Source organism: Pseudophryne corroboree, chromosome 7 (genome assembly GCF_028390025.1).
Source record: "Pseudophryne corroboree isolate aPseCor3 chromosome 7, aPseCor3.hap2, whole genome shotgun sequence".
NCBI classification, from domain to species: domain Eukaryota; kingdom Metazoa; phylum Chordata; class Amphibia; order Anura; family Myobatrachidae; genus Pseudophryne; species Pseudophryne corroboree.
This window is the reverse complement of record NC_086450.1, coordinates 4,237,345-4,762,418: the sequence shown is the minus strand read 5'-3', so window position 1 is coordinate 4,762,418 and position 525,074 is coordinate 4,237,345. Positions and strand designations below refer to the sequence as shown.

The window sequence follows — 525,074 nt, the reverse complement described above, 5'->3', positions numbered from 1 at the left end:
TGTCTGTGTGTGAAGGAGACATTTCCTATCGGTGTGATGTGTGTCTGTGTGGGCATTGTGTGTGAACGAGACATTTCCTATCGGTGTGATGTGTGTGTGTGGGCATTGTGTGTGAAGGAGACATTTCCTATCGGTGTGTGTGGGCATTGTGTGTGAAGTAGACATTTCCTATCGGTGTGATGTGTCTGTGTGGGCATTGTGTGTGAAGTAGACATTTCCTATCAGTGTGATGTGTGTCTGTGTGGGCATTGTGTGTGAAGGAGACATTTCCTATCGGTGTGTGTCTGTGGGCATTGTGTGTGAAGGAGACATTTCTTATCGGTGTGATGTGTGTGTGGGCATTGTGTGTGAAGGAGACATTGCCTATCGGTGTGATGTGTGTCTGTATGTGAAGAAGACATTTCCTATCGGTGTGTCTGTGTGGGCATTGTGTGTGAAGGAGACATTTCCTATCGGTTTGTGTGGGCATTATGTGTGAACGAGACATTTCCTATCGGTGTGTGTGTCTGTGTGGGCATTGTGTGTGAAGGAGACATTTCCTATCGGTGTGATGTGTGTCTGTGTGGGCATTGTGTGTGAAGGAGACATTGCCTATCGGTGTGATGTGTGTCTGTGTGGGCATTGTGTGTGAAGGAGACATTGCCTATCGGTGTGATGTGTGTCTGTATGTGAAGAAGACATTTCCTATCGGTGTGTGTTTGTGTGGGCATTGTGTGTGAAGGAGACATTTCCTATCGGTGTGATGTGTGTGGGCATTGTGTGTGAAGGAGACATTTCCTATTGGTGTGATGCGCGTCTGTGTGGGCATTGTGTGTGAAGGAGACATTTCCTATCGGTGTGTGTGTCTGTGTGGGCATTGTGTGTGAAGGAGACATTTCCTATCGGTGTGTGTGTCTGTGTGGGCATTGTGTGTGAAGGAGACATTTCCTATCGGTGTGTGTGTGTCTGTGTGGGCATTGTGTGTGAAGGAGACATTTCCTATCTGTGTGTGTGGGCATTGTGTGTGAAGGAGACATTTCCTATCGGTGTGATGTTTGTCTGTGTGGGCATTGTGTGTGAAGGAGACATTTCCTATCGGTGTGATGTGTGTCTGTGTGGGCATTGTGTGTGAAGGAGACATTTCCTATCTGTGTGTGTCTGTGTGGGCATTGTGTGTGAAGGAGACATTTCCTATCGGTTTGTGTGGGCATTATGTGTGAACGAGACATTTCCTATCGGTGTGTGTGTCTGTGTGTGGGCATTGTGTGTGAAGGAGACATTTCCTATCGGTGTGTGTGTGTGTCTGTGGGCATTGTGTGTGAAGGAGACATTTCTTATCGGTGTGATGTGTGTGGGCATTGTGTGTGAAGGAGACATTGCCTATCGGTGTGATGTGTGTCTGTATGTGAAGAAGACATTTCCTATCGGTGTGTCTGTGTGGGCATTGTGTGTGAAGGAGACATTTCCTATCGGTTTGTGTGGGCATTATGTGTGAACGAGACCTTTCCTATCGGTGTGTGTGTCTGTGTGGGCATTGTGTGTGAAGGAGACATTTCCTATCGGTGTGATGTGTGTCTGTTTGTGAAGGAGACATTTCCTATCGGTGTGATGCGTGTCTGTGTTGGCATTGTGTGTGAAGGAGACATTTCCTATCGGTGTGTGTGTGTCTGTGTGGGCATTGTGTGTGAAGTAGACATTTCCTATCGGTGTGATGTGTCTGTGTGGGCATTGTGTGTGAAGTAGACATTTCCTATCAGTGTGATGTGTGTCTGTGTGGGCATTGTGTGTGAAGGAGACATTTCCTATCGGTGTGTGTCTGTGGGCATTGTGTGTGAAGGAGACATTTCTTATCGGTGTGATGTGTGTGTGGGCATTGTGTGTGAAGGAGACATTGCCTATCGGTGTGATGTGTGTCTGTATGTGAAGAAGACATTTCCTATCGGTGTGTCTGTGTGGGCATTGTGTGTGAAGGAGACATTTCCTATCGGTTTGTGTGGGCATTATGTGTGAACGAGACATTTCCTATCGGTGTGTGTGTGTGGGCATTGTGTGTGAAGGAGACATTTCCTATCGGTGTGATGTGTGTCTGTTTGAAGGAAACATTTCCTATCGGTGTGATGTTTGTCTGTGTGGGCATTGTGTGTGAAGGAGACATTTCCTATCGGTGTGATGTGTGTCTGTGTGGGCATTGTGTGTGAAGGAGACATTTCCTATCGGTGTGTGTCTGTGTGGGCATGGTGTGTGAAGGAGACATTTCCTATCGGTGTGATGTGTGTGTGTGGGCATTGTGTGTGAAGGAGACATTGCCTATCGGTGTGAGATGTGTCTGTATGTGAAGGCGACATTTCCTATCGGTGTGTCTGTGTGGGCATTGTGTGTGAAGGAGACATTTCCTATCGGTGTGTGTGTGTGTGGGCATTGTGTGTGAACGAGACATTTCCTATCGGTGTGTGTGTGTCTGTGGGCGTTGTGTGTGAAGGAGACATTTCCTATCGGTATGATGTGTGTCTGTTTGTGAAGGAGACATTTCCTATCGGTATGATGTGTGTCTGTATGTGAAGGAAACATTTCCTATCGGTGTGATGTATGTCTGTGTGGGCATTGTGTGTGAATGAGACATTTCCTATCGGTGTGATGTGTGTCTGTGTGGGCATTGTGTGTGAAGGAGACATTTCCTATCGGTGTGTGTGTGTGTGTGTGTGTGTAGGCATTGTGTGTGAAGGAGACATTGCCTATCTGTGTGATGTGTGTCTGTATGTGAAGGAGACATTTCCTATCGGTGTGTCTGTGTGGGCATTGTGTGTGAAGGAGACATTTCCTATCGGTGTGTGTGTGTGGGCATTGTGTGTGAAGGAGACATTTCCTATCGGTGTGATGTGTGTCTGTTTGAAGGAAACATTTCCTATCGGTGTGATGTGTGTCTGTGTGGGCATTGTGTGTGAATGAGACATTTCCTATCGGTGTGTGTCTGTGTGGGCATTGTGTGTGAAGGAGACATTTCCTATCGGTGTGATGTGTGTCTGTGTGGGCATTGTGTGTGAAGGAGACATTTCCTATCGGTGTGATGTGTGTGTGTGGGCATTGTGTGTGAAGGAGACATTTCCTATCGGTGTGATGTGTGTCTGTGTAGGCATTGTGTGTGAAGGAGACATTGCCTATCGGTGTGATGTGTGTCTGTATGTGAAGGAGACATTTCCTATCGGTGTGTGTTTGTGTGGGCATTGTGTGTGAACGAGACATTTCCTATCGGTGTGTGTGTGTGTCTGTGTGTGGGCATTGTGTGTGAAGGAGACATTTCCTATCGGTGTCATGTGTGTCTGTGTGGGCATTGTGTGTGAATGAGACATTTCCTATTGGTGTGATGTGTCTGTGTGGGCATTGTGTGTGAAGGAGACATTTCCTATCGGTGTGTGTCTGTGTGGGCATTGTGTGTGAAGGAGACATTTCCTATCGGTGTGATGTGTGTCTGTGTGGGCATTGTGTGTGAAGGAGACATTTCCTATCGGTGTGTGTGTCTGTGTGGGCATTGTGTGTGAAGGAGACATTTCCTATCGGTGTGATGTGTGTGTGGGCATTGTGTGTGAAGGAGACATTTCCTATCGGTATGATGTGTGTCTGTTTGTGAAGGAGACATTTCCTATCGGTGTGATGCGTGTCTGTGTGGGCACTTTGTGTGAAGGAGACATTTCCTATCGGTGTGTGTGTCTGTGTGGGCATTGTGTGTGAAGGAGACATTTCCTATCGGTGTGTGTGTGGGCATTGTGTGTGAAGGAAACATTTCCTATCGGTGTGTCTGTGTGGGCATTGTGTGTGAAGGAGACATTTCTTATCGGTGTGATGTGTGTGTGTGTGTGGGCATTGTGTGTGAAGGAGACATTGCCTATCGGTGTGATGTGTGTCTGTATGTGAAGAAGACATTTCCTATCGGTGTGTGTTTGTGTGGGCATTGTGTGTGAACGAGATATTTCCTATCGGTGTGTGTGTGTCTGTGTGTGGGCATTGTGTGTGAAGGAGACATTTCCTATCGGTGTGATGTGTGTGGGCATTGTGTGTGAAGGAGACATTTCCTATCGGTGTGATGCGCGTCTGTGTGGGCATTGTGTGTGAAGGAGACATTTCCTATCGGTGTGTGTGTCTGTGTGGGCATTGTGTGTGAAGGAGACATTTCCTATCGGTGTGTGTGTCTGTGTGGGCATTGTGTGTGAAGGAGACATTTCCTATCGGTGTGTGTGTGTCTGTGTGGGCATTGTGTGTGAAGGAGACATTTCCTATCTGTGTGTGTGGGCATTGTGTGTGAAGGAGACCTTTCCTATCGGTGTGATGTTTGTCTGTGTGGGCATTGTGTGTGAAGGAGACATTTCCTATCGGTGTGATGTGTGTCTGTGTGGGCATTGTGTGTGAAGGAGACATTTCCTATCTGTGTGTGTGTGTGTGTGTCTGTGTGGGCATTGTGTGTGAAGGAGACATTTCCTATCGGTGTGTGTGTGTGGGCATTGTGTGTGAAGGAGACATTTCCTATCAGTGTGATGTGTGTGTGGGCATTGTGTGTGGAGACATTTCCTATCGGTATGATGTGTGTCTGTTTGTGAAGGAGACATTTCCTATCGATGTGATGTCTGTGTGGGCATTGTGTGTGAAGGAGACATTTCCTATCGGTGTGATGTGTGTGTGGGCATTGTGTGTGAAGGAGACATTTCCTATCTGTGTGTGTGTCTGTGTGGGCATTGTGTGTGAAGGAGACATTTCCTATCGGTGTGTGTGTGGGCATTGTGTGTGAATGAGACATTTCCTATCGGTTTGATGTGTGTCTGTGTGGGCATTGTGTGTGAAGGAGACATTTCCTATCGGTGTGATGTGTGTGTGTGTGGGCATTGTGTGTGAAGGAGACATTTCCTATCGGTGTGTGTGTGGGCATTGTGTGTGAATGAGACATTTCCTATCGGTTTGATGTGTGTCTGTGTGGGCATTGTGTGTGAAGGAGACATTTCCTATCGGTGTGATGTGTGTGTGTGTGTGGGCATTGTGTGTGAAGGAGACATTTCCTATCGGTGTGATGTGTGTCTGTATGTGAAGGAGACATTTCCTATCGGTGTGTCTGTGTGGGCTTTGTGTGTGAAGGAAACATTTCTTATCGGTGTGATGTGTGTCTGTGTAGGCATTGTGTGTGAAGGAGACATTTCCTATCGGTGTGTGTGTGGGCATTGTGTGTGAAGGAGACATTTCCTATCGGTGTGATGTGTGTCTATTTGAAGGAAACATTTCCTATCGGTGTGATGTGTGTCTGTGTGGGCATTGTGTGTGAATGAGACATTACCTATCGGTGTGATGTGTGTCTGTGTGGGCATTGTGTGTGAAGGAGACATTTCCTATCTGTGTGTCTGTGTGGGCATTGTGTGTGAAGGAGACATTTCCTATCGGTGTGATGTGTGTCTGTGAAGGCATTGTGTGTGAAGGAGACATTTCCTATCGGTGTGTGTCTGTGTGGGCATTGTGTGTGAAGGAGACATTGCCTATCGTTGTGATGTGTGTCTGTATGTGAAGGAGACATTTCCTATCGGTGTGTCTGTGTGGGCATTGTGTGTGAAGGAGACATTTCCTATTGGTGTGTGTGTGGGCATTGTGTGTGAAGGAGACATTTCCTATCCGTGTGATGTGTGTCTGTGTGGGCATTGTGTGTGAATGAGACATTACCTATCGGTGTGTGTCTGTGTGGGCATTGTGTGTGAAGGAGACATTTCCTATCGGTGTGATGTGTGTGGGCATTGTGTGTGAATGAGCCATTTCCTATCGGTGTGATGTGTGTCTGTGTGGGCATTGTGTGTGAAGGAGACATTTCCTATCGGTGTGTGTGTGTCTGTGTGGGCATTGTGTGTGAAGGAGACATTGCCTATCGTTGTGATGTGTGTCTGTATGTGAAGGAGACATTTCCTATCGGTGTGTCTGTGTGGGCATTGTGTGTGAAGGAGACATTTCCTATCGGTGTGTGTGTGGGCATTGTGTGTGAAGGAGACATTTCCTATCGGTGTGATGTGTGTGTCTGAAGGAAACATTTCCTATCGGTGTGATGTGTGTCTGTGTGGGCATTGTGTGTGAAGGAGACATTTCCTATCGGTGTGTGTCTGTGTGGGCATTGTGTGTGAAGGAGACATTTCCTATCGGTGTGTGTGTCTGTGTGGGCATTGTGTGTGAAGGAGACATTTCCTATCGGTGTGTGTCTGTGTGGGCATTGTGTGTGAAGGAGACATTTCCTATCGGTGTGATGTGTGTGGGCATTGTGTGTGAAGGAGACATTTCCTATCGGTGTGATGTGTGTGTGTGTGTGTGTGTGTGGGCATTGTGTGTGAAGGAGACATTGCCTATCGGTGTGATGTGTGTCTGTATGTGAAGGAGCCATTTCCTATCGGTGTGTCTGTGTGGGCATTGTGTGTGAACGAGACATTTCCTATCGGTGTGATGTGTGTGTGTGTGTGTGGGCATTGTGTGTGAAGGAGACATTTCCTATCGGTGTGATGTGTGTCTGTATGTGAAGGAGACATTTCCTATCGGTGTGTCTGTGTGGGCATTGTGTGTGAAGGAGACATTTCCTATCGGTGTGATGTGTGTGTGGGCATTGTGTGTGAAGGAGACATTTCCTATCGGTATGATGTGTGTCTGTTTGTGAAGGAGACATTTCCTATCGGTGTGATGCGTGTCTGTGTGGGCATTGTGTGTGAAGGAGACATTTCCTATCGGTGTGATGTGATGTCTGTGTGGGCATTGTGTGTGAAGGAGACATTGCCTATCGGTGTGATGTGTGTGTGGGCATTGTGTGTAAAGGAGACATTGCCTATCGGTGTGATGTGTGTCTGTATGTGAAGGAGACATTTCCTATCGGTGTGATGTGTGTCTGTGTGGGCATTGTGTGTGAAGGAGACATTTCCTATCTGTGTGTGTGTGTGTGTCTGTGTGGGCATTGTGTGTGAAGGAGACATTTCCTATCGGTGTGTGTGTGGGCATTGTGTGTGAAGGAGACATTTCCTATCGGTGTGATGTGTGTCTGTGTGGGCATTGTGTGTGAAGGAGACATTTCCTATCTGTGTGTGTGTGTGTCTGTGTGGGCATTGTCTGTGAAGGAGACATTTACTATCGGTGTGTGTGTTGGCATTGTGTGTGAAGGAGACATTTCCTATCGGTGTGATGTGTGTCTGTGTGGGCATTGTGTGTGAAGGAGACATTTCCTATCGGTGTGATGTGTGTCTGTATGTGAAGGAGACATTTCCTATCGGTGTGTCTGTGTGGGCTTTGTGTGTGAAGGAGACATTTCCTATCGGTGTGATGTGTCTGTTTGTGAAGGAGACATTGCCTATCGGTGTGATGTGTGTCTGTGTAGGCATTGTGTGTGAAGGAGACATTTCCTATCGGTGTGATGTGTGTGTGTGTGTGTGGGCATTGTGTGTGAAGGAGACATTTCCTATCGGTGTGATGTGTGTCTGTATGTGAAGGAGACATTTCCTATCGGTGTGTCTGTGTGGGCATTGTGTGTGAAGGAGACATTTCCTATCGGTGTGTGTGTGGGCATTGTGTGTGAAGGAGACATTTCCAATCGGTGTGATGTGTGTCTAATTGAAGGAAACATTTCCTATCGGTGTGATGTGTGTCTGTGTGGGCATTGTGTGTGAATGAGACATTACCTATTGGTGTGATGTGTCTGTGTGGGCATTGTGTGTGAAGGAGACATTTCCTATCGGTGTGTGTGTGTGTGTGTCTCTGTGGGCATTGTGTGTGAAGGAGACATTTCCTATCGGTGTGATGTGTGTTTGGGCATTGTGTGTAAAGGAGACATTGCCTATCGGTGTGATGTGTGTCTGTATGTGAAGGAGACATTTCCTATCGGTGTGATGTGTGTCTGTATGTGAAGGAGACATTTCCTATCGGTGTGATGTGTCTGTGTAGGCATTGTGTGTGAAGGAGACATTTCCTATCGGTGTGTGTGTGTGTCTGTGTGGGCATTGTGTGTGAAGGAGACATTGCCTATCGTTGTGATGTGTGTCTGTATGTGAAGGAGACATTTCCTATCGGTGTGATGTGTCTGTGTAGGCATTGTGTGTGAAGGAGACATTTCCTATCGGTGTGTGTGTGTGTCTGTGTGGGCATTGTGTGTGAAGGAGACATTTCCTATCGGTGTGTGTCTGTGTGGGCATTGTGTGTGAATGAGACATTTCCTATCGGTGTGATGTGTGTCTGTGTGGGCATTGTGTGTGAAGGAGACATTTCCTATCATGTGATGTCTGTGTGGGCATTGTGTGAAGGAGACATTTCCTATCGTTATGATGTGTGTCTGTATGTGAAGGAGACATTTCCTATCGGTGTGTCTTTGTGGGCATTGTGTCTGAAGGAAACATTTCCTATCGGTGTGATGTGTGTCTGTGTGGGCATTGTGTGTGAAGGAGACATTTCCTATCGGTGTGTGTCTGTGTGGGCATTGTGTGTGAAGGAGACATTTCCTATCGGTGTGTGTGTCTGTGTGGGCATTGTGTGTGAAGGAGACATTGCCTATCTGTGATGTGTGTCTGTATGTGAAGGAGACATTTCCTATCGATGTGTCTGTGTGGGCATTGTGTGTGAAGGAGACATTTCCTATCGGTGTGTGTGTGGGCATTGTGTGTGAATGAGACATTTCCTATCGGTTTGATGTGTGTCTGTGTGGGCATTGTGTGTGAAGGAGACATTTCCTATCGGTGTGATGTGTGTGGGCATTGTGTGTGAATGAGCCATTTCCTATCGGTGTGATGTGATGTCTGTGTGGGCATTGTGTGTGAAGGAGACATTTCCTATCGGTGTGATGTGTGTGGGGGCATTGTGTGTAAAGGAGACATTGCCTATCGGTGTGATGTGTGTCTGCATGTGAAGGAGACATTTCCTATCGATGTGTCTGTGTGGGCTTTGTGTGTGAATGAGACATTTCCTATCTGTGATGTGTGTCTGTGTGGGCATTGTGTGTGAAGGAGACATTTCCTATCGGTGTGATGTGTGTCTGTATGTGAAGGAGACATTTCCTATCGGTGTGATGTGTGTGGGCATTGTGTGTGAATGAGACATTTCCTATCGGTGTCTGTGTGTCTGTGTGGGCATTGTGTGTGAAGGAGACATTTCCTATCGGTGTGTGTGTGTGTCTGTGTGGGCATTGTGTGTGAAGGAGACATTTCCTATCGGTGTGTGTGTGTCTGTGTGGGCATTGTGTGTGAAGGAGACATTTCCTATCGGTGTGATGTGATGTCTGTGTGGGCATTGTGTGTGAAGGAGACATTTCCTATCGGTGTGATGTGTGTGTGGGCATTGTGTGTAAAGGAGACATTGCCTATCGGTGTGATGTGTGTCTGTATGTGAAGGAGACATTTCCTATCGATGTGTCTGTGTGGGCTTTGTGTGTGAAGGAGACATTTCCTATCGGTGTGATGTGTGTCTGTGTGGGCATTGTGTGTGAAGGAGACATTTCCTATCGGTGTGTGTGTGGGCATTGTGTGTGAATGAGACATTTCCTATCGGTTTGATGTGTGTCTGTGTGGGCATTGTGTGTGAAGGAGACATTTCCTATCGGTGTGATGTGTGTCTGTATGTGAAGGAGACATTTCCTATCGGTGTGTCTGTGTGGGCTTTGTGTGTGAAGGAAACATTTCTTATCGGTGTGATGTGTGTCTGTGTAGGCATTGTGTGTGAAGGAGACATTGCTTATCGGTGTGATGTGTGTCTGTGTAGGCATTGTGTGTGAAGGAGACATTGCCTATCGGTGTGATGTGTGTCTGTGTAGGCATTGTGTGTGAAGGAGACATTGCCTATCGGTGTGATGTGTGTCTGTATGTTAAGGAGACATTTCCTATCGGTGTGTGTGTGGGCATTGTGTGTGAAGGAGACATTTCCTATCGGTGTGATGTGTGTCTATTTGAAGGAAACATTTCCTATCGGTGTGATGTGTGTCTGTGTGGGCATTGTGTGTGAAGGAGACATTTCCTATCGGTGTGTGTGTCTGTGTGGGCATTGTGTGTGAAGGAGACATTGCCTATCGTTCTGATGTGTGTCTGTATGTGAAGGAGACATTTCCTATCGGTGTGTCTGTGTGGGCATTGTGTGTGAAGGAGACATTTCCTATCGGTGTGTGTGTGGGCATTGTGTGTGAAGGAGACATTTCCAATCGGTGTGATGTGTGTCTGTTTGAAGGAAACATTTCCTATCCGTGTGATGTGTGTCTGTGTGGGCATTGTGTGTGAATGAGACATTACCTATAGGTGTGATGTGTCTGTGTGGGCATTGTGTGTGAAGGAGACATTTTTTATCAGTGTGTGTCTGTGTGGGCATTGTGTGTGAAGGAGACATTTCCTATCGGTGTGTGTGTCTGTGTGGGCATTGTGTGTGAAGGAGACATTTCCTATCGGTGTGTGTGTCTGTGTGGGCATTGTGTGTGAAGGAGACATTTCCTATCGGTGTGTGTGTCTGTGTGGGCATTGTGTGTGAAGGAGACATTTCCTATCGGTGTGTGTGTGTCTGTGTGGGCATTGTGTGTGAAGGAGACATTTCCTATCGGTGTGTGTCTGTGTGGGCATTGTGTGTGAAGGAGACATTTCCTATCGGTGTGTGTGTGTGTGTCTCTGTGGGCATTGTGTGTGAAGGAGACATTTCCTATCGGTGTGATGTGTGTCTGTTTGTGAAGGAAACATTTCCTATCGGTGTGATGTGTGTCTGTGTGGGCATTGTGTGTGAAGGAGACATTTCCTATCGGTGTGTGTGTGTGTGTCTGTGTGGGCATTGTGTGTGAAGGAGACATTGCCTATCGTTGTGATGTGTGTCTGTATGTGAAGGAGACATTTCCTATCGGTGTGTCTGTGTGGGCATTGTGTGTGAAGGAGACATTTCCTATCGGTGTGATGTGTGTCTGAAGGAAACATTTCCTATCGGTGTGATGTGTGTCTGTGTGGGCATTGTGTGTGAAGGAGACATTTCCTATCGGTGTGTGTCTGTGTGGGCATTGTGTGTGAAGGAGACATTTCCTATCGGTGTGATGTGTGTGGGCATTGTGTGTGAATGAGACATTTCCTATCGGTGTGTGTGTGTGTCTCTGTGGGCATTGTGTGTGAAGGAGACATTTCCTATCGGTGTGATGTGTGTGTGGGCATTGTGTGTGAAGGAGACATTGCCTATCGGTGTGATGTGTGTCTGTATGTGAAGGAGCCATTTCCTATCGGTGTGTCTGTGTAGGCATTGTGTGTGAAGGAGACATTTCCTATCGGTGTGTGTCTGTGTGGGCATTGTGTGTGAACGAGACATTTCCTATCGGTGTGATGTGTGTGTGTGTGTGGGCATTGTGTGTGAACAAGACATTTCCTATCGGTGTGATGTGTGTGTGTGTGGGCATTGTGTGTGAAGGAGACATTTCCTATCGGTGTGATGGGTGTCTGTGTGGGCATTGTGTGTGAAGGAGACATTTCCTATCGGTATGATGTGTGTCTGTTTGTGAAGGAGACATTTCCTATCGGTGTGATGTGATGTGATGTCTGTGTGGGCATTGTGTGTGAAGGAGACATTTCCTATCGGTGTGATGTGTGTTTGGGCATTGTGTGTAAAGGAGACATTGCCTATCGGTGTGATGTGTGTCTGTATGTGAAGGAGACATTTCCTATCGATGTGTCTGTGTGGGCTTTGTGTGTGAAGGAAACATTTCCTATCGGTGTGATGTGTGTCTGTGTGGGCATTTTGTGTGAAGGAGACATTTCCTATCTGTGTGTGTGTCTGTGTGGGCATTGTGTGTGAAGGAGACATTTCCTATCTGTGTGTGTGTCTGTGTGGGCATTGTGTGTGAAGGAGACATTTCCTATCGGTGTGTGTGTGGGCATTGTGTGTGAATGAGACATTTCCTATCGGTGTGATGTGTGTCTGTGTGGGCATTGTGTGTGAAGGAGACATTTCCTATCGGTGTGATGTGTGTGTGTGTGGGCATTGTGTGTGAAGGAGACATTTCCTATCGGTGTGATGTGTGTCTGTATGTGAAGGAGACATTTCCTATCGGTGTGATGTGTGTGTGTGTGTGGGCATTGTGTGTGAATGAGACATTTCCTATCGGTGTGATGTGTGTCTGTGTGGGCATTGTGTGTTAAGAAGACATTTCCTATCGGTGTGTGTCTGTGTGGGCATTGTGTGTGAAGGAGACATTTCCTATCGGTGTGTGTGTGTGTGTGTCTCTGTGGGCATTGTGTGTGAAGGAGACATTTCCTATCGGTGTGATGTGTGTCTGTGAAGGAAACATTTCCTATCGGTGTGATGTGTGTCTGTGTGGGCATTGTGTGTGAAGGAGACATTTCCTATCGGTGTGTGTGTGGGCATTGTGTGTGAAGGAGACATTTCCTATCGGTGTGATGTGTGTCTGTATGTGAAGGAGACATTTCCTATCGATGTGTCTGTGTGGGCATTGTGTGAGAAGGAGACATTTCCTATCTGTGTGTGTGTGTGTGTGTGTCTGTGTGGGCATTGTGTGTGAAGGAGACATTTCCTATCGGTGTGTGTGTGGGCATTGTGTGTGAATAAGACATTTCCTATCGGTGTGATGTGTGTGTGGGCATTGTGTGTGAAGGAGACATTTCCTATCGGTGTGATGTGTGTCTGTATGTGAAGGAGACATTTCCTATCGGTGTGTCTGTGTGGGCTTTGTGTGTGAAGGAAACATTTCTTATCGGTGTGATGTGTGTCTGTGTAGGCATTGTGTGTGAAGGAGACATTGCCTATCGGTGTGATGTGATGTCTGTGTGGGCATTGTGTGTGAAGGAGACATTTCCTATCGGTGTGATGTGTGTGTGTGGGCATTGTGTGTAAAGGAGACATTGCCTATCGGTGTGATGTGTGTCTGTATGTGAAGGAGACATTTCCTATCGATGTGTCTGTGTGGGCTTTGTGTGTGAAGGAGACATTTCCTATCGGTGTGATGTGTGTCTGTGTGGGCATTGTGTGTGAAGGAGACATTTCCTATCTGTGTGTGTGTGTGTGTGTGTGTGTGTGTGTCTGTGTGGGCATTGTGTGTGAAGGAGACATTTCCTATCGGTGTGTGTGTGGGCATTGTGTGTGAATGAGACATTTCCTATCGGTTTGATGTGTGTCTGTGTGGGCATTGTGTGTGAAGGAGACATTTCCTATCGGTGTGATGTGTGTCTGTATGTGAAGGAGACATTTCCTATCGGTGTGTCTGTGTGGGCTTTGTGTGTGAAGGAAACATTTCTTATCGGTGTGATGTGTGTCTGTGTAGGCATTGTGTGTGAAGGAGACATTGCCTATCGGTGTGATGTGTGTCTGTATGTTAAGGAGACATTTCCTATCGGTGTGTGTGTGGGCATTGTGTGTGAAGGAGACATTTCCTATCGGTGTGATGTGTGTCTATTTGATGGAAACATTTCCTATCGGTGTGATGTGTGTCTGTGTGGGCATTGTGTGTGAATGAGACATTACCTATCGGTGTGATTTGTGTCTGTGTGGGCATTGTGTGTGAAGGAGACATTTCCTATCTGTGTGTCTGTGTGGGCATTGTGTGTGAAGGAGACATTTCCTATCGGTGTGATGTGTGTCTGTATGTGAAGGAGACATTTCCTATCTGTGTGATGTGTGTCTGTGAAGGCATTGTGTGTGAAGGAGACATTTCCTATCGGTGTGTGTGTGTGTCTGTGTGGGCATTGTGTGTGAAGGAGACATTGCCTATCGTTGTGATGTGTGTCTGTATGTGAAGGAGACATTTCCTATCGGTGTGTCTGTGTGGGCATTGTGTGTGAAGGAGACATTTCCTATCGGTGTGTGTGTGGGCATTGTGTGTGAAGGAGACATTTCCAATCGGTGTGATGTGTGTCTGTTTGAAGGAAATATTTCCTATCCGTGTGATGTGTGTCTGTGTGGGCATTGTGTGTGAATGAGACATTACCTATCGGTGTGATGTGTCTGTGTGGGCATTGTGTGTGAAGGAGACATTTTTTATCAGTGTGTGTCTGTGTGGGCATTGTGTGTGAAGGAGACATTTCCTATCGGTGTGATGTGTGTGGGCATTGTGTGTGAATGAGCCATTTCCTATCGGTGTGATGTGTGTCTGTGTGGGCATTGTGTGTGAAGGAGACATTTCCTATCGGTGTGTGTGTCTGTGTGGGCATTGTGTGTGAAGGAGACATTTCCTATCGGTGTGTGTGTCTGTGTGGGCATTGTGTGTGAAGGAGACATTTCCTATCTGTGTGTGTCTGTGTGGGCATTGTGTGTGAAGGAGACATTTCCTATCGGTGTGTGTGTGTCTGTGTGGGCATTGTGTGTGAAGGAGACATTTCCTATCGGTGTGTGTGTGTGTGTGTCTCTGTGGGCATTGTGTGTGAAGGAGACATTTCCTATCGGTGTGTGTGTGGGCATTGTGTGTGAAGGAGACATTTCCTATCGGTGTGATGTGTGTCTGTATGTGAAGGAGTCATTTCCTATCGGTGTGATGTGTGTCTGTGTAGGCATTGTGTGTGAATGAGACATTTCCGATCGGTGTGATGTGTGTCTGTGTGGGCATTGTGTGTGAAGGAGACATTTCCTATCGGTGTGTGTGTGTGTGTGTCTGTGTGGGCATTGTGTGTGAAGGAGACATTGCCTATCGTTGTGATGTGTGTCTGTATGTGAAGGAGACATTTCCTATCGGTGTGTCTGTGTGGGCATTGTGTGTGAAGGAGACATTTCCTATCGGTGTGATGTGTGTCTGAAGGAAACATTTCCTATCGGTGTGATGTGTGTCTGTGTGGGCATTGTGTGTGAAGGAGACATTTCCTATCGGTGTGTGTCTGTGTGGGCATTGTGTGTGAAGGAGACATTTCCTATCGGTGTGTGTGTGTGTCTCTGTGGGCATTGTGTGTGAAGGAGACATTTCCTATCGGTGTGATGTGTGTGTGTGTGGGCATTGTGTGTGAAGGAGACATTGCCTATCGGTGTGATGTGTGTCTGTATGTGAAGGAGCCATTTCCTATCGGTGTGTCTGTGTGGGCATTGTGTGTGAAGGAGACATTGCCTATCGGTGTGATGTGTGTCTGTATGTGAAGGAGCCATTTCCTATCGGTGTGTCTGTGTGGGCATTGTGTGTGAAGGAGACATTTCCTATCGGTGTGTGTCTGTGTGGGCATTGTGTGTGAACGAGACATTTCCTATCGGTGTGATGTGTGTGTGTGGGCATTGTGTGTGAACAAGACATTTCCTATCGGTGTGATGTGTGTGTGGGCATTGTGTGTGAAGGAGACATTTCCTATCGGTGTGATGGGTGTCTGTGTGGGCATTGTGTGTGAAGGAGACATTTCCTATCGGTATGATGTGTGTCTGTTTGTGAAGGAGACATTTCCTATCGGTGTGATGTGATGTCTGTGTGGGCATTGTGTGTGAAGGAGACATTTCCTATCGGTGTGATGTGTGTGTGGGCATTGTGTGTAAAGGAGACATTGCCTATCGGTGTGATGTGTGTCTGTATGTGAAGGAGACATTTCCTATCGATGTGTCTGTGTGGGCTTTGTGTGTGAAGGAAACATTTCCTATCGGTGTGATGTGTGTCTGTGTGGGCATTTTGTGTGAAGGAGACATTTCCTATCTGTGTGTGTGTCTGTGTGGGCATTGTGTGTGAAGGAGACATTTCCTATCTGTGTGTGTGTCTGTGTGGGCATTGTGTGTGAAGGAGACATTTCCTATCTGTGTGTGTGTCTGTGTGGGCATTGTGTGTGAAGGAGACATTTCCTATCGGTGTGTGTGTGGGCATTGTGTGTGAATGAGACATTTCCTATCGGTGTGATGTGTGTCTGTGTGGGCATTGTGTGTGAAGGAGACATTTCCTATCGGTGTGATGTGTGTGTGTGTGTGTGTGTGGGCATTGTGTGTGAAGGAGACATTTCCTATCGGTGTGATGTGTGTCTGTATGTGAAGGAGACATTTCCTATCGGTGTGATGTGTGTGTGTGTGGGCATTGTGTGTGAATGAGACATTTCCTATCGGTGTGATGTGTGTCTGTGTGGGCATTGTGTGTTAAGAAGACATTTCCTATCGGTGTGTGTCTGTGTGGGCATTGTGTGTGAAGGAGACATTTCCTATCGGTGTGATGTGTGTGTGCATTGTGTGTGAATGAGCCATTTCCTATCGGTGTGATGTGTGTCTGTGTGGGCATTGTGTGTGAAGGAGACATTTCCTATCGGTGTGTGTGTCTGTGTGGGCATTGTGTGTGAAGGAGACATTTCCTATCGGTGTGTGTGTCTGTGTGGGCATTGTGTGTGAAGGAGACATTTCCTATCGGTGTGTGTCTGTGTGGGCATTGTGTGTGAAGGTGACATTTCCTATCGGTGTGTGTGTCTGTGTGGGCATTGTGTGTGAAGGAGACATTTCCTATCGGTGTGTGTGTGTCTGTGTGGGCATTGTGTGTGAAGGAGACATTTCCTATTGGTGTGTGTGTGTCTGTGTGGGCATTGTGTGTGAAGGAGACATTTCCTATCGGTGTGATGTTTGTCTGTGTGGGCATTGTGTGTGAAGGAGACATTTCCTATCGGTGTGATGTGTGTCTGTGTGGGCATTGTGTGTGAAGGAGACATTTCCTATCGGTGTGTGTGTCTGTGTGGGCATTGTGTGTGAAGGAGACATTTCCTGTCGGTGTGATGTGTGTCTGTATGTGAAGGAGACATTTCCTATCGGTGTGATGTGTGTCTGTATGTGAAGGAGACATTTCCTATAGGTGTGTCTGTGTGGGCATTGTGTGTGAAGGAGACATTTCCTATCGGTGTGATGTGTGTGTGGGCATTGTGTGTAAAGGAGACATTGCCTATCGGTGTGATGTGTGTCTGTATGTGAAGGAGACATTTCCTATCGATGTGTGTCTGTGTGGGCATTGTGTGTGAAGGAGACATTTCCTATCGGTGTGTGTGTGTGGGCATTGTGTGTGAATGAGACATTTCCTATCGGTGTGATGTGTGTGTGTGTGTGGGCATTGTGTGTGAAGGAGACATTTCCTATCGGTGTGATGTGTGTCTGTATGTGAAGGAGACATTTCCTATCGGTGTGTCTGTGTGGGCTTTGTGTGTGAAGGAAACATTTCTTATCGGTGTGATGTGTGTCTGTGTAGGCATTGTGTGTGAAGGAGACATTGCCTATCGGTGTGATGTGTGTCTGTGTAGGCATTGTGTGTGAAGGAGACATTGCCTATCGGTGTGATGTGTGTCTGTATGTGAAGGAGACATTTCCTATCGGTGTGTGTGTGGGCATTGTGTGTGAAGGAGACATTTCCTATCGGTGTGATGTGTGTCTATTTGAAGGAAACATTTCCTATCGGTGTGATGTGTGTCTGTGAGGGCATTGTGTGTGAAGGAGACATTTCCTATCGGTGTGATGTGTGTCTGTATGTGAAGCAGACATTTCCTATCGGTGTGATGTGTGTCTGTGAAGGCATTGTGTGTGAAGGAGACATTTCCTATCGGTGTGTGTGTGTGTCTGTGTGGGCATTGTGTGTGAAGGAGACATTGCCTATCGTTGTGATGTGTGTCTGTATGTGAAGGAGACATTTCCTATCGGTGTGTGTGTGGGCATTGTGTGTGAAGGAGACATTTCCAATCGGTGTGATGTGTGTCTGTTTGAAGGAAACATTTCCTATCCGTGTGATGTGTGTCTGTGTGGGCATTGTGTGTGAATGAGACATTACCTATCGGTGTGATGTGTCTGTGTGGGCATTGTGTGTGAAGGAGACATTTTTTATCAGTGTGTGTCTGTGTGGGCATTGTGTGTGAAGGAGACATTTTTTATCAGTGTGTGTCTGTGTGGGCATTGTGTGTGAAGGAGACATTTCCTATCGGTGTGATGTGTGTGGGCATTGTGTGTGAATGAGCCATTTCCTATCGGTGTGATGTGTGTCTGTGTGGGCATTGTGTGTTAAGGAGACATTTCCTATCGGTGTGTGTGTCTGTGTGGGCATTGTGTGTGAAGGAGACATTTCCTATCGGTGTGTGTGTCTGTGTGGGCATTGTGTGTGAAGGAGACATTTCCTATCGGTGTGTGTGTCTGTGTGGGCATTGTGTGTGAAGGAGACATTTCCTATCGGTGTGTGTGTGTGTCTGTGTGGGCATTGTGTGTGAAGGAGACATTTCCTATCGGTGTGTGTCTGTGTGGGCATTGTGTGTGAAGGAGACATTTCCTATCGGGGTGTGTGTGTGTGTGTGTCTCTGTGGGCATTGTGTGTGAAGGAGACATTTCCTATCGGTGTGATGTGTGTCTGTTTGTGAAGGAAACATTTCCTATCGGTGTGATGTGTGTCTGTGTGGGCATTGTGTGTGAAGGAGACATTTCCTATCGGTGTGTGTGTGTGTGTCTGTGTGGGCATTGTGTGTGAAGGAGACATTGCCTATCGTTGTGATGTGTGTCTGTATGTGAAGGAGACATTTCCTATCGGTGTGTCTGTGTGGGCATTGTGTGTGAAGGAGACATTTCCTATCGGTGTGATGTGTGTCTGAAGGAAACATTTCCTATCGGTGTGATGTGTGTCTGTGTGGGCATTGTGTGTGAAGGAGACCTTTCCTATCGGTGTGTGTCTGTGTGGGCATTGTGTGTGAAGGAGACATTTCCTATCGGTGTGTGTGTGTGTCTCTGTGGGCATTGTGTGTGAAGGAGACATTTCCTATCGGTGTGATGTGTGTGTGTGGGCATTGTGTGTGAAGGAGACATTGCCTATCGGTGTGATGTGTGTCTGTATGTGAAGGAGCCATTTCCTATCGGTGTGTCTGTGTAGGCATTGTGTGTGAACAAGACATTTCCTATCGGTGTGTGTCTGTGTGGGCATTGTGTGTGAACAAGACATTTCCTATCGGTGTGATGTGTGTGTGTGTGTGTGTGTGTGTGTGGGCATTGTGTGTGAACAAGACATTTCCTATCGGTGTGATGTGTGTGTGTGTGGGCATTGTGTGTGAAGGAGACATTTCCTATCGGTGTGATGGGTGTCTGTGTGGGCATTGTGTGTGAAGGAGACATTTCCTATCGGTATGATGTGTGTCTGTTTGTGAAGGAGACATTTCCTATCGGTGTGATGTGATGTCTGTGTGGGCATTGTGTGTGAAGGAGACATTTCCTATCGGTGTGATGTGTGTTTGGGCATTGTGTGTAAAGGAGACATTGCCTATCGGTGTGATGTGTGTCTGTATGTGAAGGAGACATTTCCTATCGATGTGTCTGTGTGGGCTTTGTGTGTGAAGGAAACATTTCCTATCGGTGTGATGTGTGTCTGTGTGGGCATTTTGTGTGAAGGAGACATTTCCTATCTGTGTGTGTGTCTGTGTGGGCATTGTGTGTGAAGGAGACATTTCCTATCTGTGTGTGTGTGTCTGTGTGGGCATTGTGTGTGAAGGAGACATTTCCTATCGGTGTGTGTGTGGGCATTGTGTGTGAATGAGACATTTCCTATCGGTGTGATGTGTGTCTGTGTGGGCATTGTGTGTGAAGGAGACATTTCCTATCGGTGTGATGTGTGTGTGTGTGGGCATTGTGTGTGAAGGAGACATTTCCTATCGGTGTGATGTGTGTCTGTATGTGAAGGAGACATTTCCTATCGGTGTGATGTGTGTGTGTGTGTGGGCATTGTGTGTGAATGAGACATTTCCTATCGGTGTGATGTGTGTCTGTGTGGGCATTGTGTGTTAAGAAGACATTTCCTATCGGTGTGTGTCTGTGTGGGCATTGTGTGTGAAGGAGACATTTCCTATCGGTGTGATGTGTGTGGGCATTGTGTGTGAATGAGCCATTTCCTATCGGTGTGATGTGTGTCTGTGTGGGCATTGTGTGTGAAGGAGACATTTCCTATCGGTGTGTGTGTCTGTGTGGGCATTGTGTGTGAAGGAGACATTTCCTATCGGTGTGTGTGTCTGTGTGGGCATTGTGTGTGAAGGAGACATTTCCTATCGGTGTGTGTCTGTGTGGGCATTGTGTGTGAAGGAGACATTTCCTATCGGTGTGTGTCTGTGTGGGCATTGTGTGTGAAGGAGACATTTCCTATCGGTGTGTGTGTCTGTGTGGGCATTGTGTGTGAAGGAGACATTTCCTATCGGTGTGTGTGTCTGTGTGGGCATTGTGTGTGAAGGAGACATTTCCTATCGGTGTGATGTTTGTCTGTGTGGGCATTGTGTGTGAAGGAGACATTTCCTATCGGTGTGATGTTTGTCTGTGTGGGCATTGTGTGTGAAGGAGACATTTCCTATCGGTGTGATGTGTGTCTGTGTGGGCATTGTGTGTGAAGGAGACATTTCCTATCGGTGTGTGTGTCTGTGTGGGCATTGTGTGTGAAGGAGACATTTCCTATCGGTGTGATGTGTGTCTGTATGTGAAGGAGACATTTCCTATCGGTGTGTCTGTGTGGGCATTGTGTGTGAAGGAGACATTTCCTATCGGTGTGATGTGTGTGTGGGCATTGTGTGTGAAGGAGACATTTCCTATCGGTATGATGTGTGTCTGTTTGTGAAGGAGACATTTCCTATCGGTGTGATGTGATGTCTGTGTGGGCATTGTGTGTGAAGGAGACATTTCCTATCGGTGTGATGTGTGTGTGGGCATTGTGTGTGAAGGAGACATTTCCTATCGGTATGATGTGTGTCTGTTTGTGAAGGAGACATTTCCTATCGGTGTGTGTGTCTGTGTGGGCATTGTGTTGTCAAAGTCAGAAAAATGTCTCAATGCACGTTGCCATATTTGCACCGCACACTGGTCCGCGCTGCGCGTGCGTACGCTCTCCCGTGGAGGCGCATACCCGCAATAGCGTGCACTCGCAGGCGCGGTATGCGTATTTACGGTAGAGTTTATGTAGTCGTAGCGTGCGACTCATTCGTTACAAATGTTCACAATTAATGTAGTTTATAGATCATGGTCCCTTTGATAGATTCTGAAAGTTTGGTTAAAATACAATGTCCCAGAGCTGAGGAATCCCTCTTTATATCGTACGAAGGGTCTAACAGGAATCATACAGCAGTGTTTGGTACCCATCGGAAGAGTATTTAATTAGCAATATTCCGGTGTTGGTTTGGAGCGTATTAATCGCTCGTGCGAATAGTTATGGACATAAGAAGATTATGTCCATTTCTATTATTTACACATACTCAGGTATGCGGCGGGAAACCCAGTTTCCCACCCACCTGAGCTGTTGGAAATCGTCACAGCCCACCTGTATGAATCACCCTATGACCTTTTGTTATGATACAGGGCCGAATTCCTTCGGCCAATGGACAATGGGATTGTAGGACCAGGAGATTGCATTGTGTGTGGGGCATAAATAGGCAGGCCGACCACATCCAGCTCTCACTCTTCAACGGTTCTCATTGCTGAAAATCGGGTGCTGGATGTCCAGGCGCATGCGATCGTTTCCCCTGGTGCGTAAGTTTCTCTCCGTAATCATTGTCTTTCTGTGAGCCAATCTATCTCTCTCTCTCTATCTCTCTCTCTATATCTCTCTCTCTCTCTCTCTCTCTCTCTCTCTGTTCTGTTCTCTCATATCTCCCCTAGACTAGGCTAGTATTGTATTGTATTAGATAGTATTGTATTGTATTGCATTTAGGTCAGTGTAGTATTGTCTTTTTGTATTTATTGTTTAGTTCTGTGGTTAGGAAGTCTCTGTTATATTGTAGTGTATCATTTGTACTGTTATCCCCTTTTACAAATATATTAGATATAATACAGTTAATAGGCTTTGGAACCTAAACCAGTATCTGTGTATTTTCTATAGTGTTAAGTGTTCACTTGAGCGTCGGTGACGCTCAAGCAGCTTTATAGTTAGTCAGGTTACACAAGGTTGCACTTACACCCTGTACTCACATTAAGGTATTCTGTGTATATCATTGTTGAAAGGTTTAATATCGAAGTATAGTGCTGTTAGCGTCTGCATCGCTGGTGACCTCCTCGTGGTCTCGAGCGTACGCTACGCTACAGCGAATCATTACTCTAGTGATAACCAATAACGTGTCCTGTGATCGCTGGGCCGTGAGCGAACGTGACGCTTGAGCGTCTCGCTTACTGCTGAGCGATCGTTACGCAAATAGCGTACCATTACGGTACTTCTTAAGTAAACAGCGTACAGTGTTCTTAGACTTCATAAAGGGTTGTTTATACGACAAAGGAATTTAGCATTGTCAATTGGGGACTCGTCCTATCCTTCTCATATCTGCACTAGGTAGATCAGCAGACATTATCCCCCAGCAAAGGGTGGGAGGTTGTCTCCCAGTGCTGACGGGATAAGCGTCTGCTTCGCTTAGATAAAGAGTGATGAAGGAATCCGGGAACCGGAAGTAAGAACAAAACGCTTGTGTCTTTTAAAAAAAAACTGTTTTATTTCTCTTCTGTCTTGCGTATACACGCACGCATACATTTATCTGCATTTCTTTTTCAATTTCGTATATCACTATTCCTGTTTGCCAATTTTTATAGTTGATAGAAAGTGCTAAAAAGAGATTTGCTGTTATTTCATAATAAAGGTAATAGTTAAAGTATAGAACAACACACGATTTGTCTAGGAGACAAGGCAGTCAGTGTGGATTGCGGTAGATGATCAGGGATCATTTACATTGATAAAAGTATATATTGTGTTACGGTGGATCTTTGCATTGCGTACACGTGTCGCTAACAAAGACTAGTGTACGCAATCCAAAAGGCAGACGCACGCAGCGTACATTACGCAACGTAGCGTCCGGTTACGCCCACGTAGCTCAAGTCACGAAAAGTTGAATTAGCGCAAAGCGATAATTAGCGCAAAGGCGATAAGTAACGCACAGCGGTAGATAACGCGACGCGGTAAATAACGCAAATCTATTTTTGGAAAAATCTGAAATTTAGTTTAACAGATCCTGCTCCTAATTGGTAACACTTTTGGCCTAAAGAAAAATTTCTGCGCAGAAATAGATATAGAAACAAAAGTGTACATGTGTTGAGTGAGTGTGGTTTTGTATACAAAAGTTTATATAACTTTAAGGTGGAACCAAAAGGAAAGTCGGGTACTCGTCAAGGGACATACGTGTAAGTGACATATACGGTGGCTAAGGAGGCATCCTTGGTTAAATAATATTTGAGCATTAGAGTATAGCGGACCATAAGGTAACAAGACCAGGAGGTCATAAGGTAACAAGACCAGGAGGTCATAAGGTAACAAGACCAGGAGGTCACAAAATAGACAAAGAGGTCCGCTATAAAAGTCCAGTGGCACAACGCCTGGGGTGTTGGTGCAGAACCCATATAGGCCATAAGCTCATGCTGAAGGAATCGCGGCCGGAAACATCGATTCCATTGATCTTTCAGTACATGACAAGTAGTGCTTGTGTACTGAACGATTGGACCGCACGTAATTGTGTGCAGTAGTTAGTAATCTGACCTAATACCATTAGAGTAAAGTGGTCACAAACGCTATTTGTACACTCTGACGTGATTTGTGTAATTTTTTATTTTTAAAGGGAAGTTCGCTGGTCACTCGGGAACTATCCAACAACCGATACTTGCTGGGGACTGGTAGGTCCAGCACGCCCCAGTAAATAAAGGTTCACAGGGGCCCTGGGTTGGGTACCGCAGCTCTGGTTACAGTTATTGCAGTACTGGCCAACGTGGGCGAGAAGTAAGTGGGGTACTTGGTAAACCACCACCGCCGGCCTGCCCAGGACATCTTGGTTTGTTTGTAAGGGTTCGCTGAAAACCTTGAGATAAAGATCCAAGGAGGAATAAGCAATGCCTGCAGATTATGGGGGCCATTTGTTCAGGTAGGGGGCGATCAACCTCGGTTCGGGTTGATTCAGAGAACCGACCAGTTGGGTCGGCACGATATGTGATGTGTGAGAAATATGGAAATCACGCTGAAGTTTTATGTGATGAATGGGAGAGAATGACTGTACAAGACAGGGACAAATTCCCAAGAATAGGTAGCTTCAGTCCAGAAGTGTTACAAAATTTAAGGAGGAGGATATGTCTCATTGACCCAACAAAGAGACAAAGTAAACATTATGATTATTTGCAGTTAGGGCAACAGGAAGGTGAATTACAAAGAGATTCAACTGACTTTTCTGAGAGGAGAGATAATGGCATCAGGAGAGGAGTTGATTGCGGAGAGAAAAGCACAAGGTTGAACAATAAAAACGCTCTTAGCAACTGTAGTATAGAGTATAAGAACAAGTGTAATAAATGTAACAATGATTATTGTAATACTGTTGAATGTACAACTATTAACCTATGCAAGTTGCATCCCATGTCAAACTTCCCCCAGGAATACAAACAAGAAAGTGAGCCCAGAACGATGTCAGCACCTCTTCCAGAAGCCATCCTACAAGACATCCAGGTGGACGCGACCAAATTGGTAAAGGCAATAATCAAACCCCCTAACGGAGGGTCAGGTGAGGTCGTGTCCACAGGTACGTACAATGTTTCATATCACGCACAAACAGATGTACCCCAAAATGTAAGACCAACACCAGATGATGTAACTGAGCTCGATCTGGCCAGGGTGATCTCAGTCCCCAATGGGAAGACTGACGATCAGGGAATCATTCCCGTCAAGGACAGTGCAATGCGCTGTCTCTGGTCCCGGACCGAATTGAGATCAATTATGTCTGAATTTCCTGATCCTAGGAAAAATCTAGCAAAATGTCAAAGGTTTATTAAAGAACTAGGAAACGCCACAGAACCCACCAACAAAGAATGGCGGACAGTGCTGAGGGCATGTTTGCCCTCCAGGGTTGACCCTGAAAAATTCATTGCTGATTGTAAATTAAACACAGAGGTACTTTGTATGGAGGAACACAATCAGGAATGTATTAGGCAGATTAACCGACAGTTAGGAATATATTTCCCAGCTGCTGTCAAGTGGAATGACATTTTCTCCATAAGGCAAAACGAAAGGGAAAATGTTTCTAATTATTTCAATCGAGCACTGCAAATAATGGCTAGAAACACTGGGATCGCAGACATCAAGACAAATGCACAACATAAAGGAATAGCGGTTAAGGTATTGATGCATGGTTTAAAAGATGAATTAAAAACAAGGGTACAGACCACCAACCCAAACTGGAGAGATATCTCGGTGACCGCACTAAGAGAGGCCGTCATCAATCAGGATCAGAATATCACCAGATACAGAGAGTCTCAAAGAGATAAGTTAATGGCAGCAAATATACAGGCCCAAACCACAAGACCACCCCAACAAAAGCCCCACACCCCTGCGAAAAATCCAGATATGGTAGTCTGTTACCATTGTCATAAAAAGGGACATATTGCCAGAGATTGTAGATCAAGAGAAAGACAACACCATAATCACAAAATCCAAGGAATCAGGGAAGTACAGGGGAAACGATTGATGATGATGAGCATCCGAGCGTTTGAGGAGGCATCAAATCAACCAAAACCTCAGGTCATGGACACGTGGAGGAAGCCCAGGATTTGTTATCATTGTAGGAGAGAAGGGCATTATGCTAGCAACTGTAATAACCCACATAAAGTTAGACCCCCTAGACCAAGAAATGAGCAAAATTACAACACACACCATTATAATCAAGAATCACATAGGCAGGAAAGGTGATTATTAGGAATGGAGGCAAGCCTGAGGTAACGGTTAATAAAGTGGGAGGTCATTCACTGAAGACACAGGAATGACCAGGTGAAACGTTGTAAATGTATTTGTGAAAAATGTTTTTTCTCTCTCTCTCTATCCCCATCTCTGACGATTATTGGTAAGAATTCACACATTGCATATCCACTTGGTCCTTGCAGAAGTCTACCAAACCCCAGCATGACCTCCGCCACAATGTATTTCTGGCCAGATACAGACAGTGGAGTAATGCAGGTGCTGGTGGGGAGGGACTGCTCAAGGAGACCATTAGACACATAGATATGACAGCCTAATAAGTCTGACAATGTTTTTCTAATGCTAACTATGTTTTCTTAATGTTGACAATGTTTAAAAATGTTTTATTCCTCTTTTCCTATTGATGGTTAATGTCGAGTTATGTAATATATATATGCACATGAATTGTTCTCTATCTCTTTTGTTTTTTTTTGTTTTCTCTCTCTCTTCTCACTCATGTTTTCATGGTTTAAAGATGGTATGTCACCCCTCAGTTGGACCAATGGTAATGCCAGATTGTTGCTTCTTACAGAAAGATCGTCGGTTGGGAAGGAACATTGCATCACCAGAATGTTCGTTTGGAAGACTGAGAGACAGCACCTTTGAGAGGACAGCAGAACAAGAAGAACAACAAGACGAGAGAACTTATTATCGTAACAAGTTCTCTCCCCCTCAAACTGTTTTCTTATACCCCCTTTTACAAATTTCTTCTTTTCTCCTCCTGTAAGATGGACTTGCCCCAAGAGACTGTGATATGGATTTTCCCGTTAACCATGATGTTGACCAGAGCAGTCTGTTTCGGTGAGAGTACCAGTGAGGTCGAGAAAGGATCCAGAAAGGTCCTGATGACTGAGACGGAGGTGTAAATTTCCAATAGCAACCCAATCACCAAGCAAAGGCGAGTACCGGGCACGATCTAACAACCATGTTATCTGTAAACATTTTCTTTGAAGGATTGTTAGTTCAAAAAGAAAATTGTATCTGTAGGCTCTGTGATAATCTGGTTGAAGATGGATGCATAAAGAAATGCCAATCCTGTTTTAATATCCATATAGACCGGCATCCATTGAGTGACTATCACTCTTTAGTGGGTAATGTGTTAAACCAAACAGATTGTTGGGTATGCTCTCAAGTACCTCAGGGTCACAGCAAATCAGGGCTAGTACCATTTCCTTTAACGTTAGGGGAGGTACTTGAGCTAAGTGGTGGGAGACCGGTGGATCGGAGGTTTAACATCTCCAGCCCTCCTAGTTTGAAGCTCCACCAATACCATGTGGATAGGTCCCTCATATGTTTTAACATCTCCAATCCCAGAAAACCGGGAAATTGGGAAGTGTCATGGAGCAACCTTGCCATGACCTTTTCACACAGAGCAGATAGAATGCCTACAGATACAGAGCTCGTACGCCACATAGCCAGTAGAGGAAAATCTTTCCGGTATCGATATACCTTAGGAAATAGGATTACTAGAGTTGGAGAGGTATCACCAGGATACTGTGCACATATCGTACAAACCGATACGTGCATTAAGCAGATGGAAGACTTAGGGTCAGGAGATTTCACCTGGAAGGTTTGTAACATGATCATGTCCTTCTCCGTCCCTTATGTTCTCCCCGATGATGCATATTTCATATGCGGGAGAAAGGCGTACAAGTGGCTTGCCCCAAACTCTGAAGGATTGTGTTATATTGGAAAAGTATTGCCTGAAGTGATGACTGTAACACATGACAAAATGAAGGACATACACCGTGGTGCCCAAGCTCCTTATACTCACACTCATTACGAGCACCGAGTTAAAAGACAACTGTCAGAAAGGTTAGAGCATCCGGCCTCTGATCTTATCCATGAATCCACCGGGATTCAGGTTCTGGTAGCGTTAGATTTCACTCGTACCGCTCGAGGTGTGATGAATTATAGATACATTTCCGCACTCGCCAATTTGTTAGATAATATCACTGAAATGTATGATGACACGTTTAGATACACTGGAAGAGAACTTCAAGCTTACAAAACAGAACTAGTTCAGCATAGGATGGTTCTTAATTATCTTACAGCAGTAACAGGCGGATATTGTGTTACATTGGCAACACAGTACGGCATAAAGTGTTGCACGTATATCACAAATAGCACCGAGGACCCGGTAGAGGTCATAGACCAAAAGATGGACGATATTCTCCAATTGAAGTGGGAATTTCGTCGAAAACACAATCTCACCCTTGCTGCTGTAGGTAATGAGCTGACTGGTTGGGTGTCATGGTTGAACCCGCGAAATTGGTTCTCCGGTTTGGGAGACTGGGCTCAAGGAGTCATAATGGATGTTGGAAAGTTTCTACTATGTATCTTGGGTGTCATTATATCGATTGGATTGATATTTAGATGCGGGCAGGTTTTAATGAGGTGCAAACAAAGTACAAAAGTGATGAGCTTGAGGAGTGAGGAAACCGTAATTAACCTGGATTTGATTTATGACCCAATGATAGAAACCAGGATGTGATGAAAATGCGATTATACGGTCCGTTTCTTTCACCTGTTTTTCTGCTTTTTCTCCAAGATACAAAGACCCCCTTGGACGAGGAAGCTGACGAGACGAGATGTATACAGACAACGGATTGACCAAAGAAGAAGATTTGACAACTTTAAATATGGACACTTGATGAACTTTGCCATGGATCCCCAGTTTCCCTAGTACTTTTAAACTCACGCTAGCCCAACATTTTTTGTAAATCTGATGGCTCAGACAAAGCTATTTGCTCATGCCCAAGGAGCAATACAGCGCAAAGAAGACGACTCTCAACAGATACCGAACACAACTTCGACGACAGATGTACATTTCCCTGACATAGAATATCATTGCATTTTCCATAAGTGTTCTTTATCTTCATCTCTACAACCCTCAGGTAATGACACACATAGACGATAGGGAATACAGGCACAGATATCAGCAACCACATACCTCCCCCATTCATGTATCATCAACTAAAATGTGCTCCCCATTTTGTTCAAAATCCGAAAAGAGCTCGGTAAAGTTTGACAGCCCATCCACAGACCTGTACCACAGGATAAGAAGGAATTCAAATGTATACTTCGCAATACCTCGAAGCTTGATTTACAACACGTACGGCACGATGATACATGACCCCCCAAACATGGATTCATACACACATGCTTCTGCTATCTCACTAGGTCATACCCTCTTCACACCTTCTCCTCTCTCCTCCCTTACCCAACCATGGAAATCAATTAACCCCTGACTTGCATTTTTCTCCTTAAATGTTTTGTGGCAGTTATTATTGACTGCCAAAGGGTGGACTGTCAAAGTCAGAAAAATGTCTCAATGCACGTTGCCATATTTGCACCGCACACTGGTCCGCGCTGCGCGTGCGTACGCTCTCCCATGGAGGCGCATACCCGCAATAGCGTGCACTCGCAGGCGCGGTATGCGTATTTACGGTAGAGTTTATGTAGTCGTAGCGTGCGACTCATTCGTTACAAATGTTCACAATTAATGTAGTTTATAGATCATGGTCCCTTTGATAGATTCTGAAAGTTTGGTTAAAATACAATGTCCCAGAGCTGAGGAATCCCTCTTTATATCGTACGAAGGGTCTAACAGGAATCATACAGCAGTGTTTGGTACCCATCGGAAGAGTATTTAATTAGCAATATTCCGGTGTTGGTTTGGAGCGTATTAATCGCTCGTGCGAATAGTTATGGACATAAGAAGATTATGTCCATTTCTATTATTTACACATACTCAGGTATGCGGCGGGAAACCCAGTTTCCCACCCACCTGAGCTGTTGGAAATCGTCACAGCCCACCTGTATGAATCACCCTATGACCTTTTGTTATGATACAGGGCCGAATTCCTTCGGCCAATGGACAATGGGATTGTAGGACCAGGAGATTGCATTGTGTGTGGGGCATAAATAGGCAGGCCGACCACATCCAGCTCTCACTCTTCAACGGTTCTCATTGCTGAAAATCGGGTGCTGGATGTCCAGGCGCATGCGATCGTTTCCCCTGGTGCGTAAGTTTCTCTCCGTAATCATTGTCTTTCTGTGAGCCAATCTATCTCTCTCTCTCTATCTCTCTCTCTATATCTCTCTCTCTCTCTCTCTCTCTCTCTCTCTCTCTCTCTCCCTGTTCTGTTCTCTCATATCTCCCCTAGACTAGGCTAGTATTGTATTGTATTAGATAGTATTGTATTGTATTGCATTTAGGTCAGTGTAGTATTGTCTTTTTGTATTTATTGTTTAGTTCTGTGGTTAGGAAGTCTCTGTTATATTGTAGTGTATCATTTGTACTGTTATCCCCTTTTACAAATATATTAGATATAATACAGTTAATAGGCTTTGGAACCTAAACCAGTATCTGTGTATTTTCTATAGTGTTAAGTGTTCACTTGAGCGTCGGTGACGCTCAAGCAGCTTTATAGTTAGTCAGGTTACACAAGGTTGCACTTACACCCTGTACTCACATTAAGGTATTCTGTGTATATCATTGTTGAAAGGTTTAATATCGAAGTATAGTGCTGTTAGCGTCTGCATCGCTGGTGACCTCCTCGTGGTCTCGAGCGTACGCTACGCTACAGCGAATCATTACTCTAGTGATAACCAATAACGTGTCCTGTGATCGCTGGGCCGTGAGCGAACGTGACGCTTGAGCGTCTCGCTTACTGCTGAGCGATCGTTACGCAAATAGCGTACCATTACGGTACTTCTTAAGTAAACAGCGTACAGTGTTCTTAGACTTCATAAAGGGTTGTTTATACGACAAAGGAATTTAGCATTGTCAGTGTGTGAAGGAGACATTTCCTATCGGTGTGTGTGTGTCTGTGTGGGCATTGTGTGTGAAGGAGACATTTCCTATCGGTGTGTGTCTGTGTGGGCATTGTGTGTGAAGGAGACATTTCCTATCGGTGTGTGTGTGTGTGTCTCTGTGGGCATTGTGTGTGAAGGAGACATTTCCTATCGGTGTGATGTGTGTCTGTTTGTGAAGGAAACATTTCCTATCGGTGTGATGTGTGTCTGTATGTGAAGGAGACATTTCCTATCGATGTGTCTGTGTGGGCATTGTGTGTGAAGGAGACATTTCCTATCTGTGTGTGTGTGTGTGTGTGTGTGTCTGTGTGGGCATTGTGTGTGAAGGAGACATTTCCTATCGGTGTGTGTGTGGGCATTGTGTGTGAATGAGACATTTCCTATCGGTGTGATGTGTGTGTGTGTGTGTGTGTGTGTGTGTGTGTGTGTGAAGGAGACATTTCCTATCGGTGTGTCTGTGTGGGCTTTGTGTGTGAAGGAAACATTTCTTATCGGTGTGATGTGTGTCTGTGTAGGCATTGTGTGTGAAGGAGACATTGCCTATCGGTGTGATGTGTGTCTGTGTAGGCATTGTGTGTGAAGGAGACATTGCCTATCGGTGTGATGTGTGTCTGTATGTTAAGGAGACATTTCCTATCGGTGTGATGTGTGTGTGGGCATTGTGTGTAAAGGAGACATTGCCTATCGGTGTGATGTGTGTCTGTATGTGAAGGAGACATTTCCTATCGATGTGTCTGTGTGGGCTTTGTGTGTGAAGGAGACATTTCCTATCGGTGTGATGTGTGTCTGTGTGGGCATTGTGTGTGAAGGAGACATTTCCTATCTGTGTGTGTGTGTGTGTGTGTGTCTGTGTGGGCATTGTGTGTGAAGGAGACATTTCCTATCGGTGTGTGTGTGGGCATTGTGTGTGAATGAGACATTTCCTATCGGTTTGATGTGTGTCTGTGTGGGCATTGTGTGTGAAGGAGACATTTCCTATCGGTGTGATGTGTGTCTGTATGTGAAGGAGACATTTCCTATCGGTGTGTCTGTGTGGGCTTTGTGTGTGAAGGAAACATTTCTTATCGGTGTGATGTGTGTCTGTGTAGGCATTGTGTGTGAAGGAGACATTGCCTATCGGTGTGATGTGTGTCTGTGTAGGCATTGTGTGTGAAGGAGACATTGCCTATCGGTGTGATGTGTGTCTGTATGTTAAGGAGACATTTCCTATCGGTGTGTGTGTGGGCATTGTGTGTGAAGGAGACATTTCCTATCGGTGTGTGTCTGTGTGGGCATTGTGTGTGAACGAGACATTTCCTATCGGTGTGATGTGTGTGTGTGTGTGTGTGGGCATTGTGTGTGAACAAGACATTTCCTATCGGTGTGATGTGTGTGTGTGTGGGCATTGTGTGTGAAGGAGACATTTCCTATCGGTGTGATGGGTGTCTGTGTGGGCATTGTGTGTGAAGGAGACATTTCCTATCGGTATGATGTGTGTCTGTTTGTGAAGGAGACATTTCCTATCGGTGTGATGTGATGTCTGTGTGGGCATTGTGTGTGAAGGAGACATTTCCTATCGGTGTGATGTGTGTGTGGGCATTGTGTGTAAAGGAGACATTGCCTATCGGTGTGATGTGTGTCTGTATGTGAAGGAGACATTTCCTATCGATGTGTCTGTGTGGGCTTTGTGTGTGAAGGAAACATTTCCTATCGGTGTGATGTGTGTCTGTGTGGGCATTTTGTGTGAAGAAGACATTTCCTATCTGTGTGTGTGTCTGTGTGGGCATTGTGTGCGAAGGAGACATTTCCTATCTGTGTGTGTGTCTGTGTGGGCATTGTGTGTGAAGGAGACATTTCCTATCGGTGTGTGTGTGGGCATTGTGTGTGAATGAGACATTTCCTATCGGTGTGATGTGTGTCTGTGTGGGCATTGTGTGTGAAGGAGACATTTCCTATCGGTGTGATGTGTGTGTGGGCATTGTGTGTGAAGGAGACATTTCCTATCGGTGTGATGTGTGTCTGTATGTGAAGGAGACATTTCCTATCGGTGTGATGTGTGTGGGCATTGTGTGTGAATGAGACATTTCCTATCGGTGTGATGTGTGTCTGTGTGGGCATTGTGTGTTAAGAAGACATTTCCTATCGGTGTGTGTCTGTGTGGGCATTGTGTGTGAAGGAGACATTTCCTATCGGTGTGATGTGTCTGGGCATTGTGTGTGAATGAGCCATTTCCTATCGGTGTGATGTGTGTCTGTGTGGGCATTGTGTGTGAAGGAGACATTTCCTATCGGTGTGTGTGTCTGTGTGGGCATTGTGTGTGAAGGAGACATTTCCTATCGGTGTGTGTGTCTGTGTGGGCATTGTGTGTGAAGGAGACATTTCCTATCGGTGTGTGTCTGTGTGGGCATTGTGTGTGAAGGTGACATTTCCTATCGGTGTGTGTGTCTGTGTGGGCATTGTGTGTGAAGGAGACATTTCCTATCGGTGTGTGTGTGTCTGTGTGGGCATTGTGTGTGAAGGAGACATTTCCTATCGGTGTGTGTGTGTGTCTGTGTGGGCATTGTGTGTGAAGGAGACATTTCCTATCGGTGTGATGTTTGTCTGTGTGGGCATTGTGTGTGAAGGAGACATTTCCTATCGGTGTGATGTGTGTCTGTGTGGGCATTGTGTGTGAAGGAGACATTTCCTATCGGTGTGTGTGTCTGTGTGGGCATTGTGTGTGAAGGAGACATTTCCTATCGGTGTGATGTGTGTCTGTATGTGAAGGAGACATTTCCTATCGGTGTGTCTGTGTGGGCATTGTGTGTGAAGGAGACATTTCCTATCGGTGTGATGTGTGTGTGGGCATTGTGTGTGAAGGAGACATTTCCTATCGGTATGATGTGTGTCTGTTTGTGAAGGAGACATTTCCTATCGGTGTGATGTGATGTCTGTGTGGGCATTGTGTGTGAAGGAGACATTTCCTATCGGTGTGATGTGTGTGTGGGCATTGTGTGTAAAGGAGACATTGCCTATCGGTGTGATGTGTGTCTGTATGTGAAGGAGACATTTCCTATCGATGTGTCTGTGTGGGCATTGTGTGTGAAGGAGACATTTCCTATCTGTGTGTGTGTGTGTGTGTGTGTGTGTCTGTGTGGGCATTGTGTGTGAAGGAGACATTTCCTATCGGTGTGTGTGTGTGGGCATTGTGTGTGAATGAGACATTTCCTATCGGTGTGATGTGTGTGTGTGTGTGTGTGGGCATTGTGTGTGAAGGAGACATTTCCTATCGGTGTGATGTGTGTCTGTATGTGAAGGAGACATTTCCTATCGGTGTGTCTGTGTGGGCTTTGTGTGTGAAGGAAACATTTCTTATCGGTGTGATGTGTGTCTGTGTAGGCATTGTGTGTGAAGGAGACATTGCCTATCGGTGTGATGTGTGTCTGTGTAGGCATTGTGTGTGAAGGAGACATTGCCTATCGGTGTGATGTGTGTCTGTATGTGAAGGAGACATTTCCTATCGGTGTGTGTGTGGGCATTGTGTGTGAAGGAGACATTTCCTATCGGTGTGATGTGTGTCTATTTGAAGGAAACATTTCCTATCGGTGTGGTGTGTCTGTGTGGGCATTGTGTGTGAAGGAGACATTTCCTATCTGTGTGTCTGTGAGGGCATTGTGTGTGAAGGAGACATTTCCTATCGGTGTGATGTGTGTCTGTATGTGAAGGAGACATTTCCTATCGGTGTGATGTGTGTCTGTGAAGGCATTGTGTGTGAAGGAGACATTTCCTATCGGTGTGTGTGTGTGTCTGTGTGGGCATTGTGTGTGAAGGAGACATTGCCTATCGTTGTGATGTGTGTCTGTATGTGAAGGAGACATTTCCTATCGGTGTGTCTGTGTGGGCATTGTGTGTGAAGGAGACATTTCCTATCGGTGTGTGTGTGGGCATTGTGTGTGAAGGAGACATTTCCTATCGGTGTGATGTGTGTCTGTTTGAAGGAAACATTTCCTATCCGTGTGATGTGTGTCTGTGTGGGCATTGTGTGTGAAGGAGACATTACCTATCGGTGTGATGTGTCTGTGTGGGCATTGTGTGTGAAGGAGACATTTCCTATCGGTGTGTGTCTGTGTGGGCATTGTGTGTGAAGGAGACATTTCCTATCGGTGTGATGTGTGTGGGCATTGTGTGTGAATGAGCCATTTCCTATCGGTGTGATGTGTGTCTGTGTGGGCATTGTGTGTGAAGGAGACATTTCCTATCGGTGTGTGTGTCTGTGTGGGCATTGTGTGTGAAGGAGACATTTCCTATCGGTGTGTGTGTCTGTGTGGGCATTGTGTGTGAAGGAGACATTTCCTATCGGTGTGTGTCTGTGTGGGCATTGTGTGTGAAGGAGACATTTCCTATCGGTGTGATGTGTGTGGGCATTGTTTGTGAATGAGACATTTCCTATTGGTGTGATGTGTGTCTGTGTGGGCATTGTGTGTGAAGGAGACATTTCCTATCGGTGTGTGTGTGTCTGTGTGTGTGTGTGTCTGTGTGGGCATTGTGTGTGAAGGAGACATTTCCTATCGGTGTGTGTGTGTGTCTGTGTGGGCATTGTGTGTGAAGGAGACATTTCCTATCGGTGTGATGTGTGTCTGTATGTGAAGGAGTCATTTCCTATCGGTGTGATGTGTGTCTGTGTAGGCATTGTGTGTGAATGAGACATTTCCGATCGGTGTGATGTGTGTCTGTGTGGGCATTGTGTGTGAAGGAGACATTTCCTATCGGTGTGTGTGTGTCTGTGTGGGCATTGTGTGTGAAGGAGACATTGCCTATCGTTGTGATGTGTGTCTGTATGTGAAGGAGACATTTCCTATCGGTGTGTCTGTGTGGGCATTGTGTGTGAAGGAGACATTTCCTATCGGTGTGTGTGTGGGCATTGTGTGTGAAGGAGACATTTCCTATCGGTGTGATGTGTGTCTGAATGAAACATTTCCTATCGGTGTGATGTGTGTCTGTGTGGGCATTGTGTGTGAAGGAGACATTTCCTATCGGTGTGTGTCTGTGTGGGCATTGTGTGTGAAGGAGACATTTCCTATCGGTGTGATGTGTGTGGGCATTGTGTGTGAATGAGACATTTCCTATCGGTGTGTGTGTGTGTCTCTGTGGGCATTGTGTGTGAAGGAGACATTTCCTATCGGTGTGATGTGTGTGTGTGGGCATTGTGTGTGAAGGAGACATTGCCTATCGGTGTGATGTGTGTCTGTATGTGAAGGAGACATTTCCTATCGGTGTGATGTGTGTGGGCATTGTGTGTGAATGAGCCATTTCCTATCGGTGTGATGTGTGTCTGTGTGGGCATTGTGTGTGAAGGAGACATTTCCTATCGGTGTGTGTGTCTGTGTGGGCATTGTGTGTGAATGAGACATTTCCTATTGGTGTGATGTGTGTCTGTGTGGGCATTGTGTGTGAAGGAGACATTTCCTATCGGTGTGTGTGTGTGTGTGTGTGTCTGTGTGGGCATTGTGTGTGAAGGAGACATTTCCTATCGGTGTGTGTGTGTGTCTGTGTGGGCATTGTGTGTGAAGGAGACATTTCCTATCGGTGTGTGTGTGTGTGTGTCTGTGTGGGCATTGTGTGTGAAGGAGACATTGCCTATCGGTGTGTGTCTGTGTGGGCATTGTGTGTGAAGGAGACATTTCCTATCGGTGTGTGTGTGGGCATTGTGTGTGAAGGAGACATTTCCTATCGGTGTGTGTGTGTGTCTGTGTGGGCATTGTGTGTGAAGGAGACATTGCCTATCGTTGTGATGTGTGTCTGTATGTGAAGGAGACATTTCCTATCGGTGTGTCTGTGTGGGCATTGTGTGTGAAGGAGACATTTCCTATCGGTGTGTGTGTGGGCATTGTGTGTGAAGGAGACATTTCCAATCGGTGTGATGTGTGTCTGTTTGAAGGAAACATTTCCTATCCGTGTGATGTGTGTCTGTGTGGGCATTGTGTGTGAATGAGACATTTCCTATCGGTGTGTGTCTGTGTGGGCATTGTGTGTGAAGGAGACATTTCCAATCGGTGTGTGTGTGTGTGTGTCTCTGTGGGCATTGTGTGTGAAGGAGACATTTCCTATCGGTGTGATGTGTGTCTGTATGTGAAGGAGACATTTCCTACTGGTGTGATGTGTGTGGGCATTGTGTGTGAATGAGACATTTCCTATCGGTGTGTCTGTGTGGGCATTGTGTGTGAAGGAGACATTTCCTATCGGTGTGTGTGTGTGTGTGTGTCTCTGTGGGCATTGTGTGTGAAGGAGACATTTCCTATCGGTGTGATGTGTGTCTGTATGTGAAGGAGACATTTCCTATCGGTGTGATGTGTGTGGGCATTGTGTGTGAAGGAGACATTTCCTATCGGTGTGTGTGTGGGCATTGTGTGTGAAGGAGACATTTCCTATCGGTGTGATGTGTGTCTGTTTGAAGGAAACATTTCCTATCCGTGTGATGTGTGTCTGTGTGGGCATTGTGTGTGAATGAGACATTACCTATCGGTGTGATGTGTCTGTGTGGGCATTGTGTGTGAAGGAGACCTTTCCTATCGGTGTGATGTGTGTGGGCATTGTGTGTGAATGAGCCATTTCCTATCGGTGTGATGTGTGTCTGTGTGGGCATTGTGTGTGAAGGAGACATTTCCTATCGGTGTGTGTGTCTGTGTGGGCATTGTGTGTGAAGGAGACATTTCCTATCGGTGTGTGTGTCTGTGTGGGCATTGTGTGTGAAGGAGACATTTCCTATCGGTGTGTGTCTGTGTGGGCATTGTGTGTGAAGGAGACATTTCCTATCGGTGTGTGTGTCTGTGTGGGCATTGTGTGTGAAGGAGACATTTCCTATCGGTGTGTGTCTGTGTGGGCATTGTGTGTGAAGGAGACATTTCCTATCGGTGTGATGTGTGTGGGCATTGTTTGTGAATGAGACATTTCCTATTGGTGTGATGTGTGTCTGTGTGGGCATTGTGTGTGAAGGAGACATTTCCTATCGGTGTGTGTGTGTGTGTGTGTGTGTGTGTGTGTGTGTGTGTGTCTGTGTGGGCATTGTGTGTGAAGGAGACATTTCCTATCGGTGTGTGTGTGTGTGTGTGTGTGTGTGTGTGTCTGTGTAGGCATTGTGTGTGAAGGAGACATTGCCTATCGGTGTGATGTGTGTCTGTGTAGGCATTGTGTGTGAAGGAGACATTGCCTATCGGTGTGATGTGTGTCTGTATGTGAAGGAGACATTTCCTATCGGTGTGTGTGTGGGCATTGTGTGTGAAGGAGACATTTCCTATCGGTGTGATGTGTGTCTATTTGAAGGAAACATTTCCTATCGGTGTGATGTGTGTCTGTGAGGGCATTGTGTGTGAAGGAGACATTTCCTATCGGTGTGATGTGTGTCTGTATGTGAAGGAGTCATTTCCTATCGGTGTGATGTGTGTCTGTGTAGGCATTGTGTGTGAATGAGACATTTCCGATCGGTGTGATGTGTGTCTGTGTGGGCATTGTGTGTGAAGGAGACATTTCCTATCGGTGTGTGTGTGTGTCTGTGTGGGCATTGTGTGTGAAGGAGGCATTGCCTATCGTTGTGATGTGTGTCTGTATGTGAAGGAGACATTTCCTATCGGTGTGTCTGTGTGGGCATTGTGTGTGAAGGAGACATTTCCTATCGGTGTGTGTGTGGGCATTGTGTGTGAAGGAGACATTTCCTATCGGTGTGATGTGTGTGGGCATTGTGTGTGAATGAGACATTTCCTATCGGTGTGTGTGTGTGTGTCTCTGTGGGCATTGTGTGTGAAGGAGACATTTCCTATCGGTGTGATGTGTGTGTGTGGGCATTGTGTGTGAAGGAGACATTGCCTATCGGTGTGATGTGTGTCTGTATGTGAAGGAGCCATTTCCTATCGGTGTGTCTGTGTGGGCATTGTGTGTGAAGGAGACATTTCCTATCGGTGTGATGTGTGTGTGTGTGTGTGTGTGTGTGTGTGGGCATTGTGTGTGAACGAGACATTTCCTATCGGTGTGTGTGTATGGGCATTGTGTGTGAAGGAGACATTTCCTATCGGTGTGATGGGTGTCTGTGTAGGCATTGTGTGTGAAGGAGACATTTCCTATCGGTGTGATGTGTGTCTGTGAAGGCATTGTGTGTGAAGGAGACATTTCCTATCGGTGTGATGGGTGTCTGTGTGGGCTTTGTGTGTGAAGGAAACATTTCTTATCGGTGTGATGTGTGTCTGTGTAGGCATTGTGTGTGAAGGAGACATTGCCTATCGGTGTGATGTGTGTCTGTGTAGGCATTGTGTGTGAAGGAGACATTGCCTATCGGTGTGATGTGTGTCTGTATGTGAAGGAGACATTTCCTATCGGTGTGTGTGTGGGCATTGTGTGTGAAGGAGACATTTCCAATCGGTGTGATGTGTGTCTGTTTGAAGGAAACATTTCCTATCCGTGTGATGTGTGTCTGTGTGGGCATTGTGTGTGAATGAGACATTACCTATCGGTGTGATGTGTCTGTGTGGGCATTGTGTGTGAAGGAGACATTTTTTATCAGTGTGTGTCTGTGTGGGCATTGTGTGTGAAGGAGACATTTCCTATCGGTGTGATGTGTGTGGGCAATGTGTGTGAATGAGCCATTTCCTATCGGTGTGATGTGTGTCTGTGTGGGCATTGTGTGTGAAGGAGACATTTCCTATCGGTGTGTGTGTCTGTGTGGGCATTGTGTGTGAAGGAGACATTTCCTATCGGTGTGTGTGTGTCTGTGTGGGCATTGTGTGTGAAGGAGACATTTCCTATCGGTGTGTGTCTGTGTGGGCATTGTGTGTGAAGGAGACATTTCCTATCGGTGTGTGTGTGTGTGTCTCTGTGGGCATTGTGTGTGAAGGAGACATTTCCTATCGGTGTGATGTGTGTCTGTTTGTGAAGGAAACATTTCCTATCGGTGTGATGTGTGTCTGTGTGGGCATTGTGTGTGAAGGAGACATTTCCTATCGGTGTGTGTGTGGGCATTGTGTGTGAAGGAGACATTTCCTATCGGTGTGATGTGTGTCTGTATGTGAAGGAGTCATTTCCTATCGGTGTGATGTGTGTCTGTGTAGGCATTGTGTGTGAATGAGACATTTCCGATCGGTGTGATGTGTGTCTGTGTGGGCATTGTGTGTGAAGGAGACATTTCCTATCGGTGTGTGTGTGTGTGTGTCTGTGTGGGCATTGTGTGTGAAGGAGACATTGCCTATCGTTGTGATGTGTGTCTGTATGTGAAGGAGACATTTCCTATCGGTGTGTCTGTGTGGGCATTGTGTGTGAAGGAGACATTTCCTATCGGTGTGTGTGTGGGCATTGTGTGTGAAGGAGACATTTCCTATCGGTGTGATGTGTGTCTGAAGGAAACATTTCCTATCGGTGTGTTGTGTGTCTGTGTGGGCATTGTGTGTGAAGGAGACATTTCCTACTGGTGTGATGTGTGTGGGCTTTGTGTGTGAATGAGACATTTCCGATCGGTGTGATGTGTGTCTGTGTGGGCATTGTGTGTGAAGGAGACATTTCCTATCGGTGTGATGTGTGTGTGTGTGTGGGCATTGTGTGTGAAGGAGACACTGCCTATCGGTGTGATGTGTGTCTGTATGTGAAGGAGCCATTTCCTATCGGTGTGTCTGTGTGGGCATTGTGTGTGAAGGAGACATTTCCTATCGGTGTGTGTCTGTGTGGGCATTGTGTGTGAACGAGACATTTCCTATCGGTGTGATGTGTGTGTGTGTGTGTATGGGCATTGTGTGTGAACAAGACATTTCCTATCGGTGTGATGTGTGTGTGTGTGGGCATTGTGTGTGAAGGAGACATTTCCTATCGGTGTGATGGGTGTCTGTGTGGGCATTGTGTGTGAAGGAGACATTTCCTATCGGTGTGATGTGTGTGTGGGCATTGTGTGTAAAGGAGACATTGCCTATCGGTGTGATGTGTGTCTGTATGTGAAGGAGACATTTCAAATCGATGTGTCTGTGTGGGCTTTGTGTGTGAAGGAAACATTTCCTATCGGTGTGATGTGTGTCTGTGTGGGCATTGTGTGTGAAGGAGACATTTCCTATCTGTGTGTGTGTCTGTGTGGGCATTGTGTGTGAAGGAGACATTTCCTATCTGTGTGTGTGTCTGTGTGGGCATTGTGTGTGAAGGAGACATTTCCTATCTGTGTGTGTGTGTGTCTGTGTGGGCATTGTGTGTGAAGGAGACATTTCCTATCGGTGTGATGTGTGTGTGGGCATTGTGTGTGAAGGAGACATTTCCTATCGGTATGATGTGTGTCTGTTTGTGAAGGAGACATTTCCTATCGGTGTGATGTGATGTCTGTGTGGGCATTGTGTGTGAAGGAGACATTTCCTATCGGTGTGATGTGTGTGTGGGCATTGTGTGTAAAGGAGACATTGCCTATCGGTGTGATGTGTGTCTGTATGTGAAGGAGACATTTCAAATCGATGTGTCTGTGTGGGCTTTGTGTGTGAAGGAAACATTTCCTATCGGTGTGATGTGTGTCTGTGTGGGCATTGTGTGTGAAGGAGACATTTCCTATCTGTGTGTGTGTCTGTGTGGGCATTGTGTGTGAAGGAGACATTTCCTATCTGTGTGTGTGTCTGTGTGGGCATTGTGTGTGAAGGAGACATTTCCTATCTGTGTGTGTGTGTGTCTGTGTGGGCATTGTGTGTGAAGGAGACATTTCCTATCGGTGTGTGTGTGTGTGTGTGTGTGTCTGTGTGGGCATTGTGTGTGAAGGAGACATTTCCTATCGGTGTGTGTGTGTGTGTCTGTGTGGGCATTGTGTGTGAAGGAGACATTTCCTATCGGTGTGATGTGTGTCTGTATGTGAAGGAGTCATTTCCTATCGGTGTGATGTGTGTCTGTGTAGGCATTGTGTGTGAATGAGACATTTCCGATCGGTGTGATGTGTGTCTGTGTGGGCATTGTGTGTGAAGGAGACATTTCCTATCGGTGTGTGTGTGTGTCTGTGTGGGCACTGTGTGTGAAGGAGACATTTCCTATCGGTGTGATGTGATGTCTGTGTGGGCATTGTGTGTGAAGGAGACATTTCCTATCGGTGTGATGTGTGTGTGGGCATTGTGTGTAAAGGAGACATTGCCTATCGGTGTGATGTGTGTCTGTATGTGAAGGAGTCATTTCCTATCGATGTGTCTGTGTGGGCTTTGTGTGTGAAGGAAACATTTCCTATCGGTGTGATGTGTGTCTATGTGGGCATTGTGTGTGAAGGAGACATTTCCTATCTGTGTGTGTGTGTGTGTGTCTGTGTGGGCATTGTGTGTGAAGGAGACATTTCCTATCGGTGTGATGTGTGTGTGTGTGTGGGCATTGTGTGTGAAGGAGACATTTCCTATCGGTGTGATGTGTGTCTGTATGTGAAGGAGACATTTCCTATCGGTGTGTCTGTGTGGGCTTTGTGTGTGAAGGAAACATTTCTTATCGGTGTGATGTGTGTCTGTGTAGGCATTGTGTGTGAAGGAGACATTGCCTATCGGTGTGATGTGTGTCTGTGTAGGCATTGTGTGTGAAGGAGACATTGCCTATCGGTGTGATGTGTGTCTGTGTAGGCATTGTGTGTGAAGGAGACATTGCCTATCGGTGTGATGTGTGTCTGTATGTGAAGGAGACATTTCCTATCGGTGTGTGTGTGTGGGCATTGTGTGTGAAGGAGACATTTCCTATCGGTGTGATGTGTGTCTATTTGAAGGAAACAATTCCTATCGGTGTGATGTGTGTCTGTGTGGGCATTGTGTGTGAATGAGACATTACCTATCGGTGTGATGTGTGTCTGTGTGGGCATTGTGTGTGAAGGAGACATTTCCTATCTGTGTGTCTGTGAGGGCATTGTGTGTGAAGGAGACATTTCCTATCGGTGTGATGTGTGTCTGTATGTGAAGGAGACATTTCCTATCGGTGTGTGTGTGTGTGTGTGTGTCTGTGTGGGCATTGTGTGTGAAGGAGACATTGCCTATCGTTGTGATGTGTGTCTGTATGTGAAGGAGACATTTCCTATCGGTGTGTCTGTGTGGGCATTGTGTGTGAAGGAGACATTTCCTATCGGTGTGTGTGTGTGGGCATTGTGTGTGAAGGAGACATTTCCTATCGGTGTGATGTGTGTCTGTTTGAAGGAAACATTTCCTATCCGTGTGATGTGTGTCTGTGTGGGCATTGTGTGTGAATGAGACATTACCTATCGGTGTGATGTGTCTGTGTGGGCATTGTGTGTGAAGGAGACATTTCCTATTGGTGTGTGTCTGTGTGGGCATTGTGTGTGAAGGAGACATTTCCTATCGGTGTGTGTGTGGGCATTGTGTGTGAAGGAGACATTTCCTATCGGTGTGATGTGTGTCTGTATGTGAAGGAGACATTTCCTATCGGTGTGTGTGTGTGTCTGTGTGGGCATTGTGTGTGAAGGAGACATTGCCTATCGTTGTGATGTGTGTCTGTATGTGAAGGAGACATTTCCTATCGGTGTGTCTGTGTGGACATTGTGTGTGAAGGAGCCTTTTCCTATCGGTGTGTCTGTGTGGGCATTGTGTGTGAAGGAGACATTTCCTATCTGGGTGTGTGTGGGCATTGTGTGTGAATGAGACATTTCCTATCGGTGTGATGTGTGTCTGTGTGGGCATTGTGTGTGAAGGAGACATTTCCTATCGGTGTGTGTGTGTGGGCATTGTGTGTGAAGGAGACATTTCCTATCGGTGTGATGTGTGTGTGGGCATTGTGTGTGAACGAGACATTTCCTATCGGTGTGATGTGTGTCTGTGTGGGCATTGTGTGTGAAGGAGACATTTCCTATCGGTGTGTGTGTCTGTGTGGGCATTGTGTGTGATGGAGACATTTCCTATCGGTGTGTGTGTCTGTGTGGGCATTGTGTGTGAAGGAGACATTTCCTATCGGTGTGTGTCTGTGTGGGCATTGTGTGTGAAGGAGACATTTCCTATCGGTGTGTGTGTCTGTGTGGGCATTGTGTGTGAAGGAGACATTTCCTATCGGTGTGTGTCTGTGTGGGCATTGTGTGTGAAGGAGACATTTCCTATCGGTGTGTGTGTGTGTGTGTCTGTGTGGGCATTGTGTGTGAAGGAGACATTTCCTATCGGTGTGTGTGTGTGTCTGTGTGGGCATTGTGTGTGAAGGAGACATTTCCTATCGGTGTGATGTGTGTCTGTATGTGAAGGAGTCATTTCCTATCGGTGTGATGTGTGTCTGTGTAGGCATTGTGTGTGAATGAGACATTTCCGATCGGTGTGATGTGTGTCTGTGTGGGCATTGTGTGTGAAGGAGACATTTCCTATCGGTGTGTGTGTGTGTCTGTGTGGGCACTGTGTGTGAAGGAGACATTTCCTATCGGTGTGTCTGTGTGGGCATTGTGTGTGAAGGAGACATTTCCTATCGGTGTGTGTGTGGGCATTGTGTGTGAAGGAGACATTTCCTATCGGTGTGATGTGTGTCTGAAGGAAACATTTCCTATCGGTGTGATGTGTGTCTGTGTGGGCATTGTGTGTGAAGGAGACATTTCCTATCGGTGTGTGTCTGTGTGGGCATTGTGTGTGAAGGAGACATTTCCTATCGGTGTGTGTCTGTGTGGGCATTGTGTGTGAAGGAGACATTTCCTATCGGTGTGATGTGTGTGGGCATTGTGTGTGAATGAGACATTTCCTATCGGTGTGTGTGTGTGTCTCTGTGGGCATTGTGTGTGAAGGAGACATTTCCTATCGGTGTGATGTGTGTGTGTGGGCATTGTGTGTGAAGGAGACATTGCCTATCGGTGTGATGTGTGTCTGTATGTGAAGGAGCCATTTCCTATCGGTGTGTCTGTGTGGGCATTGTGTGTGAAGGAGACATTTCCTATCGGTGTGTGTCTGTGTGGGCATTGTGTGTGAACGAGACATTTCCTATCGGTGTGATGTGTGTGTGTGTGTGGGCATTGTGTGTGAACGAGACATTTCCTATCGGTGTGTGTGTGTGGGCATTGTGTGTGAAGGAGACATTTCCTATCGGTGTGATGGGTGTCTGTGTGGGCATTGTGTGTGAAGGAGACATTTCCTATCGGTGTGATGTGTCTGTTTGTGAAGGAAACATTTCCTATCGGTGTGATGTGTGTCTGTGTGGGCATTGTGTGTGAATGAGACATTACCTATCGGTGTGATGTGTGTCTGTGTGGGCATTGTGTGTGAAGGAGACATTTCCTATCGGTGTGATGTGTGTGTGTGGGCATTGTGTGTGAAGGAGACATTGCCTATCGGTGTGATGTGTGTCTGTATGTGAAGACATTTCCTATCGGTGTGTCTGTGTAGGCATTGTGTGTGAAGGAGACATTTCCTATCGGTGTGATGTGTGTGTGTGGGCATTGTGTGTGAAGGAGACATTGCCTATCGGTGTGATGTGTGTCTGTATGTGAAGACATTTCCTATCGGTGTGTCTGTGTAGGCATTGTGTGTGAAGGAGACATTTCCTATCGGTGTGTGTGTGTGTGTGGGCATTGTGTGTGAAGGAGACATTGCCTATCGTTGTGATGTGTGTCTGTATGTGAAGGAGACATTTCCTATCGGTGTGTCTGTGTAGGCATTGTGTGTGAAGGAGACATTTCCTTTCGGTGTGTGTGTGGGCATTGTGTGTGAAGGAGACATTTCCTATCGGTGTGATGTGTGTCTGTTTGAAGGAAACATTTCCTATCCGTGTGATGTGTCTGTGTGGGCATTGTGTGTGAATGAGACATTTCCTATCGGTGTGTGTCTGTGTGGGCATTGTGTGTGAAGGAGACATTTCCTATCGGTGTGATGTGTGTGGGCATTGTGTGTGTGAATGAGACATTTCCTATCGGTGTGTCTGTGTGGGCATTGTGTGTGAAGGAGACATTTCCTATCGGTGTGTGTGTGTGTGTCTCTGTGGGCATTGTGTGTGAAGGAGACATTTCCTATCGGTGTGATGTGTGTCTGTGAAGGAAACATTTCCTATCTGTGTGATGTGTGTCTGTGTGGGCATTGTGTGTGAAGGAGACATTTCCTATCGGTGTGTGTCTGTGTGGGCATTGTGTGTGAAGGAGACATTTCCTATCGGTGTGATGTGTGTGGGCATTGTGTGTGAAGGAGACATTTCCTATCGGTGTGATGTATGTCTGTTTGTGAAGGAAACATTTCCTATCGGTGTGATGTGTGTCTGTGTGGGCATTGTGTGTGAATGAGACATTACCTATCGGTGTGATGTGTGTCTGTGTGGGCATTGTGTGTGAAGGAGACATTTCCTATCGGTGTGTGTGTCTGTGTGGGCATTGTGTGTGAAGGAGACATTTCCTATCGGTGTGATGTGTGTGTGTGAAGGAGACATTGCCTATCGGTGTGATGTGTGTCTGTATGTGAAGAAGACATTTCCTATCGGTGTGTCTGTGTGGGCATTGTGTGTGAACGAGACATTTCCTATCGGTGTGTGTGTCTGTCTGTCTGTGTGGGCATTGTGTGTGAAGGAGACATTTCCTATCGGTGTGATGTGTGTCTGTTTGTGAAGGAGACATTTTCTATCGGTGTGATGCGTGTCTGTGTGGGCATTGTGTGTGAAGGAGACATTTCCTATCGGTGTGATGTGTGTGGGCATTGTGTGTGAAGGAGACATTTCCTATCGGTGTGATGTGTCTCTGTGTGGGCTTTGTGTGTGAACGAGACATTTCCTTTCGGTGTGATGTGTGTGTGTGTGTGTGGGCATTGTGTGAGGGAGACATTTCCTATCGGTGTGTGTGTGTGTCTGTGTGGCCATTGTGTGTGAAGGAGTCATTTCCTATCGGTGTGTGTGTCTGTGTGGGCATTGTGTGTGAAGGAGACATTTCCTATTGGTGTGATGTGTGTGGGCATTGTGTGTGAAGGAGACATTTCCTATCGGTGTGTGTGTGTGTCTGTGTGGGCATTGTGTGTGAAGGAGACATTTCCTATCGGTGTGATGTGTGTGTGTGTGGGCATTGTGTGTGAAGGAGACATTGCCTATCGGTGTGATGTGTCTATGTGAAGGAGACATTTCCTATCGGTGTGTCTGTGTGGGCATTGTGTGTGAAGGAGACATTTCCTATCGGTGTGATGTGTGTGTGTGTGTGTGTGTGTGTGTGGGCATTGTGTGTGAACGAGACATTTCCTATCGGTGTGTGTGTGTGTGTGTGTCTGTCTGTGTGGGCATTGTGTGTGAAGGAGACATTTCCTATCGGTGTGATGTGTGTGTGGGCATTGTGTGTGAAGGAGACATTTCCTATCGGTGTGATGCGTGTCTGTGTGGGCATTGTGTGTGAAGGTGACATTTCCTATCGGTGTGTGTGTCTGTGTGGGCATTGTGTGTGAAGGAGACATTTCCTATCGATGTGATGTCTGTGTGGGCATTGTGGGAAGGAGACATTTCCTATCGGTGTGTCTGTGTGGGCATTGTGTGTGAAGGAGACGTTTCCTATCGGTGTGATGTGTGTGTGTGTGTGTGTGGGCATTGTGTGTGAAGGAGACATTTCCTATCGGTGTGATGTGTGTCTGTGTGGGCATTGTGTGTGAATGAGACATTACCTATCGGTGTGATGTGTGTCTGTGTGGGCATTGTGTGTGAAGGAGACATTTCCTATCTGTGTGTCTGTGTGGGCATTGTGTGTGAAGGAGACATTTCCTATCGGTGTGTCTGTGTGGGCATTGTGTGTGAAGTAGACATTTCCTATCGGTGTGTGTTTGTCTGTGTGGGCATTGTGTGTGAAGGAGACATTTCTTATCGGTGTGATGTGTGTGTGTGTGTGTGGGCATTGTGTGTGAAGGAGACATTGCCTATCGGTGTGATGTGTGTCTGTATGTGAAGAAGACATTTCCTATCGGTGTGTCTGTGTGGGCATTGTGTGTGAAGGAGACATTTCCTATCGGTGTGATGTGTGTGGGCATTGTGTGTGAAGGAGACATTTCCTATCGGTGTGATGCGCGTCTGTGTGGGCATTGTGTGTGAAGGAGACATTTCCTATCGGTGTGTGTGTCTGTGTGGGCATTGTGTGTGAAGGAGACCTTTCCTATCGGTGTGATGTGTGTGGGCATTGTGTGTGAAGGAGACATTTCCTATCGGTGTGATGTGTGTGTGTGGGCATTGTGTGTGAACGAGACATTGCCTATCGGTGTGATGTGTGTCTGTATGTGAAGGAGACATTTCCGATCGGTGTGTCTGTGTGGGCATTGTGTGTGAAGGAGACATTTCCTATCGGTGTGTGTGTCTGTGTGGGCATTGTGTGTGAAGGAGACCTTTCCTATCGGTGTGATGTGTGTGGGCATTGTGTGTGAAGGAGACATTTCCTATCGGTGTGATGTGTGTGTGTGGGCATTGTGTGTGAAGGAGACATTGCCTATCGGTGTGATGTGTGTCTGTATGTGAAGGAGACATTTCCTATCGGTGTGTCTGTGTGGGCATTGTGTGTGAAGGAGACATTTCCTATCGGTGTGATGTGTGTGGGCATTGTGTGTGAATGAGACATTTCCTATCGGTGTGTGTGTGTGTCTCTGTGGGCATTGTGTGTGAAGGAGACATTTCCTATCGGTGTGATGTGTGTGTGTGGGCATTGTGTGTGAAGGAGACATTGCCTATCGGTGTGATGTGTGTCTGTATGTGAAGGAGCCATTTCCTATCGGTGTGTCTGTGTGGGCATTGTGTGTGAAGGAGACATTTCCTATCGGTGTGTGTCTGTGTGGGCATTGTGTGTGAACGAGACATTTCCTATCGGTGTGATGTGTGTCTGTATGTATGTGAAGGAGCCATTTCCTATCGGTGTGTCTGTGTGGGCATTGTGTGTGAAGGAGACATTTCCTATCGGTGTGTGTCTGTGTGGGCATTGTGTGTGAACGAGACATTTCCTATCGGTGTGATGTGTGTGTGTGTGTGGGCATTGTGTGTGAACGAGACATTTCCTATCGGTGTGTGTGTGTGGGCATTGTGTGTGAAGGAGACATTTCCTATCGGTGTGATGGGTGTCTGTGTGGGCATTGTGTGTGAAGGAGACATTTCCTATCGGTGTGATGTGTGTCTGTTTGTGAAGGAAACATTTCCTATCGGTGTGATGTGTGTCTGTGTGGGCATTGTGTGTGAATGAGACATTACCTATCGGTGTGATGTGTGTCTGTGTGGGCATTGTGTGTGAAGGAGACATTTCCTATCGGTGTGATGTGTGTGTGTGGGCATTGTGTGTGAAGGAGACATTGCCTATCGGTGTGATGTGTGTCTGTATGTGAAGACATTTCCTATCGGTGTGTCTGTGTAGGCATTGTGTGTGAAGGAGACATTTCCTATCGGTGTGATGTGTGTGTGTGGGCATTGTGTGTGAAGGAGACATTGCCTATCGGTGTGATGTGTGTCTGTATGTGAAGACATTTCCTATCGGTGTGTCTGTGTAGGCATTGTGTGTGAAGGAGACATTTCCTATCGGTGTGTGTGTGTGTGTGTGGGCATTGTGTGTGAAGGAGACATTGCCTATCGTTGTGATGTGTGTCTGTTTGTGAAGGAGACATTTCCTATCGGTGTGTCTGTGTGGGCATTGTGTGTGAAGGAGACATTTCCTTTCGGTGTGTGTGTGGGCATTGTGTGTGAAGGAGACATTTCCTATCGGTGTGATGTGTGTCTGTTTGAAGGAAACATTTCCTATCCGTGTGATGTGTCTGTGTGGGCATTGTGTGTGAATGAGACATTTCCTATCGGTGTGTGTCTGTGTGGGCATTGTGTGTGAAGGAGACATTTCCTATCGGTGTGATGTGTGTGGGCATTGTGTGTGAATGAGACATTTCCTATCGGTGTGTCTGTGTGGGCATTGTGTGTGAAGGAGACATTTCCTATCGGTGTGTGTGTGTGTCTCTGTGGGCATTGTGTGTGAAGGAGACATTTCCTATCGGTGTGATGTGTGTCTGTGAAGGAAACATTTCCTATCTGTGTGATGTGTGTCTGTGTGGGCATTGTGTGTGAAGGAGACATTTCCTATCGGTGTGTGTCTGTGTGGGCATTGTGTGTGAAGGAGACATTTCCTATCGGTGTGATGTGTGTGGGCATTGTGTGTGAAGGAGACATTTCCTATCGGTGTGATGTGTGTCTGTTTGTGAAGGAAACATTTCCTATCGGTGTGATGTGTGTCTGTGTGGGCATTGTGTGTGAATGAGACATTACCTATCGGTGTGATGTGTGTCTGTGTGGGCATTGTGTGTGAAGGAGACATTTCCTATCGGTGTGTGTGTCTGTGTGGGCATTGTGTGTGAAGGAGACATTTCCTATCTGTGTGATGTGTGTGTGTGAAGGAGACATTGCCTATCGGTGTGATGTGTGTCTGTATGTGAAGAAGACATTTCCTATCGGTGTGTCTGTGTGGGCATTGTGTGTGAACGAGACATTTCCTATCGGTGTGATGTGTGTGTGTGGGCATTGTGTGTGAAGGAGACATTTTCTATCGGTGTGATGCGTGTCTGTGTGGGCATTGTGTGTGAAGGAGACATTTCCTATCGGTGTGATGTGTGTGGGCATTGTGTGTGAAGGAGACATTTCCTATCGGTGTGATGTGTCTCTGTGTGGGCTTTGTGTGTGAACGAGACATTTCCTTTCGGTGTGATGTGTGTGTGTGTGGGCATTGTGTGAGGGAGACATTTCCTATCGGTGTGTGTGTGTGTCTGTGTGGGCATTGTGTGTCAAGGAGACATTTCCTATCGGTGTGTGTGTCTGTGTGGGCATTGTGTGTGAAGGAGACATTTCCTATTGGTGTGATGTGTGTGGGCATTGTGTGTGAAGGAGACATTTCCTATCGGTGTGTGTCTGTGTGGGCATTGTGTGTGAAGGAGACATTTCCTATCGGTGTGATGTGTGTGTGTGTGGGCATTGTGTGTGAAGGAGACATTGCCTATCGGTGTGATGTGTCTATGTGAAGGAGACATTTCCTATCGGTGTGTCTGTGTGGGCATTGTGTGTGAAGGAGACATTTCCTATCGGTGTGATGTGTGTGTGTGTGTGTGTGTCTGTGTGGGCATTGTGTGTGAAGGAGACATTTCCTATCGGTGTGATGTGTGTGTGGGCATTGTGTGTGAAGGAGACATTTCCTATCGGTGTGATGCGTGTCTGTGTGGGCATTGTGTGTGAAGGTGACATTTCCTATCGGTGTGTGTGTCTGTGTGGGCATTGTGTGTGAAGGAGACATTTCCTATCGATGTGATGTCTGTGTGGGCATTGTGGGAAGGAGACATTTCCTATCGGTGTGTCTGTGTGGGCATTGTGTGTGAAGGAGACGTTTCCTATCGGTGTGATGTGTGTGTGTGTGTGTGTGGGCATTGTGTGTGAAGGAGACATTTCCTATCGGTGTGATGTGTGTCTGTGTGGGCATTGTGTGTGAATGAGACATTACCTATCGGTGTGATGTGTGTCTGTGTGGGCATTGTGTGTGAAGGAGACATTTCCTATCTGTGTGTCTGTGTGGGCATTGTGTGTGAAGGAGACATTTCCTATCGGTGTGTCTGTGTGGGCATTGTGTGTGAAGTAGACATTTCCTATCGGTGTGATGTGTGTCTGTGTGGGCATTGTGTGTGAAGTAGACATTTCCTATCGGTGTGTGTTTGTCTGTGTGGGCATTGTGTGTGAAGGAGACATTTCTTATCGGTGTGATGTGTGTGTGTGTGTGTGTGGGCATTGTGTGTGAAGGAGACATTGCCTATCGGTGTGATGTGTGTCTGTATGTGAAGAAGACATTTCCTATCGGTGTGTCTGTGTGGGCATTGTGTGTGAAGGAGACATTTCCTATCGGTGTGATGTGTGTGGGCATTGTGTGTGAAGGAGACATTTCCTATCGGTGTGATGCGCGTCTGTGTGGGCATTGTGTGTGAAGGAGACATTTCCTATCGGTGTGTGTGTCTGTGTGGGCATTGTGTGTGAAGGAGACCTTTCCTATCGGTGTGATGTGTGTGGGCATTGTGTGTGAAGGAGACATTTCCTATCGGTGTGATGTGTGTGTGTGGGCATTGTGTGTGAAGGAGACATTGCCTATCGGTGTGATGTGTGTCTGTATGTGAAGGAGACATTTCCTATCGGTGTGTCTGTGTGGGCATTGTGTGTGATGGAGACATTTCCTATCGGAGTGTGTGTGTGTGTGGGCATTGTGTGTGAACGAGACATTTCCTATCGGTGTGTGTGTGTGTCTGTCTGTGTGGGCATTGTGTGTGAAGGAGACATTTCCTATCGGTGTGATGTGTGTGTGGGCATTGTGTGTGAAGGAGACATTTCCTATCGGTGTGATGCGTGTCTGTGTGGGCATTGTGTGTGAAGGAGACATTTCCTATCGGTGTGATGTGATGTCTGTGTGGGCATTGTGTGAAGGAAACATTTCCTATCGGTGTGTGTTTGTGTGGGCATTGTGTGTGAAGGAGACATTGCCTATCGGTGTGATGTGTGTCTGTATGTGAAGGAGACATTTCCTATCGGTGTGTCTGTGTGGGCTTTGTGTGTGAAGGAGACATTTCCTATCGGTGTGATGTGTCTATTTGTGAAGGAAACATTTCCTATCGGTGTGATGTGTGTCTGTGTGGGCATTGTGTGTGAAGGAGACATTTCCTATCTGTGTGTGTGATGTGTGTCTGTGTGGGCATTGTGTGTGAAGGAGACATTTCCTATCTGTGTGTGTGTGTGTCTGTGTGGGCATTGTGTGTGAAGGAGACATTTCCTATCGGTGTGATGTGTGTGTGTGGGCATTGTGTGTGAAGGAGACATTTCCTATCGGTGTGATGTGTGTCTGTATGTGAAGGAGACATTTCCTATCGGTGTGATGTGTGTCTGTGTAGGCATTGTGTGTGAAGGAGACATTGCCTATCGGTGTGATGTGTGTCTGTATGTGAAGGAGACATTTCCTATTGGTGTGTCTGTGTGGGCATTGTGTGTGAAGGAGCCATTTCCTATCGGTGTGTCTGTGTGGGCATTGTGTGTGAAGGAGACATTTCCTATCGGTGTGTCTGTGTGGGCATTGTGTGTGAAGGAGCCATTTCCTATCGGTGTGTCTGTGTGGGCATTGTGTGTGAAGGAGACATTTCCTATCGGGGTGTGTGTGGGCATTGTGTGTGAAGGAGACATTTCCTATCGGTGTGTGTCTGTGTGGGCATTGTGTGTGAAGGAGACATTTCCTATCGGTGTGATGTGTGTCTGTGTGGGCATTGTATGTGAAGGAGACATTTCCTGTCGGTGTGATGGGTGTCTGTGTGGGCATTGTGTGTGAAGGAGACATTTCCTATCGGTGTGATGTGTGTCTGTGTGGGCATTGTGTGTGAATGAGACATTTCCTATCGGTGTGATGTGTGTCTGTTTGTGAAGGAAACATTTCCTATCGGTGTGATGTGTGTCTGTGTGGGCATTGTGTGTGAATGAGACATTACCTATCGGTGTGATGTGTGTCTGTGTGGGCATTGTGTGTGAATGAGACATTTCCTATCGGTGTGATGTGTGTCTGTTTGTGAAGGAAACATTTCCTATCGGTGTGATGTGTGTCTGTGTGGGCATTGTGTGTGAAGGAGACATTACCTATCGGTGTGATGTGTGTCTGTGTGGGCATTGTGTGTGAAGGAGACATTTCCTATCGGTGTGATGGGTGTCTGTGTGGGCATTGTGTGTGAAGGAGACATTTCCTATCTGTGTGATGGGTGTCTGTGTGGGCATTGTGTGTGAAGGAGACATTTCCTATCGGTATGATGTGTGTCTGTTTGTGAAGGAAACATTTCCTATCGGTGTGATGTGTGTCTGTGTGGGCATTGTGTGTGAATGAGACATTACCTATCGGTGTGATGTGTGTCTGTGTGGGCATTGTGTGTGAACGAGACATTTCCTATCGGTGTGTCTGTGTGGGCATTGTGTGTGAAGGAGACATTTCCTATCGGTGTGATGTGTGTGGGCATTGTGTGTGAAGGAGACATTTCCTATCGGTGTGATGTGTCTCTGTGTGGGCATTGTGTGTGAACGAGACATTTCCTTTCGGTGTGATGTGTGGGCATTGTGTGTGAAGGAGACATTTCCTATCGGTGTGATGTGTGTGTGGGCATTGTGTGTGAAGGAGACATTTCCTATTGGTGTGATGTGTGTGGGCATTGTGTGTGAAGGAGACATTTCCTATCGGTGTGTGTGTGTGTGTGTGTGTGTGTGTGGGCATTGTGCGTGAACGAGACATTTCCTATCGGTGTGTGTGTGTCTGTCTTTGTGGGCATTGTGTGTGAAGGAGACATTTCCTATCGGTGTGATGTGTGTGTGTGTGTGTGTGTGTGTGTGGGCATTGTGTGTGAAGGAGACATTTCCTATCGGTGTGTGTCTGTGTGGGCATTGCGTGTGAAGGAGACATTTCCTATCGGTGTGATGTGTGTCTGTGTGGGCATTGTGTGTGAAGGAGACATTTCCTATTGGTGTGATGTGTGTGGGCATTGTGTGTGAAGGAGACATTTCCTATCGGTGTGGTGTGTGTGTGTGTGTGGGCATTGTGTGTGAACGAGACATTTCCTATCGGTGTGTGTGTGTCTGTCTGTGTGGGCATTGTGTGTGAAGGAGACATTTCCTATCGGTGTGATGTGTGTGTGGGCATTGTGTGTGAAGGAGACATTTCCTATCGGTGTGATGCGTGTCTGTGTGGGCATTGTGTGTGAAGGAGACATTTCCTATCGGTGTGTGTGTCTGTGTGGGCATTGTGTGTGAAGGAGACATTTCCTATCGATGTGATGTCTGTGTGGGCATTGTGGGAAGGAGACATTTCCTATCGGTGTATCTGTTTGGGCATTGTGTGTGAAGGAGACATTTCCTATCGGTGTGTGTTTGTGTGGGCATTGTGTGTGAAGGAGACGTTTCCTATCGGTGTGATGTGTGTGTGTGTGGGCATTGTGTGTGAAGGAGACATTTCCTATCGGTGTGTGTGTGTGGGCATTGTGTGTGAAGGAAACATTTCCTATCGGTGTGATGTGTGTCTGTGTGGGCATTGTGTGTGAATGAGACATTACCTATCGGTGTGATGTGTGTCTGTGTGGGCATTGTGTGTGAAGGAGACATTTCCTATCTGTGTGTCTGTGTGGGCATTGTGTGTGAAGGAGACATTTCCTATCGGTGTGTCTGTGTGGGCATTGTGTGTGAAGTAGACATTTCCTATCGGTGTGATGTGTGTCTGTGTGGGCATTGTGTGTGAATTAGACATTTCCTATCGGTGTGTGTGTGTCTGTGTGGGCATTGTGTGTGAAGGAGAAATTTCTTATCGGTGTGATGTGTGTGTGTGTGGGCATTGTGTGTGAAGGAGACATTGCCTATCGGTGTGATGTGTGTCTGTATGTGAAGAAGACATTTCCTATCGGTGTGTCTGTGTGGGCATTGTGTGTGAAGGAGACATTTCCTATCGGTGTGATGTGTTTGGGCATTGTGTGTGAAGGAGACATTTCCTATCGGTGTGATGCGCGTCTGTGTGGGCATTGTGTGTGAAGGAGACATTTCCTATCGGTGTGTGTGTCTGTGTGGGCATTGTGTGTGAAGGAGACCTTTCCTATCGGTATGATGTGTGTGGGCATTGTGTGTGAAGGAGACATTTCCTATCTGTGTGATGTGTGTCTGTGTGGGCATTGTGTGTGAAGGAGACATTTCCTATCGGTGTGATGTGTGTGTGTGTGGGCATTGTGTGTGAAGGAGACATTGCCTATCGGTGTGATGTGTGTCTGTATGTGAAGGAGACATTTCCTATCGGTGTGTCTGTGTGGGCATTGTGTGTGAAGGAGACATTTCCTATCGGAGTGTGTGTGTGTGGGCATTGTGTGTGAACGAGACATTTCCTATCGGTGTGTGTGTGTCTGTCTGTGTGGGCATTGTGTGTGAAGGAGACATTTCCTATCGGTGTGATGTGTGTGTGGGCATTGTGTGTGAAGGAGACATTTCCTATCGGTATGATGTGTGTCTGTTTGTGAAGGAGACATTTCCTATCGGTGTGATGCGTGTCTGTGTGGGCATTGTGTGTGAAGGAGACATTTCCTATCGGTGTGATGTGATGTCTGTGTGGGCATTGTGTGCGAAGGAGACATTTCCTATCGGTGTGATGTCTGTGTGGGCATTGTGTGAAGGAGACATTTCCTATCTGTGTGTGTTTGTGTGGGCATTGTGTGTGAAGTAGACATTGCCTATCGGTGTGATGTGTGTCTGTATGTGAAGGAGACATTTCCTATCGGTGTGTCTGTGTGGGCTTTGTGTGTGAAGGAAACATTTCCTATCGGTGTGATGTGTGTCTGTGTGGGCATTGTGTGTGAAGGAGACATTTCCTATCTGTGTGTGTGATGTGTGTCTGTGTGGGCATTGTGTGTGAAGGAGACATTTCCTATCTGTGTGTGTGTGTGTCTGTGTGGGCATTGTGTGTGAAGGAGACATTTCCTATCGGTGTGATGTGTGTGTGTGTGGGCATTGTGTGTGAAGGAGACATTTCCTATCGGTGTGATGTGTGTCTGTATGTGAAGGAGACATTTCCTATCGGTGTGTCTGTGTAGGCATTGTGTGTGAAGGAGACATTTCCTATCGGTGTGTCTGTGTGGGCATTGTGTGTGAAGGAGACAGTTCCTATCGGTGTGTGTGTGGGCATTGTGTGTGAAGGAGCCATTTCCTATCGGTGTGTCTGTGTGGGCATTGTGTGTGAAGGAGACATTTCCTATCGGTGTGTGTGTGGGCATTGTGTGTGAAGGAGACATTTCCTATCGGTGTGATGTGTGTCTGTGTGGGCATTGTGTGTGAATGAGAAATTACCTATTGGTGTGATGTGTCTGTGTGGGCATTGTGTGTGAAGGAGACATTTCCTATCGGTGTGATGTGTGTCTGTGTGGGCATTGTGTGTGAAGGAGACATTTCCTGTCGGTGTGATGGGTGTCTGTGTGGGCATTGTGTGTGAATGAGACATTTCCTATCGGTGTGATGTGTGTCTGTTTGTGAAGGAAACATTTCCTATCGGTGTGATGTGTGTCTGTGTGGGCATTGTGTGTGAAGGAGACATTACCTATCGGTGTGATGTGTGTCTGTGTGGGCATTGTGTGTGAAGGAGACATTTACTATCGGTGTGTGTGTGTGTGTCTGTGTGGGCATTGTGTGTGAAGTAGACATTTCCTATCGGTGTGATGTGTGTGGGCATTGTGTGTGCATGAGACATTTCCTATCAGTGTGATGTGTGTCTGTGTGGGCATTGTGTGTGAAGGAGACATTTCCTATCGGTGTGATGTGTGTCTGTGTGGGCATTGTGTGTGAAGGAGACATTTCCTGTCGGTGTGATGGGTGTCTGTGTGGGCATTGTGTGTGAAGGAGACATTGCCTATCGGTGTGATGTGTGTCTGTATGTGAAGAAGACATTTCCTATCGGTGTGTCTGTGTGGGCATTGTGTGTGAAGGAGACATTTCCTATCGGTGTGTGTTTCTGTGGGCATTGTGTGTGAACGAGACATTTCCTATCGGTGTGTGTGTGTGTGTGTGTGTGTGTGTGTGTGTGTGTCTGTCTGTCTGTGTGGGCATTGTGTGTGAAGGAGACATTTCCTATCGGTGTGATGTGTGTCTGTTTGTGAAGGAGACCTTTCCTATCGGTGTGATGCGTGTCTGTGTGGGCATTGTGTGTGAAGGAGACCTTTCCTATCGGTGTGATGTGTGTGGGCATTGTGTGTGAATGACACATTTCCTATCTGTGTGATGTGTGTCTGTGTGGACATTGTGTGTGAAGGAGACATTTCCTATCGGTGTGTGTGTGTCTGTGTGGGCATTGTGTGTGAAGGAGACATTTCCTATCGGTGTGTGTGTGTGTCTGTGTGGGCATTGTGTGTGAAGGAGACATTTCCTATCGGTGTGTGTGTGGGCATTGTGTGTGAACGAGACATTTCCTGTCGGTGTGTCTGTGTGGGCATTGTGTGTGAAGGAGACATTTCCTATCGGTGTGATGTGATGTCTGTGTGGGCATTGTGTGTGAAGGAGACATTTCCTATCGGTGTGATGTGATGTCTGTGTGGGCATTGTGTGTGAAGGAGACATTTCCTATCCGTGTGATGTGTGTCTGTTTGTGAAGGAAACATTTCCTATCGGTGTGATGTGATGTCTGTGTGGGCATTGTGTGTGAATGAGACTTTACCTATCGGTGTGATGTGTGTCTGTGTGGGCATTGTGTGTGAAGGAGACATTTCCTATCGGTGTGTGTGTGTCTGTGTGGGCATTGTGTGTGAAGGAGACATTTCCTATCGGTGTGTGTGTGTGTCTGTGTGGGCATTGTGTGTGAAGGAGACATTAACTATCGGTGTGATGTGTGTGTGTGTGTGTGTGTGTGTGTGTGTGTGTGTGTGGGCATTGTGTGTGAAGGAGACATTGCCTATCGGTGTGATGTGTGTCTGTATGTGAAGGAGACATTTCCTATCGGTGTGTCTGTGTGGGCATTGTGTGTGAAGGAGACATTTCCTATCGGTGTGTGTGTGGGCATTGTGTGTGAACGAGACATTTCCTGTCGGTGTGTCTGTGTGGGCATTGTGTGTGAAGGAGACATTTCCTATCGGTGTGATGTGATGTCTGTGTGGGCATTGTGTGTGAAGGAGACATTTCCTATCGGTGTGATGTGATGTCTGTGTGGGCATTGTGTGTGAAGGAGACATTTCCTATCCGTGTGATGTGTGTCTGTTTGTGAAGGAAACATTTCCTATCGGTGTGATGTGATGTCTGTGTGGGCATTGTGTGTGAATGAGACTTTACCTATCGGTGTGATGTGTGTCTGTGTGGGCATTGTGTGTGAAGGAGACATTTCCTATCGGTGTGTGTGTGTGTGTGTGTGTCTGTGTAGGCATTGTGTGTGAATGAGACATTTCCTATCGGTGTGATGTGTGTCTGTGTGGGCATTGTGTGTGAAGGAGACATTTCCTATCGGTGTGTGTCTGTGTGGGCATTGTGTGTGAAGGAGACATTTCCTATCTGTGTGTGTGTGTGTGTGTGTGTGTGGGCATTGTGTGTGAAGGAGACATTTCCTATCGGTGTGATGTGTGTCTGTATGTGAAGGAGACATTTCCTATCGGTGTGATGTGTGTCTGTGTAGGCATTGTGTGTGAAGGAGACATTGCCTGTCGGTGTGATGTGTGTCTGTATGTGAAGGAGACATTTCCTATCGGTGTGTCTGTGTGGGCATTGTGTGTGAAGGAGACATTGCCTATCGTTGTGATGTGTGTCTGTATGTGAAGGAGACATTTCCTATCGGTGTGTCTGTGTGGGCATTGTGTGTGAATGAGACATTACCTATCGGTGTGATGTGTGTCTGTGTGGGCATTGTGTGTGAAGTAGACATTTCCTATCGGTGTGTGTGTGTCTCTGTGGGCATTGTGTGTGAAGGAGACATTTCCTATCGGTGTGATGTGTGTGTGGGCATTGTGTGTGAAGGAGGCATTTCCTATCGGTGTGATGTGTGTCTGTTTGAAGGAAACATTTCCTATTGGTGTGATGTGTGTCTGTGTGGGCATTGTGTGTGAATGAGACATTTCCTATCGGTGTGATGTGTGTGTGTGGGCATTGTGTGTGAACGAGACATTTCCTATCGGTGTGATGTGTGTGTGTGGGCATTGTGTGTGAAGGAGACATTTCCTTTCGGTGTGATGGGTGTCTGTGTGGGCATTGTGTGTGAAGGAGACATTTCCTATCGGTGTGATGGGTGTCTGTTTGTGAAGGAAACATTTTCTATCGGTGTGATGTGTGTCTGTGTGGGCTCTGTATGTGAAGGAGACATTTCCTATCGGTGTGTGTCTGTGTGGGCATTGTGTGTGAAGTAGACATTTCCTATCGGTGTGATGGGTGTGTGTGTGGGCATTGTGTGTGAAGGAGACATTGCCTATCGGTGTGATGTGTGTCTGTATGTGAAGGAGACATTTCCTATCGGTGTGATGTGTGTGTGTGGGCATTGTGTGTGAACGAGACATTTCCTATCGGTGTTATGTGTGTCTGTGTGGGCATTGTGTGTGAAGGAGACATTTCCTATCGGTGTGATGTGTGTCTGTGTGTGTGTGTGGGCATTGTGTGTGAAGGAGACATTTCCTATCGGTGTGTGTCTGTGTGGGCATTGTGTGTGAACGAGACATTTCCTATCGGTGTTATATCGGTGTTATGTGTGTCTGTGTGTGTGTGGGCATTGTGTGTGAAGGAGACATTTCCTATCGGTGTGATGGGTGTCTGTGTGGGCATTGTGTGTGAAGGAGACATTTCCTATCGGTGTGATGTGTGTCTGTGTGGGCATTGTGTGTGAAGGAGACATTTCCTATCGGTGTGATGGGTGTCTGTGTGGGCATTGTGTAAGAAAGTGGTGAATCTTCTGTGCGCGGTAGTGGTGAGATATTGGCGCTGTCCGCTTTGTATCACACTCTAGCACAGCTCGGCGTTGCTCATCCGCCCGGTACTGCCGTGTCTGTGACGCCCATTCATCATATTACATATATTTCTTCCCTTTTTCGCCAATACGATTATTGATGAAGAAGCTTTCTGCTGCGGGGTACACTGGGCTCCACATGGATAGACATTGGGGTGTAGAGTAGGATCTTGGTCCGAAGCACCAACAGGCTCAAAAGCTTTGACATTCTTCCCAAGATGCATAGCACCGCCTCCTATATCGCCCCGCCTCTGTGCACAGGAGCTCAGTTTGTAGTTGGCGCTTGCAGTGCAAGTGACAGGAAGAGCTGCTCACAGCAGCTCTAGAAAAAGCTTTTTCTGAGGAAAAAAGAAGACTACAAGGACTGCAGCAGAGGCACAGATTGTGCTGGATGTCAGAAGACATCACCTACTGCAGCTCCATCTCTCCCCCAGCGGCGCTGCACACTCCCGAGCCCTGGTTGCCGGGTACCTACAGCAGGAGGCTCCGGTTTTCTTCCAAGTCAGTCACACACGGCTGGGGCTCTCCGGGATCGCGTGGCCGCGCTTCGGGAGGTAGTAAATGGGTCCTGCTCGCGGGACCTGCGCTTTATCGCGATCAGGCGTGCGCTGGCGGTGGACACTGTGGCATACAGGCGATCCCACTAGATCACCAGGGCATGGGTGCAGGTCAGGTTTTCTCTCTAAACCATACCTCCCAACTGTCCCGATTTTTGTGGGACAGTCCCGTTTTTTGGGGACTGTCCCACTGTCCCACCCGCGGGCCACAGTGTCCTGCGGTGGGGGGGGCAGTTGGGAGGCTCTGTCAATCGCTGCTCTGCTTAGCAGAGCAGCGGTGAATAGACGCTGTGCGCATGCACACAGCGTCTATTCAGTGGAGTCAGAGGGAGAGGGAGCATGCCAGCTGCTCAGAGTGCTGGGCATGCCCCCTCAGTGATGAAAACGGGGGCGTGGCTCGTGATAGCGGGTCCTCCCGTGAAGCCACGCCCCCTTTCCATATACCACGCCCCCTTTTCGGGAGCGCGCACGAGTGGCCCGCTCCACAAGAACAGAAAGTTGAGAGGTATGTCTAAACCTTTTTACTAGTAGCCCGCAGTACCAGGTGGTTAAGCCAGCAGACGGGATAAGGCTTAGACCTGTAGCCCCTCCCCCAGCCCCAGGGCGCCATTTACAGTAAATGTTCCCGCCCTGGAGCTGCATATCTGTCTCTCCCTCACTCCCTGTCAGTGTCTGGGCGTCATTTCCCTAGCTACACTGTTCCTGGGAATGCTTGGGCAAATCCTCCTGTGTAAAGCCGCCTGATAGCGCTGTGCCTTTACAAGACACTTAAGTATTAATGTATTCTACATGTCGTTTAGGCAGTGATAGTTAAGAAAAAGTGCATTTAGTCAGGGTTCTCTGGTACAAGTACCCTGTGATATACATCCAGTCTTTACTGTGCAGTGTTATATCTATTGATTACATAGCTATATATATATATATATATATATATATATATATATATATATATATATATATATATATATATATATATATATATATATAAAAAAGCTAGTCCAGTGCAGTATTATTGTTTGTAATAACCTCTGCATTGTACAACTGTGACTACATGTGTGTGCATTAGCTTGCTGGGTGACCTCCATTTTGTGTCTCTCACTCAGCTTGCTATCCCTATATTCTATAACCTGAGGGGGCTTGGTGCGTCAGGTTTATAATACTGTAATATAGGATATTCACAAGATATACTGTAATTGTATTTTTCTCTGTGATTTTAGTCACCATATCTCTCCTGAATCCCTGTTTGTGCTGACTACACTGCGCAGGGGTTTGGGTAAGAGGTATTGTGCTGCTGACAATTTGTACTATGTTACCTGATACTGCAAGTTATAACATGTCTGCTTATGAGGGTAACTGTTCTGGGGCTGAACACACTGGTAGTGGTGCTGAGGCCACACATACTTTTGAGGAAATTACAGTAACTGAGGGCTCTGGTTCTGGGGGTTCCTATAGCAACGGGGGTCCAGAATGACCCGCCGTGGGCTACCGTCTCTACGCTACTGAATACGCTAGTTACTAAACTAACGCCCCCTATGGGACCTCCATATAGGGTCCCCGCGGCAGATTGTTCGCTCAGTTATGAACCAGTCCCTGACTACTAAAAAGTCTAACCCTCGCCCGCATAAGACCAAGGAGTCCTCTAAGCGGGCCATTACTTCCTCACAATCCACTGCTGTCACTGACACCTCGTCTGATGAAGATGGAGTTTACACTGACCCCACAGATTGACACTGATAATACTGATGGGGATAGTAGTTCACAAGTGGATGTTCCTGATCTATTGGAGGCTATTACGGATGACCCCAAGCCATCCGTTCCTCCTAAGAAACCAGATAGATTCAAGCGTCAGAAGGTGGTTAAAACAAGTTTTACCTCACTCTGATCACCTGGTCGATATACGTCAGGAATCCTAGGAAAAATCCAGGGAAGAAGTTCGTGCCTCACAAGAAGCTGCTGGCTCGCTAACCCCTCGCGCCAGAGCTGTCTAAAAATTGGAAGACACCTCCTCCAGTGGACTCGCATGTGGCAAGGATGGTGGTTTCCTCAGCTCTACCTGTCACTACCGTCACGTCTCTGAAAGGGCCTACGGATAAACGTGTGGAGGGCTGTCTGAAAGCGATTTACACACTCACGGGTGCTGCGCATAGGCCCACTATTGCAGCAACATGGGCTGCAGAAGCTATTGAAGCGTGGGCACAGGAGTTGGAGGCTGAAATCTAGTCTGACCATGCTAGACTAGGCTTGTCATATATTATCACAGCTTCACACTATAGAAACAGAATTTGACGGCAGATAAGAACCACTTGGCCCATCTAGTCTGCCCCTTTTTTTTTTATCCTTTAGGTAATCTCAACCCTTTTTGAACCTTAATTCTTTGTAAGGATATTCATATGCCTATCCCAAGCAATATTAAAGAGGCGGCTTCTGATGCCGGTGTTCTGGCAGCCAAGGCTTCTACTACATCAGTCCTGGCTCGCCAGATATTGTGGCTGAGATCCTGGTCTGTGGATCTGGATTCTAGAAAAACCCTGGAGGTACTCCCTTTCAAGGGAAATATCCTGTTCGGAGGGGACTTAAATAAGATAGTAGCTGATTTGGCTACTGCCAGAACAGTCTGTCTGCCAAATACTGCTCCTTCTGTGACGAAGGCTAAAAGTACTTTCTTTCGTCCTTCAGGTAAAGCAAAAGGTCAGGCGTACCATAAACAGGCCGCACAAGCCCAAAAGAACCTGGGCTGCCCGTCAGCCAGCTTCCAAGACCGATAAGCCTGCCGCATGATGAGGCGGGCCACCCCCTGGGGGACCCCAGGGTGGGGGGCCGGCTTCTAGGGTATACCCAGATGCCTGGGTACGGGAAGTCGTCATTCGAGGTTACGCCATAACCTTCAAAAACGTCCCCCTCATCTATTTTGCCAGACAGACGTCCCTTCGGACCAGACAAAGGCAAAGACTCTTCATTCGGTGGTACAGACCCTCTTGGACACAGGAGTGGTAGTACAGGTGCCTCTTGCTTAGAGGGGCCAGGGGTATTATTCTCCGCTGTTTCTAGTCCCGAAACCGAATGGGTCCTCCCGGCCCATTCTCAAACTCAAGACATTGATGGCCTTGGAACCTGGGGATTATATGGTCTCCCTGGACATACAGGATGCTTACCTGCATATCCCTATAGCAGTGTCGCGTCAGCAATACCTGAGGTTTTTGGTTGGCAACCTCCATTACCAGTTTCGGGCTTTACCTTTTGGTTTAACCACGGCTCTGCAAGTCTTCACCAAGGTTATGGCGGTAGTACTCCATTGTCAAGGGGTCAGGATCCTACCATATCTGGATGACTTGTTGATCCTGGCAAATTCCCCAGATATTCTCTTACGTCACCTAGATCTGACTGTCCGGTTTCTACAAGCCCACGGGTGGCTCATCAACTGGAAGAAATCCTCTCTGGTCCCTGCTCAGTGCATGGTGCACCTGGGAGCACTATTGGACACTCACAACCAACGGTTGTTCTTGTCTCAGGAGAAAGTCCTGAAGCTTCAGGACAGGATTCGTTGCTTCCTCTCTCGTCCGCAAGTGTCGATACATTCGGCGGTGCAGGTGCTGGCCTCATGGTGTCAGCACTCGACATGGTGGAGTATGCTCAATTCCATTCTCTCCCTCTCCAGAGGCCAAGTGGGACGGCCTGCCTCACCGGATAAGGTCTCTCATGATCTCATTGACTCCGGAGGTCCGTCTGTCGCTGTACTGGTGGCTCCAGGACCAACGATTGTGCAGGGGCCGTCCCTTCTGGATATCCGACTGGGTCCTGCTGATGACAGATGCCAGTCTAAGGGGTTGGGGCGCGGTGTTGGAGCAACTCTCCCTTCAGGGTCGGTGGACCAAGGAGGAGTCTCTCCTCCCGATCAGCATTCTGGAATTGCGGGCGGTCTTCAACTCATTGAACCTGGCCCAGCATTTAATTCAGAACCGTCCTGTTCAAATACAGTCGGACAACGCCACCATGGTGGCTTACATAAATCATCAAGGCGGCACTCAAAGCCGCTTGGCAATGAAGGAAGTCTTACGGATTCTTCAATGGGCAGAGTGCCATCTACCGGCCATATTGGCGATATTCATTCCGGGAGTCCTGAATTGGGAAGCAGACTTTCTCAGGCGCCAGGACATAGACGCCGGAGAGTGGGGCCTCCATCCAGAAGTGTTTCAACTCCTAGTGGAAAGGTGGGGCCTTCCAGACGTGGATCTGATGGCGTCTCGACACAATCACAAGGTTCCGGTCTTCGGAGCAAGGACAAGGGATCCTCAAGCAGCATTCGTGGATGCGCTGGCGGTGCCGTGGAAGTTTCGGCTGCCGTACGTTTTCCCTCCAGTGTCGCTCCTATCCAGGGTAATTCGGAAGTTCAAGCAGGAAGGAGGAATCCTGCTTCTCATAGCTCCAGCGTGGCCCAGATGGCACTGGTTTTCAGACCTCCAGGGCCTCTCATCAGAGCGTCCAATTCTACTTCCATAATGCCCAGACCTCCGCGTTCAGGGCCCCTGTGTCTACCAGGACCTGGCCCGGCTGTCTTTGACGGCGTGGCTCTTGAAGCTTCCGTCTTGAGGGCTAAAGGGTTTTCTGAGGCGGTCATTAAAACTATGTTGTGGGCCCGGAAACCGGCTTCTGCTAGGATTTACCATAGGGTCTGGCATTCTTACTTTGTTTGGTGCGCATCTAACAATTATGACGCTTCCAAGTTTAGTACAGCCAAGCTTTTGGCTTTTCTTTAGCAGGGACTGGATTTAGGCCTGCGTCTGACCTCCCTCAAGGTTCACATTTCAGCCTTGTCGGTGTGGTTTCAGAGAAAAATTGCGACCTTACCTGATGTGCATACCTTTACTCAGGGTGTTTTGCGTATCCAACCTCCCTATGTCCCGCCTGTGGCTCCTTGGGGCTTGTCGGTGGTTTTGGAGGCGTTACAAGAGTCTCCGTTTGAACCTCTTGGTTCAGCTGATCTTAAGCGGCTTTCCCTTAAGGTGGTGTTTCTGATGGCTATTGCTTCAGCTAGAAGAGTGTCGGATTTGGGTGCCTTGTCTTGTAGTTCCCCATATCTGATATTTCACCGTGACCGGGCGGTTCTTAGGACTCGTCCCGGATATTTACCTAAGGTGGTTTCTTCGTTCCACCTTAACCAGGAGATTGTGGTTCCGGCACTTGTTTCTCCTGATCTGTCCCCCAAAGAGCGGTCTTTGGATGTGGTACGGGCTCTCCGTATCTATGTGAAGAGAACCGCTCCTATTAGGAAATCTGATTCTCTTTTTGTTGTGTTTGGGTTTCACAAACGTGGCTGGCCTGCTCACAAGCAAACTCTGGCCAGATGGATTAGAATGGTGATTGCACATGCTTATGTGAAGGCTGGTCTCTGCTCCTGATCACATTAAGGCCCATTCTACTCGGTCTGTTGGCCCTTCTTGCACGGCCCAACGTGGTGCGACCCTTGAACAATTGTGCAAGGTGGCTACGTGGTCCTCAGTGAACACGTTCATAAGGTTCTATGCCTTCGATACTGCCTCTTCCCAGGATGCTTCCTTTGGACACGGGGTTCTTGTGCCCGCTACAGTGCGTCCCCTCCCATAAGGAACTGCTTTATGACATCCCCAATATCTATCCTTGTGGAGCCCAGTGTACCCCGCAGCAGAAAACAAGATTTATGGTAAGAACTTACCGTTGTTAAATCTCTTTCTGCGAGGTACACTGGGCTCCACAAGGCGCCCACCCTGACGCACTTAGCTTCTTTGGGTTGGTGTGGCATTAGCTGCTGACACTTTCTCCTGTCGTGAGAGTGTGGTGTTTGTGGCAACTTGCAGTTGTCGTCTCTTTTACTTGCTACTGCATTGGGCTGATTAACAAAACTGAGCTCTTGTGCACGGAGGCGGGGTGATATGCATCTTGGGAAGAAGGTCAAAGCTTTTGAGCCTGTTGGTGCTTCGGATCAAGATCCTACTCTACACCCCAATGTCTATCCTTGTGGAGCCCAGTGTACCTCGCAGAAAGAGATTTAACAACGGTAAGTTCTTACCATAAATCTCGTTTTTGTGTATTGACGAGTTTTCATATACTACTACTTCTTCTTCGGGATCCATAGGGAGTCCACAGGGAATACCATGGGGGTGTAGGTGGTGGTAAAGGTCCAGGTACCAAACAGTTAAGCTTTTGGCATCCCAAGATGCTCTGTTCCTCTCCCGCCTCCATGCTCCGGCAGCCATTGTTTTGGTGCCGGCAGGAGCCGCACCTTTATACAGTGGGGGGCGCTTTTACATTTTATGTTTTCTTGATAGGTACTTTCCGTTGGGTTGGGTTGGGTTGGGTTTGGACAGGTGTTTGTGGATGGAGCTGACACAGAGGGATTATAAATGAATTGAGGTTTTCACCAGGTTTGGTGCATAGACTTGAAAGAATCGTTGGTGTTTTAGCAGTGACACGCCTAGAGGCAATTATAATAAAGAATATAACCTTTATTACAGAACAACAGCCATGATTCTCTGCAGTTACTGTATGCTGACAGAAGATACCACATTAGCCACAGAGGTGATAACTGGAATGAAATTGGATTGTAGAAGACAAAGGGCCTAATTCACAGAGGAGATAAATTTAGCACCGCTACGATCAGGCACACTGACATGCGGGAGGACGCCCAGCACAGAGCTAGCCCGCCCTGCACGCTGGCTGGGAGCTACTCGTCGCTGCCCGCGCCACCGTCCTACCCAACGACCGCCTTTGCCTGTCAGGCAGAGGCGATCGCTGGGCTACGACAGCTGTCGGCTGTCTGCCATGTGCCGGCGCATGTGCAGTTCAGACCTGAACGCTGCTATGCGAAAACGCACAGCAGCGGTTGGGTCTAAATGTCCCCCAAAGTTCAAATAACAACAATATCCGAAATTAAACTGGATTGGATTGTAGTGCTGACCGGACTTGATCCGGAATCTTGACACTTGACAGTATGACATGTCAGAGTCGAAAAAATACTGCAGTACACACATCACGTACAAACTACACACACATGCCCACTGCGCGTGCACTTGTTCTGTCGTGCGTGCACATACTCGCAATTTGCGTATGGTCGCTCCCGCGGTCCTGCGCATCGGCGCGTGGTATGGGTATTTACGGAAGAGTTTGTGAACGCATGGAGAGCTATCAGAACACATTACATATTTAATCCAAATAGCGCACAATGTACACATAGTCTCCTTGCACCACATCAGAAAGTTATCGCTGTTTAAATGGTAACAGAACAAAGGGATTCACCTTTACACGATAGGAGGAGACAGAACAAGGTTATAAGGTGGTGTTTGGTATCCAGCTGTAGGGTATTTTAAGGGTAACATTCCGGTGTTGGTCTGCGGAAGATCGCATGTTCCTGCGGATAGTTATGTGCAGAAGCAGAATATAGATATAAACTGTATTTACTGTATATTATGTATGCGGCGGGAATCCAGAGGAGACCACCCACAAGAGCAGTTGGGAAAGACATCGCCCACCTTTTCAAATCGACCTATGACCTCTCCTGTACTGTAAAAGTGCATCCCTGTGTCCAATGGGCAAAGGGATTACAGTATCCATTGTATTGCTTTTGGAAGGATTGTATAAATAAAGCCTGCTGCAGCCCGGCCTGGCACAAGACTCACAACGTTATCTATTTGATGACGGAGGACCGGACCGGGAAGCGCACGCGAATATACTCGCGTATGTACATTGACTGTAGCCATTATTCTGTTATATTATCTTGTATTGTAGTGTATAATTTGTATTGTAAACCCCCTTTCAGAAATAATCCACTGTGGTGTCGGAACCCAGCGGTAAAATCACAACTGGTGTCGTGTCCTCATTGCCCTGCTAAGGTTTAAAGTGTGTTATCATTGCATTGCATTGCATAGTGGTTAAGGGTTTGCGGTGTATCTCTGGGTGTGTACGCGCTGTGAGTACTTTGTACCGTCAGCGCGGCGTGTGTACGCAAAGTCCGTACACTGTACGGGATTCTGTACGCTAATAGCGTCAAAGGTGCATAGAGTGTGAATTAAGTATAGCGGCCGCAGCGGCTAAAGGTTTAAAGTGTAGTTACGGTGTGTTTAAGGTATAGTTTTCATTCCTGTAAAGATAACCGGCTTTATCAATTGGGGGCTGTCCGGTTTTCCACATTTTTACTGCTTAACAGGTCACAAGCAGACATAATCTATCAGCATAAGGGTGGACGGGGGATCCTACGTATCCTTTTCTTGGTCGGTGGATATACTGAAAACCCTACTTAATTGCTGATTAGATGGTGTCTGCTCTGTATGGTTTGTAGGGATGCTGGTAAGAACTCGTAAGGTAAGCAGGAAAAAAGCTATTTAAAATCTGTGAATTTATTTTTGGCGTCAAGTGCGTACACAACAAAAGCGTACACCCATACTCTGTGCATACTCTCCCACATTGTTGCCATAACATTCAGATTACTAGATTCATAATATAAATAATAAGTAAGTAAGCGTAATACACAAACGCAGTCTGGCCTAGTTATAAAGGTTTATACAGAAAAGAAACTGTGTGGCGTGTTAAGTGAGCAATTATAGTTAATATTGCTCACATTTATAGAAATTGTGTGAATTGTTTTATTGCGTCCGCACATTGGTACACGTGGTACGGAACGTGAGGACAGCGTACACAAAACGTGCACGTAGCGCAAGGCCGCACACGTGGCATAGAGGTACGCACAGTTGCGTAATTACGTAAGCTTGCGTAGCATTGTGTGCGCATAATAAAACCACACGATAGTTTGTTTAGTCTAAAGGTGGGATAGTAGCCACGCTACAATAACACAAGATTGCCCAGTTTCCAAAGTTTAGTATAAAACCCTTATTTGCTGTATTGCCTCTGGGAGTAAAGCTGCTTGTCTGAATGATAATTTTCTGTACAGAAAAATAAAGTATATTTGAGTGAGCGAGTGCAGGAGTGAGTGGATACTGAACCCAAGAACTAGATTTGCTAGGTGGTCTAGGTGAACACACTGGGTTAGTAGAGGCCCGGTGGCGTAAGGTTCGCAACCCTGCGTTATTAACTAGGTGGTCTTGGTGGACTGAGTGGTATCCCATACAACTCTAGGTGGTCTACAGCAATCGTAGGGCATATAGATAACTAGTATCTATAGGCTGTGCTATTGCATCACATGTCCGTTTGTTCTGCATAGCGCAACGTGATATTATTGTGTCACATTTGCTGTGGAAGAGCATACGCAGACGTGATTGTATAGACAAAAGGGTTTTTCTTTGACAACGTCGGGAAATCTCCCTGGTGGGCTTCACCGGAAAGGGTGAAAGATAGTTATCTAATTTCTCTGTTTTTCACCCTACAAACAATTCCAGTGAAAGAAACCGAAAAGGAAATTTTCACTGCCTCTCTCAGGAAAATATTCCAAACAGAACTTCCACCGAAAGAAATTACGGTGTAAGGTCTGATAGGAGCCCTAAGTTGGGTACATTGCGATCCGCTATCAACAGCGTATCGTTGTATTGGCCAGCGTGGGCGCGAGCGAGTGGAAGGCGCTCAGGTATACTTCCACCGTCTACTTATAGAGTATTTTGGTGTTTGTGGGAATTTTTTAAAGAGATTAGAAGAGACCCACAAATATGGGAGCCAGTTTCTCAAGTAAAAGACGTTTAGACAGGGTTCAGGCAGAATTGTGGCCAAAAGGCTCAGCAAGGTTTATCATGTGTGAAAAATATGGTTCACACACAGAAGGATTATGCATTGAGTTGATATGTATGACCAACAATGATAGGGTACCATTCCCTAGAGTGGGCAGCTTTGATCCAGAGGTATTACAGAACTTAAGGTTAAGGATATGTCTGATAAAATCCAAGAAACAAAGGATTAAACATACAGACTGTTTAAATTTATGGCAACAGGAGGGGGATATGCAAAAGGAATTAGCTCGCGCAGCAGGTTCCAAACCTAGCGGGAAAACAATGGCGACGGCACCACCACCATATATTGTTGGGGAGAAAATGGCTACAGGCAATGATACATTGGTACAGAATAAGAGTGTAATTGCAAAATGTACTAACACTAACCCTTGCCAGTTGTACCCTGTTTTAAATTTTCCCCAGGACTTCGAACAAGAAGATGAGCCCAGCACGATATCGGCACTCTCTCTAGCAGCCACCATACAAGACACTCAGGTGGGCACGGCCCAACCACCAAGAGCAGTTGTCAGGCCCCCTAGCGGAGGGATAAGTGAGGTCGTGTCCACAGGTAAGTACGGTACCGTACATTATGCAGAAACCATAGCACCCCACATTGTAGAATCAAACCAGAATGATGTAATTGAATTAAATCCTGTCAGGGTGATCGCGGTCCCCAATGGGAGGACTGATGCTCAGGAAGTAACTCCCATCAGGAACATTGCCATGCATTGTCCCTGGTCCCGGACAGAATTAAGGTAAATTATGTCAGAATTTCCTGATCCCAGAAAAGATCTAGTCGCATGCCAGAGGTTCATTAAAGAGTTTGGTAACGCCACCGAACCCACAAACAAAGATTGGCGAACAGTGCTACGGATATGTTTACCCTCCGATATTGACCCCGCGAAGTTTATAGCTGATTGCAACTTAGAAGCAGAAATACCTCTCACTGATGAGTACACTCAGGAGACTGTACGACAAATCAATCTGCAATTAGGAATATATTTCCCTACTGTTGTCAAATGGAATAAAATCTTTTCCATAAGACAAAAGGAAGGTGAAACGGCATCCGAATATTTCCATCGAGCACTGCAGAAAATGGCTAGATACACTGGGGTCGAGGACATTAGAGACAATGCACATCATAGGGTGGTAGCTGTTTCAGTATTAATGGACGGGTTGAAGGAAGCACTCAGAACAAGGGTACAGACCTCTCTACCAAACTGGAGAGGTATCTCAGTGGCTGCATTGAGAGAGTCCGCTGTCGAGCATGATAGGAACATAATTAAACACAGGGAGTCACAGGGGGATAAACTGATGACGGTAAGTATACAGGCCCTTACGGCAAAACCCCATCAGCCAAAAACCCGGACCCCTGTTGTTTGGGACAGACCTAGAACATGTTACATTTGAGGAAGGAAGGGCATTTTGCCAAAGATTGTAGGAGTAGTAGAGCGCATAGCCAGGATAGACCCCTAGACAGAGAATATGAACCACACTACTACTCACATAATTGGGATCAGGGACCACATAGGAGAAGTTATGAGCCACGTGCAGGGGAAACAAGGAGGTACCCCCCAAGGAGAGATGGGCAGACCTCCGGAAATTCTCAGCTACCTCCCCCACATATCGTAGCTGCCAATGCGCTGCGGGAGGGTCTCACCACACAATAGTGGTTGGGCCACACCTGTAGTCTGCAGCCAGTGAAGTTGATTGCTAGCCTTGGTAGTGAACCTGAGGTCACGGTTGATGTAGCTGGTGTACCATTACCTTTTCTTGTAGACACAGGGGTGGCCAGGTCAGTGTTAAATTCAACTGTAGGTATGAAAACCACGGGTAAAACAATTTCGGCAATGGGAGTAACAGGAATAGTGCAACACTACCCTTTGAGTAGACCTGCGGAGATTACCATAGGGCCCTTGCAAACCAAACATTCTTTCCTGTTGGCTGCATCGGCTCCGACTAATCTACTTGGGAGAGATTTATTGTGTAAAATGAGGTGTGTCATATATTGTACTCCTGAGGGTGTCTTCTTGGATATACCCGAGAATCACGTTCAGGAAGTACAAGATATATTAGACACCCCTCAAAGGCTAATGTCACATTCTGCTGTTATAGACAAGTGTCCATCAAAGGTAGAGGAAATGATCTCACAAATACCGGGTTCCCTTTGGACCAAAGATGGACAAGACACTGGATTGATGGCGAATGTGGCTCCGGTAGTAGTGCAAGTAAAAGACAGTAGGATAGCTCCAAAAATCCCTCAGTATCCTCTGAAGCCAGAGGTAGAATTAGGAGTGTACCCCGTCATAGAGCGGTTGCTACAACAGGGCATACTAGTCAGGACGTCCAGCACTGCCAATAGTCCCATCTTCCCTGTGAAAAAGAGTGGGGGGAGGGGTTACAGGCTAGTGCAGGATCTAAGGGGGATAAACAAGATAGTTGAGAGCCAATTCCCCGTAGTGCCCAATCCAGCTGTAATCCTCATGCAAATTCCCCCTACTGCGAAATTTTTCACTGTTATTGACCTCTGTTCTGCTTTCTTTTCGGTCCCTCTGTACCCTGACAGCCAATACCTCTTTGCATTTACATACAGGGGAGTACAGTACACCTGGACTCGTCTCCCCCAAGGTTTCATTGACAGCCCAAGTATTTTCTCCCAGGCTTTGCATGACTGTTTACAATCCTTTCAACCTGAGAGTGGATCAGTACTAATACAGTATGTCGATGACTTATTGCTGTGTTCTGATTCACTCGAATCATCCTTGAAAGACACAAAACAGCTTCTGTTTCATCTTTCCCATACGGGACACAAGGTTTCAAAGGATAAGTTACAGTTGTGCCAGACCAGGGTAAAATATTTGGGACATTGCTTGATTAAAGGACTTAGACATCTCACCGCTGATAGAATACAGGCGACCCTGCCACAAACCAAGCAACAGATCCGCACTTTCCTTGGAATGTGTGGGTACTGCCGAAACTGGATCCCAGGATTCTCCATACTGGCTTTACCTTTGCAAGAAATGGTCTCCTCGAACAAACCAGATCGGATCTCGCACACAGATGAGTCCGAATTGGCCTTTGAGAGACTCAAACAGTGCCTATCACAGGCACCTGCATTAGGTATGCCAGATTATGAGACGCCCTTTGAATTATACGGTACAGAAAGTGCAGGGTGCGCAGCAGGAGTTTTAACCCAGAGACATGGTGATGCCAGCAGGCCGGTAGCTTACTACAGTGCACAGTTGGACACCGTAGCGCGGTCTCTCCCCACATGCTTGCGAAGTGTTGCAGCGATAGCTTTGCTAGTGAGTAAAAGCGAAGACGTAGTGTTAGGACACAACCTGACCATCCATACACCTCATGCAGTATCAGCCTTACTGAACTCCGCCCAAACCAGACATGTCTCATCGGCACGGTTTACAAAGTGGGAATTAGCACTAATGGCCCCTGTAAACATCACCATAAAGAGATGCAGCTTATCTGCCAAGTGTGCCTGGACAGGCACAAAGGGTGGAGGATGAGAATGATGGTGAAGGAGGATTTAGTGCAGATACTGATACGCATGATTGTATGGAATACCTGAATCAGACTTTCACTGCGAGACCTGACATTAGTGACAACCCACTGGAAGGCGTAGACTTTACCTTTTACACTGACGGTAGTTGCCACAGACAAACAGAATCGGGAGACCTGTGTACTGAATACGCAGTTGTAGACGACAGAGGTATCATAGAAGCTGAACCCCTGGGCCCACCGCACTCAGCACAAGTTGCTGAGTTGGTCGCCCTAACCAGAGCATGTGAATTGGCCAAGGGTAAGTCAGCTAATATATACACAGATTCTAGGTATGCCTTTGGAGTGGTGCATGATTTCAAGGCCCTATGGCGCCTCAGAAATTTCATGACAGCAGCTGGCACACCTGTAGCGCATGCGACCCACATCAAAAGGTTTCTAACAGCGATACAAGAACCAGACAGAGTGGCTGTTATCAAGTGCAAAGCACACACTTACAACCAAGACCCAATTTCACTTGGTAACAGCCGGACAGACAAAGCTGCTAAATCAGCAGCCAGCACCCCCATACAAACGAACATCACATCACTGATGACATTCACCACAATCAACACACAAAAATGAATTGAAATGCAAAATTTGTGTTCTCCACAGGAAAAGGCGGTCTGGAGGTCAAAGGGATATGGTCAGGAGTTCTCAGGACTCTGGACAGGTGGACACGGTAAGCCAGTGGCCCCCAGAGCATATCTTCCAAGTTTAGCTGAGGCGGCACACGGTCTGACTCATCTGGGTAAAGAGGGTATGTGTAAGCTGGTGAGAGCCTACTGGTGTGTGCGAGGATTCTCTTCTCAGGCAGGTAAGAGAGCAATGACATGTCTTACTTGCTTGAGGAAGAATATTGGAAAGTCAATACCAACAGAGCCATCCCATATCCCTCCGACAGACGGCCCTTTTCAGGTAATACAACTTGATTTCATACAGTTACCACCCTGTAGGAATTTAAAATGTGTTAGTCTGTATTGATGTGTTTTCCAATTGGGTAGAAGCGTTCCCTGCTGCCACAAATACTGCTACGTTCACTGCAAAGAAAATTGTGCAGGAATTTGTGTGTAGGTATGGTATCCCTAGAATAATTGAAAGCGATAGGGGTACCCATTTTAAGTCTTTCAGGTTATGTGCAAACTGATGGGAATTAATAGTAAGCTGCATACTCCGTACCGACCACAGGAGAGTGCAAAAGTGGAGAGAGTGAACAGCACTATTAAGAACAAGCTGAGCAAAGTGATGGCTGAGACTGGATTGTTTTGGCCAGAAGCTTTGCCACTAGTATTGTACAGCATCAGAACCACTCCCAGGTCTCCCCTTAGCCTATCACCCTTTGAGATACTTTTTGGCCGACAACCTCATGTAATGATAGACCCCCAGGATGATTTGAAATGCAATAACGAAGTGACTGTGAAACATTTGGTTAAGATGAGCCAGCAGCTGAGGAATCAAAATAGGAATCTAAAGCTGGTGATTCCTTACCTACCGAACTGTAATTGTCATGATATTGAACCTGGGGATTATGTAATGATTCTAAATTTTCTACGCTCAGGATGCCTCATTGACAGGTGGGAAGGACCGTACCAAGTCTTGCTAACTAGCACGACAGCATTAAAGGTTGCCGAAAGAGAGACTTGGGTCCACTCGTCCCACTGTAAGAAGGTCGCTGACCCGGAGAGAACCCGTGACAAAGAGCAGAGTGTAGAGAACATCGTATCACTGGAGTGTCTGTTCCGGGAAGGTTGAGAGGCAGGACTGTTGAGACGGCACCTGAGCGCGGAGAACAACAAGACCAGAGGCGGTTGTCGCACCAGTTTTTTTATTTTTCTCCATCTCCCACTACCCTCCTTCTCTTTCTCCCCCTTCTTGTTTCCCTTCTCTTCCCTTAACAAGATGGACTTACCCCAAGAGACTGCGTTCCGGGTTTTCCTGTTAATCCTGTTGTTGACCAGGACAGTCTGTTTCGGTGAGGGTCCCAGAGAGGTCGAGAAAGGATCTGGAATGGTTCTGATGGCGAGGATGGATTTGTAGAATCTCAAGAGCAACACACTAATCGAGCAAAGGCGAGTATCAGAAAGCGCTCTGGTAGTCAAGGAGCTCGGAGGCACTGTGAAGGGTTATTGTCTGAGGAAAATTGCATTTGTAGGAATTGTAAGAACATAGTCCAGGATGGGTGCATCCAAAGATGTCAGTCCAGCCTTAATATCAACATGGACCGTCATCCGTTGAGTGATTACCACTCACTAGTGGGTAAGGTCTTAAACCAGACAGAATGTTGGGTGTGCTCACAAGTACCTCAAGGTCAGAGCAAGTCAGGATTAGTACCGTACCCTTTAGCAATAGATGAGGTACTCGAATTACGGGGTGGGAGACCGGTGGACAAGAAATGTAGTATTTCTAGGCCCCCTAGCTTGAAGCTCCACCAGTATCATGTAGATAGATCCTTATTATGTTTCAATATTTCCAATTACCGAAAACCGGGAAATTGGGAAGTGACGTGGAATAACCAGACAATGACCTTTTCACACAGAGCTGATAGGATACCCATAGACTCTCAACTTGTACGCCAAATAGCCAACAGGTATTTCCGGTATAGGTATACTCGAGGAAGCAAGACCATGGGTATTTACGGCAGAGTTTGTGAACGCATGGAGGGCCATCAGAACACATTACATATTTAATCCAAATAGCGCACAATGTACACATAGTCTCCTTGCACCACATCAGAAAGTTATAGCTGTTTAAATGGTTGCAGAACAAAGGGATTCACCTTTACAGGATAGGAGGGGACAGACTAAGGTTATAAGGTGGTGTTTGGTATCCAGCTGTAGGGTATTTTAAGGGTAACATTCCGGTGTTGGTCTGCGGAAGATTGCATGTTCCTGTGGATAGTTATGTGCAGAAGCAGAATATAGATATAAACTGTATTTACTGTATATTATGTATGCGGCGGGAATCCAGAGGAGACCACCCACAAGAGCAGTTGGGAAAGACATCGCCCACCTTTTCAAATCGACCTATGACCTCTCCTGTACTGTAAAAGTGCATCCCTGTGTCCAATGGACAAAGGGATTACAGTATCCATTGTATTGCTTTTGGAAGGATTGTATAAATAAAGCCTGCTGCAGCCCGGCCTGGCACAAGACTCACAACGTTATCTATTTGATGACGGAGGACTGGACCGGGAAGCGCACGCGAATATACTCACGTATGTACATTGACTGTAGCCATTATTCTGTTATATTATCTTGTATTGTAGTGTATAATTTGTATTGTAAACCCCCTTTCAGAAATAATCCACTGTGGTGTCGGAACCCAGCGGTAAAATCACAACTGGTGTCGTGTCCTCATTGCCCTGCTAAGGTTTAAAGTGTGTTATCATTGCATTGCATAGTGGTTAAGGGTTTGCGGTGTATCTCTGGGTGTGTACGCGCTGTGAGTACTTTGTACCGTCAGCGCGGCGTGTGTACGCAAAGTCCGTACACTGTACGGGTTTCTGTACGCTAATAGTGTCAAAGGTGCGTAGAGTGTGAATTAAGTATAGCGGCTAAAGGTTTAAAGTGTAGTTACGATGTGTTTAAAGTATAGTTTTCATTCCTGTAAAGATAACCGGCTTTATCAGACAGTATTAAGAAAGACACAGTTCAAATGACGATAGCATCCAGAATGGAACCGGAACGGACTGGAGTGCTAACCGGGCCATACTTACCTACTTTACATTTCTCCTCTCCTGGAGAAGCCCGGAGAGAAGACGCTGCAGAAGACTTCGGGGGGCGGGGCCGGGCTGTGACATCACCAAGCTCCGCCCCCACATCGGGAAACACCGCAATTTGCGGGTCTGCGGGAAGGGGGCGGGGCTAAAATGATGCGATTTGCGTCATTTGAACCCCTTCCCCACCCCATGGACCCGTGAATACGGGATATTATCTCCATCCTGCCCGCATCACTAGGGTGCGAACAGGATGCGGGAGACCTGCCTACTCTTCCGGGGGTGCTGGGGGCTACCCCAAAAAACGGGAGCCTCCCGCGGCTTCCGGGAGAGTAGGCAAGTATGAACCGGGCTTGATCCGGAATCTTAACACTGGCAGTATTGCAGAAAGACACTGAAGAAAGGTAAAGTCCAAATAGCAATGGTAGCCGGAATGGAATCGGGACGGACTAGATCACACAAAGTCACTGGGATGAAGGCGCTCAGCACAGAGCGGTTACTTCCTGGATAGAGACCATTGTACTGACGAATTGGTAATCCCAGGGAGCTGCCTTTATACCTTGAAGTGTGGATTCATTGGATGCTGCAGTCAGCTGACGAAAGGAGCTCCAGGATTGGACAATGGAGGATCAGCTGATGGAATCCAAGATGGCAGCGCTCATGTCCGAACCTGGGGGAAAACTCTGACTAGGCCCAAACACCAGGAAGTGAGCACAATGAGAAATAAACACTGAAACAATGGAGGACAGCGCTGTGAAGTGCTATGCACAGAAGCAGCAGCCGCTGCAGGAGACTTGATGCTGGATTAGCGCTGGTGGACTTCTGGGAGCGATGTGTACATACAGCGCGCATGGACCTTTGCGCCAGCCAGGACAGACATTGCATAGGTAAGAAAGTACTGGAGTGTGACACAGCACAGCCAGCACCACTGACCCCCAAGACCGCATGCTGGCATCGGAGGCAGGTACCGCGGGACCCACGTCTTTATCGCAGTCCACCTCCGGTAGCGGGAGACGGACCGAAGGAGCCAGTATGGACCCCGGTTCGTCCGCTGGACTCTACCAGGGCATAAATTGTACTGGTGCAGGCTTAAAAAGGCCAGGGGTACCTGGTGGGTAATGCTGGCATAGGGGAGGACTGCCCTTTTCCTGCGGCCCTTCCCCCAGCTCAGGGCACCAGTCCACTGCGGTCTTTCCCACTGCTGAAATGCTTCGCCTCCCCCGTGATGACAGCGTGCCCTCCATTGTGTGACAGCGCGCCCTCCATCGTATGACAGTGCGCCTTCCCCCGTGTGACAGCACGCCTTCCTCTGCTTGATAACATGCTTTCTCCCGTGGGTCAGTGCGCCCTCCCCCGTCTGACAGCATGCCTTCCACTGCATGACAACATGCTTTCTCCTGTGTGACAGCTCGCCCTCCCCCGTGTGACAGCGCGCCTTCCCCCGCATGATAACATGCTTTCTCCCGTGTGATGGTGTACTCTTGTACACTCATGTCTTCTCCTGATCCCCCAGCAGAAGGCGGCGTAGAGGAATCCATACCAGAGTGGGGCACCCCCTTCCCCACTACACCAGGGGGGGGGGGCACCCCTTCGCCACTACACCAGGGGGGGGCACACTTTTCCCCACTACACCAGGGGGGCACACCCTTCCCCACTACACCAGGGTGGGGCACCCCCTTCCCCACTACACCAGGGGGGGCACCCCCTTCCCCACACCACCAGGGGGGGGCACACCCATCCCCACTACACCAGGGGGGGCACCCCCTTCCCCACTACACAAGGGGGGGGCACCCCTTTCCCCCACTACAGGGTTGGCACCCCTTCCCCACTACACCAGGGTGGGGCACCCCCTTCGCCACTACACCAGGGTGGGGCACCCCCTTCGCCACTACACAAGGGGGGGGGGCACCCCCTTCCCCACTACACCAGGGGGGGGCACCCCCTTCCCCACACCACCAGGGGGGGGCACCCCCTTCCCCACTACACAAGGGGGGGGGGGGCACCCCTTTCCCCCACTACAGGGTTGGCACCCCTTCCCCAGTACACCAGGGTGGGCACTAATCGTTACGTTTCTAAAGGCTTCACGGTTAATGCTGGAAGCTGCTGAGATTGTCGGATTCCGTGCAGGTTGCTATGACAACAGGTTGTTCCTGGGAATGATAGAACAAGGGGTATTTTCCACGTTGTGCTTTCTGCAGCCGCGTCATCTAGAGATACGTTCCCATAATACAGCAATACAGGCAGGGGTGTCACAGGTTGTCCAGGCCTGGACTAGAAGGAAGGAGAAGACACACATGGGGTGGGGCTAGTTTTGGAGTAGAGATGGGAGCATGAACAGGGGATGTCATGACGCAGTGTTTTGGCGGTGACGTGGGTGCAAAATCAAGATCAGAGGAGGGACATGAAGGCAGCAAAGAGACGGGGGGGGGGGATTGGTCTTAAATTAGGACAATTTATAGTGACATAGGAGAGAACCGCATGAGTGTGACTTTCTCCAGAGCTGTTCAGCAGTATGGGGGCAGTTTTGTAAGTCGCGGGGGTAGTAAGGTGCATGCGCCATAGTTGGGGTAGGGACTCGCAAGGCTCATAGTGGCAGCTGGGGACGGCGGCTGCCACATATGTACCCTAAGGTGAAGTTATTGATGACAGTGGGCTGCGCTATCTAGCTGCTTCTGATTGGCTAATTACCCAATAATATTGTCCCTCCAGCTGATCACTTGGCAATGCAGGAATATTATATCACGGAGATCTGTTTGGATTATTTGGTGTTTGTATTTAGTCACATTTTATATGAATAATGCGGGTTTCATGTTTATTATTTACAGTTGATGCATTATTAATTCTCATTGGCCCTGGTGACATGCCATCCGGCGCTGGTAGCCCTGGCAAGGCTGGCGAACTGGGAAACACCCGGCTGCTCCCAGGAACAAACCTGGCACAGAATATGAAGGTGTCTCATGCACCAAGTGGTTATCAGACTGAGCTAAGCAAGGAGGCAAAGGGGCAAGATCCCGGATGAGTTTGGATGCATAGGCCACTTGCCCCATTCAGAGGGGGACTCCGCAGATGACAAGACTTCTCCTCGAGCAATGCAGCTGAGGAAACCGAAGAAGCTCATAGGAGGTTTAATCTGGATAATTGTGAAATCCTGCTTAAATATATGTATAAATCTATGACTATGACTGAGGCAGTATCATCCATATCAGCTGAAAAATGCGTTCTCCAGCAGCACATCTTTAGGAACAATATTCTTAGGACATCAAGTCATAGACGATTTTAATGGGTACCGGTGGAGCGGCGTCTGTCTCATTTTCTTAGACTAGAATGCATGCATACATTTAATTGTGAAATTGAGCCTGGAACCTAAAGTAGATGCAGGGGTGTATCTACCCATTGGCCAGGATGGCACGTGCCAGGCAAGGAGGGGGTGCCGCCTGGGAGTACCATCCACATCCCGGGGGTAGAATCCAGTAGTACTGTCAGACTTGGTGACTGTTAGTGCCGGCGCCAGTGTCAGGCGGCAGCGCACCACACCTCATTTGTAATCAGACGCAACATAAACTACAGCTCCCAGCATCCCTTGTTGCCGGGAGCTGCAGTTTATTTTGAGTCCGACTGAGCAATAGTGCTGTGCCGCTGGACCCCGGCGCCGGCAGTAACAGACAGTCACAAGGTACAATCCGGATTAAGTGAGGGGAGAGGTGGCACAAGACTGCACGGCATTGGCCTTCGGGAAGTGGGCGGAATGGAAAAAGGGTGGTAGGGCTACACGACACTCAGTCAGTGCCAGGCAACCAAGCAGCATAGAGGAAAGAGAGGGAGAGGACAAGGAGCTACTAAAGTACATGCATTGTGTACCCTGTCTGTGAAGTGAGGGGGGTAAACACTATATAGTCTGTCTGTGTCTGTGACTGCATTTATGTATGTGACTATATGTGTATGGATGTTTGTGTGTGGTGTATAATGAATACTTGCCTACCTGACCCTCTCCATGAGGGAGAAAATGCTCTGTTCCTGGACTCTCCTGGTAATGTATGATTGCCGTCACCTGTGGTGAGCTAGTTAATTGATAAGAAAGGTGTTTCACCACAGGTGATGGCAATCATACATCACCAGGAAAGTCCAGGAACAGAGCATTTTCTCCCTCATGGAGAGGGTCAGGTAGGCAAGTATGATATGTATGTGACTGTATATATGTTTGTAACTATTTGTATATACTGCATGTGTGACTGTACTGTATATCATATGTACGGTATGTATTTTATGTGTGACTGTATGTAAGTGTAAATGTATGTGCCTGTGGGTGGGATCAGATGTACTATGGCAGTGCGGGTTATTCGGTAAGGATGGCAGATTCTGCTTTTTTTCTATTGCATGCTGGGGGATGCTCATCCATCGCAGGTAAGGCGGTCCTGCATGCCGAATGGCCTGCTCAGCGACCTCAATTTAATTGGGGTCACAGCAACTGTGGATGATCCCCTGCTGCTGCAGCTAGGCTGCGTATGCAGGTGGTCCGCCGCCATTTTTCACATAGGGGTGGCTGCGTGTGATGTCACTCAGCTGCCCCGAAAATACAGACGGCCTAACCCTGTTTTTCCCACGCCGCCTCCGCAATGGTCCATCACTGCCCCCCGCCCACCGCCTGTCAATCAGGCAGAGGTGTTTACAGCCAATGTGATCCAATCGACGGAGCGCTGAGATCAGGGATATTGCAGTCACATCCCTGAATGCGGTATGACCGCATTCCACTTATAAAGATAGAAATATATTTATTAGCACTGGTCCACATTTCTTTTTTCTGTTTGCATTTCCCATATGCCTTCTACAGACGGGTGTAGTATGGTATGCCGGCGGTCAGGCTCCCGGCGACCAGCATACCAGCGCCGGGAGCCCGACCGCCGGCATACTGACAGTGTGGCGAGTGCAAATGAGCCCCTTGCGGGCTCGCTGCGGACTATTTTATTCTCCCTCCAGGGGGGTCGTGGACCCCCATGAGGGAGAACAAGTGTCGGTATGCCGGCTGTCAGGATTCCGGCGCCAGTATAATGTGCGCCGGGATCCGGACAGCCGGCATACTGAAGACCACCCCTACAGACAGTGTTTCCTATAGGGGTACTACTGTGTGGCATAACGTGAATATGAGACACTACTGTGCGGTGTAATGTGATACTGTGTGGCATAACATGATTAAGAGACACTACTGTGTGGCATAATCTGAATTAAAAGTACTATTGTGTGGCCACGCCCCTTCCCCACAAGACCACGCCTTTTTTTATACACCCTCCTTATTTCAAATGTGTGGGTGTGGGTGTGGGGGGGGGGGGGGGCGGCACCAGCCCTTACTTTGCCAGGGGCGCTCGGACCCCTAGATACACCCCTGAGTAGATGTAGCCATAGCTGGCATGTCTGCTAAAAGTGGCGTTCCTCGAAGATGAGGATCCTCTTGAAGACCTCCTAGAAAAATATTGAATCAGAAACCACACTGAGATCAAAGACCACCATGACAGCCTCCGTAGCCAAAGACCACAGATGTTCCATGTAGATATCCAGGAGAAGCAAATTGAGAACAACCATTTAAGAGGTGTTTATATGAAGGTATATATGATATATAGATATATGCTAATTATATGAAGAGGGCTACAGTTCCTATGTGAAGCACCTTCTTTAGCTCCATGTATGACATGGACAGTTTGGGTAGAAGAGCCTTCTGGGTATACCCCTGGGCAGCAAGTGCCCAGTCTCAGAATAGCAGGGCTCATTTCCCATTTTAAGGGACCTTGCCATCTGGAGAAAACTTGGACTCCATTATTAAAGTCTTCAAAGCCACATGAGCAATTGTCTACGTTCTTCACCTTTTTCCATCACCCCAGCAACTAAACAATGCAAAAAATCTATAAACCAAGCAGACCATAATGCAGGCAGGATATTTCTTCCCATAGACAGCCCTTTCTTGCCCTAAAGATGAAAGGTAAATTCAGAGAACCCCACATTGATTACTGTGAGACTCAGGAGAATCGCATCCCTCTAATGCTTGTGGGAGTCAGAATTGAGGACTATGGGAATACATGGTCACATTCCATCAAAGATCACAGGTTTTTAGAGATTGTAAGAAATGGACACATGATAGAATTTCATCATTATCTAAAAGGAACTGTCTGTCCGTTGTAGGACTCCATCAGGCTCAGCAACGTTATCAGCTTTACATTGCAGCCTGTAAACCTTAAAGCTGGAGAAATTTCCCCAGGCCCTTCAGGTGAGAAGATCAGAGGTTTCTATTCCAAACCGTTCCATGTCCGGAGCCTTTCGCACTATTTTGAACCTGAGGAGACGCTCCAGGTTTGCCAAAGCATGAAGGAGGTTTTCTCACATCCTTGGATCTTCAAGATGGTAGTTTTCATGTTCCAGTTGCAGTTCAGTACATCCGGTTCCCAGGTTCTGGATTATTTGGCCTGGCAACATCTCCAAGAGCCTTTACAAATTTAGTGGTGATGTTCGTTAAGAAAACGTCATCATATGGCCATATTTGTATGACATACTGGTGACCGGAAGAACGTAATCTGTGGTATATGACAAGACGAAGGTATGGCTGTATTGGGAACAGGACAAAGTGAGAAGGTGCGTAAGTAGATACCATATAGAACAAGGTGACTGTTAGAGGAAACCATTCTCAGTATACGGTACAGGGCATACCAACCACACAACCATTACCAGACGGAGCGTGTTTCAGTGGCTGAGAATGTTGTCTTCCTCCATCAGGCTGGTTCCCTGTGTATATGACTGCCCTTCTCTGGGACGTGGCAGCCAGGTTGGCTCAGCAGCGGGCTTGTCGTGGAAAAGTTGGCGGGTTGGTGGATATACGAATTTTAAAGAGAAAGAAGTCAATCAACTTGAATAGCAGCACTCTTCCCCTTCAGAAAGAGATTCAATTCTTCTTTAATGAGAAAAACAACAACATGTTCTATACTTTATTATTAAAATTGAGGTTACGATACCCATATGTGATGTAAATGTATTTGATATTACCACATATGATGTATTATGTCCTTTTAAAGAAGGATATACAAGTGAAATATAAAATCGATAGAGACAGAAATGTGTAAGAAAGAAAAATATTTTTTAATTTTTTTTTTACGTGAATACATTTTATTAAAAGAAAATGCTTGTGTGCTGTCTTTATTTTCTTTTAATAAAATTTATTCACGTAAAAAAAATTAAAAAAAATATTTTTCTTTCTTACACATTTCTGTCTCTATCGATTTTATATTTCACTTGTATATCCTTCTTTAAAAGGACATAATACATCATATGTGGTAATATCAAATACATTTACATCACATATGGGTATCGTAACCTCAATTTAATAATAAAGTATAGAACATGTTGTTGTTTTTCTCATTAAAGAAGAATTGAATCTCTTTCTGAAGGGGAAGAGTGCTGCTATTCAAGTTGATTGACTTCTTTCTCTTTAAAATTCGTATATAATATACAATCAACAAGCAGCACCACATATATGTGCGTTATGTTGGAACATTTGATTTGTCAACATAGACTGGTACGCCATTAATATTCCCTGTGTGATCATTTATTGATAAAATCTGGTGCGGGAGTACTTTTGTTTTAAAAGGTTGGTGGATATGATGTCACCGGTATTGTGAAGTGGGGGGCACAATGAAGTGATATTAGCGCTAATCATGTCATCAGCTGCCCTCTCTCACTCAGTAAGTGTGCAGCTGTGGGCTGTTTGGGGTAGGTAGCATGCGGCTCCAGGAGCACCACCCTATTTTTAGGAGTTTCCCGGCCATTCCGGGAAAATAGGCATAACTGAACTATTATCTCTGCGGGATCACATCAGCCCGCTCTGGCTCACATCAGATTATCAAAAGCAACCAAGAAGCCTAACACGTGATGGCAAAACCCAAAACTGGACGTAAGATATGACCAACACCAACCACAGATTCCAGCGCTACAGACTGGGAAGCTTGCGTCCTCACAAGGCACATAGATACGCCATATACATGTATTGGGAATGAGAGTGTGGTGAGGAGCGGTTTCATCCACCATTAGTGGGGAAACATCTCAGGTTATTCTCAGACAACACAACCGTGGTGACCATTATTAACCGTCGGAGAGGCACCACCAGCAGCAGAGCCAGGATGGTGGAGGTCACAGAGCTGATAGTCTAGGCAGGAGGAATCCAACAGACACTTCCAGCCTGGAGACTGATGGTTACCTGAGCCGGAGGCAACTTGTTTCAGGGAAAAGGACGCTACATCAAGATGCCTTCCATCCCCTGATAGAGATATTGGGCTTCCTCAGCTGGACATTATAGCAACACTCCACAAAAGGTCTTTTCTGGGAGCAGAGAGCATGCATTATATACCATCCTGGGTTTTATCTACCTTCCGTAGATGGGAAGCTGCCTCACTGTAATCAGTAATAATAATTCAATGTATTTGTGGAATGGTAACGGAGCTTCAGTGACTTCACCATCCTTAGGTTGAGGTACACCCTTAGGTTGAGGTACAGTATACTCGCTTGTTTTGAGGTGGAAGAATCTTGGGGTTTGTCTCACTTACAGACAAGTATGGTGGCTTTTGTTTTGTTCTTTTACTCTGTACATCCAGTGCAGAAATATATCAGTCTCTATGGGGTTTATTCATGAAGCAGTGAAAAGTGTGGAGAAGTTGCCCGTGGCAACCAATCAGCTGCTATGTATAATTTGCTGAATGCACTTTATAAATGTTACCTCTTTGTTTACCGCGTCTTGAATTAACGCACTTATAGCCTGTATCCCAAAAAAGTGCAAACTATTATTGGACAACAGTGTAGAAGTCTATTAGGGGGCAAAAAACAAGTATTTGGGGCTCTTTGAAGGCGTCAAATGGCTGATTTTGGCATTGTTTAATAGCAGTGGCAAATGAATAGAAAGCGACTGCGTCTCGGCTCATTACATGCTGTAGGTGAATTCAGGGTGGGAGAGGTAAGTGCCTGTAAGCTGGTTTTTATTTTGTCCTTTTTCTACTTTTAAAAAAAGATTGAAAAAACACCAGTACCTCCCACCTGCAAGGCTAAAAACACCTGTCCCATATACCTGTGCTACTTCACTACAGCACCCCCATATACCTGTGCTGCATCAATACAGCACCCCCATATACCTGTGTTACATCAATACAGCACCCCCATATACCTGTTACATCAATACAGCACCCCCATATACCTGTGCTACATCAATACAGCACCCCCATATACCTGTGCTACATCGATACAGCACCCCATATACCTGTGCTACATCGATACAGCACCCCATATACCTGTGCTACATCGATACAGCACCCCATATACCTGTGCTACATCGATACAGCACCCACGTATACCTGTGCTACATCGATACAGCACCCCCGTATACCTGTGCTACATCAATACAGCACCCCCGTATACCTGTGCTACATCGATACAGCACCCCCGTATACCTGTGCTACATCGATACAGCACCCCATATACCTGTGCTACATCGATACAGCACCCCATATACCTGTGCTACATCGATACAGCACCCCCGTATACCTGTGCTACATCGATACAGCACCCCCGTATACCTGTGCTACATCGATACAGCACCCCCATATACCTGTGCTACATCAATACAGCACCCCCATATACCTGTGCTACATCAATACAGCACCCCATATACCTGTGTTACATCAACACAGCACCCCCGTATACCTGTGCTACATCAATACAGCACCCCATATACCTGTGCTACATCGATACAGCACCCCCATATACCTGTGCTACATCGATACAGCACCCCCATATTCCTGTGCTATATCGATACAGCACCCCCGTATACCTGTGCTACATCAATACAGCATCCCCGTATACCTGTGCTACATCAATACAGCACCCCCGTATACCTGTGCTACGTCAATGCAGCACCCCAGTGTAACCTGTGCTACGTCAATGCAGCACCCCCGTATACCTGTGCTATGTCAATACAGCACCCCCGTATACCTGTGCTACGTCAATACAGCACCCCCGTATACCTGTGCTACATCGATACAGCACCCCCATATACCTGTGCTACATCGATACAGCACCCCCATATTCCTGTGCTACATCAATACAGCACCCCCGTATACCTGTGCTAAATCAATACAGCACCCCCGTATACCTGTGCTACATCAATGCAGCACCCCCGTATACCTGTGCTACGTCAATGCAACACCCCAGTGTAACCTGTGCTACGTCAATGCAGCACCCCGTATACCTGTGCTACGTCAATGCAGCACCCCCGTATACCTGTGCTACGTCAATACAGCACCCCCGTATACCTGTGCTACATCAATACAGCACCCCCGTATACCTGTGCTACATCACTACAGCACCCCCGTATACCTGTGCTACATCACTACAGCACCCCCGTATACCTGTGCTACATCACTACAGCACCCCCGTATACCTGTGCTACATCAATACAGCACCCCTATATACTGTGCTACATCAATACAGCACCCCTATATACCTGTGCTACATCAATACAGCACCCCATATACCTGTGCTACATCAATACAGCACCCCATATACCTGTGCTACATCAATACAGCACCCCCATATACCTGTGCTACATCAATACAGCACCCCCATATACCTGTGCTACATCAATACAGCACCCCCATATACCTGTGCTACATCAACACAGCACCCCCGTATACCTGTGCTACATCAATACAGCACCCCCATATACCTGTGCTACATCAATACAGCTCCCCCATATACCTGTGCTACATCAATCCAGCACCCCCATATACCTGTGCTACATCAATCCAGCACCCCCATATACCTGTGCTACATCAATCCAGCACCCCCATATACCTGTGCTACATCAATACAGCACCCCATATACCTGTGCTACATCAATACAGCACCCCATATACCTGTGCTACATCAACACAGCACCCCATATACCTGTGCTACATCAATACAGCACCCCCATATACCTGTGCTACATCAATACAGCACCCCCATATACCTGTGCTACATCAACACAGCACCCCATATACCTGTGCTACATCAATACAGCACCCCCATATACCTGTGCTACATCAATACAGCACAGCACCCCCATATACCTGTGCTACATCAATACAGCACCCCGTATACCTGTGCTACATCGATACAGCACCCCATATACCTGTTACATCAATACAGCACCCCATATACCTGTGCTACATCAATACAGCACCCCCATATACCTGTGTTACATCAATACAGCACCCCGTATACCTGTGCTACATCGATACAGCACCCCCATATACCTGTGTTACATCAATACAGCACCCCATATACCTGTGCTACATCAATACCGCACCCCCATATACCTGTGCTACATCAATACAGCACCCCCATATATGCTACATCAATACAGCACCCCCATATATCTGTGCTACATCAATCCAGCACCCCCATATACCTGTGTCATACATCACTACAGCACCCCCATATACCTGTGCTACATCAATACAGCACCCCCATATACCTGTGCTACATCAATACAGCACCCCCGTATTCCTGTGCTACATCAATACAGCACCCCCATATACCTGTGCTACATCAATACAGCACCCCCATATACCTGTGCTACATCAATACAGCACCCCCGTATACCTGTGCTACATCAATACAGCACCCCCATATACCTGTGTTACATCAATACAGCACCCCATATACCTGTGCTACATCAATACAGCTCCCCCATATACCTGTGCTACATCAATCCAGCACCCCATATACCTATGCTACATCGATACAGCACCCCCATATACCTGTGCTACATCAATACAGCACCCCCGTATACCTGTGCTACATCAATACAGAAACCTATTAATCTGCATTTTGCATAATATCACCCAAAAATGGCATGTCATCTTGGCCAAATAAAGGTAATTAAAAACATATAAGAGACTGATTAATCATTAAGGGGAGGGTCCCAAGGGTTCTGAACCATGTCCAACATTTTCCCTTTAAAATAGGGACCTTCTCAACTCTTCATCCGCTCTTAGGGACCGATTCAGGTTAGGACGCGTCTGAGATGCGTTCTCACTCTCCCCGTGGCTGCCACAGTGCGCACCTGCAGGACCTGTACTGCGCGTGCGTGAGCCGGGGAGATGCGATCACTTCTCAGTATGCGAATGTCTCTGCCTGATTGGCAGAGGTGCTCGCGGGGCGGCAATGCGGGGGTCGGTCCGGCTAGGTGTCTTCACGCGTGGCCGCTGCAACCCAGAAGATGGCTGCCCTGCACCTGCTTTCGCAGCCTGGCAGCAGAGATAGGGGGGCTCCCACAAAATTGCGATGCAATTACATTGAGATGGCATTGCTGCAGGGTATTTGCATGCTGGGCGGCCCCAGCATGCAATCGCATACAGCTGCAGTTAGGCTGCGAGATAAAAGAACGCAGCCAAATGAATCCCCCCACGGAGAGAGGAAGCGGTGAGGCAGAATGAATGCTAGTGGTGGGAGAATATTTCTGCAGGAGGTGGGCACAGGACTGTACTGTCACAATCTTTGCACATGTACTGTAAATGAAGCGCGTCAGGGTAGAGACACAAGCGGAGGACGGAAACGCCAAGTACATAATCCTATTACCCTTCATGCAAATAATAGGATTGAAAAGTAAGAAAATCTTTTAGGATAGACGATAACTGAATCCGTTTAATGCTGAGACTCTGCACTTAGTACTTTACCATTGTGATTACTTGGTGTGTGTCAGCCCTGACTGTGTATTGTGCGTTGTGTGTCTGCTATAATAGTGATATCGCTGTCTTGTATCTCATTGTAATCAGGGGCGGATTTAGAAGTCAGGTTCCCCCAAGGCACTATATTGTGCCCCCCACCCCATTCAATATTGTGCCCTCCACCCCATTCATGCCCCCCATTATGTCAAGGCCAGTCCCAATGCCTACAGACCTCCAAACAGCCCCAACCTCACCCCACCAGCACCACAATTTCAGCCAGTTTCCCACCTCTGGCAGTTGCAAAATGAAAGAATAAAAAAAATAAGATTTTAAACCTACCGGTAAATCTTTTTCTCGTAGTCTGTAGAGGATGCTGGGGACTCCGTAAGGACCATGGGGATAGACGGGCTCCACAGGAGACATGGGCACTTTAAGAAAGAACTTTAGGTATGGGTGTGCACTGGCTCCTCCCTCTATGGCTCTCCTCCAGACCTCAGTTAGAGAAACTGTGCCCAGAGGAGACGGACAGTATGAGGAAAGGATTTTTGTTAATCCAAGGGCAAGATTCATACCAGCCCACACCATCCACACCGTATAACTTGTGATATACAAACCAGTTAACAGTATGAAACAACACAGCATCAGTCCAAGACCGATGAAAACTATAACATAACCCTTATGTAAGCAAAACTATATACAAGTATTGCAGAAATAGTCCGCACTTGGGACGGGCGCCCAGCATCCACTACGGACTACGAGAAATAGATTTACCGGTAGGTTTAAAATCTTATTTTCTCTTACGTCCTAGTGGATGCTGGGGACTCCGTAAGGACCATGGGGATTATAGCAAAGCTCCCAAACGGGCAGGAGAGTGCGGATGACTCTGCAGCACCGATTGAGCAAACAGGAGGTCCTCCTCAGCCAGGGTATCAAAGTTGTAGAACTTTGCAAAGGTGTTTGAACCCGACCAAGTAGCAGCTCGGCACAGTTGTAGTGCCGAGACCCCACGGGCAGCCGCCCAAGAAGAGCCCACCTTCCTAGTGGAATGGGCTTTCACTGATTTTGGAAGCGGCAATCCAGCCGTAGAATGAGCCTGCTGGATCGTGTTACAGATCTAGCGAGCAATAGTCTGCTTAGAAGCAGGAGCGCAAACCTTGTTGGCTGCATACAGGACAAACAGAGCTTCTGTTTTTCTGATTCTAGCCGTTCTGGCCACGTAAATTTTCAACGCCCTGACCACATCAAGGGACTCGGAATCCTCCAACTCACGTGTAGCCACAGGCACCACAATAGGTTGGTTCATATGAAAAGATGACACCACTTTTGGCAAGAATTGAGGACTGGTCCGGAATTCCGCTCTATCCATATGGAAAACCAGATAGGGGCTTTTATGAGACAAAGCCGCCAATTCCGACACTCGCCTAGCCGAAGCCAAGGCTAACAACACGACCACCTTCCAAGTGAGATATTTTAACTCCACCGTTTTAAGTGGTTCAAACCAGTGCGACTTAAGGAAACTCAACACCACGTTAAGGTCCCAAGGCGCCACCGGAGGTACAAAAGGAGGTTGAATATGCAGCACTCCTTTCACAAAAGTTTGTACTTCTGGGAGAGAAGCTAATTCCTTCTGAAAGAAAATGGATAAGGCCGAAATCTGAACCTTAATGGAGCCTAGTTTTAGGCCCAAATCCACTCCAGTTTGTAGGAAGTGAAGGAAACGGCCCAGATGGAATTCTTCCGTAGGAGCATTCCTGCCTCACACCAAGAAACATACTTTCGCCATATACGGTGATAATGTTTAGCGGTCACGTCCTTCCTAGCCTTAATCAGAGTAGGAATTACCTCATCCGGAATGCCCTTTTCCGCTAGGATCCGGCGTTCAACCGCCATGCCGTCAAACGCAGCCGCGGTGAGTCTTGGAACAGACAGGGCCCCTGTTGTAACAGGTCCTGTCTTAGAGGAAGAGGCCACGGATCTTCTGTAAGCATTTCCTGCAGATCCGGATACCAGGCCCTTCTTGGCCAATCTGGAACAATGAGAATTGTCTTCACTCCTCTTTTTCTTATTATTCTCAGCACCTTGGGTATGAGAGGAAGAGGAGGAAACACATAGACCGACTGGAACACCCACGGTGTCACTAGGGCGTCCACAGCTACCGCCTGAGGGTCTCTTGATCTGGCGCAATACCTCTGTAGCTTTTTGTTGAGGCGGGACGCCATCATGTCTATCTGTGGCAGTCCCCACTGACTTGCAATCTGTGCGAAGACTTCCTGATGAAGTCCCCACTCTCCTGGATGCAGGTCGTGTCTGCTGAGGAAGTCTGCTTCCCAGTTGTCCACTCCCGGAATGAACACTGCTGACAGTGCGCTTACATGATTTTCCGCCCAGCGAAGAATCCTGGTGGCTTCCGCCATTGCCACTCTGCTCCTTGTGCCGCCTTGGCAGTTTACATGAGCCACTGCAGTGATGTTGTCTGACTGGATCAGAACTGGTAGGTCGCGAAGCAAGGTCTCCGCTTGACGAAGGGCGTTGTATATGGCCCTCAGTTCCAGGATGTTGATGTGAAGACAAGTCTCTTGACCAAAGACCTTGGAAGTTTCTTCCCTGTGTGACTGCTCCCCAGCCTCGGAGGCTCGCGTCCGTGGTCACCAGGATCCAGTCCTGAATGGCGAACCTGCGGCCCTCTAGAAGGTGAGCACTCTGCAGCCACCACAGGAGAGAGACCCTGGCTCTGGGGGACAGGGTGATCAACTGATGAATCTGTAGATGTGACCCGGACCACTTGTCCAGTAGGTCCCATTGGAAGGTCCTCATATGGAACCTGCCGAAGGGAATGGCCTCGTATGATGCCACCATCTTTCCCAGGACTCGAGTGCAGTGATGCACTGACACCTGTTTCGGTTTCAATAGGTTCCTGACCAGAGTCATGAGTTCCTGAGCTTTTTCTATCGGAAGATAAACCCTTTTCTGGTCTGTATCCAGAATCATGCCCAAGAAGGTCAGACGAGTCGTAGGAACCAACTGCGACTTCGGGATATTGAGAATCCAGCCGTGTTGCTGTAACACCTTCAGTGAAAGTGATACGCTGTTCAGCAACTGCTCTCTTGATCTCGCTTTTATGAGGAGATCGTCCAAGTACGGGATAATTGTGACACCTTGCTTGCGCAAGAGCACCATCATTTCCGCCATTACCTTGGTGAAAATCTTCGGGGCCGTGGAAAGCCCAAACGGCAACGTCTGAAATTGGTAATGACAATCCTGTACCGCAAATCTCAGGTACGCCTGATGAGGTGGATATATGGGAACATGAAGGTATGCATCCTTTATGTCTAGAGATACCATAAAATCCCCCCCCTTCCAGGCTGGCGATGACCGCTCTGAGCGATTCCATCTTGAACTTGAACCTTTTCAAGTATAGGTTCAGGGATTTTAAATTTAAAATGGGTCTGACCGAACCGTCCGGTTTCGGGACTACAAATAGGGTTGAGTAATATCCCCTTCCTTGTTGAAGCAGGGGAACCTTGACCACCACCTGTTGAAGATACAATTTGTGAATTGCATTTAACACTATCTCCCTTTCTGGGGGGAAAGCCGGTAGGGCCGATTTGAAAAACCGGCGAGGCGGCACCTCTTCGAATTCCAGCTTGTAACCCTGAGAAACAATTTCTATTGCCCAGGGATCCACCTGTGAGTGAACCCAGATGTGGCTGAAATTTCGAAGACGTGCCCCCACTGGGGCGGACTCCCTTAGCGGAGCCCCAGCGTTATGCGGTGGATTTTGTAGATGCCGGGGAGGACTTCTGTTCTTGGGAACTAGCTGTGTTGTGCAGCTTTTTCCCTCTGCCCTTACCTCTGGCAAGAAAGGACGCACCTCGTACTCTCTTGTTTTTCTGTGATCGAAAAGACTGCATTTGATAATGTGGCGCTTTCTTAGGCTGTGAGGGAATATAAGGCAAACAATTTGATTTACCAGCTGTAGCTGTGGAGACCAGGTCCGACAGACCTTCCCCAAACAATTCCTCACCCCTGTAAGGTAAAACCTCCATATGCCTCTTTGAGTCGGCATCACCTGTCCATTGCCGGGTCCATAGGACTCGTCTAGCAGAAATCGACATAGCGTTGACTCTAGAACCCAGTAGACCAATGTCTCTTTGAGCATCTCTCATATATAAGACAGCATCTTTTATATGGCCTAGTGTCAATAAAATGGTATCCTTATCTAGGGTCTCAATTTCCGCTGATAAGGTATCTGTCCATGCTGCTACAGCGCTACAAACCCAGGCCGACGCAATTGCCGGTCTGAGTAAGGTACCAGAATGTGTGTAAATGGACTTCAAGGTAACCTCCTGCTTGCGATCAGGAGGATGCCTGAGGGTAGCCGTATCTTGGGATGGCAGCGCTACCTTTTTGGATAAGCGTGTCAACGCCTTGTCCACCCTAGGGGAGGATTCCCACCGTATCCTGTACTTTGCCGGGAAAGGATGCGCTATAAGAATCCTTTTGGGAACCTGCAGTTTTTTGTCAGGAGATTCCCACGCTTTTTCACACAACTCGTTCATCTCATGAGAGGGGGGAAAGGTTACCTCAGGTTTCTTTCCCTTATACATGTGTACAGGTTGAGTATCCCATATCCAAATATTCCGAAATACGGAATATTCCGAAATACGGACTTTTTTGAGTGAGAGTGAGACAGTGAAACCTTTGTTTTTTGATGGCTCAATGTACACAAACTTTGTTTAATACACAGTTATTAAAAATATTGTATTAAATTACCTTCAGGCTGTGTGTATAAGGTGTATATGAAACATAAATGAATTGTTTGAATGTAGACACACTTTGTTTAATGCACAAAGTTATAAAAAATATTGGCTAAAATTACCTTCAGGCTGTGTGTATAAGGTGTATATGAAACATAAATGCATTATGTGCTTAGACTTAGGTCCCATCACCATGATATCTCATTATGGTATGCAATTATTCCAAAATACGGAAAAATCCCATATCCAAAATACCTCTGGTCCCAAGCATTTTGGATAAGGGAGACTCAACCTGTACCCTCGTGTCAGGGACAGGGGGTTCCTCTGTGATATGCAAAACATCTTTTATTGCAATAATCATATATCGAATACATTTAGTCAATTTTGGCTGTAACTTTGCATCATCATAGTCGACACTGGAGTCAGAATCCGTGTCGGTATCAGTGTCTACTGTTTGGGATAGTGGGCGCTTTTGAGACCCCGAAGGTCCCTGCGACATAGGGACAGACATGGGTTGACTCCCTGGCTGTTCCCTAGCTTCAGCTTTGTCTAATCTTTTGTGCAATAAATCCACATTAGCACTTAAAACATTCCACATATCCATCCAGTCAGGTGTCGGCGTTGTCGACGGAGACACCACATTCATTTGCTCCACCTCCTCCCTAGGAGAGCCTTCTACCTCAGACATGTCGACACACGCGTACCGACACACCACACACTCAGGGAATTCTCTTATCTGGAGACAGTTCTCCCACAAGGCCCTTTGGAGAGACAGAGAGAGAGTATGCCAGCACACACCCAGCGCTAATGACCCAGGAAAAAACACAATATGTTTACCCAGTAGCGCTGTAATCTGTATATATGCGCCAAATTATGTGCCCCCCCTCTTCTTCAAAACCCTCTTTCACCGTGGATAAGCAGGGGAGAGTCCGGGGAGCTTCCTCTCAGCGCTGTGCTGTGGAGAAAATGGCGCTGGTGAGTGCTGAGGAAGAAGCCCCGCCCCCTCAGCGGCGGGCTTCTGACCCCCTCAAATATAGAAAAAACTGGCGGGGGCTCTTTATATATACAGTGCCCAGCTGTATATAATATATACACTTTTATGCCAGAAATTAGGTTTATATTGCTGCCCAGGGCGCCCCCCCTGCGCCCTGCACCCTTACAGTGACTGCCGTTTGTGTGTGCTGTGTGGGAGCAATGGCGCACAGCGTTACTGCTGTGCGTTACCTCAGTGAAGATCTGATGTCTTCTGCCGCCTCTGAAGTCTTCTTTTCTTCTCATACTCACCCGGCTTCTATCTTCCGGCTCTGCGAGGAGGATGGCGGCGCGGCTCTGGGACGGATGGCGAGGGTGAGACCTGCGTACCAATCCTTCTGGAGCTAATGGTGTCCAGTAGCCTAAGAAACAGAGCCTAACATCAAAGTAGGTCTGTTTCTCTCCCCACGATGCAGGGAGTCTGTTGCCAGCAGGCTCCCTGAAAATAAAAAACCTAACAAATATACTTTCTTTCAGGAAACTCAGGAGAGCTCCCTGTAATGCACCCAGTCTCCTCTGGGCACAGTAGTAAACTGAGGCCTGGAGGAGGGGCATAGAGGGAGGAGCCAGTGCACACCCATACCTAAAGTTCTTTCTTAAAGTGCCCATGTCTCCTGCGGAGCCCGTCTATCCCCATGGTCCTTACGGAGTCCCCAGCATCCTCTAGGACGTAAGAGAAATAAGTTGTAATATATATTTAAAAAAATCACCTGGCCTCATCCGCCTCCTGTGCCGCCCCCACAGCAAGTGCCTCATCCCAGCACGTGCCTCCCCCACAGCAAGTGCCGCACGCACAGCAAGTGCCCCACACCCAGGAAGTGCTACATCCCAGCAAGTGCCGCATCCCAGCAAGTGCCGCCCCCGTAGCAAGTGCTGCCCCCCCAGGAATGCCGCATCCCAGCAAGTGCCACCCCCACAGCAAGTGCCGCCCCCACAGCAAGTGCCGCCCCCCAGGAAGTGCCGCCCCCACTGCAAGTGCCCACCCCCAGGAAGTGCTGCATGCGAGCAAGTGCCGGCCCCATAGCAAGTGCCCCCCCCCCCAGGAAGTGCCGCATCCCAGCAAGTGCCGGCCCCACAGCAAGTGCCCCCCCAGGAAGTGCGCCGGCCCCCCATGAAGTACTGCATCCCTGCAAGTGCCCCCCACCAGGAAGTGCCGCATCCCAGTAAGTGCCCCCCCCCCAGGAAGTGCCGCATCCCAGCAAGTGCCGGCCCCACAGCAAGTGCCCCCCCAGGAAGTGCGCCGGCCCCCCATGAAGTACTGCATCCCTGCAAGTGCCCCACCCCCAGGAAGTGCCGCATCCCAGCAAGTGCCACTCCTAGGCACGTGCCTCACCATTTTTCAATTCAGCGCCTAAAGGTTTATATGATTGAACCCCAATGTCTGTGAGTGAGCTGTTAGATACTAAGCCTTGGAGAGAGATAAAGTACCAGCCAAACAGCTCGTAGCTGGCATGTCAGTTGGAGCTGGTTGGTCAGTACTTTATCTCTCTCCAAGGCTTAGTACATCTGCCCCATTGGTCCCGATATTGGGTTGTACAGTGCTCTTCAGGAAACACGTCACTATAGATGGAACAGATTACCTCAATGTCCTTATCTGGCGGCAGCACTGTACGCGCGGGTTATGGTGGCAAATGAGTGGTAATGTCGACGAATCTCCAGATTTCATTGTACTGCGCATGCGCCAAAGGAAGAAAATCGCCAACTGCGAATGCACCAGATCAGGTATACGCACACGAATGGAGATCCTTAGTGCATACGAGCGGATCTGCCCGGAAAAAGGCTACATTGTCTGTGAAATGCGGAAAAGCAACTGCAGCCGCGTCCGCGTGAGAATGAGGCCCATTATCTGCATATTTACACAGGAACAGCAAAATAACTCATTTCCCTCCCAAATAATTACTCACATGTTCCTTGCAGCTTATAATCTAATTTTAGCATCTGGAAACCATCGGTAAAGTATCTTTATAAACCATAACCACATAACGTGTGAGGTCAATAGTGGCGTATAAATGGAAAAGTGGTAAAACCAGCGCAGCTGCTCCGCACGTTACGCTGCAATCCTTACACAAGGAGACAGGAGTCATATCCAGCAATGGGCGCTGCCATCCGGAGCGGCTCTCGCTACGTCATACATAAAGGCATCACATAGAGCGCCACCTTACGCCTGCTGGGAGTGCCCTCTGATTTTGTGAAGACCGGTGCGGAATACCGACACGTGTCAGAATGCCGACACCGGAATTCAGACAGCTGGAATCTCAAACTTATGTATGCCGGAGACGGTTACGGTTAGGCTGCGGTGGTGGTTTAAGTATGCGCTGCGGGCAGGGAGCATTAGGCTGCGGGGGAGGGGGAGAGGGTTAGTTTAGTTGAGTGCCCCTGACGGGATTTTTGGTAGTTGGGATGCCGGTGTCGGTATTCTGTCCTCCGACATCCTGACTGCCGGTATTCTGTACCTAGGTTCTAATTCAGACCTGATCACCGGGCTGCTCATTTTGTTATCCTGCGATCAGACAGCGGAGAGCTGCAAAACCGTTCCCATCACACTCACCGTCGAATGATTTTTCCAGTGTGTGGGCAGCCCAGGACTTACTCCTACAGTGCCATACAAACAGGCTGATCGGGGCCGGAGCTGATGTCACACACCCGTCCTGAAAACACTTGGGTACGCCTGCGTTATTCCTGACACTCCCAGAAAACGGCCAGTTACCAGCCCCAAACGTCCACTTCCTTTTAATCATCTTGCAAACGCCTGTGCGATCCAAATTTTTGCACCATCCTGTCGCTGTTTGGTGATGCACGTGCAATCTTTAGCAATACAAACGCAGGAGGAGGTGCATATCACCTCCACCTTGCATGTGCGCTGCAATCGCATCCACAATGACCGTCACAACCACCCACTGCTGTAACCATTATCATCACTTTCAGCTGAGCTACACGGGGTGCGGGCGATCTGTCACAGACTTCTCTTTCCCTGCACGCGCAACTCGGAATAGATAAGAAGTATAGCGACACGCCCTTGACACAGATCTATTGCATGTGACTGCAGCGGCACCGCTCAGAAATGCACGTTTCAAGCAAAGCGAGGTCCGACCAAGATCTATCCTAATTACTCATCCGGAGAAAAATACGTGGAAATTCCCTTCCAGCAATGCGCGGTCTGCTCAGATTCGCTGTTGGCACGCGTGTAAGGAACTGCGCGACTCATAAAATCAGGCGACATGCGGGAAATGTGTTCAGCAGCATAGTGTCATTAATTGCCCCAAGGACAGAACTGCCCCCATTATTATTCCTGCATGCAGCTGGCGGTGAAGTGACGCTTATTACTATTATAGAAGTGTGATTGGAAATAACACACAGCGAGCGTTTTATAGGTATTTATGTACAAGTAGCAGAAATAATGCGGCTGCATTGATGGGACCTGCAGCAACGGTCAGTATAATGCGGCAGTGAAACGATGCAAAGTAACAGATCAGAGTATAAATGACTGGAACGTCATCAGTGGGAGATGGAGAACCAGGATGTGCGCCAGCGCTGAAGGAAACAGATTGTGTCATTCTTCCCTGAGGATCGCCAGGCAGGACGCAAGGCCATCCATCTGCCGAGGCCTCGCCACTCACAAGCTATGTGTTTCTTAGTAAATCTACAAGCAGGTCCTAATTGCACCAATACACCAGATTCTGTTCCTCTGCGTGACCTCGGCGGATCTGGTTCACGTTCGGCTGACAGAGAACTGGTGTATACTATTAGTGTAATAACTATGGGGGGAATTCAGACCTGATCGCTAGGCTGCGTTTTCACACAGCGGGCGATCAGGTCTAAACTGCCCTTGCGTATGCAACGCAATGCGCAGGCGCGTCACACGGGTACAAAGCGGATCGCCGCTCAGCGATGGGTTTGTGTGAAGGATCCATTTGCACAGGCGTTCGTAAGGTGATTGACAGGCAGAAGGCGTTTGTGGGTGGCAACTGACCGTTGTCTGGAAAATCGCAGGTGTGTCCAAGCGTTTGCAGGGCGGGTGTCTGACGTCAGTTCCGGTCTCGGACAGGCTGAAGTGATCGCAGCGGCTGAGTAAGTCCTAGGTTACTCAGAGACTGCACAAAATCAGTTTGTACAGCTCAGCTACACATGCGAGCGCACACTTACACAGCTAAAATACCCTCCCCTATGGGCGGCGACTATCTGATCCCAGCAGTGCAAAATTAGGTCTGAATTAGGCCCCATGTTATGTGATCTGCATATTACTTCTGACGCCGCAGTGGGGTCTGTTAGAGGCTAGTTCATTGCAGGTACCGGCTTGTGCGCCTCAATTCATTCACCAGACGCTTCCTCCTTCCCATATGCAAGGTACAGACTAAAGCCGCACGATATCGGTGCACAGAAGATTTGGGGATGTTGGGGCAGGGGCTGAGATGTGCGCAGCCCGGTGTTGCGGACACACATTGTACAGAATACAGGCCTTAGAATGATGTGACTTGTCATGAATCCGCATTATTAATGTTCAGCAGGTAGCACCGGTTCTAGCAGCCACGATGGAAGCCTACTACATACAATGGGGATGATGCGGACTTCACGCAGGCCTGTAGGCGGATCATGGGGGGGGGGGGTGTTAGCACATGCCCCATAGCCAGGTGCACACATATGTAGCTGAATGGGGGTAACTTGGTGGCAATGGGGCATGAGCGCATGAAGAGGGTGTGTAGATGGAACGGCCGGCCATGCTGAGTCGTGAGTCTGACTGCCGACACATTTGTTGCCCCAAGGATATGGCAAGAACACGTTAAAATGCTGGCGGCTATGAACGCGATCACATGTGTAGGAGCTGTGCGGTGGCGTCTGTGCCAACGGTATGGTTCATTCGTTTGACAGTAAGAAGGCAGACAGCGTCTAGATCAACTCCAAAAGGTCGACATGAAAATGTTCAACACATGAAAATGCTGACATGAGTTGTTTAGGTTTTTAGTCCCCTTCACTCACCGTGCTTCGGGCAAGGTGCCTCGCTCCACTACCGCTGCGCTCGCCACAGATTACCGCTCCCAGTGGTCCGCGTGGATGGTAAAGTATGAAAAAGTTATAATAATGAAAAAAAATTGTGAAAAACTCACGTTGACCAGATGCTGTTGTCGACCATTGTCATAGTAACATAGTATCTAAGGTTGAAAAAAGACAATTGTCCATCGAGTTCAACCTATTTGTGGTCTCCTATGCATGATCATTTTGTATAAAATTTTGACTGAAGTTGATGACTGCCGTTCCGATTAACCCCTCTTTTTTATAATAACCATAGTGCGTGACTATGCCCCGTAACCCTGGATATCCTTATCCATTAGGAATTTATCTAACCCATTCTTAAAGGTGTTGACTGAGTCGGCCATTACAACTCCCTCAGGCAGGGAATTCCAAACACGTATCGTCCTTACCGTAAAAAAGCCTTTACGCCGTATTGTGTGAATCTCCTCTCCTCTAACCTGAGCGAGTGTCCACGAGTTCTCTGTGTTGATCTAACCAAAAACAGGTCCTGCGCAAGATCTGTATATTGTCCCCTTATATATTTGTAAATGTTGATCATGTCCCCTCTTAATCTCCTCTTTTCCAGTGTAAACATGCCTAGTCTTGCACGCCTTTCCTCGTATTCCAGCATCTCCATACCCTTAATTAGTTTGGTCGCCGCCTTTGAACCTTTTCTAGCTCCAGGATATCCTTTTTGTAGTAAGATGCCCAGAATTGTACACAGTATTCAAGGTGTGGCCTCACAAGTGATTTATATAACGGGAGTATAATACTCTCGTCCCTAGCATCAATTCCCCGTTTTATGCATGCTAATATCTTATTAGCCTTCTTTGCTGCAGTCCTACTTTGGGTACTACTGCTTAGTTTGTTAACTATGAGGACACCTAATTCCTTTTCCAGTACAGAATCCCCTAATTTTACCCCATTTAGTAGGTAGGTGTTATTTTTGTTCTTGTTACCACAGTGCATTACCTTACACTTGTCTGTATTGAAGCGCATTCTCCATTTCGCTGCACAAGCTTCTAATTTAACTAAGTCATTCTGAAGCGACACAGCATCCCCCTCCGCATTTATAACTTTACACAATTTGGTATCATCTGCAAAAATTGACACCATGCTCTCTAGACCTTCTGTTAGGTCGTTAATGAAAATATTGAACAGTAGCGGTCCTAATACTGAGCCTTGCGGCACACCACTTAGCACTTCAGTCCAAGTTGAAAAAGATCCATGTTGACCCTTTGACCATGAAGTCATGTTGACCCTTTGACCATGTCGACCAATAGTGGTTGACCTATTGACTGTCTGCCTTCTTACTGTCGACCTAAAGATCGGATGCCGACGACAACACCTCAGCATAAGGCAAGTTCCTACATTGAGCCCATTGCACGTAATGTTCTGTCCCGATCTCACTGATGTAACGGTCTGACAGAGGGCAGCGCCATTATTCCCAGGTCACCCTCAGTCTGACTGGCACTAGATGCAGTTCTATGTGGTAATGTAAAGCTTCTTCAGGCAGGGCTGCCATCAGAAAGTGTGGGGCTCAAGGCTTTGGAAACAGACAGGGCCCCCCCACATCCTACCCGCTACCTCCAACTCAGTGGATGAAGAGGTGTAGCATGCTACATATGTGTTACAGGTTATTATTTGGGAAATGATAACTGGGTCTTACATATAAGTGTATATGGAGCTTAGAATCTGCCGACTTGGAGAGTGTAGTTCCTGAAAGTAACTTCTGTGGTGGCAGATTTGTGGCAAACTAATAGTGAGTGGAAGAGACGGTGGGCAGTGGCGTAACTACTGCCCCTGCAGCCCTCACGGTGGCTTGGGGGCGAGGGGCTGTGGGGGCGCCACTGATTTAGCGCAGATTGACATGCGGACAAGCGTCCGCATGTCAATCTGCGGTCTTCTCACCCTGCGGTCTCCTCCTTCCCTCCGCTGCTGTAAGGAGGGTGTGAATGCCAAATTGTTTCCTCACAAATATTTAAAATGCCCGCTCTAATATATATTGTAAACGCCTGCACATCTTATTACCATGTGCCATGAATGTGCACTATACATAGCAAAACACTGCATCCCATAAGAGAAAACAATACACCCACACATTATCAGAGTTCCAAAGCTCATTGATGTATATATTTGTAATTAAAAGGATATGGATTCAATATATTACAAAGTACAGTATACCTATAGTTACATGGTTACACTCACACAATAAGCAGTTAAAACATATAGTTACTTACAGTTACATGCCAGCATACAATACCATTATCCTTAAGTTATATAAATTTGTCTTTCCATATCACTCTCTCTCTCTCTGTAAAGTAATGCTGGGACTCCATCTTCCTCTGAGACCAAAACAGGAACTATCCTCCTGTGTGATCAGCAAGTGTTATCTAGTTTTTGGGGGAGGGATTCATGATGAGTCACTAGTCTCTTTGTTTATGCTAATCAGGTTCAGCCTTGAAGACATCCAAAGGGATAGCCTGAGTTTCCTGTCCACAACCTGTTTGGAATATCTATTGTTCTAATAAAAGTGATTTTAGCTTTTATACATTTAATCATAATTATCCGCTGCAATGTCCCACAACTTCACAACAAGCATCAAATGAATCTACACATCAATCTGGTTGCTTCAATAGTAAACATGACTGGTCTATCTTGTTTCGTCAAATAATACACATACATTACTTCATTATATATAATTTTAAATCATCATGATGTCTGGTGCTTGATATTATTATAGTTATGTACTGTATGAAATAAGTGTCGAATCCATCTCTGTGGCATGTCCGTGTAAATGCGTGTGTTACCATATATTGCTGTGCTCGCTGCGCGTATTTGCAAGTATAGCGACTTATATGTGTGTAGTTTGTATGTTCTTTTTATGTAATATTTTTTACTTCGACAAGGGACACGGAGGGCACAGCGCGCGCCTCTCCTGTGTCCCTCCTGGGTCTCCGGCAGGTCTAATAAAGGAAGTGCCGTTCGTGAGCTCTGATTGGCTCACGAACTGGCACTTCCTTTAACAGACCCGCCGGAGACCCAGGAGGGACACAGGAGAGGCGCGCGCTGTGCCCTCCGTGTCCCTCCATCACAAAACAGAGGGGGAGCGTGGGGGGGAGGTTACTGGGGGAGCATATGCGGCACAGGGGGAGGGGGCTTATGTGGCACTGGGGGCATGTGGCACAGGGGGAGGGGGGCTTATGTGGCACTGGGGGCATATGTGGCACTGGGGGGGTATATGTGTACCTGGCACATGGGGGGGAAGGGGGCTGTATTTGGCACTGGGGGCATGTGAGTACCTGGCACTGTGGGGGAATATCTGGCACTGGGGGCATATGTGGCACTGGGGGGGGGGGTATATGTGTACCTGACACATGGGGGGGGCTATATTTGGCACTGGGGGCATGTGAGTACCTGGCACTGTGGGGGAATATCTGGCACTGGTGGCATATGTGACACTGGGGGGTATGTGTACCTGACACATGGGGGGGCTATATTTGGCACTGGGGGCATGCGAGTACCTGGCACTGTGGGGTAATATCTGGCACTGAGAGCATATGTGGCACTGGGAGAGCACAGCCCTAGCAACAAGCACTACCCCCTGGCAATGAGCATGACACCCAGTGCATGAAACCCCTGGCAACGAGCATGACACCCAGTGCATGAAACCCCTGGCAACGAGCATGACGCCCTGAGCATGAAAACCCCTGGCACCGGGCATGGAACCAAGAGCCTGAAACCCCTGGCGACGAGCAGGTAATTTAAAAGTAATTAGAAGCCTTACTGTAGGACTTAATGTGTAATGGGCATTACGGTGTGTGGCATAATGTATCACGGACATTGCGGTGTGTGTCATAATGTGTCAGAGGCATTACGGTGTGTGGCATACTATATCACGGTCATTGTGGTATGTGGTATAATGTCTCAGGGACATTGCAGTGTGGCATAATGTATAACGGGCATTGCGGTGTGTGGCATAGGGTATAACAGGCATTGCGGTATGTGTCACAAACATTACGGTGTATGGTATACTATATCACGGGCATTGTAGTATGTGATATAATGTCTCTGGGTCATTGCGGTGTGTGTCATAATGTGTCACATACATTGTATGTGCTATAATGTATCAGGGGCATTGCAGTGTGTAGCATAATGTATAACGGGCATTGCGATTCCTGTCATAATGTGTCACAGGCATTACGGTGTGTTGTATACTATATCACGGGCATTGTGGTATGTGATATAATGTCTCTGGGTCATTGCGGTGTGTGTCATAATGTGTCACAGACATTGTATGTGCTATAATGTATCAGGGGCATTGCAGTGTGTAGCATAATGGATAACGGGCATTGCGATTCCTGTCATAATGTGTCACAGGCATTACGGTGTGTGGCATAATGTGTCGGGGGCATTACGGTGTGTGCATTATTGTGTGTGGCATAATGTCTAAGGGCCATTGCAGTATGTGGCATAATGTATACTGGGCATTACTATAAGAAGGAAAAATGACAAATAATGTAAGGGGCATGAATCAGGATTATTTTTCTTTCCTGTGGTGGCTAACGTCTGGGCGTGCAGGTTGCAAAACTGGGGTATGAGGTAGTCTTTTCCTGCAATGTCACGCCCCTTTATGCGAAGCCATGCCCATTTCAATGAAGTCACACCCCTTTTTGCGCCACGCTGTAAACAGACCCACGTGGTTGTTTTTGATTAACACAGTATCAGATGCAGACTCAAGTGAGTTCAGTGGTTAGAGATTGGAGTATCTTGGAACCAGGGCCAGTATTTACTAAAAATCCGAGTTTGGCCAATTTGTGTTTTTTTTTACTAAGTCCCAACACAGGAATTCACTAAGCACAAATCTCGGCAATGTTTGGGACATTCGTAATGGTTTGAACGGCAAAGTACACAAATACGAATGAATAGACCATCGGTCAAACGCGCCTGTTATTTCATACAATACGGGAATTCACTATTCATTCGTATTTGGTTGTTAGTCTCTGAGTGCTCAATTGCGGTCGGATTTGTTTGCGATTCGTAAAAAAACGCAGCAAAAAAATAGACCTGCTTTTTTCAGCCGTGTTTACATGTGTTGACACTTACAAATCCTTCTAACCTGAATTAGGATGCCTATAAAAGGGACACAAACTTCTCTCATGCAAAATAATTTATTTCCTTATGTTTGCTGGCCAAAAATTGTAGATTTGTAAGGCAATACACATTTAACAACATATATCCATCATTACACACATTTGTGCTCAACTTTCAAATATTTCAAATGTTGTTGTTTCTGCATCATGTTTTTAAATCTGATTACTTATTTTTAACACACACAAACATGGCACAACAATAATGTCAGTCATTTTCGGACTGAATTATCTAAATATTACTCCCAACATATTAGGACACTTTTAGCCAACTCAATTGTGTTTTTCTTGTCAATTCGTCTAGAGAAGAAATGTAAAACAGTTACAATTCACATTGTAAGTTGTATTGGTCATGGATGAATCTGCCTGGCTGCCAATTAGTCTGTCTGCTGACTCAAAGAATGATTAGAATCTAGAAAGAGTAATGATTAGAAAAAATCAAGTGGTCTGCTTTCTGCCTGCTTAAGACAATCTGCCTGGCTGCCAATTAGTCTGTCTGCTGGCTTAAAGAATGATTAGAATCTAGAAAGAGTAATGATTAGTGTGGCCGGAGAGACTAGCCAGCCACACGTGTAATGGCGTCTGCGGCACTGAAGGGGTTAACCCTCGTGCCCAGCGCCATGTTGCGGACTGTTTAAAAGTTTGTTGAATGATGTGTTTTAACATGTCATATGTAGTGCTCTGTGCACCATTGCAGGAAGACATGTTTAAATGTATTTATTTTATATTCAAGACAGGCTTGGTGTATATTTAAAGGGAAACACGTGTTTAAATGAAATGTATTTAAAGGAAAAATGCAGTTACTATAGATGTCTGAATAAGCATCTCTTAGCCTCTGGAAATAGGAAGTGGCATGCTAAGGGCCCTGTCCTAGCAGCGAGGTGTGAAGGACAATACCTTTTGATGTGTAAGTTCCTTAGAGAGAGATACTAATCACTGGGTCTATGGGCTTGGAATCTGTTTCATGTAGGCGATTTGATATACGATCCCTGAATGGCAGATAAAGGAAGGAAGACCGTTTGTTTGTATTGTAGCCATTCCTGTTGTAATCTCAAAGACTGGGATTGCCTGGAGATGTGAATGACCAGAAACATCTGTATTTTGAAGATATGTGATAAATTTATCAATAGTGAATGTTAATCTGATACCAAACGTTGTCTGGGTGACAGGAAGGAGGATATTGTTTTATTGCACTTATATCCTTGTAAAATGTAATTTATTGGTATTTTGTAAAATAACCTGATTGGTTGGAGAAGACAGGGAGGGCTTACCCCCATGTGGTACTGTGTGGAAAACTGACATAAAAAGGAGACCTGCGTGCCTCCAGAGTTGTAGTATTATACCATCTTATTCTGCTGAAAACATCTGATTGTATGCTGTTACCCCTAGCAATAGGGAGGAGCCTTTTTAAAGGTTATTTGAGCAATAAACATCTTTGCCTCAAGAAGACTGCTTCATCTTGTGACCAACAGGGTTAGGCCAAACCTAGCCCCGTCCTCCGGCTGTCCAGGGAAGCACCTAGCGTCTCCAAGCTCCGCCTTCCGCCAGCTACCGGTAGAGGCCTAGCAAGTGGCTAGTGGGGATTTGTCAGCACCACACAGGGGTGGTAAGGCAGTGCGTCGGCACATACAGAGCAGAACCGTGGTTCCAAACGCCACGGCAGGTTAGGAGTTTGGTGGTGGCAGCGAGAACCCACCCACAGTGCAGTGGGTGGAGTCAGTAACAGGCGGTTACTGACGGTAAGCAGGAATCCCCTATGTGGTCAGGCCTCGTGCGGCTTGACCTTCCATTCTGTGCGCAGCCAACGGGACGCGAAAGCGGCGAGTGCTTTCGTACGGTACCGTCCTGTCACAGAAATTGGTGGCATAGTGGTGGGATATTCCCAGGCGGCTTTTCATCACCCGATTGGAGAAGCCGAGTTACTCAGGAGAGGAGTAACTGCAGCGCAGGAGAACGCACAAGATGGCGGAATTCAGCGGAATGTCCAAGGAGGATCTGGAGATCGTATGCCAGGGGAAGGGTGTGGATATCCCTTCCAACGCGTCCAGAAGCGTCATGAAGGCGGCGCTCAGGAGCGTGGAGGAGTCTCATCGGGCGGAGGTGGAAAGCACTGACGGCGTCAGCATCGCAGAGGACGGCCCAACAGTGGACCTTCATAAGGAACCGGTGAGAACCACAAGCCCCGCCCTCTCTCACAGCAGCAATGTTTCCCAGCAATCCCTAGCAGGGCCAGGATCCCAACGTCCCAGGGGGGGCGGCCCGGATACCCTAGCAGATCGGCTAGCGGAATTGGGGGAAAGGGCAACGGAGCAAGAACGCATGCTTGTCATTCGGATGTGGCATGCGGAGCGGGCATCACAGGCCGTGGTACCCCGGGAGCCGTTGTCAGCTGTTGTACACAGATCAGGACGAGTTCAGTTTGCCAAGTTTGCAGACAGTGATGGGGACATTGATGGACATTTACAAGTTTTTGAAAGGACTTGCAAACTACACGATCTACCCAAGTCGGAGTGGGTGAGACACCTTGTGCCCACTCTGCATGGAGAGGCCTTGGAGGCCTATCGAGGAGTGGCCGTGGAGGACTGTGGGAACTACGATGAAGTCGCGAAGGCCCTCCTCCAGCGATTCTTCATCACTCCAGAGTCTTACCGGAAGAAGTTCAGAGACTTGCCCAAGAATCCTAGCAGCACCCATGAGCAGTTCGCCACCCAGCTGCGGCAGTACGTGGTGAAGTGGGTGAAGGATTCTGAAGCCACTACATGGGACACACTGATCGACCTGATCTGCAGGGAGCAGTTCTACCGCAGGTGCGCCCAAGAAGTGAAGGAGTGGGTGCTAGATCGGGAGCCACCCAGCTTAAAGATGGCTGCCCAATTAGCAGACAAGTATGTGGCAATTCGGCCACAGGGTCAGAAGCGCCCAGCCAGCAGCCAGCTCCAAAAGACTGCACCACCAAGGGGACCCCCTCTTCAGCTCATCACCCCCAAAGACAAGCATCTTCCAACCCGGGTGCTCTTGGCCAGCAACCGCACCGCAGCGTCCCTGCAAGTGATCAGAGGTCATCGGTGCCACGACTGGAGAAGAAGTGCTACGGCTGTGGGAAAATCGGACATCTGAGGATGAACTGTCCTGCATCCCAAGCACCCCAGACTCGTGCCCCAAATCCGAGTGCTGGAGCCCGGATCGCTTGTTTGACGAGAGGAGATGAGCCTACAGAGACTGTTCGCCCTCCAGTCAGTCCGATGGAGTGTGGCGAGAGACAGGTGCACTCTGCGGAGAGAGTCACCTGCATGGCCAAACAGCCCCTACACAACATGTGGAGGCACCTGCAGCCAGTCCACGTGGGACCTCTGCAGGGAGAAGGCCTAAGAGACTCTGGGGCCTCAATCACTGTGGTGAGCCCCCACCTTATAGATCCTGCTGCAGTATTGCAGGGTCGCACTGCCACGGTCACCCTGGCAGAAGGAACAGAGAGAGCGGTTCCCATGGCAAGAGTCTACCTGGACTGGGGAGCTGGACCAGAGTTGCGAGAAGTTGCCGTCATGGATGGTCTCCCAACTGATGTGGTCCTAGGAAATGATCTGGGTGGTGGGATCGTCACTACGTTTGTTGGCGCCATTCCCCGGAGTCAAGTTCCACAACCACCGTTGACATCAGCTACTCCAGCACAGCCCAGCCCAGAGGAAAAGACTACAGCTGCAAGACAACTGCCAGCAGAGCCAACCACAGCATCAACCAGCCCAGAGGAAAAGATTACAGCGGCTAGATCGGTACATCGACCCCGCATGCCTTTTGCCTCTGGTATGCCTACGTCCCCTAGCAACGCAGAGGATGTCGGGTCCAGCTCGTTTGATCCTGTGGGGGTGCCCAATGATGCTCCTGACCCAAGTGGTTTGCCAACTCCGGCGGTGAGTATGAGAAACCACACTGACTTTTCCATGACTGACCCCTACCAGACTGACCCTAGTAGTCCCCACCTAGATCCCCCTGTAGAGTGTCCCAATTTAGGAGAGATTGAGGGCCACAGGCAGGAGTTTAGGGAGGCTCAACTCTCTGACCCATCCCCGAAAGGTATGAGGCGCCACTCTGGCAGCGGCCTTGACGGGGTTGGGGCGGGGAGTTTGACCTGGCGGGAAGGGTTAAGGTACAGGGTAGCCAGGAAAGTGGGAGGGGATAGACCAGATAGGGAATGTGTCCAACTGGTCCCCTCAGGGAACGTTCCTGCGCAACCGGTGTCGGTTGCCAGCGAAACCCCTTTGGACAGTAACCCGGAGACAGACCGTACCCTGAAGTGCCTGACACAGTGCTTACCCTGGTCTGGAATGTCGGATGACGCCCAGACCAACTGTAAGGCTGGTGCCATGCGTTGGCAGCCGGGGCACTCCAGCGGTTGTGTTGTCTATAGGCCTCTGCCCATAGGAGAACCCTTGCAGCAAGTTGCTGTGGACATAGCAGGTCCCCTGCCTGTGCGCAGTAGATCGGGGAAGACACGCAGCCTCCCTGTAGTGGATGCCACACAGGATCCAGAGGCTGGTGGTCTGGCCGCCATCACTGTGGCACAGGTAGCGGACGAGGAGGAAGGAGTAGGCCTAGGTGACAGGGTAGGTTTCCCGAGTCATAGGTCGACAGAAGAGGATTGGAGGGCAGGTCTGACAGTTAGGGCAGACAGTTGCCAGATAGGTATGACGAAGGTGCAGTGCCTGGGGCACCATGTGGGAGGAGACAGGGGTAGGCCCAACACAGAGGGGGTGGAGGCAACCAGAGGCTGTCCCCGGCCCACATCACCCAGACCGGTACTGACCTTAGAACCTGTAAGGCCCTACGGACATGTTGTCATTGACTTTAGTCCTGTAGTGAACCCCTTGACAGAGATGGCTAGGAAGGGCATTCCTAAGTCAGTGGACTTTGCACCCGCTTGCGAGTTGGCATTCCAGTCATTGAAGGAGGCTCGGGTACCCGCTCCAGTGCTGATGGCGCACATTCTTGACCAGGACTGTGTGTTACGAACTATTGCGCCACTGCACGGACTGGGAGCTGTACCGAGCCAGAAAGAGCCATGTGGGCAGGAGCACCCTGTGGCCTGGTTGAGCAGTATACTGCTATTGTGGGAGGTGGGGTATGCCACGATTGGGACACCTTGGGTGGCACTTGTTTGTAACCGGCCCCCCACCGTGGTGACTTACCACCTACCCGTTAGGTGGCGGCAACCTACCTTGGGGAAATTGGACAGACTTTTGTGGTGGAGCCTTGCACTTGGACTTCAGGTGGACTATTTGAACATTGTGCACCCACGAAGAGAGGCCCACTGCACTATGGATGAACTGTCTAGGCCGGAGCCTACACACCCTAGGTAGCATCCCCTTCAACACAAGGGACTGCGGGACCAGGACCCAAATCGTTGGGACATGGGTCCCTGGTTGACCCGCTTGAATGGGGGGGAAGGAATGTGGCCGGAGAGACTAGCCAGCCACACGTGTAATGGCGTCTGCGGCACTGAAGGGGTTAACCCTCGTGCCCAGCGCCATGTTGCGGACTGTTTAAAAGTTTGTTGAATGATGTGTTTTAACATGTCATATGTAGTGCTCTGTGCACCATTGCAGGAAGACATGTTTAAATGTATTTATTTTATATTCAAAACAGGCTTGGTGTATATTTAAAGGGAAACACGTGTTTAAATGAAATGTATTTAAAGGAAAAATGCAGTTACTATAGATGTCTGAATAAGCATCTCTTATCCTCTGGAAATAGGAAGTGGCATGCTAAGGGCCCTGTCCTAGCAGCGAGGTGTGAAGGACAATACCTTTTGATGTGTAAGTTCCTTAGAGAGAGATACTAATCACTGGGTCTATGGGCTTGGAATCTGTTTCATGTAGGCGATTTGATATACGATCCCTGAATGGCAGATAAAGGAAGGAAGACCGTTTGTTTGTATTGTAGCCATTCCTGTTGTAATCTCAAAGACTGGGATTGCCTGGAGATGTGAATGACCAGAAACATCTGTATTTTGAAGATATGTGATAAATTTATCAATAGTGAATGTTAATCTGATACCAAACGTTGTCTGGGTGACAGGAAGGAGGATATTGTTTTATTGCACTTATATCCTTGTAAAATGTAATTTATTGGTATTTTGTAAAATAACCTGATTGGTTGGAGAAGACAGGGAGGGCTTACCCCCCTGTGGTACTGTGTGGAAAACTGACATAAAAAGGAGACCTGCGTGCCTCCAGAGTTGTAGTATTATACCATCTTATTCTGCTGAAAACATCTGATTGTATGCTGTTACCCCTAGCAATAGGGAGGAGCCTTTTTAAAGGTTATTTGAGCAATAAACATCTTTGCCTCAAGAAGACTGCTTCATCTTGTGACCAACAGGGTTAGGCCAAACCTAGCCCCGTCCTCCGGCTGTCCAGGGAAGCACCTAGCGTCTCCAAGCTCCGCCTTCCGCCAGCTACCGGTAGAGGCCTAGCAAGTGGCTAGTGGGGATTCGTCAGCACCACACAGGGGTGGTAAGGCAGTGCGTCGGCACATACAGAGCTGAACCGTGGTTCCAAACGCCACGGCAGGTTAGGAGTTTGGTGGTGGCAGCGAGAACCCACCCACAGCGCAGTGGGTGGAGTCAGTAACAGGCGGTTACTGACGGTAAGCAGGAATCCCCTATGTGGTCAGGCCTCGTGCGGCTTGACCTTCCATTCTGTGCGCAGCCAACGGGACACGAAAGCGGCGAGTGCTTTCGTACGGTACCGTCCTGTCACAATTAGAAAAAAATTAAGTGGTCTGCTTTCTGCATGCTAACATCTATGTGCAGCTCAAACAACAGTTTCCTGCTAACAAAAAATACAAAGATGATAAAGAAGAAATGTGTGTATAAAATTCCTTTTGTTGTTTGTACCAGTTATAATTAATGATGTTGTACAAATTGTCAAGGAGCTAAGTGTTATATATATTCTGTTAATCATACACTTGGTAAGTGTTTTTTTTTCTCTTCTCTTTAAAGAAATGGGTGTGTTTTTTTTATGTTTATTTGGGTGGTTGCTTGTCCTGGCCTTTGCCTTTACCACTGTCATGTTGGCGTGCTCTGGTGGAGCGCCTTGGTGGTGATGACACTGGCGTTACATTTGGAGTAGTCGTACCAGAACTGCTGCTTCTTTGCTGTTGCTGCAGGGATCTGAGTGTTTCATTGAGGTTACTGAGGGTGGCATTGAGTTCACGTGTTGCAGCATTTTGATTGTCTACAATTCTGGACATGGATTCATTGATCATTTGATTGCTTTCTAAAATGTTTATATAGCTTTGCTGTTGTCTGTGCTGTTCTTCCATTATGCGCTGTAAGTTGCCCATGACATGTGTAATGTCTGCACGCATGATTTCCATGGTATTGGCAATTCTTGTGTTTGTTTCATTTTGTCTACTCAGATTTCTGCTGATTCGTCTGAGGTGAGATGGTAGGCTTGCAAACATTTGGGTCTGCCTACGCAGGCAATCTTCATTAGTGGCCTGCTGTCTAGCCCAAATGGTCCAGAACACTTGATCAGGGCCTTGTGTTACTGGTTTTGTTGGGCTGTGTTGGGTTTGTGGTGTGCTTTGCTGTGGGGGAGTACTCACAGGTGCTGGGGGGCTGATTCCTTCGCTTACTTGATGCATTTCTAACATGATTGTGTCATCCATGTCACTGTGTTGCTGTTGTTGCGGAGGGATGCTTGTACCAGGACTAGAAGCTGAAATTAAAAACATTTATCCGTTACTTATCCATATGTTTAATACATTGGTACAAAGCACTAAACATGGAACACATGTAACGGACTGGTGCTTTCAGATATCCGGCCTAGCAACATCATCACTGTCACAACTGAGGGCCTGAGCTGACGGGAGGCAGCCTCAGTTGTAGGGGCTGAGATGTACCGGAACCTGGGAGGTTGTATCAGACCCCTGGACATGTAAGTAACATGAATAATAACTGCCCGAAGGCGTGACCACGACAACTTGGATAAAAGTCAATGATGTTTATTATGACAACTCCGCAACACAGCAGCAGTAAAAGAAAACTTAAAAGTCAGCAAATAATAAATACAGGTCCTGGGTACTACAGGATGGCAGGAGCCACAGGGCACTGGTAGTGTGAGATAGTTCTTATGATCTTCTAGATGGAAAGTCCTTACCAGGCCCGACTGTAGCAATGGAGATAACCCAGGATTGTGCCAGCTGGTGTTCCAGGAAAAGCTGGGTTGCTGAAGGTAAAACAGCTGCTGTGGATACTGGCTGGAACCAGACTGTTGTTAGCACGGAGTGGATACTGGCTGGAACCAGTTAAATAATAAATGAACTTGGGAGCGATGAAATATGAACTGAAATGTAGAACTTGAGAGCGGAGAAATAATAATACCGGTGGAGAGTGGTAAAGTGTAGAAAGGACACCGGCCCTTTAAGGGAAGCTGTACTCTGCTGGAAGCTGAGCTGGAAGCAGGTAATGTTGTAGCTGGAAACAGATGAATCCACAATGGATTGGAGAGTCAGGCTACACCGCAGGTGGAATGCTGGTGCGGGTCTCTATGGTGGAAGTCTTGAGACAGGAGCTGGAACCTGGAAGACAATCACAGGAGAGAGACAAACAGGAACTAGGTTTGACAACCAAAGCACTGACGCCTTCCTTGCTCAGGCACAGTGTATTTATACCTGCAGCAAGGAAGGGATTGGCTAGGCAATTATGCAGATTAACAATACTGACAACAGATTGGAGGAAATGATCAGCTGACAGAATCCAAGATGGCTGCGCCCATGCAGACACTTGGAGGGAAGTTTGGTTTGTAATCCATGTGGTAATGAAAACAGTAATGGCGGCGCCGGCCACTGGAGACAGGAGACGCCAGGCTGACAAGTGCACATCCAACTACGCGGACACAGCGGAGGCCGCGGCTGACGTAATCGCCACTCTGACACTCTGCATGCAGAAGCTCAGGGACGGCGGCGGAGGCCGCGGGAGACGCCATGCCAGATGTAATAAGGCGTTACTGTGACAGCGTCTCAGAGAGACAGGAGAGGATGCAGGAATGTGAACATTAGGATAACAGATGGGATCCGGTCCTGGAGCGCTGAGCCAGCCTTAGGAGGCATCTGATGGGTAAGAAATGGCGTCCAGATACCCGGATCGTGACAGCACCCCCCCCTTTAGGAGTGGCCCCAGGACACTTCTTTGGCTTTTGAGGAAACTTGGAATGGAATCTCCGGACCAAGGCAGGAGCATGGACATCAGAAGCATTGGTCCATGAACGTTCCTCAGGACCATAACCCTTCCAGTCAATAAGATATTGTAGTTGACCGTAACGGTGACGTGAGTCCAGGATCTTGGCCACTTCATACTCAACGCCTCGTTGAGTTTGGACTTTCGGAGTTGGAGGAAGTGAGGAATGAAACCGATTCAAGATCAGCGGTTTCAACAGGGAAACATGGAATGTCCTGGGTATTTTTAAGAAGGGAGGCAACTGGAGTCTGTAAGCAACAGGATTGATGACTTGTTCAATCTTGAAAGGACCGATATAGCGAGGTGCAAACTTCATACTGGGAACTCTTAACCTCAAATTCTTCGTGGATAACCATACCCGATCACCCACCTTGAGAGCAGGAACTGCTCGACGCTTCTTATCCGCAAACTTCTTGTACCTGAACGATGCCTTGAGCAGAGCTGATCGTACGCTCTTCCAGATATTGGCAAACTGATGCAAGGTGATATCCACTGCGGGAACAGAAGTTGCTGGAAGCGGTTGGAACTCAGGAACTTTAGGGTGGAATCCAAAGTTAGTGAAGAATGGTGTTGAAGCAGATGAAGAATGATACTGGTTGTTATGACAGAACTCGGCCCAGGGAAGTAATTGAACCCAGTCATCTTGAGAGGAGGACACATAGATGCGGAGGAAGGCCTCCAAGTCCTGATTCACCCTCTCGGTTTGACCATTGGTCTGAGGATGGTAAGCCGTGGAAAACTTTAGCTTGACTTGGAGGACTTGACATAAACTTCGCCAGAATTTGGCTGTGAATTGAACTCCTCGATCTGAGATAATTTCTTCAGGAAGACCGTGGAGTCGGAAGATCTCTTGTATGAATACTTGAGCCAACTTGGAAGCTGACGGAAGACCGGTGAGAGGAATGAAGTGTGCCATCTTGGTGAACCGGTCAACTACCACCCAGATGGTATTGAACTTGTTGCACATGGGTAAGTCTGTAATGAAATCCATCGACAAGTGGGTCCATGGTCGACGGGGAACGGATAGTGGAACCAGTTGCCCCGCAGGCGACTGGCGGGATACTTTATGTTGGGCACACTTTGGGCAAGATGCAATAAACTCCAAGACGTCCTTTTTCAGAGTTGGCCACCAATAGGACCTAGAGATAAACTCCAGGGTTTTTTGGATACCTGTATGTCCGGCAAAACGGGAAGCATGGGCCCAATGCATGAGCTTCTTCCTTAGCATCGGCTTCACAAAACTTTTCCCTGATGGGGGCGTAGAGTCCATCCCTACCGTGGAGAATGCCAACGGATTTATAATAGGATGCTTGTCTGAAGACTCTGACTCATTTTCTTGCTCCCATGAGCGGGAAAGGGCATCGGCCTTGCGATTCTGAGAGCCCGGACAGAACTGGAGTTTAAAGTCGAACCTGGAAAAGAAAAGTGCCCATCTGGCCTGACGAGGGTTGAGACATTGTGCGCCCTTCAGGTATAAAAGGTTCTTGTGGTCTGTAAGTATGGTGATTAAATGAGAAGCTCCCTCCAACAGATACCTCCACTCTTCTAGAGCGAGCTTGATGGCTAGCAACTCCTGGTCGCCAATGGCATAGTTGCGCTCAGCTGGGGAGAACTTCCGGGAGAAGAAACTGCAAGGATGTAAATGGCCATCTTTAGCCCTCTGAGATAACACCGCTCCTACTCCAACGGAGGAGGCATCCACCTCTAGGATGAAAGGAGAGTCGATGTCAGGCTGTTTCAGGACAGGCGCAGAGATGAACCTCTGTTTTAAAAGATGAAAAGCTTGCATGGCTTCTTCAGACCACTTGGACGGGTTAGCACCCTTCTTGGTGAAAGCAGTAATAGGCGCCACAATGGTGGAAAAGTCTCGTATAAACTTTCGGTAATAATTGGCGAACCCTAAGAACCTCTGGACCCCTTTGAGGGTTAAGGGTACCGGCCAATTCTGAATTGCTTGTAGTTTCTCAGGATCCATCTCTAGTCCGGAACCGGACACAATGTACCCTAGAAACGGAATGGACTTGACTTCAAAGACGCATTTTTCTAATTTGCAATAGAGATGATTGACACGGAGACGGGACAGAACCTCTTTAACCCAAAAACGATGTTCCTCTAAATCGTTGGCAAAAATGAGGATATCGTCTAGATAGACCACGACATGACGGTATAGAATGTCTCTGAAAATCTAATTGACAAAATGCTGGAAGACAGCTGGAGCATTGCTCAATCCGAAGGGCATGACGAGGTACTCATAATGTCCGTCACGGGTGTTAAAGGCGGTCTTCCACTCGTCACCCTCACGGATCCGGATGAGATTGTATGCACCTCGCAAGTCCAGCTTTGTAAAGATGGTAGCTCCGCTAACTCTGTCAAAGAGCTCAGTAATCAGGGGTAAAGGATAACGGTTCTTGATGGTAATGTCGTTCAAACCTCTGTAGTCGATGCACGGCCGCAGACCACCATCTTTCTTTTTCACAAAAAAGAAGCCTGCGCCGGCTGGGGAAGAAGAAGGTCGAATGAACCCCTTTGCTAGGTTCTCTTTAATGTATTCCTCCATAGAATGCGTCTCAGGCAGAGACAACGGATAAGTTCGGCCTCGAGGTGGAACCTTCCCTGGAACGAGATCAATCGGGCAGTCCCATTCTCTATGAGGAGGAAGGATATCAGCAGAAGCTTTACTGAACACATCCGTGAAATCTTGATATGGAGGAGGTGGAACATCAGACGACCTGGGGGAGGAAGAACAGACAGGCAATACTTTAAACAAACATGTCTCTGCACAGGAGGAACCCCATGCCAGGATTTGCGTAGTCGTCCAATCAATTGTAGGATTGTGAAGACGGAGCCATGGAAGGCCCAGGACCACAGGATGTGTGGCTCTTGGAATCACTAAAAGTGAAATAAGTTCGGAATGAAGAACTCCCACTCTCAGACGAACTAATAGAGTCCTTAGAGCAATAACAGTATCAAAAATTTTACTGCCATCCACGGCAGTTAAGGAAAAGGAGGAAGGAAGTCTCTCGGTGGGTAGGGACCACCGTTTAACATAGGCTTCAGTAATAAAGTTCCCAGCTGCTCCGGAATCAAGGAGAGCAATGACGTTCCGATAACGTTGAGCAACTTGAAGCGAGACTGGGAGATTACAATCATGAGGAGATGGAGAGGAGATCATTACTCCTAGCCGGCCCTCTCCTGGGCGAGCTAGGGTTTGGAGTTTTCCCAGACGTTCGGGACAGGCATTGATGGTGTGAGACGGAGCTGCACAGTAAAGACAAAGAGACTCAGAGAGACGTCTTCGGCGCTCAGCAGGAGTTAAACGGGAACGGCCAATTTGCATGGGCTCATCTTTAGATGGTGACAGTTGACGAGGAGGAGGAGCAGAAGATTTTGGAGCAGATGATCTTCCACACTCAGTTGCTCTCTCTCTGAAACGTAAATCAACTTTCGTGCAGAGTGAGATTAGCTCATCTAACTTAGTAGGTAAGTCTCTGGTAGCTAACTCATCTTTAATAAGCTCAGATAAGCCATGCCAGAATGCAGCATACAGGGCCTCGTCGTTCCATGCCAGTTCGGATGCCAGGATCTGGAACTGTATCAGATATTGTCCTACAGTACGTGACCCCTGGCGTAAACGGAGAATCTCGGATGAAGCTGAGGTTACCCGGCCTGGCTCGTCGAAGATGCGCCTGAATGTTGACACGAATGCAGTGTAAGAAGATAGCAGGGTGTCGGACCTCTCCCATAACGGTGATGCCCAGTCAAGGGCGGAGCCACTGAGAAGAGAGATGATGTAGGCAATTTTTGTACGGTCACTGGGAAAATTGCCAGGTTGTAGCTCAAACTGAATCTCACACTGGTTGAGAAATCCCCTGCAGAATCTTGGAGATCCGTCAAATTTTGCTGGCGTTGGAAGATGAAGACGTGGAGCAGAAATGGGTAAGGTGGGTGGGGTTATAGCTGGAGTCACTGTGGTTGACGCACCAGATGCGCCTGATCCACGGAGAGTTGTCTGAATCCCATCCAGCCGAGTAGAGAGATCCTGGAGACAGCGGATGATGTGGCCCTGTGCAGCCTCCTGATGTTCTAGTCGGGCTGCCAGTTCTTGCATCGGCCTGGCCGCTTGATCCTGGTCTCCGGCTGGATTCATTAGGTCAGTGCTTACTGTCACAACTGAGGGCCTGAGCTGACGGGAGGCAGCCTCAGTTGTAGGGGCTGAGATGTACCGGAACCTGGGAGGTTGTATCAGACCCCTGGACATGTAAGTAACATGAATAATAACTGCCCGAAGGCGTGACCACGACAACTTGGATAAAAGTCAATGATGTTTATTATGACAACTCCGCAACACAGCAGCAGTAAAAGAAAACTTAAAAGTCAGCAAATAATAAATACAGGTCCTGGGTACTACAGGATGGCAGGAGCCACAGGGCACTGGTAGTGTGAGATAGTTCTTATGATCTTCTAGATGGAAAGTCCTTACCAGGCCCGACTGTAGCAATGGAGATAACCCAGGATTGTGCCAGCTGGTGTTCCAGGAAAAGCTGGGTTGCTGAAGGTAAAACAGCTGCTGTGGATACTGGCTGGAACCAGACTGTTGTTAGCACGGAGTGGATACTGGCTGGAACCAGTTAAATAATAAATGAACTTGGGAGCGATGAAATATGAACTGAAATGTAGAACTTGAGAGCGGAGAAATAATAATACCGGTGGAGAGTGGTAAAGTGTAGAAAGGACACCGGCCCTTTAAGGGAAGCTGTACTCTGCTGGAAGCTGAGCTGGAAGCAGGTAATGTTGTAGCTGGAAACAGATGAATCCACAATGGATTGGAGAGTCAGGCTACACCGCAGGTGGAATGCTGGTGCGGGTCTCTATGGTGGAAGTCTTGAGACAGGAGCTGGAACCTGGAAGACAATCACAGGAGAGAGACAAACAGGAACTAGGTTTGACAACCAAAGCACTGACGCCTTCCTTGCTCAGGCACAGTGTATTTATACCTGCAGCAAGGAAGGGATTGGCTAGGCAATTATGCAGATTAACAATACTGACAACAGATTGGAGGAAATGATCAGCTGACAGAATCCAAGATGGCTGCGCCCATGCAGACACTTGGAGGGAAGTTTGGTTTGTAATCCATGTGGTAATGAAAACAGTAATGGCGGCGCCGGCCACTGGAGACAGGAGACGCCAGGCTGACAAGTGCACATCCAACTACGCGGACACAGCGGAGGCCGCGGCTGACGTAATCGCCACTCTGACACTCTGCATGCAGAAGCTCAGGGACGGCGGCGGAGGCCGCGGGAGACGCCATGCCAGATGTAATAAGGCGTTACTGTGACAGCGTCTCAGAGAGACAGGAGAGGATGCAGGAATGTGAACATTAGGATAACAGATGGGATCCGGTCCTGGAGCGCTGAGCCAGCCTTAGGAGGCATCTGATGGGTAAGAAATGGCGTCCAGATACCCGGATCGTGACAATCACTCATTACTTAAATACATACATATGCCTGTTTGTGGAAAATGTGTCTGGTTACTTCATTCTGAAAGCAAACACATGAGTTGTATGGTACATCAGACATACTCCTGCCTAAAAACACATTGTAATCCATAATGTGTTGCCTTATAGTGTCTCCAACCAAAACATAATGTTTTTGTATGCAGTTGGCAATGTTAGGACAAGCACACATGTGTAAATGATTCTAACAACCTTACTATTTGCAAAGCTTACACATGAGTTTCTGTTGCAGCATCTTCCACACAATGTGCTACTGTATGGCTGAAGTGGACATACATATCTTTACTGGATGTTGTGTAGGCCATTTTGTTTCGTTTCCATTTCATGTTTTACTGACTTGGGTAAGTATAGCAGATTTTGATGGGTATTGACTTAATGAGTTTAAGTAAATGGTTTTTTAAAGATCTGACATTTTTAATTGTTACCACAGTTTGTTACTCACAATCAAGATGAGGGGAGTGTGGTTGTCGTCTTGGAGGTGTGTCCAAAATTTGGAGTGGGGGCACCGAACAAACAGTAGATAATCTTCGTGGCGGGGTAGCCTGCTGTGGTTGGGCCTGGACATCAGACCTTGCTTTCTTTGCTGGCAGATGTTTTTTGTGGTGTGTTCCAGAAGTGCGCCTTCTGCTGCTTAAGACTTCTTTGGATGGACCTAGTATTGAAAGTGACATTTTGTTATGGCCATTCATTTACAAACCTAACCTATACTACAATGGACACTTTACCTGCTTCCGCAGCGTCATCATCATCAGATGTGATGGGAGTGACTGTAGGACGACCAGTACTGCTTTTTTTCAACACTGTAAATCTAAAAAAAAAAAAATTATTCATGCTATTGTTGATACATCCACCCATTATGCTTATAAACATTACATCTTTAAAAAATGGATGTTTTATTATGAATCTAAAAATAAGGACATTAAACACAAAAAGCACAACAACAAACCCAAAACATTGTCCAATAGCCATATGCACTATGGAAAGTGCAACACAGGGAATCATATACAGGACACAGACATAGGACACAATTCCAAAAACATACACTAACAAACCAAAACACACACAGCTTCATTTTCAAATAAAAATAAAAAATAAAAAAATACAGATGCGAGATAGAAATAGGTCTGTGATGTGGCACTCCAAACACACATTACCACAATATGAGCCCAACAAAAATTAAAAAAATTAAAAAAAAAACAAAAAAACAGGTAACAAAGTCTGCAGTTGTTGTGTCAGTGTACAAATACAGACTCAAAATGAACCAGCAAATAGTGGCCTTGACTTAAACAATATTACATTGAGTAGTACTAATGAAATTATACATGTAACTGCCTTCAAAGACACTTTGCACTACTCCAGCCTCTAACATATCAACCACTGATTTGGAAACATTGCACATGGATAACAGAATAAAAAAACATAGTCCAACTTTCAAAATGTACAATGTGCAAAAGTAAAACATTATTGCTGGACAATTCAATGACACACCAAGTCCAAACTACACATGGAAAATGTACTGTCCAAAAAACACCTGACATACAAGCAAGTAAGACGTTACATTGACTTTTGTATGAAACATGACCCAAAACAATGTATTTGATGACGCACACTTGAAGATGGGAGTAATATGCAACGTCACATGACACACATTTAAAACATACAGTAAGCCAGAAGTAATGTCATAGAATGTTAAGGCAAATACACATGCTCACCATCCTTCCTGGGGCGATCGGAATCCCGGACATGGGTTGCAGACACTACTTCTGGAGGGATTATAGTCCGCATGGGCTCCTCATAGTCCAGATATGTGGCAATAAAGGGTGGACCACCACCGGTTTTGCGAGCCAACTTCGCCTCCTTGGCCATTTTGGACTTGACACGTCGCTTTATGTCAAAGTACCGTTTGCGGCACGTGTCCTCCGTCCGCTTCACCACCCCCTCACTATTTACAGCAGCAACTACTTTCGCCCACAACACCGTCTTCTTCCGTGTTGGCACCTTGGCGGACTCAGGCCCAAATAGCTGCCGCTGATACTTCATCTGCTCCCGCACCAATGCCACATTTTCTGCATAACTAAACTTGACATTCCGCCCAGTCTTAGTAGTGGTGCGTGGCCGCGGAGCTGTCTGACTGTCATTATCACTGTCACTTGAGGCTGCTGCAGCAACCTCACCAACCTCCTCCACCTCACTAACCTCACTAACACTCACCTCCTCCACCTGACCGACCTCCTCCCCCTCACTAACACCCTCCACCTCACTCACCTCAGCCACCTCTGAGTCACAGATAATTGTGTGACTAAACAATTAACACAGAAAAAAAAGACAAAACAAAACACTCCTCCGCTACCACTACACTAATCACACACACACACACACACACACACACACACACACACACACACACACTGACAAGGGACTATAAATAAATAAAAAACTAGGACAAAAATTGAGACAAAACCAAAAAATACAAGACAACAAGAATGACAAAACTACTTTCAAACACAATATAACACTCAGAACTCGCAAATAATACTCCTCCAAACAAACACTACTCACCAAACTACACTGCACAACCTCTCTCCTCACCACTAACTAAACCCACGAGGTGCGGACGGTTTGGGGCGTATTTATATGGTTGCGCACAGACACTCCTACCATCTGAAACACAACCAATCACGAACAGGGATGAAAACCGAAACTAAAAGTGAAAATGCGGCCGCGGAAAAAAAAAAAACCCTGCCGCGTTTAACTTAGAAAAAAACCCAGCAAAAACAACACAAACACGTACGCAAACGACAATGACGGACGTAAATGTGCAAAAAAAAAATGACTGGCATCGACATCGGAAAACACGAAAACAATAAACTCGAATGCTTAGTAACTTGGCGTATATAGTTTCAAAAAGTTGCATGAAAATGCACCCGATACAAGACGAGTTTAAACACTACACAACCCGACACAAACACGAATATTAGTAAATATTGACCCAGGTCGGTGACACATATATACATATAACGGAAAAGAAAAAAATCTGAGCTGTGACTGCCAGCTATGGGCATAATTTTAGAGGAAGGCTCCAAGACCACTAGCATTACAGAGGTAAATCAGATAAACTCATTAGCTACGTATTGGATCCGGTCTTTTGGTCAACACTCATTAGGTCGACCACTATTGGTCAACGTGCATTAGGTCGACCTGATCACTAGGTCGACACATGAAAAGGTTGACATGAGGTTTGTTTGTTTTTTTTTTAATTAATTTTTTTAACTTTTTCATACTCACGATTCATGTGGACTACGAATGGGAATAGTAACCTTGGCCGAAGCATGGCGATTTAACACGGTGCACTAATTGGGGTTCCCGTCATGAGGGAAATGACACAAAAACAATTAAAAAAACTCATGTTGACCTTTTTCCATGTCGACCTTTTCCATGTCGACCCAATGGCAGTGTCGCCTTATTTCAGGTGTTGACCTAGTCACTGTTAACCAATAGTGGTTGACCTAATGACTGTTGACCCTATGACCCACACCCGAATCCTGACAGTACATTCACCAGGCAGCAATGTGCCTGACAACCTTTTATTGCTTTTTGTGTCACATATAAACGGGGGTATACATATATGTAAGGGTGTAGTATGGTATGCCGATGGTCGGGCTCCCGGCGGCCAGCATACCGGCGCCAGAATCCCGACCTCCGGAATACCGACAGCTGGGAGAGCGCAAATGAGCCCCTTGCGGGCTTGCTAAGCTCGATGCGCAGCGGGCACGGTGGCGCGCTACGCACGCCACGCTATCTATTCTCCCTCCAGGGGGGTCGTGGACTTCCAAGAGGGAGAAAAGGTGTCGGTATGCCGGGTGTTGGGATTTCGGCGCCATTATACTGTGCGCCGGGATCCCAACAGCCGGCAAACTGAAGACCACCCATATGTAATCCCATCATGAGAAATCCCTTTTTAACTTTAGCTACAGATTTATAATTTATATGAATAGTGTTTTATACAACTATTAAAGGAAAACAGCAATTGATACTGGGCAGAAAAAAAAAATTTAAGGCGCAATAATTAACGGGTGCCTATTGTTGCAATTCAATTGTTTTAGGCGCCCTTTAATTATCGAGCATATTATGCCCAATTAGTCAGGGTTTAGCTAAGTGGCTAAACATGTCAAAAGTAACAAATGTTGGGCGCCCAAACAGCCAACTTTTTGCACATTTCAGCTCGCCACCTCTGGGATTTGCGACCAGCAAAGTGACTGACTCGGCTAATGGACGTCTGATCGGAGCAACAATTGAATAGCTCCAATGGATGCTCATTAGTTTAGATTCCTGTAAAAACTAGAGATGTGCGGCTGGTACTTTTTGTGTTTTGGTTCTGGTTCTAATTCCCCGCTTGGTTTTGGTTTTGGGTTGGTTTTGCCAAAAACACCCTTTCGTGTTTTGATTTTGATTTTGGATCTGGATGATTTTTGAAAAAACATAAAAACAAATCACAAAATTTGGGGGTAATTTTGATCCTACGGTATTATTAACCTCAATAACATTCATTTCCACTCATTTCCAGTCTATTCTGAACACCTCACACCTTACAATATTGTTTTTAGGCCAAAAGGTTGCACCGAGGTGGCTGTATGACTAAACTAAGCGTCACAAGTGTGCGGCACAAACACCTGGCCCATCTAGGAGTGGCACTGCAGTGGCAGACAGGATGGCACTTAAAAAAACTAGGCCCCAAAGAGCACATGATGCAAAGAAGAAAAATAGGTGCAAAGAGGTAGCTGTACGACTAAGCTAAGCGACACAAGTGTGCGGCACAAACACCTGGCCCATCTAGGAGTGGCACTGCAGTGGCAGACAGGATGGCACTTCAAAAAACTAGGCCCCAAACAGCACGATGCAAAGGAAAAAAAAGAGGTGCAAGATGGAATTGTCCTTGGGCCCTCCCACCCACCCTTATGTTGTATAAACAGGACATGCACACTTTAACAAACCCATCATTTCAGTGACAGGGTCTGCCACACGACTGTGACTGAAATGACGGGTTGGTTTGGGCCCCCACCAAAAAAGAAGCAATCAATCTCTCCTTGCACAAACTGGCTCTACAGAGGCAAGATGTCCACCTCATCATCACCCTCCGATATATCACCGTGTACATCCCCCTCCTCACAGATTATCAATTCGTCCCCACTGGAATCCACCATCTCAGCTCCCTGTGTACTTTGTGGAGGCAATTGCTGCTGGTCAATGTCTCCGCGGAGGAATTGATTATAATTCATTTTAATGAACATCATCTTCTCCACATTTTCTGGATGTAACCTCGTACGCCGATTGCTGACAAGGTGAGCGGCGGCACTAAACACTCTTTCGGAGTACACACTTGTGGGAGGGCAACTTAGGTAGAATAAAGCCAGTTTGTGCAAGGGCCTCCAAATTGCCTCTTTTTCCTGCCAGTATACGTACGAAAAAGCAACCTCCTTCTTCTGAGGAAACAGCCATAGACATACGGCTGAGAAACGCGTCAAGAGTGCTCCTTGCGTGTGTGGACCTAATCGTGAAAACAGCTCATGAGTTCCCCCTTGTCGGCAAGGCACCTGGTAAAGCCTCGGGAACTGTGAAAACAGCGCGCAGTCGCTGACGGATACCGCCGGAGCTAACTAGTCCGACAGGCTGCATCATCACAAACATTCTGTGGCACTGTCACAGGAGAGGCGGGCCGTGAGATCTTTGGTGCAAGTGAAGCAGCTGTGTGCTGCCTATGATACCGACGGACGCCCGGCGGGAGCAGTAGCCGAGCCTAACAGGGGTGAGACCAGCCGTTTATGCGGCCTCCATTTACTGAATAAAAATTTATGAATGAACTGTGGAGCATGCATATCATCTAACAGGAGTTCTACTGTATTTATTCAAATTCTCATCACCAGACGGGGACGCCCGTCAGAACTGTCTATTAATTCAGTTTCAGTAGCCTCCAATTAAGAGACTGTATTACGAAAAGTGGCAACTGTATCTCCTATAATTCTGATATTGCTTGCTTCAAATCTGTACTTTTGGATGGATTATTGTCCCAGCGGGAGGAGATATATATAAATATTCTGTGCAATTAATTCAGATTTAAGGTGATCATATCTCTCCAGATATGTCTGGGACTGTGAACATTTAAATCCTTCCAATACTTCTATTTTTTAGGAGGCTGTTCAAAGGAGATCATTACCAAAAGGAAAAAACACTGAGTGGAGTAATATATAACATCTGATACAATTGTTTCACTTGGAATAGAGTGTGTCAATTTAATGCAAGTGTATCCACTGTGTTTAAACTGTTTCATTATTAGGTACCACTGAAAATTAGTTATGGTCCGCAATATGCTTTGATATCTAACTTTTAGATTAGTATTGATTAGTGATTATATGTGAACTAGTGATTTTATAATTTTTTAACCAAATAAGAAACTCTTTTATTGTGGACAGCGCTTTCAACCTTTTGTCCTTTGATCAGTATACATACGGACTGTCTGACATGCCTACTTGGATGCTGTCACTCATATAATCCTCCACCATTCTTTCAATGGTGACAGAATCATATGCAGTGACAGTAGATATGTCAGTAATCGATGGCAGCTCCTTCAGTCCGGACCAGATGTCAGCACTCGCTCCTGACTGCCCTGCATCACCGCCAGTGGGTGGGCTAGGAAATCTTTTCCTTTTCCTCCCAGCCCCAGTTGCGGGAGAAAGTGAAGGACGAGCTGTTGACGGGTCATGTTCCGCTTGAGTTGACAATTTTCTCACCAGCAAGTCTTTGAACCTCTGCAGACTTGTGTCTGCTGGAAAGAGAGGTACAACGTAGGTTTTAAACCTAGGATCGAGTATGGTGGCCAAAATGTAGTGCTCTGATTTCAACAAATTGACCACCCTTGAATCCTGGCAAAGCGAATGAAGAGCTCCATCCACAAGTTCCACATACTTTGCAGAATCGCTCCATCTTAGCTCCTCCTTCACTTTCTCCAGCTGCTTCTGCAAAAGCCTGATGAGGGGAATGACCTGACTCAAGCTGCCAGTGTCTGAACTGACTTCACGTGTGGCAAGCTCGAAGGGGTGGAGAACCTTGCACAAGACGGAAATCAATCTATACTGCGCTTGAGTCAGGTGCATTCCCCCTCCTTTGCCTATATCGTAGGTGGATGTATAGGCATGAATGGCCTTTTGCTGCTCCTCCATCCTCTGAAGCATATAGAATGTTGAATTCCACCTCGTTACCACCTCTTGCTTCAGGTGATGGCAGGGAAGGTTCACGTGTGTTTGATGGTGCTCCAGTCTTCGGCACATGGTGGCTGAATGCCGAAAGTGGCCCGCAATTTTCCGGGCCACCGACAGCATCTCCTGCACGCACCAATTTTTTTAAAAATTCTGCACCACCAAATTAATTGTATGTGCAAAACATGGGACGTGCTGGAATTTGCCCAGATATAATGCACGCACAATATTGATGACGTCCGATGTCACAAATCCCCCGGAGAGTCTAATTGGGGTAAGACATTGTGCAGTGATGGCCCTCAGTTTCCGTAAGAGGTTGTCAGCTGTGTGCCTCTTACGGAAAGCAGTGATAGATAGCGTAGCCTGCCTAGGAACGAGTTGGCATTTGCGAGATGCTGCTACTGGTGCCGCTGCTGTTGTTGCTGCGGGAGGCCATACATCTACCCAGTGGGCTGTCACCGTCATATAGTCCTTAGTCTGCCCTGTTCCACTTGTCCACATGTCCGTGGTTAAGTGGACAATGGGTACAACTGCATTTTGTAGGACACTGAATACACTTTTCTGATGTCTCTGTACATTCTCGGTATCACCTGCCTAGTGAAGTGGAACCTAGATGGGATTTGATACCGGGGACACAGTACCTCAAACAATTCTCTAAGTCCCACTGAACTAATGGTGGATACCGGACGCACGTCTAATACCAACCTAGCTGCCAAGGCCTCAGTGATCCGCTTTGCAAAAGGATGACTGCTGTCATATTTCATCTTCCTCACAAAGGACTGTTGGACAGTCAATTGCTTACTGGAAGTAGTACAAGTGGTCTTCCGACTTCCCCTCTGGGATGACGATCGACTCCCAGCAGCAACAACAGCAGCTGCAGCAACAGCAGACATACCACTCAAGGATCCTCCTGAGGAATTCCGGTAAGGAGAGGACTCCTAGTCTTGCCAGTGACATGGCTTGCAGGACTACTGACGTTCCTGACTGAGGAGAAAGTTGACGTTGAGGGAGTTGGTGGTGTGGCTTGCAGGAGCTTGGATTTAGATGTCAGTGGACTGCTTACGCTCTTACCCAAAGTTTCACACCTTGACACTGACTTCTGATGAGTGCGCTGCAGGTGACGTATAAGGGAGTGTTATGATCCTGATACTCAGGTCAGGGGAGATCTTATACGGTGGGACCTGAGTACCAGGACGTAATGCTGGGAAAGGGAAATGGAATGGGAATAGCCCCTGGCACCCTATCTCCGTTGTCTCACCCATGCTGTCAGTACACTCTTGCGACACTATGGTTTCTTGGGCCCATGGCAGCCGCGTTTGAAGGGCGGATTACGTCTGCCCAACTCCGATGCCCCCTCAGGTCTTAATGAGAGACAAAGAGTGAACTGAGACAGGGTGATAACAAGGGGCCCTCTAACTAAACAACAAGGCCAGGGGCTACTGGCAAACCTGAAACTAAAAGTATGCGCGGATTACCGCCAGGGAAAAGAACAACCAAAATATTCCACTTGTCCACTCTCCTACACGGCACCGCCGAGTACCGGAGAGGACTATGGAAGCGGAAACCTCCGCAAATGCACCAGTACAATGAAACAATACTAAATTGACCTAGGCCGCAACATGCGGCAGGCTGCCACTCACGAAATCAAGAGAGAACCTCAATCGACTGCCACAGGTAACTTTGGACCAGAAGAACTCCTTAGGACCAGGTGACTAAATCCAATATTCAGGAACTCAGAGAACTGGAGGGACCGGACACAGCTAACCAGGAACAGACGTTCACCAAACATGAGCAGCATGCAGGAAGCTATCACCGGCGTCTGTGTGAGGCACTGAGGAGGCATTTAACAGGGAACCCTGCAATCAGAGTACAGAGCCTAATTAAAATAAATGTTGTGCAGCTGTCTTGCTGCACGACCAGAGAAACGTGTGAACACTTCAATAATCAACCCTCCAACGGGGAACGCGGTCCGCCTGTGGCGTCCCCGGTCCTAAGGTCCTGGCGGCTCGGCGCGCCCGGCGTCCTAGCGTTGCTAGGGACCCGGCGGCTCAGCGCGCACGGCGTCCTAGCGTTGCTAGGAGGAAGCCCCGGACCGCGGCGCCTAACAGTACCCCCCCCCCCTTGAGGAGGGGTCAACGAACCCCTAAAGCCAGGTTTCAGAGGAAATTCTTGAAATAATAATCTCTTGAGTTTAGGGGCATGTAGATCCTTATCCAGGACCCAAGACCTTTCCTCCGGACCGTAGCCTTTCCAGTGAACCAAAAAATAAAGCCGGCCCCGGGAAACTTTTGAATCTAACACCTTCTCAACCAAGAACTCCTGTTGTCCCTGCACATCCACCGGAGACCTACCCTGGGGAGACCTCCGAGGAAATCTCCTGGAAGAAAAATACTGTTTCAAAAGGGAACAGTGAAAAGTATTTCCAATTCTGAGAGATCTTGGCAAGCGTAGCCGAAAAGCAACTGGATTGACCTTCTTAATGATAAGGAATGGTCCAATAAATTTGGGTCCCAATCTAGCCGAGGGTTGTCGGAGCTTGATGTTGCGAGTTGACAACCACACCTTATCTCCCACCTTAAAAGTGCAAGGACGTCGGAGCCTATCAGAAAATTTATTTTCTCGGAAGGCAGCTTTTTTTAGGGCAAGGTGCACTCTTCTCCAGTGGTGCAAGTGGGCGGGTACGGGTGGGTACGGCGTACCCGTAAGAATTTAGCCGTGGGTACGCCGTACCCACACCGACGGGCCGCCGCTCCTCGCACCGCCGCTGATGTGAGGGAAGGAGAGCGCAGCCTGTGCCTCTCCTTCCCCTCAGTCTCCGGAGGGTGTCATAGTTTAATTCAGCGCCGATCCGTGAGCCAATCAGAGCTCGCGGTGCGAGCTCTGATTGGCTCACGGATCGGCGCTGAATTAAACTGTGAGACACCCGCCGGAGACTGAGGGGAAGGAGAGGCACAGGCTGCGCTCTCCTTCCCTCACACAGGACGGCAGCGGCCAGCGGCAGCGGTGAGCAGGGGGGGGGGGGAGGGGGGGCATGTTATACCTGGCACTGGGGGATATCTGGCACTGGGGGGGCATTTCTATCTGGCACTGGGGGATATCTGGCACTGGGGGGGGCATTTCTATCTGGCACTGGGGGATATCTGGCACTGGGGGGCATATATACCTGGCACTGGGGGATATCTGGCACTGGGGGGCATATATACCTGGCACTGGGGGATATCTGGCACAGGGGGGCATGTATACCTGGCACTGGGGGATATCTGGCACAGGGGGGCATGTATACCTGGCACTGGGGGATATCTGGCACTGGGGGGGCATTTCTATCTGGCACTGGGGGATATCTGGCACTGGGGGGCATATATACCTGGCACTGGGGGATATCTGGCACTGGGGGGCATATATACCTGGCACTGGGGGATATCTGGCACAGGGGGGCATGTATACCTGGCACTAGGGGATATCTGGCACAGGGGGGCATGTATACCTGGCACTGGGGGATATCTGGCACTGGGGGGGCATGTATACCTGGTACTGGGGGATATCTGGCACTGGGGGCATATCTGGCACTGTAGGGGCATTTCTGTATCTGGCACGGGGGGCAATGTATATCTGACACAGTGGGAGCATTTGTGTATCTGGCACTGTGGGGCAATGTGTATCTGGCACTGTGGGGCAATGTATATCTGGCACTGTGGGGCAACGTGTATCTGACACTGCGAGGCAATGTATATCTGGCACTCTGGGGGCATTTCTGTATCTGGCACTGTGGGGCAATGTGTATCTGGCACTGTTAGTCAATGTGTATCTGGCACTGTGGGGCAATGTATATCTGGCACTGTGGGGCAACGTGTATCTGGCACTATTGGGGTCATACGTGTATCTGCCCCTCCCCCATATGTGTATCACGCCCCCATTTTCATTGGCCACGCCCCATGTGGCATTTGGCCACACCCATTTTTTTTTGCGCGCGCCTTCGGCGCGCGCAGTACCCGTAAGACATTTTTTCTACTTGCACCACTGCTCTTCTCCAAATAGTTCTGAGATGGGAGGTTAAGGTCAAGGAGGAGACTGGAGAATGATGGAAAAAAGAGTTGGCTCTAGGATGAAAACCACAGACTGAAAAGAATGGGGACTCCTTGGTGGAGGAATGACAGGAGTTATTATAAGCAAATTCGGCTAAAGGAAGAAATTCAGACCAATCATTCTGGAGTTTGGCCGAATACAAGCGTAAATATTGTTTTAATGACTGGTTGACTCGTTCGGTTTGCCCGTTAGACTGTGGATGGTAACCAGATGTTAAAGACCGTTTCATATTTAATGAGGCACAAAAACGTTTCCAGAATCGTGCGATAAATTGCGGACCCCGATCAGAGACAATATCAGTGGGCAAACCATGGAGCCTGAACACATGGCGGAGGAACAAAACTGCCAACCCTTGAGCAGAGGGTAATCGGGGAAGAGCAATGAAATGAGCCATTTTACTAAAACGGTCCACTACCACCCAAATGACTCGACATCCGGCTGAAAGGGGAAGGTCCACCACGAAATCCATGGATATATGAGACCATGGCCTGAGAGGAACGGCTAAAGGTATGAGTTGCCCGATCGGCAACGAACGAGGGACCTTATGCTGTGAACAAACCTGACAGGAGTGGACAAATTCTTTTACGTCTTTAGAAAGACTAGGCCATCACACCGAGCGAGAGACCAGCTCCAAGGTCTTAGTTATACCTGGATGACCAGAGACCTTGTTGTCATGAAACTCAGCTGAAACAGTGCCTCTCAAAAATTCAGGGACAAAAAGACGACCAGCAGGAGTAAGTCTAGGAGCCTGGTGTTGAAGCTGGTTTAACTGAGTAAATAAATCCTGTGTGAGGCCTGCCCGGATGACTGAAGATGGAACTATGGGGGTAGTAACAGGATTGCTATTGTGAACCGGAAGAAAGCAACGTGACAGGGCATCAGCTTTCGTATTCTTGGAACCAGGCCTGAAGGTGATAATAAACCTGAAACAAGTAAAAAACAATGCCCAACGTGCTTGCCGAGCATTAAGCCGTTTAGCTGACTCAATATATTGCAGATTTTTATGGTCAGTAAATACTGTAATAGTATGCCTAGCTCCCTCCAGCCAATGCCTCCACTCCTCGAAAGCCCATTTTACTGCCAGTAATTCTCGATTACCAACGCCATAGTTGGATTCTGCGGAGGAGAATTTCCTGGACATGAAGGCACAAGGATGTAGCTCCTGAGACTCCGGATCTTCCTGAGAAAGGATAGCCCCTACTCCAACCTCTGAGGCATCAACCTCAACAATAAAGGGGAGCTCCGGATTAGGGTGTCTGAGGACAGGAGCCGAGACAAAGGCCTGCTTCAAGGCCCGAAAGGCAGACTCAGCTTCAGGCGACCAACTGGAAGGATCCGCTCCTTTTTTAGTCAAAGCTACTATAGGAGCGACCAGGTCAGAAAAGGTATGAATGAACCGCCTATAATAATTTGCAAACCCTAAAAAGTGCTGAATTGCTTTTAAATTAGTGGGTTGTGCCCAATTAAGGATGGCCTGAAGTTTTTTCGGTTCCATAAAAAATCCCTGGGGAGAAATAATATACCCCAAGAAGGACACTTCTGTGATGTGAAAATCACACTTCTCAAGCTTAGCGTATAAATGATTCTCTCGTAATTTTTGAAGAACCTGACGCACCTGGGCAACATGTTGTTCCATAGACTCAGAGTATATCAAAATGTCGTCTAAATAAATGACCACGAACTTCCCAAGGAAGTCACGGAGAACATCGTTGATGAGGTCTTGAAATACCGCAGGAGCATTAGACAGGCCAAACGGCATCACCAGGTATTCATAGTGACCCGACTGAGTGCTGAAAGCCGTCTTCCACTCATCCCCAGATCTTATTCGGATGAGGTTGTAAGCTCCCCTAAGATCGATTTTTGAAAAGATCACGGCGGAGCGTAACTGATCAAAAAGCACAGAAATCAATGGCAAAGGATAGGTGTTCTTAACAGAAATTTTATTCAGAGCCCGAAAATCAATACATGGTCTGAGTGACCCATCTTTTTTCTCAACAAAGAAAAAACCTGCACTCAACGGAGATTTTGAAGGCCTAATAAAGCCTTTTTTAAGGCTTTCCTGAATGTAATTATTCATGGCCGTGGTTTCTGGCCCGGACAGGGCATATAATCTCCCCTTGGGCAAAGTGGCACCCGGTACTAACTCTATCGCACAGTCATAGGACCGATGGGGAGGCAGAATGTCCGCATTGCCTTTTGAGAACACATCCGCAAAATCCTGATATTCCACAGGAATAAGTTCTGGGACGACTGCCGCAACCCGGACTGGATGGGAAATACATTCCTTAACACAAAAAGGACCCCATTGGGAAATCTCCCCAGACCGCCAATCTATGGTGGGATTATGAAAGGCAAGCCAGGGGTGACCCAAAACTACAGGAACTGCCGGACAATGTGTAAGGTAAAATTCTATGTCTTCTGAATGTAAGGCCCCCACTGTCAATAATACTGGAGGTGTGCGGTGAGTAATTATCCCATTGGAAAGCGGACCCCCATCCAAGCCGTGCATGGTAATACGTTTATCCAATGGTATCTGTGGAATGCCTAAAGCCTTAGCCCAAGCTAAGTCCATAAAATTTCCTGCAGCTCCACTGTCGACGAAGGCCGACACCAATGAACTGAGGCTGCCAAAGGAAATCTTAACAGGAACTAATAGAGAATCATTTGAGGAGATAAGCTGCAGACCCAAGTGAACCCCCTCACAATTCACTTGGTCAGAGCGTTTCCCGACTTATTCGGGCAGTTACGAGCAATATGTCCTTTACCACCACAATACAAACAAAGACCAGACGTTAATCTTCTGGTTCTTTCCTCTGGGGACAGCCGGGAGAGACCCATCTGCATGGGCTCCTCGACGTCCTCAGGAAAGGTATAAACACAAGGATTAGGTTTAAAAGTTGTTCCTCTTTCAGCCCTCCGCTCTCGGAGACGACGATCTATTTTAATAGCAAGCTCCATGAGTTTGTCGAGAGTCTCAGGAGCGGGGTACTGAAGGAGACTGTCTTTAATAAGTTCAGACAAACCGAGGCGAAACTGACTGCGCAGGGCCGGGTCATTCCAGCCACAGTCGTTCGACCAACGGTGAAATTTGGTACAATACACCTCTGCTGGATTTTTGCCATGTTTAAGGGCACGCAGGTGACTCTCAGCTGAAGCCTCTCTATCTGGGTCATCATATAACAGGCCTAAAGATTTGAAAAAGGCGTCTACTGAAAACAAGGCAGGATCATCTGTTCTTAACCCAAACGCCCAGGTCTGAGGATCACCCTGGAGCAATGACATAACTATACCAACCCGCTGAGACTCAGTACCAGAGGAACGAGGCCTTAAACGAAAATAAAGCTTACAAGCTTCCTTAAAATTAAAGAAACCTGTTCGGTTACCCAAAAAACGGTCAGGTAAATGCATTTTTGGTTCTAGGACCACACTCGGGGAGGCTCGCAAAAGATCTTCCTGCGATTTCACCCGAAGAGTAAGGTCCTGAACCATCTGAGTTAGTTCTTGAATTTGGTTGACCAAAAGCTGACCGGGATTCGGCCCTAAAACTGCCGGATTCATGAAGCCGAATTTTAGACTAACCAAAACAAAGAATGGAAAAAATTAAACCCCTTTTTTTTTATTTTTATTTTTTTATGTTTTGTGCCGGTGATAATGTTATGATCCTGATACTCAGGTCAGGGGAGATCTTATACGGTGGGACCTGAGTACCAGGACGTAATGCTGGGAAAGGGAAATGGAATGGGAATAGCCCCTGGCACCCTATCTCCGTTGTCTCACCCGTGCTGTCAGTACACTCTTGCGAGACTATGGTTTCTTGGGCCCATGGCAGCCGCGTTTGAAGGGCGGATTACGTCTGCCCAACTCCGATGCCCCCTCAGGTCTTAATGAGAGACAAAGAGTGAACTGAGACAGGGTGATAACAAGGGGCCCTCTAACTAAACAACAAGGCCAGGGGCTACTGGCAAACCTGAAACTAAAAGTATGCGCGGATTACCGCCAGGGAAAAGAACAACCAAAATATTCCACTTGTCCACGCTCCTACACGGCACCGCCGAGTACCGGAGAGGACTATGGAAGCGGAAACCTCCGCAAATGCACTAGTACAATGAAACAATACTAAATTGGCCTAGGCCGCAACATCCGGCAGGCTGCCACTCACGAAACCAAGAGAGAACCTCAATCGACTGCCACAGGTAACTTTGGACCAGAAGAACTCCTTAGGACCAGGTGACTAACTCCAAGATTCAGGAACTCAGAGAACTGGAGGGACCGGACACAGCTAACCAGGAACAGACGTTCACCAAACATGAGCAGCATGCAGGAAGCTATCACCGGCTTCTGTGTGAGGCACTGAGGAGGCATTTAACAGGGAACCCTCCAATCAGAGTACAGAGCCTAATTAAAATAAATGTCGTGCAGCTGCCTTGCTGCACGACCAGAGAAACATGTGTGAACACTTCAATAATCAACCCTGCAACGGGGAACGCGGCCCGCCTGTGGCGTCCCCGTTGCTAAGGTCCTGGCGGCTCGGCGCGCCCGGCGTCCTAGCGTTGCTAGGGACCCGGCGGCTCAGCGCGCACGGCGTCCTAGCGTTGCTAGGGACCCAGCGGCTCAGCGCGTACGGCGTCCCTAGTTGCTAGGCGCCGGGCAAGGAGGAAGCCCCGGACCGCGGCGCCTAACAGGGAGGATGTTCCTAGGTGGTTAACGTCCTTACCCCTACTTATTACAGATTGACAGAGGCAACACACGGCTTGACACCTGTTGTCCGGATTTGTGGAGAAATAATTTCACACCGAAGAGGTAGCATTTTTGGTATTTTGTTCAGGCATCACAATGGGCTTCTTCATCCCACGGACAACAGGTGTCTCCCCCGGTGCCTGATTTAAACAAACCACATCACCATCAGAATCCTCATTGTCAACTTCCTCCTCAGCGCCAGCAACACCCATATCCTCATCCTGGTGTACTTCAACAGTGACATCTTCAATTTGACTATCAGGAACTGGACTGTTGGTGCTCCTTCCAGCACTTGCAGGGGGCGTGCAAATGGTGGAAGGAGCCACCTCTTCCCATCCAGTATTGGGAAGGTCAGGCATCGCAACCGCCGACACACTTGGACTCTCCTTGGGGATTTGTGATACCATCTCAGAACGCACAGTTCTTTTCTGTGCTCTTTCCAGCTTAACTCTCTTCATTTTTCTAGCGGGAGGATGAGGGCTTCCATTGTCATGAGCATAGGCCAGGGCCTTAGCCGTTCCTTGCAACTCCGTGTCGTAAATGGCATATTGCCAAGTTTACGTTTCTCCTCAGACCATTTAAATTTCTTTTTTGTTTTTTTTTTACTGAACTTTGGCGTTTTGGATTTTACACGCTCTCTACTATCACATTGGGCATCGGCCTTGGCAGACGACGTTGCTGGCATTTCATTGTCTATATCATGGCTAGTGGCAGCAGCTTCAGCACTAGGAGGAAGTGGTTCTTGATCTTTCCCTATTTTATCCTCCAAATTTTTGTTCTCCGTTATTTTTCTGGAGTTATATAACACAATGTGCAGCACAAGAGAGCGTACCCCTACACCTCACAGGGCAAACCCTGTGAAAATTATTTGGATTAAATATTAATAACCCCTTTATTTGGAGTAAATAATATACAGCTCAGGACAGCACCACTGAACTTATATGGCAGCACCACTGGACTGGACTTATACGGAATTATACGGCAGGATCACTGAACTTATACGCCAATACCACTGTAATTATACAGCAGGATCACTGGATTTATACGCCAGTACCACTGTAATTATACGTCAGGATCACTGGATTTATACGCCAGTACCGCTGGACATATACAGCAGTATCACTGGACTGGACTTATACGCCAGTACCACTGTAATTATACGGCAGGATCACTGGATTTATACGGCAGGATCACTGGATTTATACGGCAGGATCACTGTAATTATATGGCAAGATCACTGGAATTATATGGCAGGATCACTGGATTTATACGCCAGTACCACTGTAATTATACGGCAGGATCACTGGATTTATACGGCAGTAACGCTGGACATATACTGCAGTTTCAATGGACATATACGGCAGGATCACTGGACTTATACGCCAGTACCACTGTAATTACACGGCAGGATCACTGGATTTATACGGCAGGATCACTGTAATTATACGTCAAGACCACTGGAATTATACAGCAGGATCACTGGATTTATACGGCAGTACCGCTGGACATATACGGCAGTATCAATGGACATATACGGCAGGATCACTGGATTTATACGGCAGTACCGCTGGACATATACGGCAGTATCAATGGACATATACGGCAGGATCACTGGATTTATACGGTAGTACCGCTGGACATATACGGCAGTATCGAATGGACATATACGGCAGGATCACTGGATTTAGACGTCAAGACCACTGGAATTATACAGCAGGATCACTGGATTTATACGGCAGTACCGCTGGACATATACGGCAGTATCAATGGACATATACGGCAGGATCACTGGATTTAGACGTCAAGACCACTGGAATTATACAGCAGGATCACTGGATTTATACGGCAGTACCGCTGGACATATACGGCAGTATCAATGGACATATACGGCAGGATCACTGGATTTATACGGCAGTACCGCTGGACATATACGGCAGTATCACTGGACATACACAGCAGGATCACTGGACATATATACGGCAGCACAAGACACCATCACTGGACTGATGCAGCACAACACAGCACCACTGGACTGGACTTATACAGCAGCACCGGACAAATGGCAGCAGAGGACACCACCACTGTGACTGGACTGATGCAGCACAAGACACCACTACTCAGTGGCGTCATTAGGTGGGTGCGGGGGGTGCGCACCATCTAAAGGGGTGACACCACTTTTTCCCCTTCTATCCTGTCTCTGAGGATTGCTCCCTGCAGTAAAAGCACTCAGCAGTGGAGGGTTTGTTTGTTTTTTTGCTATTTTACCGTGCGCTATGCATTACACTCTAGGCACCAGCATGTCAGCTCTGCTCACCACCTGGGCATAGACGAATGATCAGCCCAGCTCCGCCCTAAAGCTTCTTGATCTTGATTGGCTTTCCTTTCATTGCTGCACTAGTCTCCAGTCCTCCTTACTGTAACTCTCTTCTTATGCCGAACCGGGACGCGCCGTGCTGTGGGCGGCTGTACCGCACCAAGAAAAATTCCCCAGCACAGGGATCTGGAGCCGCCCGTCACGGTCCCCGTATCCTGCTGCAGCCAAATAATAACAGGCAGAGCAGCAGTACAAAGGACCTTCTCTGTCTTCGCCCTCACTGCAGATCTAGGGCCAGTTCTGCAGCATATACCACAAGTCTCCCCCTTAGTAGAGTGCGGGCCCTCGTCCCTGGGTACCATCACCACCAGTACACAGGGTGAGTGAAATGCCATGTGTTAGCTAATATACTGTAGTGACTTGTGCATGTGTCCTGCAATACAGACACCTCACCACTCCTGTCCCCAAACAGAACACCCCCCTCCTCAACCCATCCCCTTCCATCTTCCATACACCACCCCACCAACCTAACTTGCCCCTGCTTCCACATTCCCTACCTCCAGGCACTAGCCATGCCTCCACTACCTGGCTCCAGAGACCCCCTTCCCTCCCTCCCTGCCTCTAGAACAACCATCCTCACCCTCCTGTCGCCAGTACCACTTACAGTACCCCTCCTTGTTTCCAAACACACTTTTCCTTGCTGCCAGTCAGCTCCCATCTTGCTGCTAACCAAACTACTACCATGCCACACTCTCTCCCTTACTGACATACTTCCTCCCCTTGCTGCCATACTCCACTCCATGGTGCCATGCTCCCCGCTCTTACTGTCCGTCCCCCCTTACTGCCAGTCCTCCCATCCTGCCACACTTCTTCCCATGTAGCCATTCTTCTTTTCCTTACTGCCACACTCCCACCCCTTACGTCCAAACTCTCCTCCACTGTGCCACCCCCCCCGGGCAGTTCTGATTATTAACTTTATGCACCCCATGACTGTAGCCGGCCAGCATCGCAGCAGCAACATCCCCAGAGGCAGGGATTATCAGCAGCCACCAGCCCCAAGCTCTGTACCTATACATTGTCCAGTGTAAGGGAGATACTGGCAGGGTGTGTGGGTACAGAGGGGCCTGCAGGAGAGTGGAGGTGCCCAGATCAGCCCTGACCAGCGCTACTCTCTGAGCAGGCATAGCGCTGCCACCTATCACCAGCAGCAGCTGTAGGGCCAACTATGGACAGGGAGGAAGAGAGGATGCTGGAGCATCAGCAGCGGCACCAGGCAGCCATACAGCGGAAGGTAAGACCTGCTGCTTAATGGGGAGAAGATGTGTGGGACATCACAATATGGAGGGAGGGGACAATTAAACTTTTTATGGACAGTGTAATATAGAGAGAGATGGGATATTTGGTGAGAAGGGGGCTTATGACAAAAGGGAAAGCGACCACACCCCCTTTCAGTTAGACCACACCTCTTACAGGAGCACTCGCAGTGTCACAAGCTTCAGTACCATGGGGGAGGGGGGGTGACACCATGACATGGCGCACTGGGTGACACCAACCCTGGTGACGCCACTACTGGACTGATGCAGCACAAGACAGCACCACTGGACCGGACTTATACAGCAGCACTGGACATATGGCAGCAGAGGACACCACCACTGTGACTGGACAGATGCAGCACAAGACACGGACACTGAGGACACTGAGGAGAGAGACACGTCCTCTCTCTATACTCTCCAATGCTGGAGTGAAAATGGCGGGGACGTGTGGCTCCTTATATGAAATCCAACCCCACGAGAATCCAACAGCGGGATGATGACTTTTTTTGCCTTGTTCTGGTTTCCGAGTCAGGCAGGAAAACCCGAGCCTGACTCGGATCCGGGTTCGAGTGGTGAAATCAGGTAGGGTTCGGTTCTCTGATAACCGAACCCGCTCATCTCTAGTAAAAACATTTGAATTCCGCAGCATAAGTCTTCTCTGATACATAATTTCACCTGAATCAGAACCCGCAGAGGGACAACTCCTATATCATCTCACCTGGATCAGCACCTGCTCCTGTATCATCTCACCTGGATCAGCACCTGCTCCTGTATCATCTCACCTGGATCAGCACCTGCTCCTGTATCATCTCACCTGGATCAGCACCTGCAGAGAGACAGCTCCTGTATCATCTCACCTGGATCAGCACCTGCTCCTGTATCATCTCACCTGGATCAGCACCTGCTCCTGTATCATCTCACCTGGATCAGAACCTGCAGAGAGACAGCTCCTGTATCATCTCACCTGGATCAGCGCTTGCAGATAGACAGCTCCTGTATCATCTCACCTGGATTAGCACATACAGAGAGACAGCTCCTGTATCATCTCACCTGGATCAGCACCTGCAGAGAGACAGCTCCTGTATCATCTCACCTGGATCAGCACCTGCAGAGAGACAGCTCCTGTATCATCTCACCTGGATCAGCACCTGCAGAGAGACAGCTCTTATATCATCTCACCTGGATCAGCACCTGCAGAGAGACAGCTCCTGTATCATCTCACCTGGATCAGCGCTTGCAGATAGACAGCTCCTGTATCATCTCACCTGGATCAGCACCTGCAGAGAGACAGCTCCTGTATCATCTCACCTGGATCAGCACCTGCAGAGAGACAGCTCCTGTATCATCTCACCTGGATCAGCACCTGCAGAGAGACAGCTCCTGTATCATCTCACCTGGATCAGCACCTGCAGAGAGACAGCTCCTGTATCATCTCACCTGGATCAGCACCTGCAGAGAGACAGCTCTTATATCATCTCACCTGGATCAGCACCTGCAGAGAGACAGCTCTTATATCATCTCACCTGGATCAGCACCTGCAGAGAGACAGCTCCTGTATCATCTCACCTGGATCAGCACCTGCAGAGAGACAGCTCTTATATCATCTCACCTGGATCAGCACCTGCAGAGAGACAGCTCTTATATCATCTCACCTGGATCAGCACCTGCAGAGAGACAGCTCTTATATCATCTCACCTGGATCAGCACCTGCAGAGAGACAGCTTCTGTATCATCTCACCTGGATCAGCACCTGCAGAGAGACAGCTCTTATATCATCTAACCTGGATCAGCACCTGCAGAGAGACAGCTCCTGTATCATCTTATCTGGATCAGCACCTGCAGAGAGACAGCTCTTATATCATCTCACCTGGATCAGCACCTGCAGAGAGACAGCTCTTATATCATCTCACCTGGATCAGCACCTGCAGAGAGACAGCTTCTGTATCATCTCACCTGGATCAGCACCTGCAGAGAGACAGCTCCTGTATCATCTCATCTGGATCAGCACCTGCAGAGAGACAGCTCTTATATCATCTCACCTGGATCAGCACCTGCAGAGAGACAGCTTCTGTATCATCTCACCTGGATCAGCACCTGCAGAGAGACAGCTCCTTTATCCTCTCACCTGGATCAGCACCTGCTCCTGTATCATCTCACCTGGATCAGCTCCTGTATCATCTCACCCGGATCAGCATCTGCTCCTGTATCATCTCATCTGGATCAGCACCTGCAGAGAGACAGCTCCTGTATCATCTCACCTGAATCAGCACCGGCAGAGAGACAGCTCCTGTATCATCTCACCCGGATCAGCACCTGCAGAGAGACAGCTCCTGTATCATCTCACCTGAATCAGCACCTGCAGAGAGACAGCTCTTATATCATCTCACCTGGATCAGCACCTGCAGAGAGACAGCTCCTGTATCATCTCACCTGGATCAGCACATGCAGAGAGACAGCTCCTGTATCATCTCACCTGGATCAGCGCTTGCAGATAGACAGCTCCTGTATCATCTCACCTGGATCAGCACCTGCAGAGAGACAGCTCCTGTATCATCTCACCTGGATCAGCACCTGCAGAGAGACAGCTCCTGTATCATCTCACCTGGATCAGCACCTGCAGAGAGACAGCTCCTGTATCATCTCACCTGGATCAGCACCTGCAGAGAGACAGCTCCTGTATCATCTCACCTGGATCAGCACCTGCAGAGAGACAGCTCTTATATCATCTCACCTGGATCAGCACCTGCAGAGAGACAGCTTCTGTATCATCTCACCTGGATCAGCACCTGCAGAGAGACAGCTCTTATATCATCTAACCTGGATCAGCACCTGCAGAGAGACAGCTCCTGTATCATCTCATCTGGATCAGCACCTGCAGAGAGACAGCTCTTATATCATCTCACCTGGATCAGCACCTGCAGAGAGACAGCTCTTATATCATCTCACCTGGATCAGCACCTGCAGAGAGACAGCTTCTGTATCATCTCACCTGGATCAGCACTTGCAGAGAGACAGCTCTTATATCATCTCACCTGGATCCGCACCTGCAGAGAGACAGCTCCTGTATCATCTCACCTGGATCAGCACCTGCAGAGAGACAGCTCCTGTATCATCTCACCTGGATCAGCACCTGCAGAGAGACAGCTCTTATATCATCTCACCTGGATCAGCACCTGCAGAGAGACAGCTTCTGTATCATCTCACCTGGATCAGCACCTGCAGAGAGACAGCTCTTATATCATCTCACCTGGATCAGCACCTGCAGAGAGACAGCTCCTGTATCATCTCATCTGGATCAGCACCTGCAGAGAGACAGCTCCTGTATCATCTCACCTGGATCAGCACCTGCAGAGAGACAGCTTCTGTATCATCTCACCTGGATCAGCACCTGCAGAGAGACAGCTCTTATATCATCTCACCTGGATCAGCACCTGCAGAGAGACAGCTCCTGTATCATCTCACCTGGATCAGCACCTGCTCCTGTATCATCTCACCTGGACCAGCACCTGCAGAGAGACAGCTCCTGTATCATCTCACCTGGATGAGCACCTGCAGAGAGACAGCTCTTATATCATCTCACCTGGATCAGCACCTGCAGAGAGACAGCTCCTGTATCATCTCACCTGGATCAGCACCTGCTCCTGTATCATCTCACCTGGACCAGCACCTGCAGAGAGACAGCTCCTTTATCCTCTCACCTGGATCAGCACCTGCTCCTGTATCATCTCACCTGGATCAGCTCCTGTATCATCTCACCCGGATCAGCATCTGCTCCTGTATCATCTCATCTGGATCAGCACCTGCAGAGAGACAGCTCCTGTATCATCTCACCTGAATCAGCACCGGCAGAGAGACAGCTCCTGTATCATCTCACCCGGATCAGCACCTGCAGAGAGACAGCTCCTGTATCATCTCACCTGAATCAGCACCTGCAGAGAGACAGCTCTTATATCATCTCACCTGGATCAGCACCTGCAGAGAGACAGCTCCTGTATCATCTCACCTGTATCAGCACCGGCAGAGAGACAGCTCCTGTATCATCTCACCTGGATCAGCACCTGCAGAGAGACAGCTCCTATATCATCTCACCTGGATCAGCGCCTGCAGAGAGACAGCTCCTGTATCATCTCACCTGGATCAGCACCTGCAGAGGGACAGCTCCTGTATCATCTCACCTGGATCAGCACCTGCAGAGAGACAGCTCCTGTATCATCTCACCTGTATCAGCACCTGCAGAGAGACAGCTCTTATATCATCTCACCTGGATCAGCACCTGCAGAGAGACAGCTCTTATATCATCTCACCTGGATCAGCACCTGCAGAGAGACAGCTCCTGTATCATCTCACCTGTATCAGCACCGGCAGAGAGACAGCTCCTGTTTCATCTCACCCGGATCAGCACCTGCAGAGAGACAGCTCCTGTATCATCTCACCTGTATCAGCACCGGCAGAGAGACAGCTCCTATATCATCTCACCCGGATCAGCGCCTGCAGAGAGACAGCTCCTGTATCATCTCACCTGGATCAGCACCTGCAGAGGGACAGCTCCTGTATCATCTCACCTGGATCAGCGCTTGCAGAGAGACAGCTCCTGTATCATCTCACCTGGATCAGCACCTGCAGAGAGACAGCTCCTGTATCATCTCACCTGGATCAGCACCTGCAGAGAGACAGCTCCTATATCATCTCACCTGTATCAGCACCGGCAGAGAGACAGCTCCTGTTTCATCTCACCCGGATCAGCACCTGCAGAGAGACAGCTCCTGTATCATCTCACCTGGATCAGCGCTTGCAGAGAGACAGCTCCTGTATCATCTCACCTGGATCAGCACCTGCAGAGAGACAGCTCCTGTATCATCTCACCTGGATCAGCGCTTGCAGAGAGACAGCTCCTGTATCATCTCACCTGGATCAGCACCTGCAGAGAGACAGCTCCTGTATTATCTCACCTGGATCAGCACCTGCAGAGAGACAGCTCCTGTATCATCTCACCTGGATCAGCACCTGCAGAGAGACAGCTCCTGTATCATCTCACCTGGATCAGCACCTGCAGAGAGACAGCTCCTGTATCATCTCACCTGGATCAGCACCTGCAGAGAGACAGCTCCTGCATCATCTCACCTGGATCAGCACCTGCAGAGGGACAGCTCCTGTATCATCTCACCTGGATCAGCGCTTGCAGAGAGACAGCTCCTGTATCATCTCACCTGGATCAGCACCTGCAGAGAGACAGCTCCTGTATCATCTCACCTGGATCAGCACCTGCAGAGAGACAGCTCCTGTATCATCTCACCTGGATCAGCACCTGCAGAGAGACAGCTCCTATATCATCTCACCTGTATCAGCACCGGCAGAGAGACAGCTCCTGTTTCATCTCACCCGGATCAGCACCTGCAGAGAGACAGCTCCTGTATCATCTCACCTGGATCAGCGCTTGCAGAGAGACAGCTCCTGTATCATCTCACCTGGATCAGCACCTGCAGAGAGACAGCTCCTGTATCATCTCACCTGGATCAGCGCTTGCAGAGAGACAGCTCCTGTATCATCTCACCTGGATCAGCACCTGCAGAGAGACAGCTCCTGTATTATCTCACCTGGATCAGCACCTGCAGAGAGACAGCTCCTGTATCATCTCACCTGGATCAGCACCTGCAGAGAGACAGCTCCTGTATCATCTCACCTGGATCAGCACCTGCAGAGAGACAGCTCCTGTATCATCTCACCTGGATCAGCACCTGCAGAGAGACAGCTCCTGTATTATCTCACCTGGATCAGCACCTGCAGAGAGACAGCTCCTGTATCATCTCACCTGGATCAGCACCTGCAGAGAGACAGCTCCTGTATCATCTCACCTGGATCAGCACCTGCAGAGAGACAGCTCCTGTATCATCTCACCTGGATCAGCACCTGCAGAGAGACAGCTCCTGTATCATCTCACCTGGATCAGCACCTGCAGAGAGACAGCTCCTGTATTATCTAACCTGGATTAGCACCTGCTCCTGTATCATCTCACCTGGATCAGCACCTGCAGAGAGACAGCTCCTGTATCATCTCACCTGGATCAGCACCTGCAGAGAGACAGCTCCTGTATCATCTCACCTGGATCAGCACCGGCAGAGAGACAGCTCCTGTTTCATCTCACCCGGATCAGCACCTGCAGAGAGACAGCTCCTGTATCATCTCACCTGGATCAGCACCTGCAGAGAGACAGCTCCTGTATCAGCTCACCTGGATCAGCACCTGCAGAGAGACAGCTCCTGTATCATATCACCTGGATCAGCACCTGCAGAGAGACAGCTCCTGTATCATCTCACCTGGATCAGCACCTGCAGAGAGACAGCTCCTGTATCATCTCACCTGGATCAGCACCTGCAGAGAGACAGCTCCTGTATCATCTCACCTGGATCAGCAACTGCAGAGAGACAGCTCCTGTATCATCTCACCCGGATCAGCACCTGCAGAGAGACAGCTCCTGTATCATCTCACCTGGATCAGCACCTGCAGAGAGACAGCTCCTGTATTATCTCACCTGGATCAGCACCTGCAGAGAGACAGCTCCTGTATCATCTCACCTGTATCAGCACCGGCAGAGAGACAGCTCCTGTATCATCTCACCTGGATCAGCACCTGCAGAGAGACAGCTCCTGTATCATCTCACCTGGATCAGCAACTGCAGAGAGACAGCTCCTGTATCATCTCACCTGGATCAGCACCTGCAGAGAGACAGCTCCTGTATCATCTCACCTGGATCAGCACCTGCAGAGAGACAGCTCCTATATAATCTCACCTGTATCAGCACCGGCAGAGAGATAGCTCCTGTTTCATCTCACCTGGATCAGCGCTTGCAGAGAGACAGCTCCTGTATCATCTCGCCTGGATCAGCACCTGCAGAGAGACAGCTCCTGTATTATCTCACCTGGATTAGCACCTGCAGAGAGACAGCTCCTGTATCATCTCACCTGGATCAGCACCTGCAGAGAGACAGCTCCTGTATCATCTCACCTGGATCAGCGCTTGCAGAGAGACAGCTCCTGTATCATCTCGCCTGGATCAGCACCTGCAGAGAGACAGCTCCTGTATTATCTCACCTGGATTAGCACCTGCAGAGAGACAGCTCCTGTATCATCTCACCTGGATCAGCACCTGCAGAGAGACAGCTCCTGTATCATCTCACCTGGATCAGCACCTGCAGAGAGACAGCTCCTGTATCATCTCACCTGGATCAGCACCTGCAGAGAGACAGCTCCTGTATCATCTCACCTGGATCAGCACCTGCAGAGAGACAGCTCCTGTATCATCTCACCCGGATCAGCACCTGCAGAGAGACAGCTCCTGTATCATCTCACCTGGATCAGCACCTGCAGAGACAGCTCCTGTATCATCTCACCTGGATCAGCACCTGCAGAGAGACAGCTCCGGTATCTTTTAGTAAAGCTGGATCTGCAGTATGGCCTTATGGCACTGGCGGGCATGACTCCTGGACAGATGCACCCCTATCTGGGGAACTGTAGATAGTTTTGGTCATTAATATTCGGTGAGAGTAAACATTACACTTTATTCATTTTAGTTCATGACAATGATCAGTTGATTTTCTGCCACCTGCCTGTAATACCCCGTATGGATATAATACAGTACACATGCTTTTATTAATTGTTTTTGTCTACACATTGTTGTATACATCAATATAATGACGTGCCTTCCTCTTCTTATAGCTGCCAAGTCGACTGTAAATGGATATTTGCATTATGCAGCCTCACAGGGGCTATAAGTGCTTGCTACGTATCCTCATTCTGTGCGATGTGCCCCCCGCCCGGGGAGAGTGGAAGGATGATGAATCACAGCGCGTGAGACTGACAGCTGGGCCCTGCAATGTGGGGGTGTCACACCGGCGTATGTGATGTGGATGCAGAACCCCATGGCTGCAGGCTGACGTCTGTTCATTCTTCTAGCAAAGGAAACGTAGTTACAATGTTTCACATAGAACTTAATTAAATGCTAATATCATTCAATCAGCCGCCAGAGAGACCCTGCCAGCGACGAAGGTGATTGTAGAGGTGTCAGCGATAGGAGAGTGCAGGGATACTGATAATTACCTCCAGGTGATATTATAGGGAGGACGCAACAATATGTATATAATGATCACTGTGGCAGGCTATATGTATCTATCATTACTGCAGGCGATACTCGCCGATAGCCGCAGCCAGCGTATCCTGTGCTAGGAAAAGCCTCATCTCCAGGGAAAACAATCACCATTAAGGCTTATTATCACCCCTTGATTAATAGATCCCATGGGTGCTAGCCATATCCTTACGCTGGGTACACACTGTAGCATGCTGATCGCTCAATGTGTGCCCAGGTTCCATATCTTTACTCTCTCTGCAGATTGATAAATAGACCTCATGGGCTCCTCTGGAATCCTGTCGGCTCAGGAGAGCACTGTAAAGTGATATTTCTGTGCTGTGATATCTCAGGAAGCAGTCCCAGGTGTGAGGTGTGGAGGGAGCAGGCCCAGGTGTGAGGTGTGGAGGGACAAGGCCCACGTGTGAGGTGTGAAGGAAGCAGGCCCACGTGTGAGGTGTGGAGGGAGCAGACCCAGGTGTGAGGTGTGGAGGGAGCAGGCCCAGGTGTGAGGTATAGAGGAAGCAGGCCCAGGTGCGAGGTGTGGAGGGAGCAGGCCCAGGTGTGAGGTGTGGAGGAAGCAAGCCCAGGTGTGAGGTGTGGAGGGAGAAGGCCCAGGTGTGAGGTGTGGAGGAAGCAGGCCCAGGTGTGAGGTGTGGAGGGAGCAGGCCCAGGTGTGAGGTGTGGAGGGAGCAGGCCCAGGTGTGAGGTATGGAGGGAGCAGGCCCAGGTGTGAGGTGTGGAGGGAGCAGGCCCAGGTGTGAGGTATGGAGGAAGCAGTCCCAGGTGTGAGGTGTGGAGGGAGAAGGCCCAGGTGTGAGGTGTGGAGGAAGCAGGCCCAGGTGTGAGGTGTGGAGGGAGCAGGCCCAGGTGTGAGGTATGGATTGAGCAGGCCCAGGTGTGAGGTGTGGAGGGAGCAGGCCCAGGTGTGAGGTGTGGAGGGAGCAGGCCCAGGTGTGAGGTGTGGAGGAAGCAGGCCCAGGTGTGAGGTGTGGAGGAAGCAGGCCCAGGTGTGAGGTGTGGAGGGAGCAGGCCCAGGTGTGAGGTATGGAGGAATAGGCCCAGGTGTGAGGTGTGGAGGGAGCAGGCCCAGGTGTGAGGTGTGGAGGGAGCAGGCTCAGGTGTGAGGTGTGGAGGGAGCAGGCCCAGGTGTGAGGTGTGGAGGGAGCAGGCCCAGGTGTGAGGTGTGGAGGGAGCAGGCCCAGGTGTGAGGTGTGGAGGAAGCAGGCCGTGGTGTGAGGTGTGGAGGGAGCAGGCCCAGGTGTGAGGTGTGGAGGGAGCAGTCCCAGGTGTGAGGTGTGGAGGGAGCAGGCCCAGGTGTGAGGTGTGGAGGAAGCAGGCCGTGGTGTGAGGTGTGGAGGGAGCAGGCCCAGGTGTGAGGTATGGAGGAAGCAGGCCCAGGTGTGAGGTGTGGAGGAAGCAGGCCCTGGTGTGAGGTGTGGAGGAAGCAGGCCTACGTGTGAGGTGTGGAGGGAGCAGTCCCAGGTGTGAGGTATGGAGGAAGCAGGCCGTGGTGTGAGGTGTGGAGGAAGCAGTCCCAGGTGTGAGGTGTGGAGGGAGCAGGCCCAGGTGTGAGATGTGGAGGGAGCAGGCCCAGGTGTGAGGTGTGGAGGGAGCAGGCCCAGGTGTGAGGTGCGGAGGGAGAAGGCCCACGTGTGAGGTGCGGAGGGAGAAGGCCCACGTGTGAGGTGTGGAGGGAGAAGGCCCACGTGTGAGGTGTGGAGGGACAAGGCCCACGTGTGAGGTGTGAAGGAAGCAGGCCCACGTGTGAGGTGTGGAGGGAGCAGACCCAGGTGTGAGGTGTGGAGGGAGCAGGCCCAGGTGCGAGGTGTGGAGGGAGCAGGCCCAGGTGTGAGGTGTGGAGGAAGCAGGCCCAGGTGTGAGGTGTGGAGGGAGCAGGCCCAGGTGTGAGGTGTGGAGGGAGCAGGCCCAGGTGTGAGGTGTGGAGGGAGCAGGCCCAGGTGTGAGGTGTGGAGGGAGCAGGCCCAGGTGTGAGATGTGGAGGGAGCAGTCCCAGGTGTGAGGTATGGAGGGAGCAGGCCCAGGTGTGAGGTATGGAGGAAGCAGACCCAGGTGTGAGATATGGAGGAAGCAGGCCCAGGTGTGAGGTGTGGAGGGAGCAGTCCCAGGTGTGAGGTGTGGAGGAAGCAAGCCCAGGTGTGAGGTGTGGAGGGAGCAGGCCCAGGTGTGAGGTGTGGAGGAAGCAAGCCCAGGTGTGAGGTGTGGAGGGAGCAGGCCCAGGTGTGAGGTGTGGAGGGAGCAGGCCCAGGTGTGAGGTGTGGAGGGAGCAGGCCCAGGTGTGAGGTGTGGAGGGAGCAGGCCCAGGTGTGAGGTGTGGAGGGAGCAGTCCCAGGTGTGAGGTGTGGAGGAAGCAGTCCCAGGTGTGAGGTGTGGAGGAAGCAGGCCCTGGTGTGAGGTGTGGAGGAAGCAGGCTCTGGTGTGAGGTGTGGAGGAAGCGGGCCTACGTGTGAGGTGTGGAGGGAGCGGGCCCACGTGTGAGGTGCGGAGGGAGCAGGCCCAGGTGTGAGGTGCGGAGGGAGAAGGCCCACGTGTGAGGTGCGGAGGGAGAAGGCCCACGTGTGAGGTGTGGAGGGACAAGGCCCACGTGTGAGGTGTGAAGGAAGCAGGCCCACGTGTGAGGTGTGGAGGGAGCAGACCCAGGTGTGAGGTGTGGAGGGAGCAGGCCCAGGTGTGAGGTATAGAGGAAGCAGGCCCAGGTGCGAGGTGTGGAGGGAGCAGGCCCAGGTACGGGGTGTGGAGGGAGCAGGCCCAGGTGCGGGGTGTGGAGGAAGCAGGCCCACGTGTGAGGTGTGGAGGGAGCAGACCCAGGTGTGTGGTGTGGAGGGAGCAGGCCCAGGTGTGAGGTACAGAGGAACCAGGCCCACGTGTGAGGTGTGGAGGAAGCAGGCCCTGGTGTGAGGTATGGAGGAAGCAGGCCCACGTGTGAGGTATGGAGGAAGCAGGCCCAGATGTGATGTATGGAGGAAGGTGAGGTGTGAGGTATGGAGGTATGGAGGAAGCAGGTCCAGGTGTGAGGTATGGGGGAAGGTGAGGTATGGAGGAAGCAGGCCCAGGTGTGAGGTATGGAGGAAGCAGGCCCAGGTGCGAGGTATAGAGGAATCAAGCCCAGGTGTTATGTATGGAGGAAGGTGAGGTGTGAGGTATGGAGGAAGCAGACCCAGGTGTGAGGTATGGAGGAAGGTGAGGTGTGAGGTATGGAGGAAGCAGGCCCAGGTGGGAACTTTTTACTATGACAGCTGCCCTTACCAGACCCAAGCTCTCTGGCTGCTTTATTTTCCCGGCTGTCCTGCTTTGCTGGCTGCATTATATTCCCGGCTGTCCTGCTGTGCTGGCTGCATTACATTACCGGCTGTCCTGCTGTGCTGGCTGCGGGAACGCTGCCCGGGAGAGCATCCTCAGTAACGAGCTCTTCCCTTGGCTGGCAGGAGGGCAGAACGCATTGTGCAGTACAGGGAACAGAGCAGCCGCACAGGACCCGGTAACATGTAACATATATTAGAGGTACACTTCTGTTATGTGCGGATGGTGCCAATACCCGAGTCTCTATTACACATGGCATCTATGCGTACGTATAATAATCTCTTACAGCGTCTGTCATACATTGCTCCATATGCTGTAGGCATGAATCACCTACCCGCCTCTGCCAACATACCGTATGTGCCTGCTGCACCCAGTCAGCCTGGCAGGCAGAAAACGTGGCTCGGGGTATTACCTTTAAGCAGGATTTACAAGTGCTCCAAATGTAAATTCATTTTCTAATGCCCCCGTTCCTCTGGTTACAATGTACATGTAACAGGGATAGAACCTGTGAGAGCAATACAGGAACCAGGCTGGCTGCAGGATGGAGCTACTGAGCGCCATCATATGGGAAGGTCATTACAATTACATACGCTCCAGCTGGGCCTTTCTACCAGGTGCAGGACCTTTTTTTTATTGTCTGTACCGATGTTTGACTCTAGAAATTCTATTGAAAGTATATAAGGGGGGCCACGCCCCTTTGCCCGTGGCCACACCCCTTTTCTGAATTTATATCGATTTTTATGAGTAAATGTTGGAGGGTGTGCAATCACTTGGGATTAGATCCCAATCTAATGAGGATTTTATATGATGATAATGTGACATCTATCCGGCCGGCAATAGGGACAAGAGAAATAGTAGCAGTCCTGAAAGGGAATTTAAGATGAGTATAGAGGGAAAAGAAAGGAAGGTATCAACTGTAAATAAGGCTGCACAGTGGATAGCATGGGTTTAATTCCAACCTCATATGTATCTATGTGGAGTTTGTATGTACTCCTTGTGTTTGTTTTGGGTCATAGCTGTGACACAGGCCACAAGGGACTACTATTAATGCTGGCTTAGAAGAACTCTGCCGCCGAAGCATTAAGTACATAAGGATGTCCGTTTCAGAGATGTCCGTTTCACATTAGTGGTAGGCAGCTTCAGCGGTGCCCCCAAGTCCCAGCACCCTAATGGCAGCGCCAGGCCTGACTGCAGTGCACAGCTGGTGGTATCTTCTGGGCACCCTCACAAAATCCTCCACCTTCACTTGGGAAGATCAGTGCAGACTGGGCCTGATTCTGATTTGGAAGTAAAGCAAAAAAAGCAAGTAACTGTGTCTGGAACAGACCACGCTGGGGGAGCAAATACATTGATATGTTTTTCTGTGCAGGGTAAATACTGGCTGCTCCTGCATGCAGCCCGCACATGTTAGCCAGCTTTATTCTTACACTGCAATTTAGATTTCAGTTTGAACACACCCCACCCAAATCTAACAATCTCTGCACATGTTACATCTGCCCCACCTGCACTGCACATTGTTTTGTCCGGGTGATCAGTTACTTGCTTTTTTTTTTTTTTGCTTTACTTCCAAATCAGAATCAGGTCCATGGCGGAGGTCGGGAAAGCAAAAGATGACTTTTATACTTACGTATTTTGTCAGTTAATAAATGCCCTCCATTGCTACCAAGCAACAAATAACTCATCTTTTGTATGTATATATTTCTAGCTATCAAAAGCAATTTGAACAATTGTGGACACTTTTAAATGGATTAGATAGCTTAGATATGGTCCGCATACCAATAACGCACATGTACTACAGAGTATAAGCTTGCGAGCAGGGCCCTCCTACCTCTATGACTGTTATTACTTGGGGGGTCATTCCGAGTTGTTCGCTCGGTAAAAATCTTCGCATCGCAGCGATTTTCCGCTTAGTGCGCATGCGCAATGTCCGCACTGCGACTGCGCCAAGTAAATTTGCTATGCACTTAGGAATTTTACTCACGGCTTTTTCATCGTTCTGGCGATCGTAATGTGATTGACAGGAAATGGGTGTTACTGGGCGGAAACAGGCCGTTTTATGGGCGTGTGGGAAAAAACGCTACCGTTTCCGGAAAAAATGCAGGAGTGGCCGGAGAAACGTGGGAGTGTCTGGAGAAACGGAGGAGTGTCTGGGCGAACGCTGGGTGTGTTTGTGACGTCAAACCAGGAACGACAAGCACTGAACTGATCGCAGATGCCGAGTAAGTCTGGAGCTACTCAGAAACTGCTACGAGGTGTGTAATCGCAATATTGCGAATACATCGTTCGCAATTTTAAGATGCTAAGATTCACTCCCAGTAGGCGGCGGCTTAGCATGAGCAAATCTGCTAAAATTCACTTGCGAGCGAACAACTCGGAATGACCCCCTTAGTTTTATTGTAACACTTTTTTTTCCAATTGTAAAGCGCACAGTATTTGCTGCGCTACAGTATATAAGAAACTGTTAATAAATAAATAATATACAAGTTAGAGTCAGTGTGGTGTTACACAAATCCAGGGGTTAAAGTGAGCCGGAACGGGGGCAGAACTGCATTCTGTCAGTTCCATTTGCTCACCTAATCCGATGTCAGCCAGCGCGCCGGGAAAGTTCTATGTAATTGACACTAAACTCAACTGGCGCTCCCAACAAATGTAACAAACACAATCGTATACGCAAACATATGATTGTATACTATACGTTCCCTGTGTCAGATGATTTCAGTCGTGCATGTCCAGGGGCATGGCTGTATATCCCTTTTTATTCCAATCAGGTTTAATTGGTTCTCCCAGTACGCATGTGGAAAATAGAATAAAAAATATATACAGTATATGGTGCAGAATGTCAAAGTCAGAAAAATATCACGCTACACACTGCCATATATGCACCTCATGCGAGTGCCTGCTGCGTGTGCATGAGCCCTCCCGTGCGTGCGCATACTCTCAGTTGCGTGCACCCGCAGGCGCACGGTATGCGCATTTACGGTAGAGTTTATGTGCGTCTAGCGGGCGACTCAATCGTAACATATTTTATTCATATAATGTATTTTGTAGATTATGGTCCCTTTGATAGAATCTGAAAGTTTAGTTAATGTAGTATGTTCAGGGACAAAGAGATCCCTCTTTGTTTGATACGAAGGGTCAGACAGGGGTTACACAGTGGTGTTTAGTATCCATCGGAAGAGAATATAATTAGCAATATTCCGGTGTTGGTTTGAAGCGGATTAATCGCTCGTGCGTATAGTTATGGACATAAGAAGTTTATGGACATTTACTATATTTGCACTTTATTACCCATGCGGCGGGAAACCCAGTTTCCCACCCACCTGAGCAGTTAGGAATAGTCACAGCCCACCTGTATGAACCAACCTATGACCTTTTGTTATAATGCGAAGACGAATTCCTGTGTCCAATGAACAATAAGAATGTAGGGACCATTGTACTGTATTGTGTGTAGTGTATAAAAGGACAAGCCGATCTGGGCCAGCTCTCTACTCTCTTCAACGGTTCTCATTGCTGATAATCGGGAGCTGGATATCCAGAAAGGCGCTTGCGATTGTTTCCCCTGGTGCGTAAGTTCTCTGCAACCATATTGTCTCTTATTTAATGTTATAAGCCATTCTCTCTCTCCTTCCCCTCCTTTAAATGTAACTGTATCTGTAGTGTATTTTATGTGTAGTTATCCGGTTAGGTATTTTATGTTATCTTGGTAGTGTATAACTTGTATTGTATTATTCTTTTGCGATTGAACGTTCATTCATTTCCTTAAAAGGCGTTAGACCCTTAGACCGGTATTTGAGTGTTTATTATATTGCTAAGGGGTTCTCTGAGAGTCACATACGCTCATACAGCTTTTAAACTAACAAGGTTACACTGTGTTGCATTTACACCTTATCACTGCACAAGGGTTTACAGTATAAGTACATTGTTTATGGTATTGTTTTAAAGGTTTAACACCGTGAGCGTCAGCGCCGCTTGTGATCTCCTCGCGGTCCCGAGCGTCCGCTACGCTGATAGCATATCATTACGTTAGTCGGCAGCCTATAGCGTGCTTGCCTTTACGCTCTAAGCCGTGAGCGAACGTGCCGCTCGTGCGTCTCGTCCACGGCTAAGCGTTCGTTATGCTACGTGCGTACTCTTACGGTATTTCCATACGCCAATTGCGTACTGTGTTCTTTAACCTTTTAGCGTGTTTTATACAAGGTATAGAATAGGCATTGTCAATTGGGGACTCGCCCGCTCTTCACATATCTGCACTAGGTAATTCCAGCAGACATTATCGGTCAGCAAAAGGCGGGAGGTAATATTCCTCGTAGTGCTGACCAGATAAGCGTCTGCTTCGCTTAGTAAGGAGTGCTGAAGGAATCCGGAACCAAAAGGTAGGAACAGTACGTTATTGTCTTTTAAAACCTGTTTAGTTTCTGTTTTGCGAACGTACGCATAAATACACACACCTGTATTCCTTGGTTAGTATTATTTGTCCGTATTTCATTCTCCTGATTGCCACACATTAGTGATAACGTGTTGAGACATTTGTTGTTATTAATAGTTAAAAGTAATATTTAAGGGAATAATTGTAAAAGGCACGCACACAATCTCGCCTAGAATACAAGGGAGATTTGAGTGGTGGTCAGTGAAGGATTACTGTTAAAGATCATTCACATTGATAAACGTGTAGTGTGTAACTGTGGACGTACTTGGTCTGTGTACACGTGTTCTTACAAGGGCAGGGCGTACGCAGCAAGGGTCGACGCACGGAGCGTGTATTACGCAACGGAGCGTACGGATACGCCCACATGATACAAACCGCACGATAGTATTGTTTAGTAAGCGATAAGGAAGTAACGCGAAAATAACACAAATCTATCTCAAATCCAAAAGTTTAAAAGTTAAAAGAAAAAGACTTTCTCTGTTGCAATTCTTCTGGGTTAAGCTAATACCGAATGAAAGGATTTCTGCGCAGAAATAAAAATTAAAGTGTACATGTGGTAAGAGTGTGTGTATATATAAGATTTCTCTTTTATTACGGAAGTGGGAACCATAGGCCAGTAGAAAGAGGTACACCAGCGAGAGTGATAGCGTGGGGTGGCTTGGGAGGCGTCCCTTGTTAGTCTCGACACATTTATGAGCAGTAGAGTCTGCTGTACATAACAGACCAGGAGGTCACAGACCAGGAGGTCACAGAACAGGAGGTTCAGGTACAGCAGACTAGAAGTAGAGAAGCACAACCGAAGAGGGTTGGTGCTAGACCCATATAGGCCAAAGAAGCTCATTGCTGAAGGAATTCGCAGCTGAAATTTTCGATTCCACTGATCATTCCGCACATAAGATTAGTTGCTTGTGTGCAGATACGATTGTACCACATGTGATTGTGTGCATTAGCGTGTCTTGAATTCAGAAGAACGCTACTTGCACATTGTTAACGTGATTTGTGTAATTTTTTTTATTTTAAGGGAAGTAGCCTGATCACTCAGGGACATTCCAGCGACTGACACTTGCTGGGGAGGGTAAGACACTCCCACACGCCCGAGCAAGTAGACGTACTTAGGTGCCCTAGGCTGGGTACGGAACCTCTGGGAACTTTGGTCGCCGTATTGGCCAGCGTTGACGGGAGTTAAGTGGGCGGACTTCGGAGCAAAACCCCCACCGCAGCCTTACCCCGAGCATCTTGGTTTTTGTAAGGGTTGCCGGAGACCCTGATTTGAAGTCAGAGGTAGTGAAAGCAGCACCTGCAGAGATGGGGGCCAGTTGTTCAGGTAAGGGGCGATCAACCCAGGTTCAGGTTGATTTGGTAAACCGACCAATCGGGTCGGCAAGGTATATCATGTGTGAGAAATATGGTCATCACACAGAAATGTTGTGCAATGAATGGGAAAGGATGACTGTGCATGACGGGGAAAAGTTTCCCCGGGTAGGTAGTTTTAACCCAGAAGTGTTACAGAAGAGTTTGTCTGATTAAGTCTTCAAAAAGGCGTATTAGACATTATGATTATTTAACATTGTGGCAACAGGAAGGTGAAATGCAAAGGGGGTTGGCGCAAGCCACTGGATCTAACCCTATCAGGAAACTGATAGCCACTGCTCCCCCACCACCATACATACCTGGAGAGAAATTGGTTGCAGAGAATGGCACTCAGGGTCATGTTAAATGTGTAGAAGTTAAGGATAATGTAACCAAAGTAATTAATGCTAACACTAATCCGTGCAAGTTGTACCCTGTTTTGAACTTTCCCCAGGATTGTGACCAAGAGGATGAGCCCACAACAATATCAGCACTCTCCCTAGCAGCCACCATATCAGAAACAGCAGTAGGCACGACTCAACCCGTAAGATTAGCATCAAAGGCCCCTAGCGGAGGGACAGGTGAGGTCGTATCGACTGGTAAGTACGGCACCATGCACTACGCTGAAACCATTTCACCAAGTATTGTAGAATCTACACAGACAGATGTTATTAGACTTAATCCCGTTAGGGTAATAGCAGTGCCAAATGGGAAGACTGATACTTCAGGGGCAACCCCTATCAGAAACATCGCCATGCACTGTCCCTTTTCCCGAACGGAATTAAGGTCAATGATGTCTGAATTCCCTGATCCTAGAAAAGACTTAGCTGCATGTCAAAAGTATATTAGAGAGCTAGGAAATTCTGCAGAGCCAAATAACAAAGATTGGAGGACAGTTTTGAGGGCATGTTTACCCCCCAGTGTTGATCCGTTAAAGTTTATCGCTGATTGCAAGTTAGATGAGGAAGTACCACTAACAGATGAGTATAATCAGGATAATGTAAAGAGAATCAACTTACAGTTAGGAGTATATTTTCCTGCAGTTGTAAAGTGGAATAAAATCTTTACAATAAAACAAAAAGAAGGTGAATCCACATCAGAGTATTTTCACCGGGCTCTGCAGGATATGGCTAGGTACACTGGTATAGATGACATTAAAACAAATGTACACCACAGGGAAGTAGCCGTTTCAGTATTGATGGACGGTCTAAAAGAGGTTTTAAGGAATAGAATACAAACCACTAGGCCTGATTGGAGAGGTATGTCGGTGGATGCATTGGGAGAGGCTGCTGCTGGGCATGATCGGAATATCATCAGACACAGGGAGTCACAGAGTGATAAGTTAATGGCTGTGAGCATACAGGCCCTCACTACCCGGCCACCTCAGACCAGAACTGTGACCCCTGTGGGTAAGTCAAGAGGTATAAAATGTTATAGTTGTCACAGAGAGGGACACATGTCATGTGATTGTAAAGCAAGACAAATACAAAATTCATATCAACCCTATAGACAACGAACTGATACGAGACACTGGGATCAAGGACCGAAAGGGCGGAGTTATGAGCCACATGCAGGGGAAACAAAAAGGTATCCCCCAAGAAGAGACTGGCAAATCTCTGATAGTTCCCATCTACCCCCGCCACAAGTAATTGCTGCCAGCGCGATTCAGGGAGGTCACCATACCCAATAGGGGTGTGGCCACACCTGTAATCTGCAGCCAGTGAAATTGATTGCAAGTCTTGGAAGTGAACCCGAGATCACAATTGATGTAGCTGGTAAATCATTAAATTTCCTTGTGGATACGGGGGCGTCCAAATCAGTGATAAATTCGACAGTGGGCATGAGAACCACTGGTAAAACAATTCCAGCCATGGGAGTAACGGGAGTAGTACAACACTACCCTGTTAGCAAACCAGCAGAGATTACAATAGGGCCTTTGCATACCAAGCATTCCTTTTTGCTGGCTGCATCGGCACCGACTAATCTCCTGGGAAGAGATTTACTGTGTAAAATGGGGTGCGTCATTTATTGTACTCCTGAAGGTGTATTCTTAGACATACCTGAGAATTACGCTCAGGAAGTACGAGACATGCTAGACTCCCCATCAAAATTAATGTCACAAACCGTTATGATAAATAGGAGTTCATCCCAGGTAGAAGAAATGACATCCCAAATACCAGAGTCACTTTGGACTAAAGATGGACAAGACACTGGATTAATGGCAAACGTAGCTCCAGTAGTTGTGCAAGTAAAAGATGGTAGGATAGCTCCAAAAATCCCACAATACCCTCTGAAGCCAGAGGTGGAGTTAGGAGTACACCCTGTAATAGAGCGCTTGCTACAACAGGGCATTCTGGTAAGAACATCCAGCACTGCCAATAGTCCCATCTTCCCTGTAAAAAAGAGTGGGGGGAGGGGTTACAGGCTAGTGCAGGATCTAAGGGGGATTAATAAAATAGTTGAGAGTCAGTTCCCCGTAGTGCCAAATCCAGCTGTCATCCTAATGCAAATCCCTCCCACTGCAAAATTTTTCACTGTTATTGACCTCTGCTCCGCCTTTTTCTCGGTACCTCTGCACCCCGACAGCCAATATTTGTTTGCATTCACATACAGAGGAGTCCAATACACATGGACTCGATTACCACAAGGTTTCATAGACAGCCCAAGTATATTTTCACAGGCTTTGCATGATTGTTTACAGTCTTTCCAACCAGAGAGTGGATCAGTATTGATCCAATATGTGGATGATTTACTACTATGTTCAGATTCACTGGAAGCGTCCCTGAAAGATACGAAACAGCTCCTGTTTCATCTTTCAGACACAGGACACAAGGTTTCCAAAGACAAGTTGCAATTATGCCAGACTAAAGTAAAATATCTGGGACACTGTCTGACACAAGGACTGAGACACCTGACCACTGATAGAATTCAAGCAATTAGAGACATGACTCTGCCACAAACCCAGCAACAGATCAGAACATTTCTAGGAATGTGTGGGTATTGCCGTAACTGGATCCCAGGTTTTTCCATTCTAGCATTACCTTTGCAGGAGATGGTCTCATCAAACAAACCTGATCGGATTTCGCATACAGACGAATCCGAGATGGCATTTGAGAGACTTAAACAGTGCCTAACGCAGGCACCAGCATTAGGTATGCCAGACTATGGGAAACCCTTTGAGCTGTACGGAACAGAAAGTGTTGGTTGCGCGGCAGGCGTCCTAACCCAAAAGTACGGTGATGCCAGCTGGCCGGTAGCATACTACAGCGCTCAGCTAGATACGGTAGCGCGATCCCTCCCCACATGCTTGCGAAGTGTTGCAGCGATAGCATTGCTAGTTACAAAAAGTGAAGATGTAGTGCTAGGACACAACCTCACAATCCATACACCGCATGCAGTGTCAGCCTTGCTGAATTCTGCCCAAACCAGGCACGTCTCATCAGCGCGGTTTACAAGATGGGAATTGGCATTAATGGCCCCCGTAAACATCACCATAAAGAGATGCAGTGCATTAAATCCTGCAACGTATCTCCCAGGTGTGCCTGGACAGGCACAAAGGGTGGAGGATGAGAGTGATGGGGAAGGAGGATTTAATACAAGAGATGACATGCATGATTGTATGGAGTATTTGACCCAAAATTTCACGGCAAGGCCTGACATCAGTGACAACCCACTGGAAGATGTAGATCTTACTTTCTACACTGACGGTAGTTGTCACAGACAGACGGACTCGGGAGACTTGTGTACTGGATACGCAGTCGTAGATGACCAAGGCACCATAGAAGCAGAACCGCTAGGCCCACCTCACTCAGCCCAGGTTGCTGAACTGGTTGCCCTGACCAGAGCATGTGAATTGGCTAAGGGCAAGTCAGCCAATATCTACACCGATTCTAGATACGCCTTCGGGGTAGTCCATGATTTCGGAGCCCTATGGCGCCTCAGAAATTTCATGACGGCAGCTGGTACACCGGTAGCGCATGCAGCTCACATCAAAAGGCTTCTAACAGCGATACAGGAACCCGACAGAGTGGCTGTTATCAAGTGTAAAGCACATACATATAGTCAAGACCCAGTATCACTTGGTAACAGCCGAGCAGACGAAGCTGCTAAGTTAGCAGCTGGTACCCCCAGACAGACAGACACCACACAACTGATGGTATTTAATACCGTCAACACACAGAAATTGTGTGAAATGCAAAATTTGTGTTCCACACAGGAAAAGGCAGTTTGGAGGGCAAAGGGATATGGCCAGGAGTCCTCAGGACTCTGGACAGATGGACAGGGTAAACCAGTGGCACCCAGAGCATACCTCCCAAGTTTGGCTGAAGCAGCACATGTGCTGACTCATCTAGGCAAGGAAGGGATGTGCAAGTTGGTAAGAGCATATTGGTGCGCCCCAGGATTTTCTTCCCATGCGGGAAAGAGAGCAATGTCATGCCTCACCTGCTTGAGGAAGAATATCGGAAAGGCAATACCAACAGAACCATCTCATATCCCACCTACAGGCGGTCCTTTTCAGGTAATACAGATTGATTTCATACAATTACCCCCTTGTCGAAATTTGAAGTATGTACTAGTTTGTATAGATGTGTTTTCAAATTGGGTCGAAGCATTTCCTGCGGCCACAAATACTGCAATGTTTACTGCTAAGAAAATTGTACAGGAATTTGTGTGTAGATATGGTATCCCTAGAATAATTGAAAGTGATAGGGGTACCCATTTTACAGGTGATGTCTTTCAAGGAATGTGTAAATTGATGGGAATTGATAGTAAGCTGCACACTCCGTACCGCCCCCAGGCGAGTGCGAAAGTAGAAAGAGTGAACAGCACTATTAAAAATAAATTGAGCAAAGTTATGGCGGAAACAGGATTAACATGGCCAGAAGCTTTACCCATTGTATTATACAGCATCAGAACCACTCCCAGGTCCCCTCTTAATCTGTCCCCTTTTGAAATTCTGTTTGGTCGACAACCGCATGTCATGATTAACCCTCAGGATGATTTGAAGTGTAACAATGAAGTGACTGTAAAGTATTTGGTTAAGATGAGTAAACAGCTAAAGAATCAGAATGATAATTTGAAGTTAGTGATTCCTGATCTGCCAGATAGTAATTGTCATGACATTGAACCTGGGGATTATGTAATGATACGGAATTTTCTACGCTCAGGTTGCCTTATTGACAGATGGGAAGGACCATACCAAGTCTTATTGATTAGCACGACAGCATTGAAGGTTGCCGAGAGAGAGACTTGGGTTCATTCGTCCCATTGTAAGAAGGTTGCTGATCCAGAGAGGTCCCGTGATAAGGAACAGACGGTAGAGGAAGTTGTATCACTGGAGTGTCTGTTTCAGGAGGACTGAAACGGCACCTGAGCATTGAGAATAATAAGATCGGAGGCAGTTGTCGATTCCCTGTTCCCTTTTATTGTTTTTCTCCACTTCCCATCCCATCTCCCTCAATTGTTTCTTTCCCCCTTCTCATTCTTCTCCATTTCCTCCTATAAGATGGACTTGCCCCAAGAGACTGTGATCCGGATTTTCCTGTTGACCATGATGTTGACCAGAGCAGTCTGTTCCAGCGAGAGTACCATGGAGGTCGAGAGAGGTTCTGGAATGGGTTCTGATGACAGAGATGGAGGCGTAGATTTCCAAGAACAACATAATCACCGAGTAAAGGCGAGTATCAGAAAACGATCTGGTAGCATTGACAATAGAAGAAATTGTGAAGGATTGTTAGCTGAAGAGAACTGTATCTGTAGACTCTGTGACAGTGTAGTTGAGGATGGGTGTATCAAGAAATGCCAATCCAGTTTTAATATCCACATGGACCGGCATCCATTGAGTGACTATCACTCCTTAGTGGGTAAAGTGTTAAATCAGACAGATTGTTGGGTATGCTCTCAAGTACCTCAAGGCCATAGCAAATCAGGATTAGTGCCCTTCCCTTTAACTATAGGGGAGCTACTTGAGCTAAGTGGTGGGAGGCCGGTGGACAGGAGGTTTAATATCTCCAGTCCTCCTAGTTTGTAGCTCCACCAATATCATGTGGATAGATCCCTAGTATGTTTTAACATTTCCAATCCCCGAAAGCCGGGAAATTGGGAAGTGTCATGGAATAACCAAACCATGACCTTTTCATACAGAGCCGATAGAATGCCTACAGATACAGAACTTATACGCCACATAGCCGGTAGTGGAAAATATTTCCGATATAGGTATACCCTAGGAAGTAGGGCCATGAGAGTTGGAGAGGTATCACCAGGATACTGTGCACATATCGTCCAAACTGATACGTGTACTAAACAGATGGGAGAATTAGGGTTAGGAGATTTCATATGGAAAATGTGTAATATGGTAATGTCCTACTCCGTCCCATATGTTCTCCCCGATGATGCATATTTCATATGCGGGAGGAAGGCGTATAAGTGGCTTGCTCCAAACTCAGAAGGGTTATGATACATTGGAAAAGTACTGCCTGAGGTAATGACCGTATCCCACACTAAAATGAAGGATATTCACCGCAGTGCCCAAGCTCCTTATACTCACACTCATTACGAGCACATCGTTAAACGGCACCTGATAGAAAGAACAGAGCACCCGGCCTCTGACCTGATCAATGAATCCACCAGGATTCAATTCCTAATCGCGTTAGATATCACTCGTACCGCCAGAGGAGTGATAAATTATAAATATATATCTGCGCTTGCAAATTTATTAGACAATATCACTGAAATGTATGATGACACATTCAGGTATACCGGAAGGGAGCTCCAAGCTTATAAAACAGAACTGGTTCAGCATAGGATGATTCTCAATTATCTCACAGCTGTGACAGGCGGGTATTGTGTTACCCTAGCGACTCAGTATGGAATAAAGTGCTGCACATATATTACAAACAGCACCGAGGACCCGGTCGAGGTCATAGACAAAAAGATGGATGACATTTTGCAATTAAAATGGGAGTTCCGAAGGAAACACAATCTCACCCTTGCCGCTGTGGGTAATGAGCTGACCAGTTGGGTGTCATGGTTGAACCCACGAAATTGGTTCTCTGGTTTAGGAGAATGGACTCAAGGAATTATCATGGATGTAGGGAAATTTCTTTTGTGTACTCTGGGTGTCATCATATTGGTCGGTCTGATATTTAGATGCGTTCGGGTTTTAACAAAGTGTAAACGTAGCGCCCGAGTGATGAGTTTAAGAAGTGAAGATACTGTAATAACAACGACTGATTTGGTTTATGACCCAACGATAGAGACAATGTTGTGATGAAAATGTGAGTCCACGGTCCGTTTCTTTCACCCGTTTCTCCTTTGTTTTCCTCCAAGGTAAAAAGACATCCGCTTGGAAGAAGAATTTGACAACCTTTTACACAGACAACTGATGGACTATGCCATAGACCCCCATATCCCTAGTACCTTTAATTTTACGCTAGCCCAACACTTTTTGTAAGTCTATGGACATTGAGAAAGCTTTTGTTCGCACTTTGGCAAAAGCCCAAGGAGACTACAGTCAACATGTACATCGAGACAAGACAAGACAAGACACAAGACAAGACCTCAATCGGCAAATGTATATTAAACTCACATAGTTTATCACTGCATTTACCATAATTGTTCTTTATCTTCACCTCTACCACCTTCAGGTAATAACACACATAGTCGATAGGGAATATAGGCACAGATATCAGCACTCACATATTCCCCCATTCATGTATCATCAACTAAAATGTGTTCCCCCATTTTGTTGCAACCAAAAGCCGAAGAGAGCTCGGTAAAGTTTGACAGCCCATTCACAGACCCGTACCACGGGATAAGAAGGAATTCAAATGTATACTTCGCAATACCTCGAAGCTTGATTTAAAACACGTATGGCACGATGATACATGACCCCCCAAACATGGATTCATACACACATACTTCTGCTATCTCACTAGGTCATACCCTTTTCCTACCTTCTCCTCTCCTCCCCTACCCAATCATAGAAATGTATTATACATGACATATATTTTTCTCTTTTTGAACTGTTTTAGGGAGTGGCAGTTATTGGTGACTGCCAAAGGGTGGACTGTCAAAGTCAGAAAAATATCACGCTACACACTGCCATATATGCACCTCATGCGAGTGCCTGCTGCGTGTGCATGAGCCCTCCCGTGCGTGCGCATACTCTCAGTTGCGTGCACCCGCAGGCGCACGGTATGCGCATTTACGGTAGAGTTTATGTGCGTCTAGCGGGCGACTCAATCGTAACATATTTTATTCATATAATGTATTTTGTAGATTATGGTTCCTTTGATAGAATCTGAAAGTTTAGTTAATGTAGTATGTTCAGGGACAAAGAGATCCCTCTTTGTTTGATACGAAGGGTCAGACAGGGGTTACACAGTGGTGTTTAGTATCCATCGGAAGAGAATATAATTAGCAATATTCCGGTGTTGGTTTGAAGCGGATTAATCGCTCGTGCGTATAGTTATGGACATAAGAAGTTTATGGACATTTACTATATTTGCACTTTATTACCCATGCGGCGGGAAACCCAGTTTCCCACCCACCTGAGCAGTTAGGAATAGTCACAGCCCACCTGTATGAACCAACCTATGACCTTTTGTTATAATGCGAAGACGAATTCCTGTGTCCAATGAACAATAAGAATGTAGGGACCATTGTACTGTATTGTGTGTAGTGTATAAAAGGACAAGCCGATCTGGGCCAGCTCTCTACTCTCTTCAACGGTTCTCATTGCTGATAATCGGGAGCTGGATATCCAGAAAGGCGCTTGCGATTGTTTCCCCTGGTGCGTAAGTTCTCTGCAACCATATTGTCTCTTATTTAATGTTATAAGCCATTCTCTCTCTCCTTCCCCTCCTTTAAATGTAACTGTATCTGTAGTGTATTTTATGTGTAGTTATCCGGTTAGGTATTTTATGTTATCTTGGTAGTGTATAACTTGTATTGTATTATTCTTTTGCGATTGAATGTTCATTCATTTCCTTAAAAGGCGTTAGACCCTTAGACCGGTATTTGAGTGTTTATTATATTGCTAAGGGGTTCTCTGAGAGTCACATACGCTCATACAGCTTTTAAACTAACAAGGTTACACTGTGTTGCATTTACACCTTATCACTGCACAAGGGTTTACAGTATAAGTACATTGTTTATGGTATTGTTTTAAAGGTTTAACACCGTGAGCGTCAGCGCCGCTTGTGATCTCCTCGTGGTCCCGAGCGTCCGCTACGCTGATAGCGTATCATTACGTTAGTCGGCAGCCTATAGCGTGCTTGCCTTTACGCTCTAAGCCGTGAGCGAACGTGCCGCTCGTGCGTCTCGTCCACGGCTAAGCGTTCGTTACGCTACGTGCGTACTCTTACGGTATTTCCATACGCCAATTGCGTACTATGTTCTTTAACCTTTTAGCGTGTTTTATACAAGGTATAGAATAGGCATTGTCAAGAACGTTTCAATACTTCATTGCAATAGTACAAAATGACACAACACGCATTAAAATCACATAAAACAAACACAACAAGGTATAGATAAAAGAGGATCTCTTTATGAAGACCCCTAGTCTCTGGTAATGCACTATGGCAGCACACAAATGTCAGGCAATGTCCCTAGGTATATAGAGGCTACGAACGGACAGTTCTCAAACAGGTTGTGTAGTGGTGGTATCGGATCCCCTCCCGGGAAATGCGTCATGAATCTCCTTCTCAGCTGCAAGATTCTTACCTCGGTATCACCGTGTGGGACCTCCTGTAGCACGCCAAAGCGTTTCAACCCTTGCTTGGGTCTTTTTCAAGGCAAGTGTGAAGGGAAAAGCCGGGCACCCACTGAGATTGTGTTACCAGCGGGTGCCTGGCTCCCTCCCCATGGCAGCAGCCGGAGGCAGGAGTTCACTCCTGAGCTCCGGCAGTGGGCGACGCTGCGCTATGAGAGAGATGTCATGACGTCTCTCCCATAGTTCCGAGGAGCGGGTGGCCAGGAGGAGAGCAGCGGGGCTTGGTGAGTATTGTGTTTTTTTTTTTTTGTGTGTGTAAACGGCGCTTCTAAAGGGGCATTACCACATGGGGCTAAACTATTGGGGGCATAACTACAGGGTCTAAACTACGGGGGGCATAACTACTGGGGGCATTACCACTGGGGGTATAACTACTGGGAGCTAAACTACAGGGGTTAAACTACAGGGGGCATAACTGCAGGGGGCTAAGCTACTGGGGGCATTACTACTGGGGGTATATCAACGGGGGCATTACCACAGGGGGCTAAACTACAGGAGGCTAAACTACAGGGGGTCATTACTACTGGGGGCATTAGCACTGGGGGCTAAACAACTGGGGGCATTACCACTGGGGGCTAAACTACTGGGGGTATTACCACTGGGGACTAAACTACTGGGGGCATAACTACAGGTAGCACTACTACAGGGGCATTACTACTGGGGGCAATACTACACAGGGGCATTACCACTAAGAGCATTACTACTAGGGGCACTACTAATGATAACATTATATAAGGGGCATCACTTCTGGGGACATATGGGGCACTACTATTGGGGGCATTGCATAAGTGGCACCACTACTATGGGATCTACATAAGGGGCACTACTACTGTGGGCATTGTATAAGGGGTGCTACTACTGTGGGCATTATGTGTATTATGTGCATTATGCATTTCCCTATAGATTGTAAGCTTGCGAGCAGGGCCTTCCTACCTCTATGTCTGTCTGTTTTTACCCAGTTTTGTTCTATTACTGTTGTTCTAATTGTAAAGCGCAACGGAATATGCTGCGCTATATAAGAAACTGTTAATAAATAAATAAATTAGGGGTGCTACTACTGTGGGCATAATGTGTATTAGGGGTGCTACCACTGTGGGCATTATGTGTATTAGCAGTGCTACCCTGTAGGCATTATGTGTATTAGGGGTGCTACTATTGTGGGCATTATGTGTATTAGCTGTGCTACGACTGTGGGCATTATGTGTATTAGGGGTGGTACTACTGTGGGCATTATGTGCATTAGCAGTGCTACCACTGTGGGCGTTTTGTGTATTAGGGGTGCTACTACTGTGGGCATTATGGGGGTCATTCCGAGTTGTTCGCTCGCTAGCTGCTTTTAGCAGCATTGCACACGCTAGGCCGCCGCCCTCTGGGAGTGTACCTTAGCATAGCAGAATTGCGAACGAAAGATTAGCAAAACTGCTACTAAATAATTCCTTGCAGTTTCTGAGTAGCTCCAGACCTACTCACAGATTGCGATCAGCTCAGTCCGTTTAGTTCCTGGTTTGACGTCACAAACACGCCCTGCGTTCGGCCAGCCACTCCCCCGTTTCTCCAGACACTCCCACGTTTTTCCCTGACACGCCTGCATTTTTTAGCACACTCCCGGAAAACGCTCAGTTACCTTCCTGAAACGCCCCTTTCCTGTCAATCACTCACCGATCAGCAGTGCAACTGAAAAGCGGCGCTGAAGCCACAGCAAAACTGCTAAGTTTTTTGTAAAATAACTAAGCGCATGCGCTCTGCGTACCATGCGCATGCGCATTTTGCAACAAATCGCAGCATAGCGAAAATCGGCAACGAGCGAACAACTCGGAATGACCCCCTATGTGTATTAGGGGTGCTACTACTGTGGGCATTATGTGTATTAGCGGTGCTACCACTGTGGGCGTTATGTGTATTAGGGGTGCTACCACTGTGGGCGTTATGTGTATTAGGGGTGCTACCACTGTGGGCGTTATGTGTATTAGGGGTGCTATTACTGTGGGCTTTGTGTATAAGGGGCACTAATGTGTGTCATAACATGAATAAGGGACACTACTATGTGGTGTAATGTGAATAGGATTGTGCTACTGTGTGGCATAATTTTAATTGGGGGATACTTTTGTGTGACCATGCCCCTTTCTGTTTGAGACCACGCCCCTTTTGGGGGGGCGCAATCCCTTTATTGCATGGGTGCCGGGAGGGAGGGGGGTGGGAGTACCACCACCTCCCTAGGACCACTTTAAGCACTACACAAATCAGTAACAGCTGTTGCGTAGAGAAATATACATTATATGTACCAGGTATAGTATATGACAAGCACTTGCCATTTGACAACATATTCAAGCTTGTTGACTAGACCTCGGTGTGAATACAATGAGATGTCCCCACCCTCCATCGTAATAAAGGAATATAAAGAAATAAATATCTGAGAACTAAGGGCCTAATGGAGACCTGACCGCAGCAGCAAAATTGTTCTCTAATGGGCAATCCATGTGCACATTAGAGAACAATTTTGCTGCTGCGATCAGATCTGCATTAGACCCAAAGTCCTTTATCTACCTGGGCAGGTAACGGATTGCCGGCTGTCAGGCTTAGGATTCTGTCTGGACTTTGAACAAGGACCTCTGGGATAAACTGGCTGGCACTGGAGTGAATGAAGATAGCTATAATGCTCTTCCTCATTCATGTATAACAAAAAGAGCAGTGTAAGGGATACCTGGAAATACTGTCCTGCACTGATAGCCAATGTGAACCAGCAAGGGTATGCTGTCTGGTGAGTAGATGGTGAACCTAGCAACCACCATTGGGTAACTGGGTACTGTACAATGGCACCGGTGAGGTCGGAGAGTGCCCTGTATAGGTAACATGCAGAGTGTCCCAGAATGCAGCTGGTGTGCACAGGTACAGCTGGGTAACTGGGTACTGTACAATGGCACCAGTGAGGATGAAGAATGTCCTGTATAGGTAACATGCAGAGTATCCCAGAATGCAGCTGGTGTGCACAGGTACAGCTGGGTAACTGGGTACTGTACAATGGCACAGGTGAGGACGGACAATGCCCTGTATAGGTAACATGCAGAGTATCCCAGAATGCAGCTGGTGTGCACAGGTACAGCTGGGTAACTGGGTACTGTACAATGGCACCAGTGAGGATGGAGAATGTCCTGTATAGGTAACATGCAGAGTATCCCAGAATGCAGCTGGTGTGCACAGGTACCGCTGGGTAACTGGGTACTGTACAATGGCACAGGTGAGGACGGAGAATGCCCTGTATAGGTAACATGCAGAGTATCCCAGAATGCAGCTGGTGTGCACAGGTACAGCTGAGTAACTGGGTACTGTACAATGGCACAGGTGAGGACGGACAATGCCCTGTATAGGTAACATGCAGAGTGTCCCAGAATGCAGCTGGTGTGCACAGGTACAGCTGGGTAACTGGGTACTGTACAATGGCACCAGTGAGGATGAAGAATGTCCTGTATAGGTAACATGCAGAGTATCCCAGAATGCAGCTGGTGTGCACAGGTACAGCTGGGTAACTGGGTACTGTACAATGGCACCAGTGAGGATGAAGAATGTCCTGTATAGGTAACATGCAGAGTATCCCAGAATGCAGCTGGTGTGCACAGGTACAGCTGGGTAACTGGGTACTGTACAATGGCACAGGTGAGGACGGACAATGCCCTGTATAGGTAACATGCAGAGTATCCCAGAATGCAGCTGGTGTGCACAGGTACAGCTGGGTAACTGGGTACTGTACAATGGCACCAGTGAGGATGGAGAATGTCCTGTATAGGTAACATGCAGAGTATCCCAGAATGCAGCTGGTGTGCACAGGTACCGCTGGGTAACTGGGTACTGTACAATGGCACAGGTGAGGACGGAGAATGCCCTGTATAGGTAACATGCAGAGTATCCCAGAATGCAGCTGGTGTGCACAGGTACAGCTGAGTAACTGGGTACTGTACAATGGCACAGGTGAGGACGGACAATGCCCTGTATAGGTAACATGCAGAGTGTCCCAGAATGCAGCTGGTGTGCACAGGTACAGCTGAGTAACTGGGTACTGTACAATGGCACCAGTGAGGATGGAGAATGTCCTGTATAGGTAACATGCAGAGTGTCCCAGAATGCAGCTGGTGTGCACAGGTACAGCTGAGTAACTGGGTACTGTACAATGGCACCAGTGAGGATGGAGAATGTCCTGTTTAGGTAACATGCACAGTATCCCAGAATGCAGCTGGAGTGCACAGGTACAGCTGAGTAACTGGGTACTGTACAATGGCACAGGTGAGGACGGACAATGCCCTGTATAGGTAACATGCAGAGTGTCCCAGAATGCAGCTGGTGTGCACAGGTACAGCTGAGTAACTGGGTACTGTACAATGGCACCAGTGAGGATGGAGAATGTCCTGTATAGGTAACATGCAGAGTGTCCCAGAATGCAGCTGGTGTGCACAGGTACAGCTGGGTAACTGGGTACTGTACAATGGCACAGGTGAGGACGGACAATGCCCTGTATAGGTAACATGCAGAGTATCCCAGAATGCAGCTGGTGTGCACAGGTACAGCTGGGTAACTGGGTACTGTACAATGGCACCAGTGAGGATGGAGAATGTCCTGTATAGGTAACATGCAGAGTATCCCAGAATGCAGCTGGTGTGCACAGGTACAGCTGGGTAACTGGGTACTGTACAATGGCACAGGTGAGGACGGACAATGCCCTGTATAGGTAACATGCAGAGTATCCCAGAATGCAGCTGGTGTGCACAGGTACAGCTGGGTAACTGGGTACTGTACAATGGCACCAGTGAGGATGGAGAATGTCCTGTATAGGTAACATGCAGAGTATCCCAGAATGCAGCTGGTGTGCACAGGTACCGCTGGGTAACTGGGTACTGTACAATGGCACAGGTGAGGACGGAGAATGCCCTGTATAGGTAACATGCAGAGTATCCCAGAATGCAGCTGGTGTGCACAGGTACAGCTGAGTAACTGGGTACTGTACAATGGCACAGGTGAGGACGGACAATGCCCTGTATAGGTAACATGCAGAGTGTCCCAGAATGCAGCTGGTGTGCACAGGTACAGCTGAGTAACTGGGTACTGTACAATGGCACCAGTGAGGATGGAGAATGTCCTGTATAGGTAACATGCAGAGTGTCCCAGAATGCAGCTGGTGTGCACAGGTACAGCTGAGTAACTGGGTACTGTACAATGGCACCAGTGAGGATGGAGAATGTCCTGTTTAGGTAACATGCACAGTATCCCAGAATGCAGCTGGTGTGCACAGGTACAGCTGAGTAACTGGGTACTGTACAATGGCACAGGTGAGGACGGACAATGCCCTGTATAGGTAACATGCAGAGTGTCCCAGAATGCAGCTGGTGTGCACAGGTACAGCTGAGTAACTGGGTACTGTACAATGGCACCAGTGAGGATGGAGAATGTCCTGTATAGGTAACATGCAGAGTGTCCCAGAATGCAGCTGGTGTGCACAGGTACAGCTGGGTAACTGGGTACTGTACAATGGCACAGGTGAGGACGGACAATGCCCTGTATAGGTAACATGCAGAGTATCCCAGAATGCAGCTGGTGTGCACAGGTACAGCTGGGTAACTGGGTACTGTACAATGGCACCAGTGAGGATGGAGAATGTCCTGTATAGGTAACATGCAGAGTATCCCAGAATGCAGCTGGTGTGCACAGGTACCGCTGGGTAACTGGGTACTGTACAATGGCACAGGTGAGGACGGACAATGCCCTGTATAGGTAACATGCAGAGTATCCCAGAATGCAGCTGGTGTGCACAGGTACAGCTGGGTAACTGGGTACTGTACAATGGCACCAGTGAGGATGAAGAATGTCCTGTATAGGTAACATGCAGAGTATCCCAGAATGCAGCTGGTGTGCACAGGTACAGCTGGGTAACTGGGTACTGTACAATGGCACAGGTGAGGACGGACAATGCCCTGTATAGGTAACATGCAGAGTATCCCAGAATGCAGCTGGTGTGCACAGGTACAGCTGGGTAACTGGGTACTGTACAATGGCACCAGTGAGGATGGAGAATGTCCTGTATAGGTAACATGCAGAGTATCCCAGAATGCAGCTGGTGTGCACAGGTACCGCTGGGTAACTGGGTACTGTACAATGGCACAGGTGAGGACGGAGAATGCCCTGTATAGGTAACATGCAGAGTATCCCAGAATGCAGCTGGTGTGCACAGGTACAGCTGAGTAACTGGGTACTGTACAATGGCACAGGTGAGGACGGACAATGCCCTGTATAGGTAACATGCAGAGTGTCCCAGAATGCAGCTGGTGTGCACAGGTACAGCTGAGTAACTGGGTACTGTACAATGGCACCAGTGAGGATGGAGAATGTCCTGTATAGGTAACATGCAGAGTGTCCCAGAATGCAGCTGGTGTGCACAGGTACAGCTGAGTAACTGGGTACTGTACAATGGCACCAGTGAGGATGGAGAATGACCTGTTTAGGTAACATGCACAGTATCCCAGAATGCAGCTGGTGTGCACAGGTACAGCTGAGTAACTGGGTACTGTACAATGGCACAGGTGAGGATGGAGAATGTCCTGTATAGGTAACATGCAGAGTGTCCCAGAATGCAGCTGGTGTGCACAGGTACAGCTGAGTAACTGGGTACTGTACAATGGCACCAGTGAGGATGGAGAATGTCCTGCATAGGTAACATGCAGAGTGTCCCAGAATGCAGCTGGTGTGCACAGGTACAGCTGGGTAACTGGGTACTGTACAATGGCACCAGTGAGGATGGAGAATGTCCTGCATAGGTAACATGCAGTGTGTCCCAGAATGCAGCTGGTGTGCACAGGTACAGCTGAGTAACTGGGTACTGTACAATGGCACCAGTGAGGATGGAGAATGTCCTGTATAGGTAACATGCAGAGTGTCCCAGAATGCAGCTGGTGTGCACAGGTACAGCTGGGTAACTGGGTACTGTACAATGGCACAGGTGAGGACGGACAATGCCCTGTATAGGTAACATGCAGAGTATCCCAGAATGCAGCTGGTGTGCACAGGTACAGCTGGGTAACTGGGTACTGTACAATGGCACCAGTGAGGATGGAGAATGTCCTGTATAGGTAACATGCAGAGTGTCCCAGAATGCAGCTGGTGTGCACAGGTACAGCTGAGTAACTGGGTACTGTACAATGGCACCAGTGAGGATGGAGAATGTCCTGTTTAGGTAACATGCACAGTATCCCAGAATGCAGCTGGTGTGCACAGGTACAGCTGAGTAACTGGGTACTGTACAATGGCACAGGTGAGGACGGACAATGCCCTGTATAGGTAACATGCAGAGTGTCCCAGAATGCAGCTGGTGTGCACAGGTACAGCTGAGTAACTGGGTACTGTACAATGGCACCAGTGAGGATGGAGAATGTCCTGTATAGGTAACATGCAGAGTGTCACAGAATGCAGCTGGTGTGCACAGGTACAGCTGAGTAACTGGGTACTGTACAATGGCACCAGTGAGGATGGAGAATGTCCTGCATAGGTAACATGCAGAGTGTCCCAGAATGCAGCTGGTGTGCACAGGTACAGCTGGGTAACTGGGTACTGTACAATGGCACCAGTGAGGATGGAGAATGTCCTGCATAGGTAACATGCAGAGTGTCCCAGAATGCAGCTGGTGTGCACAGGTACAGCTGAGTAACTGGGTACTGTACAATGGCACCAGTGAGGATGGAGAATGTCCTGTATAGGTAACATGCAGAGTGTCCCAGAATGCAGCTGGTGTGCACAGGTACAGCTGGGTAACTGGGTACTGTACAATGGCACAGGTGAGGACGGACAATGCCCTGTATAGGTAACATGCAGAGTATCCCAGAATGCAGCTGGTGTGCACAGGTACAGCTGGGTAACTGGGTACTGTACAATGGCACAGGTGAGGACGGAGAATGTCCTGTATAGGTAACATGCAGAGTGTCCCAGAATGCAGCTGGTGTGCACAGGTACAGCTGGGTAACTGGGTACTGTACAATGGCACAGGTGAGGACGGACAATGCCCTGTATAGGTAACATGCAGAGTATCCCAGAATGCAGCTGGTGTGCACAGGTACAGCTGGGTAACTGGGTACTGTACAGTGGCACCAGTGAGGATGGAGAATGTCCTGTATAGGTAACATGCAGAGTATCCCAGAATGCAGCTGGTGTGCACAGGTACAGCTGGGTAACTGGGTACTGTACAATGGCACAGGAGAGGACGGACAATGCCCTGTATAGGTAACATGCAGAGTATCCCAGAATGCAGCTGGTGTGCACAGGTACAGCTGGGTAACTGGGTACTGTACAATGGCACCAGTGAGGATGGAGAATGTCCTGTATAGGTAACATGCAGAGTGTCCCAGAATGCAGCTGGTGTGCACAGGTACAGCTGAGTAACTGGGTACTGTACAATGGCACAGGTGAGGATGGAAAATGTCCTGTATAGGTAACATGCAGAGTGTCCCAGAATGCAGCTGGTGTGCACAGGTACAGCTGAGTAACTGGGTACTGTACAATGGCACCAGTGAGGATGGAGAATGACCTGTTTAGGTAACATGCACAGTATCCCAGAATGCAGCTGGTGTGCACAGGTACAGCTGAGTAACTGGGTACTGTACAATGGCACCAGTGAGGATGGAGAATGTCCTGTATAGGTAACATGCAGAGTGTCCCAGAATGCAGCTGGTGTGCACAGGTACAGCTGAGTAACTGGGTACTGTACAATGGCACCAGTGAGGATGGAGAATGTCCTGCATAGGTAACATGCAGAGTGTCCCAGAATGCAGCTGGTGTGCACAGGTACAGCTGGGTAACTGGGTACTGTACAATGGCACCAGTGAGGATGGAGAATGTCCTGCATAGGTAACATGCAGAGTGTCCCAGAATGCAGCTGGTGTGCACAGGTACAGCTGAGTAACTGGGTACTGTACAATGGCACCAGTGAGGATGGAGAATGTCCTGTATAGGTAACATGCAGAGTGTCCCAGAATGCAGCTGGTGTGCACAGGTACAGCTGGGTAACTGGGTACTGTACAATGGCACAGGTGAGGACGGACAATGCCCTGTATAGGTAACATGCAGAGTATCCCAGAATGCAGCTGGTGTGCACAGGTACAGCTGGGTAACTGGGTACTGTACAATGGCACCAGTGAGGATGGAGAATGTCCTGTATAGGTAACATGCAGAGTGTCCCAGAATGCAGCTGGTGTGCACAGGTACAGCTGAGTAACTGGGTACTGTACAATGGCACCAGTGAGGATGGAGAATGTCCTGTTTAGGTAACATGCACAGTATCCCAGAATGCAGCTGGTGTGCACAGGTACAGCTGAGTAACTGGGTACTGTACAATGGCACAGGTGAGGACGGACAATGCCCTGTATAGGTAACATGCAGAGTGTCCCAGAATGCAGCTGGTGTGCACAGGTACAGCTGAGTAACTGGGTACTGTACAATGGCACCAGTGAGGATGGAGAATGTCCTGTATAGGTAACATGCAGAGTGTCCCAGAATGCAGCTGGTGTGCACAGGTACAGCTGAGTAACTGGGTACTGTACAATGGCACCAGTGAGGATGGAGAATGTCCTGCATAGGTAACATGCAGAGTGTCCCAGAATGCAGCTGGTGTGCACAGGTACAGCTGGGTAACTGGGTACTGTACAATGGCACCAGTGAGGATGGAGAATGTCCTGCATAGGTAACATGCAGAGTGTCCCAGAATGCAGCTGGTGTGCACAGGTACAGCTGAGTAACTGGGTACTGTACAATGGCACCAGTGAGGAAGGAGAATGTCCTGTATAGGTAACATGCAGAGTGTCCCAGAATGCAGCTGGTGTGCACAGGTACAGCTGGGTAACTGGGTACTGTACAATGGCACAGGTGAGGACGGACAATGCCCTGTATAGGTAACATGCAGAGTATCCCAGAATGCAGCTGGTGTGCACAGGTACAGCTGGGTAACTGGGTACTGTACAATGGCACAGGTGAGGACGGAGAATGTCCTGTATAGGTAACATGCAGAGTGTCCCAGAATGCAGCTGGTGTGCACAGGTACAGCTGGGTAACTGGGTACTGTACAATGGCACAGGTGAGGACGGACAATGCCCTGTATAGGTAACATGCAGAGTATCCCAGAATGCAGCTGGTGTGCACAGGTACAGCTGGGTAACTGGGTACTGTACAGTGGCACCAGTGAGGATGGAGAATGTCCTGTATAGGTAACATGCAGAGTATCCCAGAATGCAGCTGGTGTGCACAGGTACAGCTGGGTAACTGGGTACTGTACAATGGCACAGGTGAGGACGGACAATGCCCTGTATAGGTAACATGCAGAGTATCCCAGAATGCAGCTGGTGTGCACAGGTACAGCTGGGTAACTGGGTACTGTACAATGGCACCAGTGAGGATGGAGAATGTCCTGTATAGGTAACATGCAGAGTGTCCCAGAATGCAGCTGGTGTGCACAGGTACAGCTGAGTAACTGGGTACTGTACAATGGCACAGGTGAGGATGGAAAATGTCCTGTATAGGTAACATGCAGAGTGTCCCAGAATGCAGCTGGTGTGCACAGGTACAGCTGGGTAACTGGGTACTGTACAATGGCACAGGTGAGGACGGACAATGCCCTGTATAGGTAACATGCAGAGTATCCCAGAATGCAGCTGGTGTGCACAGGTACAGCTGAGTAACTGGGTACTGTACAATGGAACAGGTGAGGACGGACAATGCCCTGTATAGGTAACATGCAGAGTGTCCCAGAATGCAGCTGGTGTGCACAGATACAGCTGGGTAACTGGGTACTGTACAATGGCACAGGTGAGGACGGAGAATGCCCTGTATAGGTAACATGCAGAGTATCCCAGAATGCAGCTGGTGTGCACAGGTACAGCTGAGTAACTGGGTACTGTACAATGGCACAGGTGAGGACGGACAATGCCCTGTATAGGTAACATGCAGAGTGTCCCAGAATGCAGCTGGTGTGCACAGGTACAGCTGAGTAACTGGGTACTGTACAATGGCACCAGTGAGGATGGAGAATGTCCTGTATAGGTAACATGCAGAGTGTCCCAGAATGCAGCTGGTGTGCACAGGTACAGCTGGGTAACTGGGTACTGTACAATGGCACCAGTGAGGTTTGAGAATATCCTGTATAGGTAACATGCAGAGTGTCCCAGAATGCAGCTGGTGTGCACAGGTACAGCTGAGTAACTGGGTACTGTACAATGGCACAGGTGAGGACGGAGAATGCCCTGTATAGGTAACATGCAGAGTATCCCAGAATGCAGCTGGTTTGCACAGGTACAGCTGGGTAACTGGGTACTGTACAATGGCACAGGTGAGGATGGAGAATGTCCTGTATAGGTAACATGCAGAGTATCCCAGAATGCAGCTGGTGTGCACAGGTACAGCTGGGTAACTGAGGCACAGGAGTGCACCGGGAGAGCGTGCACAGCAGAATGTAGAACAGAGGGATAACTTCAGGGACAAAGGGAGGGAGTCAGGAAGCTGCTGACCCCGGAACCAGGTGACCGGTAAGAACAAGTTGTTCTGGCAATGAACAGCTGTACCTGTGGAGTGTAAATAGGGTTCCCAGGATGCTCATTGGTTACTCTGGTGGAGTGGAAAAAGAGTGGTCAGTGATTGGGTGATCAACAGTCAGCTGACATGGCCAATATGGCGGCGCCCATGCATCGCTGGGTCCGGGAAATGGCGGCAAAGCAACAGAAACTAGTCAGACACAGCATTCCTAGATGTACTGTAATGTACTGCGGCATCACCACAGAGTGTACAATGGTAGCACAGAGTCTGGAGGTCTGATGTATGACACCGGCATTGTACAGCAGGGGGAGGTGCCATGATGACATCATTCAGTATGAACCGCATCATCAAGCCACCCGGACCTCACACTTCACATGGGAAGAGATGGCAGCGGGAGGCCTCTGAGGGATTTGCCTACTCTTCCAGGGGCCCCAGAAAGCGGACTGACATGGGACGTTCCCAGAGAGTAGGTTACTAGTATGTATAATGCTCCTCCCACCTTACGGTAACCGCACTCACATTCACCAGCTGCATTCATCTTATGTTCCCACACTGCCACAGTCATAACTTCCGCTTTATGTCATTAGCATGCCATTTCTTTATAAGAAGACCACCTCTGTTCCCCAACCCATACAGAGGACACCCTATAACGGGCGGTAGGGGCCCTGGACCGCCCCGTGTGTAGGGACCGCCAGATATGTCGGGCCTTGGATCGCCGGTCGCGTCATTGCTACACATCGTAGTGTGTGGGGCCTTTACAGTATCCACCAATCAGAGTGCTTACAGGTATTCACTATTTGGAAGCAAGTGGATAGCTTGTGGGGAACTGCAGGAGGGGTAAGTTATTATTTTTTCGTTTATTCGTGTGAATTGGTGGGTAGGGGCTCTGGCACTGCTGGCAGACACACGGGATGAGGGCAATCCTCTGCACTCCTTCTTGCAGTCACTCTACCAGGGCCGCTGAGGGGCAACAGAGTGAGGATCCTTCCGTGTACTCTCCTGTTCCTACACTACCCATGCGGCCACTCACTGCTGCTGCATCACTTCCCATCAGCTCACTAAACCACTGGGCTTTCAGATAATGAGCAACAAACAACATTCTGAGAAGAATCCTGGGCTCTGACACATGTGTGCCGCTCTCCCGATGATGCTACCATAAACCTCTGTGATGTCACTGTCAGAAACAGATGGAGGGAGTAATGCGCAGGCTTACACCGAGTAACCCTGGGACCTGCTTATAGGGAGTATATCGCTGATTTCAGTGAACTTTTAGTAACTTGATAGGATTATATGGGATGCGGCAAAGACAATTTAAGAGAGGAGGGGGCCCGTGTGCTAGATCCGAATGGGCCCCCTGCACACCGCACATCCTGCACTCATTATAGATGCACCAGTGGGATGCGGTCAACATACCTGACAGATTCTGGAGGTAAGTACAGGGGTTGGGGTTAGACTGTGGGAATGGGTGGGGTGGGGGGGGTAATTGGGGGTGTTTGGATTAGGGATGGTGAAACTACTTACTGGGATGTATAAGGATTCTGGTGCCAGTCTTCTGACTGCCGAGATTTTGTACCCGACCCGATTATATATACGCCTGTTTCTGCATCGCTGAGCGAATGTTCACACAGTTGAGCAATATTCTTTTTTGCTGCAAAAATCCCTAAAACCATGAACGGTGCATGCGTTATACAGAGTGTACCCGCAAAGGCGCTCTTGTGTCTGAGACGCGCGCTATCAGAAAAGTTTGGGTAAAGTGCTGGGAAACATCAGTCATAAGGCCGGGGCAAGGTTCTGTGGTGCGACCGATGGCGGGGTATAAAGACTCAACAATTGGTACATCAGTGCCTACGGGTGCTGACAGTGGGAGTCTCAGGGGTCTATGGGGGTCATTCCGAGTTGATTGCTCGCTAGCTATTTTTTGCAGCGTTGTGATCAGATAGTCGCCGCCCATAGGGGAGTGTATTTTCGCTTTGCAAGTGTGCGAACGCCTGTGCAGCTGAGCGTACAAAAACAGAACTTACTCAGCTGCTGCGATCACTTCAGCCTATCCGGTCCCGGAACTGACGTCAGACACTTGGACACGCCTGCGTTTCTCCAAACACTCCCTGAAAATGGTCAGTTGACACCCACAAACGCCCTCTTCCTGTCAATCTTCTTGCGATCGGCTGTGCGAATGAATTGTTAAATCCATCGCCCAGCAACAATCCGCTTTGCACTCGTATGACGCGCCTGCGCATTGCGGTGCATACGCATGTGCAGTTTTGCCGAGTTTTTGACCTGATCGCAGCGCTGCAAAAAATATACCTAGCGTGCGATCAGGTCGGAATGACCCCCCCATGTACTAAACTTTAGAGAGAGATAGAGTAGCAGCCAATCAGCATCTAACCACACTGTTAAAGGCTGAAAACTGACAGGAGCTGATTGGCTGGTACTTTAACTCTCTCTAATGCTTAGTACATAGACACCTAGGTCCTTGCACATTCGGAGACACAGGTGTACCGCAGGGAAGGGCTTTATAGCGGCATTTGGATAAAATTGCAGATGAATGACCGCTATAAGATACAGCCGCCTCTGAATCAAGCCTATATATCATTAGCTGGATTACTGAGCTATATTCTAACTGTAGATGCCACTAGGAATGAGGAGATTGATAGATGTATATGTACTGTATACCCGGGAACCTCTGAAATATCAAGCCCTTTCCTTACTATAAAATAAACATATACTACGTTTTGTGAAGGTTTTTGTAAAGAGTAGAATGAGAATAAACATGGTTACTGCAAACTAAATGCAATCCGGAGTTGTGTGTGATGCTTGTCACCATCCTTCTGGTCTTCACCTATAGCAGCCTCTCTTTCCCATAGAGAAATAACTCCTCACAGGTAAACCCCATCTGCTTACACAGCAGCCTCCTGGTGGTAAGTCCCAGTACTGCAGATATCCTTAAATATTCATACAAAGCAGTCTCAACAGGGAGGTGTCATCTCATCAGCATAGAGATCAGTGGTCGAAATAGGAATTTAGAAGTGGCAGTAAAAAATTTAATGGGATTGTAAAAAAAAAAAAAAAAACACATTTGCACTATAGGAAAAAAATAAAACACATTGTCCCCACAGGGAAAAAAACACATTGTCCCCCGCAGGAAAAACAAACTGTCAGGAACCAGCGTTCAGCGGTGTCTCACTTACCAGCGCGCAGCTTGATGCTGCAAGTGTACCCTGTCCACCGTGCTCTGAATCCACTACCTCCGTGCACCCCTGAATTCCATCTGGCGTGTACCCCGCTGTGTTCCCGCAATCTGTACTGCATTGTTGCCGCCATGACACTTGCGGTCAGCTGACTCGGTAACATCCAATCCTGCGCTGTGTCTGCACACATGACTCAATCATCCAATGCCTGCTGACCAGGGGGTATAAAGGAACACCGGCTCGGTATTATCGCCTGGAACAACGCGTCGCATCCAGTGCACAGCGTTTCCTGGCTCCAGTCACCTGTCTCATGAGATTCCCTTGTGTCAAACTCTTCCGTGGAACTACAGGCACCAGCCACTCAGTTTGTCTTCAGCTTCAGCTACACTCTGCTCCTACAACCACTTGCAGTAAGAGACTCTCCCCAGGTGCTGCATATCATACTCACCTGTGTGTTACTACCCTGCATCAGCACTGTGCTATTCAACCTGCACTAAAGTATACTGCTAGAGTTCAGCTGTCTCCTGCAATAATCAAACCTGGTTATGTTGTTGTATGCAAGCCTTGCCTATTGACTGTGTAGCTTTGTGGCAAGTTCCTATCGGTTTCCAGGCTGATCATCTGTATAACCAATTGCCTGTACAATCCTATTTCAAGTCACTAACGGTTTCCAGGCCGATCAGCGGTATTTCCAATTGCTTATACAACTCCTGTTTCAAGTCATCATCGGCTTCCAGGCCAACCATTGTTTATTCCAAGTTGTTACCAGTTTCCAGACCGACCTATTATACAGCATGTGACTGTTTTTGTTTCCTGAGACTTTATCAATTTCTCTCACTGAACTGCAGTTGTATTTACCATTGCTTCAGTTATTATTATATATCCTTTGTGTGCTTCAATAAAATAAGAATTTACTCACCGGTAATTCTATTTCTCGTAGTCCGTAGTGGATGCTGGGTACTCCGTAAGGACCATGGGGTATAGACGGGCTCCGCAGGAGACTGGGCACTCTTAAAAGAAAGATTAGGTACTATATCTGGTGTGCACTGGCTCCTCCCTCTATGCCCCTCCTCCAGACCTCAGTTAGGGAAACTGTGCCCGGAAGAGCTGACATTACTAGGAAAGGATTTTGAATCCAGGGTAAGACTCATACCAGCCACACCAATCACACCGTACAACTCGTGATAACTATACCCAGTTAACAGTATGAACAATAACTGAGCCTCTCTCAACAGATGGCTCATACAATAACCCTTTAGTTAAGCAATAACTATATACATGTATTGCAGAGAGTCCGCACTTGGGACGGGCTCCCAGCATCCACTACGGACTACGAGAAATAGAATTACCGGTGAGTAAATTCTTATTTTCTCTGACGTCCTAGTGGATGCTGGGTACTCCGTAAGGACCATGGGGATTATACCAAAGCTCCCAAACGGGCGGAAGAGTGCGGCTGACTCTGCAGCACCGAATGAGCAAACTCAAGGTCCTCCTCAGCCAGGGTATCAAACTTGTAGAATTTTGCAAAAGTGTTTGAACCCGACCAAGTAGCAGCTCGGCAAAGTTGTAAAGCCGAGACCCCTCGGGCAGCCGCCCAAGAAGAGCCCACCTTCCTCGTGGAATGGGCTTTTACTGATTTAGGATGTGGCAGTCCAACCGCAGAATGTGCAAGCTGAATCGTGCTACAGATCCAGCGAGCAATAGTCTGCTTTGATTCAGGAGCACCCAGCTTGTTGGGTGCATGCAGGATAAATAGCGAGTCAGTTTTTCTGACTCTAGCCGTCCTGGAAACATAAAGTTTCAGGGCCCGGACTACGTCCAGCAACTTGGAATCCTCCAAGTCCCTAGTAGCCGCAGGCACCACAATAGGTTGGTTCAAATGAAACGATGATACCACCTTAGGGAGAAATTGGGGACGAGTCCTCCATTCTGCCCTTTCCATATGGAAGATCAGATATGGGCTTTTACATGACAAAGCCGCCAATTCTGACACACGCCTAGTCCAAGCTAAGGCCAAAAGCATGACCACTTTCCACGTAAGATATTTTAGCTCCACGGTCTTAAGTGGCTCAAACCAGTGGGATTTTAGGAATCCAACACACGTTAAGATCCCAAGGTGCCACTGGAGGCACAAAAGGGGCTGAATATGCAGCACCCCTGTAACAACGTCCGAACTTCAGGCAGTGAAGCCAGTTCTTTTTGAGAGAAAAAGGGATAGGGCCGAAATCTTGGCCTTTATGGATCCTAATTTTAGGCCCATAGTCACTCCTGACTGTAGGAAGTGCAGGAATCGATCCCCCTGGAATTCCTCTGTAGGGCCTTCCCGGCCACACACCAAGCAACCTATTTTCGCCATATACAGTGAAAAAGTCTTGCTGTCACGTCTTTCCTAGCCTTTATCAGCGTAGGAATAACTGCATCCGGAATGCCCTTTTCCGCTAGGATCCGGCGTTCAACCGCCATGCCGTCCAACGCAGCCGCGGTAAGTCTTGGATCAGACAGGGTCCCTGTTGCAACATGTCCTGACTGAGAGGCAGAGGCCATGGGTCCTCTGAGAGCATTTCTTGCAGTTCCGGGTACCGAGTCCTTCTTGGCCAATCCGGAGCAAAGAATATTGTTCACACTCCTCCGTTTATTACAATTCTCAGCCCTTGGGTCTGAGAGGAAGAGGAGGGAATATATAGACCGACTGGAACACCCACAGTGTTACTAGTGCGACCACAGCTATCGCCTGAGAGTCCCTTGACCCAGCGTAAAACCTTTTTTATCTTTTTATTGAGGTGGGACGCCATGTAGTCCACCTGAGGCAGTTTCCATCAATTTGCAAAACTGCGTGAAGACTTCCTGATGAAGTCACCACTTTCCCGGGTGGAGGTCGTGTCCACTCCCGGAATGAACACTGCTGACAGTGCGCTTACTTGATTCTCCGCCCAGCAAAGAATTCTGGTGGCTTCTACCCTCGCCACCCTGCTCCTTGTGCCGCCCTGGCGGTTTACATGAGCCCCTGCGGTCTGATTGGATCAGAACCGGTTGGTCGCGAAGCAGGAACTCCGCTTGACTTAGGGCGTTGTATATGGCCCTTAGTTCCAGGATATTGATGTGAAGGCAAGTCTGTTGGCTTGACCACAAACCTTGGAATTTTCTTCCCTGTGTAACTGCCCCCCACCCTCGGAGGCTTGCATCCGTGGTCACCAGGACCCAGTCCTAAATGCCGAATCTGCGGCCCACGAGAAGGTGAGCACTCCGCAGCCACCACAGGAGAGACACCCTGGCCCTGGGGGATAGGGTGATTAACCGATGCATCTGAAGATGTGATCCGGACCACTTGTCCAGTAAGTTCCATTGTCCTTGCATGGAACCAGCCGAAGGGGATGGCCTCGTATGATGCCATCATCCTTCCCAGGACTCGAATGCAGTGATGCACTGACACCTGTTTTGGTTTTCAATATATTCCTGACCAGTGTCATGAGCTCCTGAGCTCTCTCTATCGGGAGATAAACCCTCTTCTGGTCTGTGTCTAGGACCATGCCTAGGCGAGGCAGATGAGCTGTAGGAACCAACTGTGACTTCGGAATATATAGAATCCAGTCGTGTTGCCGTTTCACTTCCAGAGAAGGTGATACGCTGTCCAGCAACTGCTCTCTTGATCTCGCTTTTATGAGGAGATCATCCAAGTATGTGATAATAGTGACACCTTGCTTCCTCAGGAGCACCATCATATCCGCCATTACCTTGGTGAAATTGGTAATGACAATCCCGTACCGCAATTCTGAGGTACGCCTGATGAGGTGGATAAATGGGGACACGAAGGTATGCATCCCTTATGTCCCGATTAATTTCAGGCTTGCAATGACCGCTCTTAGCGATTCCATCTTGAACCTGAACCTTTTCAGGTATATGTTCAGGAATTTTAATTCAATATGGGTCTAACCGAACCGTCTGGTTTCGGGATTATAACATGGTCGAATAATAACACCCTCTTGTTGAAGGAGGGGACCCTTGACCACCACTTGTTGAAGATACAATTTACGAATTGCAGTTAACACTGGCTCCCTCTCTTGGGGGGAAGCCCGCCGGGTCCTCGGTGAGGGGGATCTTCTCACAGTCCAGCCTGTATCCCTGCGATACAATTTCTATTGCCCAGGGATCTAACAGGGAATGAACCCACTTGTGGCTGAACTTACGAAGGCGTGTCCCCACCGGGCCTAGCTCCGCCTGTGGAGCCCCAGCGACATGCGGTGGATTTTTGTAGAGGCCGGGGAGGACTTCTGTTCCTGGGGACTAGCTGTGTTGTACAGCTTCTTTCCTCTGCCCCCGGCTCTGACAAGAAAGGACGCACCTCAGACTTTCTTGTTTCTTTATTCGAAAAGCTGCATTTAATAATGTCGTGCTTTCCTAGGCTGTGCAGGAATATAAGGCAAAATATCAGAATTACCAGCTATAGCTGTGGAGACCAGGCCGGAGAACCTTTCTCCACACAATCCTCAGCCTTCCATATGCCTCTTAAGTCGGCATCATCTGTCCAATGTATATTCTACAGGACACGTCAAGCAGAAATCGACATAGCTTTTGTCTCTAGGACCCAGTATACTCATGTCCCTTTGGGCATGCTTTATAATTATATATCTATCACTTAAGACAGCATCTTAAAATATTTATATGCATACTAGAGTCTCAATCTCTGCTGATAAGGTACCTGTCCACGCTGCCACAGCGCTATAAACCCATGCCGACACAATCGCCGGTCTGGGTAGTATACTAGAATGTGCACACTATCTGCAGGATCCCTGAGAATAGCTAGTGCAAACAGGACACCCAAGGGGAAGATTCTCAACACATCCTGGCCCTAGTGGGGAAAGGATACAGCCTGAGAATTCTCTTGTGGGAAGCTGCCGTCTCTTGTCTGGAGATTCCCGCTCTTTTTCCTCATGAGAGGAGGGAAATTTACCTCAGCATTCTTCCCCTTAACATGTGTACTCTCGTGTCAGGGACAGATGAGTCATCAGTGATATGCAAATCATCTTTTATTTCAATAATCATATATTGAATATCTTTTAGCCCTCTTGGCTGTAACTTTGCATTATCGTAGTCGACAGTGGAGTTAAACTCAGTGTCGATACTTTGTTATTTTGGATAGTGAGCATAGAGAGACTCTGAAGGACTCTGTGACATAGGGACAGACCAGGGTAGATTTCCTTTCTGTTCCCTAACCTTTTGTGCAATAATTTTACCTCAGCACTTACACATATCCAAACAGGTGTCGGCGTTGTTGACGGAGACACCCTCCCACACACTTATCCGCTCTATCACCTCCTTAGAGGAGCCTTTTACCTCAGACATGTCGACACACGCGTACCGACACACCACACACACAGGGGATGCTCTATTTGAAGACCGTTCCCCCACCAGGCCCTTTGGAGAGACAGAGAGAGAGTATGCCAGCACACACCACAGCGCTATATAATACAGGGATGTACACTATACTGAGTGATTTTTCCCCTATAGCAGCTTATATACACAGTTTTGCGCCTAAATTGATGTGCCCCCCCCTCTCTTTTTTACCCTTTGTGTACCAGGATACTGCAGGGGAGAGCCTGGGGAGCTTCCTTCCAGCTGAGCTGTGAAGAGAAAATGGCGCCGGTGTGCTGAGGAAGAAGGCCCGGCCCCCTCAGCGGCGGGCTTCTGTCCTTTTATGTACTTTAATGGCGGGGGTTAATGCACATATACAGTTTATCAGACTGTATTATGTGCTTTTCGCCAAGTAAGGTAATCTAATTGCTGCCCAGGGCGCCCCCCCAGCGCCCTGCACCCATCAGTGACCAGAGTGTGTGGTGTGCTAAGGGAGCAATGGCGCACAGCTGCAGTGCTGTGCGCTACCTTAATGAAGACCGGAGTCTTCAGCCGCCGATTTTCAACTTCTCTTCGTTCTTCTGGCTCTGCAAGGGGGACGGCGGCGCGGCTCCGGGACCGGACGACCGAGGACTGGTCCTGTGTTCGATCCCTCTGGAGCTAATGGTGTCCAGTAGCCTTAGAAGCCCAAGCTAGCTGCAAGCAGGTAGGTTCGCTTCTCTCCCCTCAGTCCCACGTAGCAGTGAGTCTGTTGCCAGCAGATCTCACTGAAAATAAAAAACCTAACAAATACTTTCTTTTCTAGGAAGCTCAGGAGAGCCCCTAGGGTGCATCCAGCTCTGGCCGGGCACAGATACTAACTGAGGTCTGGAGGAGGGGCATAGAGGGAGGAGCCAGTGCACACCAGATATAGTACCTAATCTTTCTTTTAAGAGTGCCCAGTCTTCTGCGGAGCCCATCTATACCCCATGGTCCTTACGGAGTACCCAGCATCCACTAGGACGTCAGAGAAATATCATTGCATACATGCGCAGGAACTTATTACAGCCTCCTCGTTTCCTTCACTGCACCTCCACTGACCCACTAGTGCCCCCTCCGGGAACGGACACAGACCTGACACAAACACACATACAAACTGGCTCCACAGGAAAAGAAAAACAAACACATTAGCACCCACAAGAAAAAAAAACACATTGCCCCCTGCAGGAAAAACAAACACACATACACATTGACCCCACAGGAAAAGAAAAACAAGCACATTGGCCCCACAGGGAAAAAACACATTGCCCCTCACAGGGAAAAAAACACAGTAGCCACCACAGGAAAAGAAAAACAAACACATTGGCCCTCACAGGAGAAGAAAACCACACACATTGGGCCCCCAGGAAAAGGAACAAACAAATTGGCACCAATAGGACAGAATTAAAACACATTGGCCCCCAATGGAAAAACAAACAAACATCTACACAGGAAAATAACTGTGTATGGTATTATTCAAGACCAGTTGCTTCTGTAATGTTGAATGTAACACCAGTCCACACTGCTGGGTTACCGTCGGTCGGGTTAATGGCAAAGTGATCAATGTGTCCTGTCCAGCCACGTCTGCAGGGTAAAGTAACTGCACAGGAAGCACAACACGTCACAGCTGAAAAAGTTGCAGATTCATCAGAGCTGGGGTGGAGACATGCTCCAGGCAGACTGTCTGCTGTAAGATGGCATCTGTGGGTGGTAGAGGTGGAGGGGGATCTGGAGGTGGTGTAGGGAACATACAGAAGGGGTGGAAAGGAGAGGAGTGGGGAGCGGAATTCTGCCCAGTGGCGGCCACACAGGACTCAGGTGCAGCAGTAGTCAGGTGAGGGGCAGGGGGATGCGGTCCAGGAACTGAGAGGACCCAGCAGCAGGGAACAGCTCCAGGGCTCAGACTGCAGAGAGTCACCTCTGAGGCCGGTATGATGGCAGTTTGACAACCCGGAACACTAGCCCTGAGGGTAGAGGACCAGCAGTGAGAAAAGCACAGCAGCGCTCCAGAGTGTGGCAGAGTGTCAGACTGCGCCATGCAGCCGTCTCCGCTCAGCATTCAAGCCACACCCCTGCTGTGCAGTGACTGCAGTCTGTGAAGCTTCAAGAAACTTCAGGGGGAGTGCAAAATTCTAAGTGCTGGTATGTCATACCATCGCACACTATGGGCACTGACAGAGATGATATTGGAGGACAAAAGTACTGAAGAGCTCACCCTGGGAGGATGTAGAGAAGGGACAATAAAAGGGAACAAAGAACACGAGGCTGAAGTTAGCTTCTTATTCACTTCTTATTCACTTCTTATTCAAGCTCTACCTTCTTATTCACTTCTTATTCACTTCTTATTCACTTCTTATTCACTTCTTATTCACTTCTTATTCAAGCTCTAGCTTCTTATTCACTTCTTATTCACTTCTTATTCACTTCTTATTCAAGCTCTAGCTTCTTATTCACTTCTTATTCACTTCTTATTCAAGCTCTAGCTTCTTATTCACTTCTTATTCAAGCTCTAGCTTCTTATTCACTTCTTATTCAAGCTCTAGCTTCTTATTCACTTCTTATTCAAGCTCTAGCGTCTTATTCACTTCTTATTCAAGCTCTAGCTTCTTATTCACTTCTTATTCAAGCTCTAGCTTCTTATTCACTTCTTATTCAAGCTCTAGCTTCTTATTCACTTCTTATTCAAGCTCTAGCTTCTTATTCACTTCTTATTCACTTCTTATTCAAGCTCTAGCTTCTTATTCACTTCTTATACACTTCTTATTCAAGCTCTAGCTTCTTATTCACTTCTTATTCACTTCTTATTCAAGCTCTAGCTTCTTATTCACTTCTTATTCAAGCTCTAGCTTCTTATTCAGTTCTTATTCAAGCTCTAGCGTCTTATTCACTTCTTATTCAAGCTCTAGCTTCTTATTCACTTCTTATTCAAGCTCTAGCTTCTTATTCACTTCTTATTCAAGCTCTAGCGTCTTATTCACTTCTTATTCAAGCTCTAGCTTCTTATTCACTTCTTATTCACTTCTTATTCACTTCTTATTCAAGCTCTAGCTTCTTATTCACTTCTTATTCAAGCTCTAGCGTCTTATTCACTTCTTATTCGAACTCCAGCTTCTTATTCAGATCATTCCGTTTTGCAAGGGTTCATGAGTCTTGGGTAACAAATTTGACACCTGAAATCAACAGAGTAGGTTCCCTTACATATGACCCACTTGTATTTTGCCTGGCCCAATGCTGTTTTGGGCATGAAATACACTGGCAAAGTGGGGGCACACACACACACACACACACACACCCCTCCCCCACGGTATCCGTTCACATGGTCGACCATGTTATGGTCGACAGTCATTAGGTCGACCACTATTGGTCGACATTGACATGGTCGACATGGACACATGGTCGCCACATGAAAATGGTCGACACATGAAAGGTCGACATGAGTTTTTTAACTTTTTTTTCTTTTGGGGAACTTTTCCATACTTTACGATCCACATGGACTACGATTGGAACGGTAAAGTGTGCCGAGCGAAGCGAAGGCACCATGCCCGAAGCATGGCGAGCGAAGCGAGCCATGCGAGGGGACGCGGTGCACTAATTGGGGTTCCCAGTCACTTTACGCAAAAAACGAAAAAAAAAAAAGTTAAAACTCATGTCGACCTTTTCATATGTCGACCTTTCATGGGTCGACCATTTTCATGTGTCGACCATATGCCCATGTCGACCATGTCAATGTCGACCAATAGTGGTCGACCTAATGACTGTCGACCATAACATGGTCGACCATTCATACCGGAACACACACACACACACACACACACACACACACACACACACACACACACACCATATTTTGCCATTTTGAATAAGTAGCTGTAGTTTTGGGCATGAAATACACTGGCAAAGTGGGCACAAACACCATATTTTACCATTATGAATAAGTAGCTGTAGTTTTGCAAGGGTTTGCCAGTCTTGGGCCACAAATTTGAAACCTGAAATCAACACAGGATGGTCACTTACATATGACCCACTTGTATTTTGCTTGGCCCAACGCTGGTTTGGGCATGAAATACACTGGCAAAGTGGGCAAACACACCATAATTTAACATTTTGAATAAGTAGCTGTAGTTTTGCAAGGGTTAACCAGTCTTGGGCCACAAATTTGACACCTGAAAACAACAGAGGGTGGTCACTTGCATGTGACCCACTTGTATTTTGCCTGGCACAACGCTGTTTTGGGCATGAAATACACTGGCAAAGTAGGCACAAACACCATATTTTACCATTATGAATAAGTAGCTGTAGTTTTGCAAGGGTTTGCCAGTCTTGGGCCACAAATTTGACACCTGAAATCAACACAGGGTGGTCACTTACACATGACCTACTTGTATTTTGCCTGGCCCAACGCTGTTTTGGGCATGAAATACACTGGCAAAGTGGGCACACACACCATTTTGTAAATGGCCATTTTGAATAAGTAGCTGTAGTTTTGCAAGGGTTAATTAGTCTTGGGCCACAAATTTGACACCTAAAATCAACAAAGCGTGGTCACTTACATATGACCCACTTGTACTTTGCTTGGCCCAACACTGTTTTGGGCATGAAATACACTGGCAAAGTGGGCACAAACACCATATTTTGTTCCTAGTTCTGAAACCGAATAGATCCTCCCGGCCCATTCTAAACCTCAAGTCTTTGAACAATTTTGTGAAGGTTTCCAAGTTTCGTATGGAAACCCTTCACTCTATTGTTCTGGCTTTGGAGCCCATGGACTATATGGTAGCTATGGACACACAGGAAACTTACCTACATATACCTATTGCCATATCGCATCAACAAAACCTGCGGTTTGCTATTGGCAACCTACATTATCAATTCCAGGCCTTACCTTTTTGCCTGACCACGGCTCCGCAAATCTTCAACAAGGTCATGGCGGTTATGACTGCCCTACTCCGCCGTTAGGGTATCAGGATCCCACCAGGTCTGGATGATTTGTTTATCCTGGGAAACTCCCCAGAGGTTCTCCTCCGTCATCTGGAACTGACGGTCCAATTTCTGCAAGCCCATGGGTGGCTCATCAACTGGAAGAAATCCTCCCTGGTCCCTGCTCAGAGCATGGTGCACCTGGGGGCATTGTTGGACACACTCAACCAACGGTTGTTCTGGTCTCAGGAGAAGGTCCTGAAGCGTCAGGACAGTATACAATACTTCCTTTCTCGCCCATGAGTGTCGATACACTCGGCGATGCAAGTACTAGGCCTCATGGTGTCGGCCTTGGACATGGTGGAGTATACTCAGTTCCACTCTCGCCCTCTGCAGAAGCTAATCCTTGCCAAGTGGGACGGTCTGCCTCACCGGATCAGATCTCACATGATATCCTTGACTCCAGAGGTTCATCTGTCACTGACATGGTGGCTACAGGACCAACAATTGAGCAGGGGTTGTCCCTTCTGGATCTCCAACTGGCTCCTTCTGACGACGGATGCCAGTCTGCGGGGTTGGGGTGCAGTGTTGGAACTACATTCTCTTCAGGGTCGGTGGACCGGGGAGGAATCTCTCCTCCCGATAAATATTCTGGAGTTGCGGGCAGTGTTCAATGCTCTGAAACTTGCCCTGACTCTGGTACAGAACAGGCCTTTTCAAGTACAATTGGACAATGCTACCACAGTGGCGTACATAAACCATCAAGGCGGCACTCGAAGCCGCATGGCAATGTTGGAAGTGTCAAAGATCCTTCACTGGGCGGAACGCCATCTGCCAGCCATATCGGCAGTGTTCATTCTGGGGGTCCTCAACTGGAAAGCGGACTTCCTCAGTCGTCAGGACATACATGCCAGAGAGTGAAGTATTTCAACTCCTAGTAGACAAGTGGGGTCTACCAGATGTAGACCTGATTGCGTCTCGACACAATGACAAGGTTACGGTCTTCGGAGCAAGAATTAGGGATCCTCAAGCAGCGTTCGTGGACACACTCGCAATTCCATGGAACTTTTGGCTGCCGTACGTGTTCCCTCCGGTGTCACTCCTGCCCAGGGTAATAAGGAAGTTCGAGCAAGAAGGAGGAATCCTACTTCTACTCGCTCCAGCATGTCCCAGAGTACATTGCTTCTCAGACCTACAGGGTCTCTCGATAGAGCGTCCTCTTCTACTTCCACAATGCGCAGACCTCTTAGTTCAGGTCCCCTGTGTCTACTAGGATTTGGCCCGTCTGGCTTTGACAGCGTGGCTCTTGAAGCTTCCGTCCTGAGTACCAAAGTTTTTTCTGAGGCGGTCATTCAAACGATGTTGAAAGCCTGTAAACCAGCTTCGGCTCGGATTTATTATAGAGTCTGGAATTCTTACTTCACCTGGTCTGCGGATAAGAATTATGATGCATACAAGTTCAGTACTGCAAAACTTTTGGCATTTCTGCAACAGGGCCTGGACTTAGGCCTTCGTCTGGCCTCCCTCAAGGTTTATATTTCAGCCTTGTCGATATGGATTCAGAGAAAAATAGCGTCTCTGCCTGACGTTCATACTTTCACTCAGGGTGTTCTAAGGATTCAACCTCCCTATGTCCCTTCGGTGGCTCCTTGGGATTTGTCTGGTGTTCTAGATGCCCTGCATGAGGCTACGTTTGAACCTCTTGAGTCTGTGGACCTTAAGTGGTTTACGCTTAAGGTCTTGTTCTTGCCGGCTATTACCTCTGCTAGATGGGTTTCGGACTTGGGTGCCTTGTCATGTCGGTCACACTTTCTGATTTTTCACTGTGACCGTGCGGTTCTTAGAACCCGCCCTGGTTATTTACCTAAGGTAGTGTCATCTTTCCACCTTAGCCAAGAGATTGTGGTTCCGGCCTTTATCTCTCCTGATTTGTCCTCCAAAGACCGGTATTTGGACGTGATACGGGCTCTCCGTATTTATGTGAAGAGAACCGCTTCCCTTAGGAGATCGGATTCCCTCTTTGTCCTTTTTGGTTTTCACAAATGTGGCTGGCCTGCGAATAAGCAGACCCTGGCCAGGTGGATTAGAATGGTGATTGCACATGCTTATGTACAGGCTTGTCTTCCAGCTCCTGCAACTATCAAGGCCCATTCTACTCGGGCTGTTGGACCTTCTTGGGCGTCCTGCCGTGGCGCCTCCCTCGAAAAATTGTGCAAGGCGGCTACGTGGTCCTCAGTGAACACGTTCATTAGGTTCTATGCCTTTGATACTTCCGCCTCCCAGGATGCTTCCTTTGGACGCGCGTTTCTTGTGCCCGCTACAGTGCGTCCCTCCCATGAGGAACTGCTTTAGGACATCCCCGATATTATTCCCTGGGGAATACCAGTGTGCCCCGCTACAGAAAAGGAGATTCATGGAAAGAACTTACCTTTGTTAAATCTCTTTCTGCGAGGTACACTGGATTCCACAAGGCGCCCACCCTGACGCACTTAGCTTCTTTGGGTTTGTATGGCATTAGCCGCTGATACCTTCTCCTGTTGTGAGAATGTGGATCTGTGTGGCTACTAACTGTTGTCGTATCTTTTACCTGCTACTGCATTGGGCTGGTTAACAAAACTGAGCTCCTGTGCAGGGAGGCGGGGTTATAGAGGAGGCGGTGCAGTGCATCCTGGGAACAGTCAAAGCTTTAGCCTGTTGGTGCCTCGGATCAATATCCAACTCTACACCCCGATGTTATTCCCTGCGGAATCCAGTGTACCTCGCAGAAAGAGATTTAACAAAGTTAAGTTCTGAAAATAAATCTCCTTTTTATCAGATTCTTACATAGCACAGCAAATTCCGTTGAACTTTACAGTTGTAAACAACTGTGAAAAAACAAAACTGGGTAAAAACAGACAGATATAAGGTAGGAAAAATGTACAAACAAAAAACTAGTTAACCCTTGCAAAACTACAGCTACTTATTCAAAATGGCAAAATATGGTGTGTGTGCCCACTTTGCCAGTGTATTTCATGCCCAAAACAGTGTTGGGCCAGGCAAAATACAAGTGGGTCACATGCAAGTGACCACCCTCTGTTGTTTTTGGGGGTCAAATTTGTGGCCCAAGACTAGTTAACCCTTGCAAAACTACAGCTACTTATTCAAAATGGTAAAATATGGTGTGTGTGTGCCCACTTTGCCAGTGTATTTCATGCCCAAACCAGCGTTGGGCCAAGCAAAATACAAGTGGGTCATATGTAAGTGACGACTCTCTGTTGATTTCAGGGGTAAAATTTGTGACCCAAGACTCATTAACCCTTGCAAAACGAAATTTTCTGAATAAGAAGCTGGAGCTCGAATAAGAAGTGAATAAGAAGCTGGCCGAATAAGAAGCTAACTTCAGCATCGTACAAAGAACAGAACCTTGAGGAACCCTAACAGGTAGTGGAAGAGAGGGAGCAGTGGGGTCATGGGAAAAGAGATGGAGAAGGACAGACAGGGGAGGGCAGTGTCATGCAGACCAAGGAATTGAAGGATTTGCAGGAGGAGAGGGTGGTCCACGGTGGTGGAGAGGTTATGGAGAATGAGCAGAGAGCACTAGCCCAAGGATTTGGCAGCAAGAAGGTCTTTACTGACTTTAGTGAGAGCAAGTGAAGGCATGGGTGTAACCGAAATCTAGGGAAATAATCTTTGCCATCAGGACCTATGTGTCTGTCACTTGGACACATGGTTCAATATCTGAACATATTCTTTTTATATAAATATAAAATATTCTGAACAAAGCCGTCTTGGGCCAATGCAGAGCATGATACTAAAGTGCAATTACTGGCTCGGATAGAGAGTTGTGAGCTTTAGCTGCACCGCTCTGTGTGATACCGTGAGGATGTAACTGAGATGCTCAGAGCTACACCATCTTGGTTCTGGAATTTGCATCCTAGGGGAGATATATTTAAGAATTTAAATCACCTAGCTAAGGCGGGCAATTGCATGCGTCTTTACTCCTGGCAAGTCCTATGCAGCAGCGTGGCTCAGCCGCACAGACTGACGGGATTACTTATGGTACAGAAGCTTCTCTCTTGATTTGCCAGACTGTACAGTAAATCTCTATAATTGGCCATCCGAGCAGCTACCACTGATGAACATGCTCATCACCAGATTATCATTCATTCCAGTTGTCAACACACAAAACATCAAAGAGCATAAAATCAACGCTGAAATGAACTTTCTATCTGGCTAATAAAACAGCAGACGGCGGTCCCTCCCCGCCAGGAACGAGGCTCAAACATTGCGCCATTCAATGCAACTATATCATACATCAGTGGCTACCAAACTGTGTGCCGTGACAGCCTGGGGTGCCTCGGGACACTTGCAGGGGGCTCTGGGTTGGTGGTCCAGGACCAATTAAAATTATTTATGGTCAATGTAATAGGCAAAACCAACGCTGATGGCTGCTAATCATACAATATGTGGACACACAGAAGTGATTCATGTTCCTCATCACATAATGGAACATTATGCTGGCTTACATTGGTACGCCCAGCATAAGATCTGATTCCACAACTAATTTCCCTTTAGTCCCCCTGGGAGCCCCTGGCACACCATTTTTTCTTTCTTTTACATACGATGAGGCATATGATCTATTGTACGATCGTATGCCTCACCGTAAGCATGTGATCACAAAAAGAAGTCATTTAAAAGGACGCTAATCGTATGCACCATCCTACGATGCATCGTATGTGCATACGATGTGCATACGATTACAACGGATAATATTGCCTGCACATATGATCTGAGAATGCGACATCGATCCACGGAGCCGCTCATTGCATTGTATCATAATATTATGCAAAACCTGTACGGTGTGCAAATGATGCATCGTACAATGTGACAAAATCGTATATTCGTATGCGAGATAGCTCTAGTGTGTGGCTAGCAATAAGGATGACCTATAAACCATATTAACTTAATTTAATTTTTTCTGAAGTTCTCATAAAGAAACTTCTGATATTCTAGTGCGCCGTGATTCAAATACATTTCGCAACCACTGATATACAGTATCATGCAGTATAGGCACCTGCTTTTACGGAACATGTGGGAGCTCACTGGCTAGGATAGTGCTTGCTACAGGGTAGAACATGGCGCAGAACATTGGAGGTGACACAGATTGGGTTTAGGCCAATACTTTGAACAAGGCACCATTCACATCATGATAATGACAGGTGACCCCCTTCCCCCTCCACAGCCTAACCCTTACCTACCCACACAGAGCCTAATTCTAACCCTTCTCCCTAGTGCCTAACCCTAACTTCCCTTGGGATGGAGGAATACCACGGTTACACCTCTCCCATGCCTTCTCTATGCACAGCTCAGTTGTACAGACCCTATTTCCTGACAGTGACCTGTTGGTAAAATGCGATGGTTAGGAGGGTAGTAAGGTTACACCTCTCACATGCCTTCTCTATGCACAGCTCAGTTGTACAGACCCTATTTCCTGACAGTGACCTGTGGGAAAATGCGATGGTTAGGAGGGTAGTAAGGTTACACCTCTCCCATGCCTTCTCTATGCACAGCTCAGTTGTACAGACCCTATTTCCTGACAGTGACCTGTGGGTAAAATGCGATGGTTAGGAGGGTAGTAAGGTTACACCTCTCCCATGCCTTCTCTATGCGGAGCTCAGTTGTACAGACCCTATTTCCTGACAGTGACCTGTGGGTAAAATGCGTTGGTTAGGAGGGTAGTAAGGTTACACCTCTCCCATGCCTTCTCTATGCACAGCTCAGTTGTACAGACCCTATTTCCTGACACTGACCTGTGGGTAAAATGCGTTGGTTAGGAGGGTAGTAAGGTCATACCTCTCCCATGCCTTCTCTATGCACAGCTCAGTTGTACAGACCCTATTTCCTGACAGTGACCTGTGGGTAAAACGCGTTGGTTAGGAGGGTAGTAAGGTTATACCTCTCCCATGTCTTCTCTATGTACAGCTCAGTTGTACAGACCCTATTTCCTGACAGTGACCTGTGGGTAAAATGCGTTGGTTAGGAGGGTAGTAAGGTTACACCTCTCCCATGCCTTCTCTATGTACAGCTCAGTTGTACAGATCCTATTTCCTGACACTGACCAGTGGGTAAAATGCGTTGGTTAGGAGGGTAGTAAGGTTACACCTCTAACATGCCTTCTCTATGTACAGCTCAGTTGTACAGACCCTATTTCCTGACAGTGACCTGTGGGTAAAATGCGTTGGTTAGGAGGGTAGTAAGGTTACACCTCTCCCATGCCTTCTCTATGCGGAGCTCAGTTGTACAGTCCCTATTTCATTACACTGACCTGTGGGTAAAACGCATTGGTTAGGAGGGTAGTAAGGTCATACCTCTCCCATGCCTTCTCTATGCACAGCTCAGTTGTACAGACCCTATTTCCTGACAGTGACCTGTGGGTAAAATGCGTTGGTAAGGAGGGTAGTAAGGTTACACCTCTCCCATGCCTTCTCTATGCACAGCTCAGTTGTACAGACCCTATTTCCTGACACTGACCTGTGGGTAAAATGCGTTGGTTAGGAGGGTAGTAAGATTACACCTCTCCCATGCCTTCTCTATGTACAGCTCAGTTGTACAGACCCTATTTCATGACACTGACCTGTGGGTAAAACGCGTTGGTTAGGAGGGTAGTAAGGTTACACCTCTCCCATGCCTTCTCTATGTACAGCTCAGTTGTACAGACCCTATTTCCTGACAGTGACCTGTGGGTAAAATGCGTTGGTTAGGAGGGTAGTAAGGTTACACCTCTCCCATGCCTTCTCTATGTACAGCTCAGTTGTACAGACCCTATTTCCTGACACTGACCAGTGGGTAAAATGCGTTGGTTAGGAGGGTAGTAAGGTTACACCTCTCCCATGCCTTCTCTATGCGGAGCTCAGTTGTACAGTCCCTATTTCAATACACTGACCTGTGGGTAAAACGCATTGGTTAGGAGGGTAGTAAGGTCATACCTCTCCCATGCCTTCTCTATGCACAGCTCAGTTGTACAGACCCTATTTCCTGACAGTGACCTGTGGGTAAAACGCGTTGGTTAGGAGGGTAGTAAGGTTACACCTCTCCCATGCCTTCTCTATGCACAGCTCAGTTGTACAGACCCTATTTCCTGACACTGACCTGTGGGTAAAATGCGTTGGTTAGGAGGGTAGTAAGGTTACACCTCTCCCATGCCTTCTCTATGTACAGCTCAGTTGTACAGACCCTATTTCCTGACACTGACCTGTGGGTAAAATGCATTGGTTAGGAGGGTAGTAAGGTTACACCTCTCCCATGCCTTCTCTATGCACAGCTCAGTTGTACAGACCCTATTTCCTGACACTGACCTGTGGGTAAAATGCGTTGGTTAGGAGGGTAGTAAGGTTACACCTCTCCCATGCCTTCTCTATGTACAGCTCAGTTGTACAGAGCCTATTTCCTGACACTGACCAGTGGGTAAAACGTGTTGGTTAGGAGGGTAGTAGGGTTATACCTCTCCCATGCCTTCTCTATGCACAGCTCAGTTGTACAGACCCTATTTCCTGACACTGACCTGTGGGTAAAATGCATTGGTTAGGAGGGTAGTAGGGTTACACCTCTCCCATGCTTTCTCAGTGCACAGCTCAGTTGTACAGACCCTATTTCCTGACACTGACCTGTGGGTAAAATGCGTTGGTTAGGAGGGTAGTAAGGTTACACCTCTCCCATGCCTTCTCTATGCACAGCTCAGTTGTACAGACCCTATTTCCTGACACTGACCTGTGGGTAAAATGCGTTGGTTAGGAGGGTAGTAAGGTTACACCTCTCCCATGCCTTCTCTATGTACAGCTCAGTTGTACAGACCCTATTTCCTGACACTGACCTGTGGGTAAAATGCATTGGTTAGGAGGGTAGTAAGGTTACACCTCTCCCATGCCTTCTCTATGCACAGCTCAGTTGTACAGACCCTATTTCCTGACACTGACCTGTGGGTAAAATGCATTGGTTAGGAGGGTAGTAAGGTTACACCTCTCCCATGCCTTCTCTATGCACAGCTCAGTTGTACAGACCCTATTTCCTGACACTGACCTGTGGGTAAAATGCATTGGTTAGGAGGGTAGTAGGGTTACACCTCTCCCATGCCTTCTCAGTGCACAGCTCAGATGTACAGACCCTATTTCCTGACACTGACCTGTGGGTAAAATGCGTTGGTAGGAGGGTAGTAAGGTTACACCTCTCCCATGCCTTCTCTATGCACAGCTCAGTTGTACAGACACTGTTTCCTGAAACTGACCTGTGGGTAAAATGCGTTGGTTAGGAGAGTAGTAAGGTTACACCTCTCCCATGCCTTCTCTATGTACAGCTCAGTTGTACAGACCCTATTTCCTGACACTGACGTGTGGGTAAAATGCGTTGGTTTGGAGGGTAGTAAGGTTACACCTCTCCCATGCCTTCTCTATGCACAGCTCAGTTGTACAGACCCTATTTCCTGACACTGACCTGTGGGTAAAATGCATTGGTTAGGAGGGTAGTAGGGTTACACCTCTCCCATGCCTTCTCTATGTACAGCTCAGTTGTACAGACCCTATTTCCTGACACTGACCTGTGGGTAAAATGCATTGGTTAGGAGGGTAGCAAGGTTACACCTCTCCCATGCCTTCTCTATGTACAGCTCAGTTGTACAGACCCTATTTCCTGACACTGACCTGTGGGTAAAATGCGTTGGTTAGGAGGGTAGTAAGGTTACACCTCTCCCATGCCTTCTCTATGCACAGCTCAGTTGTACAGACCCTATTTCCTGACACTGACCTGTGGGTAAGATGCGTTGGTTAGGAGGGTAGTAAGGTTATACCTCTCCCATGCCTTCTCTATGTACAGCTCAGTTGTACAGACCCTATTTCCTGACACTGACCTGTGGGTAAAATGCGTTGGTTAGGAGGGTAGTAAGGTTACACCTCTCCCATGCCTTCTCTATGCCAGCTCAGTTGTACAGACCCTATTTCCTGACACTGACCTGTGGGTAAAATGCGTTGGTTAGGAGGGTAGTAAGGTTACACCTCTCCCATGCCTTCTCTATGTACAGCTCAGTTGTACAGACCCTATTTCCTGACACTGACCTGTGGGTAAAATGCATTGGTTAGGAGGGTAGTAAGGTTACACCTCTCCCATACCTTCTCTATGCACAGCTCAGTTGTACAGACCCTATTTCCTGACACTGACGTGTGGGTAAAATGCGTTGGTTAGGAGGGTAGTAAGGTTACACCTCTCCCATGCCTTCTCTATGCACAGCTCAGTTGTACAGACCCTATTTCCTGACACTGACCTGTGGGTAAAATGCATTGGTTAGGAGGGTAGTAGGGTTACACCTCTCCCATGCCTTCTCTATGTACAGCTCAGTTGTACAGACCCTATTTCCTGACACTGACCTGTGGGTAAAATGCATTGGTTAGGAGGGTAGCAAGGTTACACCTCTCCCATGCCTTCTCTATGTACAGCTCAGTTGTACAGACCCTATTTCCTGACACTGACCTGTGGGTAAAATGCGTTGGTTAGGAGGGTAGTAAGGTTACACCTCTCCCATGCCTTCTCTATGCACAGCTCAGTTGTACAGACCCTATTTCCTGACACTGACCTGTGGGTAAAATGCGTTGGTTAGGAGGGTAGTAAGGTTATACCTCTCCCATGCCTTCTCTATGTACAGCTCAGTTGTACAGACCCTATTTCCTGACACTGACCTGTGGGTAAAATGCATTGGTTAGGAGGGTAGTAAGGTTACATCTCTCCCATGCCTTCTCTATGCACAGCTCAGTTGTACAGACCCTATTTCCTGACACTGACCTGTGGGTAAAATGCGTTGGTTAGGAGGGTAGTAAGGTTACACCTCTCCCATGCCTTCTCTATGTACAGCTCAGTTGTACAGACCCTATTTCCTGATACTGACCTGTGGGTAAAATGCATTGGTTAGGAGGGTAGTAAGGTTACACCTCTCCCATGCCTTCTCTATGCACAGCTCAGTTGTACAGACCCTATTTCCTGACACTGACCTGTGGGTAAAATGCGTTGGTTAGGAGGGTAGTAAGGTTATACCTCTCCCATGCCTTCTCTATGTACAGCTCAGTTGTACAGACCCTATTTCCTGACAGTGACCTGTGGGTAAAACGCGTTGGTTAGGAGGGTAGTAAGGTTACACCTCTCCCATGCCTTCTCTATGCACAGCTCAGTTGTACAGTCCCTATTTCCTGACACTGACCTGTGGGTAAAACGCGTTGGTAGGAGGGTAGTAAGGTTATACCTCTCCCATGCCTTCTCTATGTACAGCTCAGTTGTACAGACCCTATTTCCTGACAGTGACCTGTGGGTAAAACGCGATGGTTAGGAGGGTAGTAAGGTTACACCTCTCCATGCCTTCTCTATGCACAGCTCAGTTGTACAGACCCTATTTCCTGACACTGACCTGTGGGTAAAATGCGTTGGTTAGGAGGGTAGTAAGGTTATACCTCTCCCATGCCTTCTCTATGTACAGCTCAGTTGTACAGACCCTATTTCCTGACAGTGACCTGTGGGTAAAACGCATTAGTTAGGAGGGTAGTAAGGTTACACCTCTCCCATGCCTTCTCTATGCACAGCTCAGTTGTACAGTCCCTATTTCCTGACACTGACCTGTGGGTAAAACGCGTTGGTTAGGAGGGTAGTAAGGTTATACCTCTCCCATGCCTTCTCTATGTACAGCTCAGTTGTACAGACCCTATTTCCTGACAGTGACCTGTGGGTAAAACGCGTTGGTTAGGAGGGTAGTAAGGTTACACCTCTCCCATGCCTTCTCTATGCATAGCTCAGTTGTACAGACCCTATTTCCTGACACTGACCTGTGGGTAAAACGCGTTGGTAGGAGGGTAGTAAGGTTATACCTCTCCCATGCCTTCTCTATGTACAGCTCAGTTGTACAGACCCTATTTCCTGACAGTGACCTGTGGGTAAAACGCGATGGTTAGGAGGGTAGTAAGGTTACACCTCTCCCATGCCTTCTCTATGCACAGCTCAGTTGTACAGACCCTATTTCCTGACACTGACCTGTGGGTAAAATGCATTGATTAGGAGGGTAGTAAGGTTATACCACTCCCATGCCTTCTCTATGCGGAGCTCAGTTGTACAGACCCTATTTCCTGACACTGACCAGTGGGTAAAAAGCGATGGTTAGGAGGGTAGTAAGGTTACACCTCTCCCATGCCTTCTCTATGCACAGCTCAGTTGTACAGACCCTATTTCCTGACACTGACCAGTGGGTAAAATGCATTGGTTAGGAGGGTAGTAAGGTTACACCTCTCCCATGCCTTCTCTATGCGGAGCTTAGTTGTACAGTCCCTATTTCCTTACACTGAACTGCGGGTAAAACGCATTAGTTAGGAGGGTAGTAAGGTCATACCTCTCCCATGCCTTCTCTATGCACAGCTCAGTTGTACAGACCCTATTTCCTGACACTGACCTGTGGGTAAAACGCGATGGTTAGGAGGGTAGTAAGGTTACACCTCTCCTATGCCTTCTCTATGCACAGCTCAGTTGTACAGACCCTATTTCCTGACACTGACCAGTGGGTAAAATGCGTTGGTTAGGAGGGTAGTAAGTTTACACCTCTCCCATGCCTTCTCTATGCGGAGCTCAGTTGTACAGACCCTATTTCCTGACACTGACCTGTGGGTAAAACGCGATGGTTAGGAGGGTAGTAAGGTTACACCTCTCCCATGCCTTCTCTATGCACAGCTCAGTTGTACAGACCCTATTTCCTGACACTGACCAGTGGGTAAAATGCGTTGGTTAGGAGGGTAGTAAGGTTACACCTCTCCCATGCCTTCTCTATGCGGAGCTTAGTTGTACAGTCCCTATTTCCTTACACTGAACTGCGGGTAAAACGCATTAGTTAGGAGGGTAGTAAGGTCATACCTCTCCCATGCCTTCTCTATGCACAGCTCAGTTGTACAGACCCTATTTCCTGACACTGACCTGTGGGTAAAACGCGATGGTTAGGAGGGTAGTAAGGTTACACCTCTCCTATGCCTTCTCTATGCACAGCTCAGTTGTACAGACCCTATTTCCTGACACTGACCAGTGGATAAAATGCGTTGGTTAGGAGGGTAGTAAGGTTACACCTCTCCCATGCCTTCTCTATACGGAGCTCAGTTGTACAGACCCTATTTCCTGACACTGACCTGTGGGTAAAACGCATTAGTTAGGAGGGTAGTAAGGTCATACCTCTCCCATGCCTTCTCTATGCGGAGCTCAGTTGTACAAACCCTATTTCCTGACACTGACCTGTGGGTAAAACGCGTTGGTTAGGAGGGTAGTAAGGTTACACCTCTCCCATGCCTTCTCTATGTACAGCTCAGTTGTACAGACCCTATTTCCTGACACTGACCAGTGGATAAAATGCGTTGGTTAGGAGGGTAGTAAGGTTATACCTCTCCCATGCCTTCTCTATGCACAGCTCAGTTGTACAGACCCTATTTCCTGACACTGACCTGTGGGTAAAACGCGATGGTTAGGAGGGTAGTAAGGTTACACCTCTCCCATGCCTTCTCTATGCACAGCTGAGTTGTACAGACCCTATTTCCTGACACTGACCTGTGGGTAAAATGCGTTGGGTAGGAGGGTAATAAGGTCATACTTCTCCCATGCCTTCTCTATGCGGAGCTCAGTTGTACAGACCCTATTTCCTGACACTGACCAGTGGGTAAAACGCGTTGGTTAGGAGGGTAGTAAGGTTATACCTCTCCCATGCCTTCTCTATGCGGAGCTCAGTTGTACAGACCCTATTTCCTTATACTGACCTGTGGGTAAAATGCGTTGGTTAGGAGGGTAGTAAGGTTACACCTCTCCCATGCCTTCTCTATGCGGAGCTCAGTTGTACAGACCCTATTTCCTGACACTGACCTGTGGGTAAAACGCATTAGTTAGGAGGGTAGTAAGGTCATACCTCTCCCATGCCTTCTCTATGCGGAGCTCAGTTGTACAAACCCTATTTCCTGACACTGACCTGTGGGTAAAACGCGTTGGTTAGGAGGGTAGTAAGGTTACACCTCTCCCATGCCTTCTCTATGTACAGCTCAGTTGTACAGACCCTATTTCCTGACACTGACCAGTGGATAAAATGCGTTGGTTAGGAGGGTAGTAAGGTTACACCTCTCCCATGCCTTCTCTATGCACAGCTCAGTTGTACAGACCCTATTTCCTGACACTGACCTGTGGGTAAAACGCGATGGTTAGGAGGGTAGTAAGGTTACACCTCTCCCATGCCTTCTCTATGCACAGCTGAGTTGTACAGACCCTATTTCCTGACACTGACCTGTGGGTAAAACGCGTTGGGTAGGAGGGTAATAAGGTCATACTTCTCCCATGCCTTCTCTATGCGGAGCTCAGTTGTACAGACCCTATTTCCTGACACTGACCAGTGGGTAAAACGCGTTGGTTAGGAGGGTAGTAAGGTTATACCTCTCCCATGCCTTCTCTATGCGGAGCTCAGTTGTACAGACCCTATTTCCTTATACTGACCTGTGGGTAAAATGCGTTGGTTAGGAGGGTAGTAAGGTTACACCTCTCCCATGCCTTCTCTATGTACAGCTCAGTTGTACAGACCCTATTTCCTGACACTGACCTGTGGGTAAAACGCGTTGGTTAGGAGGGTAGTAATGTCATACTTCTCCCAGCCTTCTCTATGCGGAGCTCAGTTGTACAGACCCTATTTCCTGACACTGACCAGTGGGTAAAACGCGTTGGTAGGAGGGTAGTAAGGTTACACCTCTCCCATGCCTTCTCTATGCGGAGCTCAGTTGTACAGACCCTATTTCCTTATACTGACCTGTGGGTAAAACGCGATGGTTAGGAGGGTAGTAAGGTCATACTTCTCCCATGCCTTCTCTATGCACAGCTCAGTTGTACAGTCCCTATTTCCTTACACTGAACTGCGGGTAAAACGCATTAGTTAGGAGGGTAGTAAGGTTACACCTCTCCCATGCCTTCTCTATGCGGAGCTCAGTTGTACAGTCCCTATTTCCTGACACTGACCTGTGGGTAAAACGCATTGGTTAGGAGGGTAGTAAGGTTACACCTCTCCCATGCCTTCTCTATGCACAGCTCAGTTGTACAGACCCTATTTCCTGACACTGACCTGTGGGTAAATTGCGTTGGTTAGGAGGGTAGTAAGGTTACACCTCTCCCATGCCTTCTCTATGCACAGCTCAGTTGTACAGACCTGATTTCCTGACACTGACCTGTGGGTAAAATGCATTAGTTAGGAGGGTAGTAAGGTTATACCTCTCCCATGCCTTCTCTAAGCACAGCTCAGTTGTACAGACCCTATTTCCTGACACTGACCTGTGGGTAAAACGCGTTGGTTAGGAGGGTAGTAAGGTTACACCTCTCCCATGCCTTCTCTATGCACAGCTTAGTTGTAAAGGCCCTATTTCCTGACACTGACCTGTAGGTAAAACGCATTGGTTAGGAGGGTAGTAAGGTTACACCTCTCCCATGCCTTCTCTATACACAGCTCAGTTGTACAGACCCTATTTCCTGACATTGACTGGTGAGCAAAATGCGTTGGTTAGGAGGGTAGTAAGGTTATACCTCTCCCATGCCTTCTCTATGCATAGCTCAGTTGTACAGACCCTGTTTCCTGACAATGACCAGTGGGTAAAATGCGTTGAAATGGAGGGCAGCAGGGTTACTCCCTTTCTGATTTCAGCTTCATGGGCTGACGATGTCGCCATGGTGCCACCTTACTGGTGACAGGTTTCAGGCCATATTCCCACCACCCTAATAATGGCAGAACAGTGTGACAGGCCAGAGCCTCCATGTTGTTGTGGCGCGGACATGTGGCGTGCGAGGTGGCTGCGCAGCTGACTGAAGGTGTTAGTCAGGTCCATCAGTGACAGGAAAGCCCATACCCCCAGATATGGCACTGGTGGGGCTGCTGTGACTTCTATTAGCAGCTGCTGCAGCCATCAGTGCCAGAGTGGCACTTACATTCCTGGGCATTACCTTCTGCACCTACAGAGCGGCACTTACATTCCTGGGCATTACCTCCTGCACCTACAGAGCGGCACTTACATTCCCGGGCATTACCTCCTGCACCTACAGAGCGGCACTTACATACCTGGGCATTACCTCCTGCACCTACAGAGCGGCACTTATATTCCCGGGCCAGAGGCGGAACTACCGCCAGTGCAACCAGTGCGTTGCACTGGGGCCCGCCTCTGTCCAGGGGCCCAAAGCATGTAATGAGTCAAACTGACTCATTACATGCCGCTGTGCGCTGCGGGCAACCTCTGCCCGCAGCGCACAGCCGCCCGGAGAGGAGAGGAGCAGCGGTACGGGGGAAAAGGAGGAGGAGGGAGCCGAAGGAGGGAGCCGCAGCAGCGCTTTACTACTGGTGGAGGCGCTGCTGCTGCTGCCCCTCTGCTTCACTATAGGCTGTCTTCCGAGAACAGCCTATAGTGAAGCAGAGGGGCAGCAGCAGCAGCGCCTCCACCAATGACACAGCGCTGCTGCGGCTCCCTTCTCCACCTCCCTCCTCCTTCTCTCCAGCCCGGGAATCATCTGACGCTGCACCGAGGAGCCTGAGCCAGCGGAGAGGGTAAGTATAATTCTTTCTTTCTGTCTCTTTCTTTCTGTCTCTTTCTTTCTTTGATGGGACTGCCTGCCGCTATGTGTAAAAATGGGGGACTGCCTGCCGCAATGTGTAAAAATGGGGGACTGCCTGCCGCAATGTGTAAAAATGGGGGACTGCCTGCCGCAATGTGTAAAAACGGGGGACTGCCTGCCGCAATGTGTAAAAATGGGGGACTGCCTGCCGCAATGTGTAAAAATGGGGGACTGCCTGCCGCAATGTGTAAAAACGGGGGACTGCCTGCCGCAATGTGTAAAAAGGGGGAATCTGCCTGCCGCAATGTGTAAAAAGGGGGGACTGCCTGCCGCTATGTGTAAAAAGGGGGAATCTGCCTGCCGTAATGTGTAAAAAAGGGGAACTGCCTGCCGCTATGTGTAAAAAGGGGGGACTGCCTGCCGCTATGTGTAAAAAGGGGGAATCTTCCTGCCGCAATGTGTAAAAAGGGGGAACTACCTGCTGCTATGTGTAAAAAGGGGGAATCTGCCTGCCGTAATGTGTAAAAAGGGGGACGCTGTCTGCCATAATGTGTAACAAGGGCACGCTGTCTGCCGTAATGTGTAAAAAGGGGACGCTGTCTGCCGTTATATGTAAAAAGTGCACGCTGTCTGCCGTAATGTGTAAAAAGGGGGACGCTGTCTGCCGTTATGTGTAAAAAGTGTACGCTGTCTGCCGCTATGTTTAACAAGGGCACGCTGTCTGCCGTAATGTGTAAAAAGTGTACGCTGTCTGCCGTTATGTGTAAAAAGTGTACGCTGTCTGCCGCAATGTGTAACAAGGGCACGCTGTCTGCCGTTATGTGTAAAAAGTGGACGCTGTCTGCCGTTATGTGTAAAAAGTGCACGCTGTCTGCCGTAATGTGTTAAAAGGGGACGCTATCTTCCGTTATGTGTAAAAAGTGTACGCTGTCTGCCGCTATGTTTAACAAGGGCATGCTGTCTGCCGTTATGTGTAAAAAGTGTACGCTGTCTGCCGCTATGTGTAACAAGGGCACGCTGTCTGCCGTAATGTGTAAAAAGGGGGACGCTGTCTGCCATAATGTGTAAAAAGGGGGACGCTGTCTGCCGTAATGTGTAAAAAGGGGGACGCTGTCTGCCGTAATGTGTAAATAGGGGACGCTGTCTGCCGTAATGTGTAAAAATAAGATTTTACTTACCGATAAATCTATTTCTCGTAGTCCGTAGTGGATGCTGGGACTCCGTAAGGACCATGGGGAATAGCGGCTCCGCAGGAGACAGGGCACAAAATAAAAGCTTAAGGATCAGGTGGTGTGCACTGGCTCCTCCCCCTATGACCCTCCTCCAAGCCTCAGTTAGGATACTGTGCCCGGACGAGCGTACATAATAAGGAAGGATATTGAATCCCGGGTAAGACTCATACCAGCCACACCAATCACACCGTACAACTTGTGATCTGAACCCAGTTAACAGTATGATAAACGCAAAGGAGCCTCTGAAAAGATGGCTCACAACAATAATAACCCGAATCTTTGTAACAATAACTATATACAAGTATTGCAGACAATCCGCACTAGGGATGGGCGCCCAGCATCCACTACGGACTACGAGAAATAGATTTATCGGTAAGTAAAATCTTATTTTCTCTGACGTCCTAGTGGATGCTGGGACTCCGTAAGGACCATGGGGATTATACCAAAGCTCCCAAACGGGCGGGAGAGTGCGGATGACTCTGCAGCACCGAATGAGAGAACTCCAGGTCCTCCTCAGCCAGGGTATCAAATTTGTAGAATTTAGCAAACGTGTTTGCCCCTGACCAAGTAGCTGCTCGGCAAAGTTGTAAAGCCGAGACCCCTCGGGCAGCCGCCCAAGATGAGCCCACTTTCCTTGTGGAATGGGCATTTACTGATTTTGGCTGTGGCAATCCTGCCACAGAATGTGCAAGCTGAATTGTACTACAAATCCAACGAGCAATCGTCTGCTTAGAAGCAGGAGCACCCAGCTTGTTGGGTGCATACAGGATAAACAGCGAGTCAGATTTTCTGACTCCAGCCGTCCTGGAAACATATATTTTCAAGGCCCTGACAACGTCAAGCAACTTAGAGTCCTCTAAGTCCCTGGTAGCCGCAGGTACCACAATAGGTTGGTTCATGTGAAATGCAGAAACCACCTTAGGTAGAAATTGAGGACGAGTCCTCAATTCCGCCCTGTCAGAATGAAAAATTAAGTAAGGGCTTTTATATGATAAAGCCGCCAATTCTGACACACGCCTGGCTGAAGCCAAGGCTAACAGCATCGACACCTTCCATGTGAGATATTTTAAGTCCACAGTGGAAAGTGGTTCAAACCAATGTGACTTTAGAAAACTCAACACCACATTGAGATCCCAAGGTGCCACTGGAGGCACAAAAGGAGGCTGTATGTGCAGCACCCCTTTTACAAATGTCTGAACTTCAGGTACTGAAGCCAGTTCTTTCTGGAAGAAAATCGACAGGGCCGAAATTTGAACCTTAATGGACCCTAATTTTAGGCCCATAGACAGTCCTGTTTGCAGGAAATGAAGGAAACGACCCAGTTGAAATTCCTCTGTAGGGGCCTTCTTGGCCTCACACCACGCAACATATTTACGCCAAATGCGGTGATAATGTTTTGCGGTTACGTCCTTCCTGGCTTTGACCAGAGTAGGGATGACTTCTTCTGGAATGCCTTTTTCCCTCAGGATCCGGCGTTCAACCGCCATGCCGTCAAACGCAGCCGCGGTAAGTCCTGGAACAGACAAGGCCCCTGCAGTAGCAGGTCCTTTCTTAGAGGTAGAGGCCACGGTTCGTCCGTGAGCATCTCTTGAAGTTCCGGGTACCAAGTCCGTCTTGGCCAATCCGGAACCACGAGTATAGATCTTACTCCTCTCCTTCTTATGATTCTCAGTACTTTTGGTATGAGAGGCAGTCGAGGGAACACATACACTGACTGGTACACCCACGGCGTTACCAGAGCGTCCACTGCTATTGCCTGAGGGTCCCTTGACCTGGCGCAATATCTGTCCAGTTTTTTGTTTAGACGTGACGCCATCATGTCCACCTTTGGTTTTTCCCAACGGTTTACAATCAGGTGGAAGACTTCTGGGTGAAGTCCCCACTCTCCCGGGTGAAGGTCGTGTCTGCTGAGGAAGTCTGCTTCCCAGTTGTCCACTCCCGGAATGAATACTGCTGACAGTGCTATCACATGATTTTCCGCCCAGCGAAGAATCCTTGCAGCTTCTGCCATTGCCCTCCTGCTTCTCGTGCCGCCCTGTCTGTTTACGTGGGCGACTGACGTGATGTTGTCCGATTGGATCAACACCGCCTGACCCTGAAGCAGAGGTTTTGCTTGACTTAGGGCATTGTAAATGGCCCTTAGTTCCAGAATGTTTATATGAAGAGACGTTTCCAAGCTTGACCACAGGCCCTGGAAATTCCTTCCCTGTGTGACTGCTCCCCAGCCTCTCAGGCTGGCATCCGTGGTTACCAGGATCCAATCCTGAATGCCAAATCTGCGGCCCTCTAGTAGATGAGCACTCTGCAGCCACCACAGGAGAGACACCCTTGTCCTTGGCGACAGGGTTATCCGCTGATGCATCTGCAGATGCGATCCGGACCATTTGTCCAGTAGATCCCACTGAAATGTTCTTGCATGGAATCTTCCGAATGGAATCGCTTCGTAAGAAGCCACCATTTTCCCCAGGACCCTCGTGCACTGATGCACTGAGACCTGTCCTGGTTTTAGGAGGTTCCTGACTAGCTCGGATAACTCCCTGGCCTTCTCCTCCGGGAGAAACACCTTCTTCTGGACTGTGTCCAGAATCATTCCTAGGAACAGTAGACGTGTCGTTGGAATCAGCTGCGATTTTGGAATATTTAGAATCCACCCGTGCTGACGTAACACTACCTGAGATAGTGCTACTCCGACTTCTAACTGTTCCCTGGATCTTGCCCTTATCAGGAGATCGTCCAAGTAAGGGATAATTAAAATGCCTTTTCTTCGTAGAAGAATCATCATTTCGGCCATTACCTTGGTAAAGACCCGAGGTGCCGTGGACAATCCAAACGGCAGCGTCTGAAACTGATAATGACAGTTTTGTACTACAAACCTGAGGTACCCTTGGTGAGAAGGGTATATCGGGACGTGGAGATAAGCATCTTTGATGTCCAGAGACACCATATAGTCCCCTTCTTCCAGGTTTGCTATCACTGCTCTGAGTGACTCCATCTTGAATTTGAACCTTTTTATGTAAGTGTTCAAGGATTTCAGATTTAAAATTGGTCTCACCGAGCCGTCCGGCTTCGGTACCACAAACAGCGTGGAATAATACCCCTTTCCTTGTTGCAGGAGGGGTACCTTGATTATCACCTGCTGGGAATACAGCTTGTGAATGGCTTCCAAAACTGCCTCCCTGTCGGAGGGAGACTTTGGTAAAGCAGACTTCAGGAAACGACGAGGGGGAAACGCCTCGAATTCCAGTTTGTACCCCTGCGATACTACCTGTAGAATCCAGGGATCCACTTGCGAGTGAGCCCACTGCGCGTTGAAATTCTTGAGACGGGCCCCCACCATATCTGAGTCTGCTTGTAAAGCCCCAGCGTCATGCTGAAGACTTGGCAGAAGCAGGGGAGGGCTTCTGCTCCTGTGAAGCGGCTGCATGGTGCAGTCTTTTTCCTCTTCCTCTGCCCCGGGGCAGAAAAGAGTGGCCTTTTGCTCGCTTGTACTTATGGGAACGAAAGGACTGAGTTTGAAAAGACGGTGTCTTTTTCTGCTGATGTGGAGTGACCTGGGGTAAAAAGGTGGATTTTCCAGCCGTTGCCGTGGCCACCAGGTCCGATAGACCAGCCCCAAATAACTCCTCCCCTTTATACGGCAATACTTCCATGTGCCGTTTGGAATCCGCATCCCCTGACCACTGTCGCGTCCATAACGCTCTTCTGGCAGAGATGGACATAGCACTTACTCTTGATGCCAGGGTGCAAATATCCCTCTGTGCATCACGCATATATAGTAATGCATCCTTTAAATGTTCTATAGTTAACAAAATATTGTCCCTATCCAGGGTATCAATATTCTCGGTCAGGGAATCCGACCATGCGACTCCAGCACTGCACATCCAGGCTGAGGCGATTGCTGGTCGCAGTATAACACCAGTATGTGTGTATATACTTTTTAGGATATTTTCCAGCCTTCTATCAGCTGGTTCTTTGAGGGTAGCCGTATCAGGAGACGGTAACGCTACTTGTTTTGATAAACGTGTGAGCGCCTTATCTACCCTAGGGGGTGTTTCCCAACGCGCCCTAACCTCTGGCGGGAAAGGATATAATGCTAATAATTTTTTAGAAATTAGCTGTTTTTTATCGGGGGAAACCCACGCTTTTTCACACACCTCATTTATTTCCTCTGACTCAGGAAAAAATATTGGTAGTTTTTTCTCACCCCACATAATACCCTTCTTTGTGGTACTTGTAGTGTCAGAAAGGTTCAATGCCTCTTTCATTGCCGTGATCATGTAACGTGTGGCCCTACTGGACATTACGTTTGTCTCGTCACCGTCGACACTAGACTCAGTATCTGTGTCAGGGTCTGTGTCGACCCACTGAGGTAACGGGCGTTTTAGCGCCCCTGACGGTGTCTGAGACGCCTGGACAGGCACTAATTGATTTGCCGGCTGTCTCATGTCGTCAACAGTTTTTTGCAAATTGCTGACATTATCACTTAATTGTTTAAATACAATCATCCAGTCAGGTGTCGACTCCCTAGGGGGTGACATCACCAACACAGGCAACTGCTCCGCCTCCACATAATTTTCCTCCTCATACATGTCGACACACGCGTACCGACACACAGCACACACACCGGGAATGCTCTGATAGAGGACAGGACCCCACTTAGCCCTTTGGAGAGACAGAGGGAGAGTCTGCCAGCACACACCCAGCGCTATATATATATATATACAGGGATAACCTTATATAAGTGTTATTCCCTTATAGCTGCTGTTATTATCGTTATTTGCTGCCAAAAATGCCCCCCTTCTCTTTTTTACCCTGATTCTGAAGCAGGACTGCAGGGGAGAGTCAGGGAGCCGTCCTTCCAGCGGAGCTGTGAGGGAAAATGGCGCTTGTGTGCTGAGGAGATAGGCTCCGCCCCTTCACGACGTCCTTATCTCCCGCTTTTTTGTGTAAAATGGCAGGGGATTAAAATACATCCATATAGCCCAGGAGCTATATGTGATGTATTCTGTTTTGCCACCTAAGGTATTCTGTTATATTGCGTCTCAGGGCGCTCCCCCCCCAGCGCCCTGCACCCTCAGTGACCGGAGTGTGAAGTGTGCTGAGAGCAATGGCGCACAGCTGCGGTGCTGTGCGCTACCTTAGTCTGAAGACAGGATGTCTTCTGCCGCCGATTTCACCGGACCTCTTCGTCTCTTCTGGCTCTGTAAGGGGGACGGCGGCGCGGCTCCGGTGACCCATCCAGGCTGAACCTGTGATCGTCCCTCTGGAGCTAGTGTCCAGTAGCCTAAGAAACCCGATCCACTCTGCACTCAGGTGAGTCCGTTTCTTCTCCCCTTAGTCCCACGATGCAGTGAGCCTGTTGCCAGCAGGACTCACTGAAAATAAAAAAACCTAACTAAACTTTTATTCTAAGCAGCTCAGGAGAGCCACCTAGATTGCACCCTTCTCGGCCGGGCACAAAAATCTAACTGAGGCTTGGAGGAGGGTCATAGGGGGAGGAGCCAGTGCACACCACCTGATACTTAAGCTTTTATTTTGTGCCCTGTCTCCTGCGGAGCCGCTATTCCCCATGGTCCTTACGGAGTCCCAGCATCCACTAGGACGTCAGAGAAAAGAGGAATCTGTCCGCTGTAAGGTGTAAAAGTTTCTGTACCTGGTGTAGTGGTGCTACTGTGCGGCATAATTTGAAGAATGGAGACTACTGTGCACCGTTTTATGAATTGGTATTATTTTGTGGCCACACCCCTTCCCCACGAAGCCACGCCACTATGTATTTTTGAGCGCGCCTACGGCGCGCACTGCCCCTGTTTTGCATGCAGGGGTGGGGCTCCAATGCCATTTCTTGCACACAGTGCTAAAATGTCTAGTTACAGCACTGTTGCTAGGTATCCATTTCTCTGGCCCTGAGCAGGTCCCCCTCACCAGATCCTCTCCAGGGGTGAGTGGGTGGACTTGGATGGGATGTGGGGGGGGGGCCCAAAGCATTTTGTCGCACCTGGGCCCACCGCTCGCTAGTTCCGCCACTGTCCCGGGCATTACCTTCTGCACCTACAGAGCGGCACTTACATTCCCGGGCATTACCTCCTGCACCTACAGAGCGGCACTTACATTCCCGGGCATTACCTCCTGCACCTACAGAGCGGCACTTACATTCCCGGGCATTACCTCCTGCACCTACAGAGTGGCACTTACATTCCTGGGCATCACCGCCTGCACCTACAGAGTGGCACTTACATTCCCGGGCATCACCTTCTGCACCTACAGAGTGGTACTTACATTCCTGGGCATTACCTCCTGCACCAATACGTGTTTGGAATTCCCTGCCCGAGGGAGTTGTAATGGCGGAATCTGTCAACACCTTTAAGAATGGGTTAGATAAATTCCTATTGGATAAGGATATCCAGGGGTATGGTGCATAGTCATGCATTATAGTTACTATTTAGTCAAATCATCATGCAGAGGACACCACAAATAGGTTGAACTCGATGGACAACTGTCTTTTTTCAACCTCAGATACTATGTTACTATGTTACCTACAGAGTGGCACTTGCATTCCTGGGCATCACCGCCTGCACCTACAGAGTGGCACTTACATTCCCGGGCATCACCTTCTGCACCTACAGAGTGGTACTTACATTCCTGGGCATTACCTCCTGCACCTACAGAGCGGCACTTGCATTCCTGGGCATCACCGCCTGCACCTACAGAGTGGCACTTACATTCCCGGGCATCACCTTCTGCACCTACAGAGTGGTACTTACATTCCTGGGCATTACCTCCTGCACCTACAGAGTGGCACTTACATTCCTGGGCATTACCTCCTGCACCTACAGAGTGGCACTTACATCCCCCGGCATTACCTGATGCACCTACAGAGTGGTACTTACATTCCTGGGCATAACCTCCTGCACCTACAGAGTGGCACTTACATTCCTGGGCATTACCTCCTGCACCTACAGAGTGGCATTTACATTCCCGGGCATTACCTCCTGCACCTACAGAGTGGCACTTACATTCCCTCGGCATTACCTCATGCACCTACAGAGCGGCACTTACATTCCTGGGCATTACCTCATGCACCTACAGAGTGGCACTTACATTCCTGGGCATCACCGCCTGCACCTACAGAGTGGCACTTACATTCCCGGGCATCACCTTCTGCACCTACAGAGTGGTACTTACATTCCTGGGCATTACCTCCTGCACCTACAGAGTGGCACTTACATTCCTGGGCATTACCTCCTGCACCTACAGAGTGGCACTTACATTCCTGGGCATTACCTCCTGCACCTACAGAGTGGCACTTACATTCCTGGGCATTACCTTCTGCACCTACAGAGTGGCACTTACATTCCCGGGCATTACCTCCTGCACCTACAGAGTGGCATTTACATTCCTGGGCATTACCTCCTGCACCTACAGAGTGGCACTTACATTCCTGGGCATTACCTTCTGCACCTACAGAGCGGCACTTACATTCCTGGGCATTACCTCCTGCACCTACAGAGCGGCACTTACATTCCCGGGCATTACCTCCTGCACCTACAGAGCGGCACTTACATACCTGGGCATTACCTCCTGCACCTACAGAGCGGCACTTATATTCCCGGGCCAGAGGCGGAACTACCGCCAGTGCAACCAGTGCGTTGCACTGGGGCCCGCCTCTGTCCAGGGGCCCAAAGCATGTAATGAGTCAAACTGACTCATTACATGCCGCTGTGCGCTGCGGGCAACCTCTGCCCGCAGCGCACAGCCGCCCGGAGAGGAGAGGAGCAGCGGTACGGGGGAGAAGGAGGAGGAGGGAGCCGCAGCAGCGCTTTACTACTGGTGGAGGCGCTGCTGCCCCTCTGCTTCACTATAGGCTGTCTTCCGAGAACAGCCTATAGTGAAGCAAAGGGGCAGCAGCAGCAGCACCTCCACCAATGACACAGCGCTGCTGCGGCTCTCTTCTCCACCTCCCTCCTCCTTCTCTCCAGCCCGGGAATCATCTGACGCTGCACCGAGGAGCCTGAGCCAGCGGAGAGGGTAAGTATAATTCTTTCTTTCTGTCTCTTTCTTTCTGTCTCTTTCTTTCTTTGTTGGGACTGCCTGCCGCTATGTGTAAAAATGGGGGACTGCCTGCCGCAATGTGTAAAAATGGGGGACTGCCTGCCGCAATGTGTGAAAACGGGGGACTGCCTGCCGCAATGTGTAAAAACGGGGGACTGCCTGCCGCAATGTGTAAAAAGGGGGAATCTGCCTGCCGCAATGTGTAAAAAGGGAGAACTGCCTGCCGCTATGTGTAAAAAGGGGGGACTGCCTGCCGCTATGTGTAAAAAGGGGGGATCTGCCTGCCGCAATGTGTAAAAAGGGGGAACTGCCTGCCGCTATGTGTAAAAAGGGGGAATCTGCCTGCCGTAATGTGTAAAAAGGGGGACGCTGTCTGCCATAATGTGTAACAAGGGCACGCTGTCTGCCGTAATGTGTAAAAAGGGGGACGCTGTCTGCCGTTATGTGTAAAAAGTGTACGCTGTCTGCCGCTATGTTTAACAAGGGCACGCTGTCTGCCGTAATGTGTAAAAAGTGTACGCTGTCTGCCGTTATGTGTAAAAAGTGTACGCTGTCTGCCGCTATGTGTAACAAGGGCACGCTGTCTGCCGTTATGTGTAAAAAGTGGACGCTGTCTGCCGTAATGTGTAAAAAGTGCACGCTGTCTGCCGTAATGTGTTAAAAGGGGGACGCTATCTTCCGTTATGTGTAAAAAGTGTACGCTGTCTGCCGCTATGTTTAACAAGGGCACGCTGTCTGCCGTTATGTGTAAAAAGTGTACGCTGTCTGCCGTTATGTGTAAAAGTGTACGCTGTCTGCCGCTATGTGTAACAAGGGCACGCTGTCTGCCGTAATGTGTAAAAAGGGGGACGCTGTCTGCCGTAATGTGTAAAAAGGGGGACGCTGTCTGCCGTAATGTGTAAAAAGGGGGACGCTGTCTGCCGTAATGTGTAAATAGGGGACGCTGTCTGCCGTAATGTGTAAAAAGAGGAATCTGTCCGCTGTAAGGTGTAAAAGGGTCTCTACCTGGTGTAGTGGTGCTACTGTGCAGCATAATTTGAAGAATGGAGACTACTGTGCACCGTTTTATGAATTGGTATTATTTTGTGGCCACACCCCTTCCCCACGAAGCCACGCCACTATGTATTTTTGAGCGCGCGTACGGCGCGCACTGCCCCTGTTTTGCATGCAGGGGTGGGGCTCCAATGCCGTTTCTTGCACACAGTGCTAAAATGTCTCGTTACAGCACTGTTGCTAGGTATCCATTTCTCTGGCCCTGAGCAGGTCCCCCTCACCAGATCCTCTCCAGGGGTGAGTGGGTGGACTTGGATGGGATGTGGGGGGGGCCCAAAGCATTTTGTCGCATCTGGGCCCACCGCTCGCTAGTTCCGCCACTGTCCCGGGCATTACCTTCTGCACCTACAGAGCGGCACTTACATTCCCGAGCATTACCTCCTGCACCTACAAGTGGCACTTACATTCCTGGGCATTACCTCCTGCACCTACAGAGCGGCACTTACATTCCCGGGCATCACCTTCTGCAGCTACAGAGTGGTACTTACATTCCTGGGCATTACCTCCTGCACCTACAGAGTGGCACTTACATTCCTGGGCATCACCTTCTGCACCTACAGAGTGGTACTTACATTCCTGGGCATTACCTCCTGCACCTACAGAGTGGCACTTACATTCCCGGGCATTACCTTCTGCACCTACAGAGCGGCACTTACATTCACGAGCATTACCTCCTGCACCTACAGAGTGGCACTTGCATTCCTGGGCATCACCGCCTGCACCTACAGAGTGGCACTTACATTCCCGGGCATCACCTTCTGCACCTACAGAGTGGTACTTACATTCCTGGGCATTACCTCCTGCACCTACAGAGTGGTACTTACATTCCTGGGCATTACCTCCTGCACCTACAGAGTGGCACTTACATTCCTGGGCATTACCTCCTGCACCTACAGAGTGGCACTTACATCCCCCGGCATTACCTCATGCACCTACAGAGCGGCACTTACATTCCTGGGCATTACCTCATGCACCTACAGAGTGGCACTTACATTCCTGGGCATCACCGCCTGCACCTACAGAGTGGCACTTACATTCCTGGGCATCACCTTCTGCACCTACAGAGTGGTACTTACATTCCTGGGCATTACCTCCTGCACCTACAGAGTGGCACTTACATTCCTGGGCATTACCTCCTGCACCTACAGAGTGGCACTTACATTCCTGGGCATTACCTCCTGCACCTACAGAGTGGCACTTACATTCCTGGGCATTACCTCCTGCACCTACAGAGTGGTACTTACATTCCTGGGCATTACCTCCTGCACCTACAGAGTGGCACTTACATTCCTGGGCATTACCTCCTGCACCTACAGAGTGGTACTTACATTCCTGGGCATTACCTCCTGCACCTACAGAGCGGCACTTACATTTCCGGGCATTACCTCCTGCACCTACAGAGCGGCACTTACATTCCTGGGCATTACCTCCCGCACCTACAGAGCGGCACTTACATTCCTGGGTATTACCTCCTGCACCTACAGAGCGGCACTTACATTCCTGGGCATTACCTCCCACACCTACAGAGCGGCACTTACATTCCTGGGCATCACCGCCTGCACCTACAGAACGGCACTTACATTCCTGGGCATTACCTCCTGCACCTACAGAGCGGCACTTACATTCCTGGGCATTACCTCCTGCACCTACAGAGCGGCACTTACATTCCTGGGCATTACCTCCTGCACCTACAGAGCGGCACTTACATTCCCGAGCATTACCTCCTGCACCTACAGAGTGGCACTTACATTCCTGGGCATTACCTCCTGCACCTACAGAGCGGCACTTACATTCCCGGGCATCACCTTCTGCAGCTACAGAGTGGTACTTACATTCCTGGGCATTACCTCCTGCACCTACAGAGTGGCACTTACATTCCTGGGCATCACCTTCTGCACCTACAGAGTGGTACTTACATTCCTGGGCATTACCTCCTGCACCTACAGAGTGGCACTTACATTCCCGGGCATTACCTTCTGCACCTACAGAGCGGCACTTACATTTACGAGCATTACCTCCTGCACCTACAGAGTGGCACTTGCATTCCTGGGCATCACCTCCTGCACCTACAGAGTGGCACTTACATTCCCGGGCATCACCTTCTGCACCTACAGAGTGGTACTTACATTCCTGGGCATTACCTCCTGCACCTACAGAGTGGTACTTACATTCCTGGGCATTACCTCCTGCACCTACAGAGTGGCACTTACATTCCCGGGCATTACCTCCTGCACCTACAGAGTGGTACTTACATTCCTGGGCATTACCTCCTGCACCTACAGAGTGGCACTTACATTCCTGGGCATTACCTCCTGCACCTACAGAGTGGTACTTACATTCCTGGGCATTACCTCCTGCACCTACAGAGCGGCACTTACATTTCCGGGCATTACCTCCTGCACCTACAGAGCGGCACTTACATTCCTGGGCATTACCTCCCGCACCTACAGAGCGGCACTTACATTCCTGGGTATTACCTCCTGCACCTACAGAGCGGCACTTACATTCCTGGGCATCACCGCCTGCACCTACAGAACGGCACTTACATTCCTGGGCATTACCTCCTGCACCTACAGAGCGGCACTTACATTCCTGGGCATTACCTCCTGCACCTACAGAGCGGCACTTACATTCCTGGGCATTACCTCCTGCACCTACAGAGCGGCACTTACATTCCCGAGCATTACCTCCTGCACCTACAGAGTGGCACTTACATTCCTGGGCATTACCTCCTGCACCTACAGAGCGGCACTTACATTCCCGGGCATCACCTTCTGCAGCTACAGAGTGGTACTTACATTCCTGGGCATTACCTCCTGCACCTACAGAGTGGCACTTACATTCCTGGGCATCACCTTCTGCACCTACAGAGTGGTACTTACATTCCTGGGCATTACCTCCTGCACCTACAGAGTGGCACTTACATTCCCGGGCATTACCTTCTGCACCTACAGAGCGGCACTTACATTTACGAGCATTTCCTCCTGCACCTACAGAGTGGCACTTGCATTCCTGGGCATCACCTCCTGCACCTACAGAGTGGCACTTACATTCCCGGGCATCACCTTCTGCACCTACAGAGTGGTACTTACATTCCTGGGCATTACCTCCTGCACCTACAGAGTGGTACTTACATTCCTGGGCATTACCTCCTGCACCTACAGAGTGGCACTTACATTCCTGGGCATTACCTCCTGCACCTACAGAGTGGTACTTACATCCCCCGGCATTACCTCATGCACCTACAGAGCGGCACTTACATTCCTGGGCATTACCTCATGCACCTACAGAGTGGCACTTACATTCCTGGGCATCACCGCCTGCACCTACAGAGTGGCACTTACATTCCTGGGCATCACCTTCTGCACCTACAGAGTGGTACTTACATTCCTGGGCATTACCTCCTGCACCTACAGAGTGGCACTTACATTCCTGGGCATTACCTCCTGCACCTACAGAGTGGCACTTACATTCCTGGGCATTACCTCCTGCACCTACAGAGTGGCACTTACATTCCTGGGCATTACCTCCTGCACCTACAGAGTGGCACTTACATTCCCGGGCATTACCTCCTGCACCTACAGAGTGGTACTTACATTCCTGGGCATTACCTCCTGCACCTACAGAGTGGCACTTACATTCCTGGGCATTACCTCCTGCACCTACAGAGTGGTACTTACATTCCTGGGCATTACCTCCTGCACCTACAGAGCGGCACTTACATTTCCGGGCATTACCTCCTGCACCTACAGAGCGGCACTTACATTCCTGGGCATTACCTCCCGCACCTACAGAGCGGCACTTACATTCCTGGGTATTACCTCCTGCACCTACAGAGCGGCACTTACATTCCTGGGCATTACCTCCCACACCTACAGAGCGGCACTTACATTCCTGGGCATCACCGCCTGCACCTACAGAACGGCACTTACATTCCTGGGCATTACCTCCTGCACCTACAGAGCGGCACTTACATTCCTGGGCATTACCTCCTGCACCTACAGAGCGGCACTTACATTCCTGGGCATTACCTCCTGCACCTACAGAGCGGCACTTACATTCTCGGGCATTACCTCCTGCAAAGTGGTAAAGCAATGGATAGAGAATGAACCAAAGACAGAAAAACTTCAGATTTTGTGCGCACTAAATTGAAATGCAGCTACACAATACACAGGTGTGTGTATCCACCAAACACACAGAAAACAGGCAATGGGTAAAAAAATGTGTATTTAACAGTAGCGCTCTCCAACCACCATATTTAGACCTTCACTACCATAGTGAAACAAAAGAATTGCAAATGATACACCATGAGGATAATAAGAATTTACTCACCGGTAATTCTATTTCTCATAGTCCGTAGTGGATGCTGGGGACTCCGTAAGGACCATGGGGATTAGCGGCTCCGCAGGAGACTGGGCACAACTATAAAGAAAGCTTTTAGACTACTGGTGTGCACTGGCTCCTCCCACTAAGACCCTCCTCCAGACCTCAGTTAGGATACTGTGCCCGGAAGAGCGTACACAATTAGGAAGGATTTTGAATCCCGGGTAAGACTCATACCAGCCACACCAATCACACCGTACAACTTGTGATCTGAACCCAGTTAACAGCATGATAACAACTGAGCCTCTCAACAGATAGCTCAACAATAACCCTTTAGTTAAGCAATAACTATATACAAGTATTGCAGACAATCCGCACTTGGGATGGGCGCCCAGCATCCACTACGGACTATGAGAAATAGAATTACCGGTGAGTAAATTCTTATTTTCTCTAACGTCCTAAGTGGATGCTGGGGACTCCGTAAGGACCATGGGGATTATACCAAAGCTCCCAAACGGGCGGGAGAGTGCGGATGACTCTGCAGCATCGAATGAGAGAACTCAAGGTCCTCCTCAGCCAGGGTATCAAATTTGTAGAATTTTGCAAACGTGTTTGCCCCTGACCAAGTAGCAGCTCGGCAAAGTTGAAGAGCCGAGACCCCTCGGGCAGCCGCCCAAAAAGAGCCCACTTTCCTCGTGGAATGGGCTTTTACTGATTTAGGATGCGGCAGTCCAGCCGCAGAATGTGCAAGCTGAATCGTACTACAGATCCAGCGAGCAATAGTCTGCTTAGAAGCAGGTGCACCCAACTTGTTGGGCGCATACAGGATAAAGAGCGAGTCAGTCTTCCTGACTCCAGCTGTCTTGGAAACATAAATTTTTAGGGCCCTAACTACATCCAACAACTTGGAAGCCTCCAAGTCATTTGTAGCCACAGGCACCACGATAGGTTGGTTCAGATGAAAAGCTGATACTACTTTGGGGAGAAACTGGGGACGAGTCCTCAATTCTGCCCTATCCACATGGAAAATCAGATAAGGGCTTTTACATGACAAAGCCGCCAATTCTGAAACACGCCTGGCTGAAGCCAAGGCCAACAACATGACCACTTTGCACGTGAGATATTTCAAATCTACGGTTTTCAGTGGCTCAAACCAATGTGACTTTAGGAAATCCAACACCACGTTGAGATCCCAAGGTGCCACTGGAGGCACAAAAGAGGGGTGAATATGCAGCACTCCCTTAACAAAAGTCTGAACTTCAGGTAGTGAAGCCAATTCTCTCTGGAAGAAAATCGATAGAGCCGAAATCTGGACCTTAATGGAACCCAATTTAAGGCCCATAGTCACCCCTGACTGTAGGAAGTGCAGGAACCGGCCCAGCTGAAATTCTTCCGTTGGGGCCTTCCTGGCCTCACACCACGCAACATATTTTCGCCATATGCGGTGATAATGGTTTGCGGTTACTTCTTTCCTAGCTTTTATCAGCGTAGGAATGACTTCCTCCGGAATGCCCTTTTTCTTCAGGATCCGGTGTTCAACCGCCATGCCGTCAAACGCAGCCGCGGTAAGTCTTGGAACAGACAGGGCCCTGCTGCAGCAGGTCCTGTCTGAGCGGTAGAGGCCATGGGTCCTCTGACATCATTTCTTGAAGTTCCGGATACCACGCTCTTCTTGGCCAATCCGGAACAATGAGTATAGTTCTTACTCCTCTTCTCCTTATTATCCTCAGTACCTTTGGTATGAGAGGAAGAGGAGGGAACACATAAACCGATCGGTACACCCACGGTGTTACCAGAGCGTCCACAGCTATCGCCTGCGGGTCTCTCGACCTGGCGCAATATTTTTCTAGCTTTTTGTTTAGGCGGGACGCCATCATGTCCACCTGTGGTTTTTCCCACTGGTTTACAATCATTTGAAAGACTTCTGGATGAAGTCCCCACTCTCCCGGGTGGAGGTCGTGCCTGCTGAGGAAGTCTGCTTCCCAGTTGTCCACTCCCGGAATGAACACTGCTGACAGTGCTAACACGTGATTTTCCGCCCATCAGAGAATCCTTGTGGCTTCTGCCATCGCCGTCCTGCTTCTCGTGCCGCCCTGTCGATTTACATGGGCGATCGCCGTGATGTTGTCTGACTGGATCAGTACCGGCTGGTTTTGAAGCAGGGGTTTTGCCTGACTTAGGGCATTGTAAATGGCCCTTAGTTCCAGAATATTTATGTGCAGGGAAGTCTCCTGACTTGACCATAGTCCTTGGAAGTTTCTTCCCTGTGTGACTGCTCCCCAGCCTCGAAGGCTGGCATCCGTGGTCACCAGGACCCAGTCCTGTATGCCGAATCTGCTGCCCTCTTGAAGATGAGCACTCTGCAGCCACCACAGCAGAGACACCCTTGTCCTCGGAGACAGGGTTATCAGACAATGCATCTGAAGATGCGATCCGGACCACTTGTCCAACAGGTCCCACTGAAAGGTTCTTGCATGAAACCTGCCGAATGGAATCGCTTCGTAGGAAGCTACCATTTTCCCCAGGATCCGCGTGCAATGATGCACCGACACCTGTTTTGGTTTTAAGAGGCCTCTGACTAGAGATGACAGCTCCTTGGCCTTTTCCTCCGGGAGAAACACTTTTCTCTGTTCTGTATCCAGAACCATCCCTAGGAACAGCAGGCGTGTCGTAGGGACCAGCTGTGACTTTGGAATGTTTAGAATCCAGCCGTGCTGTTGTAGCACTTCCCGAGATAGTGCTACCCCTACCAACAACTGCTCTCTGGACCTCGCCTTTATCAGGAGATCGTCCAAGTACGGGATAATTAAAACTCCCTTCCTTCGAAGGAGTATCATCATTTCCGCCATTACCTTGGTAAAGACCCTCGGAGCCGTGGAGAGACCGAACGGCAACGTCTGAAATTGGTAATGACAATCTTGTACCACAAACCTGAGGTACTCCTGGTGAGGATGGTAAATGGGGACATGTAGGTAAGCATCCTTGATGTCCAGCGATACCATGTAACCTTCCTCATCCAGGCTTGCAATAACCGCCCTGAGCGATTCCATCTTGAACTTGAATTTTTTTATATATGTGTTCAAGGATTTCAAATTTCAAATGGGTCTCACCGAACCGTCCGGTTTCGGTACCACAAACATTGTGGAATAGTAACCCCTTCCTTGTTGAAGTAGGGGCACCTTTACTATCACTTGTTGTGAATACAGCTTTTGAATTGCCTGTAACACTGCCTCCCTGCCTGAGGGAGTGGTTGGCAAGGCAGATTTGAGGAAACGGTGGGGGGGAGACGTCTCGAATTCCAGTTTGTACCCCTGAGATACTACTTGAAGGATCCAGGGATCCACCCGTGAGCGAGCCCACTGATTGCTGAAATTTTTGAGACGGGCCCCCACCGTACCTGGCTCCGCCTGTGGAGCCCCAGCGTCATGCTGTGGACTTAGAGGAAGCGGGGGAGGACTTTTGCTCCTGGGAACTGGCTGTATGCTGCAGCTTTTTCCCTCTACCTCTGCCTCTGGGCAGAAAGGACGTGCCTTTAACCCGCTTGCCCCTATTGGGCCGAAAGGACTGTACCTGATAATACGGTGCTTTCTTTGGTTGTGATGGAACATGGGGTAAAAATGTAGACTTCCCAGCTGTTGCTGTGGAAACGAAGTCCGAGAGACCATCCCCGAACAATTCCTCACCCTTATAAGGCAGAACTTCCATGTGTCGTTTGGAATCTGCATCACCTGTACACTGCCGAGTCCATAACCCTCTCCTGGCAGAAATGGACATTGCACAAATTTTTGGATGCCAGCCGGCAAATATCCCTCTGTGCATCCCTCTTGTATAAAAGTGCGTCTTTTATATGCTCTACGTTTAGCAAAATAGTGTCCCTGTCTAGGGTATCTATATTTTCTGACAGGGAATCTGACCACGCAGCAGCAGCGCTGCACATCCAGGCTGAAGCTATAGCCGGTCTCAGTATCACACCTGTGTGTGTATATATAGATTTCAGGATAGCCTCCTGCTTTCTATCAGCAGATTCCTTCAGGGCGGCCGTATCCGGAGACGGTAGTGCCACCTTCTTTGACAAGCGTGTGAGCGCTTTATCCACGCTAGGGGATGTTTCCCAGCGTGACCTATCCTCTGGCGGGAAAGGGTACGCCATTAGTAACCTCTTAGAAATTACCATCTTTTTATCAGGGGAAGCCCACGCTTCTTCACACACTTCATTTAACTCTTCAGATGGAGGAAAAGCTACTGGTAGTTTTTTCTCTCCAAACATTATACCCTTTTTTGTGGTACCAGGGGTAACATCAGAAATGTGCAACACATTTTTCATTGCCTCAATCATGTAACGTGTGGCCCTACTGGAAGTTACATTAGTCTCTTCGTCGTCGACACTGGAGTCAGTATCCGTGCCTACATCTGTGTCAACCATCTGAGGTAGCGGGCGTTTTAGAGCCCCTGATGGTTTTTGAGACGCCTGGGCAGGCACAGGCTGAGAAGCCGGTTGTCCCACATTAGGTATGTCGTCAAACCTTTTATGTAAGGAGTCGACACTATCACGTAATTCCTTCCACAGCACCATCCACTCAGGTGTCAACCCCGCAGGGGGTGACATCACATTTACAGGCATCTGCTCCGCCTCCACATAAGCCTCCTCATCAAACATGTCGACACAGCCGTACCGACACACCGCAAACACACAGGGAATGCTCTGACAGAGGACAGGACCCCACAAAGCCCTTTGGGGAGACAGAGAGAGAGTATGCCAGCACACACCAGAGCGCTATATAACACTGGGATCCCACTATCAATGAGTGTTTTCCCTATAGCTGCTTTCTTATATATATTACATATATATAATATCTATACTGCGCCTAAATTTAGTGCCCCCCCTCTCTTTTTTACCCTTCTGTAGTATTCTTAGACTGCAGGGGAGAGTCAGGGAGCTTCCTTCCAGCGGAACTGTGAGGGAAAAATGGCGCCAGTGTGCTGAGGGAGAAGCCCCGCCCCCTTTTCGGCTGACTTTCTCCCGCTTTTTCTGTAATACTGGCAGGGGTAATTTTACATCTATATAGCCTCTGGGACTATATATGATGTATATTTTGCCAGCCAAGGTGTTATTTATTGCCCTCAGGGCGCCCCCCCCCCAGCGCCCTGCACCCATCAGTGACCGAAGTGTGAGGTGTACATGAGGAGCAATGGCGTACAGCTGCAGTGCTGTGCGCTACCTTGGTGAAGACCGAAGTCTTCTGCCACCGATTTTCCGGACCTTCTTCGTGCTTCTGGCTCTGTAAGGGGGACGGCGGCGCGGCTCCGGGAACGAACACCAAGGTCGGGTCCTGCGGTCGATCCCTCTGGAGCTAATGGTGTCCAGTAGCCTAAGAAGCCCAAACTACCACCTGTTAGGTAGGTTCTCTTCTTCTCCCCTTAGTCCCTCGCTGCAGTGAGTCTGTTGCCAGCAGATCTCACTGAAAATAAAAAACCTAAATATACTTTCTTTCTAGGTGCTCAGGAGAGCCCCTAGTGTGCATCCAGCTCAGCCGGGCACAAGAATCTAACTGAGGTCTGGAGGAGAGTCTTAGTGGGAGGAGCCAGTGCACACCAGTAGTCTAAAAGCTTTCTTTATAGTTGTGCCCAGTCTCCTGCGGAGCCGCTAATCCCCATGGTCCTTACGGAGTCCCCAGCATCCATTTAGGACGTTAGAGAAATGAGAGTAATCTGTCCTCCCTTTGCTTAAATCAGGACAGTGGAGTTGTTTTTATATGCCTCTGTGACAGGACGGTCCCGTACGAAAGCACTCGCCGCTTTCTCGTCCCGTTGGCTGCGCACAGAATGGAAGGTCAAGTCACACGAGGCCTGACCACATAGGGGATTCCCGCTTACCGTCAGTAACCGCCTGTTACTGACTCCACCCACTGCGTTGTGGGCGGGTTTATGCTGCCACCACCAAACTCCTAACCTGCCGTGGCGTTTGCAACCACAGTTCTGCTCTGTATGTGCCGACGCACTGCCTTACCACACCTGTGTGGTGCTGACGAATCCCCACTAGCCACTTGCTAGGCCTCTACCGGTAGCTGGCGGAAGGCGGAACTTGGAGACGTTAGGTGCTTCCCTGGACAGCCGGAGGACGGGGCTAGGTTTGGCCTAACCCTGTAGGTCACAAGATGAAGCAATCTTCTTGAGGCAATGATGTTTTATTGGCTCAATAGTTCTAAAGAGAACTCTTCCCTATTGCTAGGGGCAACAGCATACAGCAAGATGTTCCAGCAGAATAAGATGGTACTACTACAACCTGGAGGCTCACAGGCATCCTCTTTTTATCTCAGTTCTACACACAGTACCACAGGGGGGCAAGCCCTCCCTGACTTCTCCAACCAATCAGGTTTTTGCAGAAAATATAAATAAATACAAGTTACGTTTCAAAAGTTAAGAATTAGATAAAGCACATTCCTGCTCCTCTTCATATATAACCAAACCAGTGGCTTTCCCAAACACAATCTGATTATCATCTTCCTGTCTCTTTCACAAATGTAAATGTAACTTGCATTTCAATTGCATTCACCCTCTCACACATAGACAACGTTCTTATACTGTAAATTAAACATAATCTGCATCACACATAATGCAGCCTAAGAAATTTTACATCAAACTGTTGGTAAACGAAACCCACTAGTTTGCATTCATAAAACACAATCTGATTTAGCAGCCCCTTGTGTCTCCATGCAAAACCAGTTTTGAGTCATCACACCACAGGAGATGCTGAAGGCACAGTCTTCTTTCCAAACCTTCATTTGTACCTGAAAGAAAACATTTGCCGACCAAAAGGCCTGCTAATCGACACCCTGCTTTAGCTAGGACAAGTAACATATGACTGGCTATGTACAAGTTGCTGAACAACAATTGTCAAGGTCTTTTAGAAACAAAATACCTTGTACTTTTCTCATAAGTGCCCTGTCCACCAGTTCATCATTCTCCAACTGCGCACTGCGCAGCGATAGAACACATGACACCTTATTAAACATACTTTAAATACCCGATGCCTAGCACCCACAATACATTTAAAGATCGCAACTAGCGCCAGTGCACAGTTTAAAAGTGGCGCCAAGAGCCCATTGTCCTCCTAATGGCGCCGGGCACTAGGGGTTAACCCCTTCAGTGCCGCGGCTGCCATTACACGTGTGGCTGGTTAGTCTCTCCGGTCACAGCCTCTTTTAACTTTTTGTCTTGTAAGTGCGATCTGTGGAATAAAACTGTGTCAATTTTTAAGGATTGCTACACTATGTCCCTCTCTTTTTAAAGTGTTGTTTAGGGTGTCCAGTGAGAAGTAAAAACATCTCATCCCAATGTGGATTTCCTCAGGGCCTCTGGAGTATTCTCTATTTGTTTTGTGATCCAAAGAGAGGAGCAGGTGGAACTGCCTGTCCTGATTTAAGCAAAGGGAGGACAGATTACTCTCATATCCTCATGGTGAATCATTTGCAATTCTTTTGTTTCACTATGGTGGTGAAGGTCTAAATATGGTGGTTGGAGAGCGCTACTGTTAAATACACATTTTTTACCCATTACCTGCTGCACCTACAGAGTGGCACTTACATTCCCGGGAATTACCTCCTGCACCTACAGAGCGGCACTTACATTCCTGGGTATTACCTCCTGCACCTACAGAGCGGCACTTACATTCTCGGGCATTACCTCCTGCACCTACAGAGTGGCACTTACATTCCCGAGCATTACCTCCTGCACCTACAGAGTGGCACTTACATTCCCGGGCATTACCTCCTGCACCTACAGAGCGGCACTTACATTCCCGGGAATTACCACCTGCACCTACAGAGCGGCACTTACATTCCTGGGCATTACCTCCCGCACCTACAGAGTGGTACTTACATTCCTGGGCATCACCTCCCGCACCTACAGAGTGGTACTTACATTCCTGGGCATTACCTCCTGCACCTACAGAGCGGCACTTACATTCCTGGGCATCACCTCCCGCACCTACAGAGTGGTACTTACATTCCTGGGCATTACCTCCTGCACCTACAGAGCGGCACTTACATTCCTGGGTATTACCTCCTGCACCTACAGAGCGGCACTTACATTCCTGGGCATCACCGCCTGCACCTACAGAGTGGTACTTACATTCCTGGGCATCATCGCCTGCACCTACAGAGCGGCACTTACATTCCTGGGCATCACCGCCTGCACCTACAGAGCGGCACTTACATTCCTGGGCATTACCTCCTGCACCTACAGAGTGGTACTTACATTCCTGGGCATTACCTCCTGCACCTACAGAGCGGCACTTACATTCCTGGGTATTACCTCCTGCACCTACAGAGCGGCACTTACATTCCTGGGTATTACCTCCTGCACCTACAGAGCGGCACTTACATTCCTGGGCATCACCGCCTGCACCTACAGAGTGGTACTTACATTCCTGGGCATCACCGCCTGCACCTACAGAGTGGTACTTACATTCCTGGGCATCACCGCCTGCACCTACAGAGCGGCACTTACAGTCCCGGGCATTACCTTCTACACCTACAGAGCGGCACTTACATTCCTGGGCATTACCTCCCGCACCTACAGAGTGGTAATTACATTCCCGGGCATTACCTCATGCACCTACAGAGCGGCACTTACAGTCCCGGGCATTACCTCCTGCACCTACAGAGCGGCACTTACATTCCCGGGCATTACCTCCCGCACCTACAGAGTGGCACTTACATTCCCGGGCATTACCTCCTGCACCTACAGAGTGGCACTTACATTCCCGGGCATTACCTCCTGCACCTACAGCGAGGTACTTACATTCCTGGGCATTACCTCCTGCACCTACAGAGCGGCACTTACATTTCCGGGCATTACCTCCTGCACCTACAGAGCGGTACTTACATTCCTGGGCATTACCTCCTGCATCTACAGAGTGGCACTTACATTCCCGGGCATTACCTCCTCCACCTACAGAGTGGCACTTACATTCCCGGGCATTACCTCCTGCACCTACAGAGTGGTACTTACATTCCTGGGCATTACCTCCTGCACCTACATAGTGGCACTTACATTCCCGGGTATTACCTCCTGCACCTACAGAGAGGTACTTACATTCCTGGGCATTACCTCCTGCACCTACAGAGCGGCACTTACATTTCCGGGCATTACCTCCCGCACCTACAGAGCGGCACTTACATTCCTGGGCATTACCTCCCGCACCTACAGAGTGGCACTTACATTCCTGGGCATTACCTCATGCACCTACAGAGTGGCACTTACATTCCTGGGCATTACCTCCTGCACCTACAGAGTGGCACTTACATTCCCGAGCATTACCTCCTGCACATACAGAGTGGCACTTACATTCCCGGGCATTACCTCCTGCACCTACAGAGCGGCACTTACATTCCCGGGAATTACCTCCTGCACCTACAGAGCGGCACTTACATTCCTGGGTATTACCTCCTGCACCTACAGAGTGGCACTTACATTCCTGGGCATCACCACCTGCACCTACAGAGTGGTACTTACATTCCTGGGCATCACCGCCTGCACCTACAGAGCGGTACTTATAGTCCCGGGCATTACCTCCTGCACCTACAGAGCGGCACTTACATTCCTGGGCATTACCTCCCGCACCTACAGAGTGGTAATTACATTCCCGGGCATTACCTCCTGCACCTACAGAGCGGCACTTACAGTCCCGGGCATTACCTCCTGCACCTACAGAGCGGCACTTACATTCCCGGGCATTACCTCACACACCTACAGAGTGGCACTTACATTCCCGGGCATTACCTCCTGCACCTACAGAGCGGCACTTACATTCCCGGGCATTACCTCCCGCACCTACAGAGTGGCACTTACATTCCCGGGCATCACCTCCCGCACCTACAGAGCGGCACTTACATTCCCGGGCATTACCTCCTGCACCTACAGAGCGGCACTTATATTCCTGAGCATCACCGCCTGCACCTACAGAGTGGCACTTACATTCCCGGGCATAACCTCCTGCACCTACAGAGCGGCACTTACATTCCTGGGCATTACCTCCTGCACCTACAGAGCGGCACTTACATTCTCGGGCATTACCGCCTGCACCTACAGAGTGGCACTTACATTCCCGGGCATTACCTCCTGCACCTACAGAGTGGCACTTACATTCCTGGGCATTACCTCCCACACCTACAGAGCGGCACTTACATTCCTGGGCATTACTTCCTGCACATACAGAGCGGCACTTACATTCCTGGGTATTACCTCCTGCACCTACAGAGCGGCACTTACATTCCTGGGTATTACCTCCTGCACCTACAGAGCGGCACTTACATTCCTGGGCATTGCCTCCTGCACCTACAGAGTGGCACTTACATTCCCGGGCATTACCTCCTGCACCTACAGAGCGGCACTTACATTCCTGGGCATTACCTCCCGCACCTACAGAGTTGCACTTAAATTCCTGGGCATTACCTCCCGCACCTACAGAGTGGCACTTACATTCCCAGGCATTACCTCCTGCACCTACAGAGCGGCACTTACATTCCTGGGCATTACCTCATGCACCTACAGAGTGGCACTTACATTCCCGAGCATTACCTCCTGCACCTACAGAGCGGCACTTACATTCCTGGGCATTACCTCCTGCACCTACAGAGCGGCACTTACATTCCTGGGCATTACTTTCTGCACCTACAGAGCGGCACTTACATTCCTGGGCATCACCGCCTGCACCTACAGAGCGGTGTGAGTGTGACCCCATACATTGGCACAGATGGGGGAGGGGGTATATATATATATATATATATATATATATATATATATATATTATTAATCTGGTGTGAGGTAACACAGTGACGTCACCAGTACAGGGCTGGACACGTGACCGGCCGCTGCCATCAGGTCTCCCCCCCAGCCCGAGCACCCACTCTCTCCCTGTTGCTATAGAGACCATACGAAGCGAAGATGCAGCGAGAGCCGCAGGAGCGCGCACCCCGTGTCTCGGCTCAGCGGCCGGGCTGTCAGTGCGCAGGCGCGCTGTCCTGGGCACGCCCCCTCCTCTACTCTGTGCGCGCAGGTGTGGGGACGCGCACCTTCCCGGCTGACGGGTCAGCCACAGCAGCGGCAGCAGCAGCATCAGGAGTAGCGGCATCTGGCTCTGTGCGCGCCCCCTCCGTTCCCTCACTCACGTCCAGCAGCACTAGTCTGTGCGCGCCTCCCACGCCTCCTCTCAGCCTGTGCGCGCCTCCCCCTCAGTGCGCGCCCCCTCGCTCTCCCTCTCCGCAGTGTACAGCAGCGGGCAGCAGTCAGTGTGTGCAGCGGCGGCTGCGGGGCTCCCGGGAGGAGGAGGAGGATGTGCTGCTGCTGCGGCTGCTGAGAGAGAAGATGGCGGAGCTGCAGATGCTGCTGGAGGAGGAGATTCCCGGCGGCCGACGGGCCCTGCTGGACAGCTACACCAACCTAGAGCGGGTGGCGGACTACTGCGAGAACAACTACATCCAGGTCTGCTGCTGCTGTGTGTGTGTGACCCTGGATGATGCATAGGCATGAGTGAGAGGCAGTGCCCTGTGCTGCCCCAGTTCCACACTGGCTGTGCCCTATAGCCACCCTCCCCTCACACTGGCTGTGCCCTATAGCCACCCTCCCCTCACACTGACTGTGCCCATATACCAACCTCCCCTCACACTGGCTGTGCCCATATACCCTCCCCTCACACTGACTGTGCCCATATACCAACCTCCCCTCACACTGACTGTGCCCATATACCAACCTCCCCTCACACTGGCTGTGCCCTATATACCAACCTCCCCTCACACTGGCTGTGCCCTATATACCCTCCCCTCACACTGGCTGTGCCCTATATACCCTCCCCTCACACTGACTGTGCCCCATATACCCTCCCCTCACACTGACTGTGCCCATATACCAACCTCCCCTCACACTGGCTGTGCCCATATACCCTCCCCTCACACTGACTGTGCCCATATACCAACCTCCCCTCACACTGACTGCCTATATACCATCCTCCCCTCACACTGACTGTGCCCATATACCAACCTCCCCTCACACTGACTGTGCCCATATACCAACCTCCCCTCACACTGACTGTGCCCATATACCAACCTCCCCTCACACTGGCTGTGCCCATATACCAACCTCCCCTCACACTGGCTGTGCCCATATACCAACCTCCCCCTCACACTGGCTGTGCCCATATACCAACCTCCCCCTCACACTGGCTGTGCCCATATACCAACCTCCCCTCACACTGACTGTGCCCATATACCAACCTCCCCTCACACTGACTGTGCCCATATACCCTCCCCTCACACTGGCTGTGCCCATATACCCTCCCCTCACACTGGCTGTGCCCATATACCAACCTCCCCTTACACTGACTGTGCCCATATACCAACCTCCCCTCACACTGACTGTGCCCATATACCCTCCCCTCACACTGGCTGTGCCCATATACCAACCTCCCCTCACACTGACTGTGCCCATATACCAACCTCCCCTCACACTGACTGTGCCCATATACCAACCTCCCCTCACACCGGCTGTGCCCATATACCAACCTCCCCTCACACTGGCTGTGCCCATATACCAACCTCCCCCTCACACTGGCTGTGCCCATATACCAACCTCCCCCTCACACTGGCTGTGCCCATATACCCTCCCCTCACACTGTGCCCATATACCAACCTCCCCTCACACTGGCTGTGCCCATATACCAACCTCCCCTCACACTGGCTGTGCCCTATATACCAACCTCCCCTCACACTGACTGTGCCCATATACCAACCTCCCCTCACACTGACTGTGCCCATATACCAACCTCCCCTCACACTGGCTGTGCCCATATACCAACCTCCCCTCACACTGGCTGTGCCCATATACCAACCTCCCCCTCACACTGGCTGTGCCCATATACCAACCTCCCCCTCACACTGGCTGTGCCCATATACCCTCCCCTCACACTGTGCCCATATACCAACCTCCCCTCACACTGGCTGTGCCCATATACCAACCTCCCCTCACACTGGCTGTGCCCTATATACCCTCCCCTCACACTGACTGTGCCCATATACCAACCTCCCCTCACACTGGCTGTGCCCTATATACCCTCCCCTCACACTGACTGTGCCCATATACCAACCTCCCCTCACACTGGCTGTGCCCTATATACCCTCCCCTCACACTGGCTGTGCCCTATATACCCTCCCCTCACACTGACTGTGCCCATATACCAACCTCCCCTCACACTGTGCCCATATACCAACCTCCCCTCAAACTGACTGTGCCCATATACCAACCTCCCCTCACACTGACTGTGCCCATATACCAACCTCCCCTCACACTGGCTGAGCCCTATATGCCCTCCCCTCACACTGACTGTGCCCATATACCAACCTCCCCTCACACTGGCTGTGCCCTATATACCCTCCCCTCACACTGGCTGTGCCCTATATACCCTCCCCTCACACTGACTGTGCCCATATACCAACCTCCCCTCACACTGTGCCCATACACCAACCTCCCCTCACACTGGCTGTGCCCATATACCAACCTCCCCTCACATTGGCTGTGCCCATATACCAACCTCCCCTCACACTGGCTGTGCCCATATACCAACCTCCCCTCACACTGGCTGTGCCCTATAGCTCCCCTCCCCTCACACTGACTGTGCCCTATGTACCCTCCCCTCACACTGACTGTGCCCTATGTACCCTCCCCTCACACTGACTGTGCCCTATGTACCCTCCCCTCACACTGACTGTGTCCTATGTACCCTCCCCTCACACTGACTGTGTCCTATGTACCCTCCCCTCACACTGACTGTGCCCTATATACCCTCCCCTCACACTGACTGTGCCCTATATACCCTCCCCTCACACTGGCTGTGCCCTATATACCCTCCCCTCACACTGACTGTGCCCATATACCAACCTCCCCTCACACTGGCTGTGCCCTATATACCCTCCCCTCACACTGGTTGTGCCCATATACCAACCTCCCCTCACACTGACTGTGCCCATATACCAACCTCCCCTCACACTGACTGTGCCCATATACCAACCTCCCCTCACACTGGCTGTGCCCTATATACCCTCCCATCACACTGTGCCCATATACCAACCTCCCCTCACACTGGCTGTGCCCATATACCAACCTCCCCTCACACTGGCTGTGCCCTATATACCCTCCCCTCACACTGACTGTGCCCATATACCAACCTCCCCTCACACTGACTGTGCCCATATACCAACCTCCCCTCACACTGGCTGTGCCTTATATACCCTCCCCTCACACTGACTGTGCCCATATACCAACCTCCCCTCACACTGGCTGTGCCCTATATACCCTCCCCTCACACTGGCTGTGCCCTATATACCCTCCCCTCACACTGGCTGTGCCCTATATACCCTCCCCTCACACTGACTGTGCTCATATACCAACCTCCCCTCACACTGACTGTGCCCATATACCAACCTCCCCTCACAGTGACTGTGCCCATATACCAACCTCCCCTCACACTGACTGCGCCCTATATACCCTCCCATCACACTGACTGCGCCCTATATACCAACCTCCCCTCACACTGACTGTGCCCATATACCAACCTCCCCTCACACTGACTGTGCCCATATACCAACCTCCCCTCACAGTGACTGTGCCCATATACCAACCTCCCCTCACACTGACTGTTCCCTATATACCAACCTCCCCTCACACTGACTGTGCCCTATATACCAACCTCCCCTCACACTGACTGTGCCCATATACCAACCTCCCCTCACACTGACTGTGCCCATATACCAACCTCCCCTCACACTGACTGTGCCCTATATACCCTCCCCTCACACTGTGCCCATATACCAACCTCCCCTCACACTGGCTGTGCCCTATATACCCTCCCCTCACACTGAGTGTGCCCATATACCAACCTCCCCTCACACTGACTGTGCCCATTTACCAACCTCCCCTCACACTGGCTGTGCCCTATATACCCTCCCTTCACACTGGCTGTACCCTATAGCCACCCTCCCTTCACACTGGCTGTGCCCTATAGCCACCCTCCCTTCACACTGGCTGTGCCCTGTAGCCACCCTCCCCTCACACTGGCTGTGCCCTATAGCCACCCTCCCCTCACACTGGCTGTGCCCTATATACCCTCCCTCACACTGACTGTGTCCATATACCAACCCCCCCTCACACTGGCTGTGCCCATATACCAACCCCCCCCTCATACTAGCTGTGCCCTATAGCCACCCTCCCCTCACACTGACTGTGCCTTATAGCCACCCTCCCCTCACACTGGCTGTGCCCTGTATACCCTCCCCTCACACTGGCTGTGCCCTGTATACCCTCCCCTCACACTGACTGTGCCCTATATACCCTCCCCTCACACTGGCTGTGCCCTATATACCCTCCCCTCACACTGGCTGTGCCCTATATACCCTCCCCTCACACTGACTGTGCCCATATACCAACCTCCCCTCACACTGACTGTGCCCATATACCAACCTCCCCTCACACTGACTGTGCCCATATACCAACCTCCCCTCACACTGGCTGTGCCCTATATACCCTCCCATCACACTGACTGCGCCCTATGTACCCTACACTCTCACTGACTGTGCCCTATATACCCTCCCCTCTCACTGACTGTGCCCTAAATACCCTCCCCTCACACTGACTGTGCCCATATACCAACCTCCCCTCACACTGGCTGTGCCCTATATACCCTCCCCTCACACTGACTGTGCCCTATATACCCTCTTCTCACACTGACTGTGCCCTATGTACCCTCCCCTCACACTGACTGTGCCCATATACCAACCTCCCCTCACACTGGCTGTGCCCTATATACCCTCCCCTCACACTGGCTGTGCCCTATATACCCTCCCCTCACACTGACTGTGCCCATATACCCTCCCCTCACACTGTGTCCATATACCAACCCCCCTTCCCCCCTCACACTGGCTGTGCCCATATACCAACCCCCCCTCATACTGACTGTGCCCATATACCAACCTCCCCTCACACTGACTGTGCCATATACCAACCTCCCCTCACACTGACTGTGCCCTATAGCCACCCTCCCCTCACACTGACTGTGCCCTATAACCACCCTCCCCTCACACTGACTGTCCCTATATACCCTCCCCTCACACTGGCTGTGCCCTATATTCCCTCCCCTCACACTGGCTGTGCCCTATATACCCTCCCCTCACACTGGCTGTGCCCATATACCAACCTCCCCCTCACACTGGCTGTGCCCATATACCAACCTCCCCCTCACACTGGCTGTGCCCATATACCCTCCCCTCACACTGTGCCCATATACCAACCTCCCCTCACACTGGCTGTGCCCATATACCAACCTCCCCTCACACTGACTGTGCCCATATACCAACCTCCCCTCACACTTCCTGTGCCATATACCCTCCCCTCACACTGTGCCCATATACCAACCTCCCCTCACACTGACTGTGCCCATATACCAACCTCCCCTCACACTGTGCCCATATACCAACCTCCCCTCACACTGACTGTGCCCTATATACCAACCTCCCCTTACACTGACTGTGCCCTATATACCAACCTCCCCTCACACTGACTGTGCCCTATATACCAACCTCCCCTCACACTGACTGTGCCCTGTATACCAACCTCCCCTCACACTGACTGTGCCCTGTATACCAACCTCCCCTCACACTGTGCCCATATACCAACCTCCCCTCACACTGACTGTGCCATATACCAACCTCCCCTCACACTGTGCCCATATACCAACCTCCCCTCACACTGGCTGTGCCCTATATACCAACCTCCCCTCACACTGACAGTGCCCTGTATACCCTCCCCTTACACTGACTGTGCCCATATACCCTCCCCTCACACTGTGCCCTATATACCCTCCCCTTACACTGAATGTGCCCTATGTACCCTCCCCTCACACTGACTGTGCCCTATATACCCTCCCCTCACACTGTGTCCATATAACCTCCCCTCACACTGACTGTGTCCATATAACCTCCCCTCACACTGACTGTGCCCTATATACCCTCCCCTCACACTGACTGTGCCCTATATACCCTCTCCTCACACTGACTGTGCCCATATACCCTCCCCTCACACTGACTGTGCCCTATATACCCTCCCCTCTCACTGACTGTGCCCTATATACCCTCCCCTCACACTGACTGTCCCCATATACCAACCTCCCCTCACACTGACTGTGCCCTATATACCCTCCCCTCACACTGACTGTGCCCTATATACCCTCCCCTCACACTGACTGTGCCCTATATACCCTCTCCTCACACTGACTGTGCCCATATACCCTCCCCTCACACTGACTGTGCCCTATATACCCTCCCCTCACACTGACTGTGCCCTATATACCCTCCCCTCACACTGGCTGTGCCCATATTCCCTGCCCTCACACTGGCTGTGCCCATATACCAACCTCGCCTCACACTGTGCCCATATACCAGTCTCCCCTCACACTGGCTGTGCCCTATATACCAACTTCCCCTCACACTGGCTGTGGCCTATATACCAACTTCCCCTCACACTGGCTATGCCCTATATACCAACCTACCCTCACACTGACTGTACCCTCCCCTCACACTGACTGTACCCTCCACTCACACTGACTGTGCCCATATACCAACCTCCCCTCACACTGACTGTGCCCTATGTACCCTCCCCTCACACTGACTGTACCCTCCCCTCACACTGACTGTGCCCATATACCAACCTCCCCTCACACTGTGCCCATATACTAGTCTCCCCTCACACTGGCTGTGCCCTATATACCAACCTCCCCTCACACTGGCTGTGCCCTATATACCAACCTCCCCTCACACTGACTGTTCCCTATATACCCTCCCCTTACACTGACTGTGCCCTATGTACCCTCCCCTCACACTGACTGTGCCCTATGTACCCTCCCCTCACACTGACTGTGCCCTATATACCCTCCCCTCACACTGTGCCCATATACCCTCCCCTCACACTGACTGTGCCCATATACCAACCTCCCCTCACACTGGCTGTGCCCATATACCAATCTCCCCTCACACTGACTGTGCCCATATACCAACTTCCCCTCACACTGACTGTGCCCATGTACCAACCTCCCATCACACTGATTGTGCCCTATATACCCTCCCCTCACACTGACTGTGCCCTCTATACCCTCCCCTCACACTGACTGTGCCCATATACCCTCCCTTCACACTGACTGTGCCCTATATACTCTCCCCTCACACTGACTGTGCCCTATATACCCTCCCCTCACACTGACTGTGCCCTATATACCCTCTTTTCACACTGACTGCGCCCATATACCAATCTCCCCTCACACTGACTGTCCCCATATACCAACTTCCCCTCACACTGGCTGTGCCCTATAGCTACCCTCCCCTCACACTGACTGTACCCTATGTTCCCTCCCTCACACTGACTGTGCCCTATATACCCTCCCCTCACACTGGCTGTGCCCATAAACCCTGCCCTCACACGGACTGTGCCCATATTCCCTCCCCTCACACTGACTGTGCCCATATACTAACCTCCCATCACACTGGCTGTGCCCATATACCAACCTCCCCTCACACTGTGCCCATATACCAGCCTCCCCTCACACTGGCTGTGCCCTATATACCAACCTCCCCTCACACTGGCTGTGCCCTATATACCAACCTCCCCTCACACTGACTGTGCCCATATACCAACCTCCCCTCACACTGGCTGTGCCCATATACCAACCTCCCCTCACACTGACTGTGCCCTATATACCAACCTCCCCTCACACTGGCTGTGCCCTATATACCAACCTCCCCTCACACTGGCTGTGCCCATATACCAACCTCCCCTCACACTGGCTGTGCCCATATACCAACCTCCCCTCACACTGGCTGTGCCCTATATACCAACCTCCCCTCACACTGGCTGTGCCCATATACCAACCTCCCCTCACACTGGCTGTGCCCATATACCAACCTCCCCTCACACTGGCTGTGCCCTATAGCTCCCCTCCCCTCACACTGACTGTGCCCTATGTACCCTCCCCTCACACTGACTGTGCCCTATGTACCCTCCCCTCACACTGACTGTGCCCTATGTACCCTCCCCTCACACTGACTGTGTCCTATGTACCCTCCCCTCACACTGACTGTGCCCTATATACCCTCCCCTCACACTGTGCCCATATACCCTCCCCTCACACTGACTGTGCCCTATATACCCTCCCCTCACACTGACTGTGCCCTATATACCCTCCCCTCACACTGACTGTGCCCTATATACCCTCCCCTTACACTGACTGTGCCCTATGTACCCTCCCCTCACACTGTGCACTATATACCCTCCCCTCACACTGACTGTGCCCTATATACCCTCCCCTCACTGACTGTGCCCTATATACCCTCCCCTCACACTGACTGTGCCCTATATACCCTCCCCTCACACTGACTGTGCCCATATACCCTCCCCTCACACTGATTATGCCCATATACCCTCCCCTCACACTGACTATGCCCATATACCAACCTCCCCTCACACTGGCGGTTCCCATATACCAACCTCCCCTCTCACTGGCTGTGCCCATATAACTCCCCTCCCCTAACACTGTGCCCATATATCTCCCCTCACACTGACTTTGCCCATATACCAACCTCCCCTCACACTGACTGTGCCCATATACCAACCTCCCCTCACACTGGCTGTGCCCATATACCCTCCCCTCACACTGACTGTGCCCTATAGTCACCCTCCCCTCACACTGGCTGTGCCTATATACCCTCTCCTCACACTGACTGCCCATATACCCTCTCCTCACACTGACTGTGCCCATATACCTTCTCCTCACGCTGTGCCCATATACCATCCTCCCCTCACACTGGCTGTGCCCATATACCATCCTCCCCTCACACTGGCTGTGCCTATATACCATCCTCCCCTCACACTGGCTGTGCCCATATACCATCCTCCCCTCACACTGGCTTTGCCCATATACCATCCTCCCCTCACACTGGCTGTACCCATATACCAACCTCCCCTCACACTGGCTGTGCCCATATACCAACCTCCCCTCACACTGACTGTGCCCATATACAACCCTCCCCTCACACTGGCTGTGCCCATATACAACCCTCCCCTCACACTGGCTGTGCCCATATACCATCCTCCCCTGACACTGACTGTGCCCATATACCCTCCTCACATTGATGTGCATGCCCTTATGCCCTATACTGGTATTATCACACTGATGGCATGCCTTGTACATGTAATGGGTGTGATATGCCAGCTGTCATACTCTGATAATGGGTGTGTGTACTGCCAGCCTTTCCTTACCCCGATGCCCTATACTTGTAATTTTTGTGATATACCAGCATTCCCTGGCTTTGCCCATGTGCCAGTGTGTGTGGATTGCAAATATCTCCTGACACTACTGGCATGTCATACTGTGATAATGGGTGTGTGTACTGCCAGCCTCGACTTACCCTGATGGCATGGTGCCGCCACTCTGCCCATCTGTAATTGGGAGGACCAGTCACCATCCCACCTGTGGATATTAGTGGCTGGTACACATACATTGTGGTTATAGATTGGGTGAGACTGATGTTCTCTCTGGGTGTCATGTATAAGTATTGCTGCCTGATGCTGATCATTATTCCTATGGTGTGTATGTGTGTATATATATATATATATATATATATATATATATATTACACATATTTCTCTGACGTCCTAGTGGATGCTGGGGACTCCGTCAGGACCATGGGATTAGCGGCTCCGCAGGAGACAGGGCACAAAAATAAAGCTTTAGGATCAGGTGGTGTGCACTGGCTCCTCCCCCTATGACCCTCCTCCAAGCCTCAGTTAGGTTTTTGTGCCCGTCCGAGCAGGGTGCAATCTAGGTGGCTCTCCTAAAGAGCTGCTTAGAAAAAGTTTTTAGGTTTTTTATTTTACAGTGAGTCCTGCTGGCAACAGGCTCACTGCAACGAGGGACTTAGGGGAGAAGAAGTGAACTCACCTGCGTGCAGGATGGATTGGCTTCTTAGGCTACTGGACACCATTAGCTCCAGAGGGATCGAACACAGGCCCAGCCATGGAGTCCGGTCCCGGAGCCGCGCCGCCGACCCCCTTGCAGATGCCGAAAAGTGAAGAGGTCCAGAAACCGGCGGCAGAAGACTTTTCAGTCTTCATGAGGTAGCGCACAGCACTGCAGCTGTGCGCCATTGTTGTCACACACTTCACACCAGCGGTCACGGAGGGTGCAGGGCGCTGCAGGGGGCGCCCTGGGCAGCAATGAGAATACCTTGTTCTGGCTAAAAAATGCATCACATATAGCCCCTGGGGCTATATGGATGTATTTAACCCCTGCCAGGCCTCACAAACACCGGAGAAGAGCCCGCCGAAATAGGGGGCGGGGCCTATCTCCTCAGCACACAGCGCCATTTTCCTGCTCAGCTCCGCTGCGAGGAAGGCTCCCAGGACTCTCCCCTGCACTGCACTACAGAAACAGGGTAAAACAGAGAGGGGGGGGCACTTTTTTGGCTTTTTTTGATATATTAAGCTGCTATAAGGGAGACAACACTTCTATAGGGTTGTTCCTATATATTTATAGCGCTTGGGTGTGTGCTGGCAAACTCTCCCTCTGTCTCCCCAAAGGGCTAGTGGGGTCCTGTCTTCGATAAGAGCATTCCCTGTGTGTCTGCTGTGTGTCGGTACGTGTGTGTCGACATGTATGAGGACGATGTTGGTGTGGAGGCGGAGCAATTGCCGGTAATGGTGATGTCACCCTCTAGGGAGTCGACACCGGAATGGATGGCTTTGTTTATGGAATTACGTGATAATGTCAGCACATTACAAAAATCAGTTGACGACATGAGACGGCCGGCAAACCAGTTAGTACCTGTACAGGCGTCTCAGACACCGTCAGGGGCTGTAAAACGCCCTTTACCTCAGTCGGTCGACACAGACCCAGACACGGACACCGAATCTAGTGTCGACGGTGAAGAAACAAACGTATTTTCCAGTAGGGCCACACGTTATATGATCACGGCAATGAAGGAGGCTTTGCATATCTCTGATACTGCATGTACCACAAAAAGGGGTATTATGTGGGGTCTGAAAAAACTACCTGTAGTTTTTCCTGAATCAGACGAATTGAATGAAGTGTGTGATGAAGCGTGGGTTAACCCCGATAGAAAACTGCTAATTTCAAAGAAGTTATTGGCATTATATCCTTTCCCGCCAGAGGTTAGGGCGCGCTGGGAAACACCCCCTAGGGTGGATAAGGCGCTCACACGCTTATCAAAACAAGTGGCGTTACCGTCTCCTGAAACGGCCGCCCTCAAGGATCCAGCGGATAGGAGGCTGGAAACTACCCTGAAAAGTATATACACTCATACTGGTGTTATACTGCGACCAGCCATCGCCTCTGCATGGATGTGCAGTGCTGGGGTGGTTTGGTCGGATTCCCTGACTGAAAATATTGATACCCTAGATAGGGACAGTATTTTATTGACTTTAGAGCAATTAAAGGATGCTTTTCTTTATATGCGAGATGCTCAGAGGGATATTTGCACTCTGGCATCGAGAGTAAGTGCGATGTCCATATCTGCCAGAAGAAGTTTATGGACGCGACAATGGTCAGGTGATGCGGATTCCAAACGGCATATGGAAGTATTGCCGTATAAGGGGGAGGAATTATTTGGGGTCGGTCTATCGGATTTGGTGGCCACGGCAACAGCCGGGAAATCCACCTTTTTACCTCAGGTCCCCTCCCAACAGAAAAAGACACCGTCTTTTCAGCCGCAGTCCTTTCGTTCCTATAGGAACAAGCGGGCGAAAGGACAGTCATATTTGCCCCGAGGCAAAGGAAAGGGTAAGAGAGTGCACCAAGCAGCTTCTTCCCAGGAGCAGAAGCCCCCCCCGGCTTCTGCAAAGCCCTCAGCATGACGTTGGGGCTTTACAAGCGGACTCAGGGGCGGTGGGGGGTCGACTCAAGAATTTCAGCGCACAGTGGGCTCACTCACAGGTGGACCCCTGGATCCTGCAGATAGTATCTCAGGGTTACAGGTTGGAATTCGAGAAGTCTCCCCCTCGCCGGTTCCTAAAGTCTGCTCTGCCAACGTCTCCCTCAGACAGGGCGACGGTATTGGAAGCCATTCACAAGCTGTATTCTCAGCAGGTGATAGTCAAGGTACCCCTCCTACAACAGGGAAAGGGGTATTATTCCACACTATTTGTGGTACCGAAGCCGGACGGCTCGGTAAGACCTATTCTAAATCTGAAATCTTTGAACCTGTACATACAAAAATTCAAGTTCAAGATGGAGTCACTCAGAGCAGTGATAGCGAATCTGGAAGAAGGGGACTTTATGGTGTCCCTGGACATCAAGGATGCTTACCTGCATGTCCCAATTTGCCCTTCACATCAAGGGTACCTCAGGTTCGTGGTGCAAAACTGTCATTATCAGTTTCAGACGCTGCCGTTTGGATTGTCCACGGCACCTCGGGTCTTTACCAAGGTAATGGCCGAAATGATGTTTCTTCTGCGAAGAAAAGGCGTATTAATTATCCCTTACTTGGACGATCTCCTGATAAGGGCAAGGTCCAGGGAACAGCTGGGGGACGTAGTAGCACTAACCCAAGTAGTGCTGCAACAGCACGGGTGGATTCTGAATTTTCCAAAATCTCAATTGACCCCGACGACACGTCTGCTGTTCCTGGGAATGATTCTGGACACGGTTCAGAAAAAGGTGTTTCTTCCGGAGGAGAAAGCCAGGGAGTTATCCGAACTTGTCAGGAACCTCCTAAAACCAGGGAAAGTGTCTGTGCATCAATGCACAAGAGTCCTGGGAAAGATGGTGGCTTCTTACGAAGCGATTCCATTCGGCAGATTCCACGCACAAACTTTTCAGTGGGATCTGCTGGACAAATGGTCCGGATCGCATCTGCAGATGCATCAGCGGATAACCTTATCGCCACGGACAAGGGTGTCTCTTCTGTGGTGGTTGCAGAGTGCTCATCTGTTAGAGGGCCGCAGATTCGGCATACAGGACTGGGTCCTGGTGACCACGGATGCCAGTCTGAGAGGCTGGGGAGCGGTCACACAGGGAAGAAACTTCCAGGGAGTATGGTCAAGCCTGGAGATGTCTCTTCACATAAATATACTGGAGCTAAGAGCGATTTACAATGCTCTAAGCCTGGCAAAACCCCTGCTTCAGGGTCAGCCGGTGTTGATCCAGTCGGACAACATCACGGCAGTCGCCCACGTAAACAGACAGGGCGGCACAAGAAGCAGGAGAGCAATGGCAGAAGCTGCAAGGATTCTTCGCTGGGCGGAAGATCATGTGATAGCACTGTCAGCAGTGTTCATTCCGGGAGTGGACAACTGGGAAGCAGACTTCCTCAGCAGACACGATCTACACCCGGGAGAGTGGGGACTTCATCCAGAAGTCTTCCACATGATTGTGAACCGTTGGGAAGAACCAAAGGTGGATATGATGGCGTCTCGCCTCAACAAAAAACTGGACAGGTATTGCGCCAGGTCAAGAGACCCTCAGGCAATAGCTGTGGACGCTCTGGTAACACCGTGGGTGTTCCAGTCAGTGTATGTGTTTCCTCCTCTGCCTCTCATACCAAAAGTACTGAGAATTATACGGCAAAGGGGAGTAAGAACGATACTCGTGGCTCCGGATTGGCCAAGAAGAACTTGGTACCCGGAACTTCAGGAGATGCTCACGGAAGATCCGTGGCCTCTACCTCTAAGACGGGACCTGCTTCAGCAGGGACCGTGTCTACTCCAAGACTTACCGCGGCTGCGTTTGACGGCATGGCGGTTGAACGCCGAATTCTAAGGGAAAAAGGCATTCCGGAAGAGGTCATTCCTACACTGGTAAAAGCCAGGAAGGAGGTGACTGCACAACATTATCACCGCATTTGGAGATAATATGTTGCGTGGTGTGAGGCCAGGAAGGCCCCCGACGGAGGAATTTCAATTGGATCGATTCCTACATTTCCTGCAAACAGGATTGTCTATGGGTCTCAAATTGGGGTCCATTAAGGTTCAAATTTCGGCCCTGTCGATTTTCTTCCAGAAAGAATTGGCTTCAGTTCCTGAAGTCCAGACTTTTGTAAAAGGAGTACTACATATACAGCCCCCGGTTGTGCCCCCAGTGGCTCCGTGGGACCTTAATGTAGTTTTGGATTTTCTCAAATCCCATTGGTTTGAGCCACTCAAATCGGTGGATTTGAAATATCTTACATGGAAAGTAACCATGCTACTGGCCCTGGCTTCAGCCAGGAGAGTGTCAGAATTGGCGGCTTTATCGTATAAAAGCCCATATCTGATTTTCCATTCGGACAGGGCAGAACTGCGGACGCGTCCTCATTTTCTGCCTAAGGTGGTGTCAGCGTTTCACCTGAACCAGCCTATTGTGGTGCCTGCGGCTACTAGCGATTTGGAGGATTCCAAGTTGCTGGACGTTGTCAGGGCATTGAAAATATATATTTCAAGGACGGCTGGAGTCAGAAAATCTGACTCGCTGTTTATACTGTATGCACCCAACAAGCTGGGTGCTCCTGCTTCTAAGCAGACGATTGCTCGTTGGATTTGTAGCACAATTCAACATGCACATTCTGTGGCAGGCCTGCCACAGCCTAAATCTGTCAAGGCCCATTCCACAAGGAAGGTGGGCTCATCCTGGGCGGCTGCCCGAGGGGTCTCGGCATTACAACTCTGCCGAGCAGCTACGTGGTCGGGGGAGAACACGTTTTATAAAATTCTACAAATTTGATACCCTGGCTGAAGAGGACCTGGAGTTCTCTCATTCGGTGCTGCAGAGTCATCCGCACTCTCCCGCCCGTTTGGGAGCTTTGGTATAATCCCCATGGTCCTTACGGAGTCCCCAGCATCCACTAGGACGTCAGAGAAAATAAGATTTTACTTACCGATAAATCTATTTCTCGTAGTCCGTAGTGGATGCTGGGCGCCCATCCCAAGTGCGGATTATCTGCAATACTTGTACATAGTTATTGTTACAAAAATCGGGTTATTATTGTTTGAGCCATCTTTTCAGAGGCTCCTTTGCATTTATCATACTGTTAACTGGGTTCAGATCACAAGTTGTACAGTGTGATTGGTGTGGCTGGTATGAGTCTTACCCGGGATTCAAAATCCTTCCTTATTGTGTACGCTCGTCCGGGCACAGTATCCTAACTGAGGCTTGGAGGAGGGTCATAGGGGGAGGAGCCAGTGCACACCACCTGATCCTAAAGCTTTATTTTTGTGCCCTGTCTCCTGCGGAGCCGCTAATCCCATGGTCCTGACGGAGTCCCCAGCATCCACTACGGACTACGAGAAATAGATTTATCGGTAAGTAAAATCTTATTATTACACATATATTACACCGCAGCAGGTCTTCATGTGTTTCTTCTTTCTAGTCTTCAGAATCTATATACATGTAGTAATATGTGCGGCTCTGCTTGTGTTTCTCCCCTGTATTTACCAGTAGTATCCTGGAGGCTCCGTCTGTCGTATCACTGCTCTCACAGCTAAACAGGAGTGCATGTCTCTATTATTATTATTATTTGTTATCCTTTATTTATATGGCGCCACAAGGGTTCTGCAGCGCCCAATTACAGAGTACATAAATAATCAATCTGATTTCATATAATATATATTATTCTGTTTTACTTACTGCTGCCTGCTCATAGGCTCTTTGGCTGTGAAAGTGTTAATCTTCCAGTGTGCTGCGATGTGTGTATGTGATATGTTGTGCTGTATGCAGGCTGGTAATGAATGATTTGCCCCGACAGACCTGCAGGGAGGTAGATCCGTCATTGGGAACATATCTGTAATTGCAGAGTATTGTTATGTTGCTCCCACGGTGAGACAGTACATAGGAGGATCAGTGATGTCCCGTGTGTCATATTTTATCACGGATCACTGGGTTGTGAATGTATTGTCTGCATGTGTGTATTACTGATTGGGGGATGATGTTGCCCTGCGTGTACAGTGGGGGAATGATGCTGCCCTACGTGTACAGTGGGGGAATGATGCTGCCCTACGTGTACAGTGGGGGAATGATGCTGCCCTACGTGTACAGTGGGGGAATGATGCTGCCCTACGTGTACAGTGGGGGAATGATGCTGCCCTACGTGTACAGTGGGGGAATGATGCTGCCCTACGTGTACAGTGGGGGAATGATGCTGCCCTACGTGTACAGTGGGGGAATGATACTGCCCTGCGTGTACAGTGGGGGAATGATACTGCCCTGCGTGTACAGTGGGGGAATGATACTGCCCTGCGTGTACAGTGGGGGAATGATACTGCCCTACGTGTACAGTGGGGGAATGATGCTGCCCTACGTGTACAGTGGGGGAATGATGCTGCCCTACGTGTACAGTGGGGGAATGATGCTGCCCTACGTGTACAGTGGGGGGAATGATACTGCCTTGCGCGTACAGTGGGGGAATGATACTGCCCTGCGTGTACAGTGGGGGGAATGATACTGCCTTGCGCGTACAGTGGGGGAATGATACTGCCCTGCGTGTACAGTGGGGGAATGATACTGCCCTGCGTGTACAGTGGGGGAATGATGCTGCCCTGCATGTACAGTGGGGGGAATGATACTGCCCTGCGTGTATTACAGTGGGGGAATGATACTGCCCTGCGTGTACAGTGGGGGAATGATACTGCCCTGCGTGTACAGTGGGGGAATGATGCTGCCCTGCATGTACAGTGGGGGGAATGATACTGCCCTGCGTGTATTACAGTGGGGGAATGATACTGCCCTGCGTGTACAGTGGGGGAATGATGCTGCCCTACGTGTACAGTGGGGGAATGATGCTGCCCTACGTGTACAGTGGGGGAATGATGCTGCCCTACGTGTACAGTGGGGGAATGATGCTGCCCTGCGTGTATTACAGTGGGGGAACGATACTGCCCTGCGTGTACAGTGGGGGAATGATGCTGCCCTGCATGTACAGTGGGGGGAATGATACTGCCTTGCGCGTACAGTGGGGGAATGATACTGCCCTGCGTGTATTACAGTGGGGGAACGATACTGCCCTGCGTGTACAGTGGGGGAATGATGCTGCCCTGCATGTACAGTGGGGGGAATGATACTGCCCTGCGTGTATTACAGTGGGGGAATGATACTGCCTGCGTGTACAGTGGGGGGAATGATACTGCCTGCGTGTACAGTGGGGGAATGATACTGCCCTGCGTGTACAGTGGGGGAATGATACTGCCCTGCGCGTACAGTGGGGGAATGATACTGCCCTGCGTGTACAGTGGGGGAATGATACTGCCCTGCATGTACAGTGGGGGGAATGATACTGCCCTGCGTGTACAGTGGGGGGAATGATACTGCCTGCGTGTACAGTGGGGGGATGATACTGCCCTACGTGTACAGTGGGGGAATGATACTGCCCTGCGTGTACAGTGGGGGAATGATACTGCCCTGCGTGTACAGTGGGGGGAATGATACTGCCCTGCGTGTACAGTGGGGGAATGATACTGCCCTGCGTGTACAGTGGGGGGAACGATACTGCCCTGCGTGTACAGTGGGGGGATGATACTGCCCTACGTGTACAGTGGGGGAATGATACTGCCCTGCGTGTACAGTGGGGGAATGATACTGCCCTGTGTGTACAGTGGGGGGAATGATACTGCCCTGCGTGTACAGTGGGGGGATGATACTGCCCTGCGTGTACAGTGGGGGAACGATACTGCCCTGCGTGTACAGTGGGGGAATGATACTGCCTTGCGTGTACAGTGGGGGAATGATACTGCCCTGCGTGGACAGTGGGGGAATGATACTGCCCTGCGTGGACAGTGGGGGAATGATACTGCCCTCCGTGGACAGTGGGGGAATGATACTGCCCTCCGTGGACAGTGGGGGAACGATACTGCCCTGCGTGTACAGTGGGGGGAACGATACTGCCCTGCGTGTACAGTGGGGGGAACGATACTGCCCTCCGTGGACAGTGGGGGAACGATACTGCCCTGCGTGTACAGTGGGGGGAACGATACTGCCCTCCGTGGACAGTGGGGGAACGATACTCCCCTGCGTGTACAGTGGGGGGAACGATACTGCCTTGCGCGTACAGTGGGGGGGAACAATACTGCCCTCCGTGTACAGTGGGGGAATGATGCTGCCCTGTGTGGACAGTGGGGGAACGATACTGCCCTGCGGGTACAGTGGGGGAACGATACTGCCCTGCGGGTACAGTGGGGGGAACGATACTGCCCTGCGGGTACAGTGGGGGGAACGATACTGCCCTGCGTGTACAGTGGGGGATGATGTTGCCCTGCGTGGACAGTGGGGGAACGATACTGCCCTGCGGGTACAGTGGGGGAACGATACTGCCCTGCGGGTACAGTGGGGGGAACGATACTGCCCTGCGGGTACAGTGGGGGGAATGATACTGCCCTGCGTGTACAGTGGGGGGAACGATACTGCCCTGCGGGTACAGTGGGGGGAACGATACTGCCCTGCGGGTACAGTGGGGGAACGATACTGCCCTGCGTGTACAGTGGGGGGAACAATACTGCCCTGCGGGTACAGTGGGGGGAACGATACTGCCCTGCGTGTACAGTGGGGGGAACGATACTGCCCTGCGGGTACAGTGGGGGGAACGATACTGCCCTGCGTGTACAGTGGGGGGAACGATACTGCCCTGCGTGTACAGTGGGGGAACGATACTGCCCTGCGTGTACAGTGGGGGGAACGATACTGCCCTGCGGGTACAGTGGGGGGAACGATACTGCCATGCGTGTACAGTGGGGGAAACGATACTGCCCTGCGTGTACAGTGGGGGAAACGATACTGCCCTGCGTGTACAGTGGGGGAAACGATACTGCCCTGTGTGTACAGTGGGGGAAACGATACTGCCCTGTGTGTACAGTGGGGGAACGATACTGCCCTGCGGGTACAGTGGGGGAACGATACTGCCCTGCGTGTACAGTGGGGGGAACGATACTGCCCTGCGTGTACAGTGGGGGGAACGATACTGCCCTGCGGGTACAGTGGGGGGAACGATACTGCCCTGCGTGTACAGTGGGGGGAACGATACTGCCCTGCGTGTACAGTGGGGGGAACGATACTGCCCTGCGTGTACAGTGGGGGGAACGATACTGCCCTGTGTGTACAGTGGGGGGAACGATACTGCCCTGCGTGTACAGTGGGGGAAACGATACTGCCCTGTGTGTACAGTGGGGGGAACGATACTGCCCTGCGTGTACAGTGGGGGAGTGATGCTGCCCTGCGTGTACAGTGGGGGGAGTGATGCTGCCCTGCGTGTACAGTGGGGGGAGTGATGCTGCCCTGCGTGTACAGTGGGGGAGTGATGCTGCCCTGTGTGTACAGTGGGGGGAGTGATGCTGCCCTGCGTGTACAGTGGGGGGAGTGATGCTGCCCTGTGTGTACAGTGGGGGGAGTGATGCTGCCCTGCGTGTACAGTGGGGGAACGATACTGCCCTGTGTGTACAGTGGGGGGAGTGATGCTGCCCTGCGTGTACAGTGGGGGAGTGATGCTGCCCTGTGTGTACAGTGGGGGGAGTGATGCTGCCCTGCGTGTACAGTGGGGGAACGATACTGCCCTGCGGGTACAGTGGGGGGAACGATACTGCCCTGCGTGTACAGTGGGGGGAACGATACTGCCCTGCGTGTACAGTGGGGGGAACGATACTGCCCTGCGGGTACAGTGGGGGGAACGATACTGCCCTGCGTGTACAGTGGGGGGAACGATACTGCCCTGTGTGTACAGTGGGGGGAACGATACTGCCCTGCGTGTACAGTGGGGGAAACGATACTGCCCTGTGTGTACAGTGGGGGGAACGATACTGCCCTGCGTGTACAGTGGGGGAGTGATGCTGCCCTGCGTGTACAGTGGGGGGAGTGATGCTGCCCTGCGTGTACAGTGGGGGGAGTGATGCTGCCCTGCGTGTACAGTGGGGGAGTGATGCTGCCCTGTGTGTACAGTGGGGGGAGTGATGCTGCCCTGCGTGTACAGTGGGGGGAGTGATGCTGCCCTGTGTGTACAGTGGGGGGAGTGATGCTGCCCTGCGTGTACAGTGGGGGAACGATACTGCCCTGTGTGTACAGTGGGGGGAGTGATGCTGCCCTGCGTGTACAGTGGGGGAGTGATGCTGCCCTGCGTGTACAGTGGGGGAGTGATGCTGCCCTGTGTGTACAGTGGGGGGAGTGATGCTGCCCTGCGTGTACAGACTGCAGTCTCCTCCACTGGGTCAGATGTCATTAAACCATTTTGCTGCAATGAATACTTCAGTGTGTGCTCTGTAGCGTGTAATTCTGTCCCGATGACTGTAATGTTAGATATTAGGGCTAAGGGGTCAGTGTCATTGCCCCTGCTAGTGAAGGACGTGTCGGCAGTATGTGATGATGACACCACTCAGAGCATCACATCACATATGGGGCACACTGTTACACCACCCTCCTGCTGCTGCCTTACCCAATGTAATAAACATTAATCCATAGAAATAGTCATTTTGTAGGTTTTTATTCTCCTGTTATAGCCCCAAAAAATGGGTAGACTCCAATGTTTCTGATCAGAATGTGTGGGTGGTCCTCGCTTCCCCTGTGGTCTCACGTGGGTCCGGGCAGCAACGCTTTACACCTGGCTGATCCAGCTACAACACACAAAGCAGGTCACCTCCCGGAGAATGACCCTGGGGTGCAGTTCAACACACATTACCAAATTCAATCCCTTCTTTTCATTATCATTCATGATGAGATCTGGGCTTTGACTGGGCCATTCGTGAGTTCTGTGTAATTGATGTGAGGGTACAGAAGGAGGCATGCCAGGGGGGCAGTGGCAGAGCTGGCACACCAGATACATAAACGGTGCTTATTAGCCAGTGATTGGGGTCACTACGGTCTCTCTGCCGCCTGCGCTGACGATGTGACCTGTATGCTTTACAGCGGGAAATACTGTCAGTCTGTGTGACATCATTGTTGTGTGGTTACATTGTTGCATATAACGTTTAATGTACTCCATTTTAGATACACTGATATATGAGAGAAATTAATTTACTTGGAATAGATTATAGGGCCACTTTAATAGTTTAAAACCTTTGAAATATACCTCGGAGTTTATCAGATATGCAAATATCCATTTTCTGTGCTAGAGTTGCACTTATCCTGAAGAACATGGGGGGGTATTTCAGACCTGATCGCAGCAGCAAAATTGTGGGGCAGATGTAACATGTGCAGAGAGAATTAGATTTGGGTGGGGGGAGGTGTTCAAACTGAAATCTAAATTGCAGTGTAAAAATAAAGCAGGCAGTATTTACCCTGCACAGAAACAATTAACCCACCCAAATCTAACTCTCTCTGCACATGTTACATCTGCCCCCCTCCCTGCAGTGCACATGGTTTTGCCCAACTGCTTTCAAATTTGCTGCTGCGATCAACTCAGAATTACCCCCAGTGTAATTACATAGATCAGGTGATAACTTTACACATTTGGTTTCACTCTGACAAAATTAATTTGTTGCACCGATGATGTGGGGTCAATGCGTTTAAAAAAAACTTTTCTCTGACGTCCTAGTGGATGCTGGGACTCCGTCAGGACCATGGGGAATAGCGGCTCCGCAGGAGACAGGGCACAAAATTTAAAAGTTTGACCACTAGGTGGTGTGTACTGGCTCCTCCCCCTATGACCCTCCTCCAAGCCTCAGTTAGGTTTTTGTGCCCGTCCGAGCAGGGTGCAATCTAGGTGGCTCTCCTAAAGAGCTGCTTAGAAAAAGTTTGTTAGGTTTTTTATTTTCAGTGAGTCCTGCTGGCAACAGGCTCACTGCAACGAGGGACTTAGGGGAGAAGAAGTGAACTCACCTGCGTGCAGGATGGATTTGCTTCTTAGGCTACTGGACACTAGCTCCAGAGGGACGATCACAGGTACAGCCTGGATGGGTCACCGGAGCCGCGCCGCCGACCCCCTTGCAGATGCCGAATAGAGAAGAGGTCCAGAAACCGGCGGCAGAAGACGTCTCAGTCTTCATGAGGTAGCGCACAGCACTGCAGCTGTGCGCCATTGCTCTCCGCACACTTCACACCAGCGGTCACTGAGGGTGCAGGGCGCTGGGGGGGGCGCCCTGGGCAGCAATGTAATATACCTATTCTGGCTAAAATATATCACATATAGCCCCTGGGGCTATATGGATGTATTTAACCCCTGCCAGGTTCCAAAAAAACCGGGTGAAGAAGCCCGCCGAAAAGGGGGCGGGGCCTATTCTCCTCAGCACACAGCGCCATTTTCCTGCCCAGCTCCGCTGCGAGGAAGGCTCCCAGGACTCTCCCCTGCACTGCACTACAGAAACAGGGTAAAAACAGAGAGGGGGGGCACTTATTGGCGATATTTATAATATTTGAGCTGCTATAAAGGGAACACACTTATTAAGGTTGTCCCTATATATATTTATAGCGCTTGGGTGTGTGCTGGCAAACTCTCCCTCTGTCTCCCCAAAGGGCTAGTGGGGTCCTGTCTTCTATCAGAGCATTCCCTGTGTGTCTGCTGTGTGTCGGTACGTGTGTGTCGACATGTATGAGGACGATGTTGGCGTGGAGGCGGAGCAATTGCCTGTAATGGTGATGTCACCCCCTAGGGAGTCGACACCAGAATGGATGGCTTTGTTTATGGAATTACGGGATAGTGTCAGCACGCTACAAAAGTCGGTTGACGACATGAGACAGCCGGCAAACCAGTTAGTACCTGTCCAGGCGTCTCAGACACCGTCAGGGGCTGTAAAACGCCCTTTACATCAGTCGGTCGACACAGACCCAGACACTGACACTGAATCCAGTGTCGACGGTGAAGAAACAAACGTATTTTCCAGTAGGGCCACACGTTATATGATCACGGCAATGAAGGAGGCTTTGCATATCTCTGATACTGCAAGTACCACAAAAAGGGGTATTATGTGGGGTGTGAAAAAACTACCGATAGTTTTTCCTGAATCAGAGGAACTGAATGAAGTGTGTGATGAAGCGTGGGTTACCCCAGATAGAAAACTGCTAATTTCAAAGAAGTTATTGGCATTATACCCTTTCCCGCCAGAGGTTAGGGCGCGCTGGGAAACACCTCCTAGGGTGGATAAGGCGCTCACACGCTTATCAAAGCAAGTGGCGTTATCGTCTCCTGATACGGCCGCCCTCAAGGATCCAGCTGATAGGAGGCTGGAGAATACATTAAAAAGTATATACACACATACGGGTGTTATACTGAGACCAGCAATCGCCTCAGCCTGGATGTGCAGTGCTGGCGTGGCTTGGTCGGAGTCACTGTCTGAAAATATTGATACCCTGGATAGGGACAGTATTTTACTGACTATAGAGCAGTTAAAGGATGCATTTCTTTATATGCGAGATGCACAGAGAGATATTTGCACTCTGGCATCAAGAGTAAGTGCGATGTCCATATCTGCCAGAAGAAGTTTATGGACGCGCCAGTGGTCAGGTGATGCGGATTCCAAACGACATATGGAAGTATTGCCGTATAAGGGGGAGGAATTATTTGGGGTCGGTCTATCGGATCTGGTGGCCACGGCAACGGCCGGAAAATCCACCTTTTTACCCCAGGTCACCTCCCAGCAGAAAAAGCCGCAGGCTTTTCAGCCGCAGTCCTTTCGTTCCTATAAGAAGAAACGAGCAAAAGGACATTCCTATTTGCCCCGAGGCAAAGGAAAGGGTAAGAGACTGCAACAAGCAGCTCCTTCCCAGGAGCAGAAGCCCTCCCCGGCTTCTACAAAGGCGTCAGCATGACGCTGGGACCTTACAAGCAGACTCAGGGGCGGTGGGGGGTCGCCTCAAACATTTCAGCGCACAGTGGGCTCACTCGCAGGTGGACCCCTGGATCCTGCAGGTAGTATCTCAGGGTTACAGGTTGGAATTCGAGAAGTCCCATCCTCGCCGTTTCCTAAAGTCTGCTTTGCCAACGTCTCCCTCCGACAGGGCGACGGTATTGGAGGCCATTCACAAGCTGTATTCTCAGCAGGTGATAGTCAAGGTACCCCTCCTACAACAGGGACAGGGGTATTACTCCACGCTATTTGTGGTACCGAAGCCGGACGGCTCGGTAAGACCGATTCTAAATCTAAAATCTCTGAACCTGTACATACAAAAATTCAAGTTCAAGATGGAGTCACTCAGAGCAGTGATAGCGAATCTGGAAGAAGGGGATTTTATGGTGTCCTTGGACATCAAGGATGCTTACCTTCATGTTCCAATTTGTCCTTCACACCAAGGGTACCTCAGGTTCGTGGTCCAAAACTGTCATTATCAGTTTCAGACGCTGCCGTTTGGATTGTCCACGGCACCCCGGGTCTTTACCAAGGTAATGGCCGAAATGATGATCCTTCTTCGAAGAGAAGGCGTCTTAATTATCCCTTACTTGGACGATCTCCTGATAAGGGCAAGATCCAGAGAACAGCTGGAGGTCGGAGTAGCACTAACCCAAGTAGTGCTCCAACAACACGGGTGGATTCTGAATTTTCCAAAATCCCAACTGATCCCGACGACACGTCTGTTGTTCCTAGGGATGATTCTGGACACTGTTCAGAAAAAGGTATTTCTTCCGGAGGAGAAAGCCAGGGAGTTATCCGATCTAGTCAGGAACCTCCTAAAACCAGGAAAAGTATCTGTGCATCAATGCACAAGAGTCCTGGGAAAAATGGTAGCTTCTTACGAAGCGATTCCATTCGGCAGATTCCATGCACGAACTTTTCAGTGGGATCTGCTGGACAAATGGTCCGGATCGCATCTGCAGATGCATCAGCGGATAAAATTGTCCACAAGGACAAGAGTGTCTCTGCTATGGTGGTTGCAGAGTGCTCATCTGTTAGAGGGCCGCAGATTCGGCATACAGAACTGGGTCCTAGTGACCACGGATGCCAGCCTGAGAGGCTGGGGAGCGGTCACACAGGGAAGAAACTTCCAGGGCGTGTGGTCAAGCCTGGAGACGTCTCTTCACATAAATATACTGGAGCTAAGAGCAATCTACAATGCTCTAAGCCTGGCAAAACCTCTGCTTCAGGGTCAGCCGGTGTTGATTCAGTCGGACAACATCACGGCAGTCGCCCACGTAATCATCCCGGGAGTGGACAACTGGGAAGCAGACTTCCTCAGCAGACACGATCTGCACCCGGGAGAGTGGGGACTTCATCCAGAAGTCTTCCACATGATTGTGGTCCATTGGGAAAGACCAATGGTGGACATGATGGCGTCCCGCCTCAACAAAAAACTGGACAGGTATTGCGCCAGGTCAAGAGACCCTCAGGCAATAGCTGTAGATGCTCTGGTAACACCATGGGTGTACCAGTCAGTGTATGTGTTTCCTCCTCTGCCTCTCATACCAAAAGTCCTGAGAATTATACGGCAAAGGGGAGTAAGAACGATACTCGTGGCTCCGGATTGGCCAAGAAGAGCTTGGTACCCGGAACTTCAGGAGATGCTCACGGAAGATCCGTGGCCTCTACCTCTAAGACGGGACCTGCTTCAGCAGGGACCGTGTCTATTCCAAGACTTACCGCGGCTGCGTTTGACGGCATGGCGGTTGAACGCCGAATCCTAAGGGAAAAAGGCATTCCGGAAGAGGTCATCCCTACCCTGGTAAAAGCCAGGAAGGAGGTGACTGCACAACATTATCACCGCATTTGGAGAAAATATGTTGCGTGGTGTGAGGCCAGGAAGGCCCCCACGGAGGAATTTCAACTGGGTCGATTCCTACATTTCCTGCAAACAGGATTGTCTATGGGCCTCAAATTAGGGTCCATTAAGGTTCAAATTTCGGCCCTGTCGATTTTCTTCCAGAAAGAATTGGCTTCAGTTCCTGAAGTCCAGACTTTTGTAAAAGGAGTACTACATATACAGCCCCCGGTTGTACCCCCAGTGGCACCATGGGATCTTAATGTAGTTTTGGATTTTCTCAAATCCCATTGGTTTGAGCCACTCAAATCGGTGGATTTGAAATATCTTACATGGAAAGTAACCATGCTACTGGCCCTGGCTTCAGCCAGGAGAGTGTCAGAATTGGCGGCTTTATCGTATAAAAGCCCATATCTGATTTTCCATTCGGACAGGGCAGAACTGCGGACGCGTCCTCATTTTCTGCCTAAGGTGGTTTCAGCGTTTCACCTGAACCAGCCTATTGTGGTGCCTGCGGCTACTAGCGATTTGGAGGATTCCAAGTTGCTGGACGTTGTCAGAGCATTGAAAATATATATTTCAAGGACGGCTGGAGTCAGAAAATCTGACTCGCTGTTTATACTGTATGCACCCAACAAGCTGGGTGCTCCTGCTTCTAAGCAGACGATTGCTCGTTGGATTTGTAGCACAATTCAACTTGCACATTCTGTGGCAGGCCTGCCACAGCCTAAATCTGTCAAGGCCCATTCCACAAGGAAGGTGGGCTCATCTTGGGCGGCTGCCCGAGGGGTCTCGGCATTACAACTCTGCCGAGCAGCTACGTGGTCAGGGGAGAACACGTTTGTAAAATTCTACAAATTTGATACCCTGGCTAAGGAGGACCTGGAATTCTCTCATTCGGTGCTGCAGAGTCATCCGCACTCTCCCGCCCGTTTGGGAGCTTTGGTATAATCCCCATGGTCCTGACGGAGTCCCAGCATCCACTAGGACGTCAGAGAAAATAAGATTTTACTTACCGATAAATCTATTTCTCGTAGTCCGTAGTGGATGCTGGGCGCCCATCCCAAGTGCGGATTGTCTGCAATACTTGTACATAGTTATTGTTACAAAAAAATCGGGTTGTTATTGTTGTGAGCTGTCTGTTCAGAGGCTCCTACGTTTGTCATACTGTTAACTGGGTTCAGATCACAAGTTGTACGGTGTGATTGGTGTGGCTGGTATGAGTCTTACCCGGGATTCAAAATCCTTCCTTATTGTGTACGCTCGTCCGGGCACAGTATCCTAACTGAGGCTTGGAGGAGGGTCATAGGGGGAGGAGCCAGTACACACCACCTAGTGGTCAAACTTTTAAATTTTGTGCCCTGTCTCCTGCGGAGCCGCTATTCCCCATGGTCCTGACGGAGTCCCAGCATCCACTACGGACTACGAGAAATAGATTTATCGGTAAGTAAAATCTTATTTTCTCTAACGTCCTAGTGGATGCTGGGGACTCCGTCAGGACCATGGGGGATAGCGGCTCCGCAGGAGACAGGGCACAAAAGCAAGCTTTTAGGATCACATGGTGTGTACTGGCTCCTCCCCCTATGACCCTCCTCCAAGCCTCAGTTAGGTTTTTGTGCCCGGCCGAGAAGGGTGCAATCTAGGTGGCTCTCTTAAAGAGTTACTTAGAAAAAGTTTTTAGGTTCTTTATTTTCAGTGAGTCCTGCTGGCAACAGGCTCACTGCATCGAGGGACTTAGGGGAGAGATTTTCAACTCACCTGCGTGCAGGATGGATTGGATTCTTAGGCTACTGGACATAGCTCCAGAGGGAGTCGGAACACAGGGCTCGCCCTGGGGTTCGTCCCGGAGCCGCGCCGCCGACCCCCCTTGCAGACGCTGAAGATGAAGAGGTCCGGAACCAGGCGGCAGAAGACTCTCAGTCTTCATCAGGTAGCGCACAGCACTGCAGCTGTGCGCCATTGTTGTCAGCACACTTCACACAGCGGTCACGGAGGGTGCAGGGCGCTGGGGGGGGGGGGGGGGGCGCGCCCTGGGCAGCAATGTATAATACCTGTATGGCGAAAAATACATCACATATAGCCCTTGAGGCTATATGGATGTATTTAACCCCTGCCAGATATCTAAAACTCCGGAGAAGAAGCCCGCCGAAAAGGGGGCGGGGCCTATTCTCCTCAGCACACAGCGCCATTTTCCCTCACAGAAAGGCTGGTGGGAAGGCTCCCATGCTCTCCCCTGCACTGCACTACAGAAACAGGGTTAAAACAGAGAGGGGGGGCACTGATTTGGCGATATGTATATATATTAAAATGCTATAAGGGAGGAACACTTATATAAAGGTTGTCCCTGGATAATTATAGCGTTTTGGTGTGTGCTGGCAAACTCTCCCTCTGTCTCCCCAAAGGGCTAGTGGGTCCTGTCCTCTATCAGAGCATTCCCTATGTGTGTGCTGTATGTCGGTACGTGTGTGTCGACATGTATGAGGAAAATATTGGTGAGGAGGCGGAGCAAATTGCCTGTAATGGTGATGTCACTCTCTAGGGAGTCGACACCGGAATGGATGGCTTATTTATGGAAATTACGTGACAATGTCAACACGCTGCAAGCCGGTTGACGACATGAGAGGGCCGGCGAACAAATTAGTATCTGTCCAGGCGTCTCAAACACCGTCAGGGGCTGTAAAATGCCCATTTACCTCAGTCGGTCGACACAGACCCAGACACGGACACTGATTTCAGTGTCGACGGTGAAGAAACAAACGTATTTTCTTTTAGGGCCACACGTTAAGGGCAATGAAGGAGGTGTTACATATTTCTGATACTCCAAGTACCACAAAAAAGGGTATTATGTGTGAGGTGAAAAAACTACCTGTAGTTTTTCCTGAATCAGATAAATTAAATGAAGTGTGTGATGATGCGTGGGTTTCCCCCGATAGAAAATTATTGGCGGTATACCCTTTCCCGCCAGAAGTTAAGGCGCGGTGGGAAACACCCCTCAGGGTGGATAAGGCGCTCACACGCTTATCAGAACAAGTGGCGGTACCATCTACGGATAGGGCCGTACTTAAGGAGCCAGCTGATAGGAGGCTGAAAAATATCCTAAAAAGTATACACACACATGCTGGTGTTATACTGCGACCAGCGATCGCCTCAGCCTGGATGTGCAGAGCTGAGGTGGCTTGGTCGGATTCCCTGACTAAAAATATTGATACCTTTGACAGGGACAGTATTTTATTGACTATAGAGCATTTAAAGGATGCATTTCTATATATGCGAGATGCGCAGAGGGATATTTGCACTCTGGCATCAAGAGTAAATGCGATGTCCATATCTGCAAGAAGATGTTTATGGACACGACAGTGGTCAGGTGATGCAGATTCCAAACGGCACAAAGATGTATTGCCGTATAAAGGGGAGGAGTTATTTGGGGTCGGTCCATGGGACCTGGTGGCCAGGGCAATTGCTGGAAAATCCACCGTTTTTTACCCTAAGTCACATCTCTGCAGAAAAAGACACCGTCTTTTCAGCCTCAGTCCTTTCGTCCCTATAAGAGTCATATCTGCCCAGGGATAGAGGAAAGGGAAGAAGACTGCAGCAGGCAGCCCATTCCCAGGAACAGAAGCCCTCCACCGCTTCTACCAAGTTCTCCGCATGACGCTGGGACCGTACAGGACCCCTGGATCCTACAAGTAGTATCCAAGGGGTACAGATTGGAATGTCGAGAGGTTTCCCCCCTCGCAGGTTCCTGTAGTCTGCTGTACCAATGTCTCCCTCCGACAGGGAGGCAGTATTGAAAACAATTCACAAGCTGTATTCCCAGCAGGTGATAATAAATTTACCCCTCCGACAACAAGGAAAGGGGTATTACTCCACACTATATGGTGGTACTGAAGGCTAGGTGAGACCTAGTCTAAATCTGAAAAATTTGAACACTTACAAGGGTTCAAATCCAGATGGAGTCACTCAGAGCAGTGATAGCAAAGAACAAGGGGACTATATGGTGTCCCGGGACATCAGGGATGCTTACCTCCATGTCCCAAAATTTGCCTTTTCTCACCAAGGGTACCTCAGGTTCGTGGTACAGAACTGTCACTATCAGTTTCAAGACGATGCCGTTGGATTGTCCAAGGCACCCCGGGTCCTTACCAAGGTAATGACCGAAAGGAGGATTCGTCTTCAAAGAAAATGGACCTCCTCCTGATAAGAACAAGGTCCAGAGAACAGTTGGAGGTCGGAGTAGCACTATCTCAAGTAGTTCTACGACAGCACGGGTGGATTCTAAATATTCCAAAACCGCAGTTGTTCCGACGACACGTCTGCTGGTCCTAGGGATGATTCTGGACACAGTCCAGAAAAAGGTGTTTCTCCCAGAGGAGAAAGCCAGGGAGTTATCCGAGCTAATCGGGATCCTCCTAAAACCAGGAAAAGTGTCAGTGCATCATTGCACAAGAGTCCTGGTAAAAATGGTGGCTTATTACGAAGCGCTTCCATTCGGCAGATTTCACGCAAGAACTCTTCAGTGGGATCTGCTGGACAAATGGTCCGGATCGCATCTTCAGATGCATCAAGGATAACCCTATATCCAAGGACAAGGGTGTCTCTCCTGTGGTGATTACAGAGTGCTCATCTTCTAGAGGGCCGCAGATTCGGCATTCAGGATTGGATGCTCGTGACCACGGAGGCCAGCCTGAGAGGCTGGGGAGCAGTCACACAAGGAGTGTGATCAAGTCTGGAGAATTCTCTCCACATAAATATACTGGAGCTAAGAGCAAATTTATAATGCTCTAAGCTTAGCAAGACCTCTGCTTCAAGGTCAGCCGGTATTGATCCAGTGGGATAACATCACGGCAGTCGCCCACGTAAACAGAAAGGGCGGCACAAGAAGCTGGAGGGCAGTGGCAAAACTGCAAGGATTTTTCGCTAGGCGGAAAATCATGTGATAGCACTGTCAGCAGTGTTCATTCCGGGAGTGGACGACTGGGAAGCAGACTTCCTCAGCAGGCACGACCTCTACCCGGGAGAGTGGGAACTTCATCGGGAAGTTTTCCGCATGATTGTGAACCGTTGGGAAAGACCAAAGGTGGACATGATGGCGTCCCGCCCGAACAAAAAAAAATGGGACAGGTATTGCGCCAGGTCACGAGACCTTCAGGCGATAGCTGTGGACGTTCTGGTAACACCGTGGGTGTAACAGTCGGTGTATGTGTTCCCTTCTCTGCTTCTCATAACCAAGGTATTGAGAATTATAAGACATAGAGGAGTAAGAACTATACTCGTGGCTCCGGATTGGCCAAGAGGGACTTGGTAACCGGAACTTCAAGAGATGCTCACAGAGGACTAATGGCCTCGGGAGATAAGAAGGGATTTGCTTTCAGCAAGTACCATGTCTGTTCCAAGAGGAACCGTGGCATCGGCCTTTAAGAACGGACCTGCTCCAGCAGGGACCTTGTCTGTTCCAAGACTTACCGCGACTGCGTTTGACGGCATGGCGGTTTGAACGCCGGATCCTAAGGGAAAAGGCATTCCGGAAGAGGTCATACCTACCCTGGTCAAAGCCAGGAAGGAGGTGACCGCACAACGTTATCACCACATGTGGTAAAAATATGTTGCGTGGGTGAGGCCAGGAAGGCCCCACGAAAAAATTTCAACTAGGTCGACTTCTGCACTTCCTGCAAACAGGAGTGTCTATGAGCCTCAAATTGGGGTCCATTAAGGTTCAAGTTTCGGCCCTATAGATTTTCTTCCAGAAAGAATTGGCTTCAGTTCCTGAAGTCCAGACGTTTGTCAAGGGAGTATTGCATATACAGCCCTTGTGTGCCTCCAGTGGCACCGTGGGATCTCAACGTAGTGTTGGGATTCCTCAAATCATATTGGTTTGAACCACTCAAATCTGTGGATTTGAAATATCTCACATGGAAAGTGACCATGCTGTTGGCCCTGGCCTCGGCCAGGCGATTGTCAAAATTGGCGGCTTTGTCTTACAAAAGCCCATATTTGATTTTCCATTCGGACAGGGCAGAACTGCGGACTCGTCCCCAGTTTCTTCCTAAGGTGGTGTCAGCGTTTCACCTGAAACAACCTATTGTGGTGCCTGCGGCTACTAGGGACTTGGAGGACTCCAAGTTGCTAGACGTTGTCAGGGCCCTGAAAATATATATATATATATATATATATATAATTCCAGGACGGCTGGAGTCAGAAAGTCTGACTTGCTGTTTATATTGTAGGCACCCAAAAAGCTGGGTGCTCCTGCTTCTAAGCAGACTATTGCTCGTTGGATTTGTAGTACAATTCAGCTTGCACATTCTGTGGCAGGCCTGCCACAGCCAAAATCTGTAAATGCCCATTCCACAAGGAAGGTGGGCTCATCTTGGGCGGCTGCCCGAGGGGTCTCGGCTTTACAACTTTGCCGAGCAGCTACTTGGTCAGGGGCAAACACGTTTGCTAAATTCTACAAATTTGATACCCTGGCTGAGGAGGACCTGGAGTTCTCTCATTCGGTGCTGCAGAGTCATCCGCACTCTCCCGCCCGTTTGGGAGCTTTGGTATAATCCCCATGGTCCTGACGGAGTCCCCAGCATCCACTAGGACGTTAGAGAAAATAAGATTTTACTTACCGATAAATCTATTTCTCATAGTCCGTAGTGGATGCTGGGCGCCCATCCCAAGTGCGGATTGTCTGCATTACTTGTACATAGTTATTGTTACAAAAAAATCGGGTTATTATTGTTGTGAGCCATCTTTTTTAGAGGCTACTTCATTGTTATCATACTGTTAACTGGGTTCAAATCACAAGTTGTACGGTGTGATTGGTGTGGCTGGTATGAGTCTTACCCGGGATTCAAGATCCTTCCTTATTGTGTACGCTCGTCCGGGCACAGTACCTAACTGAGGCTTGGAGGAGGGTCATAGGGGGAGGAGCCAGTACACACCATGTGATCCTAAAAGCTTGCTTTTGTGCCCTGTCTCCTGCGGAGCCGCTATCCCCCATGGTCCTGACGGAGTCCCCAGCATCCACTACGGACTATGAGAAATAGATTTATCGGTAAGTAAAATCTTATTTTTTTTTTCTTCTTAATATGACCAATAGTCTAAAGAAGAAATGTTCTAGAAGAGTAGGGCGGGCAGTCTCCAGACTGTTGCCAGGTATTACATTCTTCAAAAGAATGGGATTCCCTCTCCTTCCAATAATTGTGATCTTGGATACGTTCATTTAGAGTATGTATGTATGTATGTATGTGTATATGTATGTATGTATATATATATATATATATATATATATATATATATATATATATATATATATATTTCTCTAACGTCCTAAGTGGATGCTGGGGACTCCGTCAGGACCATGGGGTTTAGCGGCTCCGCAGGAGACAGGGCACAATAATAAAAGCTTTAGGATCAGGTGGTGTGCACTGGCTCCTCCCCCTATGACCCTCCTCCAAGCCTCAGTTAGATTTTTGTGCCCGGCCGAGAAGGGTGCAATCTAGGTGGCTCTCCTGAGCTGCTTAGAATAAAAGTTTAAGTTAGGTTTTTTATTTTCAGTGAGTCCTGCTGGCAACAGGCTCACTGCTACGAGGGACTTAGGGGAGAGAAGTAAACTCACCTGCGTGCAGGATGAATTTGCTTCTTAGGCTACTGGACACCATTAGCTCCAGAGGGAGTCGGAACACAGGTCTCACCCTGGGGTTCGTCCCGGAGCCGTGCCGCCGACCCCCCTTGCAGATGCCGAAGTTGAAGAGGTCCAGAGGTCCAGAAACAGGCGGCAGAAGACTTTCAGTCTTCATAAGGTAGCGCACAGCACTGCAGCTGTGCGCCATTGTTGTCAGCACACTTCATACCAGCGGTCACTGAGGGTGCAGGGCGCTGGGGGGGGCGCCCTGGGCAGCAATGTATTATACCTTTTTTATGGCTAAAATACATCACATATAGCCCTTGAGGCTATATGGATGTATTTAACCCCTGCCAGATCTCACAAACTCCGGGAGAAGAGCCCGCCGTTTTAGGGGGTGGGGCCTATTCTCCTCAGCACACGGCGCCATTTTCCTGCTCAGCTCTGCTGTGAGGAAGGCTCCCAGGCTCTCCCCTGCACTGCACTACAGAAACAGGGTTAAAACAGAGAGGGGGGGCACTTATTTGGCGATATGATTACATATGTGAAAATGCTATAAGGGAAAACACTTGTATAAGGGGTTGTCCCTGTATAATTATAGCGTTTTTGGTGTGTGCTGGCAAACTCTCCCTCTGTCTCCCCAAAGGGCTAGTGGGGTCCTGTCCTCTATCAGAGCATTCCGTGTGTGTGTGCTGTGTGTCGGTACGTGTGTGTCGACATGTAGGAGGACGATGTTGGTGAGGAGGCGGAGCAAATTGCCTGTATTGGTGATGTCACTCTCTAGGGAGTCGACACCGGAATGGATGGCTTATTTAGGAATTACGTGATAATGTCAACACGATGCAAGGTCGGTTGACGACATGAGACGGCCGGCAAACAAATTAGTACCTGTCCAGGCGTCTCAGACACCGTCAGGGGCTTGTAAAAACGCCCATTTACCTCAGTTGGTCGACACAGACACGGACACTGACTTCAGTGTCGACGGTGAAGAAACAAACGTATTTTCCTTTAGGGCCACACGTTACATGTTAAGGGCAATGAAGGAGGTGTTACATATTTCTGATACTACAAGTACCACAAATAAGGGTATTATGTAGGGTGGGAATAATCTACTTGTAGTTTTTCCTGAATCAGATAAATTAAAGTGTGTGATGATACGTGGGTTTCCTCCGATAGAAAATTATTGGAGGTATACCCTTTCCCGCCAGAAGTGAGGGCGAGTTGGGAAACACACCTTAGGGTGGATAAGGGGCTCACACGCTTATAAAAACAAGTGGCGTTACCGTCTCCAGATACGGCCGCCCTCAAAGAGCCAGCTGATAGGAAGCTGAAAAATATCCTAAAAAGTATATACACACATACTGGTGTTATACTACGACCAGCAATCGCCTCAGCCTGGATGTGCAGCGCTGGGGGGGCTTGGTCGGATTTCCTGACTGAAAATATTGATACCCTTGACAGGAACAATATTTTATTGACTATAGAGCATTTTAAGGATGCATTTCTATATATGCGAGATGCGCAGAGGGATATTTGCATTCTGGCATCAAGAGTAGATGTGATGTCCATATCTGCCAGACGATGTTTATAGACACGACAGTGGTCAGGTGATGCAGATTCCAGATGGCACATGGAAGTATTGCCGTATAAAGGGGCGGTCCATCGGACCTGGTGGCCATGGCAACAGCTGGAAAATCCACTTTTGTTACCCCAAGTCACATCTCAGCAGAAAAGGACACAGTCTTTTCAGTCTCAGTCCTTTCGTACCCATAAAGGCAGGCGGGCAAAAGGCCAGTCATATCTGCCCAGGGTTAGAGGAAAGGGAAGAAGACTGCAGCAGGCAGCCCATTCCCAGGAACAGAAGTCCTCCACAGCTTCTGCCAAGTCCGCAGCATGACGCTGGGGCCATACAAGCGGACTCAGGTGCGGTGGGGGGTCATCTCAAGAGTTTCAGCACGCAGTGGGCTCACTCGCAAGTGGACTCCTGGATCCTACACGTAGTATCCCAGGTGTACATTGGAAATTCGAGACGTCTTCCCCTCACAAGTTCCTGAAGTCTGCTTTACCAACGTCTCCCTCCGACAGGGAGGCAGTATTGGAAAAAAATTCACAGGCTGTATTCCCAGCAGGTGATAATCAAAGTACCCCTCCTACAACAAGGGAAGGGGTATTATTCCACACTATATTGTGGTACTGAAGCCAAACGGCTCGGTGAGATCTAAAAGATTTGAACAATTACATACAAGGGTTCAAATCAAGATGGAGTCACTCAGAGCAGTGATAGCGAACCAGGACGATATGGTGTCACTGGATATCAGGGACGCTTACCTACATGTCCAAATTTTGCCCTTCTCACCAAGGGTATCTCAGGTTCGTGGTACAGAACTGTCACTATCAGTTCAGACGCTGCCGTTTGGATTGTCCACGGCACCCCGGGTCTTTACCATGGTAATGGCCGAAATGATGATTCTTCCTAAAAGAAATATGGACGCTTTCCTGATAAGGGCAAGGTCCAGAGAACAGTTGGCGGTCGGAGTAGCACTATCTCAAGTAGTTCTACGACAGCACGAGTGGATTCTAAATATCCCAAAATCGCAGCTTTTTCCGACGACACGTCTAATGTTCCTAGGAATGATTCTGGACACAGTCCAGAAAAGGATGTTTTCTCCCGGAGAAGAAGACCAGGGAGTTATCCGAGCTAGTCAGGAACCTCCTAAAACCAGGAAAAGTATCAGTGCATCATTGCACAAGGGTCCTGTGAAAAATGGTGGTTTCTTACAAAGCGATCCCATTCGGTAGATTTCACGCAAGAACCTTTCAGTGGAATCTGCTGGGAAAATGGTCCGGATCGCATCTTCAGATGCATCAGCGGATAACCCTGTCTCCAAGGACAAGGGTGTTTTCTTCTGCGGTGGCTGCAGAGTGCTCATCTATGAAAGGGCCGCAGATTCGACATTCAGGACTGGGTCCTGGTGACCACGGATGCCAGCCTGAGTGGCTGGGGAGCAGTCACACAAGGAAAAAATTTCCAGGGAGTGTGATCAAGTCTGGAGACTTCTCTCCACATAAATATACTGGAGCTAAGGGCAATTTACAAGGCTCTAAGCTTAGCAAGACCTCTGCTTCAAGGTCAGCCGGTATTGATCCAGTGGGACAACATCACGGCAGTCGCCCACGTAAACAGACAGGGCGGCACATGAAGCAGGAGGGAAATGGCAGAAACTGCAAGGATTCTTCGCTGGGCGAAAAATCATGTGATAACACTCTTAGCAGTGTTAATTCCGGGAGTGGAAAACTGGGAAGCAAACTTCCTCAGCAGGCATAACCTCCACCCGGGAGAGTGGGGACTTCAGCGGGAAGTCTTCCACATGATTGTAAACCGTTGGGAAAAACCAAAGGTGGACATGATGGCGTCCCGCCTGAACAAAAAACTAGACAAATATTGCGCCAGGTCAAGGGACCCTCAGGCAATAGCGGTGGACGCTCTGGTAACACTGTGGGTGTACCAGTCAGGGTATGTGTTCCCTCCTATGCATCTCATACCAAAAGTACTGAGAATCATAAGAAGGAGATGAGTAAGAACGATACTCGTGGTTCCGGATGGGTCAAGAAGGACTTGGTACCCGGAACTTCAAGAGATGCTCACGGAAGAACCGTGGCCTCTACCTTTAAGAAAGGACCTGCTCCAGCAGGGGCCTTGTCTGTTCCAAGACTTACCGCGGCTGCGTTTGACGGCATGGCAGTTGAACGCCGGATCCTGAAAGGGCATTCCAGATGAAGTCATCCCTACCCTGGTCGAAGCCAGGAAGGATGTAACCGCAAAACATTTTCACCGCATTTGGCGAAAATATGTTGCGTGGTGTGAGGCCAAGAAGGTCCCTACAGAGGAATTCCAACTGGGTCGTTTCCTACATTTCCTGAAAACAGGACTGTCTATGGGCCTAAAATTAGGGTCCATTAAGGTTCAAATTTCGACCCTGTCAAATTTCTTCCAGAAAGAACTGGCTTCAGTGCCTGAAGTTCAGACGTTTGTAAAAGGGGTACTGCATATACAGCCTCCTTTTGTGCCCCCAGTGGCACCTTGGGATCTCAATGTTGTTTTGAGTTTCCTAAAGTCACATTGGTTTGATCCACTCACCACTGTGGAATTAAAATATTTCACATGGAAGGTGAAGATTCTATTAGCCCTGGCTTCAGCCAGGCGTGTGTCAGAATGGGCGGCTTTATCATATAAAAGCCCTTACTTAATTTTTCATTCTGACAGGGCAGAATTGAGGACTCGTCCTCAATTTCTCCTTAAGGTGTTTTCTGTTTTTCACATGAACCAACCTATTGTGGTACCTGCGGCTACTAGGGACTTGGAGGACTCCAAGTTACTTGACGTTGTCGGGGCCCTGAAAATATATGTTTCCAGGACGACTGGAGTCAGAAAATCTGACTCGCTGTTTAGCCTGTATGCACCCAACAAGATGGGTGTTCCTGCTTCTAAGCAGACGATTGCTCGCTGGATTTGTAGTACAATTCAGCTTGCACATTCTGTGGCAGGCTTGCCACAGCCAAAATCAAAAAAAGCCCATTCCACAAGGAAGTGGGCTCATCTTGGGCGGCTGCCCGAGGGGTCTCGGCTTTACAACTTTGCCGAGCTGCTACTTGGTCAGGGGCACACCCTGACTGAGGAGGACCTGGAGTTCTCTCATTCGGTGTTGCAGAGTCATCCGCGCACTCCCGCCCGTTTGGGAGCTTTGGTATAATCCCCATGGTCCTCAGGAGTTCCCAGCATCCACTAGGACGTCAGAGAAAATAAGAATTTACTCACCGGTAATTCTATTTCTCGTAGTCCGTAGTGGATGCTGGGCGCCCATCCCAAGTGCGGTTTATCTGCAATACTTGTACATAGTTATTGTTAACTAAATCGGGTTATTGTTGAGCCATCTGTTGAGAGGCTCAGTTGTTTCATACTGTTAACTGGGTTTCATATCACGAGTTGTACGGTGTGATTGGTGTGGCTGGTATGAGTCTTACCCGCGATTCAAAATCCTTCCTTATTGTGTACGCTCGTCCGGGCACAGTATCCTAACTGAGGCTTGGAGGAGGGTCATAGTGGGAGGAGCCAGTGCACACCAGGTAGTCTGAAATCTTTCTAGAGTGCCCAGCCTCCTTCGGAGCCCGCTGTTCCCCATGGTCCTTACGGAGTTCCCAGCATCCACTACGGACTACGAGAAATAGAATTACCGGTGAGTAAATTCTTATTTTTTTGATTGTGGGAGGAAACCGGAGAACCCGGAGGAAACCCACGTACGGGGAGAATATACAAACTACACACAGTTAGGGCCACGGTGGGAATGGAACCCATGACCTCAGTACTGTGAGTCAGTAATACTAACCACTACACCATCCGTGCTGCCCTATGTGATATGCAGTTAAATGCAGAGCTGCTACAGCCTCCTAGGCTGCAGGGCTGAGTACAGAACACAGGGGACCTGGAGTCTAGTGCCCAGTGTACCAGCGCTACCTGGGCTGCAGGGCTGAGTACAGAACACAGGGGACCTGGAGTCTAGTGCCCAGTGTCCCAGCGCTACCTGGGCTGCAGGGCTGAGTACAGAACACAGGGGACCTGGAGTCTAGTGCTCAGTGTCCCAGCGCTACCTGGGCTGCAGGGCTGAGTACAGAACACAGGGGACCTGGAGTATAGTGCTCAGTGTCCCAGCGCTACCTGGGCTGCAGGGCTGAGTACAGAACACAGGGACCTGGAGTCTAGTGCCCAGTGTCCCAGCACTACCTAGGCTGCAGGGCTGAGTACAGAACACAGGGACCTGGAGTCTAGTGCCCAGTGTCCCAGCGCTACCTGGGACACTGGGCACTAGTAACTGCTGAACTCTGGGGAGCTGGGGCCTAGCTCCTGGTACCCCTTCAGCACTGAGATTATTTACGCAGCCTGTGTAAAAAATAAAATACTGTACAAATATTAAAATAAACTAGATGAAAATATATTTTGCTGTAAAGTGCGGTGACTTGGTATGCCAGGCACAAGGAATATATATTTTAGAAGTTTCTGGAAAATGTATAAAAATTTAGAATTTATTTAAAAGTAGCACCTTTCTCCTAACAGAAGATAGACATTATAAAGATAGACAGTCATTATTAGGTCAACACACAAAAATAAATTTGTTTTTTTAAAAACCTTTTCTCATACGTCCTAGAGGATGCTGGGGGTCACATCAAGAACCATGGGGTATAGACAGGATCCACAGGAGACATGGGCACTTTAAGACTTTCTAAGGGGTGTGAACTGGCTCTTCCCACTATGCCCCTCCTCCAGACTCCAGTTTAGAATCTGTGCCCAGGCAGACTGGATGCACACTGAGGAGTTCTACTGAGTTTCTCTGAAAAGACTGTTAGGTTTTTTATTTTCAGGGAGGCTGCTGGCAACAGGCTCCCTGCATCGTGGGACTGAGGAGAGAGAAGCAGACCTACTTCTGTGAGTTTAAAGGCTCTGCTTCTTAGGCTACTGGACACCATTAGCTCCTGAGGGTCTGATCGCTAGGTACGCCTAGATGCTCGTTCCCGGAGCTCGCCGTCACCACCCTCACAGAGCCAGAAGTCAGAAGACAGGTGAGTAAAAGAAGATCAGAAGACTTCAGTGACGGCTTTGAGGTACCGCACAGCGGCCGCGCTGCGCGCCATGCTCCCACACTCAGCGGCACTACAGGGTGCAGGGCGCTGGGGGGCGCACTGGGCAGGATTTTAGCCTCAAATAACTACCTGGCAAGAGCGGACTAAGTGCCAGGGCACTGTCTGGACCCCCGCCAGTATACATTTTTAAAAAAGAGAGCGCGTCTGAAGTGTGCCATTACGGGGGCGGGGCTTTGCCCTCACAGCACACAGCCCGGCCCCATTTTCTCTACACAAGGCTGCAGAGATGGGTTCCGGTATGAATGGTCGACCATGTTATGGTCGACCACTATTGGTCGACATTGACATGGTCGACATGGACACATGGTCGATACATGAAAAGGTCGACATGAGTTTTTTAACCTTTTTTGGTGTCGCTCGGCACAGATTACCGTTCCAATCGTAGTCCACATGGATCGTAAAGTATGGAAAAGTTCCCCAAAAGAAAAAAAAGTTAAAAAACTCATGTCGACCTTTTCATGTGTTGACCATGTGTCCATGTCGACCATGTCAATGTCGACCAATAGTGGTCGACCTAATGAATGTTGACCATAACATGGTCGACCATCTGAACGGATACCGCAGAGATGCTGGTCCTTCCTCACACTGCTATACAAGTAACAGGGTGCAAAACGGGGGGGGGGGGAGGCACAGTGATTTTGTGCATTATTTGTAACTTATAAAACGCCGCAGGTCTGGGACATTTTCTGTAGTGTTTTCGGACCGGGATTGGGCGCTGGGGATTGAGCTGGCAATATCTCCCTCTGTGTCTCTCTGACAGGCTTTGCGGTGGGTCTGTCCCCTATAGGCCCAGTGTATCTGCGTGTGGTGGGTGCACGTGTGTCGGCATGTCTGAGGCGGAGTGCTCTTCCCAGGAGGAGACTGTCAGGGACACAAACGGCTGTGGGAGTGACCCTGTCGGCACCGCTGACACCTGATTGGGTGAATGTTTTGAGTGCTCTGAATGCTAATGTGGCTCTGATCAATAAAAGATTGGATAAATCTGAGTCTCAGAACCAGGCTTGGAAGAAATCCGTAGAGGATGTGTTGTTTCAAGTCCAGACCCCCTCGGTTTCACAAAAACGTTCATTTGCCCAGCTGGCAGACACGGATACCGACACGGACACTGACTCAAGTGTCGACTATAGTGATGCCAGATTAGATCCAAAACTGGCAAAGAGCATTCAGTACATGATTGTGGCTATAAAAGATGTATTACATATCACTGAGGACCCTGCTGTTCCTGATACTAGGGCCTGTATGTATAAAGGAAAGAAACCTGAGGTAACGTTTCCTCCCTCTCATGAACTGAACACGCTTTGTGAAAAGGTTTGGGAAAGTCCTGACAAAAAGTTTCAGATTCCCAAAAGGATTGTAGTGGCGTATCCGTTTCCCTCTGGGGATAGGGAAAAATGGGAGTCACCCCCCCCCCCCCCCCCCCCATTGTGGTCAAAGCTCTGTCACGGCTGTCCAAAAAGGTGGCTCTCCCGTCCCCTGACACGGCAGCCCTAAAGGATCCTGCGGATCGTAGACAGGAAAATACACTGAAATCCATTTATGTCACCACGGGTACGCTACTCAGACCAGCCATTCTATCTGCGTGGGTGAGTAGTGCTATCGAAAAATGGACAGATAACTTGTCATCTGAAATCGATACCCTGGATAGGGATAGCATTCTTTTGACACTAGGTCATATCAGGGACGCTGCAGTCTACCTAAAGGAAGCTGCGAGGGATATTGGCCTCTTGGGATCACGGGCCAATGCCATGGCAGTCTCAGCTAGGAGAGCATTGTGGATTCATCAATGGAATGCTGATGCTGACTCTAAGAAAGCTATGGAGTCTCTACCGTATAAACGTGGTGTATTGTTTGGTGACGGCCTCGCTGATTTGGTATCTATGGCTACCGCGGGTAAGTCATAATTTTTACCTTATGTGCCTGCACCACAAAAGAAAGCACACCACTATCAGGTGCAGTCCTTTCAGCCCAATAAATACAGAAATGGCCAAGGGTCTTCCTTCCTTGCTACTAGAGGAAAGGGAAAAGGTAAACGATCACCGGCCGTAGCCGGTTCCCAGGAGCAGAAGTCCTCCCCGGCTTCTGCCAAGTCCACCGCGTGACGCTGGGGCTCCACTGTTGGAGTCCGCACCGGTGGGGGCACATCTCAGACTCTTCAGTCAGTTCTGGCCTTGTTCGGCCCTGGACCCATGGGTTTTAGAAATAGTGTCCCAAGGGTACAAACTGGAGTTTCAAGACGTCCTCCCTCACCGATTTTTCAAATCAGCCTTACCAGCTTCTCTTCCAGACAGGGAGGTGGTATGCTCCGCAATACAAAAATTGTCACAATCAAGTCTTTGTCAGGGTTCCCCCGTCACAACAGGGAGAAGGCTTTTATTCTAGCCTGTTCGTGATCCCGAAGCCAGACGGCTCAGTCAGACCAATCCTGAACCTCAAATCCCTCAATTTCTACCTAAAAAAATTCAAATTCAAGATGGAATCTCTCCGGGCAGTGATCTCCAGTCTGGAGGAGGGGGATTTTATGGTGTCAGTAGACATAAAGGATGCCTACTTACATGTTCCCATTTATCCCCCACATCAGGTTTGCAGTTCGGGATTGTCATTACCAATTTCAGACGTTGACGTTTGGTCTGTCCACGGCTCCGAGGGTTTTCACCAAAGTAATGGCCGAAATTATGGTTCTCCTACGCAAGCAAGGAGTCACGATTATCCCGTACTTGGGCGATCTCCTGATAAAGGTGAGATCCAGGGATCCGGCTGTCGTTTTTGGGAATGATTCTGGACACAGAATTACAGAGAGTCTTTCTTCCAGTGGAAAAGGGTCTTGAAATTCAGAACCTGGTCAAACAAATGCTGAAACCAGCAAGAGTATCGATCCATCAATGCACTCGGTTGCTGGGGAAGAAGGTGGCGGCCTACGAGGCCATTCAGTTTGGCAGATTCCATGCCAGAGTGTTTCTGTGGGACCTGTTGGACAAGTGGTCCGGGTCCCGTCTGCACATGCACCGAAGGATAACACTGTCTTCTAAGACCAGAATCTCTCTCCTGTGGGTGGCTGCACAGCTCTCACCTCCTAGAGGTACGCAGGTTCGGGATCCAGGACTGGATCTTAGTGACCACGGATGCGAGTCTCCGAGGCTGGAGAGCAGTCACGCAGGGGGAAAGCTTCCAGGGAAGATGGTCAAGACAGGAAATGTGTCTACACATAAACGTTCTGGAGTTAAGGGCCATTCACAACGGCCTTCTGCAAGCGGAACATCTTCTTCGCAATCGGCCCGTCTTGATTCAGTCGGACAACATAACAGCAGTAGCGTACATAAACCGCCAGGGCGGAACAAAGAGCAGAGCGGCAATGGCAGAGGCCACAAAGGTGCTCCGTTGGGCGGAAAGACATACAAGCGCTCTGTCAGCGATCTTCATTCCAGTAGTGGACAACTGGGAAGCAGACTTCCTCAGCAGACACGATCTCCATCCAGGAGAGTGGAGTCATCATCAAGAGGTATTTGCAGAAGTGACAAGTCTTTGGGGAATTCCTCAAATAGACATGATGGCGTCTCGCCTCAACAAGAAACTTCAGAGATATTGTTCCAGGTCGAGAGACCCTCAAGCAATAGCAGTGGACGCCCTAGTGACACCATGGGTGTTTCAGTTGGTGTATGTGTTTCCTCCGCTTCCACTCATTCCAAAAGTGATAAAGATCATAAGAAGAACAAAGGTTCCAGCGATCCTCATTGTTCCATACTGGCCAAGAAGGGCTTGGTATCCAGATCTTCAGGAATTACTCATAGGAGATCCCTGGCCTCTTCCTCTGAGGGAGGATCTGTTACAGCAGGGGCCGTGCGTGTTCCAAGACTTAACCGCGACTTTGTTTGGCGACTTGGAGGTTGAACGCCGGATCCTAGCCCGAAAGGGTATTCCCAAGGAAGTAATCCCCACTCTTATTCAGGCCAGGAAAGGAGTAACATCTAAACATTACCACCGTATCTGGAGAAAATACGTGTCTTGGTGTGAATCCAAGAAGGCTCCTACCGAAGAATTTCAGTTAGGACGTTTTCTCCATTTTCTACAAGCCGATGTGGATGCGGGCCTAAAGTTGGGCTCAGTTAAAGTTCAAATTTCAGCTTTATCGGTTTTATTCCAAAAACAATTGGCCTCCCTTCCAGAAGTTCAGACCTTCGTGAAAGGCATGTTGCACATCCAACCTCCCTTTGTGCCCCCTGTGGCACCATGGGATCTTAACATGGTGTTGCAATTCCTTCAATCTCATTGGTTTGAACCTTTACAGAAGGTAGAGTTGAAATTCCTTACTTGGAAAGTGGTCATGCTGTTGGCCTTGGCATCCGCAAGGCGGGTGTCTGAATTGGTGCCCTTGTCTCGCAAGAGGCCTTATTTGATCTTCCATGAAGATAGAGCATAGTTGAGGACTAGTCAGCAGTTTCTGCCGAAAGTGGTTTTGTCGTTCCACTTGAACCAACCTATTGTGGTGCCAGTGGCTACTGATGCTTTGCTGGAATCGAAGTTTCTCGATGTAGTAAGAGCTTTGAAAATGTATGTGGCCAGAACGGCTCAGCTTAGGAAAACAGAGGCTCTGTTTGTCCTGTATGCTCACAATAAAATTGGGGCTCCTGCTTCCAAGCAGACTATTGCGCGCTGGATCTGTCATACGATTCAGCAGGCTCATTCTACGGCTGGATTGCCGTTACCGAAATCGGTGAAGGCCCATTCTACCAGAAAGGTGGGCTCGTCCTGGGCGGCTGCCTGGGGGGGTCTCGGCATTACATCTTTGCCGAGCAGCTACTTGGTCGGGTTCAAACACCTTTGCGAAGTTCTACAAGTTTGATACCCTGGCCGAGGAGGACCTCATGTTTGGTTAATCGGTGCTGCAGAGTCATCCGCACTCTCCCGGCCGTTCTAGAGCTTTGGTATAACCCAATGGTTCTTGATGTGACCCCAGCATCCTCGAGGACGTATGAGAAAATAGGATTTTAATACCTACCGGTAAATCCTTTTCTCTTAGTCCGTAGAGGATGCTGGGCGCCCGTCCCAGTGCGGGCTGTATCTGCAGTTTGGTTTTAGTTACGCTCCTGTTGCGTTGAGTTCAGTCAGTCTGTGACTGTTGTTGTTCATGCCGTTGCATGCATTGTTTCTTGAATGCCATGTTATACGGCGTGTTTGTGGTGTGGGCTGGTATGTATCTCACCTTAGTTTAACAATAAATCCTTTTCCTCGAATTGTCCGTCTCCCTGGGCACAGTTCCTATAACTGGAGTCTGGAGGAGGGGCATAGAGGGAGGAGCCAGTTCACACCCCTTAGAAAGTCTTAAAGTTCCCATGTCTCCTGTGGATCCCGTCTATACTTCATGGTTCTTGATGTGACCCCAGCATCCTCTACGGACTAAGAGAAAAGGATTTACCGGTAGGTATTAATTCCTATTTTTACCCCAATTTGATGAAATGCGTCCCCTCGCTGGCTTGCTTCGCTTGCCACGCTTCAGGCGCAGTGACTCGCTCTGCTCGCCACAAGGTTACAGAAGGTAATAGTTTGTGACATGGATATTAAATGCATCAAAAGTGTCAATGTTTTTAAAAAATTAAAAAAAAAGTGTCGACATTTTAACCCTGTCAACCTAATGCATGTCGACCATTAGTAATCGACCTATTGACTGTAGACCTTATAATTGTAGATCTTTAGACTGGATACCGTGGTCTAAGGGGGCCTGGAGCCCCCAGTCCTCCTAAGGAGCCAGAATTACTTTCTGTGTAGCCTCATGGCTCAAAGTGAGGTCAGGAAGAGCTTGTCAACACAGTCAGTGAATTGTTTAACTGGAGCTCCAAAGTGTTCCCACTCAGTGGCCAGGAGATTGTTGCCTGGAGATATTGTCTCCCAGCCTCTGGAGCCCAAACTCGGCCAGAGAAGGTGAGAAGATCCCACAGCCGGCACCTGGAGTGTTGTTACCTGCCCAGGTCTCTGGCTCAGAGGAGTGACCACTTACCAATGTGCATAAGGACCATGTCAAATGTGTGTAGGCAGATGCACTTAGCAAAGGGGTAGACTAGATGGGCCAAGTGGTCTACGTTTCAGCTGCTGTGGGCGATCCTGTGAGCTGACACAGATTTTCCTCTGCCTGGTTCAGCTGCTGCTGGTGATGCTGAGAGCTGACACAGAGCTTTTCCCCTGCCTGGTTCAGCTGCCGCAGGCGATCCTGTGAGCTGACACATAGCTTTTCCCCTGCCTGGTGCAGATGATGCTGAGAGCTGATACAGAGCTTTTCCTCTGCCTGGTTCAGCTGCCGTGGGCGATCCTGTGAGCTGACACAGAGCTTTTCCTCTGCCCGGTTCAGCTGCTGCAGGCGATCCTGTGAGCTGACACAGAGCTTTTCCTCTGCCTGGTTCAGCTGCTGCAGGCGATCCTGTGAGCTGAGACAGAGCTTTTCCTCTACCTGGTTCAGCTGCTGCAGGAGATCCTGTGAGCTGACACAGAGCTTTTCCTCTGCCCGGTTCAGCTGCTGTAGGCGATCCTGTGAGCTGACACAGAGCTTTTCCTCTACCTTGTTCAGCTGCTACAGGTGATGCTGAGAGCTGTCACAGAGCTTTTCCTCTGCCTGGTTCAGCTGCCGCAGGCGATCCTGTGAGCTGACACACAGCTTTTCCTCTGCCTGGTTCAGCTGCTACAGGAGATCCTGAGAGCTGACACAGAGCTTTTCCTCTGCCCGGTTCAGCTGCTGCATGAGATCCTGTGAGCTGACACAGAGCTTTTCCTCTACCTGGTTCAGCTGCTGCAGGCGATCCTGTGAGCTGAGACGGAGCTTTTCCACTACCTGGTTCAGCTGCCGCAGGCGATCCTGTGAGCTGACACAGAGCTTTTCCACTACCTGGTTCAGCTGCTGCAGGAGATCCTGTGAGCTGACACAGAGCTTTTCCTCTGCCCAGTTCAGCTGCTGCAGGCGATCCTGTGAGCTGACACAGAGCTTTTCCACTACCTGGTTCAGCTGCCGCAGGCGATCCTGTGAGCGGACACAAATCTTTTCCTCTGCCTGGTGCAGGTGATGCTGAGAGCTGTCACAGAGCTTTTCCTCTGCCTGGTTCAGCTGCCGCAGGCGATCCTGTGAGCTGACGCAGAGCTTTTCCTCTACCTGGTTCAGCTGCTGCAGGCGATCCTGTGAGCTGACACAGAGCTTTTCCTCTACCTTGTTCAGCTGCTACAGGTGATGCTGAGAGCTGTCACAGAGCTTTTCCTCTGCCTGGTTCAGCTGCCGCAGGCGATCCTGTGAGCTGACACAGAGCTTTTCCTCTACCTGGTTCAGCTGCCGCAGGCGATCCTGTGAGCTGACACATAGCTTTTCCCCTGCCTGGTGCAGATGATGCTGAGAGCTGACACATAGCTTTTCCTCTGCCTGGTTCAGCTGCCGTGGGCGATCCTGTGAGCTGACACAGAGCTTTTCCTCTGCCCGGTTCAGCTGCTGCCGGCGATCCTGTGAGCTGACACAGAGCTTTTCCTCTGCCTGGTTCAGCTGCTGCAGGCGATCCTGTGAGCTGAGACAGAGCTTTTCCTCTACCTGGTTCAGCTGCTGCAGGAGATCCTGTGAGCTGACAGAGCTTTTCCTCTGCCCGGTTCAGCTGCTGCAGGCGATCCTGTGAGCTGAGACAGAGCTTTTCCTCTGCCTGGTTCAGCTGCTGCAGGCGATCCTGTGAGCTGACACAAAGCTTTTCCTCTACCTGGTTCAGCTGCTGCAGGCGATCCTGTGAGCTGAGACAGAGCTTTTCCACCACCTGATTCAGCTGCCGCAGGCGATCCTGTGAGCTGACACAGAGCTTTTCCTCTGCCTGGTTCAGCTGCTGCAGGCGATCCTGTGAGCTGACACAGAGCTTTTCCCATGCCTGGTTCAGCTGCCGCAGGCGATCCTGTGAGCTGACACAGAGCCTTTCCTCTGCCTGGTTCAGCTGCTGCAGGAGATCCTGAGAGCCGACACAGAGCTTTTCCTCTGCCCGGTTCAGCTGCTGCATGAGATCCTGTGAGCTGACACAGAGCTTTTCCTCTACCTGGTTCAGCTGCTGCAGGCGATCCTGTGAGCTGAGACAGAGCTTTTCCACTACCTGGTTCAGCTGCCGCAGGCGATCCTGTGAGCTGACACAGAGCTTTTCCTCTGCCTGGTTCAGCTGCTGCAGGAGATCCTGTGAGCTGACACAGAGCTTTTCCTCTGCCCAGTTCAGCTGCTGCAGGAGATCCTGTGAGCTGACACAGAGCTTTTCCTCTGCCCAGTTCAGCTGCTGCAGGCGATCCTGTGAGCGGACACAGAGCTTTTCCTCTGCCTGGTGCAGGTGATGCTGAGAGCTGTCACAGAGCTTTTCCTCTACCTGGTTCAGCTGCTGCAGGCGATCCTGTGAGCTGAGACAGAGCTTTTCCACTACCTGGTTCAGCTGCCGCAGGCGATCCTGTGAGCTGACACAGAGCTTTTCCACTACCTGGTTCAGCTGCCACAGGAGATCCTGAGAGCTGACACAGAGCTTTTCCTCTGCCCGGTTCAGCTGCTGCATGAGATCCTGTGAGCTGACACAGAGCTTTTCCTCTACCTGGTTCAGCTGCTGCAGGCGATCCTGTGAGCTGAGACAGAGCTTTTCCTCTACCTGGTTCAGCTGCTGCAGGCGATCCTGTGAGCTGAGACAGAGCTTTTCCACTACCCGGTTCAGCTGCCGCAGGCGATCCTGTGAGCTGACACAGAGCTTTTCCTCTGCCCGGTTCAGCTGCTGCATGAGATCCTGAGAGCTGACACAGAGCTTTTCCTCTACCTGGTTCAGCTGCCGCAGGCGATCCTGTGAGCTGACACAGAGCTTTTCCACTACCTGGTTCAGCTGCCACAGGAGATCCTGAGAACTGACACAGAGCTTTTCCTCTGCCCGGTTCAGCTGCTGCATGAGATCCTGAGAGCTGACACAGAGCTTTTCCTCTGCCCGGTTCAGCTGCTGCATGAGATCCTGTGAGCTGTCACAGAGCTTTTCCTCTGCCTGGTTCAGCTGTCACAGAGCTTTTCCACTACCTGGTTCAGCTGCCGCAGGAGATCCTGAGAGCTGACACAGAGCTTTTCCTCTGCCCGGTTCAGCTGCTGCATGAGATCCTGAGAGCTGACACAGAGCTTTTCCTCTGCCCGGTTCAGCTGCTGCATGAGATCCTGTGAGCTGTCACAGAGCTTTTCCTCTGCCTGGTTCAGCTGCCGCAGGCGATCCTGTAAGCTGTCACAGAGCTTTTCCTCTGCCTGGTTCAGCTGCCGCAGGAGATCCTGTGAGCTGACACAGAGCTTTTCCTCCGCCCCCGTTCAGCTGCTGCATGAGATCCTGTGAGCTGACACAGAGCTTTTCCTCTACCTGGTTCAGCTGCTGCAGGCGATCCTGTGAGCTGAGACAGAGCTTTCCACTACCTGGTTCAGCTGCCGCAGGCGATCCTGTGAGCTGACACAGAGCTTTTCCTCTGCCTGGTTCAGCTGCTGCAGGAGATCCTGTGAGCTGACACAGAGCTTTTCCTCTGCCTGGTGCAGGTGATGCTGAGAGCTGACACAGAGCTTTTCCTCTGCCTGGTTGACAGAGCTGATTATAAGTGGGCCTGGATTTTGAATTTGTTAATAACTGCATTTAACCAGTGTTGAGCATTGTGGTACAGAATCAGAATCGGCTTTATTGGCCAGGTATACTTGCGTATACTAGGAATTTGTCTTCGGTGATCTGTAATCCTGCTGGAAATATTAGAGATCATTGAATTAATAATTAGAACAGAGAGGCACAAGTCAGATCTCTCAGCACAGAACCATATGCAGAGTGCAGTTCCAGCAACGTTCTTCTTCCTGTGTTTGTTGTTCTGCAACCCTGGGGGGTTTATTGAATCCAGCTTCTCTTCACAAATGTTCTGGTCCACATGCAAAACCAAAATCATGAAATATTGTGTTACTGATACATTACTGTAGTATAAGCCAAACGTTAGCACACATTGACAATCCTACATTGAAATAGGGCAGAACGTTTCATGAATATATAGGTCATTGCGCACATATAGCGCTTTGCCTACAGGAAACCGTGTCCTTTGTTGTCACTGGCTGGCTCTCCTATTTGCCCAGACTGTATTCTAGTAATTGTTCTGGAAGAAATCCATGCCATGACCGAGTGGGCCCTGTTGGACAAGGACCCGCAAGGGCTAAAACACCAGTGATTGACAGTAGGCCATAATTCTGCGTATTCTGCGCTGTAAGTCAGGATGTAATATTTATTTGGTCTGCGTTCTGTGTGTGCAGTAGTAAGCCTCATTCATTCTGCTTTCTAATTAACAAGCTGCAGTAATTGTGCATCCATCATGTTATCAAATTGACTTACAGTAATTTGTTTAAACCAGTGCTGGATAAAAGTGCTTTCCAGAAAGTGGGATAACACGCTTACAGAGGAAACGCTGCATAACTATAGGAGCTGCTGCAATATGTGCGCTACGTCGGAATGGATGGAAGTGTTACAATGCCAGAAAAGGCTGCATGACACTGCTGATTGGATGGCTGCTTGTTCATTCATTTCCATGGGTGATCTTTCAGGGCTGGATCAACAGCATTTCAGTGTTTATTGTAATATCACATTTCCCAGGCTCAAAGCTCTGGCATTGTGTTCTTTACAGCATCAGTGTGGTGATTATCAATATATACTTATGCCATCCTGTGTCTTTCTCCACCACACATTGACGCATCATTTACAACAGTGCGCCATCTGAAATGCTGACCGCTTGGAATGCTGGACTTAGGGCAGTTGATGGGGAAATTGCATTTCTCCATGGCAACCTGGTTGCCAGGGGTTTTCCAGCCCTGTGATGAAAGCAGTTATGACTGAAAGAAGCATCATTAGGAAAGCCATGATTATCCGAGAATATTCCAACACATACAGATGGGTCCATGTTTATCTTGACCTTTAATAAGATTAACTGAGACTGGGCAGTTGGATTTAATCCCCTGCTGTATTGTTCTCTGTATTGTATTGCAGCTGAGAACAATAGATGAAGGGTTTATGTTGATAAACCATGTTGTACCTAGGCACCGCAAACTAGCCAAGATAACCGTGGACCCATCTGTAAGTGGAAATTCATCCAACTGCTCCTGACTTCCTCTGATATTACCTAGCACTGCTACTGCCAAACACCGGAATATGCTTCTACTCTCTGTCTCTGTCCGCTTTCTAACACAAATACATTAAGAGGGAAATAAATCAAAGCTTCTAAAGAGTGGAAACATTTCCCATAGCAACCAGTCAGCAACTAGTTGCTCTGGGTGAATCCTCTACGTGTACACTTCTCCACTCTTTAGAAGGTCTGACACTTTACCCCACACATCGCTTCTGAACCCGTCCACACCAACCCCTTCGACCAACTTGACTGCCACTGTCTTATTTCCTTCTTCAAGGACAAGATTGTCCAGGTCTGATGTAACCGTCACCATCTCCCTCTCTTCTATCACTTTATTACCAGTCAGTCGCTGGCCCCTGTGCGCACACCGGCCTCCGCTAACAGCCGTAGTATCTTTCCATCCACTATAGCTTAGCATACGATGTAATGGTTAGCATTACTGCCTCACAGCACTGAGGTCATGGGTCCATTCCCACCATGGCCCTGTGTGGAGTTTGTATATTCTCCCCGTACTTGCGTGGGTTTTCTCCGGGTTCTCCAGTTTCCTCCCACAGTCCAAATATATACTGGTAGGTTAATTGGCTCCCAACAAAATTAACCCTAGTGTGAATGTGTATGTGTGTACATGTGATAAGGAATATAGAGTGTAAGCTCCACTGGAACAGGACTGGTGTGAATGGCCAAATATTCTCTGTACAGCGCTGCGGAATATGTGTGCACTATATAAATAACTGATAATAAATTATTTAACCACCTGACGATTTTCCCCCCACAAACTACTCGTTTTTTTTTTTTTATGACTAAAGTTTTAAAAGTTTTTTAAATAATATATAAAAATATTTATCTAGGGGGTATATGGAACTCCCCATCTCCCATGTCCATAGGCCCCAATATAAATGAACTTCCTGTCCCTTTTTGGCAATAGAGCCCCCAGTGGACTCCGTTTAAGGGGGCGCAGTCCAGACCATTGCTGGGGACGTCACACGCAGCCGCAAAATCCTGTTACATACATCTAAAACATCTCCATTAATAATCTGCGCTGACTCTTGCAATTTCCTTCTTATTGGTCTTCCCTAATAGACGTGTACAAGCCGGATACACACTGGAGCATACCTGCCTACTTTTGAAAACTAGAATCCGGGAGATCACAGTAGGATATGCGCGCAAAGTACACTGCCGAGGGTGTGTGTCATACTCTGCCCACAGGGTGTCCCGTTCCACAAATGGGCATGCCTATGCTTAAATGATTATGGTTGTGTGACCGGACGGTTCCGTACAAAATCCCTCACTGCCTCGCATCCCGCCCCCAGTCACAGAATGGAGATTTAGGTCACACGGGACCTGGCCAATTAGGGGATTCCCGCTTACCAATAGTAACCGTCTGTTACTGACTCCGCAGTTGGATACCAAACACCACATTATAACCTAGTTCTGTCCCCTCCTATCCTGTAAAGGTGAATCCCTTTGTTCTGAAACCATTTAAACTAGTGTAACTTGCTGGTGTGGTACAGGGAGACTGTGTACATTGTGCACTATTTGGATTAAATATGTAATGTGTTTTTATGGCTTATTCATGCGATTACAAACACTACCGTAATTACTCATACCACGCGCTAATATGCAGGAGCGATCATATGCAAATTGCGAATATGTGCACGCACGGCAGAGTAAGTACGCGCACGGAGGCCATCTGTGTGTAGTTTGTACGTGATGTGTGTACTGCAATATTTTCAGCAGGGGGATGGGGTGCGCCGCAGCAAGGATCACATCCGGAGGCTGACGGCGAGGCACTAAATCTGCAAGCTGCCCCGGAGGAAAGGGGTAGCCAGGCACAAAGGAGCCCTAGCAGTCAGGTTGCAGGTCTAGGGGAGCCCAGCGCTGAGCGCAATAAGAAACAACAACAATGTACCGTAATTAAAGATAAAAACAAACTAATATATTGTGTTGTGAGGCACTGCAGTGCCTGGGTATGTGAAGCCTGTGCAGGGCACAGGCTCAGTGTATATTTAAGTAACAATGTGTATAGTGTATCTGAATTGTATTTAAAGTGAAATGCTCTTACTTGGTTGTGTGCCCCAAGAGGGGGGATTCCATTACTGTGCAGGTTGTTGGATTCCCCCAGTCCTTTTCGCAAAAAACAGAATGCCTTCCCCTTAGCCTCCCACATGAAAGTACCATGGGGAGAGAGGAGCAGCTCAGCTTTAAAACAAGCTGAGTGGTTTTCTGGCGCTCCATAGGGTCACCCTCGGCGGGCAGGAAACCCTGACCTGGGATCTAGGCTGCCCTTCTCTGGAGTCCGATTTTAGGCTGCAGATAACGACAGGTGGGACAGTGCATTTTAAAAAGTGGTGCCAAGCGCCCATTGTCCTGCAAAATGGCGCTGGGCACTGAGGGTTAATCCCTTCATTGCTGCGGTCGCCATTACACATGTGGCTGGGGGATCTCCGGCCACAGGTTGCAAGATATTTCTATATAACATTAGTAACAATATATTTTGGGAAGCTTTGCAAGTATTAATACTAACATTGCTGTCTTCAATACGGGGTTTCTTGTTTGCAGTATATATTCGCTGTGATATTTCTTTTCTTCTCACTCAGCACAATATACATGATAAATGTGATGCCTATGCAATACATTCCTTGTGTGAATTCATCACTAAACATATAAGTAAATGATGATTTTGGTGTATTAGATGGATTGTCTGCCTCTTGAAGGAACTGCCTATATTTATTGGATGTGCTGTTTTTCATACCATTACAGCATTAGTCAAATCATTACACACTCCAGATATTCTAATTAAACAAATGTGTTATACTGAGGAAAGATAACGAACAACAACCAGCAGCAGCACACTATGGGTCAGTGCACAGAGCACAGGTGATAAGACCCTGTGTGTGATCATGTGCTGCAGTCTCTTTCTCCTGTCAGGGTTCCCACAAGGACCATAATGAGAGCCGTCAGCAGTGACTACTGAACAGCTACAGCAAATCACTGTTCTTGCAAGGAAACTCCTTAGTGTCACCCCTACCAGAATCTGAAGAGCCTGGGACACTTGACCTGCAAAGCAGTGCAGCAGGAGATTTATGGCTGAAACAGAGTCTCCTGCAGGATCTAGGAGGGTAGGCGGCTGTTCACTGCAGCGATCTCGGCCCGATACGTCATTTTTTGGCAAATCGGAACGACATATTGGCCGGATCACTAAGTGTTTATGGGCAATCTGCGAACTCATGTGGTGCCTTGCAAGGTAATGAAGGACTGAAAGAAGGATAATTCAGTCCTTAATTACATCGTTCTCATGTGTACTGCGGTATATGGTATGTTTTTGCTCAAGTGTGTACCAGGCATAAGAGTCTTAAAGACTATTTAACAATGTGATCTGTTTCAAAAAGTTCAGATGTACGTAACAGATGGTTCTTGGTAAATAGTAAATTAGACAACATTAACATAACATAAGGGAGTGTGGTGGGGGGGAAGGAAGGAAAAAAGGGGTCCAGAGGCTGATCACAAAGATTCCAACAAAGCAATGTAAGAAAAAGGATAAATGCTGCCAGGAGAGAGGGGTTTGGTAGGCGTGAGGAACATACTGTATCTACCACCAGGGTAGGTCTGAGAGACGACTGATGGGATTTAGAAGTGGTAAGGTAGCCAAATATGGACACATTTATTGGAGATATTGTTACGGTACGCTGATACTTTAGTCGCCATAATTCTATAGAGTGCATGTTGAAGAGCGGCGTGATCTTTTCCCAATTACCTGGCTACACTGATGACCTGGGAGCGGAGTCTGTCGCAGGTCCTGGTATATGCCTACAAGAACGCGCCAAAGGTTTTTATTAAGGGGTATAAGTGTAATGGCCAGCACACACTAGCTGATGCCAATATTGGCGGTGGTGGTGACCTGGCGGGGGTACCGGCATCGGCAAGTGCATACCACTTTCCGATGCCAGCCGGGGGGGGGGGGGGGGGGGGGGGGGACGGCCATGCTGCATGGCTGTCGTTAACGAGGACCACCCTCGTCTGTACATGACGAGGGACGGGGTCGTTAACGATGCACGGAGAGTGCGCATCGTTAATGACATTGAGTGTACACACTGGACGAGATTGTGAAAGATCTCGCTCAGATCGTCCCTTCTGAGCGAGTGTGTATGGGGCGTAATGCTACAAATGAGAGACTGTACATTATCTGAAAGTACGCAATCTTACTGCAAGTCCACCAAGTCTGCAGATACTGTAAAGGGGGGTACTCACGGGAGAGATGTGTGCTGAGCGATCTTAACACAGACCGCTCAGCACACATCTCTCACCCCGCTCAGCACAGCGCAATGTGCTGAGCGAGGGGGAAAGCCGACGGGGGGCCGGTCACTTCACACAACGGTGAAGTGAGCGACCCGCTAGATTGAGCCTGCATGCAGCTCAATCTAGCATCGGCGATAGCGATGCGCGGGGCCGCGCATCGCTATCGCTGGAGGGCATACACACGGCAGATCCGTCCTTAAAATCTAAGCAATCTAGCAAGATCTCTCCGTGTGTACCCCCCTTTAGAGTCTATAGTGGAGATGTACTAAGCCTTGGCGAATGATAACGTGGAGAGAGATAAAGTACCAGCCAATCTGCCCCTAACTGCCATGTTACAGGCTGTGTATAAAAGCTGATTGGCTGATACTTTATCTCTCTACTATCTCCCTCCAAGGCTTAGTACATATTCCAATATAGAAACGGATGTGGTATGTTAGGTAGATTAGACTTAGGTCGACAGTGTCTAGGTCGACAGTAAGTAGGTCGACAAGGTTTCTTGGTCAACAGGGACTCTAGGTCGACATGAGAAAAGGTCAACATGTTGTTTTTTTTACTTTTTTTGGTGACATTTTCTCCGTACAGTGACCGGGAACCCCAATTAGTGCACTGTGTCCCCTCGCTGCGCACGCCATGCTTTGGGCAAGGTGCCTCGCTCTGCTACTGCTGCGCTCGGCACAGGTTACCGTCCAATCGTAGTCCATGTGGATCGTAAAGTATGAAAAAGTTAAACAAATATTTTTTTTTTTAAAAACTCATGTCGACCTAGAACATGTTACCTAGAGTCCCTGTCGACCTACTTACTGTCGACCAATAGTAGTCGACCTAGACAGTGTCAACCTACTTACTGTCGACCTGAAGACCAGATCCCATAGAAACACAGCCTTTCTAACATCGAGGGGAAGTCGTGCCAAACCTCTTCTGGAGGTAGCTGGCTCCATGTGCCTCCCGTAATACATTGTGTAGGGAATTTCTTGTATATGAGATGACAGCAAGAACATGCTCACTCTGCAATTGTGACCCCTTTGCCCAAGCAGCCTTCTATTTCGGAAGTGTCCGTCACTAACATGTTCTAGAGGGAGGAAATCATAGCTCGCATAAGGGGGCAAGAATAGAAGTGGGGTTGTGTTAGAGGTGTGATTTGGGAAGTGAGGAACTCTAAGGCCATCTAGAACTAGAGCCGCCTCTGTAGTAGATCCGGAGAGGCTCGTTCCCCTTTATCTAGAACATCTGGCACCATTCCAATGGAAGACGTGATAGTATTGGGGATAGTACCAAGCCTGGCAGGATATGGTAGTTTGGGAAAGTGTAGTCTGGTTATAACAGACATGACTGCAGTCCTGGAAATGTCCTTACGGAGAGCAGCCTGTCGCTCCTCGGAGCGCAGGTACTCGCGAGTCGGGCAACAGTCAGGCTTATGTGAGAAGCTGAGTAGTGGTGAGGAACATCTGAAAGCCTCTATCACCGTTCCAGGTGGCAATTCTCAGAATGACTACAGATTGTTAAACACAATGGCAGATAAGAACTTCTTGGCCTGTCTAGTCCGCACCTTTTTCTTTTTTCCTTTTTGTAGTCTACTTGATATTTATTTCTGTGTAAGGATATCCTTATGTCTATCCCAAGCATGTTTACATTGCTCTACTGCATTAGCCTCTACCATCTCTCACGGGAGGCTGTTTCACTTGCCCACTACCCTTTCTGGGAAGTCATTTTTCCTCAGATTTCCCCTGAACCTTCCTCTTTCCAATGTCAGTACATGTCCTCGTGTCCTAATACTCCTTCCTTTTGAAGAATGTTTTCCTCCTGTAACTTTTTAAAACCTTTGATATATTTTAAAGCTTCTATCATGTCCCCCCCCCTTCCCTGCTCCCAGGTGCTTCCCAGGTGCGACCTGGCTTGAGACCCCTTTCAGACTTGCGGCCTGTGACGTCACCGCTGACACTACCGGAGGTTGCCCTTGGAGATCATCTCCTATCGCCGCCGCCTCCTCCTATGCAGAGAATGGGTGCCGGGTTGCTGTGATCAGGCTTACTCGTTCACACTGCACGCATCCCAGGTCGATTCCGGTTTCATCCCAGGTCGCGACCTGGGATGAAATTCCGGAACGCTAGACTCGGGATATTGCTTTAGGACCCATTCAGACTATGCAAAATCCCGGGTTGATGTGCGTTCACGTGCAGTAACCCTGGACATTTTTGCTAGTCTGAAAGGGGTATTACCTGCACCCAGGGACCGGTGATGTGGTAAGGGCACTCAGTCAGCTGATTGATGTGTTCCTGCTGTGACAAAGGATCAGATGACCCGGATCACTGAGCCACCGGTCCAGGCTGCAGTTAAGCGTAGGCAGAGGGAGTTGCAGGAAGGTACGGGGGTAACCGGCAGCACATGCATGGTCAGACTCGGGGTATTGTTCACTAAAAATACCCTGAGAAGTGCGGCAAGTGGATTTGCAGGGACTGAGCGTTCTTGTAAGCTCTGCCCAAGGTTTGTGCTTGGCTTACACATTCATTCCTTGCTACACGTTCTATTCTGTGTGAATGGGGAGAAAGCATGAACGCTTTCAGGCAGGAATTCAGTGTGGGCGATGAATGAGATAAAACAGAACATTTTAGATAATAAACTAGATTCCATGCAGGAATATCAGTCACGGCGGTGGCTGGTGGAGGGCACTTAATATGCACCTGTGTACTCGTGAGCACCCTCGTTTGGAAGAGCGGAATCCCCTCTTTCCAGCGATATGCCCCCTTAGCAGTTATAATACATTATGTATAATGCAGTGCAGAGATGGTGTCCCCTCAGTTCATGCAGTCAGTCGTCTGTCAGAATGTGCTGCCTTCTGCCTTCCGTATGTTTCTGTGTTTTCAGTCTGACACAAAAAAAAAATCAGAGAGAATTTAAAAAATGGACGTGAAAATTATATTGGGAAACCTCAGGTGTAAAATGAGTCTTTCTATGTTTTGTGTCCATTTTGTGTAGATTCTTTGTCGTGCCAGTAAGAAGCAAACAAATGCTGTTTCTATTTCTACACTATGGGGGGGTGTATGATACTGGCGCCGGTCGTATTGGTATCTTCTCTCTTTACTGAGGCGGAGCAGGAAGCACAAGCGATGAGATGTATGATCATGACATTTGCTGGAGCAGGGCGGTGAAAACTAGCGCCCCTGCCACTTGCCACACAGCGGCGCAGTTATACATGGGGGAGAAGCGGTAACGTGCGCTGATGATGGAGGATCATATATCAGAGATTTTGTGTAGTGCCAGCATTGCGTTCCGGTGGACCTATTTGCACATTGGTCGTCTTCCTGGTTCATGGAATGTTGAGATAAGCGCCCCTGTAAGCATTGTACATGTATTATTAAATGGTGCATCCTGGCGAGACGTCTCTGTATTTCTGAGGGCGGAATCACTGGGGAGAGTGTACCATGTATAGGCAAAGTAATTCATGTTTGAAGTACGCAGAAATAATGTAATCCTATAAAAAGGATAATTGTTCTCTGGGCACCCTATCTACTGTATCTATCGTACATTGTCATTGTCAGCAGGGAAGACCCTAGACCGTCGCCCAGCTATTCTCCATATTACCGCGTGCTGGCGCCACGCTCGGGTTTGGTTCTCTGTGGGTGATCCAGATCTGATCGCTGCTATAACATTAACCACACCTTAAACTGGTCAGCCCAGGGCTGGAATTCCTTGGAAGGTGGGGACCCCCAAAAAATAAAATGGGGAACAACCAGTCCTGGTGGCGGTGGGTGCATGGTATGTTAGTATTGTTCTTTACATGGCGGCCTACGGGTCCAGCAAGGCAGCCCCGTCATGCCAATGCTTAAAGAAGCACAAGTGCCAGCATGGATATTATTGGCCTGCTGACACCTATATTAGCTGGCACATGTGGGCAGAGTGTTGACGTGGCTTGCTGTGGCCATCTTGAATTTTTTAAATGGGGCCATTTTTGAAAAGGGAAACTGTTGCCATTGGGCTCGCTGCCTGCTGCCGAACTCCGCAGGTGAAGACTCTGGTCCCACCGCCATACCCTCTACTTTACCCTCCGCCGCCATGTCATGCTGGGACCCACATCAGCAGCAGAAGATCCCTCCGGATCCCGCACCGCCACCGCACTAGTGGTGTGCTGCTGGTACCAGACATTGGTCGCCAGCTCCGCTCTCCGCAGCCTGCACACTACAGAATTGGTCGGCCAGTTGGCATCAGCTCTCTAGGTTTTTAAACATGTTTAAAAACCAGGAGACCCGACAGGCGACCAAGACAAAGCGAACGGTCAGGAGTCGGATGTCCCTAGGAAAGTACAAGCCTGTAACCAGCTTTACTCCACCTGGTGACCGGTATCAGCCGATCCCTGGTCTGTGCGCAATAACTGCCCAGGAGTATGATTCCTCTACACTGTAATGCTCTTTGCTATACCATTTTCTCTATCGTCCTAAGTGGATGCTGGGGTTCCTGAAAGGACCATGGGGAATAGCGGCTCCGCAGGAGACAGGGCACAAAAAAGTAAAGCTTTTACCAGATCAGGTGGTGTGCACTGGCTCCTCCCCCTATGACCCTCCTCCAGACTCCAGTTAGATTTTGTGCCCGAACGAGAAGGGTGCAATCTAGGTGGCTCTCCTAAAGAGCTGCTTAGAGAAAGTTTAGCTTAGGTTTTTTACTTTACAGTGAGTCCTGCTGGCAACAGGATCACTGCAACGAGGGACTTAGGGGAGAAGTAGTGAACTCACCTGCGTGCAGAGTGGATTTGCTGCTTGGCTACTGGACACTAGCTCCAGAGGGACGATCACAGGTACAGCCTGGATGGTCACCGGAGCCGCGCCGCCGGCCCCCTTGCAGACGCTGAAGAGAGAAGAGGTCCAAAATCGGCGGCTGAAGACTCCTGAGTCTTCATAAAGGTAGCGCACAGCACTGCAGCTGTGCGCCATTTTCCTCTCAGCACACTTCACACAACAGTCACTGAGGGTGCAGAGCGCTGGGGGGGGCGCTCTGAGAGGCAAATAAAAACCTTATTAGAGGCAAAAAATACCTCACATATAGCCCACAGAGGCTATATGGAGATATTTAACCCCTGCCTAACTTCAAAAATAGCGGGAGACGAGCCCGCCGTAAAAGGGGCGGGGCCTATCTCCTCAGCACACAGCGCCATTTTCTCTCACAGAAAAGCTGGAGAGAAGGCTCCCAGGCTCTCCCCTGCACTGCACTACAGAAACAGGGTTAAAACAGAGAGGGGGGGCACTGATTTTGGCGATATTGTATATATATAAAAGATGCTATAAGGGAGAAACACTTATATAAGGTTGTCCCTATATAATTATAGCGTTTTTGGTGTGTGCTGGCAGACTCTCCCTCTGTCTCCCCAAAGGGCTAGTGGGTCCTGTCCTCTGTCAGAGCATTCCCGGTGTGTGTGCTGTGTGTCGGCACGTGTGTGTCGACATGTATGAGGACGATGTTGGTGAGGAGGCGGAGAAATTGCCTGTAATGGTGATGTCACTCTCTAGGGAGTCGACACCGGAATGGATGGCTTATTTAGAGAATTACGTGAGAATGTCAACACGCTGCAAGGTCGGTTGACGACATGAGACGGCCGACAATCTATTAGGACCGGTCCAGGCGTCTCAGAAACACCGTCAGGGGTTTTTAAAAACGCCCATTTACCTCAGTCGGTCGACACAGACACAGACACGGACACTGAATACAGTGTCGACGGTGAATAAACAAACGTATTTCTCATTAGGGCCACACGTTAAGGGCAATGAAGGAGGTGTTACGTGTTTCTGATACTACAAGTACCACAAGAAAGGGTATTATGTGGGAGTGGAAAAAACTACCTGTAGTTTTTCCTGAATCAGATAAAATAAAATGAAGTGTGTGATGATGCGTAGGGTTACCCCGATAGCAAATATTGGCGTTATACCCTTTCCCGCCAGAAATTAGGGTACGTTGGGAAACACCCCTTAGGGTGATAAGGCGCTCACACGCTTATCAAGTGGCGTTACCGTCTCCAGATACGGCCGCCCTCAAGGAGCCAGCTGATAGGAAGCTGGAAAAATATCCTAAAAAGTATATACACACATACGGTGGTTATACTGCGACCAGCGATCGCCATCAGCCTGGAGATGCAGTGCTGGGTTGGCTTGGTCGGATTCCCTGACTGAAAATATTTTATTCATGTAGAGCATTTAATAGGATGCATTCTATATATATGTATGTGAGATGCACAGAGGGATATTTGCTCTCTGGCATCAAGATAAGTGCGTTGTCCATATCTCCCAGAAGATGTCAGGGACACGACAGTGGTCAGGTGATACAGATCCCATACGGCAGATGGAAGTATTGCTGTATAAAGGGAAGGAGTTATTTGGGGGTCGGTCCATCGGACCTGGGGACCACAGCAACAGCTGGGAAATCCAACCTTTTTTACCCCAAGTTACATCTCAGCTAAAAAAGACACCGTCTTTTCAGCCTCAATCTTTCCTTTCCCATGAGGGCATGCAGGCAAAAGGCCAGTCATATCTGCCCAGACATAGAGGTAAGGGAAGTAGACTGCAGCAGGCAGCCCCTTCCCAGGAAAAGAAGCCCTCCACCACGTCTGCCAAGTCCTCAGCATGACGCTGGGGCCATGCAAGCGGACTCAAGGTGGGGGGGTAGTCTCAAGAGTCTCAGGGCGCAGTGGGATCACTCGCAAGTTGACCCCTAGATCGTACGAGTATTATCCCAGGGGTAAAGATTGGAGAGTCGAGACATCTTCTCCTCGCAGGTTCCTGAAGTCTGCTTTACCAACGGCTCCCTCCGACAGGGAGGCAGCATTGGAAACAATTCACAAGCGGTATATCCAGCAGGTGATAATCAAAGTACCCCTCCTACGACAAGGAAAAGGGTATTATTTTTCCACACTATATTGTGGTACTGAAGCCAGACGGCTTGGTGACACATAGTCTAAATCTAAAATGTTTTGAACACTTACATAAAAGGTTCAAATCGAGATAAAGTCACTCAGAGCAGTGATAGCGAACCGGAAAAAAGGGGACTATATGGTGTCCCTGGACATCAAGGATTACCTCCATGTCCAAATTTTGTCCTTCTCATCAAGGGTACCTCTGGTTCGTGGTACAGAACTGTCAATATCAGTTTCAGACGATGCCGTTTGAATTATCCACGGCACCCCGGGCCTTTTTACCAAGGTAATGGCCGAAAAGATGTTTCTTCAAAGAAAAAAGGCATCTAAATTATCCCTTACTTGCACGACCTAAAAAGGGCAAGTTCCAGAGAACAGTTGGAGGTCGGAAGAGCACTATCTAAAGTAGTTCTTCGACGGCACGACTGGATTCTAAATATTCCAAGAATCGCAGCTGTTTTCCGACGATACGTCTGCTGTTCCTAGGGATGATTCTGGACACGGTTCAGAAAAAGGTTTTTCTTCCCGAGGAAAAAGCCGAGGAGTTATCCGACCTGTCAGGAACCTCCTAAAACCAGGAAAGGTGTCTGTACATCAATGCACAAGAGTCCTGGGAAAAATGGTGGCTTTTTGCGAAGCAATTCCATTCGGCAGATTCCATGCAAGAATTTTCCAAAGGGATCTGTTGGACAAATGGTCAGGGTCGCATCCTCAGATGCACCTGCGAATAACCCTGTCGCCAAGGACAAGGGTATATCTTCTGTGGTGGTTGCAAAAGGCTCATCTATTGGAGGGCCGCAGATTCGGCATACAGGATTTGATCCTGGTGACCACGGACGCCAGCCTGAGAGGTTGGGGAGCAGTCACACAAGGAAGAAACTTCCAGGGGGTATGGACGAACCTGGAAAAGTCTCTTCACATAAACATTCTGGTACTAAGAGCAATCTAAAATGCTCTAAGCCAGGCGGAACCACTCCTGCAAGGAAAACCGGTGTTGATTCAGTCGGACAACATCACGGCGGTCGCCCATGTAAACAGACAGGGCGGCACAAGAAGCAGGAGTGCAATGGCAGAAGCTGCCAAGATTCTTCGCTGGGCGGAGAATCACGTAATAGCACTGTCAGCAGTGTTCTTCCCGGGCGTGGACAACTGGGAAGCAGACTTCCTCAGCAGACACGATATTCACCCGGGAGAGGGGGGTCTTCATCCAGAAGTCTTCCACATGCTAATAAACTGTTGGGAAAGACCAATGGTAGACATGATGGCGTCTCGCCTCAACAAGAAACTGGACAAGTATTGCGCCAGGTCAAGAGATCCACAGGCAATAGCTGTGGACGCACTGGTAACACCTTGGGTGTACAAATCAGTATATGTGTTTCCTCCTCTGCCTCTCATACCAAAGGTATTGAAGATTATACGGTGAGGAGGAGTAAGAACAATACTAGTGGCTCCGGATTAGCCAAGAAGGACTTGGTACCCGGAACTTCAAGAGTTGGTCACGGACGACCCGTGCCCTCTACTTCTGAGAAGGGACCTGCTACAACAGGGTCCCTGTCTCTTTCAAGACTTACCGCGGCTGCGTTTGACGGCATGGCGGTTGAACGCCAGATCCTAAAAGGGAAAGGCATTCCAGAAGAAGTCATTCCTACCTTGATTAAGGCAAGGAAGGAAGTCACCGCGAAACATTATCACCGCATTTGGCGAAAATATGTCGCGTGGTGCGAGGATCGGAGTGTTCCGACGGAGGAATTTCAACTGGGTCGTTTCCTACATTTCCTACAATCAGGATTGTCTATGGGTCTCAAATTGAGATCTATTAAGGTTCAAATTTCGGCCCTGTCAATATTCTTCCAAAAAGAATTGGCCTCAGTTCCTGAGGTACAGACTTTTGTTAAAGGAGTACTGCATATACAGCCTCCTGTGGTGCCTCCGGTGGCACCGTGGGATCTAAATGTCGTTTTAGATTTCCTCAAATCCCATTGGTTTGAACCATTGAAAAAGGTGGATTTTAAATATCTCACATGGAAAGTGACTATGTTACTGGCCCTGGCTTCCGCCAGGAGAGTATCTGAATTGGCGGCTTTATCTTATAAAAGCCCTTATCTAATCTTCCATTCGGATAGGGCAGAACTGAGGACTCGTCCGCATTTTCTCCCTAAGGTGGTATCAGCGTTTCACCTGAACCAACCTATTGTGGTGCCTGCGGCCACTGGCGACTTGGAGGACTCCAAGTTGTTGGACGTTGTCAGAGCCTTAAAAATATACATTTCAAGCACGGCTGAAGTCAGAAAATCTGACTCGCTGTTGATACTATATGCACCCAACAAGTTGGGTGCCCCTGCTTCTAAGCAGACGTTTGCTCGTTGGATTTGTAACACACTTCAACTTGCTCATTCTGTGGCAGGCCTGCCACAGCCTAAATCTGTTAAGGCCCATTCCACAAGGAAGGTGGGCTCATCTTGGGCGGCTGCCCGAGGGGTCTCGGCATTACAATTCTGCCGAGCAGCTACGTGGTCGGGGGAAAACACGTTTGTAAAATTCTACAAATTTGATACCCTGGCAAAAGAGGACTTGGAATTCTCTCATTCGGTGCTGCAGAGTCATCCGCACTCTCCCGCCCGTTTGGGAGCTTTGGTATAATCCCCATGGTCCTTTCAGGAACCCCAGCATCCACTTAGGACGATAGAGAAAATAAGAATTTACTTACCGATAATTCTATTTCTCGGAGTCCGTAGTGGATGCTGGGCGCCCATCCCAAGTGCGGATTATCTGCAATACTGTACATAGTTATTGTTAACAAATTCGGGTTATATTGTTAAGGAGCCATCTTTAAGAGGCTCTTTCTGTTATCATACTGTTAACTGGGTTTAGATCACAAGTTGTACGGTGTGATTGGTGTGGCTGGTATGAGTCTTACCCGGGATTCAAATTGCCTCCCTTATTGTGTACGCTCGTCCGGGCACAGTACCTAACTGGAGTCTGGAGGAGGGTCATAGGGGGAGGAGCCAGTGCACACCACCTGATCTGGTAAAAGCTTTACTTTTTTGTGCCCTGTCTCCTGCGGAGCCGCTATTCCCCATGGTCCTTTCAGGAACCCCAGCATCCACTACGGACTCCGAGAAATAGAATTATCGGTAAGTAAATTCTTATTTTTTCTCTTACGTCCTAGAGGATGCTGGGGATTGCAAAAGGACCATGGGAGTATAGACGGGATCCGCAGGAGCTTTGGGCACACTGAAAAGACGTAAGACTGGGTGTGAACTGGCTCCTCCCTCTATGCCCCTCCTCCAGACATCAGTTAGACTTTGTGCCCAGGACTGACTGGACACTCACAGGGGAGCTCTACTGAGTTTCTCTGGAAAGACTTTGTTAGGTTTTTTATTTTCAGGGAGACCTGCTGGCTACAGGCTCCCTGCTTCGTGGGAGTGAGGGGAGAGAAGCAGACCTACTTCTTCTTAGTTAAGGGCTCTGCTTCTCGGCTACTGGACACCATTAGCTCCAGAGGGTTCGATCACTTGGTGCGCCTAGCTGCTTGTTCCCGGAGCCACGCCGTCACCCCCTCACAGAAGCCAGAAGAAAGAAGTCGGATGAGTATGAGAAGATCAGAAGACTTCAGGACGGCAGAAGACTTCGGTGACCAGGTACAACGCAGTGGTGACGCTGCGCTCCATGCTCCCACACACATCACTGACGGCACTCACAGGGTGCTGGGGGGGGGGGCGCCCTGGGCAGCAGGCCACTGGGGTCCGGATAGCCGGCAGAAGCATTGTCTGTTCCTCGGCCCCCGCCGGCATTTTCAAATTGGGCTCGCTGAAGCCCGCCGGGAAGGGGCGGAGCTTAGCACGTGGCTCACGGCGCCATCTTCTCTCTCCACCACGCGGCTGAAGGAGACGCTGGGCGGACCTCCGATCACTCCTCGCAAGTAACGGGGAGATTTTTCAGGGGGGGGGCACAGTGTGGTGCATTATTTGATTTTTTTAAGCAGCGCTGGTCATATATATCCCCTATAGGGATATATAGGCGCTGGGGTGTGAGCTGGCATACTCCCTCTGGGTCTCTCTCTCTCTGGGCTTCACTGTAGGCCTGTCCCCTAGCTGAGACGTTCTGAGTGTGAGTCGCTGTGTCGATTGAACGTGTCGACATGTCTGAGGCTGAATGTGATTCACCGGAGGAGGTTGTGGGGGGTGCAGTTGTGGGTCTGGATTTGGGTCTGTCGGCGCAGCCAACACCTGATTTACTCACGTTAATAAGTACAATCAATACGAATGTAGCTTCTTTATCAAAGAGATTAGATAAGTCTGAGTCACAGACGCAGGTGTGGAAAAAATCCATAGAGGAGGCTTTGTCTCAGGTACAGACCCCATCGGGCTCGCAAAAGCGGCCGTTTACTCAAGTGGTAGATACTGATACCGACACGGACTCTGATTCTGAGGTCGATTTTTCTGAGGCGGATCGCAAGCTGGAGACGTCCCTGAAGTCCATTTTTGCTAATACAGGCGCATTGCTCAGACCTGCAGTGGCGTCGGTATGGGTGAGTAGTGCTTAGCTGCTGATATGGATACTCTTGATAAAGATAATGTTCTTCTGACTCTTGGTTATATCAAGGACGCTGCAGATTATCTGAAGGATGCGGCGAGGGATGTTTGTCTCTTGGGATCAAGAGCCAATGCCATGTCAATATCGGCAAGGAGGGCGTTGTGGATCCATCAATGGAATGCTGACGCCGACTCCAAGAGAGCTATGGAAGCTTTACCCTTCAAAGGTAATGTCTTGTTTGGGGACGGCTTGGCTGACCTGGTCTCTACCGCGACGGCGGGTAAGTCCTCTTTTCTTCCCTATGTTCCCACACAACACAAAAAGGCACCACATCAGCAGATGCAGTCCTTTCGTCCCAATAAATACAGGCGTGGAAAGGGTTCGTCCTTCCTTGCTTCAAAGGGTAAAGGAAGGGGTAGAAGGTCGCCTGCCGTGACGGGCGCCCAGGACCAAAAGTCCTCCCCTGCCTCTACGAAGTCCACCGCATGACGTTGGGGCTTCCCTGGGGGAGTCCGGACCGGTGGGGGGGCGTCTCCGAGTCTTCAGTCAGGTCTGGATTCTTTCAGGCCTCGATCCTTGGGTCCTGGAGATTGTATCTCAGGGATACAAGCTGGAGTTTCGGGAGGTGCCCCCTCACCGGTTTTTCGTTTCGCCCTTATCAGCGTCTCTGCCAGACAGGGAGCTGGTGTTGGCAGCGATACAAAAATTGTGTCAGCAGAAGGTCATTGTTCCAGTTCCTCCGTCACAACGGGGGGAGGGGTTCTACTCGAGCCTATCTGTGGTGCCGAAACTGGACGGTTCGGTCAGACCGATTCTGAATCTAAAATCCCTCAATCCATACTTGAAAGTTTTCAAGTTCAAGATGGAATCTCTTCGAGCTGTGATTTCCAGCCTAGAAGGGGGGGATTGTATGGCGTCAGTCAACATAAAGGATGCCTACTTACACGTCCCGATATTTCCTTTGCATCAGGCCTTCCTCAGGTTTGCGATACAGGACTCTCATTACCAATTTCAGACGTTGCCGTTTGGCCTTTCCACAGCCCCGAGGGTTTTCACCAAGGTCATGGCAGAAATGATGGTTCTCCTTCGCAAGCAGGGGGTTTCCATTATCCCGTACTTGGACGATCTCCTGATAAAGGCGAGGTCCAAGGAAAGGTTGCTAAGGAGTATAGATTTGGTGCGGTCAGTGCTTCGACAGCACGGTTGGGTGCTAAATTTACCAAAATCTCAGTTGATTCCGACCACCTGGCTGTCTTTTCTGGGCATGATTCTGGACACGGAGTTACAGAGAGTTTCTCTGACGTCCTAGTGGATGCTGGGAACTCCGTAAGGACCATGGGGAATAGACGGCTCCGCAGGAGACTGGGCACATCTAAAGAAAGAATTAGGACTATCTGGTGTGCACTGGCTCCTCCCCCTATGACCCTCCTCCAAGCCTCAGTTAGATTTCTGTGCCCGGCTGAGCTGGATGCACACTAGGGGCTCTCCTGAGCTCCTAGAAAGAAAGTATAATTTAGGTTTTTTATTTTACAGTGAGACCTGCTGGCAACAGGCTCACTGCACCGAGGGACTAAGGGGAGAAGAAGCGAACCTGCCTAAGTGGTGGTAGCTTGGGCTTCTTAGGCTACTGGACACCATTAGCTCCAGAGGGATCGCACACAGGACCCGGCCTCGTCGTCCGGAGCCGCGCCGCCGTCCCCCTTACAGAGCCAGAAGCATGAAGGTCCGGAAAATCGGCGGCTGAAGACTTCTGTCTTCTCCAAGGTAGCGCACAGCACTGCAGCTGTGCGCCATTGCTCCTCATGCACACCACACACTGCGGTCACTGATGGGTGCAGGGCGCTGGGGGGGGCGCCCTGAGCAGCAATAAATAACACCTTGGCTGGCAAACTGACACCATATATAGCCCCAGAGGCTATATAGGTGTATATTAACCCCTGCCAGAAATCTTAAAATTGCGGGAGAAAGCCCGCCGAAAAAGGGGCGGAGCCATCTCCCTCAGCACACTGGCGCCATTTTCCCTCACAGCTCCGCTGGAAGGATCGCTCCCTGGCTCTCCCCTGCAGTCCTGCACTACAGAAAGGGTAAAAAAGAGAGGGGAGGCACAAATTTAGGCGCAGTATAATATATATGCAGCTATAAGGGGAAAACACACTTTATAGGTGATATCCCTGTGGTATATAGCGCTCTGGTGTGTGCTGGCATACTCTCCCTCTGTCTCCCCAAAGGGCTTTGTGGGGTCCTGTCCTCTGTCAGAGCATTCCCTGTGTGTGTGCTGTGTGTCGGTACCGCTGTGTCGACATGTATGATGAGGAAAATGATGTGGAGGCAGAGCAAATGCCTGTAAATGTGTTGTCACCCCCTGAGGGGTCGACACCTGTGTGGATGGACTTATGGAAGGAATTACGTGACAGTGTCAGCTCCTTACATAAAAGGTTTGACGACATAGGACAGCCGGCTACTCAGCTTGTGACTGTTCCAGCGTCTCAAATGTCATCAGGGGCTTTAAAACGCCCGCTACCTCAGATGGCAGACACAGATGTCGACACGGATACCGACTCCAGTGTCGTCGACGATGAGACTAATGTACCCTCCAATAGGTCCACCCGTTACATGATTGAGGCAATGAAAAATGTATTACACATTTCTGATAGTACCCCAGGTACCACAAAAAAGGGTATTATGTTCGGTGAGAAAAAACTCCCAGTAGTTTTTCCTGCATCTGAGGAATTAAATGAGGTGTGTGCGGAAGCCTGGACTTCCCCCGATAAGAAATTGATAATTTCTAAACGGTTATTGGCAGCGTACCCTTTCCCGCCAGAGGATAGGTCACGTTGGGAAACATCCTCTAGGGTAGATAAAGCGCTTACACGTTTATCAAAACAGGTGGCACTACCGTCTCCGGATACGGCCGCCCTAAAGGATCCTGCCGATAGAAAGCAGGAAGCTACCCTAAAAGCTATATATACACACACGGGCATTATATTGCGACCAGCGATTGCATCAGCATGGATGTGCAGTGCTGCTGCTGCGTGGTCAGATTCCCTGTTGGATAATATTGATACCCTAGATAGGGACAATATTTTGCTGACAGTAGAGCATATAAAAGACGCTGTCTTATACATGCGTGATGCAGAGAGGAATATTTGCCGGCTGGCATCAAAAATAAGTGCAATGTCCATTGCCGCCAGAAGGGGGTTATGGACTCGGCAGTGGTCAGGTGATGCCGATTCAAAAAGGCACATGGAAGTTTTGCCTTATAAGGGGGTGGAACTGTTTGGGGATGGTCTTTCAGACCTCGTTTCCACAGCTACGGCTGGGAAATCGACATTTTTGCCACAAGCTACCCCACAGCAAAAGAAAGCACCGTATTATCAAGTACAGTCCTTTCGGCCCCAAAAACACAAGAGGGCTCGAGGCGCGTCCTTTCTGCCGAGAGGCAAAGGTAGAGGGAAAAAGCTGCAGCATACAGCCAGTTCCCAAGAGCAAAAGTCCTCCCCCGCGTCCGGTAAGTCCACAGCATGACGCTGGGGCTTCACAGGCGGACCCAGGTACGGTGGGGGCCCGTCTCAGAAATTTCAGCACACAGTGGGCTCTCTCACAGGTGGATCCCTGGATCCTTCAAGTAGTATCTCAGGGGTACAGGCTGGAATTCGAGACGTCCCCCCCGCCGTTTTCTAAAATCTGCCTTACCAGCAGTGTTGGTGGCTATCCAAACACTGTATTCACAGCAAGTGATTGTCAAGGTACCCCTCCTTCAGCAAGGAAAGGGTTACTATTCCACAATGTTTGTGGTACCGAAACCGGACGGTTCGGTGAGACCCATCTTAAATTTAAAAGCCTTGAACACTTATATCAAAAGGTTCAAGTTCAAGATGGAATCGCTCAGGGCGGTTATTGCGAGCCTGGAAGAGGGGGATTACATGGTCTCCCTGGACATCAAGGATGCGTACCTGCATGTCCCCATTTACCCCCCTCACCACGAGTACCTCAGATTTGTGGTACAGGACTGTCACTATCAGTTCCAGATGCTGCCGTTTGGGTTATCCACGGCACCGAGGGTCTTTACCAAGGTAATGGCCGAAATGATGATACTCCTTCGCAAGAAGGGTGTTTTAATTATCCCGTACTTGGACGATCTCCTGATAAAGGCGAGGTCCAAAGAACAGTTGGTAGTGGGGGTAGCACTTTCTCGGGAAGTGCTACAACAGCACGGCTGGATTCTCAATATTCCAAAGTCACAGCTGGTCCCGACGACACGTCTTCTGTTCCTGGGAATGATTCTGGACACAGACCAGAAAAAAGTGTTTCTTCCAGTGGAAAAAGCCGAGGAGTTGTCATCTCTAGTCAGAGACCTCCTAAAACCGGGACAGGTGTCGGTACATCAATGCACACGAGTCCTGGGAAAAATGGTGGCTTCGTACGAAGCAATTCCATTTGGAAGGTTCCACGCAAGGACTTTCCAGTGGGACCTGTTGGACAAATGGTCCGGGTCCCATCTCCAGATGCAACAGCGGATAACCCTGTCGGCAAGGACCAGGGTGTCGCTGCTGTGGTGGCTGCAGAGGGCTCATCTACTAGAGGGCCGCAGATTCGGAATACAGGACTGGGTCCTGGTGACCACGGATGCCAGCCTTCGGGGCTGGGGGGCAGTCACACAGGGAAGAAATTTCCAAGGACTGTGGTCAGATCAGGAGATTTCGCTTCACATAAATATTCTGGAGCTAAGGGCCATCTACAATGCCCTAAGCCAGGCAAGGCCCCTGCTTCAGAACCAGTCGGTACTGATCCAATCAGACAACATCACGGCGGTCGCCCATGTAAACAGACAGGGCGGCACAAGAAGCAGGAGGGCAATGGCAGAAGCCACAAGGATTCTCCGATGGGCGGAAAATCATGTGTTAGCACTGACAGCAGTGTTCATTCCGGGAGTGGACAACTGGGAAGCAGACTTCCTCAGCAGGCACGACCTCCACCCGGGAGAATGGGGACTTCATCCAGAAGTCTTCCAAATGCTGGTAAACCGGTGGGAAAGACCACAGTTGGACATGATGGCGTCCCGCCTCAACAAAAAGCTAAAAAGATATTGCGCCAGGTCAAGGGACCCTCAGGCGATCGCTGTGGACGCTCTAGTAACACCGTGGGTGTACCAGTCGGTTTATGTGTTTCCTCCTCTGCCTCTCATTCCCAAGGTACTGAGAATAATACGAAGGCGAGGAGTGAAAACTATACTCGTGGTTCCGGACTGGCCAAGAAGAGCTTGGTACCCGGAACTTCAAGAGATGCTTTCAGAGGACCCTTGGCCTCTGCCGCTCAGACAGGACCTGCTGCAGCAGGGGCCCTGTCTGTTCCAAGACTTACCGCGGCTGCGTTTGACGGCATGGCGGTTGAACACCGGATCCTGAAGGAAAAGGGTATTCCGGAGGAAGTCATTCCTACCCTGATCAAAGCCAGGAAGGATGTCACCCTAAACCATTATCACCGCATTTGGCGAAAATATGTTGCGTGGTGTGAGGCCAGGAAGGCCCCAACGGAGGAATTTCAACTGGGTCGTTTCCTGCATTTCCTGCAAACAGGGGTGACGTTGGGCCTCAAATTGGGGTCCATTAAGGTCCAGATTTCGGCCCTGTCGATTTTCTTCCAGAAAGAACTGGCTTCCCTGCCTGAAGTTCAGACTTTTGTCAAGGGAGTTCTGCATATTCAGCCTCCTTTTGTGCCCCCAGTGGCACCTTGGGATCTCAATGTGGTTTTGGAGTTCCTGAAATCACATTGGTTTGAACCACTTAAGACTGTGGATTTGAAATATCTCACGTGGAAAGTGGTCATGTTGTTGGCCCTGGCTTCAGCCAGGCGTGTGTCAGAATTGGCGGCTTTGTCCTATAAAAGCCCTTATCTGATTTTCCATATGGATAGGGCAGAATTGAGGACTCGTCCTCAATTTCTCCCGAAGTTGGTATCAGCTTTTCACTTGAACCAGCCTATTGTGGTGCCTGCGGCTACTGGGAACTTGGAGGATTCCAAGTTACTGGACGTAGTCAGGGCCCTGAAAATGTATGTTTCCAGGACGGCTGGAGTCAGGAAAACTGACTCGCTGTTTATCCTGTATGCACCCAACAAACTGGGTGCTCCTGCTTCTAAACAGACTATTGCGCGCTGGATTTGTAGCACTATTCAGCTGGCGCATTCTGCGGTAGGACTACCGCAGCCTAAATCTGTAAAAGCCCATTTCACAAGGAAGGTGGGCTCATCTTGGGCGGCTGCCCGAGGGGTCTCGGCTTTACAACTTTGCCGAGCTGCTACTTGGTCAGGGGCAAACACGTTTGCAAAATTCTACAAATTTGATACCCTGGCTGAGGAGGACCTGGAGTTCTCTCATTCGGTGTTGCAGAGTCGTCCGCACTCTCCCGCCCGTTTGGGAGCTTTGGTATAATCCCCATGGTCCTTACGGAGTTCCCAGCATCCACTAGGACGTCAGAGAAAATAAGAATTTACTCACCGGTAATTCTATTTCTCGTAGTCCGTAGTGGATGCTGGGCGCCCATCCCAAGTGCGGATTGTCTGCAATACTTGTAAATAGTTATTGTTATACAAATCGGGTTATTATTGCGAGCCATCTGTTCAGAGGCTCCTTTTGTTATCATACTGTTAACCGGGGTTTCCTATCACGAGTTATACGGTGTGATTGGTGTGGCTGGTATGAGTCTTACCCTGGATTCAAAATCCTTCCTTATTGTGTCAGCTCTTCCGGGCACAGTGTCCTAACTGAGGCTTGGAGGAGGGTCATAGGGGGAGGAGCCAGTGCACACCAGATAGTCCTAACTCTTTCTTTAGATGTGCCCAGTCTCCTGCGGAGCCGTCTATTCCCCATGGTCCTTACGGAGTTCCCAGCATCCACTACGGACTACGAGAAATAGAATTACCGGTGAGTAAATTCTTATTTTTTCTTACACAAGAAAAGGCTCTAGAACTGCAGTTGTTAGTCAGGGAACTTCTGAGGCCGAAGACTGTGTCCATCCATCAATGTTTGCGCGTTCTGGGGAAGATGGTGGCGGCGTACGAAGCCATTCCGTTCGGCAGGTTTCATGCCCGGGTGTTTCAGTGGGACTTGCTGAGCAAATGGTCCGGGTCTCACCTGCACATGCACCGGAAGATAAGTCTATCTCCCAGGGCCAGAATTTCCCTCCTGTGGTGGCTACAAGGGTCTCACCTCCTAGAGGGACGCCGGTTCGGTATCCTGGATTGGGTACTTCTGACAACAGATGCGAGTCTCCGGGGCTGGGGTGCAGTCACCCAAGGCAGGAACTTCCAGGGGGAGATGGTCGTTCCAGGAAGCGGGTCTCCACATAAATGTTCTTGAGTTAAAAGCCATCTACAACGGCCTGCTACAGGCAAGAAGCCTTCTTCAGGGTCGACCTGTCCTCGTACAGTCAGACAACATCACAGCGGTGGCACATATCAACCGTCAAGGCGGCACAAGGAGCAGAGCGGCAATGGCGGAGGCCACAAGAATCCTTCGTTGGGCGGAACAGCACCTGAGCGCCCTGTCAGCAGTCTTCCTTCCGCGAGTAGACAACTGGGAAGCAGACTTCCTCAGCAGACACGATCTCCATCCGGGAGAGTGGGCTCTTCATCAAGAAGTGTTTGCAGAAGTGACAAAGTGTTGGGGACTCCCTCTGATAGACATGATGGCGTCTCATCTCAACAAGAAGCTTCAGAGGTATTGTTCCAGGTCAAGGGACTCCCAAGCCAGTGCGGTCGATGCCCTGGTGTCTCCGTGGGTGTTCAAGTCTGTGTATGTGTTCCCTCCACTTCCTCTCATTCCAAAGGTACTGGGGATCATTCGGCGAGCAAAGGTTCAGGCGATTCTCGTAGTTCCAGATTGGCCAAGAAAGGCCTGGTATCCGGATCTTCAGGAATTACTAGTGGAAGATCCTTGGCCGCTTCCTCTAAGAGAGGACCTGTTGTTGCAGGGTCCATGCGTGTTTCCCGACATACCGCGGCTGCGTTTGACGGCATGGAAGTTGAGCGCCAGATCTTAGCTCGTAAAGGTATTCCAGGAGAGGTCATACCTACTCTCCTCAAGGCTAGGAAGGAGGTTACGGCGAAGCATTATCACCGTATTTGGAAGAAGTATGTTTCCTGGTGTGAGTTTAAGAGGGCTCCTGCGGAAGAATTTAATTTGAGGCGTTTTCTCCATTTTTTGTAGGCTGGTGTGGATGCAGGCCTGAAGTTGGGCTCCATCAAGGTGCAGATTTCGGCATTATCTATTTTCTTTCAAAGAGAATTGGCTGCCCTACCAGAGGTTCAGACGTTTGTGAAAGGAGTTTTGCCTATCAATCCTCCGTTTGTGCCTCCTGTGGCCCCATGGGATCTGGACGTGGTCTTACAGTTTCTCATGTCTTCCTGGTTTGAGTCTTTGCGTAAGGTTGAGTTGAAGTTTCTCACCTGGAAGGTAGTCATGTTGTTGGCGCTGGCTTCTGTCAGGCGGGTGTCTGAGTTGGCGGCCCTTATCTCATAAAAGCCCGTACTTGGTCTTTCATTCGGATAGGGCAGAATTGAGGACTCGTCAACAATTTTTACCGAAGGTGGTCTCCTCGTTTCACATTAATCAACCTATTGTGGTACCGGTGGCCACGGATGCTGGGGCAGTTCCAAGGTCTCTGGATGTAGTGAGGGCTTTGAAGATCTACGTCGCCCGTACGGCGGTTGCCAGGAAAACTGAGGCGCTGTTTGTCCTGTACGCTTCCAACAAGATTGGTCATCCTGCTTCAAAACAGACTATTGCACGTTGGATTTGTAGTACGATTCAGCAGGCTCATTCTTCGGCCGGATTACCGGTGCCGAAGTCGGTGAAAGCCCATTCTACCAGGAAGGTGGGCTCGTCTTGGGCGGCTGCCCGGGGCTTCTCGGCTTTACAGCTCTGCCGAGCGGCTACTTGGTCGGGTTCAAACACTTTTGCCAAGTTCTATAAGTTTGATATCCTGGCTGATAAGGACCTTGCGTTTGCTCAGTCGGTGCTGCAGAGTTGTCCGCACTCTCCCGCCTGGTCTGGAGCTTTGGTATAAACCCCATGGTCCTTTTGGAGTCCCCAGCATCCTCTAGGACGTAAGAGAAAATAGGATTTTGGTACTTAACGTTAAATCCTTTTCTCCTAGTCCGTAGAAGATGCTGGGCGCCTGTCCCAGTGCGGACTATTTTCTTGCAGTGTTCTCTTGTGAGTTTGCTTAGTTTATACACTGGTTGTGTATTTCGGTTTTCAGCTTGTTGCTGTAGTTTTTTCATACTGTTATCTGGTTTATTGTTACTCCGGTTGTACGGTATGGTTGTGGTGTGGGCCGGTATGTCTGTAGCCCTTAATTTACACAAAAATCCTTTCCTCGAAATGTCAGTCTCTCCTGGGCACAGTTCCTATAACTGAGGTCTGGAGGAGGGGCATAGAGGGAGGAGCCTGTTCACACCCAGTCTTAAGTCTTTTCAGTGTGCCCAAGCTCCTGCGGATCCCGTCTATACCCCCATGGTCCTTTTGGAGTCCCCAGCATCCTCTACGGACTAGGAGAAAAGGATTTACCGGTAAGCACCAAAATCCTATATTTTTTTTATGTAAAAGAAAGTCACCATTTATGTGTGGTTGATTATGATATGAAGTCCGTTTTTGTTACTGACCATATGAAGCCACAGCAGGACCAAAAAAAACCCTGAAGTCTAGATGAGAAATCACTTTTTTGCATCTTACATGTTATGCCGCGTCTGTATTTCTTTTTATCATTTGAATGCTGTAGTAACAAATAGCTTAGGGACGGTGATGACCTCTGAAAAGGTCTATTGTCCAGCGCTTTCTGTGACCGCGGCAGAAAGATAAGCCTTTTTGTTTCTCTCGTAACAGAACTTGCTGAACGTTGATTTTACCTGTCCCGAATATTCTCTCACAATGGAAATGCAGAATGGCGCTTGGTGGGGATTATTCATCCAGTAACAATTACTGTTACATTGTTTTCATTTGTGACCTACAGTTTGTCCTCTTCCAGAATTTATACTGTGCTAAAATGTTATTACTCCATTACTGTTTATAAGTGTGTACGAATCCACTATGATATGCCGGCGGTCAGAATATCGACAGCGGCATCCCTACAGCTCTGTGGAGTAAATTGCCAATATTCTCAGGAGCTGTCAAATAAGAACATGAATAAATACATTACTTATTGCATCCCCATAATTTGCTGCACGGTGGCCTAGCTGCATGTATGCGCCTTTTAGCTGTGTGCGGCCATGAGCACATGTAATACTCTCTGCTGATTGGCTCATTGGCTTCCTTACATGAGCACATGTAATACTCTCTGCTGATTGGCTCATTGGCTTCCTTACATGAGCACATGTAATACTCTCTGCTGATTGGCTCATTGGCTTCCTTACATGAGCACATGTAATACTCTCTGCTGATTGGCTAATTTTCTTCCTTGCATGGGCACATGTAATACTCTCTGCTGATTGGCATATTGGCTTCCTTGCATGAGCACATGTAATACTCTCTGCTGATTGGCTCATTGGCTTCCTTGCATGAGCACATGTAACACTCTCTGCTGATTGGCTCATTGGCTTCCTTGCATGAGCACATGTAATACTCTCTGCTGATTGGCTCATTGGCTTTCTTGCATGAGCACATGTAATACTCTCTGCTGATTGGCCCATTGGCTTCCTTGCATGAGCACATGTAATACTCTCTGCTGATTGGCATATTGGCTTCCTTGCATGAGCACATGTAATACTCTCTGCTGATTGGCTCATTGGCTTCCTTGCCTGAGCACATGTAATACTCTCTGCTGATTGGCTCATTGGCTTCCTTGCCTGAGCACATGTAATACTCTCTGCTGATTGGCCCATTGGCTTCCTTGCGTGAGCACATGTAATACTCTCTGCTGATTGGCCCATTGGCTTCCTTGCGTGAGCACATGTAATACTCTCTGCTGATTGGCTTCCTTGCATGAGCACATGTAATAATCTCTACTGATGGCCCATTGGCTGCATGAGCACATGTAATACTCTCTGCTGATTGGCCCATTGGCTGCAGGGCTTGTAGTGTTTACATGACGGTTACACTGTAACATTCCAGCTGCTGTGACCGTGGTCCTGGGATGCGATGCTAGGGGATGGCGCATCTAATCAAATGCATACAGTCCATGAAGTCTGTATCCTCTATCTTCTTTCCTTCATTTCTGTAACCAGCTTCCTAGTATGATTTGCACATTTAGCCTGTGTGATCAGACGTCAGACCTGCAACACACAGCATTCCGTGGAAACATGTTCTCTGCTGCAGATGGGGGATTTTCACACTGAGTTGCTATGGAATCCTGGCGAAGTCTTCACAACGTCGGTGGGGAAAAAAGGAGTGAAACAAGTCCTATGAAGCAACAATATATAATCTCCTTGCAAGCTAGCATTGTGTCACAGTATAGGAGGTTTGGATCTACAAGCTAGCATTGTGTCACAGTATAGGAGGTTTGGATCTACAAGCTAGCATTGTGTCACAGTATAGGAGTTTTGGATCTACAAGCTAGCATTGTGTCACAGTATAGGAGTTTTGGATCTACAAGCTAGCATTGTGTCACAGTATAGGAGTTTTGGATCTACAAGCTAGCATTGTGTCACAGTATAGGAGGTTTGGATCTGCAAGCTAGCATTGTGTCACAGTATAGGAGTTTGGATCTACAAGCTAGCATTGTGTCACAGTATAGGAGTTTGGATCTGCAAGCTAGCATTGTGTCACAGTATAGGAGTTTGGATCTGCAAGCTAGCATTGTGTCACAGTATAGGAGTTTGGATCTGCAAGCTAGCATTGTGTCACAGTATAGGAGTTTGGATCTACAAGCTAGCATTGTGTCACAGTATAGGAGTTTGGATCTGCAAGCTAGCATTGTCACAGTATAGGAGTTTGGATCTGCAAGCTAGCATTGTGTCACAGTATAGGAGTTTTGGATCTACAAGCTAGCATTGTGTCACACTCTAGGAGTTTTGGATCTGCAAGCTAGCATTGTGTCACAGTATAGGAGTTTGGATCTGTAAGCTAGCATTGTGTCACAGTATAGGAGTTTGGATCTACAAGCTAGCATTGTGTCACAGTATAGGAGTTTGGATCTGCAAGCTAGCATTGTGTCACAGTATAGGAGTTTGGATCTGCAAGCTAGCATTGTGTCACAGTATAGGAGTTTGGATCTGCAAGCTAGCATTGTGTCACAGTATAGGAGTTTGGATCTACAAGCTAGCATTGTGTCACAGTATAGGAGTTTGGATCTGCAAGCTAGCATTGTGTCACAGTATAGGAGTTTGGATCTGCAAGCTAGCATTGTGTCACAGTATAGGAGTTTTGGATCTACAAGCTAGCATTGTGTCACAGTATAGGAGGTTTGGATCTACAAGCTAGCATTGTGTCACAGTATAGGAGTTTGGATCTACAAGCTAGCATTGTGTCACAGTATAGGAGTTTGGATTTACAAGCTAGCATTGTGTCACAGTATAGGAGGTTTGGATCTACAAGCTAGCATTGTGTCACAGTATAGGAGTTTGGATCTACAAGCTAGCATTGTGTCACAGTATAGGAGGTTTGGATCTACAAGCTAGCATTTTGTCACAGTATAGGAGTTTGGATCTACAAGCTAGCATTGTCACAGTATAGGAGGTTTGGATCTACAAGCTAGCATTGTGTAACAGTATAGGAGTTTGGATCTGCAAGCTTGCATTGTGTCACAGTATAGGAGTTTTGGATCTACAAGCTAGCATTGTGTCACAGTATAGGAGTTTTGGATCTACAAGCTAGCATTGTGTCACAGTATAGGAGTTTTGGATCTACAAGCTAGCATTGTGTCACAGTATAGGAGTTTTGGATCTACAAGCTAGCATTGTGTCACAGTATAGGAGGTTTGGATCTACAAGCTAGCATTGTGTCACAGTATAGGAGTTTGGATCTACACGCTAGCATTGTGTCACAGTATAGGAGTTTGGATTTACAAGCTAGCATTGTGTCACAGTATAGGAGGTTTGGATCTACAAGCTAGCATTGTGTCACAGTATAGGAGTTTGGATCTACAAGCTAGCATTGTGTCACAGTATAGGAGTTTGGATCTGCAAGCTAGCATTGTGTCACAGTATAGGAGTTTGGATCTGCAAGCTAGCATTGTGTCACAGTATAGGAGTTTGGATCTGCAAGCTAGCATTGTGTCACAGTATAGGAGTTTGGATCTACAAGCTAGCATTGTGTCACAGTATAGGAGTTTGGATCTGCAAGCTAGCATTGTGTCACAGTATAGGAGTTTGGATCTGCAAGCTAGCATTGTGTCACAGTATAGGAGTTTTTGATCTACAAGCTAGCATTGTGTCACACTCTAGGAGTTTTGGATCTGCAAGCTAGCATTGTGTCACAGTATAGGAGTTTGGATCTGTAAGCTAGCATTGTGTCACAGTATAGGAGTTTGGATCTACAAGCTAGCATTGTGTCACAGTATAGGAGTTTGGATCTGCAAGCTAGCATTGTGTCACAGTATAGGAGTTTGGATCTGCAAGCTAGCATTGTGTCACAGTATAGGAGTTTGGATCTGCAAGCTAGCATTGTGTCACAGTATAGGAGTTTGGATCTACAAGCTAGCATTGTGTCACAGTATAGGAGTTTGGATCTGCAAGCTAGCATTGTGTCACAGTATAGGAGTTTGGATCTGCAAGCTAGCATTGTGTCACAGTATAGGAGTTTTGGATCTACAAGCTAGCATTGTGTCACAGTATAGGAGGTTTGGATCTACAAGCTAGCATTGTGTCACAGTATAGGAGTTTGGATCTACAAGCTAGCATTGTGTCACAGTATAGGAGTTTGGATTTACAAGCTAGCATTGTGTCACAGTATAGGAGGTTTGGATCTACAAGCTAGCATTGTGTCACAGTATAGGAGTTTGGATCTACAAGCTAGCATTGTGTCACAGTATAGGAGTTTGGATCTACAAGCTAGCATTGTCACAGTATAGGAGGTTTGGATCTACAAGCTAGCATTGTGTAACAGTATAGGAGTTTGGATCTGCAAGCTTGCATTGTGTCACAGTATAGGAGTTTTGGATCTACAAGCTAGCATTGTGTCACAGTATAGGAGTTTTGGATCTACAAGCTAGCATTGTGTCACAGTATAGGAGTTTTGGATCTACAAGCTAGCATTGTGTCACAGTATAGGAGTTTTGGATCTACAAGCTAGCATTGTGTCACAGTATAGGAGGTTTGGATCTACAAGCTAGCATTGTGTCACAGTATAGGAGTTTGGATCTACACGCTAGCATTGTCACAGTATAGGAGTTTGGATTTACAAGCTAGCATTGTGTCACAGTATAGGAGGTTTGGATCTACAAGCTAGCATTGTGTCACAGTATAGGAGTTTGGATCTACAAGCTAGCATTGTGTCACAGTATAGGAGGTTTGGATCTACAAGCTAGCATTGTGTCACAGTATAGGAGTTTGGATCTACAAGCTAGCATTGTCACAGTGTAGGAGGTTTGGATCTACAAGCTAGCATTGTGTCACAGTATAGGAGGTTTGGATCTACAAGCTAGCATTGTGTCACAGTATAGGAGTTTGGATCTACAAGCTATTATGCGTCACAGTATAGGAGTTTGGATCTGCAAGCTAGCATTGTGTCACAGTATAGGAGTTTGGATCTACAAGCTAGCATTGTGTCACAGTATAGGAGTTTGGATCTGCAAGCTAGCATTGTGTCACAGTATAGGAGTTTGGATCTACAAGCTAGCATTGTGTCACACTCTAGGAGTTTTGGATCTGCAAGCTAGCATTGTGTCACAGTATAGGAGTTTGGATCTGTAAGCTAGCATTGTGTCACAGTATAGGAGTTTGGATCTACAAGCTAGCATTGTGTCACAGTATAGGAGGTTTGGATCTACAAGCTAGCATTGTGTCACAGTATAGGAGTTTGGATCTACAAGCTAGCATTGTGTCACAGTATAGGAGGTTTGGATCTACAAGCTAGCATTGTGTCACAGTATAGGAGGTTTGGATCTACAAGCTAGCATTGTGTCACAGTATAGGAGTTTGGATCTACAAGCTATTATGCGTCACAGTATAGGAGTTTGGATCTGCAAGCTAGCATTGTGTCACAGTATAGGAGTTTGGATCTGCAAGCTAGCATTGTGTCACAGTATAGGAGTTTGGATCTGCAAGCTAGCATTGTGTCACAGTATAGGAGTTTGGATCTGCAAGCTAGCATTGTGTCACAGTATAGGAGTTTGGATCTGCAAGCTAGCATTGTGTCACAGTATAGGAGTTTGGATCTGCAAGCTAGCATTGTGTCACAGTATAGGAGTTTTGGATCTACAAGCTAGCATTCTGTCACAGTATAGGAGGTTTGGATCTACAAGCTAGCATTGTGTCACAGTATAGGAGTTTGGATCTACAAGCTAGCATTGTGTCACAGTATAGGAGGTTTGGATCTACAAGCTAGCATTGTGTCACAGTATAGGAGGTTTGGATCTACAAGCTAGCATTGTGTCACAGTATAGGAGGTTTGGATCTACAAGCTAGCATTGTGTCACAGTATAGGAGGTTTGGATCTACAAGCTAGCATTGTGTCACAGTATAGGAGTTTGGATCTACAAGCTAGCATTGTGTCACAGTATAGGAGGTTTGGATCTACAAGCTATTATGCGTCACAGTATAGGAGTTTGGATCTGCAAGCTAGCATTGTGTCACAGTATAGGAGTTTGGATCTACAAGCTAGCATTGTGTCACAGTATAGGAGTTTGGATTTACAAGCTAGCATTGTGTCACAGTATAGGAGGTTTGGATCTACAAGCTAGCATTGTGTCACAGTATAGGAGTTTGGATCTACAAGCTAGCATTGTGTCACAGTATAGGAGGTTTGGATCTACAAGCTAGCATTGTGTCACAGTATAGGAGTTTGGATCTACAAGCTAGCATTGTGTCACAGTATAGGAGGTTTGGATCTACAAGCTAGCATTGTGTCACAGTATAGGAGGTTTGGATCTACAAGCTAGCATTGTGTCACAGTATAGGAGTTTGGATCTACAAGCTATTATGCGTCACAGTATAGGAGTTTGGATCTGCAAGCTAGCATTGTGTCACAGTATAGGAGTTTGGATCTGCAAGCTAGCATTGTGTCACAGTATAGGAGTTTGGATCTGCAAGCTAGCATTGTGTCACAGTATAGGAGTTTGGATCTGCAAGCTAGCATTGTGTCACAGTATAGGAGTTTGGATCTGCAAGCTAGCATTGTGTCACAGTATAGGAGTTTGGATCTGCAAGCTAGCATTGTGTCACAGTATAGGAGTTTTGGATCTACAAGCTAGCATTCTGTCACAGTATAGGAGGTTTGGATCTACAAGCTAGCATTGTGTCACAGTATAGGAGTTTGGATCTACAAGCTAGCATTGTGTCACAGTATAGGAGGTTTGGATCTACAAGCTAGCATTGTGTCACAGTATAGGAGTTTGGATCTACAAGCTAGCATTGTGTCACAGTATAGGAGGTTTGGATCTACAAGCTAGCATTGTGTCACAGTATAGGAGGTTTGGATCTACAAGCTAGCATTGTGTCACAGTATAGGAGTTTGGATCTACAAGCTATTATGCGTCACAGTATAGGAGTTTGGATCTGCAAGCTAGCATTGTGTCACAGTATAGGAGTTTTTGATCTACAAGCTAGCATTGTGTCACACTCTAGGAGTTTTGGATCTGCAAGCTAGCATTGTGTCACAGTATAGGAGTTTGGATCTGCAAGCTAGCATTGTGTCACAGTATAGGAGTTTGGATCTGCAAGCTAGCATTGTGTCACAGTATAGGAGTTTGGATCTGCAAGCTAGCATTGTGTCACAGTATAGGAGTTTGGATCTGCAAGCTAGCATTGTGTCACAGTATAGGAGTTTGGATCTGCAAGCTAGCATTGTGTCACAGTATAGGAGTTTGGATCTGCAAGCTAGCATTGTGTCACAGTATAGGAGTTTTGGATCTACAAGCTAGCATTCTGTCACAGTATAGGAGGTTTGGATCTACAAGCTAGCATTGTGTCACAGTATAGGAGTTTGGATCTACAAGCTAGCATTGTGTCACAGTATAGGAGGTTTGGATCTACAAGCTAGCATTGTGTCACAGTATAGGAGGTTTGGATCTACAAGCTAGCATTGTGTCACAGTATAGGAGTTTGGATCTACAAGCTATTATGCGTCACAGTATAGGAGTTTGGATCTGCAAGCTAGCATTGTGTCACAGTATAGGAGTTTGGATCTGCAAGCTAGCATTGTGTCACAGTATAGGAGTTTGGATCTGCAAGCTAGCATTGTGTCACAGTATAGGAGTTTGGATCTGCAAGCTAGCATTGTGTCACAGTATAGGAGTTTGGATCTGCAAGCTAGCATTGTGTCACAGTATAGGAGTTTGGATCTGCAAGCTAGCATTGTGTCACAGTATAGGAGTTTTGGATCTACAAGCTAGCATTCTGTCACAGTATAGGAGGTTTGGATCTACAAGCTAGCATTGTGTCACAGTATAGGAGTTTGGATCTACAAGCTAGCATTGTGTCACAGTATAGGAGGTTTGGATCTACAAGCTAGCATTGTGTCACAGTATAGGAGGTTTGGATCTACAAGCTAGCATTGTGTCACAGTATAGGAGGTTTGGATCTACAAGCTAGCATTGTGTCACAGTATAGGAGGTTTGGATCTACAAGCTAGCATTGTGTCACAGTATAGGAGTTTGGATCTACAAGCTAGCATTGTGTCACAGTATAGGAGGTTTGGATCTACAAGCTATTATGCGTCACAGTATAGGAGTTTGGATCTGCAAGCTAGCATTGTGTCACAGTATAGGAGTTTGGATCTACAAGCTAGCATTGTGTCACAGTATAGGAGTTTGGATCTGCAAGCTAGCATTGTGTCACAGTATAGGAGTTTGGATCTACAAGCTAGCATTGTGTCACAGTATAGGAGTTTGGATCTGTAAGCTTGTATTGTGTCACAGTATAGGAGTTTGGAACTACAAGCTAGCATTGTGTCACAGTATAGGAGTTTGGATCTACAAGCTAGCATTGCGTCACAGTATAAGAGTTTGGATCTACAAGCTAGCATTGCGTCACAGTATAGGAGTTTGGATCTACAAGCTAGCATTGCGTCACAGTATAGGAGTTTGGATCTACAAGCTAGCATTGTGTCACAGTATAGGAGTTTGGATCTACAAGCTAGCATTGTGTCACAGTATAGGAGTTTGGATCTGCAAGCTAGCATTGTGTCACAGTATAGGAGTTTGGATCTACAAGCTAGCATTGTGTCACACTCTAGGAGTTTTGGATCTGCAAGCTAGCATTGTGTCACAGTATAGGAGTTTGGATCTGTAAGCATGTATTGTGTCACAGTATAGGAGTTTGGAACTACAAGCTAGCATTGTGTCACAGTATAGGAGTTTGGATCTACAAGCTAGCATTGCGTCACAGTATAGGAGTTTGGATCTACAAGCTAGCATTGCGTCACAGTATAGGAGTTTGGATCTACAAGCTAGCATTGTGTCACAGTATAGGAGTTTGGATCTACAAGCTAGCATTGTGTCACAGTATAGGAGTTTGGATCAGGCTTTTGCATAACTAAGAAAAAAAGTAAAAAAAGCATCATAAATGTAAAATATTCCAAGCCACAATTGCCGTACCCCTACCTGTGTCCACGGCGCGGTCATAATGTGCCGCCTGCCCAGTGTGACAGTCCTAATGCCCCCGTCTATATACAGTGTGCCAACACCCCATCTCTCGTCCCACCACGTGGACTTCATAATATCTGGAATGTCAGTCTGCCGTGTTTGCTCTACGCTGTCGCCCAGCTTGTATACGGTGCGCCTATCTGGTAATCCTAGATGTTGGGTACAAAGACGATTCGGGGATAAAAGATTCTGAGAGTAATTATATGGAAGAACCATGACGTTTCAGCATATATCTGCCTGTGTAATGCCGTATAATCCAATTATCCTCCATTATGGCACCAAATATATATTAGAAATGAAATTGTCCACGGTAGACCGTAAGATTATCGGTCATCTCTCTGGGTATCAGAAAGGAGGCGCTTTGCTGTATCTAGTGTTGCCAGAAGCCGAAATGGTTACCCTCGTCCAGTCAGAGGACAAACCTCCATTCTTACTGGATAGTGACCTGGATCCTACATCTATCTAGAAATAAGTATAGGAAACGCTGGTGGAGCTAGTGCATCTCCTGATCATGACGTGGAAGCTGGGCGCTAAGGCATTTGTACAGGACCCCATTACTGGTTCCCATCATAGAATTGCTACATTGTGATTATTTTTAGGACTCAGTCAGGAAGCTCTTTGGGGAGGGGGGGGGGGGGGGGGGGGAGTATTGTGCTATGAGTGACGGGGTTATGTGACTGGGGTTGCCGTGGTAGTCATATGGTACTTAGCAAATTGTATATCTGTAATAACCAGAAAAGCTCCATATGCTGTCTAACAAATAACCTGTGTAAATTATGTGTGTTGAAAAAAGTAGCCAAACATAATTGTTCCATGAAGGTTCAGCATTGAAGCTGTATTACACCAAGGAAGAGAGACTGAGAATTGTGATTGGTCGTCTTGATCACACATTTTTCGCTATTGCCTTTACAGCTTTGTCGCTGTTATATTACATACGCCCGATGGGAAAGATGGTTTTATGAGGGGGCGCTTGTTGTCCTACGTGTGCTTCCATTAGGCCTGTAACAATAAGTGTCCTGGGTGGGAGAATAAAGCTGAACTTCTGAGAGAAGCCTTGAATCATTAGAAGGATGAATCAGCCGGGCTGGCCGGGCTGGTGTAACCGTCACATTATATGACACCTGTTACAATGCGAGTTTCCTTTCATTGTGTTTTATAGTTTGAGGATGATTAGAGTAACCCAGATGCTGCAGCGAGTTATATGGTCTGTGGTCAGCCGCAGTGCAACAGCCTGGGTACCGGTACTGCGTGATTACAGACGTCTTTACAGTCTGATGAGAGCAATGGAGGCTTCCGTACATACTGCAAAACTAGTATATTATACAGAATTATATCCCATTGTCTTTATCTAGGTTCACATGAAATAACATAAATATATTTTTCTGTGGGTCCAGAGCTGAATAGAATAATTGAGTATTGTAAAGTAACTGATATTAGTGACCCTATCTCTAAAAGGAAAAAATAATTTCTAAGCCGTAAAATAGAGGAGCAAAGCCTGTGGGGTGAGACGCTGAGGGCAGTTCCAGAATCTATATCCGGATACCATTGGTTGCTTGCGTAAAGGGCCCCATACACTAGAACGATAATGCCCGATTTCATCCAATTTCGGGCATTCGGGCCGATATATTGGGTGAAATCGGGCATTTTGGAGGTTTTTCCGTTCCGATGCGCGTTCCTGTGAGGGTCGGATCGGCTCCCCTAGATCGTTAGTGCTGCGCTCATTATATATTGGTTCCCGCAGGCATGGCTGGGATCGTATAAGATATATTGCATGCAAAATGTACCAAATCATATGGAATCCTATGGATCCAGTCCCGGGAGAGTTCAAGGGAAATGGCCTCTGACTTCAGCCCTCGACATATCGCTGTAGTGTATGGGGCCCTTAAGACATTGTTTTAAACCACTAAATTCTGCTGCTAAATTGCAGAAATGTCCAAATTTGTGCAGAATCCGTCTCTATTACATTCCTGCCTTGGGGTAACAGAGTAACCTGCATTATATTCACCCCAATGTGAATATTACCTTGTTTAGGGAATCTGTACAATAAATACAATTGAAAGCATAGACAAAGCCTTGTACTATTTATTTCCCACGCCTCCCTGCTACAATGTCACAACTGAGGGCCTGAGCTGACGGAAGGCAGCCTCAGTTGTAGGGGCTGAGATGTACCGGAACCTGGAAGGTTGTATCAGACCCCTGGACATGTAAGTAACATGAAGAGAAACCGCCCGAAGGCGTGACCACGACAACTTGAGTAAAAGTCAATGATATTTATTTATGACAAACTCCATGCATCACAGTAGCAGTAAAAAGTAACATAAAAATCAGCAGAGAAATAATAATACAGTTCCTGGGTACTACAGGGTGGCAGGGGCCACAGAGCTCTGGTGGTATGAGACAGTTCTTATTATCTGCAAGTTGGAAAGTCCTTACCAGGCTCAACTGTAGCAATGAGGAAAGCCCAGGGTCGTACCAGCTGGTGTTCCAGGGAAAGCTGGACTGCTGTAGATAAAATGCTGCTGTGGGAACAGGTTAGAACCATACAGGTGTTGGCACGGAGTGGATACTGGCTGGAACCAGTTAAATAATAAATAAAGCTTGAGAGCGATGCAATGTAGATGAAATGTAGAATTTGAGAGCGGAGAAATAATAATACCGGTGGAGAGTGGTAAACTGCAGAAAGGACACCGGCCCTTTAAGAGAAGCTGTACACTGCAGGAAGCTGAGCTGGAAGCAGGTGATGTTGTAGCTGGAAACAGGTGAGTCCAGAATGGACTTGGAGGGAAGTTTGGTTTGTAATCCATGTGAGAATTGAAGCAGCAATGGCGGCGCCGGCCACAGGAGACGCCAGACTGATGAATGCACATCCAAACCACGCGGGCACAGCGGAGGCCGCGGCTGACGTAATCGCCACTCTGACACTTTGCATGCAGAAACTCAGGGACGGCGGCGGAGGCCGCGGGAGACGCCATGCCAGATGTAATATGGCGTTTACTGTGACCGCGTCTCAGAGAGACAGGAGAGGATGCAGGAATGTAAACATCAGGATAACAGATGGGATCCGGTCCTGGAGCGCTGAGCCAGCCTTAGGAGGCATCTGATGGGTAAGAAATGGCGTCCAGATACCCGGATCGTGACAGCACCCCCCCCCCCTTTAGGAGTGGCCCCAGGACACTTCTTTGGCTTTTGAGGAAACTTGGAATGGAATCTCCGAACCAAGGCAGGAGCATGGACATCAGAAGCATTGGTCCATGAACGTTCCTCAGGGCCGTAACCCTTCCAGTCAATAAGATACTGTAGTTGACCGTAACGGTGACGTGAGTCCAGGATCTTGGCCACTTCGTACTCAACGCCTCGTTGAGTTTGGACTTTCGGAGTTGGAGGAAGTGAGGAATGAAACCGATTCAAGATCAGCGGTTTCAACAGGGAAACATGGAATGTCCTGGGTATTTTTAAGAAGGGAGGCAACTGGAGTCTGTAAGCAACAGGGTTGATGACTTGTTCAATTTTAAAAGGACCGATGTAGCGAGGTGCAAACTTCATACTGGGAACTCTTAACCTCATATTCTTCGTGGATAACCATACCCGATCACCCACCTTGAGAGCAGGAACTGCTCGACGCTTCTTATCCGCAAACTTCTTGTACCTGAACGATGCCTTGAGCAGAGCTGATCGTACGCTCTTCCAGATATTGGCAAACTGATGCAAGGTGATATCCACTGCGGGAACAGAAGTTGCTGGAAGCGGTTGGAACTCAGGGACTTTAGGGTGGAATCCAAAGTTGGTGAAGAATGGTGTTGAAGAAGATGAAGAATGATACTGGTTGTTATGACAGAACTCGGCCCAGGGAAGTAATTGAACCCAGTCATCTTGAGAGGAGGACACATAGATGCGGAGGAAGGACTCCAAGTCCTGATTCACCCTCTCAGTTTGACCATTGGTCTGAGGATGGTAAGCCGTGGAAAACTTTAGCTTGACTTGGAGGGCTTGACATAAACTTCGCAAGAATTTGGCTGTGAATTGAACTCCTCGATCTGAGATAATTTCTTCTGGAAGACCGTGGAGTCGAAAGATCTCTTGTATGAATACTTGAGCCAACTTGGAAGCTGACGGAAGACCGGTGAGAGGAATGAAGTGTGCCATCTTGGTGAACCGGTCAACTACCACCCAGATGGTATTAAACTTGTTGCACATGGGCAAATCTGTAATAAAATCCATCGACAAATGGGTCCATGGTCGACGGGGAACAGATAGTGGAACCAGTTGCCCCGCAGGCGACTGGCGGGATACTTTATGTTGAGCACACTTTGGGCAAGATGCAATAAACTCCAAAACGTCCTTTTTCAGAGTTGGCCACCAATAGGACCTAGAGATAAACTCCAGGGTTTTTTGGATACCTGTATGTCCGGCAAAGCGGGAAGCATGGGCCCAATGCATGAGCTTCTTCCTTAGTGTCGGCTTCACAAAACTTTTCCCTGATGGGGACGTAGAGTCCATCCCTACCGTGGAGAATGCCAACGGACTTATAATAGGATGCTTGTCTGAAGACTCTGACTCATTTTCTTGCTCCCATGAGCGGGAAAGGGCATCGGCCTTGCGATTCTGAGAGCCCGGACAGAACTGGAGTTTAAAGTCGAACCTGGAAAAGAAAAGTGCCCATCTGGCCTGACGAGGGTTGAGACATTGTGCGCCTTTCAGATATAGAAGGTTCTTGTGGTCTGTAAGGATGGTGATTGAATGAGAAGCTCCCTCCAACAGATATCTCCACTCCTCTAGAGCGAGCTTGATGGCTAGCAACTCCTGGTCGCCAATGGCATGGTTGCGCTCCGCTGGGGAGAACTTCCGTGAGAAGAAACTGCAAGGATGTAAATGGCCATCTTTAGCCCTCTGAGATAACACCGCTCCTACTCCAACGGAGGAGGCATCCACCTCTAGGATGAAAGGAGAGTCGATGTCAGGCTGTTTCAGGACAGGCGCAGAGATGAACCTCTGTTTTAAAAGATGAAAAGCTTGCATGGCTTCTTCAGACCACTTGGACGGGTTAGCACCCTTCTTGGTGAAAGCAGTAATAGGCGCCACAATGGTGGAAAAGTCTCGTATAAACCTTCGGTAATAATTGGCGAACCCTAAGAACCTCTGGACCCCTTTGAGGGTTAAGGGTACCGGCCAATTCTGGATTGCTTGTAGTTTCTCAGGATCCATCTCTAGTCCGGAACCGGACACAATGTACCCTAGAAACGGAATGGACTTGACTTCAAAGACGCATTTCTCTAATTTGCAATAGAGATGATTGACACGGAGACTGGATAGAACCTCCTTTACCCAAAAACGATGTTCCTCTAAATTGTTGGCAAAAATGAGGATATCATCTAGATAGACCACGACATGACGGTATAGAATGTCTCTGAAGATCTCATTGACGAAATGCTGGAAGACAGCTGGAGCATTGCTCAATCCGAAGGGCATGACGAGGTACTCATAATGTCCGTCACGGGTTTTAAATGCGGTCTTCCACTCGTCACCCTCACGGATCCGGATGAGATTGTATGCACCTCTCAAGTCCAGCTTTGTAAAGATGGTAGCTCCGCTAACTCTGTCAAAGAGCTCAGTAATCAGGGGTAAAGGATAGCGGTTCTTGATGGTAATGTCGTTCAAACCTCTGTAGTCGATGCACGGCCGCAGACCACCATCTTTCTTTTTTACAAAAAAGAAGCCTGCGCCGGCTGGAGAAGAAGAAGGTCGAATGAACCCCTTTGCTAGTTTCTCTTTAATGTATTCCTCCATAGAATGCGTCTCGGGCAGAGACAACGGATAAGTTCGGCCTCGAGGTGGAACCTTCCCTGGAACGAGATCAATCGGGCAGTCCCATTCTCTATGAGGAGGAAGGATATCAGCAGAAGCTTTACTGAACACATCCGTGAAATCTTGATATGGAGGAGGTGGAACATCAGACGACCTGGGGGAGGAAGAACAGACAGGCAACACTTTAAACAAACATGTCTCAGCACAGGATGTGTGGCTCTTGGAATCACTAAAAGTGAAATAAGTTCGGAATGAAGAACTCCCACTCTCAGACGAACTGGTAGAGTCCTTAGAGCAATAACTGTATCAAAAATTTTACTGCCATCCACGGCAGTTAAGGAAAAGGAGGAAGGAAGTCTCTCGGTGGGTAGGGACCACCGTTTAACATAGGCTTCGGTAATAAAGTTCCCAGCTGCTCCGGAATCCAGGATGGCAATGACGTTCTGATAACGTTGAGCAACTTGAAGCGAGACTGGGAGATTACAATCTTGAGGAGATGGAGAGGAGATCATTACTCCTAGCCGGCCCTCTCCTTGGCGAGCTAGGATTTGAAGTTTCCCGGACGTTTGGGACAGGCATGAATAGTGTGAGACGGGGCTGCACAATACAGACAGAGAGACTCAGAGAGACGTCTTCGGCGCTCAGCAGGAGTTAAACGGGAACGGCCAATTTGCATGGGTTCATCTTTAGTTGGTGACAGTTGGCGAGGAGGAGGAGCAGAAGATTTTGGAGCAGATGATCTTCCACGCTCAGTTGCTCTCTCTCTGAAACGTAAGTCAACTTTTGTACAAAGTGAGATTAGCTCATCTAACTTGGAGGGTAAGTCTCTGGTAGCTAACTCATCTTTAATACGCTCGGATAAACCATGCCAGAATGCAGCATACAGGGCCTCGTCGTTCCATGCCAGTTCAGATGCCAGAATCTGGAACTGTATAAGATATTGTCCTACAGTATGTGATCCCTGGCGTAAACGGAGAATCTCAGACGAAGCTGAAGTTACCCGGCCTGGCTCGTCGAAGATGCGCCTGAATGTTGACACGAATGCAGTGTAAGAAGATAGCAGGGTGTCGGACCTCTCCCATAACGGTGATGCCCAGTCAAGGGCTGAGCCACTGAGAAGTGAGATGATGTAGGCAATTTTTGTACGGTCACTGGGAAAATTGCCAGGTTGTAGCTCAAACTGAATCTCACACTGGTTGAGAAATCCCCTGCAGAATCTTGGAGATCCGTCAAATTTTGCTGGCGTTGGAAGATGAAGACGTGGAGCAGAAACGGGTAAGGTGGGTGGGGTTATAGTTGGAGTCATTGTGGTTGACGCCCCAGATGTGCCTGATCCACGGAGAGTTGTCTGAATCCCATCCAGCCGAGTAGAGAAGTCCTGGAGACAGCGGATGATGTGGCCCTGTGCAGCCTCCTGATGTTCAAGTCGGGCTGCCAGTTCTTGCATCGGCCTGGCCGCTTGATCCTGGTCTCCGGCTGGATTCATTTGGTCAGTGCTTACTGTCACAACTGAGGGCCTGAGCTGACGGAAGGCAGCCTCAGTTGTAGGGGCTGAGATGTACCGGAACCTGGAAGGTTGTATCAGACCCCTGGACATGTAAGTAACATGAAGAGAAACCGCCCGAAGGCGTGACCACGACAACTTGAGTAAAAGTCAATGATATTTATTTATGACAAACTCCATGCATCACAGTAGCAGTAAAAAGTACAAAAATCAGCAGAGAAATAATAATACAGTTCCTGGGTACTACAGGGTGGCAGGGGCCACAGAGCTCTGGTGGTATGAGACAGTTCTTATTATCTGCAAGTTGGAAAGTCCTTACCAGGCTCAACTGTAGCAATGAGGAAAGCCCAGGGTCGTACCAGCTGGTGTTCCAGGGAAAGCTGGACTGCTGTAGATAAAATGCTGCTGTGGGTACTGGTTAGAACCAGACAGGTGTTGGCACGGAGTGGATACTGGCTGGAACCAGTTAAATAATAAATAAAGCTTGAGAGCGATGCAATGTAGATGAAATGTAGAATTTGAGAGCGGAGAAATAATAATACCGGTGGAGAGTGGTAAACTGCAGAAAGGACACCGGCCCTTTAAGAGAAGCTGTACACTGCTGGAAGCTGAGCTGGAAGCAGGTGATGTTGTAGCTGGAAACAGGTGAGTCCAGAATGGATCGGAGAGTCAGGCTATACCGCAGATGGAATGCTGGTGCGGGTCTCTATAGCAGAAGTCTGGAGACAGGAGCTGGAACCTGGAAGACATTCACAGAAGAGAGACAAACTGGAACTAGGTTTGACAACCAAAGCACTGACGCCTTCCTTGCTCAGGCACAGCTTACTTATACCTGCAGCAAGGAAGGGGTTGGCTAGGCAATTATGCAAATCAACAATACAGACAGCAGATTGGTGGAAATGATCAGATGACAAAATCCAAGATGGCTGCGCCCATGCAGACACTTGGAGGGAAGTTTGGTTTGTAATCCATGTGAGAATTGAAGCAGCAATGGCGGCGCCGGCCACAGGAGACAGGAGACGCCAGACTGATGAATGCACATCCAAACCACGCGGGCACAGCGGAGGCCGCGGCTGACGTAATCGCCACTCTGACACTTTGCATGCAGAAACTCAGGGACGGCGGCGGAGGCCGCGGGAGACGCCATGCCAGATGTAATATGGCGTTTACTGTGACCGCGTCTCAGAGAGACAGGAGAGGATGCAGGAATGTAAACATCAGGATAACAGATGGGATCCGGTCCTGGAGCGCTGAGCCAGCCTTAGGAGGCATCTGATGGGTAAGAAATGGCGTCCAGATACCCGGATCGTGACATACAATGTGTCATTAATGATCATGAGGCACTGTTATCCCGCCTGTCACAGAGTGCATCATGTACGGGTCCAGCTGTTACATTGTCTGGACTATCTGTATAATGTATACACTTGTGCGATATGGCATACAATCCTTCCATTTCCACCGCATCTGTGATAGAAATCGAAGGATTGTATGCACATTAAAGGTACCATGCGACGCGATGCGTGGGCACGCCGCTCAAATATCGCGTCTCATGATAGTATGTGCTGCACTTAATATTTATCGCATCGCAGCGCGATCACGTGTTTTTAAAAACACCTGCGATGCGCGATGGGCACCCGCCAGGAGAGGCCAGAGGCCACTCCCACTCGGCGGTGATGTGCCCATCACGTGATTACCATGCGATCTATCGCATGGTAATCACTTTGGCAGTTCAGGCGCGATTTCATCGCACCTGAACTGCTGGTGCGATACCCCGCGATGTCACGTCACGGGGCATCGCACAAGTGTATGGGCACCATAAGGCTTTAAGGATGCGATTCAATTGTTGGTCATGAATTTAGCTCCTGGGCTAAGGGCCCCGGAGGTATTCATTTCATTCCCTTGACGGCTCCTTTGTCGCACCCTTATACGTGCTATTACCCTCAGTAAGCAGCTTCCCCCATGCTGAGTGGTGGATGCGTTGCAGTTACAGCGTGCCCAGCACTGGCGCCCACCCAAGAAGCCTTACTTTGCCTGGATTTTATGGTGTGTGGGCAGAAATCCGCAATACGCGCAGCCGCTGGGCTAGTCGCACAGACAATTGAATTGAAAGTTCTCTGGTGACCTAGAATAATTATATTTCTCTGACCTCCTAGTGGATGCTGGGGACTCCGTAAGGACCATGGGGAATAGCGGCTCCGCAGGAGACTGGGCACAAAAGTAAAGCTTTAGAACTACCTGGTGTGCACTGGCTCCTCCCCCTATGACCCTCCTCCAAGCCTCTGTTAGATTTTTGTGCCCAAACGAGAAGGGTGCACACTAGGTGGCTCTCCTGAGCTGCTTAGTGAAAAGTTTAGTTTTAGGTTTTTTATGTTCAGTGAGACCTGCTGGCAACAGGCTCACTGCATCGAGGGACTAAGGGGAGAAGAAGCGAACTCACCTGCGTGCAGAGTGGATTGGGCTTCTTAGGCTACTGGACATTAGCTCCAGAGGGATCGATCACAGGCCCAGCCATGGATAGGTCCCAGAGCCGCGCCGCCGGCCCCCTTACAGAGCCAGAAGACAGAAGAGGTCCGGAAAATCGGCGGCAGAAGACGTCCTGTCTTCAACAAGGTAGCGCACAGCACTGCAGCTGTGCGCCATTGCTCTCAGCACACTTCACACTCCGGTCACTGAGGGTGCAGGGTGCTGGGGGGGGGCGCCCTGAGACGCAATAAAAACACCTTGGATGGCAAAAAAAAAATGCATCACATATAGCTCCTGGGCTATATGGATGAATTTAACCCCTGCCAGAATACACAGAAAAACGGGAGATAAGGCCGCCGAGAAGGGGGCGGAGCCTATCTCCTCAGCACACTGGCGCCATTTTCCCTCACAGCTCCGTTGGAGGGAAGCTCCCTGGCTCTCCCCTGCAGTCACTACACTACAGAAAGGGTTAAAAAAGAGAGGGGGGGCACTAATTACGCGCAGTATTAAAAATACAGCAGCTATAAGGGGAAAAACACTTATATAAGGTTATCCCTGTATATATATAGCGCTCTGGTGTGTGCTGGCAAACTCTCCCTCTGTCTCCCCAAAGGGCTAGTGGGGTCCTGTCCTCTATCAGAGCATTCCCTGTGTGTGTGCTGTGTGTCGGTACGTTTGTGTCGACATGTATGAGGAGAAAAATGATGTGGAGACGGAGCAGATTGCCTGTAATAGTGATGTCACCCCCTAGGGGGTCGACACCTGAGTGGATGAACTGTTGGAAGGAATTACGTGACAGTGTCAGCTCTGTATAAAAGACAGTGGTTGACATGAGACAGCCGGCTACTCAGCTTGTGCCTGTCCAGACGTCTCATAGGCCGTCAGGGGCTCTAAAGCGCCCGTTACCTCAGATGGCAGATATAGACGCCGACACGGATACTGACTCCAGTGTCGACGGTGAAGAGACAAATGTGACTTCCAGTAGGGCCACACGTTACATGATTGAGGCAATGAAAAATGTTTTACACATTTCTGATAATACGAGTACCACCAAAAAGGGGTATTATGTTCGATGAGGAAAAACTACCTGTAGTTTTCCTGAATCTGAGAAATTAAATGAGGTGTGTGATGATGCGTGGGTTTCCCCCGATAACAACTGATAATTTCTAAAATGTTATTGGCATTATATCCTTTCCCGCCAGAGGTTAGGGTGCGTTGGGAAACACCCCCTAGGGTGGATAAAGCGCTCACACGCTTGTAAGAACAAGGGCTCTACCCTCTCCTGAGATGGCCGCCCTTAAGGATCCTGCTGATAGAAAGCAGGAGAGTATCCTAAAATGTATTTACACACATACTGGTGTTATACTGCGACCAGCAATCGCCTCAGCCTGGATGTGCAGTGCTGGGTTGGCGTGGTCGGATTCCCTGACTGAAAATATAGATACCCTAGATAGGGACAGTATATTATTGTCTATAGAGCATTTAAAAGATGCATTTCTAGATATGCGTGATGCACAGCGGAATATTTGCCGACTGGCATCAAGTCTAAGTGCGTTGTCCATTTCTGCCAGTAGAGGGTTATGGACACGACAGTGGTCAGGTGAGGCGGAGGTGGCCACGGCAACAGCTGGGAAATCCACGTTTGTACCCCAGGTCGCCTCTCAACATAAGAAGACGCCGTAGTATCAGGCGCAGTCCTTTCGTGGGCAAGCGGGCAAAAGGTTCCTCATTTCTGCCCCGTGACAGAGGGAGAGGAAAAAGGCTGCAGAAATCAGCCAGTTCCCAGGAACAGAAGCCCTCTCCCGCCTCTGCCAAGCCCTCAGTATGACGCTGGGGCTTTACAAGCAGAATCAGGCATGGTGGGGGCCCGTCTCAATGAATTTCAGCGCGCAGTGGGCTCACTCGCAATTAGACCCCTGGATCCTTCAGGTGATATCTCAGGGGTACAAATTGGAATTCGAGACGTCTCCCCCTCGCCGTTTCCTAAAGTCGGCTTTACCGACGTCTCCCTCTGACAGGGAGGCAGTTTTGGAAGCCATTCACAAGCTGTATTCCCAGCAGGTGATAATCAAGGTACCCCTCCTGCAACAGGGAACGGGGTATTATTCCACACGGTTGTGGTACCGAAGCCGGACGGCTCGGTGAGACCGAGTCTAAATCTAAAATCTTGAACACTTACATACGGAGGTTCAAATTCAAGATTGAGTCACTCAGAGCAGTGATTGCGAACCTGGAAGAAGGGGACTACATGATGTCTCGGGACATCAAGGATGCTTACCTTCATGTCCCAATTTACCCTTCTCACCAAGGGTACCTCAGGTTTGTGGTACAGAACTGTCACTATCAGTTTCATACGCTGCCGTATGGATGGTCCACGGCACCCCGGGTCTTTACCAAGGTAATGGCCGAAATGATGATATTCCTTCGAAGGAAGGGAATTTTAGTTATCCCTTACTTGGACGATTCCCTGATAAGGGTAAGATCCAGGGAACAGTTGGAGGTCGGTGTAGCACTATCTCAGGTAGTGTTGCGGCAGCACGATTGGATTCTCAATATTCCAAAATCGCAGCTGATTCCGACGACTCGTCTTCTGTTCCTAGGGATGATCCTGGACACAGTCCAGAAAAAGGTGTTTCTCCCGGAGGAGAAAGTCAGGGAGTTATCCGAGCTAGTCGGGAACCTCCTATAACCGAGCCAAGTCTCAGTACATCAATGAAAGGGTTCTGTGAAAAATGGTGACTTCCTACGAAGCAATCCCATTCGGCAGATTCCACGCAAGAACTTTCCAGTGGGACCGGCTGGACAAATGGTCCGGGTCGCATCTTCAGATGCATCAGCGGATAACCCTGTCACCAAGCACAAGGGTGTCTCTCCTGTGGTGGTTGCAGAGTGCTCATCTTCTAGAGGGCCGCAGATTCGACATTCAGGACTGGGTCCTGGTGACCACGGATGCCAGCCTGCGAGGCTGGGGAGCAGTCACACAGGGAAGGAATTTCCAGAGCTTATGGTCAAGCCTGGAGACATCACTTCACATAAATATCCTGAAGCTAAGGGCCATTTACAATGCTCTAAGCTCAGCAAGACCTCTGCTTCAAGGTCACCCGGAGTTGATCCATTCGGACAACATCACGGCAGTCACCCACGTAAACAGACAGGGTGACACAAGAAGCAGGAGGGCAAGGCAGAAGCTGCAAGGATTCTTCGCTGGGCGGAAAATCATGTGATAGCACTGTCAGCAGTATTCATTCCGGGAGTGGACAACTGGGAAGCAGACTTCCTCAGTAGACACGACCTCCACCCGGGAGAGTGGGGACTTCACCCAGAAGTCTTCCACATGTTTATAAAACTCGACAAGTATTGCGCCAGGTCAAGGGACCCTCAGGCAATAGCTGTAGACGCTCTGGTAACACAGTGGGTGTACCAGCCAGTGTATGTGTTCCCTCCTCTGCCTCTCATACCCAAGGTACTGAGAATTATAAGATGGAGAGGAGTAAGCACTATATTCCTGGCTCCGGATTGGCCAAGAGGGACTTGGTAACCGGAACTTCAAGAGATGCTCACGGAGGATCCGTGGCCTCTACCTCTAAGAAGGGACCTGCTCCAGCAAGGACCCTGTCTGTTCCAAGACTTACCGCGGCTGCGTTTGACGGCATGGCGGTTGAACGCCGGATCCTGAAGGAGAAAGGCATTCCGGATGAAGTCATTCCTATCCTGATCAAAGCCAGGAAAGATATAACCGCAAAACATTATCACCGCATTTGGCGAAAATATGTTGCGTGGTGCGAGGCCAGTAAGGCCCCGACGGAGGAATTTTTCAACTAGGTCGATTCCTACTTTTCCTGCAAACAGGAGTGTCTATGGGCCTGAAATGGGGGTCCATTAAGGTTCAAATTTCGGCCCTGTCAATTTTCTTCCAAAAAGAACTAGCTTCAGTCCCTGAAGTTCAGACGTTGTGAAAGGGGTACTGTATATACAGCCTCCTTTTGTGCCTCCAGTGGCACCTTGGGATCTAAATGTAGTTTTTGGGTTCCAAAAGTCACATTGGTTTGAACCACTTAAATATGTGGAGTTAAAATATCTCACATGGAAAGTGGTCATGCTGTTGGCCCTGGCCTGGGCCAGGTGCGTGTCAGAATTGGCGGCTTTATCCTGTAAAAGCCCTCATCTGATTTTCCATTCGGACAGGGCGGAATTTAGGACTTGTCCTCAGTTTCTCCCTAAGGTGGTTTTCAGCGTTTCACCTGAATCAACCTATTTGTGGTGCCTGCGGCTACTAGGGACTTGGAGGACTCCAAGTTGCTAGACGTTGTTAGGGCCCTGGAAATATAGGTTTCCAGGACGGCTGGAGTCAGAAAATCTGACTCGTTGTTTATTCTGTATGCACCCAACAAGCTGGGTGCTCCTGCTTCTAAGCAGACTATTGTTTGTTGGATTTGTAGTACAATTCAGCTTGCACATTCTGTGGCAGTCCTGCCACAGCCAAAATCTGTAAAAGCCCATTCCACAAGGAAGGTGGGCTCATCTTGGGCGGCTGCCCGAGGGGTCTCGGCTTTACAACGTTGCCGAGCAGCTACTTGGTCAGGAGCAAATACGTTTGTAAAATTCTACAAATTTGATACCCTGGCTGAGGAGGACCTGGAGTTCTCTCATTTGGTGCTGCAGAGTCATCCGCACTCTCCCGCCCGTTTGGGAGCTTTGGTATAATCCCCATGGTCCTTACGGAGTCCCCAGCATCCACTAGGACGTCAGAGAAAACAAGAATTTACTTACCGATAATTCTGTTTCTCGTAGTCCGTAGTGGATGCTGGGCGCCCATCCCAAGTGCGGATTGTCTGCAATACTGGTACATAGTTATTGTTACCAAAAAAATCGGGTTATTGCTGTAGTGAGCCATCTTTTCTAGAGGCTCCTCTGTTATCATGCTGTTAACTAGGTTTAGATCACAAGTTATATGGTGTGATTGGTGTGGCTGGTATGAGTCTTACCCGGGATTCAAAATCCTTCCTTATTGTGTACGCTCGTCCGGGCACAGTATCCTAACTGAGGCTTGGAGGAGGGTCATAGGGGGAGGAGCCAGTGCACACCACCTGATCCTAAAGCTTTTACTTTTGTGCCCTGTCTCCTGCGGAGCCGCTATTCCCCATGGTCCTTACGGAGTCCCCAGCATCCACTACGGACTACGAGAAATAGAATTATCGGTAAGTAAATTCTTATTATTATTGCGAGTTAAGTTGATTGCTGCTGGAGACATTGAAATTGGCACACAGCGGTCACTTCAGTAGGTAAAAGGCAGGATCCTGGATAGGGAGACAGAAGGCATCCATCAGTCCAGTCCTTGGCTTCTCCGGTAGTCTAGCACACCTCTATCTGCAGTGTATAGCGCTGGATATTTATACTATATTCTTTGTAGCCAGAGGCATTGCAGGTTAAACTCAAAGAGGTAGGAGCCTTATATAATGTATAGCCAGGGAGAACCTGCACTGGTTACACCAGATCTACTTGTTCAGAGGTGGGATAGCTATATATATGTATTCATACCGTTATTATCTTTTATTCATATGGCGCTACCAAGTATCCATGGTGATGTAAGCTCCCAGGCTCTCCCTTAGCACGCAGCCCCTAAAACCAGCGCTGTCCCCATAGCACAATACACACAGGGTATTACACTCACACACACACACACACACACACACACACACACACACACACACGTCCGCTGGATACACACTATAAGATCATCTGTCCAATCTTTCTGGTTGGGACGAATATCTGGCAATGTATGGGAGCAAATGACAATCAACCATTTCTTCCCAAAAGCTGGAAAACAGACAAAAGTAATCGTTCAGACAAATTGGTTAAATCCAGGCTGCAGTAGGAGCAGGCTACAGTAGGAGCAGGCTGCAGGTTGCATTCCACGGTACACCCACCTACACGCATTGTTATCTGGACGCCTTTCTCTGGTGCAGCTCTGATCGCAGATTCCTCTAATGGCGCAGTTGGGCGTCACTCATCCCAAAGCTGGGTTTTGGTTATTGTGATCTTTTTGCAGTCACTGAGTTCCCTTCTCTAATACCCTTGTGGACCTGACCGTCAGCAAATCATTATCTTGGCAGAAAACGTGCGCACAGGTCATTTGCGGGATTATTTTTGGGTAACGGACACTGGGGCAGATGTATTAAGCCTGGAGAAGGGATAGAGCAGTGATAAGTGAGGGACGCACCAGCCAATCATCCATAATGATTGGCTGGTGTGTTATCACCTTGCACTTACTGTATCACTGCTTTATCACTTCTCCAGGTTGATACATCTGCCCCAGTGTTACAGCATGGTTACATGGCTCTGTGCTTAGCACTGACTCCATCCATTTTACTAAATCCAAATATCCCATTTGCTAAACTGATTTTATTAAAAGAAAAAACCCCAAATAATAATAATAATAACGTCTGTAAAATGCCATTGTACACGTACTAGCTAGTATTACAGGTTTTGCGCACACTGGCACTAACATCCTATATTTCACACACTTTCTAGCACAAAGCCATTGAGATGGATGTGAAAATAACAATGTACATATTGGCATTGCTCTTGTTGCGCTGCAGTGCGTTCTACTACGTGTTCCGTTTCCGTGCATCTGATGTACGTCAGTGCAGCTGAAAGCTCACAATTATCTCGATGGGAGTTCATTGTCAGGGCAGTGCGATGCCGCTAACAAGCAGTCACACTGTTTTATTACACACATTTAAAAAACACACATGGAATTGTGGACACACGTTACATGCATGCACCAACAAGAACATTGTATGTGCTGTATCTGCATCCTAACCTTTGATGATGAAAGCATTGTGAACGCCCGTGTCTAATTGCTGTTGTCACTGGCAGGCCGGTTCCACACATCGGCTGCCTGCTTTTAGTAAGCAGAGGTAATAAGCCAGGGTTTACCATCCGTCCTATTAAGTAGCTTTGAATGCAGCAAATTGTGGCCACTCCCAGTTTTATTTGGTGAAGGGAAAGTATATCCCCCCAAGGAGGGCTCACCTACCCTGGACCGGCAGTGGCAGCTGCTTGTGTTTGGGGCTGGAGGCAGGCCAGTGTGCAGGGCATGGTAAGGGGAATGTCTGCATTGTGTAAAACTGAGCACTGGAATAGGATCTATTAATACTTAATACTCTGTACATAGGGGGTAATTCTGAGTTGATCGCAGCAGGATTTTTGATAGCAGTTGGGCAAAACCATGTGCACTGCAGGTGTGGCAGATATAACATGTGCAGAGAGAGTTAGATTTGGGTGGGTTATATTATTTCTGTGCAGGGTAAATACTGGCTGCTTTATTTTTACACTGCAAATTAGATTGCAGATTGAACACACCCCACCCAAATCTAACTCTCTCTGCACATGTTATATCTGCCTCCCCTGCAGTGCACATGGTTTTGCCCAATTGCTATCAAAAATCCTGCTGCGATCAACTTGGAATTATCCCCCATTGTCCACCTGGACAGCAGTGATATGTGTTATGGAAGCAGCTACAAGAAAATGTTTTTGGATGTGTTACCCTGCAGTGTGCTGGCATTGTATTCCTTGGAATGTAACGGGTAGAGGGGTCCGGCCCTGACGCTCTTGGCCACTTGCGGGGTCCGGCCCTGACGCTCTTGGCCACTTGCGGGGTCCGGCCCTGACGCTCTTGGCCACTTGCGGGGTCCGGCCCTGACGCTCTTGGCCACTTGCGGGGTCCGGCCCTGACGCTCTTGGCCACTTGCGGGGTCCGGCCCTGACGCTCTTGGCCACTTGCGGGGTCCGGCCCTGACGCTCTTGGCCACTTGCGGGGTCCGGCCCTGACGCTCTTGGCCACTTGCGGGGTCCGGCCCTGACGCTCTTGGCCACTTGCGGGGTCCGGCCCTGACGCTCTTGGCCACTTGCGGGGTCCGGCCCTGACGCTCTTGGCCACGTGCGGGGTCCAGCCCTGACGCTCTTGGCCACGTGCGGGGTCCGGCCCTGACGCTCTTGGCCACGTGCGGGGTCCGGCCCTGACGCTCTTGGCCACGTGCGGGGTCCGGCCCTGACGCTCTTGGCCACGTGCGGGGTCCGGCCCTGACGCTCTTGGCCACGTGCGGGGTCCGGCCCTGACGCTCTTGGCCACGTGCGGGGTCCGGCCCTGACGCTCTTGGCCACGTGCGGGGTCCGGCCCTGACGCTCTTGGCCACGTGCGGGGACCGGCCCTGCACCATGCCCCACCCCCTCTCTTGCGGCTTCTGCACTAAGCCCCACTCCATCTCTTGCAGCTGCTGCACTAAGCCCCGCTACGTCTCCGTATATGCAGTGGACATATGCTACATCGTCAATTAGTTTTTTTTGTCATATCATATTTAGTTTTCAACTATAAAACACATGGAGGACCGCCTCTACCGCTCCTGATTTATACTTACAGTATTTAGATTTGTATGCATTTATACTGCTCTACCATCTTCTGGTGTTCCCAAGCTTCTCCTAACACTACCCAAATGTCCTCGGAGCTGGAGCCGTCTTATTCTGAATTATTAAGTGTTCATTTTGTTTTTCATCCGCGCAGCTTAGTGTATGTGCGTGTTATGTTCTGCAAAAAGATTTTTCTCACAATGGCGCACACCACATATATAGTAGATAAAAAGTTCTTACTCCAAAGGGGTTTTTAGGAATTAGAGAATCCAAATTCTTTTTGAGTTGGAATCGTTCTTATTCACACACCATAAGTACTTCCATGAGGATAAATTCCAGCGGATTCTCAATCTCAAAAAATAAAAAATAAAATCTAGTGCAATATTGTCTGAACGGATGACAGAATTACTTTATTACATTAGACTCGCAATAAAAACGGTAAAACAAGCATGTCACCACACAAATTGTGGGTAGGCATCACAATGGCTCAATCTCCACGCTATTACCCGTCCCAGATGGAATAGGGATGAGAGTCCGAAAGCCCGGGATTCTTTCACCTCCTCAGGTAGCTCGTGGATCCAATAGAGCTGTCCCTTTGATCTTTGTCACCAGCTTAAAGCTTTTCGGACACCAGGTCCTTCGTCAGCCTCCTGGAGGATGAGAGCGGCAGGTCACAGCCGGAAGTGAGGACTGTGCACACAGGAAGCGCCAGCGGATAGGCGGGTGTACACACAGGATCGAGGCTTGACAGCAGATCGCCTATCCGGGATCCCTACCCACAATTTGTGTGGTGACATTTGTGTGGTGACATTCTGTCATCTGTTCAGACAATATTGCACTAGATTGTTTTTTTTCTTTTTTGAGATTGGGAATCCGCTGGAATTTATCCTCATGGAAGTATTGGATAAGAACGATTCCAACTCAAAAAGAATTTGGATTCTCTCCTAAAAACCCCTTTGGAGTAAGAACTTTTTATCTACTATATATGTGGTGTGCGCCACTGTGAGAAAAATCTTTATGCATTGTATTATCTTGGTGGTTAGTTTGTGAGGTGCCACTTATTTTCTCATAGGCTGCAATCCAGTAGTTGCGCATTCAAGATCAATTTCCCTTTTCTATCGTGTTATGTTCCGGCAGCACACACGCGTGTGGTGGGACTGTTGGAACAATGGCATTTTACTATCCTTTAGTTTCATTTTTTTCATGCAGTTTTTAGTCTTAATGAGTCACAATCTCGTTGCCGTACTTGTCACCTGGCCTGTCATGACATGTATCTTCTCTTATGCGTCCGCTCTCTTGCTTTTTGCGGTTTATCCTAAATGTTCCTGCAATATAACAGCCCTTATTGCTTTGTCTCTTGCCGTTATCCTGCAAAGCTATTTCCTATGTGTAACGGGAGGCAGTTTAAATGTCGGCTGTCAGGATCCCGACGTTCAGGAGACCGACGCCGGAATCCGCCAGCCTGACACCCGCCCGGTATTCCCACTGCTTAAACCTAATATTCAAATCCCCCCCACCGTGGCACTAACCCGCCATCTATACTTACGGTCGGGATTCTGGCGTTGGCATTCTAGGGGTAATTCAGTTCTGATCGCTGCTGTGCGATTATGCACAGCGTGCGATCAGGTCTGTACTGCGCATGCGTATGCACCGCAATGTGCAGGTGCGACAGACTGCAGCAACAGGGGTCAGCGATGGGATATGGCGAAGGATCTATTTGCACGGGCGTTCGCAAGGAGATTGACAGGAAGAGGGCGTTTGTGGGTGGCAACTGGCCGTTTTCAGGGAGTGTCCGGAAAAACGCAGGCGTGTCCAAGCGTTTGCAGGGCGGGTGTCTGACTTCAGATCTGGCCCCGATCAGCAGGAAACAATCGCAGCGGCTGAGTAAGTCCTGGGCTGAGTAGTGACCACACAAGATCTGTTTGTGCAGCTCCGCTACACATCCAAACGCACACTTGCACAGCGAAAATACACTCCCCCCTGTAGGCGGCGACTATCTGATCGCAGGGCTGCAAAACACGCAGCCCAGCGATCAGGTCTGAATTACCCCCTCTGACAAGTGTCTGGATTATGGAATTGGTATTCTGATTGCTGGGATCCAGACATCCGATATCATAACTGCATCCCATTGCTGGGCCAGCTTTTCATGTTAGTCTTATGCTGTAGTTATATCAGAGCGCCATTTTTCTATTGTGGATGCCTCAGACGTTGGGGTCTTAACATGCATTTGTCAATGTCCAGTTTTCAGTTTGTAAACTTGTCGCACGGTACACATTTGCTCAGTCCTGCTGTAGAGGTGAAAGCTGTGCTATTAAAGGTCCAATGCCTGGGTCAGGGAATCTGGAATGTTTCTCAGAGAGACCGACTGATCATAGATGGCTGCTGATCAGCGGGTCCAGTTGAATCGGGGAAAAGGTGCTTAGATGTATGAGGTTTTAACCCTGACTAACCCACCAACATACTGACAGCATCTGGTCATATAACATAGGTGGTGTCCCGGTGTCAGCCTGCTGTGCTGTACAGTGATGGATCCAGGCAGTGGAGAATATTTCATCATAGACGGTATCTCCAGATGATGAGCTAGGCTGCGATACACTTGCTCTCAAATTAATTCCCAAACTATCACTTAGATGTATCTTGAGGCTAATCTGCATGGACGTATGTTATATTGCTTCCTCTGCTCTATGTTACGTGATTAAAGGGCCCAATATACAGCATGTGTGTAATGATTGTTGTATTGTTCTGTCTTGGCATCACCTTAGTAGTCCCAGTGCTTTCTCTGAGCTGGATTCCTAGCAGCCTGCTCTCTAGTAGATGGTGGGTACCACCTCATCATGCCCCCTGCCTTGACAGGGGGCATGATATGGTCTAGGTGGTACCCACATCTCTTACCTATTATGGACTGTACTGTAGTTCTTGTCTGAGACTTCACTTCAAGATTAAAATAGGCCAACAGGTGAATCTTAAATTGACCTGCTATAGAAACTAAGGTTGTCCATTGACCGTCGATGGTTAACAACGATCAATGGTTTCCTGACGATTGCCGATGGTATAACCTTCAATGAGAAATCTGATATTAAATAGCACACAATGTTTCTGTATTATATGAAGTATTACCTGCATTCCTAGTTTTGTGAGTGGTTAAATATTGCACAATGAAAGGGCGTTGGATGGTGAAGGGGGCGTAGTATTGCGTATGTTTGGACGCATCTCCTTTAATCTGCGTATGCACGGCTGAGAACCATTAATGGTTTGGCCAGTGATGGTAATATAACCAATGATAAGTACCTGGCGATGGACAACTCTAGTAGAAACCACGGCCTACATAGATAAGGCCAGTTCATGGATGGGTTCTTCCCTTTGGCTAATGCCTGTAATATTATGCTGATTGTGGTGTTTAATATGATTTGTTCATACAATATTTTTATGTTCAGTCTGCAGATAAGCAAAGAGCCCTAGAGGAAACCAAAGCGTATACAACACAGTCCTTAGCCAGTGTGGCATATCTGATCAACACCTTAGCAAACAATGTCCTTCAGATGCTGGATATTCAGGCGTCTCAGCTCCGGAGGATGGAGTCCTCCATCAACCATATATCACAGGTGAGTGGCTGGTGGATTCTCCTTCATTTCATCACAAACGTTTTTGCATCCTACATAATAATAGAAGTGCAGAGATCTCAGTTACATAAATACATTTGGTAAGCCACCAGCTACGTAAAGGCGTCTCTGCTCTGGTGCTCCTACGCTACGTGATAACAGCACCTACTTTTCTCTAACGTCCTAAGTGGATGCTGGGGACTCCGTAAGGACCATGGGGAATAGCGGCTCCGCAGGAGACTGGGCACAAAAGTAAAGCTTTAGAACTACCTGGTGTGCACTGGCTCCTCCCCCTATGACCCTCCTCCAAGCCTCAGTTAGATTTTTGTGCCCGAACGAGAAGGTTGCACACTAGGTGGCTCTCCTGAGCTGCTTAGTGAAAAGTTAGTTTTAGGTTTTTTATTTTCAGTGAGACCTGCTGGCAACAGGCTCACTGCATCGAGGGACTAAGGGGAGAAGAAGCGAACTCACCTGCGTGCAGAGTGGATTGGGCTTCTTAGGCTACTGGACATTAGCTCCAGAGGGACGATCACAGGCCCAGCCATGGATGGGTCCCAGAGCCGCGCCGCCGGCCCCCTTACAGAGCCAGAAGACAGAAGAGGTCCGGAAAATCGGCGGCAGAAGACGTCCTGTCTTCAACAAGGTAGCGCACAGCACTGCAGCTGTGCGCCATTGCTCTCAGCACACTTCACACTCCGGTCACTGAGGGTGCAGGGCGCTGGGGGGGGCGCCCTGAGACGCAATAAAAACACCTTGGATGGCAAAAAATGCATCACATATAGCTCCTGGGCTATATGGATGAATTTAACCCCTGCCAGAATACATAGAAAAACGGGAGATAAGGCCGCCGATAAGGGGGCGGAGCCTATCTCCTCAGCACACTGGCGCCATTTTCCCTCACAGCTCCGTTGGAGGGAAGCTCCCTGGCTCTCCCCTGCAGTCACTACACTACAGAAAGGGTTAAAAAAGAGAAGGGGGGCACTAATTACGCGCAGTATTAAAATACAGCAGCTATAAGGGGAAAAACACTTATATAAGGTTATCCCTGTATATATATAGCGCTCTGGTGTGTGCTGGCAAACTCTCCCTCTGTCTCCCCAAAGGGCTAGTGGGGTCCTGTCCTCTATCAGAGCATTCCCTGTGTGTGTGCTGTATGTCGGTACGTTTGTGTCGACATGTATGAGGAGAAAAATTATGTGGAGACGGAGCAGATTGCCTGTAATAGTGATGTCACCCCCTAGGGGGTCGACACCTGAGTGGATGAACTGTTGGAAGGAATTACGTAACAGTGTCAGCTCTGTATAAAAGACAGTGGTTGACATGAGACAGCCGGCTACTCAGCTTGTGCCTGTCCAGACGTCTCATAGGCCGTCAGGGGCTCTAAAGCGCCCGTTACCTCAGATGGCAGATATAGACGCCGACACGGATACTGACTCCAGTGTCGACGGTGAAGAGACAAATGTGACTTCCAGTAGGGCCACACGTTACATGATTGAGGCAATGAAAAATGTTTTACACATTTCTGATAATACGAGTACCACCAAAAAGGGGTATTATGTTCGGTGAGGAAAAACTACCTGTAGTTTTCCTGAATCTGAGAAATTAAATGAGGTGTGTGATGATGCGTGGTTTTCCCCCGATAACAACTGATAATTTCTAAAATGTTATTGGCATTATATCCTTTCCCGCCAGAGGTTAGGGTGCGTTGGGAAACACCCCCTAGGGTGGATAAAGCGCTCACACGCTTGTAAGAACAAGGGCTCTACCCTCTCCTGAGATGGCCGCCCTTAAGGATCCTGCTGATAGAAAGCAGGAGGGCATCCTAAAAGGTATTTACACACATACTGGTGTTATACTGCGACCAGCAATCGCCTCAGCCTGGATGTGCAGTGCTGGGTTGGCGTGGTCGGATTCCCTGACTGAAAATATTGATACCCTAGATAGGGACAGTATATTATTGCCTATAGAGCATTTAAAAGATGCATTTCTATATATGCGTGATGCACAGCGGAATATTTGCCGACTGGCATCAAGTCTAAGTGCGTTGTCCATTTCTACCAGTAGAGGGTTATGGACACGACAGTGGTCAGGTGATGCGGATTCCAAACGGCATTTGGAAGTATTGCCTTATTAAGGGGAGGAGTTATTTGGGGTCGGTCTTTCAGACCTGGTGGCCACGGCAACAGCTGGGAAATCCACGTTTGTACCCCAGGTCGCCTCTCAACATGAGAAGACGCCGTATTATCAGGCGCAGTCTTTTCGTGGGCAAGCGGGCAAAAGGTTCCTCATTTCTGCCCCGTGACAGAGGGAGAGGAAAAAGGCTGCAGAAATCAGCCAGTTCCCAGGAACAGAAACCCTCTCCCGCCTCTGCCAAGCCCTCAGTATGACGCTGGGGCTTTACAAGCAGAATCAGGCACGGTGGGGGCCCGTCTCAATGAATTTCAGCGCGCAGTGGGCTCACTCGCAAGTAGACCCCTGGATCCTTCAGGTGATATCTCAGGGGTACAAATTGGAATTCGAGACGTCTCCCCCTCGCCGTTTCCTAAAGTCGGCTTTACCGATGTCTCCTTCTGACAGGGAGACAGTTTTGGAAGCCATTCACAAGCTGTATTCCCAGCAGGTGATAATCAAGGTACCCCTCCTGCAACAGGGAACGGGGTATTATTCCACACTGTTGTGGTACCGAAGCCGGACGGCTCGGTGAGACCGATTCTAAATCTAAAATCTTTGAACACTTACATACAGAGGTTCAAATTCAAGATTGAGTCACTCAGAGCAGTGATTGCGAACCTGGAAGAAGAGGACTACATGATGTCTCGGTACATCAAGGATGCTTACCTTCATGTCCCAATTTACCCTTCTCACCAAGGGTACCTCAGGTTTATGGTACAGAACTGTCACTATCAGTTTCAGACGCTGCCGTATGGATGGTCCACGGCACCCCGGGTCTTTACCAAGGTAATGGCCGAAATGATGATACTCCTTCAAAGGAAGGGAATTTTAGTTATCCCTTACTTGGACGATTCCCTGATAAGGGTAAGATCCAGGGAACAGTTGGAGGTCGGTGTAGCACTATCTCAGGTAGTGTTGCGGCAGCACGATTGGATTCTCAATATTCCAAAATCGCAGCTGATTCCGACGACTCGTCTTCTGTTCTTAGGGATGATCCTGGACACAGTTCAGAAAAAGGTGTTTCTCCCGGAGGAGAAAGTCAGGGAGTTATCCGAGCTAGTCGGGAACCTCCTATAACCGAGCCAAGTCTCAGTACATCAATGAGATGGTTCTGGAAAAATGGTGGCTTCCTAAGAAGCAATCCCATGCGGCAGATTCCACGCAAGAACTTTCCAGTGGGACCTGCTGGACAAATGGTCTGGGTCGCATCTTCAGATGCATCAGCGGATAACCCTGTCACCAAGCACAAGGGTGTCTCTCCTGTGGTGGTTGCAGAGTGCTCATCTTCTAGAGGGCCGCACATTCAGGACTGGGTCCTGGTGACCACGGATGCCAGCCTGCGAGGCTGGGGAGCAGTCACACAGGGAAGGAATTTCCAGAGCTTATGGTCAAGCCTGGAGACATCACTTCACATAAATATCCTGAAGCTAAGGGCCATTTACAATGCTCTAAGCTCAGCAAGACCTCTGCTTCAAGGTCACCCGGAGTTGATCCATTCGGACAACATCACGGCAGTCACCCACGTAAACAGACAGGGTGACACAAGAAGCAGAAGGGCAATGGCAGAAGCTGCAAGGATTCTTCGCTGGGCGGAAAATCATGTGATAGCAGTTTCAGCAGTATTCATTCCGGGAGTGGACAACTGGGAAGCAGACTTCCTCAGCAGACACGACCTCCACCCGGGAGAGTGGGGACTTCACCCAGAAGTCTTCCACATGTTTATAAAACTCGACAAGTATTGCGCCAGGTCAAGGGACCCTCAGGCAATAGCTGTAGACGCTCTGGTAACACAGTGGGTGTACCAGTCAGTGTATGTGTTCCCTCCTCTGCCTCTCATAACCAAGGTACTGAGAATTATAAGATGGAGAGGAGTAAGCACTATATTCGTGGCTCCGGATTGGCCAAGAAGGACTTGGTAACCGGAACTTCAAGAGATGCTCACGGAGGATCCGTGGCCTCTACCTCTAAGAAGGGACCTGCTCCAGCAAGGACCCTGTCTGTTCCAAGACTTACCGCGGCTGCGTTTAACGGCAGGGCGGTTGAACGCCGGATCCTGAAGGAAAAAGGCATTCCGGATGAAGTCATCCCTATCCTGATCAAAGCCAGGAAAGATATAACCGCAAAACATTATCACCGCATTTGGCGAAAATATGTTGCGTGGTGCGAGGCCAGTAAGGCCCCGACGGAGGAATTTTCAACTAGGTCGATTCCTACATTTCCTGCAAACAGGAGTGTCTATGGGCCTGAAATGGGGGTCCATTAAGGTTCAAATTTCGGCCCTGTCAATTTTCTTCCAAAAAGAACTAGCTTCAGTCCCTGAAGTTCAGACGTTTGTGAAAGGGGTACTGTATATACAGCCTCCTTTTGTGCCTCCAGTGGCACCTTGGGATCTAAATGTAGTTTTTGGGTTCCAAAAGTCACATTGGTTTGAACCACTTAAATATGTGGAGTTAAAATATCTCACATGGAAAGTGGTCATGCTGTTGGCCCTGGCCTGGGCCAGGTGCGTGTCAGAATTGGCGGCTTTATCCTGTAAAAGCCCTCATCTGATTTTCCATTCGGACAGGGCGGAATTGAGGACTTGTCCTCAGTTTCTCCCTAAGGTGGTTTTCAGCGTTTCACCTGAATCAACCTATTGTGGTGCCTGCGGCTACTAGGGACTTGGAGGACTCCAAGTTGCTAGACGTTGTCAGAGCCCTGGAAATATAGGTTTCCAGGACGGCTGGAGTCAGAAAATCTGACTCGTTGTTTATTCTGTATGCACCCAACAAGCTGGGTGCTCCTGCTTCTAAGCAGACTATTGCTCGTTGGATTTGTAGTACAATTCAGCTTGCACATTCTGTGGCAGGCCTGCCACAGCCAAAATCTGTAAAAGCCCATTCCACAAGGAAGGTGGGCTCATCTTGGGCGGCTGCCCGAGGGGTCTCGGCTTTACAACTTTGCCGAGCAGCTACTTGGTCAGGAGCAAATACGTTTGTAAAATTCTACAAATTTGATACCCTGGCTGAGGAGGACCGGGAGTTCTCTCATTTGGTGCTGCAGAGTCATCCGCACTCTCCCGCCCGTTTGGGAGCTTTGGTATAATCCCCATGGTCCTTACGGAGTCCCCAGCATCCACTTAGGACGTTAGAGAAAATAAGAATTTACTTACCGATAATTCTATTTCTCGTAGTCCGTAGTGGATGCTGGGCGCCCATCCCAAGTGCGGATGGTCTGCAATACTGGTACATAGTTATTGTTACCAAAAAAATCGGGTTATTGCTGTAGTGAGCCATCTTTTCTAGAGGCTCCTCTGTTATCATGCTGTTAACTGGGTTTAGATCACAAGTTATATGGTGTGATTGGTGTGGCTGGTATGAGTCTTACCCGGGATTCAAAATCCTTCCTTATTGTGTACGCTCGTCCGGGCACAGTATCCTAACTGAGGCTTGGAGGAGGGTCATAGGGGGAGGAGCCAGTGCACACCAGGTAGTTCTAAAGCTTTACTTTTGTGCCCAGTCTCCTGCGGAGCCGCTATTCCCCATGGTCCTTACGGAGTCCCCAGCATCCACTACGGACTACGAGAAATAGAATTATCGGTAAGTAAATTCTTATTTTATGTATTTCTAAATTGAGATCCTACTCACCACTACAAGGATCGGCAGAGTGTAGTACGGCTGACCGGCGGTCTCCTGACCGCCGGTCAGCTTACCGACGCCGGGATCCCGGCAGCATACCGACGCTGGGATCCCGGCGGGGAGGGGCGAGTGCAGCAAGCCCCTTGCGGGCTCGCTGCGTTCGCCGCGCTGCGGGCTCGGTGACCACGGGTTCTATTCCCACTCTATGGGTGTCGTGGACACCAACGAGTGGAAATAGTCCCTGTTGGTCGGCATGCCGACCATCGGGACAGTGACCCGTCGGGCTGGTGGAGGAGGTCATGTGACTGTCGGTCAGCTGACCGGCGGTCACATGAATACCACCCGGATCGGCATACCTTCTGGCTACTGATCACATACTGTACATCCCTCTCAGATCAGTGATACACAGAATGACAGTTATTTAAATCAATGTATTGGTCCATCAGAAGTGCATGTAAGGGAGGGGGTTATCTGTACAAGAGAAAACAAAACCCCAGCACACTGCAATGGATCAGCAATAGAGATTTGCATCCTACATAATAATTCAGAGATCTCAGTTATTTTTCCCTTAGTGATTTCTGTCCATGCCTACTTACAGTCTGTGATCTGGGAAAATTGTTTTTAAATTTGATATATTAGTCTCTTAGCAATCATTGATCCACGTATTGCCTGTTACATGTCATTATTTCTGAAGTCATAGGGTAGACTTAGTTCTTTTGACATAAAGTGGATATGTGAACTCATTAGCTGCAAGTTCCGTACTGTAAAGTCCCACATTAACTTGATAACATATATTGTGGGAAAGCTTTGCCAACAAAAATTGGAAGAGTTTCCACAATTCAATTAGAAGCAGCAAGTTGCAGGCATTGGGGGTAATTCAGAGTTGATCGTAGCAGCAAATTTGTTTGCAGTTGGGCAAAACTATGTGTGGGGCAGATGTAACATGTGCAGAGAGAGATAGATTTGGGTGGGGTGTGTTCAAACTTAAATCTAAATTGCAGTGTAAAAATAAAGCAGCCAGTATTTACCCTGCACAGAAACACTGTAACCCACCCAAGTCTTAACTCTTTCTGCACATGTTACATCTGCCCCACCTGCACTGCACATGGTTTTGCCCAACTGCTAACAAATTTGCTGCTGTGATCAACTCTGAATTACCCCTTTTCGGGTACCTCCGCATTGTATTAACTACGGGACGTGTTTGAGAGAGTTGGGAAATCTCCGGGAACCAGAATAAAGCTACAAGTAAGATATCAGCAGAAGGCTGTTTGTGGCCATTCGCATAGTGCAGCAGGCAGACACGTGGTTTTACAAGGTTAGCTATTAAAGCTTTTTTTTATTTTAAAGGAGAAAAACATTATAGCCATCAAGTGTATTTCAGCAAATAAAAGTATCTTCTTAAGTGTTTACATACAAGTTTGGATAATATTAAGAAAAAGTACTTCCCAGCAGTACAGCCCTCACCCTACATGTCCCCCATCATTACTCCCATTCCCCATCAGTACAGCCCTCACCCTACATGTCCCCCATCATTACACCCATTCCCCATCAGTACAGCCCTCACCCTACATGTCCCCCATCATTACTCCCATTCCCCATCAGTACAGCCCTCACCCTACATGTCCCCCATCATTACACCCACTCCCCATCAGTACAGCCCCTCACCCTACATATCCTCCATCATTACACCCATTCCCCATCAGTACAGCCCCTCACCCTACATGTCCCCCATCATTACTCCCATTCCCCATCAGTACAGCCCCTCACCCTACATGTCCCCCATCATTACTCCCATTCCCCATCAGTACAGCCCTCACCCTACATGTCCCCCATCATTACACCCATTCCCCATCAGTACAGCCCCTCACCCTACATATCCCCCATCATTACACCCATTCCCCATCAGTACAGCCCCTCACCCTACATATCCCCCATCATTACACCCATTCCCCATCAGTACAGCCCCTCACTCTACATGTCCCACATCATTACACCCATTCCCCATCAGTACAGCCCCTCACCATACATGTCCCCCATCATTACCCCCATTCCCCATCAGTACAACCCCTCACACTACATGTCCTCCATCATTACACCCATTCCCCATCAGTACAGCCCCTCACCCTACATGTCCCCCATCATTACACCCATTCCCCATCAGCACAGCCCCTCACCCTACATGTCCCCCATCATTACCCCCATTCCCCATCAGTACAACCCCTCACCCTACATGTCCCCCATCATTACTCCCATCCCCCATCAGTACAACCCCTCACCCTACATGTCCCTTATCATTACACCCATTCCCCATCAGTACAACCCCTCACCCTACATGTCCCCCATCAGTACAGCTTCTCACCCTACATGTCCCCCATCATTACCCCCATTCCCCATCATTACACCCATTCCCCATCAGTACAGCCCCTCACCCTACATGTCCCCCATCATCATTACCCCCATTCCCCATCAGTACAGCTCCTCATCCTACATGTCCCCCATCATTACACCCATTCCCCATCAGTACAGCCCCTCACCCTACATGTCTCCCATCATTACCCCCATTCCCCATCAGTACAACCCCTCACCCTACATGTCCCCCATCATTACTCCCATCCCCCATCAGTACAACCCCTCACCCTACATGTCCCACATCATTACACCCATTCCCCATCAGTACAGCTCCTCACCCTACATGTCCCCCATCATTACACCCATTCCCCATCAGTACAGCCCCTCACCCTACATGTCCCCCATCATTACCCCCATTCCCCATCAGTACAATCCCTCACCCTACATGTCCCCCATCATTACTCCCATCCCCCATCAGTACAACCCCTCACCCTACATGTCCCCCATCATTACACCCATTCCCCATCAGTACAACCCCTCACCGTACATGTCCCCCATCATTACACCCATTCCCCATCAGTACAGCCCCTCACCTTACATGTCCCCATCATTACACCCATTCCTCATCAGTACAGCCCCTCACCCTACATGTCCCCCATCATTACACCCATTCCCCATCAGTACAGCCCCTCACCCTACATGTCCCCATCATTACACCCATTCCCCATCAGTACAGCCCCTCACCCTACATGTCCTCCATCATTACTCCCGTCCCCCATCAGTACAGCTCCTCACCCTACATCTCCCACATCATTACCCCCATTCCCCATCAGTACAGCTCCTCACCCTACATTTCCCACATCATTACACCCATTCCCCATCAGTACAGCCCCTCACCCTACATGTCCCCCATCATTACTCCCATCCCCCATCAGTACAGCCCCTCACCCTACATGTCCCCCATCATTACACCCATTCCCCATCAGTACAACCCCTCACCCTACATGTCCCCCATCATTACCCCCATTCCCCATCAGTACAGCCCCTCACCCTACATGTCCCCCATCATTACACCCATTCCCCATCAGTACAGCCCCTCACCCTACATGTCCCCCATCATTACACCCATTCCCCATCAGTACAGCCCCTCACCCTACATGTCCCCCATCATTACACCCATTCCCCATCAGTACAGCCCCTCACCCTACATGTCCCCCATCATTACACCCATTCCCCATCAGTACAGCCCCTCACCCTACATGTCCCCCATCATTACACCCATTCCCCATCAGTACAGCCCCTCACCCTACATGTCCCCCATCATTACACCCATTCCCCATCAGTACAGCCCCTCACCCTACATGTTCCCCATCATTACACCCATTCCCCATCAGTACAGCCCCTCACCCTACATGTTCCCCATCATTACACCCATTCCCCATCAGTACAGCCCCTCACCCTACATGTCCCCCATCATTACACCCATTCCCCATCAGTACAGCCCCTCACCCTACATGTTCCCCATCATTACTCCCATTCCCCATCAGTACAGCCCCTCACCCTACATGTCCCCCATTATTACTCCCATTCCACATCAGTACATCCCCTCACCCTACATGTCCCCCATCATTACCCCCATTCCCCTTCAGTACAGCCCCTCACCCTACATGTCCTCCATCATTACACCCATTCCCCATCAGTACAGCCCCTCACCCTACATGCCCCCCATCATTACACCCATTCCCCATCAGCACAGCCCCTCACCCTACATGTCCCCCATCATTACACCCATTCCCCATCAGCACAGCCCCTCACCCTACATGTCCCCCATCATTACACCCATTCCCCATCAGTACAGCCCCTCACCCTACATGTCCCCCATCATTACTCCCATTCTCCATCAGTACAGCACCTCACCCTACATGTCCCCCATCATTACACCCATTCCCCATCAGTACAGCCCCTCACCCTACATGTCCCCTATCATTACACCCATTCCCCATCAGTACAGCCCCTCACCCTACATGTCCCACATCATTACCCCATTCCCCATCAGTACAGCCCCTCACCCTACATGTGCCCCATCATTACACCCATTCCCCATCAGTACAGCCCCTCACCCTACATGTCCCCCATCATTACACCCATTCCCCATCAGTACAGCCCCTCACCCTACATGTCCCCCATCATTACACCCATTCCCCATCAGTACAGCCCCTCACCCTACATGTCCCCCATCATTACACCCATTCCCCATCAGTACAGCCCCTCACCCTACATGTCCCCCATCATTACCCTCATTCCCCATCAGTACATCCCCTCACCCTACATATCCCCCATCATTACACCCATTCCCCATCAGTACAGCCCCTCACCCTACATGTCCCCCATCATTACACCGATTCCCCTTCAGTACAGCCCCTCACTCTACATGTCCCCCATCATTACACCCATTCCCTATCAGTACAGCCCCTCACCCTACATGTACCCCATCATTACACCCATTCCCTATCAGTACAGCCCCTCACCCTACATGCCCCCCATCATTACACCCATTCCCCTTCAGTACATCCCCTCACCCTACATGTCCACCATCATTACACCCATTCCCCTTCAGTACATCCCCTCACCCTACATGTCCCCCATCATTACACCCATACCCCATCAGTACAGCCCCTCACCCTACATGTCCCCCATCATTACACCCATTCCCCATCAGTACAGCCCCTCACCCTACATGTCCCACATCATTACCTCCATTCCCCATCAGTACAGCTCCTCACCCTACATGTCACACATCATTACCCCATTCCCCATCAGTACAGCCCCTCACCCTACATGTCCCCCATCATTACTCCCATTCCCCATCAGTACAGCACTTCACCCTACATGTCCCCCATCATTACACCCATTCCCCATCAGTACAGCCCCTCACCCTACATGTCCCCCATCATTACACCCATTCCCCATCAGTACAGCCCCTCACCTACATGTCCCCCATCATTACCCCCATTCCCCATCAGTACAGCCCTCACCCTACATGTCCCCCATCATTACTCCCATTCCCCATCAGTACAGCCCTCACCCTACATGTCCCCCATCATTACACCCACTCCCCATCAGTACAGCCCCTCACCCTACATGTACCCCATCATTACACCCATTCCCCATCAGTACAGCCCCTCACCCTACATGTCCCCCATCATTACCCCCATTCCCCATCAGTACAGCCCTCACCCTACATGTCCCCCATCATTACACCCATTCTCCATCAGTACAGCCCCTCACCCTACATGTCCTCCATCATTACACCCTTTCCCCATCAGTACAGCCCCTCACCCTACATGTCCCCCATCATTACACCCATTCCCCATCAGTACAGCCCCTCACCCTACATGTCCCCCATCATTACACCCATTCCCCATCAGTACAGCCCCTCACCCTACATGTCCCCCATCATTACACCCATTCCCCATCAGTACAGCCCCTCACCCTACATGTCGCACATCATTACACCCATTCTCCATCAGTACAGCCCCTCACCCTACATGTCCCACATCATTACACCCATTCTCCATCAGTACAGCCCCTCACCCTACATGTCCCACATCATTACACCCATTCCCCATCAGTACAGCCCCTCACCCTACATGTCCCCCATCATTACACCCATTCTCCATCAGTACAGCCCCTCACCCTACATGTCCCCCATCATTACACCCATTCCCCATCAGTACAGCCCCTCACCCTACATGTCCCCCATCATTACACCCATTCCCCATCAGTACAGCCCCTCACCCTACATGTCCCACATCATTACACCCATTCTCCATCAGTACAGCCCCTCACCCTACATGTCCCCCATCATTACACCCATTCCCCATCAGTACAGCATGTCTTTTTTTGGCCATATTTTACTATACACCCTAGATACATTATTGTATATTATGACTTGTACCACTGATACTGCATTGTGTTGCAACATTGTTTACATTGAAAAAAGGACTTTGTTTTTTTTTGTAGTTAGAAATTTATCTGTAGGTGTAAACTAAATGTTATAATTGAAAATTTTGTTAATGCAACTTAGTTTTCTATTTTTATGGTAAAATGTCGCCTGGTGATTTTGTCCTCTATTTGGTACTTTGTTCCTGAAATGATAAGCACATTTTCACATCCCATTAACTCCCCTTTAATGTTTGCTCTTGTTTTCTGCCTACTAATTGTGTTAATATGAGATGAATTAATATTACAGACGGTGGATATCCACAAAGAAAAAGTTGCAAGAAGAGAGATCGGAATTTTAACAACCAACAAAAATACTTCTAGAACACACAAAATTATTGCTCCAGCGAACTTGGAGAGACCAGTCCGTTACATCCGGAAACCCATTGACTACACAATTCTGGATGACACTGGACATGGGGTGAAGGTACATACAGAATTAGATTTCTTCCTGCTCAGAACTGCTGCCATCTTTTTATTATTTGTGTCAGTGTTTCACTATTCTAGCTCGCAAACTACTGGGGCCAAATTCATTTAGCTGCAGTAAGCGTTTGGTTTACAGTGGGTTGACGTAACGCACATGTCACATGGTAATTTTGCTTACTGCCCGTCAGTTGTATTCAATTATAAAATGCTCATCTCCAGGGTTTGTGCGGTCATTCCGGGATGGGGATATCGGCCTATACCCCAAAAAGTGGAAACTTACATTGGATAACTGTATAAGATCTTATTAGTAAAAAAAAAAATATATATATATATATATATATATATATATATATATATATATATATATATATATATATATATATAAAATATATATGTGTGTGTGTGTATTTGTGACCGGACGGTCCCGTACGAAAGCCCCCACCGCTTTTCGCGTCCTGTCCCCAGTACACAGAATGGATATTTAGGTCACACGGGACCTGGCCTCATAGGGGATTCCTGCTTACCGCCAGTAACCGCCTGTTACTGACTCCACCCACTGCGCCGTGGGTGGGTTTATGCTGCCACCACCAAACTCCTAACCTGCCGTGGCGTTTGGAACCACGGTTCTGCTCTGTATGTGCCGACACGCCGCCTTACCACACCTGTGTGGTGTTGACGAATCCCCACTAGTCGCTTGACTAGGCCTCTGCCGGAAGGCGGAACTTGGAGATGTTGGGAACTTGGAGATGTTGGGTGCTCCCTGGACAGCCAGAGAACGGGGCTGTGTTTGGCATAGGCCTGCAGGTCACAAGATGAAGCAATCTTCTTGAGGCAGATGATATTTAATGCCAAATACAGCCTTCAAAAAGGCTCAGCAATACAGCAAGATGTTACAGCAGAATGATACTGGTATAATACATTCTGAAGCTCACAGGCCTCCTCTTTTTATCTCATTTCTACACACAGTACACAGGGGGTAAGCCCTCCCTGTCTTCTCCAACCAATCAGGTTATCGCACAAAATATAAATAATTACAAGTTACATTTCAAAAGTTAAGAATTAGATAAAGCACATTCCTGCTCCTCTTCATATATAACCAAACCAGTGGCTTTCCCAAACATAATCTGATTACCATGTTCCTGTCTCTTTCACAAATGTAAATGTAACTTGCATTTCAATTGCATTCACCCTCTCACACATAGACAACGTTCTTATACTGTAAGTTGAACATAATCTGCATCACACATAATGCAGCCTAAGAAATGTTACATCAAACTGTTGTTAAACGAAACCCACTAGTCTGCATTCATAAAACACAATCTGATTTAGCAGCCACTTGTGTCTCCATGCAAAACCAGTTCTGAGTTATCACACCACAGGAGATGCTGAAAGCACAGTCTTCTTTCCAAACCTTTGTTTGTACCTGAAAGAAAATGTTGCCCACCAAAAGGCCTGCTAATCACCACCCTGCTTTAGCTAGGACAAGTAACATATGACTGGCTATGTACAAGTTGCGGAACAACAATTGTCAAGGTCTTTTAGAAACAAAATACCTTGTACTTTCCTCATAAGTGCCCTGTCCCTGCAGTTCTATAACCGCGCAGTCCATAATTCTCCAACTACACACAGCGCAGCAATATAACATATTAAGACACATTATTAAACATATTTTAAATACCCGGTGCCTAGCACCCGCAATACATTTAAAGATGGCGCCTAGCGCCAGTGCACAGTTTAAAAGTGGCGCCAAGCGCCCATTGTCCTCCTAATGCGGCTGGGCACGAGGGGTTAACCCCTTCAGTGCCACGGCCGCCATTGTCCATGTGGCCACCAGGGCTGTCCGGCCACAGTATTCTATTTTTTTTTATTTTTTTTTTATAAAAGTTAAAAAATGATAGAAAGCAAGATTTTTGCTCAGCACACATCTCTCCCGCATCGGCCCGTCTATATGGGCTTTATGTATCTGTGATGTGGTCCAGCAGCTTAAGCCCAGTGTAATCACTGCGACACAAATCTGTAGGCAGTGTTCACGTTTGTAACAAATAACACAACCCTCTGCCACAATGGGGTGGTAGCCTGTTTGTGCTGCAGGTGTGCAGTGGTAATGAGACAGTGGGACTGATTCAATTGTTTTGTGTGTCTGAAAATTTTGATTGAACAGGAAAGTTTAGATGCCCAAACAATTGTCACAATTCAGTTGTATTTGGGCGCCCAAACAGACCTGGTTTAGCCGCCTGAAACGGCTATAACTGTCTAAATTCCCTGCTTTGGGCGTCCACATTTCCGAGTTTCCACACATTTTTCCCACTCCTCAGGAGGCTGCAAGAAAAAATGTCTTCCGCGGCTGCTGGGAGCCCGAATAGCAGAACATTTGAATTTCTGCCGTCGGGCGCCATCTAGTGGCGGGCATGTAAAAAACAATTAAATCGGCCCCAATGGCACCCATTACTGTAGTGAGACTCACACCCACATTCCTATCCATAAATTACCGGAATCGCTGTGGATCATAAATATTACATGTGCTCCTCTGGTCTCCATTTTTACCGGCGTATGGTTGAGAGTGTCTTGACCTATGGTATGGGAAGTGTTATGCTGCTGAGCGGGAACGTGTGGCCATGACTGCCGGCAGAGTTACCGCTGTGGCACTACCTGGAATTCAGAGTGTTTGAGAGCTAGAAGTATCATACTGATCCTAGTTATCCACACTGCATGGGATTAGAGAGGCTGCCATCCAATGAGCGTTCAGCAGTGTGCGTGCACGACGTGTGTGTGTGTGTAACCGCTGTTCTCTTACTAATGTCACATGCACAAATCTGAGTTTGATGGACATATTTACTGTTTGTGTTAATTTGATTTCCGTTGGCACTTCAGTGCTGTTTTGTTAATGACAATAAAGTGTATCGTATGAAATCCTAGTAGTCACTATTGTGATGATCAGGATGCTGACAGCGGCATCCCGACGATCAAAGTGTGGATCCCGGTGAGTGTTTTAACCCTACCCAAATCCCACTCCTGCTGCAACCTAACCCTAAGCCCCTGCTGCAACCTAACCCTAAGCCCCTGCTGCAACCTAACCCTAAGCCCCTGTTGCAACCTAACCCTAAGCCCCTCCTGCAGCCTAACCCTAAGCCCCTCCTGCAGCCTAACCCTAAGCCCCTCCTGCAGCCTAACCCTAAGCCCCTCCTGCAACCTAACCCTAAGCCCCTGCTGCAACCTAACCCTAAGCCCCTGCTGCAACCTAACCCTAAGCCCCTGCTGCAGCCTAACCCTAAGCCCCTCCTGCAGCCTAACCCTAATTCCCTCCTGCAGCCTAACCCTAATTCCCTCCTGCAGCCTAACCCTAATTCCCTCCTGCAGCCTAACCCTAAGCCCCTGCTGCAGCCTAGGCCTAAGCCCCTGCTGCAGCCTAGCCCTAAACCCCTGCTGCAGCCTAACCCTAAGCCCCTGCTGCAGCCTAGCCCTAAACCCCTGCTGCAGCCTAGCCCTAAACCCCTGCTGCAGCCTAACCCTAAGCCCCTCCTGCAGCCTAACCCTAAGCCCCTCCTGCAGCCTAACCCTAATTCCCTCCTGCAGCCTAGCCCTAATTCCCTGCTGCAGCCTAACCCTAAACTCCTCCTGCAGCCTAACCCTAAACTCCTCCTGCAGCCTAACCCTAAGCCCCTCCTGCAGCCTAACCCTAAGCTCCTCCTGCAGCCTAACCCTAAGCCCCTCCTGCAGCCTAACCCTAAGCCCCTCCTGCAGCCTAACCCTAAGCCCCTGCTGCAACCTTACCCTAAGCCCCTGCTGCAGCCTAACTCTCACCTCCCCCAGCCTAACCCTAATCCAGAGGTTCCCAAACTCTGTCCTCTAGGCACCCCAACAGTCCAGGGTTTAGGTATATCCATGGCTCAGCAGAGATGGTTACATTTAAGGTGCTAATTAAGTCACCTGTGGCCAAGCATGGATACATTTAAAAGCAGGACCGTTGGGGTGCCTTGTGGACCGCGTTTGGGTACCTCTACCCTATACCTATTAAAGCTGTATGGGATCCACGCGTTACTCAGGTTTGCGCTGTATACTGTGGCGTATAATCATGAATAAATACTGAGCATATTGTTCTTTTCTGCTTTCTTGTAACGATTTGTAAAGACCAAACTAACCCCGGTTACATCTCTCTACCTCTCTTATTGCTTCCTCTGTACACTCAGTGGTTGCTGAGATTTAAGGTAAGAATCCAGGCGTAATATCTGTTTCCCCTGCCCTGAATATTACTCATGAAGAGATCTAGGTGGCTGTGCTACCTCCATCGTTCTCATTCCCTTCCCAAATGTTTTTTTTCCTTTGGTCACAACATCATAAGATCACATATTTTATTTAAGTTTTATGTTGCGGGAATTATTCCTCCTGTATGTGTCGTGCTGTTTTATTCTATATGCAGTGTTGTTTTTATGCAAATTTCCTTACACATTTGGTGGAAACGTGTCAGAAAATTGTCCTCATTCTACTAATCCAGCTGTGACCCAGCTATAGAGGAGGCTCCTAGCGAGGTGTGACATCACTGCGGTTATTAATACTCCCGTTTCCTGTCACTGATAACAATCGTCTCCTTACTCTATTAGCTGTTAGATTGCTTCCTTCCTCAGTCACTTCCATACATGCAGCCCAGTGCTAGGAGGTCTCTTCATCTTTACAAGTGGGAAAAATACAATTGTCTTGAAATAAAATGATTCTTAGGAAATAATATCAGCGTAGCATACGGTATGGATAACGTAGGAGAAACGGAACGCTTCAGATTATTTTGCTATTGTGTGTGTGTGTGTGTGTGTGTGTGTGTGTGTGTGTATATATAAATAAATATATGTGTGTGTGTGTTTTAGTATTACTTTATTATTCTGCTGTCTGTACATAGCTGAAACATTTGGCATGTGGTTGTTTAGGGGTATATTCAATTAAAGTCGGATCCATTCTGACATGTATTTGTTGGAATGGATCCGACAACCCCTATTCAATCTCATCTCAATTCGACTTTTTCAAGTCGAATTGAGATGAGGGACGCAGAGGAGGAGACGGGGGGGAGGAGCCGCAGGGAGACCAGCGGGGACAGCCGCGGGCAGACGGAGGAAATCAGCGCTACAGGAGGATGTCACACAGCCGCCCGACCTCACGGCAGTGTCCACCCGGCTGCAGCAAGCGTGACCTCACTTGGTGGAAGCTGCTGTGACTGGCGCGGCTGTGAGACATCCTGCTGTAGTGCTGTGCTGTAGCGCTTATCTCCACTGTATGCCCGTTGCTGTACCCCGTCTCCCTGCGGCTCTACCCCCTCTACTCCTCTCGGGTCCCATATCTCAGTCCGACATTTTTTTATGTCGGACTGAGATGGTTGAAAAGGGGGCAAAAACCTGTCTGTTTTGGACCAGTTTTCGACACAAGCACGTGGATCAGCAGCTATTCCGCCAATCCACGTGCTTTTCGACAAGTCGAATTCATCGACTTGTCGAAAAGCATTGAATAGGTCGAATCACGTTTCGACCTTAAAAAGTCGAAAAGTGCTGTCTTTTTGACAGACGGCAGTTTTCGACACCAATTGAATATACCCCTTAGAGGTTTTTTTCTAGACCTGGAGTTGACTGGAGCTGGTAACCCGGTGAGGATATGGTCCTTCGGTCGACCTTACTTAGGTCGGCCGCTATTGGTCGACACCTGTAAAAGGTCGACCAGAGGATAAGGACAACACATGGAAAAGTCAACATGAGTTTTTTGTTATTTTTATTATCTTTTCATACTTTGCGATCCACGTGGACTATGATTGAGAACAGTAACCTGTGCCGAGTGCAGCGGTAACGGAGCGAGGCAGCCTGCCCGAAGCATGGCGAGCGGACACTGTGCACGGATTGGTCTTCCCGGTCACTTTACGAAGAAAACGACACTCAAGAAAACTCACGTCGACCTTTTTCCATGCCAACATCCGACTTTTTCCATGTGTCGCCTACTGCCGGTCTACCTAATAAGTATCGACCTAAATAGGGTCGACCCAGTGTGTATGTCGCCATTATACCACTATTATGTGTGGTACCAGTGTGTATGCTGCCGTTATAGCACTATTATGTGTGGTACCACTATTTTCTCTAACGTCCTAAGTGGATGCTGGGGACTCCGTAAGGACCATGGGGAATAGCGGCTCCGCTGGAGACTGGGCACATCTAAAGAAAGCTTTAGGACTATCTGGTGTGCACTGGCTCCTCCCCCTATGACCCTCCTCCAAGCCTCAGTTAGATCTCTGTGCCCGACGAGAAGGGTGCACACTAGGGGCTCTCCTGAGCTTCTTAGTGAAAGTTTTAGTTTAGGTTTGTTATTTTCAGTGAGACCTGCTGGCAACAGGCTCACTGCATCGAGGGACTAAGGGGAGAAGAAGCGAACTCACCTGCGTGCAGAGTGGATTGGGCTTCTTGGCTACTGGACATTAGCTCCAGAGGGACGATCACAGGTTCAGCCTGGATGGGTCCCGGAGCCGCGCCGCCGGCCCCCTTACAGAGCCAGAAGAGCGAAGAGGTCCGGAGAAAGCGGCGGCAGAAGACGTTCCTGTCTTCAAATAAGGTAGCGCACAGCACTGCAGCTGTGCGCCATTGCTCTCAGCACACTTCACACTCCGGTCACTGAGGGTGCAGGGCGCTGGGGGGGGGCGCCCTGAGACGCAATAAAACATGACAGAAATACCTTACATGGCAAAAAATGCATCACATATAGCTCCTGGGCTATATGGATGCATTTAACCCCTGCCAGAATATACAAAAAACCGGGAGATAAGGCCGCCGAAAATGGGGCGGAGCCTATCTCCTCAGCACACTGGCGCCATTTTCCCTCACAGCTCAGTTGGAGGGAAGCTCCCTGGCTCTTCCCTGCACTACAGAAAGGGTTAAAAAAAGAGAGGGGGGCACTATTTAGGCGCAGTATTAAAACATACAGCAGCTATAAGGGGAAAAACACTTATATAAGGTTATCCCTGTATATATATAGCGCTCTGGTGTGTGCTGGCATACTCTCCCTCTGTCTCCCCAAAGGGCTAGTGGGGTCCTGTCCTCTATCAGAGCATTCCCTGTGTGTGTGCTGTGTGTCGGTACGTTTGTGTCGACATGTATGAGGAGAAAAATGATGTGGAGACGGAGCAGAGTGTCTGTAACAGTGATGTCACCCCCTAGGGGGTCGACACCTGAGTGGATGTACTGTTGAAAATTACGTGACAGTGTCAGCTCTATATAAAAAAACAGTGGTTGACATGAGACAGCCGGCTACTCAGCTTGTGCCTGTCCAGACGTCTCATAGGCCGTCAGGGGCTCTAAAGCGGCCGTTACCTCAGATGGCAGATACAGACGCCGACACGGATACTGACTCCTGTGTCGACGGTGAAGAGACAACCGTGATTTCCAGTAGGGCCACACGTTACATGATTGAGACAATGGCAAATGTTTTTATACATTTCTGATAATACGAGTACCACCAAAAAGGGGTATTATGTTCGGTGAGGGAAAAACTACCTGTAGTTTTCCTGAATCTGAGAAATAAAATGAGGTGTGTGATGATGCGTGGGTTTCCCCCCGATAACAATTGATAATTTCTTAAAAAGTATTGGCTGCATACCCTTTCCCGCCAGAGGTTAGGGTGCGTTGGGAAACACCCCCTAGGGGGGATAAGGCGCTCACACGCTTGTAAGAACAAGGGCTCTACCATCTCATGAGATGGCCGCCCTTAAGGATCCTGCTGATAGAAAGCAGGAGGGTATCCAAAAAGGTATTTACACACATACTGGTGTTATACTGCGACCAGCTATCGCCTCAGCCTGGAGGTGCAGTGCTGGGTGGGCATGGTCGGATTCCCTGACTGGAAATATTAGGATAGTATATTATTGCCTATAGAGCATTTAAAAGATGCATTTCTATATATGCATGATGCACAGCGGAATAATTGCCGACTGGCATCAAGTATAAGTGCGTTGTCCAATTCTACCAGTAAAATGGTCAGGTGATGTGGATTCCAAACGGCATTTGGAAGTATTGCCTTTGAAAGGGGACATTTGGGGTCGGTCTTTTAGACCTGGTGGCCACGGCAACAGCTGGGAAATCCACGTTTGTACCCCAGGTCGCCTCTCAAAATAAGATGCCGTATTATCAGGCGCAGTCCTTTGTTGGCAAGCGGACAAAAGGTTCCTCTTTTCTGCTCGTGACAGAGGGAGAGGAAAAAGGCTGCAGAGATCAGCCAGTTCCCAGGAACAGAAACCCTTTCCCGCCTCTGCCAAGCCCTCAGTATGACGCTAGGGCTTTACAAGCTCAGGCACGGTGGGGGCCCGTTCTCAATGAATTTCAGTGCGCAGTGGGCTCACTCGCAAGTAGACCCTTGGATCCTTCAGGTAATATCTCAGGGGTACATATTGGAATTCGAGACGTCTCCCCCTCGCCGTTTCCAAAAGTCGGCTTTACCGACGTCTCCCTCTGACAGGGAGGCAGTTTTGGAAGCCATTCACAAGCTGTATTCCCAGCAGGTGATAATCAAGGTACCCCTCCTGCAACAGGGAACGGGGTATTATTCCACACTATTGTGGTACCGAAGCCAGACGGCTCGGTGAGACCGATTCTAAATCTAAAATCTAAAATCTTTGAACACTTACATACAGAGGTTCAAATTCAAGATTGAGTCACTCAGAGCAGTGATTGCGAACCTGGAAGAAGGGGACTACATGATGTCTCGGGACATCAAGGATGCTTACCTTCATGTCAAAATTTACCCTTCTCACCAAGGGTACCTCAGGTTATGGTACAGAACTGTCACTATCAGTTCAGACGCTGCCGTAGGGATGGTCCACGGCACCCCGGGTCTTTACCAAGGTAATGGCCGAAATGATATCCCTTCGAAGGAAGGGAATTTTAGTTATCCCTTACTTGGACGATTCCCTGATAAGGGTAAGATCCAGGGAACAGTTGGAGGTCGGTGTAGCACTATCTCAGGTAGTGTTGCGGCAGCACGATTGGATTCTCAATATTCCAAAATCGCAGCTGGTTCCGACAACTTGTCTTCTGTTTCCTAGGGATGATCCTGGACACAGTCCAGAAAAAAGGTGTTTCTCCCGGAAGAGAAAGCCAGGGAGTTATCCGAGCTAATCAGGAACCTCCTAAAACCGAACCAAGTCTCAGTGCATCAATGCACAAGGGTTCTGGGTAAAAATGGTGGCTTCCTACGAAGCAATCCCATTCGTTAGATTCCACGCAAGAACTTTCCAGTGGAACCTACTGGACAAATGGTCCGGTCGCATTTTCAGATGCATCAGCGGATAACCCTGTCACCAAGGACAAGGGTATCCATCCTGTGGTGGTTGCAGAGTGCTCATCTTCTAGAGGGCCGCAGATTCGGCATTCAGGACTGGGTCCTGATGACCACGGATGCCAGCCTGCGAGGCTGGGGAGCAGTCACACAGGGAAGGAATATCCAGGGCTTAGGGTCAAGCCTGGATACATCACTTCACATAAATATCCTGAAGCTAAGGGCCATTTACAACGCTCTAAGCTTAGCGAGACCTCTGCTTCAAGGTCAGCCGGTGTTGATCCAGTCGGACAACATCATGGCAGTCACCCACGTAAACAGACAGGGTGGCACAAGAAGCAGGAGGGCAATGGCAGAAGCTGCAAGGATTCTTCGCTGGGTGGAAAATCATGTGATAGCACTGTCAGCAGTATTCATTCCGGGAGTGGACAACTGGGAAGCAGACTTCCTCAGCACGACCTCCACCCGGGAGAGTGGGGACTTCACCCAGAAGTCGTCCACATGAATAAAAAACTCGACAGGTATTGCGCCAGGTCAAGAGACCCTCAGGCAATAGTTGTAGACGCTCTGGTAACACCGTGGGTGTACCAGTCAGTGTATGTGTTCCCTCCTCTGCCTCTCATACTCAAGGTACTGAGATTGATAAGATGGAGAGGAGAAAGCACTATATTCGTGGCTCCGGATTGGCCAAGAAGGACTTGGTAACCGGAACTTCAAGAGAGGCTCACGGAGGATCCGTGGCCTCTACCTCTAAGAAGGGACCTGCTCCAGCAAGGACCCTGTCTGTTCCAAGACTTACCGCGGCTGCGTTTGACGGCATGGCGGTTGAACACCGGATCCTGAAGGGAAAAAAAAAAAAAAAAAAGGCATTCCGGATGAAGTCATCCCTATCCTGATCAAAAGCCAGGAAGGATGTAACCGCAAAAACATTATCACCGCAATTGGCGAAAATATGTTGCGTAGTGCGAGGCCAGTAAGGCCCGACGGAGGAAATTCAACTGGGTCGATTCCTACATTCCTGCAAACAGGAGTGTCTATGGGCCTTAAATTGGGGTCCATTAAGGTTCACATTTCGGCCCTGTCAATTTTCTTCCAAAAAAGAACTAGCTTCAGTCCCTGAAGTTTAGACGTTTGTAAAAGGGGTACTGTATATACAGCCTCCTTTTGTGCCTCCAGTGGCAATTTGGGATCTCAATGTAGTTTGGGTTCCAAAAGTCACATTGGTTTGAACCACTTAAATCTGTGGAGTTAAAATATCTCACATGGAAAGTGGTCATGCTGTTGGCCCTGGCCTGGGCCAGGCGCGTGTCAGAATTGGCGGCTTTATCCTGTAAAAGCCCTTATCTGATTTTCCATTCGGACAGGGCGGAATTGAGGACCCGTCCTCAGTTTCTCCCTAAGGTGGTTCCAGCGTTTTCACCTGAACCAACCTATTGTGGTGCCTGCGGCTACTAGGGACTCCAAGTTGCTGGATGTTGTCAGGGCCCTGAAAATATGTTTCCAGGACGGCTGGAGTCAGGAAATCTGACTCGCTGTTTATCCTGTATGCACCCAACATGCTGGGTGCTCCTGCTTCTAAGCAGACTATTGCTCGTTGGATTTGTAGTACAATTCAGCTTGCACATTCTGTGGCAGGCCTGCCACAGCTAAAATCTGTAAAAGCCCGTTCCACAAGGAAAGTGAGCTCATCTTGGGCGGCTGCCCGAGGGGTCTCGGCTTTACAACTTTGCCGAGCAGCTACTTGGTCAGGGGCAAACACGTTTGCTAAATTCTACAAATTTGATACCCTGGCTGAGGAGGACCTGGAGTTCTCTCATTTGGTGCTGCAGAGTCATCCGCACTCTCCCGCCCGTTTGGGAGCTTTGGTATAATCCCCATGGTCCTTACGGAGTCCCCAGCATCCACTTAGGACGTTAGAGAAAATAAGAATTTACTTACCGATAATTCTATTTCTCATAGTCCGTAGTGGATGCTGGGCGCCCATCCCAAGTGCGGATTGTCTGCAATACTTGTACATAGTTATTGTTACAAAAATCGGGTTATTATTGTTGGGAGCCATCTTTTCAGAGGCTCCTCTGTTATCATACTGTTAACTGGGTTCAGATCACAAGTTATACGGTGTGATTGGTGTGGCTGGTATGAGTCTTACCCGGGATTCAAAATCCTTCCTTATTGTGTACGCTCGTCCGGGCACAGTATCCTAACTGAGGCTTTGAGGAGGGTCATAGGGGGAGGAGCCAGTGCACACCAGTTAGTCCTAAAGCTTTCTTTAGATGTGCCCAGTCTCCTGCGGAGCCGCTATTCCCCATGGTCCTTACGGAGTCCCCAGCATCCACTACGGACTATGAGAAATAGAATTATCGGTAAGTAAATTCTTATTATTTGTGGTACCAGTGTGTATGCTGCCGTTATAGCACTATTATGTGTGGTACCACTATTATTTGTGGTACCAGTGTGTATGCTGCCGTTATACCACTATTATGTGTGGTACCAGAGTGTATGCTGCCGTTATACCACTATTATGTGTGGTACCGGTGTGTATGCTGCCGTTATAGCACTATTATGTGTGGTACCACTATTATTTGTGGTACCAGTGTGTATGCTGCCGTTATACCACTATTATGTGTGGTACCAGAGTGTATGCTGCCGTTATACCACTATTATGTGTGGTACCGGTGTGTATGTCGCCATTATACCACTATTACGTGTGGTACTAGAGTGTATGTCGCCATTATACCACTATTATGTGCGGTACCGGTGTGTATGCTGCCGTTATACCACTATTATGTGCGGTACCAGTGTGTATGCTGCCGTTATACCACTATTATGTGCGGTACCGGTGTATATGTCGCCATTATACCACTATTACGTATGGTACTAGAGTGTATGTCGCCATTATACCACTATTATGTGTGGTACCGGTGTGTATGCTGCCGTTATACCACTATTATGTGCGGTACCAATGTGTATGCTGCCGTTATACCACTATTATGTGCAGTACCAGTGTGTATACTGCCGTTATATCACTATTATGTGTGGTACCGGTGTGTATGTCGCCATTATACCACTATTATGTGCAGTACCAGTGTGTATGCTGCCGTTATACCACTATTATGTGTGGTACCGGTGTGTATGCTGCCGTTATACCACTATTATGTGTGGTACCGGTGTGTATGCTGCCGTTATACCACTATTATTTGTGGTACCAGTGTGTCTGTCACCATTATACCACTATTGTGTGGTACCAGTGTGTATGCTGCCGTTATACCACTATTATGTGTAGTACCGGTGTGTATGCTGCCGTTATACCACTATTATGTGCGGTACCAGTGTGTATGTCGCCGTTATACCACTATTATTTGTGGTACCGGTGTGTATGCTGCCGTTATACCACTATTATGTGTGGTACCAGTGTGAATGTAATACCACTATTATGTGTGGTACCATAATGTATGCTGCCGTTATACCACTATTATGTGCGGTACCAGAGTGTATGCTGCCGTTATACCACTATTATGTGTGGTACCATAGTGTATGCTGCCGTTATACCACTATTATGTGCGGTACCAGTGTGTATGCTGCCGTTATACCACTATTATGTGTGGTACCATAGTGTATGCTGCCGTTATACCACTATTATGTGCGGTACCAGAGTGTATGCTGCCGTTATACCACTATTATGTGTGGTACCAGTGTGTATGCTGCCGTTATACCACTATTATGTGTGGTACCACTATTATTTGTGGTACCAGTGTGTATGCTGCCGTTACACCACTATTATGTGCGGTACCAGTGTGTATGTCGCCATTATGCCACTATTATGTGCGGTACCAGTGTGTATGCTGCCGTTATACCACCTCATGTGCGGTACCGGTTTGTATGCTGCCGTTATACCGCTATTATGTGCAGTACCTGTGTGTATGATGCCGTTATACCACTATCATGTGCGGTACCAGAGTGTATGCTGCCGTTATACCACTATTATGTGTGGTACCAGCGTGTATGATGCCGTTATACCACTATCATGTGCGGTACCAGAGTGTATGATGCCGTTATACCACTATTATGTGCGGTACCGGTGTGTATGCTGCCGTTATACCACTATCATGTGCGGTACCAGAGTGTATGATGCCGTTATACCACTATTATTTGTGGTACCAGTGTGTATGCTGCCGTTATATCACTATTATGTGTGGTACCGGTGTGTATGCTGCCATTATACCACTATCATGTGCGGTACTGGTGTGTATGCTGTCGTTATACCACTATTATGTGTGGTACCAGTGTGTATGCTGCCGTTATACCACTATTATGTGCGGTATCGGTGTGTATGATGCCGTTATATCACTATTATGTGTGGTACCGGTGTGTGTGCTGCCATTATACCACTATTATGTGCGGTACCAGCGTGTATGATGCCGTTATACCACTATTATGTGTGGTACCAGCGTGTATGATGCCGTGATACCACTATTATGTGTGGTACCAGTGTGTATGCTGCCGCTATACCACTATTATGTGCGGTACCATAGTGTATGCTGCCGTTATACCACTATTATGTGCGGTACCAGTGTGTATGCTGCGGTTATACCACTATTATGTGCGGTACCAGAGTGTATGCTGCCGTTATACCACTATTATGTGCGGTACCAGTGTGTATGCTGCGGTTATACCACTATTATGTGTGGTACCAGTGTGTATGCTGCCATTATACCACTATTATGTGCGGTACCAGTGTGTATGCTGCTGTTATACCACTATTATGTGCGGTACCGGTGTGTATGCTGCCGTTATACCACTATTATTTGTGGTACCAGTGTGTATGCTGCCGTTATACCACTATTATGTGTGGTACCAGTGTGTATGCTGCTGTTATACCACTATTATGTGTGGTACCTGGGTGTATGCTGCCGTTATACCACTATTATGTGTGGTACCAGTGTGTATGCTGCCGTTATACCACTATTATTTGTGGTACTGGTGTGTATGCTGCCGTTATACCACTATTATTTGTGGTACTGGTGTGTATGCTGCCGTTATACCACTATTATGTGCGGTATTGGTGTGTATGCTGCCGTTATACCACTATTATGTGTGGTACCACTATTATGTGTGGTACCACTATTATGTGTGGTACCAGTGTGTATGCTGCCGTTATACCACTATTATGTGCGGTACCGGTGTGTATGCTGCCGTTATACCACTATTATTTGTGGTACCAGTGTGAATGTTATACCACTATTTGTGGTACCGGTGTGTATGCTGCCGTTATACCACTATTATGTGCGGTACCAGTGTGTATGCTGCCGTTATACCACTATTATATGTGGTACCAGTGTGTATGCTGCCGTTATACCACTATTATTTGTGGTACCAGTGTGTATGCTGCCGTTATACCACTATTATGTGCGATACCGGTGTGTATGCTGCCGTTATACCACTATTATGTGCGGTACCGGTGTGTATGCTGCCGTTATACCACTATTATGTGCGGTACCAGTGTGAATGTTATACCACTATTATTTGTGGTACCGGTGTGTATGCTGCAGTTATACCACTATTATGTATGGTACCGTTGTGAATGTTATACCACTATTATTTGTGGTACCAGTGTGTATGCTGCCGTTATACCACTATTTGTGGTACCAGTGTGTATGCTGCCGTTGTACCACTATTATGTGCGATACCGGTGTGTATGCTGCCGTTATACCACTATTATGTGCGGTACCGGTGTGTATGCTGCCGTTATACCACTATTATGTGCGGTACCGGTGTGTATGCTGCCGTTATACCACTATTATGTGTGGTAACAGTATGAATGTTATACCACTATTATTTGTGGTACCAGTGTGTATGCTGCCGTTATACAACTATTATGCGTGGTACCAGTGTGAATGTTATACCACTATTTTCTCTGACGTCCTAGTGGATGCTGGGTACTCCGTAAGGACCATGGGGTATAGACGGGCTCCGCAGGAGACTGGGCACTCTTAAAAGAAAGATTAGGTACTATATCTGGTGTGCACTGGCTCCTCCCTCTATGCCCCTCCTCCAGACCTCAGTTAGAATCTGTGCCCGGCCAGAGCTGGATGCACCCTAGGGGCTCCCATGAGCTTCCTAGAAAAGAAAGTATTTGTTAGGTTTTTTATTTTCAGTGAGATCTGCTGGCAACAGACTCACTGCTACGTGGGACTGAGGGGAGAGAAGCGAACCTACCTGCTTGCAGCTAGCTTGGGCTTCTAAGGCTACTGGACACCATTAGCTCCAGAGGGATCGAACACAGGCCCTGTCCTCGGTCGTCCGGTCCCGGAGCCGCGCCGCCGTCCCCCTTGCAGAGCCAAAAGAACGAAGAGAAGTTGAAAATCGGCGGCTGAAGACTCCGGTCTTCATTAAGGTAGCGCACTGCAGCTGTGCGCCATTGCTCCCTTAGCACACCACACACTCCGGTCACTGATGGGTGCAGGGCGCTGGGGTGGGGGGCGCCCTGGGCAGCAATTAGATTACCTTACTTGGCGAAAAGCACATAATACAGTCTGATAAACTGTATATGTGCATAAACCTCCGCCATTAAAGTACATAAAAGGACAGAAGCCCGCCGCTGAGGGGGCCGGGCCTTCTTCCTCAGCACACCGGCGCCATTTTCTCTTCACAGCTCAGCTGGAAGGAAGCTCTCCCCTGCAGTATCCTGGTACACAAAGGGTAAAAAAGAGAGGGGGGGCACATAAATTTAGGCGAAAAACTGTGTATATAAGCTGCTATAGGGGAAAAATCACTCAGTATAGTGTACATCCCTGTATTATATAGCGCTGTGGTGTGTGCTGGCATACTCTCTCTCTGTCTCTCCAAAGGGCCTGGTGGGGGAACTGTCTTCAAATAGAGCATCCCCTGTGTGTGTGGTGTGTCGGTACGTGTGTGTCGACATGTCTGAGGTAAAAGGCTCCTCTAAGGAGGTGATAGAGCGGATAAGTGTGTGGGAGGGTGTCTCCGTCAACAACACCGACACCTGTTTGGATATGTGTAAGTGCTGAGGTAAAATTATTGCACAAAAGGTTAGGGAACAGAAAGGAAATCTTCCCTGGTCTGTCCCTATGTCACAGAGTCCTTCAGAGTCTCTCTATGTTCACTATCCAAAATAACAAAGTATCGACACGGAGTTTAACTCCACTGTCGACTACGATAATGCAAAGTTACAGCCAAGAGGGCTAAAAGATATTCAATATATGATTATTGGAATAAAAGATGATTTGCATATCACTGATGACTCATCTGTCCCTGACACGAGAGTACACATGTTAAGGGGAAGAATGCTGAGGTAAATTTCCCTCCTCTCATGAGGAAAAAGAGCGGGAATCTCCAGACAAGAGACGGCAGCTTCCCACAAGAGAATTCTCAGGCTGTATCCTTTCCCCACTAGGGCCAGGATGTTTTGAGAATCTTCCCCTTGGGTGTCCTGTTTGCACTAGCTATTCTCAGGGATCCTGCAGATAGTGTGCACATTCTAGTATACTACCCAGACCGACGATTGTGTCTGCATGGGTTTATAGCGCTGTGGCAGCGTGGACAGGTACCTTATCAGCAGAGATTGAGACCCTAGTATGCATATAAATATTTTAAGATGCTGTCTTAAGTGATAGATGTATAATTATAAAGCATGCCCAAAGGGACATGAGTATACTGGGTCCTAGAGACAAAAGCTATGTCGATTTCTGCTTGACGTGTCCTGTAGAATATACATTGGACAGATGATGCCGACTTAAGAGGCATAAGGAAGGCTGAGGATTGTGTGGAGAAAGGTTCTCGGGCCTGGTCTCCACAGCTATAGCTGGTAATTCTGATATTTTGCCTTATATTCCTGCACAGCCTAGGAAAGCACGACATTATTAAATGCAGCTTTTCGAATAAAGAAACAAGAAAGTTGTCAGAGCCGGGGGCAGAGGAAAGAAGCTGTACAACACAGTCCCCAGGAACAGAAGTCCTCCCCGGCCTCTACAAAAATCCACCGCATGTCGCTGGGGCTCCACAGGCGGAGCTAGGCCCGGTGGGGACACGCCTTCTTAAGTTCAGCCACAAGTGGGTTCACTCCCTGTTAGATCCCTGGGCAATAGAAATTGTATCGCAGGGATACAGGCTGGACTGTGAGAAGATGCCCCCTCACCGAGGACCCGGCGGGCTTCCCCCCAAGAGAGGGAGCCAGTGTTAACTGCAATTCGTAAATTGTATCTTCAACAGGTGATGGTCAAGGTTCCCCTCCTTCAACAAAAGGGTGTTATTATTCGACCATGTTATAATCCCGAAACCAGACGGTTCGGTTAGACCCATATTGAATTAAAATCCCTGAACATATACCTGAAAAGGTTCAGGTTCAAGATGGAATCGCTAAGAGCGGTCATTGCAAGCCTGAAATTAATCGGGACATAAGGGATGCATACCTTCGTGTCCCCATTTATCCACCTCATCAGGCGTACCTCAGAATTGCGGTACGGGATTGTCATTACCAATTTCACCAAGGTAATGGCGGATATGATGGTGCTCCTGCGGAAGCAAGGTGTCACTATTATCACATACTTGGATGATCTCCTCATAAAAGCGAGATCGAGAGCAGTTGCTGGACAGCGTATCACCTTCTCTGGAAGTGAAACGGCAACACGACTGGATTCTATATATTCCGAAGTCGCAGTTGGTTCCTACAGCTCATCTGCCTCGCCTAGGCATGATCCTAGACACAGACCAGAAGAGGGTTTATCTCCCGATAGAGAGAGCTCAGGAGCTCATGACACTGGTCAGGAATCTATTGAAAACCAAAACAGGTGTCAGTGCTTCACTGCACTCGTGTCCTGGGAAGGATGATGGCATCATACGAGGCCATTCCCTTCGGCTGGTTCCATGCAAGGACAATGGAACTTACTGGACAAGTGGTCCGGATCACATCTTCAGATGCATCGGTTAATCACCCTATCCCCCAGGGCCAGGGTGTCTCTACTGTGGTGGCTGCGGAGTGCTCACCTTCTCGAGGGCCGCAGATTCGGCATTCAGGACTGGGTCCTGGTGACCACGGATGCAAGCCTCCGAGGGTGGGGGGCAGTTACACAGGGAAGAAAATTCCAAGGTTTGTGGTCAAGCCAACAGACTTGCCTTCACATCAATATCCTGGAACTAAGGGCCATATACAACGCCCTAAGTCAAGCGGAGTTCCTGCTTCGCGACCAACCGGTTCTGATCCAGTCAGACCGCAGGGGCTCATGTAAACCGCCAGGGCGGCACAAGGAGCAGGGTGGCGAGGGTAGAAGCCACCAGAATTCTTCGCTGGGCGGAGAATCAAGTAAGCGCACTGTCAGCAGTGTTCATTCCGGGAGTGGACACGACCTCCACCCGGGAAAGTGGTGACTTCATCAGGAAGTCTTCACGCAGTTTTGCAAATTGATGGAAACTGCCTCAGGTGGACTACATGGCGTCCCACCTCAATAAAAAGATAAAAAAGGTTTTACGCTGGGTCAAGGGACTCTCAGGCGATAGCTGTGGTCGCACTAGTAACACCGTGGGTGTTCCAGTCGGTCTATATATTCCCTCTTCCTCTCAGACCCAAGGGCTGAGAATTGTAATAAACGGAGGAGTGTGAACAATATTCTTTGCTCCGGATTGGCCAAGAAGGACTCGGTACCCGGAACTGCAAGAAATGCTCTCAGAGGACCCATGGCCTCTGCCTCTCAGTCAGGACATGTTGCAACAGGGACCCTGTCTGATCCAAGACTTACCGCGGCTGCGTTGGACGGCATGACGGTTGAACGCCGGATCCTAGCGGAAAAGGGCATTCCGGATGCAGTTATTCCTACGCTGATAAAGGCTAGGAAAGACGTGACAGCAAGACTTTTTCACTGTATATGGCGAAAATAGGTTGCTTGGTGTGTGGCCGGGAAGGCCCTACAGAGGAATTCCAGGGGGGTCGATTCCTGCACTTCCTACAGTCAGAAGTGACTATGGGCCTAAAATTAGGATCCATAAAGGCCAAGATTTCGGCCCTATCCCTTTTTCTCTCAAAAAGAACTGGCTTCACTGCCTGAAGTTCGGACGTTGTTACAGGGGTGCTGCATATTCAGCCCCTTTTGTGCCTCCAGTGGCACCTTGGGATCTTAACGTGTGTTGGATTCCTAAAATCCCACTGGTTTGAGCCACTTAAGACCATGGAGCTAAAATATCTCACGTGGAAAGTGGTCATGCTTTTGGCCTTAGCTTGGACTAGGCGTGTGTCAGAATTGGCGGCTTTGTCATGTAAAAGCCCATATCTGATCTTCCATATGGAAAGGGCAGAATGGAGGACTCGTCCCCAATTTCTCCCTAAGGTGGTATCATCGTTTCATTTGAACCAACCTATTGTGGTGCCTGCGGCTACTAGGGACTTGGAGGATTCCAAGTTGCTGGACGTAGTCCGGGCCCTGAAACTTTGTTTCCAGGACGGCTAGAGTCAGAAAAACTGACTCGCTATTTATCCTGCATGCACCCAACAAGCTGGGTGCTCCTGCTTCAAAGCAGACTATTGCTCGCTGGATCTGTAGCACGATTCAGCTTGCATATTCTGCGGCTGGACTGCCGCATCCTAAATCAGTAAAAGCCCATTCCACGAGGAAGGTGGGCTCTTCTTGGGCGGCTGCCCGAGGGGTCTTGGCTTTACAACTTTGCCGAGCTGCTACTTGGTCGGGTTCAAACACTTTTGCAAAATTCTAGAAGTTTGATACCCTGGCTGAGGAGGACCTTGAGTTTGCTCATTCGGTGCTGCAGAGTCATCCGCACTCTCCCGCCCGTTTGGGAGCTTTGGTATAATCCCCATGGTCCTTACGGAGTACCCAGCATCCACTAGGACGTCAGAGAAAATAAGAATTTACTCACCGGTAATTCTATTTCTCGTAGTCCGTAGTGGATGCTGGGAGCCCGTCCCAAGTGCGGACTCTCTGCAATACATGTATATAGTTATTGCTTAACTAAAGGGTTATTGTATGAGCCATCTGTTGAGAGAGGCTCAGTTATTGTTCATACTGTTAACTGGGTATAGTTATCACGAGTTTGTACGGTGTGATTGGTGTGGCTGGTATGAGTCTTACCCTGGATTCCAAATCCTTTCCTAGTAATGTCAGCTCTTTCGGGCACAGTTTCCCTAACTGAGGTCTGGAGGAGGGGCATAGAGGGAGGAGCCAGTGCACACCAGATATAGTACCTAATCTTTCTTTTAAGAGTGCCCAGTCTCCTGCGGAGCCCGTCTATACCCCATGGTCCTTACGGAGTACCCAGCATCCACTACGGACTACGAGAAATAGAATTACCGGTGAGTAAATTCTTATTATTTGTGGTACCGGTGTGTATGCTGCCGTTATATCACTATTATGTGTGGTACCGGTGTGTATGATGCCGTTTTACCACTATTATGTGCGGTACCGTTGTGTATGCTGCCGTTATATCACTATTATGTGTGGTACCGGTGTGTATGCTGCCGTTATACCACTATTATGTGCGGTACCAGAATGTATGCTGCCGTTATACCACTATTATGTGCGGTACCAGTGTGTATGCTGCCGTTATACCACTATTATGTGTGTACCAGTGTGTATGCTGCCGTTATACCACTATTATGTGTGGTACCAGTTTGTATGCTGCCGTTATACCACTATTATGTGCGGTGCCAGTGTGTATGCTGCCGTTATGCCACTGTTATGTGCGGTACCAGTGTGTATGCTGCCGTTATACCACTATTATGTGCGGTACCAGTGTGTATGCTGCCGTTATACCACTTTCATGTGCGGTGCCGGTGTGTATGCTGCTGTTATATCACTATTATGTGTGGTACCAGAGTGTATGATGCCGTTATACCACTATTATGTGCGGTACCGGTGTGTATGCTGCCGTTATACCACTATTATGTGCGGTACCGGTGTGTATGCTGCCGTTATACCACTATTATGTGTGGTACCGGTGTGAATGTTATACCACTATTATTTGTGGTACCAGTGTGTATGCTGCCGTTATACCACTCTTATTTGTGGTACCAGTGTGTATGCTGCAGTTATACCACTATTATGTGCGATACCGGTGTGTATGCTGCCGTTATACCACTATTATGTGCGGTACCGGTGTGTATGCTGCCGTTATACCACTATTATGTGCGGTACCGGTGTGTATGCTGCCGTTATACCACTATTATGTGTGGTACCGGTGTGAATGTTATACCACTATTATTTGTGGTACCAGTGTGTATGCTGCCGTTATACCACTATTATGTGCGATACCGGTGTGTATGCTGCCGTTATACCACTATTATGTGCGGTACCAGTGTGTATGCTGCCGTTATACCACTATTATGTGTGGTACCAGTGTGAATGTTATACCACTATTATGTGCGGTACCGGTGTGTATGCTGCCGTTATACCACTATTATGTGTGGTAACAGTGTGAATGTTATACCACTATTATTTGTGGTACCAGTGTGAATGTTATACCACTTTCTCTATCGTCCTAGTGGATGCTGGGGTTCCTGAAAGGACCATGGGGAATAGCGGCTCCGCAGGAGACAGGGCACAAAAGTAAAGCTTTCCGATCAGGTGGTGTGCACTGGCTCCTCCCCCTATGACCCTCCTCCAAGCCAGTTAGATTTTTGTGCCCGGCCGAGAAGGGTGCAATCTAGGTGGCTCTCCTAAAGAGCTGCTTAGAAAAGTTTAGCTTAGGTTTTTTATTTTACAGTGAGTCCTGCTGGCAACAGGATCACTGCAACGAGGGACTTAGGGGAGAAGAAGTGAACTCATCTGCGTGCAGGATGGATTGGCTTCTTGGCTACTGGACATCAGCTCCAGAGGGACGATCACAGGTACAGCCTGGATGGTCACCGGAGCCTTGCCGCCGGCCCCCTTGCAGATGCTGAAATAAGAAGAGGTCCAGAATCGGCGGCAGAAGACTCCTCAGTCTTCTAAAGGTAGCGCACAGCACTGCAGCTGTGCGCCATTTTCCTCTCCGCACACTTCACACGGCAGTCACTGAGGGTGCAGGGCGCTGGGAGGGGGGCGCCCTGGGAGGCAAATGAAAACCTATTTTGGCTAAAAATACCTCACATATAGCCTCCGGAGGCTATATGGAGATATTTAACCCCTGCCAGAATCCGTTAAGAGCGGGAGACGAGGCCGCCGAAAAAGGGGCGGGGCCTATCTCCTCAGCACACAGCGCCATTTTCCCTCACAGAAAGGCTGGAGGGAAGGCTCCCAGGCTCTCCCCTGCACTGCACTACAGAAACAGGGTTAAAACAGAGAGGGGGGGCACAAATTTGGCGTTAGAAATATATAAAAAAGATGCTATAAGGGAAAACACTTATATAAGGTTGTCCCTATATAATTATAGCGTTTTTGGTGTGTGCTGGCAAACTCTCCCTCTGTCTCTCCAAAGGGCTAGTGGGTCCTGTCCTCTATCAGAGCATTCCCTGTGTGTGTGCTGTGTGTCGGTACGTGTGTGTCGACATGTAGGAGGACGATGTTGGTGAGGAGGCGGAGCAATTGCCTGTAATGGTGATGTCACTCTCTAGGGAGTCGACACCGGAATGGATGGCTTATTTAGGGAATTACGTGATAATGTCAACACGCTGCAAGGTCGGTTGACGACATGAGACGGCCGACAAACAATTAGTACCGGTCCAGACGTCTCAAAAACACCGTCAGGGGTTTTAAAACGCCCGTTTACTTTAGTCGGTCGACACAGACACAGACAGGGACACTGAATCCAGTGTCGACGGTGAATAAACAAACGTATTCCTTATTAGGGCCACACGTTAAAGGCAATGAAGGAGGTGTTACATATTTCTGATACTACAAGTACCACAAAAGAGGGTATTATGTGGGATGTGAAAAAACTACCATAGTTTTTCCTGAATCAGATAAATTAAATAAAGTGTGTGATGATGCGTGGGTTCCCCCCGATAGAAAATTATGGGCGGTATACCCTTTCCCGCCAGAAGTTAGGGCGCGTTGGGAAACACCCCTTAGGGTGGATAAGGCGCTCACACGCTTATCAAAACAAGTGGCGGTACCGTCTATAGATAGGGCCGTCCTCAAGGACCAGCTGACAGGAGGCTGGAAAATATCATAAAAAGTATATACACACATACTGGTGTTATACTGCGACCAGCGATCGCCTCAGCCTGGATGTGCAGAGCTGGGGTGGCTTGGTCGGATTCCCTGACTAAAAATATTGATACCCTTGACAGGGACAGTATTTTATTGACTATAGAGCATTTAAAGGATGCATTTCTATATATGCGAGATGCACAGAGGGATATTTGCACTCTGGCATCAAGAGTAAATGCGATGTCCATAACTGCCAGAAGATGTTATGGACACGACAGTGGTCAGGTGATGCAGATTCCAAACGGCACAAAGGTGTATTGCCGTATAAAGGAAGAGGAGTTATTTGGGGTCGGTCCATCGGACCTGGTGGCCACGGCAACTGCTGGAAAATCCACCGTTTTTACCCTAAGTCACATCTCTGCAGAAAAAGACACCGTCTTTTCAGCCTCAGTCCTTTCGTCCCTATAAGATCATATCTGCCCAGGGATAGAGGAAAGGGAAGAAGACTGCAGCAAGCAGCCCATTCCCAGGAACAGAAGCGTTCCACCGCTTCTGACAAGTTCTCAGCATGGCGCTGAGACCGTACAGGACCCCTGGATCCTACAAGTAGTATCCCAGGGGTACAGATTGGAATGTCGAGACGTTTCCCCTTCGCAGGCTCCTGAAGTCTGCTTTACCAAGGTCTCCCTCCGACAAGGAGGCAGTATGGGAAAAAATTCACAAGCTGTATTCCCAGCAGGTGATAATTAAATTACCCCTCCTACTACAAGAAAAGGGGTATTATTCCACACTATATTGTGGTACTGAAGCCAGAAGGCTAGGTGAGACTTATTCTAAATCTAAAAAATTTTTTGAACACTTACAAAGGTTCAAATCAAGATGGAGTCACTCAGAGCAGTGATAACGAACAGGAAGAAGGGGACTATATAGTGTCCCGGGACATCAGGGATGCTTACCTCTATGTCCCAAATTTGCCCTTCTCACTAAGGGTACCTCAGGTTCGTGGTGCAGAACTGTCACTATCAGTTTCAGACGCTGCCGTTTGGATTGTCCACGGCACCCCGGGTCTTTAATAAGGTAATGGCCGAAATGATGATTCTTCTTCGAAGAAAAGGCGTCTTAATTATCCCTTACTTGGACGATCTCCTGATAAGGGCATAGTCCAGGGAACAGTTGGAGGTAGGAGTAGCACTATCTCGGATACTGCTACAACAGCACGGGTGGATTCTAAATATTCCAAAATCGCAGCTGATCCCGACGACACGTCTGCTGTGCCTAGGGATGATTCTGGACACAGTCCAGAAAAAGGTGTTTCTCCCGAAAGAGAAAGCCAGGGAGTTATCCGAGCTAGTCAGGAACCTCCTAAAAACAGTGCATCATTGCACAAGGGTCCTGGTAGAAAATGGTGGCTTCCTACGAAGCAATTCCATTCGGCAGATTTCACGCAAGAACTTTTCAGTGGGATCTGCTGGACAAATGGTCCGGATCGCATCTTCAGATGCATCAGCGGATAACCCTATATCCAAGGACAAGGGTGTCTCTCCTGTGGTGGTTATAGAGTGCTCATCTTCTAGAGGGCCGCAGATTCGGCATTCAGGATTGGATGCTGGTGACCACGGAGCCCAGCCCGAGAGGCTGGGGAGCAGTCACACAAGGAAAAAATTTCCAGGGAGTGTGATCAAGTCTGGAGACTTTTCTCCACATAAATATACTGGAGCTAAGGGTAAATTTATAATGCTCTAAGCTTAGCAAGACCTCTGCTTCAAGGTCAGCCGGTATTGATCCAGTGGGAAAAACATCACGGCAGTCGCCCACGTAAACAGACAGGGCGACACAAGAAGCAGGAGGGCAATGGCAAAAACTGCAAGGACTTTTCGCTGGGCGGAAAATCATGTGATAGCACTGTCAGCAGTGTTTCATCCCGGGAATGGAAACTGGGAAGCAGACTTCCTCAGCAGGCACGACCTCCACCCGGGAGAGTGGAAACTTCATCGGGAAGTTTTTTCCACATGATTGTAAACCGTTGGGAAATACCAAAGGTGGACATGATGGCGTCCCGTCTGAACAAAAAACGGGACAGGTATTGCGCCAGGTCAAGAGACCCTCAGGCAATAGCTGTGGACGTTCTGGTAACACCGTGGGTGTACCAGTCGGTGTATGTGTTCCCTCCTCTGCTTCTCATACCTAAGGTGCTGAGAATTATAAGACGTAGAGGAGTAAGAACTATACTCATGGCTCCGGATTGGCCAAGAAGGACTTGGTACCCGGAACTTCAAGAGATGTTTACAGAGGTCTTATGGCCTCTGCCGCTAAGAAGGGACTTGCTTCAGCAAGTACCATGTCTGTTCCAAGACTTACCGCAGCTGCGTTGGTTGGCATGGCGGTGGAACGCCGGATCCTAAGGGAAAAAGGCATTCCGGAAGAGGTCATTCCTACCCTGGTCAAAGCCAGAAAGGAGGTGACCGCACAACATTATCACCACATGTGGCGAAAATATGTTGCGTGGTGTGAGGCCAGGAAGGCCCCACAAAGAAATTTCAACTCGGTCGATTCCTGCATTTCCTGCAAACAGGAGTGTCTATGGGCCTCAAATTGGGGTCCATTAAGGTTCAAATTTCGGCCCTGTCAATTTTCTTCCAGTAAGAATTGGCTTCAGTTCCTGAAGTCCAGAACTTTGTCAAGGGAGTATTGCATATACAACCCTCTTTTGTGCCTCCAGTGGCACTGTGGGATCTCAACGTAGTTCTGGGATTCTTCAAATCACATTGGTTTAAAACCAGTCAAATCTGTGGATTTGAAGCATCTCACATGAAAAGTGACCATGTTCTTGGCCCTGGCCTGGACCAGGCGAGTGTCAAATTGGTGGTTTTTTTCTCAAAAAAGCCCATATTTGTTTGTCCATTCGGACAGGGCAGAGCTGCGGACTCGTCCCCAGTTCTCTCCCTAAGGTGGTGTCAGTGTTTCACCTGAACCAGCTTATTGTGGTGCCTTGCACCTACTAGGGACTTGGAGGACTCCAAGTTGCTAGATGTTGTCAGGGCCCTGAAAATATAGGTTCCAGGACGGCTGGAGTCAGGAAAACTGACTTGCTGTTATCCTGTATGCACCCAACAAACTGGGTGCTCTTGCTTTTAAGCAGACTATTGCTAGTTGGATGTGTAATACAATTCAGCTTGCACATTCTGTGGCAGGCCTGCCACAGCCAAAATATGTAAATGCCCATTCCACAAGGAAGGTGGGCTCATCTTGGGCGGCTGCCCGAGGGGTCTCGGCTTTACAACTTTGCCGAGCGGTTATTTAGTCAGGGGCAAACACGTTTGTAAAATCCTACAAATTTGATACCCTGGCTAAGGAGGACCTGGAGTTCTCTCATTCGGTGCTGCAGAGTCATCCGCACTCTCCCGCCCGTTTGGGAGCTTTGGTATAATCCCCATGGTCCTTTCAGGAACCCCAGCATCCACTAGGACGATAGAGAAAATAAGAATTTACTTACCGATAATTCTATTTCTCGGAGTCCGTAGTGGATGCTGGGCGCCCATCCCAAGTGCGGATTATCTGCAATACTTGTACATAGTTACAAAAATCGGGTTATTATTGTTGTGAGCCATCTTTTCAGAGGCTCCGCTGTTATCATACTGTTAACTGGGTTTAGATCACAAGTTGTACGGTGTGATTGGTGTGGCTGGTATGAGTCTTACCCGGGATTCAAAATTCCTCCCTTATTGTGTACGCTCGTCCGGGCACGGTACCTAACTGGCTTGGAGGAGGGTCATAGGGGGAGGAGCCAGTGCACACCACCTGATCGGAAAGCTTTACTTTTGTGCCCTGTCTCCTGCGGAGCCGCTATTCCCCTTGGTCCTTTCAGGAACCCCAGCATCCACTACGGACTCCGAGAAATAGAATTATCGGTAAGTAAATTCTTATTATTTGTGGTACCGGTGTGTATGCTGCCGTTATACCACTATTATGTGCGGTACCAGTGTGTATGCTGCCGTTATACCTCTTTTATTTGTGGTACCGGTGTGTATGCTGCCGTTATACCACTAATATGTGCGATACCAGTGTGTATGCTGCCGTTATACCACTATTATTTGTGGTACCAGTGTGTATGCTGCCGTTATACCACTATTTGTGGTACCGGTGTGTATGCTGCAGTTATACCACTATTATGTGCGATACCGGTGTGTATGCTGCCGTTATACCACTATTATGTGCGGTACCGGTGTGTATGCTGCCGTTATACCACTATTATGTGCGGTACCGGTGTGTATGCTGCCGTTATACCACTATTATGTGCGATACCGGTGTGTATGCTGCCGTTATACCACTATTATGTGCGGTACCGGTGTGTATGCTGCCGTTATACCACTATTATGTGTGGTACCGGTGTGAATGTTATACCACTATTATTTGTGGTACCAGTGTGTATGCTGCCGTTATACCACTCTTATTTGTGGTACCAGTGTGTATGCTGCCGTTATACCACTATTATGTGCGATACCGGTGTGTATGCTGCCGTTATACCACTATTATGTGCGGTACCGGTGTGTATGCTGCCGTTATACCACTATTATGTGCGGTACCGGTGTGTATGCTGCCGTTATACCACTATTATGTGCGGTACCGGTGTGTATGCTGCCGTTATACCACTATTATGTGCGGTACCGGTGTGTATGCTGCCGTTATACCACTATTATGTGCGGTACCAGTGTGTATGCTGCCGTTATACCACTATTATGTGTGGTACCAGTGTGAATGTTATACCACTATTATGTGCGGTACCAGAGTGTATGCTGCTGTTATATCACTATTATGTGTGGTACCAGTGTGTATGCTGCCGTTATACCACTATTATGTGTGATACCGGTGTGTATGCTGCCGTTATATCACTGTTATGTGTGATACCGGTGTGTATAATGCCGTTACACCACTATTATGTGCTGTACTGGTGTGTATGATGCCGTTATACCACTATTATGTGTGGTACCAGTGTGTATGCTGCTGTTATACCACTATTATTTCTGGTACCAGTGTGTATGCTGCCGTTATACCACTATTATGTGTGGTAACAGTGTGAATGTTATACCACTATTTGTGGTACTGGTGTGTATGCTGCCGTTATACCACTATTATGTGCGGTACCAGATTGTATGCTGCCGTTATACCACTATTATTTGTGGTACCAGTGTGTATGCTGCCGTTATACCACTATTATATGTGGTACCAGTGTGTATGCTGCCGTCATACCACTATTATTTGTGGTACCAGTGTATATGCAGGTGGTTATACCACTATTATGTGCGATACCGGTGTGTATGCTGCAGTTATACCACTATTATGTGCGGTACCAGAGTGTATGATGTCGTTATACCACTATTATGTGCGGTACCAGGGTGTATGCTGCCGTTATACCACTATTATGTGCGGTACCAGTGTGTATGATGTCGTTATACCACTATTATGTGCGGTACCAGAGTGTATGCTGCCGTTATACCACTATTTTGTGCGGTACCGGTGTGTATGCTGCCGTTATACCACTATTATGTGTGGTACCAGTGTGTGTGCTGCCGTTATACCACTATTATGTGCGGTACCGGTGTGTATGCTGCCGTTATACCACTATTATGTGCGGTACCGGTGTGTATGATGCCGTTATACCACTATTATGTGCGGTACCGGTGTGTATGCTGCCGTTATACCACTATTTTGTGCGGTACCGGTGTGTATGCTGCCGTTATACCACTATTATGTGTGGTACCAGTGTGTGTGCTGCCGTTATACCACTATTATGTGTGGTACCAGTGTGAATGTAATACCACTATTATGTGTGGTACCATAGTGTATGATGCCGTTATACCACTATTATGTGCGGTACCGGTGTGTATGCTGCCGTTATACCACTATTATGTGCGGTACCGGTGTGTATGATGCCTTTATACCACTATTATGTGCGGTACTGGTGTGTATGCTGCCGTTATACCACTATTATGTGCGGTACCGGTGTGTATGCTGCCGTTATACCACTATCATGTGTGGTACCAGTGTGAATGTAATACCACTATTATGTGCGGTACCGGTGTGTATGCTGCCGTTATACCACTATTATGTGCGGTACCGGTGTGTATGCTGCCGTTATATCACTATTAAGTGCGGTACCGGTGTGAATGTTATACCACTATTATGTGCGGTACCGGCGTTATACCTGTGTGAATGGTATGTCACTATCATGTGTGGTACCAGTGTTATGCCAGTGGGCCGTGAGGCGCTACACCTGCTTCTACAGGTACCTACTTGTCGGCTCCCCTGTCTGGTAGTCTGCAGCTCTAGCACTGAAAACAGCGCCAGCTGTACGGCCTTTCCAGTGCACCCAGTGGCTGTACCCGGCGAGCAGGACAGGGGCCGCTGTCACACAGGATAATTGCTCCTTACACAAGGCGTGGGCATTTCTGATAAGTGGCGCAGGAAGACTGTCAGGATATTGCTTTTATTTTCTAAACTGTATTAGAAGATATACGTTGGCATATGACTGGCTGATGATGGTGTTGGCACCCATTATATAACTGTCCGTAATGGACATTATTCATATTGCCAGGCACACGCTATGTATGACGCATAGGGTTAAGCCCTGCTACAGTGCTGGTTTTTATTTTATAACATGATGAATATTTCAATTAAAATAAAACTTTTTGTCACACCTCCAGGGGGCGTAAGAAGCGGTGCTGTGCAGCGGAGCCTACAGCCTAGCCATTTACCCAGAGTATCATTATAAACTATGTACCGTCCTGTGCGATGTACAGACATTTTACTCCGCGTGTATTACTATAATGAGGAATAAAGTGATAAAGACGGAATGCTATTACAGATCTCAAGTGATTGTGCAGCAAATGTCCTAAGCTTTGTATGTATGTATCAGTCAACCTGGCCAAACCACAGACAGCCATAACGTATGTGTCATTTACTCAGCATTACATAGTGCGACTCCCTGCGGTGACTTCTCCGTCTCTCAGCTGAGTGGCTGTAGTGCCTGGCGTGTTATAGCTGACCTGTGCCTGGCGTGTTATAGCTGACCTGTGCCTGGCGTGTTATAGCTGACCTGTGCCTGGCGTGTTATAGCTGACCTGTGCCTGGCGTGTTATAGCTGACCTGTGCCTGGCGTGTTATAGCTGACCTGTGCCTGGCGTGTTATAGCTGACCTGTGCAAGCTGACCTGTGCCTGGCGCGTTATAGCTGACCTGTACCTGGCGTGTTATAGCTGACCTGTGCCTGGCGTGTTATAGCTGACTTGTGCCTGGCGTGTTATAGCTGACCTGTGTCTGGCGTGTTATAGCTGACCTGTGCCTGGCGCGTTATAGCTGACCTGTGTCTGGCGTGTTATAGCTGACCTGTACCTGGCGTGTTATAGCTGACCTGTACCTGGAGTGTTATAGCTGACCTGTGCCTGGCGTGTTATATCTGACCTGTGCCTGGCGTGTTATATCTGACCTGTGCCTGGCGTGTTATAGCTGACCTGTACCTGACATGTTATAGCTGACCTGTGCCTGGCGTGTTATATCTGACCTGTGCCTGGCGTGTTATAGCTGACCTGTGCCTGGCGTGTTATAGCTGACCTGTGCCTGGCGCGTTATAGCTGACCTGTACCTGGCGTGTTATAGCTGACCTGTGCCTGGCGTGTTATAGCTGACCTGTGCCTGGCGCGTTATAGCTGACCTGTACCTGGCGTGTTATATCTGACCTGTGCCTGGCGTGTTATATCTGACCTGTGCCTGGCGTGTTACAGCTGACCTGTTCCTGGCATGTTATATCTGACCTGTGCCTGGCATGTTATATCTGACCTGTGCCTGGCGCGTTATAGCTGACCTGTGCCTGGCGCGTTATAGCTGACCTGTACCTGGAGTGTTATAGCTGACCTGTGCCTGGCATGTTATAGCTGACCTGTGCCTGGCATGTTATAGCTGACCTGTACCTGGCGTTTTATAGCTGACCTGTGCCTGGCGCGTTATAGCTGACCTGTGCCTGGCGTGTTATATCTGACCTGTGTCTGGTGTGTTATAGCTGACCTGTGCCTGGCGTGTTATAGCTGACCTGTGCAAGCTGACCTGTACCTGGCGTGTAATATCTGACCTGTACCTGGCGTGTTATAGCTGACCTGTGCCTGGCGTGTTATAGCTGACCTGTACCTGGCGCGTTATAGCTGACCTGTGCCTGGCGCGTTATAGCTGACCTGTGCCTGGCGCGTTATAGCTGACCTGTACCTGGCGTGTTATAGCTGACCTGTGCCTGGCGTCTTATAGCTGACCTGTACCTGGCGTGTTGTAGCTGACCTGTACCTGGCGTGTTATATCCGACCTGTGCCTGGCGTGTTATAGCTGACCTGTGCCTGGCGCTTTATAGCTGACCTGTGCCTGGCGTGTTATATCCGACCTGTGCCTGGCGTCTTATAGCTGACCTGTGCCTGGCGCGTTATATCTGACCTGTACCTGGCGTGTTATAGCTGACTTGTGCCTGGCGTGTTATAGCTGACCTGTGCCTGGCGCGTTATAGCTGACCTGTGCCTGGCGTGTTATAGCTGACTTGTGCCTGGCGTGTTATAGCTGACCTGTGCCTGGCGTGTTATAGCTGACCTGTGCGTGGCGTGTTATAGCTGACCTGTACCTGGCGTGTTGTAGCTGACCTGTACCTGGCGCGTTATAGCTGACCTGTACCTGGCGCGTTATAGCTGACCTGTGCCTGGTGCGTTATAGCTGACCTGTGCCTGGTGCGTTATAGCTGACCTGTGCCTGGTGCGTTATAGCTGACCTGTGCCTGGCGTCTTATAGCTGACCTGTGCCTGGCGTCTTATAGCTGACCTGTACCTGGCGTGTTGTAGCTGACCTGTACCTGGCGTGTTATAGCTGACCTGTGCCTGGCGTGTTATATCTGACCTGTGCCTGGCGTGTTATAGCTGACCTGTACCTGACGTGTTATAGCTGACCTGTGCCTGGCGTGTTATATCTGACCTGTGCCTGGCGTGTTATATCTGACCTGTGCCTGGCGTGTTATATCTGACCTGTGCCTGGCGCGTTATAGCTGACCTGTGCCTGGCGCGTTATAGCTGACCAGTACCTGGCGTGTTATAGCTGACCTGTGCCTGGCGTGTTATAGCTGACCTGTGCAAGCTGACCTGTGCCTGGTGCGTTATAGCTGACCTGTACCTGGCGCGTTATATCTGACCTGTGCCTGGCGTGTAATATCTGACCTGTGCCTGGCGTGTTATAGCTGACCTGTGCCTGGCGTGTTATATCTGACCTGTGCCTGGCGTGTTATATCTGACCTGTGCCTGGCGCGTTATAGCTGACCTGTGCCTGGCGCGTTATAGCTGACCTGTGCCTGGCATGTTATAGCTGACCTGTACCTGGCGTGTTATAGCTGACCTGTGCCTGGCGCGTTATAGCTGACCTGTGCCTGGCGTGTTATATCTGACCTGTGCCTGGCGTGTTATAGCTGACCTGTACCTGACATGTTATAGCTGACCTGTGCCTGGCGTGTTATATCCGACCTGTGCCTGGCGTGTTATAGCTGACCTGTGCCTGGCGCTTTATAGCTGACCTGTGCCTGGCGTGTTATATCCGACCTGTGCCTGGCGTCTTATAGCTGACCTGTGCCTGGCGCGTTATATCTGACCTGTACCTGGCGTGTTATAGCTGACTTGTGCCTGGCGTGTTATAGCTGACCTGTGCCTGGCGCGTTATAGCTGACCTGTGCCTGGCGTGTTATAGCTGACTTGTGCCTGGCGTGTTATAGCTGACCTGTGCCTGGCGTGTTATATCTGACCTGTACCTGGCGTGTTATTGCTGACCTGTGCCTGGCGTGTTATAGCTGACCTGTGCCTGGCGTGTTATAGCTGACCTGTGTCTGGCGTGTTATAGCTGACCTGTGCAAGCTGACCTGTGCCTGGCGCGTTATAGCTGACCTGTACCTGGCGTGTTATAGCTGACCTGTGCCTGGCGTGTTATAGCTGACCTGTGCAAGCTGACCTGTGCCTGGCGCGTTATAGCTGACCTGTACCTGGCGTGTTATATCTGACCTGTGCCTGGCGTGTTATATCTGACCTGTGCCTGGCGTGTTACAGCTGACCTGTTCCTGGCATGTTATATCTGACCTGTGCCTGGCATGTTATAGCTGACCTGTGCCTGGCGCGTTATAGCTGACCTGTGCCTGGCGCGTTATAGCTGACCTGTGCCTGGCGCGTTATAGCTGACCTGTGCCTGGAGTGTTATAGCTGACCTGTGCCTGGCATGTTATAGCTGACCTGTGCCTGGCATGTTATAGCTGACCTGTACCTGGCGTTTTATAGCTGACCTGTGCCTGGCGCGTTATAGCTGACCTGTGCCTGGCGTGTTATATCTGACCTGTGTCTGGTGTGTTATAGCTGACCTGTGCCTGGCGTGTTATAGCTGACCTGTGCCTGGCGTGTTATAGCTGACCTGTACCTGGCGCGTTATAGCTGACCTGTGCCTGGCGCGTTATAGCTGACCTGTGCCTGGCGCGTTATAGCTGACCTGTGCCTGGCGCGTTATAGCTGACCTGTGCCTGGCGTCTTATAGCTGACCTGTACCTGGCGTGTTGTAGCTGACCTGTGCCTGGCGTGTTATATCCGACCTGTGCCTGGCGTGTTATAGCTGACCTGTGCCTGGCGCTTTATAGCTGACCTGTGCCTGGCGTGTTATATCCGACCTGTGCCTGGCGTCTTATAGCTGACCTGTGCCTGGCGTGTTATAGCTGACCTGTGCCTGGCGTCTTATAGCTGACCTGTACCTGGCGTGTTGTAGCTGACCTGTACCTGGCGTGTTATAGCTGACCTGTGCCTGGCGTGTTATATCTGACCTGTGCCTGGCGTGTTATAGCTGACCTGTACCTGACATGTTATATCTGACCTGTGCCTGGCGTGTTATATCTGACCTGTGCCTGGCGTGTTATATCTGACCTGTGCCTGGCGTGTTATATCTGACCTGTGCCTGGCGTGTTATATCTGACCTGTGCCTGGCGCGTTATAGCTGACCTGTGCCTGGCGCGTTATAGCTGACCTGTGCCTGGCGCGTTATAGCTGACCTGTACCTGGCGTGTAATATCTGACCTGTGCCTGGCGTGTTATAGCTGACCTGTGCAAGCTGACCTGTACCTGGCGTGTAATATCTGACCTGTACCTGGCGTGTTATAGCTGACCTGTGCCTGGCGTGTTATAGCTGACCTGTGCAAGCTGACCTGTGCCTGGCGCGTTATAGCTGACCTGTGCCTGGCGTGTAATATCTGACCTGTGCCTGGCGTGTTATAGCTGACCTGTGCCTGGCGTGTTATAGCTGACCTGTGCCTGGCGTGTTATATCTGACCTGTGCCTGGCGTGTTATAGCTGACCTGTGCCTGGCGCGTTATAGCTGACCTGTGCCTGGCATGTTATAGCTGACCTGTACCTGGCGTGTTATAGCTGACCTGTGCCTGGCGCGTTATAGCTGACCTGTGCCTGGCGCGTTATAGCTGACCTGTGCCTGGCGTGTTATATCTGACCTGTGCCTGGCGTGTTATATCTGACCTGTGCCTGGCGTGTTATAGCTGACCTGTGCCTGGCGTCTTATAGCTGACCTGTACCTGGCGTGTTGTAGCTGACCTGTACCTGGCGTGTTATATCTGACCTGTGCCTGGCGTGTTATAGCTGACCTGTGCCTGGCGTGTTATAGCTGACCTGTGCCTGGCGTGTTATAGCTGACCTGTGCCTGGCGTGTTATAGCTGACCTGTGCCTGGCGTGTTATAGCTGACCTGTGCCTGGCGTGTTATAGCTGACCTGTGTCTGGCGTGTTATAGCTGACCTGTGCAAGCTGACCTGTGCCTGGCGCGTTATAGCTGACCTGTACCTGGCGTGTTATATCTGACCTGTGCCTGGCGTGTTATAGCTGACCTGTGCCTGGCGCGTTATAGCTGACCTGTGCCTGGCGCGTTATAGCTGACCTGTGCCTGGCATGTTATAGCTGATCTGTACCTGGCGTGTTATAGCTGACCTGTGCCTGGCGCGTTACAGCTGACCTGTGCCTGGCGCGTTACAGCTGACCTGTGCCTGGCGCGTTATAGCTGACCTGTGCCTGGCGCGTTATAGCTGACCTGTACCTGGCGTGTTATAGCTGACCTGTGCCTGGCGTGTTATAGCTGACCTGTGCAAGCTGACCTGTGCCTGGCGCGTTATAGCTGACCTGTACCTGGCGTGTTATATCTGGCCTGTGCCTGGCGTGTAATATCTGACCTGTGCCTGGCGTGTTATAGCTGACCTGTGCCTGGCGTGTTATATCTGACCTGTGCCTGGCGTGTTATATCTGACCTGTGCCTGGCGTGTTATATCTGACCTGTGCCTGGCGCGTTATAGCTGACCTGTGCCTGGCGCGTTATAGCTGACCTGTGCCTGGCGTGTTATAGCTGACCTGTACCTGGCGTGTTATAGCTGACCTGTGCCTGGCGCGTTATAGCTGACCTGTGCCTGGCGCGTTATAGCTGACCTGTACCTGGCGTGTTATATCTGACCTGTGCCTGGCGTGTTATAGCTGACCTGTGCCTGGCGTGTTATAGCTGACCTGTACCTGGCGTGTTATAGCTGACCTGTGCCTGGCGTGTTATAGCTGACCTGTGCCTGGCGTGTTATAGCTGACCTGTGCCTGGCGTGTTATAGCTGACCTGTGCCTGGCGTGTTATAGCTGACCTGTGCAAGCTGACCTGTGCCTGGCGCATTATAGCTGACCTGTACCTGGCGTGTTATAGCTGACCTGTACCTGGCGTATTATATCTGACCTGTGCCTGGCGTGTTATATCTGACCTGTGCCTGGCGCGTTATAGCTGACCTGTGCCTGGCGTGTTATAGCTGACCTGTGCCTGGCATGTTATAGCTGACCTGTACCTGGCGTGTTATAGCTGACCTGTGCCTGGCGCGTTGTAGCTGACCTGTACCTGGCGCGTTATAGCTGACCTGTGCCTGGCGCGTTATAGCTGACCTGTACCTGGCGTGTTATAGCTGACCTGTGCCTGGCGTCTTATAGCTGACCTGTACCTGGCGTGTTGTATCTGACCTGTGCCTGGCGTGTTATATCTGACCTGTGCCTGGCGTGTTATAGCTTACCTGTACCTGGCGTGTTATAGCTGACCTGCTTACCTGTACCTGGCGTGTTATAGCTGACCTGTGCCTGGCGTGTTATAGCTGACCTGTGCCTGGCGTGTTATAGCTGACCTGTGTCTGGCGTGTTATAACTGACCTGTGCAAGCTGGCCTGTGCCTGGCGCGTTATAGCTGACCTGTACCTGGCGTGTTATATCTGACCTGTGCCTGGCGTGTTATATCTGACCTGTGCCTGGCGTGTTATATCTGACCTGTGCCTGGCGTGTTATATCTGACCTGTGCCTGGCGTGTTATAGCTGACCTGTACCTGGCGTGTTATAGCTGACCTGTGCCTGGCGTGTTATAGCTGACCTGTGCCTGGCGCGTTATAGCTGACCTGTACCTGGCGTGTTATAGCTGACCTGTGCCTGGCGTGTTATAGCTGACCTGTGCAAGCTGACCTGTGCCTGGCGCGTTATGGCTGACCTGTACCTGGCGTGTTATATCTGACCTGTGCCTGGCGTGTTATATCTGACCTGTGCCTGGCGTGTTACAGCTGACCTGTTCCTGGCATGTTATATCTGACCTGTGCCTGGCGTGTTATATCTGACCTGTGCCTGGAGTGTTATAGCTGACCTGTGCCTGGCATGTTATAGCTGACCTGTACCTGGCGTGTTATAGCTGACCTGTGCCTGGCGTGTTATAGCTGACCTGTGCCTGGCGTGTTATAGCTGACCTGTGCCTGGCGCGTTATAGCTGACCTGTACCTTGCGCGTTATAGCTGACCTGTGCCTGGCGTCTTATAGCTGACCTGTACCTGGCGTGTTATAGCTGACCTGTGCCTGGCGTCTTATAGCTGACCTGTGCCTGGCGTTTTATAGCTGACCTGTACCTGGCGTGTTGTAGCTGACCTGTACCTGGCGTGTTATAGCTGACCTGTACCTGGCGCGTTATAGCTGACCTGTGCCTGGCGCGTTATAGCTGACCTGTGCCTGGCATGTTATAGCTGACCTGTGCCTGGCATGTTATAGCTGACCTGTGCCTGGCGCGTTATAGCTGACCTGTGCCTGGCGCGTTATAGCTGACCTGTACCTGACATGTTATAGCTGACCTGTGCCTGGCGTGTGATATCTGACCTGTGCCTGGCGTGTTATAGCTGACCTGTACCTGACATGTTATAGCTGACCTGTGCCTGGCGTGTTATATCTGACCTGTGCCTGGCGTGTTATATCTGACCTGTGCCTGGCGTGTTATATCTGACCTGTGCCTGGCGCGTTATAGGTGACCTGTGCCTGGCGTGTTATATCTGACCTGTGCCTGGCGTGTTATAGCTGACCTGTGCCTGGCGCGTTATAGCTGACCTGTGCCTGGCGCGTTATAGCTGACCTGTGTCTGGCGCGTTATAGCTGACCTGTGCCTGGCGTGTTATAGCTGACCTGTGCAAGCTGACCTGTGCCTGGCGCGTTATAGCTGACCTGTACCTGGCGTGTTATATCTGACCTGTGCCTGGCGTGTTATATCTGACCTGTGCCTGGCGTGTTATAGCTGACTTGTGCCTGGCGTGTTATATCTAACCTGTGCCTGGCGTGTTATATCTGACCTGTGCCTGGCGTGTTATATCTGACCTGTGCCTGGCGCGTTATAGCTGACCTGTGCCTGGCGCGTTATAGCTGACCTGTGCCTGGCATGTTATAGCTGACCTGTACCTGGCGTGTTATAGCTGACCTGTGCCTGGCGCGTTATAGCTGACCTGTGCCTGGCGTGTTATAGCTGACCTGTGCCTGGCGTGTTATAGCTGACCTGTGCCTGGCGTGTTATATCTGACCTGTGCCTGGCGTGTTATAGCTGACCTGTGTCTGGCGTGTTATAGCTGACCTGTACCTGACATGTTATAGCTGACCTGTGCCTGGCGTGTGATATCTGACCTGTGCCTGGCGTGTTATAGCTGACCTGTACCTGACATGTTATAGCTGACCTGTGCCTGGCGTGTTATATCTGACCTGTGCCTGGCGTGTTATATCTGACCTGTGCCTGGCGCGTTATAGGTGACCTGTGCCTGGCGTGTTATATCTGACCTGTGCCTGGCGTGTTATATCTGACCTGTGCCTGGCGCGTTATAGCTGACCTGTGCCTGGCGCGTTATAGCTGACCTGTGCCTGGCGCGTTATAGCTGACCTGTGCCTGGCGTGTTATAGCTGACCTGTGCAAGCTGACCTGTGCAAGCTGACCTGTGCCTGGCGCGTTATAGCTGACCTGTACCTGGCGTGTTATATCTGACCTGTGCCTGGCGTGTTATATCTGACCTGTGCCTGGCGTGTTATAGCTGACCTGTGCCTGGCGTGTTATAGCTGACCTGTGCCTGGCGTGTTATATCTGACCTGTGCCTGGCGTGTTATATCTGACCTGTGCCTGGCGCGTTATAGCTGACCTGTGCCTGGCGTGTTATAGCTGACCTGTGCCTGGCATGTTATAGCTGACCTGTACCTGGCGTGTTATAGCTGACCTGTGCCTGGCGCGTTATAGCTGACCTGTGCCTGGCGTGTTATAGCTGACCTGTGTCTGGCGTGTTATAGCTGACCTGTGCCTGGCGTGTTATAGCTGACCTGTGCCTGGCGTGTTATAGCTGACCTGTGCCTGGCGCGTTATAGCTGACCTGTGCCTGGCGCGTTATAGCTGACCTGTGCCTGGCGCGTTATAGCTGACCTGTGCCTGGCGCGTTATAGCTGACCTGTGCCTGGCGCGTTATAGCTGACCTGTGCCTGACATGTTATAGCTGACCTGTACCTGACATGTTATAGCTGACCTGTGCCTGGCGCGTTATAGCTGGCGTGTTATAGCTGACCTGTACCTGACATGTTATAGCTGACCTGTGCCTGGCGTGTTATATCTGACCTGTGCCTGGCGTGTTATATCTGACCTGTGCCTGGCGTGTTATAGCTGACCTGTGCCTGACATGTTATAGCTGACCTGTGTCTGGCGTGTTATATCTGACCTGTGCCTGGCGTGTTATATCTGACATGTGCCTGGCGCGTTATAACTGACCTGTACCTGGCGCGTTATAGCTGACCTGTGCCTGGCGTGTTATAGCTGACCTGTGCCTGGCGCGTAATAGCTGACCTGTGCCTGGAGTATTATAGCTGACCTGTGCCTGGCGCGTTATAGCTGACCTGTACCTGGCGCGTTATAGCTGACCTGTGCCTGGCGTGTTATAGCTGACCTGTGCCTGGCGCGTTATAGCTGACCTGTGCCTGGCGTGTTATAGCTGACCTGTGCCTGGCGTGTTATAGCTGACCTGTGCCTGGCGTGTTATAGCTGACCTGTGCCTGGCGCGTTATAGCTGACCGGTGCCTGGCGCGTTATAGCTGACCTGTGCCTGGCGTGTTATATCTGACCGGTGCCTGGCGCGTTATAGCTGACCTGTGCCTGGCGTGTTATAGCTGACCTGTGCCTGGCGTGTTATAGCTGACCTGTGCCTGGCGCGTTATAGCTGACCTGTGCCTGGCGCGTTATAGCTGACCTGTGCCTGGCGCGTTATAGCTGACCTGTGCCTGGCGCGTTATAGCTGACCTGTGCCTGGCGCGTTATAGCTGACCTGTGCCTGGCGCGTTATAGCTGACCTGTGCCTGGCGCGTTATAGCTGACCTGTGCCTGGCGCGTTATAGCTGACCTGTACCTGGCGTGTTATAGCTGACCTGTGCCTGGCGTGATATATCTGACCTGTACCTGGCGTGTCAATTTGCTCGTGATGCATTTCTGGGAGTACAATCAGGGACCTGGGTGGCTCCTTCCATGTAATGAACACGGGCCGCACACGCTGGTGAATCAGGAGGTCACCGCCACCTATGTGACATCACTTCTGTCCTGACCAGCGAGGAAGCTGAACGCTGAGAAACCTTGCTGAAAACTACAACTACAAGGAAACTTTGTAGCACATGTAGTCTGAGCCTATCCCTGATAAGCCAAGGAGCCCCCTTCCTCTGCAATCCCTCCTTGGGGCTGTATTGTTGTATCCTTTTCTTCTTAGTATTGTTCCACTGTCTGCTGAAGGGAATAAATCTAGCAAATCTCATTGTTTATGTGATCAACCTTTAGCAGCCCATTATGTTAGGCATTTTTGTGCAGTTTGCATCCCTCAGCCCAAAGGAATCAGCACTCTGCATCCTGAGCACATTTTCTGTGTATTCTGATCAGTGCAGGACACATTTGTTACAAAGGAGGATTTAAATAATACTGGCGCATAGAAACCTAGACTATGACGGCAGATAAGAACCACTTGGCCCATCTAGTCTGTCCTATAAGAGACCCAGATTGCTAAATGCGGACATAGCTGATGTGCAGTCTGGTCCCTCTGTGCCAGCGGGCTCCTGGGTTCTCTTGTGGAGGGTAACTGGTCGTCGGGAGAAATCTGAGAACAGCCAAGGTCACGTAAGCCTGACGCTGTGAACTTTCTTCTTATTTACAAAATTACAAGTATCTCTTCTCTTCAAGGTCCTCTCTGTTTGGATCATTAAATAGAAGGCAGAATGTTTCTAATAGACTTAGGTTATTAAAGATCTGATTAATAAAAAATGGGAACAGATGGGCAAATGTCAATGTAACCTTAAAATAATTATCTGTATGTATCCCTTTGAGGGGGAAGCTGCTTGTGAGTGGTGGTCAGGGCCTAATATTAATGCAGCTGTAGTTTGTCTAGAAGGGGAACTGTCCCACTAGAGCAGACTACCAGGCCCAGTATTCTTCAAGAACAGGACTGGCTTTTGCTGTGACTGCGGCTTCAGTTTCTGGACGGAGACCCTTCATGTAGATATGCAAGAGGAAATAAGTACTGTAGACTAAGGGGGTAATTCAGACCTGATCGCTAGCAGTTTTTTGCAGCGCTGCGATCAGATAGTCGCCGCCTACAGGGGAGGGTATTTTAGCTGTGCCAGTGTGCGAACGCATGTGCAGCCAAGCAGTACAAAAAGCTTTGTGCAGTTTCTGAGTAGCTTAGAACTTACTCAGCCGCTGCGATCACTTCAGCCTGTCCGGGGCCAGAATTGACGTCAGACACCCGCCCTACAAACGCTTGGACACGCCTGCGTTTTTCCAACAAGTCCCTGAAAGCGGTCATTTGCCACCCACAAACGCCCTCTTCCTGTCAATCTCCTTGCGATCGGGTGTGCGAATGGATTCTTCGTAAAACCCATCGCACAGCAACGATCGGCTTTGTACCGGTGCAACGCGCCTGCGCATTGCGGTGCATACACATGCGCAGTTCTGACCTGATCGCAGCGCTGCAAAAAACACTAGCGAGCGATCAGGTCTGAATTACCCCCTAAGTTTAATGAAAGTATTCACATATACAAAAAGGGATTGACTTCATCTTGACTCTTCAGTGGGATGCAATGACCTCCTCCATCCACTTTTACTATCAATTTATATTTAACCCACCTTCTGCTATTATATATATACTTGGGTCATACGTGATGGCTCTTATGTCGTTGAAAATGATAGTCAAATTATTACCATTCATTTCATTTTCTGGACGTACCCCATGGCAGCTGGATAGGCCCACCTATGTTGTTGGTTTGCAGTACTGGCCCCAGACACCAAAGGAAGTAGCAGCCACTCTAGATACCTTCTGGGGCTGTTTCCTTTGCCTGCCTCTACTGTGCTGACTAAAGAGTTAGCACTTTCAGTTGATTAGGTCTTTAGAAAAAATATTTTTTTCAATTTTCTGAAATATTACATTGTCAACTACTTAAAAGTATTGGTATCTCATTCAAAGCCTAACAAAACTTGAACCAGTTTAACCGTGTGCAGCTTTCCTGGAGTGTAACTTCTAATTCATGCATCTGCTCTTGCACCTTTTGTGGTGTATTTGTAGCCCCTCAGGCAACACTGGTTATAGAATAAAATACCAGACTCTCTTCTGATGTGTTTCCACTTTACCTATCATTACTCTGTGTAAGCATGTTTCTTCTTGTACGTCCACATCTTATGTTACTTAGAGTGCCTCACCAAAAAGCTTGTAAGGCAGAGGGCAACAGTGCTCTAATTGCTCCCTACAACTATTGTGATAGTGGCTAGTAACCAAGTGACCGAATACATGACCACATGTAATTTTCTCTAACGTCCTAGAGGATGCTGGGGACTCCGTAAGGACCATGGGAATAGACGGGCTCCGCAGGAGACATGGGCACTTTAAGAAAGACTTTGGATCTGGGTGTGCACTGGCTCCTCCCTCTATGCCCCTCCTCCAGACCTCAGTTTGATACTGTGCCCAGTGGAGACTGGGTGCTTTCAGGGAGCTCTCCTGAGTTTCCTGTCAGAAAGTATTTTAGTTAGGTTTTTTATTTTCAGGGAGCCTGCTGGCAACAGACTCCCTGCATCGAGGGACTGAGGAGAGAGAAACAGACCTACTTCTCTGAGTTTCAAGGCTCTGTTTCTTAGGCTACTGGACACCATTAGCTCCAGAGGGATTGGTACGCAGGTCTGACCCTCGCCGTCCGTCCCAGAGCCACGCCGCCGTCCTCCTCGCAGAGCCGGAAGATAGAAGCCGGGTGAGTATGAGAAGAAAAGAAGACTTCAGAGGCGGCAGAAGACATCTTGATCTTCATAGAGGTAACGCACAGCAGTGAAGCTGTGCGCCATTGCTCCCATTCACCTCACACACATCTGTCACTGTAAGGGTGCAGGGCGCAGAGGGGGGGCGCCCTGGGCAGCAATATAAACTCTCCTGTGGCAAAAGTACATATATACATGTACAGCTGGGCACTGTACATGTATATAAAGAGCCCCCGCCATGTTTTTAAAAATTTTGAGCGGGACTTCTCCCTCAGCACTCACCAGCGCCATTTTCTCCACAGCACAGCGCTGAGAGGAAGCTCCCCGGACTCTCCCCTGCTTACTCACGGTGACAGAGGGTTTTCAAGAGGGGGGGGGGGGGGGCACATAATTGGCGCATATACATACATAAAGGCGCTACTGGGTAAACATTCTGTGTTTTTCCTGGGTCATATAGCGCTGGGGTGTGTGCTGGCATACTCTCTCTCTGTCTCTCCAAAGGGCCTGGTGGGGAACCTGTCTTCAGAAAAGAGCTTCCCTGTGTGTGTGTGGTGTGTCTGTACGCGTGTCGACATGTCTGCGGTTGAAGGCTCACCTAAGGAGGAGGGGGAGTGTATGAATGTAAGGTGTCCGTCGGCAGCGCCGACACCTGACTGGATGGATAGGTGGAATGTCTTAAGTGATAATGTAAATTTATTGCACAAAAGATTAGACAAAGCTGAGGCTAGGGAACAGTCAGGGAGTCAAACCATGTCTGTCCCCATGTCGCCGGGACCTTCGGGGTCTCAGAAGTGCACACTATCCCAAATAGTTGACACAGATACCGACACGGATTCAGACTCCAGAGTCGACTACGATGATGCAAAATTACAGCCAAAAGTGGCTAAATGTATTCGATATATGATTATTGCAATAAAAGATGTTTTGCATATCACAGAGGAACCCCCTGTCCCTGACACGAGGGTACACATGTATAAAGGAAAGAAGCCTGAGGTCCCCTTTCCATCCTCACATGAGCTGAACGAATTATGCGAAAAAGCTTGGGAATCTCCAGACAAAAAACTGCAGATTCCCAAAAGGATTCTTATGGCGTATCCTTTCCCGCCAAAGGACAGAATACGGTGGGAATCCTCCCCTAGGGTGGAAAAAGCATTGACACGCTTATCAAAAAAGATAGCGCTGCCATCCCAAGATACGGCTACCCTCAAGGATCCTGCTGACCGCAAGCAGGAGGTTACCTTGAAGTCCATTTACACACATTCTGGTACGATACTCAGACCGGCAATTGCGTCGGCCTGCGTTTGTAGTGCTGTAGCAGTATGGACAGATACCTTATCAGCGGAAATTGAGACCCTAGATAAGGATACCATTTTAATGACCCTAGAGCAGTGGTTCCCAAACTGTGTGCCGTGGCTCCCTGGGGTGCCTCGGGACACTTGCAGGGGTGCCTCGGGTTGGTGGTCCAGAACCAATTCAAATTCTGCATGGTCAATGTAAAAAGCAAAACCAGTGTTAATGGCTGACAATCATAAAATATATTGACAATCAGAAGCAAATCTTGTCCCTCACCACATAAGTTACCCTAAGGATGACCTATAAAGACAATTTACTTAATTTAATATTTCTTTCTAACTTTTTCAATATGAAACTATTGGCTTAGGGGTGCCGTGAAAAAAAATCTGATACTCTAGGGTGCCATGATTCAAAAAAGTTTGGGAACCACTGCCCTAGGGCATATAAAAGATGCTGTCTTATATATGAGGGATGCTCAAAGAGACATTAGTTTACTGGGTTCTAGAATAAATGCTATGTCTATTTCTGCTAGGCGAGTCTTATGGACCCGACAGTGGACAGGTGATGCCGACTCAAAGAGGCATATGGAGTTTTTACCTTACAAGGGTGAGGAATTATTTGGAGAAGGCCTCTCGGACCTCGTCTCCACAGCTACGGCAGGTAAATCGATTTTTTTGCCTTATGTTCCCTCACAACCTAAGAAAGCGCCTCATTATCAAATGCAGTCCTTTCGTTCAACTAAAAGCAAAAGAGTACGTGGATCGTCCTTTCTTGCCAGAGGTAAGGGCAGAGAGAAAAAGCTGCACAACACAGCTAGTTCCCAGGAACAGAAGTCCTCCCCGGCCTCTGCAAAATCCACCGCATGACGCTGGGGCTCCCCTGAGGGAGTCCGCTCCAGTTGGGGCACATCTTCGACTTTTCAGCCACATCTGGGTTCACTCACAGGTGGATCCCTGGGCAATAGAAATTGTTTCTCAGGGATACAAGCTGGAATTCGAAGAGGTGCCCCCTCGCTGGTTTTTCAAATCGGCGCTAGCGACTTCTCCCCTAGAAAGGGAGATAGTGTTATATGCGATTCACAAATTGTGTCTTCAACAAGTGGTGGTCGAGGTTCCCCTGCTTCAAAGAGGGAAGGGATACTACTCAACTCTGTTTGTGGTCCCGAAACCGGACGGTTCGGTCAGACCCATTTTGAATTTAAAATCCCTGAACCTTTACTTAAAACGGTTCAAGTTCAAAATGGAATCGCTCAGAGCGGTCATCGCCAGCCTGGAAGGGGGAGATTTTATGGTATCTCTGGACATAAAGGATGCATACCTGCATGTTCCCATATATCCTCCTCATCAGGCGTACCTGAGATTTGCGGTACAGGATTGTCATTACCAATTTCAGACGTTGCCGTTTGGGCTTTCCACGGCCCCGAGGATTTTCACCAAGGTAATGGCGGAAATTATGGTGCTCCTGCGCAAGCAGGGTGTCACAATTATCCCATACTTGGACGATATCCTCATAAAAGCGAGATCACGGGAGAAGTTGCTGAACAGCGTATCACTTTTACTGAAGGTGTTACAGCAACACGGCTGGATTCTCAATATTCTAAAGTCACAGCTGAATCCTACCTTCTTGGGCATGATTCTGGACACAGACCAGAAAAGGGTTTTTCTTCCGACAGAAAAAGCTCAAGAACTCATGAATCTGGTCAGGAACTTATTGAAGCCAAAACAGGTGTCAGTGCATCACGGCACTCGAGTCCTGGGGAAGATGGTGGCATCATACGAAGCCATTCCCTTCGGCAGGTTCCATGCGAGGACTTTCCAATGGGACCTACTGGACAAGTGGTCCGGGTCACATCTACAAATTCATCAGCGGATCACCCTGTCCCCCAGAGCCAGGGTATCTCTCCTGTGGTGGCTGCAGAGTGCTCACCTCCTAGAGGGCCGCAGGTTCGGCATTCAGGACTGGATCCTGGTGACCACGGATGCCAGCCTCCGAGGTTGGGGAGCAGTCACACAGGGAAGAAATTTCCAAGGTCTTTGGTCAAGTCTAGAGACTTGTCTCCACATCAACATCCTGGAACTGAGGGCCATATACAACGCCCTACATCAAGCGGAGGCATTACTTCGTGACCAACCAGTTCTGATCCAGTCAGACAACGTCACCGCAGTAGTTCATGTAAACCGCAGGCGGCACAAGGAAGCAGAGTGGCGATGGCGGAAGCCACCAGAATTCTTCGCTGGCCGAAAAATCATGTAAGCGCATGGTCAGCCGTGTTCATTCCGGGAGTGGACAACTGGGAAGCAGACTTCCTCAGCAGACACGACCTACATCCGGGAGAGTGGGGACTTCATCAGGAAGTCTTCGCGCAGATTGCAAGTCAGTGGGGACTGCCCCAAATAGACATGATGGCGTCCCGTCTCAACAAAAAGCTACAAAGGTATTGCGCCAGGTCAAGAGACCCTCAGGCGGTAGCTGTGGATGCCCTAGTGACACCGTGGGTGTTCCGGTCGGTCTATGTATTTCCTCCTCTTCCTCTCATACCCAAGGTGTTGAGAATAATAAGAAAAAGAAGATTGAGAACAATCCTCATTGTTCCAGATTGGCCACGAAGGACCTGGTATCCGGATCTGCAGGAGATGCTCACAGAAGATCCGTGGCCTCTTCCTCTAAGACAGGAACTGTTGCAACAGGGGCCCTGTCCGTTCCAAACTTACCGCGGCTGCGTTTGACGGCATGGTGGTTGAACGCCGGATCCTAGTGGAAAAAAGTATTCCGGATGAGGTTATTCCTACACTAATAAAGGCTAGGAAGGACGTGACATCAAAACATTATCACCGAATATGGCGAAAATATGTTTCTTGGTGTGAGGCCAGGAATGTTCCTACGGAAGAATTCCATCTGGGCCGTTTTCTTCACTTCCTACAAACTGGAGTGAATTTGGGCCTAAAATTAGGATCTATTAAGGTTCAGATTTTGGCCTTATCCATTTTCTTTCAAAAGGAATTGGCCTCTCTCCCAGAAGTACAGATGTTTGTGAAGGGAGTACTGCATATTCAGCCTCCTTTTGTACCTCCGGTGGCGCCTTGGGAACTTAACGTGGTGTCAAGTTTCCTTAAGTCACATTTGTTTGAACCATTTAAAACAGTGGAGTTGAAATATCTCACTTGGAAAGTGGTCATGTTGTTAGCCTTGTCTTCGGCTAGGCGAGTTTCGGAATTAGCGGCTTTATCACATAAAAGCCCCTATCTGGTTTTCCATATGGATAGGGCAGAATTGCGGACTCGTCCTCAATTCTTACCTAAAGTGGTCTCATCTTTTCATATGAACCAACCTATTGTCGGGCCTGTGGCTACGCGTGACTTGGAGGATTCCGAGTCCCTTAATCTGGTCAGGGCTTTGAAAATTTACGTGGCCAGAACGGCTAGAGTCAGGAAGACAGAAGCACTGTTTGTCCTGTATGCAGCCAACAAGGTTGGCGCTCCCGCTTCAAAGCAGAATGTTGCTCGCTGGATCTGTAACACGATTCAGCAGGCGCATTCTACGGCAGGATTGCCGTTACCAAAATCGGTTAAGGCCCATTCCACTAGGAAGGTGGGCTCTTCTTGGGCGGCTGCCCGAGGGGTCTCAGCACTACAGCTGTGCCGAGCTGCTACTTGGTCGGGGTCAAATAGTTCTCTGGCTGAGGAGGACCTCCTGTTTGCTCAATCGGTGCTGCAGAGTCATCCGCACTCTCCCGCCCGTTTGGGAGCTTTGGTATAATCCCCATGGTCCTTACGGAGTCCCCAGCATCCTCTAGGACGTTAGAGAAAATAAGATTTTAAACCTACCGGTAAATCTTTTTCTCGTAGTCCGTAGAGGATGCTGGGCGCCTGTACCAAGTGCGGACTACTTCTGCAAGACTTGTATATAGTTATTGCTTACATAAGGGTTATGTTATAGTTTCATCGGTTTTGGACCGATGCTATGTTGTTTTTTCATACTGTTAACTAGATAGTATATCACAAGTTATACGGTGTGATTGGTGTGGCTGGTATGAATCTTGCCCTTGGATTAACTAAAATCCTTTCCTCGTACTGTCCGTCTCCTCTGGGCACAGTTTCTCTAACTGAGGTCTGGAGGAGGGGCATAGAGGGAGGAGCCAGTGCACACCCAGATCCAAAGTCTTTCTTAAAGTGCCCATGTCTCCTGCGGAGCCCGTCTATCCCCATGGTCCTTACGGAGTCCCCAGCATCCTCTACGGACTACGAGAAAAAGATTTACCGGTTGGTTTAAAACCTTTTTAGATTGAGAGCAGACGAAAACTTATTTTGCTAGTCCCGTAACTGTGTAAAAAACTTTTGACTCTTACCAGATTCTCTTTAAGTCATCTCAGTACCACCTCCTAACTTTCTGTTCATTGGAAATACATGCATGTACAGTACGTTAACCAGCCGGCTGCTGGTCGTCATTGCAGGACACATATTGCTTGTTGTTTTTTTCTTATTTTTCATAACCACAATTATTATGTATGTTTCAGCATTTGGCTGCTGACTGGCGTTTCAGGACACATTCTCCTATTGCTTGTGTCTTCTTTATTTCCCAATCATTAATTCTTATGTACCATCAAACTGCTGACAGCGTTTCAGGACACATCCTCCTATTGCTTTTGTCTGATTTATTTTCCCAATCCATAATTATGTACGTTTCACCATCCGGCTGCTGACGAGCAATAGGAGTATGTGTCCTGGAATGCTACTTTTTTTTATTTTCCCAAACAACAAGTATTATGTATGTTTCACCATCTTGCTGCTGACCAGCATTGCAGGACACATCCTTTGGTTGCTTGTGTCTTATTTATTTATTTTCCCAATTCACAATTATTATGTACGTTTCACCATCCACAATTATTACTGTATGTATGTACCGACGTTGCAGGACACCTCCTTCTATTGCATGTTTTGTATTTATTTTCCCAAACCACATTTATTATGTGCGTTTTAATCGTATATTGTTGCCGAGCTGCCTTTCTCTTATTGCAGGTCAGTACCCAGAACATGAAGATGGGAGGTCTGCCACGTACTACGCCACCTACTCAGAAGCCACCTAGTCCACCAATGAGTGGCAAAGGAACTCTTGGGTAACTATTCTGTTATGAAAGTAGTGGAGACACAATACAGCTTTCCGAGCAAGTGTGATAGGGAGCCATTCTGATTTACTGTGCCAGAGCAGTTTTCCCTATAAAGTAATGATACTATTATTACCAGGTGTATATGATGTGTAGTTATCCAATGCTGTGCACAGATACAGGCTTCTATATGCTACATAGCCTTGTGCCAGACCTCAGTGATTACATGATACATAGGCAGGAATGACATGTAAATGTGCATGTTCTGTCTCTACAGCTTATACGAATGTACCTGTACGACAGTCACTTTATAACATACAGCCGTGCTGTAATGTAGCTTACGTGTTCCGTGTTTTCCGCATGACTGTAGCACAACTGTGTGTTCAGAAATTATTCACAAACTAACATCCTGTGACAGCTTTTTTGCACTACATGAATAATGCGCCACAATTTCAGTTAAACACCCCTAAAAGCATACAGTTATTAAATAGAAAAAAGTGTCTTATTTGACATCTTTATTTTTTCTTATTGGAAGAAAGGGAAATGTTTGTGTGTATAGTGTTACAGCTGAGCGTTTTCAGGGCCATTGCTGTGTCCATCACCCCCTACCCTCAGCGTTTGTCTGCTTTTATCCATTTGTTTTATAATGTTTAGGATTACATTCTCCACCAATGCTCTGCAAATTGTGTAGCAGTGAAGGGGTTACCGTAAGTGAAAGCTTTTCAGCATGGTAGCTGACTGTATACACACGAGAGCCCCCACACCTGATGAATACGGGAGTTTTGGTGGTTACGATTCTGTCCTGATGTCCCGCGTTTTCGGGCTGACGTTTGGAAGTTTATTTTTTTTTATTTATTTATTTTTTCTTGAAGGCGACACTCACCCTATCGCACACTGGAGCCTGTGCGCCCCCCTGTGGTACCAAATGACTATGTACCCAGCCCCACACGTAACTCGGCTCCCTCACAGCAACAGAGCCCTGTTAGAACAGCTTCATTCAACCAGAGGAACCGCACATACAGGTATATGTAAGCTATTTAAGCAACTGCGCCAAATAATCAGTGGCATATTCCTAGAGCAGCTCGCCGCAGTTTACTGGAGTATGTCCTTTACAATTGAAGCAAGATTAAAGAAATGTTAAATAAGAAATAGCTGCTGCACCAAGTTGTATTTTCTGTTATTTTTTTCTGTAGTATCTATATTTTTTTTAATACGATTATTAAGCCTTTCACGTTTTTTCTAACATAACTCCCTCGTTACGGCCAGTTCTGTAACAAATAGCAGTAAATTGGTCCATACATCGTTTGGCTGCCGCTGCTGCCTTGTTTTTTTAATAGCGCATTTTTGAAGAACGTTTTTCAATCCTGTGCGCAAACTCCTTCACTACTGCAGAGCATCAGGAGGGTTCCGCCGCTGCCTGCGCTTCTAGAAGTGTTTTGTGACTGGCGTTTTATCATTCTATTTTCTTGTCTTTTATTTTTATACCGAATGCCTTGTAGGTGTTTTCCTTTGAATTTAGTTATTTGTGTCTTGTTTTCAGATCATGTAATTCCAGTCCTTTCAAATACAGTATGTCACTTGTTTAGTTCTCTGTACAGACGTTTGTGTGTTCATGTATTCTTTTTTATCTTGTCCTGTAAATGTTCGGCAAAGCCACAACTACAACACTGGGTAGCATACAATGGGGCTAATTCAGACCTGTTCGCTCGCTAGGTTTTTTTGCAGTCCTGCTTTCGCATAGTCGCCGCCCACACGGGAGTGTATTTTAGCTGTGCAAGTGTGCGAACACGTGTAGCAGCGCTGTACAAACTTTTTGTGCAGTCTCTGAGTAACCCAGGACTTACTCAGCCGCTGCGATCACATCAGCCTGTCCGGGACCAGAATTAACGTCAGACACCCGCCCTGCAAACGCTTGGACACGCCTGCATTTTTCCAATCACTCCCAGAAAACAGTCAGTTGACACCCACAAACGCCCTCTTCCTGTCAGTCTCCTTGCGAACACCCGTGCGAATGGATCCTTCGCACAATCCCATCGCTGAGCGGCGATCCGCTTTGTACCCGTGCGATGTGCCTGCGCATTGCGGTGCGTACGCATGCGCAGTTTAGACTTGATCGCCCGCTGCACGAAAACGCAGCCTAGCGTACAGGTGTGAATTAGCCCCAATGTCCCCATTAAATTGTTGCTCAGTTTATTTATGAGTTTAGGAGAGTTGACTTGCCAGTCCTGGTCTGTGTCATGGCTGGGGGTTCACTCGGTGACCCCTCAGGATAATTCCATTAAAGGGGCTGTACACCCTCCTTTTCTGTAAATGACGACCCCTGCTTTTGACAGGAACAACCGTTTATTTTGGTAGGTGATAACATGTACTGATATGAGGGTGTGCAGTCACTACGTATAAACCCCAAGTACCCACTATCATGTTCAAAGTGAATCTGGAGTATATTGGGACTTATGTAAGAAAACCACAAATAAACTAAACTTCAAAAATAAACAAATCTTTTGTCCCTAAAATGTAACCAGCTCTCTGTCGTACTTCAATCACTGCTAGAACACTGTATATTCTATTTTGAAACACAATTAGATATTATCCTTCCTGTCTAATAGATTTGCCAGCCAAGTGTCACCTTTAAGGCTTGTACTGTAAAGAACTTTTAATCCAGCTTATTCTTGTAGAACTTTTTGTGTGGAAATTTATAGAGCAGGAGAATTCTATCCTACGTGTACGACTGCAAGGTCCAAATAACGCTCAAGTGGAAATGCTGCCAAACTTTCCTTGGACTTTGTGTGTTCATATAAAAATCACTGATTTCCTCATGTCCATGGCATGGTTATATATTGTGCATAACGCTACTCTCCCCAGCACTTGCTTTGTTTTGGGGTAGCCTGGGTCTGCAGATTCTGCCACGCTGTACTCCCAAGGATACATGGAGATCCCACTCTAGCTTCTCAAGTTTGTTCCAGTTATTTAAGATGCGAATAAGAGTATTTGCCACCTTTGGATGACTTTTAATTTATTTTATTGATCAAGCCCTCCTGCAACCTCTCCTAAGTCCGTGGCTCTGTTTATCTGGCTTCCTTGTGCGCGTTTCGCCGTGTAATTATGTCTTTAGCCAATTATTTTAGTTGCTGTGGGATACGACTCGGTCCTGCTGTGCTCTCTTCACTGACGTCCGTTGTTTATCTGAAGCAACTGTGCCTTGTATCCAAGGGCAGTGACAGTACATAACGCTGGATGATATAAAGACACGCCAAACAGCAGGGAGCTAGAAAGAATGACAGTGTAATTAGTAACAAATAAGGGAATGGGATGCATGAGCAAATACATTAACATGAAGTAAACCTCGTTAGGAACAAACAGTATAAATTACAAACAAATTTAGGTGTGCTGTCATTAGCAGCTGGTGTGGGGGTGGTCAGTCCCCTAAATAGGTTATCTGAGAAGAAACGTATACCGGCGCTTGCTGAATGATATTATAGAGCTGGACGGTTTGTAACAGTATATCAGAAATTTATTAAAACATATATTAAAATTACAAATCAACATAAGTTCTAAAAATGCCACAAATATATTAAATTTGTAAATAATCACACCAATTCATATTGCCACTGGTCTGTCTCCTGTATATTTACCAAATGCTGGATTAGGACCCTCTCCAGATTGTGACTATTAAATGTCCACCATTAGCACCGCGGTTTTACCAGAATGTGGCTAAACAGTCCCCAGCAGTCTCTTAGTAATGCCATTTGCAGATGAATTGGGTTGAAGTGATGGTCCGCCAAACACTGCAGACTGTGTTCCAGTGTAGAGTAATGCAGTCCAAAATACACCATATACAGAAAGTACTGGTTCCGGAGACTATATGGGAAGACTCAGAACTTGACGCGTTTCGCCAGGCTATGGGCATACAGCTTCATCAGAAGCATGTGCTGGAAGTGTTCAAAGAGCCCCTATAGCTTCCTGGTTGGTAGTGGCATAGCGCATTGCACCCGCGTTCCAATTACAATAAATCAAACAAACCGTTCATCAAACTGACCATTCCTTAATAATATGGCAATTGAATTGGTGTGATTGCATATTTAATATATTTGTGGCATTTTTAGAACTTAAGTTGATTTTTAACTTTAAAATACATATTTTAATAAATAGTTGTTATGCTGTTACATCCGGTTCATCTCTAGACGTGTCATTCAGCAAGTGCTGGTATACTTTTTCTTCCTTCAGAACAATTATTAGAGAAAGCCATTACATATGATAGAAAAGTTAATAAATTCATGTATTGTGTATAGTCGTATTATCATCCTTTATTTATATGGTGCCACATGGGACCCGCAGCGCCCAGTCACAGAGTACATAAATAACGTATGCTTCTTGGATTGGTTAGTGTTTTCTGTAACCTAGAACGAATGCCCCACCTCCTGCACATCACACGGTTACGGTATCTCCCAGCAGACATTTATTTGGTTGGCTGTATACCTAATGTCGGGTCACTGTATGGATATCACACGTACAGACATGCAGCAACCCTCTGTGGGTGAGGGAGTGGTGTAAGAATAGAAATACTCCGTCATGGATGACCTACCTATAGGGGGCTGTACTGACTCTCTATTTGCTCCTTGTAGTAGCAGTGGCAGTAGTGGCAGCAGTCACCCCAGCAGTCGGAGCAGCAGTCGGGAGAACAGTGGAAGCGGTAGCGTGGGTGTCCCAATCGCTGTCCCCACTCCGTCGCCACCAAGCGTCTTTCCAGGTACGTCTCCCGGTAAGTAATACCGTCACATTACCGCTGTGCTGCCATTTTTAACGGATAATTCCACTGAAAGCTGGGCATTTAATCACTCAGCATTCCGGCTGTGTGGTGGCTCGCTAAGCCTGCCTGCTTCCGTCACCCGCGTACCGTCTGAGACAGGACCGAGTCGGCAGGAGCACACAGAGTGCGGCAGCCATCGCTGCGGTGCCGGCTGTCCAGTACGCAGTCCTAAGTCAAAGCTCAGAGTTTGGTGGCATTGTCTCAGAAATAGAAACAGTCTCTTCTTAAATATACTTTGTCTGGTCCCTCTGTCTCTCGCAGGTTATGCACTTGTGTCTCTCAGGAACATTATGATACATAAAGCAATAGAACAGACCTTATCCCTGCATAGATAAGTGATCTCTGTACAGTATAGTGCAAATTCCAGAGCTCACTAGTTCTTTTAAGAAACCGTAGCGCTAAAGTATGTTTTTGAGGTTTGATTTACGTTAATCTTTACCCCCTTCTCAATGTACTGTATGTATAATAAAACTGATGCCATCCTGGGGGAAAAACTAAGTAATACAGATAAATGAAGTAATATTGTGCCTTTATTAGTAAGTACCTTGTAATCTAACTCTCTCTGCACATGTTACATCTGCAGTGCACATGCTTTGTCTAGTTGCTAACTTTTATGGTTTGTTAACAACTTCGAATAACCCCCATTGTACCATCAGAAAGCAAAAGTGTCACTGTCTCAGTCGTACTGAGAAATTCTGTACTTCAGATGTGGAAGCTGGATTCCTGGGCCCTTCCCGTATACTCATGTGCATTATTTGTATTCTAACACACAGCCAAGTATAATGCATTTCACAGTATTATTTAGATGGCAGAAATTAGAGTTAATGGACGTGTCTGCATACATTTCGATGGAGTACAATATAAAAAGCAAATATCACGGGTACAATTGCTATCAAGTGATTATATTTCACTGGACGTTAATTCAGCAGAAACAAATTGGGAAAGAAAGCTCCTTATCAACTGCAATGTAGAGTACATGTCTATAAGTGTTTAATCCGTCACTGCGGTAGGTTTCAGTCAGCGGGTCCCTTTCTACAGACTGCGATATAAGCCCTTTATTATAATTAAAATGGGACGTGTTTTGCTTTACATATAGTGTTAATTAAGAAAAGGTGGTTCAGTAAGTAAGGTAACAAGACCACACCTGTGTAATGTTCTCTGTCAGTCTAATTTCCCACCAGGGCAGGTAGACCACCACTTCCCCTCACGGCCATTAATGTGCCCCTTATATCAGTTCTGCTGTCCCAACATCCATGATCAGATTTCTGTGTCTATAGGGCAGATCAGCAGAGGACACTCATTGGCAACATGTCACGGTGTCCGGTGGTAACGTCATGTCCTGGAAACAGGTTTGGTGCACGGCCTTTAATAACGGCAGGACAGACGGTCAGGATGAGCAGTGATCCAGCCGGCCAAGCACGCCCATCACAGATGACAATTTGTGCCGCACTGAGGGTCTGATTCAGGAGGATGGACGCATATGAGTTAGTGATATTGCTGATGACCTGAACATCTCAGTGGGTGCCGTTGTAACGTGCACAACATCTGGGGTACAGGAAGAAGTGCTCACACTGGTTACCGAAGCTCACACAACCAATAGGATGGGATTGTCTATCGTGCACTTGAAGCGGCGCCATGAGGTGGGAGCGCAGTTCCTGCAGTGCATTGTTACAGGCAATAAAATGTGGGAGCATCATGTGACACCGGAGACGAAACAGACATCCGTGACTCGGAAATACGCATCGTCCCCACCTTCAAAGAAATTCAAAACAACTTCACCAGCAAAAATTGGTCATAGCGACCGTGTTTTGGGACCACAAGGGCGCGTCCTTTGTGTTTATTTCCTCACCAAGGGAGATACTCTGAATGCTGACCGCTTGTGTGACACATTGACCTGAGTCGCTGCTTGATGACCCCAGGTCACACTCAGCCAGCCGCACGCGTGAGTAGTTACAGCGCTGCCATTGGGAAGTACTGGCCCATCCTCCCCACAACCCTGACCTGGCACCGAGTTCCATCTCTGGACCATTGCAGAAGCACCTGGGTGGAAGGAGAGTCACAGCAGGCGTTATGTTCTGGCTCCAGGTGCTTGGCACGGATTGCCGGGACAGATGCCTTAGTGTACTGCTGGAACAAATGTTTAGACAAGTATGGGGGCAAATGATCTGTACCAAGGCCATACTATTGATTATACGTTTATGTAGAAGTTGAATATATGTACGCAATGAGAAGTCTTGTTACCTTAGTTATTGATCCTCCCTCATATGTGGTAATTGGTAAGCGTTACCCCTGCCTGGGTGCGTACAGAGGAATAAGGCGAGAATGACCGTTCTTCTCCTTGCATGAGTTCTGCTTGTGTGAATGGTGGCATTTCCTAATTCTCTGGACTAAATTCATAACACTAAGCTTCATGAAAGCATCTCTAATCCCACCTAACATGCTTTCTGTATTAACGTCACATCTTCCTCTCTCCACTTAGCCCCCGCTGGCACCACTCCCATTCCTGTTACCTCCACACCTGCCCCTGTCCCCCATGCTCCTGCTACTAGCCCTCCCTCCTCAACTACCCCAGATGCTGCTGCTGCAGGAGCCCAACCCCCTGCTGATGGTTTCACCTCTCCAACTCCCCCTGCTGTTTCCTCTGCTCCTTCTTCAGGTGAGTGCGTGCATGGACCTAACCGTGTGGTGATGTGGCGCTCATGTCTAATATCTAGCTCATTTGCATGCGTGGTTCTCAACGCCAGTCCTAAAGTACCTCCAAAAGGCCATGTTTTCTGGATTGATGCACAGGTGCGGGGACCGGATATACAGATGCAGTCGTCTTAAAGGCAAGATGTTTATTGCTCAAAAAGACTAATTCTGGTATCCAATTACCCCCTGGTAAAAAGCACTTACTGGAGATTATGCTTCTGATGCCTCAATCATGCTATTTCACAAAATGTTATTAAATACGGCTTTATTTCATAGGCACTAACAACTGGATAAAACAATTTCCTCCTGCTTTATATATGTGTGTGTGTATATTTATATGCCAATCTCATTTAATATATAACTGTTACAAATGTACAGGGAATTCGTGAAAATAAATTATTTTCTCCTGTGTGTGTCTGTTTCACATAGAGATACGCAAGAATACCCTGAACAGCGTTAACTGTAAACAAGACTTGGTCATTTCACACTAGGGGAAGATAATTAACGTATCACTTCCTATGTGAGAATGTCTCAAGAGCAATCTGTTTCCAAATGTTAAAGCCTTTTAAAATAAAATACCTTAATTCTCTATAACCTGGTAAAACACATTATTAAACATACATTTAGTCATCTACAGTACACGTAATATGATAGTTCATTAGAAAATGGCGCTGAAGCACAAGGGATTATGCACCTCAGTGCCACATCCGCCATCTTGGCCATGTGGGTTGGGTCTCCGGCCCACATGTGCGTTGATGTCTTTTACTGATACTGTACCTAATGCACCTCCTTCCTCGGATAAAAATCCTGAAAACGTGACCCGGGCATTAGTGGACTGGAGCTGGGAACCCCTGACTTGCAGAGTATTTACCTCACTGTCCTATAAAAAAGTCCTGAGTAGTTTTACGTCTCACTGTTGTAGGATTTCCTGATGGCGGAGAGTTTAGTAAACTTTATGCCACACACTTTACAAACTATTTAGTTTCATTGTTTTTTAGTCAAATGAATTGTGTTTCTTATCTCACCGCACATTGCACAGTGTTAGTATTTTATCTTTTGGTGTAATCACAAATGTATAACCTTCTATAAGAGTTGGATGACTTACTGTAATATTTATATAATGAGGCTTTGTGCATTACAATGCAACAAAGAGAATAAGGTTTACAATAATAATGATGAAATCAACTTCAATCATCCAGATGTATAAAAAGGGTAAAGCAGATATGCCAGTGACATTGTGTCCTCGTGCCTCAGAACAGAACATCTGTATGCTCTTCTACAGGACATAAGCTAAATTCATGTAGGAATCCAGACAATGGAACACTTTGCGTTTCATGGAATAGTATTTGTTTGGGAATCTGATACATCTGTGTTATCTCACTACGGATACCACAGTCCGAGATACCAGGGGAAACGTTTCCCATCACAGTATCCAGATCCAGTATTATAGTGTCTCTTCATATCTGATACATCTGTGCGATCTCACTACGGATACCACAGTCCGAGATACCAGGGGAAACGTTTCCCATCACAGTATCCAGATCCAGTATTATATTGTCTCTTCATATCTGATACATCTGTGCGATCTCACTACGGATACCACAGTCCGAGATACCAGGGGAAACGTTTCCCATCACAGTATCCTGATCCAGTATTATATTGTCTCTTCATATCTGATACATCTGTGCGATCTCACTACGGATACCACAGTCCGAGATACCAGGGAATCGTTTCCCATCACAGTATCCTGATCCAGTATTATATTGTCTCTTCATATCTGATACATCTGTGCGATCTCACTACGGATACCACAGTCCGAGATACCAGGGGAAACGTTTCCCATCACAGTATCCTGATCCAGTATTATATTGTCTCTTCATATCTGATACATCTGTGCGATCTCACTACGGATACCACAGTCCGAGATACCAGGGGAAACGTTTCCCCATCACAGTATCCAGATCCAGTATTATAGTGTCTCTTCATATCTGATACATCTGTGCGATCTCACTACGGATACCACAGTCCGAGATACCAGGGAAACGTTTCCCATCACAGTATCCAGATCCAGTATTATAGTGTCTCTTCACATCTGATACATCTGTGCGATCTCACTACGGATACCACAGTCTGAGATACCAGGGGAAACGTTTCCCCATCACAGTATCCTGATCCAGTATTATATTGTATCTTCATATCTGATACATCTGTGCAATCTCACTACGGATACCACAGTCTGAGATACCAGGGAAACGTTTCCCCATCACAGTATCCAGATCCAGTATTATATTGTCTCTTCACATCTGATACATCTGTGCGATCTCACTACGGATACCACAGTCCGAGATACCAGGGGAAACGTTTCCCATCACAGTATCCAGATCCAGTATTATAGTGTCTCTTCACATCTGATACATCTGTGCGATCTCACTACGGATACCACAGTCTGAGATACCAGGGGAAACGTTTCCCCATCACAGTATCCTGATCCAGTATTATATTGTCTCTTCATATCTGATACATCTGTGCAATCTCACTACGGATACCACAGTCTGAGATACCAGGGAAACGTTTCCCCATCACAGTATCCAGATCCAGTATTATATTGTCTCTTCACATCTGATACATCTGTGCGATCTCACTACGGATACCACAGTCCGAGATACCAGGGGAAACGTTTCCCATCACAGTATCCAGATCCAGTATTATAGTGTCTCTTCATATCTGATACATCTGTGCGATCTCACTACGGATACCACAGTCCGAGATACCAGGGGAAACGTTTCCCATCACAGTATCCAGATCCAGTATTATAGTGTCTCTTCATATCTGATACATCTGTGCGATCTCACTACGGATACCACAGTCTGAGATACCAGGGAAACGTTTCCCCATCACAGTATCCTGATCCAGTATTATAGTGTCTCTTCACATCTGATACATCTGTGCGATCTCACTACGGATACCACAGTCTGAGATACCAGGGGAAACGTTTCCCCATCACAGTATCCTGATCCAGTATTATATTGTCTCTTCATATCTGATACATCTGTGCAATCTCACTACGGATACCACAGTCTGAGATACCAGGGAAACGTTTCCCCATCACAGTATCCAGATCCAGTATTATATTGTCTCTTCACATCTGATACATCTGTGCGATCTCACTACGGATACCACAGTCCGAGATACCAGGGGAAACGTTTCCCATCACAGTATCCAGATCCAGTATTATAGTGTCTCTTCACATCTGATACATCTGTGCGATCTCACTACGGATACCACAGTCTGAGATACCAGGGGAAACGTTTCCCCATCACAGTATCCTGATCCAGTATTATATTGTCTCTTCATATCTGATACATCTGTGCAATCTCACTACGGATACCACAGTCTGAGATACCAGGGAAACGTTTCCCCATCACAGTATCCAGATCCAGTATTATATTGTCTCTTCACATCTGATACATCTGTGCGATCTCACTACGGATACCACAGTCCGAGATACCAGGGGAAACGTTTCCCATCACAGTATCCAGATCCAGTATTATAGTGTCTCTTCATATCTGATACATCTGTGCGATCTCACTACGGATACCACAGTCCGAGATACCAGGGGAAACGTTTCCCATCACAGTATCCAGATCCAGTATTATAGTGTCTCTTCATATCTGATACATCTGTGCGATCTCACTACGGATACCACAGTCTGAGATACCAGGGAAACGTTTCCCCATCACAGTATCCTGATCCAGTATTATAGTGTCTCTTCACATCTGATACATCTGTGCGATCTCACTACGGATACCACAGTCTGAGATACCAGGGGAAACGTTTCCCCATCACAGTATCCTGATCCAGTATTATATTGTCTCTTCATATCTGATACATCTGTGCAATCTCACTACGGATACCACAGTCTGAGATACCAGGGAAACGTTTCCCCATCACAGTATCCAGATCCAGTATTATATTGTCTCTTCACATCTGATACATCTGTGCGATCTCACTACGGATACCACAGTCTGAGATACCAGGGGAAACGTTTCCCCATCACAGTATCCTGATCCAGTATTATAGTGTCTCTTCACATCTGATACATCTGTGCAATCTCACTACGGATACCACAGTCTGAGATACCAGGGGAAACGTTTCCCCATCACAGTATCCTGATCCAGTATTATAGTGTCTCTTCATATCTGATACATCTGTGCAATCTCACTACGGATACCACAGTCTGAGATACCAGGGGAAACGTTTCCCCATCACAGTATCCAGATCCAGTATTATATTGTCTCTTCACATCTGATACATCTGTGCGATCTCACTACGGATACCACAGTCTGAGATACCAGGGGAAACGTTTCCCCATCACAGTATCCTGATCCAGTATTATAGTGTCTCTTCACATCTGATACATCTGTGCAATCTCACTACGGATACCACAGTCTGAGATACCAGGGGAAACGTTTCCCCATCACAGTATCCTGATCCAGTATTATAGTGTCTCTTCATATCTGATACATCTGTGCAATCTCACTACGGATACCACAGTCTGAGATACCAGGGGAAACGTTTCCCCATCACAGTATGTATCCTGATCCAGTATTTTATTGTCTCTTCACATCTGATACATCTGTGCGATCTCACTACGGATACCACAGTCCGAGATACCAGGGGAAACGTTTCCCCATCACAGTATCCAGATCCAGTATTATATTGTCTCTTCACATCTGATACATCTGTGCGATCTCACTACGGATACCACAGTCTGAGATACCAGGGGAAACGTTTCCCCATCACAGTATCCAGATCCAGTATTATATTGTCTCTTCACATCTGATACATCTGTGCGATCTCACTACGGATACCACAGTCCGAGATACCAGGGGAAACGTTTCCCCATCACAGTATCCTGATCCAGTATTATATTGTCTCTTCACATCTGATACATCTGTGCGATCTCACTACGGATACCACAGTCTGAGATACCAGGGAAACGTTTCCCCATCACAGTATCCTGATCCAGTATTATAGTGTCTCTTCACATCTGATACATCTGTGTTATCTCACTACGGATACCACAGTCCGAAATACCAGGGAAACGTTTCCCCATCACAGTATCCTGATCCAGTATTATAGTGTCTCTTCACATCTGATACATCTGTGTTATCTCACTACGGATACCACAGTCCGAGATACCAGGGAAACGTTTCCCCATCACAGTATCCTGATCCAGTATTATAGTGTCTCTTCACATCTGATACATCTGTGTTATCTCACTACGGATACCACAGTCCGAGATACCAGGGGAAACGTTCCCCATCACAGTATCCAGATCCAGTATTATATTGTATCTGATACATCTGTGCGATCTCACTACGGATACCACAGTCCGAGATACCAGGGGAAACGTTTCCCATCACAGTATCCTGATCCAGTATTATATTGTCTCTTCACATCTGATACATCTGTGTTATCTCACTACGGATACCACAGTCCGAGATACCAGGGGAAACGTTTCCCATCACAGTATCCAGATCCAGTATTATATTGTCTCTTCACATCTGATACATCTGTGCGATCTCACTACGGATACCACAGTCTGAGATACCAGGGAAACGTTTCCCCATCACAGTATCCTGATCCAGTATTATATTGTCTCTTCACATCTGATACATCTGTGCGATCTCACTACGGATACCACAGTCCGAGATACCAGGGGAAACGTTTCCCCATCACAGTATCCTGATCCAGTATTATATTGTCTCTTCACATCTGGTACATCTGTGCGATCTCACTACGGATACCACAGTCTGAGATACCAGGAAAACGTTTCCCCATCACAGTATCCTGATCCAGTATTATATTGTCTCTTCACATCTGATACATCTGTGCGATCTCACTACGGATACCACAGTCCGAGATACCAGGGGAAACGTTTCCCATCACAGTATCCAGATCCAGTATTATATTGTCTCTTCACATCTGATACATCTGTGCGATCTCACTACGGATACCACAGTCTGAGATACCAGGGGAAACGTTTCCCCATCACAGTATCCAGATCCAGTATTATATTGTCTCTTCACATCTGATACATCTGTGCGATCTCACTACGGATACCACAGTCCGAGATACCAGGGGAAACGTTTCCCCATCACAGTATCCTGATCCAGTATTATATTGTCTCTTCACATCTGGTACATCTGTGCGATCTCACTACAGATACCACAGTCTGAGATACCAGGAAAACGTTTCCCCATCACAGTATTCTGATCCAGTATTATATTGTCTCTTCACATCTGATACATCTGTGCGATCTCACTACGGATACCACAGTCTGAGATACCAGGGGAAACGTTTCCCATCACAGTATCCAGATCCAGTATTATAGTGTCTCTTCACATCTGATACATCTGTGCGATCTCACTACGGATACCACAGTCCGAGATACCAGGGGAAACGTTTCCCATCACAGTATCCAGATCCAGTATTATAGTGTCTCTTCATATCTGATACATCTGTGCAATCTCACTACGGATACCACAGTCTGAGATACCAGGGGAAACGTTTCCCCATCACAGTATCCTGATCCAGTATTATATTGTCTCTTCATATCTGATACATCTGTGCGATCTCACTACGGATACCACAGTCTGAGATACCAGGGAAACGTTTCCCCATCACAGTATCCTGATCCAGTATTATAGTGTCTCTTCACATCTGATACATCTGTGTTATCTCACTACGGATACCACAGTCCGAGATACCAGGGGAAACGTTTCCCATCACAGTATCCAGATCCAGTATTATATTGTCTCTTCACATCTGATACATCTGTGCGATCTCACTACGGATACCACAGTCTGAGATACCAGGGAAACGTTTCCCCATCACAGTATCCTGATCCAGTATTATATTGTCTCTTCACATCTGATACATCTGTGCGATCTCACTACGGATACCACAGTCCGAGATACCAGGGGAAACGTTTCCCCATCACAGTATCCTGATCCAGTATTATATTGTCTCTTCACATCTGGTACATCTGTGCGATCTCACTACGGATACCACAGTCTGAGATACCAGGAAAACGTTTCCCCATCACAGTATCCTGATCCAGTATTATATTGTCTCTTCACATCTGATACATCTGTGCGATCTCACTACGGATACCACAGTCCGAGATACCAGGGGAAACGTTTCCCATCACAGTATCCAGATCCAGTATTATATTGTCTCTTCACATCTGATACATCTGTGCGATCTCACTACGGATACCACAGTCTGAGATACCAGGGGAAACGTTTCCCCATCACAGTATCCAGATCCAGTATTATATTGTCTCTTCACATCTGATACATCTGTGCGATCTCACTACGGATACCACAGTCCGAGATACCAGGGGAAACGTTTCCCCATCACAGTATCCTGATCCAGTATTATATTGTCTCTTCACATCTGGTACATCTGTGCGATCTCACTACGGATACCACAGTCTGAGATACCAGGAAAACGTTTCCCCATCACAGTATTCTGATCCAGTATTATATTGTCTCTTCACATCTGATACATCTGTGCGATCTCACTACGGATACCACAGTCTGAGATACCAGGGGAAACGTTTCCCATCACAGTATCCAGATCCAGTATTATAGTGTCTCTTCACATCTGATACATCTGTGCGATCTCACTACGGATACCACAGTCCGAGATACCAGGGGAAACGTTTCCCATCACAGTATCCAGATCCAGTATTATAGTGTCTCTTCATATCTGATACATCTGTGCAATCTCACTACGGATACCACAGTCTGAGATACCAGGGGAAACGTTTCCCCATCACAGTATCCTGATCCAGTATTATATTGTCTCTTCATATCTGATACATCTGTGCGATCTCACTACGGATACCACAGTCTGAGATACCAGGGAAACGTTTCCCCATCACAGTATCCTGATCCAGTATTATAGTGTCTCTTCATATCTGATACATCTGTGCAATCTCACTACGGATACCACAGTCTGAGATACCAGGGGAAACGTTTCCCCATCACAGTATCCAGATCCAGTATTATATTGTCTCTTCACATCTGATACATCTGTGCGATCTCACTACGGATACCACAGTCTGAGATACCAGGGAAACGTTTCCGCATCACAGTATCCTGATCCAGTATTATAGTGTCTCTTCATATCTGATACATCTGTGCAATCTCACTACGGATACCACAGTCTGAGATACCAGGGGAAACGTTTCCCCATCACAGTATCCTGATCCAGTATTATAGTGTCTCTTCATATCTGATACATCTGTGCAATCTCACTGCCGGTACCACAGTTTCTGTGCAATCTAATCTAAATTTGTTAGAATACACAATTGGATTGTAACGTGTGTGGCGAGTTATTTTTAGACTCTTGGGGGGGAGGGGGGGAATTCAAATGTTTGAAAAGTCAGTTGGGTGTCTGTTTTTTTCCTATCTAATAGACTGAAAAAACAGACACCCAACCGACTTTTCAAACATTTGAATTTTCCCCTTGGTATAATTGTAGTTTGTGAAACCATTGCCCTTATTTATCAATGATTGATACATTTCACTGTGAGTGATACATTGTACCAGCCAATCAGCTCCCAACTTCCATTTTACAGACTGTGTTCGAAGGAGGACAGAAGCGGATTGGCTGGTGCAATTTATCACTCACAGTGCAATTTATCACTCATAGATAAATAATGGCACATATTTCTACTTCAGGGTCCATAGGTATCCATGAGGATGACCTTGGAGTGTGATGGTGGAGACCAGATTCTTGCACATCACTAGGAGGCACCACATGGCTGTTGCTCTTCTTGTTTGGCGGTTTTACACATAAGCTCCAGAATGTCAGAGATGGAGGGTGGGGGTTATTCCCCATACAGGGGTCTGAGGTGCAGAACCTCTGTAACATGTACATGGGGTGGGCCTGATCTATTCAGTGTGGCTCAGTTCAGGGGAATGTAGTATGTGAGTGACCCATTCATCTATATTACAGTCACATCTAGTCTCAATAAGTCACAGACCAGGTTACTTTCACTCCCCACCGTTGTACTAATGGTGGCATATCTTCTTCGGTTGGTTTTGGTTGCTACAATGAATCTACTTTTTACCACTATCCAGATTGTATCATTCGCCACGTGTGGTTTCTTGTATTTATGGGTGATGGTTTATTAGTCGGTATGCTGCTATACGCGTCCCTGCGCTTACCTCCATAAGCATTCATCCTTATGTCCAGGTGGGCCTTGCTTGTGAGATTCTGCTTCCAGGCGTGGAACACAGAATTTCCCATAGATATTAGTGAAAGTTGAGTATTGCGGCAGCGACAAAGGTCACTCGGGTATGTTACGGGTTTCCTGTCTTTATATGATGCGTATAAAGTCTCCTGGTATGTACGTAGGGCAGTGATACTGTAGTCTGGGGAATTGTTGCTCCTTATTCTGTGTTTGTGTCCTGTACCTGGTCGCACTTTCATAGCGCTGTCGTCCGTGCCCTGTCTTCTAGGTCATCCTGCTCAGTTCTACAGTATGAACAGGCCCGTGTCTCGGCACACCCCACCAACAATAGGAGGCTCTCTTCCATATCGCCGTCCTCCATCCATGACCACACAGCCAACCCTTCAGAACCAGATCAATGGAGGCCCATTTTATAGCCAAAACCCAGGTAAGAGGGCAGCTTAAGGTATCTTTCAACATCTTTTCTACAGAAATAATACAGGCGCTATAGTTTCTGAATTGCTGGCAGTACTGCACTAATATTATCTGCAAAACATTTAATTGTAGCGCAAACTCCATGTGCTAAGTATTCAGTCGGCACGCAATGTTCATTGATTAACTGACGCTGTCATGGGAGACTAGCGATGCTACAATGATGTATAATGAAGGCCACTCAGTATTGGGGGAACCTGTTATTCAGAGAGGGATTTTATACAGACATTTAAATGGATTTATTTTCTTTGTCCCAGGTAAATATAATTGTAAATTGTATAGTAAAATCCTGGTTTGAGTCTCCTATGTAGTGTTTTTGCAAAGCGTCTTTATCCTGGATGGTGTAATCTACATTTATTATATAATTACTATCTGGGGCAGATTCAGTTACCCGCGGGTTGTGTCGCACGATCGGTTCTCACGGTTGGAGCGCCCTGAACTGTTCAATCACAGACTCAGGAGAAATTCTGGTTACTGTAGCTGGGAGAACAGACCCTGCGACTCAACCTGCACTGGTAATCCGCCCCGTATAACTGCCCGGTGAGGAGAAGACTAATGACAGAGGCGGCACAGTGCGACTTATTTTCTATTTAGTAATTGTAATGGGAGTTATAAATAAGTGTTACTGCGGTGACGCTGTACTGGCCTGAATGAGAGGACGTCTATGCAGTACATTTATTTTTATTTACAGTATTTCTTTTTCCAACATATTTCAGAATGAGGGATAGTATGTCATACATTAATGGATTTCAGTGTGTGTGTGTATATATATATATATATATATATATATATATATATATAAAAACACGCACACACATATAAAGTCCCTAAATTCCGGGAGCATTTTTTAAGCTGTCCTAGATATATGATAATTAAAATTACAAGGCTAGCCATAGCTGTCTGTGGTTCTTCTCAGCTGTAAAAAAACAAAGTTTTGTAAAGTTGTAAGAAATGCCCATACTTTCATGTGACAGTCAGTGGGAAACACTGTTTATCTGTAGACATGCCCGCACTTATACATGTGACAGTCAGTGGGAAACGCTGTTTATCTGTAGACATGCCCGCACTTATATATGTGACAGCCAGTGGGAAACGCTGTTTATCTGTAGACATGCCCGCACTTACACATGTGACAGTCTGTGGGAAACGCTGTTTATCTGTAGACATGCCCGCACTTATACATGTGACAGTCAGTGGGAAACGCTGTTTATCTGTAGACATGCCCGCACTTATACATGTGACAGTCTGTGGGAAACGCTGTTTATCTGTAGACATGCCCGCACTTATACATGTGACAGTCTGTGGGAAACGCTGTTTATCTGTAGACCTGCCCGCACTTATACATGTGACAGTCAGTGGGAAACGCTGTTCATCTGTAGACATGCCTGCACTTATACATGTGACAGTCAGTGGGAAACGCTGTTTATCTGTAGACATGCCCGCACTTATACATGTGACAGTCTGTGGGAAACACTGTTTATCTGTAGACATGCCCGCACTTATACATGTGACAGTCAGTGGGAAACGCTGTTTATCTGTAGACATGCCCGCACTTATACATGTGACAGTCTGTGGGAAACGCTGTTTATCTGTAGACATGCCCGCACTTATACATGTGACAGTCTGTGGGAAACGCTGTTTATCTGTAGACATGCCCGCACTTATACATGTGACAGTCTGTGGGAAACGCTGTTTATCTGTAGACATGCCTGCACTTATACATGTGACAGTCTGTGGGAAACGCTGTTTATCTGTAGACATGCCCGCACTTATACATGTGACAGTCAGTGGGAAACGCTGTTTATCTGTAGACATGCCTTACCCAGATTGTTGTGACAGGTGTACCAATAAACCTGTGACAACTGTGATCAAATGGGCTCATCCTTTAAGTTGTCACTTTTTCTCATCCTCATTCACACACTGCCTTTTCCAGCAAGCAGTGCAGCTTCCCCACCTCATCTGCGGCACATACAGCTTTTATCACTCGTTTTCAGGAGATATTTACCATACACTCGAGACCATACACACGAGATGAAAACAAATAAGTGTTTTGGCGCATACGCAGTGTGTGCGCGACCGGTATTGCAGTCAGTAAAACATTGATGACTTTTGTCTACACCTCTGTTGGGCACATTTCACAGCAGTAATATCCGCAGAGTCTCATCGCCCCGTTTATCAGCAGCACGTGTATCTGCGGTCACCCCCATGTATGGGAGCTGTAAGGGAATAGAGTGGGATCACGCGCCCTCCGGGAGCAGCTGGGAGATGTGTTGTAGCTTCTACAGTGATTATAGCTGCAATGGAATATTTCTCTCTCCTTGTACAGTATGTGGGGTTTGTATTTATTCTAGAGTCGGCAAGCATTAATATGATATACTGAGTTCTGTGCGCCTCCCGGGGTTCCTGCCCTTGTGCTGTGTTTCTCGTCTCCCTCGTTATTTCTTCAATCTAACAATATTATTTTATTTTACAACGTAAGTTTATCGCACTGCTTTCTTTGCTATGGTGTTCCTAGGGATATGCTTATTGAAAGGTTAGTGCAGTGCACAGCTAATGTGTTATACAGGGGTGCCTTGTGGCTATAGTAGAGGATGTGCTGTTGCTGTTTTCCTCTGCCCGCACCTGACCCCCCCCCCCCCCCCCGGAGCTAGCATGGGCTCTGTACACAACTAGCGATGCCTGCCTCTGTCTCCTTTACATACACCCCTTGGTGACACTGAGAATGAAGCACGTTATCCCTATATAAAGACTGCCTGTTTGTTCTGCATGCATACCATAAATAGATCTATATTATACCCTGTATATTGCTGTGCACCCCTCACCGCTGATCCTGAATACAGTAATTACATTCATCTAGCATCAGAGACTCATTCCCAGCATCCCTTCCTGCATTGATCCTGGCGATAGACGCAACTTGTGATACACACGCTCGCACACATACAGTCTGTAATTACTGTGTGGTTTCCTGCTCTTCCCTCAGGCTCCGTGGCAATTAGTTCCCATATGTCGCTATACTGCACTGTTCTGGTAATGTTGTGTCTTCTGTCCATAGATCCCTTCGCCTGCTCAGTGCAGTCCGCCCGTGCATCACCATGCAATGAGAGGCTGGGGGCATATCTGCGTTCTGCACAGCGTCAGGTGGGCGCAGGTCAGGGCCAGGGTCTGATTCTTGCTGAGAAGGCAAGGAGAGTCCTCACGACCGCATGGTACAGACTGTGCGCAGTAAGTGGCGTGTGCGCTCTGCACCGCCAGATAGAACGCAGGCCGCAGCCCAAGGAACAATGTAATACAAAGTATCACAGTTCTTATCTCATTATATCCAGATTAAATGCGTGCAGAAATACCAGCACCACCTCCATACACCTGTATACACCGGAATGGATAGGATGGACAAAGGATTTCAAAAATAAACTAATAATTTCCAATTATCAACATAAAGCAATTGGCAAACTTCATCAGATGCCAGTGCTAAATGTATAGCTTCTGTTACACAGACCATTACCCCTGTATAACTATATGCCTATAGTAAAGGACAGGCCCCAGGCAGAGCAGATAGTAAAGGACAGGCCCCAGGCAAAGCAGATAGTAAAGGACAGGCCCCAGGCAGAGCAGATAGTAAGGGGCAGGCCCCAGGCAGAGCAGATAGTAAGGGGCAGGCCCCAGGCAGAGCAAATAGTAATGGGCAGGCCCCAGGCAGAGCAGATAGTAAAGGACAGGCCCCAGGCAGAGCAGATAGTAAAGGGCAGGCCCCAGGCAGAGCAAATAGTAATGGGCAGGCCCCAGGCAGAGCAGATAGTAATGGGCAGGCCCCAGGCAGAGCAGATAGTAATGGGCAGGCCCCAGACACAGCAGATAGTAAAGGGCAGGCAGAGCAGATAGTAAAGGGCAGGCCCCAGGCAGAGCAGATAGTAAAGGGCAGGCCCCAGACACAGCAGATAGTAAAGGGCAGGCCCCAGGCGGAGCAGATAGTAAAGGGCAGGCCCCAGGCAGAGCAGATAGTAAAGGGCAGGCCCCAGGCAGAGCAAATAGTAATGGGCAGGCCCCAGGCAGAGCAAATAGTAATGGGCAGGCCCCAGGCAGAGCAGATAGTAATGGGCAGGCCCCAGGCGGAGCAGATAGTAAGGGGCAGGCCCCAGGCGGAGCAGATAGTAAGGGGCAGGCCCCAGGCGGAGCAGATAGTAAAGGGCAGGCCCCAGACACAGCAGATAGTAAAGGGCAGGCCCCAGACGCAGCAGAAGGTAAAGGGCAGGCCCCAGGCGGAGCAGAAGGTAAAGGGCAGGCCCCAGGCGGAGCAGAAGGTAAAGGGCAGGCCCCAGGCGGAGCAGAAGGTAAAGGGCAGGCCCCAGGCGGAGCAGATAGTAAAGGGCAGGCCCCAGACGGAGCAGATAGTAAAGGGCAGGCCCCAGGCAGAGCAGATAGTAAAGGGCAGGCCCCAGGCAGAGCAGATAGTAAAGGGCAGGCCCCAGACACAGCAGATAGTAAAGGGCAGGCCCCAGGCGGAGCAGATAGTAAGGGGCAGGCCCCAGGCGGAGCAGATAGTAAGGGGCAGGCCCCAGGCGGAGCAGATAGTAAGGGGCAGGCCCCAGGCAGAGCAGATAGTAAAGGGCAGGCCCCAGGCAGAGCAGATAGAAAAGGGCAGGCCCCAGGCAGAGCAGATAGGAAAGGGCAGGCCCCAGGCAGAGCAGATAGGAAAGGGCACGCCCCAGGCAGAGCAGATAGTAATGGGCAGGCCCCAGGCGGAGCAGATAGTAAAGGGCAGGCCCCATGCAGAGCAGATAGTAAAGGACAGGCCCCATGCAGTGCAGATAGTAAAGGGCAGGCCCCAGGCGGAGCAGATAGTAAAGGGCAGGCCCCAGGCGGAGCAGATAGTAAAGGGCAGGCCCCATGCAGAGCAGATAGTAAAGGGCAGGCCCCAGGCGGAGCAGATAGTAAAGGGCAGGCCCCAGGCGAAGCAGATAGTAAAGGGCAGGCCCCAGGCGGAGCAGATAGTAAAGGGCAGGCCCCAGGCAGAGCAGATAGGAATGGGCAGGCCCCAGGCAGAGCAGATAGGAAAGGGCAGGCCCCAGGCAGAGCAGATAGTAAAGGGCAGGCCCCAGGCAGAGCAGATAGTAAAGGGCAGGCCCCAGGCAGAGCAGATAGGAATGGGCAGGCCCCAGGCAGAGCAGATAGGAATGGGCAGGCCCCAGACAGAGCAGCAGAGCAGAGTTACTCTGTGGGGACTTGGCCGTACTATGCAGCTTGTTGGTGATATATTGCCTTCTGCAGTAACGCCGAGCTTTGTGCTGTTGTAATTTATTCCGAACACTTAATGAAAGCAAATAAGACGTTCTAATATTTTGTGTGTAAGGAATAATTGTGTCCGCAAGTTTTTTTTTCGAGCGCTTGGAAGTAAAAGCATACAGTGGGAAATGTTTTCCTTCACTAGGATGGTTCCTGCACATAAGACCCTGCAGCCGGCCTGTAACCTGCTCCTCTGTGCTGCTGTTTTTCCGCTTAGACACACAGAAGATAATAGTTCCCTTCCCCTGCTTATCTCTCTGACTGATGCTGCAGAACATTGCACCGCCACCATACCTGTTCTCCCTTATATCTGCCTGCTGTCCCTTCCCTTTCTCCCTGTCCTTCCCAGACCACAGTCACATCATGAATGACTTACAGACTCTCCTGCATGCTGAGCGCACCAGTAATTTCCCTCCTTCCCCCCACTTTCTCACCTTCCGTTTTGCTGACCGTCTCAGTTTTCAGTAATAGGCGGATGCTCTCAGGTGTTCTGTGACTATTATTAGCAATGCCTATAGCAGTGTACAGACCACGCTGTGCACCACAGGGGTTTACTCTATGCTGTTTATTTTCCTGTATCTTTCATATCCAAGCAGCAGAGACGCAGAAGAAAATAGTGTCGTGGCGGGAAGTCGACCTGACGGCGTCTTGCCCCACATCTGTGTATAATTGCAATAAGACGCTAAAGGAGCACCATTGTTGTTTTTCTGTATCTGTAATTTGATTGGTGGTTATTGTAAGGCGGATCAATACAATTGGATGTATCGCACCGTATTAACCTTGATTTCTCTTACGTCCTAGAGGATGCTGGGGAACTCCGTAAGGACCATGGGGTATAGACGGGCTCCGCAGGAGACATGGGCACTATAAAGAATTTTTAGTATGGGTGTGCACTGGCTCCTCCCTCTATGCCCCTCCTCTAGACCTCTGTTAGATTTTGTGCCCAGAGGAGATCGGGTGCATTACAGGGGAGCTCTACTGAGTTTCTCTGAATAAAGAATTTTGTTAGGTTTTTTATTTTCAGGGAGCACTGCTGGCAACAGGATCCCTGCTTCGTGGGACTGAGGAGAGAGAAGCAGACCTACTTCAGTGATAGCCTCTGCTTCTTAGGCTACTGGACATCATTAGCTCCAGAGGGAGTCGGAACGCAGGTTTCACCCCGCCGTTCTTCCCAGAGCCGCGCCGCCGTCCTCCTCGCAGAGCCGGAAGATAGAAGCCGAGGGAGTATAAGAAGAAAAGAAGACTTCAAGGCGGCGGAAGACTTCAGATCTTCACTGAGGTAAGCTGCGCGCCATTGCTCCCACACACTACACACACACACTGAAGGCACTGATGGGTGCAGTGCGCAGGGGGGGCGCCCTGGGCAGCAATATAAACCTCTGGACTGGCAACAGGGTACATTAGGCTGCGGAGGCAGTAAATGAAATAATCCCCCGCCATTTTTTGTATATTGAAGCGGGACCGAAGCCCGCCGCTGGAGGGAGCGGAGCTTGATCCCTCAGCACTAACAGCGCCATTTTCTCCACAGAACGCTGCAGAGAAGCTGGCTCCCCGGACTCTCCCCTGCTGAACACGGTGACAGAGGGCTGAATAGAGGGGGGGGGGGGGGGACATTTGTAAGGCGCAGTGAGTGTATACACATTTCTCTGACGTCCTAGTGGATGCTGGGGACTCCGTAAGGACCATGGGGATAGCGGCTCCGCAGGAGACTGGGCACAAAAGTAAAGCTTTAGAACTACCTGGTGTGCACTGGCTCCTCCCCCCATGACCATCCTCCAAGCCTCAGTTAGATTTTTGTGCCCGAACGAGAAGGGTGCACACTAGGTGGCTCTCCTGAGCTGCTTAGTGAAAAGTTTAGTTTTAGGTTTTTTATGTTCAGTGAGACCTGCTGGCAACAGGCTCACTGCATCGAGGGACTAAGGGGAGAAGAAGCGAACTCACCTGCGTGCAGAGTGGATTGGGCTTCTTAGGCTACTGGACATTAGCTCCAGAGGGACCGATCACAGGCCCAGCCATGGATAGGTCCCAGAGCCGCGCCGCCGGCCCCCTTACAGAGCCAGAAGACAGAAGAGGTCCGGAAAATCGGCGGCAGAAGACGTCCTGTCTTCAACAAGGTAGCGCACAGCACTGCAGCTGTGCGCCATTGCTCTCAGCACACTTCACACTCCGGTCACTGAGGGTGCAGGGCGCTGGGGGGGGGCGCCCTGAGACGCAATAAAAACACCTTGGATGGCAAAAAATGCATCACATATAGCTCCTGGGCTATATGGATGAATTTAACCCCTGCCAGAATACATAGAAAAACGGGAGATAAGGCCGCCGAGAAGGGGGCGGAGCCTATCTCCTCAGCACACTGGCCTCATTTTCCCTCACAGCTCCGTTGGAGGGAAGCTCCCTGGCTCTCCCCTGCAGTCACTACACTACAGAAAGGGTTAAAAAAGAGAGGGGGGCACTAATTACGCGCAGTATTAAAAATACAGCAGCTATAAGGGGAAAAACACTTATATAAGGTTATCCCTGTATATATATAGCGCTCTGGTGTGTGCTGGCAAACTCTCCCTCTGTCTCCCCAAAGGGCTAGTGGGGTCCTGTCCTCTATCAGAGCATTCCCTGTGTGTGTACTGTGTGTCGGTACGTTGGTGTCGAGGAGAAAAATGATGTGGAGACGGAGCAGATTGCCTGTAATAGTGATGTCACCCCCTAGGGGGTCGGTCGACACCTGAGTGGATGAACTGTTGGAAGGAATTACGTGACAGTGTCAGCTCTGTATAAAAGACAGTGGTTGACATGAGACAGCCGGCTACTCAGATTGTGCATGTCCAGACGTCTCATAGGCCGTCAGGGGCTCTAAAGCGCCCGTTACCTGATATAGACGCCGACACGGATACTGACTCCAGTGTCGACGGTGAAGAGACAAATGTGACTTCCAGTAGGGCCACACGTTACATGATTGAGGCAATGAAAAATGTTTTACACATTTCTGACAATACGAGTACCACCAAAAAGGGGTATTATGTTCGGTGAGGAAAAACTACCTGTAGTTTTCCTGAATCTGAGAAATTAAATGAGGTGTGTGATGATGCGTGGGTTTCCCCCGATAACAACTGATAATTTCTAAAATGTTATTGGCATTATATCCTTTCCCGCCAGAGGTTAGGGTGCGTTGGGAAACACCCCCTAGGGTGGATAAAGCGCTCACACGCTTGTAAGAACAAGGGCTCTACCCTCTCCTGAGATGGCCGCCCTTAAGGATCCTGCTGACAGAAAGCAGGAGGGTATCCTAAAATGTATTTACACACATACTGGTGTTATACTGCGACCAGCAATCGCCTCAGCCTGGATGTGCAGTGCTGGGTTGGCGTGGTCGGATTCCCTGACTGAAAATATTGATACCCTAGATAGGGACAGTATATTATTGCCTATAGAGCATTTAAAAGATGCATTTCTATATATGCGTGATGCACAGCGGAATATTTGCCGACTGGCATCAAGTCTAAGTGTGTTGTCCATTTCTACCAGTAGAGGGTTATGGACACGACAGTGGTCAGGTGATGCGGATTCCAAACGGCATTTGGAAGATAAGAAGACGCCGTATTATCAGGCGCAGTCCTTTCGTGGGCAAGCGGGCAAAAGGTTCCTCATTTCTGCCCCGTGACAGAGGGAGAGAAAAAAGGCTGCAGAAATCAGCCAGTTCCCAGGAACAGAAGCCCTCTCCCGCCTCTGCCAAGCCCTCAGGATGACGCTGGGGCTTTACAAGCAGAATCAGGCACGGTGGGGGCCCGTCTCAATGAATTTCAGCGCGCAGTGGGCTCACTCGCAATTAGACCCCTGGATCCTTCAGGTGATATCTCAGGGGTACAAATTGGAATTCGAGACGTCTCCCCCTCGCCGTTTCCTAAAGTCGGCTTTACCGATGTCTCCCTCTGACAGGGAGGCAGTTTTGGAAGCCATTCACAAGCTGTATTCCCAGCAGGTGATAATCAAGGTACCCCTCCTGTAACAGGGAACGGGGTATTATTCCACACTGTTGTGGTACCGAAGCCGGACAGCTCGGTGAGACCGATTCTAAATCTAAAATCTTGAACACTTACATACGGAGGTTCAAATTCAAGATTGAGTCACTCAGAGCAGTGATTGCGAACCTGGAAGAAGGGGACTACATGATGTCTCGGGACATCAAGGATGCTTACCTTCATGTCCCAATTTACCCTTCTCACCAAGGGTACCTCAGGTTTGTGGTACAGAACTGTCACTATCCGTTTCAGACGCTGCCGTATGGATGGTCCACGGCACCCCGGGTCTTTACCAAGGTAATGGCCGAAATGATGATACTCTTTCGAAGGAAGGGAATTTTAGTTATCCCTTACTTGGACGATTCCCTGATAAGGGTAAGATCCAGGGAACAGTTGGAGGTCGGTGTAGCACTATCTCAGGTAGTGTTGCGGCAGCACGATTGGATTCTCAATATTCCAAAATCGCAGCTGATTTCGACGACTCGTCTTCTGTTCCTAGGGATGATCCTGGACACAGTCCAGAAAAAGGTGTTTCTCCCGGAGGAGAATGTCAGGGAGTTATCCGAGCTAGTCGGGAACCTCCTATAACCGAGCCAAGTCTCAGTACATCAATGAAAGGGTTCTGGGAAAAATGGTGGCTTCCTACGAAGCAATCCCATTCGGCAGATTCCACGCAAGAACTTTCCAGTGGGACCTGCTGGACAAATGGTCCGGGTCGCATCTTCAGATGCATCAGCGGATAACCCTGTCACCAAGCACAAGGGTGTCTCTCCTGTGGTGGTTGCAGAGTGCTCATCTTCTAGAGGGCCGCAGATTCGACATTCAGGACTGGGTCCTGGTGACCACGGATGCCAGCCTGCGAGGCTGGGGAGCAGTCACACAGGGAAGAAATTTCCAGAGCTTATGGTCAAGCCTGGAGACATCACTTCACATAAATATCCTGAAGCTAAGGGCCATTTACAATGCTCTAAGCTCAGCAAGACCTCTGCTTCAAGGTCACCCGGAGTTGATCCATTCGGACAACATCACGGCAGTCACCCACGTAAACAGACAGGGTGACACAAGAAGCAGGAGGGCAAGGCAGAAGCTGCAAGGATTCTTCGCTGGGCGGAAAATCATGTGATAGCACTGTCAGCAGTATTCATTCCGGGAGTGGACAACTGGGAAGCAGACTTCCTCAGCAGACACGACCCCCACCCGGGAGTGGGGGTCTTCACCCAGAAGTCTTCCACATGTTTATAAAACTCGACAAGTATTGCGCCAGGTCAAGGGACCCTCAGGCAATAGCTGTAGACTCTCTGGTAACACAGTGGGTGTACCAGTCAGTGTATGTGTTCCCTCCTCTGCCTCTCATACCCAAGGTACTGAGAATTATAAGATGGAGAGGAGTAAGCACTATATTCGTGGCTCCGGATTGGCCAAGAAGGACTTGGTAACCGGAACTTCAAGAGATGCTCACGGAGGATCCGTGGCCTCTACCTCTAAGAAGGGACCTGCTCCAGCAAGGACCCTGTCTGTTCCAAGACTTACCGCGGCTGCGTTTGACGGCATGGCGGTTGAACGCCGGATCCTGTAGGAGAAAGGCATTCCGGATGAAGTCATTCCTATCCTGATCAAAGCCAGGAAAGATATAACCGCAAAACATTATCACCGCATTTGGCGAAAATATGTTGCGTGGTGCGAGGCCAGTAAGGCCCCGACGGAGGAATTTTCAACTAGGTCGATTCCTACATTTCCTGCAAACAGGAGTGTCTATGGGCCTGAAATGGGGGTCCATTAAGGTTCAAATTTCGGCCCTGTCAATTTTCTTCCAAAAAGAACTAGCTTCAGTCCCTGAAGTTCAGACGTTGTGAAAGGGGTACTGTATATACAGCCTCCTTTTGTGCCTCCAGTGGCACCTTGGGATCTAAATGTAGTTTTTGGGTTCCAAAAGTCACATTGGTTTGAACCACTTAAATATGTGGAGTTAAAATATCTCACATGGAAAGTGGTCAAGCTGTTGGCCCTGGCCTGGGCCAGGTGCGTGTCAGAATTGGCGGCTTTATCCTGTAAAAGCCCTCATCTGATTTTCCATTCGGACAGGGCAGAATTGAGGACTTGTCCTCAGTTTCTCCCTAAGGTGGTTTTCAGCGTTTTCACCTGAATCAACCTATTGTGGTGCCTGCGGCTACTAGGGACTTGGAGGACTCCAAGTTGCTAGACGTTGTCAGGGCCCTGGAAATATAGGTTTCCAGGACGGCTGGAGTCAGAAAATCTGACTCGTTGTTTATTCTGTATGCACCCAACAAGCTGGGTGCTCCTGCTTCTAAGCAGACTATTGCTCGTTGGATTTGTAGTACAATTCAGCTTGCACATTCTGTGGCAGGCCTGCCACAGCCAAAATCTGTAAAAGCCCATTCCACAAGGAAGGTGGGCTCATCTTGGGCGGCTGCCCGAGAGGGGTCTCGGCTTTACAACTTTGCCGAGCAGCTACTTGGTCAGGAGCAAATACGTTTGTAAAATTCTACAAATTTGATACCCTGGCTGAGGAGGACCTGGAGTTCTCTCATTTGGTGCTGCAGAGTCATCCGCACTCTCCCGCCCGTTTGGGAGCTTTGGTATAATCCCCATGGTCCTTACGGAGTCCCCAGCATCCACTAGGACGTCAGAGAAAATAAGAATTTACTTACCGATAATTCTATTTCTCGTAGTCCGTAGTGGATGCTGGGCGCCCATCCCAAGTGCGGATTGTCTGCAATACTGGTACATAGTTATTGTTACCAAAAAATCGGGTTATTGCTGTAGTGAGCCATCTTTTCTAGAGGCTCCTCTGTTATCATGCTGTTAACTGGGTTTAGATCACAAGTTATATGGTGTGATTGGTGTGGCTGGTATGAGTCTTACCCGGGATTCAAAATCCTTCCTTATTGTGTACGCTCGTCCGGGCACAGTATCCTAACTGAGGCTTGGAGGAGGGTCATGGGGGGAGGAGCCAGTGCACACCAGTTAGTTCTAAAGCTTTACTTTTGTGCCCAGTCTCCTGCGGAGCCGCTATCCCCATGGTCCTTACGGAGTCCCCAGCATCCACTACGGACTACGAGAAATAGAATTATCGGTAAGTAAATTCTTATTTTATTATACATATAAAAAGCGCTTTATCTAGGTTTTTATTCCAGTCTCAGTTGGCGCTGGGTGTGTGCTGGCATACTCTCTCTCTGTCTCTCCAAAGGGCCTTGTTGGGGAATTGTCCCCTTATAGATATATCCCTATGTGTGTGGGGGTGTCGGTACGTGCGTGTCGGCATGTCTGAAGCGGAAGGCTCGTCCAAGGAGGAGGTGGAGCAGATGAGTGGTGTGTCTCCGTCGGCAACGCCGACTCATGATTGGATGGCATATGTTAAATGCAAGTGTGACCTCATTACATGAGAGAATGCTCAAAGCAGAGTCCAGGGAAAAAGCAGGGAGCCAATCCACGGATTGGACTGGGTCACAGGGCCCTTCTGGGTCTCAAAAACGTCCCCTATCCCAAATAGCAGATACTGGTACCGACACGGATTCTGACTCCAGTGTAGACTACGATGATGCAAAATTACACCCAAGGGTGGCAAAAAGTATTCAGTATATGATTATTGCAATAAAAGATATTTTGCATATCACTGATGACCTCTCTGTCCCTGACATGAGGGTGCACATGTAGAAGGAAAAGAAACCTGAGGTAACCTTTCCCCCATCCCATGAGCTTAACGAGTTATTTGAAAAGGCTTGGGAAACTCCAGATAAAAAAACTGCAGATTCCCAAAAGGGTTCTTATGGCGTATCCTTTCCCTGCACAGGACAGGGTACGTTGGGAATCCTCTCCCAGGGTGGACAAGGCTTTAACACGCCTGTCCAAGAAGGTGGCGCTGCCATCTCTGGACACGGCAGCCCTCAAGGATCCTGCTGATCGCAGACAGGAAACTACTTTAAAGTCTATTTATGCGCATACAGGTGCTTTGCTCAGACCGGCAATAGCATCGGCATGGGTGTGTAGTGCAGTTGCAGTGTGGACAGATACCTTGTCAGCTGACCTTGATACCCTGGACAGGGATACCATTTTATTGACCCTAGCCCATTTTATTGACCTTAGGGACGCTCAAAGAGACGTTGGTCTGCTGGGGTCCAGAGCCAATGCCATGGCTATTTCTGCGAGACGAGCTCTATGGACCCGCCAATGGACGGGTGATGCAGACTCAAAGAAGCATATGGAGGTTTTACCTTAGAAGGGTGAAGTGTTGTTTGGGGATGGGCTCGGGGACCTGGTTTCCACAGCTACCGCGGGTAAATCTACCTTTTTACCTTTTGTTCCCCAACAGCAAAAGAAAACTCCACAGTATCAGATGCAGTCCTTTCGTCGCATAAGTCCAGAAGAGGTCGGGGCTCCTCCTTCCTTGCCAGAGGTAAGGGTAGAGGAAAGAGAACGCCTGCTTCGGCTAGTTCCCAGGAGCAGAAGTCCTCCCCGGCTTCTACAAAATCCACCGCATGATGCTGGGGCTCCACTGAGGGAGTCCGCACCAGTGGGGGCACGTCTTCGACTTTTCAGCCAGATCTGGGTTCTTTCAGACATGGATCCTTGGGCGATGGAAATTGTTTACCAAGGCTACAAGCTGGAATTCGAAGAGGTACCCCCTCGCCGATTTTTCAAGTCGGCCTTGCCAGCTTCACCCCTGGAGAGGGAAGTAGTGTTAGCTGCAATTCAAAAGCTGTGTCAACAGCAAGTGATTGTCAAGGTTCCCCTGGTCCAACAGGGAAAAGGGTACTATTCAACCCTGTTCGTGGTCCCGAAGCCGGATGGTTCGGTCAGACCCATTTTAAATCTAAAATCCCTAAACCTGTACTTGAAAAAGTTCAAATTCAAGATGGAATCGCTCCGAGCTGTAATATCCAGCCTGGAAGGGAGGGATTTTATGGTGTCACTAGACATAAAGGATGCATACCTTCATGTCCCCATATATCCCCCTCATCAGGAGTACCTGAGATTCGCTATACAGGACTGTCATTACCAGTTTCAGAAGTTGCCGTTTGGGCTTTCCACGGCCCCGAGGATTTTCACCAAGGTGATGGCGGAGATGATGGTGCTCCTGCGCAGGCAGGGAGTCACAATTATCCCATACTTGGACGATCTCCTGATAAAGGCGAGATCGAGAGATCAATTGCTGAAGAGCGTGTCGCTCTCCCTGAGAGTGCTGCAACAGCACGGTTGGATTCTCAATCTGCCAAAGTCACAATTGGTTCCAACGACTCGGCTATCATTCCTAGGCATTATTCTGGACACGGAACAAAAGAGGGTTTTTCTCCCATTGGAAAAAGCCCAGGACCTCCAGAACATGGTCAGAGACCTGCTAAAACCAAAAAGAGTGTGTGTTCATCAATGCACTCGAGTTCTGGGAAAAATGGTGACAGCCTACGAGGCCATCCCCTTCGGCAGGTTCCATGCGAGGACATTTCAGTGGGACCTTCTGGACAAGTGGTCCGGGTCCCATCTACAAATGCATCGGAGAATAAGCCTGTCCCCCAGGGCCAGGGTATCTCTCCTGTGGTGGCTGCAGAGTGCTCACCTTCTAGAGGGTCGCAGGTTCGGCATTCAAGACTGGGTTCTGGTGACCACGGACGCGAGCCTCCGAGGATGGGGAGCAGTCGCACAAGGAAGACATTTTCAAGGACTATGGTCAAGCCAGGAGGCTTGTCTACACATCAACATACTGGAATTGAGGGCCATATACAACGGCCTACGACAAGCGGAGAATCTTCTTCGCGACCTACCGGTTCTGATTCAATCAGACAACGTCACAGCCGTGGCTCATGTAAACCGCCAAGGCGGGACAAGGAGCAGAGTGGCGATGGCGGAAGCCACCAGGATTCTTCGCTGGGCGGAAAATCACGTAAGCGCTCTGTCAGCTGTCTTCATTCCGGGAGTGGACAACTGGGAAGCAGACTTCCTCAGCAGACACGATCTCCATCCAGGAGAGTGGGGACTTCATCAAGAAGTTTTTGCAGAGATAACAAGTCTTTGGGGAATTCCTCAAATAGACATGATGGCGTCACGCCTCAACAAGAAGCTTCGGAGGTATTGTGCCAGGTCACGGGACCATCAGGTAGTAGCGGTGGACGCCCTGGTGACACCATGGGTATTTCAGTCGGTCTATGTTTTCCCTCCTCTTCCTCTCATCTCAAAAATATTGAGAATCATAAGATGAAAAAGAGTGCAGACAATACTCATTGTTCCAGATTGGCCTCGAAGGGCCTGATACTCAGATCTTCAGGAAATGCTCACAGAAGATCCGTGGCCTCTTCCTCTCAGGGAAGACCTGTTACAGCAGGGGCCCTGCGTGTTCCAAGACTTGCCGCGGTTACGTTTGACGGCATGGCGGTTGAACACCGAAACCTAGCTGTGAAAGGTATTCAGGAGGAAGTCATCCCTACTCTGATAAAGGCTAGGAAGGAGGTGACGGCAAAACATTATCACCGTATCTGGAGGAAGTATGTATCTTGGTGTGAAGCCAAGAATGCTCCTACGGAAGTTTTCCATCTGCGCCGTTTTCTCCACTTTCTACAGACAGGAGTGGATATGGGCCTGAAGTCAGGCTCCATTAAGGTACAGATTTCGGCCCTATCTATATTCTTCCAGAAGGAATTGGCTTCTCTCCCAGAAGTCCAGACGTTTGTGAATCCAGCACATCCAGCCCACCTTTGTGCCCCCAGTGGCACCGTGGGACCTTAACGTGGTGTTAAGTTTCCTAAAATCTCACTGGTTTGAACCTCTTCAAACGGTTGAATTAAAAGTTCTCACGTGGAAGGTGGTCATGTTATTGGCCTTGGCATCTACAAGGCGGGTGTCTGAATTGGCGTCCTTGTCCCACAAGAGCCCCTATTTGATTTTCCATGTGGATAGAGCAGTGTTGAGGACTCGTCCTCAATTTTTGCCCAAGGTGGTTTCTTTGTTTCATATGAACCAACCTATTGTGGTGCCTGTGGCTACGGGGATCTTGGAGGACTCCAAGTCCCTGGATGTAGTCAGGGCCTTAAAAATTTATGTAGCCAGGACGGCTAGGGTTAGGAAAACAGAGGCTCTGTTTGTCCTGTATGCGGCCAACAAAGTTGGCGCTCCTGCTTCTAAGCAGACTATTGCTTGCTGGATCTGTAACACGATTCAGCAGGCTCATTCTACGTCTGGATTGCCGTTACCAAATTCGGTAAAGGCCCATTCCACTAGGAAGGTGGGCTCTTCTTGGGCGGCTGCCCGAGGCGTCTCGGCATTACAGCTTTGCCGAGCAGCTACTTGGTCGGGGTTCAAACACTTTTGCAAAATTCTACAAGTTTGATACCCTGGCTGATGAGGGCCTTGCGTTTGCTCAGTCGGTGCTGCAGAGTCTTCCGCACTCTCCCGCCCGGTTTGGAGCTTTGGTATAAACCCCATGGTCCTTACGGGGTCCCCAGCATCCTCTAGGACGTAAGAGAAAATAAGATTTTAAACCTACCGGTAAATCTTTTTCTCCTAGTCCGTAGAGGATGCTGGGCGCCCGTCCCAGTGCGGACTAAATGTGCAAGACTTGTATATAGTTGTTGCTTACATAAGGGTTATGTTACAGTTGGAATCGGTTTTTGACTGATACTGTTTTTTGTTCATACTGTTAACTGGTTATGTATATTCCAGGTTATACGGTGTGAATGGTGTAGCTGGTATGAATCTTGCCCTTAGATTAACAAAATCCTTTCCTCATGTTGTCCATCTCCTCTGGGCACAGTTTCTCTAACTGAGGTCTGGAGGAGGGGCATAGAGGGAGGAGCCAGTGCACACCCATACCAAAAGTTCTTTATAGTGCCCATGTCTCCTGCGGAGCCCGTCTATACCCCATGGTCCTTACGGAGTCCCCAGCATCCTCTACGGACTAGGAGAAAAAGATTTACCGGTAGGTTTAAAATCTTATTTTAGCTTGTTTGTTTTTTTTATTCCCTCCTCCCTCCCACGTTGATTTAATTTGGTTTATAAAGTGCAAGCTCTTTAGTAGGAGGACCATGAGCTGATGTTCATGCATTGTGTAATGCATGTAATGCTTGCCTAGCGGCTAGGGGGCGCACACTGCGCATAGACACTAGTCTGAAAGTCTGACCCCATCCAGCCAGGTTATGTGCTCACATTGCTGTAGACGTTGGTAATACATGTTCCTGTGGACTTGATTCACTGATGTGCCAGATCAGGCCCTCGTGTCTGAATTTCCGTTATTAGCAGCACGGCCGGGTTGCTGGCGCCTTTCAGTCTCCTGAAAGCTGGTAAGTCGAATCCTCCAGACTCACACACACGTCACTTCAGTGAATCAATCTCCGATTGATAAATAGCTCTGTACACTTTTAACAATTCCCTTTTTCTTGTTTTCCTTCATTTTAGGGCATCCATCTTCCACATTCTACATTTTCTGTCTGGCTCTAAGTCTTGCTGTGCATTTGTTCACCCCTCTCTAGACCTCTGCATCCTCTAATCTTGCTCTACCTTTCTGGCTCACAGATAGACCTCCGGTTCTGTTCTGTGGGATGCTTGTCAGACTGGTAAACAAAAGGGACATGAAGCAGCCAGCAATTGCAAGAAATGTGAGGGTGAGAAAAGTGCTAGGTCAGTACCAGTCCTACCCCGTGTCCTCTGCACACTTCTCTGTAAATGCTTTTTCTTCTGATCAACACGTAACTAAAGGAACAAAACAGCAATAAGATCATATCTCCAAATGTGAGAAAGCCGAGCGTAAGGTGCGGGAATGACACGGATAGTATGATGACATGCATAATGTTGATAATGACAGAATGGCGACAGTCGGCAAGTTGATCTAGTGTTTTTTTAGAATAATTCAAGCCCAACTATACCCTAACTACAGCCTAGACCTAGCCCAACTGTAGCCTATCCCCGACCATAGCCTAACTCTAACCACAGTCTATACTTAACTCCTACCGTGGCCTAATCCCAGCTGTAGTCTAACCCTAACTACAGCCCAACCATACCCTAACCACAGCCTAGACCTAGCCCAACTGTAGCCTATCCCCGACCATAGCCTAACTCTAACCACAGCCTATACTTAACTCCTACCGTGGCCTAATCCCAGCTGTAGTCTAACCCTAACTACAGCCCAACCATACCCTAACCACAGCCTAGACCTAGCCCAACTGTAGCCTATCCCCAACCATAGCCTAAACCAGACTGCAGCCTAACTCTAACCACAGCCTATACCTAACTCCTGCCGTAGCCTAATCCCAGCTGTAGTCTAACCCTAACCGCAGCCTAACCCCAAGTACAGTCCAACCCTATCCTAGCCCCAGCAACTCTACCCACATCCTAAACCTAACCGCAGCCTAATTCCAACTACAGCCTAAACCTAACCCTAACTGCACCCTAGCTCTAACCGTTGCCTAACCCTTACTGCACCCTAGCTCTAACCGCAGCTTAAACCTTGCCCTAACAGCACCCCAGCTCTAACCGCAGCCTAACCCTAACTACATCCTAGCTCTAACCGCAGCCTAAATCTTGCCCTAACAGCACCCTAGCTCTAACCACAACGTAACCCTAACTGCACCCTAGCTCTAACCACAACGTAACCCTAACTGCACCCTAGCTCTAACCACAGCCTAACCCTAACTGCACCCTAGCTCTAACCACAGCCTAACCCTAACTGCACCCTAGCTCTTACCACAGCCTAAACCTTGCCCTAACTGCACCCTAGCTCTAACCGCAGCCTAAACCTTAGCTCTAACCACAGCCTAACCCTAACTACACCCTAGCTCTAACCACCAGCCTAACTCTAAGTGCAGCCTAAATCTAACCCTGCCCCACACAAGTAATAGTAATGGGAGACATGCTGGAAATAGGGAGTGTAAGAGAAGTGGGATCCAGTCTGTTTTCTGAGTGATTTACCCAAACCTTAGTATTAGTGGTGCCACAGTGTTACCACCAACCAACATGTAATTTGTCCTCCAGTATGTGAGCGTCTGTGCCACCAGTCAGAGGGTTGGGGAATCAGCGTGTGGTACAGCACATTCTAATGTGTAATAGTAATATGTGCTACTGTAGCGAGAGTAAGGGATCCCTTCTCGTGCCTCAGTTGGGGGGGATGGCATTACTATACGACTCGTTGCGTAGATTAGTAAATGAGAGGGAACGCTGTAGATGAGTATGTCCCCTTCAGAGCCACCATGAAAGGCAAGTGAGATTTATCCCTGGAGGAAATGAGACGTATTGGTGGTGATCCGGAACCACCTTTGTACCTCCACACACCACCTATAAGAGGGGGCGTCTTATAATGGAACAGCTGCAGAATAGATATAATTGGCCGGGTTCACGCTTGCTGCTCATAGCATACTATTTTATGAATTTACTTGATTTTTTTATATATAATGCCAGATATCTCCAGGGAGACCTTTGAGGTTTATTTATTAAATGGGAGATTTGCTAACTGAAGATCGTCATCAGTTTGGCCCCACGATATAAAGCAGCATTTTCTAAAACGGCATTACTGTCTGTGGACGGCCATGCCCACGGCGGCGCTGTAATCCTGCCGCGCAACTGACGGACTCCGTCGTTTTATAAAGCTGCCATTTAGTATGTAAACTCCTTGGAGTGGACTTTCTCCCACGTTTCTATGTCAGGGGGTAGACTAACAAAGATTTCTAAAGACTATTACAACCAATAAGATTCTAACTACCATTTCTGGAAAATAATAGACAGAATCTGATTGTTTAATATGGGCAACACCTTCGTCTACCAGGCCTAAAGCATTGCACCTCCTGCTGCTCATTCATCCTGTGTATCACCAGCCTGTTCCTGCTTCTGCCCAGTTCACCTTGTGTGTCTCATATCCCATCACTCCTGTCCAGCACCATCATTTGTTCCTCTCCTCGTCCTCGCTGTACTGTCCACTGTGCTTGCCCATCCTAATCTCCCACACCTGCCACCCTTTCACCACCTGCTTCCTTTACGAAGGTCTTCCTATCATACTTACCCCCTCACTAGATACTTTCATCTCACAATATGTCTTACACTTTGTATCATTTCCCACAGTACATGTTCCCCCTTACCCACCCTCCCACTCAGAGCACAGTAAGCCCCTCACCCACATCTCTTCCAGCCACATCTTTCCTGCTTTACATAGGACATCTCTCCTGACCCTGGCCCCAGCCTTATTGCCACATTCTGCTCCTATTCAGCCTATACTAATGTACGTTTGATCCTCCCAGCCTTGTCCATATCTCTCCACTTCCCCCTCGCTCCTTCACCTGCGCTCTCCCCCATAATGCCAGATATGTCTGCAGAACGCTAGCCTCCATTTACAATCTCTTTGTCTCCATCCCCCTAGATCTCCTTTCCATCGCCTAATCCTTCTGACTGTCCTCCTCCAAATAGCTTTCACTTATGGGGGTCCCTCCTCCCATGACCCCAGCAATGGAGACCATGCGATAGTGTGAGCATCCTAATCTCTCCATGCTGCACTTTTTGTTATTCCCCAATCTGGCTTCTCACCTTCTTCCCTCCCTCATTCTGTGCGATCTCTGTATCGCTGTTGGGAAACCTATAGGACAACACTTCTCTACCTTTCTTCCTTTGTCTTCTCACACTTGTCTTCTTCTCAAGCCCACCGTAATGGTCCTTCCTTTGATCTAGTCTTCTCCCACCTCTGTGTTTTCCCGACCACAACCTCCTTTCCTTCAGTCACTCTCCGTCTTCCACCAACACTGACGCCCTTTTTTCCTCGCTGGAACCCCTCTACTCTCCTATAACCTCTGTTATGCCCCAGTCATGTAACCTGTATAACCAGACACTCACCTGACGCAGCTGTCGCTACTCACAGCCTCTGGCGATTGAAGCCGCAGCTATGGCACTCAAAGCCATGCCGTCACACGCCGATGGGCGAAATCTCTCTCTAACATGGACATCTTATCTCTACCCTCTCGGGTTAGACATATATCAGTCTGGCATTTCCTTCCTCAATAGAGAATTGAACATCGCTAGATGAATATATGGACTGCGGTCAAGATGCCGGCTGTTGGGATCCCGGCTGTCGAAATACGAATGCTGGGATCCCGACGCCCATCAGAATACCGACGTCGGAACTCAGACTGGGCGTCGGAACTCAGAATGGGCCAGGAGACAGACGCCGGAATCCCAACAGTAAGTATACCCATGATCTTAGGTTTAAGGATGGGGGCAGGAGTTTAGGTTTAGGCACCAGTCAGATGGGTTAGGGTTAGGCACCCCTGGGGGGGTTATGGTTAGGCTGCTGGGAGGGAGGGTTAGGATTAGGCAGCGGGGACGGGGAGATTAGGCACCTATGCAGCGGGGTTAGGGTTAGGCACCCCTGGGGGGGGTTATGGTTAGGCTGCTGGGAGGGAGGGTTAGGTTAGGCAGCGGGGACGGGGAGATTAGGATTAGGCACCTATGCAGCGGGGTTAGGGTTAGGCACCCCTGGGGGGGGTTATGGTTAGGCTGCTGGGAGGGAGGGTTAGGTTAGGCAGCGGGGACGGGGAGATTAGGATTAGGCACCTATGCAGCGGGGTTAGGGTTAGGCACCCCTGGGGGGGGTTATGGTTAGGCTGCTGGGAGGGAGGGTTAGGTTTAGGCAGCGGGGACAGGGGGTTAGGGTTAGGCACCCATGCAGCGGGGTTAGGGTTAGGCACCCCTGGGGGGGGGTTATGGTTAGGCTGCTTTGAGGGAGGGTTTGGTTAGGCAGCGGGGACAGGGAGATTAGGATTAGGCACCTATGCAGCGGGGTTAGGGTTAGGCACCCCCGGGGGCGGGGGGGATTTATGTTTAGGCTGCTGGGAGGGAGGGTTAGGTTTAGGCAGAGGGGACAGGGGGTTAGGATTAGGCACCTATGCAGCGGGGTTAGGGTTAGGCACCCCTGGGGGGGGGGTTATGGTTAGGCTGCTGGGAGGGAGGGTTAGGTTTAGGCAGCGGGGACAGGGGGTTAGGATTAGGCACCTATGCAGCGGGGTTAGGGTTAGGCACCCCTGGGGGGGGTTATGGTTAGGATGCTGGGAGGGAGGGTTAGGTTAGGCAGTGGGGACGGGGAGATTAGGATTAGGCACCTATGCAGCGGGGTTAGGGTTAGGCACCCCGGGGGGGGGGGGGGGGGGGGGTTTAATGTTAGGCTGTTGGGAGGGAGGGTTAGGTTAGGCAGCGGGGACAGGGGGTTAGGGTTAGGCACCCATGCAACGGGGTTAGGGTTAGGCACCCCTGGGGGGGGGGGGGGGGGGGTTTATGGTTAGGCTGCTTTGAGGGAGGGTTAGGTTAGGCAGCGGGGACAGGGAGATTAGGATTAGGCACCTATGCAGCGGGGTTAGGGTTAGGCACCCCCGGGGGCGGGGGGGGATTTATGTTTAGGCTGCTGGGAGGGAGGGTTAGGTTTAGGCAGCGGGGACAGGGGGTTAGGATTAGGCACCTATGCAGCGGGGTTAGGGTTAGGCACCCCTGGGGGGGGGGTTATGTTTAGGCTGCTGGGAGGGAGGGTTAGGTTTAGGCAGCGGGGACAGGGGGTTAGGATTAGGCACCTATGCAGCGGGGTTAGGGTTAGGCACCCCTGGGGGGGGTTATGGTTAGGATGCTGGGAGGGAGGGTTAGGTTAGGCAGTGGGGACGGGGAGATTAGGATTAGGCACCTATGCAGCGGGGTTAGGGTTAGGCACCCCGGGGGGGGGGGGTTAATGTTAGGCTGTTGGGAGGGAGGGTTAGGTTAGGCAGCGGGGACAGGGGGTTAGGGTTAGGCACCCATGCAACGGGGTTAGGGTTAGGCACCCCTGGGGGGGGGGGGGGGTTTATGGTTAGGCTGCTTTGAGGGAGGGTTAGGTTAGGCAGCGGGGACGGGGAGATTAGGATTGGGAACCTATGCAGTGGGGTTAGGGTTAGGCACCCCCGGGGGCGGGGGGGATTTATGTTTAGGCTGCTGGGAGGGTTAGGTTTAGGCAGCGGGGACAGGGGGTTAGGATTAGGCATCTATGCAGCGGGGTTAGGGTTAGGCAGCCCTGGGGGGGGTTATGGTTAGGCTGCTGGGAGGGAGGGTTAGGTTAGGTAGCGGGGACAGGGGGTTAGGGTTAGGCACCCATGCAACGGGGTTAGGGTTAGGCACCCCTGGGGGGGGGGGGGGGTTATGGTTAGGCTGCTGGGAGGGAGGGTTAGGTTTAGGCAGCGGGGACGGGGAGATTAGGATTAGGCACCTATGCAGCGGGGTTAGGGTTAGGCTGCTGGGAGGGAGGGTTAGGTTTAGGCAGCGGGGATAGATGTTAGGATTAGGCACCTATGCAGCGGGGTTAGGCACTAAGGGGGGAGGTTAGGGTTAGGCTGCGGGAGGGGAGGGTTAGGGGGGTGGGGAGAGGGGAGAACATCCCTTACTCACCCCTCTCGGTCTCTTCATCAGTGTGATCCCAGCATCTGTATTATGACTGCCGGGATCCCATGCGCTCAGATCTCATACGGATTCCCATTATATACAATATTATTAGCCCAATACATTATTAAATCATATATTAAAAATGCAATAAAAAAAACAAAAACATTATTACATAGAAAGTTTCTAGAAACGGCTTTGTATTAAAATGGAACAGTTTACCTGTAAATATGTTGCAACGGGTCAGTATAGAGAGTCAATAAAAAATGCAAGTGTCGGACCCCTCCTGGATTCAGACAGCCCATAAGATAATTGGTTATTTATAGTCCCGGAAATAATACCCAGTGGTGGTGGTGTATGATGTTACCAGCCTGAGAAGATACCCCAAGTGTCTGTCACCTTTGCAGCGATTGTTCAATGGATGGTGAGAGTTGATGAAGCTGGAGGGCTGGTCAGGATGGAGGATCCAAAAGGGTCCATAGTATATCCAGAGGGCCCTATAGGGTACCGTCTTGACTTGTTTTGTTGTGGAAGTGCTTGTGAGGAAGTAGATGCATCCTTGTGAGGAAGTAGAGGCATCCTTGTGAGGAAGTGGATGCATCCTTGTGAGGAAGTGGATGCATCCTTGTGAGGAAGTGGATGCATCCTTGTGAGGAAGTAGATGCATCCTTGTGAGGAAGTGGATGCATCCTTGTGAGGAAGTGGATGCATCCTTGTGAGGAAGTGGATGCATCCTTGTGAGGAAGTGGATGCATCCTTGTGAGGAAGTGGATGCATCCTTGTGAGGAAGTAGATGCATCCTTGTGAGGAAGTGGATGCATCCTTGTGAGGAAGTAGATGCATCCTTGTGAGGAAGTGGATGCATCCTTGTGAGGAAGTGGATGCATCCTTGTGAGGAAGTGGATGCATCCTTGTGAGGAAGTGGATGCATCCTTGTGAGGAAGTGGATGCATCCTTGTGAGGAAGTGGATGCATCCTTGTGAGGAAGTGGATGCATCCTTGTGAGGAAGTGGATGCATCCTTGTGAGGAAGTGGATGCATCCTTGTGAGGAAGTGGATGCATCCTTGTGAGGAAGTGGATGCATCCTTGTGAGGAAGTAGAGGCATCCTTGTGAGGAAGTAGAGGCATCCTTGTGAGGAAGTGGATGCATCCTTGTGAGGAAGTGGATGCATCCTTGTGAGGAAGTGGATGCATCCTTGTGAGGAAGTGGATGCATCCTTGTGAGGAAGTGGATGCATCCTTGTGAGGAAGTGGATGCATCCTTGTGAGGAAGTGGATGCATCCTTGTGAGGAAGTGGATGCATCCTTGTGAGGAAGTGGATGCATCCTTGTGAGGAAGTGGATGCATCCTTGTGAGGAAGCAGTGCCTCTGAGGAAGGTGGAAGCATTCTAAAGATGTTTTGGGCACCTTCCACAATAGGACCCTCTGGATATCTTTTGGACCCTTTTGCATTGTCCGTCCGGACAGCATTTCAGCTCCAGCTTCATCAAATCTCACCGTCCGTTGTGTAATCGCTGCAAATGCTCTTTGCTTAAAGACGGACACTTGGGGTATCTTCTCAGGCTGGTGACCTCACACACCACCGCTGGGTATTATTCCCGGGACTATAAATCACCTATTAGTTTGTGGACTGTCCTAATCCATGTCCTATCTATTATCTAAACACTTTTTACTTTTCAACATATCTTTATACTGACCCCAGGCAACATATTTGCAGCTAATAAATTGATACATTTGTATATCAAGCCGTGTCGAGAATCTTTCTGTGTAATAATGTTTTGTATTATTATTTCTTATACAGTATATGATGATGATATATTGGGTTAATAATATTGCATGTATATTCATCTAGCCATGTTCAATTTTCTGTTCTGGTTTTCTTAGAGGCTGACACTAGGTGCTTTATACAGTGTCATTTTGGTCTATTTGCTTTCTGTTGTTCATTACGTGGTATATCCACCCTGACCTCCGAGATCCTTTACCCCCGTCCTCTGCCCGCCCTCTTCTCCCCTTACCATTTGTCCATGAAGTTAGGCTCCTCCTTGTCTGGTTTTTCTTACTGACCATTTTTTCTAGAAACCTTTGGTGAATTTCCTCTTATAGCGTTTTCCTTCTGAATTTGCCAGATTGCCAATTTTTTACCAGTTTGATTTTTCCTGTTAAAAATCTAAAAAAAAAAAATCACTGTTTTGAATTCCTCTGAAATGATTGCAGACGGGGACCCTATTCCACCCACCCCCGTTATGATAATATACTGCGTGTCTGCAGCTCCTAGCTCGTACAAAGTCTACGTTTTATAAACGGCTATTCTAATGTGCTATTATAATACTGATGTGTGTGTGTACAGCTCTTGTATAGAAGAGGAAAAAAAAGGAATTGATACTTTGTTGCTGGTGTTAGAATCAATGTTCCAGATGTGGACTTATTCAGGGATATTAACACACACACTCTCGCTGTCTCTCTCTCGCGCTCGCTCTCTCTCTCGCGCTCGCTCTCTCTCTCGCGCACGCTCTCTCTCTCTCGCGCACGCTCTCTCTCTCAGAGTCTCATATGGGGTCTTTATCTGGTCTAAATAATAAAGAAACAATAACAAAGCTCCTTCTGTGATTGGTTCAAATACGTTAGATGGGCTGGGCCTACCAAGTTATTGGTTACCTTGGCCTGCATCTGGTAATTTAGCTGCTTGTATACGCTTACACACTAGTGGTCGCATTGGAGCCGTTGCTGGCTGTCACATGGCTGCCGTCACCTTCCAGAACCTGTACATATTGCAATCATGTGATGTAAATATTGTCTCTCTCCAGTTAGATTTTTCTTTAAGTTTCTATATATGCTTGTTTGATTTTAATGCGTTATGTGGATTGCTACATTTTTGAAGATACCATATGGTAATCCTGCGATGTAGATACAGATCACCATATATACCGCTTGCATTGTCTGTTGTGCTCTGATGAAGTTACAGTATATGTAACGAAACGCGTTGGAATTTGGCAGACTGACACTCCTAAGGACAGTTGGGCATCACTTTTACCAGAACATCACTGTGGGTTGTCCTGATGTCAAACCGTATAAGTTGTTTGAATTTCTATTTCCACCATTGGCTCATTGCAATAATCTCTGTGTTTAGCATTATGCAGATTTGGTTGGAGACTTTCTAAAAAAAAAATGTTTTAAAATCTGTACAGATGTGTCCCCATACACATCAGTCGCGCTTAACAGCCCCTCCTGGGGCCCCGGTCCTTGGTGGCTCTGCCGCACGGTGCTTCTTATTTGCACAACTAAAACAACTGGAAATGTCATAGCTACTTCATTAAATGATACTGGTAAATTATATACAGATGTGTGCACTGACTTCTAGCCTCCCTGCACGTTACACAGCCCTTCTAGTGACACCATGCCGTGGCGTGACTTGGTAGCACTGAGCATCTTTTCCTGGGACTTTTCCATAAAAATGCATCTTCGCAAAACAATGTGAATAGGACGCGCAAGCAGCTCTTGCTGATTCAAATATGCAGCATGCCTATATTCCTCTGTGCGACCACACCTGTATCTGCATACAAAATGGTACGCTACAGGGTTTTCCTAGAGGCTTGCACAGCAGTGTGGGTGTGTGACTGGGCTTGCACAGCAGTGTGGGTGTGTGACTGGGCTTGCACAGCAGTGTGGGTGTGTGACTGGGCTTGCACAGCAGTGTGGGTGTGTGACTGGGCTTGCACAGCAGTGAGGGTGTGTGACTGGGCTTGCACAGCAGTGTGGGTGTGTGACTGGGCTTGCACAGCAGTGTGGGTGTGTGACTGGGCTTGCACAGCAGTGTGGATGTGTGACGGGGCTTGCACATCAGTGAGGGTGTGTGTGACGAGTGATAGTCAAATCTATTTCTAATAAATATTTAAAATGCTAGCTCTTATATATACTGCGGATGCCAGGCGCATCTTATTACCATACACAATAAAAGTGCGCTGTACGTCGCAAAGCACTATATCCCTTAAGAGAAAACAATACACGCACACATTGAGTTCCAAAGCTCATTGATGTGTATATTTGATATTAAAAGGATATGTATACAATATATCACAATGTACAGTATATGTATAGTTACATGGTTATAATTTACACAGGAAGCAGTTACTACAAACTAATTCAAATATAGCCACAGCCAGCATACATTTACCATCTCCCTCAATACTCACTACGCTCCCTCTCCTCCATCTTTAGCTTTCCTTCCATGCTCACAGCAGCAGAGTATCGGCAAAAACTCTTCTCGATCAGCACCCAGCAGAAAACCGGAAACTCTTCTGTGTGGGATCAGCTATACACTGTATGTTGGGGGAGTATAGGTTTTCTGTTATTGGTCCAGGGGAGGGAAATTTCTCATTCATTGGTCAGTTCATATGCAAGCAACGTCCAACCTTGATGGTGTGATTACAGGAGATAGCCACTGGTTCCTTTCTGCAAGCATGCTGTCTTCCAGGAAGTTCCTTGTTCTAATAAGAGTGACTTTAGCTTTCATACATTTTAATCATAACTACTCATTGCAATGTGCAATAACCTAATCACAGGCATCAAATGAATCCACGCATTAATCTGGTTACTTTGACACCAAGCACGGCATGTCCATCTTGCTCCGCTCCAATAATACACATACATGAGGTTACTCCATTATATAATTTAAAACCTTATGTCTAGTGCTTGATATGTTCAATTTATGTGCTGTATGAAATGTGTTGGATATATCTTTGCGGCATGTCTGTGTAAATGCGTATGTTACCATATATTGCTGTGCAACTGTGCGTATTTGCAAGCATAGCGACTCATAATGTGTGGGGTTTGTATGTTCTCTCTATGTAATATTTTTTACTTCGACAGTCCACCCTTTGGCAGCAAACAATAACTGCCATAAATTATTAACAGAAGAAAAATATTTCAAACAATAATCGGTGACCTAGACACACGTATGTATGCATTTAGCAAATCAGACACTTGACTATATTTGGGGAAGACAGGGAGGAGGACAAGACATCCTCTATATGCACTCGGCGGTCACAGGACCACTGGTTGGGTGTGGGACAACATTCAACCTATAGAGTATGCTGGGACAGTGCTATGGCCTATGATGTCTGATTTGAACGAACATTTCACACATACATGTACCTACGTCTTTGTACACTGATGTTCGGATTCGATAGAGGTTTTGCTGGGTAGAGGGAGAAAACACAAACAAAACGTGAAAGAGACATATCAAATTTTCATGGTATATATTCCCATCATTTTCTGAACATTGTTTCCATTTCTGGAACGTATGCTAGGTCTATTTCATTATTGAACAAGGGTTATTAGTAGTGTCCTTCCTAGATAACATAAACCTTAGGAGTTCGGGGAGAGCCAATCATAAACCTTTCTTCCACATATATTAATGAGCTCTTTATCTGCTGTGTGTGAATAGCCATTGTCTGATTGTTCCTGATTACCTCACAATTTCCTGATTTCCTGAAATTGGTGAGACTTAAACATACCAGGGATTTATCTATGGTACTGGTGGACCTTAAGACTAGGGGGTCTAGTTATATTATATTCCTTGTCCACCGGTCCCCTCCCCCTTCCGTGTAATTCAAATACCTCAGCTATCTCTAAAAAAATATGGCTCTAATCCTGCATCATTTCGTCTTAGAGGTACCTGTGAGCACATCCAACATTCCGTTTGGTTTAAGACCTTACCCACTAGTAAGTGGTAATCACTCAAGGGATGTCTATCAAATGCTGCCTTATTGCTAGACTGACATTTCTGGATGCACTCATCTTCAATTATGGGGTCACAATAACTACAAAATACAGTATTCCTCAGACAATAGCCTATCGCGTTACCTCCTAACTCCGTAACTACTAGACCTTAGATTTTTACTGGTTTTAACAAAGTGATAGGCTGATCCTGGGATCCTATAAAGAAATCACTCCTTTCTCCAGAACCAGTTCCAGTCCCACACTCATGAAAACCTCACAAAAATAGAATGTCCTGAAAAAAATGTTTGTCAACGGGGAAAAAAGAAAGAACAAAACGAATCTTGCTTATAGCAAATTCATTACTACGACTGGTCTATCTGTAATCCTTTAGTACGCTCAGGTAGTGATCAACAGTGCCACCTCTGTCTTCACGGAATAGACTCTCGGGTGATACTTCTGCGATCTCACTCCATTTACGAGTTCCTTCCGGACTACCGACTTTCCTGCGATGGGAATTCATGGACCCAAGTCTCTCTCTCTGCTACTTTCACTGCGATCATGCTGTCAAGAAAACTTGGTACGGTCCTTCCCACCTGTCTATTAGGCAACCTGAGCGTAAGAACAATCACACAGTCTCTTGGTTCACAATCAAGACAGTTAGTAGTTGGCAGACCAGGAATTAACAGTTTCAAGTTCTTATGTTAAGTTCTCAAATGCTGGCTCATCTCAATAAGTTACTGTACTGTCACCTCATTGGTGTATTTCTGATCATGGTGCGGATTGATCATGACATGAGGTTGTCTTCCAAAACCAAAAAAATTAAACAAAAATTTCAAAGAGGGTGATTCGTTAAGTGGGGATCTGGGAATGGTTTATCCGATGCTACATAGCACTAGTGGCAGTGTCTATGACCACAATAGTCCAGTTTCAAGCTATCACTTTGTTCCTACTTCTAAGGATACCATATCTACACACAAATTTCTGCACAATTTTCTTTGCAGTAAACACAGCAGTATTTCTGGTGGCAGGAAATGCCTCTACCCAGTACATCAGTGCACACCAATACATATTTAAAATTCGTACAGGGTGGTAACTGTACGAAGTCGATTTGTATTACCTGAAAAGGTCCGTCTGTAGGAGGGATATGGGATGGCTCTGTTGGTACTACCTTACCAATATTCTTCCTCAAGCAAGTAAGACAGGTCATTGCTTTCTAGCTTGCCTGAGAAGAGAACCCTGGTGCACGCCAGTAAGCTCTTACCAATTTGCATATACCTTCCTTACCCTAGGTGAGTCCGATCATATGCCGCCTCAGCTAGGCCTGGGAGATACGTACTGGGGCCACTGGCTTACCTTGTCCATCTCTCCAGAGTCCTGAGGACTCCTGACCATACCCCTTCGCCTTCCAGGCCTCCTTTTCCTGTAGGGACCACAAATTTGCATCTAAATTTAACTGTTGTGTGTTTGCAATGTAGAATACCATGAGCATCACTCAAAAAAAAAAGAAAAAAGAAAAAACATCTCTAGAGGGAAAAATAAAAATATCAGGTCTGCGTTCACTAACGGGCTGTCACTTATCTTTGGTCTCGTAGTAAAGGTCTGATTCTGATCTTCCATCCCATCGTGCATATCAGTGTGTATACAAAATTTTCCTTCACCAGTATTCTCATCCTCCACCCTTTGTGCATGACAAGGCACACTGCAGTAATACTGGTGTCATCGTGCTGATGAGACATACCTGGTTCGGGCAGAACTTTGAAGGACCAATACGGCATGTGGTGTATGAACTGTCAAATCATGTACCAGTACTACGTCCTAGGTATTTGACCCTTGTCCTACACAACTGTAGTTTATCTCTTGAGACCTTGTGTCCTGTTTGGAAGAGATGAAACAGAAACTATTTCGTATCTGCCAGGGATTGTATCAGCACCGACCCATTCTCAGGCTGAAAGGAATGTAAACAGTCATTTAGGGCTTGGGTGAAAATACTCAGGCTGTCACTTCAAAACTTTTGACATTTATTAGTACATTTATATAGGTTACATTCATATTTTTTCATATTTTTATTTTAAAAAATTTCTATAGTTTGTATGCTGGCTGTAACCTTTTCTTTACACAAAACGTCGGCGTATGCCACCACAGCGTGTATGATGATGCAGTTTGCGCAAAATAACGCAAATGGTATGTTGCGCCGCGTATCACTGCGGTCCAATCGCACAGCTTATAGATACTTGTTATCTGTATGCCCTACGATCATGGGAGTCGAATTCCACTAGCTGCGCTCCACAGCTGGAGCATAACATCAAATCGCGCTCCTCCACACGTTTTTTCACTACATGCGTCAATCTCAATACGTAAGGTCGCTAGCCTTCGTGCCACCAAGGCTCTGCTAACTCAGTGTCTTCTACGGGATCCCGAATTCCAAGATTCAATACAATCACACCTACTTTTCAACAACCCACACTTTTAGGTTTTCTGTACAGAAAAAAAAGTAATTTACCAGTGATTGATAACATCCCCTTAAAGGTATTACACTTTAAACAAAGTTTTATAGTATTGCGCTTTAAAATCGGATAGTTACCTTTTACAATGTGTTTTACCTTAACAATCAATTTCTATTAGGCGGCCAACTTCCACTTGCGTAAATACGCACTCACGTTTCCCGCCTGTACGTCCACGTGTGTACTCATGCGTCGCTATATACGCGTCCACGTACTATTGTACTATTAGACGTGTATACTTGCGTACGCAAATGTGTATTGCTGCGTACCTTTGAACGCAGCTTGCCACACTGTCTTACCCAATTCTAGCAATACAATAAAAAAAATTAAAAAAAAACCCACTATTTGTATTGTATTGTAGTAGTTAGATAAATGCTTCCACGTTCCCTTTGAGCACCGGAAGTCCCCTGCCGGAAAGCTTCCGCTACGTGCTACCTAAACTTTTAGGCAGGAACGGAGCTTCACTTATGAAATGCAAATATTTAGCGAATTTTCGTTAACAATAACTCCTTTTAACAATTTTAAAACACTTCAATGTAATATGGCTATTGACTATAATTTAAATGCTATGATTCAGATTGGATGACTATCTTGCAGAACACACACTGATATAAATATACACATTTTATATAATTATATATATATGTGTGTGTGTGTGTGTGTGTGTGTGTGTGTGTGTGTGTGTGTATATATATATATATATATATATGTATATATATATATATATATATATATCCGACAAATCATACAAGCAGCAGCACTCGGAGGCTCTTCTTAGTGCAAATACAATGTGAGGATTTATTCCATGTCACTACACATACAGGCCAATGTTTCGGGGCACATTCGCCCCTTTGTCAAGGTGAAGCAAAAGTGAAAATATAAATACAAACAGTACCTTATAGTGCGGAGAAGACCCGCCGGCGGGAAAATGGGTGTCCGGGATTAGACAGTACTCTCCTCCCTGGCACCGTGTGCTGAGTGATGTCATCAGTGTGCCGCAGAGCCGTCCGTCCCAGCGCTGCTGGTAACCTGCGTTGCCCTTGAAACCTTGGTTGTAGCCGCAGCGTGTAATCCCAGCGTCTGCGTATCCATGGCAACCCGGCCCCTGCAGGCACCCGGCTCTGAGACTCCGCTCCTGCATCGCTGCACTGCAAGACATATACAAAGTGCAAAATAAATTTTTATACACAAGTATTGACAACTGACTTATACTGTAAATAGCTATATCAAAAACAACTAACTCTACTAGCATGCTTAAATAAATGAACATTATAAACCTTCAGATCATTATCTACTTGTACTGAACATTACACTTAATAATAACTAATCCGTATTCAGCTACCTATATTTCCTATATGCATATCGGTAATAAATTCCTATTACTATATCAATTAGCTGTACATTACTATTACCGCTGTTCTTTAAAACTATCACCTCTTAAAACACATTCCACTGTATTTTGTAATTGAGGCCCCTAGGCTTCATAGTGTCCAACACATACATCCACTTAGCCTCCATGCGCAATAGCTGTCCATGACGATCGCCCCCTCTCAGTTTCTTGGGGACATGGTCAATGATGGAAAAACATAAGTCCTTCAAACCGTGTCCACTTTCAGCATAGTGTTTGGCCACTGGCTGATCTGTAGGTTTTGCAGAAAGGGCCGCTTTGACAGAAGACTTATGCATTGCAAAGCGCTCCCTGATATTGCGCATTGTCTTGCCTACATACTGAAATTGGCATGGGCAGGTGATTACGTATATTACAAACGTGGTCGTACAAGAAAGGATGTGATCTTAAAAGATTTCCCTGTGGAACAGGATGTAAATGAATTGCCTGTACTCATAAACTTACACGTGTCACATCCCAAGCATTTATAGCAACCTGGAGACTTGGACAGGAATGTAGACGTTGTTACCTTATAGAACCCTGTGATGTCGGCATGCACCACCATATCCTTGATATTTCTACTCCTGGTGTAACACGCCATAGGTTTTCTTTGTCGGAATGTAGGTAAGTTCTTATCTGACGAAACTATGGGCCATAAGGCTTTGAGGGCTCTTGGAACCACCGGACTCGAAACATTGTATTTGGTGACAAACGGTAGGACCTGCGTCCTTTCTTTAGTTTGTTGACTTAGCAGCTGTTCCCTTGGTAACATGGAGACTGCTTGTTTGCACTCCATCAATACATTTCGGTCATATCCTCTATCTGTGAATCGTGTTACTACCTTCGATAACGCTTCCTCTACTTTAGTTGGCTCACTCGTAATTCTGGCTGCTCTAATAAGTTGTGATTTGGGCAAGCCTTTTTTCTGAGCTCTAGGATGATGGCTATTGCATCTCAACAATGTGTTTTTTGTCCGTAGGCTTGTAGTACACTTCAGTTTGTATCTTGTTTTCCTTGATAGACACCAAGACATCCAAGTAATTCAAGGCCTCAATGCTACTCTGCGACGTGACTCTAATTGGTGAGGAACTGTTGTTGATAAATGTTATCAGCTCGTCGAATCGTTCTTGTCCCCCAGCCCATAGGATAAATACATTGTCTATGTACCTGGAGTAGTGTAAAATGTGCCTGGAGGTTTCTTGATTTTCAAAGAACATATACTGTTCTTCCTGCAACATGAACACATTAGCGAACGATGGTGACACATTGCTGCCCATAGCACACCCACTGGTTTGCCGAAAGAACCTTCCATCAAATAAAAAATAGTTCTGTGTGAGCGTTAACTTTAATAGCTTGAGGAAAAGCTCCACATCAAACGAGTTCATCTTCATCTTGATTAAAAATTATTTCATAGCCGACAAACCCTGGGCTTGAGGTATACACGTATACAGACTGCAAATGTCAACAGTGCAGATCATTGTACCTTTAGGAACTTCAGTTACTAAGTTGAGACCGTTTAAAAACATGGTGGTGTCCTTAATAAAACCTCGTTGCTGAACAATTAGTGGCTGAAGAATGCTGTCCAAGAACATGGATATGGGTTGGTAAAGTGCTCCTTGTGCAGAAATGATGGGACTTCCCGGTGGGTGTGACTTATTTTTATGTATTTTTGGTACTGTAAACAGTACTGGCACTACCGGAAATTCCTGTTTCAAAGCTACACATAACTTGTTAGTTATAATGTTGGACTGACACGCCTGGTCCAAAATGCCATCTACCTCCTCTTTGAATCTCCCCATTGGGTCCGATGGTAATTCCTGATACACTGTGGTATCAGAAAGTTGCCTGTATATTTCAGATTTGTAATCCATCAAATTATTAATTACGATCCCGCCCCCCTTATTGGCGGGGCGGATCACTATGTCCTTATAGGAGCCCAGCTGTTTTAGGGCCCTAAATTCTGCTTTGGACAGATTATGGTGGATCTCTGTGGTTGCTGCTGTATATTTTTAGAAACCGACTCGTCCATTAACCAGACAAACTTTTTAATAGACGGATTTTCTTTATCATCCACTAGGGGTCACTGGAGTACTCTTGGGATATGGACGGGCGTAGCCGAACAAAGGCACTGAATATTCAAATTTAGGACCCTCCCCCCCCTCCATATCCCCAAGTACCTCAGTGTACTTTGCCAGTGTTTTTTCGGTGCTCACAGATTTTTATTTTTATTTTAATTTTTACACTTCCCGTCTCAGTTTATGGAAAAACATGGGTCCGGGATGGTGCCGCTGCAAGGCAGCGGATGGCGTGTCGGTCCTCACAAAGAGCACCCTCACAGCCACAGGCGCTATAGGCAAGCGCATGGCGTGTCGGTCCTCACAAAGAGCACCCTCACAGCCACAGGCAGCCACTGTCTCCTGCAAACTGAACGGAGCTTACAGAAAGAAGCTCCGTCACAGCCAGGATAAGACAAAGAGCTGGAAGGATCTACAGCTGCAAGGAGCTTACAGAAGCTCCGTCACAGCCAAGATGAGGCTGAAACGGAGCTTGCAGAGAGAAGAGAAGGCGGCACAAGGTATGAGTGTCAGGGCGGTCAGCTCACGCTGCCGCCCTGCTGTGTGTGAGTGTTATACTGTAGAAATGCCATAGCCGCTGAGCACGCCGCTGAAGGTCTTGCTGAACAGAGCGGCCGCACGTCACTCAGACGTTGGCCGCTCTCACTGCGCTGATGGCCCGGTACGAGAATCTCCGTGCGCTGTACTAAGCAGAGCGGCCGCACGTCACTCAGACGCCGGCCGCTCTCACTGCTCTGAGGGCACGGCACCGCTACACGCCACCGACATTCTCCTGGGCTGAACTAAGCAGAGCGGCCGCACGTCACTCAGACGCCGGCCGCTCTCACTGCTCTGATGCGGCACCGTTACACGCCGCCGACATTCTCCGGGCGCTCAACTAAGCAGAGCGGCCGCACGTCACTCAGACGCCGGCCGCTCTCACTGCTCTGATGGCCCGGCACCGCTACACGCCGCCGAGACGCTCCTCTACTAAAGAGAGCGGCCGCACGTCACTAAAGGACGCAGGCCACTCTTCCAGAGAGACACCGCAGACACAGGGAGACTGTGTACTGCTGTAGGAGCAGCTGCCGGACGGCTCCCCGGCGCTAGATTCAGGCTCTCCTGCTCTCCCTGCTCCCGATCTCCGTACGCTGCAGGTAAGGGATGCAGGGGGGGGGGGGGGGGGAATAATACCCATAGCAGCAGCAAAGGCTGCAGGGGTTCTCAATACACAAGCAGCGCAGCACATTAAACAATGTACACTGTGTACTGTGATGTTTCAGCACGTTTTATATATATATACATATAATGAAGCTTTTGCTGGCGAAACTGTCTATAATATCAGTATGAACTGTGATTATATGTGTAAACACTTTGTATATATATATAATATATATATGAGGCTTTGGCTGGCAATAGGTTATCAGTGGCATAACCTATTGCACGTTTAACCATGTTTTCTGTTATTTTTGGAGATAAATACACTGCAGGCAGTGCTCATATATATTTTACTGTATCCTACACCTGGGCAAAGTAACTGTATAATAGGCTATTAAGCCTATATTAAAACTGCAGCAGGTAACCTGTACTGTGATTTTCTGGGAAAGCATGGCATGACGGCCATTTTAATCATTGCTGGTTTTCCAGTTATAATTCCAGACCATACACCTCTACTCCACAAGGAGGCGCAGGGGTGTTAGTGGGAATTTTTTAGTTCAAGATAATTCTAGAACATTCCTGCCCTACATCTTTAAGCCACCAGAAGGCGCAGGGGTGTTAGTAGGAATTTGGTTCGGGTTTCATGCCCATGTGAACTGCTTTTCACATAAAGACTTTAGTTTCCTAATACATATGCTGTTCAGCAATAACATATATATATAGATATATATGCCATATAATAATGTTATTAAGTCGTGCAAGTGTCTGTCTGTTGCCTATTATGATGTCTGTCTACATAGCGAATAAGGCTCTAGTGCAGACTAAAAATGTTAACATTGGCAATTCAAATTAAAACAGCGGTAATCGGAGTCTCAGAATAACTCCGCCAGCGCTAACAAAAGACAATCTTTCCAAAGTGACAATTTTCCTTTGGGTACCAGAGTGTTTATTTCACTAGTCTTATAATTTAATGCACGATTCTATGTCAAATCTCACACCGATAACTACAAGTGAGAAGGGTACATTAGTCCAGCATTCAGATAGTGCGGGGTTTTGGACAACCATACATAATCGTTTCCAAAAGGACGCGATCCGCCATTGGTATATGCGTTTCTGTCAAACATTATAAAAACCACAGATACATTTGGGTCACTAGAATATATGTATGAAACCATGCCGATCACGGTTAAAAGAAGCTGCAGAGTATATCTGTAAAGCTTTTGCTAACGCCGGTTATTTTCAATGTCGCTAGTTAAGTGCGACAAGGCCAGAGCTTGTTTGCTCCTAAATTGGATATATGTGTAACGACATTTTATCCCTTTACGATATTCTGCCATTAGCGCATACAATATACTTGTAACGGCGTTTTATTCCTTTATAAAAATCACTCACGCCTTGTAACGACAGGACGTTACAGTCAGCAAGCCAGTGGTTTGATGACCTCTTTTACAATTGTGGAAGCGCGTCTTTTCATGTTACCTTTGCGAGGTTTCATGACTTCAACTCATATATGTCTCAGCTATTTACAGCTTAGAGTACAAAACTGCTTCTGGCGAACGGTTTGGCAGGTTGTCATTTAGTCTTTGCTGGTTTATAAACCAGGCAATAGTACGCCAACAGAGTCAAAATTACTTATTCCCGTCTGTTTGAGCAAAATCAAACAGCTCCGTTGCAATATCAATCAGCAAGTCATTTACTACAGTTAGAAAATGGATTTTCTGCAGTTAGTTTTGCTTATTGCAGCCACAAAATTGTATAATTGCATTTGATCTTCACAATGCGTATTTACCCAGTCCGGTTTCTTCATCACAGGTTCTAGCGTTTGCAAATAGCCACAACCATTAACCATTTCATTTCTACCGTTGCTTATCGCTTCCGGTATTTACCAAAGTGATGTTGGAATAATCGCTCATCTCACATAAGAACTATGTATCAACAAAGTTCCTCTATCTTGCGCTACTAAGGTATACTGCGGTAGCAGATTAAGTTTGAAAACAATCACATCTAAGTCTGTCTAAACGATGTCAATTCCTAGGTAAGATTATAAATAAGGTAAATCAAAGACTTTTACCTACTACACCAGCAAGAACAAAAGTACACGCACACTAGCGGTACATTGGTGTATTCACTTATTAAGAATAAAGATGTGTTTTCAACGCAAAGGTTCTAAAACACGACAGATTGCTGTCAATAAATGTCCTAGAACTCTGTGCATTTTACAATGCAATAAATGATTCGTTTTCAGTCTGACCAGGGATAGACTCTGGGTTCTCTTCAGAACGAATAAATCTTTCGCTTTTTACTAAAGATTTCCGTGGAGAGAAACAACCGTGAGTTTCATGTAATTTTGTTTTTTCATGCCTGGCTCACGCTGCCCTTAAGCAGTCAAACGAAGCAACGGCAGTTGCATACACAACAACCAGTGAAAACCAAGAAGCCGCATGGCAATGCGGCAGGTAACTCAAATCTTCAATGGCTCAGAACGCCATTATGTGAAAATATCAAGACATCAATCCGTGAGTGGACATTTGTTAGACAAAAGATCTCACCCGTCAGGGTTTGGATCTTGAAAACTGGACATTAAATCCAGAGGTGTTTCATATGTGAGTCCACAGAAGGCGGTTACCCCAAGTATACATAATGGCATCTCGCCACAATTACAAAAGCTCAGTATGTGTACATCACATTCATGGGGTCATTCAGCATCGTGTATCTGGCTCCACCATTTTCCGCTTCTCTCTTCGTTGCCAAAACGGATCAGAAGACAGTTCGTCACAGTCATACTGGTGGTATCTCATGCGTTTCGGAGAAGTTTGCTTCTCGTATTTTCAAGTAATACTTGCACACGATCTTGGCCCGCTCATAATACGGCCAACCTGTTACATCACGGAACGTTCTTTTACCCATAGTTACCTATGTACCTATTATCTATGTACCGCAGCTGCGGTTGACGGGGTGAGAGTTCAGACCGCTCTCTTAAAAAATAGAGAATTACAGTATCGGTTATACCAACCATGTTACGAAATAGTAAGCCGCTTAAGGCAGCTCATAATTAAAAAAATTTCGTGTGCTTACATAGGTTATAAACCTCGGAAGTTTCCAACATCATACTTCAAGTACCCGTATTCTGTTAAACGGGATGGGATGGAAAACTGCGTTCATCTGCACTAAGAGTGCAGGTATCTGTGTGGTAAACTTATTTTCAAAGCGTTTGCCTCTATTTACGTCTGTAAACATCTTTCTACAAGGTGTCACCAAAGTTCAGACTCTATTTATCCCACCTACAGCGCCAGGCGATTTGAGGTTGGGTTCAGATTTCTTAGTTTTCATATTTTGGAATCCTTTCAACAAATGGGAATTAAGTTTCATATTTTTGAACCCTTACAACAAATGGGTATTAAGTTCTCACTTTGGAAAACATTTTTCTTCTAGCCTTGGCTTCGCCAAGGGTGCTTCGGCAAGGATTTTGTTTTCATATTTGGGTGCCTTGTATTCCAAGCCACCGTATTTGAGTTTTCTCATTACATAGCAGATCTTCCGACGAAATCCGCTTTCGTATTCTTCACATCAATATACCAATAGTGGTTCCTGTGGGGACAGCACATTCTAAAATTCTGAATGTGGTACACGCGTTACGCGTTTATATATGTAGTACGTGATATGAATACGTTGTTTGTTCTATATGATACTGCAAACTGGGGTTAGCCAGTTTCTCAGCAGATTTTATCCGGTTGGATAATAATGACTACAAGTCAGGCTTACTTTAAGGCTAAGTTACAATCGCCTACGTCAGTAATAGCATCCCACAGGTTCTGTGGGAATGTCACACCCAGCGGGTCGTGGAGCGTCTACGACGCGGCTACATAGCCTTTAGTGCACCACGTTTGTGCACGTTTACACGTTATGAATGGTGGCGCCATCAGCATTTAGCTTTGGCTGCCTACTGTTACAAGTATCAAACAGCTCTCCCGCCCACGAGGGAAGCTTTGGTACGTCCCAAGAGTACTCCAGTGACCCCTAGTGGATGATAAAGAAAATAGGATTTTGGTACTTACCAGGTAAATCCTTTTCTTTGAATCCATAGGGGGCACTGGACGCCCACCCAGAGCAGTTTTACCTGGGTTGTTGTAAGCTCAAGGGAGCTTAGTGAACAAATTTAACTTGGATGGTATTAAGCTCGAAGGAGCTTAGGGAAACACATTTTCACCAATTGGCTCAAATTATAAAGTTCTATCGGTTAAGGTGTCAACTGTTTAGTTGACAATAAGGTTACGGATCAACTTTGTGGTTGTCCGTTATGTTATAGGGATTCTCCATTGTCAACCTCTCTATATCCTGTTCGCTCAGTAAAAAACACTGGCAAAGTACACTGAGGTACTTGGGGATATGGAGGGGGGGGAGGGTCCTAAATTTGAATATTCAGTGCCTTTGTTCGGCTACGCCCGTCCATATCCCAAGAGTACTCCAGTGCCCCCTATGGATTCAAAGAAAAGGATTTACCTGGTAAGTACCAAAATCCTATTATTTGATACAGGGTCAAATTTAGATTTATGTACATATTGATAAAGACCTGATGCGGATCCTGGATTAAAGGAGTTTGATGGCTTTGGAAAAATTCTTGTAGTGGAAGCTTGAGGGAAAACTTATGTAGCTCTACATGCCAACCTAAGTCGTCAAATTTATTGGTTGGTATGAACGAGAGACCATTGTTTAATGCTTTCACTTACAGTTCACTTAGATGGCGGTCTGATAAGTTGTATATCAAATCTTCTTTCTGGGCGGAACACTTCTGGATCCTGGTGTTCTGCCTCCCCCTGCAAGTGGGTGTCCTCTTGTTTTTGTTTTTACTCCTGAATCCGCAGGAGAGGTCCCTAAAGGGACACTAGTAGAATCTGATGGACCTTCTGAATCGTTGACAGCGAATTCACTGTCACTGTTAGATGTAACCAAATCTTTATTATGTTCCTCTCTGCGCTTCTGCCAACTATGCTTGGCCCTGTGATTGTAGGGCCTATGATTGCCAGGGCTCCCCACCTGAGACCCATCGGTATACTTTATTGGTCTCGTAATCCTCCTTTACTGTCAAATTTATTCCGTTTAAATCTGATGAGTTCTTTCTTGTAGGCTTTGCATTGTTGCTGGATCTTGTGGACCAAAGGCTGATTACTGTCCATCTGTAATGTTGTCCTATGCGTTCTCTCCAGGTGCTGGATTTTATCCCTGGTAATTTTAAGCTCACGTGCCGCTTCCTCCACCACAAGCAGCATTAAGTCCAGACTGCACTTATTGAGAATGCCTACCCATCTGTTACAGAATTCTGTGTTAAACCGGCCTATTATTGGAACATTTCGTACGCGGAAGCCGCGTGGTATTTTTTTTTCTTTGTGATAATTGGATAGTGAAATTCCATGCATTAAATAATCGCACTCACTGCGTTTGAGCTTGTTTAGTTGATGATAAATGTCATTCATGGTAAGTTGTTCCTCTGATTCGGCCAGACTCTCAGTAAAATATAATCTGTCGGCATCAGCCTCTGTGAAGCTGTAAACATCCGCCACTGCTGACACCAGGCCTCCAAATCCCCATAGCCACGTCCTGAGACATACTTTCTTTTTCTCTTTTTTTTTTTTTTTTTTTTGCAAAGGTTATAATGCTTAAATATTAAGGTACTGTAAGATTTGAATCCATGTGATTCTCCGAGTTAAAGGGCAAATTGTATAAAGTGATTCAGTGCCATACAAAAGTGCTTAAGTGGTGTAAAGTGCTTATTCAGTGCTCAGTGTTGATACTGTGATTGACTCCTGAGCCTTCTCCTTCCACAAAGGGACTGATTGAACATAAATCAATAAATGTTCTTTAGTACAATGCCTGGGGGTGCCTTATCCCAAATGGGTCAATAAGGAAAGACTTCCGATCGTCCCGTGCATATACAGTACATTGGACCGGCACTCACCCCTTAACAAATAATTGCTCCGGTGCCCTCTGGAAACAATCAACATCCGACAAATCATACAAGCAGCGGCACTCGGAGGCTCTTCTTAGTGCAAATACAATGTGAGGATTTATTCCGTGTCACTACACATACAGGCCAACGTTTCGGGGCACATCCGCCCCTTTGTCAAGGTGAAGCAAAATTGAAAATATAAATACAAACAGTACCTTATAGTGAGGAGAAGACCCGCCGGCGGGAAAATGGGTGTCCGGGATTAGACAGTACTCTCCTCCCGGGCACCGTGTGCTGAGTGATGTCATCAGTGCGCCGCAGAGCCGTCCGTCCCAGCGCTGCTGGTAACCTGCGTTGCCCTGGAAACCTGGTCGTAGCCGCAGCGTGTACTCCCAGCGTCTGCGTATCCATGGCAACCCGGCCCCTGCAGGCACCACTTGACTCTCATAAAACCCACACACAGCACATGTAGTCATACACACATACTGAATGAATGTAGTTTCTACAGAGCCTCTAATGTGCATATCAACAGATGTTCACATGCTTGCAGGAGAGTGGTTGAACAGGTTCATTAACATTTCAATTGCCTATCTTGTAGCAGAGGGTTAACAAATCCTGGAAAAAAAACAACTTTATTACTGTATCTGTGTGTAATTCTCACATCAAGCCAAGTCTTTATCTCACTATTTCTCTCTCTAGGCCCAATTGAAACACTATTTATAATTGACTATGGCATGGGTTAGTTAAATTCATTGGTAGCTTTTAAATGGTGTTGGAGTTGTGTGGAGAAAAATGCCCGCAGGGAGGCCCCATAACTAAGAGTACTCCAGTGCCCCCTATGGATTCAAAGAAATGGATTTATCTGGTAAGTACCAAAATCCTATTTTTTGTGACAAAGGAAACAGATTGCTTTAACAAACTGAAAGTCAGCTGTTGGCTAAGTGGATAGAGAGTGACCTTGCGTACCTAAAATGGCCACTGCTCCTACCCCTTCCCAAGCCATGTACATGGACAACATTATACAAGCACCGGAAGTCGCCCAAATGGACAACTTCCACTTCATGGCTACAAAAATTTCCACACGCCGCTTTTTCAGCACGAACAAAGCTTTGCTACTTCATCCCTATGTTAGCAGTATGCGAATAGGCCTCAGCATGCTAAGCTATATCATACCTATGCACCAACTTTTAAATGCGCCTTAAATTTACTTAACAGATAAACAATCCAATCTGAATCAAACACAATGTGACTTATTGAACTTTGTTTAGCAACAATAAAAATACGCTGTAGCATTTCAAATATTGTGCGTTTTTGTCACACTCGCACAATAAAGAAATATATTGTCCCTTGAATTTCATATCAGCGCCTTACTGATAAAAAAACAAAACAAATGGCATGCGGTTCAGCAGCATCTAGATGCGTCCATCCTCAGCTGGTAGACCACAGCAGTGTCTGTACTGCGCATCATTAAGTACGTGATATCCTGGGGGGCGTGGCCTAGGGGGACATGGAGTAGCAGCTTGGTGCGGGCGCTCTCCACCTTCAAGATCTGAACCACCCATCCTGAGGAGTCCCCTCCCCGAGCCCGTTTTTGCTGTACCCGGTGGGGGAAGGTGTTGTGGCGCCGGGAAGCTGCTGTGTACCGCTGGACGAGTCGTGCTTGTTGGGCTGCTGGGCGCTTTCTCTCCCCCTCCCAAGATGGGGCCATGACTTCCAGTTCAGGCCCTGCAGCGCGTTTTCCCAGCATGTGCCGCGCTGGACTCGCACCTGGAAGGGACGCTCTCCCACACCACCGGAGCCTGCCTGCCACTCTCCTGTGCCAGCTCTGAGCCAGAAATACCAGCTGAGGGCCGTGATACCGACACGGATTCTGACTCCAGTGTCGACTGTGATGATGCGAGGTTACACCCAAGAGTATTCAATATATGATTATTGCAATAAAATATGTTTTACATATCACAGAGGACCCTTCTGTCCCTGACACGAGGGTCTGCATGTTTAAGGGGGAAGAAACCTGAGGTAACGTTTCGCCCATCTCATGAGCTGAACGCTTTATTTGAGAAGGCCTGGGAAACTCCAGACAAGAGACTGCAGGTTCCCAAGAGAATTATTATGGCGTATCCTTTCCCCTCAAAGGACAGGTTATGGTGGGAATCCTCGCCCACGGTGGATAAGGCTTTGACGCACCTATCCAAAAAGGTGGCGCTACCGTCCCCGGACACGGCGGCCCTAAAAGATCCTGCGGATCGCAGGCAGGAAACTACCTTAAAATCAGTTTACGCGCATACTGGAGCCCTGCTCAGGCCGGCGGTAGTATCGGCATGGGTTGGTAGCGCAATTGCAGCGTGGGTAGATAGCTTGTCATCGGACATTGACACCTTAGGTAAGGATAGTATTTTGTTGACCTTGGGTCACATTAAGGATGCAGCGTTATATATGAGAGAGGCTGCGAGAGATATTGGGCTGTTGGGTTCAAGAGCCAATGCCATGGCAGTTTCTGCTAGAAGGTCCCTGTGGACCCGTCAATGGACAGGTGATGCTGATTCAAAGAGACATATGGAAGCTTTGCCTTACAAGGGTGAAGTTTTATTTGGGGAGGGCCTCGCGGACCTGGTTTCCACAGCTACCGCGGGTAAGTCTTCTTTTTTGCCTTATGTTCCCCCACAGCAAAACAAAACACCTCAATAACAGATGCAGTCCTTTCGGTCGCATAAGTCCAGAAGGGGTCGGGGCTCTTCCTTCCTCGCCAGAGGTAAAGGTAGAGGGAAAAGAGCTCCAGCTACGGCTAGTTACCAGGAACAAAAATCCTCCCCGGCCTCTACAAAATCCACCGCATGACGCTGGGGCTCCGCTGCGGGAGTCCGCACCGGTGGGGGCACGTCTTCGTCTCTTCAGCCAGGTCTGGGTTCAGTCGGATTTGGATCCTTGGGTGATCGAAATTGTATCCCAGGGCTACAAACTGGAGTTCGAAGATGTGCCTCCACACCGATTTTTCAAATCGGCCTTGCCAGCTTCTCCCCCAGAGAGGGAAACCGTTTCAGCTGCCATACAGAAACTGTGTCAACAACAGGTGATTATCAAGGTTCCCCTAGGGCAACCGGGAAAGGGGTTTTATTCAACCCTGTTTGTGGTCCCGAAGCCGGACAGCTCGGTCAGACCAATTCTAAACCTAAAATCCCTAAACCTATATTTGAAGAGGTTCAAATTCAAGATGGAATTTCTCCGGGCTGTGATCTCCAGCCTGGAAGGGGGGGATTTTATGGTGTCTCTGGACATAAAGGATGCATACCTTCATGTCCCCATATATCCTCCTCATCAGGCGTACCTGAGATTCGCTGTACAGGATTGTCATTACCAGTTTCAGACGTTGCCGTTTGGGCTTTCCACGGCCCCGAGAATTTTCACCAAGGTAATGGCGGAAATGATGGTGCTCCTGCGCAAGCAGGGAGTCACAATTATCCCATACTTGGACAATCTCCTGATAAAGGCAAGATCGAGAGATCAGTTACTAAAGAGCGAGTCTCTCTCCCTGAGAGTACTACAACAACACGGCTGGATTCTAAATCTACCAAAGTCGCAGTTGGTTCCGACAACTCGGCTGGCATTTTTGGGCTTGATTCTGGACAATGGAAAAAGCCCAGGAACTCCAGAACATGGTCAAGGACCTGTTAAAACCAAAAAGAGTGTCCGTTCATCAATGCACTCGAGTGTTAGGAAAGATGGTGGCGGCCTACGAGGCCATTCCGTTCGGCAGGTTCCATGCGAGAGCGTTTCAGTGGGACCTTCTGGACAAGTGGTCAGGGTCCCATCTACAAATGCATCGGAGAATAAGCCTGTCCCCCAGGGCCAGGGTATCTCTCCTGTGGTGGCTTCAGAGTGCTCACCTTCTAGAGGGTCGCAGGTTCGGCATTCAAGATTGGGTTCTTGTGATCATGGACGCGAGCCTCCGAGGATGGGGAGCAGTGACACAAGGAAGAAATTTTCAGGGAATATGGTCAAGCCAGGAGGCTTGTCTACACATCAATGTGCTGGAATTGAGGGCCATATACAACGGCCTACAGCAAGCGGAGAATCTTCTTCGCAACCTACCCGTTCTGATTCAGTCAGACAATGTCACAGCTGTGGCGCATGTAAACCGCCAAGGCGGGACAAGGAGCAGAGCAGCAATGGCAGAAGCCCCCAGGATTCTTCGCTGGGCGGAAAATCATGTAAGCGCTCTGTCAGCAATCTTCATACCGGGAGTAGACAACTGGGAAGCAGACTTCCTCAGCAGACACGATCTCCATCCAGGAGAGTGGGGGCTTCATCAAGAAGTCTTTGCAGAAGGTGGCCTGGATGGGCATGGTGTAGGAGCCTGATTTCTCAGCTCCCAGGCACATAACTCCGTTTTTACTATCCTGTTTCTCCTGCCCGGCCCCTGGATGCACTGGTGGTTTGCATACTTACCTCTCCACGTTCCGGAAGCCCCGTGACCTGCCTGTGCTTTTTGGCTGCTGGTTTGGATGAAGTTGTTTGTTCTCCTCTGTGGCGTCTCCGGACCGCGGGCGCCATCTTGGATATTGTCGGTGACGGCTCCTTGCTCCAGCGCTGTGCTCCTGGTGCTCCTCGTTGCAGTCTCTGGTGCAGCGGTGGAGGTTGTTGCTGGCTCCCGCGGGCTCCCTGAGCAGCAGGCTCTCCGTGATCGTTGACTCCTGCTGCTGTTTTTCACCTGAGGGATAACCAGAGTGGAGAAAGTCTGTCTTACAGTCCGACCTGTGCTGGCGTGCTGGTAATCTCCTTCGGTAGGCTCCTGCATCTCTCTCCCTTCACTTCCTTCTGCTTTATAGCTGATACTTCAAAGAGACTGTGTGTTGCGGAGTGGGGGCTCTGTCTTTCAACAGTATATTTCACTGCCTCTATACATTGTGCCTGCTGACTTTATCCTGTGATATCCAGCTTTATTTGAACTTCCACTTTGAATATACTATGGAGCAAATCCTTCAGGCTATTGCTTTATCCGGTGAAAGGCTTGTGGCTCAACTGGTAAACCTGCATGCTGAATTGTCTCTCTCCTGCAATGACTTGCCATTGATGCAGGCTGAGTCTCCTGGAATTACTCCACAAGGCTCCGATGCTCGTGATGTGGGACAGTTGGCTTCTTTTCAGTCCTGGAAGAAGCTTTATTCAAGTACATTTGCTAATATTGCTGGAGGCTTTGAAACCATCTTTTCTCCTTTCTCCGCTGGCGAAAGTGCCGTATGTATACTTTCTTCTACCCTTGAGGATTGTAATATTTCTACTGTGGATCAGCTGCTTCCCTCGGAGTTCTGCTGGATGACTTCTCCGGATAACTTAGCCATCCTTCTTGGCAGATTTGTTTCCTGTTCACTAAGTCTTCTGTTTGCCAGTGACCGAACCAGCTGCGTGTCTCCATATTCTCCTCCGTTGGGCGGTTATTTGGGATCTTCTACCATACAGCCTCTCAAATCTATGGATTTTATTTCTGTACACCTTGCCGGGACTGGGGGACTTAAGGTTTATCTGGTTGCTTTATGGGCTTTTGGGTGGGATGACCCTCCTTAAATATTGGTGTTTTAAACTGTTCAGATATCCTGATTAACCGTACATACTAACGGTATATTGTGTGCTTTGAGCATTTGTTAGTTGTTTCTTCTATCTATCTATCCTGGGCTCTATACACCATGCCCGAGGGGTTCATGGGGTTGACTGCCCCCAAGTTTTAGTAGAATAGTTGGGTGGGGTATTTTGGGATCCAGGTAGGCCATAAGTTGGGGGGTTGGTTCTACAGGGTGGGGGGATTTGGGGGGTGGTGTTTGTCGGGTCCATATTTTGGAGGTGTTGGGTTGGCACCCTTTTTTTCTTACAACTAATCCTGATGTCATTGAAATGCTTAGGTCTGGTATTGAGATTTCGGTATATTATATCGGTGATATTTTATTTTATGTTCATATCTGTCATAATGCTACCTATTGTATTTATGATTTGGTGGTGTTGGGGCCCGAATGGCGCCTTTGGGTTCCGACATCACTTTTTCTGAATATCATGATGTTAACTCATTCTGCTATACTGGTTTGATATGTCTTTTTCTTATAATACTGTGTGCTGACCCTGTATCTCCTCTTTATATTGGCTTTGTGGGTGTAAATGTTAAAAATATAAATAAAACGCAATAAAAAAAAAAGAAGTGTTTGCAGAAGCAACAAGTCGTTGGGGTCTTCCTCAAATAGACATGATGGCGTCACGCCTCAACAAAAAGCTTCGGCAGTATTGTTCCAGGTCAAGGGACCCTCAGGCAGTGGCGGTGGACGCCCTAGTGACACCGTGGGTGTTTCAGTCGGTCTATGTGTTCCCTCCTCTTCCACTCATCTCAAAACTATTGAGAATCATAAGACGAAGAAGAGTGCAGACAATACTCATTGTTCCAGATTGGCCTCGAAGAGCCTGGTATTCAGATCTTCAGGAAATGATCACAGAAGATCCGTGGCCTCTTCCTCTCAGGGAGGACCTGTTACAACAGGGGCCCTGCGTGTTCCAGGACTTACCGCGGTTACGTTTGACGGCATGGCGGTTGAACACCAAATCCTAGCTAGGAAGGGTATTCCGGGGGAAGTCATCCCTACTCTAATCAAAGCTAGGAAGGAGGTAACGGCGAGGCATTATCACCGTATCTGGAGGAAATATGTGTCTTGGTGTGAAGCCAAGAATGCTCCTACGGAAGATTTTCAGCTGGGTCGTTTTCTCCATTTTATACAGACAGGAGTGGATATGGGCCTAAAGTTAGGCTCCATTAAGGTGCAGATTTCGGCCTTCTTTATATTCTTTCAGAAGGAGTTGGCTTCTCTCCCAGAGGTCCAGACTTTTGTGAAAGGAGTACTGCGCATCCAACCTCCTTTTGTGCCCCCAGTGGCACCGTGGGACCTTAACGTGGTGTTACGGTTCCTTCAATCACACTGGTTTGAACCTCTTCAAACGGTGGAGTTAAGATTTCTCACTTGGAAAGTGGTCATGTTGTTGGCCTTGGCATCCGCGAGGCGGGTGTCTGAATTGGCGGCTTTGTCTCACAAGAGCCCATATCTGATTTTCCATGTGGATCGAGCGGAGTTGAGAACTCGTCCTCAATTTCTACCCAAGGTGGTTTCGTCGTTCCATATGAACCAACCTATTGTGGTGCCGGTGGCTACGGGTGACTTGGAGGATTCCAAGTCCCTGGATGTAGTCAGGGCCTTAAAAATTTATGTAGCCAGGACGGCTAGAGTTAGGAAAACAGAGGCTCTGTTTGTCCTGTATGCGGCCAACAAGGTTGGCGCTCCTGCTTCTAAGCAGACTATTGCTCGCTGGATCTGTAACACGATTCAGCAGGCTCATTCTACGGCCGGATTGCTGTTACCAAATTCGGTAAAGCCCATTCCACTAGGAAGGTGGGCTCTTCTTGGGCGGCTGCCCAAGGCGTCTCGGCATTACAGCTGTGCCGAGCAGCTATTTGGTCGGGTTCAAACACTTTTGCAAAATTCTACAAGTTTGATACCCTGGCTGTTGAGGACCTCATGTTTGCTCAATCGGTGCTGCAGAGTCATCCGCACTCTCCCGTCCGGTCTGGAGCTTTGGTATAATCCCCATGGTCCTTACGGAGTCCCCAGCATCCTCTAGGACGTAAGAGAAAATAAGATTTTAAACCTACTGGTAAATCTTTTTCTGCTAGTCCGTAGAGGATGCTGGGCGCCCGTCCCAGTGCGGACAATTTCTGCAAGGCTTGTATTTAGTTGTTCTAGGGTAAGAATATTTACTGGCGCCGGCTGAGTTTCAAATAATGAACGGATAAGCGTATTTGTAAAAAAACCAAATTCATAAATCTATTACAATATATACCAAAAAAGTTTAACCATATAAATGACTGTTAAAAAAGCTTCAGTACAGTGGACTTAAAAAGATTTGAGAGTCTCTCAAGTAGGCAAGTAGGGCCACTTCTATCCCCATTAAACAAATAATACTTATTTCCAACTAGGGCTCATTCCTCCGAATAGTCCTCAATGCAATTAAATTGTGGATATTACCCGGTTTCTTAGTACAAAGTCCCCTTGGTTCTCCAATTGCAAACCGAGATCCAGTAGCAACAGGGGTGTATGTCCAGGGTGTCCAGATGATAGCACTTAGGAGGGTCCTGCGGGAGTGTGTGAGTCCAATTGTTGTCAGATAAATGAGTGGCAGATGGAAGGGATGTCTGTGGTCATAGAATAAAGGCTCGACGCGTATCGCTGGTCTTAGTTGCTGCCAGCTTCCTCTGGAGCATATGCTGGACTCACACACTCCCGCAGGACCCTCCTAAGTGCTATCATCTGGACACCCTGGACATACACCCCTGTTGCTACTGGATCTCGGTTTGCAATTGGAGAACCAAGGGGACTTTGTACTAAGAAACCGGGTAATATCCACAATTTAATTGCATTGAGGACTATTCGGAGGAATGAGCCCTAGTTGGAAATAAGTATTATTTGTTTAATGGGGATAGAAGTGGTCCTACTTGCCTACTTGAGAGACTCTCAAATCTTTTTAAGTCCACTGTACTGAAGCTTTTTTAACAGTCATTTATATGGTTAAACTTTTTTGGTATATATTGTAATAGATTTATGAATTTGGTTTTTTTACAAATACGCTTATCCGTTCATTATTTGAAACTCAGTCGGCGCCAGTATATATTCTTACCCTAGATCCTCTCTTTTTAGGGACTAACCATCCCTATACCGGCAGCCGTTGACAGCGCAGTCACCTCTGTAATTTTGTATATAGTTGTTGCTTACATAAGGGTTATGTTACAGTTGTGATCAGTCTCTGGCTGATGCTGTTTTATTCATACTGTTAACTGGTTTCGTATATTCCAGGTTATACGGTGTGGGCTGGTATGAATCTTGCCCTTAGATTAACAAAAATCCTTTCCTCGTACTGTCCGTCTCCTCTGGGCACAGTTCTTTAACTGAGGTCTGGAGGAGGGGCATAGAGGGAGGAGCCAGTTCACACCCATCTAAAGTCTTAGAGTGCCCATGTCTCCTGCGGAGCCCGTCTATACCCCATGGTCCTTAAGGAGTCCCCAGCATACTCTACGGACTAGGAGAAAAAGATTTACCGGTAGGTTTAAAATCTTATTTTCTGGCATTTATTTTGGGCTAGTCAGGTGGTACAGGCCTTCTGGCAAGCGGTGATTCGGAGAATAACCTCTGCGGGAATCCCTTCTGACGTGTTTATTCCCCTTGTGTGTATCCTTGGAGTCCTTGATGAGGAGATATTGGATGCACACTCCAGAAAATACGTCCTTAACTTATGCGCTTTGGCCAAAGTGCTGATAGCACGCTCCTGGATGGCGTCCTCGGGCCCTGATATTAATAAATGGATCCCGCTAGTGAACTCTGTGGTGTCTCATGAAAAGTTTGTTTATATTACTAGGAAAGCCCCGGAAAATTTTATAAGGTATGGGATAGGTGGCTATCTTCCCCACTCAATCAATGTACCCGTGTTTCTGTACCGCACTGACACCTGGTCACCCTTTTATGGTACTATTATGTAACTTGCTATTAAGAAATCACATCACTCCTTTGTATATTTTGTAGCTGTTTGCAATTTGATTTATTCTATTTTCTTTCTGTTATTGTCTGGTTATGCATACAGTATTCAAGCACAATAATCTGTACCAGCTTGGCATACGATGTTATTGTCTGTCGTTCTGTTTGTATGTCTGCAAAAAAATCAATAAAAACGTATTGAATTTAAAAAAAAAAGTACGTGATATCCTGGCTGCGAGCCCCCAACTGAGAAGTTCCACATATTTCTAATTAAATATTTCAAATGCCAGCGTTAATATATGCTGCGGACACATGGCGCATCTTATTACTATATATGATAAAAGTGCGCTGTATGTCGCAAACACTATATCCTTTAAGAGAAAGCAAGCACTCGCACACATTGTAGGAACTGCGGTCCAACGCTCAGAGATGTATATATTTGATATTAAAAGGGTATGCATACAATATAACATATGTACAGTATATATATATATATATATATATATATAGTTAAAGAGTTACAATTACACAATAAGCAGTTGTAGTTACATAAGGATCAATTACAGCCAGCATACTTTACCCTGTCCCTCAATGCACAGTCCTCTCCATCTTTGAATCTGCATCAACAGCAACTAAAACAGCACTTCCTGGGTGAGGGGGAAATACCTATATACTGTGTATTGGGGGAAGTACTTGTCTGGGACTAAGTCTTCTGTTATTGATCCAGGGGAGGGAGATCTCTCATTCATGATGTGTTATTGGTCAGTTCATATGCAAGCAACGGCCAGCCTTGAAGATGCCATCATAGGGATTAGCCATGCTGTCTTTCAGGAAGGTCTTTGTTCACTTTTAGAATTGTGGCTTCATATTCATACATTCAATCACAGCTAATTGTTGCAATGTGCTACAATCTTCCCATAGCTATCAAATTAACACACACATTCCCCTGATTATTTTGACACTAAGCATGATATATTTATCTTGTTCCGTTCCAATAATACATATATATAAATACATTATAATGTCTGGTGCTTGACATGTTTAATTTATGTGTGGTATGAAATATGTGTTGAATATATCTTTGTGGCTTGTCTGTGTGAATGCGTATGCTACCATATATCGCTGTGCACACTGCGTGTATGCGCACGCACAGAGACCCATCTGTTTGGAGTTTGTATGTGGTGTGTATGTAATATTTTTGACTTCGACATGCTGTTTGCTGTGCAATCTGCGATCAGTGTGCTTTTATAACTAGTTGTGATGAGAGGTGTGTACAGGGCACCACGGGTAGAGGATATGCTGCCTGTGACCCTTATTCCGTGCAGTACTGAGGACCGGCCTACTTGCTGGCCAGGCATGTGTAATAATCTGCTTTATTCCTGGCTTCAGTAACTGTGTGCGAGGAAGGACGCGCTTTTAATGGTCACCCCAGTTACCCGCACTGGCCTTTGTTACACCCTACATACCAAATATTGCGTTTCCGTAGTCACTGGCTTAGCATGGCCGGAGGGCGGGGGGGGGGGGGGGGTCCTGTGTACTGTGGTCTAACACCCCATCCTCTGTTGCACTCCCCACCCCCTCCACACACACACTACCCCTTTATTCTGATAATAAAATGATAATATATGGTGTAAGTACATACAGTACTGTTATTATGCTTCTGGCTGAGACTTCCTCCTGTTCCGCCAGTCTGTTACAGATTGTGTAAGCTCTGTAGGGAGCCTGCGTGCTAATAACCTGTCCTTTCCTCGCAGTGTCGCCTGCGCCGCCTCCGCCGTCCATACTGCAGGTGACTCCGCAGCTGCCGCTGATGGGATTTGTGGCCAGGGTTCAGGAGAACAGTAAGTGTACAGTATGTCCCGTGTCTGCGCGCGATTCCTCGCTCCCTTATTATAGGCCGTTATCTGCGGCTGCGGATGAATAAAATCCTGTTATTTTGTTTTGTTCTTACGCTAATCCACACAAGTGAGAGGACGTGGTGACTGAGAAGTCCCCTGTGTAATTGGATTGCCATTGTCATTTAAATTGTCTGCTTTTCACAACGTTCAGTTTTCATTTTACAGTGTGAAGTGTTAATTACAGCTGAAATGAGAGGGTGTTTGTTTTATTTCATTGAATAACAAGTAGAATACATTTGTGTCCTGCGTAACGAGTTAGTTCCACCTCTCCAAACGTCCATTAATGCTAGACGTGTGAGGCTGGATAAGGGAATGACCTCTGTGACGCCAGGTACACAATAACACAAGGCGACCAGTGGGGTGACCTCTATTAGCCTGTCCTGGTGACCCCCACGTGTCTGACCTCAGGTGCTCCCCATGGAGTAACACTGTTTAAATATACAATTTATGTTTTAATATGTTGCCATAAGTATATGCACAAGTGCGCCATGTGTTTTACGAAGCGTCACGTCATACTCTCAGCAGCCGCGGTACCCTAGGCGTGAGCTATAAGTCACAGGGGACGTGTCTGTCAGCGCTGGTACAGGTAATTATATCCCGCAGCCAAAGCTGTCATTTCCTAGTATCGTTTAGAAAGGGAAAAAACGATTATTGTGTTTGGGCCGCAGCTTCTTCCCAACACAGTTACCAGCAGAGCAGTCCCAGCAAAGGTCCTAGCACAGCGCACCTCCACATTCTCTGCACATACAGGCGCTCTCAGGGACACTGTATGATGTACGACCATGTCTGACACTGCGCTTATCCCTAGTTTCAGAGACTCCACCCCCGCCGCCTCCTGCAGAAGAACCTGTATTTGATGAATCTCCCCCACCGCCGCCACCTCCAGAAGACTATGAAGAGGAGGAAGCTGCAGTAGTGGAGTACAGTGACCCATACGCTGAGGAGGACCCTCCTTGGGCACCAAGGACCTATTTAGAGAAAGGTCTGTCACAAACTTTGCCTTGGTAAAGCTGATCATCCCTCTCTCCCTCCCTCCCTGCATCCATCCATTCATCCATCCATCCATTCATCCATCCATCCATCCATCCATCCATTCATCCATTCATCCATCCATCCATTCATCCATCCATTCATCCATTCATCCATTCATCCATCCATCCATCCATCCATCCATCCTTCTCTCCCTCCCTCCCTGCATCCATCCATCCATCCTTCTCCCCCTCATTCCCTGCATCCATCCATCCTTCTCCCCCTCATTCCCTGCATCCATCCATCCTTCTCCCCCTCATTCCCTGCATCCATCCATCCTTCTCCCCCTCATTCCCTGCATCCATCCTTCTCCCCCTCATTCCCTGCATCCATCCTTCTCCCCCTCATTCCCTGCATCCATCCTTCTCCCCCTCATTCCCTGCATCCATCCTTCTCCCCCTCATTCCCTGCATCCATCCATCATTCCCTGCATCCATCCTTCTCCCCCTCATTCCCTGCATCCATCCTTCTCCCCCTCATTCCCTGCATCCATCCATCATTCCCTGCATCCATCCTTCTCCTCATTCCCTGCATCCATCCTTCTCCCCCTCATTCCCTGCATCCATCCTTCTCCCCCTCATTCCCTGCATCCATCCTTCTCCCCCTCATTCCCTGCATCCATCCTTCTCCCCCTCATTCCCTGCATCCATCCATCATTCCCTGCATCCATCCATCATTCCCTGCATCCATCCTTCACCCCCTCATTCCCTGCATCCATCCTTCACCCCCTCATTCCCTGCATCCATCCGTCTCCCCCCATTCCCGGCATCCATCCTTCTCCTCCTCATTCCCTGCATCCATCCTTCTCCCCCCTCATTCCCTACATCCATCCTTCTCCCCCTATTCCCTGCATCCATCTGTCATTCCCTGCATCCATCCTTCTCCCCCTCATTCCCTGCATCCATCCTTCTCCCCTTCATTCCCTGCATCCATCCTACTCCCCCTCATTCCCTGCATCCATCCATCATTCCCTGCATCCATCCTTCTCCCCCTCATTCCCTGCATCCATCCTTCTCCCCCTCATTCCCTGCATCCATCCTTCTCCCCCTCATTCCCTGCATCCATCCTTCACCCCCTCATTCCCTGCATCCATCCTTCACCCCCTCATTCCCTGCATCCATCCGTCTCCCTCCATTCCCGGCATCTATCCTTCTCCTCCTCATTCCCTGCATCCATCCTTCTCCCCCTCATTCCCTGCATCCATCCGTCATTCCCTGCATCCATCCTTCTCCCCCTCATTCCCTGCATCCATCCTTCTCCCCTTCATTCCCTGCATCCATCCTTCTCCCCCTCATTCCCTGCATCCATCCTTCTCCCCCTCATTCCCTGCATCCATCCTTCTCCCCCTCATTCCCTGCATCCATCCTTCTCCCCCATTCCCTGCATCCATCCGTCATTCCCTGCATCCATCCTTCTCCCCCTCATTCCCTGCATCCATCCTTCTCCCCCTCATTCCCTGCATCCATCCTTCTCCCCCTCATTCCCTGCATCCATCCTTCTCCCCCTCATTCCCTGCATCCATCCATCATTCCCTGCATCCATCCTTCTCCCCCTCATTCCCTGCATCCATCCTTCTCCCCCTCATTCCCTGCATCCATCCATCATTCCCTGCATCCATCCTTCTCCTCATTCCCTGCATCCATCCTTCTCCCCCTCATTCCCTGCATCCATCCTTCTCCCCCTCATTCCCTGCATCCATCCTTCTCCCCCTCATTCCCTGCATCCATCCTTCTCCCCCTCATTCCCTGCTTCCATCCTTCTCCCCCTCATTCCCTGCATCCATCCTTCTCTCGCTCGTTCCCTGCATCCATCCTTCTCTCGCTCGTTCCCTGCATCCATCATTCCCTGCATCCATCTATCATTCCCTGCATCCATCCTTCTCCCCCTCATTTCCTGCATCCGTCCTTCTCCCCCTCATTCCCGGCTTCCATCCCTCATTCCCTGCACCCATCCTTCTCCCCCTCATTCCCTGCATCCATCCTTCTCCCCCTCATTCCCTGCATCCATCCTTCTCCCCCTCATTCCCTGCTTCCATCCTTCTCCCCCTCATTCCCTGCATCCATCCTTCTCTCGCTCGTTCCCTGCATCCATCCTTCTCTCGCTCGTTCCCTGCATCCATCATTCCCTGCATCCATCTATCATTCCCTGCATCCATCCTTCTCCCCCTCATTCCCTGCATCCGTCCTTCTCCCCCTCATTTCCTGCATCCGTCCTTCTCCCCCTCATTCCCTGCATCCATCCTTCTCCCCCTCATTCCCGGCTTCCATCCCTCATTCCCTGCACCCATCCTTCTCCCCCTCATTCCCTGCATCCACCCTTCTCCCCCTCATTCCCTGCATCCATCCTTCTCCCCCTCATTCCCTGCATCCATCCTTCTCCCCCTCATTCCCTGCATCCATCCTTCTCCCCCTCATCCCCTGCATCAATCCCTCATTCCCTGCATCCATCCTTCTCCCCCTCATTCCCTGCATCCATCCTTCTCCCCCTCATTCCCTGCATCCATCCCTCATTCCCTGCATCCGTCCTTCTCCCCCTCATTCCCTGCATCCGTCCTTCTCCCCCTCATTTCCTGCATCCGTCCTTCTCCCCCTCATTTCCTGCATCCGTCCTTCTCCCCCTCATTTCCTGCATCCGTCCTTCTCCCCCTCATTTCCTGCATCCGTCCTTCTCCCCCTCATTCCCTGCATCCATCCTTCTCCCCCTCATTCCCGGCTTCCATCCCTCATTCCCTGCATCCACCCTTCTCCCCCTCATTCCCTGCATCCATCCTTCTCCCCCTCATTCCCTGCATCCATCCTTCTCCCCCTCATCCCCTGCATCCATCCCTCATTCCCTGCATCCATCCTTCTCCCCCTCATTCCCTGCATCCATCCTTCTCCCCCTCATTCCCTGCATCCATCCCTCATTCCCTGCATCCATCCTTCTCCCCCTCATTCCCTGCATCCATCCTTCTCCCCCTCATTTCCAGCATCCGTCCTTCTCCCCCTCATTCCCTGCATCCGTCCTTCTCCCCCTCATTCCCTGCATCCATCCTTCTCTCCCTCGTTCCCTGCATCCACCCTTCTCCCCCTCATTCCTTGCATCCGTCCTTCTCCCCCTCATTCCCTGCATCCATCCCTCATTCCCTGCACCCATCCTTCTCCCCCTCACCCATCCTTCTCCCCCTCATTCCCTGCATCCATCCTTCTCTCCCTTATTCCCTGCATCCATCCTTCTCTCCCTTATTCCCTGCATCCACCCTTCTCCCCCTCATTCCCTGCATCCATCCTTCTCCCCCTCATTCCCTGCATCCATCCCTCATTCCCTGCATCCATCCTTCTCCCCCTCATTCCCTGCATCCATCCTTCTCCCCCTCATTCCCTGCATCCATCCTTCTCTCCCTCATTCCCTGCATCCATCCTTCTCTCCCTCATTCCCTGCATCCATCCTTCTCCGCTTCCTTGCATTCATCCATCCATCCCTCCCTGCATCCATGTATCCCGATTTTGTGTGTTTAGCATGCAGACGTTTTCTGTGACTAGAGTGAAGAGAGTATGTACACTGTATGTAGCCGCTCTTGCTCATGTAGGTGTGAGTGATGCCTGGTGACGGGTGGTCTTCAGTATGCCGACTGACGGGATCCCGGCGCACAGTATACCGGCGCCGGGATCCCGACAGCCGGCATACCGACACTTATTCTCCCTCGTGGGGGTCTACGACCCCCCTGGAGGGAGAATAAAATCGCGCCACCATGCCCGTAGCGTGGCGAGCGCAGCGAGCCCACAAGGGGCTCATTTGCGCTCGCCACACTGTCGGTAAACCGGCGGTCGGGCTCCCGGCGCTGGTCGCCGGGAGCCCGACCGCCGGCATATCGTAGTGAACCCCTGGTGACCATAGTTCTGGGTTCACCACCACGGTCACATCACTGGCCTGTGGTCTGGAGACTGGTGTACAGCAGAAAACCAGGCTTGTGTAACGGAGAATCTGTCTGTTACATCACCATACCGGCATTACAGGGTCAGGCTGCGGTAGAGATTACATCACAGTGCCGGCATTACAGGGTTAGGCTGCGGTAGAGATTACATCACAGTGCCGGCATTACAGGGTTAGGCTGCGGTAGAGATTACATCACAGTGCCGGCATTACAGGGTTAGGCTGCGGTAGAGAGTACATCACAGTGCCGGCATTACAGGGTCAGGCTGCGGTAGAGATTACATCACAGTGCCGGCATTACAGGGTCAGGCTGCGGTAGAGATTACATCACAGTGCCGGCATTACAGGGTCAGGCTGCGGTAGAGATTACATCACAGTGCCGGCATTACAGGGTCAGGCTGCGGTAGAGATTACATCACCATACCGGCATTACAGGGTCAGGCTGCGGTAGAGATTACATCACAGTGTCGGCATTACAGGGTCAGGCTGCGGTAGAGATTTCATCACAGTGCCGGCATTACAAGGTCAGGCTGCGGTAGAGATTACATCACAGTGCCGGCATTACAGGGTCAGGCTGCGGTAGAGATTACATCACAGTGCCGGCATTACAGGGTCAGGCTGCGGTAGAGATGACATACAGTGCCGGCATTACAGGGTTAGGCAGCGGTAAAGATTACATCACAGTGCCGGCATTACAGGGTTAGGCTGCGGTAGAGATTACATCACAGTGCCGGCATTACAGGGTCAGGCTGCGGTAGAGATGACATCACAGTGCCGGCATTACAGGGTTAGGCTGCGGTAGAGATTACATCACAGTGTGGGCATTACAGGGTCAGGCTGCGGTAGAGATGACATCACAGTGTGGGCATTACAGGGTCAGGCTGCGGTAGAGATGACATCACAGTGCCGGCATTACAGGGTTAGGCTGCGGTAGAGATTACATCACAGTGCCGGCATTACAGGGTCAGGCTGCGGTAGAGATGACATCACAGTGCCGGCATTACAGGGTCAGGCTGCGGTAGAGATGACATTACAGGGTTAGGCTGCTTTCATAGAAACGCTAACAATATGTTATACCACACCCACATATATATCTCACACACCAAGAGGACGCGGATGGGGCCTGACAATACTGACGCAGCAGCGATACATTTCAGTGGCGGAACTGCGAGGCATCGCAATTGTAGCCACCAACAATTAAACAAACGCCCACCGAATTCATCGCAACAATCTCATCAATTGCGTTCTCCATTGCAACCACAGCACAAATGCGAGAAACTCAGAATCCCTGAGTGCTTCCATGGCTGCACAGAACGGCTGCGCTGAGCTACGACGCTGGCGCCATGTTTTATGCGTAGGAGATTGCAACCACACTCCAAGACACTTCCTGTTACCTCCCCTAAATGGCCTCTTCCTGTCTATCACTCTGCCACTGATTCCGTACCGCGAGCATCGTTGTAATGGTCCCTCGGCTCGTGTGCACTGCGGCTGCAACAGGTGCGCAGTCTGACGATAAATACTCAGCTGCGACACCATCAAAACAGCATCTGAATCAGGCACATAGCGCAGTACTTCAGAAATGTATCGTATAGAAACCACAAATAACAGTGTACAGTAAGTCACCTGGCGTGTTTGCTTCTCTGGAGCCGTTTCCTCCCAGGATCATCATCTCCTCCTCCTCCTCCTACTCCTCCTCCTCCTCCTCCTCCTCTCTGACAGATGTCAGTGGTCCTGTAATTATACCATGCACCAGGAAAGGCCACAAGGTCGCGCATTGTGTAGTATACTGATGTGTAATACAGGTAACAATGGGATTATAAATCCTTACATTAAGAACATTAATCAACTTTCGTTTCCCGGGCCGTTCTCCTGGGCATCCACCGCCATCCAGATATCACGTGTTTGTGTGTCCTGTGTGCCACACTTTGCTTATGCAGACTTTGGGGTTTTTCAGCATTCTCTTGCTAGCATAGTGCAGGATAATTCCTGATGCCAGATATGGTTGTGTGTCACTAATGCTGGTTACCGGGGGACTAGGAGTACACAGTGATGCATGTCTATAGGTTACACAACATACCGCATGTCCTTGCCGTGTACTTCTCTTCTGCATTTACCCGTTACACCATTTTCATCTTCTCTTCCTCCAGTTGTGGCAATTTATGACTACTCAAAGGACAAAGAGGACGAGCTCTCCTTCCAGGAAGGTGCCATCATCTACGTCATTAAGAAGAACGACGACGGATGGTACGAGGGGGTCATGAATGGGGTGACGGGGCTTTTCCCGGGCAACTATGTGGAGTCCATCATGCACTACTCTGAATGATGACCTGACCGAGCCCAACAACAAACTGTTCCCTGACCACAGCCGCTGGGGCTCCTCCTATTTACAGGGGTCACTGGGGGTCACATAAACTGAAAAGGATCATTGTCATTTGAAACCACTTTATTTTTGTTTAATTTTTTGTTTTTTTGCCATTAAAAGAAATAGTGATCAAGTGATCTTCCTGCTGCTCCAGAGCCGTTCCGGGTTACTGACGCTTGTCCTTGGACTCAGATGTCTTACACAATAATATGATGGGATTGTGACATGTGTGAGCTCAACGTCACCCTTATCCCGGTGGCCCTACAGGTCTTGAAAACTAACAGCCTAAATAGATTTCATTGCTGTCTGTTAATCCCTGCGTTATTACTTGGTCTCTGACTGTGCTGCAGCTGCCCTGTAACAGGAACTAAATAGCCTAAAGACCGCCTATAACTGCCCCAGGCCGCTACCAGATCCGCTACAGTGATAAGCTGCAGAACTGGCCTATAACTGCCCCAGGCTCCGGCCACTATCAGATCCGCTACAGTGATAAGCTGCAGAACTGGCCTATAACTGCCCCAGGCTCTGGCCGCTATCAGATCCGCTACAGTGATAAGCTGCAGAACCGGCCTATAACTGCCCCAGGCCGCTACCAAATCCGCTACAGTGATAAGCTGCAGAACCAACCTATAACTGCCCCAAGCTCCGGCTGCTACCAGATCTGCTACAGTGATAAGCTGCAGAACCAGCCTATAACTGCCCCAGGCCACTACCAGATCCGCTACAGTGATAAACTGCAGAACCGGCCTATAACTGCCCCAGGCTCCGGCCGCTACAGTGATAAGCTGCAGAACCGGCCTATAACTGCCCCAGGCTCCGGCCGCTACCAGATCCGCTACAGTGATAGGCTGCAGAACTGGCCTATAACTGTCCCTGGTTCCGGCCGCTACCAGATCCGCTACAGTGATGGGCTGCAGAACCGGCCTATAACTGCCCCAGGCTCAGAGCCGCTACCAGATTCGCTACAGTGATAGGCTGCAGAACTGGTCTATAACTGCCCCAGGTTCTGGCGCTATCTCCCTAAACTGCAGAACCAGGCGCTGCCTGTCTTATGGAGAGCGTAAGCCACTCTGTTTATAGGGCTGTTACATGGCGGCTGCATGAATCACACGCCTGATATTGTGTTATGGCACCAAAGAGAACATTTTACACCAGGAAGAACATGACAAGGGCCCAAAACCTCTATGTAGGGAACAAAATACATTCTGTAGTCCTATTATAACACGGTCCGTATAGAATTTCAAAAGCGAAAAATAGTTGTTTGCAGATAAATCTACACATTTTGATCTTCAAAGCAACATTTAAAGAAATAAATCTTACAGACTTCTGTATATAAGGAAACCCAAAGACGTCTGATGACGACAGCCATTCATACCACTGACCCTCTTGAATTGAATGAACAAATAGTAGTATTTTTTTGTAGCTTGCCCACCGGTTACATGTACTATACGTGTACAGACTGGCTGCATTCTGACACAGGTACTATCTAGAATGTACCCACGCGTTTCACTGTGTATGTCTTTTGTGCCTCTGGCCATTTTGGTGGCACCTCTGGTGTGTTAGAGACAATCGTTAAGATTTGCAAAAAGATTTGGCGATCCGTACTAGCGATGTGTTGCCGGTTGTTCACGGTCTGATCTCAGGAACAGTTTAGTTGCAGGTAGCTGGGATGGCTGCAAACGCTAATAATCAATTATTGCTGCCTAATCCCAAGATATCCTTTATAGGTACACGTCACTGACAGTAACTTACGTCGTGATAATGCTTCAAAGAGCTCAACGCCTCGGTTTCTTTTTACTATCCGTGTAATAGGTATATGGCGAGCCTGACGCACTGAGGTTAGCCGGTCGCTTTAGTGACAGCAGATTGCAGAGACCCAGACGAGCTGTTTGAACAGAGGAAACAGAACCCTGACTCTATGGGGAGTCATGCAGAGCGGTGTGACATATACTCCAATCACGTCTAAGCCTGCAGACCTAGGACCTCCGCTAAGTTACTATTTCCACCTAGAAGTTACAGGAGAAAACCCCAATCCCCACGAATTGATTGTAAATCATAGAGGACATAATGCTGCTTCTTTCAATATTCAAGTAGTGTTTCTGTGCAAACAATTATAGAGTAACATATTAGGCTGCTATATATATATATTATGGAAGGCAACTTTTTGGTGCTAAATTTAAATTGGCAATCTGTTGTAAGACTGCTTTTGCTTTATAGCGGATTGCCGCTTTAAGTTTAGTGGCACACATGCAGTAATTACACCAAGCCCCTAGTGGTCTATCTGGATTTGCATGCTCACTCACAGCCACTAGAAGCTGAAATGCCACCGGATTCGGAGACAGAGCAATTCCCTAAGAGCCACATGGACATGAATTGTGGAATTGCCGTACAGAAACTGCGAACCAATATACATTCATCTATGTCACTATTGCTGGCTGTTCAAGAGCATCGCATACAATAATTGATAACACCACCAGTGCCACTTGGTCTGACAGTAATAGCCGTGAATAAGTAAGATGCAATTCCTTTCCAAAAAGCCCTGGGCCGCCGTTGTTCCCATAAACACGCTGGTAAGGGGCCGGCTTTCCGACATCATTTGCGGATTGTTACGCTATGTACATAGAGATGTTCCTGGGAGTATTTTCATTGGTTTCTAATTCTGGAACACATTTGGTCTGCGTCTCTCTGCAGCTGTTTCTCATGGTTCTGTATCTGTCCCGGAGACATTGCAGGACACGCTGAATTCAGAGGGACACTTATTGCAGATATTTATGTAGGGTTCTAGTTACCGTGTAATCCTAAACTGGGATTAGCACACGATTGTCTTGTGCAGAATCTAGGCATGTCGCTGGTATGTTTGGAGATCAGGGCCAAATGATCTCTAATACAAATTGTGATGATTGCGTGTATTTCAGTATGCGGCAAGGGAACGGTTTACATTTCACCAGCCCGGATATACTGTCGTTATTTTCTGCCCCCATTGAAATGATTGTTCTGCCCCCATTGAAATGACGTTGTATGTTTATCTACTGATCTTTCCATAATAGATCTATTAGGTGCCACTACATACTTGCTGCTTTTATACTGCCATGCTGAGCCCCTGGTCTGTGCCGACCATGCCCAAGGGCAGCTGTACCAACCCCTTTCCCAGCACCCATATTAGGGTCTGCAAATTGTGACCGTTGCGATATCGCAGTCTGTATGCACATCTCCTAGATCAGTGATATGGAACTTCGGCACTCCAGCTGTTAAAACTACACATCCCAGCATGCCCTGCTACGGTTTTGCTATTTGGCCGTGCTAAAACTGTAGCAGGGCATGCTGGGATTTGTAATTCAACAACAGCTGGAGTGCCAAGGTTCCCCATCACTGTGACCTAGATCATATCGGCCAGTTAGACCGAGATTTCTGCTTATATGGACCTGAAATGAGTGTTACCCAACAATGATTGCTCGTCAGCTCTTTGGGATAGTTATTGGGGAATAAATGGCGTGCTCTGTAAATGGCTCAGCCTGTAATGCAGGACAGGCCCCTGGTCCGTAGGGGGAATGCTATGGATAGTGCAGCAACGCTGGTGTTATAGGGTAGCGCCTGGCTGAGCGCAGGAAAGCCGACATCCACAGCCGTGTGTTTAATCCGCTCAGCATTCCGCAATCGTATCAAGGAACCGGAAAGGGTTCCGCTCCATTAATAGTATGGGACAATCATTACACATTGGTAAATGTTACCTCTCTCTTACTTACAGGCATTTCTCTGTTTTTCAGACATTTGCCAAATCCATTTACTGGACGGTAATTAGGAGTCTTATTATAATAAATAATTTGGATACTTGCAGTCAGGGAGCAGTTCTGTGGCCATGATAAAGGCACAAAGCCAGGGACTACCGAGCTACGTTATGCTGGTCCGGGAATTCCATATATCCCAGTGATTACCCCAATCTGCCCCGGTCACACTACCCCTCATCCGCACATTTCAGGGAGACACGAGGCCTCCAGCTTCCCGCAGACAGCAGGTATGGAAGTGCGGAGGTCTGGCAATCCGCACTCATGTAAGGCTAGAGTATTATTATGCTGTATGTACAGTATTACACTTTGCAGGTGGAATAAGGAGATTGCATAATGGTATCATTCTTTAGGATCTCCCTGTATACTGTGTGGCTCCCCTCCATTTATATAGCACCGTAGTGAACAAGAAATAGACGCAAGCCACGCTAAGATGCGTTATAGTGTAAATAACAGGACCTGCGGGGTCATAAATCATTATATATAATATATTATAAACAACAGGACCTGCGGGGTCATAAAGCATTATATATAATATGTTATAAATAACAGGACCTCCAGGGTCGTAAAGCATTATATATAATATGTTATAAATAACAGGACCTGCGGGGTCATAAATCATTATATATAATATATTATAAATAACAGGACCTGCGGGGTCATAAAGCATTATATATAATATATTATAAATAACACGACCTGCGGGGTCATCAATCATTATATATAATATATTATAAATAACAGTACCTGCGGGGTCATAAAGCATTATATATAATATATTATAAATAACAGGACCTGCGGGGTCATAAATCATTATATATAATATATTATAAATAACAGGACCTGCGGGGTCATAAAGCATTATATATAATATATTATAAATAACAGGACCTGCGGGGTCATAAATCATTATATATAATATATTATAAATAACAGGACCTGCGGGGTTATAAAGCATTATATATAATATATTATAAATAACAGGACCTGCGGGGTCAGCAATCATTATATATAATATGTTATAAATAACAGGACCTGCGCGGTCAGCAATCATTATATATAATATGTTATAAATAACAGGACCTGCGGGGTCAGCAATCATTATATATAATATGTTATAAATAACAGGACCTGCGGGGTCAGCAATCATTATAATATATTATAAATAACATCGTAGAACAGGACCTGCAGGGCCATAAAGTATTATATATATAATAATAAGTATATATAATAATGAGTATGTAATATAGAATGATGTCATGTTCTGAAGGTTACAGAAATAAAGGTGACAAAATATTTAGTGTTTGAGATCAGTAGAACTATTATAGATTTATAAAGCGTATATAAGATACAGCAGTATATTCCCATTATACATCCAGGCGTACACGAGCCGCCTTATGTCATGGTCTCTCTCACCCTGCACGCTAACACGTTCCCCAGGGTTACTGTGCATCAGGCGGGGTACCAGGCGTACACGAGCCTCCATATGTCATGGTCTCTCTGACCCTGCACGCTAACACGTTCCCCAAGGTTACTGTGCTCCAGGCGGGGTACCAGGCGTACACGAGCCGCCTTATGTCATGGTCTCTCTGACCCTGCACGCTAACACGTTCCCCAGGGTTACTGTGCATCAGGCGGGATACCAGGCGTACACGAGCCGCCATATGTCATGGTCTCTCTGACCCTGCACGCTAACACGTTCCCCAGGGTTACTGTGCTCCAGGCGGGGTACCAGGCGTACACGAGCCGCCATATGTCATGGTCTCTCTCACCCTGCACGCTAACACGTTCCCCAGGGTTACTGTGCATCAGGCGGGGTACCAGGCGTACACGAGCCGCCTTATGTCATGGTCTCTGACCCTGCACGCTAACACGTTCCCCAGGGTTACTGTGCACCAGGCGGGATACCAGGCGTACACAAGCCGCCATATGTCATGGTATCTCTGACCCTGCACGCTAACACGTTCCCCAGGGTTACTGTGCACCAGGCGGGGTACCAGGCGTACACGAGCCGCCATATGTCATGATCTCTCTCACCCTGCACGCTAACACGTTCCCCAGGGTTACTATGCATCAGGCGGGGTACCAGGCGTACACGAGCCGCCATATGTCATGGTCTCTCTCACCCTGCACGCTAACACGTTCCCCAGGGTTACTGTGCATCAGGCGGGGTACCAGGCGTACACGAGCCGCCATATGTCATGGTCTCTCTCACCCTGCACGCTAACACGTTCCCCAGGGTTACTGTGCATCAGGCGGGGTACCAGGCGTACACGAGCCGCCTTATGTCATGGTCTCTCTGACCCTGCACGCTAACACGTTCCCCAGGGTTACTGTGCACCAGGCGGGATACCAGGCGTACACAAGCCGCCATATGTCATGGTATCTCTGACCCTGCACGCTAACACGTTCCCCAGGGTTACTGTGCACCAGGCGGGGTACCAGGCGTACACGAGTCGCCATATGTCATGATCTCTCTCACCCTGCACGCTAACACGTTCCCCAGGGTTACTGTGCATTAGGCGGGGTACCAGGCGTACACGAGCTGCCTTATGTCATGGTCTCATCCTGCACGCTAACACGTTCCACAGGGTTACTGTGCACCAGGCAGGATACCAGGCGTACACAAGCCGCCATATGTCATGGTCTCTCTGACCCTGCACGCTAACACGTTCCCCAGGGTTACTGTGCACCAGGCGGGATACCAGGCGTACACGAGCCGCCATATGTCATGGTCTCTCTGACCCTGCACGCTAACACGTTCCCCAGGGTTACTGTGCACCAGGCGGGGTACCAGGCGTACACAAGCCGCCATATGTCATGGTCTCTCTCATCCTGCACGCTAACACGTTCCCCAGGGTTACTGTGCACCAGGCGGGATACCAGGCGTACACGAGCCGCCATATGTCATGGTCTCTCTGACCCTGCACGCTAACACGTTCCCCAGGGTTACTGTGCACCAGGCGGGGTACCAGGCGTACACGAGCCGCCATATGTCATGGTCTCTCTGACCCTGCACGCTAACACGTTCCCCAGGGTTACTGTGCATCAGGCGGGGTACCAGGCATACACGAGCCGCCATATGTCATGGTCTCTCTCATCCTGCACGCTAACACGTTCCCCAGGGTTACTGTGCACCAGGCGGGGTACCAGGCGTACACGAGCCTCCATATGTCATGGTCTCTCTGCATTTTGGGAAGCTAATAACTTATAAGCCATAGTCGCCTAGATCCGGACCCTGGGAAGCCGCACATCGTAGTGGCTGAGATGTGCCCTCTGTGTATGGCATGTGGCACAGTTACCCGGCGGGTGGTACCAGATGCCAGTATCCCTCCTAGCTACAGGGCTGTTCCATATGGAAGTGTCCGCACGCTGATAAGAGGAATATCATATTGGCTGGCACACAGAGCTGTATTGTGCTGGAAGTGAGAATATATAGGGAGCAGTCACCCCTGTGTAGACTATACACATCTCTATCACAGTGTTACCATGAACATGCAGCTGGGTGACGAGGCTCAGGTTTGGCCTACACCATGAAACAGGTATGGTCCTTTAAAGAAGAAAAAGGACAAAAAAGCAACTATTATGCCTTTTCCAGGGCACACTTGAAAATTTGAAATGATGAATATATTAAAACATAACTTTTATTATTATATACTTAAAAAAGGGAAAGCGAGAGCAAGCGTCCACATTCAAGGAACATCAATGTTCACAAGTACTAGTGTACTATAATGTAGCATACTTGCCTACTCTCCCGGAATGGCCGGGAGGCTCCCGAAAATCGGGTGACCCTCCTGGCCCCCCGGAAGAGCAGGCAAGTCTCCCGATTAGCGGGGTCCCCCTGCCCGTCCGCCCACTTAGTGTGTAAAGTGGGCGGTCCGGGCAGTTGATGACGCGATTCTTGCTGAATCGCGTCATCATAGCCACGCCCCCTGCAGTGTAATGCTGGTGATCGCGGCATTACAGAGCGGGGGGCGTGGCTTAAAGGCAGTGCCATCGTGACTCCGCCCCCGCTCTGCCCCAGTCCCGCCTCCGGCCCACCCCTTCATCCATGTCACAGCCTCCCCTGCCCGCCCTCTGAGACGACCTGGCTGCTCTCTCCCGCAGAGAGCAGCCAGAATGTAGGTAAGTATGTAATGTAGGCGAAATGAGCGAAAATAAGTGGTCCCTCATTCAATGAAATTATATATTATACTTATATCCTCTATAATAGGAGTTTTAATGGAATGAGGTCACTCCCTCGGGTCTAGTATAGTCAATAGATGCCAGGAACCTGCAATCAAGTTCCTGCCGTGGGTCCCAGAATTGTATTAAATATTGGAGAATAAAATACCTACGGTACCTAGTATTCCCTGGTAGTTTCCTATCCAGGTACTGACCAGGCCCTGCAGTGCTTGGCTTCCAAGATCAGACGAGTTTGGGCATACTCAGTGCGGTCTGACCGTAGGTAAGTTTATCTCCTAGGCGCACCGTTTTCCGATTGTATTTGGATCCAGGATATGAATCACAGAAAAAATACATATATGGTTTTGAGTAGTCAAAAGTCAGACTGCCAGAATGATAGCCGTAAAATATCATTTACCATTGCATTTACTAAAGGTTGCGTATTTCCCTCATAGATGGGTGTATCAAATCTACACATGCAGTAATATTAAATTGATGCTGAAAATACATTCATAACATAATTGTGGCAAACAGCAGGTACCACTGGAAATGTTTTTTTTTAAAACACTTTGACATAAGCAATAGCCTGGGCAGAAAAAGGGCCAGTGATAGTCATGTGACCAAGCTCTCAGAGCGAAACGTGCGTCACTTCCGGTTCCGGTGCCCGAACTTCCGGTCGTACGGACCGCGGCCGCCGGCGCCTCACTCCTCGGTTCCAGGCTTGTCCCCCGGCTCACAGATAACCTCGTTAGGTTGGGTAAGACACCACCGGCCTCAGGCCGGAAAACGGGTTCCCTCACCCAGCCTCAACTTTCCCCCTTTTCAGTCACAAGCATTCCCCACATACTTCCCAGCTATCAGGGATGTGGTGGAGGCTTCTAATATTGATGCATTTATACTATTTATGGTTCTGCATGGTTAAAACTGCTATCAATATATGATTATAACGCAAGGGTGGATAAAAGAGGAATCTGTATGCAAGGGACAGATGCACTTATGTAGCAATTAATCTCAGAATTTACTATACTGGGTAATATACTGAATTTTATTATCTGATACTGATATATTGCTTTACTCTCAAATATCTGTGGCTCTTAAATAGCCCTCCTCTCTCCCCTCTCCTTTTTTTTGCTTACACCATGACTTCAATTTAAATGATCTCCTGTGGCATACATTGCCTGTGGTATTTCTGTCATAATTGCATGATCAGCAGAGGGATTCTCAGTACTTGAACTATATAGGATTGTAAGATATTGCTTTACTTTCAAATAATTGTGACTATCACTGGCCCTTTTTCTGCCCAGGCTATTGCTTTATGTCAAAGTGTTTTAAAAAAACATTTCCAGTGGTACCTGCTGTTTGCCACAATTATGTTATGAATGTATTTTCAGCATCAATTTAATATTACTGCATGTGTAGATTTGATACACCCATCTATGAGGGAAATACGCAACCTTCAGTAAATGCAATGGTAAATGATATTTTACGGCTATCATTCTGGCAGTCTGACCTTTGACTACTCAAAACCCTATATGTATTTTTTCTGTGATTCATATCCTGGGTCCCGATACAATCGGAAAACGGTGCGCCTAGGAGATAAACTTACCTACGGTCAGACAGCACTGAGTATGCCCAAACTCGTCTGATCTTGGAAGCCAAGCACTGCAGGGCCTGGTCAGTACCTGGATAGGAAACTACCAGGGAATACTAGGTACCGTAGGTATATTATTCTCCAATATTTAATACAATTCTGGGACCCACGGCAGGAACTTGATTGCAGGTTCCTGGCATCTATTGACTATACTAGACCCGAGGGAGTAACCTCATTCCATTAAAACTCCTATTATAGAGGATATAAGTATAATATATAATTTCATTGAATGAGGGACCACTTATTTTCGCTCATTTCTCCTACATTATAGTACACTAGTACTTGTGAACATTGATGTTCCTTGAATGTGGACGCTTGCTCTCGCTTTCCCTTTTTTAAGTATATAATAATAAAAGTTATGTTTTAATATATTCATCATTTCAAATTTTCAAGTGTGCCCTGGAAAAGGCATATAGTTGCTTTTTTGTCCTTTTTCTTCTTTAAAGGACCATACCTGTTTCATAGTTGTTACAACTATTTTTCGGGAGCACCACCAACCATTTGCTGAATGAATTATCATAGTAGGCTTTCATGTTGGTTTGACTATATTTGTTATTTACTGAACTGCAATTGTCATATCCAGTGCAGATTTATATCTTTTGGTTGGCCTACACCATTCCATATATATATATATATATATATATATATATATATATATATATATATATATACAGGTTGAGTATCCCATATCCAAATATTCCGAAATACGGAATATTCCGAAATACGGACTTTTTTGACTGAGAGTGAGATAGTGAAACCTTTGTTTTTTGATGGCTCAATGTACACAAACTTTGTTTAATACACAAAGTTATTAAAAATATTGTATTAAATGACCTTCAGGCTGTGTGTATAAGGAGTATATGTAACATAAATGCATTCTGTGCTTAGATTTAGGTCCCATCACCATGATATCTCATTATAGTATGCAATTATTCCAAAATACGGAAAAATCCCATATCCAAAATACCTCTGGTCCCAAGCATTTTGGATAAGGGATACTCAACCTGTATATATAAAAGCACATCTGTTTCTGTGTACAGCACAATGGCCGGGTGTGAGGAAGCACAAGGTGTCTGCTCGGGTGTACACCCTGGCAGATCATTGTATTAGCTAGTTGCCTTTTATAATATTACCTATTGTAGGTAATATGTCATAGAGAAACGTGCGGTGTTCTGGCATCTTCTCCCTTAACATCACTGAGGCCGCGTCATGATGTAGCCAGTGTTTGAATGGTTGGTCCATGTGGTGAATGCGCTGATCATCTTACTGCTAATGTTACCACCACGCCAGGGGCTGCCGTATGGCGAGGAATGCTTTACAAATCATTGTTACACCAAATCTTACTTTGTGACACTGCTACATGCGCCAATTGGGCGCTGATCCATTAATCGTACTGGCAGCAGTCTACCCCTTGGCGCCATCTATAGTCTGATTGCGGTGGTGTAGCTACACCTGAATTCTCCTACCATCAATGGCTGCAGAACACTCAAATCTATGACTACCCAATTCCCACTGCTGTGCCCGTCCTGTCAGAAAGGTGGGATTTTCAGGGCCGGGGTTATAGGGATAACCTGGGTTACGGTCATATCTGCGTGGGAGATGTATATAAATGATCATTTTGGGTAGGGTGCAGGCTTGGAACCTGTGCTATCGCTCAGGCAGAGAATTCCTTTGATCATTGAGAGGTGCATTCCCACAATGCAGGATGAATGTGTACGCACCAAACGCACAAGTGCTGCCAGTTGCCCCGGGAGACTGCGTGCCGGCACTCCTACAGAACAGGTGATTGCCATATGCTGTGTCCAGGCGGGCAGCGCTCTGGTTTTGGTCACAATGTGCCTTTCCATGGTGACTGCAGAAATGCTCTCTTCACCAAGCTCCAAAAAGCTTCGTTTTTCTCAAGTTTGGCCCCAGTAGCAGCTGACGCCAGTTATCCCATTGAAGCCTTTTAGTTACATGTACCCACAGATCTCTCGGAATGCTGAGTGCCGGCATCACATACACAACCCATATGTATGTAGTATTTCCAAACATACAAAGCATCAATCTTGGCTTCTCTGCTGCACCTAGGTGCACCAAGGTTTATTAGCATACGCCTTTCATCTATTGTTCTCAGCCGCAATACAATACAGAGAGGACAATAGAGCAGAGGATGAAGTCTGACTGCCCTGGCTCAATCACTCTTATTAAAGGGATAGATGAGCAGGGCTCCTTCTGTATGTACCAGTTTGCTATATGCTCATTGTCTCATACGTCACCAGAAGTACTGACTCCCACCTTCCAATGCGTTGCCCTCACTGTGCGGGGAGACACGATGCAGATGACGCCTTTCTTTAGAAGTACATCTATATTTTCATAGCCGCGTTCAAAACAAATCTACTTCTGTGTACTGCAGACCAGGCGGCACATTATAATGTCAGAGTGTGTATTATACACTATTTGCATTAATCATTTTAGCTTTGAAACAGAATTTTAAGCCACGAGGATACAGAATAGTAGAAGGAGGGGGACCAAGTGGAAGAATAATGTGGGTGGGGGTTTCAAAAAAGGGACTATAGTGTGTTTTGGTGGCAGGTTACACAGCTTTGTGTGCATGAGTCCGTGCGTCATGCCTTGTTTTATATATAGTGACAGTACTTACCCTGTGCGAAGTGTATAACTGCACCTGCATCGGAACTGGCAGTGGGTAAGTCAGTATTAAAGTCATAGCGAATAAAACAATATTGGCAAAGAGCCTCACTGATGTTACTAATGTACTGATATATACTATGTTATTATACATACCGGATCACGCACGGAACACTTGCTGTGCCTGTGTGTGGGCGGTGACCACGGAATGCTTGCTGTGCCTGTGTGTGGGCGGTGACCACGGAACGCTTGCTGTGCCTGTGTGTAGGCGGTGCCCACGGAACGCTTGCTGTGCCTGTGTGTGGGCGGTGACCACGTAACGCTTGCTGTGCCTGTGTGTGGGCGGTGCCCACGGAACGCTTGCTGCGCCTGTGTGTGGGCGGTGACCACGGAACGCTTGCTGTGCCTGTGTGTGGGCGGTGACCACGGAACGCTTGCTGTGCCTGTGTGTGGGCGGTGACCACGGAACGCTTGCTGCGCCTGTGTGTGGGCGGTGACCACGGAACGCTTGCTGTGCCTGTGTGTAGGCGGTACGGGGATCTCAGATTGCACGTTGTATATCCGCACGCTGCCTCTCCAGCAATTTGCACATCTCAGAGTGGCTTAATGAACGCCACAAGAGTTGCGCCATACTAATTACAATGTTACTTATCCAGACAAATAATTTTCGGAGTTTAATGATAAACACGTCAGGACCCACAATGTGACTCTGAAGAGCATCTCACGGGCTATTACACAAATGTGATTTCTGGACAAACACACTCAGGATTGGGGACTCTCTCCGCTGCAGCTGTACAGGTCATTCTGTGTGGTCAGGGGGCGCTGCAGCTGTACAGGTCATGTTATGTGGTCAGGGGGCGCTGCAGCTGTACAGGTCATGCTATGTGGTCAGGGGGCGCTGCAGCTGTACAGGTCATGCTATGTGGTCAGGGGGCGCTGCAGCTGTACAGGTCGTGCTATGTGGTCAGGGGGCGCTGCAGCTGTACAGGTCATGCTATGTGGTCAGGGGGCGCTGCAGCTGTACAGGTCATGTTGTGTGGTATGGGGGCGCTGCAGCTGTACAGGTCATGTTGTGTGGTCAGGGGGCGCTGCAGCTGTACAGGTCATGTGTGGTCAGGGGGCACTGCAGCTGTACAGGTCATGTTGTGTGGTCAGGGGGCGCTGCAGCTGTACAGGTCATGTGTGGTCAAGGGGCGCTGCAGCTGTACAGGTCATGCTGCGTGGTCAGGGGGCGCTGCAGCTGTACAGGTCATGTTGTGTGGTCAGGGGGCGCTGCAGCTGTACAGGTCATGTGTGGTCAGGGGGCGCTGCAGCTGTACAGGTCATGTTGTGTGGTCAGGGGGCGCTGCAGCTGTACAGGTCATGTGTGGTCAGGGGGCGCTGCAGCTGTACAGGTCTTGCTGGGTGGTCAGGGGGCGCTGCAGCTGTACAGGTCATGCTGGGTGGTCAGGGGGCGCTGCAGCTGTACAGGTCATGCTGGGTGGTCAGGGGGCGCTGCAGCTGTACAGGTCATGCTGGGTAGTCAGGGGGCGCTGCAACTGTACAGGTCATGCTGTGTGGTCAGGGGGCGCTGCAGCTGTACAGGTCATGCTGTGGTCAGGGGGCGCTGCAGCTGTACAGGTCATGCTGTGGTCATGGGGCGCTGCAGCTGTGCAGGTCATGCTGTGTGGTCAGGGGGCACTGCAGCTGTACATGTCGTGTTATGTGGTCAGGGGGCGCTGCAGCTGTACAGGTCATGCTATGTGGTCAGGGGGGCGCTGCAGCTGTACAGGTCGTGTTATGTGGTCAGGGGGCGCTGCAGCTGTACAGATCGTGTTATGTGGTCAGGGGGCGCTGCAGCTGTACAGATCGTGTTATGTGGTCAGGGGGCGCTGCAGCTGTACAGGTCATGCTATGTGGTCAGGGGGCGCTGCAGCTGTACATGTCGTGTTATGTGGTCAGGGGGCGCTGCAGCTGTACAGGTCATGCTATGTGGTCAGGGGGCGCTGCAGCTGTACAGGTCGTGTTATGTGGTCAGGGGGCGCTGCAGCTGTACAGGTCGTGCTGTGTGGTCAGGGGGCGCTGCAGCTGTACAGGTCGTGCTGTGTGGTCAGGGGGCGCTGCAGCTGTACAGGTCGTGCTGTGTGGTCAGGGGGCGCTGCAGCTGTACAGGTCGTGTTATGTGGTCAAGGGGCGCTGCAGCTGTACAGGTCGTGTTATGTGGTCAGGGGGAGCTGCAGCTGTACAGGTCGTGCTATGTGGTCAGGGGGCGCTGCAGCTGTACAGGTCGTGTTATGTGGTCAGGGGGCGCTGCAGCTGTACAGGTCGTGCTATGTGGTCAGGGGGCGCTGCAGCTGTACAGGTCATGCTATGTGGTCAGGGGGCGCTGCAGCTGTACAGGTCGTGCTATGTGGTCAGGGGGCGCTGCAGCTGTACAGGTCGTGTTATGTGGTCAGGGGGCGCTGCAGCTGTACAGGTCGTGCTATGTGGTCTGTGGGCGCTGCAGCTGTACAGGTCATGCTATGTGGTCAGGGGGCGCTGCAGCTGTACAGGTCATGCTATGTGGTATGGGGGCGCTGCAGCTGTACAGGTCGTGCTATGTGGTCAGGGGGCGCTGCAGCTGTACAGGTCGTGTTATGTGGTCAGGGGGCGCTGCAGCTGTACAGGTCATGCTATGTGGTATGGGGGCGCTGCAGCTGTACAGGTCGTGCTATGTGGTCAGGGGGCGCTGCAGCTGTACAGGTCGTGTTATGTGGTCAGGGGGCGCTGCAGCTGTACAGGTCGTGCTATGTGGTCAGGGGGCGCTGCAGCTGTACAGGTCGTGCTATGTGGTCAGGGGGCGCTGCAGCTGTACAGGTCGTGTTATGTGGTCAGGGGGCGCTGCAGCTGTACAGGTCATACTATGTGGTCAGGGGCTCTCAGGAGGTCAATAATGTCATGTAAATAGGGCTATGAAACCCGTCACTCGGTTTGGGTTTATTTATTTTCCAATGGTGGCTACTGGGTTAGGCCAGCCCTGCGGCAGGTGCGGCAGCTCATTCACTTCTCAGTGGCTTCCACGCGGTAATGGCCTTTTCATGGCTCGCTGTACAGTATTGGAACAATAAGGGTGTAAGTGGCTTATAACTGTAATCATACACAGTGTCTTACATAGGATAACGCCAGCGTCACGCAGGTCAGTGTATGGCGGTCACTGGTGGTCTCGCTCAGAGAAGCAGGCGACTTTGGGTTCCCATTACTCTCCCAGTGGTGGTTTACCTGTACGATACATGGAGCAGTCAGGTGACCAGTTCCTCTTCTAGGTCTTGGCCCGCCTCTTTCTGTTTATATCGTGTGCCAATAAATCACCTCCGACTCCACATGGAGAACCAGTTATGTTCCTGATTTTGTTTTTATTTTGTTATTCTTTAAATGATTATTGCTGTGTATTATGAACTGTTAAAAGTCCTAAATAAAACAAGTATTAAAGCACCGTTTCTTGTACTGTGTGAGTTGGAGGGATTGGGGTCTGTGCCTGAAATTAGCCACAAACACCCAGAAACACAGAATGTGACGGCAGATAAGAACCACTTGGCCCATCTAGTCCTGCCTCTTTTTTACTATATTTTTACCTCCAAACTTATTTGTTCCTTATCTCTTGTAAGGACATCCTTATATCTATCTGGAATACACACTATTTACCGGCGGGCGGGATGTTGGCTGTCAAGATCCCAACAGTGTCATCCCGCCCGCCAGAATGCCGTCAGTGGGGCGAGCGCTAAGAGACCCCTTGCGGGCTCGGACACCCATAAGTAGGAATATCCCGTGTGATGGTATTCCAGTGTCTTTATCTTGACCGCTGGGATTCCGCAGCCGGCACATTGTTTGCATCATATCTATCCCCGTGCATGTATAAATTGCTCCATTGGCATATCCTCTAACACCTCTGACGGGAGGCTGTTCCACCTGTCCACTACCCTTTCTGTGAAGTCATTTTTCCTCAAATTTCCCCTGAAACCCCCCCCCCCCCCCCCTCCAGTCTCAGTGCATGTCCTCGTGTCCTAATACTTCTTTTCCTGTGAAGAATGTTTCCCTCCTGGACTTTGTTAACACCCTTGATATATGTGACAGTCTCCATCATGTCCCCCCTTTCCCTTCTCTGCCCCACACTATACATACAGTCAGGACACAATATTGGGACGTGGACACAATTCTCATTTCTTTTTCATCCACTAGGGGTCACTGGAGTACTCTTGGGATATGGACAGCTTCCGTAGGAAACAGGGCACTGAATATTTAAATTTAGAACACTCCACCCCTCCATATCCCCGAGTACCTCAGTGTTTTTTCTGTGCTCGCAGTAGCAACAGGTCAATGTGGCTGGGTCCACGATTTTTTTTTGAATATTTTTTGTTTTAAGTGACTTTTTCTTTTTTCATACACATCCCTTTCCCCCTACCAAAAGGCAGGGTCAGGGATAGTGCAAGCTGCTAATAGCAGCTGTGGCGTGTCGGTCCTCACTGAATGAGCTCCCTCACAGCCAAACAGATCCTCCTGCACAGGCTGGCCGGCGCTTGCAGAGAAGCCCCGTCGGAGCCTCACCACAAGCAGCAGGAGTCAAGGTATGTTGAACGGGGTGGTCAGCTTCCGCTGCCGCCCCGCTGTGTGGGGACATTGTTTGACTGACGCCGGGATCCCTCTGCAGGCGCCGCCGCTGCTCTGGCCCCCACCGCTGCACGGCCGCTGTTCACAGCGCTTCAAGACGCGCTCCCCGCTCTCAGTTCCTGCGCGTCCCGCTACCCGGCTACCGCTGGCGGCCCCACACGCTGCGCTGTCCGCCCGCACTGCATCCGCAACGGAGGGGGGAGGGGGGGAATTATACTGTGATTATGTAACAGAATCAGCGGCATGAGAGGGAAAACCTGCAGCAACAGCAGTATGCTAGGCTGCAGGGTTAATTAAACAGGATTTCATATAAATGTCACTTTAACCTGCACTGTGATTATATGGGTAAGCATGGCAGCCATTTCTAACCATGCTTCCTGTGTCTTCCTGTTGTGATTCCAGAACGTTCCAGTACTACATCTCTACTCCACCGGAGGCGCAGGGGTGTTAGTGGGAATTTGGGATCACATTTCATAGTACTGGCCACGTGTACTGCACTTGGCCAGATATATATATATATATATATATATATATATATATATATATATATATATATAGAGACACCTTGGTACTATTTTACTGAGTCGTGCAAGTGTCTGTTTTTTGTGTATTGTATTGTCTGTCGCCATAATGAGTAAGGCACCAGCAAAAACTAAAAAGCATAATTGCAAAGTCTGTAGCAGTGTGTTACTGGATGGATCTACCACATGTACAGTATGTTTTGTGGATTCGGTTCCGAATAAACATTCTGCTCCGGTTTTAAAGACCATTTCCTCCCCGGACCCTCCATGGGAAATGCTAGCAAATGTACTGGCTGGGTTGCAATCAGAATTGACCGCCGCTCGACAGGAGCGGGAAACGGCAAGATCTGAGTCTAGAGTGAGACCGCCAGAACTACCAGAGGGGTCTCAGCCTTGCGAAAGGTCCAAATCCATTTTGGGTAGACGTGATAAATTTCATATGTGTTATGATTTACCAGTTTCTGCTATGTTGCATTCTGACGATTCCATGCCAGACCTCACGGCACAAGATGAGGGTGAGGAGGGCGAAGTGGAGTCAGATAGTGAGGATTTTAACAGCTCAGGAATTGATAATCTCATCAGAGCGGTGCGTCAGTCTCTGAAGTTTACAGAAACTGAGGAGCCTCTCACAAATGATCAGGTCGTATTTACTAAACGACAGAGAACTCCAATAAGTTTTCCTGTGTCGGAGTCTCTTAATAAGATGTTAGTAGAAACTCGACAGATTCCAGATAAACGGTTTTCTATACCTCGCAGATTTAAGTCTAGTTACCCGTTTCCAGACTCGGTGACATGTACATGGGAGAATCCACCTATAGTTGATTCGTCAGTGTCGAAGCTTACGAAGAAATTAACCATACCAGTGCCAGCGGCTCCTACGCTTAAAGACCCTTCAGATCGCAAAATAGAAACTATGCTAAAGTCCATGTATGTAGCAGCAGGAGTGCTGCTGAGACCTGGCTTGGTTGGTATCTGGGTCACTAAGGCGCTCATAGTATGGATAACAGAACTTAAGTCTGCCCTCCATGACGAACACCTTATACTTCTTGCTGATCAAATGTGTGAGGCTGCGGAGTATCTCTGTACAGCTTCTACTGACGTCTGTCAGCTCACTTCTCGTATTTAATCGTCGCTAGTTACGGCACGACGAGCACTCTGGCTGCGTTCTTGGCAAGCGGAGGCAGAGGTCAAACGAGGTATAGAGGCGTTGCCTTACGATGGCAAGAAGTTGTTTGGTCCTGAATTGGACACATGGATTTCTGAGGCTACGGGTGGAAAGTCGGTTTTCTTACCATTGCCTCCACCGGTACCAAGAAGGAGGTACTCTGGACCTTCGTTCAAATCCTTTAGACCGCAGTCCTTATGCGGACGTGACAGAGGAACAGCCACGCCTGGTAGACGTGGTCGTGGTTTCCAACAAACCAACACAAGTCGTCAGGACGCTAAGGTTACCGACAAGCCAGTGGCATGACGGGCTACCAGCCCATCTCGGTTCTCCGATTGTGGGAGCACGCCTTCAGATGTTCCATTTGGCGTGGTTCCAGACATCCGCGGATGGGTGGATCCGCAATTTAGTGTTAAAAGGTTACAAAATAGAGTTCGACTGTCTTCCGCCACTGCGGTTTTTCAAGACAGGATTGCCTCTGTCGGACGACAAGAGGGCGGTTCTGCAAATTGCCATTCAGTCCCTACTGGATTCAGCAGTTTTGATTCCGGTCCCTGTACACCAACAGTGTCAGGGTTATTATTCCAGTCTTTGTGGTACCGAAGCCGGATGGCTCAGTCAGGCCAATATTGAACTTAAAGGGTCTCAATCGGTACGTAACTTACTACAGATTCAAGATGGAATCTCTGCGCTCAGTGATTGTAAGTTTAGAGCCAAAGGAGTTCATGATTGCGCTTGATCTCAAGGATGCGTACTTACACATTCCGATTTGGCAGCCTCATCAGAGGTTCTTGCGGTTTGCAATACGCCAGAACCATTACCAGTTTCAGGCTCTACCGTTTGGCCTATCGTCAGTGCCTCGGGTATTCACCAAAGTGATGTCTGTGATGATAGCTCATCTCAGATCCCTGGGAGTGACAATAGTTCCGTATTTGGACGATCTGCTCATCAAAGCCCCGTCTCAACAGATACTTCTCCAACATGCGCTGCTAACGTACAATGTACTGGTTCACCACGGTTGGATTGTCAACTTCAAGAAATCACATCTAATTCCGTCTCAACGCCTTCAATTCCTAGGTATGATTTTCGATACGGTCAATCAAAGAATTTACCTACCACAACAGAAAGTACAGATTATTCGCCATCTGGTACAATTAGTGCTCAAGCCACGCACAGTCTCGGTACATTTGTGCATTCGCCTCTTAGGAACAATGGTGGCGGCTTTCGAAGCGCTTCAGTTCGGAAGATTTCACTCGCGTCCATTTCAACTGGATGTGCTCGCACAGTGGTCGGGCTCGCATCTGCAGATTCACCACAGGGTGAGGTTGTCGCCAAGGGCAAGTGTGTCTCTGCTCTGGTGGCTCAAGGAACACAATTTAACCGCAGGGAAACTTCGGCGGCTGGAATTGGATAATTCTAACGACGGACGCAAGTCTCAGAGGTTGGGGAGCTGTAGTTCAAAATTGTCAGCTCCAGGGTCTCTGGGCGGATCACGAAAGATTGCTGTCTATAAATGTCCTGGAACTCAGCGCAATTTACAATGCGCTACGACAAGCAGTGCACATGCTTCGGTCTCAGACTGTCCAGGTGCAGTCAGACAATGCGACGGCAGTCGCATACATCAACAAACAAGGAGGAACGAGAAGCCGCATGGCAATGCGGGAAGTAGCTCGAATCCTAAATTGGGTGGAATACCACCAGGTGATATTGTCGGCAGTGTTCATTCCGGGAGTGGACAACTGGGAGGCGGATTATCTCAGCCGTCGGGATTTTCATCCAGGAGAATGGCCATTAAATCCGGAAGTGTTTCACATGTTGGTTCAGCGGTGGGGTTACCCTCAGGTGGACCTGATGGCGTCCAGCCACAATCACCAAACGCCCCAGTATGTGTCCAGAACGAGAGATCCAAAGGCAGTGGCGGTGGATGCTCTCACCGTCGCGTGGTCGTACAGCCTCGTGTATCTGTTTCCACCGTTTCCGCTGCTCCCTCTGGTGCTAAAACGGATCAAAAGAGAGTCTGTCACAGTCATACTAGTGGCGCCTCATTGGCCTCGGAGAGCTAGGTTCTCGGATCTCCGCGGACTACTCGCAGACGATCCTTGGCCGCTCCCACTACGTCCAGACCTGTTACAACAGGGTCCGTTCCTTTACCCCGATTTAGCGCGGCTGCGTTTGACGGGGTGGCTGTTGAGACCGCCCTCTTAAGAAGAGAGGGCATTCCAGTATCGGTGATACCAACCATGTTGCGAGCTAGGAAGCCGGTTACGGCAGCTCATTATTACAGAATTTGGCGTGCCTATATAGGTTGGTGTGAAGCTCGGAAGTTTCCGACATCGTCTTTCAAGTTATCCTGTCTTTTGTTATTTCAACAGACGGGGTTAGATGGAGGACTGCGTTTATCTACACTAAAGGTGCAGGTATCTGCGTTGTCAATTTATTTTCAAAGACGATTGGCTCTATTGCCGTCGGTACACACTTTTCTACAAGGTGTCCTCAGAGTACAGCCTCCATTCATTCCACCTACAGCGCCATGGGACTTGAATCTGGTTTTAGATTTCTTACAGTCTTCATTTTTTGAACCCTTACAGCAAGTGGATATAAAGTTTCTCACTTGGAAAACAATTTTTCTTCTAGCCTTAGCTTCGGCAAGGCGTGTTTCAGATTTGGGTGCCTTGTCATGCAAGCCACCGTATTTGGTGTTTCATGATGACAGAGCGGAACTTCGGATGAATCCCGCTTTCTTACCAAAGGTAGTGTCATCTTTTCACATCAATCAACCAATAGTAGTTCCTGTGTTAACAGCAGATTCTGGAACTCTGGATGTGGTACGCGCATTACGCGTTTATGTATCCCGGACGTCTACAGTTCGTAAGACGGATACGTTGTTTGTTCTCTATGATGCTGCCAAGATGGGTTGGCCAGCTTCTAAGCAGAGAAGAAAAATTGTGGCAGAGATCAGTTAAACTAGGTGCACTCTACCCCCTTAATGAATCTAATCTATGATGTTTTCACTTTAATTTCAATTTTGTTAGTATTTTTTCACAAACATGAGATACCAATACCCACATGGAATGTCATCCTTTATTCATATTATCCCATATAGTATCATAATGGCTGAATATTAGGCCATACTAAGCGAAATATTAAAAAAGTTTATAGAAATAGAAAAACGTGAAAAGAAGAAATGTTTATTAGACAGATTTCTGTCTTGTGTGAAAATAAGAATAAAATAAAAATTCTTAAAACCAAATCGTGTGCCGCCTATTATGTCTTGTATACTTGATATCACTCTTATGATGAGTGTAAGTATTCTAAGCTCCAATCGTTTGTATGTATGCACCTGATAAATATCAGTGTGCTACTCTAGTGTTAAACTTTATCTGAGCACAATGTTCATTCCCAATGTACCGCACTTGAATTACATATGGCAGTGTAAAGAAGATAAATATGAAATGTCACAATTTTTGTCCGGGTTTCAATGTTGATACTGTGTCTGCTAGTATTTATTCATAAACAGTATTATGTTTCAATCTCCCATTACTTTGTATATACTGTTGACACTGTATCAACTAATAATCTGCCAGTCTTCCTATACCGCACAGATATAAAGTGGTGATTGCTTCTTGCTTTTTAACCATAGATAATACATATCTTGAAGTGTTATCAATAACTGCTTCCTATAACCAGAATGAGTACTGGGGAATGAAATTCACAAATCCCCTCCTTTCCCACTATTTGCGTGGATTCAATAGTTTATGTCCCGCAGTTATATTCTGCATGCATGTGTGGGGGTGAGGGTTACAATAGGCTGTTAATCCGTGCTGAATCACACCAGCACTCCTAGGTTATTACAGAACGAACTATGTCTGTGATTATATTACAGTTAATATAGAGGTGGGTTTGCTTTCTTATATATGAAGCCCACCGATTGACATGCTCCACATAATTAGTTATATGTTTAGCAAAAATGATTTAACAAAAAAATTACACATTTCTGACAGCCTAAATGTAATTATATATTCCTCCTGCCCAACTCCTATGGTCACATGTCATAATGCATAACAATCTCCGGATACCACTTCTTTTGAATATATATTTTTCCTTGAGATACAAGGCTATCACATGAATGTACGGTACATGGATGAGTCAATTAGGAGCTTAGAGAACAGTGTATTAACATTAGCGGCGCACGGCTAAACCAATGCGCATTTCGCTCTTTGTTAGAGCTTCTTCTGGGCTCTAGCGTCCGGCGCCCGCCTCGTCACACAGTTTATACCGTAGGTGGACCAATCATCATGCCCGCTATGTTCGTATTTCACTATCATTGGCGGGCGGGGGATTTTTAAACCTCCCGTCTGTTTCTCCGACTTGCGGTATAGGTAATTAGTCTCCACACCTAACTCCTATCACCTCCACAGGTGATCGTGTTAGGTTCCATCTCACTATATCCATGTACTAATTAGCCTGGGGAAACCCGTAATGTGTATGCTCATTATTAAATGGATTGAACTATGCTGATGATATAGCATATCCATGTTATCGTTACACCAACTATGTGTCTTGTTGAAATATTTCTATAGAATGTGTCTTGTTTTTATAGCTATCCTGATTTAAATTGTCTGTGCAGACTGCAGCAAATAAATTTACATATACTGTATTACTGTCAGTTTTACATGTAGGGGATATATATATTAATTTCATATTTTATTGTATTCAGAAAGCCATATAAAACCATATCCCAGTGTTCCATATAACCCTTGACCCCTAAAAAGTGGACCATGTGCAATATAAATAAACGTGCCTCACTCTTACTGTGTTATAATAGTGCCAATGTGTGCAGTATATATATTATTGTACTACTATACCTGTGTCATTTTCACTATCCAGATATATATACCTATTAAACTTTACCGTACAATTAATAATAATTGTGTCCGTGCATATAATGTCTACAGTGCACTCCCTTGTGCAATCCTAAGTTCATTCATAAAAAGTGCATGTGAAATAAACAAACACACTGGTGTAAATAAAATTCTAGTGCAACAACAAACCAGGTTTGTTGTTGCACTAGAATTTTATTTACACCAGTTTGTTTGTTTATTTCACATGCACTGTTTATGAATGCACTTAGGATTGCACAAGGGAGTGCACTGTAGACATTATATGCACGGACACAATTATTATTAATTGTACGGTAAAGTTTAATAGGTATATATATCTGGATAGTGAAAATGACACAGGTATAGTAGTACAATAATATATATACTACACACATTGGCACTATTATAACACAGTAAGAGTGAGGCACGTTTATTTATATTGCACATGGTCCACTTTTTAGGGGTCAAGGGTTATATGGAACACTGGGATATGGTTTTATATGGCTTTCTGAATACAATAAAATATGAAATTAATATATATATCCCCTACATGTAAAACTGACAGTAATACAGTATATGGAAATTTATTTGCTGCAGTCTGCACAGACAATTTAAATCAGGATAGCTATAAAAACAAGACACATATTCTATAGAAATATTTCAACAAGACACATAGTTGGTGTAACGATAACATGGATATGCTATATCATCAGTATAGTTCAATCCATTTAATAATGAGCATACACATTACGGGGTTCCCCAGGCTAATTAGTACATGGATATAGTGAGATGGAACCTAACACGATCACCTGTGGAGGTGATAGGAGTTAGGTGTGGAGACTAATTACCTATACCGCAAGTCGGAGAAACGGACGGGAGGTTTAAAAATCCCCCGCCCGCCAATGATAGTGAAATACGAACATAGCGGGCATGATGATTGGTCCACCTACGGTATAAACTGTGTGACGAGGCGGGCGCCGGACGCTAGAGCCCAGAAGAAGCTCTAACAAAGAGCGAAATGCGCATTGGTTTAGCCGTGCGCCGCTAATGTTAATGCACTGTTCTCTAAGCTCCTAATTGACTCATCCATGTACCGTACATTCATGTGATAGCCTTGTATCTCAAGGAAAAATATATATTCAAAAGAAGTGTTATCCGGAGATTGTTATGCATTATGACATGTGACCATAGGAGGAGGGCAGGAGGAATATATAATTACATTTAGGCTGTCAGAAATGTGTAATTTTTTTGTTAAATCATTTTTGCTAAACATATAACTAATTATGTGGAGCATGTCAATCGGTGGGCTTCATATATAAGAAAGCAAACCCACCTCTATATTAACTGTATTATAATCACAGACATAGTTCGTTCTGTAATAACCTAGGAGTGCTGGTGTGATTCAGCACGGATTAACAGCCTATTGTAACCCTCACCCCCACACATGCATGCAGAATATAACTGCGGGACATAAACTATTGAATCCACGCAAATAGTGGGAAAGGAGGGGATTTGTGAATTTCATTCCCCAGTACTCATTCTGGTTATAGGAAGCAGTTATTGATAACACTTCAAGATATGTATTATCTATGGTTAAAAAGCAAGAAGCAATCACCACTTTATATCTGTGCGGTATAGGAGGACTGGCAGATTATTAGTTGATACAGTGTCAACAGTATATACAAAGTAATGGGAGATTGAAACATAATACTGTTTATGAATAAATACTAGCAGACACAGTATCAACATTGAAACCCGGACAAAAATTGTGACATTTCATATTTATCTTCTTTACACTGCCATATGTAATTCAAGTGCGGTACATTGGGAATGAACATTGTGCTCAGATAAAGTTTAACACTAGAGTAGCACACTGATATTTATCAGGTGCATACATACAAACGATTGGAGCTTAGAATACAGGTTGAGTATCCCATATCCAAATATTCCGAAATACGGAATATTCCGAAATACGGACTTTTTTGAGTGAGACTGAGATAGTGAAACCTTTGTTTTTTGATGGCTCAATGTACACAAACTTTGTTTAATACTCAAAGTTATTAAAAATATTGTATTAAATGACCTTCAGGCTGTGTGTATAAGGTGTATATGAAACATAAATGAATTGTGTGAATGTACACACACTTTGTTTAATGCACAAAGTTATAAAAAATATTGGCTAAAATGACCTTCAGGCTGTGTATATAAGGTGTATATGTGACATAAATGCATTCTGTGCTTAGATTTAGGTCCCATCACCAAAATATCTCATTATGGTATGCAATTATTCCAAAATACGGAAAAATCCCATATCCAAAATTCCTCTGGTCCCAAGCATTTTGGATAAGGGATACTCAACCTGTACTTACACTCATCATAAGAGTGATATCAAGTATACAAGACATAATAGGCGGCACACGATTTGGTTTTAAGAATTTTTATTTTATTCTTATTTTCACACAAGACAGAAATCTGTCTAATAAACATTTCTTCTTTTCACGTTTTTCTATAAACTTTTTTAATATTTTGCTTAGTATGGCCTAATATTCAGGCCATTATGATACTATATGGGATAATATGAATAAAGGATGACATTCCATGTGGGTATTGGTATCTCATGTTTGTGAAAAAATACTAACAAAATTGAAATTAAAGTGAAAACATCATAGATTAGATTCAGTAAGGAGGTAGAGTGCACCTAGTTTAACTGATCTCTGCCACAATGTTTCTTCTTTGCATACATTTTCAGATCAGTAGGTAGCACCAGCGTCAACATTATTTGAACATTTAATGGAAATTTAACGCTTAACCCCTTGTATTAACATTCATTCATCTACTAGTAGTTCTGGTGCGGGATTCTCTCTCAGCTTCTAAGCAGACCTTATCCAGATGGATAAAACTGACTATACGTCAGGCTTACCTTCATGCTAGGTTACAGCCACCTACATCAGTAACAGCTCATTCCACACGTTCTGTGGGAACTTCATGGGCAGCTGGTCGTGGAGCTTTTACGACGCAGCTTTGCCGTGCGGCTACATGGTCTTCAGTGCACACGTTTGTGCGCTGTTACAAGTTTGATACGTTTGCGGCATCAGCATCTAGCTTTGGCCGCCTAGTGTTACAGGTGCCAAACAGCTTTCCCGCCCACGGGGGAAGCTTTAGTACGTCCCAAGAGTACTCCAGTGACCCCTAGTGGATGAAAAAGAAAATAGGATTTTGGTACTTACCAGGTAAATCCTTTTCTTTGAATCCATAGGGGGCACTGGACGCCCACCCAGAGCAGTTTTACCTGGTTTGTGGTAAGTTCAGGGGATCTTATGGTAACACACTCTCACCGACTGGTTCAAATTATCAAGTGCTGGTTATGGTGTCAACTGTTTAGTTGTCAGTAACGTTATGTGTCAACTTCGTTGTTGTCTGTTATGTTATATGTAATACTCCATTGTCAACCTCTCTATAGTTCCTGTTCGGCTCAGTAAAAAACACTGAGGTACTCGGGGATATGGAGGGGTGGAGTGTTCTAAATTTAAATATTCAGTGCCCTGTTTCCTACGGAAGCCGTCCATATCCCAAGAGTACTCCAGTGCCCCCTATGGATTCAAAGAAATGGATTTACCTGGTAAGTACCAAAATCCTATTATTTTGGGCTCTATACACCACCACAATGGATTTGAAATGAAACAAACAAGATGTGCTTTAATTGCTGACTTTCTGCTTTAATTTGAGGGTATTTACATCCAAATCAGGTGAACGGTGTAGGAAGTACAACGGTTTCTATATGTGCCCCCCACGTTTTAAGGGACCAAAAGTAATGGGACAAACTAAACAATCCTAAATCAAACTTTCACTTTTTAATACTTTGTTGCAAATCCTTTGCAGTCAATTACAGCCTGAAGTCTGGAACGCATAGACATCACCAGACGCTGGGTTTCATCCCTGGTGATGCTCTGCCAGGCCTCTGCTGCAAATGTCTTCAGTTCCTGCTTGTTCTTGGGGCATTTTCCTGTCAGTTTTGTCTTCATCAAGTGAAATGCATGCTCAATCGGAATCAGGTCAGGTGATTGACTTGGCCATTGCATAACATTCCACTTATTTGCCTTAAAAAAAACTCTTTGGTTGCTTTCGCAGTATGCTTCGGGTCATTGTCCATCTGCACTGTGAATATGAGCAGATAATATTGTCTCAACTGTCCATAGGATGTTGTTCCAGAACTGTAAAGGCTTTTTTAGATGTTGTTTGGCAAACTCTAATCTGGACTTCCCTGTTTTTGTGGCTCACCAATGGTTTACATCTTGTGGTGAACCCTCTGTATTCACTCTTGTGAAGTCTTCTCTTGATTGTTGACTTTGACACATATACACCTACCTCCTGGAGAGTGTTCTTGATCTGGCCAACTGTTGTGAAGGGGTTTTTCTTCGCCAGAGAAATAATTCTTCTGTCATCCACCACAGTTGTTTTCCGTGGTCTTCCGGGTCTTTTGGTGTTGCTGAGCTCTCCGGTGCGTTCTTTCTTTTTAAGAATGTTCCAAACAGTTGATTTGGCCACACCTAATGTTTTTGCTATCTCTCTGATGTAAATGCTGATTAACTTACAGGACTAAAAGCAACACTTTAAAAAGACATTTCATACACTTTAAATGGAGCAGCTGCGGCCGCTATACTTAATCCTCAACCTACGTACTTATTACACCATTAGCGTACAGAGCCCCATACCATGTACGTACTTTGCGTACAAACGCTGCGCTGGCTGTACAAAGTACACTCAGTGCGTGCACACCCAAAGATACACCGTGAACCCTTAACAGCTATGCATGCGATAGTAATACACTTATAACCTTAGCAGGGAAAGGTCTGCCTGCACAGCGCTGAGAGGAAGAACAGGTCCCTCCACAGCAACTCCAACTATCTGTACACGGTACCAGGGAGTTGTAGAAGGGAGGGGAGGCGGAAATAAGACTGTGTGTCCTATTAAGGTGCACAGTCAGCGCTGACAAGGGGTCTCCTTTTGGTAAAAGCGCGGTGTGTGGGTTGGCTCCAATCTCTGTCTCTCTTGCCATTCTTGGGGGGGAAACTGTCTGCCCCCACCTGTGTGTGTGCGCGGAGTGTTTGGTGGTCACCTTTAGCTATGTCCAGGGACACTGTGTCATATGCTGCAGAGGATTTATCCTCCCAGGATGATCCCATTCCATGTAATCAGGATAGCACTGGTTTAGCACAAATACCAGCAAGGGAGCCTGAGTGGTTTTCCTCTATCAAATCTTGGATTTCTCAGATTTCTGACAGGGTTGCAAGTAATGAATCTGCAACTCAGGTATTACAGAGCTCTATGGCAGTATGCCGGTTTCTGGTACCTCAGGACGCCCCGCTATATACCCCCACAAACGTGCGCTTGTGTATGTCACACAAGACGACACGGATACCGATTCTGACACCACAGACGGTGATGGCGATGTGTTGGGGGGGTCCGCATCTCTTGCAAAGGGGGTGCAATTGTTGATAGAGGCTATCAGGGATGTGTTGAATGTTAATGATACCACACCTGAGCAGGTTGAGGAGGCTTTTTTCACTGCGTCAAAGGAATTGAATGCTATATTTGAAAAAGCATGGGTAAACCCTGAGAAAAGATTCTAGGTCCCTAAAAGGGTCCAGGTTGCGTTTCCTTTCCCTGAGGAGGAGGATAGGAAAAAATGGGAAAACCCGCCGATTATTGACGCATCTGTGTCCAGACTATCAAAGAAGGTTGTTTTGCTTGTTCCAGGATCTACCGCCTTAAAGAAGCTGGCTGATAGAAAAATTGATAACAGATCAATGTACACTGCTTCAGGGGCCATATTACGTCCCACTATTGCTACCGCATGGATTGCAAAGGCAATAGTAAAGTGGTCGGCTACCTTACTTGAGGATTTGGATACGATGGATAGGGATGATGTTGCATTATATTTATGCAATATACATGATTCAGCAGGTTTTATGGTAGAATCCATGAAAGACCTGGGTTCCATGGCTGCGGAAATATCTTCCATGTCTCTTTCAGCTCGTCGGGGACTGTGGCTGCACCAGGGGTCGACCGACACTCAATCCAGAAAGAGTGTGGAGTCCCTACCCTATACAGGTCAGGCTCTCTTTGGGGAAGCTCTAGACGCGTGGATATCCATGGCTACAGCGGGTAAGTCTCCATTTCTTCCCTCAGCAGCACCTGCTCCAAAGAAATCCTTCTCTTCATCTGCAAAGCAGTCCTTTCGGCCTAACAAGCCTAGAAGGGCCAGAACGTCCAATACCTTCTTTTTAGTGGAGGTCGAGTTAAGTCCAGGAAAGCTGCAGGTTCTCAGGAACAAAAGCCTGCTTCAGATACGCCAAAGTCCTCCGCATGACGGTGGACCGCACGGCCTGGAGGTGGGGCCAGTGAGAGCGAGACTCAGACACTTCAGTCATGTCTGGGTATCATCCGGCCTGGATCCCTGGGTGATAGATATTGTATCCCAGGGATACAGGCTGGAGTTTCAAAGTCTCCCTCATCGCTTTTTCAAATCAGGCTTACCAACTCTGTTGGCAGACAGCACTGTACTACAAGACGCTGTCCAAAAACTGGTGGAAGCACAGGTCATTGTGCCAGTACCACCTTGCATGCAGAACAAAGGTTACTATTCGAACCTTTTCGCGGTACCGTAACCGGATGGTTCAATCAGGCCCATTCTGAACCTAAAATCGCTAAATCCCTTTCTAAAGGAGTTCAAGTTCAAGATGGAGTCCCTCAGGGCGTTGATATCAGGTCTGGAAGAGGGGGAATTCCTGATATCACTGGATATCAAGGATGCGTACCTCCACATTCCGATATGGCCGCTGCATCAAGCTTATCTCCGATTCGCACTGTTGGACTGTCACTATCAGTTCCAGGCCCTGCCATTTGGCCTCTCCACAGCACCGAGGGTATTCACCAAGGTGAAGGCGGAAATTATGGTTCTCCTCCGCAGACTGGGTGAACATAATTCCATATCTGGACGATCTGCTGATAACGGCCAAGGAGAAGCTGTTACAGTCCATTCTTCTCACAACCCACCTGCTCAGGGAACATGGTTGGATCCTGAATCTTCCAAAATCACATTTGGAACCAACCAGGAGGTTGTCCTTTCTGGGAATGATCCTCGACACGGAAGTGCAGAGGGTGTTTCTTCCAGAGGAAAAAGCGTTGGCGATACAAACAATGGTCCGGGATTTCCTGAAGCCAGCCCGGGTGTCGGTTCATTAGTGCATTCACCTTCTGGGAAAGATGGTGGCCTCTTACGAGGCTCTACAGTACAGGAGGTTTCATGCTCGGTCCTTCCAACTAGATCTCCTGGACAAGTGGTTGGGATCCCATCTACATATGCACCAGAGAATACGTCTGTCACCAAAGGCCAGGAATTCACTCCTCTGGTGGTTGCAACTACCTCACCTTCTGGAGGGCCACAGGTTCGGGATTCAGGACTGGATCCTTCTAACCACGGATGCAAGTCTCCGGGGCTGGGGCGCAGTCACTCAAGGGGAAACCTTCCAAGGAAGGTGGTCAAGTCTGGAAGCCGGCCTGCCGATAAACATTCTAGAACTAAGAGCCATCTACAACAGTCTTTTCCAAGCGGCCCATCTTTTGAGAAATCGGGCCATTCAAATGCAGTCGGACAATGTAACGACAGTGGCTTACATCAACCGACAGGGCGGAACGAAGAGCAGAGCTGCAATGTCAGAGGTAACAAGAATCATCCTCTGGGCAGAAAAACACGCGTTGGCGCTGTCAGCCATCTTCACTCCGGGATTAGACAACTGGGAAGCGGACTTCCTCAGCAGACACGATCTCCATCCAGGAGAGTGGGGTCTCCATCCGGAGGTGTTCAAGGAGGTAACAGATCTTTGGGGTGTACCTCAAATAGACATGATGGCCTCTGGTCTCAACAAGAAGCTTCGGTGATATGGTTCCAGGTCGAGGTATTGTTCCGCAAGCAGTGGCGGTGGACGCCCTAGTGACTCCGTGGGTTTTCCAGTCGATGTACGCGTTTCCACCACTCCCACTCATTCCAAGAGTGCTAAAGCTCATAAGGAGAACAAGGGTTCAAGCGATCCTTATTGCTCCAGACTGGCCAAGGCGGGCTTGGTACTCAGATTTTCTGGATCTACTGCTAGAAGAGCCGAGGCCTCTTCCTCTTCGGGAGGACCTGCTGCAGCAGGGACCGTTTGCCTATCAAGACTTACCACGGCTACGTTTGATGGCATGGAGGTTGAACGCCAGATACTAGTTCGGAAGGACATTCCGAACAAAGTTATTCCTACCCTGATACAAGCTGGGAAAGGAGTAACGTCTAAACATTACCATCGTATTTGGAAAAAATATGTATCTTGGTGTGAGTCCAAGAAGTTCCTACTGTGGAGTTTCAACTGGGACGTTTTCTCCTCTTCCTGCAAGCAGGTGTGGATATGGGCCTGAGGTTGGGATCCATAAAGGGTCCAAATTTCACCGCTATCTTTTTTCTTCCAGAAACAGTTGGCTGCCCTCCCTGAGGTTGACTTTTTTTGAAGGGAGTTCTGCACATCCAACCTCCCTTTGTACCGCCTACGGCGCCCTGGGATCTTAACGTGGTGTTGCAGTTCCTCCAGTCGGACTGGTTTGAACCGCTACAGTAGGTTGAGGTCAAGTTTCTCATGTGTAAGGCTGTCACTTTGTTGGCCTTAGCTTCTGCTAGACGTGTGTCGGAGTTGGGGGCTTTGTCATGTAAAAGCCCATACTTGATCTTCCATGAAGATAGAGCTGAGCTTCGGACACGTCCGTAGTTTCTTCCGAAGGTTGTGTCGGCATTTCATATCAACCAACCAACCTAAATTTCATCAAAGTCCTTAGATGTGGTAAAGGCTCTAAAAATCTATGTGAGGAGGACTGCTCGTCACAGAAAATCAGACTCTCTCTGTCCTGTATGATCCCAAGAAAATGTCGTGGTCGTGTCAACGGGTAAGTACGGCACCATGCACTACACTGAAACAATTGTACCACAAGTTGTAGAATCTACGCAGAATGAGGCTGTTAGAATTGCTCCTGTAAAGGTGATAGTAGTTCCCAATGGGAAAACAGATGCATCAGGAGCCACACCCGTCAGGAACATTGCCATGTATTGCCCGTTCACTAGAATGGAATTGAGGACCATAGTGTCTGAATTCCCAGACCCCAGAAAAGATTTAGTGGCAAGCCAAAAATACATCAGGGATCTAGGAAACACTTTAGAGCCCAATAATAAGGATTGGCAGATAGTGCTAAGAGCTTGCTTACCTTCCAATGTCGACTCAGTTAAATTCTTGGCTGATTGTGGACTAGATAAAGATGTACCGCTTACAGATGTGTACGACCAGGATAATGTAAAAAGGATAAATTTACAGCTAAAGGAGTATTTCCCAGCCGTTGTTAAATGGAATAAAATATTTTCCATTAAGCAAAAGGAGTCCGAAACGGCAGCAGAATATTTCCACCGGGCACTATCAGAAATGGCAAAATACACTGGTATAGAAGACATTAAGACCAACCCAAACCATCGAGAAGTAGCAGTATCTGTACTGATGGATGGTTTGAAAGAAACATTAAAGGCTAGGGTACAGACCACACAACCATGTTGGCGAGGTCTGTCAGTGTCCACCTTGAGAGAGGCTGCTGTTGATCACGACAAAAACATCACTAGACACAGGGAGTCGCAAAGTGATAAGTTGATGTCCGTAAGTATACAGGCGCTGACCACAAAGCAGCCTGCGTATGTACCACCGAATCCTGTGGGTAAGGCAAGTGTAATAACATGTTTTTCTTGTAACAGACCGGGACACTTTGCACGAGAATGTAGAACAAAGAATGTACAAAGATCTTTTCAACCCCCTAGACAACAACACAACACACGACATTGGGAGCAGGGTCCACAGAGGCGGAGTTTTGAGCCACATACAGGGGAAACAAAAAGATATCCCCCGAACAGAGACTGGCAGGCCTCTGGTAGTTCCCAGCTAACTCCCCCACAAGTAGTTGCTGCCAATGGGATTCAGGGAGGTCAGCATACCCAATAGGGGTGTGGCCACACCTGTAATCTGCAGCCAGTTAAATTGATTGCCAGTCTTGGAAGCGAACCAGAGATTGCAATCAATGTAGCTGGTAAAACTTTAAACTTTCTTGTAGACACAGGGGCGGCCAAGTCAGTGATAAATTCGACAGTGGGCATGAGAACCACTGGTAGGACAATTCCAGCCATGGGAGTAACAGGAGTAGTCCAGCACTACCCTGTTAGCAAACCAGCCGAGATTACAATCGGGCCTTTGCATACCAAGCATTCCTTTTTGCTGGCTGCATCGGCACCAACTAATCTCCTGGGGAGAGACTTACTATGTAAAATGGGTTGCGTCATTTATTGTACTCCTGAAGGTGTATTCTTGGACATTCCTGAGAATCACGCTCAGGAGGTACGAGACATGTTAGACTCCCCATCAAAATTAATGTCACATTCCATTATGACAAATAGGAACCCATCCCAAGTAGAAGAGATGACATCTCAGATACCAGAGTCACTTTGGACAAAAGATGGACAGGACACTGGATTAATGGCAAACGTAGCTCCAGTAGTTGTACAAGTAAAAGATGGTAGGATAGCTCCAAAAATCCCACAGTATCCTCTGAAGCCAGAGGTGGAGTTAGGAGTTTTCCCAGTAATAGAACGCTTGCTGCAACAGGACATTCTGGTAAGAACGTCCAGCACAGCCAATAGTCCCATCTTCCCTGTTAAAAAGAGTGGGGGGAGGGGTTACAGGCTAGTGCAGGATCTAAGGGGGATTAACAAAATAGTTGAAAGTCAGTTCCCCGTAGTGCCTAATCCAGCTGTCATCCTAATGCAAATTCCTCCCACTGCCAAATTTTTCACTGTTATTGACCTCTGCTCCGCTTTCTTTTCGGTACCTCTGCACCCTGACAGCCAATATTTGTTTGCATTCACATACAGAGGAGTCCAATACACGTGGACTCGGTTACCCCAAGGTTTCATAGATAGTCCAAGTATATTTTCTCAGGCTTTGCATGATTGTTTACAGTCTTTCCAACCAGACAGTGGATCAGTATTGATACAGTATGTGGACGATTTATTACTGTGTTCAGATTCACTGGAAGCATCTCTGAAGGATACGAAACAGCTCCTGTTTCATCTTTCAGACACAGGTCACAAGGTTTCCAAAGACAAGTTACAATTATGCCAAACTAAGGTAAAATATTTGGGACACTGTCTAACACAAGGACTGAGACACCTGACCGCTGATAGAATCCAAGCCATTAGAGACATGACACTGCCACAAACCCAGCAACAGATCAGGACGTTTTTAGGAATGTGTGGGTATTGCCGTAACTGGATCCCAGGGTTTTCCATATTGGCGTTACCTTTGCAGGAAATGGTCTCTTCAAACAAACCTGACCGGATTTCGCATACAGACGAATCCGAAACAGCATTTGAGAGACTCAAACAGTGCCTAACGCAGGCACCAGCACTAGGTATGCCAGACTATGGGAAACCCTTTGAACTATACGGAACAGAAAGTGCTGGGTGCGCAGCAGGTGTACTAACCCAAAAACACGGTGACGCCAGCAGGCCAGTCGCATACTACAGCGCCCAGCTAGACACGGTAGCGCGATCCCTCCCCACATGCTTGCGTAGCGTTGCGGCGATAGCATTGCTAGTGACAAAAAGCGAAGATGTCGTGCTAGGCCACAACCTCACAATCCATACACCACATGCGGTATCTGCCTTATTGAATTCTGCCCAAACCAGACACGTCTCATCAGCAAGGTTTACAAGATGGGAATTGGCATTAATGGCCCCAGTAAACATCACCATAAGGAGATGCAGCGCATTAAATCCTGCAACATTTCTCCCAGGTGTGCCTGGTCAGGCACAAAGGGTGGAAGGTGAGAGTGATGGGGAAGGAGGATTTAATGCAAAGGGAGATACACATGATTGTATGGAATATTTGACCCAAAATTTTACCGCAAGGCCTGACATCAGTGACAACCCACTGGAAGATGCAGAACTCACGTTCTACACGGACGGTAGTTGTCATAGACAGTCAGACTCGGGAGACTTGTGTACTGGATACGCAGTCGTAGATGACCAAGGCACCATAGAAGCGGAACCGCTAGGCCCACCTCACTCAGCCCAGGTTGCTGAACTGGTCGCCCTAACCAGAGCATGTGAATTGGCTAAGGGTAAGTCAGCCAATATCTACACCGATTCTAGATACGCCTTCGGGGTAGTACATGATTTCGGAGCCCTATGGCGGCTCAGAAATTTCATGACGGCGGCTGGTACACCGATAGCGCATGCAGCTCACATAAAAAGGCTTCTAACAGCGATACAGGAACCCGACAGAGTGGCTGTTATCAAATGTAAAGCACATACATATAGCCAAGACCCAGTATCCCTTGGTAACAGCCGAGCAGACGAAGCCGCAAAGCTTGCAGCTGCTACCCCCATACAGACAGACACCACACAACTGATGGTATTTAATACCATCAACACACAAAAGTTGTGTGAGATGCAGAATTTGTGTTCCACACAGGAAAGAGCAGTCTGGAAGGCAAAGGGATATGGCCAGGAGTCCTCAGGGCTCTGGACGGATGGACATGGTAAACCAGTGGCCCCCAGGGCATACCTTCCATGTCTGGCTGAAGCAGCTCACGGGCTGACTCATCTAGGCAAGGAGGGGATGTGCAAATTGGTAAGAGCATACTGGTGCGCCCCAGGATTCTCCTCTCATGCGAGTAAAAGAGCAATGTCATGCCTTACCTGTCTGAGAAAGAATATTGGAAAAGCAATACCTACAGAACCATCCCATATCCCACCTGCCGGCGGCCCTTTCCAGGTAATACAAATCGACTTCATTCAATTACCCCCATGTCGAAATTTGAAATATGTACTTGTTTGTATAGATGTTTTCTCGAATTGGGTCGAAGCTTTCCCAGCAGCTACAAATACCGCTATGTTTACAGCTAAGAAAATTGTGCAGGAATTTGTATGTAGATATGGTATCCCTAGAATCATTGAAAGTGATAGGGGTACCCATTTTACAGGTGATGTCTTTCAAGGAATGTGTAAGTTGATGGGAATTGATAGCAAGCTGCACACTCCGTACCGTCCACAGGCGAGCGCGAAGGTCGAAAGAGTGAACAGCACTATTAAAAATAAATTGAGTAAAGTAATGGCAGAGACAGGATTGACGTGGCCAGAAGCTTTACCCATTGTTTTGTATAGCATCAGAACCACTCCCAGGTCCCCTCTTAATCTGTCTCCTTTTGAAATCTTGTTTGGTCGACAACCGCATGTCATGATTAACCCTCAGGATGATTTGAAATGTAACAATGAAGTAACTGTAAAGTACTTGATTAACATGAGTAAGCAGTTGAGGAATCAAAATGATAATCTGAAGTTGATGATTCCTGATTTACCAGATAGTAATTGTCATGACATTGAACCTGGGGATTATGTAATGATACGAAATTTTCTACGCTCAGGTTGTCTTATTGATAGATGGGAAGGACCATACCAGGTCTTATTGACTAGCACCACAGCATTGAAGGTGGCTGAGAGAGAGACTTGGGTCCATTCATCCCACTGCAAAAAGGTTGCTGATCCAGAGAAGTCCCGTGATAAGGAACAGACGGTAGAGGTTGTATCACTGGAGTGTCTGTTCCAGGAGGACTGAGGCGGCACCTGAGCCTTGAAGACCGAAAGCAGTTGTCGACTCCCTTCTCCCTTTTATTGTTTTTCTCCACTTCCCATCCCCTCTTCCTTGAAATTTCTTTTTCCCCCTTCTCATTCTTCTCTATTTCCTCCTCAAAGATGGACTTGCCCCAAGAGACTGTGATCCGGATTTTGATGTTAACCATGATGTTGACCAGAGCAGTCTGTTCCGGCGAGAGTACCATAGAGGTCGAGAGAGGTTCTGGAATGGGTTCCGATTATGATGATGGAGGCGTAGTTTTCCAAGATCAACCAAACCAACAAGCAAAGGCGAGTATCAGAAAACGATCCGATAGAAGAAATTGTGATGGATTGTTAGCTGAAGAAAATTGTATCTGTAGGCTCTGTGATAATCTGGTTGAAGATGGATGCATAAAGAAATGCCAATCTAGTTTTAATATCCATATAGACCGGCATCCATTGAGTGACTATCACTCTTTAGTGGGTAATGTGTTAAACCAAACAGATTGTTGGGTATGCTCTCAAGTACCTCAGGGTCATAGCAAATCAGGGCTAGTACCATTTCCTTTAACGTTAGGGGAGGTACTTGAGCTAAGTGGTGGGAGACTGGTGGACCGGAGGTTTAACATCTCCAGCCCTCCTAGTTTGAAGCTCCACCAATACCATGTGGATAGGTCCCTCTTATGTTTCAATATCTTCAACCCCCCGTAAGCCGGGAAATTGGGAAGTGTCATGGAGCAACCTTACCATGACCTTTTCACACAGAGCAGATAGAATGCCTACAGATACAGAGCTGGTACGCCACATAGCTAGTAGAGGAAAATCTTTTCGGTATCGATATACCTTAGGAAATAGGATTACTAGAGTTGGAGAGGTATCACCAGGATACTGTGCACATATCGTACAAACTGATACGTGCATTAAGCAGATGGAAGAATTAGGGTCAGGAAATTTCACCTGGAAGGTTTGTAACATGGTCATGTCCTTCTCCGTCCCATATGTTCTCCCCGATGACGCATATTTCATATGCGGGAGAAAGGCGTACAAGTGGCTTGCCCCAAACTCTGAAGGATTGTGTTATATTGGAAAAGTATTGCCTGAAGTGATGACTGTTACACATGACAAAATGAAGGACATACACCGTGGTGCCCAAGCTCCTTATACTCACACTCATTACGAGCACCGAGTTAAAAGACAACTGTCAGAAAGGTTAGAGCATCCGGCCTCCGATCTTATCCATGAATCCACCGGGATTCAGGTTCTGGTAGCGTTAGATTTCACTCGCACCGCTCGAGGAGTGATGAATTATAGATACATTTCCGCACTCGCCAATTTGTTAGATAATATCACTGAAATGTATGATGACACGTTTAGATACACTGGAAGAGAACTTCAAGCTTACAAAACGGAACTAGTTCAGCATAGGATGGTTCTTAATTATCTTACAGCAGTAACAGGCGGATATTGTGTTACATTGGCAACACAGTACGGCATAAAGTGTTGCACTTATATCACAAATAGCACCGAGGATCCGGTAGAGGTCATAGACCAAAAGATGGACGACATTCTCCAATTAAAGTGGGAATTTCGCCGAAAACACAATCTCACCCTTGCTGCTGTAGGTAATGAGCTGACTGGTTGGGTGTCATGGTTGAACCCGCGAAATTGGTTCTCCGGTTTGGGAGACTGGGCTCAAGGAGTCATAATGGATGTTGGAAAGTTTCTACTATGTATCTTGGGTGTCGTTATATCGATTGGATTGATATTTAGATGCGGGCAGGCTTTAATGAGGTGCAAACAAAGTACAAGAGTGATGAGCTTGAGGAGCGAGGAAACTGTAATTAACCTGGATTTGATTTATGACCCAATGATAGAAACCAGGATGTGATGAAAATGCGATTATACGGTCCGTTTCTTTCACCTGTTTTTCTGCTTTTCTCCAAGATACAAAGACCCCCTTGGACGAGGAAGCTGACGAGACGAGATGTATACAGACAACGGATTGACCAAAGAAGAAGATTTGACAACTTTAAATATGGACACTTGATGAACTTTGCCATGGATCCCCAGTTTCCCTAGTACTTTTAAACTCACGCTAGCCCAACATTTTTTGTAAATCTGATGGCTCAGACAAAGCTATTTGCTCATGCCCAAGGAGCAATACAGCGCAAAGAAGACGACTCTCAACAGATACCGAACACAACTTCGACGACAGATGTACATTTCCCTGACATAGAATATCATTGCATTTTCCATAAGTGTTCTTTATCTTCATCTCTACAACCCTCAGGTAATGACACACATAGACGATAGGGAATACAGGCACAGATATCAGCAACCACATACCTCCCCCATTCATGTATCATCAACTAAAATGTGCTCCCCATTTTGTTCAAAATCCGAAAAGAGCTCGGTAAAGTTTGACAGCCCATCCACAGACCTGTACCACAGGATAAGAAGGAATTCAAATGTATACTTCGCAATACCTCGAAGCTTGATTTACAACACGTACGGCACGATGATACATGACCCCCCAAACATGGATTCATACACACATGCTTCTGCTATCTCACTAGGTCATACCCTCTTCACACCTTCTCCTCTCTCCTCCCTTACCCAACCATGGAAATCAATTAACCCCTGACTTGCATTTTTCTCCTTAAATGTTTTGTGGCAGTTATTATTGACTGCCAAAGGGTGGACTGTCAAAGTCAGAAAAATGTCTCTATGCACGTTGCCATATTTGCACCGCACACTGGTCCGTGCTGCGCATGCGTACGCTCTCCCGTGAAGGCGCATACCCGCAATAGCGTGCACTCGCAGGCGCGGTATGCGTATTTACGGTAGAGTTTATGTAGTCGTAGCGTGCGACTCATTCGTTACATATTTTCACAATTAATGTAGTTTATAGATCATGGTCCCTTTGATAGTTTCTGAAAGTTTGGTTAATATAGAAGGTCCCTGAGCTAAGGAATCCCTCTTTGTATCGTACGAAGGGTCTAACAGGAATCATACAGCAGTGTTTGGTACCCATCGGAAGAGTATTTAATTAGCAATATTCCGGTGTTGGTTTGGAGCGTATTAATCGCTCGTGCGAATAGTTATGGACATAAGAAGTTTATGTCCATTTCTACTATTTACTCATACTCAGGTATGCGGCGGGAAACCTAGTTCCCCACCCACCTGAGCTGTTTGAAATCGTCACAGCCCACCTGTATGAATCAACCTATGACCTTTTGTTATGATGCAGGGCCGAATTCCGACGTCCAATGGACAATGGGATTGTAGGGACTGTAGGATTGCATTGTGTGTGGGGCATAAATGGGCAGGCCGACCACATCCAGCTCTCACTCTTCAACGGTTCTCATTGCTGAAAATCGGGTGCTGGATGTCCAGGCGCATGCGATCGTTTACCCTTGTGCGTAAGTTTCTCTCCGTTATCATTGTCTTTCTGTGAGCCAATTTCTCTCATCTCTCTCCGTCTCTCTCTCTCTCTTTCCCTTCTCTCTCTCTCTCGTATCTCCCCTAGACTAGTATTGTATTGTATTAGATAGTATTGTTTAGTTCTGTGGTTAGGAAGTCTCTGTTATATTGTAGTGTATCATTTGTACTGTTATCCCCTTTTTACAAGTATACTAGATATAATACAGTTAATAGGCTTTGGAACCTAAACCAGTATCTGTGTATTTTCTATAGTGTTAAGTGTTCACTTGAGCGTCGGTGACGCTCAAGCAGCTTTGTAGTTAGTCAGGTTACACAAGGTTGCACTTACACCCTGTATTCACATTAAGGTATTCCGTGTATTTCATTGGTATAAGGTTTAGACATAAAGGTATAGCGTTGTGAGCGTCTGCGCCGCTGGTGATCTCCTCGTGGTCTCGAGCGTCCGCTACGCCATAGCGAATCATTACTCTAGTCATAGCCAATAACGTGTCCTGTGATCGCTGGGCCTTGAGCGAACGTGACGCTTGAGCGTCTCGCCTACGGCTGAGCGATCGTTACGCAACTAGCGTACCATTACGGTACTTCTTAAGTAAACAGCGTACAGTGTTCTTAGCTTCATAAGGGGTTGTTTATACGACAAGGGAATTTAGCATTGTCAAATCCCTATAATGGTCCCGATCCATCATAGATACCTCCTTAGTCATATTTTTATTGCCACAAAGGCAGCTATAGCCCAATTCTGGGAACACCCTGCGCCTTCTCCACTGGAGTTAATAATTCGCAAAACTAGATATAATTACCTAATGTTAAACAGCCCAGACTCTACCTCCTCAGATTCTCTGCTGAAGAAAAGAGATTATTGGCATATGTACTCTTTTGACGGCTCCATGCTACATATTGCGTATGCCATGTTATTTTCTTTTAAACTTCTCTCTCATGTTTTGACTAATATGTTTTATGCTTTTAGCTGAGTAGTAGAGATGTGCAGGTTCAGTTTTACTTGGTTCTTTTCACCCACAAATATCGCAAGTTCAGATTGATCCGGATTTACCTTATTGGCTATACAAAACACGTGAGAGCAGAAAACCAACAGGATGCCGATTTTAAGATCCGGGTCAAACTGAGTAAATCCAAACCCACTCATCTCTACTGACTACCCATGTAGCTGTATATGGATCCGTATTTCCTGCCTGATTTTTTCAGACTTCCCCTTCCCAAATTTCCTTTTCGGTGCCACCAAACTTTCCTAAATAAAAAAACACAATACAAATGATCTAGAGAGGAGGCAATGGCCAGAAATAAATGGGAAATTGGTGTAATCGGAAATCAAACAATGGTGAGTGAAGACCAGATCAAGTGAGTGCTCACTCACATTGGAGGGTGAGGAGGTTCATTCAGAGAGTGTGAGGGTAAAGCGTTTAGAGGCAGAGGATTCTGTGGTGATATCGATTGGGATATTGAAGTCGCCTACGATTATGGAGGGAAGGTCTGATGAGAGGAAGCGAGGGAGACAGGAAACAAAGTTGACAATGAATTTGGAGCGAGAGCAAGGGGGTGTTAAATTACTGATACTCGAAGGTGAACAGGTTTGAAGGAGTATAGCATGAACCACAAATATGGAGACTATAAGGATCAGTGCTAAGGGTATGAGGTGGTAGATGTAACCAGAGGATAGAAGGACCTCACCACCATGGTGACCCCTGGACCTGGGGGTGTGAGAGAATGTTAGACCCTCAAAGGAGAGTAACAGGAGGAGCGGTGACAGAGGAGATATCCAGGGTTGGCAGAAAAAGAACGGTTATTCAGACAGGACTTTTGAGGGTGAAATGGGAAACAGACACGGTCACAGATCTCCATTCAGAAGGTTGTGAGGAATAGAGAGTCAGCAGAAATAGCTGCAAATGAAGTGGTGTCCAAACTGGGAGTTCAGTGTTGAGCGTCCAGGTTATACAGACCGCAGGGTCAATATGTACAGGCGCAGGCTGTTCGGGAATTTCTAGGAGTCTGCCAGTGTTTTAAAGCGGTGATCATTTATAAGGCAAAACTAACCTGGTTTAGCCTTGTAAATGATTGCCGCTTTAACAATACGGATAGAAACGCAGAGATACCAGAACAGCCTGCACTACGCAGGATATTACATATTGCCCCCAGGCGTGTGTTGTGGAGGGATTGTGAACTCAGATTTTGCGCTTCGGTGGTAGTGATTGCTGATAGAATATTCTATTGTTTTCCTTTATTTATCGCCGATGTAATTCCGAATTTATGCTTAAAATCTAAACTGCACTTTGTAAACACGCACTTGGAATAGTACGCAGCCTGGGAATGATAGTAAGGAAACCAGGCACGTCTACGCAAAGGTTACACGCTACCCCGAATGCCCTCTTACTATGGCAGACAAGCAGGGAATACCAACAGGATACTAACGCCGGAATCCCGACCGCTGCCAATGCCGCCAGATGGAATACCGGCTAACAGGAGCTATTCCCACTCGTGGATGTCCACAATACCCATGCCAACATCGCTAACAGCGGAGTCTATTCAATTAATTTAGTAATGCAGTATAACCGATGAGATACTCTGCAGCAATATTTAATATTTAGTTGACAAGGAGAACGGAGGAGCCAATTCACAATCGCTATCAGCTGAAGATAGAACATAATTATGCTTAAATTCTTAATTGCACTTTGAAATAATCCACTTCAAATAGCATACACCCTGCGGCCTAGGCCTACATGCGTGTAAGTCGCACCGCACCTGCGCCCAAATAGCGTACACACACAAAGTGGTGATTGATACGCAGAAAACGGACGGTCTCAGAAATGTGATGAAAATATTGGTTGTTTTTTTTTGCTATTTCCGGGAGGTGGCTTAGCACATGTACGGACAGGTCTGTAGGGATGGTGCAAGTTTGGATGATGTAACCAATGGTGGCCTCTACAGATGCACCAATCGGAATGTCAGCACCCACTGCTGGTGGACATTAGTCCTTGCGCATTCGGACACGCATACTGTAAATATAAGTGTATATAAAAGAAGCCCTAGTATGAATAATAGTGGTTTGTATAAATAGGTGGTTA

At 48.2% G+C, this 525,074-nt stretch overlaps 1 protein-coding gene, 1 long non-coding RNA gene, 1 other non-coding gene and 2 pseudogenes across 37 annotated transcripts; 4 read left to right on the top strand and 1 right to left on the bottom strand.

Annotated features, from left to right (window-relative positions):
- The first annotated feature begins 233,661 nt into the window (after positions 1-233,661).
- Positions 233,662-481,544, top strand: ABI2 (abl interactor 2). 35 transcript variants are annotated; one of them, XM_063932616.1, is made up of 13 exons: positions 233,665-234,122; positions 340,832-340,999; positions 353,387-353,563; positions 357,750-357,767; positions 402,903-403,000; positions 403,861-404,010; positions 407,614-407,735; positions 410,275-410,451; positions 420,026-420,184; positions 438,039-438,143; positions 473,961-474,047; positions 474,913-475,086; positions 481,193-481,544. In XM_063932616.1, the coding sequence occupies exons 1-13, from the start codon at positions 234,006-234,008 to the stop codon at positions 481,366-481,368; spliced, it is 1,728 nt and encodes a 575-aa protein (XP_063788686.1). In that variant the 5' UTR covers positions 233,665-234,005; the 3' UTR covers positions 481,369-481,544. The 35 variants fall into 35 exon arrangements, with proteins under 35 accessions (XP_063788696.1, XP_063788686.1, XP_063788694.1 ...); XM_063932614.1 differs by having other exon boundaries at positions 233,668-234,122; positions 407,614-407,747; XM_063932615.1 differs by having other exon boundaries at positions 233,669-234,122; positions 407,611-407,735.
- LOC134946883 (U5 spliceosomal RNA) lies at positions 458,970-459,085 on the top strand. Its single transcript, XR_010182458.1, has one exon. It is a non-coding gene; the product is annotated as a U5 spliceosomal RNA (small nuclear RNA).
- A 7,975-nt stretch (positions 481,545-489,519) lies between the features above and the next one.
- On the bottom strand, positions 489,520-489,638 carry LOC134947191 (5S ribosomal RNA; annotated as a pseudogene).
- Positions 489,639-490,957: 1,319 nt separating this feature from the next.
- LOC134946158 (5S ribosomal RNA) lies at positions 490,958-491,076 on the top strand (annotated as a pseudogene).
- A 328-nt stretch (positions 491,077-491,404) lies between these two features.
- Positions 491,405-497,083, top strand: LOC134944075 (uncharacterized). The gene is made up of 2 exons (XR_010181844.1): positions 491,405-496,277; positions 496,316-497,083. It is a non-coding gene; the product is annotated as an uncharacterized LOC134944075 (long non-coding RNA).
- Positions 497,084-525,074: the final 27,991 nt, after the last annotated feature.

Bases quoted from the DNA above. Each gene is read 5' to 3' on its own strand.
- ABI2 (XM_063932613.1), top strand. From the start codon at position 234,006: ATGGCGGAGCTGCAGATGCTGCTGGAGGAGGAGATTCCCGGCGGCCGA. The intron at 234,123-340,831 runs GTCTGCTGCTGC...TTTTATGTTCAG, and splicing joins GCGAGAACAACTACATCCAG to TCTGCAGATAAGCAAAGAGC. The intron at 341,000-353,386 runs GTGAGTGGCTGG...TTAATATTACAG, and splicing joins CCATCAACCATATATCACAG to ACGGTGGATATCCACAAAGA.